The sequence below is a fragment of the Taudactylus pleione genome, unplaced genomic scaffold, assembly GCF_031769625.1.
Source record: "Taudactylus pleione unplaced genomic scaffold, aTauple2 ptg000739l, whole genome shotgun sequence".
Taxonomy (NCBI): Eukaryota; Metazoa; Chordata; class Amphibia; order Anura; family Myobatrachidae; genus Taudactylus; species Taudactylus pleione.
In genome coordinates this window covers 138,099-682,500 of record NW_028285141.1, presented here as the reverse complement: position 1 = coordinate 682,500, position 544,402 = coordinate 138,099, and the positions used below count along the sequence as shown (strand labels likewise).

At 44.5% G+C, this 544,402-nt stretch overlaps 2 protein-coding genes across 3 annotated transcripts; both read right to left on the bottom strand.

Moving 5' to 3' along the window:
* Positions 1-57,229: 57,229 nt before the first annotated feature.
* Positions 57,230-317,298, bottom strand: SHROOM3 (shroom family member 3). 2 transcript variants are annotated; one of them, XM_088457135.1, is made up of 11 exons: positions 317,270-317,298; positions 250,965-251,060; positions 125,008-125,136; positions 110,835-110,966; positions 96,374-99,497; positions 76,984-77,051; positions 73,088-73,990; positions 72,030-72,461; positions 66,106-66,259; positions 60,393-60,665; positions 57,230-59,472 (listed from the first exon to the last, which is right to left on the bottom strand). In XM_088457135.1, exons 4-11 carry the CDS (start codon positions 110,891-110,893, stop codon positions 59,125-59,127), a joined length of 5,361 nt encoding a protein of 1,786 aa, XP_088313261.1. In that variant the 5' UTR covers positions 110,894-110,966; positions 125,008-125,136; positions 250,965-251,060; positions 317,270-317,298; the 3' UTR covers positions 57,230-59,124. The 2 variants fall into 2 exon arrangements, with proteins under 2 accessions (XP_088313261.1, XP_088313260.1); XM_088457134.1 differs by lacking the exons at positions 125,008-125,136; positions 250,965-251,060; positions 317,270-317,298 and having other exon boundaries at positions 66,106-66,254; positions 72,037-72,461; positions 110,835-110,893.
* A 72,198-nt stretch (positions 317,299-389,496) lies between these two features.
* On the bottom strand, positions 389,497-392,298 carry LOC148477159 (uncharacterized). The gene is made up of 2 exons (XM_088457136.1): positions 390,884-392,298; positions 389,497-390,664 (listed from the first exon to the last, which is right to left on the bottom strand). The coding sequence occupies exons 1-2, from the start codon at positions 391,428-391,430 to the stop codon at positions 390,072-390,074; spliced, it is 1,140 nt and encodes a 379-aa protein (XP_088313262.1). The 5' UTR covers positions 391,431-392,298; the 3' UTR covers positions 389,497-390,071.
* Positions 392,299-544,402: the final 152,104 nt, after the last annotated feature.

Sequence of the window (544,402 nt, the reverse complement as noted above, 5' to 3'; positions counted from 1 at the left end):
ATAGCGGCACACTACAGTAGTTGTCCTAGCAGATGGGGGATGGTGTCCTTGGCAATGGTCACTATTCGTAACCTTTTTCAGAACACAAGGGCAGAGCTGACTGCTTACAGTAAATGGATTAACAAAGCGTCTTTTATTATGGTAATGAGAGGCTCTTCCTTGCTTTGGGGGAAGGGGCCTGATGCACTGTGTATGACTCCCGACCCACTGGTCATGCGCCAGAAATCCCATCGCAACCCTCCTACTGGGCATGCGCCAGAGATGCCATTTGTAACCCCTTGGAGATGGCTGACACCCACCACAGCTTTGGGGGAAGGGGTCTGATGCACTGTGTATGACTCCCGACCCACTGGGCATGCGCCAGAAATCCCATCGCAACCCTCCTACACATTTCTAACCCCTCAGAGATGGCTGACAGCCACCACAGTGACGTGCTGGCATTGACGCAAGTTTGCGATTTAAATGCACAGCCAGTTTGCAACACAGAGACCTCTCTATCATACAGAGTTCACTATAAGTTACTGAACTCATGAAATCACTATAGTGTCCAAGTCTAGGACAGCATAGAAATAAACGCTATTTTGCACAGTTTGTAATAGAGAGACCTCATACAGAGCCCATTCACTACCAGTTTCTGAAGTCATGAAATCACTATTGTGTCCAAGTCTGGGACAGCGTAGAGAGTGGTGCAAGAGTGCAAATTTAACCGCACCGTAAGTTATTAATATACAGTACAGACAAATTTATTGCAGCACACTAGGTGTCCTAGCAGATGGGGGATGGTGTCCTTGGTAATGGTCACTATTCGTAGCCTTTTTCAGAACACAAGGGCAGAGCTGACTGCTTACAGTAAATGGATTAACAAAGCATCTTTTATTATGGTAATGAGAGGCTCTTCCTTGATTTGGGGGAAGGGGCCTGATGCACTGTGTATGACTCCCGACCCACTGGTCATGCGCCAGAAATCCCATTGCAACCCTCCTACTGGGCATGTGCCAGAGATGCCATTTCTAACACCTCGTAGATGGCTGACAGCCACCACAGCTTTGGGGGAAGGGGCCTGATGCACTGTGTATGACTCTCGACCCACTGGGCATGCACCAGAAATCCCATCGCAACCCTCCTACACATTTCTAACCCCTCGGAGATGGCTTACAGCCACCACAGCGTCGTGCTGGCATTGACGCAAGTTTGCGGTTTAAACGCACAGTCAGTTTGCAAGAGCTCACTATCAGTTTCTGTACTCTTGAATTCACTATAGTGTCCAAGTTTAGGACAGCATCAAAACTGACGCTATTTTGCGCTTTAAACACACAGTCAGTTTGTAATACATAAGCTTCCCTCTCAAACAGATCCCACTACTGTAGCAGTGTCTGAAGTCATGAAATGACTATTGTGTACAAGTCTTGGACAGCGCATAGTGGCGCAAGGGTTAAAATTCAACAGCATACAGCTCAGTACTGTTGTAATACAGACAACTGGGCATGCGCAGTGATGATCTTCCACCATGGCATAGCGCTACATGGCGTATGGCTTGGCGCCATAGATCCCATTGTAACCCCTACACTGGGCATGCGCAAGAAATCCCATTGCAACTTCTTGGAGCTGACAGCCACCACAGCGCAGACATTGACACAAGTTTGCACTCACAATCAGTTTGTAATGACTTTTAAGCAGCCTTTTAAACAACAACACTACAGTATTACAGTACAACACTACTACAGTAGTTTCACTATAGTGTCCAGAGCCGACAGTGGCAAAAAAAAATATTCTTTTCCAGGGCTCGAACCCGGGACCATCATTGTTGCAATGCGATCACCTAACCACTAGCCCACACTCCAGCTACTGTATGTAGAGAACTGCACAGAGCGGACTCATCCTTGTGCACTCCACCCACCCGCTGCTGTTTTTAATAATTTTAACAGTATGGCATTCAGTACAAATTACAACAGTGGAGCACTCGCCACCCAGCGGTTAAGCGCTGTATTACATGCCGTAGCATATCACGCCACAAGTCCAGCCATCACGTAATATTCCAAGTCACAACTCAGAGGGCTGAACGCCACGCCATGAACAACAAACTAGCTGGGCACATCTGTAGGTGCAATCTTACTAGCAGCAATATCCTTGCCTGTGAAGCCCTTTTTGTGCAAAGCAATGATGACTGCACGTGTTTCCTTACAGGTAACCATGGTTAACAGAGAAAGAACAATGATTTCAAGCTCCACTCTTCTTTTAAAGCTTACAGTCTGTTATTCTAACTCAATCAGCATTACAGAGTGATCTCCAGCCTTGTCCTCGTCGACACTCTCAACTGTGTTAATGAGAGAATCACTGAAATTATGTCAGGGCTGAAATGCAGTGGAAATGTTGTTTTCATGGCAAAGAGGGATTTTGCAATTAATTGCAATTCATCTGATCATTTTTCATGACATTCTGGAGTATATGCAAATCGCCATCATAAAAACTGAAGCAGCAGACTTTGTAAAAAACAATTCATGTGTCATTCTCAAAACTTTTGGCCATGACTGCACACTCTGTGGCTATAGTGGGTTACTGCATATCTAGGTTGACTATTTCGGTTATTCTGTACTATGTGCTCTTGTCTTGGGCTGACAGGCAGCGTTGGGGTATATACACACACATGCATTTATATATATATATATATATACACATATATGTGCATATGTATGTATATATATATATATATATATATATATTTATTTTTTATTATTATTATTATTATATATATATACAGGATGAGTCTCCCATATCCAAATATTCTGTAATATGGAATATTCCAAAATACGGAATTTTTTTGGCATGACTCAGATAATGATACCTTTTGATTTTTCATGGTTCAATGTACACAAACTTCGTCTAAGGCACAAATTATTAAAAATATTGTATAAAATTACCTTCAGTCTGTGAATAAGGTGTATATGAAACATAAATGAATTTCATTTGTGTACACAAACTTTGTTTGAGCCACAAAATTATTGAAAATATTGCATAAAATTACCCGCAGGTCGTGTGTATAAGGTGTATATAACACAAAAATGCATTCTGTGTGTATATTTGGGTCCTATTCCAAAGATATTTCATTATGATATGCAAATATTCCAAAATATTCCGTTATCCAAAATACCCCTGGTCCCAAGCATTTTGGATATCGGAGACTCAACCTGTATATATATATATATATATATATATATATATATATATATATATACATATATATATATATATATATATACACATACGTGCATACAGCGGCATTCCATGCAAGAAAGGAATGTTGCCATATGCTGGTTTTAGATACATATATATATGTAGCCCGGTGTATGCCCGGTGTATGCATGTGTATATGTATCTTTAAAAAAATAAATAAATATATATATACATACATCTATGTGTATATATATATATATATATATATGCATGTGTGTGTGTGTATATATATATATATATATATATATATATATATACACAAACACATACATACACACATACACACACACACATATACAGACATATAGATACAAAAAGAGGTACCGGCGCCAACTTAGATAAGGATACTGTTAAAAGGTGAATGCGATTGTGCAAAATTGTGTGCGCTACAGTACGTTCTCCCTATATGTCAAGGGTGTCAGCTGGACCAAATATAATAGGGCATTTGGTATTGTCCTTTAGTGCAGTATGTGTAGGTGTACAAGTTCTTTAGCGACTGACGTAGATAATACAAACCAATGTGTTATAAAAGATACAAATGTATCATCAATGTGCTGCATAATTCATATAAAAGTATATGGGACTGTCAGCACTATACTGTTTTGAGTTTAGGTCTTCTTGTCATTGGAGTAGTTATCTGGTCTGATTGGTCAATCGGACCATTAGGTGAGAGACTGCCTGGTGGCTTGGATTCCTGTTCCAATTCTAGTATCCTTGCATTGCTCTGGTGCTTGATTCCTAGTGTCTCTAGCCTGCCAGTACCTGTATTACCTATGAGCTGTGGTATCTTGAACCCTCCCCATTTCCTGCACTCCTCAGTTAATACCCTGGGCCCCGTGCCAGATCTACAGAATACAAGATCCGTGACAAGCATAAATCTTTAAAGCATAAAGATAAAGAACTGCCTGGTGTGGTCAGAAAATTACGAACATGCTGGGAGATGTAGTTCTCCCAGTGCCCATTCCGGGGGGTCACACTAACACTGGGGGTGACATACATACACCAGGGGTCTCACACACACACACACACACACACACACTCATACACACAAATATACACACCACACACAAGGACATACTCACCGCTGCTGCAGAAGAGCCGGCTCCCGACACTGGATGAAGAAGACAGCGCTGCAGAAGGTAAGCAATTATGGACTAATTAAGCTAATTGGAAACTTCCAATTGCTTAATTAGTCCTCAGGGGGGGAGGGGGGTGCTGCTGGGGACCCAGAGCAAGTTCCAATGATTTTACCTAAAATTAACTTTTTAGAAAAAAATCACGCTTGCTCTGGAGGTGCGAGGGGAAAAACCTCCCGTCTCACAAAAAAAAACCACGCACCTAATTGAATAGAAAACAACACGCACCTACAGGAAAAACCTCACAGGTACGAGATTTTTTATATACTCCCACCCACTTGAATATGCCCCTAAGGGGTATATTTACTAAAGTGAGAGTTTTTAGAAGTGGAGATGTTGCCCATAGCAACCAATCCGATTCTACTTAACATTTCACTAGCCCCTTCTAGAAGATAACAGCTAGAATCTGGTTGCTATGGGCAACATCTCCACTTCTAAAAACTCTAACTTTATGTAAATTTATCCCTAACAGTATAAATGCACAGGACACTTTATCAGGGGCATCAGAAACGTTCAGTGAGGGGGAGGGGACACATATAATAAGCCAGTGGCTGAGGAATTTTATGGGGGATCGAGTCTGCTACAGTATGGGACACAGATATATATTGTGGTCAGTGAGGGAGGGGTGTAAAAATGTGTATAAGAGGAGATGGGGATATGGGGCCTGCTACAATCAATGAGACTGGAGCACTGATATATGATGCAGTCAGTGAGGGTGTAATAATGAGTATTATAGTGAATGGGGGCCTGCTACAATTAGTGAGGGTGTAATAATGAGTATTATAGTGAATGGGGGCCTGCTACAATTAGTGAGGGTGTAATAATGAGTATTATAGTGAATGGGGGCCTGCTACAATCAGGGGGGGAAGACCGATTAGAGGTTCCCCATTGCAGAGAAACCCCCATTAGTTTATTGTTATTAATATTATTTTATTAATGGAATTACTTTAGTGGGTTGGAATAAATCATTTCAATACCTCTCCTATTGTTTATTTTTACATCCCTTTAATTTAACCCCATATACTGGACACACCTCCCCCCTGGAACACTGGGGGGGGGGCATGCGCATGCTCCGGGCTCCCTGTTAACACGCTACGCCTCTGGACACACCACTCAACCACCAGAAATTAACAGGATTTGAAGTCATGCTGCCCTGTATAACAGGCATTAGCAAGTAGTGGTAAATATATAGATTAATGTGCATTAATACCCAATTTGTGTTGTTGAAGATGCCACACACCAGTCTAGTTCTCCAGAGAGTGGGTTGTCTCTTAATACCTCTGGAAGATCCTGATCAAGTTGGTGTAAGGCTATATCTCCACCAGATTGGAAATTTTTTTCCAACAAGTTGGGAGTATAAATCTTGCTAACCTGTAACCAATCTCATATATGACATAATTTAGAATCATGACTTTAATCTACAATGTTAGGAATATTAATCACTCCATTGGTTTTGTATTGATAAAGTTTTCTTATGCTAATTCTAGGGTGACCTCCCTTCAAATTGAATCCACAGAAAATGTCCATAATTTGTAGGACATCTTTATGTGTTAGAAGAAATGGGAGGGATTGGATTATATATAATAACCTAGGAAATTGGCTAATTTTTAGTAGACTAGATCTTTCCAAATAGGAAAAAAAAGTGATGATCCCAACCCCTTACATCATGTTGCAATTACTTAATGGCTGGCCGAACATTCAATTTATATAAGTCAGCCAGATTCTTAGGGAGTTGTATGCCCAAATAAGACATACCACTATGTGCCCATTGAAAGGAATAATCAAAAGAAGGACAACACTTATGGGACACAAGGCACATAGCTACAGATTTGGAGGGATTAATGCAGAATCCCGAGATGTTGCCATAGTTATCAAATAGCTGTAAAATGTGAGGGAGGCAATTTTTTCGGGTCCCCCAAATACTGTACAACAAAAGGTCATCAATAAATACTGATAGTTTGTTTATACTTTGAATCATTCCAAATCACCACAAATGAGGTGGAGTGCAGGGGGAGACGGAGGAGAGGGCCAAGTGTCAAGTTAAAGAGGATGGTGAAGGAAGGCAGCCCTGCTGAGTACCTGATATAGGATAATAATATAAAGTGCATTAGTGGCCATAATAAAAAATATGTTGGGTTCTTACAATTTATCAAATGACTGTTATATGCATGTTTCTAAAATGGTGAAATAATGATAGAAAGGTAGTTTTTTTAGGCAAAATAAATGTTCTACTTAAATTGTGGGTGCATAAAAATACCTATAAGTATATATCTGCGCCATTTAAAGGCACTTAAAATAAACATCAAAATACGCCTCTAACACCCACCTGTGGTCTTAAAAACACTGGTCCCATTCATATAGCACCACTGTATACATGTCCCAATCATATAGCACCCCATATACCTTTTCCACTTATATAGCACCCCTACATACCTGTACTACTCATTTAGCACCCCTATTTATCTGTCCCACTCATATAGCACCCCCTATACCTGTCCCACTCATATAGCACCCCCATATACCTGATCCAGTCATATAGCACCCCCATATACCTGTCCCACTCATATAGCACCCCCATATACCTGTCCCACTCATATAGCACCACTATATATCTGTCCCACTCATATAGCACCCCCATATACCTGTCCCACTCATATAGCACCCCCATATACCTGTCTCACTCATATAGCACCCCCATATACCTGTCCCACTCATATAGCACCCCCATATACCTGACCCACTCATATAGCACCACCATATATCTGTCCCACTCATATAGCACCCCCATATACCTGTCCCACATCAATGAACCCACTTTCCTGCACTGTGTACTTTTGCACCCCGAAAATGACGTAATTATTGGTCAAATGAATCTAATTACAAAATAATTTTTGCCAAATTAGTCATTAAGGAGGGTATCCCAGTGGTTCTGAACCAACTCCTGACACTTTTAGCCAAAAATAGTGGTTTTGTACAAATGTTCATCTACTAAGGAGGTGGTGAAAACTTCTTGTGGCAAATGGTATAGAGAATTCGCACCTGCCAAAAGTTGTAACTAATACTATGCTGTTTATTGCAGAAAAACAGCTTATTGCGGCTAATTGAATCCCCCCCTATATATACCTTGGCTCATCAACTTCAAGCCATACTAACGAAAGCACTGGTCTGCTAAATTCAATTTTCTGTACTACAAAAACATCATAGGAAATATCCCCAGACTCAGATTCTTTATGTATCATTGCATATATCCAGGAACCCTTTAATAGGCTGCCATGAATAATAGTGGCTTATTCTGTGTGTTACCATCTATATGCTCACTGCACCAAAACCGTTTCTGGTATTGTCTACAGTCTACACCAGAGGTTCCCAAACTTTTTTGAATCGCGGCACCCTAGAGTATCAGCATTGTTTTCACGGCACCCCTAAGCCAAAAGTTTGTTATTGAGAAATTCAGAAAAAAATGTAGTGAAGTAGTACAGTGAAGTAAATTGTGCTTACCTCGTCCTTATGTTCAGTTTTGTGGTGGGTGACAGGTTTGCGCTTCTATTTGTCCACATATTCACATTACATTGACCACAAATAACTTGGTTGGGTGCTGGACCACCAGCCTGAGGCACCCCTGCAAATATTCCAAGGCACCCCAGGGTGCCACGGCGCACAGTTTGGGAACCACTGGTCTACACATTGGACTTTAGGCAACAATTCTTTGGGGGTAGCAAATATTTTAGCTTTTCTTGGCCTCTGTAAAAGCAGTCTGTCTGTGGGCCTGTGCTTTTATATTGGCATAAAATGTCTTGGTATCCTTATTTGTCATGGTAGGACGTGAGCTATTGGTTCATATATACTGGTTCATAGTATGTCATTTATTGCATATATTCTGTAAATATTTTTGTAGCTTGGAGCACTGAAGGATTTAGGTCTGTTTTACAGTAGTATTTATGGGAAAACTAGGAATTTCTTTTTAGGCTACTTGTAAGTTTACTGTTTGGTATGCACTTTTTGTGAAATATATATCATGTGAACTGGTTTTAACACTAACTGAATTAACATAGAGGTAATGGTAAATCAATAGGCACACTATATAACTGCGAGGATTATAGAGATCATGGATTTCTGTTTTGTTTTTTATTTACATTTATGACAACCCCAAACACATCCAATGTCACGTGTTACATAGTACCAGAACATGAGCAAATATTTTAAAATACTAATAAACAATATACTGTATTCTACTTCTCTACATAAATGGATATTATAATTGTAAGTAATTTAAGTCCTTTTTTTGTAAAAACCCTTTTTCGCATGAATATAAAGCAGCTACTATGGTAATACTGCCATCTGGTGGCCAAATTATAGAATGGTCTAAAAACTACTATTTAAATCATAACACTTTAAAAACAAATTTCAATTAAAAGATTTTTCTTCAATAGTACAACACAGAACAATAATATGCAACTGGAATATATATATATATATATATATATATATATATATATATATATATAGATAGATAGATAGATAGATAGATAGATAGATAAGTGCTTATATCTTGAGAACGATGCATTAAACGTTGACACAGATTCCTGCCTAGATTTCCCTTAATTATCGGGCATGCCACTGACATGGTGAATATATATATATATATATATATATATATACAGTCAGGTACATAAATATTGGGACATTGGCAGAACTTTCATATTTTGGCATCTATTCACCACCACAATGGCTTTGACATGAAACAAACAAGGTGTGCTTGAACTGCAGACTTTCAGATTTAATTTGAGGGTAATTACATCCAAATCAGGTGAACGGTGTAGGAATTACAACGGTTTCTATATGTGCCTCCCACTTTTTAAGCGGCCAAAAGTAATGGGACAAACTGAACAATCCTAAATCTAACTTTCACTTTTTAATACTTTGTTGCAAATCCTTTGCAGGCAATTTCAGCCTGAAGTCTGGAACGCATAGACATCACCAGACGCTGGGTTTTATCCCTGGTGATGCTCTGCCAGGCCTATACTGCAAATGTCTTCAGTTCCTGCTTGTTCTTGGGGCATTTTCCCATCAGATTTGTCTTCATCAAGTGAAATGCATGCTCAATCGGATTCAGGTCAGGGGATTGACTTGGCCATTGCATAACATTCCACTTTTTAGCCTTAAAAAACTCTTTGGTTGCTTTTGTAGTATGCTTCGGGTCATTGTCCATCTGCACTGTGAAGCACCGTCCAATGAGTTCTGAAGCATTTGACTGAATATGAGCATATAATATTGCCCGAACCACTTCAGAATTCATTCTGCTGCTTTTGTCAGCAGTCATATCATCAATAAATACAAGGGAACCAGTTCCATTGGCAGTCATACATGCCCACACCATGACACTACCACCATCATGCTTCACTGATGAGGTGGTATGTTTTGGATCATGAGCAGTTCCTTTCCTTCTCCATACTCCTCTCTTCCCATCACTCTGGTACAAGTTGATCTTTGTCTCATCTGTCCATAGGATGTTGTTCCAGAACTGTAATGGCTTTTTTAGATGTTGTTTGGCAAACTCTAATCTGGTCTTCCTGTTTTTGAGGCTCACCAATGGTTTACATCTTGTGGTGAACCCTCTATATTCACTCTTGTGAAGTCTTCTCTTGATTGTTGACTTTGACAAATATATACCTACCTCCTGGAGAGTGTTCTTGATTTGGCCAACTGTTGTGAAGGGGTTTTTCTTTACCAGGGAAATAATTCTTCTGTCATCCACCACAGTTGTTTTCCGCGGTCTTCCGTCTTCCGGGTCTTTTGGTTTTGCTGAGCTCTCTGGTGCGTTCTTTCTTTTTAAGAATGTTCCAAACAGTTGATTTGGCCACACCTAATGTTTTTGCTATCTCTCTGATGGGTTTGTTTTGATTTTTCAGCCTAATGATGGCTTGCTTCACTGATAGTGACAGCTCTTTGGATCTCATATTGAGAGTTGACAGCAACTGATTCCAAATGCAAATGTCACACCTAGAATCAACTCCGGACCTTTTACCTGCTTAATTGATAATGAAATAAGAGGGAATAGCCCACACCTGTCCATGAAATAGCTTTTGAGTTGATAGTCCCATTACTTTTGGTCCCTTAAAAAGTGGGAGGCACATATAGAAACCGTTGTAATTCCTACACCGTTCACCTGATTTGGATGTAATTACCCTCAAATTAAATCTGAAAGTCTGCAGTTAAAGCACATCTTGTTTGTTTCATTTCAAAGCCATTGTGGTGGTGAATAGAGGCCAAAATATGAAAATTCTGTCAATGTCCCAATATTTATGCACCTGATTGTATATAGATATATATCTATATATACAGCGGCAGGCTGGGCCGGGGCGCAGGGTGTCATCTGCCCCCCGGGCCGGTATCATTTTAGTGTAAAGGGGCCATCAGTTGCCTTATGCGCTTTTACAAATACACTTCTGGCGGCCGGGAGACATGCAGAGGATGTTCCCTGGCCACTCAGTTTGTGTAGAAAAGATAATCAGCATGGCCGCCTGCCGCACTGATTTAATTGAAACCCTTGTAATAATCAGCCGGCGGCATTCTGTGCATGTCTTCCGGCCACCAGAGCCTAGGGCTGGGTGCCACGGGGTGAGGTGAGGGAGCAAGGCACCTCCTCTTCCATTCCACTTCCCAACTGTCCCGCGCGGTCTGTCCCTACACTGTCAGCAACAATCAGCATACAGTAATCTTTGCGGCGGCTGTGCTGACTAACTCACTCTAGGGATAGTGGCACTTGGAGCTGAGGGGGCCGGACTGTGTCAGCTGAGTCAGCCGCCGGGACTAAGAGGTCGGTCTGACTGACTATCATAGCGGCAGGAGGAGCTGAGGGAGCCGGACTGTGTCAGTCAGCCAGTGGAGCTGATAGGTCAGGCTGACTGGCAAGGATGTGAGCATTTGGAGCTGAGAGGAGCCGGAACATTACAGTGGATGCCATTGTTATGGGGCACAGATTGCCTGAAGAGCCCAACTTCCTGCAAATTGTTTCTCAGGTAGGCATGCATCTGCCATTTGTTTTGTCCTACAACACTTAGCTCCATTTTAAATGCCCTGCTCCTCAAAGTCTGCACTGCAGAGATAATTGGGACAAATTGCAGTCTGTGCTGAAAGGGGAAAAGTTGCTGCAGTAGCTAACTGAATTAGCACTGCTACATACTGTACATCTCTCTGTCTATCTCTGAACAGCAGTGCAGAAATCCAGCTCTGCTTTCCCACCCAAGGCAAAAACTTTTATTATTTTATTGCAGTCCAGTCCTAATTACAAACATCCTTTTACATTGCACCTATTTAACAGTTTCTCCAGTCTTACCACCACTCAACTGGTGTGAAGTGTCAGTTCATAATTTTTCTGAGAATTTACCTCTAATGTTCACTTTTATCCTATGTGATATTTTTCCACATGTTTCTCTCTGTTGATGATGATTTTTCTGCATCCCCCATTATTCCCCCTATGTACCTCCACTTATTATTTATATTTCCCATGTTATCCCCCTTCTTCCCTATTTTCTAACTCATGGAGCATACACACGGTCAGATTTGTCAGATTTGTCAGATGAACGATTGAACGATTTGAACGATTTTACCAAAGTTTTGAACGATTTGAAGGATTGAACAATTTTTGACTGCATTAAAATGAATGGAATCGTCCAAGTCTGACTGCAAACACATCAGATGTCAGATATCGTTATCTGACAAATGGGAACGCGCATCGTTCATCGTCCATCGTTCAGGCATGTCAGATATGTATTTTCAGATATAAACGGCTGAACAATTTTTAAATCGTTATCGTTCAGATCTGAAGGAAAAATCTGACCGTTTGTACGCACCATTACTCTCCATCACAAAATTAAGCCTGTCGTTTATTTAAATTTTGTAGTTTGAAAAGCATGTGAGTGCCGAGTTTGTATGATATTTTTTATGTAGATGGTGTGGTCACATGCCAAGGGCACCCCAGATGGTTGAGTGCCGTGGATTAAGCCTGTCGTTTATTTAAATTTGGGGGGGGCGGGAGGTGGTTTCACAAATGTAGGCATTCCTTAAGGAACGCCTGCCGTTTTGTGGGCGGCCGCACTGATATCATCAGTGATGTCAGTGGGGAGCTTCCTGCTCGATCAGAGCAGGAAGCTCCCTGGGGCTTGCGGTCGCCGAGACCCAACCTTAGGGTCTCGTCGCAAGCCCCAATGGTAGCGATGGTCTTGACCATCGCGATCATCAACCTGGTCGGTTGCTAAAGCTGTGGGTGGTCACCCACAGCTTAGCTAGCGACCAGGCAGTGGCGTAACTAGGGTATTTGGAGCCCAGGGCAAATTTGAAAAGGGAGACCCCCCCAACACCTGATGTGCGCGCGGCCAAGGCGCGCGCGGCAATAATGGGCGTGGTCACTTAAAATGGGGCGTGTCAACATGACACACCCCTTTATTTTCACACTGAACATTCCTATCCATATGCAGTTCTGGTCCCTCTTATGCAGGCCCATAGTAGTGCCCCTTATACAGTATCCCCAGTAGTGGTCCCCCTTATACAGCCCCCAATTAGTTCCCTTTACTCAGTACCCCCAGTAGTGCCCCCCCAAATTCAGAGCCCCATGTAGTGTTCCCCCTTATGCAGTGCCCCCAGTAGCAGTCCCCACAATGCAGTGCACCCAGTAGCGGTATCCCCTTATGCAGTGCCCTTTATATGGTGCCCCCAGTAGTAGTCCCCCCCTATGCAGTGCCCTTTATATAGTGCCCCCAACAGTAGTCCCCCCCATGCAGTTTTCCCAGTAGTGGCCCCCTTATGCAGGCACCCAGTAGTGATCCCCCCTATCCAGTGCCCCCTGTAGTGGCCCTTCCTATTATTGCCCCCAGTAATGGTCCCCCCAATGCAGTGCCTCTAGTAGTAGGCCCCTTTTATAATGCCCCCAGTGGTAGTTCCCCCAAGTAGTAGTCCCAAGTAGAGGTTCCCCCTCCCGATTAAGTGCCCCCAGTAGTAGCCCCCCCAGTAGAGGTCCTCCCAATAATGGTGCCCCCAGTAGTAGCCACCCCCCTCCCCCGTTGTGCCCCCAGTAGTGCAGATAGGTTAAAAAATATATATATATATAATATATATATATATAAAAATATACTTACCTGAATCCACGCTGCTGCTGCTCCGGTCCGCGATGCCGCTCCCACCTCCGCCCGCCAGTCCTCCCGGGCTGGCGCGCTCAGCATTATGGTACAGACGTCATGACGTCTGTCCCATTACCCACTGCAGGAGCCGGACGGAAGCCCGGCTCTTGCGGTGGGTGCTGCAGCAGTCAATGAGAGTCTATCTGACTCTCATTGGCTGCTGTTTAACACACGCATCGCCGCCAGCGCTGGCAGCGATGCGTGTGTTATGCACAGCCTGAGCCCGCCTCCTAGCGCTATTGGGCAAGTGCTCAGGGGGAGAGAACTGGCTCAGGTGTGCAGCACAGTACTGGTGCTGGAAGCCTAGCGCCGGTTCTGTGTAAATGTGTAGCGCTGACCGCACTCATTGCGGTCGGCGCTACACTGGCTAACTAGGGTGGGCGGACCAGTACCGTGGCTGGTGGTGCCCCCCCGCGCCGCCGGTCCAACGGCGCCCAGGGCACGCACCCCACTCACCCTGCCCTAGTTACGCCACTGCGACCAGGAGGCCACACTTCAAAAGCCAAGTGGCTGCCCTCATTCAGAGCGACTGCTCACATTTTGCCAGCGCCTCTGAATGAGGGCCTATGTCTTTCTTTACACTTTACATTTATTTTATCCTTATATTTTACATATTTTATTAGATTTAGGAATATTTTAATAGAATTAATTTAAGGTAAGTTATATTAGTTAGTGCAGATCTATACTCTTAAGAGGGCTTACAACATAAATAATCAAAGTATCTAGAATGTATATGAATTAATACTTTTATTATACAGTCTTATAGTTCATACAGGGTGAAAGTTTTCTTTAGCGCCCCCCCCTCTCCAAAAACTCGTAAATGAGGACTCTCATCTGCGTGCGCCTTCGGTGTGTGCACTCCCAAAAAGGGGATGTGGTTTCATGACTCGCCACCTGTTAATCACACTAGGGGGCATGCCCTACAGAGAGGCAGAGGGTGATAGGGAGGAAGTAGCAGGGTGAGGCAATGGGTGACAGGAAGAAGCAGTGGGTGAACAAGTAGTAAGTGGGTGACAGGGGCAGGCAGTGGGGACTGGGTAGTCAGTGGGTGAAATGGGAAGGCAGTGGGTGACTAGGTGGTCAGTGGGTGACAGGGAGAGGCAGTGGGTGACAGTAAGAGACAGTGGGTGACTGGGTAGTCAGTGGGTGACATGGAGAGTCAGTGGTTGACTGGATAGTCAGTAGGTGACAGGGAGAGGCAGTGGGTGACTGGGTAGTCAGTGGGTGACAGGGAGAGGCAGTGGGTGACTGGGTAGTCAGTAGGTGACAGGGAGAGGCAGTGGGTGACAGTAAGAGACAGTGGGTGACTGGGTAGTCAGTGGGTGACAGGGAGAGTCAGTGGGTGACTGGATAGTCAGTAGGTGACAGGGAGAGGCAGTGGGTAACTGGGTAGTCAGTGGGTGACAGGGAGAGGCAGTGGGTGACTGGGTAGTCAGTAGGTGACAGGGAGAGGCAGTGGGTGACTGGGTAGTCAGTGGGTGACAGGGAGAGACAGTGGGTGACTGGATAGTCAGTGGGTGACAGGGAGGGGCAGTGGGTGACGGAGAGGCAGTGGGTAACTGAATAGTCAGTAGGTGACAGGGATAGGCAGTGGGTGACAGGAATAGACCGTGGGTGACAGGGAAAGGCAGTGGATGACTGGGTAGTCAGAGTGTGACAGGGAGAGGCAGTGGGTGACAGTGAGAGACAGTGGGTGACAGGTAGTCAATGGGTGACAGGAAGAGGCAGTGGGTAACTGAATAGTCAGTAGGTGACAGGGATAGGCAGTGGGTAACTGAATAGTCAGTAGGTGACAGGGATAGGCAGTGGGTGACAGGGAAAGGCAGTGGATAACAGGGATAGGCAGTGGGTGACATGGCACTGGCAGGGTGACTGCAGGCTTCTGCCTATAACAACCACCCATTGTTCCTATAGAGTACGACACTCAATGGTACTTAGGATGCCGCCAGATCTTAACCTCCGGACAATAGGGGCTTATACAAACAGCGGGAGTTTGCAAGGGAAAATTGGAGTAGTAGTACTAAGGTAATATTAACCACAGAGCAGCCTGCAGCAATGGACACAAGCAAGATAGAATGCACACTAATAACAGGTAGCATGAATATCAGCAATACTAAGTAATGATATCGCAGGGTAATTACCACAGAGCAGCATGCACTGTGGACCAATAACAATACGATTGCATATAAAAAAGCCTACAGAAAATGGTGGCAATCACAAACAACAGATATATATTGCAAGATGGTATAGCAATAAACTCAGATACACATGCAGCTGGCAGTATTGAATTGCAGCATAACTTATAATGCAGAATTGAATAGCAATATTGTATATTAACCAGCATGTGTTTTGCAGAGTATAATAACAGCACAACGGGGGAGGGGTGAGATGTGTCCCGCTGTCGACCAGACTGCAGGACTTCCTCAACTAGGATCAACACTTGACACTAGTGTTGCCCGATTGGTAGTAAACGATTTCTCATGCGTGGACTATCCATATAGTTTTTGTGTGCATCAGAACAGTAAACAGTTGTGTAACATATTGTATTCTATTCTGTTTCTCACATTATGAAATCCTACGTTGGAGTGATGAGATAATAGGACAGCTACGTTGAGACAGTAAAGCTGCATCTTTTGGGATTATTATCTTCCTTTGGACTTTTACCTCTAAGCGCTTATGGTTTTTCCTTGTTGTATTGATTTCTCATGCGATGTACTAATGAGCAGGTTTTAAGGTGACTTTAGAGGATCCAAGTAGGAGGTCTAGTGCAAATGAAGCACTTATGCGTTTCTTCACGCCCTACTGAAGAAATCCCGGGGGCTGGGAAGAAATGCATCAGATTCTTTTGCAATAGGCCTCCAATTTTGGGTGTACTTGCGGGTGCAGTCAAGATCATCCAGCAAGCTGACAAGAACATTTATGGTGAGTGTTAAATCAATGTTTGTCCTTTCTCCTCCTCCTGAGGTCTCAGGGCCAGTGATGAGCATTCACTCACAAGGGTGCAGATCGTAGTCTCCCCTGTTAAAAACTTGACTCTCACCTCACGTCCTCTGCAAGCAACACAGCAATGGGAAGCAATCATGGCCTTACAGGTGTACAGTGCTGTGACCGAAGAAGTAACACAGGGCTCGCAGTGCATGGGCGCACCCCCCACCAGCAGCACTAGCAGATGATGCTGAACCTACATATTAAAATAGGTAGGAATGCTACTGGTATGAGTGCACCCATACCCCCACTGTAAACAATAGTAAAATAATGACATGACACACACACCACAGAGCTGACTAGCTTGGGGTGTTTAATGCTTTGGCCGGGGAGACCCGGTGAAAGGGTCCCCTGGCTGTGGCATTACACGCTGGCTAGATTTGAGTCCGGTGCTGGTCTTAAAAATGGGGGAACCCCACACCATTTTTTTTACTCTATTTTTAAAACCAGGACTGGCTCTGGGAGCCCAGTCCTGGTTCCTAAAATACAGGGGAACCCCTACATGTTTTTTCCCCCATATTTTTAGAACCAGGACTGGCTCAGGAGCCCGGGGCTGATTATGCTTTGGGGGGAACCCCACGTCAATTATTTTTTACATTTTAACCCTTTATTAACTTACACACACAAGCAACCTGCATGTATTTCACTGATATGTGCAGGCTGCTTGTTCAGGAGGGAAACAAGGGCAGGAAACACAGGGATTAAACACAGGTAGGGATGATCACATACACCATCGGGAAACACGATCCCTGACAAACACGGGAGCTTGGTAAATTCCTGATTATATTTAAAAAAAACCTACTGATTCTGATCGTTCCTACCCATGGTTAAAAACGGACAGACTCGGGTAGGACACAATAAATTTACCCTCTGGTGTGTGGTATAAAAGATTATAAAAAATTTTGGTTGATATGTTACAATGTTTGTGTACAAGTATCATTGAATGAAATAAAATAAAAATAAAAAAGTTAGGTCAAAAAGTTTGAGAAACAAAAATAAAATAAATAATTGTAAAATGATAATTAAAGAGTATAGGTTTATAGATAAGCATTTAAATAAATTAAGTTAAAAATTGTGTGAGAGTAAAGATGCACATCCACTAGGCGGCTATGGAAAGACAGTACAATTACGACATTGTAATCGTACCGTCGTTCCTCATTCCCTGCAGTGCCTCATCCCTGAACATGGCCAATCTGTAATTTTTGGCAGATTGACCGGCATGTTCAGCCTATGATTGATGTCGGAAACGACCAGTGGGAGCACGCATCGCTGGTCGTTGCCGTTATTATAGTGCACAATTTGTGCACGATTAATGAGCGATTGAACGATTACGATGTCATAATTGTGCAATCAATCAGTAATATCTGCTACTGGATACGCAGCATAAGATTGATATGGATTTTTGTGGGTTAAATGTGATTACAATACAAAGGTAACCAATCCAAAAACAGCAACATTCTATATCAGTGTTTCCCAACCTCGGTCCTCAAGGCACACCAACAGTCCAGGTTTTAGTGATATCCATGCCTCAGCACAGATAGTTAAATCAAAATAACGGAGGTACTAATTAAGATTCCTGTGCTCAAGTATGGCTATCCTTGAAACCTGGACTGTTAGTGTGCCTTGAGGATCGTGGTTGTGAACTCCTGTTCTATATGTTGCCTAAAATCCATAAAAATAAGGAACATCCACATGGCAGGTCAATTATGGGCCCATATTCAATTAGTTTTGCACCCGCGATACTTTTTCGCTTTCGCATGTGCTTTTTGCTGACTTTGTGTGTTTTAGCCACGGAAACTTATCGTGTGCACCCCCGCTATTCGCCGTATTCAATTCCAAAAGATGCGAAAACGCATCCCGGCAAAACTCTTAACTGGCGAAAAGTGTTGCCAGAATTGTAATAACAATTATGAAAATGATTATAATTATTGGTGTTATCAAAATGGATTTATATTATATATTCACTTAGGTTTGAGGGTATAATTATAGGGTTGTATGTGTCTATACACATTACTTACACATGGAGTCTGTTTGCTATAAAAAATATCTCACTACCACATGATCACTTAGCAGTCAATTCTTATGTTAATCTTTTTTTCAACATTCCAAATAATGTTTTTTGTAATAATATAGTTACGTAAGTATACATAATATTTATTGACACATGTATTTCACATGGTTTACATACATTTTTCACTTTTTTATTTTGAAGTGGGTACACATGTTATTTTTTATTTTATTTAAAAAAAAAATCATTGGTGTTGTATAACACTAGAAACTTAATAGAAATGTGCTTATTTTTATATATATTAATGATGATATATTTATATAATATTATTCTGTGTATTGAATGATTATAAAACAATATTGATATTAGGAGTTAATATAACAGGGCTTTTTATGTTAGTTTGGATATTGTTATATTCATATGGGGGAATATATATTATTTTTTTAACACTTTCGTGCTAATAATAATATCTATTTGTTAAATTTGATTGACACCCATATTTTTATTTATTAATTTAATCAAATTTTTATATATTTCATATATGTGTACATGAACACTACAAATGTAGGGGTTATTTTAACAGTGTTTTCTCTGTTATTATGGACATTGTTATATAGGGGATTCTATATATTTTTATGCTATTATTTATTTATACATTTAAACTTTTTTTGCCACCATTATTATTTTTACATATCAATTTAATTTAATATAGTATATATATTTATATATGATATAATCTTGTATTTATAAAACTGTAGCGTATCCACTCTATGGATATATTTGGATGTCATTCAGCAATAATGTAAACTATCCATTGAACATCTGGAGTATTATTTAGTGAACATAATAGAAATTAAATTCAAAGGTACGGTAACACAATCTACATTGATGTTCATTTAATTGGTACCTATTAAAAGGTATACAGATAATGAGTAATGGTATCAAATACCCCATAGCTCAAATAATCGGAACACGAGTGATGTCACAATTCCTTTTCTCTCCTGATTGGAAGACTCACTTCCATCTCCTGATAGGTTGATTCATAGTATTTGAATCCTGTAGTTGGCGGGCTCTGGCTCCTAATGCCTTGAGAAAGCTTGCTAAAGCGAAGTACACATCAGCGTCTGGCTGTGCGCTGTCTAAATATGTATTTTGAGAAATATCCATGTATCTGTGTGTAGAAACAGCACTTCTTTGCGGAAATGCCACCCGTGATATAGAGCAAATCTCTAATAGATAATACAGATAATGCAGTGAGAGCGTGCAGGATACATTACACTGGCATGCTGCGATTCAGAGATAGCTGGCACTCAGACTGTGCGGTTAGCAAGATCTTGCTTCCTATTTCAAGAACAAAATTGATAATATCCAAAATGAAATGTAATGCACTTCCTCAGCCAGGGACTTGTTCAATTCCTTACCTGAATCCAATGGCATGTTCTCATCGGGATGTAGTCTGGAAGCTGACACTCTAAATGCTGACCACTGGCTTCCAGACTCTCTAATCCCAGTGTGGTACTGACAGGAGTCGAAAACTCGATGCCTGTCATTAACCATACACCGGAAGACTGACGCCCGGCCTACCGAACGAAGGTAAGCCGGGTGCGGGGTGCAGACAGCCGCGCGGGGGGGGGGAAGCTTAGGGCTCTCGTGGGGACTTAGGGTTAGGCACACCCCTGGGAGGGTTAGGTTTAGGCTAGGGGAAGGGAGGGTTAGGGTTAGGCACCCCCTGGGGGAGGTTAGGGTCTGGCACCCCCCCCGGGGGACTTAGGTTTAGGCAGCGGGGAAGGGGGGTTAGGTTTAGGCACTTAGAGGGAGGATTAGGGTCAGGCACTTCAGGGGGGGAGGTTAGGGTTGGCACCCCTAAGGGAGGGTTAGGGGATAAAATTAGGTTAGCGATACTTACCTTAGGGACAATCGGAATCTTCACTGTCGAAGCTGGATTAGTGGCTGAGATGGAATCAGCATAAAAATTAGCGTGCGCGACACCATCTTGCGAATGGCAGCTAGGCTCCATCTTAAAAATAAGAATCTGCAAGACGCCATTTTGCGACCAGCGCCATTTTAAGTTACAACTCACGAGCTAAGTACAGATGGCAATGTTTTTGATAATCTTTTTAGAAGCCATGACAGGCCCATTCTGGGGACAACCTTGGATAGAGAAATACCAAAACAATTAGAAAAACAGCCTCCTGAGCAAAGTAAATAGAATAGACAATACACCAGAATACTGTGAGTGTTTTACATACAAATTGGGAATCCCTTTATATAAACAAGTATAGTTGTGGCAATTGTAATATAACCCAGACATTGATCTACACAATTGAATTTGTCTGAATCCTAAACAGGTTTTAGTCTCACTCCCAGACAGAATGGAACCACTGCCCATAACACATTTGCATTGCAGTTTGAAACTGTTAGTAAGGAATGAGATATGTGTGTGTATATGTATATATGTTAAGTAAGTAAACATATATATATAATGTTACATCGATCATAAATAGAATCTCATGCATAAACACCACACATTACGCACAGTTGCGCTGCTAACATGACACTCAGTAGCGAATGCACAATAACCTGCATGCGAACGCTGTTTATTAGCTGCATGTGTGCACATCTGCCCAAAATCAGATAAACCTAACTAGCATTTTTTCCCATAATGTACACTTACACAAAAGGTTCCATAGCTATAAAGTAAAAGATCCAAGTTTTATTCATTTATTACAAATGCTGTGAAATAAAGACTATTTTGGTATCTAAGGTTTAATACGTGATAAGTAAGCTGTGTTTGATATTATATTGATCCGCACTTTATCCACAGCTTTATGGTATCATCGGTGTGAAGATCGGAACATGCATTGGCAACTTATGGACCGTACAGACATAAAGAACCAAAATGTACTTTGTAAAACCAACAGTCTAGATTTGCATGAGGTGGGAAAATGAAGGCAACCAGCTGTTGGAGGCTGGACTGTGGCCATTTGAATCAACCTGTTAAATGCCCTGTAACAAATGCACCCGCACTGGGAACCAATGGAATCAGCAACAAACTCCTCTATTGTGTTATCTATTTCTGAGGGGTATAAATATGTGTGCTCTGACCCTGGGTTGCTAGTCTATTCTGCTGATTGCTGATTGACGGAGGTCTCTTGCTGATGCCGGAATCTGGTCCCAGAGAGCTTGCGTATGTATGACAGTATCTTGGGTCTGTATAATTCTTTGCGCTAAATTGTATTTAGATCACAGCGTGTAACTGACTGTACTTTACTTGAATAATACTTTGTGCTTTGGAACACGTGTTCAAGGTCTAAAGTCTTTATTTTACTGTATGACTGCGTACGCAAATAGCGTAAATTTTAGAGGTTTATAGGCAGGGTTTAGAAGGTATAGGTAGGTGTGTATAGAGGTTGAAATCCAGTATCCTTAGTTGGGGGCTCATAGTGAAGTCACGTACCTAATCACACGATCTATACACGGATATCTATATCTCAGCAAAGGGTGGATAGTGGCCACAAGCAGTCTTACCTGCAACCATTCGATGCTGAGAGGTCGCTACCCGTTATCGTGTGACCAAGAGACGCTGACTAGAATCCAGGGACAAGAGAGGAAGAAGTTTGTTTTCCTTTGTTGATAGTATTTTTCTTTTAAAAGGGGTGTCGCAGTATAGCGCACGCGGCTGTCGCATTTTTGCGCGCAATAGGGACACACTTTTGTGTACCCAGTTAAGGGTACGTCATACGGTTGTGTGGTTGGTCGCATCATTGTGTATGCGACTAGTCGCACAATAGCGTTTTCGTATTTCCGGTTGTGCTGCCATGTGTTTAAACAAAGCCATTGAGTTTACATTATCAATTGTAGCTAATATCTGGGTTAACGTGTATTTTACTGCGCAGGATAAAAGTGTGTATCAGTGAGTATTTGTTTAGGGTGTAACACGGGACCTAAATGTTAAGGGTATCGTAGGACCATTAAGTGCTAGGCACAGGTGTTGGCCTAGTGACTCGGTAGCAGCTTACCGTTTACTTTACACAAAGCAGGTGTATGGTTTGTTATTTTTGTTAGGGTTCGGCGCCCAGCGTGATTATAGCGTTCAGTAATCAATGTGTGTGATCTGTTAGGCTTATTTGAACACTATAATTGAACTGCATAATTTTGGTTAGATTATGATTGTGAGCTGGTAAGAGGGTGGACGAAATCTACTGGAACAAAAAGGGTACTTTGTTGCCACCTAGCAGTTGAAAGGTAGTCAAAAAGGGATTGCTGAGCGGAAGCGGCCTTTACTTCCGTAGGTGAGTGGAAGCATCTAAGAGTCCTCCATAGGGTTTGCTGATACACCCTTTTTCAAGTGAAAGTATCTTAATTGTCTTTCACCAGTTTAAATTTTTATTGAAAAACTTAGGAGTTGTCCCAAGATGGGAGCCATGCAAACAATAGAAATGTTAGACAATGATGTGCTGCTAATGGAAGCGCCACTTGGATCGGTCCGTCCTATTATGCATACTAAGGGCCTGATTCAGAGCCGGACGCTCTGACCAGAGCGCTCGCTCTGAATCAGGGTCCTCCTACATGAAAATGGAGTGGCCTTATGGACGCTCGCATAGCTGTGGGTTACCACCCACAGCTATAGCGAGCGTCCATGATGATGGTCGCGATGGTCAAAACCATCACGACCATCGGGCTTGCGACGGAGACCCTGCGGTAGGGTCTCACTGCCGCAAGCCCTGGAGTGATTTTGGCTCTATCAGAGCCAAAAGCACTCCCACTGACATCACTAGTGATGTCAGTGGGGCCGGCTTCAGATGGTAGGCGTTCCCATGGGAACGCCTTTGTCTGGCAGCCACGCCCCCGGCACGCCCACCAAAGGGGGCGTGCTGTCCAGGGCTGCCATCAGAAATGGTGGGGCCCGGTACTGACAAATTAGGCAGGGCCCCCCTCGCCCCGGGGTATGGGGCAGAAGTGGGTGGAGCTGTGGATGTGGGTGGAGCTACTTTGGGGGGTGAGAGACAGGGAGGGCTGGACCTATTGGGGGCACAGATTAATCGTTCGTAAGTGCTGTTATATTACTTGCTGTGCTGACATTTTCATTTGCATGTTTTTAATTTAATATATCTAAGCACAAGATGTTTTGTGTGTGTGTATATATATATAAATATATATACATATATATATATATATATATATATATATATATATAACATACATACACAAACAAAAGCCTCTGGTGCTTAGCTATATTAAATTAAAAGCATGAAAATGTAAGTGTCAGCACAGCAAGAAATATAACTGCACTTACCCACATGTATGTGTATATTTATATATATATATATATATACACACATATACACTGTATATATACTATATATATATATATATATATATATATACATATACACTGTATATATACTATATATATATATACACTGTATATATACTATATATATATATATATATATATACTGTATATAATGCATAATACATAAATTAGGCACTCCCTCCCTACAACAGAGCCCAAACTTACCTGGACACTCGGCCATCTCCGCGTCACTAGTGGAATGCAGCTGCCAGAGAAGAGGAGAAGAGTCTCGGTGGCATTTAATACATGGAGCCGGTTTCAAGCCAATCACAGCTCATGAAACGGGAGCCAGCCAATCAGCAGCGGCCGCTGCTGATTGGCTTGATGCTGTTCCGCGAGCTGTGATTGGCTTGCAGTACTGCAGCCAATCAGCAGCGGCCGCTGCTGATTCGCTTGCTGCCGTTCCGCGAGCTGCTGTGATTGGCTAGCGGCCGGCTCCTTATATTAAAAGCCACCAAGTCTCTTTACTACTTTGGCTGCCCCCGGTGCATTCCTTCTAGCAGTGATGTGCGGTGCCGCACATCACTGAATTTCACACCTCCGCTACCCGGGCCCCCTCTCTCTCCGGGCCCGGGACTGGAGTCCCCGCAGTCCCCCCCTGATGGCGGCCCTGGTGCTGTCACTCAACATCGACAGCACGCCCCCTTTGGTGCGAGACCCGGAGCAACGGAGAGCCCGTCGCTCGCCGGGTCTCGCGCATGCGCACGATGGAGCTCCCTCCATCGTGCGCATGCGCAGTAGGGCAACATCGAACCTGCTTGCGAGCGTCCTGCGCTCGCGAGCGGGTCTGAATGACCCCTAAGTACGGTACTTATGCAATAAGGTATTGTGACGTATGGTTTAAAATAACGATGAAGAGTGTTAGACCGTTTCCCAGAATTGGTAGTTTTGATAACGATGTATTAGATAATGTCCGGGATCATATCAGTCTGATGCGTTCTCGAGAGAAAAAAGTAAAATATTATGAATGTTTAAAATTGTGGCAGCATGAAGGGGATGCGTGGCTTAAAAATATGCAAACGACACAAACTAGCATTGCGAGCGCATTGCCATCAAACACACCCGTTTCGCTGGATTGCAATGCGTGCAAGCCGCAAAATGGCGCGCACGTGCGGCAAGGTAGCATTGCGGACGGTATTGCCAGTAGTTCACGCGGACCGCCGCCACCTTATGTGAATGGAGGTGCAGATACAGTCATGAAAAAAACTCATAAAAATGTAACAAGCAACTTGTACCCTCTCTTAAGTAACCATAAAGAAAATGTTTATGATGTGGATGATGAGCCGATTGTTATGTCTGCCGTTTCCCATGCTGTGCACATGTTAGATGCGACACCACGACAAGCTCAAGTGGTGCCACCATCTCCATCTGTAACAGCACGGGAAGTGTTAAACTCCTCTGCCCCCGTGGAGGAAGTTGTTAATACTATATGTTGCAGCAACAGATTAAACCCCCAGCCAGGTAATAAGGTCAAAGGTAGCACTGCGGCCGGTCTGCATCCCATTCGGACAATCACTGTTCCGAATGGGAATACAGACGCGAACGGAGTTGTACCTACAAGGGATGTGGTAATGCATTGTCCTTGGACAAGAGCAGAGATAAATGATTTCCCCGATCCCAAAAAGGAATTAGCCAAATGTCAAAGATTTTTGAGAAATTTGGGTAGTTCTCATGAGCCCACCAATAAAGATTGGCGGGTGGTGTTAAGGGCCTGTCTACCACGCAATATCGGCGTGACAAAATTTATCACGGATTGTGTATTGGATGGTGATGTTCCTTTAACAGACCTAGTAAACCAAGGTAATATTTCCCGCATTCTAACTCAATTGGGTATATATTTTCCTGTAGTAGTTAACTGGAACAAAATTTTCACCATAAAGCAAAAGCAGAGTGAATCTGCAGAAGATTATTGCGACCGTGCAGGCTCTGCAGACTATCACCCAGTACACTGGGTTAGAGGATATTAAAGATAGCATTCACCACAGGGGAATGATTGTCACCATACTCATGGATGGCCTTGAAGAGAACCTAAAAACCCGGGTTCAGACCTCACAGCCTGGCTGGAGGGGAGTCACAAGAGATACCCTCATAGAATCCGCCATAGAACATGATAAAAACATCTCAAAGAAGAGAGAGACACAGAGCGAGAAACTAATGGTTGTCAGTATTCAAGCTCTGGAAGGAATGACGGTAACATCACGTCCAGCAGACACACCTGCACCCACACCCACACCTGCACCTGAACAGTTAAACGCCCTCACTATTCCTACACCACAGCAAACACAGCCTTATCCCACTTATCCTACACAACCACAAGTCCCATACTACCCACAAGCTCCATACCTCCCACAATATTCTTTTCCTCAATATCCTTACCCATACCCACCACCTTTCTCTCCTGCTCATCCCTCACACAACAATCCTTCCCACGGAAGTGTTTTAATTGCAAACCGCCAGGACACATAAGTAAGAGCTGCACGGCAAAGAGGGTAGGCCCCCAAACCAGGGAGTACCTGGATGTCTCCATAAGGGATATGCACAGAGACCAGCAAATGTCCAACAGGCACCAGCTTCAATTGTGGCCATTAATGCTTTATTGGAGAGTGGGAGCCAACGCTAAGAGTCGGGTCATACTTGTGGTCTGCAGATAGACAGGTTGACGGGAAGTACTAGGGAAAAACTGATAATGGTAATTGATGTAACTGATACCCTATCTCTGTTCTGCTTTCTTCCCTGTGCCCTAACACCCTGACTGTCAGTATTTTTCTTTTCCCACCTAGAGGGAGGTGTACACTACACATGGACATGAGTGTCCCATGGGTTCATAGACAACCCCAGTATCTTCTCCCAGGCCTTATATGACTGTTTACAATCTTTTCAACCTGCCAATGAATCTGTTCTAATGTAAAATGTGGACGATTTATTGTTGTATTTAGGTCATGTTTAAATGATATTAAACTGTTGTGCTTTATCTCTCACACACAGGACACAAGGTTGCTAAGGACAAACGGCAGCCATGCCAGGCTAAGGACAAATACTCGGAAACTGTCCAACCCAGGGGCCCAGGCAATATTTTGAGCAGTAGATATTGATAACAGAATTTAAATTGCAGGAATTTGTGTACAAATAGTATCCCTAGAATAAAGTAATGTCTTCTATAACCTGTGTAAGGTGATGGGTAGTAATATCGAGATCATCCCAGACCATCTGTCTACCTGCCCCCTTTGAGATACTGTTTAACAGGCAGCCTCATGTGAAAATATGATAATGAAGTTACTGTGCAGTGTCTCACGAAGATGAGTAAGAACAACTGAAATTGAAAATTTTATTTTCCAACATGTCTGATGCAAACTGTCATGATGTCAAACCTGGGGAATTTGTTATGATCCGAATTTTTCTTTTTTTAGCTCAGGTTATGTGACTGAGAGTTGGGAAGTTCCGAATCAGGTGTTGCTGAAGGTGGCCGAGAGAGATACCTGGGTCCATTCCACTCACTGTAGAAAGGTCAACCAACCGGTGGAGATACGGGGCGGAGTTGAGGCAGATAAAGGGAAAATGTCGATTGTGAGCCTGTTCCGAGAGGGTTAAAAGGTGCGGTGAGATACCTGAGCTAAAGAAATGTGTAGATCAGTGCTTCCATCAATGGAGTGGTCTGCTGTGGTCATCCTAGTTCTTTCTTCCAGAGTTTCTGTTGTGATGATCTGTTTGGGGAGACCCCAGTTTCTGTGATGGAGGACCGATAGAGGAGATGGGAACTGATGGCAGTGCTGATGGAGTGGAGTCAGGAGGAGGAGTGCTATGCCAAATCAGGGGAGTGTCTGACCAATCTTAGTACCATAATTGTTATGTTATTTGGGAAGACTACCAGAAATTATGACACTTACACATTGTGAAATGCTTGGTATTCATAAAAACACACCATCACCATATCTTCACACACAGTATGAACACAGAGACCAAAGAAATATGATACCTGGTGATGTGCATAAAGCCACTCAGTTAATTAGTGAGACAACTGGCATTCAAGTTTTAGTAGCATTGGATCCCACCAGGATCGCTCGGGGTACACTAAATTTGAGATATATTCAGGATCTTGCTAAATTGATAGATAATATCACCGAGATGTATGATGACACTTTCAGGTATACAGGTAGAGAATTGCAAGCGTACAAGAAAGAACTGGTGCAACACAGACTAGTGTTAAATTATTTAACCGCTGTCACTGGAGGATATTACGTAACCTTCGCCACCCAATTTGGAGTGAAGTGTTGCACCTATGTCACCAATGATACCAGCGATCCCAAAGAGGTAATAGATCGAAAGATGGATGAAATTCTGCAGCTGAAATGGGAATTTCGGAAGAACCACAATGCTACAGTGGCTGAAGTAGAGGAAAAGGTAGAGGAATGGGTGTCATGGTTGAACCCTGTAAAATGGTTCTCCGGCCTAGGGAAATGGGCCCAGGAAATGATCGCAAGCGTAGGTAATTGGCATATGTGTACGGTGTGCTCCTATTGTGTTGAAGTGTGGAAAATGTAAGAATAAGGTAAAACGAAGGAACGAAGTTATGATGGTGGTCAGTAATGACAATATGAATACTGAGGTAAATGTAGAACTGCATTACAACCCTGAACTAGAAATACCATCATATAATGTATTATATTTAGATGTGCATAAAAAGTATTATCAAAATGTTATTTTAAAAACACCTCAAATAATTCCCTAACTCCCCATCAAAACTTCCTTTATAGGACTGGTGCATCCCCACATCTTTTACATGATCTCCCAAGGTCCGCGGTGTGCGTATAATGGTAGTTTAATGTCCCCTCCTAGAGACACATTATTGATGGATTAAGAACCACCTTGTGCCATCCCCTAATAACATTAAGTAATATATATAAATGTATGCCTAAAGTAATTTTAAATCAGAGTATCATAGCATGTTGTTCGCTATCCAAGGGTGGACTGTCGAAGCTGGATTAATGGCTGAGATGGAATAAGCATAAAAATTAGCGTGCGCGATGCCATCTTGCAAATGGCAGCTAGACTCCATCTTAAAAATAAGAATCTGCAAGAAGCCATTTTGCAACCAGCGCCATTTTAAGTTACAACTCACAAGCTAAGTACAGATGGCAATGTTTTTGATAATCTTTTTACAAACCATGACGGGCCCATTCTGGGGACAACCTTGCATAGAGAAATACCAAAACAATTAGAAAAACAGCCTCCTGAACAAAGTAAATAGAATAGACAATACACCAGAATACTGTGAGTGTTTTACATACAAATTGGGAATCCCTGTATATAGACAAGTATAGTTGTGGCAATTGTAATATAACCCAGACATTGATCTACACAATTGAATTTGTCTGAATCCTAAACAGGTTTTAGTCTCACTACCAGACAGAATGGCCCCACTGCCCATAACACATTTGCATTGCAGTTTGAAACTGTTAGTAAGGAATGAGATATGTGTGTGTATATGTATATATGTTAAGTAAGTAAATATATATATATATATAATGTTACATCCATCATAAATAGAATCTCATGCATAAACACCACACTACGCACAGTTGCGCTGCTAACATGACGCTCAGTAGCGAATGCACAATAACCTGCATGCAAACGCTGTTTATTAGCTGCATGCGTGCACATCTGCCCCAAATCAGATAAACCTAACTAGCATCTTTTCCCAAACCCCTAATACTTACATAATGCACACTTACACAAAAGGTTCTATAACTATAAAGTACAAGATGCAAGTTTTATTCATTTATTACAAATGCTGTGAAATAAAGACTATTTTGGTATCTAAGGTTTAATACGTGATAAGTAAGCCGTGTTTGATATTATACTGATCCGCATTTTATCCACAGCTTTCCGGTATCATCGGTGTGATGATCAGAATATGCGTTCGCAACTTATGGACCGTACAGACATAAAGAACCAAAATGTACTTTGTAAAACCAACAGTCTAGATTTGCATGAGGTGGGAAAACGAAGGCAACCAGCTGTTGGAGGCTGGACTGTGGCCATTTGAATCAACCTGTTAAATGCCCTGTAACAAATGCACCCGCACTGGGAACCAATGGGATCAGCAACAAACTCCTCTATTGTGTTATCTACTTCTGGGGGGGTATAAATATGTGTGCTCTGACCCTGGGTTGCTAGTCTATTCTGCTGATTGCTGATTGACGGAGGTCTCTTGCTGATGCCGGAATCTGGTCCCAGAGCGCTTGCGTATGTATGACGGTATCTTGGGTCTGTATAATTCTTTGCGCTAAATTGTACTTAGATCACAGCGTGTAACTGACTGTACTTTACTTGAATAATACTTTGTGCTTTGGAACACATGTTCAAGGTCTAAAGTCTTTATTTTACTGTATGACTGCATACGCAAATAGCGTAAATTTTAGAGGTTTATAGGCAGGGTTTAGAAGGTATAGGTAAGTGCGTATAGAGGTTGAAATCCAGTATCCTTATCACCCTTGCCCATGCGGCCGGCGGTAATACCTACTACACCCTTCTCATCATTTGACCCCACTAATGAAGATGAACTATCTACACTGTTCTCATCCTCCTACTCTACTACCTCTCCTCATGATCCGATACACTCACAAATCAGTAAAGCTCTGTCTCCTGTGCTCATCCCACACTTAACTAAAATCTGTAATCTCTCTTTCTCTACTGGTATCTTTCCATCACTGTTCAAGCATGCAGTGATCACTCCCATTTTGAAAAAACTAAATTCTGACCCTAACTCTCTCCCAAATTACCGTCCTATCTCCAAGCTCCCTTGCTCCTCAAAGCTACTGGAGAGACTTTCTTACACTCGCCTCACAGACTTTCTTAACAACCACAACTTATTGGACCCACTTCAGTCAGGCTTTCGTTCACAACACTCCACTGAGACAGCACTGACTTAGGTAGTAAATGATCTGGCCACTGCCACGCCTACCAAGAGCTGTGGCGGGCCCCGGTAATAGGGGACGTGGCCACGCCCCCTTGGCGAGAAAAAAAAATATTTGCAGCGCCGCGAATCGGTGCCGCTTGCTGGGAGCCCCCTCAGCCCGGCGCAAAGCCAGGGGGGGCGCGATCAGTGTAATTGCTCCTCCCCCACAGGCATAGGAGACTGCTGTGGCTGTTGCTCAGCAGCCACGAGCAGTCTCCAACTGCAGCTCAGCACACACTGTGTGCTGAGCTGCTGTGAGGGGGGGAGTGGCGCCGGACCCGGGCCCCCACCGGGCCCCTCAGGAAGCCGGGCCCGGGTAATCTGTACCTGCTCCCCCCCCCTCTCGGTGCCCCTGGTCACTGCCAAAGCTAAAGGCCATTATTCACTTCTAATTCTTCTAGATCTCTCTGCTGCCTTTGGCACTGTTGACCACACTCTTCTCATACAAACACTACAATCCCTAGGTATTTCTTGGTTCTCATCCTACCTATCTAATTGCTCTTTCACTGTTCACTTTTCTGATTCTACCTCCACTTCACCACCTCTATCAGTTGGAGTACCACAAGGCTCTGTCTTAGGTCCTCTGCTATTCTCAATCTATACCACCTCTCTTGGCAAACTAATTAGCTCTTTTGGTTTTCAGTATCATCTGTACACAGTCACAGACGATACTCAAATTTACCTATCCTCCCCAGATTTGTCTCCATCTGTGCTGGTCCCTGTCACTGAATGTCTCTCAGTCATTTCATCTTGGATGTCATCTCACCACCTCAAACTTAATATATTCAAAACAGAATTAATTATATTTCTACCGGCCAATAGTAGTTACCAACCTGATATCTCTATTACTGTTGACAACTCGACAATCAACCCCACCTCACAAGCTCGCTGCCTAGGTGTCATCCTTGACACTGAACTGTCTTTTGTTCCCCACATTCATTCTGTCTCTAAATCCTGTTACATACATCTAAAAAACATAGCCAAAATTTGACCATATGTTGTACAAGACACTGCAAAAACTCTAATCCATGCACTCATTATTTCCCGCATTGACTATTGCAATAGTCTCCTTATTGGTCTTCCCAAAAACAGGCTCTCCCCACTACAATCCATTTTGAATGCAGCTGCAAGGCTGATCTTTCTCACCAAATGTTCAGTGTCTGCTGATCCACTCTGTCAGTCCCCCCATTGGCTGCCAGTCTTCTACTGTATTCAATTTAAAATACTTACACTCATACATAAAGATATTAACCAAACCACACCAATATACATCTCTTCACTTATCTCAAAATATCTTCCAACCCGTCATCCCCGCTCTGCGTCTCTCATCCCCACATATTACTTGTTCCCATGCATGGTTACAGGACTTTTTTTAGGCTGCACCCACCCTGTGGAATGCCCTCCCACGCATAATAAGACGTTCCACTAGTTTCCAAACATTCAAGCATTCTCTGAAAACTCACCTCTTCAGACAAGCTTATCAGATTCCAGCACCGCCCACCTAACCTTTTATAGCTCCCTATCTAACTCTCTTCTTATAGTAAACACCTATCACATCTTCTCTTTCTTCAATTTAACATCCTCCTAAACCTAGGCCAACTTTCCAGTGTGATTGGATTATACAGCTCACCAAGAACATCTGCAATTGGGCTGGACCAATTTGTAATATGTAGCACCTATCCTTGTGTATCAACACCTATTTCCCTATAGATTGTAAGCTTGCGTGCAGGGCCCTCTTAGCTTTATGTATTTCTTTTACAACCCTGTCTTGTTCTATTAATGTTGATTCAAATTGTAAAGCACAATGGAATTTGCTGTGCTATATAAGAAACTGTTAATAAATAAATAATAGCCTAATAACATTGTACTAACACAGTGTTGGCTAACCTTGACACTCCAGCTGTTATGGAACTACATAACCCAGCATGCACTGCTACAGTTTTGCTATTAGGGCATGCTAAAACTGTGGCAGGGCATGCTGGGATATATAGTTCCACAACAGCTGGCGTGTCAAGGTTAGCCAACACTGTACTAACATAATGATGTATTAGCCAGAATGGAATTTTCTCTGGAGACATGTGCACAGGATTCTGTAGGACTGGGAAAGAGTAAGCTGGGTACGCACTATTACGATTGCAGGCTGATTGGGTAAAATTGTCCCGATCAGCCATGCAGTCTGTCCCCAGTGTGTCCACCTGTCAGCAGCCGGTGAGCCATGTACACACTGTGCAGGCAGAGCAGTGTGTACGGGCTTCTATGGGATCGGGAGGTCGAACCGATAAATATTAAACAGTACATAAGATGCGATCTCCTTATCACGACCATTGCAGGAGCGTTAAAAGCTGCTTATCGGCTAATGTGTAGGGCAGCGTACACATCTATACAATCCAATGGCCATTCTCTCGATATTGGATGGCCTGATGATTGTATAGGTGTGTACCCAGCGTAACTCATTAGAGAAAAAAGACTGAGATACAAGTTTGATTTTTTTTATGTCTGTGAGCACAAGATTTAATAGTGTGCGTGTAGCAGGCATACATTGCATTACAGTCACTTCAGCTACAAAGTGACCTCTACATGTATGGGTGGGGAGTCATATCAAATATCACTTCTCCTTGGCAACGGGATAAATGGCTATGTATATACTTTAAATGAGACGTTTTAATGTCTGCTACGGAGAACCATTATCTTTACAGCCCCATCATTTCAGTAATAAATAAAGGAACAAACAATTTAGAATTGGTTTAACCTTCAACTGCCTGTGTCAGACTCATGTGAACAATTAACACCATAAACTGGGGCGCTTCTAGAGATTAGGGGGCCCGTGTGCAGTCTCCAACACGGGCCCCTCCTCTTCTCACGGCGGCCGGCAGCGCACTGAGCTGTGCGCGGCCAGCACTGGAGTTATAGACTCTGGGCACTAGAGTGTGCCCAGAGTCTATAGTGTCTGCACAGGTCACCGGGAAAATGGCCACAGCGCAAACGATGGGAAAATGGCCACCGCGGCCATTTTCCAGTCGTTTTACAGCGCCGGACCCCCGCGCCGACGTGGGACTCTGGAGAGGTAAGTAATATTATGGGTGCAGGGTGTGCTGTACGGGGCCCCCCTGCACCCAGGGGCCCGTGTTCCCCGCACACCCTGCACCCATTATAGATACGCTCCTGAGCATAAATATCGTTAGTAGCTCTATAAATACAGACCTTACGTAAAGCTGCTGCTTATGACTATGTACTATACTTATAAGGGATAATTATTGTGACGATTGAATATGTCATAAAAATATTTAGAGTAACATATTTAAACTATATATTGAATAACAAATTATCATGACTATAAGCCCTTTATTATATGCTTTATATAGAGCATAATGTTCAGCCTGGATTGAATAATAACAGCCAGGACTGAATAGTTACATTTCTGTCTGACAGATTTTCTGACACATTTGTATCTCTAAATACCCTGCATTAGATGTATCAAATTTGAATAATAGATACATCTTGGAAACACACACAGTGACTTTTATATAAGTGTAATTTGAGGACTTGAGTGCATCTGTTCAAACTGATTATCTTTCTCTTTGTAAATCTTGGTCTGTATATCTTAATCAGTGAGCAGCACCAACAATACATAAAGAAAATCATTACCTTATTACTGTAAGCATGATATGTGGTATGCTCATTCTAATATTATTCTCTACTTAATAGCTTGGGGCAGGAGTATCCTTTCTTCCATACAATACAATTATGTTTGTATGTGTGTGTATGTATATATTATACAGATGTAGCCGGCTACATCATTGCAGCGATTTGTGCACACGGGCACACGCATCGCGGAATAGCATGGCTCTCGTCGAGCCGCAACTAAGCACGGCCGGCATTTACCCATTGCAGTCTATGACGAGCGCGTGCCATCCATGCCGCATTGCGGGATGGATGAGCATGGCTACATCTGTATATATTTCTATCTGTCTATCTATCTATATACACACATCTACAAACATTCACAGAAGACTGTACCCACAAGGATGGGTTAAAGGTCACAATAAGAGTGGGGAAGAAACAGAAATATGAAGTGGATATGATGGGAGTTGGTGACAGACTGTGTGTGGATGGGGTAGAGAATATGGAAGGAGAAATGGAAAAGAGGGGTCAGAGGGATAGAGAGGATAGGAAAGTGGGAGGACAACCTGGGGTCCTAACAGTCTAGGCTGGAGGGGGAGGAAAGATAGGGGAAACGGAGAGTGGGTAGTGAGAAGCATGGAGTGTGAGAGGATGGCACCAGATAGTGGGCAGATAATGGAATCCTAGGGGCCCTGAAACGGAGATAAAAAAAGGAGTAAAGGGGAGAGGGAGTGGAGTTAGACTATGGAGTGTGAGGGAAGAGAGTGGCAGAGAGTGTAAAGTGGGGAGAGCTGGTTGGGATCGACAGTAACAAAGTAGATGCACAATGTAAAATGTTTATAGCCCTTTTAGGAAAAAGTTTATAGCTGGACACAGGGCCGCCATCAGGCGGGGACTGCCGGGACTTTAGTCCCGGGCCCGGACACTCGGGGGGCCCACCCGCCACTATCCCCCCATCCGGACCACGGTGGAAGAGGCCGTCCACACCCAGTACTATCCCTCCTCGGTCGGGCCCCACGCCGCTGCTGCACAATAGAGTGAGTGACTCATGAGTCACTTCTCACCCAGCCCAGCCGCCCTCCTACTCCGCCTCCTAACTTACCTACTGGCCGGCGCTCCTTCAATAAAGTTTTCTCTTGTTCGCTGATGCGTGCGCGTCGTGACGTTATGACATCACGCCACGCCGCTGAACAAGAGAGGACAGAGGAGCTGCAGAGGGCGGTTGGTGTGAGGACTCCTGAGGAACTGCCCGAAGCAAAGGGAGAGAAGAAGGAATGAAGGAAGGAGTGAGTGGGGTAAGTTAAGTTAAGTGTGTGTCCTTTATCCCAGAGTCCCAGACCCAGGCCATTGATGCAGTATTCAGAGACAGTGGAGACAGCATGATGGGTCTGAGTCTGGGAGAATCAGACTGTCCCTGCTCCTGGTGCTCCATGGATTTCTCCCCATGCTCCCTGGCAGGCTCCAGTTAATTTTAAAATGCCCCAATTTTTTAGATGTGCTCTAGCCTCTATAATATAATATTCAGTCTTTTACAATTTTTTTTTATTGAGTATGAATAAGTTAGCGGGGGAATGGGGGTTGTGGGGGGGAGTGGGTGAAGGGACTTATGGGGGAAATGGGGTTGAGGGGGGCCCTGCCTATTTTGGCAGTCCAGGGCCCCACCATTTCTGATGGCAGCCCTGGCTGGACAGGTAGAAAAGCATTTCATGAGGAACGAGGTACTTTCCCTACCTCTCCCTAGCTGTACCGGATCCTGCAGAACCTGCATGCCTCAGGGCAGTCCAATGTCCCCGGTGCACCTCTGCCGCCAGGGGCTGGCTGGCAACTTTTAGCCTGGGGGCAAATGCATGCAGGTGCCCCTGGCAGAGGAGCAGCGTGTAGCCAGGGTGCCCAAAGAACGTGCGTGCTATGGCACCCCCCCTCATGTGTTCCAGGGAGGAGGCGGGTCCATATGGGTTTAATGTAAAGTAAAAATAAAGAATAGGGACAGCCCCATCGTGGTGCCATTATGCAGTGCCCCCTGTGCCCCAGGAGAGGACCCCCTTATGCAGGCCTCCAGTAGTGCCCCCAGTAGTGATCCCCCCTATGCAGTGCCCCTTATACAGTGCTCCCAGTAGTGGTCCCCCCTGTGCAGTGTCCCTTGTGTCCCCAGTAGTAAGCCCCTTATATAGTGCCCCCAGTAGTGGTACCCCCTATGCAGTGCTCCTTATATAGTGCCCCCAGTAGCAGTCCACACCCCATGCAGTGCCCCCAATAGTGGTAACCCTTATGCAGTGCCCCTTAAATAGTGGCCCCAGTTGTAGTCTCCCCCCTATGCAGTACCCCCAGTATTGCCCTTTTTATAGAGCCCCCAGCAGTGGTCCCTCGATGCAGTGCCCCCAGTGGTAGTCCCCTCCCCCCTATGTAGTGCCCCTAGTAGTAGTCCCCTCCCCCCTATGCAGTATACCTACTAGTTGTCCCCTCCCCTTGTAGTGCCCATAGTAGTAGTAGTAGTCCCCCCTTGTAGTGCCCCAGTAGTAGCCCCCCCTTGTAGTAGTAGTCCCCCCCTTGTAGTGCCCCCAGTAGTAGTCCTCCCAGTTGTAGTCCCCCCCTTGAAGTGCCCCCAGTTATAATCCCCAGTAGTGGTCCCCCCTTGTAGTGGCCCCCCTGTAGTGCCCCCAGTAGTGATCTCCCCCCTGTAGTGCCCCCAGTAGTAGTCCCTCCCTCTTGTAGTGCCCCCAGTAGTGGTTCCCCCTTTGTAGTGCCCCCAGTAGTCCCCCCCCTTGTAGTGCCCCCAGTAGTAGTAGTCCCCCCCTTGTATTGCCCCCATTAGTAGTAGTCCCCCCCCTTGCAGTGCCTCCAGTAGTGGTTCACCCTTTGTGGTGCCCCCAGTAGTGGTACCCCCTATGCAGTGCTCCTTATATAGTGCCCCCAGTTGCAGTCCACACCCCATGCAGTGCCCCCAATAGTGGTAACCCTTATGCAGTGCCCCTTAAATAGTGGCCCCAGTTGTAGTCTCCCCCCTATGCAGTACCCCCAGTATTGCCCTTTTTATAGAGCCCCCAGCAGTGGTCCCTCGATGCAGTGCCCCCAGTGGTAGTCCCCTCCCCCCTATGTAGTGCCCCTAGTAGTAGTCCCCTCCCCCCTATGCAGTGTACCTAGTAGTTGTCCCCTCCCCTTGTAGTGCCCATAGTAGTAGTAGTCCCCCCTTGTAGTGCCCCAGTAGTTGCCCCCCCTTGTAGTAGTCCCCCCCTTGTAGTGCCCCCAGTAGTAGTCCTCCCAGTTGTAGTCCCCCCTTGAAGTGCCCCCAGTTATAATCCCCAGTAGTAGTCCCCCATTGTAGTGGCCCCCCTGTAGTGCCCCCAGTAGTGATCTCCCCCTTGTAGTGCCCCCAGTAGTGATATCCCCCCTGTAGTGCCCCCAGTAGTAGTCCCTCCCTCTTGTAGTGCCCCCAGTAGTGGTTCCCCCTTTATAGTGCCCCCAGTAGTCCCCCCCCTTGTAGTGCCCCCAGTAGTAGTAGTCCCCCCTTGTATTGCCCCCATTAGTAGTAGTCCCCCCCCTTGCAGTGCCTTCAGTAGTGGTTCCCCCCTTGTGGTGCCCCCAGTAGTGGTACCCCCTATGCAGTGCTCCTTATATAGTGCCCCCAGTTGCAGTCCACACCCCATGCAGTGCCCCCAATACTGGTAACCCTTATGCAGTGCCCCTTAAATAGTGGCCCCAGTTGTAGTCTCCCCCCTATGCAGTACCCCCAGTATTGCCCTTTTTATAGAGCCCCCAGCAGTGGTCCCTCGATGCAGTGCCCCCAGTGGTAGTCCCCTCCCCCCTATGTAGTGCCCCTAGTAGTAGTCCCCTCCCCCCTATGCAGTGTACCTAGTAGTTGTCCCCTCCCCTTGTAGTGCCCATAGTAGTAGTAGTCCCCCCTTGTAGTGCCCCAGTAGTAGCCCCCCCTTGTAGTAGTAGTCCCCCCCTTGTAGTGCTCCCAGTAGTAGTCCTCCCAGTTGTAGTCCCCCCCTTGAAGTGCCCCCAGTTATAATCCCCAGTAGTGGTCCCCCTTGTAATGGCCCCCCTGTAGTGCCCCCAGTAGTGATCTCCCCCTTGTAGTACCCCCAGTAGTGGTCTCCCTCTTGTAGTGCCCCCAGTAGTAGTCCCTCCCTCTTGTAGTGCCCCCAGTAGTGGTTCCACCTTTGTAGTGCCCCCAGTAGTCCCCCCCCTTGTAGTGCCCCCAGTAGTAGTAGTCCCCCCCTTGTATTGCCCCCATTAGTAGTAGTCCCCCCCCTTGCAGTGCCTCCAGTAGTGGTTCCCCCTTTGTGGTGCCCCCAGTAGTGGTACCCCCTATGCAGTGCTCCTTATATAGTGCCCCCAGTTGCAGTCCACACCCCATGCAGTGCCCCCAATACTGGTAACCCTTATGCAGTGCCCCTTAAATAGTGGCCCCAGTTGTAGTCTCCCCCCTATGCAGTACCCCCAGTATTGCCCTTTTTATAGAGCCCCCAGCAGTGGTCCCTCGATGCAGTGCCCCCAGTGGTAGTCCCCTCCCCCCTATGTAGTGCCCCTAGTAGTAGTCCCCTCCCCCCTATGCAGTGTACCTAGTAGTTGTCCCCTCCCCTTGTAGTGCCCATAGTAGTAGTAGTCCCCCCTTGTAGTACCCCAGTAGTTGCCCCCCCTTGTAGTAGTCCCCCCTTGTAGTGCCCCCAGTAGTAGTCCTCCCAGTTGTAGTCCCCCCTTGAAGTGCCCCCAGTTATAATCCCCAGTAGTAGTCCCCCATTGTAGTGGCCCCCCTGTAGTGCCCCCAGTAGTGATCTCCCCCTTGTAGTACCCCCAGTAGTGGTCTCCCTCTTGTAGTGCCCCCAGTAGTAGTCCCTCCCTCTTGTAGTGCCCCCAGTAGTAGTTCCCCCTTTGTAGTGCCCCCAGTAGTCCCCCCCCTTGTAGTGCCCCCAGTAGTAGTAGTCCCCCCCTTGTATTGCCCCCATTAGTAGTAGTCCCCCCCCTTGCAGTGCCTCCAGTAGTGGTTCCCCCATTTGTGGTGCCCCCAGTAGTGTTCTCCCCCATGTAGTGCAAGCCTCCCCCCCCCAGTAGACACACGTAGTAAAAAAAAAATAAACACTTACCTCAATCCCCGCTCCCGCCATCGCCGTCCGCTCCTCCGTCTGTCCTTCCCAGGCCGGGCCACTCTGCATTATGGGAGAGACGTCATATGACGTTATGACGCCTCTCCCATTACCCACTGCGGGAGCCGGAAGATGGAGCGGCTCCTGCAGTGGGCGCAGCAGCAGCTAATGAGAGTCTGACAAACTCTCATTGGCTGCTGATCAAAACAAACACACAGCTGCCGGTGCCGGCTGTGTGTTTGTCACTTGTGTAGCGCTGACCGAACTCCGTCCGGTCAGCGCTACACACACGGTGCAGTCTGTGTCACTGCCCGCGGCCCGCATGATGCTGCGGCCCGGGGGGCACATGGCACCCTGCCCCCCGGCCCAGCCCGCCACTGTCTGCCACAGACAGTAATCAGCAGGTTGGGTACGCGATCCCGGTACTCATAATGCCGGCGATCAGAATCCCGACAGTATAATCCTGACGCATGCATGTAAGTATTCTAACCTTTCCCTTAACCCACCTTTCCCACAATCTAACCCTCCCCTCCCACAGCCTAAGCCTAGCAATCCAATCCCTGCAGCCTGACTCTAACCCCCTCCCCCTCCTGCAGGCTAACCCTCCCCCTAGTGCCTAACCCTAAACACTAACCCTAAACTTAACCCTCATACTCACCATTGGAATCACAGCCATCAGGTTCATGGAGCCGAGATTCTGATTGCTGTCGGGATTCTGGCGCTGGGATTCTGACCACCAGCATTGTGTGTGCCAGGATGCCGACTACATCCCGTATCAGATCAGCTCTGCACATGCCGCTCCCCCAGCACTGCTCAGCTCTCTCACCTGAAGGAGCCTGGCCCCTCCTGTGAGCCACCATCTGGATTCTGGTGCTGGGTTGGGGAGGGGGCTGGATGGTCTCTGTACTGTATGTCTGGGTTCAGGGTTCACTTCTCACACTGCAATCACTTCGCCATGCTGCTGCTGCTCATCTTCCTCCTGCTCAATTGCACTGTCCCCTCCCGCCACTCCGAACAGACACCCCAAGCCACCAATCACAGTCAGAGAAGTGTGGGCTCAAGGCACGCCCGCACTCATTGAGGTAAATGTACTAGCTGCCTCCCCTGGTCTATTTTCTTTGCAGTATTATTTGGCACAGCGTGGCCCCGCCCTGCGCTCTACTTTCTGACTATAGGAGGGGAGACTGAACTGGTAATATAAGAAACCAGCACTAGAAAAATAATAATAATGAAGATGGATGGTTCAAATAAAAAGTACCAATTGGTATTTTATTAAGCTAAATTAGCACTAAAATGTATGCAGATAAATCCTTAAAAATGCATATAAATGTCAATACACAAACAAACATTTAATACACAACATAAACACAGATTGGTTGATTTTGTGTGTATACACCAGGGGCCAATAATGGATAATGGGCAGAGATGGCAGCTCTCTTTGCAAAGTCCCAAAAGAGTCAATGGCAACAACCCCACATTGTAGATAAGTGGCTGAATATATTGTTATTAGGAAGTCCTGTGGCATCCAACTTAATGGAAATACAAGCTGAACCACAATTGATTTGACATTAATATGCATTTTTAAGGATTTATCTGCATACATTTTAGTGCTAATTTAGCTTAATAAAATTGGTACTTTTTATTTGACCAATCCATCTTCATTATTATTATTTTTCTAGCGCTGGTTTCTTATATTTCTTGTTTTCTTGCATATATCATTGGGACTGACAACCCCTTTACCAGCAGCTCTTGTGATAGCGCGTCATCATTTTTTTATACTAACATCGAGACTGAATTGGTCACTGTCTCACCTTCCGTCTCTCCTAGAGTGCTGCAAATTTGGTGAGTTTTGATTATAAAAATTATTAGAATAATAATTTATAAGTTATAAGTATCTTCTTTGTATTATTCAAATAATTTTTATAGTCAAAACTCTGGAATGACAAGTGAGGCTCTGCCTCCCCTGACTGCATGACCACACACACACAAGCATCATAGTAAAATCCTATTTACAAGTTAAAACAGTTATTGAATCTGTATTAGTTTATCAATTAGCTCATATACATCATAGCTCCACAGATTACCAGGCATAGCCTATAATGCTTAGGGTAGTGAGTGTGTGCGCCATTGAATGGATGACATGGGCGGGAAAGAGGTGCGGATGGAGAGAGGTGGGGCAGGTGAGTGTCACCTAGTGTGTGCATGTTGCATATTGCGCTTGCTGTTCTCTGCCAGACAGAATGAACGGGCTCCAGGGGGGTGTTGCTATTGTGGGCCGGATAGATTGACATAGTAAAATGATGCTTGTGCATTACTATTGTTGTTGATGTTACTGGCTGGTGAGGAAGAAGGTGGGCCCCCCCAGGCCGCAGCACCATGCGGGCTGCCGGCAGTCTGTGTCTCTGTACAGCTGCCTGCACTGCACATGTAGCGCTGACCGGACAGAGCTCGGTCAGCGCTACACAGTGACTGATAAACACACAGCCGTCGGCACCGGCAGCTGTGTGTTTGTTTTAAGTAGCAGCCAATGAGAGTCTGTCAGACTCTCACTGACTGCTGCGCCCACTGCCTGAGCCGCTCCATCTTCCGGTGCCTGCAGTGGGTAATGGGAGAGACGTCATGACATCTCTCCCATAATGCAGAGCGGGCCGGCCCGGGAAGGACAGACGGAGGAGCGGATGGCGGCGGCGGGAGCGGGGACTCAGGTAAGTGTTTTTTTTTATTATGTGTGTCTACTGGCGGGGCACTACAAGGGGGGACTACTACTACTGGGGATACTACAAGGTGGGACTACTACTAGGGGCACTACAAGGGGGGGACTACTACTAGGGGCACTACAAGGGGAGGGGACTACTACTAAAGGCACTGCATAGGGGAGAGGGGACTACTACTAGGGGCACTACAAGGGGAGGGGACTACTACTAGGGGCACTGCATAGGGGGAAGGGGACTACTACTAGGGGCACTGCATAGGAAGGAGGAGACTACCACTGGGGGCACTGCATCGGTGGACCACTGCTGGGGGCTCTATATAAAGGGCAATACTGGGGGTACTGCATAGGAGCGGAAAACTACAACTGGGGCCACTATTTAAGGGGCACTGCATAAGTGTTACCACTATTGGGGGCACTGCATGGGGGTGGGCTGCTGCTGGGGGCACTAAATAAGGGGCACTGCATAGGGGGTACCACTACTGGGGGCACTGCATAGGGGGACCACTACTGGGGGCACTATATAAGGGGCTTACAACTGGGGGCACAAGGGGCACTGCACACGGGGGACCACTACTGGGGGCACTGCATAGGGGGGATCACTACTGGGGGCACTACTGGAGGCCTGCATAAGGGGGTACTCTCCTGGGGCACAGGGGGGCACTGCATATGGGCACCACTACAGGGGGCTACCCCTAATCTTTATGTTTACTTTACATTAATACCATATGGACCTGCCTCCTCCCTGGAACACTTGAGGGGAGGGGGCGCCATAGCATGCACGTGCTCCGGGCACCCTGGTTACATGCTACTAGTCTGCCAGGGTCGCCTGCTTGCATTTGCCCCCCAGGCTAAAAGTTGCCAGCCAGCCCCTGGCTATGTGCATCTGATTGAACTGATTGTAATGATGATTCATGAGTCATTATCTAGTTCCCTAGTTCAATTAGGTAAGTGACTCTTGTAAATCACATGGTACATTCCCCATCAACTCTCTCATACATTCATCATGAGTCAGTACTGCTAACGTACCACAGGTGGCACTGCTCTGCTCAGACTTTGTGAGGATTCTGTATAGCTCATGAGTCATTATTCTCCTGGTATATAGGTCAGTAGTTCGTTTAGGCTAGTGAGTGGAAATTCACGATACATTCCCCATCAGCTCAAGACACAGTGCTGAGTGCTGCATGCTATACTGTATACTGTAGTTTTGCTCTATTAGAGCAGGAAGTCCACTCGGGCTTGCGAGAGCTGAGACACTACCGCAGGGTCTCCTCGCGAGCCCGATGGTCACAATAATTGCGACCATCGCCAGGCCACCTGCAAAAGCTATGGGTGGTCACCCACAGCTTAGCGAGCGGCCTGAAGGCCAAAAAAAAAAAAAAAAAATCCCGCCCTGATTCAGAACGAGCGCTCGCAAACAGCGAGCGCCTCTGAATCAGGCCCTGAGTAACGGGGGTAGTCAGAAGTAAGGTCCATTATACCTACATAGAGTGACATGTGGGTGGGTTGCAAGCAGGGGGAGGTGGGGTGTGTATAATGTCTGTCTAACAGCACTTTTATTTAAATTGTGTTGAAATCAAAGTTCAGATTCAAAATCATGCATATGCCTATATAGTTGGTGCATTCACATGGGCTATCTACTTTAAAATGATGTGTGTCTCTATGGGCCTGATTCAGCAAGGAACGCAGTTACTAATACGCAAGCAATCGGTTGATTATTTTGCACTGTGTATGCATTGCTGCGTGTGTGTGCGGTCCAGATACTGCGTTCAGAACTGCATACGCAGAGGCTACGCTGACCATACCCTACCGCAAGCATTGTGAGTGCTTCATTGTGTATTTTAACCATGTGACGTGTACTATGACTCTGCGTCTTAATTATGCATGCCTCTGAAACGTCGTTGAAATGCTCAGACACGCCTGCGTTCGCACCACCACACCCTCGTTTCCATCAACCATCCCCTGTCACCACCCATAAATGGCTTGACCTGTCACTCATTCTAGTGAGCTGGCTGTGCGCAGCCATCGATCGCTTCCCGATCACATGGACTATAGTTTGCGCACTGGGATGCGCAGATTGCAAACATCGGCAGGCTGCGTGCGAACGCAGCCTAGCGAGCGGGTCTGAATCAGGCCCTGTATGTAGACCTCCTGATAGACTGGTGGTTCAGAACATCAATGCAAATGTTTGATTGCCTCCCACTGGAAACGCCCCAATGCCCCTACTCTGCAATTGGAAAAAGGTTGACACCTCGGCAAACCATTGAATCTGGAGTTAGGATGCTGCAAGCTCCCCCCAATTGTTGTATTTTTGTTTTGGTACTAAATCTTTGTCATGCTTTAATTTTGACAGAAGCACCCTCAAAAATATTTTGGTTTTGGATCTGGGTTTCTTTAAAAATGTATAAGAACAACTAAAATCATGTAATTTGGACCTGTTCTTGTTCCTACAGTATTATTAACATTAATAACATTCTTTTCCAGTAATTTCCAGTCAATTGTGAACACATCACAGCTCACAATATTGTCTTCACCAATATTGACCAAAGGCTGCAGCGAGCTGGCTGGCTAAACTAAGGAATGTAGCAGCGGCACAAACACATGGCAGTTTAAAAGAATACAGCACATCTATGAAGCATAGTGGCATAGCAGTGGCAGATAGAATGACAGTTTAATAAACTATACAACCCTATAGAATGTTTTCATTAATCAAGAAGTAATAGCCTAACAGTAAAAGCCAAGTAAAAAAAATTAATACCAACAGCAAATCATAGGCCTCAGGCCAGTACAGGTAAATGGAGTAACAGGCTAGTAGTCTTTACACCAATATAGCAAGGTTTCCAAAGCCCATAAGGAAAAGTAGTGCACCCACCCATATTTTGCATACTAAAAAGGACATGCACAGTTTAACAAATCAAGCAACCTCAGTGACAGGAACTGCCACTTTTGTGGCTGAAGTGCTTGGTTTGTTTGGGCCCCTACAAAAGAAAACATCTTGGTGGTTTGATTAAACCAAGCTACCACTGAGCTTAAGGCTAACAGTGTCAATCATCCTCACAGTTGGAGGATGTCATAATCACCCTCATCTGTGTTATTAACATAATCATCACACATTACTAGCTCATCCCCACTTTAATCCACCGTTACAGTCTCTATTTGATGTAATTGACGTCTTCCTTATAGAATTTGTTTATTTTAGTGAAAATCAGTTTTCCACATTTTTTGGAAGTAGCCTCTTATGCTGATCACAAGGTTTCCCGGCTGTGAGTAAGTACACCATAGCTAGTTTGTACAAGGGGCTCCAAATCTTTTCTCCCAGTATTCAAAGGGACTGTGGGGGTCATTCAGACCTGCTCGCGAGCGCAGGACGCTCGCAAGCGGGTCGATGTTCTCCCACTGCGCATGCGCACGACAGAGGGAGCTCCGTCGTGCGCATGCGCGAGACCCTCTCCATCGCTCCGGGTCTCGCACCAAAGGGGGCGTGCTGTCGATGTTGATTGACAGCACGCCCCCTTTGGTGGGCATGCCGGTGGCGTACCTGCCAGACGGAGGCGTTCCCATGGGAACGCCTACCGTCTGAAGCCGGCCCCACTGACATCACTAGTGATGTCAGTGGGAGTGATTTTGGCTCTGATAGAGCCAAAACCACTCCAGGGCTTGCGGCAGCGAGACCCTACCGCAGTGTCTCCGTCGCAAGCCCGATGGTCGCGATGGTCAAGACCATCGCGACCATCATCATGGACGCTCACATATGCTGTGGGTGGTCACCCACAGCTATGCAGCGGCCAGGAGGCCGCTCCATTTTCATGGAGGAGGGCACTGATTCAGAGCGAGCGCTCTGGTCAGAGCGTTCGGCTCTGAATCAGGCCCTGTGTGAGATGCTAATTTGCACATTATCATGAAAGTAATCCTCCACATTTTATTGAAGCTTACTGTATCAGATTGAGGGGCCTATTCATCAACACTAAATTAACGGTATTAAGGAAATTTTTTCTTAATCACCGTTTTTTAGTATTCATTAACACACTTAACGCAGGAGATATCACTGATATCTCCTTGTTAAGTGGATCTGCGTTCATTTTCACACTCCCCATACTTTAGTATAAGGATGTACAGTAGACATTATGTTATGCATCAAATTCCAAAAATTATGTGTGTTTGGAATTTGATGGTGCAACTGTATGCCATTCTCAGATGGTGTACAGCGTGATATACTTATCTGCTTTCAGTGTGAGCAGGTCCTCCTCGTCTCCCTCCGTCCCTCCTCCAGCACCGTCTGCTGCACTGTGTGTTCTCCCTGCCGCAATGCTGCTGCCAGGAAGCTTCTCCCCTCTGTTCACTGGTGGCATTTGTAAGTGCTTCTTCAATTACCTGTCTATTTACTATAAATAGTTAATTGAAGAAGCACTTACAAGTGCCACCTGTGAAAAGACAGGAGAAGACACTTCCCGGCAGAGGCAGCAGCAGCATTGCAGCAGTGTGGGGAACACAGAAAAGTTAAAAAAATAAAAAATAAAAAAAGTCTACGTTTATTGCTCTACAGCCCCCTCTGCCTGGCCATCCTGTCCCCTTGATGCAGCCTATGACAGCCGGCCGGGAAGGTGGAAGATGCGGGGGGGGGGGGTGGAGCAACCCCAGCCTATGACAGAACAGTGGATGTAGCGGGGGTCCCACTCCCGCAGCTGCAGCCGGGCAGATCCAGGAGACAGGCCGGGTATGCACTATACATGTAGGGGAAATTATCTATTTTCGAAAAGCTGTCATCGCAAACATAACAGATTTTTGGAACAGATACTTATGGAGCGGATAATTGAATTTCTCTGTTAATCAGGTAGAACTCCATACGAGTTCTAAACCTAATTATCTTCATCGATTTATTAGCAATGATGAATAGGCCCCTGAGTCACGGTATATGTGGGCAATTCTTTTAAGCCTGACCAGATGTCATAATGTTGCACTCTAGTGCGCTGGGTTTATGAGTTTGATTATAAAGGTGTTGGGGTTGGAGATTGTAAGTGCTGGTATCTATAAAGGTAATGGTAGGTGGAGTCACCATACTGTGACTTCTTGGAAATGCCCAGACCTGCATCAGGTGTAATATGACATCTCGTGAGTCAGTTTGAACACCAGCTAGGGCTATAATAGTAGGTGCCCGACCTATGGGAAATTCCACTTACGAAGTTGTGCAGACATTACCCAATCTACGATGTCACGTGTGTACCAGGAATACCTCATGGATGGCATCTCCACCCACCGTGGACAGTGCAGTGGCCGACCATGGGAGCTTAATGATCGTGACCAGCAGCGTCTGCCCAGAATTGGCCATGGCAACAGACAAGTGACACTGACTCAATTCACATCTACATTCAATGCACGAGGTACCGTCATGCAGCATTCTTTAGCTTCCATGGTATCATATTCATAACATTCATATCCAAACATACTACATCTACCTTCTCTTTCCTACAACCCAATTCCAGCTTCTTACACTCACTTAGAAAGCACTCACCCAATTCTATTCCATTTACCTCACTGACCTTATGTTTCTTCACATTGCAGCCCACCCTCTTCGCTCCTCACATGAATTGCACCTCTCCTGCCAACTGATTACTTCCTCCCACTCCTGCCTCTAAGATTTTGGCCGTGCTGCTCCCTAACTCTGGAATTCTCTCCCTCTCACTATCAGACTCTCCACCTCTCTACAAAACTTAAAACGGGCTCTCAAGACCCACTTCTTCACCAAAGCCATCCTGCTCTCAACCTAATCCACTGCCCCATGCTCACTATCTACAACATCTGTTCCACCCTGTCTGTCTGTCCCTCCCCTTTAGAATGTAAGCCCTCATAAGCAGGGCCCTGTTCCCTGATGTGAGTTTCCTTCCCTTACTTATACTATCATCTACGCCATACTCCCTACAACAGCACCTAACCCTTGGTTTCTGTCAGTCTGCTGCTTATTTGAGTATTATGGCCGCTGATGCAGCAATGTTTATAAACCATGTACTTGTCAAGCATTGCCTTGTACTATAAGTTACTGTTTTCTTGTTTTGCATAATATTTTAAATGGGAAGAGACTGTATGCTTATGTAATCCTTTTGTAATATTATAGACATGTTCTGCTAATGTTTTAAGGCTCTGCTAATTTTCCCTAGATAAAATATACAACGTCTGTATTTTTTGTATTACAGGTAATAAATTGGTTTTTGGTACATTTTTTATTATTCACCCAAAAGTCTTTAAACTTATAATTTTTTGCTTTTCACCGTTTTACACACAGACAGTGGGTGTGGATTGAAAGATTTACAGTAAAAAGGTCGACAATGTCTAGATAGACACCAGGGGCCATATATAATATGGTGAGAGTTTAGAAAATGTGACAGTTTAGCAGTAATCTCTCACATTGGTAGAGCTTATCTTTAAAATGGGAAAACATCTGGATGAGATTTTAAATGAGGAGTTTTTTGAGTCTGAAAAACATGCAAGTTTGCTTTGTTGCTTTGTTCTTGGACTCTATTACATTGGCTGAGTTTACCTTCAATAGGTCGACAGGGACAAAAGGTCGACACACTAAATGTTGACATGTAAAAGATAGACATGTACAAATGGTCAACATGGTCAAAGTGTCCGCTCAAAAAAATGGTTGACATTTTTTATTTTTATTTTCTAAACCTAACCTTCACCCTAAACCTCCCCTTGGTGCCTAACCCTAATCGTCGGGGTAGGTGCCTGACCCTAACCATCCCTTCTAGTGCCTAACCCTCCAGAAATTGTCTAACTTGAACCCTCCCTCCTGGTGCCTAACCCTAACCCACCAGTAAGTGCCTAACCCTAACCCAAAAAAATAAAAAAATGTTGACCATTTTTGTCAACTTTTTGACCCTGTTGACTATTTGTATATGTCGACCTTCTTACATGGCGACATTTAGTGTGTCGACCTTTTGCCCCTGTCGACCTTTTGTACCTGTCAACCTATTGAAGGTCTAACACCTGGTGTCTATCTAGACGTTGTCTATCTTTTTTCTGTAGATCTATAGACTGGATCCCCAATACAGTCCCCAGACTTGTGAAAACCCTTGGTCCTCACTCTTTTTTCGTCTAAGGCACTCATAACCAGTGGCGGATCTTACCTAGGGGCTGTGAGGCTGCAGCCCCCCAGTAAAATCAACCACTCCAGTGAGCCAGTGCAGTCCGTGCACTGGCTTCTCTGTGACTGGAAATGGCTTCCCATTGGAAGTGCCACCTGCCAGTCACGCTGAAGACAGCCATGGGGAGGTGTCTCCTCCCCCTGGGACTGCCAGTCTGGGCTGCGATTAGCAGAGAGCGGCTTCCAGTGGAAGCCGCTGCTCTGCCTTTTGGGCAGCCGTACAGGGCTTCTAGGGGCTGCAACCAATGCAGCCTCGAGAATCTAGTGTTAGGTGTGCGCATGAACTGGTCCCGATGCCTGCCCGATTTATCGAGCAGGTGGCAGGACCCAAGCTAGCAGCAGCGGCAGCCCCCCTCAGGTAAGAGGTCAGGAGACGCTGCTGCTCATAACCAATTTATTTTTCAAAGATGGAGCATTTTCAAGATGGTATGTTGCTGTAGTACAAATTATTCTCTCAAAAATACCTATATTGGGTAATGAATGCTGATTCAAACTTATTAGTTTTGGATTGAGAAGGTCTAGTCTACAATAATTTAAATCTAATGTCTGGAGTGTCTTCTTTGCTTTACAAATAGAATCACTAGAATAACTCTTCTTTTAAAAACTTCTCTGACATTTCTTCAACTTGTTTGTTATATACATTTATTCCAGAGCAGAACCTTTTGAGTCTAGTAAATTGTAAGGGGGAATCCCATCTAGTCGATTTTGTTGATGTAAGATTTAGAATCTGAAGGCATTCTACAGGTTTTTGGGCTGCATGTGTCCTACTTTTATGTTAAAATCTAAAAACACAATTTCTGAGTGGTTCCTTGTAAATGTTAGTTTAATAAAGAAATCATTGGTGTTTATCTGATTGCAAAAATAGAATTATGAAAAAAATCTATATATATGAAGTGATACCAGGCTTGCACCCACTGGGTTATATGTCCAAATTGTGTGTTTCTCCCAGTATGCCATAAATACATTTGCATAACTGGGGATAAACCTGCTACCCATGGCTGTCCCAACTTGATGGAGAAAATATGAACCATAAACATAAAATAAAACATACCTAATATAACTGTGTTTAACTATCTGTAAATACTGACATCAAAAATTCAGCAAATGCTAACATATGTTTCAAGTAAAACATAGCATATCAAACTTAAATGATTGGAAGTAACTAACATGGGAGATTTGCTTTCCTCTGCTGGCTGTCAACCTCACATACATCCTAGAAAAGACTACGCAATACAGATTCCTTCCTAGTGAAGCTATACAATCCCAGTGACCACCATACAAAACAGAGAGCATCCTAGCGACTACCATACTATACAAAGAGCTTCCTATACAATGCCCCCATTAGTGGTCCCCCTATGCAGTGCCCTCAGTAGAGGTCCTCCTATGCAGTGCCCGCCTATGTAGTGCCTCCCAGTAATGTTTCCCCTATGCAGTGCCTCCAGTAGTGGTCCCCCTATGCAGTACCTCCAGTAGTGGTCCCCCTATGCAGTGCCCCCAGTAGTAAGGCCCCTGTAGTGCCCCCAATAGTAAGGCTGTTGTAGTGCCCCCAATAGTAAGGCCCCTGTAGTGCCCCAATATGATACCCCCAGTAGTAATGCTGCTGTAGTGTCCCCACATGAGGCCCCCCATTAGTAAGGCCCCTGTAATGCCCCCTACAGTGCCCCCATATGATGCCCCAGTAGTAAGGCCCCTGTAATGCCCCCAGTAGTAAGCCCTCTGTAATAAGCCCCCTGTAGTTCCTCCAGTAGTAAGCCCCCTGTAGTAAGCCCCCAGTAGTAAGCCCCCGGTAGTGCCCCCTGTAATGCCCTGTAGAAAGGCCCCTGTGATAAGCCCCCTGTAGTGCCCCAGTAGTAAGCCCCCTGTAGTGCCCCCAGTAGTAAGCCCCCTGTAATGTTCCCCCGGTAGTAAGCCCCCTGTAGTAAGCCCCCTGTAGTGCCCGCGTGCACGCACACACCCATACAAAAAAATTACTTACCTTAAACCCCGCTCCAGTGCCTGCTGCCATCCGTCCCCATTGCCCGCTCCTTGGAACTATGGGAGTGACGTCATGCGGGACCCGGAAGCCGGAGCTCAGGAGTGAGCTTCGTCCTCCGGATACCACCGGGGGGAGAGAAGGAGCCAGACGCCCGCTGGTAACACACTCAGCGGCCGCCCGGCAAATGGAGGGTGCACCCTCTGTAGTTATGCCACTGGAGGTGGAGCACCGATCAGCAGCGCTCCTTCTCCATGCAGCTCCGCAGCAGTGCACGGAATGGCCGGGTGACAATGGAGCCAGGTGCCCCCTTCAGGGCTGGTGCCCAGCGGCAAAAGACTCCATTGTCTCCGGGAGTTCCGCGACTGCTGTGGTGCATCAATTAAGCTGCCTTTTCCAACTGTTTGAATCAATTGTCACAGCCTCACCTTTGCTTCACCCCATCAACATAATGGAAGGTGCTCATAATGGAAGGTGCTTAATAAAGTCCAGGAATCCTATGCATTAAGAAGTGAGACATGGGGGATGTTCCTCTTTTATCCACTTCTTTTTCTCCTCTTCTTTTCCTTCCTTTCCATAGCCTCATCTTCTTTTACATGGCTTTCTTCCTATTCTTCCTTTACCCCCTCTTTATCCTTCTACCCCTACTTCTCCTCTTCTTTCCCCTCCTTCCTCCTCCTAATACGAAACTGATAGTCCGACCCATTGCCCCCTTCTCCCAAGGTACATATAATAGGGAGGGGCAAGCCACCAGGATGTTGGCTAATGTCATGGTTTGCTACTAATAGGTCTGGGCCCCCATGAGTCACTGGCCTACCGGTAGTCTGATGAACCTAATGGTCAATCCACCCCTGAGCATAGTATATATATATATATACTTATATAATTCGCAGCTGTAACCCACTATGCATCGCCAACCCCACAACTATACTAAAAAAAATTGCTACAATTCTGTATAGTGTCACAGCAGTACTCGATATAGCACTCTATATAGCGCACCAAAAGTGTCATAAAGTTGCACGTTTTTGGAACAAAACATTCATTCAAGCAGTTTGATTGTCTAAGTTTCCAAACCAGCAAAATCTAATTTTACCCATTTCTCACTTTCATTTTCCTCTGACGAATATGCTGGAGGTGACAAACTGATTGAGAGCTATGACCATCTCTGTAATCAGAAAGATGGTTCTAGCGCTCCCAGGTCTTCCACACACACAGGCCAGTAAGCTGCATACTGTATGTTCAATTCTCCTGTTCCCCTTGGCAGTAACTGCTGTGACCTTTGTTGCTGCACAATATGTACAGGAATGGTGAGAGACGACCTTACAAGGTCTTCTGGACATAATCAGCCAACAGCTATGTATCAACATATTCTTACTTAATTCTTATACTGACACTTTATTTTGTAGCAGTAAGTTTTATGCATTTAATTATGTCTAGAGGGTGCTACAGAAGACACATCGTGCTCTCCTCTGAACAAAATGTTCATTATCATCACTATCACTATCTGAAAACTTGTCACAAAGAAATTGCTACAAACACACAGATCAGGGCATACTTGGCAAAGGCCATTTATCAAGTTTCTAGAAAAAAGGGGTTATATACGTCAACTGTTTTGTGAATAGAATATTCAAGCATTCTGGTGGCTGTGCAACTTCCCATTATAATTAACAATGCGGATAATTTTTCAATGGTACATTCCTTATATTTCATAGGTTTAAGGCAGCTGAGATCTGTCATGGATTTTTTTCCCAAGTAACAGAGATGTTCGTTAACCTTTCAGTAGCCATGTAGCTTTGTGATTTAGTTTATTTCTTATGAAAGGTCATGCATTCACCGCTAAATGTAGGATAAATTATAATCGTATGGTTATCTACAACTTTATTTTAGCATTCAATTGCTTGGAATATTTGTCTGTAACATAAAGCTATTGTGAAGATATGAAGTTATTATGACTAGTCTTCAATATAGGATGGTCAAGCAAATAATGTTACTGGGGACAATGGATTGAACCATCGATGTTAAATATGGCATGTATTTTATGTAATTGTTTCCCATGGAATTGTAAAATGTATAACTAGCCTCTATGTAAATCTGATCCAGTGACAGGATGATGTATTGTGGCTGATAAATGGCATCACATACAATCAATGGCATTAATCGATGGTATAAAATATGGGAAACGGCCCTTTAAGCCTAATCATTTTATTACATTATGCAGCAAGCAGTGGCTAGCTAAAACTTCTAAATATATAAAGCTTAATAGTAAATGCATCTATTTAAATGTCCCTGGTGATGAATCTAATGAGACTGGCACTATTATAAGTAAAGGCTTTTGAATATTCATGTAACTCCTAAAAGGGAGCTGATTGGTTAACACTGTGGACATTCTTGTAAAGACTGTTAAGTTAACAGCCTTGATAAGAATGTCCGTCAGCGCTAACCAGGCCAGCCCTCTGATGAAGTTTGAATACAAAACATGGTAGGAGTGGATCACACTAGAACAGTGGGCCTGATTCAGACCCGGTCACTAAGCTGCGAACGCTCGCTGCCAAAAGGGTCCAGGTATGCAAATCCCGCGATCGCACTGTCTGGCTTAAGGACTCCCTCTATGTCTTAGAGGGCGACGGCAGTGAGCATACGCAAGAGTATAAAGCAGCCCACCTTTCGCTCACAGCACACATCATCTCAAGGAAGTGTCTGATTAATCGGGAACATCGAGACCCATCGGAGCTGCATGCAGCACTTGAGGTAGCCCCTACCCTACCGCAAGCACTGCGATCAGTTCAGGCTAAAAAACAACCAAGTGACGTGTTCAATGACGCAACTTTGCTAATTATGCACACCTATTAAACTCCGTTTTGATGCCCAGACACGCCTGCGTTTCCACATCCACTTTCCCGTTCACAAGCACCTTCCCATGTCACCACCCACAAATGGCACTATCTGTCACTCAAAGTAGCGTCCAGTCTGTGTGCTACGAGTGCATGATTCCCAGCCACAGTGACTGGTTCACGCATACGTACTTTGAAGCATACGCAGTTGTACGATAATCGCACCTTGCTAGTGTTCGCAGCTCAGCGACCGGTTCTGAATCAGGCCCAGTATCACCAGGCTACTCTCTAACATGTTTCATGTTCAAACTTCATCAGAGGGTTGGCCTGGTTGACTTTTCTAAACCTGAAGTGGTCTTGTCGGTTTCCGGCTCCACTGGCGGTTGGTGGTTCGCTGTGGGCACCCGGAGGTCAAGGACTGGAGGCTGGAGATTACCTTAGTATACAATTATCAAAGCCAAGTGGTAACCAGCCCACTCAGCTATATCATTAGAACGGGTTCACCCAATGGGTGTATTCCGGAGTTTTACTATATGTGAATTTTATTAAAGACTTTTATGCACTATGGATCGACCCCTTCTTATTCTGGGCCTGATTCAGCACGGATCACAAGTTTGCAATCGCATGCCCCCGGCCGCTGCGAAAATATGCTAATGAATGCATACGCACTGCCTCTGCACCATAAAGACGCCCCCTTACCTTCACTCACATCCGTAATAATGTACACGATAGCGAAAACATTGGTACAATCGAGAACCATCGGACCGATACGCAGAATAGTGGTTGACCTGACCCTCGCTCAGGAATTGCTAAACTTCCAGCATGCAGTGAGTACTCAGGCTACGTATGGGTTCGCTGTGGATAATTTATGCACACCACTGAATTGGTGTTCGAACGCACTGACACGCCTGCGTTCGCACGACCACCTCCCGTCACCACCCATAAACGGCACTTCCTGTCAATCACTGAGTGATGGGTCTGAGTACTGCATCACATTGCTGATTGCAGCGCCCGGTTTGCGCACGCGCACTGCGTCTTATACACATGCGCAGAATGCAAACATCGGCTGGCTGCGTGCGAACACAGCTTTGCGATCCAACCTCAATCAGGCCCTCTATTTTAGCAGATTCACATGTACCAGGATTTTTTAATAAACGGGAGCTGCGGTCTTACAAGCAGGACCTTGTGCGAAGTTTGAGACGCTGAGGTGGATCAAATGAGCTAGACTATATAGTGAGAGTATATATATCAGCCTGGATTCTAAAAGCGCCCCTCTATATTGGTATTATATCACACAAATTGCCAAACTTTTGTTGCAGTTGTTATGTGTTCCGTTGTGTTCCTGTTGTAAGCATACTTTCTATCAGTGGTGGATTTTACCTAGGGGCTGCAGCCCCCCTCATAAAATCCTCCACTTCAGTGAGCCAGTGCAGTCCGTGACTGCACTGGCTACACTGTGACTGGAGGTGGCTTCCCATTGGAAGTGTCACTGGCTAGTCACGCACAGGAGAGGCAGCCCCAGTGGGAGGTGTCTCCCCCCCGGGACTGCCAGTCAGGAACCCCTGTGGAGAAGCCGGTGTCATGCACATGCGCGGCACCACTGCCACTCATGCGCAGGCGCTGGTCCTGGCGCCTGCCAGATCTATTGCGCAAGTGTCGGGACCCAGCCGGCAAGGGCCAGACCAACAGCAGCGGCAGCCCCCTCAAGTAAAACAAAAAAAAGAATAAAAAGCTTAATGGTATAACATATTTCTGTGGACTAATTACTGAAAGAATTGAGGTGAACATTCTATTTTCACACTTTCGTAAATATATAAATATAATGGTACCACTCATAATTATGTGTTTTAGGCATAAACTCCCCAACTCAGTCACGTGATGGGATAAAACCAGTGTAAAAAATAAAACACGGCCCATAACAACCAATCTGTCAGGCTAAAAAAAAATGTAACAAAACCATTTCTACAGATGTGTCCTCATACACTTTGGCCTCAGGCATGCTAAATAACCTCTCTCAGCGTGCCAATGCCCACGCGCCAAGCGTCCTTTTTCAAAAGTTGGGCTTTATACACACTGCTAAAAAACTGCAAGAAACAAACAAAAAACAAAACTACATTACTAGTGTACACTGACCTCTGGGGCTTGTGGTACTTGTACATCTGTACGCGACTTTTGTGAGTAAAAAGGTTCTGATACGTGCAGCCTTGGCGACTCCTCCCTCCACCTTCTGTTATGCTGAAACTGCGACTTTGTACATGAGTTGTACTAATTCCTTTGCTGCAAAAGTCGCTACCAAGTGTCTCTGGTGCACTGGGCCTGATTCAGAGATGAAACCAACTGTAAATTGCACTCAGATTGAGCGACTGTTTCCATGCATCGCAGTACATGTGCGCAAAGGCAGCAGTACAATCGTCATGCGTTCACACATACCACGGAAGCATCGCAGTGCGTGAACCAGCCACTGCGATCAGTGGCTACGCAGACCCGTCGCTGAGTGATTGACAAATGCCGTTTGTGGGAGGTGACGGGGGGGGGGTCGGCGAAACGCAGGCGTGCCAGTGCTTTTGATCGATGCATAAATTATCCATTGCAATGCCGCACGCAGATTGTGTACTCACTGCGGGTGACGAGATTAGCAATGTCTGAGTAGGGTCCGACCTTGCACAAGTGTGCGTGAGACTGCAATGGTACTAGATGGCACCGATGGTTTTGCAGTCATGATAAACATTACGGATGTGTGTAAAGTAAAGTGGCTGTCCTTATGTAATGCTGCGAGTGAATAGCGATCGCAATGGATTAGCATACTATCGCAGTTGGACTGTGTGCATAATCGCTATTGCAATCGCAGTTGCGTTCCGTGGTGAATCAGGCCCAATGTCAGGAAAAGTACTTTCATGAAACATTTTAAGGCAATTGCCAAAAAAAAAAAATCCTTTTTAAATGCATCTTTTGTTATTATACAACTTTCATTTTTCAAACATTCATGGAAAAAAAACACAAGAGTTTTGGAAACTGAATAACAGTACAGAGGGTTTTTTATTTCCCATAGTCGTGTCTTTAAATCAGAGCTCATATATGGTGCTGCTTTTGTGTCATCATAAAAAACCAAGAGTACATAAAGCAATGTGGACAACATAAAGTGACACACACACAGGGGCTGATGCTGAGTAGCTAGTAAACCTATTTTGCACTCTCTCACACCAGAAACCAGCGGATGTAACTATGATGCAGAGTTTCAGTCGCTTCCCCACTTGTGACTGAAGGAGTGTAACTGTACTGTAATGAGGCTCTCTCACATAGGCTAAGCTCAGTGTGGGTGTTTCCATGGAATTGCGAGGTATGCAGTGTAGTGCATGTGTACGTGTAATTACGCCTCTTTTCAGATGCATCTTCTGCACCAAGTATAAGGCTAGTGCAAGTGCACACTAATAGGGATTGACAGGTATGAAACCTAACATTCACTTAGGAGTGGTCTGGCCACATAGGATTAGTACTACTCTGCATACAGTTCTGTAATTAGGGCCCGATTCAGCAGCAATCGCAATTGCGATTTTGCACAGAGTGCAGTTGCTAAAATATGCTACTGCTTGCCAAAGTTCAGCCGACATAAAGATGCCCACTACTGCCTTCTCATATCCATCCAATGTCGCTCTTCTACGTAAACATCGGTACCATCGACACACATGGGCGATGTATGCAGCATCTACGACAGGTCTGACCAGCCACAGATACTGCAAGTCTCCTCACACGCAGAGAGCTATCTTGCTGCGCATGCAATCACAGTGGCTAATTTATGCACGCCCAGGAAACGGTGTTCAAATGGTACAGACACGCCTGCGTTTTTCTGACCACTCCCCTGTCACCTTCCCCAAATGCTAACAACCTGTCGCTCAATTTACGATGGATTCCTCTGTGCATCCGTAATCACAATGCAATCGCTGTACACACCCGCAGTGCGGTTTATACGCATGCGCGATGGCAAACAATTGCTCGATGTGCATCCATAATCGTCATTGTGTTCGCTACTGGATCAGGCCCTTAGTTATGTGCACGCAATGTGGATGCAATTGCAGATGACTGCGTTCAACTCTACATCATCCCCAGAATGTCTTTAATGGGCAAAGTGCTTCCTTTAAAAGGACAAAGTTTAAAACAAGTGGAGCAGAAACCCTTTTAGTGCCGGTGAATGGTGTGTTTTAGTCACTTCATACAGCAATGGGTCGGCACACAGTAAAAAAAAAAAAAATCATAGCTGGCGAACTGTACATACATTTTACTACATTTACTCCCCACCTCCTCTCCAATATTTCAGCCAGATGTTTTATTACAATTGACAGCAATCCAGGAGAGGTGACTTTATGTAAACATTAAAAATGTAATAAAATAAGTATTTTTTTTTTACTTAATTGGGACTTGAGGTTTAGTTAATTTTTTTACAACATAAAAAAGGCAATTTCTACAGGAGAATAACTGTTAGCATATATACAAAACTTACATAATTCACTTACAACATGTCTTTTATAAATAGAAATAGTTTATCAGGTGGAATTGTTAAGGCCTCTGTTGTTTATTGCTGAAGGCGCAGACTTGCAGACTCCTGGTGTGGAAACAAGAAGTGTGGAATAACGTATTGTCTTCCTGCTCCAGCAATGATTGGTTCACGAAGTTCCATTATTCCTAGCAGCACCTATCGAATGTAAGGTAAGGGTGAGGAAGTGGCACCAGAAACACATATTTGGTATGCCATTCACCACGCCGATGATCTCTATACCAGAAGCATCCCCGCTAGATGCTTTCTTCTTAGTCAGTAACGGTCATTAATGTAAGATGTGTCAGTACCACATTTGATTTTTATGGAAATCCCTATCTATTTAATTTAAGTGTTTAGTCTAAATTGTCTGAAGGTATAACATTATAGAGATGTGGTAATCGGCGGAAGTGTTTTTATGTTCCCTGAAGAAGATGTCAATTCCTTTCTTGAAGGCACTTTTCCGCCGACCATGAAATCTCTTGGTAAACTTTCCAAAAGGCAATTCAGTTGCTCCTGACCAAGTTTAATCTTGTCATCCAGCTCCCTCTGTTCAATAAGAAGAGCTGATTTCATTTTCACAAAATGTTGGTAGTCCTGAAATTGTTCCCTGGTGAGGTAATTCACTAAGATGTCTGTCACCAATTTCTCTCGACGATCAAGGTTCTCCTTAAGTTCCCGAGCATCCTCGTGCTGGCTACAGAGTTGCTTCTTCTTTACATTCCAGGTGTTCTGCAATATGTTGTAAAGACTGTATCAGAATCACTCAAAAATCATTTGATAACACATAGGAACTTTTTGCAAATCAAAGCATTCAAGGCCTCTGTAATTCATTAACTATATTTTACATGAAAGCTGTATTCTGGATAGTTTATTTATATACTGTTAAGGGTTTCTTGGCAGTGCTTACTGTGACTGGCCAAGGACATCACCGCAGTGGGAAGTACTTAGCCATAGAGGGCTTTCTGGAACTGGATGGTAGTGTCGCATGATCAGATTACACCTTACCCTGGGATTTCCTCTTCAACCAAGTAGACCCTACGTAAGCCAAGTGCCTCAGCTAATCCCTATACAGATGTGTCCACATACATCTATCCTCTGTGTGCTACAAGTCGCGTTACACATAACACGTGAGCGCCGTGCGACTTGGTAGTGCTGAGCATCTTTTCGTGCAACTTTTGCCCTTACAGTGCGTCTTATTCCAAAGCGATGCTAATAGGACGCACAAGCAGCTTCTGCTGATTAAAATGAAATACAGTACCTATATTCTGTGTGCGACTGTGGTTATAAGCTGCTTGTGCGTCCAATTTGCATTGCTTTGCGAATAAGACACGTTGTAAGAGAAAAAGTCTCATAATAAGACGCTCAGCGCTACTGAGTCGCGCCACGACATGGCACGCAAGAGAAGTCTGTTTAACGTGCAAGGATTCTAGTTGTATGTGTATACACCTGTAAATGTTGTGAGGCAGACAGTGATAACATCCCCTAAAGTAAAACAATAAACATTTTCAGCTGCTTCATTAGAAAATAAGGCAATGTTTCAATATTGGCTGAGGATAACTGAAACAAAACTATTCCCATTTGTTATAATCACTAATTATTCTCTAAAATAGCAAAGTACACATATAATGAATAGTATGATTTTAGCATACCCTTTCTTCTGCATTGGCATCTTCACCCAAGGTAAAGAGCACATTTTCCACTTTGGCGAGACGTCCAGAGAGTGACAGCAGAAGATTTACTATCTTGTCCAGGTCCCCAATGAACATCTTATACTTGTCAAACTCATTGGGTTTGCAGAGGTTCTCAACCAGAGCCTCCACCTCCTCTCCTAGGCTGTTGTTGAGCTTTATTTCAACTAGGAGACTTTCTTTGGCACCTTTTAAAATCTCAAGTTTGTGAGTAAGGCTGGCGATTAATTCTGCCTGTGGGCGTAAAAAGGAGACAAATGTCAAAAAGCCTACAGAGAAACATTCCATAACTTACACGCTGCTCGCCAGCCTAAGAAATGTACAACTAAACATGTAACTATGCTGAAATTCATGTACTACAGGTTAAGTCTCCCATATCCAAAATGCTTGGGACCAGGGATATTTTGGATATCGGCTTATTCCGTATTTTGGAAAATTTGCATATCATAATGAGATATCCTGGGATTGGGACCCAATCTAAACACATAATGCATTTATGTTTTATATACACCTTATACACACAGCCTGCAGGTCATTTTCTACAATATTTTCAATAATTTTGGAGCTCAAACAAAGTTTGTGTACATACATGAAATTCATTTATGTTTCATATACACCTTATACACAGCCTGAAGGTAATTTTATACAAAATTTTTAATAATTTTGTGCCTTAAACAAAGTTTGTGTACACTGAACCATCAGAAAGCAAAGGTTTCACAATCTCAGTCATGCTAAAAAAAATTTCTGTATTTCGGAATATTTGGATATGGGAGACTCAACCTGTAGTACCAACATACTGTAATTAATACATCCCCAATATCAAGTTTTGAATGATACAAAAGGATTCAATATAATTGGCACAGGGGTAGATGTACCAAGCCTTGGAAAGAGATAAAGTGGGAGAGATAAAGTACCAACCAATCAGCTCCTAACTGTATTCTTGTACTTTTTTGATTACAAGCAGTGGCGGATTTTACCTAAGGCTGCAGCCCCCCAGTAAAATCTGCCACCTCAGTGTAGTCAGTGCAGTCCATGCCAAGCATTGTTTTGTTATGCCTTGCCTCATCTTTTCTTATGTTGTGTAGATGATACTGCTGTTGAATTAGACTGTCAAACACAACTAAAAGCTTAAATCCGGTAATGGCATTATTAAAACATACTAATAGGTTAACATGCAGATACATTATATTTAATGCTGTCACAATAGCATATTTATGGCATGTAGATAACTTATACTTAATGCTGTGTTGGTAATAAACATCCTGTATAATCACACATTACAAACCTGCAGCATGTTCATATGAGCACTGAGCAGGCCCAGTCAAGCACATATCTCAGCAAACTTTCCACATTTGAATAAAAATAAAACTCTTGTGGGAACCAAGATGAACAATTTGTTTGTGTAACTCTAAATCGTGCTACAGCGTATTTAGCATAACAATGGAGTCCCACAAATGATAGTGTGTGCCCAATACATATACTGATATCACCCATAAACAAGACTTATTTGTAGAGCTAAGGTCATTGAACTCTTATGTGTAGTGGACAGTTTCACTGACATTTCATTTACACTGTTTATGTACGAAGAGATTCATTTAGCTAGTTACATAGGGCTTAATTCACAGTTGTATGTAATTTTTTGCCACTGCGTATGCCTCAGAGTATATTACCGTAGTCACAGGCTGCAAGACTTTATTCACATCAGGGAGCGTGTGGGGGTGGTAACGACTGTTACAGGGGTGTCACATTCTGCATCGGCGATCCCATACACCAGAAGTACAGTCAGGTGCATAAATATTGGGACATTGACAGAATTTTCATATTTTGGCCTCTATTCACCACCACAATGGCTTTGAAATGAAACAAACAAGATGTGCTTTAACTGCAGACTTTCAGATTTAATTTGAGGGTAATTACATCCAAATCTGGTGAACGGTGTAGGAATTACAACGGTTTCTATATGTCCCTCCCACTTTTTAAGGGGGCAAAAGTAATGGGACTATCAACTCAAAAGCTATTTCATGGACAGGTGTGGGCTATTCCCTCATTACTTCATTATCAATTAAGCAGGTAAAAGGTCTGGAGTTGATTCTAGGTGTGACATTTGCATTTGGAATCAGTTGCTGTCGACTCTTAATAAGAGATCCAAAGAGCTGTCACTATCAGTGAAGCAAGCCATCATTAGCCTGAAAAATCAAAACACACCCATCAGAGAGATAGCAAAAACATTAGATGTGGCCAAATCAACTTTTTGGAACATTCTTAAAAAGAAAGAACGCACCGGAGAGCTCAGCAACACCAAAAGACCCGGAAGACCACTGAAAACAACTGTGGTGGATGACAGAAGAATTATTTCCCTGGTGAAGAAAAACCCCTTCAAAACAGTTGGCCAAATGAAGAACACTCTCCAGGAGGTTGGTGTATATGTGTCAAAGTCAACAATCAAGAGAAGACTTCACAAGAGTGAATATAGAGGGTTCACCACAAGATGTAAACCATTGGCGAGCCTCAAAAACAGGAAGACCAGATTAGAATTTGCCAAACAACATCTAAAAAAGCCATTACAGTTCTGGAACAACACAGATGAGACAAAGATCAACTTGTACCAGAGTTATGGGAAGAGAAGAGTATGGAGGAAAGGAACTGCTCATGATCCAAAACATACCACCTCATCAGTGAAGCATGGTGGTGGTAGTGTCATGGCGTGGGCATGTATGGCTGCCAGTGGAACTGGTTCCCTTGTATTTATTGATGATGTGACTGCTGACAAAAGCAGCAGAATGAATTCTGAAGTGTTTCGGGCAATATTATATGCTCATATTCAGTCAAATGCTTCAGAACTCATTGGACAGCGCTTCACAGTGCAGATGGACAATGACCCGAAGCATACTGCAAAAGCAACCAAAGAGTTTTTTAAGGCTAAAAAGTGGAATGTTATGCAATGGCCAAGTCAATCCCCTGACCTGAATCCGATTGAGCATGCATTTCACTTGATGAAGACAAAACTGAAGGGAAAATGCCCCAAGAACAAGCAGGAACTAAAGACATTTGCAGTAGAGGCCTGGCAGAGCATCACCAGGGATGAAACCCAGCGTCTGGTGATGTCTATGCGTTCCAGACTTCAGGCTGTAATTGCCTGCAAAGGATTTGCAACAAAGTATTAAAAAGTGAAAGTTAGATTTAGGATTGTTTAGTTTGTCCCATTACTTTTGGCCCCTTAAAAAGTGGGAGGCACATATAGAAACCGTTGTAATTCCTACACCGTTCACCTGATTTGGATGTCATTACCCTCAAATTAAATCTGAAAGTCTGCAGTTAAATCACATCTTGTTTGTTTCATTTCAAAGCCATTGTGGTGGTGAATAGAGGCCAAAATATGAAAATTCTGTCAATGTCCCAATATTTATGCACCTGACTGTATGTCTCTGGTGTCTCAGTTCCTGCAGCCATTCTGTGTGACCACAGGGCTACTCTGGAGTCTGATAATGAAGGACCTGAGACAGAACTACATATTTGTATGCAGTTGCTCGGAGTTGCTATGCCCACAGTGGGCGTCTCAATGCAATCCCGGTGTCTGCAACATTTGCATATTTCTGCACAGCGTACGGGATCGCAGCTGCGGTAGCAAAAGCGTACAACTCTGAATCAGGCCCATAGTATTAAAACATTACTAACTGTAATAAATAGGCAGGATTACGTAATATGTTAGCTCCGCTGACATCCTCACAAGCCTAGACTACTTTTAGAACAGATACATTTGAACAACCGCTAATGAATAACTGGAGAATGGAGGATTCCACAGAGTAATCATATAGATGTTCTAATGATACATGCACAGGTGCCTCACTCATATACATGACATGCTGATTGGCTGTAAAGTAGCTATGCCATCTCTGTTAGCCAGCACACTGTACATTATGCACTATGAAGAGAGGCAGTGCATCATTAACTGCGAATCCTGGATCAACACTACATGGGAAACAAGACGTCAGTCAATGTCTGGCCTCCGACTGTCGCAGGTTTTTTGGGGGGCATACCATATCCACCCAATGACAATGGGCAGCATATCTAACCTACAAGGGCTTGTTTTGTTTTCATTAATCACTTTTGCTGTCATTCCAAGAAGTCAGCTGACAGCGATATTGTGCACTCACAAAACAAGTGGGCTTTGATTGCTGAAATGAGTCCTCCATTAACTGCCTCCTAATGACTATGCTAATGTGCCCTCATGTGCAGTATAAGGAAACATGCCAATGTAATTATCAGCTTGGAACTAATCACTTAGATCAGTTTCTCTTTTTCCCAGACACATGTGGGCCCTACGCCGTCACAGAGTGTTCTCCTGGCCGGTCACATTACTCTCCCAGAGCACAGCTTGTTCATGTTTGCATTACAGCCACCAAACATAACAAAACCTCTGTAATATCTTGCAACTGACAGCTTTTATATGGGTGCACTTTTTCTATATCCTTAGCACAGTTTTACCAATCATTAAAATATTTTTAATGTCAATTTTATAAGACATTTCTCAGCCCAGGTAATTTGCAGGGTTTAACACGGGAATAACCAGTGAATCCCTGCAGTGTAGACAGCGCGATCCGGGTCAGTTTGACCTGGATCATGCCGCATGCCTGCTGATTGGCCGGCTACGACAGCGCTTGGAGATGACGTCATCTCCAAGCGGCCAGTTCATCGCCGGAAAAGCCGGGTCTCTGCAGACCCGGTTCTAGTGTGGACGGCGCCGACTCGGGAATATCCTGGATCAGCGCCGGGGAAATTCCGGGTCTGATCCGGATTGGAAACCTTTTCCAACCTCCGGGTCAACCCGGAATTTCGGTATACAAGCGCTATTAGTCACCCATTAGCAGTTTGAAGCAATACAGTACACCTATAGACTTAAAGGGATTCTATCATGACAGTTAAAACTAATTATAAATTGAATATAGTCAAACATTTTAATTTTGCCTGTTTAATATAGCAAATGGAAAAATATACAAATCGTACTTTCTATAAACTCCTAGCACCCCCTGCCTACAGATGTGTTCACATACATCTTACTTCTTTGCAAATCAAACAGCTATTCTAGTCGCACCATGCTGTGGTGTGACTCGGTAGGGCCGAGCATCTTTTTATGCAACTTTTTACCTTCAAATGTGGTCTTTTCGCAAATTGATGTGAATAGGATACACAACCAGCTTCTGCCGATTAAAACACTATGCAGCATGCCTATAAACTGTGTGCGACTGCGGCTATATCTGCATGCAAAATGCTACGTTACAGTGTCAGCGGCTGTTAGACTGTAACACAGCATTTCCCATACAGATATATCCGCAGTCACACACAGAATATAGGCATGCTGCATATCATTTTAATCAACAGAAGCTAACTCATTTAAAGCTAAAAAGATGCTCAGCTCTACCAAGTTGCACGGCGCTCATGCATTATGTTTAACACGACTTGTAGCAGACAGAGCTGTTTATGTGGACACATCTGTATCTGTCACCTTATATAACGGCCTAGTCAGTCAGAACTAGAAGGCTAGGGATGCTGTCAGTAAAATTGTTTGCAAAGTTATAAATGTATTTGTTCCTTATTAGTAATAATATCAGACCACAACATTTCTCGCCAGGTATGAAATATAAATGGTGGGTTTCCCAACTGTAGAGCACATTACCTTCTTTTCATTTACATCAGTATTCTGCCCTTCTCTTCCCAGGTGTGTGTGCATGTCTGTAATCTTCCGCAGAAGCTCTGCTTTAGGGGCAGACAGTGAGTAATAGGCAGAAGAGCTGACTCCATTCTCTGCAGTGTTTTTCTTATCTTCTTTCCTGCACAGCAATCACACAAATACACTTAGTGGCCAATGTGCAGTATGATGAGCAGTGTTTTGCTGCCTGACAAATGAACAACATGCCACCCTGCAGTTCTACCAACACATACACTATACAACTAAGTTATGTCAAACACAATGAGGCTGATGTAAGTTGCACATAAGAAAGTTAGAGATAATGGGTATGAAGAGCATAGCCAGCATACAGTAAGGTCATATTTACATAACTGCGCTTCATGCAGAACACAACTCAACTCCTCGTACGAAATAAGCACTGATGATGATGATCGGCAGTCACATTTGTTTGCGTACAGCTTGATCCCTCCCACTGATTCTATATAAATTATTAATGTGACCGCTGCTGTGTATGCATATTATGTAACTGATATTATAATAAAGCTGCATACAAAGCCCCAGAATTTTTGCAGTATGAGTTTATAGCCGTTACACCAACAGGTGTAGGTGGCACTACCTTCACAATTTCTTACTTTCACAACTATTTTTCTATTGGTGCATCTCTGCCTGTAGCATGCTTCTGGCAATGTAAACAATTATGATGTTTTTGCACTTTTTAAAAACATTTTCATATTTATACTATAGCTCCTATGCAATGTAGCAGAAGCCAAGAAAAGGTTATGGCTAATGTTGGAGAGGGACTGATGAGTAATGCTGGGCATACACTGCCAGATAAAGTGCCTGTAAGAGCAACACACATTTTACATGGCAGCCTGACACCCGGCAGATATCACTGGCATATACTGTGAGATATCTCACAGGGAATCGCTATGAATGACCGCCGGATGTCAGCCCGGAGGTTGAAATCCCGACGCCGGCAGCCCGATGGGTGAAAATCTTGACAGCGCAGGTAAGTATACTATCCCTACCCCTCTCCCCCCGCTAAGCATAACCCTCCTTAGGGGTGCATAACCCTAACCTCCCACCATAGTGCCTAGCCCTAACCTCCCCCCGTTAATGCCTAAACCTAACCCCCCCTCCCCACACCCTAAACCTAACCCTCCCATGGGGGGGCCTAACCCTAACCTCCCTCCCTAGTGCCTAAACCTAAGCCCCCCTTCCCCTAGCCTAACCCTAACCTTCCCCGGGGGGGGGTGCCTAACCCTAAGTCCCCCCAGGGGTCCCTAAACCTAACCCCACCATCCCCGGATAAGTGTATCCGGGGATGGTGGGGTTAGGCGTTCCGGCGTCCTCTCTGCATTCCGGCATCGGGATTAACATAGGCGTCAGTATTTCGACGCCTATATTAAATTCCTTGCCGGGACTACAGTGTCGGGATTGAGACCGGCGGCCTCTCATAACTACATCCCATCTCACAGTGTATTGACCCCGAAAACTGAGCTCCGCCCAGGGCCAGATTTACCGCTAGGCAAGTAGGCACCTGCCTAGGGCCGGACGGGACCCAGGGGGCCCGCGGCCCTCTGAAATCTGGCCCTGACAATTACAAAGACAGGCATCAGTCTTGCTGCTATTACTGGCCTGAGCACAGTGCTCAGGTCAATAATAGCGCAAATACTGGCGCTGAGCTGGGCTCCGTACTCAGCCTCTGCAAATCTAGCTCCTAGCAGAGCACCGCGCGACGTCATGACGTCACACGGCTCCGCCCCTTCATGACTTCGCACGGCTCCACTCCTTCATGATGTCAATCGCCCCCTGTGATACTGCATGCAAGCCCGGCTCAGCCAGCCCGGCCCTGGCACAGCCCCAGCTCACATTGAGGAGGAGTCTAAGCAGAAGGACTGGAGACTGTGCTGCAGACAGTGTGTGAGAAGAGAGGACAGGTTAGGGATGAACTGATGTTTTAGTCATGAGAGTCTTTGTTGAAAAATATTAAGTTGGGATATACACATATTTAAAGAAGCAGAGTGTGTGTGTGTGTGTGTGTGTATATATATATATTAGGGATGTGCAGGCTCGGATAGGTTCGAGTTTGCACGTGGAGTTCGGATTTTTCCCTCCAAAAAAACGGAACTCAGAAAGAGGCAAAACGTCATCTTACATGGACGAACATCATCATTCCTGGACAAAAGTCCAGGAATGATGATGTTCGTCCATGTAAGATGACGTTTTGCCTCTTTCTGAGTTCCGTTTTTTTGGAGGGAAAAATCCGAACTCCACGTGCAAACTCGAACCTATCCGAGCCTGCACATCCCTAATATATATATATATATAAAATTTCATAAATATGTGTGTATTCATTACGGGAAGATATATATATATATATATATATATATGTATATATATGACATCAAAGGTGGTCCGGCTCTCCCTGTTACATAAGTTCTACACTGGGTGCCCGCACAGAGTATATAAACTCCACATGGTGCAGCACTCCAGGCTAGTAAATAAATTACACACACGGCAGCATATTGTGTGGCAACGTTGCCGTGCCCTATATATGTGACACTTTCGACAGGACACACATGTAGGGCACTACAACGTTGCCACATGATATGCTGCTGTATGTGTAATTTATTTACTAGCCTGGAGTGCTGCACCACGTGGAGCTTGTATATGTGTGTATATATATATATATATATATATATATATATATTATAGGATCTGGGACTCCTACTGTAATAACTGCATAAATTACAGTAGATGTTGCTGCAACAAGGTACACACACTATATACATATATATGTCAATCTATATAGCTATATAGATAGATATGTACATATCTATATATCTAAATAGATTGGTACGGGATCCTGATAGTAGATCTATCTTGTATCTATCTACCTAGTCCCAAATCGACAAGCAATTACCAGGATTAGACAATGTGCCTAGATACCCTCCACATATGTATCATTTGTACTATATATATAGTCTCCAGAACTCTCATATAAAGAAACAATCTCTCACACGCATAGTATAAACCGATTCAATACAAGAAGTTTCGCTAGTGATAGAAAAAGAATTGAAACGTTGGTTTCAATTCTTGTGTGTGTGTTTCTTTATAAAAGATGAGAGTCCTGTGAGTGCCGCCAATACCAGAGGGACACTGCGGGGGCTGACTGGGGTGACAATACGGAACCTCGTAGGAGGGACACTGTGGGGGCTGGGAGGAGGAACACTGTAGGGGCTGGGAGGAGGAACACAGCGGGAGCTGGCTGGAGGGACAATATATATGTGTGTTCTAATGACACCTACTGTAATAACTGTGCATATATTACAGTAGGTGTTTGTGAAGCAAGATAGATTGATAGATAGATCTTGCTTCAGAAACACCTACTGTAATATATGCACTATTATTACAGTAGGTGTCACTAGATCACATGAAATATATTTATATTATATCATGTTCTAAATATGTACATTAAGCCAACTGTGTATACAAACAAGTTTATGAAAGGAATATGTATATAGTGATATGGATTGTTCGTGGGAGGGGGGCCCCAAACCAGTAACTTGCCTAGGGCCCCATGCGGTCTAAATCCTGCTCTGCCCAGGGCAGAGACATTTCCCCGTTCCTTCCCTGTGGAGGAACAAGGGAAAGATTGTCAATCGGCTGTGGCTGGGTATACACTGCCAGATGCAGACGACATTCACTTTGAAAATATCGTATCGAATGGGCATGTCCTACCGATCGACATGTTCAGATTGGTTGCCCACAAACACTGGGCAATTATCTGGCGGAACTGTCGATATCGGGTGGATCAGCTAGATAAATGTATAGTGTATGGACAGCATATGTGGTTAAAATATTTAATATTTTCTGGATCACTCAGTGTTGAAGGTAGAAAAACTAAAACTTAATAACACATTGAAGTTATATTTTGACTATGACTGATAGCATTATCATTACAGTGTATCTGCCCACGTTGTAAAAGTGTATTTTTAATATACTTGGCTCATGCTTATACATGCTTACTGTGGGAACAATGCATTTAGTGTTCATCAGAAATTCAGGTGCTATCACATCAAGCAGGTACTCAAATATTCTTATTTTAATTTTAGCAACAATATAAAACAAGTGAAGTGCCATATTTACAATATATTTTAGTTGACATTGCAATAGCTGGCATCCATCTTTCGAGAGAGAGAGAAGGAGAGGGAGGGCGGGACAAAGAGAGAGAGAAAAGGAGAGGGAGGGCGGGAGAAAGAGAGAGAGAGAAGGAGAGGGAGGGGGGGAACGAGACAGAGGGAGAAGGAGAGGGAGGGAGGGAGAAAGAGAGAGAGAGAAGGAGAGGGAGGGGGGGAGAAAGAGAGAGAGAGAGAAGGAGAGGGAGGGGGGGAGAAAGAGAGAGAGAAAAGGAGAGGGAGGGCGGGAGAAAGAGAGAGAGAGAAGGAGAGGGAGGGGGGGAACGAGACAGAGGGAGAAGGAGAGGGAGGGAGGGAGAAAGAGAGAGAGAGAAGGAGAGGGGAGAAAGAGAGAGAGAAGGAGAGGGAGGGGGGGAGAAAGAGAGAGAGAGAGAGAAGGAGAGGGAGAAAGAGAGAGAGAGAAGGAGAGGGAGGGGGGGAATGAGAGAGAGGGAGAAGGAGAGGGAGGGAGAAAGAGAGAAGGAGAGGGAGGGGGGAACGAGAGAGAGGGAGAGAGAGAGGGAGAAGGAGGGGGAGGGAGGGAGAAAGAGAGGGAGGGGGAAGAGAGAGGGAGAGAGAGGGGGGAGGGGGAGGGAGAGGGAGAGAGAGGGAGGGGGAGAGAGGGGGGAGGGGGATGGAGAGGGAGAGAGAGAGGGAGAGGGAGGGGGGGAGAAAGAGAGAGAGAGGGAGGGGGAGAGAGAGAGAGAGAGAGGGAGAGAGAGAGGGGGGAGGGAGAGGGAGAGAGAGAAAGAGAGAGAGAGAGAGAGAGAGAGAGAGAGAGAGAGATTGAGATCAGATCTAGACTTTGATTTTTCCTCTGTTGTCTCTCCAGTAAACACAAGTGCCTGAAGCACCAGCATGAGATGACAAAGTTATTACTGGTCATGGTACTGGGACTGATTTGAAGAAAGCCAATTTGTGTGTGTAACCTCAGCATCTACTAATACCTCCTATGTGACAGTACAATAAAACACTTTGCATCTTATGCAGCCTAGGCAGAGATGTTAACTGACACAATTCGGCATTCAAGAAATAAGCATTGTAAGCGGATGTGTGCCATAATAAAATCTACACACTGGAAGGTCCATCCTTCAGACAGCCCATCCCAGATTTGTAATATCTTTTTATGTTGCTTATAGTATTTGCTGTTTTATACATGTGAAAATGCTGAGGATGAGGGTTATACATTCATCGTTATCTTTCTGCTCAACTTAATGCATCTCCAGTGGGTCGCATAATGATAGTAACTAAGCAGAACAGGGCAAATCAATCATCACTTACAGCATTAGGTTACTATTATTCTTTGTAAAGTTACAAAACCATTTCACAGTTATTAGAGATTGCTACAAACACTGCCTACACATTTTCATTTATATTATGTTTAGGAACATAACCATCCATTTAGAAGAATAACACTGATATTTTTAATTGCCAGCAGGGAGTGAAAACTCCCATAAGAATAGCAAATACCAGATGACGATGTCATCTGTTTATATTTTCATAACCATATCTGTAATGAACATAAACTTAATCAATGTGAAGTCCAATCCAGTTAAAACGTACCAACATCAACAAAGTCACTTGTAAAGTTGCAAGGTAAAGGTATTACTGTATATTAGTACAACTACAACTAACACAGTATACATCATCGTAGAAAATCATTCTGGTGACTGGGTACAGTTTACAGATCTAGCAATACAGTGATTATGAGAACAGGCCATTTAAACTTACTTTACACTTTCTGCCGATGTCATCTTATCTGATGTCTTCTCTTTCAGCCTCCTTCTATTATTCTCTCTCAGTGCATTGGTACTTTTCACAAACAGACCAACCATTAAGTCCATAGTGGTCTTCATCTTAAGTTCTGGATCTAAAATGTCAGCTAGAGATTTGTCTCTGTTTACAATCTCCTTGGCCAGCTCCTGTGACTTGACATCTTCAGGAGACATTATATTTGTGCTTTCACAGGAGTGGATTTTGTTGACGGGGTCTTCATGTGCAAAGTTGGAGGTTTCCTCCTCCTGAGTTGGGGGGTATGTTAGAGTACTGTGATCTGCTCCGAGTGAGCTTGCAGTGAGCGGATGCGAGTGTAATTTAGAAGAAACCTCAGTTGGAGGAAGTTCAATGTCTCTTACAGGTGTACTGGAAGTAGGCACGAACAAACTGGAATAAACAAGAAATGAACATAATGCAATAAATGCTATATAAAATTAACTTGTTGACTTATTCATAGTTGACAATTTTAATTCACCTGCAATAACCATCCTGCGTATAAACATAGATTCTTGGGAGCGTATAAACATAGGTTCTTGGGACGGTTTGTAAATAACATTGTTCCTATTTACCAACTGGACAGGACCACTTCTATTTTTCTTTATTTCTGAACATGCTGGGAACTGGAATATCTTTCTTCACCACATAAAACTACATGGTGCTTTCACTACCAACTCATATAGCCTATACCATTAGCCTAGATAGCAGTCCACAGATAACACAACATCAGAAATCAGGAAGATGGACATGCAGCAAAAGAATATTTTATTTTCCTTCTTTCACAACTAAAAACTGAGAAAGTAGTTCTGCTGAATGACACCACCATTATCTTCAAGAAGGGTTTGGAGAATCCTTAAAATAGCCAAACATACAGTAAATTATGAAAACTAAACTGATTTCAACCTCAGGCTACATAATGAAAGGTTGATCTGTAAATGACATGCTTTTGTGAAATATAATGATCTCGCTGTAACGGAACATTAAAAATAATTGCATTTCTTGTAGCCAACACTTACCTTTCATTCAAGTCTTCTTTGACCTGTGGACATAACTCTACTTTGTTGTCATAGTTACTGTGTGGGTCAAAAGAAGCATGTGGTGTTTTATCTTGGTTTTCCTTGAAAAGAGCATCCTCCAAGGTTGGTGGTGGGATTGGGGGTCTGGATGGAAGTACACATGGTGTGGGGAATGTTTCTAACTCTTGTTCCTTGACAAACACTTCATCATCCTCATCATCATGGCCAACCACAGGAGAGGAGGACTGGAAACAAGACTCAGAGATACGGAGAGAAATCTTTCCATTGTGGGAAGGTGTCTCTGGATCTGATGAACTACTGCTCCACATTTTATTGTTGTTCAATCCAGGAGAAGGTATCTTCTTGGACTTAGGACATTGGGTGTTGTTCTGTGATAAGTTTTCTTCTCTTTCTAAACTAATGCACTTAATTTTTGGCGGTGGTGGCCTCTGTGGTGGAGTAGACTTTGTTTTTACTTTGTCATAGTTGTAATCCAGTGAATTATTGTCACGCAAATTTAATTCCAAGTGACTTTTAACTTTAATCTCATCTGGAAAAATACCTGGATTTCGGTTCTTCTCAGAATATAAATATTCTTCAGCAGTAACAAAGTCCATTGTATTGTGGCTGGAAGAAACTTTAGATGGACTTCGGTTATTGATGGAAGATAATGTGGCCAGTCTTGCACTGTGCTGAGGAGTGTGCAATCCAGAGGCAGGTGTAAGACTTTGGGTTCTAGTGTGTCTATGAATACCTATTTGCATAGTGCTCTGACTGGCAATACTGTTAGATGGATGGACCTGCTTCTCTCCTTCAATGTCAGGATGGTGACCAGTGACTGGCTGAAATGGCGACTTATATGTAGAATTCTCTGAGGGATCTTCAGCTTTGCTTTTTGAGGAACTATAAAATAAAGGCTTTGAATCAATTATGATTGCAATTGCTTATTGCACATATACTAATAATGGGTAATATAAATGTCAGTATGAAGTACAGTAAGTAATCCTGCATTACCATATACAGTAATATTTTTGTTAGTCAATTTTGGTTAAATAACCTAACTGATTAAAACCAGATGAATTTAATTTCATTTGTTGTATTAACACAAAAGTATGATGGAAAACCAGGTTGATGGATGACACCCATTGGAAAGTGTACGGAGTCATCATTTGACCCGGAAATGAAGATATGAACATCCTGTGTACTGCAAAATGGCTGTATTCAGTATAACTAGGGGCCTGATTCAGAGATGTACACAAGGCTGATATATTCTCAGGCGGTAAACTGTGCATGTGTGTAAGTCACACTACGCATGGGTCAAGGTACATTACAGTAGTCGCTCACAGTGACTCTTTACTAACAATATGATTGACAGTCAGGGAGCGTTTGTGGGAGGTAACGGGGAGTAGCGACAAAGAACATTAACATGTTGCAGCTGTTTTGGAGGCCTGTCACAGCCTGCATCTGCGATCACATACAGTGAAAATGGCTCCGGCATCTCACTTCCCATTACATTCTGAGTAGCCATAGCGTTACTCAGAACTGTGATAATCAAATGGTCTGCGACGATGCTGAGTCTTTGCATACAGATACTTGGATTTGTGGGCATCTCAATACAAATCTCGATAGCTGCGACATTTGCATACTTTCACAACAGCACGGTCGCAGCTGTGATAGCATTAGTGTACATCTCTAAAGCAGGGCCTAGATTAGTAAGCAATCTCACTACATGTGCACTTGTGCTAACCCTCCACACTTCTGCATCAATCGGTAGTTCATAGTCATTTCAACAACTAATATTGCTTTGTGACTGGATCATAAAACCCTGCAAAAGCCATTTCCCTTATTGTAATATGGCTGCACTAATATGAACTTAAATTCACGTATATATCTCTGTATATTCCTATAGTCTGTAGACTTGTGAGTAGGGCATTATCCCTTTTTCTATTTGTAATGTCCAGTTTTGTTTTAATACTGTCTGCTCCTAATTATTGCAGACAATGCTTGTGCTATGTAAATAAATTATAATAATAATAATATTCATTCAGGAATTTACCCAGCACAAATACAGATCAATGAATGTATTAATTTATTTAATGGTCATTTATAAGTGACACTGAGCCTATGGTCACTAGCTGCCCAGGGCCGGGATCACTATATGGCTGGAGCCAGGCAGTAACATAGTAACTGTATTTATGAACATGTATCGCCAATAACAGCTACCATTGTATCCTGTTACTTTTTGTATCAAGTGTACCCCACACCTCTTACAATTATGAATTAAATGTATTATTGAATCTACATCACTGAAAATCCTAATCAATCATCGGATAGCCAAGTTATAAGAAGAGAAACTAGTGGAACTAATGGAAAAAAAATTCCTATGCATTAATAATTGTCAAAGTACCTTACTAACATAACTAAGTAACAAACTACAGATAAAAGAGTAATGGAATGTCCACACAGACAAAAATGTGTAATAATCTTCCTTCCCCAATAGTGACATATCACACATGTATGTGCATAAGTGTACAAGAGAAGGTGCACCATGGAACAATAATATATACACAAAAACAAGAAGAAGGAAAAATTGTTCCTTGATGGGGCACTGGCGGACTGGTAATTCTAAATATTAAACTAGATAAAAGTAAATCTATGCTAGTGACCCAAAAGAGCAAAATAAATTATAACTTTTAATGAACTTCTTAAATTAGGTCAGCAAAATATTTGGTGACAAATGAGTGCATATAGTGAAAAAAAGTGTAAATAATTAAATACTGTGGGACAGATGTTTTAAGCTCTGGGAAGTGATAAAGATGAGAGTGATAAACAACCAACCAATCAACTCCTAACTGTCATTTTTCAAACACAGCCTGTAACATGACAGTTAGGAGCTGAGTGGTTGGTACTTTATCACTCTCCACTTTATCACTTTCCAGACCTTGCTACATCTGGCCCTGTGTCCATCAATTATGTTTTCATGTAGCAAATCTAGTATTCATATTAAATCACACTTCCAACAATGCATGATAGTATCAATAATGGGTGTAAAATACGTATGGAATAATATTTCAATCATAATAATGTCCACACGAGGATTTAAACTGGACATATATAATAGATGCTAATAGATGCACATTTTTAGGTTTATATCTTAACATAAAATATCCATTAGCATCAATACTGACTCCACATAGACAACTATATCCCAGACATATGTATCTCACAAATAGTGACTCTTATGTCATGACATCAATAGTGGGATTCTGCCACGGCAATGTGTGCACAATAATTCACCACATATGCACGCATGTATTCATGGAGGTGACTCGGTTATAACTGTCTCACCTACTTAAGATTATTGCCAATTAACACGGTCTTAGATATTTATCTTTACCAAATGGGGAAAGTTCTTATTTCCTGCGTGTTTAAAATAATGGGGAGGTATAAGGTGTTTAAATTCTCCAATATAAAGAATTAAGAGTATTCAGTATTGATAACACCACTGTATTAATATATGATGTCTTTAAGTTAAAAGACCGCACACCTCCTCCTCCGTGCGGTGCAGGGGCTGTGCAGCCTATTGCCATAAAGCACAGATCCTGACCGTCTGCAGCCAACACTCCAGTCCAGGCCTGCGTTGATCCTCTTATTCAGCTACCGAGGACCCAGGCTGGACTTGACATCAAGTGAAGAAGTGCGGTTTCATGTCCACGGTGCTCTGACGCAACAGGTAAGATGAGGGTACTGGGAGGAGGGAAGTTATTGATGGGGGTACCGATGGGAGGAGGGGAGTTATTGATGGGGGTACCGATGGGAGGAGGGGAGTTTTTGGAGGGGGTGAGGGGACACATAAAATCATTCCTATGCCCCTGATATTTTTATTGTGAGCTCACCGAAATCCTTTATTGGTTGAAGTATAAGAAGCATTCCTGACAACAGCCTCCTGTTTCACCGTAAACTCCTACAGTAAAAAGAAACAAGACAATTAGATGGTTAATCTTGTAAGGTTAAATGATGCAGTGTCCACTACAATGCATTTCTATGTCCAAATAAAACACATCTTTCAGCCTGCATTTTATCCACCTAGTAACCAACATAGCAAGTGCAGATTTAATCATTTATCTTGTAGTAAAGAGATGCTCTATAATGAAGTAGAAAAAGCACAGGTGTACATCTCTTATTCCCCCTACACACCCAGGGGCCAGAGTGCACATATCTAGCTTTTCAGGCAGAACAGCCAGACTACAAGGAACCCTAAGTATTCGGTAAGACTATAACCACACAAACTGATGCAGCCATTGCCTAGGCAACTTTTCTGTTCTCTCTCATTAAGTCAAGTCAAATACTGATCATGCAGATCTGATCTGACTTTTTTAACACTAGACATGTCCAATTTAATCAGGAACAACCAAATGTGTGATTAAAATCAGCATATGTGTGTGTTCTACATCAGTACATGATTAAAATGATGGCATGCACACTGAAAATCAAAAGTGATTGAATCTGTGAACATTGGATACGTGGAAGATCAAATAACGCAAATCTACAGATGTGTCCTCATACATTTAGCCTCAATACACCATGCTGAGCGAGACACGTGGCGTGAATGATGCAAACTGTTAACCTAAGGTCTGTCCAATGACCTCACACCAGTGCTGATGGTGTTCGGTATATCTGAATTTTCTATCTGATAAAAAATAACGAAAAACAAAACAAGACTGAAATGTTCATATGAACAAAATTACAATAGAAAAATAAATAATCTTACCAAATCTGAAGGCACAATTTGCATTAACAAACCTATACATATAAAGATATTGGGCCTCATTCAGACCCGCTCGCAAGCACTGAGCGCTCGCAAGCGGGTCGATGTTGAGGCCCAGCGCACATGCAGAGGCCGCACTGCGCGTGCGCAAGCCGCGGAGCGAGAGAGAAATTCTCTCGCTCCGGGCTCACTACAAAAGGGGCGGCTGTCGATGGTAATCGACAGCTCACACCGTTTTGTAGGCAGGGTGGGGGGATGGCTGGCCAAATGGAGGCGTTCCCGAATGAACGCCTGTCGCTTGGGGGTGGGCCCACTGACATCACTCGTGATGTCAGTGGCGAGCTTTTGGCTCCATTAGAGCCGAAAGCTCACTGGGGCTTGCGGCAGACGAGACCCTACCACAAGGGTCTCCTCGCAAGCCCAGACAACCTGGTCTGGCCATCAACCTGGCCGTTCACTAAAGCTGTGGGTGGTCACCCACAGCTTAGCAAGCGGCCAGGAGGCCAGCTCTTTACAGAGAAGCGGCCGCCCTCATTCAGAGTGAGCGCTCGCATTTTGCGAGCGGCTCTGATGAGGTCCACTATCCCAAATGCAGATGGACATATTTTCCTGTGCAAACCAAAATGTGCTAAAAAATATTTTGATATCTTGGATATTTATGTATGTTACATATGTTAAAAAGGTTGTCCACGCTCAGGCTATATATGCCTTCCTATTTACCTACTTTTCTGCCATGTCACAGAAAACAGAAAAGTAACACACTGTGTTTAGTAAAAGTCATAAGAGGGTGCAAGCTAATAAATAAAGTCACTGAATGCCTTTAAGTGAACACTTTAAAGTTTTTCATGAAATCATTTTTGGAAATATATTAGAGTTGTTAACAAAATAGTTATACAATCATTTAATTAAATTGCTATGTGTGGGACATTGCATTAATTATGTATTACTATAACATGTATTTACATTTCTTTTACTATGCAAAGGAAAGACAAAACAAAAGATATGGGAGCGTGGGCATCCCTTCAATTTCATTACATCTATCAGATTAAACAGTTTTTTTTTCCACTTTGGGACAAATCCCCCTTATTAAATAACATCACAGAGTAGTATATTAACTGTTGGTTATCTTATAGCACCCACTAATGCAGAAGGAGAGGAGGGGAGGTGCAAAGCTGTGGTGCTAGTGTCTGTATCTGCCTGGACAAGCTGTCATCACAGTGGTCCCAGTGTAATTCACATGGGATAGTAAATAAATAGCTCAACAAATTATTTTAATAAGAAACACTATGCTGTTCAGTTTGTACATTTCCTTTATTTAGAACACAGAGCACTGAACATGGGGACTGTTTTATTACACAGCAAATGCACTTTTTCTGCCATACTGGCACTATAGCTATATGCCTTCGGTGGAGGAGCACATTTCCAAGCACACTTCTAGCAACTGTGACGTTCAGGGGTATTTTGCTCAGTAGAGTGGTCAGTGGTGCAGTATTTGGGTGCTCAAATGAAGGTCACCATAAAGCTTGTCCGAGATAAAACAAACAAAATTATGTTTTGATATCAACAGAAAATAAGAAAAAACCTAGCCCACATTCAGGGTACTACAGATATGCCCAGCTATATTGTTGCAAGAGGCATGCCTGCAAGCGGATACGCACACTGCGTACGGGGCCGTGCCTCCATAGGAATGCATGCTGCAGTCGTAGTGCGCACTGTAGCATATGCAGGTGCGGGGAATCACATGGTGCGATGCGTGCGCACGTTTGTGGCACGATCAGCCACAATGTAACTGGGCGCATCTGTACTTCACTTTTTCAGCCCTAACCTTAAAGGGCAGCTAGTTTGCACACAAGTTCACACAAGTCTCTGTGCTGCCTGCTTCTAGCAGGTATGTCCACAGGCCGCCTGGCTTGGCTGTCACAGATCTGCCTGGGCTGTATCCTATACTCCAGGCAGCAGATAGTGGTCACCCCCCTTTTTTAAACTTGTTTGGGTGCTACCCAGCATAACAGCACAGATTCAGTGGCTCACAAACACCACCTAGCTACATTCTACCACACAACATTGACATACCTACAACGGGTGTAGGGTATGCGGAAATATGCGCTATAGCAAAATCATCAGTAAAATGGCACAGATGATGAGATATGTGCATGATGTCATGGTCTACACTGCACATGAGCTGGTGTGAAGCGTTGGGCTGCTCAGAGACTGCACATGGGCCCACTCCTCTCATAAGACACCACTGCCTAGCAAAGTGATTGAAAGTGATGTACAAAGCGGCTGCTTACTCTTAGCGGGTTGGAGCAGAAAATTTAAAGCGGCACTCACATTCAGTGAGTGTGCGTTTTACACTGAAAGTGAGTGGCGCTTTAAATATTCAGCTCCAACCAACCGAGAAGCGTCGGCTTCTTTGTAAATATAACTTTTGATTTAAAAAAAATATATATATATTACTTGCACAGAATGTATAGTGAAATGTGATGCCTGATCCATACTTTTATTAAAATGAAGATGAAAACTGGTTTAAATCTGAGCTGTAGCTATACTTATTTGAATATTTCCAGATATGTAATTTATCTACACAAGAGTTACAGCTTTTTAGTTGCTATTTACAATGTACGAGTGCCTGGCTCTTTCATCTTGTCATGCAGCAAGTATGCTCCATATTAGGGGATTCCTAGCAGCTCTCTCAAGAACCCCAGCAGTGCAGTAACATCACATGTGAATGCATCCTACATTGATCAGACTCTGTACAACTTTTATTGTACAGAACTGAGTGGATCTAATATTGCTCAGAGTAATTGATTGTAATGGAAGACTAAAGTTGCAAATGTGCTGTTAATCCAAAACAAAATAAATAATGATTGATTAAATAATGTAAAACCAGCAAGTACTGATGTTTGTACAGCCATGAAACAAAGCATCATTCAAACAAACAATCCCTTTTATAAGTGAACTGAAGTAGATAATCTAAGTGCTGCACCTTGTTATTTTATTGCAGGCTAATGCTGGGTACACACTATACGGATGATTGTCGTCCATACAAACTGAATGGCCATCATCTGCTTCTGGCCGCGGGTCCCGTTGGCCAGGGGGCGTGTCGGGGGCGTGTCCGTCCCCCACCCTGCGGCCTCTACTGCATGTGTACAGGCGGTCAGAAAACCACCCCAGTACACACTGGCCAATGGCCAGATATATCTGGAGATATATCTTCCACCGGCTCTGCAGCACAGCAGACACACTATGTCTGTAAACTACGTCGTTCACTGACATATCGCTGGTACACACTGGCCGTTATTCACATTACACCGCATAATAATGTTTGTTATTCACATTACATCACAAAGTAGTAGCCCCATCTCCTTATACACATTATGCCACACAGTAGTATGTCTAATACACGATACGGAACACAGTAGAGCCCCTTATACACTATGCCACAGAGTAGTGCACATTATACACATTATGCCCACACAGTAGTAGTGCTCTAAGGGGACTCTCCTAAACTGAATTCATAATTCGAGACTGATAATCCCCCCTCATATGCATGCACTCAGGGTTATCCGCAGCACCAGCACTAGAACAGCGCCACTGATGAGTCACTGTGACTCGGGGGATCAAACACTCTCCCCACTGACACTGTCACACACCTGCTGGTGCTGCTGGCCGCTGCTCTTGGACCTGTCACTGTCTTTAGGACCTGCTGTGTACAGATGAACACCGTGCTGCTGCCGCCGACTATCATACTGCACCAGACGGTGACTCACCAACACCTCCCTAGGAACTGTGGTTAGCAGAGGAAAGAAGTCATGACGTCTCTCCCGTCCCAAGAGACAATGCACAGCGAGACCAGGTCGGGAGGGAGGCGAAGACTAGGGTGCATGAGTGACATGGCTCTTTGTTGAAAGAGCCGGATGATGTGCACTGCACCATTAATATCTATATAGCAGCAGGCGCCAGGCGGTTAGAAATTGCGGTGGGCATCCGGTCCCACCCTCACTGCTGTTCTGCTTTGTGCGGCGGCACCGGCCGTGCCACCCTAGTTACAGCCCTGGATTTATGGATCAAACTGTTTCATCTCTAATAATTATAATTTTCTATACAGGCAGGGGAGTGGTTTATAATCATAAAATACCCTAGTCAGTATGTATTACCAAAGAGCTGCTGTCTCTCGGTCTGATAGACAGTTGTACGCAAACCCGATGGTTTGCATACAACTCCGATGGTGGCCGAGTGGCGCATGTGCAGGATCTGTACTGCGCATGAGCCTATCGCAGTCTGCAACGAGGGTCGCAATGTCCCCTAAGCATAATTGACATGCTGTGGATGTTTGGGTGGGTGACAGCCAGCGTCCCCAAAAAAAAGGTGTGTCATTTTCTGGGCGTGCGTAAGTCAATGTCTGCGTCTTCCAACACAGCTTCACTGGCCAAGCTGCATGAATTTTATGGCCATTTTGAGTAGCCTGAAGGTTACGCAGATGATCGATGTTTATGCAGAGTGATCCAATGCTGTGTCTTTGGATGCAGAAGCGGATCAGAGAAGCAGGCAGAAGGTGTCTATTTACACTGTGGTGGCAGCTTAATTATACTCCATGAATTAAAGAAGTGGCCCTCACCTGGTCCTCCCCCCTTGACCCTATCCCCTCCCGCCTCCTCCACTACCACTCTCCTGGTGCTTGTTCTCATCTTGCCCACCTTTTCAATCTCTCCCTCACATCAGACACTGTCCTCTCTGCATTCAAGCATGCCCTTGTCTCCCCCATTCTAAAAGAACCCACCCATGATCCTAACACTCTCTCCAACTACAGCCCCATCTCACTCCGCCCGCTTGCCTCAAAACTCTGTGAGCAGATTGTCTACAACCGCCTTATCGCCTTTCTTTCCTCCCACTCCCTGCACGACCCATTTCAGTCTGGCTTCCGTCCTCTCTACTCCACTGAAACTGCCCTCACGAAAGTCAGCAATGATCCTTGTTGTCAAATCCAAGGGTCACTACTCCCTACTCATTCTTCTCAACCTCACTGCTGCTTTTGACACTGTGGACCACCCTCCTGCAAATCCCTCACTCCCTCGGTCTGCGGGATACTGTCCTCACTTGGCTGTCCTTTTACCTCTCTGACCGCACTTTCTTCAAATCCTCTCATGACTATACTGCACCGCCACTGCCACTAAAAGTAGGTATCCCTCAAAGTTATATTCTGGGATCTCTCCTATTCTATGTCCTCTCTAGTTGAGCTAATCATCACTTTTGGCTTCCAATATCATCTCTATGCTGATGACACTCAGATCTACCTTTCCTCATCTGACCTCTCCTCACTCGTATCTCCAACTGTCTCTCTGCTATTTCTTCATGGATGCCCCAGCACTTTTTTAAACTTAACATGTCTAAGACTGAGATAATTATCTTCCCACCCTCCTACATAACCTCGCTTCCCTCAATTTTACTGTCCTTTGGCATCACAATCAGTGTGCGCTCTTGGAGTTATCCTCCACTCCTCTCTCTCTCTTCAAACCACAGATTCAGTGCCTTTCGCAGTAAAGCATCCTGAGACCATTCATGTGTGGGGTTGCTTCTCAGCCTAGAGAGTGGGCTCACTCACAATTTTGCCTAAGAACACAGCCATGAATAAAGAGTGGTACCAAAACATCCTTCAAGAGCAACTTCTTCCAACCATCCAAGAACAGTTTGGTGACGAACAATGCCTTTTCCAGCATGATGGAGCACCTTTTCATAAGGCAGAAGTGATAACTGAGTGCCTGGGGGAACAAAACTTCGAAATTTTGGGTCCATGGCCAGGAAACTACCCAGACCTTAATCCAATTGTGGTCAATCTTCAAGAGGTGGGTGGACAAACAAAACTCCACAAATTCTGATAAACTCCGAGCATTGATTAGGCAAGAATGGGCGGCCATCAGTCAGTATGTGGCCCAGAAGTTGATTGACAGCATGCCAGGGCGAATTGCAGAGGTCTTGAAAAAGAATGGTCAACACTGCAAATATTGATTCTTTGCATAAACTTAATGTAAATGTCAATAAAAGCCTTTGACACTTATGAAATGCTTGTAATTTTACTTCAGTATACCATATTCTCAAAACTTTTGGCCATGGCTATACTGAATAAGTGCTTAGCAATACATATCACTGACTGCTGTATACTAGTTTGAGGAGGTCTCCCATGTGTGGATATGGAGGTGTGTATTTTTTTTAGGTGTATGTGACCTTGCGGAGAAAGAACACAGATATGAATTGTCGATTTCTGTCACTTTAGTATTATGATTTTATATATTTTTCATAATTATAATTGATTTTTACAAGTACTATGACTCAGCAAAACCTTGTATTACATAACAAGATAACATTAAATACTGTAAAAGGAAAAAAAAATATTCTAAGATTTGCAGCTACTTGTGCATCACAATTTTCCTTTATTATCTGTGAAGATAAAGCAGCTTTATGATAGCAAGGCTACTTTAATCAGGAAGATATTGGTCTTCAAATGAAATTGCTGCTAATTATGCTGGAAGAGATTAAGATACGAGCCAACAGACATCAAAAGGCCAAAAGGAAGTTTGATTCCCGCTAAATGGCTTTAATTACTTTATTCCAAACTGACAGTCAACTCAAACAAGGATAATGGGAGGAGAGCCCCCCACAGGAAATTATCAGAAATGTGCATCTCCTGTGCAGATGCCAATGTGAATGTAAATTTATGCCACAGTAATGCCCCATATACATTATGCCACATTAATGCCCCTTACACATTATGCCACAGTAAGGCCCCTTTTATATTATACCACAGTAAGGCTACTTACACATTATGCCACAGTAAGGCCTCTTTTACATTAGGCCACAGTAAGGCCCCATCTCCCTTCTCTTACCTGCCAAGGCCGTGCGGTGGGTGTGCTCGGGGTGGCACGAGACGGGGCTGCCACACGCTGGGGAACTGTCAGTACTGCCGTCATTGTAATGTGGCGCCGCTCGCAAATTGGAGCTCACGGACTGGCAGCCTCTGCTGATTGGCTGCCGGTCCGCAAGCACTGATTGGCTTGCAACCGGCAACACATTAGACTGACGGTGTCTCTGTGCCTCTCAAGGCCAGTGTGCGGCTCCAAACCCACAAGAGCAGCAACCTAGCCTCCCAGCAGCCTCTCCCCGGAACCCCCTCAAGTCCAGCATCCGGGTCACGTACCCCCTTAGTCCCCCCCAGTTGCGCGCCTGCCTTTGAAATGCACGTGTAGTGAAAAGACTTTATTATTGTTATGATCCGCCGTCGTAGCTTATTACTCAGACAGGTCTCAGTCATCGCTAGGCAGCCGGGACATCGCATCTCGCCGGTTGCACTCTTGCATGGTACCGCCGGTTGCTAGGCAACCGGCACACCAGGCGGTCATGGGGAATGCTGGTCCCATCCAGGGCTAGCAGCCGGGACACCAGCTACGTGCAGCTGCTACTAATTCTATAATTTGGGGGCTGGTTCCTCTGCCTGCATTTAATTTGTGAAGGCTTCAGTTAAAAGGCAGCCAGCCCCACTGTGCCCTGCCAGTGATAGTTTATACTTCAGTGTGTCTAGTTGGTCCTGTTCCTGTCTCTCCATGTCTTGGAATATTTCTACTACCTGCATCTCAGTGATAATGCTCCTGGTTTCCCTTGCCTATACTTGGTTTGTTTATAGCCCTGTGTCTGTGGCTATACATTATTGCTGTTCAGGATACGTTAGCCCCTGCTGCATTGAGCATCTGCAGGCTACTCCACCATTAGCCCTGTTCAGCGATCGTGTTTGTTTATATTCAATTGTCAGGCTGCATCTGCCCAGCTCTGTGATTTACCTTTTGTGGCCCCACTTCTGTGGTTTGCTATTGAGGTCAGTCCTGCCTCAGTAATTGTTCTGTATCCTCACTTTCCAGCATATCCTGTGATCACCTGATAATAGTATAGGCCCCTACTGTCAGGAAGGTTAAGACCTGGCGGCATCCTAAGCACTGGTGAGTGTATCCAACTCTAAGGGAACAACAGGAGGTTATTGTAGGCAGAAGCCCTTTCTTGTGCGACCCTGGGGGTCTTATACAAATTATTCAGGAGCATCATAATATTTATACATCTTTTAAAAAAACGAGTAATACATGTATCGCAGCACTTTATCTTTAGACTGTGCCGGTTGCTGCTTAGGCATCTTGATTTTTCCTTACGGAAGTCCTTAGAAAATATATATCAATAGTTTGTCATAACAAACATGGAAACACCTGGATAAGTGAGGCCACATTTGTATATTTATTCCAAATGGGGCCTGTGATTGAAGACCATTTTTGATTCCTGCTCATGCCTCATACTGATATAATGTAGTACAGGGATATTCAACATGTGGCCCTCCAGCTGCTGTGGAACTACATATCCCAGGATACACTGGCACAGTTTTGCTATTAGGGCTTCCTAAAACGGTGGCAGGGCATGCTAGGATCTGTAGTACCACAGAAACCGCAGGGCCATATGTGGATACCCCTGATGTAGTCAATTGAACTGTTGTTTTTGGAGGGGGGGGGGTCCTGTTACGGATGAAGTATAGGCCTGTGCCCAGTTTTCTCCTGGTAGGAGTAAAAGCTATTTTGCTGTGAGAAGGGCTCCAGGACTCTATAAATGTGCCGTCTCCATCCTTAAAGACCATTTAAAATTTCAGTCATGTAACAATTTCATGTATCTGTGCAGGGGAAGGGAAGTAATAACAAATCCCTATGGCCTCCTATGAATAAATGTATACCCATGTAAACAGGCGTAAGAGAGGAGTGGTCCCGTGTAGCAGTCCCCATGTGGGCTACTCCTCTCTAGTGGCAGGAGAAACTTAAGAGTCCTCTGATCATACGCAGGTCTCTGGGAACATAGCGCCTGTGTCGTGTTGCCATTGATTTTTGTACTGCACATGCACCTTCTAAAGTGAGTAGGGTGTGAAGTGGATTCACAGGGACCGAGCTTCCTCGCAAGCTCTGTCCCTGCATGCTAATCTTCATGCATTTCTGTGATATTTTCTAAATTTGCAATGCGAATTTAGGTGAACGTCAGTGGCAAACGCAGGATTTCTAGAGGGGGGTTTCTAAATGCTTGATTTTAGACCGAGTGTGGTCAGTCCATGAAGAGGGTAGAATTAGCACTTAAACAGCTTTAATATGTGTCATACAAAGTGTATTGTATGTCATAATTCCAGCATATACAGGACCAGTGATCACAGTAACCCATTACATGCCTCATACATAGTATATTCTGTGTCATAATTCCAGCATATACAGGACCAGCGATCACAGTAACCCATTATATGCAGCAGTAGGGCCATCCTGCCTGAGCTGAATGTATTTATTTTAGATGTGAGCACCATTCCAGAGCATTGGAGCAAGTTCAGGAGCCTGGAGGAGCGGCAGAAGGACCTAGCACTGCCCTGGACATATATGTACATATTGGGCTCTATAGCAGTGCATCCCTAACAGTACATGTTTTCCAGATGTCTTAGTTGGTGCACAGGTTATTTATCACTGGCTGATACATGATAAAAGATCCACAGGTAGTGCTAATTATTTCATTTGTGATACTAAGAATAAAATGCAGCACTAGTAAAATTCTATTATATTACTATTTCTATTGTTGTCATGGTGTGGACTGGGGAGGGGGGTTTCCAGGCAGACGGAAACCCCCCCTGCGTTTGCCTATGAACGTATCACACTACACCCGCATTTGAAATGTGAATTGTAATAAATAGGGACCTTTGTGTATTTAACTATGTTCTGCTCAACTGTACAAATGTGATATATGTATTGTACAGTCCTAATTATATCTACAACTTAATAAAGAGAAATGTATTCTCTAACTTCTGTGCTAGCCCACTCTCCACTCCCTACAAAGTGTTATACCCCTTTCACGCTGCACCCGGGATTTTGTACACAGGTCCATCCTGGGTGTGACCCTGTCAAGAAGCCCTTTCAGACTGGCGGTCCAACTCGGCTTATTGCCAGGTCAATGACGTCACCGCCGTTACATGCTGAGCCAGCGCTTGGAGATGAGATCACCTCCAAGATCCAGTTCTTCCTATGCTGTGAAAGGGTCCTGGGTAGCATCAACCTGGGTTACCCGTTCACAATGCACCATGAGCCGGGTTGAACCCAGGCTCAACCATGCACGTTACCTGGGTTAAAATGCCGGGTCGCTCGACCTGGGTTATTTCAACTGGGCCCTTGCACATTGAGCAATATCCCGAGTTGCTGCGCGTTCACGTTAAATAACCCTGGTTATTGATGGCAGTGTGAAATGGGTATTACTGTCGTACATACTGGGGCCACCTGCATCCGCTGTGTGCAGCTGGGGACATACCTCTGAACCTCACACATATCGGGACAAATGTAACGATTATAGGACAGCAGGACAGCTCCCTCAAATCAGATCCTGCAGAAAATGGTATAGTTGTTAGGAATGGCATTGTCAAATTTTTACCCAGTATTTTACCCATGTTAGCCATGGTCTTTTCCATTTGATTTATTTTATTTTATGTAGACAGTCCAACAGTTCTGTTCATTATATATTTTTTTTTACTTTTATTTGTTCTAGCAATATTAATAGTAATAATTTGCTGATTATTCATACTAATGCCTCTAGAGCTGCATTGAACATAGGGCCTGATTCAGAGCCGGACGCTCTGACAAGAGCGCTCACTCTGAATCAGGGCCGACCTACCTATTATTGGAGCGGCCTCCTGGCCGCTCGCATAGCTGTGGGTGACCACCCACAGCTTAAGCGAGCGGCCAAAAAGATGGTCGCGATGGTCAAGACTACCGCGACCATCGGGCTTGCGACGAGACCCTGCGGTAGGGTCTCACTGCCGCAAGCCCAGGAGTGCTTTTGGCTCTATCAGAGCCAAAAGCACTCCCACTGACATCACTAGTGATGTCAGTGGGCCCGGCCCCAGACGGTAGTCGTTCCCATGGTAACGCCTCAGTCTGGGCAGCAACGCCCCCGGCATGCCCACCAAAGGGGGCGTGCTGTCACTCACCATCGACAGCACGCCCCCTTTGGTGCGAGACCCATAGCGACGGCTTGGCCGTCGCTATTCGGGTCTCGCGCATGCGCATGACGGAGCTCCCTCCGTCGTGCGCATGCGCACTAGGGCACAATCGACCTGCTTGCGAGCGCTCAGTGCTCGCGAGCTTGTCTGAATCAGGCCCATTGTCCTTATACCATTTAATGGGTTCACGTGACAATTACTTTCATTGCAAATATAGATAAACTACATTAAACATACAGCTTTTGCTTTGTTAAATACTTGCAGGCACCATATTATAAGGTTTTGGACCGACAGTAAATGATTAAAAATAAGGTTAGACCCAAAAAAAGGAATTGACCTCTACTTCATGAGCATCTATAGCAGTACTAGTAATAATAATAATAATTATTAATAATAATAATAATAATAATAATGAATTGTTATAATTATTACTACTACTATTTTAACTGAGCTAGAAATGTACAGATAGACCACAATCAGTCTACTGGACATTACTGATTCATAAGATTTTTTTGTATTAATAAATGTCCTAAAATCAATATATTGAGTTGCTATTTGCATAAAATGATTCACAACAGAAATGAGAGGATGGAGTCCAAGACAAAATAAAAAAAATATTTTAGTAATTGATATTATAATAAACTATTATGTATAATGTAATACAGGAGAAATACCTATTTAAAAGTGTCAAACAGCAACCAAACATGGTCAGCAAGTTTTTTTTATTTGAAGTCAGTGGGCTTGGGAACAGTTTTGCTCTGACCTAGTTAAAAGACATTTTTGTCTACTACCCGTGAATTATACGCAATTAAGCGACTATGGACAGTCTAATCCCACATGTTTAGCTGCATTCCCACATACTTCCTAAGCTCCAGCTCAAACTGAGTGCGTAATCAACAGTGTTTAAAACCCAGAGATGTTTGTGCAGAGCTAAACACACAATAATTTGGAGATACAGGACCTCAGCATGGTTAGGAAAAGTTTCATTCCAGAAGTATGGATAAATATCTGTAAAGAAAAATACCATTGCACATATATATTGTTATATTAGTTTTTGTGTTATTATTACTATTGGGGACAAATTACAGAAATGTCTAGAGTAATGGCTTATTTGGCATACTATTTATTACTATGGAAGTGTATATAACAAAATTAATATATAAGGAATAGTAATATTTAAAGTGTAACTACAGTAAGCTTCAAAACTTATATTTTGGAACCAGGATGGTGGAAGTATTGTTGGCACCCATGCACCCCCCACCCCGATGCTCACCATGAAGGGGGTGTTTGACATCATAGCCCAGCACCATTCTCACAGCCTATCACTGATATGACAGTTTAGCTGCTGGCAGGTTCACAGGTAAGATGCCATCAGCTGCTCCCTATCTGCAGGTGCTCCATGTGGGGGAACCCCAACAATTTTAAGAGTAGACAATACTGTAGTTTTCTAAATAAACTGTAGTGCAGCCAGGGACGGACTGGGGCTGCTTATCAACCTTGGCGTGACCTTGCCACAAAAGGGGCATTGTTACATCTCACAGGGGCGTGCAGCGAGTCACAGGGGCCTGTCCCCGTGGCACGCCCCCGTCTTTCAGTATCCCGGACAAGCAAAGTGCAGGGAGGCGGAGCTGCTCGACTAGGGTTTAACACTGGACCGGCCCATCTGCCCATTGGCTCCAGATGGGCAGTCCGGCCCTGAGTAAAGACTTAACAATGCTCACTTTGATGTCACAAAGTAAACACGGGGTCAAGCACAAACTAGAAATAAAAGCAATACAAGTTTTCCATTTCATATTAAGGATAGCCTGTGTCTAACCTCAGAATATTTAGGGGGTATTTATCAAAGCATGGAGAGAGATAAAGGGGTCCATTTACTAAGCCTTGGATGGAGATAAAGTGGACAGAGATAAAGTACCAGCCAACCAGCTCCTGTCATTTTCCAAATACAGCCTGTGACTTGGCTGTTAGGAGCTGATTGGCTGGTACTTTATCTCCGTTCACTGTATCTCTATCCAAGGCTTAGTAAATAGACCCCTAAGTGGAGAGATAAAAGTCTAATGGTGCATACACACGGTCCAACTTGCTCGATCATCGATATTGTTGAATGATATTTTCTACTTTAAAAATTAACGGTATCGTTGAACAATATCATGAACGATGAACGATATGTGACAGTATTTAACTTATGAAATCGACCAAGTTGGCCTGCATGTATGGTCGACCTCAGATATCGTTATCGTGCATACGGTCACGCTCATCGTTGGTCGTTCAATGCAAAAAAGTCAATGATATGAATGATATAACGATATCATTATTGTTCATATCGTCCTGCAAAGTTGGACCGTGTGTATGCACCATAACCAATCGGCTTCATTTTACAGGGTGTATTTGAAAAAATGACAGGAGCTGAATGATTGGTATTTTATCTCTCTCCAAGCTTTGATAAATACCCCCCTTAATCAACTACAATACATGCCTCAATCACTTCTGTTGGAAGGCGATTCCACCTATTTACTACCCTTCTTGTTAATATTTCCTGTCTAATGCCGACTTCATTCATATGTAAAGTGCAGAGAAGAGACAGATTCAATAGGTATTGTACTAACATAAAAAAAATAAAGATTGAAATAGAATAGAAACTGCAAGCTCAACAGTAAAATGAGTAAATGCTCATTTCTTACACTGTACCCATCATCTGATCATGCTGTGTGCTGTGACCACTGAGCATGAGAATGAAATGTTCTCTATGAATTAGGGGTGTGCATCGGCCACTTTTCGTGTTTTGTGTTTTGGTTTTGGATCTGGATCTTTCTTCGTGTTTTGGATCTGGATTGGTTTTGCCAAAACCACCCTTCCGTGTTTTGGGTTCTGGGTTTTGTGTTTTGGATCTGTATTTTTTTGAAAAAAAGCATAAAAACAGCTAAAATCACAGAATTTGTAGGTTTTTCTGCTCCTATGCTATTATTAACCTCAATAACCTTAATTTCCACTCATTTCCAGTCTATTCTGAACACCTCACACCTCACAATAGTGTTTTTATGTCCAAAAGGTTGCACCGAGGTAGCTGGATGACTATGCTAAGCGACACGAGTGGGCGGCACAAACACGTGACCCATCTAGGAGTGACACTGCAGTGGCAGGCAGGATGGCAGTTAGAAAAACTAGGCCCCAAACTGTACATAATGCAAAGAAAAAAAGAGGTGCAAGATGGAATTGTCCTTGGGCCCTCCCACCCACCCTTATGTTGTATAAACAGGACATGCACACTTTAACAAATCAATCATTTCAGCGCCAGGGTCTGCCACACAACTGTGGCTGAAATGATTGGTTCGTTTGGGCCCCCACAAAACAAGCTGGCAATTAATGTGTCCCTGCACAAACTGGCTCTACGGAGGCAAGATGTCATCCTCATCCTCCTCATCCACCGATTCCTCACCCTCTTCAGTGTGTACATCCTCATCCTCACAAAGTATTAACTCGTCCCCACTTGAATCCACCACCACAGGTCCCTCTGTACCTTCTGGAGGCTGGTCTCCCTGGAAGAGCTGATAATTAATTTTGATGAACATCATCTTCTCCACATTCTGTGGAAGCAACCTCCTACGCCTTTCGCTGACAAGGTTCCCGGCTGCACTAAACACTCTTTCGGAGTACACACTGGAGGGGGGGCAACTCAGGTAAAATAGAGCCAGTTTGTACAGGGGCCTCCAAATTGCCTCTTTTTCCTGCCAGTACAGGTATGGACTGTCTGACATGCCTACTTGGATGCTGTCACCGATGTAATCCTCCACCATTCTGTCAATGGTGACAGTATCATATGCAGTGACAGTAGACATGTCAGAAATTGTTGCCAGGTCCTTCAGTCCGGACCAGATGTCCAAACTTGGTCCTGCCTGCCCTGCATCACCGCCAGCGGGTTGCTTAGGATACCTAAGTTTTTTCCTGGCAGCCCCAGTTGCGGGAGAAAATGAAGAAGGAGCCGTTGACGTGTCACGTTCCGCTTCAGCTGACAGTGTGTTCACCAGCAGGTCTTTGCACCTCTGCAGGCTTGTGTCGGCCGGAAAGAGAGACACCACATAGGCTTTAAACCTAGGATCGAGCACGGTGGCCAAAATGTAGTGGTCTGATTTCAACAGATTGACCACCCTGGAATCCTGGCAAAGCGAATGAAGGGCTTCATCCACAAGTCCCACATGCCGAGCGGAATCGCTCCGTCTTAGCTCCTCCTTCACTTTCTCCAGCTGCTTCTGCAAAAGCCTGATGAGGGGAATGACCTGACTCAAGCTGGCAGTGTCTGAACTGACTTCACGTGTGGCAAGTTCGAAGGGCTGAAGAACCTTGCACAACACGGAAATCATTCTCCACTGCGCTTGAGTCAGGTGCATACCCCCTCCTTTGCCTATGTCATAGGTGGATGTATAGGCTTGTATGGCCTTTTGCTGCTCCTCCATCCTCTGAAGCATATAGAGGGTTGAGTTCCACCGCGTCACAACCTCTTGCTTCAGGTGATGGCGGGGCAGGTTCAAGAGTGTTTGCTGGCGCTCCAGTCTTCGGCACGCAGTCGCTGAATGGCGAAAGTGGCCAGAAATTTTTCGGGCCACCCAAAGCGTCTCCTGCACGCCCCTGTCGCTTTTCAGAAAATTCTGCACCACCAAGTTTATTGTGTGAGCAAAACATGGGACGTGCTGGAATTTGCCCAGATGCGGACTTAGGGTCTGCATGGCTCACCCACTTGCGCAGAGTCACAGGTAATGATCGCAGGTACCGGTCCATCACGACCCTTTCCACGATCTGTGGTCCCATCAGCGTCTCGGGCTGTAGCCATTTTGAGGACAGATGGACGAGGTCATGCATCTGTGAATGTGGAGGCTTGTCCCTATGGAACTCCCAGCGGTGGACCCGTTGGGCACGAACAAAGGTGGTGACTCCCAAGCGAGTTAGGATCTCCTGTTTTAGTTTTTTATAGTCCTTGGCATCAGCCAGGCATAAGTCGAAATAGGCCTTTTGTGGCTCCCCAGACAAAAAAGGTGCCACCAGACTTGCCCACTGCTCCTTGGGCCAACTCTCCCTTTCGGCCGTTCTTTCAAACGCGGTGAGATAGGCCTCCACATCATCGCCCGAAGTCATCTTTTGGAGGAAGTCACTGGCTGGTACGGAGTGAGTGGGTGTGGGAGGACCAGTAGCATCTCTGGGCCGGGCGAGCAGGTGCTGTACCACCTCTTTTATGGCCTGGCAGGTTTCCTCGATGGCGACCTGTTGTTGCCTCTGGGCTGTCTCCAAGGCCAACAGTTACACCCTGGTGGATTCCTGCTGAGCTCTGGTAGATTCCTGCTGAAGTTTGTTTGTCTCCTGCTGAGCTGCTGTAGCTTGGAGCAAGGCCTTAATAATGTCCTCCATTTTGTCCTGGGGTGTAGGTTGGAAGCTGAACCTTGCCTCTCTGAGCATTGGCTGACGCCTCCTCTATGGGACTCCAAGGACACAGCGTTATTTCCACACTTACAAATTGGGTGTCTGTCCCTTTAATTTTTAAATGGAAAGTTTTCCTCTTGCTGCAACTTCAGTGTGTGTAGTTGCCAGCATTCTCCACCATATTGTGACACAGTTAGGTTAGGGGGTCCCTCTCCTGGGTAGAGGACTCCTTCCTTACACACACACACAGCAGCAGGGAAGCAGCACACCAGTCTGGATGCAAGTACAAGCTGGTCGGCACCAGTCTTTATTGTACAATGTCAGAAATATAAAGAAAACATAAATATAAATCCTAGCCCTGTCGGGGCACTAACTTCACAGGTAGTTCCCTCACTACCAGAACCTGGCAGGGCCTAATGCCCTCGCCAGCAACAAAAGCACAGCACAACACTCACAGTTAGGTTTCCAAGTGTCTCTGAGCAAACTCCCTGCCTGCTCTCCCAGGTGAGACACTCAGCCTTATCCAAACTAGGCTTATATTGGCCACTCTCAGGTGGAAACCCTAACAAACCTGTTACCAGGCTGCGAGAACCAAAACCTGGAGTGGCCGTGGGTGGAGCCCTCCCTCTCCTATCACCCACAACCCCCAGGTCCCAAACCGGCTTTTCAAAAAGCCGAAACTCAAGCCTGCTATACTGCAGACTTTCTCCTGGAGGTTTAAAACACATAAGACAGGAATCTGGGACAAATGTACCTGCCACAGACCACTTTACCAATGTTCCTATCACAATATATATATATATATAAGTATATATATATATAGATATATAAATATATATACACAGGTATATATATATATTTATATATATCAACACAAATCCCAGTCGCCTGGATAGGAGCACTCTCCAATAAATCAATATAAATCTTAATTCAATTCAGGTTTAATCGGAAAATAGGTTGCCACATATAATTGTCGACGTTTCGATTCCAATGGGAACCTTTTTCAAGACTGGCAAAAAGTGCAAAAATAAAATGCATCCTATGTACAGAGTTCAAATTACATCTAACATAATCAGTGCACGCACTGCAAAGTGTCATAATACCAATAAAGCAGAAAACATTATATATATACAGTAAAACAGTCTCCCAGGCTCCATATTTAATACATAAAGAACAGGTATATTCTAAAGATATTAAGCGCATATGTTATACATACCCAATAATAGTTCAAAGACGGAGGCTATAGTTGATAAAGAAAGTCACAACTTTGAAACTTATGACTTTCTTTATCTGTATATATAGAATGTATTCTGCTTTATTGGTATTATGACACTTTGCAGTGCGTGCACTGATTATGTTTGTTTGTTTTTTTGTATTTCCATTTTTAGATGCAATTTGAACTCTGTACATAGGATGCATTTTTGCACTTTTTGCCAGTTTTGAAAAAGGTTCCCATTGGAATCGAAACGTCGACAATTATATGTGGCAACCTATTTTCCGATTAAACCTGAATTGAATTAAGATTTCTATTGATTTATTGGAGAGTGCTCGTATCCAGGCGACTGGGATTTGTGTTGATATTTATGGATCAGTTTTTTTTTAAAATATCTGATCTTGGATGCACCCCATTGATGAACTTTTTCTGATGTGAGTGCAGGATCTATACCGATATATATACATATATATATATATATATATATATACAGGTATATATATATATATATATATATATATATGCACACTGACTGGTGAAGCCCTAGTCTTTGTATTAAGTGTTTGGTGCCAAAACATATTGCTTACATTGTTGCAAGGTAAAAAAAATAATTAATTCATTTGAGTACTATACTGTATTCATGACTGTTATGTTAGTATTTAAGAACATTTTGTGCAGAAAGGGAATTATTAATAAAACATTTATATTTACATGATGTTTAGGATAGGTGAAGGACTGACATTGCCCATTTTCAGTACAAAAATACAAAATAAACTGAAATCTTATGGAAAGAAATATTTAAAGTGACAAAACGTACCATTCCCCAATTATTGACTTGTACTATTCATTTCCACGTACCTGGCTTTTCTTTTCACCAGCAGGAGAGGACCCTGATCTTACATGCAGGGAAACAGGCTGCTGAAATGTTTCACACAAATCTCCAGGTAATGCAGCTGAGACCTCTAGCAATTCTGTTAGTTTGGAAGCAGCCGTTTCTCTCTGTTGGTGTGCTGGGGAGCTTTTGCATTCTGTTTTCGATCTACAATCTAGTCGAAGTCGTTGCTGGACAAAAGAGCTGCTGCGGCCACGGTTTTCTGGATGTTCATTTTTCTGCTCTAAGCTGACTAAGTCAAACAAGCCTGTGAGACCAGGTGGAAGTGTGGATGAAACACATCTAGTTTTAAATAGTTTATCTCTTGGATCCCTACTCGGGAATGACATGTTGTGCTCCTGTAGGGAATTTATGCTAGACGTAGAGGAGACACTCTGATTGTCCATCAAGCTACCTGAAAAGTAGGTGCTCTGTGATCTTTCTTTTAATAAGCCATATTCCTGGGAGGAAGGCCTCCGACCTGTCTTGCGTTCTATGTAGTCCGCAAGAGCGTTCTGCTGAAGCTGCTTAAGTTCTGGTTTTGACAGATTAACAGTAGAACAAGCTTTGCCATCTCTCTCAAACATTCTACGCCTGTCTGCCACAGTTTGCTCCAAGAAGCACTTGTTTTGTACTTTCTTTTGAATCCTTGTAGAGGCTGACTCATTGTCTGATGCACCAACCTCATTCATCTTTTCTGGCTCTGAATATGATCGCTTTTTCTGCTCTGTTGTCAAACGCCTCCTGGCCCCAATTCGAGGTACTTGGTATGACACACCTGGCCCCTCTTGACTGTGATGCTCCTGGTTCTTAGCAAAGGTGTCCATGGGAGTAACACTGTGTCTTTCTTTTGGAGCATGAGGGGATACAGGGGGAGTTTTGCAATGGAGAACAGCTGAAGAAGGTCTCTTTACATTCTTCTCTTGTGCCTTGTATTGTGGTGGGCTAAATTCCAAATCTTTGCGTCTATAAGATGTTGCTTCTAGGACTTTGGATTGTGCATCTTTGATACTGTTTCTGTAAGCCCTGCTAAAACCTAGAGTGTCTTGTGCAGCACCCTGCCATTGGTCTTCTTTATTTGGCATTGTTTGAGAATCAGCTATTACTTTATCACCATCTGCCAAGGCTTGCAAAACATGCTGCTTGTCATTAATCTCCTGTACTATGCCTACTTCAGTTTCCACTGCTGCTTTCTGAATGTCCCCTCTTTTTATATGGTGAACACCAATAATGTTCTCAGTAGCATGGGAACCTGAAAGTTGTTTGCATTCAACAACTTGAACTTGATCCTGTGAATGAAACTTGTTCCTTAATTCTTCAATGCTATTTACAGACTCTCTGTTGTTTGTTCCTCTTGTGCACTGTCCTGAATTTTGACCATATATGCTGCCACTTGAGACCTGAGACTTCTGACATTCCTGCTCTCGTTGCTCAATCTTGCTGATTTTTTCTAAAACTGAAGAAGACCTTTGTTTGACATCTGTCCTACCATGTAGTAGATTATTGCCACTTTGGTTGCTGCCTGAACTTAATCTTCTTCTGGTAAAGTCAACAGAGTTCTTATGTGGAGGTGAGGAAGGCTGATCAGATTGTAGGTGATAAGACATCACTGAGCTGTCAAGGTCTTCAATATGTTTTGTAAAGCTTGGGCTGTTCAATTTGTTTTTATGGTCAAAAGCTAGTGGAGAGTCTCTGTCATCAATTTTATTGTTCGATGAAGAAATGGAATTGTATTGGCAACCCAGATCCTTATCTTTGTTTGTCTCAATGCTGTTATTATTTCTGTGTGATTCCTTCCCTGTCGCTACAGTGGTTAAAAGTGGCATGGTATGGTTTGGGCTCCGCTCATTCTGGAAAGCAGGCCCAGACCGACTCCTACTTTTTCCATTATTGATGAACTCTTGTACATTACCATTAGCTTGTTCATCACTAGAACCCACTCTTCGTGTTTTTATTCTAGATTCACTTTTTGGCTGCAGATGATTATTGTTACTTAAGCAGTGATTTACTTTTGCATCAGGGGTAATTTCAGAACCAGCAGAGAAGTGAAGCTTGTAGTGAGTAAATTGTGTAGGACCATCATCCTTTTTTTCTTCAACTTTATTGGATTGGTCCACTGGATATGATACAATAGAACTGTTATGAACATTCTGAATACTTTTAGTCTGTGGAGAAAAAACTCCTTTACCTTTAGTGGTTGCAGTGGGACAATAAGCTCCCTCTTTGGCCAATGCTGGATAAAGTCTTCCATTGTTAATTTTAAGAGGTTGAGGAGCATGAGCAAAATGTGGCTCTGGAGATGGGACAGGGTAGATTCCTGTAGGAAGCATAGGTTGTCCAGGCTGTGGGACTTGTGAAAATAGTTGCTTAGGTTTCATTAGTGGGCTACATTCTGGACTTTTCTCCAACACAGTATGCAACTGTCCGTCGCCAAACACTGCTTTCAGCTGTTGATTTGTACTGCAAGTGGCACTGCTAGGATGTGATCCTGGCCCTTTAGAATGTGTTCGAAGAGACTTATTTTGGTCCAAACTAGACCAGGAACTTGGTCTGTCATGATGTCTGGTTACTGCATAACTGTCACTCCTAGTAGGTGGCATAGGTGGCCCCTTTTCAGCTATATCACTCTCAGAAAAAACTCTGTTCTGATCAAGTCTTCCAACAGGGCCTCTATTGTTCCTAACATAACCACTGGAAAGTCTACCATGGTTTTTGACAGTTGATAAATTCACCTCATACTCTTCTGAGACACCACGCTGAGCATCATAGACTGTCTTGATATACCTGATATCTGCATGCTTTATTCCATCTTGCAAGTTACCCCGAGAAAACATGCTTTCCATAGAGTAGGACCTCTCCTTGCAGAATGTAGTAGGGTGGTATTCTGGTATACTGGCGTTAGTGGAGAATGAACTGTAAGCAGAGTCTCTTTTGTTGTGCAGATGAGCAAGTTGATCTATGGAGTTGGTGGACTTGGCAGGTGAAAGCTGACAAGGATTATATGCAGATGACGTATGGTCCAGGCTTTCCATGCTCCCCCTTGAACTGTACTGGTCAAGGCTCCGTCTTAAACACCCATGGTCATAGCTGGAGAGATCACTTGCAGATGAACTGAAAGAAAAATGAACACAGGGAAATTCTTACTGTTTGCAAGAAACGTTCAAGGGAGCTTATAAATAAACTTGCAGATGAAATGTTTAGATTATGGGAGGAGCGGAAGAGGAACCATATTTGGGGCCATGTTCTGTTCACTGCCAGCTGTCATTCCTGCATATTATAAGTAATTGCTTGTGGCTGCTGTGCTTATACTATTAATCACACAGTTCTGTTGGAATACCACAGATAACAGGGGATAGTCAGAACCTTTTCAGATTTCATAAACAACTTGTTTATCGACACTTCTCAAAACTAATCACAAACACTATAAAACTAGAAGAAGACAGTGAGAACATGAAAAACTTAAACAAAGTAAAGAATACACCGTATGTGTATGTCTTACTTCTTTTCTTTTTATGGAGTTGAACGTTTTCCCTGGCAGTCTTCCTGGAAACTAGCAGCGCTAGAGAAATTTTGTTTGCTACGAGAAATCTAAACAGACAAGATGGAAAGGCAAGAATAAAAAACATTCAGCCTTTTTGGGATGACTGTTACAATCATATGTAGTTGAAAAAAAAAAAAGTTTAGTCATATCCACCACAATGACAGGTGGACTGATGGCGTATAAATCTTTTACAAATGTATCTGTGATCTGGAAATATTGGAAAAATATGAACTATAGAATCATAGACACATTATTATGACTCCTGTTACTCCAGCACAACTGCCCCTGCTGTCTTCATATTATATTATACCAACAGGATAAACTGCAACTATGTGGGGTCAGGCTTGATAGAATGTCTTGATTATTTTTTTAAACATATGGACTCAAGGTGCCTACACACTCTGCGATGTGGTCACGATGCGATCTCGTGTCCGATTTCTCTTGAACTCACCCCAGCAGCTCCCTGGCAGTCCTGGACACGATTTGGTGTTCAAAAGTGTCCAATGTGACAAACAATCTATCATGCATCCTCAACTTTTTTCAGTGCATTGTGTCCGAGATTGGCAGATCTTGCCTGCAGCAGGCAAAATCTGAAGAAGCGATGTACGACCAGAATCGACATCATGATCATGAGTGGACACTCACGATTTGGACATATTTTACACAATTTGTCATTCCGATGTGTCGAAATCGGGCAAATCATGTGAATTATCGCCTAGTGTGTAGGCACCTTCACATACTAAGTGATAAGATGTGAAAGCCAAATCTTGAGCCCCTCAATACCTGTATAGAACTGTTTTATGGAATCCCTGTTTTCCTCACTGTGCAGCACTGCAGAGAACTGGGTCTGCTTACAAATCAATGACAATCATAATTAATTGGCTGCTACCTGGGACAAAACACACCTAAGTTTTGTGTAAAATATTATCCCTTAAAGTGACACTGTAAAACTGTATGTACAATGTTTCTATATGTAGTATTTATGTTGTCATCTGGTTTTTTTTTTTTTTTTAAATATTATATTTTCATTTCCAGTATTCATTATTATTAGAATATAGGACACTACATGGTGTACTGTAGCAGGTTTTCCCCTAATGCTCAATGCTTTTTATCTTTTCACTGTGCTGAAAAGTAATTGGTTGCATCATCACTCATTTTGGTAGAGTGTTACCAACAGTGTTAGAGATTCTGTAGTATGCCACTTCAGTAAACATAGGAAAACATATCATAAAGTAAAACCTTATTGATCTGCGGAGAAAAAATGATAATTGAGGCTGGAGGGGATTACAGTAAGTGCTATATTTAGTAAACCAAAACATTGCTTTTCTCCAGCATTCTAGCTGTAGAAGCTATTTATTTGTGTACTCCATATTTATATAAAGTGACCTGCCAGGTCCCATGTGATTCGGCTTCTCGAGACTTCACTAATTAATCTGATATTCGAATTCGACACTTGTATATCTTTGTGTGGCACTTATATATCATCTGTTTGTGCGACTTAAGCGGCCCATACACGGTGCGATATGCATCATGTATCACGACGTCCAATCCGATGCCCGAAATACAGAGCGAAGTGGTGGCCGACTGCCCGATATGCCGGCACACCCCTCCCTCACCCGCCTAGCGCAAGATGGGGTCGTACATCGCATCTCCAGATCGAGTGAATCTTCCATACGATCTGAAGATGCGATGTACGACCCCACAGGAGCGCGCACGGGACGATATCATGCCCATACACGGTACGATATAGCAGTTATATCGTGCCAATCCGTCGGATCGGCTACTATATCGAACCATGTATGGCCAGCTTAAGACGCATTTTCTGGTCAAAAAGATGCGAGAGCTGAGTCAGACAGGACCGGGCGTGCCAGGAAAGGCTGTTTGGCGTGACTGCACCGATATGGGGACACATCTGAATTTGAAAAGTGCACAGAAATCAGCGATTTCTCTGCCTTTTCGCTTGTCCGTCTAGTTATTTCATGGTATTTATAAGTAGCATCTGTTCTGACATGGTATTCAGCAGGGCCGTAACTAGGGTAGTGCGACCAGTGCCATGGCACAGGGCACCGCAGGGCAGGGGGCGCTGTTTGGGCCCGTCAATTTTTCTTTTTATTATCATTCTCACTTGTAGCTTCCTATTATCCCCAGCATCTCCTGGTCTCCCCTATCTCTTCCCTGCACCTTCCCCATGAAGCCATGCCCTTTTTCAGGGCAATATCTTATCTCCCTATTTAAAAAATGGGGAGGGGGGGAAGGCTCAATGCTCTCTCTGGCACAGGGCACCAAAACGTCTAGTTACGGCTCTGGTATTTAGACGTATAAATGAAACAAACATAACACTATCTCTTGATGGCATTATGCGTCTTTTTGTGCCTGCTAAAGTGAATATACGTAGGGAAGAGACGTTCTCATCGTACTTTCTTGCACAAGACAGCATTGCCTTGGCTCCTCCTCATGGTCGGATGTTACCATAGGTGACATTTTATATGTGCATGTGTGAATTGGTGCAAGTGCATAACTGAAAGAAAGGCATTATGCAGCTTTTGCCATCTTTGGCATGTGCAAAAATCTAAATAAACTCCTCACCGACACTGTTCTTTATTGCAGAGACTGTCCCAGCATATGTTTTTATATTAATATGAACATAATTGATTGTTGAAAACTACCCAAAATCTCTCTCATGATCTTCAATGTTTTTACCCTTACCAAATTCACTTCCCACTTCATGCATTAAGTGAAAAATTTGTGAGACTGTTTGATGAAGCTGATCTTAAGGGAGGAGCCCATTGTACCCTGAGATCACCTGACTGCAAAAAAAGGCTGATGTAGGTTTTAGTGGCATTTTTTAACTCAGAATATTTGTAACGCAATTGGTCTGGATTTTCAAATATTAAGGTTATACTTTTGGGGCCCATGCATATTCTAACTGCCTGTTAATATGATGGCCAAGTGCTAAACTGGCAGGCGAAATCTGAATATGTACAGTAGCTCTTACAGAAACACAGTAGACCTCCAACTGCAAATTCAAATCAAATCATAAAGAACAACATTAACTTGGCATCATCTTATAACATTATTGATTGTAGGCCATTAATCTATATATAAAAGAAACATGAATTTCCTTCCTAATAGTTTCCCCATAATCATGAAGTACAACTTACTCTTAATAGTTTAATAAAATACGAAAGCTACACAACATTCTGATTTATCAATCTATCATCCAGAGCCAAAACTATAAATCAGCTAATACTACTATTACACTTTTTACAGGCAAAGTTTACAGAGTACTGGCAAATCCTCAACTTCCTGATAGACTTAAGGAGAAGTAACTATGGTTATATTTCTTACAATGGTGCAATAATAATGAACAGATCTGAGAAGTGAATGTGCAAAGATTTATTAAAATATTTTAATTAAAGATGAGCTTTTTGGGTTTTTGAGAAAAGCGAACACACCCGAACTTAGGGGTTCCGAGTTGACCCAAGTCCCCAGACTGGAATCACTTTGGGGTTCCGAGTACAACCAATTCCCAGTTGGAATCACTTTGGGGTTCAGAGTAGAACCAAGTTCTGACTAGGGTCTTCTTGCAATTCGGAACTCTGATTTAAAAAACGGATCTCGCATATATTGGATTGCATTTAAGTCTCTTCCTCGTGATTTCAGGAGTTATGAGGTGGTCAACATTGACGGGAAATTAAAGTTATTGATGATAATAGTATAGGAACAAAAACAAGTCCAAGTTAAATGATTTTAGTTGTTTTTATAAAATTTTAAGGAAAACCAAAACCGAATCCAAACCAAAACCTATGATGTTGGTTTTGGCAAAAGCAAAATACGGGGTTCCGTGCACATCTCTAATTTTAACATAAGAAATGATGACTTGTTTTCGAGTTACTTTTCAAAGCTACATGAAATAATAGTTATTGTTCAAAGCTAATTAAATGTAAAAAAAAAATCATTCCATTTTTAAGTTCAGTTATTACATACCAATGGTTTGAAACCATCCTCTGTAAGCATCACATCGCTTCATTCCTTAAAGGACCACTAAACCCCAATAGAAATGCTTAGAAATTAACCATGGGGCAATGCATCATTTAGTGTTAGCCTGAAATTCCAAGGATGTTCTATTAAACAGTAAAGTATGCAAATAAAGTGTAGACAATTCTATTCTATTCTGGTCGCACTGCATAGGACACTAGCATCACTAAATCTGTACAAATGAGACTCAAGCTTCCCCCTGTTGGTAATGGGATATATCCTGTAAAACAGGAACAAAAAGTATGGCATAAGAGATGTCAATGGTCTCAATATGTGGTGACCCAGTTATTTGACTTAATCGACCAGTTCTTGGATCTGTGTCCAATTTGCCCACTTTTGTAGAAGGCTAAATTTATATAAATTAATTCAGGGATCATACCATATTGCAAGGGGCCAATAAGTTTGTGCATTTATTCCAGGTAAATTTTGTCTAGAACAACAAAAGTCATTGATAGATTTGTGATATGTGGCCAGCAACATTTTTGTTAAAAGGCATATAACACACAATGTCCAAGACAACACATATTTATGTTATATTAATAACAAAACAGACCCTGCACAGGAACACAATGGGTAAACCTTTGCTTAGACCTCAGAGAATGAGAACCACAAATAAAGTTTGCTCTTATTGATACCACAAATGTCACATTCATTTCGCACACTTACTCTCTGCTCTTGAAGCAACAAACTGTCCTTTTCAGATCTCATCTTTACTTTTCTGCAGAGCACATGTTGGCAAGTAAACTTAATACTACAAACTGTATGCTGTAGAAATGCAGAAGATGCAGAAGCATCACAAAATCACAGCAGCTGATACAGTATAAGCAAAAGGAAAGAAGAAATGATTGGCCTTCATCTGATGAAAGAAAGCAGTCCCTGTGTGTTCTTAGTGAAGTCTTGAATGCATGTAGCCAAAGAAATTCTGAGCATCCCTGCATAAATGCTGGTACTGACTACAACTGGAATCCAAAGCAGTTTTCTCTGCCTCCAAAACAGCATGTGCTGTGAATTCATGAGCAGTAAGAGAGGTTTGGAAATCCCAGGCTGAACTCCTCACCCTTGGAGGATTCAAAATGATGTAATATCTCTGGCATGGCTCATTCTTTGCTGTGTCTTCTGAGTAGTGCTTTCTCACTCAATCGTACACTAACATTTTTGTATCATTTCTATTTTCATTGTACTACCCTGCTTTTGTCTCTCCTACGGCTATACTGATTTCATTTTCAAGCTATATTCCTAAATACTCTGCACTGGGTGATAACAAAGATCTTCCCATATAAAGGGCATCTAAATTAGGTTGCCCCTTTTTACTTGAGATCCAATACTTGATGTTACATTTGTCTCCCTGACACCTTGAGACCTGTGCATGTAAAGGAATATAAAGGAATTACAATTTAACCATACATATGGGGCTTTTATACTGATCCAGTGTGTCAATACAATGTGATAAACATGACACTTGATTCCAATGCCCGAGGTCAATGTATCAATGTCAGATTATCTCAGCGCTAACAGACATCCTGCAACACCTCTAAGCTCAGTGATGCGGGATGTCTTAGCACTACAATGTATGGGAAAAAAAAGAGTCCCTGGAGAGGTGGTATGAAAATACACCCCTCCGATGATCTCTGCGCTGATGCGATATGTAATGGTTAGTGAGCCATCACGTTTTGCCACCGTAGGTGTCATAGCAGGGGCGTAAATACAGGAGATAATGGAAGGTGGTAAACTTCGGACGCCAGCCCTGAAGGGGGCACACTGACATCTCCCATTGTTCCAGGTTCTGCTTTATGAGCCCTAGAGCAGCAATAAGCAGGGAGCCCAGAGGGCATGTGCTGCAGTCCTTCCTCTACGGATCGCCAGCAAAGAAACCTCACCAATACACAGAAAAGGGGTGGGGCAGTGTCTTAACTGCATGACCGGTCCTTCCTTTGTTAATTCTTCTCCCTTACACATTTGCAACCTGCTTCCTCTGCTGTTGCTGTGGGAGCAGCAAATAGCAAGAATGAAAGAACCCTAAACAGCAACAGGTAGTTTGTGTGTGCTAGGGTATTGGTAGTTACTTCAGGGAGGAGTGTGTGTCTGGGTGCTGCAGGGGTGTTGGCAGTGAATTCAGAGGGGAGGAGAGTGTGTGGGTTCTACTGGGGTGTTGGCAGTGAAAGCAAGGGAAAGAGTGTTTAGTTGCTACAAGGGTGTTAGTAGTCAATGAAGGGAGAAGTCGGTGTGTCTGGGTGCTGCTACTGTGTTGGCAGTGAATGGGCAGGGGGTGTAGAGCCTGTGGTTGGGTGCTGCTAGGGTGTTGATAGTGAAAGCAGGGGGGAGGGTGTGTGTCTGAGAGCTGCTGAAGTGTATGCAGTAAATGCAGGGGGAGGAGAGTGCATGTCTAGGTGCTGCTTGGGTGTTGGCAGTAAATGCAGGGGAGGAGAGTGCATGTCTGGTTGCTGCTGAGGTGTTGGAAGTGAATAGGGAGGGGGTGAGAGTGTGTGTTTGGGTGCTGCTGGGGTGTTAAAAGTGAATGGGGAGGGGGGTGAAAGTGTGCGTCTGGGTGCTGCTGGGTAGTTGAAAGTGAATGTGGAGAGGGGTGAGAGTGTGTGCTGCTGGGGTGTTAGATGTGAATGGGGAGGGGTGAGAGTGTGTGTCTGGGTGCTGCTGGGGTGTTGGAAATTAATGTGGAGGGGGGTAAGAGTATGTGCCTGGAGTGTGTGTGATTGCTGCTGAGACTGGGGTGTTAGTAGTAAATAAGAACGGAGAGGGGGTGGCACCAACAACTATCTTGCCTCTGGGCTCCTGGTATGAAATTACGTCCCGTGTCATAGTGCCTATTGATTTAGTAGAGTAGAAAAAGGAAAGGGAGCATAGGGCCTGATTCAGAGCCGGACGCACTGACCAGAGCGCTCGCTCTGAATCAGGGCCATCCTATTTAAATATGGAGCGGCCTTTTGGACGCTCGCATAGCTGTGGGTTACCACCCACAGCTTATGTGAGCGTCCATGATGATGGTCGCGATGGTCAAGACCATCGCGACCATCGTGCTTGCGACGAGACCCTGCGGTAGGGTCTTGCTGCCGCAAGCCCTGTAGTGATTTTGGCTCTATCAGAGCCAAAATCACTCCCACTGACATCACTAGTGATGTCAGTGGGGCCGGACCCAGACGGTAGGCGTTCCCATGGGAACGCCTCCGTCTGGCAGCCACGCCTCCGGCACGCCCACCAAAGGGGGCGTGCTGTCAATCACCATCGACAGCACGCCTCCTTTGGTGCGAGACCCGGAGCGACAACTTGGTTGTCGCTATCCGGGTCTCGCGCATGCACACGACGGAGCTCCCTCCGCTGTGCGCAAGCGCATTTGGGTACCATCGACCCGCTTGCGAGAGCGTCCTGCGCTCGGGAGCGGGTCTGAATGAAACCCATAGTGAGGATAGAATGAGATAGAGTCAGAAAACTGTTCCTGAACCATGCTGGATAGACCTCTCTGGAAATGTAACCAGTATTTTCTCATTAATCTGCAGAATGCAACACCTTGCATGCTAGACACATACATAAAGGAGTGGGTGAAATTCCCACTTGTAATTATGCTTCAGGTAACCATGCAGATCATGTTTTTTTACAAACTTGGATTCCTCAGGACCTGACGAACGATTGGTTCAGAATACTAGAGGCCTATTCATCATCACTAATAGGCCTGTTACACATGCAGAAACGCAAGTTTACGCATGTTTTTTGTAACGGGCCTATTCATTATTAGTATTCAGAAAACTCTGAAAACAATCAAGAGGGCCTGATTCAGATCTGGGAATAAAGAAGTAAGAAAGAGCAAGTAAATGTGCACCTTGGTAAACCATGCAGCACTGCAGGTTCGACAGATATAAAATGTGCAGAGAGATTTAGATTTGGGAAGGGTACGTCTACACTGAATTCTAAATTGCATTGAAAAAATGAAGCTGTCCAGCATTTGTGGGCTACATGCAAAAGCAGCCAGTATTTACCCAGGTTGGGTACGGGATGCCGGTGGTCAGAATCCCGATTCCGACATCCCGACAGGGTTACCTGTCGGTAAGTATTCTAATCCTAGCCCTAAACCTGATCCTCCCTCCACGCAGCCTAAACCTAACCCTCCCCCCCGCAGTCTAAACCTAACCCTCCCCCTCTAGTGCCTAACCCTCTGTGTGCTGAGAGGAAGGGCTGATTACTAGTCTCCTTCCACTATCTGAATGCAATAAATCTTTGCTATAAGCACATTTAGTATACAAAAGGGGTTCTACATTGCTCTTTTATAGACTAAAGAACTGTAACTGTCAATTAAATAAAAATTATTTCTATATTAATGTCCTTCTATCCATAGTCTTCAATAAAGAGAAACCAGTCATTGTTTCAAAGTCGCCTTTTTGATCTGATTTGCATGTATTGATTAATGCTGTTGGGACTGGCTTGCCAATATAATCAATGTAATCTGCATACTGTATTGCTAAAGAAGGAAGACAACTATGTTAGTGGATGGTAATGTTTTTAATGAAAAACAAATGCAACATTATAACCTCATAATTATTACGCTTAATTATATAGATCTGTTCCAAATACATTATATGGTTGTTTTGAAATGCATACACATTGGCGCAGCACAACATTCTCTACACTAAAATCCCTATGTATAATTTTTTGCTGCATACAGACTATGAGTCAGATTCAGAGCCGCTCGCAAACGTTTTGTGGGTGGATAGGGGGGGTTCCCTTAGGAACGCCTGGGGTTTGTAGGAGTGCAGGAAGTTCACTCAGGCTTGCGGCAGCTAGACCCTACCCCAGGGTCTCGTCGCAAGCCTGATGGTCGCGATAATCTCCCACAGCTTTGCCAGCGGCCGAAGTAAAAAAAAAAAAACGCCCACATTCAGAGCGAGCACCCGCCAGCAGCGAGCGGCTCTGAATCAGGGCCTATATTTCGTAACCTGATCTCACATTACCTGCTTACTTTCAATATGAAACAATTACCCATTTCAAATTAACTGACACCAGTATATAGCCATTTATACATAAAATATGTTATTGAAAATATAGACATTAAGCGGTCTATTCTTCATCCCTTAGTTTCATTTTCACCTACTTTTGCAAAAATTAAGTTTAAGTGCCATTCACTAATTGTGTAACGCTGGAGATATCAATGATATCTCCTGGTTACAATTCTCCCCCGATAATTTCCAAATTCCCTATGCTTTAGTATGGGGAAGTGGAAACTATGTCATTCATCAAGTTCTAAAAAAGCATTTTTTTCGAAACTTGTGAGTGTTACTGTATGCTATCCTGAGTTGGTGTACAGCTCTCGAATGTCTTCACAAGCTGCGGTTTACAAAGCAGCTTATGCAGCAGAGGGATCTTTTCAAATCCTCCCCTCTGTGTCTTCCCTACCTGCAGGGTCTTAACTCCACTTCCAATCTGTCCCTCCTCCACACTCCACGACAGCCCAGGCAGCAGCCGTAGCAATCTTCATTCCGGAGGTCTCTCATGTGACTGACTTTGAAGTCTCTGCTTGAATTAAGCCACTGATATCTCCTGTGAGGCAGGGACATGTACCCCCGAATAGCCCAGCTCCACCTCTAAATTTCAAGCATAAGGGCAGCTTCTGGAGACCATGTAATTCCTACACCGTTCACCTGATTTGGATGTAATTACCCTCAAATTAAATCTGAAAGTCTGCAGTTAAAGCACATCTTGTTTGTTTCATTTCAAAGCCATTGTGGTGGTGAATAGAGGCCAAAATATGAAAATTCTGTCAATGTCCCAATATTTATGCACCTGACTGTATATATTTACACATAAATACAGAGAGTGCCCAATCCTTGAGTCATTCTTACCATACAGGCTGCTGTCTCCTCCCCTCCTCTCTCCCATGCTGCTGGTGACACTAATTATACAGTGCCGTGTAGCACCACCCCCTGCTTGGACTCCACCTTCCTCCTGTTATAAAGCTGCCATTGCAGTCCCACGTTGCACTGCATCTGATTAAAGGATTGGGGGCCGAGGTAACTTGCCCCCTGCGACCCCCACCATAATACAGCTCTGTGCAGTAATGCAACATCATAAGAACTCTTGTAAGTGGAGACATTTGCACAGTAGATTCGGAAGATTTGGGGTGACTACACCGTGATTTTGTTACACAAACATTCACAGAAAACATCTGGTACTGCATGAGATAGTTGTGTGTAATATGTTAGACTTTCTTAAATTAGATACTCAGTTTAGGTTATACTTCCTGAGCCTCAGCCAATTAGAGTTCACTATAGGCTAAAGTGACCACTAGAACCATATGTCAGGAAGTCCGATCTGATCACTGATTGCCTAGCACCATTTTTATATCCTTGTATTTCATTATACTAAATAAAGCAATATAACTCGCATGAATTTCATTTTAAAGTTTTACTTTTGACAGTTTTATATGGAGCCTTAAATGCACCTATACTTCTTCATTCTATGTTTTCGGTCTCTCTGAAAAGAACAAATGCGATTGGCCGGCATGCTTACATCATATTTCAAATGAAAACATATTCAGAATTTTGTGCTAAATATGTGTATTATAATAAGACATAGGGGAAGTCACTATGAAGCACAGGAGCTAGCTCTGTAGGTGTAAGAACACCCACAAAATTCACTAACCATAGTCCTTTTTCAGCCTATGACAGGTAGAGGAAAGGGCTAAAGTGTATATCCATATGAAATAAGATTTCTTTAAATATTCAATAAACATGAACATTTAATAATATTCATTATTAAAATATACATTGTATTTCTCTTTGGTGATATTTGTTCCTATACTGAATAATGGTGAGACAGAAGCTCCTCGCCTTATTCTTCTAGCACCTAATATACATATTGTTTCTCACCTTGAATGATAAGCCTGGTGCCATGGAGATCCTAACGTCCCCTGGGATATTTGCATCATGCTGGGATTGGCTTGATTCTCCAGTAATTTGGTTGAATGCCAGGAATAGGGACGGGAAATTGACACACTTTGCCTAAGGAGACATTAAGAAGGAGCATAGTAGTTAAACACATTGTTCATAAACAAGACAACTTTTTTTAAGCAATTCCAATTTAGTTAGCCACCAAAACAATTTTTTTTAACAAATGTACAAATCACTTTCAAGGGACGCTTATATCAACAATGTGCTGTAGTTATTTGTGTAAATGTTAGGGATAGAGCAATAGTTTTATATTATACTTTTGTGCAAATTCCGGGGCTTGTGTCTGATCTCAATAATTATAAGAACGCTGGTAACAAGCCATATGATACCAAAAACTAACCTTACTCTCACTCATATTTCTAGCAGCTATATCATGTTCTGAGATATTGCATTGTAAGCGGATCATCGTACCATAATTAGATTTTTAGAGAAACCTAGGAGGAAGAATTGTGGGAAAGCAAAGCAAATAATGGAACTGTACTAATTAGTTAGAGCTGGCCGCAGCATCATATAAAGTACAGTAGTAACGTAATGTACCAAAAATATTTGTATATTGTCATCCATTAATATTTACACAAATGCAAAGAGAATATATATTTATTACCAGTTATTTATATAGCGCACACACATTCCGCAGCGCTTTACAGAGAATATTTGGCCATTCACATCAGTCCCTGCCCCAGTGGAGCTTACAATCTAATCTATATTCCCTAACACATGCTCACACACTTACACACTAGGGTTAATATTTGCTGGGAGCCAATTAACCTACCAGTATATTTTTGGAGTGTGGGAGGAAACCGGAGTACCCGGAGGAAACCCACGCAAGCACAGGGAGAATATACAAACTCCGCACAGTTAGGGTGCCATGGTAGGAATTGAACCCACGACCTCAGTGCTGTGAGGCAGTAACAGTACACCGTTACACCGTCTGTGCTGCCCTATAAATATAAATATAAACTGCGAGTCCTTTGTTTTCTGTTACCTAAAAGGAGATGATTTATATTAATTTCAGGTCCAATAAAAGAATCTCAACAAGGGTGGGATGTACTAAACTGAAAAATGCAGTAACCCCCCCGACAATGCAGTTTTCAGGGGTTTTACTGCATTTCCCATACGCACTAAGCTTTGTCACAGTGGGTAACGCCATCTTCAGATACCCAATAGAAGCCTATGGGCTTCTTATCGGGACGCTCACTGAGAGGGATCCAATGAGATCCCTCCTAGCTCCTCCCATGGTACGCATCCTTATGCGCATGCGCAGAAGAACGCTAGAGGAACTGTCAGGGTCTTAAACACATCAGGAGAGCTGTCCTTTGCAATTTTAATGGCATTTCTTAGTACATAACGGGATAATTAACCCCAGTATGTAGCCGATAAGATGTGAGATGTACCGCATCACGGATGCAATGCTTAGTACAGTACATCTCGTCCTAAATATTTTGATAAGTTATTGAACTGATATACAGTGAACCATATGATGGCATAAATACAGCTTTAGATAAACATAGCAAGGCAACTCTTCTGGATGCATTAAACACAAACTGAAATACATTTTGGACCTCCAATCCAGGAGACTTTAGAGGTGAGGTCCAAAGTGCAAGTGTTTGAGGTGTGATGATGGTGCAAGCTATATCATCACAGCTTCCCACATCAGGCCCTGCCCACTGCTGCATAATGACACGGAGGAAGGGCCTGACACTCTAAATCACATTATCAAGGCTTACAGCACCCGCTCACCAACTTGTCCCCTACACGAAGATTCCAGGATAATGCACCACTTCGATTCTTACAATTTATAGGCCCCTGCACTATCTTGGCCCTCCACACCATCTAGGTCACTATAAGAATCATGCCTTGGCTGTTGGTTTGGCCTCATTCTGCTGTTTGTCATGTGGATTAGTCAAGATGGTTCATATCTTTCAAGCCTGTGTTGTATGTCCTATGCTAAAGTTGTCTATCTGCTATGTGATTAGGTAGAAATTGCATCAATTCATATTTATTTTGCTTATCAGTAATTTCGATGTATTTCATTATGTGGATCTTGTCTGTATGCATTGCAATTTGGTCATTACTTGCTTCCAAATACTCTTTATTTTGTTCTGCTTTCTGTCTTTTCTGTAATACTCTGCACAGAGCTACATAATCTGTGGTCTATTATAAATAACTTTGATGATGATGATGATATTGTTTAGCAATTTACTGTAGCATCTTATTACATCCGATGATTTTCATTCTGAACACCAAAAGAAATTGGGATGGAGTTGTAGCAAACCGTGGGCCTGATTCAGCTTTGGGAATAGAGGGCCTGATTCAGAGCCAGACGCTACTTGCGCTCGCTCGTTCAGAAAAAGTGGCCGGATATTTAAATAGAGCGCTCGCTCTTTGCGGTCTGTTGACACCTCTATGTCTGAACGAGCGAACGAAACATGCGCTCGCTATTTTTTTAAAAACGCCCCGCTCGCATCCTACGTCATCTCCGCAATTTATTAGATTAATCGAGTACATTGAAAGGTGTATGAACTGCTCGCAGTGCTTGTGGTGGATTTTCCTACCGCAATCATGCGAGCAGTTCAGGCTAAAAGACAACCAAGTGACGTGGTCGATGACGCTGCTTTGTTAATTATGCACACCCTTAAAACGCCCGTTTTGACCGTTAGGCACGCCTGCGTTTGGATCTCCATTCCCCGTTTTCAAGCACCTTCCCCTGTTACCACCCACAAACGCCTCATCCTGTCACTCAAAATAGCAGGCATTCGCTATTTTGCGAGCACACAATTTCCGACCGCAATGACTGGTTCGCGCATGCGTATTACAACCCATAGGCATGCGCAGTTGTGCGAACATCGCTCGGAGCGAACGAGCGGCCACTTACGAGCGGCTGTGAATCAGGCCCAGAGTTAGAAATAGCACTTAACTGTGAACCAGGACAAACCATGTTGCAATGCAAGGGGTGTAAATACATAAATTTTTTTGCATGTGGGGTAAATTCTGGCTGCTTTTGAATGTAGCCTACGAATACTGCACAGCTTTATTATTACTCTACAATTTACATGTCAGTTTTACATCTCCCTCCCAAATCTACCTCTCTCTGCACATTTTAAATCTGCCCCACCTGCAGTGCAGCATGGTTTCACCAAGATAATCAGTTAAGTGAGATATCTCTCTCTGTTTCCAAAGCTGAATCAGGCCCCGTGTTCGATCATCGTTGCTTTCCGTTGATTTTGCTTTCAATACATTTGACAGTTTGCAACGCGCCAAAAAGTTGTCAGAAAACAGCGAAGTGAGCAAATTGCTGCCTATTGCATTTCTCCACTTGATGCTAAAATAAGTGAGAAAATTCTATACTAAATATGGCACACACCAATCATAACAAATAATAAAACCCACCCTTTTTTCAACAAAGCTAGTACAAAGATTCTCTCACCAACGTGTTTACCTGCTTTTAAAGACCAAAGTCTTACAAGGAATGTAATATATACATGGGGCAGGTATGAAACAAATGTTGCATTGTTACATAAGATACACAACATGTGTTGAGTCTCCTGTACATTGAATGTGTGCCAGCTCAGCAGTCTCATGTAAACTCATTGTACGTTATACATGTAAGTACATTTTCTTCCGAAAGCACCCAATATGCCCTGAAAAGTCTGACATGTCTATATACCACTTTGTACAAAACAATGTAATTGTGCCACATTTAATATTATGAAATGCTGCCATGAAATAACTAAATTAGCCAACTTTTTATTGTACCTGTACAATGATGCTAAATAAGTAAAAAAAAAAAAAAAAAAACACACATGAAACATAGATCTATACGGAAGAGATAGTCAGTGTTTAAAACTTCATAATCTGTCCTTTATTCCTTTGGGCCCTACGCATTAGCAGTTTATACAACTTGTCTCTGGGTTAATCTGCTTGTATTTTGACAGCCGAACCCAAGTGGTCTATACATTTACTATGTACAAAGACATTCCTTACTGTGTGAGGGAATCTTTGGGCAGCAGTGACATTTTGTTTTAACAACCGTGCCACCGTTTGCAACTCAGCTTATGCATGTAAAACACTGCAAAGAGGAGGCAAGATCTCCCAGAGCAACAGAGAAGACGGTCTCCAGTCATGTTAAATAGAGGTAATCAACATTATGTAAAAGGGGCATTGTATGATTTCCTGATGACAGGATAAGTCCCCAAAGCAATGCAACCAATAAATTTTCCTATGTTAGCAGAAATTATTTTCTGCAACAAGTTTGTAAAACTTAAGCTACAAGTCTAATGGTGTTGATCTCTGTCACAACCAGACATTGTCCCTGAAACCTCTCTTTGGCTTCACAGAATATTTAATATAGGAAAGGATCTGCACAAGCACTTAATTCTGTGTGATTTGCTAGTGGTATATAGATGAACGTGCACCTTCCACTATCTCAAGTCAATGGGATAGATACATGCTGCTGTTTTCTTGGGGCTCTGTCTGGCCCCTATTACAGAACCAGCAAATTAAATTCATTCACCAACTTTAAAGATTCATGTGCAAACTCACTTGTGTGGAAAGGTGTATGTAGCTACTACCAAGGGTGTCCTAATTATATATTCCCAAACCCTGGCATATCTATAATGGGTGCAAGGTGTGTGGTGCACACGGGCCCCTAGGACCAGGGTAGGCCCACATCGCACACCCTGCTTATAGTTATTGTACTTACCCCTCTGGAGTCCACCGTCAGCCAGTACTACAGACTGAAATCACCGGGAAAATGGTGCAGCGGCCATTTTCCTGGTGATTTGCGCATGCGCACTAGATCTGTCACAAAGCCAGGTTCTGCAGTGCTGCCGAGGAGGAGGGGGCCCACAAGGAGGCTGCATACGGGCCCCCTCCTCTCTTAAACTGCCCCTGTTCCAAACCATATCTGATATTTATCGCCTCCAAAACACAGCACTTTCATTTCCATGTAATCGAAAAAAGTAGGCTGAGGCCAAAGACTTTTAAGACTATTGTGCTAAGGAAAGATATCAGTAAAGACATTTTTCAACTAGATTCCGCACTCACAAGTGCAATTACATTAGGCTGATTACTGCTCGAAGCTCCACAGGCTGCGAGCAGAAATCAGCTGTGAGACGCATTCCGGAAAACCAATGGTAGCCAGGGGCAGAACTATGGGAGACAATGAAGGCACTTACCGCAGGGCTCCAGCTCTGAAGGGGCACCTTCTCCATTTCGGGCTGTAACTATGTACCCAGAGTGTGAAGTTACGTCCGCCCAATACATGGCACCCCTTCCCGGCACCTGAGAAGCCACCATACACTAGTGGAGAGCTCCATGTCAGACCATCAGCTGCTGCCTTCATCTATCTATAGCAGGGATGGGGAACCTCAGGCCCGGGGCCGTATAAGGACCATGGAAACATTTGGTCTGGCCCTTGAAGCTTTTTTCTGCTATCCTCATCTGGCTAGCACTGTGCCTAGAATGTCATCCTGCAGCCAGAATCTATGCAGCAGTGCCACCTGGAGCATTCTTAGGACGCTTCAGGCAGTCGCAACACTGCCCTTACAGCTCCCCGAAGCATCCTCAGGATGCTCCGCGTATTGCTGTAATCACTGGCGATTGTGGCCCCACCCCCTGTGATATCGCATGGAGGGGGCATAGCCTTGATCGGGCCCGCGAATAATGTTATAGATATCAAAAAGGCCCTTGGCAGAAAAAAGGTTCCCCACCCCTGATCTATAGCCTGTCTGCATGCAAATTGCTACATTACAGTGTCAGTGGCTGTGACGGGGGGGGCACCAAATTATAACTTGCCTCCGGGCATCTGGGATGAATTTACGCCACTGATGGTAGCAGTAGATGGTAGTTTACCTCATCTAGTGGCCCAGGCCCAGAATGATAGTGTTATTAATCCTAGTGCTATCACGAAATATACTGTATGTGCTTTACTGAGTGAAACCAGCCACTTTTATTATAATAGCATGGAATGTCTCTTTCAGTATCTGAGGTGTCTTATTCTAATATAATTTAAATATGCATTGATTAATTTATGGGAATATAGCTTATTGTGCAGCTGCAGAGGTACTGTAATACATACATCTACAGTAAAGGCAGAAGGGATGTGTTAATCTGTCTATTCTCCTCTCTGAAAAATGTTCCCATATGAAGGCCGACTTGACACACTGTGTAATATAAATGTCATTAGTCTGGATTCCATCTTAGAGTGCTGTATATAAAAAGATTTTTGCTGGTGTCATAGCCTAGGATGGTATGAGCTACATTTTTTTAAAGGCACCTAATATTTTTAAATCTCTTCCCAAAGGCATGTGCAGCTTTGCAATTCTCTTACAAGTGCTATTTTATGAAAGTTGAATATCAATCATAACAGTTATTACTGTTAGAGGATAACTAAGTGCAGAGTGGAAGACTAAAATTAGGGCTTGTTTCTACTTATCCATGGTTACCACCAGAAGAGGCGGTCACTGGGTATCATTGGCAATTATAGGCATCTTCTGTGATAGCTCTCATGGGGAAGGTAGTTATTGTATGTTTAACAAGGACAACAGTGTTCTCTGACCTCAGGATTGTGGTGACTGACAAGGGAAAAAAATCCATTATTGATGAAATGGCCCAAAATGTAAATACTTTGATGACAATTTTTATCTCAATATGTGCAAATGTGGTGAGATTAGGAATTTTGGGGTAAAATTGTATTATTTATTTGTAATCCCCCCTTTTACCTCTATAGGGGACACCAGGTTTCTAACTCCCATTTCACTAGGTGGTCTAATGTGCTCCCCCATCTATTCACTAAGTGGTACATATAATGTTAACATTCCTCCACCCATATATAAGTATACAGTGTGGGCCTACTTTGGAAAACCGAACATGGGGATTGGTTTATATACTCGTGTAATGGAGCATACACACGGTCAGATTTGTCAGACTTGTCAGATTTGTCAGATGAACGGTTGAACGATTAAACGATTTGAACGATTTTACCAAAGTTTTGAACGATTTGAACAATTTGAACGATTGAACGATTTTTGACTGCATTAAAATGAATGGAATCGTCCAAGTCTGACTGCAAACACATCAGATGTCAGAAATCGTTATCTGACCATCGGGAACGCGCATCGTTGATCGTCCATCGTTCAGGCATGTCAGATATGAACGATTTTCCTTCAGATATGAACGACTGAACGATTTTTAAATCGTTATCGTTCATATCTGAAGGAAAAATCTGACCGTGTGTATGCACCATTATTCTTATTCTCTTAATTACAGGAGGTTAGGTTTACCTACATTTTAGCACCATAATAATAAGTCACCACAACATATGGTACAGTTGTAAATCCTTGTGTTTTTGAAGCTGTAGGATAAGTATTATGTACATTCCATACCATGAACATAACATTACATCACCTGCTATATTTATAGAAAATACATAGGATCATTAACATAGTATGTATCATAGTACATAACATAACATTACATGTCATTACATAAAACAACATACCAATATAAATAACTACTTCATTTATCTCTGAAAAAGCTGTTATTCAAAAGGCATTGTGGGCACATTACTCTTAAACGTATTTCATATGTCTGCCGTAAATTACATGTATATTTCTATATGTTACCTTAATGGTAACTCCTATACCTACTAATACCGCTCTAGTCTTATACTGTATGCAGTCTACCTTATGTGTATACCTGTATGTATCTTCATACACATCCTTTCAACTGACATCACATTCAAAAAATACAATGACTGAATTATATGTATATCATTAGTCCTGCCTGGATTTATCAATCTGGTGCTGCAAACACCATCTATAGTTCAAACTCTGCAGAAACCCTGCTACATCCTTTTATTGAATAGGTGATACACTGGGAAACCAAAATAAATGTTGGTTACAAATGTTGTCACCACATGCACTAGTTACTGTCCTTTCTCAGTGCTCACTATTGGCTTTCAGCTTCAATGTGTTACACTTCTATATTTCCAATTTGTAGGATGACATAAAATGGAAAGGTTCCCATAGAACAAATATAGCCCTATAACTCAGTGTCAATAGCAGGGCTGTTTTTGTTATTAACCCTTAGGTATCCTGCTGTGGCAGAGTGCAGTGCAAGCTGACCATTGGTGGGCGCTGCCGCCATTACCAACGTGTCACCACACAGGTGCACCCCAAGCAACTACTTTACTCCCTTGAGAAAATCCGACCCCCCCCCTCCCCCATGACCACTACAGCTCTCCTCTTTGTGCTGGCCAATGAGCAGTCCTGCTGTAATACTTGTGGGCTACCTGCTGCTCCTGAACTGTAACCAGCTGACACTGCCACTCCCCTGCTCTGACTGACTTCTGCTTGTATGCAGTGTAAGGGGCTATCGTACTTACAGCTGCAATCACTTCCGAAATGTAGTCTTTAACCAGGCAGCCACTGCAGGGATTAGCCCATATAACAGTTTGCATGTTTATGGCATGCTGCCAGCCCCTCCTCTGCTGCTACATACGGCTCCACTGATGCTACACCGCCCCTCTGCTGCTCCCTGCCAGCTTACCACGAACCTCCAGTGGACTCTCCCTCTCTCCTGTTCTCTGTCTGCTCACATAGCCCAGCGTGTCCCATCTCCACCAACCCAGCTCCATAGCTGTGCTGATTGGCGGCAGCTGATCGCTTGATGCAGCAGCTGCTGCTCCACAGCCACGCCCCTCTTTGGGACCACAGCCTCTCAACAGCAGGGGTGTGTCGCAACTCCGTCCCACCGCCAGTCCCTCCTCGCGGCTCTGCCGACGGGACCGCCATGCAGCTCCACTGCCGGGACCTTCACCCTCCTGTTAGTGGTACACATTACCACTGCCGCTGATGCCTCCTCACCGGCTCCACACCCTGCGCCCAGCAGCCTACTACGGCTCTGCTGCCCAAGCCACAGGAAGCTGGGCACCCGAGGAGGGGAACTCCAGACTGTCAGCAGCTGTTATATCACCTCCCTCTAACCGGACCCTCTTTTCCTGACAGGAACCAATTCACTCCTACATGTATCACTCTGCCTATGTTAAACATGGGCTACCTGACTGCAGCTCCTGCCTGCCAGTTCTGGCACTGTCTTGTATAGTGCACACTACTTAAACATATACATAAACATGTACACACTAACCAGAATCATGGGCCCACTATGTGGGCCCAAAAAATGGCATTGATTACCCTCTTGTATGTGTATCGGTCATTGCAGGTGTTAAATGTACAAATCAGCAGTGGGTATATAAATCTGGCAAAGTTATGTTTATTCGTAGTCGTTCTGATATGCGCATATATTTTCTTGCAAGTCGAAAAAAACTACACTGGGGTGCATATTACACTTGTATTTATATGTAACACACATAATAATAAATGTCAATTAGGGATATTTGGCAATACAACATGTTCTGATGGCATTATTATGAGCAATATGTTATCCTGCATTTTGTATGTATATAGCTATATCTAGTTGTTTAATTTCTTCCTTTTATTAAATTGACAGTTTCCATCTACTGTGGAGGAATGGCAGTCTGTGGCTTCCGAATTTGATCGTAAATGGAATATTCCCAACTGCGGGGGAGCCATCGATGGCAAACATGTGCGAATCACCCCACCCAGCAAATCAGGCTCCTTATATTTTAATTATAAGGGGTTTTTCAGCATAGTTCTCAAGGCTAAAGTCAACGCTAAATTTGAATTCTTATTTGTGGATGTAGGAAAGAACGGACGGTCTTCAGACGGGGGTTCTTTTAGAAACACGGAATTTTATCAACGCATGGTTAATAAGAACCTTCACCTTCCCTCAAAGGATCAGTGTGCTCATGGCATAGGTTTCGTTTTCGTGGCCGATGAGGCCTTTGCATTAAATGAGCATGTTCTAAAGCCCTATCCACAAAAAAACGCATGATATGACCTCCGAACCGTATGTATATTTCACGTGGACTTTGTTTGCAACTGAAGTTGCATCGCTAGTCGGTCAGTGAATGTGAGGTATTTATAGAAGAAGAATGCTGTATGATTTTTTGAAACTGGGACGAAAGTTTCTCTTTTTATTTGTAACACTAGAAGTAAGACTGTTGAATTAACTAATCTATTATATTTGCACAAAGAGATACATCAGTATCGAAACAGAAAACTAACAGGGGTATTCAATTTGGAGCAAAAAGTCTGTGCTGGACTTTTCGCTCCACCTCGCTGATTTTCCTGGGATAAAGTATCGGGCGCGCGCCCGCTTTATCCCCGTGTTCAATTAAAAAGCTACGAAAACAGGAACCGGCGAAATAGGATCGGCGAAAAAAAACGGGATTTACCTGGAATAAATTGTAGGACCCCCCTAAAGCTGTCAAAACATGGGGGATCACTATGGGTACCCCCGTTTTAGCCTGCAAATGAAAGTCGGGGTAGGTGTTTTTTTTCCGACATTGAGGAAGTGATGCAGAAGAGCACTTAGGTTATTTTTTTCGTTTTTTTAAGTGGTCCTATCAAATTTGGGGTACATCAAAAGGGGTACTAGCATATACTTATGTCCCTAAAGTCATTTTTAAAAAATTCAGCAAAAATGCACCTGCCGCTAATAGCCTATTCTAGAAAACACCTGCCGCATACTTGCAGAATAGCCCTGAACCTATTTCCCTATTTTTAGACACTTTTTTCCATTTATTTTTTTTCACCCCAATTTTTAAATAATTTTTTTTGACACAGTTTATTTTTAAATGACATTCCCAGGGTTGCAGGCTATTTTTTTTAAGCCTGCACCCCTAAACCCCAATCCTGCTCTTTTTTTCACCACCTATTCAGTGGTGAAAAGTTATCCCCGTTTTTTTCAAAGACTTTTCGAACCTGCAAAAAGTCTTTGAAATTGAATACGGGGATAATTGAAATCGGCGAAAATTACGTCAATTTCTGCTCCAAATTGAATACAACCTGTAAGTGTATTATTTGGAAGTATTATGGAAACACAAGATTCATCTGCTAAATAAGAGGAGAGAGATATATTTGGATACATTTGTCAACCTTGCAATTTTATTTATATTTTATTGTTGTTTTCTTTTATATGCAAGTAATGTTAATAAAACCAAGATTTGTATGATAAAATCAGCTTCCTGTGCACTATATTAGAGAGCAAACAGCTATTTCTGTAAAGAAATTGAGCAATTAATCATTCACCTTGCGCAGTAACTATACCACCAATAAAATTGCCTCTTGTAGCAACTACTATTCCCCTTAAGTCGGGTACACACTAGACGGTATGACGTCCGATCCGGCGGATCGGACAACATATTGTCCACATCAGTGTAGACAGAGAGAGGGAGGGAAGAAAGGGGGGGAAGAGAGGGAGGAAGGGACAAGGAGGGAGGGAGAGAGGGGGAAGGGAGAGGAAGAGAGATAGGGGGAAAAGAGAGAGGGGGAAGCGGGGGCAGAGGGAGGGAGGGACAGGGAGTGAGATAAAGAGAGAGAGGGATGGAGGAGAGAGACAGAGAGGGAATGAGGGGAGGGATGGAAGGAGAGAGAGAGGGAGGAAGGGATAGGGGAGGAGAGCAAGAGAAGGGGAAGGAGAGAGAAGGAAGGAGGGTGAGAGAGAGAAGGGACTGAGTGAGCGTGCACACATTCCTGTTGCAGCTGCAGGAGCCATCAGCTTTCTGATGGGAACGGGCACTTCATGGCATTAGGTCCCGCCCCCTAAACATGCACCCGCGAATCGCGGCATTTTGTCAACAAGGGGACGGGGCTTCTATAGTCAGTGTCCCTGAGAGTGTGCTGTCTGGTAAAGGTATATTTCCCCTTCAGTTTCGGTACCTGGAAGTGACGTGGAGTGAGGGCGGAAATGCTGCTCCCTGCCCATACAGTCCAGCAAAAAAAGAAAGTTGTCTCCTCGCGGGCTCGCCACAAGATTATATTCCCCCTTTATGCCCACGTGGATGGTAGGAATGATTTTGGACAGTAGCAGATGGCGTCAGGGTACAAAAGACTGAAGGGGATCTATCCACTTCCGTGCTGTCTGTGTCTGTGTGATTCTGCCAGGAGCCGGCCAGGGTGAGTGGCCAGTTTCCGTTCAAAATCTGCGCAGTGTGGGGGCCCCTGGATGACCACCCCGTCCGCCCCTTCTATAATCCGGCCTTGTCTATAGATTCCACATTTGTTTCCAAAGGGCTACTATGGTTGGTGGGTACTGGTTTTTCCAGATAACTGGACTTAATAAATGAATAACATTTGTTTATAGAGCTATGGAATAGGTAGAGGGATGGAAAAAGACATCAGTACAGTATCTATAATGCTTAGAATATAGTTTTCAGTCCAAAAAATCAGAATAGTCTGGCATGACCACCATACGTAATGTAGAAACATGAGCCTGTTATTGACAGCCTCTCCAACAATGAGGAGACATATTGGATACATATTACACAATCTAGTTGGGACTAGGTAGCAAAGTACTTTCTTTTACACACATATTAATAGAAGACTTAAGTATTTATAACAGTTTATCAAAAAGGGTCTTTTTGATTTGTATTGGATATTAGCACTGGATGATAAAGATAGGATATGAGGCTTCTAGAAGACCGCTCCAACCATGTCTTATTTGCAGATATTGGTATAAAGCTGAAGAAGGAGATTATAGGTCTCTTGGAGGTTTATGAATGTTGAAATATCTCTACCATGGCTGGGTAACTGAGAGATCAAATGCTAGTAATGTTTTAAGAATGTATTATGCAGGTGGTAGAGCAGCTTTACATGTTCTTCTTAAATAATTAGCTTAATTATAAACCCAGTGAATAAGAATAAAACTTCAAATATGCTGCTTAAAACCGGGTACATACTAGATGGTATGTTGTCCAATCTGCATATTGTCCACATCAGGCAGTGTGTACCCGCTATGTTGCTGATGATGTGCTCACCCGCTCGTCGTCAGCGACATCGCCCGTCACGTTATCTTCAGCGGGGGCCATGCTGCCGCTCCCGGCATCGGGAAGTATGTATGCACTTGCCGTTGCCTAACCCGCCGCCTACGATATCGTGCTGGGTACACATCGGCTAATGTGTACTCAGCATAAGAGACATTGGAGTAGAGTTACAAAAAAGCAGATTGTCAAAGCATCAGCTTTGATACTATTGTTTTAACATAGCAATAGAAATACATGCTAAACCACGCTTGTTTAGAATTGTTTCCTATTATCATTTTAGAACTACAGCTGTGACCTCAGACATTTAGCCTTAATACGCCACGCAGGGTGACTTGCCTGACGTGAGTGAGCCGCCAGGTACAGTGCACCTGTCCTAGTGTTGAGCATCTTCTTGTGACGGAAATGCGTCTAGGTTGCACCAGCAGACTGTGCTGATTAATTTGCTATGTGACACTTGTATATATGTGTGCACCTGAGTCTGTATATGAAACAGAACTTTGAATTAAAAAAGCTGTGGCCGCTACATTGTAGCACTTCGCATACAGTTTCAGAGACCCAATCACACACAGATATAAAAGTGTCACATATCAAATCAGCACAGTCTGCTGGTGCGTCCTAGTCACATCACATTGCGACTAGACACATTTTTGGCAAAAAAGTGAAAAAGACGTCTGGCACTAGCAGAGTCTCTCGGGACCAGGTGCACTGAGAAAGGCTTTTTGAAGTGACTGCAGCAAAGATGTGTAAGGACACATCTGTATACAGATGCGCCCAGTTACATTGTGGCTGATAGCGGCACAAACATGCGCACGCATCGCACCTGCATACGCTACGTTACACTCTGGCGCGCACTGCGATTGCACCATTCATTCCAATGGAGGCAAGGTCACGTAGGCAGTGCACACACCTGATTACAGGCACGCATCTCGCACTATGCGTGGCACGATTAACCGCGCCAACGGCAAAGATCAAACCTGTAGGTCAAACCTGCTGCTGATCAGCGGTTTTGTCATCCTGCCCCTAGGTAAATCTACCCCATTGTGTTTGTCTGTTCTGAAAAATAGAGATGTTTTCAGACACAAATACTAACTGTATAATGCTTAATAAATGTAGGAAAGGGACACACTGGGATCCATACTGACAGCCAATGGTCAGTGACCACTATGGATACACAATCTTCCTCACCTGGTTTTGACCCTCAGTTTAGGCCCCTCTCCTGGACATACTGCTGGGCTGACAGATGGTTTACCTGTGGTTGTTTCAAACGTGGTGACTTTTGTGCCATAACATTCAGCCTTTTCAAAAAATGCACCTCTGCAAATACACAAAAAATACACTATGTAAGACATATTGTTGATGTTAAAACCGTGATTCAATTTCAAAGCAATAACTAAAAAATGTTCAAGAGATAAACACCAGCTTTTTATGCATATAGTCATGCAGCTATGCTCCACAGCAGCTTAATGTTCAGAATTAACTTTAATAAATAAAAATTTTCTTGAAGATAAATATGTGCTCTTATCAGTTCTTACTGGAATCACTACAGTGTTGGGCCATTTTTTATATTTGGCCAAGAAGTCTAATTAGAAGGTGCTCAATTGAAATCTTGCTTGGAATGGTTGGAAAAAAGTTATAGCATTTAACAAGCATGCCATGAGCTAAGCTCACGTATTTGAAATGATTTGCATTCCACAAATGTCATTGGAAAGTCACTTAAATCTCATGCAGATGTCTAACAGGCATTTTCAATCATAATTTGCTGAAGAAGAACATCTTTTTCATATTAAAATGAAAATATAATTTATTATCTCACAGGTTGTGTGTGCTGGTTAGAGATTGCCAGTATGTATTTATTGTATATGCATTTTTATTAATCACCAGTTGCTATTAGATAATTACAAACCCAAAATAAGGAAGCTTGTGTCCATAGTGTGATCACAGCGATAATGAACACTGAAAATCAAATATACAGTATCTCATTAGGGAGCCATTCATCATTTTTAAAGTAGTGAAAATATTATTTTTCACCTACTTTTGCAGGAATGAAGTATTGGGGTCAATCACAGCCTAGGTAACACAGGAGATATCATGGATAGTGTTTAAATGTGTAAACGTTTGTTCCTATAAGCACACACATAAAAATTAGGAAGTGATTTTTTTAGATCTTAATATATGCATATATTTTAAATGTATATTTTCATTTTAGGACAGGCAGCAATATTGATCAAAACAATGATGAAACAGAGCATGAACAGGAACATTTACATTGATGGTAAAACCATTCGTGTAATCATCCTTGGGGGAAAAAATGCATTTAAAGCAATGGCAATCTCAACAAAACCAAACAACAGGCATTTGTAAGCAAAGTAGGAAAAGTTGTTCCAATAGAATAAGAACAACTCAGCAGCACAACCAATTAGACATGAGAATGTCTCTTACGTGTACCACTCACTCCTACATTGCAGGATCAAGTCATTCAGCTGCAGCACCCACACTTGTCACAGTATAATTATATTCACTACTATTAATAGCGACTTTCATCAGCACATTTCCAAGTTACACATTCATATTTTAACGTGAAATCTATCCAACATATCTACATTTACTTGCGTACTCATCACCATACGATATGGAATCCACTTCTGAAATGAGCACAATATTATATAACTATACTTGCCAACTCTCCCATCATGTCCGGGAGATTCACAATTTTCAGAGGATTCTCCCAGACTACTGAGAGTAGACCAACCTCCCAGTTCCACATGCCTTCCCATAGAAGGGGGAAAACGGGGGCTCAATGCACTGCACAGGGAATCACATCATCATGGCCCTGAATCCATTGCTCAATGCATTGAATCCCAACACTTTACAGTGGGGCTGCGATGACTATGATGATTATACACACACACATACATATGCGTTATTTTTATATATATATATATATATATATATAAATATAAACATAATTCCATTATGTTGATATATAAAAATAATATATATATACTGTAGGGGACATAGGGCCTGATTCAGCATTTCATCTAGCAAACAGGAGCAGGACCCCGTAATGATCGCACGCAGCCCCTGCTATGCCTCTGTCTGATTGATGGAGGCATTTACGGGGCGATGCGGGGAACGGGGGCTTGTCATCCCCATTTTCCAGGAGTGGCAAGTGTAGGTCCATGCATGCAGTTTCCTGCCCTCGCAGGTCGGGCATCCTGAGTAAGCGTTGGTCACAGTGCTGGGATCGCAGATGCAGTAGGAGGTTTTAGACACATTTCTCGGGTTTGTGTATTTGTGCAATGCTTGCGAGTTTCATAAAACAAACTAGCTTTTGCAAATTTGCACCTAATTGGATTGACCCCTACAGTTGATGTTCTGGGCTGCAAAAGCACAGCAGAAAGGTGTGAATGAGACTAGAAACCTGAGAATGTATCTAGCAATGTTGGACAGCTAGCAACAACATTGTTTTGTTGAATAACAATGTTTTTATGTTTCAAATAACATGCCTATATTTATTGCCTTTATTGTAGCCATTATGGTTTACTCTAGCTCAGCTGAGTCTTTTATTGCTCCCTGACAGCACACAGATACATTTAATATGTCTGGTTCAAACAAAGGATTTTAGTTCTAGCAACAATAGATCTTCAACATGCTATCTAAAAGATGTACTATAATTCATATATGTCTGTGTCTTCTTAATCATTGTTTTTATATTCGATGAAAAACAGGTTACAGGTTACTTCAGTGCAAATAATGTAGCAGACTGCAAATGAAAATTAAAATAATCAGAAATTATAGGCTGTGTGGTTAATTCTCACATTATGGAGAGCAGACATGCAGATATGTCACTAATGTTGGGCAATTGGGTTGTAAGATACCCGACTGGTTGCTTCTTACAGTCCTCGCCCAATTTTATGCCTGCACAGTGGTGTGCCGTTACGCTGTAAAACTATGTGCATTTTAATTGGCAATCTGCAGCTATAGAGAGTCCAGGTCTTTTATAACTTTTTATTTACTAACCTGGGATCTCGTTGATAAAAAATGCTTTGTTCCTAACCATTACTGACTGATCTGGTCTTTTGCTTATTTCTGACCTCTATTTGTGCCTGTGGATCATGTCGTATGTGACCTCTTATTGCTCCTGTGTTGATTGTGGGTTATTCCAAAACTTTTATTTATCTACAGCTGCATTTACAAGACATGGGGTGAAATGCATCGGCGAACACATTGGGGTCAATTCAATTAGGTGCCCGTTGGGCCCTGTGAGGAATGCACTGCTAATTTCAGTTGCAATTCAATTGCAAACTCGCATTGCATTTCAGAGGAAACTTGCATTTTTTTGTGCACACCCCCTGAGCAGGTGAAAAGTTAGGGAAAATCTTTATTTTAAGGTAAAAATGTCAGGACATAGTACACCCGCCCAATGAATAATCATGCAATTGGAGGGGTTAAATAGGATCATTTTTCCAATGAAGATATGTCAGTTTTCAGGTTTATTTCCCGGGGAAAAAAACCCAATAATACCCCTTTTGCACCACGCAACGCCTGAGGTTTTTGCTATGTGTGAATAAAAAAAGACCTAGGTCAAAGTGTCGGGTCCATGACCTTGCTCTGGACTGAGACCCGGGAAATTCATAAGTTGAGAAACCTGTGTATTTCCCAGTTCGTCAGTATAAAAGGGGAATAATGGGGTAAATTGTGTGGGACAGGTATGGGGTAAATGATGTGGGACAGGTATGTGGACATGTTGTATTGATGGGACAGGGGATTTTGAACTTGCAGATGAGAGGTAGAAGTATTTATTCCAACTTTTTATAAAAACACTGGGAAATGACTTTACACAAATTTTACTGTTCTGAACCTCCAGTACTTTCCTTATGGCCATCAATAATAGCCTTCTATATGGTCTTCTATAGGGTCTTGCTATCTCAGTTTTTGGAGCCAGTATTTGGGGTCCAAGATAGTTTCCCCACTTTTTCGTGCCCTTCTCCCAGGTTGAATTTTATAGAAAAGTTGCGCACACTCAGGGCGACTCCCACAAATTGGCCTTTCTCGCATTTCTCAGGTGTGCACATTCATGCGATGTGTGTGAGTTTCATGAAACAAACTTGCATTTGCAAACGCGCACCTAACTGAATTGATCCCATTAAGTTTGATGGAAGAGGGGATCATAAAAGAGAAATCCTTGACTAGCTGTGCTATACAGGATGACCTCCTAATATCACTGGTGATCATTATATGGCTTCCTTAACTGGGATAAAATGTTGATCTTAATATAAGTATAATACAAACAAGTTATTTTAAGTAGGAGCACTGCATTTATTTGTGTATTTTACAAAATAGCTTACAAATTGGTTAATTAATCCATAGATTTACTCGCCACACGTAGTTCTTTGTATTTTCTGCGGCTTATGCAACTAGAATATAATAGATAATTTAAAGACGTTTCTAATGCTGGCCATACACGCTACAATGATCAGGGCGATCCGCCTGATATCGGCGGATCGCCTGATAATTGTAGCGTGTGGGGGGGCGACCGAGGGTTAAATATTACTCGGTCGGGCATGCTGGATTGTCCAGCATGCCCATCCGATGCGATATTTCCCGGTAAACTGTCGGCCGCATCGGGCAGTGTATGCCCAGCCGTGGCCGACAGACCGACATTTCCTGTGTTCCTTCCTACGGAACAGGGAAATGTCTCCTCCCCCGGGGGCGGATCGCGGATGTCTGCCGAATACACTGTGAGAGAAATTTCACAGTGTATGCCGTCGACATCTGCGGCTGGCAGCCGGCCAGTTAAAATGTCTTCGGTCTGACAGACATTTTATCTGGCCGTGTATGCCCAGCATTAGTTGCTCTTTAAAATGGGCAGCTGCACAGCCTGGTTTCTCTAGCACTATTTAAGAAACAGTAAAGTAGGCACACACTGGAGTGACGGGCATTTGTTCTGACATTGGAACGAATGCCCGTAAACAATGATTGTGCTTCCGTACCGGCCGACTTTAATGAACGCCGTAATGATCACCATTACGTAATTCATTAACAATGCACTGGCCGCTATGATATTGCTAAGTTTGATGTGCAGCGCGTCCAACCTTGGCGACTGTCGCTGGCGACTGTGGGAGCGCGCAATCATGCATACACACTGAGCGATATAGCCGATATGTCATTACGAAACGGCATAACGGCCCAACATCGCTCCAGTGTTTACCTGGCTTTAGACAACAATTGCATGCATGGTCAAATGCGGTACATGTGTCACTGGATTGGCCGCATGTCCTTATTGATGTCTAAAATATGCTAAATGTTCATCAAGGTTGATGGTGTTTTAGGCCCATACACTTTGCCACAGTGTAAAATGGCCTAATTGACAGTGAAATAAATATCAGTATATATTGGCACCTTTAGGATACTTGTCCATAAATGAGGATAACATGTAAATGCATTAAACATATCATTTTGTACCCACAGCAATAATTTTCCATTAAAAACGGGGAGCCTAAAATACACGTATGTATGTACAATGTTTGCAGACAACCTGAATGGCATTGTATCTGAAGTCCAACCGCTTTGCTTAGGTGTTGAAACCGCATGCTGTTTGAATAAGATTAGTATTTATTAGGAAATCAACACTGACTTATAAATTATGGGGACAATAATAATTAAGTAGCCACAGTTAATTTATGATTTTGATAAGGGTCAATATGAATGTATTACTATAGTACATGGGTGCAATTACGTTCTGGAATTTGTAATCCACAGGTGGGCATTATCAATGGTGCCTCCATATTAATAGTGTTGCCTCATCATAAACCAAATATCTTATACCTTCCAGGCTTGCTGATTTGGGGGAGGGGGAGAGATATAATTCTACCTGAGCTAAATGTGTGGAGACATCTCGGGATTGCTGATATCTCCTGTGCCGCCCTCCTTCTGGATTAAAGTTCAACAGTGGATTGTTATAACATATAATTTGGCTTCAGTTTATTCATTAATCACTTGTCGTCTTGTTCCTGAGCTGGATGTTCAGATGAATAAAACTACTCGTTTATATATTAAGAATCTATTAATGTTAGTCTGCATATCTGGATTTGTATGGTCCCTCATGGTCCTGCCAATGGAGATTGGAATGCACTAGTGAATGATACAGTGAGCATACCTGGACAGTATTGGAGCCTTTTTCCCCACAAAGGACCTCTTTGCATATGGGACTCTACCTGGACTTATTTGGTAACATTACCCCTCCCCCCCGTATTGCTAGATTCACTTTACTAAGCCCTATTGGTCTAATACTGCATACATATTGACCATGGCCCTCATTCAGAGCCGCTCGCTATTTGCGGTCGTTCGTTCTAAAACAAGGGGTGGCTATTCAAATGAACCGTTCGCTAATTGCGGTCTGTTCACGCCTCTAAGTCTGAACGAGCGAGCCAAACTTGCGGTTGTAATTTTGAAAAATACGGCCCCTTGCCGCTCGCACCATACGTCATGTCCGCTATTTATTAGATTAATCGAGTACATCGAACAGCGTATGAACTGCTCGCTATTCTTGTGGCTGTTTTTTTCAACAGCTATTTTGCGAGCAGTTCTGAGTAAAAAAAAACACAGTGACGTGGTCAATGACGCTGCTGTATTAATTATGCACTCCCTTAAAACGCCAGTTTTGACCTTTAAGCACGCCTGCGTTCGAATTCCACACCCCCGTTTTCAAGCACCTTCCCCTGTTACCACCCACATACGCCTCCTCCTGTCACTCAAAATAGCAGGCATTCGCTATATAGCAAACAAACGATTTTCGGCCGCACTGACTGGTTCGCGCATGCGTATTAAAATCCGTACGCATGCGCAGATGTGCGAACATCGGTCAGAACGAACGTTGTAGTGAACTATATTATAAATATTTTCAAAGACATTGCATACACTTTTACTGGGAACCACATCTGAGTACATTCCAGTTAATGTGCTCCCATTTTAACATATCAGATTTATTTACTGTATATGTATTTTTATAAATATACGTATGATTAAAAATTGTTATAATCTCTTTGGTTCACAGAGAGGGGATTTTGTTTCTATTTATTTTGGACTTTCCTCACCTTTCCACGCACTGTTGTTTATTTTTATAGTGGAGCATGAGTGCTTTGTTTATACCAGCAGAAACTGCCCACTAAGATTTGACAGACCATCGTTTACCCTTGCTAAAACCAGTGTGTGCACAGAGGTGAAGCAGGCACAATACATGTGCTACACCAGTTGTAACCATAGAATTCCAACTGGCTCTAGACCAGAGGTTCCCAAACTCGGTCCTCAAGGCACTCCAACAGTCCAGGTTTTAAGGATATCCATACTTGACCACAGGTAACTTAATTAGCACTATAGTCAATTTAAGTTAACCACCTATGCTCAACCATGGATATCTCTAATACCGGAGCTGTTGGGGAGCCTTGAGGACCGTGTTTGGGAACCTCTGCTCTAGAATATATGTTTCCACAATATCATCATCTTGGCACCCAGAAAAGGTGCAACGGCTTCACAAATGTGTGTTTCACAAATTTACAATTCAATACTTTTGCCTTACGTATTATACGACACTCAATATATTTTACAATATCATGAAAAACTCACAATGTACCATTGTTCAATCACCCTGTTAATCATTCAATGGGTCATATTTGCTAAGGATATCAAAGGAGGCTGTTTTCTTAGCTACTTCACAATAGTTGATTCGAGTATTCTGATAACTTTCAGGGCAAAGACATCATCAAATTTTCTGTGCCATAGATCAATAAGGATGTAGCCGTAAAAAATATATATTTGTTTTAAATGTAAATTATTCAGGTTTCTCCTGAGACAAATCATGTAATACATACAAAAAAAGTGGTACAGTTATGAGTGTGTTCAGTGTTTTTGTTATCTGTGTTTATGAGTTACATCTTTACCATATGTCTGTTATTACTGTGACATGCACAGTACTACACCTGGCAACGATAACCACAGCTCATGTGTCTCATCACATATTTTTCTAACATTGTAAACATAATTATTATGTATTCAGTCTATAATACTAATATCATTCCATGAGAATGTTTTTATATTATAGAGAAAAAAAACGCAACAAGACAATTTTGGTTGAATTTCTTGTGTTCTTCCTACAATAAACAGAATATAGTTTTCAGGCAATTGGTCCTGAAAACTTTAGACAGGGTACACACTAGAGCAGTGATTCCCAAACTGTGCGCCGTGGCATCCTGGGGTGCCTTGGGACACTTGCAGGGTTGCCTCAGGTTGGTGGTCCAGCACCAAATCAAATTCTTTATGGTCAATGTAATGTAAATATGTGGACAAACAGAAGCTGAAACCTGTCACCACCACATAACTGAACCACAATTACTTCACTTTACTACATTTTTTTCTGAATCTCTCAATAACAAACTTTTGGCTTAGGGGTGCCATGAAAACAATGCTGATACTCTAGGGCGCCGTGATTCAGAAAAGCTTGGGAACCTCTGCAGTAGAGCGATATCGGCACATGTTGTTTGTCGTTTCTAAGCAAATTGGAACAACATATCGTGCGGATCGCACAGTGTGTACAACCAGGCAATATGTCATTCCAATTTTCCCTATTAAGACATCACTTCTTAAAGATGGTTGTTCTAGTGTGAAGAGGAGCAACGATAAATTGTATACGATCAAACAACATGTTTAATCATTCCGTCGCTTGAAGGACTGCACAGTATGTAGTACACTCAATATCCTTTGTTCTGTGAGAAGGAAAATTAGAACGACCATAGCTTAGTTTTGGCATCGTTCTGATGTGTACCCGGCCTTATCCATCTCCTCTGCACATTTAATATATACTTATCAGAAAATTTCCTTTTTAGTAAAAACCATTGTCCTTCTTTCATGATCTGCAAATTGCAGTATTTTCTGATACTGTAACTAAATACATACAAACAATAGAGTCCTTATTTAAAAAAAAAAAAAGTATATATATAATTGTCCTAGAGGCTGCTGTTTTTTTGGAGATAAGTACTAACACATAGGGGCCCATTTATCAATATATTGCTTCTGGCATGCTTGGTACAGTAAATAGGTAAAGCATAGATAAGCAATCGATAGGGAAACCTGGTGAATCATATCATATTACTCTTGTAGTAACTCCTTTAAATATGCCCATAGGACTTCCTGGTGCGGCAATCAGCAATTCCTAGTTACAATAGATAGGACCTAAGTGGCTATTTGCCAAACAGTCCTGACTCATTCAATTTGTGTAGGCGGAAAGAGCAAGGCTTGCTGGAAAAGGAGCCTCAATGGAAATAGGTGTGGGACAGCATGGTAGTGGTTTGGACAACCAAGGACATGACTAAAGCTGGGTACAATTTAGACGATTTCTTGGGCAACATGCCTGATTCCGACTAATCAGACTAACATCATCAAAATCGTCTAGTGTGTACCCACTATGTCAGCTGTTGCGTGCTCCCATTTGGTCGTCAGCTGCATCGTCAGGTCATCTCTACATGCAGCTCAACCTGACAATGCGACTGACGATCCCATGCAGCGGAAACGGCAAGGGCCGACATACCGGGTAGTCGGGCACTGGACTGTCTAATGTGTACCGGCCACCTGATATGTTGACCCGTCGGCAGGGGGGGTGTCATCCGTCACATCGCTGGGTATTTATGGGAATGCTGGGACCTATGCATACCAACATCTAAAGGACAGCCTACCTCCCTTACCCTTCAAGGCTAAAAAAGATGAAGTAGTAAAGTAAATATTGATGTAATTATGGGCTTGTGCTGCTGCACCATGAGCCACTGACTCATGTCTACCACCAGGCCACACATACCTACCCCTCCCTGACCGATATGTGACCAGCTGGCCTTCATCCGAAATACATAATTACAGAATAAAATGGGAGCATATGACATTGCTGAATTATATTGTGTATGGAAAGAATATCACTAAATCTGTTTACCCAAAACTGCCATATTATTGGCACAAAAAATGTCCTAAACTATTGGATTTTGGGAAAAAGAGAACATTTTGTTGTAATGGATTAATGGAGTTTAAAAAGTTGCTGACATCTATTTACCATTGACACTCTACTTACACAGAATCATTCAGTGCGGCTTCCACAGGACAAATACTTGCAGAAGAGTATTGAAAAAGAACCTACTTAAGTATTTATGAGGTGTTATGTACCAAGCCCACTGAAGTGCTGGGTAAACAGTTATTCCTTAATGCTCTAAATAGACGAAGGGCCTTTAGTTAGTTTGTAAACTTTGTGTCTTCCTCTGGTTGTATTTGGTTTGCGGGATGATAGTATTGAATTACATGTGACCTGACATCTGTAGTACAATTGAAATGAGTATCAATAGTCCTACAAAAGCAGTTTATGAAAAGTTTGCTATATTTAATATTGTCTGAGTACATACTATATACATAAACTGTCCTTGACTAAATAAGCATACTCTAATCAGGTATAAAAAAAAATATGCCATAGAAAGGAATGAGTGGGGATCATGCATTAGCTGGTGTGGAGGATGATAGCCCTTTCTGCTTTTCCTGCAGCTCTGTCTGACCGGTCACTGGTAGGTATGGCACATCAGTTGGCATGATTTGGATAAGCCACTGCAGTCTGTATGGTACATCACAAAACTTACCAGGGAAGGATACGTTACATCATTATGCATAGTTGGAGCAGATATTGCAGAGAAGGAGTCTGTTAGAAGCTTTAAGACAAGATTGCAGAAAGATTCTGCAGGGAAAAAGAAGAACTGCAAGAGAACATGCACTAAAAATGGAGGGTAGCAGTTATAGAGGAAATATACGGACACATTACTTGATGGTTAGTTGATAGGTAGAAGACTAATACGGTAGGGGAATTTAAATTTGCTTGGGATAGACATAAACCCATCCTAATCCTGGAAAATAGCTAAGGATCAAATAGGCTATAAAGGTTTTAGGAGAAAATGAGCAGGCTAAAGGGTTAGGTCTTACCTGCTCACAAATTCTACTCTTCTATGCTTATAATAAGCCAACAGTTTGAAGACGGAAGTAAAATCCTTACATCACCTCAAGTCATGACAAACAGATGGCATCACTGGAAACATGCCACTATAATCACAACAACCAGTTTGATGTAGTGGTATGTCTAGTACTGATGGTCATATTTCTGCCAGTTTATTACAGATCACTACAAAACAACTGGTGGCATGTTAATGTGCATTACTCTTACTGCTGGCGGCATTACTGTAATGATGGCATTATAATTGGAATTCAGATTACTGCTGGCATATTACTGGGCACTATACTATGGCTGAAATGTTTGGGGTATTACTATGAGCTACTACTACCACTAATTTATTAATGGTCATTACAATCACTCATGGCACTGTGACTACACGTGGCTTATTAATGGATATGACTGGTAGTATGGGCATATTACTCAGCACTACTACTACCACTAATTTATTAATGGTCATTACAATCACTAATGGCACTGTGACTACACGTGGCTTATTAATGGATATCACTGGTAGTATGGGCATATTACTCAGCACTACTACTACCACTAATTTATTAATGGTCATTACAATCACTCATGGCACTGTGACTACACGTGGCTTATTAATGGATATCACTGGTAGTATGGGCATATTACTCAGCACTACTACTACCACTCATTTATTAATGGTCATTACAATCACTAATGGCACTGTGACTACACGTGGCTTATTAATGGATATCACTGGTAGTATGGGCATATTACTCAGCACTACTACTACCACTCATTTATTCATGGTCATTACAATCACTAATGGCACTGTGACTACACGTGGCTAATTAATGGATATCACTGTTAGTATGGGCATATTACTCAGCACTACTACTACCACTAATTTATTCATGGTCATTACAATCACTAATGGCACTGTGACTACACGTGGCTAATTAATGGATATCACTGTTAGTATGGGCATATTACTCAGCACTACTACTACCACTAATTTATTAATGGTCATTACAATCACTCATGGCACTGTGACTACACGTGGCTTATTAATGGATATCACTGGTAGTATGGGCATATTACTCAGCACTACTACTACCACTAATTTATTAATGGTCATTACAATCACTCATGGCACTGTGACTACACATGGCTTATTAATGGATATCACTGTTAGTATGGGCATATTACTCAGCACTACTACTACCACTAATTTATTAATGGTCATTACAATCACTAATGGCACTGTGACTACACATGGCTTATTAATGGATATCACTGGTAGTATGGGCATATTACTCAGCACTACTACTACCACTAATTTATTAATGGTCATTACAATCACTAATGGCACTGTGACTACACATGGCTAATTAATGGATATCACTGTTAGTATGGGCATATTACTCAGCACTACTACTACCACTAATTTATTCATGGTCATTACAATCACTAATGGCACTGTGACTACACGTGGCTTATTAATGGATATCACTGGTAGTATGGGCATATTACTCAGCACTACTACTACCACTCATTTATTAATGGTCATTACAATCACTAATGGCACTGTGACTACACGTGGCTTATTAATGGATATCACTGGTAGTATGGGCATATTACTCAGCACTACTACTACCACTCATTTATTCATGGTCATTACAATCACTAATGGCACTGTGACTACACATGTCTTATTAATGGATATCACTGGTAGTATGGGCATATTACTCAGCACTACTACTACCACTAATTTATTAATGGTCATTACAATCACTAATGGCACTGTGACTACACATGGCTTATTAATGGATATCACTGTGAGTATGGGCATATTACTCAGCACTACTACTACCACTAATTTATTAATGGTCATTACAATCACTAATGGCACTGTGACTACACGTGGCTTATTAATGGATATCACTGTTAGTATGGGCATATTACTCAGCACTACTACTACCACTCATTTATTAATGGTCATTACAATCACTAATGGCACTGTGACTACACGTGGCTAATTAATGGATATCACTGTTAGTATGGGCATATTACTCAGCACTACTACTACCACTAATTTATTAATGGTCATTACAATCACTCATGGCACTGTGACTACACGTGGCTTATTAATGGATATCACTGGTAGTATGGGCATATTACTCAGCACTACTACTACCACTAATTTATTAATGGTCATTACAATCACTCATGGCACTGTGACTACACATGGCTTATTAATGGATATCACTGTTAGTATGGGCATATTACTCAGCACTACTACTACCACTAATTTATTAATGGTCATTACAATCACTAATGGCACTGTGACTACACATGGCTTATTAATGGATATCACTGGTAGTATGGGCATATTACTCAGCACTACTACTACCACTAATTTATTAATGGTCATTACAATCACTAATGGCACTGTGACTACACATGGCTAATTAATGGATATCACTGTTAGTATGGGCATATTACTCAGCACTACTACTACCACTAATTTATTCATGGTCATTACAATCACTAATGGCACTGTGACTACACGTGGCTTATTAATGGATATCACTGGTAGTATGGGCATATTACTCAGCACTACTACTACCACTCATTTATTAATGGTCATTACAATCACTAATGGCACTGTGACTACACGTGGCTTATTAATGGATATCACTGGTAGTATGGGCATATTACTCAGCACTACTACTACCACTCATTTATTCATGGTCATTACAATCACTAATGACACTGTGACTACACATGTCTTATTAATGGATATCACTGGTAGTATGGGCATATTACTCAGCACTACTACTACCACTAATTTATTAATGGTCATTACAATCACTAATGGCACTGTGACTACACATGGCTTATTAATGGATATCACTGTTAGTATGGGCATATTACTCAGCACTACTACTACCACTAATTTATTAATGGTCATTACAATCACCAATGGCACTGTGACTACACATGGCTTATTAATGGATATCACTGTTAGTATGGGCATATTACTCAGCACTACTACTACCACTCATTTATTAATGGTCATTACAATCACTAATGGCACTGTGACTACACATGGCTTATTAATGGATATCACTGGTAGTATGGGCATATTACTCAGCACTACTACTACCACTCATTTATTAATGGTCATTACAATCACTAATGGCACTGTGACTACACATGGCTAATTAATGGATATCACTGTTAGTATGGGCATATTACTCAGCACTACTACTACCACTAATTTATTAATGGTCATTACAATCACTAATGGCACTGTGACTACACGTGGCTAATTAATGGATATCACTGGTAGTATGGGCATATTACTCAGCACTACTACTACCACTAATTTATTAATGGTCATTACAATCACTAATGGCACTGTGACTACACATGGCTAATTAATGGATATCACTGTTAGTATGGGCATATTACTCAGCACTACTACTACCACTAATTTATTAATGGTCATTACAATCACTAATGGCACTGTGACTACACATGGCTTATTAATGGATATCACTGGTAGTATGGGCATATTACTCAGCACTACTACTACCACTCATTTATTAATGGTCATTACAATCACTAATGGCACTGTGACTACACGTGGCTTATTAATGGATATCACTGGTAGTATGGGCATATTACTCAGCACTACTACTACCACTAATTTATTAATGGTCATTACAATCACTAATGGCACTGTGACTACACATGGCTAATTAATGGATATCACTGTTAGTATGGGCATATTACTCAGCACTACTACTACCACTAATTTATTAATGGTCATTACAATCACTAATGGCACTGTGACTACACATGGCTTATTAATGGATATCACTGTTAGTATGGGCATATTACTCAGCACTACTACTACCACTAATTTATTAATGGTCATTACAATCACTAATGGCACTGTGACTACACATGGCTAATTAATGGATATCACTGTTAGTATGGGCATATTACTCAGCACTACTACTACTACTTAGCTGGAATTTGTCGGTGAATGCCACAGTTGTGTTGCAAGCATATTAATGGACCCTTCTACTATTGCTGATGTATTATTGTAGCATTTTATTTGGAATTGCTGCCCATTAGATTGCATGTTATCCCCTTACTTTCAGTAAGCAAACGTACAGTAGGTTGAGTATAATAAGGGTTAGTGCCAAATTGCATCTCAGCTAGACCTGGCTGCATGGACACACACACACAGCTGTCAGGAAGTGTATCTCTTAAGGGGCCTATCCATTAGCAGATAAATTTGAACGATTTATCGTTCAGTCGTTCAATTTATCTGCTAATGGATAGGCTCTGAACGATAAAAAAGCGCACTACCGTGGCCGACAAATTGGGTCTTTTGTCTCTCAACATGTTGGTCAATTATCGTTTATCGCTGACAGATATTAGAAATATCTGTCGCAGTAAACGACGAACAATTTTTTTATGAAAATGAATAGAAACATTAAAAAAAATCCACTCCCAGAATGATGTCATGCAATATCGTTCGTCATTTACAAAAATCTGTCATGTATATTTATAGATTAATCCAGCAAATCAGTGCAATAATTATTATAGTTGGGAGTGGAATCATCCTAGCTCAACTCTAAATTGCAATGTTAATATAAAGCTGATCAGTATTTGTCTGCTGCATGCAAAATCAACAGTGCATTCCCTGTCTGGTAAAAAAAATCAATTTGCACTCATTGTATTACAGAATTGTTTGTCCTGGTGCAAATTTGCACCTGGTAGCTTAATTTGCTCTTAGTTCCAAGTACGGCACTTTATCTGCAAGTTCTTTGTGTTTTGACAAGAACCCTGTACAGCAGACTGGTCTCACCTCATGATATCTCTTGCTCCATTCTATCATGGGCCCAGACATGGACGACAGTACCCTAGGCTATAGAGAACACTGTTAGCTAATTCATGACAATACTAAGTACCTACTGTTTTCAGTATAGTGAAAGGAGACTTGTTATGGAGACTAGAGAAGAGAAGCTTCAGTAAAATAATAAATAGCTGGGAGCGATATGGCTTGGGGCAGCAGCACACTAATTATATACTGTGTCTCAGTAACTGCATGGGAATGAGGATTTCAGTGTCAGTTCTGTACTGGACTGCAGAATATTGTTCAGGTACTGAAACTGTGTGTTAACAAAGCTGTATTTCCATATAAAGAAGGTGTTAGATAAATATGCTTCTCAGCAGATGAAATGTGGGATTTACTCTCAGAGAGACTTTAGCTGTATGCAAAACCCATGCAAAGTCCATCACTATTCAAAGGAAGGCAGCCAGTGACAAACTATTTATAAACAGCAAAACATGTTGCTGATTTGTTTGCTGTACAGAAATTGAATTATATATCTGGCAGCAACCAGATACCTAAGAAAACAGATCTGTCATCTAATTTCACTTTAGTCGTACTCTATTTGATGCTGTGGTTTTTCCAGTGTGCTGTGTGATTACAAGGTGTACCCTTTGCTTGAAACAGAACATATAGTAACTAAAGTTATGGCAACTAAACTTAACCTTATCTTTCACTTACTAAAGGAATAATGGTGACAAAGATGGTATTTGGAAGTGTATTTATTATTTATTGAATAGTATACCCCTCCAACTGCCCAAATTATGGGATACAGGATCAGTTATTCTGTTGTGCACTGTATTTCTAATCCATAACTATATAACTAGTGTAGTAAAGCATTATACAATATTCCAGAGAGCTTTACTTGTTGCAAATTACATTTTTATGAGATTTAGAAGTAGTTTTTTTTCCAAGTTTAAACTCAGAACTCACAAGTTCTGTATTGGCATGCACTACCCAGACAGTATAGTTAGGGAGAGTAAACGATTATGTGGATAAGAAACGGGTCACTAGGACATCTGCCGTCTCCCCTACATACCTACTCTCCTGGAACATCAGGAAAAATCCAGAATTTTGGGGACTCCCAACAGACACCAGAAAGAGAGGGTCACCCTCCGGCAACTCACCCACTTCCCAGTGAAATGGTCTTGGGACAGACGGTGTGATGACATCCTTCTCTGCAAATTGCATCACTTTAGTCCACTCACGCAGTGTGGTACAGCTCTGCATAGCAATTTGAGTTAGTATGCCCCCACCCCTCCGCTCCCTCCGGTACTGGATAATATAAGCTGGTAAGTATGTCCCTTGCCAGCATAACCCATAATTAATTATTACAGACAGTGGTGGCCCCAAAGGTAGGGCTGCAGTGCAGTCCAAATTCAAATAGGGGAGCCACACCAACTGCTACCACAATCGCTGCCAAACCTTGCTGGCTAGGACTCACTGGTAGTTGTTGTGGTTCCCTACTTGAATTTTGGACTGCGCTGCAGCCCCACCTCTGGAGCCACCAATGATTACAGATACAGCCTACTTGATAGATTCTGATTAAGTGTAATGTAACTGCAGAGAACTCATGTACATGAAATAAAACGTATATTTCTTCCACTGAGTGTTTAGATCGAATCACAAAGGTGTATCACTTTATTTTAGTTTGTTTTAAATGGATACTTAGAAGAGAAAAGAAGACAATTAGGAATGCACAGTAAGGCCCTATTTTTTCAAGAAAGTTTGCCCTCACAGGTAATAACCTTCTATTTTCCAAACCCAGCAGTAACTTCCTAGGGTAAGCTACTGTATCACTTCACCTTTTGCTCTTTGTCATGGCAAGGGACAATTCATAAAATACCTTGAAAAATAATGTCTTACTGCTGCAATGTGTGTGAATAATAAATTATGGTTATCTTGGAAAAAATGCGGGGGTTTATAAATCTTGATTGTTATAATTTAGTTGATTATTATTATTATTATTATTATTATTTGTATTGTGCAATACAGACAGAACAAGTATAGGATCTGTTATCCGGAATGCTTGGGACTTTGGTTTTCCATGTAAGGTCTTTTCTGTGTCACGGCGTACCATTCCGAGTATACTGCCTTACATTAAAATGCTACTACTTTTACTAATCTGTCCCTCTCTCTCCATTACATTGTATAGCAGCTCCTCACAGTGACTATAGAAGGGAATGCTCAGTAAGCATGTCTCTCTATATTACAGCAGCAACTCAAGACCTGTTTTTATTGTTTTCTGAACTTTGTGAACAACAGGTTTCCGGTCAAGAGATCCCAGGATTGTCATGTACAAATCAAAACTATAATCTGTATGATAATTCATTCATTCACTGAGAACAGATGTAAAGGACTTCCTGTATAAAAAGAACAAAATATTTTGGGCTGATTCTGAGTCGCACAGCGTATAGGTCCCATGGTGTATACTCACAGAGGCGCATTAACTATTGAGACATATCTTACAAGTTTTATATGTGTCATGGGAGTGTTGCAGGCGTGTTGCTAAACTGGTTGCAAACTCAGATGCTTAATTGCTCAAATTAGAGGCCATACTCTGACGGACAATCTGCACCTTGCATGGGGTGGTGCAACCGATGGTTACATCTAAAGAGGAACCGAGCTGTATTTCAGCATCTAAAGGTGCTCACAGCGGGCGTCTCAGTCCTTGCACAGTCAGACGCACGGCTGTACACTAGGGAAGGGCCTGTAGTGGTCTTAGCATAAAGCCGCAGATGCAAGTCCAGCAAGTGATGCACACATGGACGCAGGGGCGTTTCTATAGAGAAGGGGGCCCGTGTGCAGTCTCCGACCCTCCTCCTCTCCATCCGGCTGTTGGCTGCGCAGCGCCGGTCCTGTGCTGCACAGCTGAACCCCCTCCCTCCCCCTGAGTGCTTGCCCAATAGCGCCAGGAGGAGGGTGGCAGGTGGGCGGGCTCAGGCTGTGCTAACACACACATCGCCCCCAGCGCTGATGGCGATGTGTGTGTTAACCAGCAGCCAATGAGAGTCAGACGACTTTCATTGGCTGCTGCTGCTACTGCACACACATCACCGACGAGCGGTAGCGATGTGTGTGTGAATCAGCAGCCAATGAGGTCTGACAGACTCTCATTGGCTGCAGCTGCTGCTGCTGCACACACATCAGCGCCAGCGCTGGCGGCGATGTGTGTGCTAAACAGCAGCCAATGAGAATCGGATAGACTCTCATTGACTGCTGCAGCCGCAGCGCCCAATACAAGAGCCTTCCGGCTCCTGCAGTGGGTAATGAGAGAGACATCATGACGTCTCTCCCATAATGCAGAGCGCGCCAGCCCGGGAGGATTGACGTGCGGACAGCGGCGGGAGCCGGAGCGTGCATTCAGGTATTTTACTTTTATTTATTGATTAATGTCACTGTGTATTTATCTGGGGGGGGGACGGGGACTACTACTGGGGGCACTGCTTTGGGGGGGGACTATTACTAAGGAGGGGACTACTACTGGGGGCACTGCTTCGGGGGGGACCACTACTGGGGGGGACACTGTTACTAAGGAGGGGACTACTACTGGGGGCACTGCATAAGCGGGACCACTACTGGGGGTACTATATAAGGGATACTACTGGGGGCCTGCATAAGGGGGACCATTACTAGCGGCACTGCATATGGGGGACTGCATAAGGGGCACTGCATTAAGGTGCAAACGGAAAGAAATGTTCACAGTAACAAGAAAGGGGTGTGTGTCATGTTTACACGCCCCATTTTTCAGTGGCCACGCCCCTTGTGACCACGTCCATTTTTCGCCACGCGCACATGGGGTGGGGGGGTTCCACTTACAAATTTGCCCTACAGTGCCTAATGCCATCTAAAGCTACCAGAGATTGGTACATTTCACAATTTATCAGCCTCCATAAAAACCCATGGGGAGGGCTACTTTTGCGATCAAAATAAAATCCCTTTATTTGTAGGGATACTTAATTTTTGCATAAATCTTATTTCCCCAAAAATTTTTTATTAAGTATGTCCCTTAGTGGCTGTCAAATGATAATAACATCACCATATCAATCCAGTGAAATAAGGTCACTAGGCAGTAGTGCAGACATGTTGCTGATGCAATGGTTCACACGGTATGGGAGTAGATACAAATATAGGGCTGATTCATTACGGATCGCAACTGCGATTGCAATAGCGATTACACACGCAGTCTCACTGTGATAGTATGCTAATCCCCTGCGATCGCTATGCCATCGCAGCACAACATAAGGACACTTTACCTTACACACATCCATAATCCTTTGCAAGACTGTGAAACCATCGCTAACATCGAGTACAATTGCAGCCTCACGCACACTTGCACAAGCTTAGACCTTACTCAGAAATTGGTAACCTCGTCGCACGCTATGAGTACACAAGCTGTGTAAGGAATCGAAGTGGATAATTTATGCACGCCCATGCAACGACGTTCGAACTCACTGGCACGCCTTTGTTTCGCCGACCAAACCCCCCATCACCTCCCACAAATGGCACTTCCTGTCAACCACTCTGCGATGGGTCTGCGTAGTCACTGCGATCGCAGTCCCGATTGCAGTGGCTGGTTCACGCATGCGCACTACGTTGCATACACATGCGCAGAACACAACAAACGGCCGATTGTGTGCATAATCGCAGTTGCGATTGGTAATGAATCAGGCCCACAATGACTTACAATTCGGTGTAGTACATATATGTTTGCAATAAAAATGTTGGATCATAAAATCTTTAGTTTTAAGCAACAAATTTAAGAAGTCAATAGGCAGAGGGATAAAAGCTATTTAATATAATATTTTTGAGTATTTTTCACATTATGTTGGCTACATAATTCAATTACATGTGAGGGGGGTGAATTACTGTTACAAAGGTGTGGAAACACTGGCACTTCACCATCTCAGCTACCATAAGTGAGGCATATGGCTGCACTTACTCCAGGATGAGTCGCCTCGCTACTAATTGAATTGACCCCTAAGTGTGGAATTGTGTTCTCAACATTTAAAATTTTAAGTTCAATTTATTTTATTATGGACAAAGGTTTGTCAACCGTCAGTGTTAATATAGGAGGGTCTTTTGTAATAAGGTCAAGAAAATCAATTATTAATTCATGAAAATTAATATATACTAGTTTGGGATCAAGAATGACCTGCAGGTCGGTGCTTATGTTATCTTCACTTGTTAAGTTTCACACACACACCTCAAGTAACATAGTAGTTGCCTCTTACCAAATCTTTTTTGGCAACTGTAGTGTCCGGACTTAATTCTCACAAGTCTGTGACAAGTTCCTAAATGAATTCAGTCAGATAGGACCTGGTGTGAATGAAGTACAACAGACGTTACTTAAGAAAGGTCACAACAAATTAATCAGCTAGCAGATTCTAGAACAGTGACAGGAAAAGAGTGTGTTACTGTTAACCAACTGCTGATATTTAAAAACATAAAATATAACTACTTTCAAAACCTGTTTAGCTACAGATTGGCCCTAGTTTTACTATGTTCAAAGCCACAAAGTACATATCCAATCATATTCCTGTGGCTGAATCACATGATTTTGCATTGCAAAGTTAGAATAAATTGATAGTTTGTGATAGAACCAACCAAACATTCTTCCCAAAGACTGCATAGCTGTAGCATCTGTTTCTACAATGTTCCAATTTACATTGATTGTGTTGATCCAACCTTTACAGAAAACACAAAACTAAGGACAAATGTATACTTGTCTTCATATCACTCTTATTAGCTTATTGGACCTGTAATAGTCCACACACCAGGACCGGACAGGCCATCCAGCACTTCTATCAAATGCCAGAAGGACTGATGGCCTGATGGGCCAGTCCGGCCGCCCAAAAGCCTGGCCAAGCAGCTCTGCCTTCCGGCATTCTGTATGACTGGCATGCAGAGAGACATGTGCTTCGAGGCCTTGCCCCTGTGACCCATCAGTTACTACATGCTCCTGTGAGGTGTGGCTATGCCTCCATGAGGATTGGAATTGTCCCTTTTTTCATAGGCATGCTCATTATGGGATGTCGAGACCAACTTACAGCCCCAGTCCATCCCTGCCACACACTAAATGATTTGCAGTCACTTAGATTAAGAAAAGAATATTGTTCTGCACAATTAGATTCTGTCCATGTATAGGCTGTTTTTATATATGAACAATACTGTGATAAAAAGTCAAACAGGCACATTCATGAATTGAATATATGCTGCCATCAGCATAATAATGCTTCACGTCACAGCAAAGGTCAAAAGGTCCACAAAATGTAAGATAAATGCCACTGTGTAAATTAATGGTGGGCAAAAGGCAGACTGCTGGCCACATGCAATCCTCTATATTGTAACATAACATAACAGAGTAGGGGTGAGCGCAGTAAATCAGTCAGTCAGTGAATCTATGTAGCAGGTACATTTATGACAGTGGTATTTTCTCCCCAGCTAGACTAGCCAGTGAGAGGTTAAGCTACCACTGGACTATGAGAACACTTCATGCTTGTCTGCGCCACACACTGTGGCTGCTGTCATGTGTAACAATTCCAGTGCTTTCAGAAAAACATACCCACTCCGCTATGCATTCCAACCAAGCAGAATGCACTATAGAGAGTAGTAGAGTAAGTTGTGTAATAAGATGTGAAGTGCATGACAAGTGTTGGGTCAGAATTCTACCATACAAAGTAGGGGCTCCAATTTAGCTATGTACTATTGTGAAAATGAGGGAATTAAAATAATGCACAAAGTAAATGTTAATCAAGTAGAAGACAATGAAAAGTGTAAGTACTAGAAAAAATGTGTCCCACAGCAAATAACAATTTACAATACAGTTATGTGAGTGCTAATTATTACGCTTAAAATTCTGAGACAGACATGCAATACAAAGCATTGTATATAAAAAGTATGTTGGAGTACAAAGACCAGTTGATTTGCTAAGATAAAAACATCAAATGTGATGACATAACAAAATAGACAATTCCACTTTGCATTAACATGACCAACAACACATTACAGTAGTGAACAGCACTGTTATAATTCCATCTAGTATTCCACCCACATATTCAGTCTTGTCATTTCACAGACTGTGCTGTGACCGTTCCAGATTATTAACATACAATAGGATAATAATTGTGTAGAAAAGCATTGAATGGCCATTAAAGTACATGATGTGACAGTCTTTTGACAATGTTGCATTGACTAAAAACACATAAATACTGTGCAGACCACACACAGTCACAAGTCGCCTACTCTTCAGCACAGAAATGTACAGGCTTGTTAGTAACACTCTGCCTGGGCTAAGAATGCTTTATAATATGACTGTGGTTAAATTAACAATGAAACAACGTTTGCGGAATTGTTGTCACACATATTGCAGGTCCTTTACAGACATGATTTAATCTTCAAAAAGCTTCAAGCCAAGATCTTTAGGGTTGTTAATAGAAAAGGGTGAAGGACCAGGTGTGATCATTTGTATATTATTTGTATACTGTACTGTAGGTGTGAGATCTCTTATCCAGAAACCTGTTATACAGAGAGTTCCAAATTTCAGAGGAAAAACAGTTAAATATTGCTGCTGTAACTGTATATAGTCGGATGTCATCAAGGATTCTCTACTGTGAATTTAGCATAAACATTTCTCTCCACTTTAATGATTAGACTTTGTAGTATGATTTTGATGATATACTGAAGCGAAGATAAGAGATATATTTATGGCAATCAGTGGCGGATTTTGCCTAGAGGCTGCCGCTTCTCTGCTATTTTTCCGCCTGCCCTACCCGGCTCCTTCGGGCTGCAGACGATGCAGCCCTTTGGAATCTGGTGATATGCGCTTGCACGGTGCCCTGCCGCTAGTGTGCATGAGCTGGTCTCAGTGCCTGACAGATCGATTATGCAGCAGGCGCCGGGACCCAGCAAGGGTGAGTGGGTTCGGCAGCGGCAGCCCCCCTCTCCTAAGAGTAACTAATGGTTAGTTACAGCACAAGATGTACCTTTCCTAAAGCTTAGTACATATTTACAATAATAACAAGCTGTGACTAATGTAATATTGTTCCTTTGGACCGCCAGCTGCTGTGGAACTACACATCCCAGCATGCTCTGCCACAGTTTTGCAATCAGGACATGCTAAAACTGAAACATCGCATGCTGGGATATGTAGTTCAACAGCAGCTGCAGGGCCACTTATTATCCAGCCTTGCTCTAAAACTATGTATTTGTTTCCCTTTACCATTCGCCTAATGTAGGGTGAATCATCCAGTGAATGAATGGTTAATGGAATTCTCAAATTTAAGGGGATGGTGTATGTAGAAGATAAAACATAAAACTATTTTAAGACATGTGCCATCATAGCTTTCCCACTAGGCTGTTTTGTTTTTCGAAATGGCAAAATGCACCCTGCCCTTGTGGCGGCGCCCTGTTGAAACAGCCTGTCGTGGATACTGGGTGCTGTCTCCACCCGCGGGTCGCAGCACGGTGGGGCCATCAAGGGGTGTAAACCATCAATGGTTCACCACAGATATTTTTTGTGCCAACGATGGTAATCACCGATGGAACCATCAATGGTGATCCTCGATGGACACCCCACCGATGGCCATCCTTACCTGGACTCTATACATTTCAATGGAAAAAAGACTCAATAACAAGAAAAAAACAGTCACAGCATGCAAAGGGCTGAAACAAGGATATCATGAAAAGGGAGAAGAGTCACAGCAGGAAGGCTATAGATCTGATCCATTCTATTCACTGGCAAAAACTACCCTCCTTTTGGCACTGGATGCTGAGAAAGCATTCAAGTGAATATCATGGTCCTTTGCTTTTGGACTACTCCCGAGGATGGGTTTTGTTGGGAAATTCTTAGATGGTGTCTCGGCATTATATCGATTCCCCACAGCCACAGTCTCTGCAAACCGCGTCACCTCTTCCTCTTTTGGAATTGCCAATGACACCAGGCAGGATGCCCACTTTCTCCCCTGCTTATTTCACCCTAGTCAAGGAACCCCTAGTGGCAAGAATTCAGAGCAATTCCATAATTTTCCGGTGTGATAGCTGGTCCTTCCGAACATAAGATTGCTTGTATGCAGATGATGTCCTGATATCTCTAGGACACCTAGCTCAATCGTCTCAGAGATCGATCTCTACCCTGATTATTCAGGTTATAAAATTAACACTAGTAAAACAGAAGTGCTTGACTTCTATATCACTGGGTCAACCAATCTATTCCTGGAAGCATCCTTTTCTTTTCAGTAGCATAAAGAGAAAATCAAATACTTAGGCATTTTTCTACCACATCGTCACCATCAACTCTTTCAGGCTAATTGCCCCCGTATTTTAGATCAAATTAAGTGTGATTTAAATTCATGGGAACTGAAGGAGTATGTTCATCTTCACCATTTCCAGACCTTCCCAAAATGTGTTTCTCCCACGTCTTTAAATTTTTACAGTTTCATATCTCACGATTTGTATGGGTGAATAAACATCCTCGGGTGCGTTCGAAGTTACTGCAATGTCCTCTACACATAGTGGTGGGTTTGGGTATTCCTGACTTTAAACAGTATTACTTAGCTGCTCAACTTGCACATTGTGTACAATGGTGTAACCCTGGTGCTCAAAAGGTCTGGTCTACTATTGTGGTTGACGAACTGGGTCTATCCACGGTCTCCTCCCTCCTCTGATTCACAAAATCTCGTCATTTTAGGAGTGTTGTTTCTCATCGAATAGTCTCCCGTTTGTTAACTATCTGGGATTACGCTAACAGAAAATTTTAATTGGCCTCTAGCCCTTCTGTTATCCCGATTCTTCATAACCCTGACTTCCCTCCGGGTAAGAACAAGACCTAATTTTCTGCATGGAAAGAGCGATGTATTCTTTACTTGAACGACATTACTAGGGATACTAATTGTCCTAAATTCTCCCAGATTCAGGAAGACACAGCTCTTCCTTTTAGGTATATTTTAACATTTTTACAACTCAGACACTATCATTCTAAAGTGAAACACCTCTTCACATGTAGAGACCTTTACACCTTTGAGGCTTTATGTATGAGACGTGCCTCGACCAAAGGTTTAATCTCTTTCTTGTACACTTTGCTTGTTGAGGAGTCTTCCTCTTTACGCAATCTTCATGAAAAGTCTTGGGAGGTGGATCTGGGTACCACTTCAGACGACTAGGAGTGGGCTGAGGGATGGGTTAATGCTGCCTCTAGCTCTATTTGTGTTAGAATAAAGGAGAATACTTAGAAGTTATTATATAGATGGTATTACATACCCTCTTGTTCGAGCAGAATGTATCCCGGCACGCTGAATAGATGATGTACCATGGAGGGCACCTTTCTCCATATATGGTGGTCCTGCCCAAATATAGAACATATTTGGAAGGAAGTCCTTGGTCTCATAACACGCTTACTTAATATTTCTATTCCTTATGACCCCAAATATTTTCTTCTACCCCTAGACCTCCCTATGTTGACTAGACACCAAAATAAATTAATGCACCACATAGCTATGGCCTTAACTTGTCAGTTAGCGGCAGATTGGAAACAAACCGCTTCTCCATCTATTCAGTCTATTTTATCCCGAATCTGGTAATTTATCGTATGGAGTATATGACTATTATTAATCTCACTTCCAAATCGCTTGACAAAATACGGATCCCATGGTTAGCTTCTCAACACGCCCCTTCCCAATTTGCTTTGTAATAGCCAACTATACATAGCGATTTACTCATGTTTCTAATCTTAGAACCCCTGTGATGGGTCCTCCTTTCTTATTCTTCTTTTGCTTTTTCCTTTTGCATCTTTTTCCTCTATGACCTACCTCACTGTCATGTATGCTGGAGTTTGTTTCCTATTAACAGTTTTATATAAAAATTTGCTTGTTTTTGTATGCACCTGATATCTATTTTGTTTACAACTTTTGTCATTGAGAATTGACTGTATTGGTCCCTGTTGTTTATTGTGATCTACTTAATAAAATGTTTTTTTAAAAAAGAAAAAGATGGAGGAGCCAGAATGGCACCAAAGAATGGGTGGAGGAGTCTGGATCAGTCCCTGGAGAAAGGGGATGAGTAAAAGACCACGCTGGGGAGATCACCATAGAGAAGAGAGGAGAGAGTCCCAGACAGAGACAGAGTGGAGTGCTTTGTAGTGTGCAGAGAGGCACAAACAGGGGGACTGAGAGCTCCATGTGCCCAGAGCCCAACTATAGAAACAAGAAGCAGTGATTGTGAGAGAGAGCTAAAGGTGCGTATCCACTAATAAATAGAGAAACGAGTGCACCATTACAACATTGTAATCATGCAGTCGTTTCATAGTCTGTGATGTGCCTACACTGAACGTTCAGTCATTCAGTGTAGGCTCATCAATCATTCACGGACATGGGCAACCTGATGGAGACGTCAGGTTGACCAGCATGTTCGGGCGATGACAGATGTCAAAAACCACCAGCGGGCACTGAGAGGAAACTTGGCAGACACACTTTGGAGATATGTGACATAAGGAGCTTGTGTGGCAACTATTTACTGTTTATATTTCCTGATAAAGACTGAGATTGCTGTTAGAGTGAAGACTAGGGAAAATTGGGGGACTAGCCTTGAAGAAATATTATGTTAATGCAGCAGGCGGCGTTATGCCTCCTGCATGCATTAATGATCCATGCTGGGTCCAAGAACGCAGCATCGGATCATCTGTGTGATGCTTGGCTGGCAGAGTGACCTTGGGGTCACACAGGTTGTCCATCACAGATGTCCAAAAGAGGCCAGGAAATCTCGGCCTGCCGACGGAGATCCTGGCCTCTTCCCTCCCCCCCAAAAGGTGGCAACACGCCTCCGTTTTGGAAAACAGGCCTTTGCCGCCGCCCTCCCTGCCCCAAATGGCAGTAGACTGTCAATAACTGAACTGTTCTGCACATTCGCAAAAAAGGGTCCTGCACTTGCGCAGATTCCCGGTTATTGGGAATCTGCATTCAGCAGCACACGGCTGATTGAGGGGCTTTGAGAGCATTGGATAACTAAAAGTGTGTGATTTTACCACCAATCAGCTTGTGTCTCTACAAGTCCCAGCTTTGGGCCGTATTCAATTAGAAGAGAAAAGCCTCTTCCGCCCATTTTTTGGCGTAAATTTTGCCTGAAAATGTATCTCCGTAGTCAATTTCACTCCGTTTTCACCTATGCAAAAAGTCAATGCACTGAAATAGGCAAAACTTTTTCTCCACAGAATAGCAGGTGAAAAGAAGTGCTAAATCTATATTGTGGGGTGCAGATGTTGGGAAACCACTCAGAACCCTTGGTACACCCCCCCCCCCTAAAGGACAATTCATCCCAAAAAATAAATAAAAAATTCCAGGAACACCCCAAAAAATGCGTTTGAAATTTGGGGTGAAAATGAAAAAAGTAGGGGACAACTTCAAAAACTACCAAAATAAGTTTCTGGGGGTGCTCTAAAAAGGGCCAAGTGTTTTGGGGATTGCAGGTGCTTGTATGACGGAGGAATTAAATTTTTTCTAAAACTGCACTTTAGAGACATTAAAATATGCTAGTACCCATTTACAAGCATTCCAAATTTGATGAAACTACTTATTTGCTCCAAAAAACACTGCTTTCTGCCATTCTTCACCACTTACCAAGATGCTAATAGCAAGCATTTACCACCACTTAAGTACCCTAACTAGTTCAATTAGGGCAGTCAGCCCATCTTTTCTGGGGTACAGAGTGATTCCCCCAATTCATCCTGCAGTTTTCGCCTGGTTCACATTCGCTGGGCCCCTTTTTTCGCCTGTTAGGCAATTGAATACGGAGTAAATCGGGAGTGCGCATGAAAAGTTTTCGCGTCCACAACTCGCGAAGGCGGCAAAAAGTCAAGCAGGCGGAACGTTCTCACCGATGCAAAACTAATTGAATACGGCCCTTTGTTGGAGGTGACAAGAGATTCAGTTGTGGGGACTTGGAGTAAGTTTTTGTTCATGACTTACAAGCGTTTAACATTTAAGAAAAAATCCTTAAGGTTCATCTTTCTCCAAGTAATAGCATTCAAAATATAACTTATGAACTCCAACCCACCAGTGCACTATAGTGAGGAAAGTATTGTGTAATGCTGAGTGTGGTGTGTGTGGAAGCCATTTGCGATACTGCTGTTTATGTTGCTATTACCCAGCCAGTGATTGTAAATAACTGCATGTTATTTGTACTAGGGCTGGCCATTGGTTTTCCCATTAATGGAGGAGATCCAATGATTCTTTGCCATTGATGGCATAGAACCCCACAAGTTTTTCTCCCTTTACCCAGGACGCGGAGCCGAGCTCTGTCCCCTGACATGACCCACGAAGTTCCAACTCACCTCTGATTGGCCCGATGTTATGTGAGTAATAGAGAAGGGATGACCATCGGTGGGCAAAATCATCAATTGTTTCCTGTCAATGGTCTCATAGCATTGAGGTTAACCGTCATGGTAAACCCACTGATGGCCATCCCTAATTTGTACTTAGAGGGAAGGCTCTAGAAAGGAAAAGACAGAGAAGATCTTAGAAAGTTACTTTTGATGTAAAACACATAAACAGTCAGTAGCTATCCAAAAGTCTTTAATAAATGTGCCAGGGTGGCTTTTGCAACATATCTGTGTTATACATTACTGTGGTGTTTGTGGTCTGAGTACATATTGAGCGGGGAGTTCTCCTAATCTTCCCTGGTGATCCTGAGTGAACAGTCCCCAGAACAGCATTCTGTGTCAAGATTCGGGTGGAGGCACTGAAACTAACAACCCTTTTCCACCAAACTGCCGGCCTGGGTTTTTGTTCCAACCCATGTCATAGCGGGATCAGACTCCTTTTACACTGCACCTTGGACCTGAGTTATTGCCGGGTTGGCCCCGTTCACATTGAACCCGTGACTGCCTTGCAGAACTTGTGTAGGTCATTAGAAATGGCCTTTTTCAGGCTCACAAACATGAGGTCATAAAAAGGTGGTGGTGACTGCTCACTGATGCTCCAGTAAGCAGCTTTTCTTCGTGACCTGAGTCAGATAATCCGGGTTGTGCCATTTACACCACACCGTTACCCAGGTCCTTCCCGGGTTTGAGCTTGGTAGCTACCGGTGTTTGATTCTTTGGTAACTCGACCCGGGTTAATTTTCTTAGACCCTTTTAAACCAAACTTCAACCCGGGTTGCCTGGGCAATAACATGGGTTATTTGGTGAAAAAGGGGTATAATAGAACCATAAGGTGAGAAACATTGCACAAAGAAAATCATTAAATACACACTATTACCCAGACGACCCAAGTAAAGAGATGTTACATCACTATAACAAGCAATAGAAGTAAATAAGATGAATTAAAAGGAATACATTCATGCATGAACATCAAAGTAAGGCAATGATAGCATACCATTCTGTAACCAACTGTGCCCAATGTACAGTATTTTTCTTATAATGTGCACCCTGCGATGAAACATGCAACATGCTGTAATTTGTCTGCTCATACATACAGAACACATGAACAATCTGCTGGTTCCCATTCCCTCTGAGCTTTTAAGTGATTACACTTACACATGAAGTGGTAAAAACAATTTGTGCAACAACATTAGTATCAATCGGGTATAACTTAAAGACGCTTGACAGTAATATATTACAGACTTTAACACCACCACTCTCAGTGTTACAATACATTAGATAAAGAGTGTTACATTAATATAAGGAACATAATACATATTATATTGTGCTGCTATGCAAACAGCTGGGTTCCCTTCTTCTCTTGTACAGTATCTCTATAAAGATTGCAGAAAACTTTTCTTTAATGACCTTTATCACCTAGGTAAACCAGACAATGGTTAAAGGGGGCCTTAGGGGACTAGCACGGAAGCTGTACTTATTACACTGTCTTCCATATTATAATAATGCCACGTCATGTGGCAAATTATTCTACCAATTATTATAGTGTAATGTGGCACATATAACAACACTACTCTAATAATACGTAGAATAATTTCTGTACACCGGGACAGCAGAAATGCATTTTCATTCATCTGCTCAGATGCAAATCACAGAATATATAAACTGTTTTCAGATAATTTACATAACTCCAATGGACCTTATGTGATTCCAGGTAGAGCATACAGTGCAATTATACACATATTTTAGGCAAAAAAATGCTAAGGAAAAAATGTATATACATATACTTCTATAACTTTCAGACCGTGTATGTTACATGTGTTAATTTCAAATACCCTCTATTATAATTATAGTTGGATTCCTATTTTAGGTGTAATAAAAATGACATTTAATCAAACCTATCAAAGATCAGATGCACTCATTTAAAACAGGCGGCATTTTTCTAGAAAACAAGTCCAACTCCAACACACAAATGTTCAATGGTCTTTAAATACAAAGAGAAGTTGATATCTGCAAATGACTCATTTGATTCGTATAAGTGATGAATCTGGGGCTGTTGTAAAACTAAAATGCTGAAGGTTTCTCAGTAAGTGGCACGTAATTGTGTCCAAATTTAAAATGTCTGTGATGTTTACTTAGTTGGATAGACTCGCACTGAAATTATTCACACCATAGCACACACTGAAGTAACCTGGTAACAAATGCTCTGTGAACCAAACCGCACATCGATAACTAAACTGTACTTTGATAGGAACAAAGTCTATTCCAAACAGGTCTCTCTGCGGACAAGCAGTGATTTGTGAAGTTTTATAAAGAGACTAAGGAAGAGAAAGGTAGCTCTTTGTTCAGAATAAAAAGAGAACACTTCCGTGCAGATATTCAAGGTTTGACTTTTCAATGCTCTTGACAAAGTGGCTTCCTTTCCATACAGCGACGCGACTCGCAGGGTGGGTGGAGGAATGTGAGGCCTATTGTTCTTATGACGCCATCCTCATGAGGAACTTACGAGAGCATTTTGGGTCACAATAGTTAGATTTACAGGATGCTGTCAGATGTCATGGCAGAGAAAGCGCAGAACCCGTAAATTATCAGTTTTTCTCTTTCTCCTATCCCTGAAGTATTTCAAGAATTTGTCCAGGGGGTTCTGAAGAGTGTGTGAGAACCATTAAACAATCATTTAAAACCATACACTGCATACTATTACTAATTGGTATAATTATATATAATAATATGTATGCATGGAATCTACTTTCTTGTATTTGACATAATAAATGGGATTATAAAACTCTCTGTGATGACTCCTCTTTTCATTTAAAGCCAAGTGAGCAGGTGCGGCTGTCCTTCATGAGAAAGGGCTGCGGACCAAGGGGGAGATGTATCAAAGCTTGGAGAGAGATAAAGTACCATCCAATCAGTTCCTGTCATTTTTCAAACACAACCTGTAAAATCGATGTTAGATACTAATTGGCTGGTACTTTATCTCTCTATATTTTATCTCTCTCCAAGGTTTGATACATCTCCCCCCACGTTTGACAGAATGCAGGAACATGGGCCCAGTTCTTCCTTTGGCCACTATCCCCGTGTATAACTGGCTCAGGGGATCATGAAGATCCAACATACTTGACATTCTCAAATCCTCGATTCTGACCCAAAAATGATCGGAACTGGCGAGTTGACCATTTTTAACATTTTCTATTTTCCCAATCCCCCAAAAAATCGTCGATCATCAGAGCCCACCGATAGGCAAATCAGATCGGCATCTGGGAATTGACCGGCAGATGTGTGGCCAGCATAACTTATGCGCTACCCTGCTTTGTATCTGTACTATCATATTTCTAGTCTACTTCTTTCTAAGAATCCTGTGCATAAGCCCATTACTAATAATGTGGTAGACAGAATCATATAGGAATTATGTGGCAACTAGACAAACATAGTTTAATTTTTTTTTAGGGCTTGTACATACAACCATTAATTCCCTGATTGTGACTTTACACATTATGTAGTTGTCAAATAGGTTGAAAATAAAAAGAAATCAGAGGTATATACATTAAATTAGGATAATCAGTCTAATTTCCCTGCATTGATTATAAGGCACATTGCTCCTACCCGCGGGATGCGGGAGGGTAGGCATGTATGTCCTTATGGCTACATGCATTTGCAAATAAGGTTTCTCTTGGCCACTTAAATGGAACCACTTGTGAGTAAAACTCAATACATGAACAAGCCCTGAAAAGTACCAGTGCATTGTCATCAACAAGTAGATCTTACTGAGTAACAACGGCGACATATATTTATTTATTGCTTTGGGGTTCATTTACATGTGGATGTAAGCAAATTTTATGCCGCATCTCTCAGGCGGAGCACTACGTGTCCACTTTAATGCTACTTTCACATTCTCCCTGGAATACTTTTTTAATAGTAGGCAACTATGTTCTAAATCAGGGATGGGGAACCTCATGCCCGGGGGCCGTATAAGGCCCTCAGAATCATTTGGTCTGGCCCTCAGAGCTTTTTTCTGCTAGCCTCATTTGGCTAGCAGGGTGCCTAGAATGGCACACTGCAGCCAGAATCTATGCAGCAGTGCCGCCTGGAGTGTCCTCAGGACGCTTCAGACGGTCACACCGCTGCCCTTACAGCTCCCCGGAGCATCCTCAGGATGCTCCCGGCACTGCTGTAATCACCGATGTTTGTTGCCCCGCCCCGTGTGACATTATGTGGAGGGGTAGTGGCCTGCACCGGGCCCGCAAATAATGTTTTATATATATATATATATATCAAAATGGCCCTGGGAAGAATTAAGGTTCCCCACCCCTGTTCTAAATGCTGCAGTCAACATTAAAATTGATGCAAAGGAAAGCAAGTGTGGGTGTACTGTCTTATTTACATACATTCATTTTTTTGCCAATCACGGACATAGCGAGTTTGATACACTTTTAGAACCTGAACTAAATCCTTACAATGAATGTCATGCATACAAGGCCTTAGTTGATACAGTAAGAAGGATAATATCCATCCAGATTTGCAAAATATCTCACTTAGGGCTCTATTTACTACAATACGCATATTGAATGCAGATTGTAGTGTGATATTAGCAACTGAATTCGCATTGCGAATTCAGGCAATATCACAGGGATTTACTACAAATCCCTTGCAGGGACAGAGCTTGCGATAAAGCTCTGTCCCTGCGAATTCCCGTCGGAGCCTTATCACGGTATTTTCGCAAAAAATACCGTGACTAAGTGCCCGCGCATGCGCCGACCGGCCGCCGATGCTACACTCCCGATGCTAAGACCCGCCCCCGGTGCTAAGCCCCGCCCCCGCGATTGCGGGCCCCCCGCGCTCCCCCCCCGCATTTAATTACACTTACCTGATCCGGGCCTCCGGTGATGTTCTCCATGCCTCCGGTCAGGTGATCTCCCATACTGCACAGGGACCCGATCACCTGATGACCGGGCAGCAGTGCACTATGGGAGACCAGCTGACCGGAGGGGGAGTCATCACCGGAGGCCCGATCACCGGTCCCTGGAGTCAGGTAAGTAATTTTTTTTTTTTTTATATTTTTTTTTTCCTTTTTTACAGTAATCAGCTTGCGGTCTGTTTAGACCACACAGCTGATTACTGGGACCGACTCCCGGCTCTGCTCTCCTTATTAGAGCAGGGCAGGAGTCTGGTAACCGGGGGAGACCCTGGATAACGCCACCTCCAGGTGGCGTTATTATCACAGGGCTTTCCCAGATATTTTTTTACAATTTATTTTTAGTAACTTTGGTCGGATCACATTTCCCATTACAATTATGGGAAATGCGATCTGCTTACTAAAAATAAGTGATACTTAGGGGTTGGAGTAGAATTTTATAAATTCAACTCCAATTGCCCTGTAATAACTTTAGGTGATACTAAAATAATGTGAAAAGGGTGTGAAAACACCCTTTTTCACTTTATTTTAGTCAAAATAATGTTAATAAATAGAGCCCATAAAGTCAGGGTTCAGCAGTAAGATAATTGAGGTTATGAATACTGCCATGTAACCATGACTACAATGTGGTTGTTGTTGAGTGGGATTACGAAAAAAAGAAAGAAATAGACAACTATTTGTCTAATGTGCATCCTTTCACAATTATCACTATTAAGAATTAGTACATTTCATAAGTGGGATGTAGTCTGGAAGCCGACGGTCTAAATGCCGACCGCTGGCTTCCAGACTTTCTAATCCCGGCGTGGTACTTATGGTAGGCGTCGAAAACTCGACGCATGTCATACCGAGCAAAGGTAAGCCGGGCGCGGACAGCCGCGGGGGGGGGAGGGTTAGGTTTAGGGCTCCCAGGGGGACTCTGGGATAGGCACCCCCCCTGGGAGGGTTAGGTTTAGGCTAGGGGAAGGTGGGCTTAGGGTTAGGCATCCCCGGGGGGAGTTTAGGGTTAGACACCCCCCAGGGGACAGGTTTAGGCTGCGGGGAAGGGGGGGTTAGGTTTAGGCACTTAGAGGGGGATATTAAGGTTAGGCACTTGGGGGGGAAGTTAGGGTTAGGCACTTGGGGGGAGGCTAGGCTCCCCTAAGGGAGGCTTAGGGTTAGGGGGGAAAATTAGGTTAGCGATACTTACATTAAGGATGATCAGGATCTACACCCTTGTCGGGCTGCCGCTGTCGGGATTTGAACCGCCGGCCATCTACCTACTACACCCTAAGTGACTGGAGTTCGTAAGAGTGGTGGACGATCTAAATCAGCAGCTATATTTTGGGGTTACCACTGTGGTGGTTATATGCTATTCTTTATTTTTAACCATGTGAGTGCAATGTACGAACAACATTTTCTTGAATGTCATCCTACTGTGTTGCACTATGATCTTTTTTCTTTGAGATTACTGCTCCATAAGAATAATATTTAAATGAAGTGAAAGAATATTGGGGTATCATCTATCTCTGATAAGGATTCGAGATTGTGCAAAGAAAAGAAAGAAATGCATCCGAATACTTGAATAAGTTTGAGGATAGATAAGCACCCTGTTTGATATGTAATTTTGTTAGGTAAGTTAAGGGTTAAAAGCTGGAGGGGGTGCGGTTAGTTATTGGTCATTTGAGGAGTATAAGCCTATGGTAGAATTTCTGGGAGGGCTTAGAGGTCCCATATAAATAGTCTGGGGAAGGGAGCCATCTTCCTCTTTCCAGTTTATTCAACCAGGCTGGCTAAGTGTCATTTATATTATATTTAATCAGTCTGTCTTTCCCTGGTCCATTTGCATTTTACACCTCACTTATCCCCCTTTTCTTACACCCTCTCTAGCTCCTGTCATTTCTTTTACTGTCTTCAATTTATTTATTATTTTCTTAATTTCAGAGTCTTTCCCACACTTCCCCCCCCCCTCTCCTGCTGTTGTGTTCATCCATCCCCCGTCCCCTGCCAGTACCCCCTCAGTACATCCCGCCGTTCAGCCACCCCACCTGCCACCTGATGGAAGCTTCCAGCCTCTCACCTCTGCCGCTCCCCCGCCCCTGTCAGCACCCCCTCTGTTATGCCCAGCCGTTTGTCCGCCCCCCCCGCCCGCCGCCTGATGTAAGCCTCCAGGCCTTTCGCCTACACAGCTCCCCCGTTCCCCGCCAGTATCCCCATCAGTTATACCCAGGCGCCGCTGTTCAGCCGCCCTCGCCTCCGTGTCTTCCTCCCGGCGGGGCGCACCCTGCTATAGGCCGCGTCCGCGCGGCTGTCCGCGCTCGCGCTCAGGGACTCCGACCTCCGGACTCCCCCATGGCTTCCCCGCGATCATGGCCGCCTGGCTCTCCGGCAGCGCCGTGAGTAGCGCAGACGGCCACAGCTCTCCAGCCCCAGCAAGCAGATCACAGCCAGCTCGCGCCCTGCATCGGCGGTTGGCCCCGCCCAAAGGGTTGCGGCGGCCATTTTATATGTATCCAGCCTAAGCAGGGAGCCCTGCTTGGCCCCGTCTCCCCCCTTCATCGGCCCCCACTGCTCCAAGAGCAGGGGGGCCCACTCCTTCACAGCCCTCACCACTGTTCTTTTGCAACAGGGTTTCCCCCCTCAGTGCGAGCACTGCAGAGTCCAGCATCTCCGGGGCCCCAGGTGCCCCACCCAGCAATTTATTCCCTGTTGTTCGCCTGCACCCAGTTATACCCCTTCGTTACTAGCACATCAGTCGGGCTGGCCCCATATTTCCATACCACCGCCCTACACGCACAATTACCTTGAAATATCCTGCCCCTTACCATCCTGCCCCTTCCGTGTGCCACCAGCCACCCCCCACCCCACACTGTTCCAGTACGTCCCCCCACTGCAACCCCAGGCCCTTAACCCCCTTTTACAAGGGTTTGTGCCTTACTATCAGGTCCTCCACCCCCTTTTCCATGCCTCATTCCCCCGCACCTTCATATTCCCAAACCACGCATATGCTGCAACCCCATCCCCCCTGCCTCCCCTGCAACCACCTGCCTCCCCTGTCCCTCCTTCCGCAGGCGGAGTTGCTGTGCAGTCCAATTCACCAGTTATTGTTTCAAGCCCCCAGGTAGCAGTTTCTGATCCTTCCAGTCGCGTTATCGAGGTCCAGCAGACGGATGATGCAGTGGTATCAGCGTGTCAAATCGTGGTGGGCGCACCGCGCAGCGAGGGACAGTTGGCGAACACTCAGGAGGAAAGGTCTGGTCCTTAAATTTCTGGTGAGCATGGTTTTCCTACATTTCGCAGCGCACATTCATCTTCCACTGATTCTAGCGATTCTTCCAGTTCATCTGGTAGGCCGCGCAATCTCAGGCGTTACTTTGCGCGCAAAATTAAAGCAAAGCGGGGGAGCCCTGAGAGGGCTAACACAGTGTCGCAAACTAAGGTGCCGGATGCATCGGGAGATTAGGTTCACTGCGCGAATATCCTATCCTTAAGGGTTTAAGTTCTAAATTTAGGGAGCAGATCAAGAAGGGTCAATTTGTGCATATGTTTGCAGTTTCGGCTTACGCAAATAGGTCTTTGGATCGGAAGTAGTCAGCTGGGGTAGTTGCGGAGGAGACATGTCGTTTTTACCAGAATTCGGTGGCGCGTGTATATGTTTTTGCGGCGCGCCCCTTGAATCCAGGCCTGGGGAATATATGAATGTGGTAAAATACATGCACATGGTACACGGTATGCACTCGTCAGCTAAAGGTACCGCTTGGCACCAATACGACGCATTTAGGACACAGCAGGAGGGGTAGGCAGTGTTTTAATTAGGTTTCAAGGACGTCGAGGTTTGGCTTGCAGTCAATCAACTGCCTAACGCGCCTGCGGATTCCTCGGCTGGTCTGTAGCAGCCTTTTCTGATCCGCCCCGGATCTGAGGGCATCAGTTGCGTGCCGTGGTATGCGTGTAATAACACGCAGCATCATGAGGGAGCGGTCACCCAGCCAAGATGTCCAGGGGGTCTGCGGTGCAGGAGCAGGTTGAGGAGAGTAGTGCAACAAGCATCGCGGAGGTGTTCAATGAAGCGCCGTTGCTGAGTAATTTGGGGTTTTTGAGGAGTTGGTTGGGCCGTTATCCCCTTGGGGAGGAAGCAGCCTTTTTGTGGCAAGGTTTTGGCGCGGGTTGGCGTTTACCTTTGACAAGGGCGATATCCGGGTTTTCTAGGAGGATTCTGGAATAGGCGCATGTCCATCCGGAAGTCGTTAGGTGTACGGTGGAGGCGGAAGCCAGGTTGGGGCGCATATGCAGCCACCTTTTTTGCATCTCCCCCCCTTTTTCGGAAAGTTTAGGTGCACCGCCTTTAAGGCGGCACCATAGAGGGAACCGAGTAGATTTGGGTTGATACAGCATTCTCTCTTGCCCAGATAGAAGGGTTGGGCTCCCACGCATTTTATCCATCAGATTGCCATGTCGTTTGCCAATCGGTCAAAAACGCCCTGGAGATAGTACAAGGTTTCGGGGGGAGGGCTATACTAGCTAAGGCGGATATCGAATCCGCTTTCTGGCTGCTGCCCATTCACCCTGAGTCCTTTAGATGTGTGGGAATTAAAATAGCAGGGCTCTATTACGTCGATGGGCTGTTTCATTTCGTGTATTTTTTCAAGGGTTTGTTAGTTATTTATAGTTTTTGCTGGCAGGCCTTGTTCGTCATTAGTAAGGTCTACTTATGCGCATATCTTACTTGGCTGTAGAAACATACCTTGAGAGGGTTATGCCACTTGCCTATGGAGAGGGCATGGCATTTCGGGGGAGTTGCTAGAAGCATTCATTTCGGTAGAGAAGGTTTAGCTAATACACTTGCAACCGCTTCTGGGTCCCCTCAGTTTCGCATTTAGAGTCATTCCTAGGAGTTGGGTTTTTCAGTAGATGGCTAGGAGGAGCCTCAGAGGGGGTTAGGAAGCCTCCTCACCTCATTCTGCATCTCTTTGGAGCTGACTGAGGTGCTGCGTGTTTGGTTGGTTGTTTATGTGTGAATCAATGGCGTAAAGATATGGCCTCCGGCACCTGTAGCCAATTCGAACTTACAACGGTTTACAGATGTGTCCAGTTCCTTAAGTTTTGGTGCATTTTGTAAGGGTGTGGTGCTCGGAGCACGGGCCGGATACTTATGGGTTTCAGGCCCTAACCAAGAACATCCTTCTTTTAGAGAGTGTTCCTAATGGTAGGGGCGGTTGAGCTGTAGGAGAGCAAGATTTGCGATAGGCGAATTCCTTTTTGGATAGCTTAAGCGTGGTGTAGGTCTGTGCTAATCAGGGACGGACTTAGATCCGGCCTTACAGTTGTTGAGGCATTTTACACTGCTAAGTGGGTAGGGAATATTGAATTTAGGGCACGGCAGGTTTCAGGCGCTGGAAACGGTATGTCGGACGCCTAAAATCTTTTTCAGTGGGACAGGTTCAATTTCTCGCGTTTCCTGTTTAAATGGTTTAACATTCCCTTTCCATGCCCGCTATTTCATCGGGCTGGCATCACGGACCTCACACTGAAGTCATTGACGCTAAGTATATTAAAGACCTACACGGTGGTTTGGTACGATGGGCAGGGTCTTAGCTTCCAAGAGCTGGTGAGAGAGGACGATTGATGATTATATAGCAGATTTTGTCTGGAGCTGCCATGAAAGGGGGTCATTACAAGGCGGTTTGTCTTCAGCATTATCAAGTATCTCTATATTGTTCCGGGTGCACCTTTGGCGGATCTGGCCAATTACATTATACTAACCATGGGCAAGCTAGTTCCTGCTAATAAGCTTTATGCACTAGCAGGTTTAAGGTTTGATAAGGTGGTTATTAAGCAGGTATTGATCTTATGCTAATTACATAGCTTTAAGACAAATTAGCTGGCCAGGGGGCGTTGGAATTCTATTCAGGCGCTTGCATATCTCGTGATTTTGTCCAGTTGCTCAGGCAGGGTGCTATAATAATGTTCGCCCTCCAGGTGGCGGGCACTGGTTTATCCTTGCTAATCCAACCCCTTTGTCCAGGTGGCAGTTTATGAGGGTGTTTCAGAATTATCTTATTGCTTTAGGTATAGCTACGGAGCTTTGCGGGACTCATTAATTTAGTTAGGGGCAGCAGCTTGCGCAGCGGGGGCAGGTTTTTCAGTCGACTTATTAAAAACAGTTAGGGTGGTGAGGTCGTATTTAAAGGAGGATAAGTTGCACTAGGTAGTTGCGCTCCTTGCGAGTTTGTTGGGAAACCTAGGGGCCTTATGCCTACTGCCGCTAGGGATTCTGAAAGGATTTTCAGCTTTTGCCCTCAAAGAGGTTTTGCTGTTTTTCATCTTCAGATGGGTCACCCAACTATTTTGTTTCCCTTTCCTTGGGGTTAAATTGTTGTTGTTATTATTACATACCAATTTCTGTCTGTATTAAATTCCAATATCTGTCTGTATAAATGCCAATTTATGTCTACGTGAACTCTCGGACAGGTTTGTCCGGGAATGCTAATTGTCGGGTGTGGGTAAATTCCTATTTTTTACTGGGCTAGCCAGCACCCCTTGGATTTGCAGGTCCAATTTTTTGTTGTGAGTGGGTAAGTTGCAATTGTTAGGATTACGAGAAATGCATTGGAAGCGCCTGCTAGATGCCCTATGGGCAGCAGAGGAGATGTTTGGGGCCCCACTTGGGAGGCAATGATTTGGGCGCATGCGTGGGTATTGAGCGGATATGGTCATTGCACACTTGTCATTTAGCATTGGCGGACGCGTCATGCAATACCCAAGTTTTTTATGTTACAGGGCGGAGAGCTTTCATATACCCGATGGGGCTAAACTCCTGGGCGCGGGGCTAGTGTGGTTGATCAGTGACCTCTGCAGTTTCCCTTTATTTTCAGGAAGGTCACAGTTTGGTGGCGGGCCTGGTTCTGCGAACCGGGCTTTGGCGGGAAGCAGTGCTCACGGGCGGCCTATTATTAGCGCAGGAGTGCCTGTGGTAGCATCTTTCCTTTGAGAGCGGCCAGTTTGTCACCGCCTAAAGGGGGGACATGGTCTTTGTTCCAAGGGAGGGGCCAATGCTGTGCCAATTAGGGGAGGATGGTACTGCCCCAGGTCAGTCTGCACAGGGCGGGGATCCGCCCCTATTATTTAGTATTGGTATCCATCGGGCTGTGGCCTTGGAGCACTGCTTTCTTCTTGCCACCTATTCTAAAATTTCAATTTGATCAATAAATTCTGGCTGTGACCTCTTTTAATTCCATACATGTGTCAGTATGTTTATTCCTAGGTTTAGGATTAAGTTAAATTAACAAAAGGGAATAATAAAACAAATGGGTGACTTAATTGGTATTTTTTTGGATGGACTTCTTTCTTTGATACTTACGAACTGATGTAAGACATATATTTCTCCCTTTGAAATTCATCTTTTAAGTTTAAACATGTTATATAAACATACAATTTACTAGTTGAAAAGACCTTGCAGCATTGTGAAAAGGTCCTTATGGAGTGTGTGCAATGCCGCAAAGCATGAAGCGTCACCACCAGGGTTGTGTCCATCACATCTAGTAACACAATTTCTCCCCTCTGCAGCAACATTATCACAACCCCCAGGGACGCCGAGTGGGGAGTAGTGGGTACTAATTACCAATCCTGGCTGGCTGGAGGAGCCCGACGGGGGCCTGTATCAGTAGCACTTCAAGCAGGAAGAGAGAGGAGACTGCTGCTACTCAAGAATGAGATCTCCACGACCACTGTCCTGCAAAGGCTGATACAAGGCAACTAATTTGTTGGCTGTCAGACTGCCTGTCACAGGTATGCCTATATATCTGCTGCCCGTCGGCCAGTGAGTACACACGATATGTCTGTGAACTGCGTCGTTCATAGACATATCGCATTGGCTGTGCTGCACAGCAGATGGACAGATATGTCTGCAGACCGCCCGTACACACACAGTGTACGCCCCCACCCCGCACACCGGGTCCCGCCCCCCAGCCACCGGGACCCGGGGGTACAAGCAGATAATGGCCGTTCAGTGTGTATGAACGACCATCATCTGCAGATATATCTGTCAGCAGAACCGTAACAAGAGTTTTTGGTGCCCTGTGCCAGAAAGAGCATTGGCGCTCCCCTCATTTTTCAAAGTGACATAATGCACCCAAAAAAGGGCCATGGCTTCATGGGGAAGGGCCAGGGAAGAGATAGGAGAGGCCAGGAGATGCTGGGGATTAAATAAGAGGAAGCTACAAGCAAGAATGATAATAAACAGAAATTTGTTAGGCCCAAACAGCGCCCCCTGACCAGTGGTGCCCTGTTGCGATGGCACCAGCTGCACTACCCTAGCTACGGCCCTGTCTGTCAGGTGTGTACCCACCATTAGACAGGTGCATCACAACTCGGTATCACTCTGCAGCTCCAACAATTTTCTTGGTAAGTAATTATCACCACATAATAATAAATAGGGTCTATATAAGTTGTAATTGAGTTAAATTTGTCCTCACTGTATCATTTGAACTGCACTTTTTTACTGCATGTTAAAGGCAAGCAAAACTACTGTACATATAAACCGTGCTTATATGGGTTTGACATCAGCTTGGTACACATTCAGATGTTAATACAATTGCATTCAATCTGTGTTTTCTAATCATGAATTTGGGGCAAGCTCAAATGTTGCTCAAACCAAATGCAGGTGAATACGCAAATTTAAACATTTATTAACTGCATGCTCATAGGGATTCATTTAAGATTTCTACTGTGATAATATAGGGAAGACGCAATTCATTGGAAAAAGAAACATTTAAAAAACAAAAACAAAAGTGCAACACATAAAAACTTAAATACGTACTGCCTCATTTGTTATCATTTTTATTTTCCCATGGGTTTATAAAATTACATGCAATTAACCTGCAACGCATCTTAAACACAGAAATGTAACATTTGTTTGTATGTGGAGATTGGCAGATATGGGAATGCTTGATAGATGGTCAGACTTCATTATTCTCCTATTGTGGTCACAATACATTTCAAAACTGTTTGGACTCCACCACTGCACTGGTCCTGCTACTTTTTTTTATCCATTTGCACAACTGCACCATGTAAGCTATTCAATGCCATCCACATACATCTCATTGGGTATCTCTTAGCATCTTTAGAAATCAAATTCTTGGGAGCTGTTCAAACGTTTTAGAACAATAAGATACCACCTGCGACACTTTCTGGTTGCCTCTGGTTTCTTCTCTTTCAGGAGGAAAATTTAATTCCTTTTTAGAACATGTACAGTGTGATCCTGACTGCATTGCAGGGGATTTTCTACATTGAAAGGCTTAAAATCTCTCATATAAAGACCTTAAAAAATAAACTGATGTGACCGCCCTGGGGACAAATCCTGGTATTACAGGACTGACAGCTGGATTTTTACATACATTTAACCCCATGTGCAAAAGAGAAAAGTATCCTTTCTGGGGAGCTACATATTATTATCATTATACTATACATACTCCATATGGGAAAACAAGCAATGAGTTATCGCTCCACATGATAATAGTTCTTTGGGAGATGTATTACTGTAATAGCAGCAGTGCTGGACATCTATAACTCTGCATTATTATTCATGGTTGCAGAGATACTATCTAATACCCAGGACATCTTGAATGTGTCAGACATGACAAAAATACAAATAGTAAGCTGTCAGAACATATCTTAGGGGAGAATTATAGGAATGTTCTCAATACACAATGTACTCTTATGAAACATGAGTTCTGACTGTACTTTGTGGTCTGCACTAATATATTATGGAGTGATTGGTGGCACCTCAGATAAAGGAATTATTAAACATATTATGTTGACTGATTATAAGCTGAGTAATTTATAAATACGTAACCCACTGACTGTGATGACATAATATCACTGGTGCGGGATTAAAATTAATAATTGAAACATGAGTTCTGTATGATTTTGAGAATACTGCTCTATGTGACATTAACAGTGGGCAGTGTGGGTCCCTATCTAGGATATATGTAAATAAAAATAATATAGTTATTATCAAGCCAGATATGTATCACTATGCATTGGCAGCAGTAGGACAATATCCTATGGAGCTATTTAGGGGTCTTTTTATTTATAGACCTTTAAGGACTCGAAAAAGAACATTCTATATTGCCACACATTTTCTTTTCCTCACTGGCAGTCTTATGCTAGTGACTTCAGAGTACCATCATGTGCAAGTATAGGCTATCGGAGAGGGTTCCTAATGATCCCTTAAAAAAACAGGTACAATGTGCTGACACCATCTCAAGATTTTATTGGGGAGGATGCAGGGTGCAATATTTAATAAATAGACCCCCTGGTTTGTAGAACTTAAACTGGCCATACACGGTGCGATATGCACTGTGCAACGCGATGGGGGATCCGGCGTCCGACATATCGGGCGGTCCCCACACATGGTGCGATCAGGTAGCTGGCTCCCCCCTCCCCCACCAGCATAGCGCTGCATGGGATCATCACATCACATCCCCAGATCGACTGAACCTGCAGTAAGATCTGGGGGTGCGATGTACAACCCCACGGGTGCGCGCTCGGTCCGATATCATGCCCATACACGGTAAGATATAGCAGCCAAATTGTACCAATCCGTCGGATCGGCCGCTTTATCGCGCCATGTATGGGTACCTTAAGTCATGCCTTTCCATCTTTATTCTCAATTAATTTACAGAAAACCGATCTAAGGTTAGTAAATGTCTAAACTTACTAATTACACTAGTAGACTAAGTAATGTTGTATAAACAACACAATGTATTTATGCATAAACACACAATTGTGACCTCAATATTTGTTGGGGATTCCTGCCACATATTGCAGTTCCAATGGTGCATGCAGCCATCAGTACCTTCTCAACTTCAATATTCGGCTCTTATTCTCTGGCTCCCTGGTGAACGTTCCTATTCCTGGGGATTACAGCTGCAAAATCCAATGGCAGTATCAGGATTGTAATAACATCCCTTCTACCTTATAGAGAGGGCTGGGAGGGGGGGCACTTTCTAGGAAGAGATACAGTATATTCACCTTATGAACATAAGCATTTTGTTTTAGCTGTAACTGTCCTATTGCAAAATATACATGTCCTGAACTCCAACAAACTTTGCAATTTGGTAATATATATTAAGCACAATTACTTAAATTATGTACAAAACTAAACATTTCATATGTTCAACAATAACCTATGCACATCTATTAGGAATCATCGAACATCTGATATACCTGTCTTCAAAGAAGGATTTTAACCTATGGTACCAGGTACTAAAGCAGAGCACGCTCCTGCAGTAAAATGTATAATTTCCTGTATGACATGTCATTATTTCTTGTTCCATACAGTGTGAGGAGCAGAGGAGCATTAGGACCAATCTGTCCCCGATGGACCTTCTGATTACATGACATATAGGATTAGAGGGAATCAAACAGACCAGCTTAAGGATTGTAATTATTTAATCATTTGTTATGTGCATTTATTTGTTTCAAAAATAGAATAGTTGGCTCATTACTTGGATGAGCAGACTATAAGGGGTATATTTAATTAAGTGCAGGTTTATAGAAGTGGCTATGTTGCCCATAGCAACCAATCAGATTCTAGCTATTATCTTCTACTAGGTGCTAGATAAATGATAAGTAGAATCTGATTGGTTGCTAGCGGCAACAACTCCACTTCTAAAAACCCACACTTTAGTAAATATACCCCTAAGTATCTCTTATATACAGTAATGGAAAAAGAGTTATAATTTAATATAAACTAAAATTTTACTGGAGGTGCCTATTGAGTTGGTACAGGCTATAGATGAGGATACAGACACATATGCCCCTTTCATTTAGCCAAATGAGATGTCAAAGACCCCTTTACACATTTCATCACCCATTACTTTACTGCATATTCCAAAATTGTGCAGTGTCATAATGCGATTTGCTGGAAGGGGAGGAGGATAGAGGCTGCCAGGGAGAGATCAGAAAATCCTTCTCTGGCAACATCGCCTCCATAGGGAGAAAGCGGCTGACACCATATGAATATGGAAATAGCATATTGGACCAAGCTCTTCAGATCTTGGTAATTTTCTATAGGCCACAGTCACCATTTCAAATAATTATTAAAAATAATAGGGACTGTGGCTTCACAGGGATACTTAAGTCATTCTAGTTTCTGTATGATTTTCAAGGTAAAAAGCTTTTATAAACAGGGCCTTAAATGAGAGAATGTGACCCTCGTGTTTGAAACTACTGTTCAAGGACTCCCTATATACTGCCCTGATCAAATCATTTGGTTGCTTTAAAATGTCTCCCAGTGTATGAAAGGTGCAGATGCACAATTTTGCCACTCACAGCCCCATCATTCTCAGCATCTTTAGCTCTTAGCAGAGTCCTAACATGGGGCCTAATATGGCCAGATGACTACACTACGCACAGGATGATAGCAGTCATCTTTCCCACTGCATTTACCAACATATCAAATAATTAACAACATTATCTGATTGTCAGACCAAGGGCTCGATCCAATTAGCCACGATGATCTCACGGGTGCGAGTTATCGCAGCAATAGCCGCACTTTACGGTAGCCCAAAGTCACACAAAAGTACTCACAGCCCCATAGGGCCACGAGGGGTGCGAGATGCGGTGCCATTGCCGGTGTTTTTATGCCGTGGTAATGGCAACTCGCACCCTTCGTGGCTAATTGGATTGACCCCCAAGAGTTTGGCGTTGCTCACAATATCACGGATTGCGTGCTCAGCATTTCTTTTTCCATCTTACCAGTTGGTTACACTGGCCATAAATAAAACACACAAAGTGTCATCCTCAGACAACGGTGGCCACTTTATACTTATGGAGGTATTTTTGGAGATTAGGGATCTTGCGATCCCTCTTCCACAGCCACCAACCTCTGGTGTAGACTCTTGGAAACTGACCCTACGGGCATGTGCAGTGTCGGAAACTGTGGAGGAGTCCTTAAAAAATGTGAAAGACTCCTCTGATGTGCCAGGATGGATGTAATTGACTAGGACAGCGATTTATTGAAAGCGCTGTCCCCGTAGACATTGTTAATGCATAGCAGGGCTAATCATGTAAAACGTATGTTCCCACCAAATGATTGTTGTATTGCTACAGTATATGGCACATGCCTTCATGTAGATCTAGCCCAGAAACAGCATTTTACTTTAGAAGCCCATTGATTGCAAACTATTAATACAAAGCAGTTGTTTTTAGCATGACTGCCTGCATGTAGTTAACCTGTCACTTAGCTTGTCCTCTGTCTTCTGAAACAATGCAAAATCCCAGACTTTAACACACGCTTCTGGACTTTCTCCAAGAGACAGTATTATTGCATGTCAATCAATTGATAGCACATAAGTCCTGAAGCAATGTATGAGCAAATACACATATTTTCTTTCATCTTGACATTCTTGATAGGCAATTTATTCCAACTGTCTATGTATACAAAGGAATGTTATTATCTGCAGGGTATTAACAGTAGGTCGAAAAGCAGCTGAACAACACTCCCTGTACTGAAGTTTGGTACATTTTAAACTAAGCACCTGTATATACCACATTTCTCTGTATAACTCACCCATGGTATGACAGCACAACACTCGATTAACAAGTTTTTACATAAAATTACAACACTTGATTGACAATTTGCAAAGTACTAATTCAACACTTGGCTAGCAAGTTTTAAAGCTCTACCCTACACATCTAGTGATAGAAGCAAGTTTTTAAATAGGTCACACACAAACAACTGTGTAATAAATAGGTTTTCGACAATACATAAAAGCACACATATAATGGAATCCGAAAAACAAAAACACAGAGCCACAACAAACTGCTACACTTCTGATAGTCACAAATTTACACATTTTAAATCCAGAACAAAATATAACTTTACTTGTTAAGCCCAGCATAGCAGAATCACTTGAATAGTAAAGGACCCCATACAGGGTGCGATAGAGCAGCCGATCCGACGGATTGGTACGATTCGGCTGCTATATCGCACCGTGTATGGGCATGAAATCGGACAAAGCGCGCACCCGTGGGGTCGTACATCGCATCCACCAGATCTTCCTGCAGGATCAGTTGATCTGGGGATGCGTTGTGCGATCCCATGCATTGCTATGCGAGTGAGGGAGGCGGCATATCGGGCGGTCGGCCACCCGATCGCACCATGTGTGCGGACTGCCCGATATGTCGGACGTTGGATCCCCTGTCGCCTCGCACCGTGCCATCACACCGTGTATGGGCGCCTTAACACTAACATATAGCATTTGACATTCAATACCTGTTTATCTTGTATGTCTTTTAGTGAAAGGCTCAAATATCACTGTAATAAATAGCAGGTCAGAAATGTAAGAAAATTTTATTTGCAAAGCTCAGTGTTAAAACAGATTCTCTGTGGTAGATGACGTCTAAAGCAGATTAAAATGGTTTGCAGTTTAGCAATATTAAATTGTGTGATTTGTTTAACTATATCATATTATCACTTAAGCGCAGGGATAAGAAGTGAAATATTACTGATTATTTTGGATTGGTGATAAAATGGGCCTGTGTATACACTGAAAGAGACATTCAACTCACATATAGTAACATTTACTCAGGCCTTTTCAAATATTTGGCAGAGGGAAGTATCATCAGTGTGATCTCATTGTCTCATTGCTTGCATGACATATATTGTTGACCAGATGTTCTTGCTCAGATCATCCGCACGTAAGTAAAATTACAGTCAAGTTAAATTGCATGTCCTGTTGTCGCAGGATGCCGTAAAACAAATTATTCTTTTATAGGAAGAAAAAAATAAAACTAAAACCTTACCATAATTACATAGAAGCGGCACATGGGTGAATATTCCAAAAATCCACGGGGGCCTCGAGTCCATTCAGAAAGTCCCTTTGGTTTGCAATCACTGCTGAGAGAAGCAGTAACATGCAGGGTAGCAGAGGCAGCCTCTAAGCTACAGTATAGCAGTGAGACATGATTTAATAAAAGTCCCCAGATAGTTCTCTCTGAACATAGCTTGTGAAAAACACAGAGGAGCACCCTTCTCTCCAGTGTTGCCTCCAGCATGGACAAGCTGGTAGGAGTGTACAGCACCTCTGAACATGCATCTCAAAAGCAGTTGTGGCAAGGACTTTCCCCCTTCCCACATCTGAGACTGCCAGGCAGTAAAACAGAGCACTTTGTCACAAGTGAATGATTTTCTCCTCCTCCCCCTCTCTTCCACATCACTCTACCAAAACCAGGTAATCCCACAAGGAGGCTGGCCCTGATTGGTTGCAAGTCTCAGAGGACTGAATTTGCATTACAATGAAGATGAAGGCTCTTGTAAAGTTTGAAAATGGATTCTGGCACTCAAAAGTCAGGAGCTTCCCTCCCCCTTCAGCTTCTAATGGCACGCATGATTGTCATCCCCAGCAAGTAGCTATGGATGCCAGAGTAACACTGTCAGAAAATAATAATTGTATGACTGTACTGTGAGTATACATAGTGCCTCAAGTAGCCTGCATCCAGTTTCTGTAAAGTGGATGCCTGGGGGTAAAAAGCTCTGGTCAAATACAAATATTCACAATGTCGGGAAAAAATAACCAACAAACAAAGAAACAGCTCCACTTTCTGTGCTCTGAATGCAGCTATCTGCCTCTACTGAAACATATTTCCTATGACAATAACTTTTAACGAGGCAACTTACAATATTGTTTTTTTGCCATTTTACCTGATTATTATTTACACTAATTTCATCATCTTTCTTACCTCCCTCTACTTATTTTTTTATGTAGTTTTTGTCACACGTTCTTAGATACATATCACTCTAATGATAATAGTGATTAATTTGAGTGGCTCTATGGGGTCTTTGTACTAATAGTTGTGGAACAGCCGGGATTATTATGTGTCCATATCACAGGGGATATTTTCATTTTTACTGAAAATATCCCGGTTATGTACAAAGGGGAACTCGCAGGGACTGCGTTTGCGGTAACGGCTGTCCCTGCGAGTTATATCACCGGCAATTTGTAGAAGTCTTTCACATTTGTGAAAGACTTCTCCTGTGGAAGCTGAGACTGCGCATGCACACAGTGTCAGCTACCGGAGCCGGCAGGGGGCTGCGGGGGAGAGATCGAAAGAGCCTCTATAGGCTTAAAGCAGTTTACAGCTACAAGGCCCAAACTCCAAAAAGCTTTGCTTTTTTTTAGTTTGGTACATAGGGGTCAGATCGTCGACCCCATTAATAATAAGCAGTGCAGTACTAATTAGCACTTTGCCAGAGATTTCTGTGAAATCTCCTGCATTGCCCCATTAGTACATACTGTAGGTACAATACATAAAATTATGCAGAAAATGCAGTTTCTGCATAATTTTATGTAACAAACAGCTTGGGACATAGGGCCTGATTCAGAGCTGCTCGTAAGCGGCCGCTCGTTCAATCCGAGCGTTGTTCGCACATCTGCTCATGCGTATGGGTCGTAATGCACATGCGCCAACCAGTCATTGCGGTCGGAAATCGAGCGCTCGCAAAATAGCGAGTGCCTGCTAATTTGAGTGGCAGGATGAGGCGTTTGTGGGTGGTAACAGGGGAAGGTGCTTGAAAACGGGGAGTGGTGATCCGAACGCAGGCGTGCCAAAAGGTCAAAACGGGCGTTTTAAGGGTGTGCATAATTAACAAAACAGCGTCATCGACCACGTCACTTGGTTGTTTCATAGCCTGAACTGTTCGCATGATTGCGGTAGGAAAATCCAACCACAAGCACTGTGAGCCGTTCAGACGCCTTTCGATGTACTCGATTAATCTAATACATAGCGGAGATGACGTAGGATGCGAGCGGCCAGGGGGCGTCTTTACAAAATAGCGAACGCATGTTTCGTTCGCTCGCTCAGACATAGAGGCGTCAACAGACCGCAAAGAGCGTGCGCTCAATTTAAATAGCCGGCCCCTTTTTCTGAACGAGCGAGCGCAAATAGCGTCCGGCTCTGAATCAGGCCCCTAAGGCTGGGTACACTGGTGGTTTTGACACTTTTTTTTGTCTTCATGTCAAAATGCAAGTGAAGACACATGTAAGTTGCATTGCATTTATTTAAGTATTTCTTATGTGTTTAAAAGCCTTCTTTCTGTGTGATTTAAACATGCATCTACAGTATAACAAAACAGGAAGGTATCGAGTTCACGCCAAACACAAGCAGAAACGCTTATGTAAACAATTCTTATTATGTTTGTCACTGTATTTATAATAAACTCCCATTAGATGAATGTACATTAGGTTTTCAACTGTGTTGGTACATATCGCACGCACTGCAAAGAAACAAGAAAAATGTACTACAGAGCAATGTAAAAGCTAAAAAATGTACTGTCTCATTTGGTTCAGTGATTTTTAATTTTTACATTTACATGTACTTAGCTTGCATTAGCAGCATTACACTTGCATTTTGAAACACTGAGGGGCTAATGTAAAGCTCAATGCATGCGGAGCGTATTATGAACTATGCATGCTCTAGAAAAAGTAAAAGCAAGGGGCATGAGTCACATTTCAGCTTTATTTCCACCTGCGACCGATAAGGCCTAACTGAGCTGTAACGGGACATGCTCACATAGGCTTACGCTCAGAGAGGGCGTACTGATGCAATTGTGGGTCATGCAGAATTGTGTATATGTGTAAATACTGCACCAAGTATAGGATTGATACAAGTAAGCACTGATAATAATTATGGGTATCAAATCAAATGTATAGGTTTGGTGCAGCTTTAGAGAGGGTGTGGTATACCAGTTCAACAGTCATAATGTCGGCATTGACCATGTCTACACAATAATGTCAACATGTTATGAATGTTAACATCATGACTGCCGACAGGGTCGACATTCACTATGTTGAGACTGTCAAAATGTTGACATAATCAAAATGTCAACATTATGCATGTCAACGGTGAGATCATGGACCATATACCCTAACCCTAATATGTTCATAATGCAGACAAGCATAACACCATCATTTTGTCAATGTCATTCATGTTGACATGAAAATTTTGACATTCTAAACAGAACCATTTAATATTACATCGTCGACACTGTGGATCAATAAGACTGTAGTGTATACCCCTCAGAGATACTATACATATACCTCTACATATGAGAAAATATATGTATTTTGTTACGTGTAGACAACACAGGAGCAGTTACTTACAACCGACTTCCATTTAACCCTGTATCATCCTCAGGGTTACCTTTTTCTAAACTGCATTAAAACAAATTAGCATACCTAGATAATAGAGGTGCATATGGAAACTCAGACAAAAGGTATATATTTATTTATTAAATGGAGATAAGCCCTAAATCCATTAATCTTTTTACTATTTGTTTTCTTCTCTATTCATTTAATTTAAAGTGCAAAAGCCAGGTCATGCTCACATAGAGAGGACCAAGACAAGCCAGTGAAGTGGCATGAGTCCTTTACCACTGCTGGGGAGATGAGTATCACCCACCTGCCCTGGTGACCTTTCCTTGTTAAATGACTGATTTTCTGTCTCTGCGATAAGCATTGTCATTCTGTCATCTATCAGCCTTATCATTGCAGATTGGTAATTAGATCCCTACATTCTGTTTGAGTCTGACATATTCACTGAATTTTCCTGTAAGCAAATAGATGTAATAAAACAGTGTTCATGTTCTTTATTTTTACCAGAAAGCAGCTGAATTATGTATAAACCATAACTACCAGCAAATCATCTTATTATCAACTGGGAATTTAAATAAACAAAATGAGTGATATTACAAGTGAGTACATTTGTCATAGTGAGTAGCCACACAATTTCTCAGCTAATCTGACCTGTGAAATAAACAGATAAAAAACTATTTATCATGCTTCTTAACACAAATAACCATGTATTAAGTATATGATTGGTTTTCACTAGTGTTTTTAATGATGGTACAGTGAAAGCATGTACACAAGATGGGGATGGAACCTACTAGAGAGAATAAGTCAGGAGAGGCAGCATCACAGTTTCTGGAAACTGCTTACTCTATTACTGCAGGTGAACACAATGGGGTCATTGAAGGACCCCAAGTGTTTGTTACACAGCGTGCTAAAAACGGTTGCATCTGAAAAACCAGAGTCACTATAAGTAACCAGTAGGAGTAACCAGCATTAAATACACTTGCTTCAAGTTGCTGTAATCATGGTGTTGAGAATAACAATTATGTGGCCCTACAACAATTTTTCTGGGTGCTAAGTTTTATACAGTCTACATCAATAAACATATCTGACAACACTCTGGCACAGTATAAATATATAGTTGTTTTATTTGTAAGGGACAAATCTAAAGCCTCTGACCAGCAGGTGACAAAACACGTATAGCTGCTCTTCTGAACATTGCCAGCACACATGTAGTAAAGGGATAGAAAATGAAACCATTACAAATGCTTAGCATCAAAGTGCTTTTAAAATACAGTAAGTTCAAAGGTCAATGGAAAAGTGCAATTAGAGGAGGGTTAAGAGCTGCTAATGCCAGTCTCCTACTCCTGCTCAATCACACCTAAATGTCAACAAACCCCCCTCCTCCCCTAGTATCATTTCTAAATGCACCATATTGAGTCAATGTAATCTGCTACTCCATCTTGTATTTTAACCTGTAGACCCCTAAACTATTAAAAATATGTATTAATAAAAAACACTGGACCTTAAACCTCTTTGCCATTTATAAATGGCACCACGAAATGGCAGTCGCAGCCTAATGCCCGGAACTTTACCATAGTGGGACTAGGAAGAAGTTAATGGTCCCATGATTATTACACACATGGCCTATTTATGAAACTGAGAAAAGCCCACAGGTTTTTTCTCCAAAAACATGGGTTCTCGTATTAAGCAAGCCCACCAACCAGTAATAGCTATTGGCGGGTAGCGCCCATTTAAGAAGGCTATTTAAGAAGGATCAATTCAATGTGGTACCGCCGCCATCCTCTTAGGAAAAATACATAATTACTTGAAAAAAGTTTTTCTCTAAAATAAAATATGTACATATTTCACGGCAACCCTAACATGGTCCTGCGACACTGAGATACAGTGGTGGTAGACTAGCTTTTAGCTACAGAGCAGCTTATGTACATCATTTCAAATCCTATGGCGAATTACAAACTCTGTTTATGCTTGCTTTTGAGCAGATGTTTATCTCACAGACATATATCTGACATATAAAGTAATAATATGAAAACAATACATGTCATTTATTTGAATAATTATTTACAAAAAGGGACACATTGATTATAGTCATTTTGTGGGAAATCCCCCGAAAACATTCTGAATGTCTGAATCAGATACCGCAGTTTTTACCGTATAGGGATGGTTCAGATCACTCTCTATTGGTCTTTACTGACGTGATAGTTATCACTTTGCTTTCAACTCTTCGTCATGGTTTTTACCGAAGTTTGTGTCCCGACAAGAGAAGATTGCTGAATGCAAGTAAAAATATACATTTTAAAATGTATGAATTTGGTTGGTATCTTCTCTCTTCTCATCACAACAGCATTAAAAATGCAGATTGTGATAAATAGGCCCCAAAACAACATATTTATACCTACAAATTCTTTATCAAGACTGATCACAAAACTAAACTATTTTTAATTGCAATGGTTCAAAGAGTTAATTAAAATAAAAAAATATTAATACATTAATATATATTTATTTTAAATAGGAATATATATATATATATATTATATATATATATATATATATATATACTTATTGAAAATCTAAACATGTAAACGTTTTCAGTCAACCAATCCACTGCAACTACTCTCTGTTATCTACGTGGCTATGAGTATATTCAGCTCATGTAGTAGAAGTAACCCTTTACCGTAATTTTGAATGTTATTTTCTTGAGCCTTTATCATGTGATTGATTACATTTTCATGTTTGTAAAACTTTAGGGGTACACGTACACTTGAGGTACGGGTTAGTCCAGTGGTTCCCAAATTTTTTTGAATCACGGCGCCCTATTTCATCAGCATTGTTTTCACTGCACCCCTAAGCCAAAAGTTTGTTATTGAGAAATTCAGAAAAAAATGTAGTGAAGTAGTACAGTGAAGTAAATTGTGCTTACCTGTCATCCTTAGGTTCATTTATGTAGTGCGGGACAGGTTTGTGCTTCTGTTTGTCAACATATTTACATTACATTGACCAAAAATAATTTCATTTGGTGCTAGACCACCAACCTGAGGCACCCCTACAAAGTGTCCCGAGGCACCCCAGGGTGCCACAGCACACAGTTTGGGAACCACTGGGTTAGTCTATTGGTAACTTAGTAGTTGGAGAGAAAAACACTGTGTTGTGTTCAACCATTTGAGTCTAGTAGACGCCCATAAGCTCATGTCTGTTCCTCTATCCTGGTTTTGCCAAATTCTTCAACTATTAATAGGTTGCGTCTAACTTGCAAAATGTTTGTCCAAAAACGTACATGAATTGGAGGAGTACTATGCTCCTGTAGAGCAATTGTGGGGCGTTTTACTACCCTCATTATATAGGAACAATGACATCAAAAGCAACAAAGTGGATTCCAAGCACAAAAGGCAGATTGCTGCAGAAATAACAAACATAATTTGTGCATGAACTATAACCTCTTAAGTGAAAAACAAAACAATAAACATGTTTTTTTGTAATGAAAAGACCTAACTAAGGACAAACTACACTGCAATTTCATTGCTTTAATTGACCTGTATTTTTGGGATAACCTCATCCAGTATTTACCCTTGTCAGACACCAGTCACTCTGCAGACAGCTTTCCAGTAGCACAGGGTACCAATTAGGGATTTCTAGGTGTTTGAATTTAGAGATGGTGATAACAGCAACTAATGTAAGGTTTTATATATGGTGGATCTGCAAAGCAGTATGGCTCAGACACCTACTGTAATTAGCTCAGGAAAATGTAATTTCATTTGTTTATGCTGTCTTTACACATCTACAAGGAAGGCAAGTAAAACATCTAATGTTTAGGATACCATGTTCAAAAAATATAATTCTATATTATAAAGGACACAAATCCATCTACTACATCTAGCTGTGTTGACCCAGAGGCAGGCAAACACACCAAAATAGGCATATGTTTATTTAGCCCCAGATAATGACAGGAAAGAACTCCATCATGACAGTTACTAGTTACAGCAACAAATACCAAGTCTTGTATGACATCTTTAAATAAAGATATACGTGACTACGGTGTGAGCACATTAGATATACGTGACTAAGGACGTGACTACAGTGTGAGCACATTAGATATACGTGACTACGATCTGAGCACATTAGATATACGTGACTACGATCTGAGCACATTAGATATACGTGACTACGAGCTGAGCACATTAGATATATACGTGACTACGATCTGAGCACATTAGATATACGTGACTACGATCTGAGCACATTAGTTATACCTGACTAGGATCTGAGCACATTAGATATACGTGACTATGGTGTGAGCACATTAGATATACGTGACTACGGTGTGAGCACATTAGATATACGTGACTACGGTGTGAGCACATTAGATATATGTGACTACGATCTGAGCACATTAGATATACGTGACTACGATCTGAGCACATTAGATATACGTGACTACGATCTGAGCACATTAGATATACGTGACTACGATCTGAGCACATTAGATATACGTGACTACGATCTGAGCACATTAGTTATACGTGACTAGGATCTGAGCATATTAGATATACGTGACTACGGTGTGAGCACATTAGATATACGTGACTACGGTGTGAGCACATTAGATATACGTGACTACGGTGTGAGCACATTAGATATACGTGATTACGGTGTGAGCACATTAGATATACGTGACTACGGTGTGAGCACATTAGATATACGTGACTACGATCTGAGCACATTAGATATACGTGACTACGATCTGAGCACATTAGATATACGTGACTACGATCTGAGCACATTAGATATACGTGACTAGGATCTGAGCACATTAGTTATACGTGACTAGGATCTGAGCACATTAGATATACGTGACTACGGTGTGAGCACATTAGATATACGTGACTACGGTGTGAGCACATTAGATATACGTGACTACGGTGTGAGCACATTAGATATACGTGACTACGGTGTGAGCACATTAGATATACGTGACTACGATCTGAGCACATTAGATATACGTGACTACGATCTGAGCACATTAGATATACGTGACTAGGATCTGAGCACATTAGATATACGTGACTAGGATCTGAGCACATTAGTTATACGTGACTAGGATCTGAGCACATTAGATATACGTGACTATCGTGTGAGCACATTAGATATACGTGACTATGGTGTGAGCACATTAGATATACGTGACTATGGTGTGAGCACATTAGATATACGTGACTACGGTGTGAGCACATTAGATATACGTGACTACGATCTCAGCACATTAGATATACATGACTACGGTCTGAGCACATTAGATATACGTGACTACGGTGTGAGCACATTAGATATACGTGACTACGGTGTGAGCACATTAGATATACGTGACTACGGTCTGAGCACATTAGATATACGTTACTACGGTCTGAGCACATTAGATATACGTGACTACGATCTGAGCACATTAAATATACGTGACTACGGTGTGAGCACATTAGATATACGTGACTGCGGTGTGAGCACTTTAGATATACGTGACTACGATCTGAGCACATTAGATATACGTGACTACGATCTGAGCACTTTAGATATACGTGACTACGGTGTGAGCACTTTAGATATACGTGACTATGGTGTGAGCACATTAGATATACGTAGGGTCTGAGCACATTAGATATACGTGACTAGGGTGTGAGCACATTAGATATACGTGACTAGGGTCTGAGCATATTATTGTATGCTTATAAAAAAATATTCATAGCAGCACATAGAATGTCAGAAGTGTGCAGACTTGGTTGGAGGCAGTGACCTGTCCACGTTTGTTATTATCTAATTGAGGACTGAGATGCATGTGACAGGGGCAGTGCCTTGATGTAGGCATGCGGGAGGTTACAGAGTGTGTTACTGCCCACTTGCCAGCCAGTGCATGCTGAGAAAAGCAGAGTGGGGGCATACAGAGCTGATGGACGAGTATCACCCAGCCTCTATTGCTGCTGAGTCACATAGGATGTTCCGGCAGTAGTTAAGCCACTGAAATAAGTAGTTTGCAATGTATGCTTAAATTAGAAAGTGTTACTTCGTGTTTTTTTGTGGTTTTATTTATATTACATTTAATATGTTGCCAGTGTTTCTTCAAGCAGCATCACACGAGATATCCGGTCTAAAATGTAAATTCAATACAATTCAGGGGTGAACCACGTTTTCCGGGCACCTTAGGTTCCCCCAGGACCGGTTTATCCACAGTGGTACAGGCAGTCGAATAGGGCCCAGTGAGTCCTAGAGGGCTCAGCTGCCAACCACCACCGGAATTTGTAGAAATCTGTGTATCTTTCTTTTACTGTCCAATTCTAATCTGCACTACTGCCAGTGTCGGGAAGGGGGGAAAAGGGATGTTGATGGGGAGAGTGGTTGTGTGCTGCACCATTAGAGTGCATTTAATTCAGTTAATTCAGGCATGGCCACACCCATTCTCTTCATGCTTGGTATATTAGTCATTCATTATATCGACAGAGAATGTGACCACATGTTCAGCATGTTAATATTCATGAAACGTTGACACTGATGAAATGTTGACATGGTCAGAATGTCGACAATGTCTTTTTATCATAAAGTTTTTTCCCTAACCTAACCCAACCCCTCAACCCGAGCCCCTAAACCTAACCCTAATGTTAATGTCTCCATTTTCATGTCGATATTCTATCCATGTCAACATTTTCCAAATCCCCATATCTCATTCGTTTTCCTATTCACAACCCTATTGGCTTTATTTACGAAGCAGAAGCTTTGATAAGCGGTCGCTTCCCGGCGGGTTGCTTGTGAAAGTTTAAAACAGCACCCACAGTTAGCGTAAAGTCCAGCGTACAGTGTAAAGTAAAGTACACTGACTGTGGGTGCCGTTTTATTTTTTTACCTGCAACCTGCCGGGAAGCGCATCATAAATAAAGCTCAATGTTTCTGTCATAACACAGACCAGCAAGTGTCTTAAAAATGGATTATATGTTAGTTTAGTGGTATATAAACCTGTCATATTATTGTGGTGGGTAGCCCCATTCAAAGTAGTTATTTAACCATAAACAGTAAGCTCTGCAAGTAAATGCCAAATAGATAAGGAAGTCATAAATTTGATACCCAAAGTGACAGTCACAACGTTATAAAAAGGGATTTTGAGTCAAATAAGGATAATTCCTCCAGGATAACAAAGGGGCTCTATGCAGCTTACTGAAAGCTGCTAGGGCTATTACTCCCCTTTACAACTGCAGCAGTGTCTAATACTGTCCTTGCTTCTTACACCTCCTCAGCGCCCATTTGGATTTGTCACAGCCAGGGCTACTGTAGAGATGGGTACTGGCCAAAGCCCCAGTTGGTTGTTTGTATGGTTCACAGAGATAATTCAGAAACTGTAAACAAAAGGGCTGGACAAGAGCAGAAAGGGTGATGTCAGTTCCTGAACATCTATGTCCTTTCTCCAGTGATGCCCAAAGGAAATGTCCTACCAGTAAATTACATCACTGGCTCTCCTGTATGAATAGCTGCCATCCTGTGTAAATTTATCTGCACAGGAGTTGGCAGTATACAGCTGTGTCTAATCTCTCTCTGCTTACTTTTAGCTCTACTAAGGACATCAATAAAGGTCTTGGCCACAGAAGATTCCTGCATGTTACTTAGTAAGAATTAGTTGTTTAAGAGCATCAACAAAAGCAATATCATAAATTTAGATTATACCATTAGGCAAATGTAGTACTAACAACACTCTATTTTCCAGGACTATCTAAATTCTGTCACTCTAATATAATCAAAAAGAAATATGCTGTAAAATGGAATGATATTTAAACACTGATTTATTTCTAAAAGGAAAACTAACAATGTGTGAATGAATACAATTACATGTATTAAATATGGGCAAAATTAGGTCTTAAACCTAAATACAGATAAGATATATATACATTATAAGATATATCAATGATATATCGACGTCTGGCACCCTTCACTGTTCCACCAAAAGCTGAAACACCTTCGGCTGGATGGACCATTCCCCCAAGTGAAGATCTCGCATGCTCAGGAAACCAATTTTCCACTCTTGGAAGAAAGACACTGGTAATTGTTAAACTCTGATCCAATTACCTTCGAAGGGCAAGGCTTACAGAGACTTTTTAGACTAGGAATCGGGCCAAAAAAAAAACGTAACTAGAGGGTGCGACGTGTGGCCAACACAGTTAACAACAAGAAGGCAAGCATCAATGGTAACAGAACCAGGGATTGGAATCATAGGGGTAAATTTACTAAGAATCGAGATAGGTTCAGATGACCATCTCGGGTGATTTTTCCATTTTTTTCCTGCTTGCAAACTTACTAAAGGTAAAGTCGGGTGAGTTAGAGAGAGATTTCTTTCATCTCACTCGTAAACCTCGGGTGAGATAGAAATCTTGAATCAAATCACCATCGTTCCAAATCAGAAGTACTTTTCACCTAAAACATACATCTCTCAAATTTACCAAGAATTGGGATGACAAGCTCGGGTGAGATAGGAGCAAACTCTCTGTCAAAATCACTTTTCAAACTCTCAACCCCCTGAGCTGCGAGATGGTCAGAAACATACACAAATTATTGTGATTTGTGTATGTTTCTTTCTGTAAATGCTAAAAATAGGGTTAATTTTTTTTAAAAAATGACGTGAGGTTCCCCCCCAAAACACTAACCAGCCCCGGACTTGGCAGCTAGTCCTGGTTCTTAACATTACAGGGAAAAAAATGTGTAGGGTTCCACTGTAATTTAAGAACCAGCACCAGGCAACAGGGACAGAGCTGGTTTTAAATATACGGAGATAAAAATTGACGTGAGGTACCCCGTATATTTAAAACCAGCCCTGGACCCTTTCTAACGGGGGACTGATGCCACAGCCAGGGGTGCCCTTTCACCGGGCCCCCCAGCCGCAGCATCAGCCCTGACCATCAGCCCAGGCCAATAAAGGGGTCAACCTCTCTAGGGCACCCCTGGCCTAGGCTGATAGCCCGGGGCTATCCCCGCCACCCCTGGGTGGTGGGTTGATAGTGCCTATGTATTGTGTAAAGATGTTAATGTTTCACATTGTCTATACAGTGGAACTACAGGTCCCAGAAAGCCTCCCCCGCATGCTGGTACTTGGAGAACCACAAGTACCAGCATGCGGGGCATTAAGGGCTCAATGGTACGTGTTGTTCACCTGTAACGAAATGTGTAAATAAAACACAACACACACCGTGAAAATAAAATTTTATTACATACATACATACACATACATACTCACCTGGTACCAGATGTTCAAGTCCCCTTGTCAACGTACAGTATCCAATGGAAGTACCTGTAACAAAAGCTCCAATACTCACCTTTTGTCCCAGTAATCCAAAGGGGCCCGGATACTCTGTATCAACACGCATCAGCATGTTGATACAGTAACAATAATGAGAACTCAGGGCTTGAGCTCTCATTATTGCTGGGATGTCAGCCAATCAGCGGCGGCTTACATTAGCGGCCGCTCATTGGCTGGGACCCACGTGGACTTAGCCAATGAGCGGCTCCTCCACGTGGGTCCCAGCCAATGAGCGGCCGCTAATGTTAGCAGCCGCTGATTGGTTGGCGGCCCGGGACTAATGTCAACTCTTTCCCACGAGCTGTCATTAGTACACTGTAACAGCATGCAGAAGCATGTTGTTACACTGTATCCGGGGCATGTATTGGATTTCTGCGGAGAACATCGTGGGACATAAAGGTGAGTATTGATTCTTTTTTAACAGGTACTTCGTTTGGATACTTTACGTTGACAAGGGGATGTGAACATCTGGAAACAGGTGAGTATGTATGTGTAAGTGTGTTTATGGATGCAATAAAGCTTTATTTTCACGGTGTGTTGTGTGATTTATTAACCATTTATTTACAGGTGAACTACAGGTACCAGTTGGCCCTTAATGCCCCGCATGCTGGTACTTGTGGTTCTCCAAGTACCAGCATGCGGGGGAGGCTTGCTGGGGCCTGTAGTTCCACTGTAAAGACAATGATGAAAATTCTATTTTTTACACTACACCTAACATTATCAACCCGCCACCCAATGCACAGGAGTGACGGGGATAGCCCCAGGCTATCAGCCCAGGCCAGGGGTGCCCCAGAGAGGGTGACCCCTTTATTGAGGGATCCCTGGCATGGGCTGACTAGCGGTCAGGGCTGATGCTGCGGCTGGGGGGCCCGGTGAAAGGGCACCCCTGGCTGTGGCATCAGTCCCCTGTTAAAAAGTGTCCAGGGCTGGTTTAAATTTATGGGGTACCTCATGCCAATTTTTTGCACCGTATATTTAAAACCAGCTCTGTCCCTGCTGCCTGGTGCTGGTTATTAAATTACAGTGGAACCCTACACATTTTTTACCCTGTAATGTTAAGAACCAGGACTGGCTGGCAAGTCTGGGGCTGGTTAGTGTTTTGGGAGGGGACCTCACGTAATTTTTTGTTACAATTAACCCATTTATTACAGGCACAACACAAGCAGATTACACATATCTCACTTATATGTGCAGGGTGCTTGCTAGGGAGAGTGGTGCTGAGAGAAATCACTGCAATCTTGGGTGATATAACTCACTTGAGCTTGCTTTAAAATCACCCGAGAATCTCGATCTACATCACCATCGGCAAACTCATTTTTCAACAAATCGCCTGTTGGTAAATTTGGTAAAAAGTTCAGGCGAGTTATGCCGAGATGAATCACTTTAAAAATCGGGCCAATCCCGGTTCTTAGTAAATTTACCCCATAGTCTTCTTAGCAAGGCGAGCAATGGGAACCAATGGTTCTCCACCACTAATGGCCATTTCTGTGTCGGGGTATGGAGGGGGAGAATCCAGGATGCTGTGCAGTTTTTTTTCTTAAAGTGCCAAGGCTCCTCACACTGCTTAGCATACCCCAGTGTTTCACCAGTACTTCTGATTTGGAACGATGGTGATTTGATTTGTTTTTATGTCAAATTGCATATTTGTTCTATACCTTAATAATATCAGAGTAAGCTGAAACATTACACTGCATAAATTTAAATAAAACCTGGGAAATTGGAGTGTTCTAAAACTTTTGACCAGAAGTGCAGTAGTGTAGTGTCGCTGGATTATCTGAACACAGGAGCAGGGGCGGATTGGGATGGAAAACCAGCCCGGGAATTTCTGGAAGCAGCTCCCTTATGGGGGCGGATCTGTTGAGGGGGTGGGTCTGTTGAGGGGACGGGGTCTGTGGAGGAGGGCAGGATACTCCCTCGTCTAAGGCTGGGTACACACCTACACGACGATCAATCGTGCCGATGTTCAGGGCAATTTGCCTTGACCCTGGACATCGCATAATTGCCGGTACACACTTGAAAGATTTAATGAAAGACAGAACAATCACTGTTCTGTCCTTCATTAACATGTACAGGCTCACATGCGATATTGTGTGATTGACTGTGCAGCACAGCCAATCGCACGGTATCGCATGCGACCACAGGTACGCGAAATTGGGCATACACACAGTACGATATGCCCGATTTGTCGTTCTGATTTGGCTAAATCGGTCAAATCGGGCCAATATCGTGCAGGTGTGTGTATGCACCCTTAGGGTCTGGAAGGGCTTTTGAAAGCCACTGAGGGGAGCAGGGTCGGAATAAGAAATCTTGGTGAAATATACACTGTTTTTGGGGACCCCCATCCCTCTGCACTAGGTACAGGCCAGTCAGTTTGGAAGTCTTTTTTCTTACCTATATGGCAGTTTCTCTGCTACGGGGAACCTTTGAAGAATTTGAGCCTCACTGGGCAGCGTCTTCAACCAGTATTCATGTAGATCACATTGTCTGGAAGATGCCTGTTTACGGTGAAATATAACCAATGTCATCATCATAACCAGATAATGTGTAGTAACAGAAGTGTTTGTGCAGGGCAAAACTTGAATTTCCCTTATCAAACAATTTCTGTGTGGATCTCCAGGCTGCCTGTGTGTCTCCATCTCCAGGCCTCCATGTCTCTCTCCAGGACCCCATATGTCTCTCCAGGACCCCCTGCGTCTCCCCATACCCAGGCCCACCTGTAGCGCTCAGCCTCATTGCCCCAACCCCAGTGTGTCTCAGTGTCATTTCTCAGACCCAGTGTGCCTCAGCCCCATTCCCCTAGACCCAGTGTGCATCTCAGACCCATTCCCTCAGATCCAGTGTGTGTCTCTCAGATCCATTCCCCCGAGATTCAGTGTGTCTCAACCCCATTCCCCAGCCCAAGTGTTTGTCCGCCTCATTCCCCCCAACCCCAGTGTGTCTCTCAACCCCATTCCCCAGCCCCAGTGTGTGTCTCAACCTCATTCCCCAGCCTCAGTGTCACCCAACCCCATACCCCAGCCTCAGTGTGTGTCAGCCTCATTCCCCCCGGCCCCAGTGTGTGTTTTAATCCTATTCCCCAGCCCCAGTGTGTGTCTCAGCCCCATTCCCCAGCCCCAGTGTGTGTCCGCCTCATTCCCCCCGGCCCCAGTGTGTGTCTCAACCCCATTCCCCAGCCTCAGTGTGTCTCAGCCCCAGTGTGTGTCCACCTCATTCCCCCCAGCCCCAGTGTGTGTCCACCTCATTCCCCCCAGCCCCAGTGTGTGTCCACCTCATTCCCCCCAGCCCCAGTGTGTGTCTCAACCCCATTCCCAAGCCCCAGTGTGTGTCATCCTCATTCCTCCCAGCCCCACTGTGTGTCTCAACCCCAATGTGTGGCTCAGCCCCAGTGTGTGTCAGCCTCATTCCCACCAGCCACTGTGTCTCAGCAGCCCGTGTACCCCAGCCCCAATGTCAGTCTCATTCCCACCAGCCCGTGTCTCAGCAGCCCCTGTATATACCAGCCCCAATGTATGTCAGCCTCATTCCCACAAGCCCATGTGTGTCTCATCCCCTGTGTACCCCAGCCTCAATCCCACCAGTCACTATATGTCTCAGCAGCCATTGTGTAACCCAGCCCCAATGTCAGCCTCATTCCCACCAGCCCCTGTGTGTCTCAGCAGCTCCTGTGTACCCCAGCCCCAATGTCAGCCTCATTCCCACCAGCCACTGTGTGTCTCAGCAGCCCGTGTACCCCAGCCCATGTCAGCCTCATTCTCACCAGCCACTGTGTGTCTCAGCAGCCCCTGTGTACCCCAGCCCCAATGTCAGCCTCATTCCCACCAGCCACTGTGTGTCTCAGCAGCTCCTGTGTAACTCAGCCCCAATGTCAGCCTCATTCCCACCAGCCACTGTGTGTCTCAGCAGCCCGTGTACCCCAGCCCATGTCAGCCTCATTCCCACCAGCCACTGTGTGTCTCAGCAGCCCCTGTGTACCCCAGCCCCAATGTCAGCCTCCTTCCCACCAGCCACTGTGTGTCTCAGCAACCCCTGTGTACCCCAAGCCCAATGTCAGCCCCCTCATTCCCACCAGCCCGTGTCTCAGCAGCCCCTGTATACACCAGCCCCAATGTCAGCCTCATTCCCACAAGCCCCTGTGTGTCTCATCCCCTGTGTACCCCAGTCTCAATCCCACAAGCCGCTGTGTGTCTCAGCAGCCCCTCTGTACCCCAGCCCCAATGTAAGCCTCATTCCCACCAGCCCTTGTGTCTCAGCAGCCCCTGTATACACCAGCCCCCCCAATGTGTGTCAGCCTCATTCCCACAAGCCCTTGTGTGTCTCATCCCCTGTGTACCCAAACTTCAATCCCATGAGTCCCTATGTGTCTTAACCTTGCACCACTCCCCCCCCCCATCGTGCCACCGCCATCACCACTTACCTGCAGCTCCGCTGATTGTCTCAGCCACGGCGTCACTGTGTGCAGGCTGCTTCCTTGGAAGTAGGGGCTGGGAGTTGAGCTGGGCCGCAGAGGGGCTGGACGGAGGCGGAGCCATCAGTGGTGACTGGCTCCGCAAAGTTTTGTGGGAGGAGCCAGCAGCTCCCCCATCAGCCTTTTTTTTTTGAGCCAGCAGTTTGCACATGCGCAGCTTAAGCTGTAGTGCTGCCTGATCGGAGCTCAGCTCCGATAGCGGCAGCGGGGGTTTGTAAGTGCAGGGCGGCTGCCAGCCACTGCGGGGACAGGCCCGGTGTCCCAGCGGCCCAATCCGCCCCTGCACAAGAGTGTGCTTCTGAAACTACAGTATGATAGGGCAAACAGCAGTATGGTAGCGCAAACAGCAGGGGTTTAAATGCCTTGGAAATCACACTGAAATAACTAATTACGTAAAAAAAACACCTCATATATTGAATAGGAGATCTGGGTGCAGCAGGTAGAGGCTCAGAGGACTGAATTGTGGCCCTATGAAAATCTGTTGACTGCACTGCCATACAGAATGTAAGCTCTTCAAGACAGAGATTACCTTTTATTGCTTTATGAATTACTTTATATTTTCCTTTCTTGTATGCTATGGTTTTGTCTCAGTGATAGTTTATTTGTATATTTCTTTTAACCCAGTGGTTCTCAAACTCATTCCCCAAACAGCTCACGTTTTCCAGGTCACCCAGCAGGTGCAGTGTAGTCATTACTCACTGACACAGGGATGAATTATAGGGAGGGCGACAGGGGCGGTCATCCTGGGGACCCCCCATACTGTCCCCGGCTGGCCTCTTCCCCAAGATGAACTGGGGTTTATTTTATCAGAGCCGCCGGCCACTGCCCGCGGTTAAGCTCCGTCCCTCCCGACATTTGGCTCCACCCCTTCTGCTGCTGCCAGCCTGCTGCCTCTGAAGTAAGCAATAATGTTTATATGTGCATCTGTGTCTATGTGTTTATATATATATATATATATATATATAATATATATATAATATATACATATATACAGTATATATATATAGCAGGTAGAAGGTGCGGCACTCGTGGCATAAAACAGGAAGCGGTAATCTATGTTGTTTTATATATATGTATATGCATACACACACATCAGGCAGGCAGCCCGATTTATGTGTGTGTATATATATATATATATATATATATATATATATATATATATATGTCAAAATTTATACATATACATATATATTACAGTCAGGTGCATAAATATTGGGACATTGACAGAATTTACATATTTTGGCCTCTATTCACCACCACAATAGCTTTGAAATGAAACAAACAAGATGTGCTTTAACTGCAGACTTTCAGATTTAATTTGAGGGTAATTACATCCAAATCAGGTGAACGTTGTAGGAATTACAACGGTTTCTATATGTGCCTCCCACTTTTTAAGGGGCCAAAAGTAATGGGACAAACTAAACAATCCTAAATCTAACTTTCACTATTTAATACTTTGTTGCAAATCCTTTGCAGGCAATTACAGCCTGAAGTCTGGAACGCATAGACATCACCAGACGCTGGGTTTCATCCCTGGTGATGCTGCCAGGCCTCTACTGCAAATCCCTTCAGTTTTGTCTTCATCAAGTGAAATGCATGCTCAATCGGATTCAGGTCAGGGGATTGACTTGGCCATTGCATAACATTCCACTTTTTAGCCTTAAAAAACTCTTTGGTTGCTTTTGCAGTATGCGTCAGGTCCATCTGCACTGTGAAGCGCCGTCCAATGAGTTCTGAAGCATTTGACTGAATATGAGCATATAATATTGCCCGAAACACTTCAGAATTCATTCTGCTGCTTTTGTCAGCAGTCACATCCTCAATAAATACAAGGGAACCAGTTCCATTGGGAGCCATACATGCCCACGCCATGACACTACCACCACCATGCTTCACTGATGAGGTGGTATGGTTTGGATCATGAGCAGTTCCTTTCCTTCTCCATATTCTTCTCTTCCCATCACTCTGGTACAAGTTGATCTTTGTCTCATCTGTCCATAGGATGTTGTTCCAGAACTGTAATGGCTTTTTTAGATGTTGTTTGGCAAACTCTAATCTGGTCTTCCTGTTTTTGTGGCTCACCAATGGTTTACATCTTGTGGTGAACCCTCTATATTCACTCGTGAAGTCTTCTCTTGATTGTTGACTTTTGACACATATACACCTACCTCCTGGAGAGTGTTCTTGATTTGGCCAACTGTTTGAAGGGGTTTTTCTTCACCAGGGAAATAATTCTGTCATCCACCACAGTTGTTTTCCGTGGTCTTCCGGGTCTTTTGGTGTTGCTGAGCTCTCCGATGCATTCTTTCTTTTTAAGAATGTTCCAAACAGTTGATTTGGCCACACCTAATGTTTTTGCTATCTCTCTGATGGGTTTGTTTTGATTTTTCAGCCTAATGATGGCTTGCTTCACTGATAGTGACAGCTCTTTGGATCTCATATTGAGAGTCGACAGCAACTGATTCCAAATGCAAATGTCACACCTAGAATCAACTCCAGACCTTTTACCTGCTTAATTGATAATTAAATAATGAGGGAATAGCCCACACCTGTCCATGAATTAGCTTTTGAGTTGATAGTCCCATTACTTTTGGCCCCTTAAAAAGTGGGAGGCACATATAGAAACCGTTGTAATTCCTACACCTTTCACCTGATTTGGATGTAATTACCCCCAAATTAAATCTGAAAGTCTGCAGTTAAAGCACATCTTGTTTGTTTCATTTCAAAGCCATTGTGGTAGTGAATACAGGCCAAAATATGACAATTTTGTCAATGTCCCAATATTTATGCACCTAACTATATATTTATACATAAATAAAACTTTTATTGATTTTGTTGCCCAGGGGCCCACCACATACCTTAATCCGCCTCTGCACTGACACATTTTAAAAGATCCACAGGTGGAACTAATTATTTCACTTGTGATTCTGTGAAGAGAGAACTGGAAAACCTGCACTGTTTGGGGTCCTGAGGACTGATTCAGAGACGGACGCTCTGAAAGAGCGCTCGCTCTGAATCAGGGCGTTTTTTTGTTTTGTTTGTGTGACCACCCACAGCTATTGCGAGCGGCCAGGATGATGGTCTTGACCATCGCGACCATCGGGGCTTGCGACAAGACCCTTGTGGTAGGGTCTCGTGGCCGCAAGCCCCAGAGAGCTTCCGGTGATGTCAGTGGGGCCGCCCACAAATGGCAGGTGGACGCTTGGGAACGCCTCCGTTTGTGAAACCACCCCCCCGCCATGCCTACAAAACGGGCGAGCTGTCGATCAACATCGACAGCCGCCCCTTTTGTAGTGAGCCACGGAACGAGAGAATTTCACTCTCGCCCGGGGCTTGCGCACGCGCAGTGCGGCCGCAGCGCGTGCGCAGAGCCCACCATCGACCCTATTGCAAGCGCTCAAGCGCTTGCGAGTGGGTTTGAATCAGGCCCTGAGTTTGAGAACCTATGAAATTTAACCTATTGATTTAACACTGGTTAAGATAATCAGTTTCAATAAATAAAATAGAGTTCATATTAAATGTTTTATATTAATTATTTTATTGGTGCCAGTAGTAAATATTAATGTATCCCAAGTCTCACAAGTAAAGAGACTGAGCACAAGGTTAAAGCAGCCAGTGATTTAAACCATTGATTAGTAAGGACTACTGTATTGAATACAAAGAATGCACTTATTACGCCCATTGCCCCTCAACGCCCCTTACAAACATCAGCACGTGTAGTCATCCTGCTCCACCAGAGCACATGGATGTCCACTTTGGTGATGCCACACGTCTCTATTTGTACAGGTGCAACTTGAATAACCAAAGTGGAATTTGTAATAGGCTTCAGTTGTTTTAGAAGCACTGAATTACCCTGTCATATTTTCTATCCGGCTTTCACGTGTTTTGGATAGTCAATGAGATAAATCCGAACTAATGTGAACTCTGGCTAATTTGGCTAAAAGAGCCGAGTATATATAGTACTAGTACATTATTGCATTAGTACAATGATTAATATATATTTAAATAAATATTTTTCCCTGATACTCTTACATGCTTTGCCCTACAGTTTGAAGGCAGCCACCCAGTAGCTCATTTATAACTCATTGTGAGTTAGTAGTGCATAGAGGTGACAAGATGCCAAAAAGGAACAGAAAACGGGTACAGCAATCACTCACAGTGTCTTTGAGTTGTGACACCTTGGGAATCCGAGAAAACTCCTATATCTGCAGGATACAGAACACAGCACCCGGCCAGCTACTAAAGCTGACAAGGAAGGCTGTGTTTTTATTCAGCAACCAATAAATTTTATTTAGTGTACTTGCAATTGTTCTGGGCTGTTTTTCCTCAAAGCAAACAGTGGAAATAGTTGTAACAATTTATGTTTCCTCTAGGTTTTTGGCAACATTAAAAAAAGTTAATGAGGAAGAATAATTTGCTATGTGAGGAATATTTTCTCACCAAATTTAATTTGGTTTTACATTTTCTTGTTCTTGTTTGACCCTCACTGAAAATAGAAGGCTATAGGCAGTATTGGCTGGTAGCGTAAGATACTAAATGCCTAAACCTAACCCCCCCTTCCCCGCCGCCTAAACCTAAGTCCCCCGGGGGGTGCCTAACCCAAACCCTCCCTTACCCTAGCCTAACCCTAACCTCCCGGTGGGGTGCCTAACCCTAAGTTCCCCCCGGGAGCACTAAACCTAAAACCCAGCAGCTGTCACTTCGATCAGGATGCCGGGCGCTGGTCTCCCGACGTCAGTAAAATGACAGGCGTCTAGATTTAGACGCCTGTCATTTAACCCTCGCCGGGATAAAGCAGTCGGGAAGCCGGCTGTCGGGATTACATCTACCGGCTTCCCGACTGCATACCCTCCCTACACATCTCTTTCATTACATTCTCTATATCTCTCACTGCCCTTTAATATCTCTCTAATGACCCCTATATATCTCTAACTGCCACCTCCATAGCTCTTTATTGGCCTCTCTATAGCTTTCTCACAATCTATCCCGAGCCCCACTCTCTCCATATCTCCCTTTCATAGCAGTCTCATCACCCTCTGAGTCAACTCTCTCCATATCTCTCTGCCTCACCACTTCCATATCATTACTGGAGTCCCCATCCCTTCACATCTTGTTGCTCCTGCTATAGCAGTCTCACAACCCCATGAGGCTCCTCTCTCCATATTGCTCTACCCCTATTCCACTGCAGTCCCATTGCTTCCTAACGCCCTCTTTATATCTTTCATATCTCTCTACTCCCCTTGTATGATTCACCAGGTCATGTAAAACATCAATAACAGAAAATATGAAAACTGCTTAATTCTTAGGGTAAAGCATATTTTAATGGTTAATATATGTAACAATATAAAAAATATTTATTCTAATCTTTTAATAATTAGTAGTTTTTCAACTGCACATGCATGAATTGGCTAGCAGGGTCATGCATGCACATGCCCCCTCAGTATCGCTAAGCTGCTTGAGAAGAGAGCGTCGGGATCCCGTCACCAGAAGCCTGACCGCCGGCATCTAATGGGATGTAGTCAGCATCCCGCCGTACGTCGGGATCCCGGCACCAAAATCCCGACCGCTGGCATCCCAAAGGGGTTAGGGTTAGATATTAGGGGGAGGGTTATGGTTAGGCACTAGGGGGGAGGGTTAGTTTTAGGCACCGGGGAGGGAAGGTTAGGGGCAGGGGTGGATTGAGGACTAAAAGTGGCCCTGGAAATATCTCTGGAAGTGGTCTCACTTGGGCGGCACCAAATCAACTGTATGCGGAGCCAACACCAAAGTAGGCGGGACATCAATGATAGACAATGGTAAAGCAGCAATTAAATAATCTACATTAAACTTTCCTTCTGTGTTTGTTGATTGGGCTGTAAAATGTGGCTGGAGCCTGCGTGGGTTTGACATACAATAGGCTGGTCTCTATGTGGATTATGTGCAAGCAAGTTTACATTGCACGGTTTCATTTAATCCTTACTTTACTGCATTAATCTGATTTTTATGGTAAATTTATGTGCAAACGACAATGGTATTTTATTCACGATGTAACATGCAATAACGTATGTGAGGTATGTTAATAGCAAAGTTGGGCAAGCTGTGACTTTTTGGCTAGCAGGGATTGCTGGGCCTTGCAGTTCCACAGCAGCTGGTGACCCACAGTTTGCCACCATCTGCTTACCAGGAGACATTTAGGGCCAAGTGTAATAGTGTGAGAGTTTAGAAAATGTGACAGTTTTCTCACACTTTTTAAACTTGACCAATGTAATAGAGTACGAGAACATGCAAACTTGCATGTTTTTCAGACTCAAAAACTCTCATCCAGATGTTTTCCCATTTTGAAGATAAAACTCACCAATGTGAGAGTTTACTGCTAAACTCTCACATTTTGTAAACTCTCACCCTATTACATTTGGCCCTTACAGCCTGATTCATAAGTGGACAAATTGCAATAGTGGCCACTGGCGAAACACAGGAAGCGATAATATGCAAATGCTAATCTTAGCCTTCCCCATGTCCAACAGCATGCAATAGAGAGTACAAGTGCTGAGATGCCCATTTTTAAGTCACCCATTGATTTTATTATTTTACACACCACTCTTAGGGGCCTATTCATGATGTTAATTATCGGGGCCCGAACATTCTAATTCGCCGCGGCCACCGGAGCAATTCAGCATTGCTCCGACGCGGTGGCAGTTGATGTGAAATCAGCTGCCCCGGCAAGCGGCTTCACTGCTCCTTGTCGGAGCAGTGAATCTTTTCACTGCTCCTGTCGGAGCAGAGGCGGCGGTGCGCATGCGCGACCTACAGGTCACGCATGCGCACAAGAGCCCCGTCGTCCGGCGGAAGGAGGCCCCTTAAGCTTAACCTAAATAATAAATAAGACACAGACAACTGTATAGATTGGAAAAAAAAGAGGTCACAGCCAAATTTATTAAGATCGAATTAGAATTTAAATTAATCCTGGTGACGAAAAAGCAATGCTACCTCGGTCCACAGCTCATAAGTGTTTATTTACCAAAATGGGGTGGAGCTTCCACCCCGTGCGCAAACCACCTCCCCTTAGCTAGCACAGTGCTGGTCCCTCCCTAGGATGGAGACCTGGTCCTAAAGTAGTAAGCGACTCGCCTCTATCAAAGGGGGAATGCTAGCCAAGCTCTGCTGCGCTAAATTGAGCTGCCGAGGAGCACTGCTTTCCCCCCGCTGCGCCTCTCCTGCAGGAAGAAAAAACATAATGCATTCCAACGAATAATTATTGGTACAAACCAATTTCAGCCATATGTCGGGTGGGTGGCTGGGATCACAAACTGCAAAGAGGAAGTTGACTCCTCCTCCAACCCTAATATAACACTGCTAAACCCCGCCTTAACGGGGCAACTAATAGGCTACAGATAATGACTGACAACCAGTGGCGTAACTAGGGCAGGGCCAGCGGGGCACGTGCCCTGGGCAACGTGGGGCCGGTGGTGCGGGGGGGGTGGGGGCGCGCGCCGCCGGCCACAGTGCCAGCCCGTCCTAGTTACCCTACGCTACACATTTACACAGGACTGGCACTAGGCTTCCCAGCGCCGGTCCTGTGCTGCACAGCCGAGCCCCTTCCCTCCCCCTGAGCGCTTGCCAAATAGTGCCAGGCAGAGGGTGGGAGGCGGGCTCAGGCTGTGCATTCTAACACACACATTTCCACCAGTGCGGTGGCGATGTGTGTGTTAAACAGCAGCCAATGAGAGTCAGACAGACTCTCATTGGCAGCTGCAGCGCCCACTGCAAGAGCCGGGCTGGAGCTCACTCATGAGCTCTGCCTTCCGGCTCCTGCAGTGGGTAATGGGAGAGATGTCATGACGTCTCTCCCATAATGCAGAGCGCGCCAGCCCGGGAGGGCTGACGTGCGGCCGGCAGTGGCAGCGGAAGCTGGAGCCGGAGCGTGGATGCAGGTAAGTTTTATTTTAATTTCATTTTTTTGCTGTGTATTTGGGGGGGGCACTAATCGGGGGGACTGCTACTGGGGGCACTAATCGGGGGGACTAATACTGGGGGCAGTAATTGGGGGGATTTCTACTGGGGGCACCACTGGGGGGAACCTCTACTGGGTGCACTAATTGTGGGGACTACTACTGGAGGCACCACTGGGGGGACCTCTACTGGAAGCACTAATCTGAGGGACTACTACTGGGGGCAGTAATCAGGGGGACTTCTACTGGGGGCACCACTGGGGGGAACCTCTACTGGGGGTACTAATTGGGGGGACTACTACTGGAGGCACCACTGGGGGGACCTCTACTGGGGGCACTAATCGGGGGGACTACTACTGGGGGCATTCCATCAGGGACCACTACTGGGGAGACTACTACTGGGGGCATTCCATTAGGGACCACTACTGGGGAGACTACTACTGGGGGCATTATATAAAGGGCACTGCATAGGGGGGGACTACTACTGGGGGCACTATATAAAGGGCACTGCATGTGGGGGACTATTACTGGGGGCACTATATAAAGGGCACTGCATAGGGGGGGCTACCACTGGGGGCACTATATAAAGGGTACTGCATAAGGGGACCACTACTGGGGGCACTACATGGGGGGGACTGCTACTGGAGGCACTATATAAGGGGCACTGCATAAGGGGGGTCTACTACTGGGGGCACTATATAAGGGGCTTACTACTGGAGGCACAAGGAACACTGCACTGGGGGCACTAAATAGGGAGGACCACTACAAGTGGCACTAGATAGTGGGGACCACTACTGGGGGCTGCATAAAGGGGATTACTACTGGGGGCACTGTATAAGGGGCACAACTGGGGGACCACTACTGGGGGCACTGTATAAGGGGAACTAATGGGGAACTGCATAAGGGGGACCACTACTGGGGGTACTGTACAAGGGGCACAACTGGGGGCCTACATAAGAGCCACCACTACTGGGGACATTGGATACTGGGAGTACTGTATATAAGGTGCATATGGAAAGGAATGTTAAGAGTGACGAGAAAGGGTTATATGTGTCCTGTTGACATGCCCCATTTTTAAGTGACTCCGCCCCTTGTGACCACGCCATTTTTTTGCCGCACATACAGGGGGGGGGGCCCTCCATTTTAAATTTGCCCTGGGCTCCAAATACCCTAGTTATGCCACTGCTGACAACTGACTACTACCAATCATAAATTATCAACACAAACCAGCTCTAACTAGTACTGCTCCAAATAAGAAACAGGGTGCTTATATTTTCTCAAGCTTATTCAAGCATTTGAATATTTTTGTGTCTATGGACAGTGTAACTGCATTAGTGGTACGGAACACTTCTCCATCAACAAGGGCTGCTCAGTGTTTCCTTCTCAAATTTGTGTTAATGTGGCCTCCGTGGCTGTGGATCTACATTTGTAAATGCAGCTGCACTCACTGACACGTCCATAGCATGCCCATTTTTTTTTTGCCACCACTTTGGGGCCATCTCCCAGTCACAGCCCAGGAACGCCCAGAGTAGTGCACCTCCAGCTCTAATGCAAGCGTCTGCGTATGCAACAGCAAAGTCTGCATCAAGTCATGGATATGATCACAAATGAAATAGGGAGAATAAGCATTATAAAATCGGTGCCATCTGGCATCCCAGGCACTGAGAAAGTGTGGCAAAAAAGAAGCCACACACTCGGCCTTGCAACGGCCAACATAAATTATTTTTTTACAATTTTTTCTGTACCTTATTTCAATAATGAATACAGCATTTAATTCCATGGATATATATGTTTAGTTGTATTATTCCCATGGTGTAGAAACGATAATGAGATCAATAAAAAATTATGGCCCTCATTCAGAGCCGCTCGTTAGCGGCAGTACGCTCGTTCCGAGCGATGTTTGCACATCTGCGCATGCGTACGGTTTTTAGTACGCATGCGCGAACCAGTCAGTGCGGCCAAAAATCGTTTGTACGCTATATAGCGAGTGCCTGCTATTTTGAGTGACAGAATGAGGCGTATGTGGGTGGTAACAGGGGAAGGTGCTTGAAAATGGGGAGTGGAGATCCGAACGCAGGCGTGCTTAAAGGTCAAAACGGGCGTATTATGGGTGTGCATAATTAATACAGCAGCGTCATTGACCACGTCACTGGGTTATTTTATAGCCAGAACTGCTCGCAAATTTGTGGTAGCAAACACCAACCACAAGAATAGCGAGCAGTTCATACGCTGGTCGATGTACTCGATTAATCTAATAAATAGCGGACATGACGTATGGTGCGAGCGGCCAGGGGGCATTTTTAACAAATAAACGAGCGTATGTTTTGCTCGCTCGTTCAGACTTAGAGGTGTGAACAGACTGCAATTTGCGAACGGATCATTTGAATAGCCACCCCTTGTTTTTGAACGAACGACCGCAAATAGCGAACGGCTCTGAATGAGGGCCTATGCTCCACCCACCCCTGTAGTATATACTATCGTCCGAGAGACAGGGAAAACCTACACTACCACAGTATATACACTAACACAGTATATACACTATCACAGTTTAAACACAATGTAGGTTCAGTGTAAAAACGAATGTTAGAAATATAGTGCATACATTTTACTTGGCCATAAAAATATACAGAGAATGTACATCCATTTGCTGCCAGTCTGCCGCCTGTCAGTCCATTTTTTTGTCCCTCCTGACAGTGAGAGAAATGAAATAAATGATTTGATGCACTTACCCCTGGGGCGCTGCGCTGAGCGCTCTGCTGCTGCGGGCTGCTGCTTTCTGCTGTTTCCCAACCCCTGTCTGGGCGGGCTGTAGCATAGTTCTGTCTGGGTGGAAAGCTGTGACTGGAGGAGCTCAGCCTCAGAATTGCAAGAGGACAGCCTCCTCCTGCGAAGCAGAGAGCTCCCCTGAGCCGCGGCCTGCTGACAGTGCCTGTAATAACAGAGTTGTTACAGGTGAATGCCGCGGCCAAGCTACTGGGGGTGGGGCCACATACAGCAACCGGCCCCATAGTCCCATCGGCCTCCCGGGAAACGTCCACGTGAATTTAGCTTGCAATCCACCCCTGGTTAGGGGTAGGGGTAAGGGTTAGTCTTACCTTAGTTCCTTATGGGTGCCGTTATACTGGCCAGCAGCATCCCGACAGCCGGGATCTCATACCCAACCCATTTGTAATATAGAAGTACTGCTGCTTGATATGCGCCTTATGCTGGCATGCTCTGGTCTGTCCTTCTAGCTACTATTACAGTGCAGGCACCATAATGCTGCTTTGGTCTACAGTATATTGCAACACACCTTAGTATAAGACATGTGACAGGGAAGGGGAAAGTTCCCTATTTCCTCCAATCATCTGCCCTGCTGTACAGAACAGCAGGATAATTGTTGTCTGCAGGTTAATCTTACTGTCTGTTCAGCTCTCTACTATCTTTTCTCACTGACAAGCTGGCAGACAAAGTACAGGCTGGGCAATATACCCTCTGCAGCAGCTCCCTCCTCCTCAAGGATTCCTGGGTTAACTCCTGCTGAGCTTCCAGAAGCAGCAGGTAATTAGTACATCACCACTGCTTATTTGTTAAGATCTGCACAACAAATTATATAAATAATAAATTAAACATAAAAACAGAGCAATACATACAAGCCTGACAGAAAAGGCGCATACATGAGAGTAGAGAGAGTTTCTGATTTTTTTCTAGGTTTCTCGATTGCAAATATTGTCCTTATTGGTCTCTGATAATGATGAAATGACTTTGGGCCTGATTCAGAGCCACACACAAAGCCAATATTCATGTAATTGCGTGATTTTTTGCTACTGCGCGTGCGTGAAATTCCCTAAAAGCTCCTATGGTGCATACGTTTCACAGTGTATGCACATAGCCGCTGTTGCAATCAAGAATGACAGCATCAGAAAAGTCTTGGAAAAGTGATGGGCGTTCCTATGTGGTGATTGGGAGGTGGCTTAGCGCACACGCAGAGATGGACAGTCTTATGGGCGTGTTATGGGAGTGTAGCGGGCGTGTCGCTGAATGTAGTTGCATACACAGGGCCTGATTCAGAGATGTACATTCATCTGACGATGAATGCACATCTACGATCGTTAGGGGTCTGCATCTGCGCAGGATCAGTTTTGTGCATAGAACGGGTCCTGCAATCTCGCTCGCAGACCCCCCCTCCCACGCCGCAGCATACTGCAGCGTTTTGGGGGCTGGGCATAGCTGTACCTGGTCACCGTTCCCAGAAACGGGGGCGTGTGTTGCCCCCATTTTCTGGGAGGGATGATGCCAGGGTCTGCGTCGGTGATGCATATTTCTGGCCTCTTACGTGACCAGTACCCAGTCAGGCTGTGGGAAGCTTCCCCTCCTGCAGCATGACCAAAGGAGCAACAAGTCACGATGGTGTCTGACACCTCCTTCGGCATTTCCATCAAAGATAGACGGATTTGCACAGTCGTTTGTGTGCGGCTGTGCAAATCCGTCCATCTTTGAATCAGGCCCACAGACACACAGCCATACACGGAAGGAGAAACTGACAGTGAGCATCTCAGTCCCTGCACATTTGGATGTATGGATGTACGCCAGGGAAGGGCTATGTAGCAGTATTTGCATAAAGACAGACGACCACTAATAGACGTAGCCATAGCTCACTCCATATCTGAAACAGCTCCTTTGTGTCAGCAAAGGGTTTATCACACCTCCGGTGATGCAGTGCAAGTCTCTCTTCACTTACTGCTGTCCATATACCATGTGAAATGTTGTTATCGTTATGACCCAATAACAATATTATTTTTTTCACTTTTTAAATGCAGAATTTTTAGCGTGTATGGACCCTAAAGAGCAGAGTCTAATTTCTACTATATTAAAGCAGTAAATGAGTAATATGTGGGGGAGGTCACAAGCACTTTAATTAATAGAGTCATTTTTGTGCTCAATAATTCCAACTAAATGCATTATTTGAGCAATGCGATTTAAAAGCACTTTTCAAGCTGTGGTAAAAAAACTATTAGGTATGAGCTCTCCAGAAGCTATAAATGCGCTAGCATGAAAACAGGGCTTAAAGTGATCCTTGGGAGGTGATGGAGCTCATCCGCCTGTCACCCCCTCCACGTTAGGCGGAGCTACTGAATTGATGCCAGCGACTGCTAGAGGTGCAACTAGAGTTGAGGGTGCCCAGGGTATATAACTTAAATGCCGCCCCCTTGAAAAAATTTGGGCTGTATACTTATATTGGTTCAGAAACACACATTGGAAACACAAATAAGGGATCTGCAAGAGTAAGGTAAAACCTCACGATGATGCGCTTCAGCGCGAATCGCACCATCGGGCCCCCCGCTGCGGGGGTTTCTTGTAGTAGTCGGGTGGGCAGGCGGCAGCCAGGAGGCTTGCCTGCCTTTCTGGGGGGTCGGGAGCGGCACCCCATATTCGGGAGGCTCCCGACCAAATCGGGAGGGTAGGCAAGCCTGGATTATTGTTAATCTGTGCATGCGTATGAGTCGCATTGTGCATGAATCAAATTTTTGTTTTTGTTGACGCTCAAAGAGAGGATTTATTCGCAAGGTGATTGACAGCCCGGGACTTTTGTGGGCGGCAATGGGGCAGTGGCGATGGAAACGCAATTGTGTAGTGACTGAAAACGAAGCGTGTCTCAGCCTGCAACTGCAATCCCGTAAGTAAGATGTGCAATCATGGGGTTACTCTGAAGGGCAATAATCGACAGGTCTGTGACCAATGCGGTTTCTTTGTACGCTGCCGCTTGTATTTGCAAAGCTGCAGGTTGGAGTCTCACTACGAATCCAGACAGCAGCATCATTGGCATGTTTGCACAGCCGTTGTATACAAATTTGCAGCTACGGTGGCATTAGCGTGTACATCTCTGGATAAGGAGCACTGTTGTGTATAGCAAAAATGTGAATGGCCAGGGCCTGAAGCTTTAGCTATTTTTGTGCCACGGTACTTTGCTGTTCCAGGTATTACCTTTTATTGCGTTTTTTTGTGTGTGATTGTTATTTTTTTCATCATGCTGTTGACTATGGTCCTGATTCAGATGTGGACGCAATGACGATATTTACGCAGTTGAGAAATTACCGGATGTCTGCGCATGTGTCATAGTTACACTGTGCACGTGCCAAGGTTACCTTTGCGATGCCGCTTGCAGTGAGGATCTAATCGCAAAGTGATTGTCAATCAGGGACCGTTTCGGGGAGGTTACAGGCAGTGGCATAAAAAACGCAGGCTTGTCGTGACCTTTTTCAGGACGTTTATCTGCCTACATCTGCGATCTCAGACACAGAAATATGGTGCCAGCATCTCAGCTACCATAGAGTGACTCAGATGGTCGATTATCGAAGGATCTGCGACTGCTACTGCATATTTGTATGCAGTTGCTTGGATCTGCAAAGGACGTCTCAATACATTTACAGGCGGCCGTGGCTGTATACAGGATTTAGTTACAATTGCATTAGCATACCTTCCCAACATTTCTCCTTTTGGAATCGGGTCACCTGAAAAGGGGACGTGGCCTATTGGTAAAGGGGTCTAGTGGCACGACCCCAGATTGATTCATCAATCTGGGGGCGAGCCCAGAACGCTCTGAGTTTCTGGACTGCCTCCAGGCTCTCCCCACACAGTGAAGAGATACCATGCGCATGGTATCTATTCACCTGCTGTTCTGCTTTGCTATACAGAGCATCGGTGAGAGTGATCTCCCCCAACTTCCCCCCACCGCGGGACACTGCGGCCCGTGGGTGGGACAGTCCCTGAATAGGGTGACTGCCCTGCCAAAAGCGGGACAGTTAGGAGTTATGCATAAGCGTCCACATCTGAATCAGGACCTATGTTTCAATAATATTTCCTAACAAAACTGTAACATTTTGGTTTGTAGCATTTACATTTCTATTTAGCTAAATACATCTATAACTTGGCCGCATTCAGGTTTGGTGCACATACTTGAAATGCCCTTCTGCTGGAGAAATGCCACTGCCTCCCTCTGTGCAGGACTAAATCCCAAATGTTGATCATCCCTTCCTTCTAACAACGACCACAGCACAAAAAAGGAACTACAGGAGAGCAATCAGTAACAGCAAAGGACCAACTTACAGATAAACAGCTAATAGGGGGCGGAGCCAGGGAGCAGATCAACTGTCATTTTCTTACCCAAGTAAAGCAACAGTGTGCCTGATTCAAACCCGGTCACAAGCGCTGAGCGCTCGCAACCGGGTCGATGTTTGGCCACTGGGCATGCGCACGACGGAGCCAGCTCCGTCGTGCGCATGCGCGAGACCCGGCTAGCGACGGGTGCTCCGTCGCTCCGGGTCTCGCACCAAAGGGGGTGAGCTGTCGATGGTGATTGACAGCTCGCCCCGTTTGGTAGGCATGGCCGGGGGGTGGCTTCACAAACGGAGGTGCTCCCAAGCGAACGCCTGCCGTTTGTGGGTGGCCCCACTGACATCACCAGTGACATCAGTGGGAGAGCTTCCGGCTCCGTTAGAGCCAGAAGCTCTCTGGGGCTTGCGGCCACGAGACCCTACCACAAGGGTCTCGTCGCAAGCCCGATGGTCGCGATGGTCTTGACCATCGCGACCATCAACCTGGCCACTCGCTATAGTTGTGGGTGGTCACCCATATCTATGCGAGCTGCCAGGAGGCCGCTCCAAGAAAAAAAAATATGCCCTGATTCAGAGTGAGCGCTCTTTCAGAGCGTCCAGCTCTGAATCAGGCCCAGAGATCATTATTTGTGTTAAAAAAAGACCAATAACAGGTAAGTCCCTTTAACAGGAAAGTACCAATGTTTTTGTATGGGGTCCCCTCAAACAAGCCTTTGGGTTCTATTTATTATCATTATTTTTACTAAAATAAAGTGAAAAGGGGTGTTTTCACACCCTTTTCACATTATTTTAGTATCGCCTACAGTTACTAAAGGGCAATTGGAGTAGAATTCGTAAAATTCTACTCCAACCCTTAAGTATCACTTATTTTTAGTAAGCAGATCGCATTTCCCATAATTGGAATGGGAAATGTGGTCTGCCTGGTAGTTACTACAAATAAATAAGTGAAAAAATACCTAGGGAGGCCCTGTGATAATAACGCCAAATGGAGGTGGCGTTATCCAGGGTCTCCCCCGGTTACCGGGCTCCTACTCTGCTGTAACGGGCAAAGCAGAGCCCGGAGTCGGTCCCAGTGATCAGCTGTGAGGTCTAAACAGACCGCAAGCTGATCTCCAGTGATGTTCTCCCTCCGGTCAGCTGGTTTCCCATGGTGCACTGCGGCCTGGTCATCAGGTGACCGTGTCACAGTGCAGTATGGGATGTCAGCTGACCGGAGGCATGGAAGACATCACTGGAGGCCCGGATCATGCAGGTAAGTGTAATTAAGGAAGGGGAAGGTCCGCGATCATGGGGGCGGGGTTTAGCGCAGGGGGCGGGGCTTAGCGCTGGGGGTAGCAGCAACGGTCGGTTGGCACATGCGTCGGCCCTTTGTCACGGTATTTTTTGCGAAAATACTGTGACTAGTGTGCGGAGGGGATTCGCAGGGACAGAGCTTTATCGCAAGCTCTGTCCCTGCAAGGGATTTAAAGGAAATCCCTGTGATATTGCCTGAATTCGCAATGCGAATACAGTCGGTAATATCACACTACAATCTGCATTACAAATGCGGATTGTAGTAAATAGAGCCCTAATGGTGCGTACACACTGGGCGATTAAAGTGGACGTCTCAACGATAACGATATCGTTATCGTTCAGTCGTCCACTTTATCGGCCATTTTTAACACAAAAACGATGAACGATAACGAAGACGCGCGTTCCCGCGGGTCGTTCATCATCATCGTTCATCGGGTTAACAAGCAGGCCAACCTGACAATGTCGTCAGGTTGCTGCATGTTATGGAGTGGGGGAGAGAGCCCGGCGCTGAACGATATCGTTAATGATATCGTTCAGCGGGTGTGCTCAATGTCATGAACGACATTGAGCACACCCTGCCGGGGACACACTAGATGATATCGCTCAGGGAGCATATCGTCTAGTGTGTACGCACCATAAGTCACTTAGGTGCCCCATGTTTTTTTTTATTTTGCAACCCCTGTGTCCCCTGTGCTTGAGAGTCTTTACTTACCTACTGTATATGGTGGACTCTCTGCCATGCTCTGACCAATCAGAGTGCTCCCAATCATTCTTAAGGCAGGCCTAGTGATTGGTGCAATGTTTCACCCCATCCCTCCTGACAGAGGCAGATCATTATTTTGGACAGGACTGTGGCAGTGGATTCTAAACCTGTTATTTAGTCAAGTGTTGTCTTCTATTCTTTTAATGGGGGAAAACTGGAATGGCATATTCTGTTGTAAGGTGTGGTATCTCAGCGAGACTGCGGCTGTCTTAAGTTTAGTAAATCAGCGGGATGCAATGCCTCCGGGAAACCTCTGCAATCCTGCTGTTTAGTAAATATACCCCAATGTCTCATTCGCTACCTGCCTATATTTTGTGTATTCCTAATTTATACATATACATCTATCCAAGAAGTACTTGTCTTAGGCTCAAATAAATGTGTCAATGTGTCTGCAGTTAGCAGAGATGTCAGTTATCCCTATTTCTATATCATCCACATCCCTTTCTAAATGGAAAATTGTATGATGCAACTGGTCTCTGTATTGTATCCAAGGCAGGTGTAGTGTCTCATTTTTCAGATATTATTTTTAAAACTAAGAAGCCGCTGCATTGTATACTGACAGCAAATTGCTATTCCTCTGCTTATGGCAGTTACGGTTACACCTGTAGTATGTTCTCTTGGGAGGATAGGATTTCATAAACTGGAACATACAGGTTTACAGGCATCATATGAGAAGACAGTGGTAATGGAATCAGCTTCAGAAATCTTTTTTAGCATGTTACTACCAGACAACATCAGACCTTGGTGAATTATAACACAACAAAAAATAGAAGTCCTGTAAAGTATAGAAATCCTTGAAGTAATGTATATCAAGCATCTAATCAGGAGATGACAACTCCTTATTAATTGCTTGTTATACTGTACAGTATGTGGTATGCGGTCAGATGGTCAGCGGTTAGAATGTCGAAAGTCAAAACGTCGACATGGACTTTATGTCGACAACCAATATGGCGACATGCAAAAAATTTCAACATGTTCATAATGTCAACATTTAACATGGTGACACCAGAATGTCGACATATGTGTGACACATGTGCAGCCTCTGTTTGGACCCCCTCCTCTCTTTCAGCGTACTGAGCGCAGTAGATTGTGGCTTCATGCCAGAATCTACTGCACATGCGCGGGTCTCCGGGAAAATGGCGCCTGCACCTTTTCCCTGTGGACATCTTTTCTGTGCAAGCTCGAGTCACAGGGAAAATGGCCACCACCATCTTCCCAGTGATTTTTTTGATGCTCTGCAGCGCCAGTTTGGAGCTGCAGAGCAGCACACCTGAATTTGCAGAAAAGTAAGTATAATTTACTATGGGTGCAGGGTGTGGTTCCCCCTGGACCCAGGGGCCCGTGTACATCGCACACCTTGCACCCATTATGAAGACGCCCCTGTATGGCGACATTCTGACTGTCGTCATTCAGTGCCTGTGGACATTCTGAAAGTCGACTTTTTATACCACACCTACTTTATGTGACTTCCCTAGTTTTCAAGCAAAAAACAAAATACATATGCCATGAAACTCACTTATTGGAATATTTATGAAACTCTTTTTGAGCAAAATTGTCTCCGATATCTGCTGCGGGTCCTCGTAGAAGTCTATGAGAACTGTGATGTGGGCAAATGTATCAAGCTCCCAAAGCTTGGCTTTTCTTAGCTTGCCTTCCTTTATTCTACAGTTTTGTATATTTTTTATGATACATTATCCCGATAATTTCTAATTGCCAAAGTAGGCTTTTTTTTTTGCAGAGATTGATAAGTGGGGGACTGGAGCATGAAGGACCCACAGGGGAATGCAATAGAAGCCCACAAAGGGGTGTGGCCCGTCACTAGAGGGTGTGTGGCTAGTTTGGGAAAAAGTATTGGTATAATCCCATACTTGCCGACAATCAGTTCCCTCCTTCCGGGAGGGAGCTAATTGTCGGCTAACAGCGGGAGGCGTGCCCGGCCATGGCGTAACCAGGGGGGGGCTTGTCGAGCAGGGCATGTGCCCTGGGCGCCGTGGCCGGCCCAGCAGAGGGGCGGCACCGCTGGCCAGTGCATTGTATCCACACCGTCCACCACCATTGCGCCGCCGAGCAAGGCCCGTTGTGCTTGGCGACGTTACTACAGTACCAGACCCTCCGACATGACCCGTTCCATTAGCTACGAACTGCTGGACTTCCATCTTAATTTATGATTGCAGAAGCAGAGTGTAAAATACCTAATGGAATGGGTCATGTTGGAGGGTAGGCAGTAGCAGCTCCCATTTTGTTAGGGCTGCTACCAGGAGCGTGACCGCAACACCAGCGTCACACTCCCTGAGCTTCAGCCTGCTGCCTGGCCTCACCGTCTCCTCCGTCTCCTGGGTGCAGGTGAGGAGGAGGGGGGAGAGACACACAGACAGACACAGAATGATGGGGGAGATGAAGCGGAGGGGAGATAAAGGCAGGGGTTGGCTGGCACCTTTTAGCCTGGGGGGCAAATGCATGCAGGTGGCCCTGGCTGAGGAGTAGCGTGTAGCCAGGGTGCCCGGAGCACGTGCGTGCTTAGGCGCCCCCCCTCAAGTGTTCCAGGGAGGAGGCAGGTCCATATGGAGTTAATGTAAAGTAAAAATAAAGATATGGGGCAGCCCCCTGTAGTGGTGCCCATATGCAGTGCCCTCTGTGCCCCAGGAAAGGACCCCCTTATACAGGCCACCAGTAGTGATCCTCCTATGCAGTGCCCCTTATACAGTGCCCCCAGTAGTGCTCCCCTCTGTGCAGTGCCCCTTGTGCCCCCAGTAGTAAGCTTCTTATATAGTGCCCCTAGTAGTGGTCCCCCCTGTGCAGTGCCCCTTGTGCCCCCAGTAGTAAGCCCCTTATATAGTGCCCCCAGTAGTGGTACCCCCTATGCAGTGCCCCCAGTAGTAGATCCCCCCCTTGTAGTGCCCCCAGTAGTATAGTAGTCCCCCCTTCCTTGTAGTGCCCCCAGTAGTAGTTCACCCCTTGTAGTGCCCCCAGTAGTGCTCTCCCCCCTTGTAGTGCCCCCAGTAGTGCTCTCTCCCCCTTTGTAATGCCCCCAGTAGTAATCCCCCCTTGTTGTGCGCCCAGTAGTAATCCCCCTTGTAGAGCCCCCTGTAGTAGTACCCCCCTCCCACAGTACACACACACACACACACACACAGGTAATAAATAAATAAATAAACACTTACCTGAATCCCCGCTCCCGCCGCCGCCATCCGTTCCTCCGTCTGACCTCCCTGCTCCCTGGCCGGGCCGTTCTGCATTATGGGAGAGACGTCATATGACGTCATGACGTCTCTCCCTTTACCCACAACAGGAGCCGGAAGATGGAGCGGCTCCTGCGGTGGGCGTAGCGGCAGTCAATGAGAGTCTAACAGACTCTCATTGGCTGCCACTCAAAACAAACACACAGCTGCCAGAGCCGAGCGGCTGTGTGTTTGTCAGTCACTGTGTAGCACTGACCAAACTCCGTCCGGTCAGCGCTACACGCACGGTGCAGTCTGTGGCACAGAGACACAGACTGCCCGCGGCCCGCATGGCGCTGCGGCCCGGGTGGCACATGTGTCGAAGCTGAAAAATTGGCTGAGACAATATCAGTTTAAAATTGAATCGCGGCGACGCCATCTTGCGACTGGCCGCAAGACGCCATCTTAGAAATGAGATCGCAAGATGCCATTTTGCGAATGGCCGCCCAAGCGCCATTTTAGATACTCACATTTAAGTACATATGGCGATATTACTATTAGCACCATGCGATTGCATCTTTCATCATTTCTCATATACACAGTAATACGATACGCACAATTGCGCTGTTAACTAGTCGCATATTAGCGAATGCATAAATTCCAATATGAAAACACCGTTTAGTAGCTAAATGTGCACGCACCCGCACCAAGTTATCTAGCGCATTTATATCAAACCCCGCATACTCACACATTACATATTCACATACAAGGTTTCATAAGCTTTAAGGTATAAGATTTAAGTTGTTCATTTAGTATAAATGCTATGAAATAAAGATTGTTTGCTAACTAAGGTTTTACACATGCTAAGTAAGCCGTGTTTGGTTTTGTACTGATGCGTACTCTTTCCACAGTATTATGGTGATATCGGTGGGGAGATCGCATCATGCATTCTCGAGTTATGGACCGCAGAGACTTCAAGCAACAAAATGTATATGATATAAATAACTGTTAGGATGTTGCATGTGGCGGGAGGGCAGAGACCCCCAGTTGTTAGAGGCTGGGTGAGTCTATTTGAACCAGCCTGTTAAATTCTCTGTAACAGATGCTTCCTCCCTGGGAACCAATGACATCAGCAACAAACTTCTCTATTGTCTGGTCTATTCTGGGTGTGTGTGTGTGCTCAAACACTGGGTCTTTAGTCTTCATGCTGAATGCTGATAGACGAGGGGTTTCTTGCTGATGCCTAACATCTGGTCCGGAAGCGCTGCGTATGTATACTGTACTTGGGTCTGTATAATTCCTTTGCGCCGAACTGTCTGGATCAATAGCGTGTAACTGACTGTACTTTTACTTGAATAATACTTGTGCTTTGGAACCACAGATTCCAGGTCTTAAGTCTTTATTTACTGTATGACTGCGTACACAAATTAGCGTCATCTTTAGAAGGTATAGGCAGGATATTAGAAGGTATAGGCAGGATATTAGAAGGTATAGGAAGGAGTGAATAGAGGTTCTGATCCAGTATCGTTACATGGCACCCTGCCCCCCGGCCCAGCCCGCCACTGGATAACGGTGTGGTTAGGAGATGCAGGGGTGAGATGATGGTATGGCTGAGAGATGCAGGGGGCAGGAAGTCTGGTTGAACCGCTGTTGTATGATGATGACCTTGTTAATATTCCGAAACAATCTGGCATCTTCCAGGTGATGTGACCTACATAAATAGTGAATACCAACTGAAGATGCAGTCTTGCCAGGGAGGATACCAGACCCTCTAACATGACCCGTTCCACCGGGCAGTGGCGGAGCTAGACTCTTCTTTTAGGGGGCGCGGTTTACCGTTTAGCACCAACTCCTCCCCTTTCCAGTCCCGACTCCTCCCCCTCCAATTAATACCTTGCCAGTCAATAATGTGAGCTGCAAGGAGGAAAGATGGACCTGTGACTATGAGTTTCTGCACTCAGCTCAGCATATTATTTATTATTTATTTATTACCAGTTATTTATATAGCGCACACACATATTCCGCAGCGCTTTACAGTGAATATTTGGCCATTCACATCAGTCCCTGCCCCAGTGGAGCTTACAATCTATATTCCCTAACAATCGCTCACACACATATGCACTAGGGTTAATTTTTTGCTGGGAGCCAATTAACTTACCAGTATATTTTTGGAGTGTGGGAGGAAACCGGAGTACCCGGAGGAAACCCACGCAAGCACAGGGAGAATATACAAACTCCACACAGTTAGGGCCATGGTGGGAATTGAACCCATGACCTCAGTGCTGTGAGGCAGTAACGCTAACCATTACACTGTCTGTGCTGCAGTCAATAATGTGAGCTGCAAGGAGGAAAGATGGACCTGTGACTATGAGTTTCTGCACTCAGCTCAGCATATGCACACACAGCCACATATATACATACAGCCACATATGCACACACACAGATAGCCACATATACAGTATACACAGGGCCGTTGAGAGCGCTGCCGGGCCCCGGTAAAGAGGGGCATGGCCTAATTGCGGGAGGCGTGGCCACGCCCCCTCGAATAAAATAGTACAAAAAATATACATTTGCAGGGAGGGGTGTGCTGCGAGCCCCTCAGCCCGGCGCAAAGCCAGGGAGGGCGCGATCAGTGTATAGGCATATTATTCACAGATGCCCCCCCCAAAAAACAACAAATTAAACTAATAATAAATACACAAAAGTCCAGGAATGATGATGTTCGTCCGTGCAAGATGACGTTTTGCCTCTTTCTGAGTTCCGTTTTTTTGGAGGGAAAAATCCGAACTCCACGTGCAAACTCGAACCTATCCGAGCCTGCACATCCCTAATATAAATATATATATATATACACATATACTACCCCCACAGCTCCACAGTTGGTGGTGCCAGCATGTACAGCAGAGTGTGACACCTTCAGCCATTTGTCAAACCCCCCAGGGCTGCAGACGCTGGCTGCTCCCACAGTGCGGCAGGAGGGCAGGGTGGAGGGAGGATGATGAGGGGAGACTCGGAAGCCACCATAGCAGGACTTAGGAGGGACGGAGAAGTGATAAAGGGGGAGGAGATGCACTCACTCATTGCTGGGTCCATGAGTGCAGCCTTCTTTACCTCAGAGCTGCTTCTCTTGTCACTGCCTGGACCCGGAGCCGTCGTCACGTCGCACTAGCCTCCTGTGACCTACAGTAGACAGCGGGCATCAGGAGCAGTGCATTGTGCCCAGAGTCAGAAATAGGAAGCAGGAGGTGGAGGAGCAGAGCGGGAGGCGGGACCATCAGCCAGCACTGCCGCGACTTGCACTGCCTGGACCATGAGGCTGCACACTGTCTGGGGGAGCGTTTGGCTCCTGTGCTAGGAGGAACGATCGCTCCAATCGCCCCCCCCCTGGATCCGCCACTGGAAGGATGCGGAGCGCTGTTCTATGGCAGCGGGGTCTGTGCTGCTCTGTCTGCTAGGGGGGGCGATTGCCTCAATCACCCCCATCCCTGGATCCGCCAGTGCCACCGAGTACAAAATGCTCTGCTCCTGGACTTCCTTCTTAATTTATGATTGCAGTCACCTGTGCTAAAACACCCTTCTCATCAATTACCTAGTTCAACACAGGTGACTTCAATTATAAATTATAAGAAGGAAGTCCAGGAGCAGAGCCTGGTGGAAGGGGTCATGTTGGAGGGTAGGGGACACATTTCTACATAGATTCCACATTGTGAGAAACCACCATATAAGTAAGGTGTATACAGAATGGAAAGGAATGTTACCAGAGTGACGAGAAACATGTGGCGAGTCATATCGGCATGCCCCATTTCCAGTGACCCCGCCCCTTCCGATACGTGACCACGCCCATTTTTTTTGCTGTACGCACATAGTTTAGTTTGTGTGTGTGTAGGGGGGAGTTCATCTTGCCCTGGGCGCGAAAGACCCTAGTTACGCTTCTGGTGCCCACACATTATACCACACTGTAGTGCATACACATTATGCCACACTATAGTGCCCCCCACATTATGCCATACTGTAGTGCCCCTACACTATGCCACACTGTTGTGCCCCTACATTATACCACACTATAGTGCCCCCACATTATGCCACACTATAGTGCCCCACACATTATGCCACACTGTAGAGCCCCTACACTATGCCACACTGTTGTGCCCCTACATTATACCACACTATAGTGCCCCCACATTATGCCACACTATAGTGCCCCACACATTATGCCACACTGTAGTGCCCTTACACTATGCCACACTGTTGTGCCCCTACATTATACCACACTATAGCGCCCCCACATTATGCCACACTATAGTGCCCCCCACATTATGCCATACTGTAGTGCCCCTACACTATGCCACACTGTTGTGCCCCTACATTATACCACACTATAGTGCCCCCACATTATGCCACACTATAGTGCCCCACACATTATGCCACACTGTAGAGCCCCTACACTATGCCACACTGTTGTGCCCCTACATTATGCTACATTGTACTTCTCCTGTATTATGCTACACTGTGCTGATCCTATATTATGCCACACTGTAGTGCCTCTACATTATGCCACACTGTACTGCCCTACATTTTGCCTCACTGTAGTGCCCCTCCATTATGTCACACTGCAGAGACCAACACATACCTCCCAACATGACCCATTACAGAAGGAACAAAATGAGACTTCCCTCTTAATTTATGATTGCCATCACCTGTGTTGAAGTGGTTAATTGATAAGAAAGGTGTTTAAACACAGGTGATGGCAATCATAAATTAAGAGGGAAGTCGCATTTTGTTTCTCCTGGAATGCATCATGTTGTGAGGTATGCTAACATTATGCCAAATTCTAGTGCCCCCACATTAGATCTCAGTGCACTCCCATACAGCCACCTCAGTCATAATTATCACATGTGCTAATTATGGTTTGAACTCACTGTGAGTTCAAACAGAGTTAAGGAGGCATTCATCATGCCTTCTGTTCTAAACTATCACCTCCAAAAAACTGCTGTTTCTACAATGCAGTTTTTCAGAAGTGAGAAACTTAAACATGTTGTGGATTTCACTGCCCCCGTGTACGATTTGGCCCCCCCTAGCCCCTCCTCCAGCGGGTGTCCGCCCCCCTTTCCCCCCCTCCCCCGTTATCCGGTCCTCCTCCTTATCTTTAGCCCGGCTTACCTGTCTTCTTTTGGTGAGCCGGGCCACATGTCTGCAGTTCCGGGGCTCGGCAGTGCAGACACAGCAGGGAGGGATCTGAATAGCTCCCTGTGCTGTGTGGTTGCCTTGTAAATCTTCACAGGCTGCCATGTAAACAGCAGTCTGTGAAGGATGTCGGGGGCTGAACGCCACCTAAAAGTGGCATTCAGTAACATCTTCAAGTTTCGAAAAAACTTGATGAATAGCCCTGACACTTATTTTTTTTAAAAGTATGTGAATATGTTAATTTTCACTTGCTTTTGTGAAAAATAAGTGATGATGAATAGGCCCCATAGCCTCATAATGAGTCCCTCCAATGAGGCTACGCAGCTGCTGGTCTCCACGGGTCAGAGGAGCATGCGACTGGCTCCTCGAATCAGAGCTCAGCACATGCTCCGCTGACCCTTTGCAGTATCTCATGGGACTTAGGGCCTGATTCAGACCCGCTCGTGAGCGCTATGCGCTCGCAAGCGGGTCGATGGTGGCCCAGTGCGCATGCGCACGATGGAGCCGGCTCCGTCGTGCGCATGCGCGAGACCCGGATAGCAACGGGCAAACCGTCGCTCCGGGTCTCGTACCAAAGGGGTCCTGCTGTCGATGTTGAGTGACAGCACCCCCCTTTGGTGGGCAGGCCGGGGGCGTGGCTGCCCAGACAGAGGCGTTCCCATGGGAAGTGATGTCAGTGGGAGAACTTTCGGCTCTGTTTGAGCCGAAAGCTCTCTTGGGCTTGCGGCCACGAGACCCTACCACAAAGGTCTCGTCGCAAGCCCGATGGTCACGATGGTCTTGACCATCGCGACCATCTTCCTGGCCGCTCGCTATAGCTGTGGGTGGTCACCCACAGCTATGCGAGCGGCCAGGAGGCCGTTCTAAAAAAACAGAAGGCCGGCCCTGATTCAGAGCGAGCGCTCTGTCAGAGCGTCCGGCTCTGAATCAGGCCCTTATTTCCCAGTAGTGCACTGCCCTGGTCCAGTAGTGTAGCTGTCGGCTGGGTCAGTCAAAGCAGTCTCGTTGACTGCTCGGCAAGCAGCTGCACTGCAGCCTGGTACTTCTATAGTGAATTTTGCCGTTGCTGTAGGCCGTGCCTTCCTGCCATAGAAGGCGTAGCGTCGAATTAGTGGGTCCCGCCGGGGATTTCTCTACTTCCCGGCAGCCCAGTTTAATTTAGTAAGCTTAGAAAAAGCATTTTAGCTGGAGAAAGCCTAACACATATTTTCTCTATACAGATGTGTCCTTGCTCATCTAGCCTCAATACACCATGCAGTGCGATATGCCTGGTGTGAGTGAGCCGCTAGGTCCCCTGCAACTCTGCTAGCATCAGAGGTCTTTTTTTGCATAAAATGCATATGTCGCAATGCGCTGTGACTAGAACGCACCAAGGGACTGTGCTAATTAATTTGCTATGTGACACTTGTATATCTGTGTGCGACTGAGACTGTAAACGGAACTTGGTGATGAAACAATCTGTGGTCGCTGCATCGTAGCACTTTGTATGCTGATTGAGATTAGTCACACACAGTGTCACATATCAAATTAATCAGCACAGTCTCTTGGTGCGTCCTAGTCGCATCGCCATACAGCACGAGACGCCTGGCATGCTCCAAGAGGTGTAGCGTACCCTCTTTTTCTTTACATTTTTTTATCTTATTTGCATCGCAGACGCAATGGAGCACTGTTCATAGTGTACTAGAGAAGCTGGGCTGCGACTTTAACTGCACAGGAATTAGTTTTAAACGCGAATAAGACGTAAATCTTGAGTAAGACTGATGCTATGCGGGGCCAAGTCGCTCTGGACCAGGAGGGGCTGTTTGGCACATCTGTACTACAATAGTGGCCAGCAACAGTGCCCAGGAGTGGTAAGAGTAGTCTTATTGCTTTGCCAGGCTTGCACTTGCCAGGTCATGCATGCACTTTTGAAGTGGAAGCCCTGATTTGGGTTTCTAGGTCCATTTGTCTAAAAAAGAGGTGCAAAAAAAGACATTACAACTGTATGATATAAATTTCCATTTGTAAAAGTAAGGACTGTCCTATGCATCTCCTGTTCTAGGTAGCACGGTCATTAAGATTAGTGTCCCTTTAAAAACTGACCACAGAATGACTTAATCCTGTTAAAACTCCAATTCAGTTATGCACATTGCTGGGCACAATGGCAGGGCTAGGGTATAGTAATGCACTTGGAAGATGACAAGACACCTACCCCATTAATGGCCATCTGCACTCAACTTTCAAATGCGTTTACCAACATACCCAATAATTATGTAATTTATTTTACTTATATTATTATCAGGCATATTAGTAGTGTTCAGGCAACTCACTGTTATATTGGGCTCAAATTGCCCAATACTGCAGAGTGTATTGCCAGTATTAGATAACTTGATTATTGCTACAACACAAGTGATTGCAGGGAGAGCTCTGATGGCTTGGAGCAAGTGGCTTAACGGTCTATAGTTGTAGTGATCTCCTATATTAAAAGTAAATCATAAAGGAAAATATAGAAAACAAAAGTATTCATGTTAGATGATTACAAATATAGAGAATACTTCCCCCTAGAAACATTAAATTAATCAATGTGTGTAGGAAGTGTAATGTAATACATTGCACATTGCAGGCATAGGAAATCTCCATTGTCCTCAAGAACCACCATTGATATTACCGAATAGTCTTTTTCAAGTATTGAGTTTCTATTGTAAATTAAGAACCTTTTTTTAACAAATGACAAACATTCTCTCCTTTGTTATTTCCAGAGAAAGTGATTTGCGTTACTTCAGAAATAAACCCATAAATGTAGTTGTCATTTCTTCTGATTACATTTCTAATATTTTTTTTGTGGGAAGAACCAATATTCATAAAATGACAGCCCAGCCTGTCAGTTCACTGGGAGACAGGGCCTTACAGATGGTCAGAAAGTGCCTACAGGGCTGTAATGAGAGCTGTGTAATCAGTGCTGCCGCCCAGGCTGTGTGCTGAGGAGATGGTACAATTGCTGCCTCGACAGCTCCCTTTTCCAGCTTGCAAGGTGTCTGAAGGGGGTATAGTCAGCAGCCCGGCTGACGGAATGCCGACGGTCTAAATACCGGCGCCGGAATCCCGATAGCAGTCGGGATCTTGGCTCCAGAATACCGACCGTCGGCATCCCATAGGTAAGTATCGGGGTTTACGGGGAGGGTTAGGGTGTGGGGTTCGGCACTAGGGGAAGGGTTAGCGTTACCCACTAATGGGGGGGTTAGGTTTAGGGTGTGGGGAGGGGGGGGCAGGGCCGGCTCTAGGGGTGTTTGACCAGTGCAGTCGCACATGGGCGCCACCCATACTGGGCGCACCCCTCCCCAACATCCCAATTTCAGTAATGTCCCGCTGTTCCATCCATGGGCCGAAGTGGACCGCGGGTGGTCAAATCGGGAGGTTGGGGACCTTCTGAGTGTGAATGGGGGCGTGGCTGATGGTAATGAAGCAACGCCCCCAATTTCGGTCGCGCGTGACGATTGCAGGGCGCTGCGTACCAGGCCGGCACAGGGTGCTCAGACCCCTGGAGCCGGCCCTGGGGGGGAGGGTAGGGTTAGGCACTAGAAAGGGAGGGTTAGAGTTATGGTAGGGAGAGGGGGAGGATTAGCATAACGACCAATAAGTGTCGGTATGGTAACCCTGTCGGGATCCCGGCGTCAGGATTGTAAGCACTGAGATACTGACTGCTGGCAACCCATACCCAACCCGTCTGGAGAGGTACCTGCTACATAGACTGCTACATATCTTCTTGCTCCTGGGGCTTGTCTTTTGTTTTCATGATGTCATGTTCACCGCAGGTGCTGGCACAGAGATACTAATGTTTAGTGAATAGGCTACATTCTCATGACCCGTGATTTAACAAACAAAATGACTGCCTCCATTATGCAGAGGTCACAAATTTTATTAATAAAAATCATCAAAAGGCTGGATTCTTAAAAACACTTACCTATACTGTATGATATACGCTTCCATTTGTAAAAACAAGGACTGTTAGGAAAACTAGGACAGTCCCAATAAAATAGATGAAGCAAAGAAATGGTAGATACAGTGCGGTGCCCTATCTTGGCTCAGAACCTGCACAGAGGTATACCATAAAACTATGGAGAATATTCTATTAAAGAAACAGAAGTAAAATTTTGCCTTCATTTGTATTTAGGATTTTTCTTCTTTGTACTCCAAAATCTATAACATTATATCACAATTTTCCACCTCTTAAAGAGTAAAAAGTGTGTGTGTTCTAATTAGAGATGTGCACAGACAATCGTGTTTTGGTTTTGGTTCTAAATAATCATCGTGGTTTTGTTTTAGCAAAACCGCCCTCAATTATTTTGGTTAGGTTTTGGATCTGTTTTAAAAATAGCTAAAATCATGTAACTTGGACCACTTTTTGGGCCTGATTCAGACCCACTCGCGAGCGGCTGTACGCTCGCAAGTGGGTCGATGGTCTGCACTGAGCATGCGCACGACGGAGGGAGCTCCGTCGTGCGCATGCGCCAGACACGACGAGCGAAGGACTTTCCTTCGCTCGTTGTGTCCGATCAAAGGGGGCGTGCTGTCAATGTTGATTGACAGCACGCCCCCTTTGGTGGGCGTGCCGGGGGCGTGCCTCCCTGACGGGGGCGTTCCCACGGGAACGCCTCCCGTCAGAAGCCGGCCCACTGACATCACTAGTGATGTCAGTGGGAGTGATTTTGGCTCTGATAGAGCCAAAATCACTCCGGAGCTTGCGGTTGAAAACCTCAACCGCAGGCTCCGGCTCGCAATTTCGATGGTCGCGATGGTCACGACCATCGCGGCCATCAAAATGCACGCTCGTATAGCCTGTGGGTGGTGACCCACAGCTATACGAGCGTCCAGGAGGACGCTCCATGAAAAAGGAGCCCGGCCCTCATGCAGAGCGTGCGCTCTGCTCAGAGCGTACGGCTCTGAATGAGGGCCTTTGTTCCTATAGTATTATTAATATCAATAACATATATTTCCAGTCATTTTTTACCACCGCACGTGAAATCACAAGGGAGGGACTTAAATGTAATCCAAAATACGCCAGGTCCATTTTTTAGATCTGAATTCCGAACTTGGTGAGAAGACCCGAGCCGGGAATCAGTTCGTCTTGGAACCCCAAAGTACAGATGTATTCAATTTTTAGGAAAAATTAACCACTCATTTCTAGTTCTAATTAATGCCACAGAATACACATTATCAAAGTCTGAAATGACCTTATCTAAAGAAAATAGAGATCTATAACATCTTAAGAAAAGAAAAAATATGATTTTTAGGGAAAAAAAAATAACTTACTATGATGTATTTTAATAAAATACAACATAAACTATAGTTGCTCAATAAAAGACAACAGATATTCGTAGGATAACTGGCTGCTAGCATAAAATTAAGATATGTGTGTGTTATAGATAAATATTGTAAGTTCCACTGCGGCAGGAACTGATGTGAATTGTAAAAACATTCTGTGTACAGGGCCGAAACTAGGATTTTTGTCACCAGGGGCAAGACAGTAATTTGGCGCCCCCCATGTAATTCCCCCTGCAGTAGTGCCCATATTGTAATGCCCCCATAGTAATGCCCATATGTTAATACCCCCATAGTAATGCCCCTGTAGTGCCCACCATACAGTAATGCCCCTGTAGTGCCCACCATACAGTAATGCCCCTGTAGTGCCCATGCTCCCATATTAATGCCCTGTAGTGCCCATGCTTTCATAGTAATGCCCCTGTAGTGCCCATGCTCAGTGGCAAACGCAGGATTTTTAGAGGGGGGTTTCCAAATGCTTGATTTTAGAGTGAGTGTGGTCAGTCCATGAAGAGGGTAGAATTAGCACTTAATCAGCTTTAATAAGCGTCATACAAAGTGTATTGTATATCATAATTCCAAATATACAGGACCAGTGATCACAGTAAGCCATTAAATGCGGCAGTAGGGCCATTCCTGTCTGAGCTGAATTTTTTTATTGCAGATGTGGGCACCATTCCAGAGTATTAGAGCAAGCACGGGAGTCTGGGGGAGCAGCAGAATAACCTAGCACTGCCCTGGACATATATGTACATATTGGGCTCTATAGCAGCACATCCCTAACAGTGAATGTTTTCCAGATCTTCTAGTTGGTGCACAGGTATATTTATTACTAGCTGATACATGTTAAAAGATCTAAAGGTAGTGCTAATTATTTAATTTGTTATACTGAGAAGAACATGCAGAACTTGTAAAATTCTATTATATTACTATTTCTATTGTAGTCATGGTGTGGGCTGGGGAGGGGGGTTTCCAGGCAGACGGAAACCCCACCTGCGTTTACCTATGATGCTCTCATAGTAATGCCCCTGTATTGCCCATGCCCCCATAGTAATATCCCTGTAGTGCCCTTACAGTAATGCCCCTGTAGTGCTCATGCCCCCACCGTAATGCCCCTGTGGTAATGCCCCTGTAGTGCCCATGCCCCAATAGTAATGCCCCTGTAGTGCTCATGCCCCATTAGTAATGCCCCTTATTGCCTATGCCCCCATAGTAATGCCCCTGTGGTAATGCCCCTGCCCCCATAATAATGCCCCTGTAGTGCAGCTTATTAAAAAAAAAAATACTCACCTTGAACCCCGCTCCTGCATCCAGCGTCGCGTCCGGTCCGCCGGCTGCTCCTTGGAACTATGGGGGAGATGTCATGACGTCTCCCCCATAGTGCCCGTGGGGAGAGCCGGAAGCTGGAGTTCGGGAGAGAACTCCAGCCTCCGGCTCCGGCTACACCGCGTCGCTGCAGAGAAGGAGCCGGGCGCCCACTGGTAATAAATATTACCAGCGGACGTCCGGCTTGGAGCCTCTCTGCAGCGCCGGGCTGGAGGTCACTGGCACCAGGTACAGCGGCTCACCCGGTGGACGTGCACCTCCAGCCCCCCCTAGTTGCGGCCCTGCTGTGTAAAGTGCTGTGTAATATGTGTGCACTACATAAATAACTTAATAGTAATAAATAAATCATGTTAATTGTACTCATTCCTCCACTTATATAGAATACCTCTATCAATTTTGCACATACCCTTGTTTTGGGCAGAATTAAGCAGAGACTATTAAGGTTAGCCTCCCTTTAAAATAACCACACAAGGACTGATCCTGATGCTCAGATAAATGTCCAATTTTGCTACGCACAATGCTGGACTCAAGGGCATGACTTGGGTATGTTAGTGCAGTCGGAAAAGGACAACACAAGAAAGTCAATAAAGGCCATCTACAGTCATCTTCCAAATGTGGTTACCAAAATGCCCAAAATTAATGTTAATTTTAGTTATATTGTTATAAGACATTTTCGTCATCTGCAGGTAACAAACTGCATTATTGGGCTCAAATTGCCCAATATTTGATGCTACTCTACTGTGTATTGCCAGTATAAGTTAACTTGATTATGTTTTAAATATTTTAATACTCATTCTGGAAAATGCAGGTTCTAAATAGGGCTTGAATTAAGTGGCACCATTGACATTGTCTATAGTATTAGCAACCTCCCACATGAAGAATAAATGATACAAAAAACATATATATATATATATATATATATATATATATATAAAAAAATATTAATGTTAGATGATTACAGATATATATATTCTTTGAGAAATATTCCCTCTTAAAACATTCATTGAATCTGCCAGGAGAATGTACATATAGGGTGTGTAATGTAATACATTGCACTTTTGCAGTGATAGGAAATCTCTGTTGTCCTCATGAACCGCCCTTGACACTACCGAATAGCCCTTTTCAAGTATTCAGTTTCTATTGCTAATTATAGAACTTTTTTTTTTACAAACATTCTCAGTCTTCTAGCATTCAATTTCTTATATGGCTACAAAGGACTTCCACGTGTGAGATATGACATACACAAACTCATAGGAGGTTTTTTAAAACTGGTTGGATCCAGGGCCAATGCTATTCTGGACCTATCTGACCATATATTTCCCCTGGTGCCAGACCCCAGTCCATTACAAACATAGAGGAACCACTGTTTCACAGGTAAGAATCATCCATTTGTTGCTCCTTCATGTTAGCTGCCAGTGCTCAATGTGGGGGCGCCGTAGTGACAATAAAGATACTGATTAAATTACATTATATAACTTATTCAGTGTTTTGGGCACCTCCTACACACTGGCATCTGACTAGTAGCAGCACCGGCCCTCCGTGGAGTATTGTTAATTAACATGGCTCGTGTTGATCCATAGGTCCTGAATTTGTGCCTCTGGGGGTAAATATAGTTTACAAATATATTGCTCCTACTGGCTGGAAAATGCAGCATTCGGAAATTAGCATGTGACACTAACTTTAAAGGATAAAGGTGCGTACACACGGACAGATATATAGTTACGATATGAACGATAACGATATTGTTCAACGATATTGTTCAACGATATTTACTCAGTGAACGACCAACGATGCGCGTTCCCGCATGAACGATAATGATATCTATGATCGTTCGTACATGCAGGCCAATCTGGACGATATCGTCAACTTTGCCTGTTCAGAGATGTGACAAGATGACTCACTGAAAGATTATCATTTTATTATTATTATTATTATTATTATTATTATTACCAGATATTTATATAGCGCATACATATTCCGCAGCGCTTTACAGAGAATATCTGGCCATTCACATCAGTCCCTGACCCAGTGGAGCTTACAATCTATATTCCCTACCACATGCTCACACACATACACACTAGGGTTAATTTGTGTTCGGAGCCCATTAACCTACCAGTATATTTTTGGAGTATGTCTTTCATATCGTTGGTGGTACAGATCGTACCGTGTGTATGCACCTTAAGGAGATGTTTTAGAGTTAGAAGTAAATCCAACCAGAAGATAGGTAAACTATATTGGTCTGCAAATGAATTATTTGGTGCATTATGGTACCAATGTATACAAGCCTTTGGAACTCGCACACAGGCGATAGAAAATATTAAAGTACATACAAAGCCTTGTAATTTGCCCTCGCTTTAATAAAGTATTAAAAGTGCTATTATTAGGGTGCTTTAAAATGTCCCTGCAACATAGTGAGCCTGATTTCAATATTGCAGCACTCGCATTTGCGCCTTATGCTAATGTAGCGGCTGATTTCCACACACCGTAGACGCCCATTTGCAGAGTCTTGAGAGTGCATATTTGTCACTGTGCTTCTATTACAGGCGCAGTTTCGATGTCTGCGTATGGCCTCCTGTGTGAGCGGCTATGCGTCTTTGGGTGCAGCCACTTTCAGTAACATGGCTGTAACAGCTTTTCCACCTTCTGTTACCCCCCAGGCACACCCACTACTAAAATGTACAGACCCTGCATCTGATTCTGTACTTGGTGTCTGAGCGCAATCAGGACGCATGCGACTCCGACCCATACGCAGACTTAAAACTTCGGCCGATAGTGTGCAGCATCAAGACTGCGCCCGACTCAGAGTACTGTGTGATCCCATAGAAATCCTTTGCCCTTTGCAGTGGTAGTGCTTATGTGATTGCTACATGCCACGTAGGCTTATCAGAAAGTGTTTGTACAGTTCCAGTCACAGATATTATTATGTGGACTTCCAGCCTCAAAGTCCGTTTAATAGGTTTTGAGAAGTGCATTAAGTGCCTTAAATGCTTTCAAATAACGTTTGTGTGTACAAGGTCTCACTGTGCAAATACAGAGAAACAACTTTGTGATGTTACATTTATAGGCTGTGAGAAGAAATTCTCATGCCCCTTTGCCCACCTTTAGTAACAGCAATAACAAAGCAAGTCTGAATGCCTTCTGAAATTGCTCAGGCAAGAGCAAATGTTGCCCACGTTTTATCTCCCTAGAGACTCAGAAACTTTCCAAGAATGAAGTTATGGGAGCGGATCTGGCACTTGGGTGAGCTAGGGAGAGCAGCAATGTACTGTCTCATGCAGACAACAAGGCCTCAGTGTCAGAGATACAAGACCAAGGGCAGCTGCATGATTCAGGCATACAGCACACAGAAGAAAGGAAAACAATCTCTTGGCAAAAAACTTGACTCCTAAACAGAAGAATGAAGCAGCGGGAGATCTCACTCACACCATCATGTACATATACAGCAAAGCCTGGCCAGTGACCATCATAATGTGTCAAAGGAGTTTCTAAATGACCCACAATCCTAATACACAGGACAACACAGTATCTGCTATTATGCAATCTAACAGGCAATAGGTAACACCAATAAATAATGGAGGTAGCCAGTAACATTAGCCCCTGTAAAGGACTGCTCCCTGAGACCTGTAGCTTCCCCAGACAGACAGTTCCTTAGCAGAGGTGGGGTTTGCCATCTTTATTTATACCAACATCTGAAAATGAAAACTGGTTTCGGCTATGTCTTAACAAATAACAACACAGCAATAATTCCCGATACTTCTGTAGGCCGTCAAGAAAAGGGATAGAGAGAGGTCATGCTGGTCTAACAGTGACTAGATGAATCAGCATATCCTGACTCCCATAACCACATCCATTTACCCAGGTGAAAAGCGGATGGAGACATTGATGTTTTTTCTCAAAGCTCTACAGGAAGCTAAAGTATTTCTCCAGGGATGAAATTACAATAATGACATGTGACTACAGATGCTCATTGCAATACAAGATATTCAAGACTGCAGCATGTGACTGTTTCATGGTGACAGTAGTGATTACTAATATAGGGAAATAAATAGTCAGTGCTGATGTCTGTTACAGTCTTAGGGGAGTACTGCATATACTGTACATAGGCTTGTCATATCACCCATTACATTCAGGACGCATGTGAATGAAACTGGTTTTGTTGCTGATTAAAACCAGGTGAAATGGAGATTTGGGGGCATATGTATCAAAGCTCGATGTGACATAAAATTGTGAAATATATATCACCAACCAATCAGCTTCAAACTATCATTTGTTAAACACAGCCTGCAAAATGTAAGTTAGAAGCTGATTGGTTGGTGATATATATCTCACAATTTTATCTCACATCAAGCTTTGATACTGTACATATGCCCCTTGAAGTCAGCCAGTCACAGAATCTTTGTCCTGAAGTAAAGGAATGATATGGTAAGGAATGTATACAGCTTCTATTACTAAGACTACAGTTTGCTATGTGAGTATACTCATAATACTTTAGTGAATGTACAGTTTTGTCTACCTATATAAATTAGCAAAAGTAGGGCTGATACTTGTATAGCAGTCATTAGGTAAGCATTACACATTTATATTGTAGATGTGCTTAAAATATAAATTTTTATTTCATTTCTTTACATTTATTTCATTCGGTAATATTGTTTTATGCATTTTTACTAGCGATGAGCGGGTCCAGTTCCCTGAGAACCGGACCCACCCGAACTACAGGGTTCCGGGGCGATCCGAGCCGCCACTCGGATCTCTCCTCCTGCCCCGGATCCCTAATCAAGGCAAAACCTCGCGATCCTCTGTCGGATCACGAGGTTTTACCTCGAGGGGCCATTTTTAAAAATCCCTTTGCCTTTAATGGGCAAAGCACTGATTGGCTGACAGAGCTGTCTGTCACGGCTCTCAGCCAATCAACGTTAAATGCAGGGAAAAAAGAAGAAAGCGCGGGTTCCCGCAGCCAGCACCCCCCGTGGCCGGCACACATTCCCCCCCCTGCGCTGCCGGCACCCCCTGCTGCTGACACCACTGGCTCCTCCATGCTGCCGACACCGCCGGCACCCTGCATTGAGAACAGCCCTGCACTGCCGACACAGTCAGCAAACCTGCACTAAAGACACTGCTGGCACCCCCGCTCTGCTGACACTACTGTTACCCTGCACTGAGTACACTGCCAGCACCGCAGCACTGCCTTCCCATGTACTGAGGACACCATCAGCAACTGCCGCACTGCCGACACAGCCAGCAAACCTGCACTGAAGACACCACTGCCACTATCGCCGGTACCCTTCACTGAGGATACTTCCAGCACCGCAGCACTGTCATTCCATGTACTGCAGACACCATCAGCAACCTCTTCACTGCCGACACAGCCAGCAAACCTGCACAGAAGACACCGCTGGCACCCCTGCTCTACTGACACCGCCAGTACCCTGCACTGAGGACGTTGCCAGCACCGCAGCACTGCCATTCCATGTACTGAGGACACCGTCAGCAACCCCGCTTTGCCGACACTGCTGTCACAGTAAGTGCACTATTGGTGTATCCAACCCACACTGTATTACACACTGTATCCGTGTTGGAAATTGGAAGCTGAACTGCCACATGTTAGTGCCACCCACTGTGTCACTTAGCTTAGCCAGCCAGCTTGCTGGGTGCAACCTTTTGACCTTAATTTGATTAAAAAAATAATATTGTGAGGTGGTCAAAATTGATTGGAAACGACTGGAAATAAATGTTTATTGAGGTTATTAATACTGTAGGAACAAAAAAAGGCCCATTTTATGTGATTTTAGCTGTTTTTTTTATTTTTTAAGAAAAAATCCAGATCCAATACCAAAACACGAAAACAAAACACGGATGTGAGGTTTTGGCAAAACCAATCCAGATCCAAAATCAGGGAGATCCAGATCCAAAACCAAAACGCGGGGGTCGGCGCACATCTCTAATTTTTACACATCATATAATTGAAACAAGGGCTAGACTAAAGCCAGGTACACACTATACGGTTATCTGTCCTATCTGACTGGTTGGAACGAAAATCTTGTAATGTATGGGAGCAAATGACAATTGACCATTTGTTCACAAACACTGGAAAACAGACAAAAATGCTAGTTCAGACAAATTGGTTAAATCCATTTGATATGGCTTTTTTTTCCGAATGACCGTTTTGACCGGTTTACGCCGTTTAATGCAAATGGTTGATTGTCATTTGCTCCCATGTATTACCAGATTTTCGTTCCAACCAGCCAGATCGGACAGATGATCTTAAGCCGCATACACACGGAACGATGTGCTGTTTGAACGATACTGGTGAAAGATTTACCTTGAACTTTCTGTAGTACAGTACACACTGAAAGATGTCTTTTAAAGATAGCTTTCAGTGAAGTCATCCTGCCACATCTCTGAACAGGCAATTCTTGACGATATCGTCCAAATTGACCTGCATGTACGGATGACCAAAGATATCGTTATCGTCCAGTGGGAGCGCTCATCGTTGGTCATTCATTGCAAACATACAGAACGATATGAACTATATATCGTTGAACGATATCGTTATCGCAGCACCGTATCTGGACGGCAGTGTGCCCTGCACCTTTGCTTTGTTCTTGGTGCACCGTGCACCACTGCAGGAGGTCTCTTCCTGCAGACCTTCTGAGCTGGGACGTGTGCGGCGGGTGACCTGGAAAAATTCCGCCCTGTGCAGAGGCACCGGCCGCACCACTCTCCCTACGGCCCTGCTTTATCGTTCATATCGTTCAAAGATATCTTCTCGTGTGTATGCCCCATTATAGTATGTACCTAGCTTTAGTCTGGCCCTTGTTTCAATTATATGATGTGCCAAAATGCATAAAACAACATTACCAAATAAAAGAAATGTAAAGAAATTAAATAAAAATTTATATTTTAAGCACATCAACTATGCAAATTATTTAAGTGTATCTTGTATTTAATGAAACAGGACACAGTGCACCTATAAATACAGCAGTTGCTAGGAACCAGCTGCTGTTACAAATCCTGATATAAATGGGTGCAGGCTGTGTTTATAACCTGTAATTATACTATACTTTCCATCTGCTGCAGACTGCAATCCATTTTAACTCAGTTGATTTCACATTCATGTATCTTATAAGTAACAGCCAGTGCCAACATTTCATTTTACAACAACAGGGCTGGCATAATATGTTGCAGCAATGTACTAGTGCAATGACACTGTGGTCGAAAGGAAATAGTATATTGTGCGGTGAATTTTGCCAGCTTTGAATTGGGTACTAGAATTGTTTTTCCTGCACTGGTTTTGAGTGAAATTATCCCCTAACCAGAGTGTGAGCTGTCATATTGAGTTCTCTTAAGTGTACTTCCTCCCATGAGACTTATCCTATTGCACACTTGTATGGTTCTTATATTTTACCTCAGCTACTGGCCACATAATAGGTTGGTGCTCAGGTTCCCAGCGGTCATAATCACGACGCCGGCGTCCCAAATGTTTTAGAATTAGAGATTAGCGGTTCGGTTTTACTCGGATTTACTCTGATGTATCCGGATCTCTAAAATGCCATCATATTGGCTATCTGGCTCTCACGTGTTCTGGATATCCAATAAGATAAATCCGAACTAATCCGAACTTGTGCTAATTTGCAATAAGAACCGAATAAAACCGAACCTGTACATCTCTAGTTAGAATACCGACACAGGCCGGTAAGTGCCCTGCCCTAAACCTAACCCTCCCTTCTTGCAGCCTAAACCTAAACCACCCCCCACCACAACCTAACCCTAACCCCCCCTAGTTCCTATCCCTCCCCCTAACCCAAAAACTTTCAGTCGGTATGTCAGTTGTCAGGATGCCGGCGCTTGGTATTCTAACTGATGTCGGCATTCTGAGCGCCGGAATCCCGACAGCCGAGATGTCAACTACATCCCCACATAACATCTGTGCCTCCATATGTCCATGCTCCTGACCCAGAGGTTGTTTAGTAAGGTCAATGTGATAGTAGGGAGTAAAGGGGAGGGAGGACATGTTCTTTCTCCCTGGGATCCTTTCTTGTTGTCAGACTCTGCCCTGCTAATGGAGGTAGTATGACTTCTCCAGGCTTGCCTACCCTCCCGATTTGGTCGGGAGCCTCCAGAATATCGGGTGCCGCTCCCGGCCCCCCGGAAAGGCAGGCAAGACCCCCGGTCCAACCCCTTCGCAATCAATGATAGCGGGGGGATGGGGGGGTGACGCAACTTGTGCTGTATCGTGTCATCATGGCCCCGCCCCCTGCTTCACAATGCTGTTAATTTCGGCATTGTGAAGAGGGGACAGGGCCAGGATGACGCAATTGCACAGCCCCGCCGCCTCCCCCAATATGTTATCATTGTATGGACTTGTAGGCATTCAGAATGTCGACACCAAAATGTCAATATGTGGGTTTTTTGTTATTTTAACCGTATCCATAACCCCCAACCCTTAATCTTAACACTAACTGTAACCCCTACACCTAATCCTAAACCTGACCCTTACCCCAAAAAATCAACAAACCATATGTTGACATTTTGGAGTTGACGTGTTAAATGTCGACATTCTGAATGTGTTCACATTTTAACCACGCTGGACTAAATGCATGTACATAGGGCCTGATTCAGACCCGCTCGCAAGCGGGTCGATAGCCGGGCAGTGCGCGCGCGCGAGCACCTGTGCGAGCGAGTAATCACTCACTCCGGTGCTTGTATCCAAAAGGGGCGGCTGTCGATGTTGAGGCAGGTCGGGGGGGGTGGGGTGGCTGACCAAACAGAGGCGTTCCCGAAGGAACGCCTGCCGTTTGGGGGCGGCCCTACTGATGGTCCACCACTGCACATGCACACGGCGGAGCCACCTCCGACGTGCGCATGCGCGAGACACGGCCATCGACGGGCGCTCTGTTGCTACGGGTCTCGCACCAAAGCGGGGCAGCTGTCGATTGTGATTGACAGCTTGCCCCATTTTGGAGGCAGGCAGGGGGGGTGGCTGGCCAAACGGAGGCGTTCCCGAAGGAACGCCTGCCTTTTGGGGGCGGCCCCACTGACATCACGAGTGATGTCAGTAGTGGGCATATGGCTCTATTAGAGCCGGAAGCTCACTGGGGCTTGTGGCACACGAGACCCTACCACAAGGGTCTCGTCGCAAGCCCGATGGTCGCGACCACAGCTTAGCGAGCAGCCAGGAGGCCGGCTCAAAAAAAAAAAAGCCACCCTGATTCAGAGCGAGCGCTCTGAAAGAGTGTCTGGCTCTGAATCAGGGCCATAGTGTATGTCGACCTAATGACTGTGTTGACATTCTGACTGTCGACCATCTGAAAGTCGACAAGTCGACCGGATACCCTGTTAATGAACTGTAGGAGAAAGCCCAGGTGTCACACTGCTCTTCCTCATGCAAACAATGAATCTAACTGTTCCTGGATCATTTGCTCAAAGTGCAGATATAATTGCTGCATATCGTTCTGAATGAGTAGCAGTTTTTATAGCTTTCAGTGACTCTTGTAACAGCCACATTTCTTGGGTAGTTCACAAGCTGTTATACTATGGTAAAAACACCAAATGCAGAATATCTTGGTGTGGCCAGGCTGTATCAATTGCTTCATAAATATATTAACATATTATTAATATGGCTACAACAATTTCTAAAATCCATTTTGATAGTTCTCCTTCGAAAGAGTCTGGGCTTGTGTTTGCTCAATAATCAAAGTCTATTTTACTGTAAGTTATTTTCATACTGGCTTTGAAAATGATGTTTGTAGTCTTGCCAATTACAGCTGACGTGTAAAACACTAGATGAAAGAGTTTATTTAATATAAAGGTGTATGTGGGCCGAGGGTTAGAAATGATAGACACATTTGTAGATCAAGTGGTATAGTGAGAAGCTGTAACGCTTTATCGGTCAGCTGCTTTTTTTGTGCACCAGTGGCCTCAATAAAACCATCAGTGGTGATAGAAAATATTTTTATTAAAATAAATAAATAAATACAGATAGTGCAGGTACCACCACTCTCCTTCTTAAATATGTGGTACTAGGTTTATCATTATGCATGGGGAATCTGTTGCTGGAGAACCCATGTGATTTCACCACCGGCAATAACCAGCAATGGCGATCGCAGGCTGTGGGCATTGATAAATAGGGAGAATCCATTAATCTGATGAAAATGGAATTTTGTATGGATTTAAGTTTATTTTACCTTTGAGAATTAGACTTCTTAAGTTGGGTACACATTAGACGATGAGTACCCAGCACGACATCGCCGGCGACGGGTCATGGCACACGGCAAGCAGGGCCGTAGAGAGTGGCCCGAGGGGCAGGGGACTTGGCCTAATCACAGGAGCAGTGGCGTATCTGGGGGGGGGGGGGTCGAGCAGGGCTCGTGCACTGGGCGCCATTGGACTCGTACTACTCGGTGGCAGTGTGTTTGTTTTGGCTGCCAATGAGTCTACCATAGTGCAGAGCAAGCCGGCCCAGGAGGACGCAGGAGCAGGAGCGGGGATTAAGGTAAGTGTTTTTTTTTGTATGTGTGTGTGTTTGTCTGGTACAGAGGGGGAAGGGGGGGGCTACTACTGGGGGCACTATATAAGGGGCACTTCTGGGGGCACTGCATAGTTGGACTACTACTGGGAGCATTATATAAGGGGCACTGCATAGGGGGGGCCACTGCGTAGGGAGGACTACTACTGGTGGCACTATATAAGAGATACAACTGGGGGCACTGCATACGGGGGACCACTACTGGGGGCACTGCATAGGGGGGAACTACTACTGGGGGCACTATATAAAGGGGCTCTACTGGGGGCACTGTATAAGGGTGTAGTACTGGGGGCACTGTATAAGGGGCGCTACTGGAAGCACTATATAGGGGCACTACTACAGTGGGCACTGCTACTGGGGACATTGCATAAGGGGCACTACTACAGTGGGCATTGCAAGAGGGGCACTACTACTTGGGGTATTAAGATGCATATGGAAAGGAATGTTCCCAGAGTGACAAAAAACATTGGTGCTTCATGTTCCCACGCCCCCATTTTCCAGAGGCCACGCCCCTTGTGACATGTGACCATGCCCACTTTTTTAACCTACTTGGGGAAGGGGGAGGGTTAATTATTACCTGCCCTCCCTCGCTGTCCATGGCGACAAGTGCATACACACTTGCCGATGCCGGGTCCGACGGGCCCCGGCATCGGCTGGCCAGCCACATCTCCAGAAGGATATAAATACATTAGAGACTTCTATGTACAAAGAAGGGCAACTAAAATGGTGCATGGCCTAAATCACAAAACTTACCCGGAAAGACTAAAAGATCTTAATATGTATAGTTTGGAGTAGAGAAGGGAATGGGGGGACATGATAGACACAAAATATAGTAAGGGTTTTCACAAGTTACACGAGGGAGAGATTCTTCAAAGGAAGAGAAGTACTAGAACATGAGGACATGCAGTGAAACTGGAGGGAGGTACTGTAGGTTCAAAGCAAATTTGAGGAAAAATCACTCTACGGAAAGGGTAGTAGATAAGTGGAATAGCCTCCTATCAGAGGTGGTAGAGGCTAAGCAATGTAAACATGTTTGGGATAGGCATAAGAATACCCTTACAAAGAACTCAGGATCACATAGGGTTGAGGTTACCAACAGGTTAAAAAATGGCAGATTAGATGGGCCAAGTGGTTCTTATCTGCCATCAAATTCTATTTTTCTATCCTACTGAGTTTGGTACATACAAAAACTAATGAGATTAAGCAATTACTAAATAAGGACTTCATTTTTTTTTAAAGCAGAAAACAAGGAATCTATTGTGACATTAGGTTTTATCAACCAAACAACAGCTGTCACCAATGCTTCCTTTTGAATGTGACATGAGGTGAAACCATCATAAGTATATTTAAACACAATTATTTTATTAATAGGTTAGCTGTCTAATGAGAATTATGGGAAAGCAATTAAGATAAACATTTTCAGTTTCAAATACTGGAATTTACCTGGAAAACTTTCAAAAGTAAAAATAAAAAAATGTATCTTCACTTGTTCCAGTAGCTCTATAGGTGAACATACATGTTGTCATTCTGCAAATCAAATTACATATGGGCATCGAATGGCTGATCAATAATTGGAATCTTTATAGATTTCAGTTGGGTCTGGCAGAAAATGCAGTTGGGCAATGACCATGTGTACTATAAGATAAGTGTACAACCCTTTAAGTTCTGTTGCCTGGTCATCATAAGACACTATGCCTGTTACTTGGGACTGATACAGACGGCTATTCACTAATAAACTGAGATAATGAGGAATATCATCTAAAGATAGTGTATGAGTAGGATGTTGGTCCTCTTTTATGTTGGTCTTTGGCTAGACTAGAGAAGCTTCACAATGTTAAACAGATCACAATCGAATACAGAAAGGAGATAGAAAAACATCAAAATTACAAAGTGTGAAAACATATATTGAAATCTGCTAAGAACATATAATAACATAAGAGTGATCCAATTTTGGAAGAAAAGGTTATGAAATGCAAGAACTTTCTTGATAGCGACCGTCTGGAGAGAAAAGAAAAGAGGGAAAAATAGAATAGTAGAAAATAGAAAAAGAAAATTGGGAGAAGAACAGTGAATATCAGTTGGGAAGGACCTCAATCTATGTTGCCATCAGTAAAACCAAGTCTGGGGCTCAACTTTGGAACGGGGATGTGGCATTTTGTGTAGTCTGCCAGGGGCCCCAAGTTTTCTCAAATGAAATTAGATGATTTGTTTATTATACTAGACATGTATTCCATTTTGTAAACATACCAAAGTTCGCGACAGGATTGATTGCATAGATGACGGTGTAGGCTTTTTCCAATCCGCATCGTTTTGGCACGTCACAGCCAAAACAATATGATGAAACAGCTTATTTTGGTGTCTAGAAAGGGTGCGAAGGCTTAAGGGAATGTCGAACAGGTGCGAGAGGAGGGCGTTGCCAAATTGCTGAGATCCATGAGCATGCCCACCATATGTGTAAAAAGGTGCCCTCTTCAGAACATCTCCTCCAGCACCTGTTCGAAGTATCGGGAAACATGGCCTTCAGCCGGGAAGGCACATAATACCAGTGGTTTAAAAGTCTATATACATTTTCTTTAATTTTGACACAGTTAGAACTGGAGATTATTATTATTATTATTATTATCCTTTATTTATATGGCGCCACAAGTGTTCCGCAGCGCCTTACATAGTACATAGAACTAATAAGTGAACAAGAAACAAGTAACTTACAGTACATTACAGTGCAGGACAAGGACACAACTTATATACATTGCTGAAATAGTGATTATAGCACTCACAATAAGCTGCCGGGAGTTGGCGGTCCCGTGTTAGGTGCCCTAATGGGGAGTAGAGAGTAGAAGAAAATGTAAAGAGAAGCACATGAGGGAAGAGGTCCCTGCTCATGAGAGCTTACATTCTAAGGGGAGGGGCAGACAGACAGGCGTGACACAGATGGCATCCCAGATTTTTTACCATTCTTCATGATCTAAAATAATTCCCAGATCCGATTCACATACCAGCTCATGAGTGTCCCTTGTATGAGTTACTTCCTCTTTGAGTAGAGCATATATCCTGAAAATGAAGCCTCTAGTCTAGGATTGTTTCCAACATATAGACTCAAAGAAAAATAAGGGCCTCCCTGTTAGCATTGATTTGATCTTAAGGTGCATATCCACTACACTATATAAATGGACGATTGAACGATAACGACATAGTTATCGTTCAATCGTTCATTAATCATGCAGTGAATATGCTGGTAACAACCAGCGATGCGCGCTCCCGCTGGTCGTTGTCGGCATCTATCATCGCCTGAACATACAGCCCATCCTGACGATATCGTCAGGTTGTGCATGTTCGGGGATGAGGGAGGGTGCCTGCGCTGAACGATATATCATTCAGTGTGGGCACATTTTCCACTGTACAGTATAATGAACGATAACTATGTCATTATCGTTCAATCGTTCTTTCATCATGTAGTGGATATGCGCCTTTAGAGTGAAGGTGCCGAATTTGTAGAAAACTGAATAATTCTGTAGAAGGGAGCGACCGCTTTTACCTGAATATCAGAAAATTTTGGAAAATTAATATAGTTTGTGATATCATTTAGGTACAGGATGTTCCCTGCTCACCAAATGTTGCTAAATATTTACACATGCCTGCGGGGAATGCAGCGTTATGAAATAGAGGGATAAGGCGGGATGAGCCCGGGGTTAGTTTTAATCGTCTATTCCCAAATGGTTAACGAATGGGAAATCACAGGGTGGGTGGTAACATTTTGAGTCCTAGGAAGCCACAAGTGGGAGGAGAGCATCGATAATCCCAGCTCCTTAGCCTCAACTTCAACCCATACCTTCCCTGCATCAGAAGCACCCCATTGCACACAATGAGAGAGCTGTGCCGCGTAGTAATATTTCCAAAAATTAGTTATTCCTAGGCCGCCAGTTCGAGAAGAATGCTGGAGAAGTGATAATTTAATTCTGGTGCGTTTATAAGTCCAAATGAATTGGTAAGATTGGAAATTGTAAAATTTTTAAATAAAAAGGTAAGGAGGGATATATGGGCCTGATTCAGAGCTGCTCGTAAGCGGCCGCTCGTTCGTTCCGAGCGATGTTTGCCCAACTGCGCATACGTATGGATCGTAATACGCATGCGCGAACCAGTCAGTGCAGCCAAAAATCGTTTGTTCGCTAAATAGCGAATGCCTGCTATTTTGAGTGACAGGAGGAGGCGTATGTGGGTGGTAACAGGGGAAGGTGCTTGAAAACGGGGAGTGGAGATCAGAACGCAGGCGTGCTTAAAGGTCAAAACGGGCGTTTTATGGGTGTGCATAATTAATACAGCAGCGTCATTGACCACGTCACTGGGTTATTTTATAGTCAGAACTGCTCGTATGATTGCGGTAGGAAAAAACAACCACAAGAATAGCGAGCAGTTCATACGCCGGTCGATGCACTCGATTAATCTAATAAATAGCGGACATGACGTAGGATGCGAGCGGCCAGGGGGCGTAGTTTCCAAAAAAACGACCGCAAGTTTTTTTCGCTCGTTCAGACATAGAGGCGTGAATAGACCGCAAAGAGCAAACGGTTCATTTGAATAGCCACCCCTTTTTTCAGAACGAACGACCGCAAATAGCGTCCGGCTCTGAATCAGGCCCTATGTCTGTAAAGTTTTGAATAAATATAAGAGCCAAGGAAGCACGTTCATCTTTAATGAGTTTATTCTGCCTATCCAGGATATGAAGTAACCAGACCATACCTGAAGATCTGACTTTAGTCCAGAATGTGGGGAAAGTTGGCTTGGAATAGTTGATGGCGATGATGTGTTAAATAAATGCCTAGACGAAACCTCAGAGTATTGTTTTGCTGAAGATGGAATATAAAAATCGAGGCCTTCTGGTTTTTTGGTGTTGATTTTGTTACCTGAGTGTCGGGAGTATAGATCTATCTCAGAGAGGATAGGCTGCAGAGATTGAGTAGGATTAGAGAGGGAAATGAAAACATATTCTGCGGAAAACGCTATTTTGCATTCTGAAGGGCTGGTTTAAACTCCCGAGATATAAGTATTGCAACGGATCCTGGCCGCCAGGGGCTCCATGACTAAGGCGAATATTAATGGGGAAAGGGGGCACCCTTGTCTGGTACCAATAGCAATTCCAAAGCTAGTGGATGTGACATTGCTGACAGATACCCTTACCGTTGGGGAGCGGTAGAGTGCCAAAACGCCATCATAAAATTTGCCAGAGAAACCCATTTTATGAAGAACTGCAAGAACAAAAGGCCACAAATGCGATTTAACTTCAGGATGTTTGAGAAGCCAGGAATAGCTAAGACCATGCTTAAGGTAAGCGTTGAGGGTACAGGAGGCTCTAGGGATGGATGTGTTTACTGTGTAAACTGGGTCTAGTATAGGATCTATAATAGTATTAAAATCTCCACCGAGAATAATATGTCCTTGCGCCACCCTGCTAATAAGCCGAAATAGAGAGTCGAAAAATTGAGGTCAGAACTACTGAGCGAAGGGCACCAATTACCATTAAATAACGCCCCTCTGGGCAGGGCCGGATTATAGGTGGGGTGAAGGGGGCGGTCGTCCCGGGGCCCCCACACAGACAGGGCCCCCACACATTGGCACACTTCCCCCACAATGCTTTACATTTAAATCGCTGCTGATTCCGTGCATTGCATTACTTAGGCGGCTATATTCGGCGGCTCAGCTGTTTCTTACAGCGGCCGCCAAGGAACTTCTCCACAGTCGGGGTCTCGCGAGATGATGTCATCATCCCGCGAGACAATGACTGAGACTGTGCTGCTGCCGCGCTGCGACGTGAGTGAGACGCCCAAGGCGCCCTTTCACTTATTCTCGAAGGCTGCCTCTGCGCTGCCAGCTGAGCCTGCTGTGCTGCAAGTGACAAGGTAAGATCTCACTGTGTTTGTTCCCTGGCTGCCTGCCCTGTGAGAAAGAGCCAGAGAGGCAGCCAGGCAGGTAGTAGTAGTGTCTCCCACTCATTAAATAAGCACCCCAAGTCAAATTATTTCATTTATATAGATCAATGTATGTATGTGTATATATGTATATATATATATATATATATATACTGTGAAAGTGTGTGTGTGTATATATATATATATATATATATATATATTGTAGTGTAGGGTGGGGGTGGTGCCTGGGTGCTGGATGGAGTGCCTGGGAGCTGGTAGTGTAGTAGGGGTGTTTCTGGGTGCTGACAGTGTAGGATTGTGTCAGTGCTGGCTGATTGTGTCAGTGCTGGGAGTGCCTGAGTATTGGTAGTGTAGTAGGGGTGTTTCTGGGTGCTGACAGTGTAGGAGGGGGATGTCTAGGTGTTTGTAGTGTAGGAGGGGGTGTCTGGGTGCTGGTAGAGTAGGAGGGGGGGTGCCTGGATGTTGGTAGAGTAGGAGGGGGGTGCCTGGATGTTGGTAGAGTAGGAGGGGGATGCCTGGATGTTGGTAGTGTAGGAGGGGGGTGCCTGCGTGCTGGTACAGTAGGAGGAGGGTGTCTGGATGTTGGTAGGATAGGAGTGGGTGTCTGGCTGCTGGTAGCGTAGAAAGGCGGTGTCTGGGTCCTGGTAGTGTAGGAGTGGGTCTCTGGGTGCTGGTAGTGTAGGAGGGGGGGTCTCTGGGTGCAGGTAGTGTAAGAGGGGGTGTCTGGGTGCAGGTAGTGTAAGAGGGGGTGTCTGGGTGCTGGTAGTGTAAGAGGGGGTGTCTGGGTGCTGGTAGTGTAAGAGGGGGTGTCTGGGTGATGGTAGTGTATGTGAAGAGTGTATGGGTGTTGGTAGTGTATGGGGGAATATCTGAGTGCTTTGGGTGTGATGATAGTAAATAAAGGGGTATGTCTGGGTGCTGCTATGGTGTTGGTAGTGAATAAGGGGTTGTCTGGGTGCACCAGATGTATTAGTAGTATATGACGGTGGGTGCTGCAGGGGTGTTGATAGTGAATGATGAGGAGTGTGTCTGGACTTTGTGTTGGTGATGAATGTAAGAGGGTGATTGGGTGTTGCTGGGGTGCCGTTGGTGAATGACAGAGGAGCGAAGTAATTGGTGAATGATGTCTGTATGTGTAATGTATGTATGTGTGTATATATATATATTTATATATATATATATATATATATGGGCCCACACATGTTTGTTGCCCAGGGGCCCCCACAGACCTTAATACGGCCCTGCCTCTGGGTCAGTCACAGTTTTGGTGTGTACAAACAGACAATGTATCAGAATAGCAACCTCACATTTTTTTACAGTAGGCTGATGCAAAGAAGGCCTGGGAAATTTTTATTTTTTTTTCTTGTGTGTATTATGTGTGGCAAAAAGGGGCATTACAGTGCTAAGGGTTATGTACCTCCAGGCTCCAATTCCTAGACTCGGGAAAATACAACACTAAGCCAGCCATTTTGTTTTCAAATTCTATATACTAGATAGGTTCACCTGAAAGCCAGCACGGAGCTATTTATATTGTATGTACTTTAAATTGCCACTCCCTTTCTTATCAAGGCTGTTTCTACAGCTATTAAACAATCATAAATACCTTTTCTCTACTTCAAACTTCCTCTTTTGCCCTAACTTATTTTAGGAACAGTACAAAGAAGTGTTGTTAGTTGGGTGTGAGAAACGGAAACACAAGAACTGAAGGGATTAAGTCAGTAGTAGGGGGGCACTCTGAGGACTTTCCAAGATAAAACAGGATGTTGTTAATCCATGTACTGATGGGCAAATCAGCATCACAGTGTTTAAAAGTAAGGTAGATGAGTCTGCTTTTATTTTTTTTCTTACTTATATTTTTTAAAAGCATTTTACACATAATAAATAAGTGTCAATGCGAATAACTGCAATGTAGATGTTATTTAATGGCAATAAAATAACAAGTATAGACCAAGATTACCATTTCTGAGTAGTAATAACATTTGTAACAAGTCACACTATATTGAATTTAAGGAGAGTAAAAGCAAATAATTAGACTTATGGAATTGCAAGAGTTAGGGGGCCTATCCATTACCCAACATTGTGAACAATTCGACTAAAACCAGGAGGTTTTGGTCGCATTGTTCACAAAGTCGGGTAATGGATTGCCGGCAAAGACCAGCGATGCGTGTGCACACTGGGTCCTTGCCGACCCCGACTATCTACTGAACATGCCCATCAACCTGACGACGCTCATCAGGTTCGACATGTTCAGAGATAGGAGGTCGGGCTCCTGCACTGAATGACGTTCAGTAAACGCTGTTCAGTGCGGGCACCGCACCTCAGCGACCTGAAGGTCTAAACGCTAGACGTTCATGTTTTTCAGGTCGCCTAGTGGATAGGCCCTTTTACACAGCTCCTTCTTAAAGCTTTGTTACTTCCTACGCCCTAACCCTGATTTGAGTCCTTGGTCGATGCTGCTGAGTGTGAGAACTGAGAAGGAGGACAAATCAGAAGATTCCACCACAGGCATTGGTTCTTCTCTAACACATCCCTTTGCAATCTTATAATGTGGCAAATTTATATATTCTGGGGCAGGTAACGGGGGGTGGCGAGGTAAATGCAGACGTGTCTGATCGTTTCAATGCCATTTTATGGGCGTGCATAAATTAGCCACTGCGATCTTCTTTGCAGCATGAGAGCGCTCAGCGTGTCAGGAGAGCAGATCAGACTTCACTCTGAAACTGCGTAGCTGGCCGATATGAGATGATGTTCCCGATATTTTTGCTGTTGCACACCGTCGGACGGATATGAGAAGGCAGCAGTGGGCGTCCCTATGCACGAGTAAGCATTGGAATGCATTAGCATATTTTCCCTATTGCGTTCCATGAGAGATCGCAGTTGTGATATTGCATTAGCGTAAATCTCTGAATCTGGCCCGTTGTGCGCTACAGAATACAAATAGCATGTAATTGGAAAAAGGGCGGTCATGCTACCACATTTGTACATAGCCGGGATGGCATATATAACTCCCAGGTTCATTCTGTATTGGATAAAACCATGCGGTTTTATTGCCCTCAACTCATTTCCTTTCTTTATTGTTCCCTGGTTTACCTCTCACCTCCCTAACACCCCTATCTCATTCGCCCTCCGCCCTAATTCATAACTCACCAGTACCTCTTGCACACCCTTCTTTTACTAAAAGGGGGGAAAAAAATCCTCATATTACTTGAACTCTCCTTTCCATTGTACACATGGATCTTCATCGTAAATTCAAAGGCACACACATGAAATAGTGTCTTTATATCTCTAGCTTTTATTATACTTCATTCTGGTCTCTAAACAGTCAAAAGCTGTTCTTGCCATAGCAATCTTGATGTTTATGTGCTTTGTTTGGCATTTCACTTTTCTGAATGCTGCTTATGTTATCACTCTTACTAATTAAGAGATGTTAAAAAAAAAGCTGCATGTAAATATACTATATTTATGCGCCCAAGATACATGCAGGTCCACACCAGTAGCATATGCATCAAGTTTATATCGGGCATACATCACATATATTTACACCCATGGTTTTAGGGGTATATTTATTAACGGAATCGGTATGAAATACCGAGCGGCTGAATAGCTTCAAATCCCGATGTCGGAAGCCCGATGAGTGATCATCCCGACCGGGGTAGGTAAGTACCCTATTCCTCCACTCTCCCCCCCCTAACCCTCCCTTAGTGGTGCCTAACCCTAACCTCCCTGATGGGTGCCTAACCCTAAATTCCCCCCTGTGGTGCCAAACACTAACCCCCCCTTCCCGCATCCTAAACCTAACCCTCATGGGGGGGTGCCTAACACTAACCTCCCTGATGGGTGCCCTAACCCGAACCTCTCCCCGGTGGTACCTAACCCTAATCCTCCCTCCCCGGAGCCTAACCCTAACCCTCCCGGGGGGTGCCTAACCCTAATTTCTCCCCGGGGGTCCCTACACCTAACCTCCCCATCCCCAGGCTAACGCTGATACTTACCCAGATTCTTAGTTCAGAATTCCGGCAGTCGGGATGCCGACGCCGGTATCATGATCCCCTTCGGGATAGCTGCGTCTGCATTTTTCCGGGCGTCGGGATTCCGGTGTCGGTGTATTGGCGGCCGGCATCCTGTCCGCCCGCATATTAACTACATATCTTATTAACTATCGTGTCTCAGAACTAATAAATATAATTTCTTATTAAGGTTCTTAAGGATGTATTAAAATTCACATGTAGGGACAGGTGCTCCGAAAGGAGCCCATTCCTATGATGTATTAGAAGTGAAGGGATCACATTAGCGATCATTTCACTTTTCTATTAGGACCTCGCAACGCTACTGCACATTGACAGCGAGGGTTCCTATGGAGCCCTCTCTTGGTACTTTCTGTCAACTGTAGTCCATAGACTACAGCGGATAATACCATCTTAATACCAGCTAATACAGCAGGTACAACTCTGCATCTACTGTATGAAATGGAAAGTGGTAAACCCCACACAAAAGAATATTATGAAGAAAGCACCTATAAGCCTACATATGTCCATAATAACATGGACATGCCCATACTGTACTAAGCCTACGCTAGTCCTCTCCTTTCCTTCCCCAGTCTCACCTACAATTAAGTATCAGAATCATATAAATCTGTATATGCGCATATGTGTGCACCTCCCATGTGAACAACGATTTTACTGATGTTGCCCAAGCAAATTGGCATAAGTTCAAATCACCATCAGCCTCAATTTAATGAATAGTATATACTTATTTCACATAATAAGGAAATAACATTTGATGAAAGCATATTTCTGATGTAATGTAAGTGCCATGTTATCCAGCAATAAGAGGACTATGAAACATTTTTTTTTGCAATTAAAGGCTAATTCTTCCTAAAACAGAAAACTCACTTTTAGGTGTAATATCACAAATTAAACCCAATTCCAGGGATATAGGGCCTCATTCAGAGGCGGTCGGAGGATGCAAGCGGTCGCTCAGAAACTATGCGGCCGCTTGCATCCTGACCGCCCGCCTCTGTTGCCGTCGTTAGGCTGTGGGTTAACACCCACAGCTCTAATGACCGCTCCGGTGATGGTCGCGATGGTCAGAGACCATCGCGACCATCGGGGCTTACGACGAGACCCTAGGGTAGGGTCTCCCTTGTCGTAAGCCCAGGAGAGCTTCTGGCTCTGTCTGAGCCGGAAGCTCTCCACTGACATCACTAGTGATGTCAGTGGGGCCTCCCCCAAATGGTAGGCGTTCCCATGGGAACGCCTCCGTTTGGGCTGCCACCCCCCCGGCCCGCCTTCCAAACGGGGCGAGCTGTCAATCAACATCGACAGCTTGCCCCTTTGGATCGAGACCCGCCCGCCTTCCAAACGGGGCGAGCTGTCAATCAACATCGACAGCTTGCCCCTTTGGATCGAGACCCGGGTCTCACGCATGCGCACGATGGCGCTGGCGCCGTCGTGCGCATGCTCTGTGGGGGGCCATCGACCCGGTCCGAGCGCATCGGCGCTAACGACCGGGTCTGAATGACCCCCATAGAGTGTTCCACTGGATCTGATGTCTGGCAATGCCCAGTGCTGTACTCTGTGGTAGCACTCTACTGCTGTCAACAGGTTTCTGTGGACAACGCTGTTTATATAGAAAAAGCCTCAGTTGACAGGAGTGAGGAGGACTCCGCTTGTATCAACCTGGACTTTTTTCATAAATACAGTATCTTGTTCACCCACAGTGCTCTGCCACCTGGAGCCTGAGAAGCAGCAGTGACGTGGATTGAGGTCAATGGCTGGGGACGCACACATGGAGATGGTTCTGAGTGCTGGGAACCTGTCTCACCCCCTACTCACTGTAAATCTCCCCTCAGTATACTAAGCTTCAGTGTCCACTGACTCTTCTGCCTGCATCACTGTGTCTTCTCTTGCTGCTGCTGACTGAGCTCCATCTCTAAACACTGCAGTGCACTTTCTGGTCACATGACATATCCAAGGTATCCTTCAATGCGCATGGCACATTCTCCCCCCCCATATTAATTCTCAGGAGTAGAACCGGGGAGGCTCCGTCTACCCTGACTGCATGTCCCTGGGAGCCACCAAACCCCACATAGATAAAATTCTGGGATCAGGTTTCACTTCTGATATGTCTTCTGAAATTAGAATGTTTTACAGTTATGATCTATGAAATTAACTTAAGTAGAGAAAAAGCAGAAAGCAGATAATCAAATAATAAAATTTCAGGTAGAAAGTGATACATTTTTTTGAGTTGGTGATAGCACTTGTGTGAAAGCAGCATCTCACGAGAGTAAAAGTCAAGTGGAGAAGTGATGGTGCAATATGTAAGAAGTGACTGTTAACATGTAAACAGATGGCGATGAGCGTCTGTTGATGACAGTGTAGGCAGAGAGCAGAAAGAGACCAGGCAGAACATGACTGAGAGGCTGCTTGGAATCTATGATTAAACAGTACAGTTGCCTGTAGTGTAAATACACACAAGTACAAACAGTATAAGACGCAAACAAAAACTACTGAAAAAAAAAGTTTAAAGGAGACGGGTGTCTACAATAACTATAGCTATAGCTAGATGCTCCATGACCCTGCTTTATGGCCTAAACTTGAAACCTTGGTAATCCATGGAAGCTGTGTGAGAGATCTCCTGTGCTTCTTTCCACAAACACTGCATTAGCACATTGGGACCTGACTCAGAGATGTATGCTATAGCTATCGCAGCCGCAATCCCATGCGCAGCTGCTGTGCGCAAATGAAAACGCAAATTTTGCAGACACAGGAATATGTAGTGAGACACTCACAGACATCTTTGCAAATCCAAACATCTGCGTACAAAGATACAGCATCGGTCGCAGATGCCTTAATGTTAGCAGTCCTGAGTAACTCTATGGTTGCGCAGATTGGCCGCGGGAACTGAGGCACTAGAGCCATATTTAATGCAAATGGGATCGCAGATGCAGGATGTGACATGCCCCCGAAACAGTTGTGACTTGCCTACTGTCTTTGCTACGCTCCCTGACTGTCAATCACACTGCAAATAAATACTTGCTGCGATCGACCACAGTAATGTACCTTTCCGCATGCACAGCTGGCTGATAATCGCTCAACTGCAAAAACATCAGCACAGAGTACAACTCTGAATCAGGCCATTGATGACTGACACTGTAAATAATGCTTAAGCGGCAGAGTAAAAATACTATTTGTCGCCACAATGCAGGATGTCTTAGCACTAAGATGTATTAAAAAGATAGTCACCAGAGAGGTGGTACGATAACTCATCTCTCTGCAAACCTCTGTCTTGGCCTAATGTTGCTGCGATAAATACCGCCCCAGAGGGGAGCTCTGCGCATGCGCAAGATCTCGTGACACTGCAAAATCTCACTGTGGAATCCGACGGCAAATGCGTGGGGAAGCCCACGGTCGGCAATGGGACTGGTAGGTAAAAAATAGTGCCATTCTATGTAAGTGTGATCACACGTCACCATTAGCAGCAGAGGTCGAAAGAAGTCAAAATATCTTGATTTCTCTACTGTCATCCAAATAAAGGAGTTATCATCACCACTTTATACATTTATCCCTAGAAGGGAATATCACTGTTATGATAGTTACCAGGCTGATTGACAGATTTACTGATAAAGTCTAATTTTTAATGGCACTTTGAGGATTTTTTACATTTGTGCTAGTTTAATTAACCCTACAAGATCACACTTTTGAAACAATTTACGCAAGATTCATCCAAGTTACACCTACACCCAAACAGGTCATATGCACAAGAAAAAGTTGTTAACATTTATTTTGATAGCATTAAACACATTGACCCCTATTTACTATAATCTGCATTTCAATGCGGTTGTAGTGTGATATTTTTGCCTAAATTCCCATTGTGAATTTATGAAAAATGACAGGAATGTATATAGATTCTCCAGCTTGCGATAAAGCTTTGCCCCTGTGAATCCACTTCACACACTTCTCACTAGGGGCCTATTCATCATCACTTCATTTTTATTTTCAATTCAATAAGTTTTTTATTGATTTTTTTGTAAACATTTACAACATAACAACTTAATAGAAAAATGAATAAAAAAAATAAATACATTTTGTTACATTGCTGTATCATTTTGAAAACATTACATTGGCATCTGTTAATTTACAATAAATGATATATTTTTTCAAGGAGAACAAAGACGCGGAATCTCATTTCAGTAATAACCAGGGCATTGTTTTGGTTATCTAACAAATCGTTTGTTAAGAGGAATTAAACAGGGTAATTTACAATTAATATTCATATGTCAAAATTTCAAAGAGAACATCAAGCATTTTAGCATATCTTGAAACATCTCACATAGGAAACTCACTAACATTAGTATTTTGCAGAAGTCATCAAGGCTCAACATGCATTTACAAATCTTTGCCGAGTTTTTTAATTAACACGATCAGCATAAGAGGATTCTAACCATCTAGACCAGATTTTAAGATACTTATTTTCTGATTTCCTGGCTATATATACGTATTTTTCGTGTGAGACGACTGTGTTCACCAGTGAGAGCCAGGCGCTAATGCTCGGACCGCAGGGAGCCATCCATTCCCTCACTATACACACCTTGGCGAGCATACACATATTAGTTACAAATAGTTTAGGGTATTTACCAATGGAATCTTCTTCAATACATGCTAAAACACAGGATACTGGAGTGAGGATATCTCTAGGTATACCCATATCGGATATAATACAACACACTTCATGCCAGAAGGTACATATCTTTGGACATTGCCACATAAGATGCCAAAAAGTGCCTCATGGTAAATTACATTTAGGGCATTGTGTATTTGCCCTACCCCCAATTGCATGTAGTCTGGTAGGCGTCATGTACACTCTATGAAGTATAAACAGCATTACGTGGACTAGCCAGGACCTTGTCCCACTACTCATCAGAGAGTACACCAACATCATTCGCCCATTTCGGTCTAATATGTACTAGAACTGAATCATGATGTCCATCCAGCAGTTTACTATATATAATAGAAATCAGACGGCGGGAGCCTGCAGATGATAATAATTTTTTAAGCAATGAATCTTGAAGAAGCAAAGGAACTTCACTAAATTGAGCATTAAATGCATGCCTTAGTTGAAGGAATCTAAAAGTATTCCCCAGGGACTTTGAACTTGTCTTGGAGTTGCTGGAATGATTTCAGATACCTTTATATATGGTATAATTGCCCAATAGAAATCACACCCCACCTTTTCCACACCTCCCCAACTTGTAGCTCAGAGTGTTCAGTAAGCGCTTTTGCATAAACTAACGGGGTATCCGGATCTAATCCCGCATCTTGTAGAATCCGCGAGGGCAACCTCCAGATCATTACAGCTTGTTTAAACAGAGGAACCCTGACCACTGCCAGATTATCGCTAAGGAGTAGCTGTACCGGAGATAGGCCCGTGCCACTCCCAGCCATAATGAGATTAGGCAAAGAATCTACATGCAACTCTTGAAACCATTCCCACAATTGCGTCATCACTTCATTTTTACAAAAGCAGGTGAAAATTAAAATTTTCACCTGTAATTGCAAAAATTAAGGTATCGGGCCATTCATTAAGAAGGTAAGGCAGGAGATATCTGTGATATCTCCTGCTTACCTTTCTCTGGCAGAATGGCCCAGAATGGGATTGAAATGCCGTCGGCTGTTTATCTGGGTTCAAATCCCGATAGCGGCTGCCCGACAGGATGAAAATCCCAACAGAGGCAGGTAAGTATGCTAACCTCCCCTGTCCCACCCTAACCCTCCCTTAGTGGTGCCTAACCCTCACCTTCCCACCTAGTGCCTAACCCTAGCCTCCCACCAGGGAAGCCTTACCCTAACCCCCCCTTACCGCTCCCTAAACCTAACCCTCTCGGGGGGGTGCCTAAACCTAACCTCTCCCTGGGGTGCCTAACCCTCCCCCCTAGGGGCGCTTAACCCTAACCTCCCTCCCAAAACCTAACGCTAACCCCACCAACTGCCCTAAACCTAACCCCCCCCGCAGCTAACACAACGGGTGCCCCGGACTTACCTCGTTCATCATGCGTCGTTGTGGATTCCAGCATCGGGATTATGATAGGCGTCGGTATTTCGATGCCTATCATAATCCCGATGCTGGAATCCACAACAACGCTAGTATGGGGACAGAATTCATCAAGCTCCAAAAATACAATATTTTTGGAGCTTGATTGCAGGAGCATTCGCCATCTTCAGATAGTGAGTGCTCCTGCTACCCACTTCTTCCCTATGTAAAGGAATCCCGGGTTGTGAAGAAGGATCCTTTTGGATCCCTCCAACCCCTGTCCGGCTCCTTCCCCCGGACATCGGGATTCTTGTGCGCATACGTGACCTGTAGGAGCAGTGAGGTCGCTCATGGAAACAGCTGATTTACAGATCAACTGTCTCCGCGCCGGAGCTATGAGGAATTGCTCTGGCGTCCAGGGCGAGTTAGAATGCCCCACCTCCCTTTCTTATGTCAGGTTGAATTATACATTGTTACTTTATTACAGATTCAGTTACCTGGTAGAGCAGGAACATGGATGAACAGACTATAAATGTAGTATCTATGTTATCTAAAAGCTATGTCCTCTATAATGGTTAGCCAAGCCTTTGTGGTGGCTGACCACACCAATCTGGAGGCTGGCCACACCCTTTAAGCATGGGCCCCTAACACTGTCTTCCCTCGATGGGCCCTTCAGGCCCCAGGCCGACACCGATTTATGTGATACTAAAATAATATGAAATGGGTGAGAAAGCGCACTTTTTCACATTCTTTTAGTAAAGAAAAAGATTGATAAATACAGTAGAGCCCATTATCTTTTAAGCTTTAAAGAATACAGCAGATATTGCGCTTGATACAATACAGCAGATATAAAATTCTGTCTCATGAAAGAAAGTAGCAGAAAATATTTTAAACATACAAACAAATTCTACAATCTATGCACAACCAATGAAAAAAAGCATCTCTCAGCCCCAGTGATACATGTGTAATCAGTAAATCAAAAGCAACCAGTTAGTATGAGTGACGGTCATCATCATTATCATGCATTGTCACCAGCCCTCAATAGATGCGGCCACTGACAAGCATATTCACTTCTCTGTGTGGGTCTGAAATTGTTTGCAATTACACAAACACACCCTTACTGTACTTTGCTTATGTTAGACCGTGGTAAATCATCCCTTTAAGGTATATTCTTTGGCAAAACAAAAGAGAAACATATCAATGGTAGTCCTTCTTTTTCAGGTGTCAGCAATCATTATATATTTAAATAATAAAAACATAGTGACGTCATAAGTATACAAACATAGTAAAGCCTCAAAAAAAGTAATACATTGTGCAAAACAAACTATATATTACAAGTTACATCAAAATTCATATTACTTATATACTGATGAAACATTTGACTGATCTCACTTGATTTAGCTTAAAAGAATTCCATGGGATCAGTTCATTTAGGTGCACCTAAGTCATGCCGGTTTGGCCAGTGGCTTATGTTATTTCATCATGCGGCCTACGAATGGAACCATGTTACTTACTGCTTTGCGGTGCCTCTTCGGCAGCTGTTTGTGATATTTTCTTTTTCCAAAGAGGAAATATTTGTCTGGAAAACGTCTTCAGATACAAGCTTTAATCTGGAGGAAAATAAGGCATTTATGTTAACTATGTGATATCATGCACATTACAGAGATTAATAAGCGATGTAGTAATGGTCACCAGGCTAATGGTAGTCAGCCACTAAAGCCAGGCTAGTCGTTGTCTTTGCCTTTAGCAGCCCCATTTCCCATAGAAATTAAAGTGTTCACCCTAATCCTCCCCTTAACCCCACTACTTACCGTCAGGATGCCGGCCCCGGGATTCTGACTGGTGTTGGAATTCCGGCACCGGCATCCCGACAGCCAGGATTATAACTACATCCCCTCACAGACATGTTAGTAGTTACTTGGGGGTCTATTCACCATCACTTAATTTATACAAAAGCAGGTGAAAATTAACATCTTCACCTACTTCTGTATAAAATAAGTATGTGGGGTATTCATTATAAAGGTAATCACTGATATATCCTGCTTACCTTTTAGTCCCTATCTGTCCCACTGTCCAAAAATACTAAACTTTACATTATACATTAGACATCTTCACATGGAGTTTGCTCCCACACATCACTTTGATCCCTCCACCACTGCTCGGCTCCTTCATCCAGAAGTTGCACATACGTGAACCCAAGCTCATGCATGTACAGTTACACCAGGGCCGGATTAAAGGGGGAGGGGTGACAGGGGTGGTCATCCCTGGGCCCCCACACATCAAGGGCCCCCAAACCCACCAGGGGTTAAAAGTGGGCCGGAACGGGAGACGGAACAAGTTCCGCCTCCTCAGGCTCACCTAACCCCGGCGTTGCAGGGAGGCTCCATTAGCCAGGTGCTTGCTAAGATTTTGTTAACAGCGGGCGCCCGGCTCCCTCCCCGCAGCACCAGCCGGAGGCTGGGGCCTACACCTGAGCTCCGGCCTCTGGCTCCCACAGTGCACTATGGGAGAGACGTCATGATTTCTCTCCCATAGTTCTGAGGAGCGGCCAACCAGACGGATGCGGACGTGGGAGAGGGGCTTAAGATAAGTATAGTGGGGTTTTTTTGCATTTATTTTTCAGTGTAAGCGGCTTCATTACTAGGGGCACTGCTACTGGGGCCACTACTACTGCGGGCACTACATCTGGGGGATTGCTACTGGGGGCACTACATTTGGGGGCATTGCTACTGGGGGCATTGCTACAGGGGTCACTACATCTGGGTGCATTGCTACAGGGGGCATTACATCTGGGGGCATTGCTACAGGGGGCACTATTCTGGGGGCATTGCTACTGGGGCCACTACTACTGCGGGCACTACATCTAGGGGGAATTGACACTGGGGGCATTGATACTGAAGGCAATGCTACAGGGGTCTCTACATCTGGGGGCATTGCTACAGGGGGAACTACTCTGGGGGCACTACTACTGTGGGCACTACATCTGGGGGCACTACTACAGGGGGCACTACATCTGGGGGCGCTACTGGGGCATTACTATTGGGGGCACTACTACAGGGGCACTACTATATCGTCCATATTTTATAGGGGTCCCCACATTTTTGTTGCCCAGGGGCCCCCACAGACATTAATCCGGCCCTGAGTTGCACTGTCGAGTCAGTTGATCTTCAGATTAGCTGTCTCCGTGCCAGAGCAGTGTTGAATTGCTCCTGTACTCGCGGCGAGTTACAATGTTATCAGGGGCCCCTTCATATACATTTACACACTTCACAGTGTATTTGGTTAACATTTACAGCTAATGAGGATAACTGGTACACTATTACAAACATATTGTGGTAGTACAGTGCCTGCGCTAGTGCTGTGAGCACGCTAGCCATTGCCTCCCCACACGTCAGAAGTAGTCCATCCCAAATTGCAGATCTCAGCAGACGGGACCACCATAGTGTCCTCTTGAAACTAGGATTGTGGTGCTTTACTAGCTAATACCTCATTTCAAATGTAACAACATTGATATAGAGAAGCAGCAGTAGCAGCAGCAGAATTGTATGTAAGCTGAGGACTGCTTATCCTTCTTGTCAGCGGAAAGTACTCTGTGTGTTATGGCATGTTTGTCAAAGAATAGTTGCAGGATATCCCCTCAAAACATTATCAAACGTTTCAGTGGGTGCGAAACTAATTGAATACAGCCCTAAATAGTCAATTAACTAAACTGTAGACATTAGTATATTATTCCGGAATTCTTAACATGACAATATTAACATAGGGAACAATGACGATGTGGTTTTGGATATTTTTCCTTAAATGTCTACCAGATTTATCTTTACATAAAAGGATTACTGACAATCTAACTCTATTGTATAAATTTGTTCAGATACCTTTAAAAGAAAATATTAAAGAATTGTTCAGCAGGTCACCAACCAGCTGCCAGTTAAAATGCTAAATTATTGTAGTGCTTGTATACTGTAACATCAAGTAACATAAGTGAATTAAGAAAAGGACAAATAAGGTTTTGAGTCATTTAGCTATAATGATTTGGCACAAAATAATGAGATTGCTTGGGAACGGAAGAATGTATACTTTCCTAAGGAGTCTCTTATTGGTTTTTCAAGATGCATATGTTAGCTTGGCACGCAAGGCTCTTGGGAGGATTAATATTAATACACAAACATGAACTTAGCAAAGTTTCTGTACACATATCCAAGATAAATATTCTGTGACTGCACATTCCACACTATTATCTAACAGGCTCAAAGGTCAATAAATCAGCAGCACTAATTACACAGTACTAAGTAATAGAACACTTATCATTAAGTTACATCATATGACTATTTATTATAGAACAGTACACAACCATCATTATTACTTCCATAAAGAATCTATGACAGACACAAAAGGATAATGTTTGGCACAAAGGAGGTCATTAACGAAGAGTCTTGGCTTTGCATCTCTGCACCTGTATGGTCTGTACAGTCCACTTCAAGTGGTATGCCCCTAGCTTGCAGTCTTATGAAACACCTGGGTTACCAGGAAGCGCACCTCCATGTCCCATTACAGTCTAGCCCCCTATCGCTTTAGAACCATCCCTTGCAATAAAATAAACTGCAATCTTACATTTATTTCGTAGATATGGAAAAAGTTGTTTGAATTTGTACAAAAAAATTAATCAGCATGTAATTACCAAAAAATGGTGAATAGGATATCCGAATGTCAACATGTTCTAAATGTTGACAGTCAGAATGTCAACATGGAGATGTTGACATTTTGATTGGGTGTATCGTTAGGGGTTAGGCCAAAATAGTAACAAAAATTAATGTTGACAACCTGGTGTTGACATGTTAAACATCAACATTTTGAGCATGTCGATATTTTGCCCATGTCGAAAAATTTTTCTGGCGACCTAACGTCCAATTCAAACTGTCAACATTCAGAACATGACGACATTTTCATGTCATACCCGTGAATAGGCCAAAATCCTTTATTTTCAGCAAGACATGTAAAATGTACCTTTGTTTAGAACTACAAAGGTCCCATAACTCTTGCACAGGGGAGTCTAATAATAGTAAACTTAAATAATTCTGACTGTAGCAGGATGTCTACTATGCTGTATACTATATGAGTTAATGAGTAAGTGTTGTTATAGCTGAATGCCAATCCGTTCAGTAATAGATGATAACACAATCATTGATCATCTATAATTGCTATGCTTATAAAAATATTTTTAATAATATTTATTATAGGATGTTATAAAAGTAGAACTGTGCAGCTCCTTCAGCACTTAATAACAGCATCCAATGTAGGGAAATGTAGTTCTTTCTTTCCGGATAAATATCTGGGCTAAAGGGGTGGCTGCTCTACCCAGAGGGTGTGTGCCGATGGCTCCCGTATTTGGCCACTCCCCCCAGTACTTGGGCCCCGGTCAGCTCTTAACAGGCCTGGTGGTAACCCTCGTACTGTCAGTCTATTCGAGCATAAACATACATTGTAGGGGCTCCCAGGATTATTAGGAAGAAACACACAAATCATTTTGGGGAAAAAAGTGTTACTTTGTCCGGTAACTAGAGCTCCCATATATTTGAAATTAATAATTGGTACATTCAGACAGGGGTGCAAGTAGTAATTTGCAGGCCCATAACAACAGTTGTAAAGAACCCCATGTACTGCCGAATAGCAAAAATACTCACATGGAAATATGGGAAAGGCGAGGAAGACAGCCACCCACCCCCCTCATCTGTGGGCGCCATAGCAGCTGCACCAATGGTTGTCAGTGCTATTTTTCAGCAGGAACAAGCAGCAACTCAGCTCATGAATCTCTCATTAACTATGACGTAATGTCCTGGGCCAAAATATATTTTCCATAAGATAAGTTTTATTTTAAATTCCCTTTTGATTGTCTTCTTTTCTAAATACTACATAGCGTTCCCGCTAGGCTGTTTTAGCGGGGCGCGGCGCCCTTCTGGAGGGCAAAAAGCACCCTGCCCTCCAGGAGGAGGGCAAAAAGCGCCCTGCCCTCACAGCCTGCGGGTGCCGTTCTCACCCGCGGGACGCAGTGTCCCGCGGGTGGAGAAACATGCGGTGACCCGGTCACCGCCGGAGAATAGACGCCGGGCGCATGCGCATGGCATCTATTCTCCCTTTCTGCAGTGCTTGGGGGTTGCCCGGCATGTCCGTAAGCACCGGGCACGTCCCCAATTATGACGAAAAGGGGACGCGTCTTATAGACACGACCCCTTTTCATGACTACGCCCCCTTTTCGGGCACGCGCACGCACAAGGTTGCCCTCTCTAGCTCCGGCACCCTGCCTGCCGCCGGAGCTAGAGTAAACACTACTACATATATATATACACATCCTGATACTATGGCTCTGACCATAACTCTACTTTAAATTAGGTCCCAGATAAAAGGTAAAAGAATTTTAAGAATTTATTGAAACTTCCTGTTTATTTGGTTTCACCTAGAATGTAAATGATGAAAAATAGGTATTGCGACATGGGAATACATGGGTCCATGTCTATGTCTTCATGCGAGATTGGAATACATGGGTCCCTATCTATGTCTTCATGCGAGATTGGAATACATGGGTCCCTATCTATGTCTTCATGCGACATGGGAATACATGGGTCCCTGTCTATGTCTTCATGCGAGATTGGAATACATGGGTCCCTATCTATGTCTTCATGCGACATGGGAATACATGGGTCCCTGTCTATGTCTTCATGCGACGTGGGAATACATGGGTCCCTATCTATGTCTTCATGCAACATGGGAATACATGGGTCCCTATATATGTCTTCATGCGACATGGGAATACATGGGTCCCTGTCTATGTCTTCATACGACATGGGAATACATGGGTTCCTATCTATGTCTTCATGCGACACGGGAATACATGGGTCCCTATCTATGTCTTCATGCGATGTGGAAATACATGGGTCCTTATCTCTGTCTTCATGCGACGTGGGAATACATGGGTCCCTATCTATGTCTTCATGCGACGTGGGAATACATGGGTCCCTAACTATGTCTTCATGCGACATGGGAATACATGGGTCCCTATCTATGTCTTCATGCAACGTGGGAATACATGGGTCCCTATCTATGTCTTCATGCGACGTGGGAATACATGGGTCCCTATCTATGTCTTCATGTGACGTGGGAATACATGGGTCCCTATCTATGTCTTCATGTGACGTGGGAATACATGAGTCCCTATCTATGTCTTCATGCGATGTGGGAATACATGGGTCCCTATCTATGTCTTCATGTGACATGGGTGTACATGGGTCTCTATCTATGTCTTCATGCGACGTGGGAATACATGGGTCCCTATCTATGTCTTCATGCGACGTGGGAATACATGGGTCCCTATCTATGTCTTCATGCGACGTGGGAATACATGGGTCCCTATCTATGTCTTCATGCGATGTGGGAATACATGGGTCCCTATCTATGTCTTCATGCAATGTGGGAATACATGGGTCCCTATCTTTGTCTTCATGTGACATGGGAATACATGGGTCTCTATCTATGTCTTCATTCGACATGGGAATACATGGGTCTCTATGTCTTCATGCGACATGGGAATACATGGGTCCCTATCTATGTCTTCATGCGACGTGGGAATGCATGGGTCTCTATCTATGTCTTCATGTGACATGAGAATACATGGGTCTCTATCTATGTCTTCATGTGACATGTGAATACATGGGTTCCTATCAATGTCTTCATGCGCCGTGGGAATACATGGGTCCCTATCTATGTCTTCATGTGAAATGGGAATACATGGGTCTCTATCTATGTCTTCATGTGACATGGGAATACATGGGTCTCTGTTTATGTCTTCATGTGACATGGGAATACATGGGTCTCTATCTGTCTTCATGAGACATGGGAATACATGGGTCCATATCTATGTCTTCATGTGACATGGGAATACATGGGTCCCTATCTATGTCTTCATGTGACATGGGAATACATGGGTCCCTTCTGTGTATTAATGTGACATGGGAATACATGGGTCCCTATCTATGTCTTCATGCGACATGGGAATACATGGGTCCTTTCTGTGTCTTCATGCGACATGGGAAGACATGGGTCCCCTATCTATGTCTTCATACCCTCATGTCTGTTGCTACGTGTCCTGGTTGGTTTTCATGTGCTTAAGAATAGACTTGGTGTTATTGACCTTTGGAGAGTTGGCCATGGTTCCAGTAAGGAAGTCAAGTTAACATTGTTCGCTGATTTACTTTTATACTTTATAGATCCAGATATAAGTTTATTGCCCATGTTGGAAATAATTGCGTGTTTTGGTGAAATTTTTATAAATCAGCTGCCCTCTACAATAGCACCCTCTTGGGCATGTGTCATGGTTTTACATTGGGGAAAATGTGATATCAAATATCTGGGTATTTATATACCCCACAACATTCATGACCTGCACCCTCTCAATGTTAAAAATCTTATGTGCTCTCTTCACACCCTCCGGTCTTGGCACCGCCTTCATCTCTGCATCCTTGGTAGATCAGACCTTATTAAGAAGATTATACTTCCGCAAACCTTATAGCCTCTTCAAGTATTAGCTATTATACTTACAAAATCAGATGAGGCTGCTATTCTTAAGTCCTTTCATTCCTTTATTTGGAACGATAAAAAAACCCTGAAGTCAGCATGGTTATTATGCAGAAGACGAGATTGAAAGCCGGTGTTGTATACACAGGCTGCTACTGCATATGAAGATATTAAGGATTTGTTGCATAAACAGGACATGTACACTAATACTTTTTTAGAACAGTAGTTTATACCCAAGATGGATTTAACCTGTTTTCTGCATATGCATAAACAGGAAATACCCTCTCACTTATTAGATAACCCACTTTTGATTTTGTCCACATGGAGTACTGTGAAAAATGCATGGCACCTAATAGTCATCGTTCTATCTTACTTCCCCTTGTAGCAAACCCTGAGTTTCAAGATGGTGGGGACAATTTTCCATTCAACTCTTGGGCTAGGCATGGTCTTGGGACTATTCATCACCTAGCTGATATTTAAACCAAAAAATCTCTCTTTTTCAGAGGCGAGCTCCCACTTCCCTTTTCTTACGGTTCATAATTGACGTTTCTTGAAGGTCGAACCAGCACTACACTTAGAATGTTCTGGCCTCCTTATCTACTCAGGATATGTCTAACACCAAATGACTTGGTATTTCAAAGTGAGTATATTCTGTCTAAAACTATTTCCTATTTTTACACTACTCTGCGCGTTCCTTATTATGACAAATGTGGGTATACAGGTATTCCCCAATGGGTTTCTCACTTTCCCATGTAGATGAAAATATACTTGTGAATCATTTGCTTTATACGAACAAAACCCTACCAGCAGCTATGTATAAAGAAATGCATTTCCAACTGTTTTATAGAAGTTATTTATCCCTTTTCAGGCATAGTTTGAAGGAATGACAACCTCATTCGTCCTGTCATAAATGTGCCTGTGTAGATGCATCAATCTATAATTGTTAGGGACTGTCCATCAATTAAAAGGTTTTGGTTGCAAATTAAAACCGCTGCTATTGACCATCTTCTTAGTTATCTCCCACTGACACCTGAATGAGCCATCCTTGGAGTGACACCTCAGGGCTCTATATATATCAGGGGTAGTAGGAAGCTACAGCTTATTATCTCTGCTGCTGCTGCAAAAGACCAATACTCAATGGATTATTCTGAACCCTCCTAGTATATCCCTTTTTCGGGAAAAGTTGTTTTTCGTATTCAAGATGAATTGGCTGGAGGCCTCGCTTAATAAGGAGGCTAGGGTTCAAAACTTTTTTAAATTATGGGAAAGCTATGTAGACACCCTACCAACTGCCACACAATTGCAAGTTAAAACTTGATCTCAACACACAGGATGGTACAAAACCGGAATAGTGTTGGAAGATGAACCTGTTCAAGTATAATTAATTTCATGTTTTATGTGTAGGATAGAAGCCGCTCCCTTGGGGGACTGTATTATTCACCCTCTCCCTTCCCTCCCCTTTTTTCCTTTTTGTTTATTCCTAGTTTATTTTTATTTTCGTATTCATAATCAGGAAAAAGAAACAAAAAGAAAAACAAAAAATACAAATCAGAACACTTTTTCTTCTTTTTTATTGTTGATCACTTATAAATTATGTTTATGTTTATTATGTTTATATGTAATAAGGATTTAATTAATATCAACTGTAACAAGACTATTGAATATTGTGGTACTATATTTTTTCTTTTTTTTTCTTGTTCTATATATGAATAGTCTGTTATTGTACCATCATTAGTATTGTTCACTGTACTCATTTCTATACCTTGTTCAATAAAAACATGTTTAAAAAAAAATAATCAATAATAATATTTCCACCAAACAAATGCTACTTACCCGATATCTCTATAACTATGAATAACACAAAAAAATCCTACCACTCAAGCTCGCTACCTAGGTATCCTTGACTCAGAACTGTCCATTGTTCACCATATACAATCCTGTCACATACTGTATATCTGAGAAACATTTTCACAATATGCATATATCTGACACTAGATAGCCTACTGCAAAAACCTTAATGGTGCATACACACGGTCAGATCTGTCAGATGAACTATAAACGACGAATGATTTTTACCAACAATTTGAACGATTTTACAAACGATTGAACTTTTTCAGCCTCTATTAAAATGAATGAAATCGTCCAAATCTGACTGCAAACACATCAGATGTCAAATATCGTTATCTGACAAACGGGAACGCGCATCATTCATCATTGCAGGTACACATGTCAGATTTTCTTTCAAATATGAACAATTGAACGATTTTTAAAATCATTATCGTTCAAATATGAAAGAAAATCTGGCCGTGTGTATGCACCATAACTCATGCCTTCATTGGGGGTGATGGGTACTGCACCAGCTTGCCTGGCGTATATTCTGTGATTCGCTCTCCGCATTCTAGGAAAGCAAATGCACATGTATGCACAACTGCAGGCCAGCATGTATCACAGCTTATGACTGGAGAGGCGGAGATAAGGTGGGAAGTGGCATTCTCACATAGCCAAAATGCATTGAGGGAAAATGCATTCAAGTAGACCAGCAATTATCTGCATATACTGTACAACTGTTATAAGGCATATCTATTGCACCTTCTACAGTGCAAGTACATATGCACGCTGATGGTGATGACTAAACTAGACTCATATGTCGCCAATACAAAGCAATATGGGTGTAAATTACAAACAAAAATATCATATTTCTGCACATATGCACCAATTTTGCTAACAACTTTGCATTTTCTATGACGTAATTGATCCTTACTGGTCTTTCAATAACCAGTCTTTCCTATGCTGCTCACTACAGCTCCGTACACTGGGCCTGATTCAGACCTGGTCGCAAGCGCTGTGCGCTCGCAACCGGGTCGATGGCGGGCCAGTGCGCATGCGCACGATGGAGCCGGCTCGGTCTTGCGCATGTGCGAGACCCGAATAGCGACGGGCACTCTGTCACTCCGGGTCTCGCAACAAAGGGGGCGAGCTGTCGATGTTGAGTGACAGCTCGCCCCCTTTGGTGGGCGGGCCGGGAGAGTGGCTGCCCAAACGTAGGCGTTCCAATGTGAACGCCTCCATTTGGGGGCGGCCCCACTGACATCACGAGTGATGTCAGTGCGAGAGATTTCGGCTCTGTTAGAGCCGAAATCTCTCTGTGGCTTGCGGCAACGAGACCCTACCACAAGGGTCTTGTCGCAAGCCCGATGGTCGCGATGGTCTTGACCATCACAACCATCTTCCTGGCTGCTCGCTATAGCTGTGGGTGGTCACCGACAGCTATGCGAGCGGCCAGGAGGCCGTTCTAAAAAAAAAATAGCCCGGCCCTGATTCAGAGCGAGCGCTCTGTCAGAGCGTCCGGCTCTGAATCAGGGCCACTGTACACTAACTATGTCAGATGATAAACAAACTATACGAAATGGTTATGCAATCATTCTCAACCTTTATATTTTTATTTATATAAACCTATAGCTAATAATTTTATCTCACATAGGAAATCACTGTTCTGTCACAAAAGTGCTGTTCTCTAAATAATGTCTGTAACCTAACCCCTGACTGATTTTGTGATATGAAGTGACCAGGTTAGTTAGATTAGTTCCAGTAATTCTGAGATGTTTGCCACTATTCTGTAATTGAAAATGGTACACAACTGGGTGTCTCCAATGTATTGTGTATGCATAGAAATACAGGAATGGGTGCAGGGTGTGCGGTGTGGGCCCCCCTGGACCCGTGTGCACTGCAAACCCTGCACCCATCATAAATACGCCCCTGTCTCTCATTGGTTTGTAGACAACTTCGGCTCTCTAAAAATAATGAGATTATTTGTGGAGGTTTTCATGGTGGTTCAGCAAACTGCCTTTTACTTATATCCCCACCCATTCAACATTTTACAATTCATAAATCAATGAAGGCTTTTTTGTGGAAAACAAATCTATCTTGAAAACAACTGAAATTGGTACACAAACTTCTACATAGTCTACATTTACGAAGTAGATTGACGGAGAGCTCCTATTGTCATCAGTATTATGTAAGATTCTGTTTCCTTATCCTGAAAAAACATACAGCTAAAAATACACAGCATTCATATCAGATCCATTACTTGAACTAACCACACCTTGATTTATTTATATATTAATCTGTAGGAGATTATGCCTAACTAATGGCCTTGGACTCTAAATAAATGTTTGTTACAAGACAAAGCGCATGTGCATCAGATATTTTCTGACCTCTCTTGTTTCTTTCAACTTAATGATTTCAAAGAGGTTTCTTTATATGTTAAACTCATAAATGTTTTATTAGAGGTGCCTTGATAAATTAGATGCCTATCGTAAAAAAATAAAAACAATTCAGACAAAAAAGCTTTCATCTCTTAAAAAGAATTCAAACCACAGAAGGTTCAAAATACAAGATTAGCCTAAGATAGTTTGACAAAGTTAACAGAATTTAGAAACAAATGCAAGACTCTCATGTTTGAGATGGCATTTTAAATATACAAACTCAAAAGTCAGGTAGATTATTAGCCAACACTATAACAGCACTACTTGAATTCCTGATATAGATAAATAAAAAAATACTCAATCCTAAAATATGGTACAACAATTTGAGAATAATTCTACTTCACCTCCTTCCCTCACAGAGCAGACCTATCAGCACACTAGGCCCTCTCCAAACCGGAGAACAGAACCCCAGAGTGGCCTGCATAGTTCCCAGAGAAGCCTGGGTCTCTGGTGAGTGAACACTGCTACTGGTTTTCCTGCTTACACTCAAAACACGATACAAAATTCTGAAGCACGTCTAATGGTGCGTACACATGGTATGATAAAAATGCACGATATGAACGATAACGATGTCATTCATATCGTTATCGTTCAGATCATTCATTTTTTTTGTGCCCTCAAACGACCAGCGATGCGCGGCACGTATGGAAGATAACGTTCATGCAGGCCAACCTGGTCGAGGTTACATAGGGACCCGCGATCAACGGCCCATCGTTGGTGGGTTGCTGGTGTGCTGGATGATTGATATCGATCATCCAGCACACCGGGAAGTTGCAGAGAGATCAGTCAGCAATATCGTTATCGCTGACTGATAGTACCGTGTGTACGCACCTTAACTCTCCAGACTGCAAACTATCAACAAAGCCTAAGCAAACTAGCTTTAAAAAGGAAGAACAGGGAAGCAGCTAACAGTTTTTGTATCCATCAATTACTTTTGTAAATGTTTACATATGTTGTAATGGAAGTGGCACTCCGGCTTGGCTTGTAATGTTGAACATCTTTCACCTAAAGACACAATTTTGCCTACCCCAGGTGTAGACCATGGATCTTATGACCACAGCGTTTATATTAAGCACAACAGATATATATATATATAGTTTTGCTTTTTGGGATTTTTAAACAATTTTTATTGACAGGATGACAGAAAGAAAATAAAATACACATCTGAGTTACATAGAAAATATTGTAACAATACAATAGAGACATTACCAGAGACTTTATTTTAAAGTTTGATAATTGTATGAAATTCTGAACAGCAGGTTGGGAAATGCTGAGTTTGTTACGGTAGCCATTTATGCGCCTGCTTCTGCTTGTATTGCAATTGCATCTGCGAATCCTGCTGGAACGCAGCTGCTAATATATGCAGATGCAGCCACAACCTTATCTGCGCAAGTGCACATAGAAATACCCAATGCTGCCTTCTCTTCTGCAAGCGCACATGCAGACCAGCGTACACATCCGTAACATGTCTCTACTTCTGCAAGTCTCTGCCCACGCAGAGAGCCCATTAAACGGCGTCTAAACGGTAAGACCACCCCCATGTCACCTCCCCTAAAAGCTTGCTAGCTGTCAATCATTGCTGAGTGTTCGCTGGCTTGTGAGTGCCATAACACTGCAAACGCATGTCTGTGCTATGCTGCATACGTACAGGATAAAAATTGCTCAGCTGCATTGATCCAAGCAGATCACAGTGATATCTAGGTTGGGCATGTATTGTTCTTGCTAACACTTCAATCAGGGGCATATCTATAATGGGTGCAGGGTGTCCGGGGAACACAGGCCCCGTGTGCTGGGTCCAGGGGGGGCCCCGCACCGCACACCCTGCACCCTTAATATTACTTACCTCTCCGAAGTCCCACGTCGGCGCGGGCGTCCGACGCTGTAAAACGACTGGAAAATGACCGCGGCGGCCATTTTCCCATCGTTTGCGCATGCGCAGTACAGGGAAAATGGCAGCCGCGGCCATTTTCCCGGTGACCTGTGCATACACTATAGACTCTGGGCACACTCTAGTGCCCAGAGTCTATAACTCCGGCGCTGGCCGCGCACAGCTCAGTGCGCTGCCGGCCGCCGGGCGGAAAGGAGGGGGCCTGTGTCGGAGACTGCACACGGGCCCCCTCCTCTCTAGAAACGCCCGACTTCAATACACAATATTAGAGCCCTACATAAATATCCTTCCATAATATACAGTTCACTAGGAAAACATATTAAAAATCATGTTTCTTGAAAAGCAATTTAAAGTGGTTTAAGGGCCTGATTCAGAGATGTACGCAATGGCAATATTTACGCTGATTGAGCGATTGTTCACATTGCACATATGTGTAAGCCGCACTGCGCACAGAAAGTGATTGGTCTGTGATTACGCTCGCACAGAGGATCTATTTGCAAAGTGAGTGACAGGTAGTCACCATGAGTGACAGGTAGTCACCATTTGGGTAGGTAACTGGGGTGGTTAGAATAACTCAGATGTGTTTGACCATTTAAACACCGTTCTCTGGGTGTACATTAATTAGCCACTTTGTCTTCGCTCGTAGCAGGAGAGTCCTCTGCATATCCGTAGACCCGCAGTGTCTGCGGTATGTTAGACTTACTTAGAAGGCTGATGCCGCCTCATCTGCGTTCAATGTGTCCGGTTTTGTGCGTGAGCTGTGTATATGAGATGCTTTCAGTGGGCGACTCTAACACTGGAAGGCAAGTGATTCATTAGCATATTTCCGAAGCTGCGTTACGTGCGAAATCGCAGCTGCAATTGCATTAGCGTACATCTCTGAATCATACTATAATAGAGGAAGATAACTATTCCAATGACATGACTTGAAGCAATTTGGGTTTATTTATTTAACAGGTAATTGTTTTTTATGTATTTAAGTAAAACACTCATAGCTACAGTACGGTTAAGTTGGTTAAGGGCCACATGGAAATGATCAAGGGCCTATTGTTAGAAGTGGAGTACTGTGACCAGCGCTGTGTCGGTGTGGCCTGTGCCATGTGGGCATGTACATCCCCTACACTATCAGACCCAATGTCTTACTAAATAAATAAAAAGTAGAAAAATTGCATCATTTTGTGAGGAAAATAGAAATAAAATGTGAATAGTTATGATTTATGGACGACCATGTGGACAGCTGGTAATCATCATGCTTTAATGATAATGGGCCTATTATTATCTGGAGCTGGAGCTCCATCCTCCCCATTGGTAACTTTTACTATTAGATAAATGCATTATGTGACAGGACTATTAGGAGGAAGAGAGCATGTTTTACAGGACGGACAGTAAGTAACCTTTGTCCTGAATCTTCATCTGTGAGGTCTGTGCAAAGGAATAAAAAAGTCACTGAAAAATTAAAAATGCCTCTATTATCATATTGCAGATGGGAACTGGGCACCACTTTGTTTTTCTTTCAATATGCATACTACTAAACACAGTTACAGTACATTCAAGATTATTAAATGTATTCATCATAAAATAAAGTGTGGTGTATTTTGTAGAATCTAGTAGTCATAGAGGCTCTTCTGAAAGCCAAAATAAGGATCTGTATAAATATTTACAGAATAGATCCAAAGGAGGGAAGAGGGATTTTGGTAGTAAAGAGGAATAAATAAAATCCAATAACGTCGTTTATTATTTGCCATGTATTCTCTACATGTGAACTGCTTGCCTAGAAGACATAAGTATATAACAGGAGGTACTTCAACAGTTCAAAGCCAGTCACAAATGAAATGTTTACCAATGTCAGGATATACAGTATATAAAGATTAGATGTATATCAGAAAGTAAACTTTCTAAGAATCTTGAAAGCAAAACTTGGTAGCACGGCAGGGCCGGATTAACAATGGGGCGGGTGGAGCTTCAGCTCCAAGCCTCCCATGAAAATAGGCCCACACAGGATCCCCTGCAGTGCACAGTAACAGTGGTGACAGAAACAGTTTTTCCTGTCACCACCAGCAGCCCAGCACATTATCCTCCAGACCGGCAAAAGCATCGTCCACTCCATACCCCCCCCCCAGCATTGACCACCAAAGCCCCGCCCCCTACTCGCGCTAAGCCCCGCCCCCAAACTTGTGTCATTAGTGTAGGAGCCACCTGGTCGCGGTAAATGCTGCCTCCTGGTTGTCCTAAGATCCGTCCCTGGCCTTTCCGAAGTCCTTTCCCACAGCGGGGGAGCCACCTTGTCACTTTAAGCTCCGCCCACTTATCGAGGTAAGCTCCGCCCCCTGGCCACAGTAAGCTCCGCCCCCGGCATACGACACTGTGTCCTCAGTGTGCTGCTATGCCTTGGTCTCGCTAAGCTCCTCCCCATGTCTCCTGGAAAATGTGCCACTAGTGTGGGAGCCCCCTGGTCCCCTGGTTTTTTTCTGGCAAAACCCTCCAAACCCCGCAATCGGGGAGCAGCAGTTCCTGGACCCTGGACCAAGTACAGCATTGTACAGTAACTCTGCAACCCAGGAGGGGTGAGTCAGTGGTACAACCGATTTTTACTTACTGTACTTCGTTGTATTCCTTGTAGTTGTCTGTAATGCAGGCAGCATATTGTGTTTTAAGAACATTCAGAGATATACAGAGTCCCATTGGTTTATGTACATCTAGGATGTTTGTGGGTGTGTGCATGCGAGTCCTGCGTGGTCACTCACAGTCCCATACTGTGGCGTTTGGGAGACCGAGTGGGGGTGGTGACCTGGACCCAGGGGCGTTTCTAGAGAGGAGAGGGCCCGTGTGCAGTCTCCGACATGGGTCCCCTCCTCTCTGTCCGGCAGCGCACTGAGCTGTGCGCGGCCAGTGCCGGAGTTATAGGCTCTGGGCACTAGAGTGCGCCCAGAGTCTATAGAGGATGCGCTGGTCACCGGGAAAATGGCTGCAGCGGGTCGATGGTGGCCCACAGCGCATGCGCACGACGGAGCTGGCTCCGTCGTGCGCATGCGCGAGACCTGGCTAGTGATGGGTAATCCGTCACTCCAGGTCTCGCACCAAAGGGGGCGAGCTGTCGATGTTGAGTGAATACTCCCCCGTTTGGTGGGCGGGCTGGGGGGGGTGGCTGCCCAAACGGAGGCGTTCCCGAGGGAATGCTTGCCATTTGGGGGCGGCCCCACTGACATCACGAGTGATGTCAGTGGAGAGCTTCCGGCTCTGTTAGAGCCAAAAGCTCTCTGGGGCTTGCGATGAATGAGACCCTACCACAAGGGTCTCGTCGCAAGCCCGATGGTCGCAATGGTCTTGACCATCGCGACCATCTTCCTGGCCGCTCGCTATAGCTGTGGGTGGTCACCCACAGCTATGCGAGCAGCCAGGAGGCCGCTCTAAAAAACAAGAAGGCCGGCCCTGATTCAGAGCGAGCGTTCTGTCAGAGCGTCCGGCTCTGAATCAGGGCCAGAGGGCCTGATTCAGAGCCGGACGCTATTTAAAGTGACCATTCGCTCTTTGCGGTCTGTTGACGCCTCCATGTCTGAACGAGCGAACAAAACATGCGGTCGTTATTTTGTTAAAAACGCCCCCTGGCCGCTCGCATCATACGTCATCTCCGCTATTTATAAGATTAATCGAGTACATCGAAAGGCGTATGAACTGCTTGCTATTCTTGTGGTTGCATTTTCCTACCGCAATCATGTGAGCAGTTCAGACTAAAAGACAACCAACTGACGTGGTCGATGACGCTGCTTTGTTAATTATGCACACCCTTAAAACGCCCGTTTTGACCTTTTGGCACACCTGCGTTCGGAATTCCACTCCCCGTTTTCAAGCACCTTCCCCTGTTACCACCCACATACGCCTCACCCTGTCACTCAAATTAGCAGGCATTCGCTATTTTGCGAGCACATGATTTCCGACAGCACTGACTGATTCGCGCATGCGTATTACAACCCATACGCATGCGCAGATGTGCGAACATCGCTCGGAACGAACGAGCGGCCGCTTACGAGCAGCTCTGAATCAGGCCCAGAGTTACAGAGCACTTTACATATACATTAGGGACCTGTGAGAAGGGTATAATTCACTAACAGGGTTCTACAGGAGCTTCTAAGCACTGTCTACACTGCCTAATCCTATTGAGTGGCTGAGTGGACTTTTCCTTTTTTTAACTATATTTTAATTTTTTTAATTTGACTATTTTGTATGAATCTTATATGTTGTGTCGTAAGTGTGTAATTTGTATACCAGTATCAGGCCATCACAACATACATTTCTAATTTTTATTTAACTATAAGATCTACAATTATTTCTATGGGGCATATCAGGTTTCAGACCCAATAATTAGAATTTCTTATCGCCACTATTTGCGGCAATAAGAAATTAACTTTCCCCCAAATGTACAAAAAAATCAACTGCAGGAACAGGGACTCCAAAAGGAGCTCGTCCCTGCGATGTGTAAAGAAGGGAAATGATCACAAAATGAATCATTTCCCTTCTATATCCGTGGCCGTCCTGCGCATGCACTGTCAGCAGACCACGCATGTGCGGAGGCCATTTCTGAGGTGGCCTCTCCCTGTAATTTTTGGCCATAGGCTACTATAGGATAACGCCATCTGGAGATGCCGTTATCCTATCGGGGAAAGCTCTGAAATGTGAAAGGTTCATCTGACAGCTTCACAGCCCCATAGAAACATATGGGGGCTGCAGCTGCTGTCGGAAATGGAAGAACCTTCATACATTCAAGGGATCCTTAATATTTTGGGGTAGTTCCCAAAAACTAGTGTATTCGGGGAATATCCTCCAAATATTATTTGAAAAGTAAGCCCCTACATCATTAGATAAACTACTCATAATTTACCTATTTAGGGGTCTATTTACTAAGCTGTGTTAAGAGATAAAGTGAACGGTGATAAGGTACCAGACAACCAGCTCCTACCTGCCATTTTTCAAACACAACCTGTGACATGGCAGTTAGGAGCTGATTGGCTGGTACCTTATCACACTTCACTTTATCTCCTAACACAGCTTAGTAAATAGACCCCTTAGTGTTATATTAGTTTATTTTTAAAGCATATCCCTCTAAATTTATACTCTATTAGCAGAAGTAGTTCTGGTTATGCACTAGGAACTTATACCCCAACAAAAATCCTGGGTCTGACACGGGATTTGGAACATGGTTCCAAGCCGGGGTCAGATGCGGGATTTACCCCTTCTCCATTATGGCGTTGACCCGGTCGATTCCGTTCACACTGCACCCGGGTGCTGTGCTGGCGCTTGGCGATGACGGCATCACTAAGTCCTGGAAACTCCACCCTGAATGCCGGACCGGAGCAAACCGGGCACCAGGGGAGGGGGTCCTTCCTAGTGGGGGCAGTCATTTGGGAGGCTGTCTGTGACAGCTGTCACCGGGCAGAGAGAGATTACAGCCTCCTAGGACCCTTTTCCTCTGAGCCGCTGCCGGGTTGACACGGCAATAACCCAGGTATTTTGGGCAGTGGAAAAGAGGTATTAGATTACAATTACAATGCTGACGTCTGTATTCAAGCAGTGAAGTGACTACTATCCAATGGGTGGGGATGCCAAGCTGAGTCTTTGCCTCAGGTGACAGAAAGCCTAGCTTCCACCATGTGTGAGTATATACTGTGTGTGTATATATACATTATATAAAGATATACATACATGAGGCAAACGAAGGCGGCACTCAGGAGCACAGGCCAGACCACCTGTGTAGACCACACCCACACAACACTGGTCACACCGCCCTGGCGACACACATTAGGCCCTTCATAAATTTCAGCTCCAGGCCCATGTGGACATTAATCTGGCACTGAGCACGTGGATATGAAAATATGTAGTTACGTATTATCTGGTGTGTGAGTAATATCTACCTAATGTCTATGAACATTAGTTCCGCCTCTCAACTACCTTCTATGTACAAACCACTTTAGATGGATTATGAGGTTGAAACCAACTTGGCCTCTCATAAATGCATTACACCATTAATATATTAGTAATCAAAATGTTTTATGGTTATCTAAAAGGGGTATGGACCAAACAGTGATAAATTACAGTACTGTCGTTTGGTCATAATTTTTTACATACAGACAAGGGGGTATATTTACTAAAGGATGATTTTATTTGATTTTTAGCGTTTTAAAAAACAGTGAACATCAATGTTGTATTTCTGGGGCTAAATCAAACATTTACTAATACTGAAAAAAACAAATAAAAAAATTGTCTGTTAGTAAATGTGAGATTTAGCCCCAGAAACACAACATCAATGCATACTTGCCTACTTTTGAAAAAGCATTTCAGGGAGATTGTGAAAGCAGCACCTATGAGGGCGTGTTACAGTGGGCGTGTACTGATAAATCTGAGAGGCGTGTCCTAAACCTGACTTACATCCAAATGTAAACCAGCCCAAAGCCTTTAATAAGATCTGTTTGTTGATGAAAACACACTGATACTTTTCAGAAATTCATAGGGATCATTGTGCCTTATAATAACCAATGCAAGGAAATTACACTAATGATCCCATTTGAATGTATATATCTCTGTTTTTTAATATAACAGCTTCATAATGGGGGTAAGGATGAAATGAGGGAGATTGCTAGACTCTTCAGGGAGACAGGGAGATTGCTACTATTTCAGGGAGTCTCCCTGACAATGAGGGAGAGTTGGCAAGTATGCATCAATGTTGATCTATTTTCATCGATTTTAAATCAATCAAAATTGACGTTTAATATACCGCTTTGTCTATTAAACAATCGATTGAAAAATATAGTTAACAATTATTGGAATTGCTCTATAATCCTAATGTTATAAACATAAGAGGTCCAATGTCTAACATGCTTAATGATATCCACAAATGGCTCACTTCTCTATACCACTGTCCTGCTGAGCAATTCAGACAACAGAGCACCAATGCTGTGCACTAGCTACAACAGCTCAAACATGTTCATTATTAAGGTCCTATATAAAAATCTAGAAGGAAATGATATGTGCTATGCTGTACCCTGATAAAGAGGGATTTGAGCACACCTCCCAACCATCCCAATTTTGGCAAACCAGACCTGTGACCTGTGGGTCACAGTGTTCCGCAGGGGGAAAACGTTGAGAGGTCACTCACCTGCTGCACTGCAGAGCTTGGTAGCAAGTACATATGAAAATATTTGCAGAGCAGTACATATTAAAATATTTGCAGAGCAGTACATATGAAAATATTTGCAGAGCAGTATAACAGTGAATGGATGCTGCATGCATGCGTACAACATTTAAACAAAGTAGAGAGAAGCTGTGGACATCCCAGTAGCTTGGGAAGTGCTAGGTATGCCCCCAGCATGATGAGCAACTGGCATACAAAGTCCCGACCCCCACTCCCAAATGTTGGGAGGTATAGTTTGAGCAATGGTTTAGCCCCAAGGACACAGGTCCTGATTCAGAGCCGGACACTCTGACAGAGCGCTCGCTCTGAATCAGGGCCGTCCTTCTTGATTTTTAGAGTGGCCTCCTGGCCGCTCGTATAGCTGTGGGTGGCCACCCACAGTCATAGCGAGTAACGGTTTACCCGTCGCTATCCGGGTCTCGCGCATGCGCACGACGGAGCCTGCTCCGTCGTGCGCATGCGCACTGTGCCAACATCGACCCGCTTGCAAGCGCTCGCGAGCGGGTCTGAATCAGGCCCACAATTCCAACTGGACTCCCACATGCTACTTTGCTGAAAATAAAATGCAGCCTTATATATTTGCTATGGGTCAAATATAAAGTAGTTTTTAATCTTTAGGCAGTTATTGCCTTTGCTTAATCATAGGTCTAATAATATTTTTAAAAAGCAGCATTTACAATACTTTTAAAATATGCAGTTTTACTTTGACTAATGTATATCTTCTTCCAACATACTGGATGATCCCACAAAGTATGAAAGGTAAAATTCACTAACATCACTCTACTTTACCCCTGGGACACAGTTCATCTCTGGGTCGCTTCTAGTGAAGTGGTTTAGGGTGGCCACAGTTCAGTCTTTAGTAGTAAGGAGACAAACAACATAAAAAGTAATTTGGTGCAATTAGTGGCTACTGCAGAACAAAGACATACAAGTGTCATGGTGCATGCCCTGAACTACATCTCACCCTAAGAAAAGGTGGTGACCCCTCAGATGGTAGACTGAGGTCAAAAGCCGGCCACCAGGAGGAACAGTCCTGAGTAATGGAAGCCATGGCCTACAGAAAGCTGGGGGCTTAATGGCATAATGCACTCTGCCTATACTATTTCATTACAATCATTCTGCATTTGTATAATATGTTATATGTGTTATGGTGCAAAAATGTAGTTCTAAGTTGAACACTTTTTAAACAGAAAGAACACAATTACATTACAGAATATCAAGTAACAAAAACTATATTGCTTTGATGAATTTTACATCCCTTCAGAAATATATGATCATGTGTGCAAGATCTTGTTAATAATAAGGCAATAAGGGGTATATTTACTAAAATGCGAGTTTACAAAAGCTGAGATGTTGCCCATAACAACCAATCAGATTCTAGCTATCATTTTCTAGAAGGTACTAGATAAATGATAAGTAGAACCTGATTGGTTGCTATGGGCAACATCTCCACTTTTATAAACCCGTACTTTAGTAAATCTACCCCTAAGAGGCTATGTATATGATGCTAAATAAAATAAAAATGTATTTGAGTTTATAACTTGCAAAAAGAATGTAAAAAGCTGTGCAGCCCCTCACCCTCTTGCCTATGGCAGGATAATGCAAGTTATATAATTGCTAGTGTTGGTGAGGAGTGCTGCGAGTTGTTACATTGATTATAAGGTGCCTAAAATCGGGTCATCATTAGCCTGGTAATCCCAGAAGCTGCTGTCCAGGATGCCCTGCTGTGTGTCATCCCTAGTCTTAGTCACGCAAGCTAAACAGGTACAACATACAAGGCAAGGAACTGATTTATCATAGGCAGTACAGTACATAGCAGTAAACTCTCACCCAATTACATTGGTCGAGCTGTATTTTCAAAATGGGAAAACATCTGGATGAGAGTTTAAATCGTGAGAGTTTTAGGAGTCTGAAAAACATGGAGGTTTTCATGTTCTCGTGCTCTATTACATTGGGCGAGTTTAAAAAGTGTGAGAGTTTACTGCTAAACTCTCACCCTTTTACATTTAGCTCTATATATCATATTCTGCAAAACCCTAATTATTACACAAAGTCCCACAAACAAACTACATGTAAGTGGAATGCCATAAAACATATACAAAAAAAGTGATTATCTAAATCAGTATCAGGAGCTAATAATGCTATAAATAAAATATATTTTTCCATACACAAAAATTATAGATCGTTTGATTTTGTCTATCTATTAGTCAGGCTAGATAGACAGACAGACTGATAATGAATGTACATGTTTGTGATGAACGTAGAGGCCAAGCGAAGACAGGTATTCTTGGATAAAACAGGAGATCTAAAACAAATGATCTTGTAACGAAATTATACAATTGTAATAGTAAGAGGCTGTCCCACTGTCACTTGCATCCCATGTTTTTTGCCTGTAAAGTTTCCATTTTCCAACTTCTCCTTAAGAGATAATTCATGTGGAATGCCCTCAGGTATAGAGTGGGGAATGTACAAGTCATTGTCACCTAGCCAAACAATAAAGCCCTTCCTTGTTTCGCTAGCCGCTTGTCCTTGACAAATGATATCTCTAATACTTAAAGGTTCCGGCAATTTATTTCTCTAGCTCCAGGCAAATACTTTGACAGAGGCATGAGGTTCTCAGGAAGCTGATAGCAGTCTAAATTACTTGGTAAATGTGATAGCTATGGATAGCTAGTAATGATAACAAGGACTTCTTGATTATTGTGTGGGAACTAGACAGTGGTGCAACTGATCATTAGCTTCAGTCAGTTTTTTTTAACATACTTTCCTATAATTTCAAATTCTTCAGCTTCATTATTGTTGTCTACATAGAATTTTCTCTCATTTTATGAGATATCCCTCTCTCCCCCATAGTACCCACATCCCATGTCCTTTCCTTATAAACACTTCTTTTGGTTCTGCCCCATGTGAATCTACAGATGTGTCTTCATACACCTTTCCTTTTTGTACCACATCGCGCAAGATGCCTTGCACAACTAAAGCTGGGTACACACTGACAGATACATTGGCCGATCAATTGATCGGCCAAAGTATCTGCTGCCCGTCGGCCAGTGTGTACCTGCGATATGTCGGTGAACGTCGCTGTTCACCGACATATCGCATTGGCTGTGCTGCACAGCCGATGGACAGATATGTCTGCAGACATATCTGTCCATCGGCAAGTGTGTACGGGTGGTCTGCATTTGCAAAGTGAAAATTAATACTGTCACGCAAACTTACCATTTTTCTCTTGCCAGGAGATGGGCTCCAATAAGCTCTCTAGCAGAGAGGTGGACGTGGAAGATATCAAACTGCTTCCTGGTTTGGTTCCCCTACATGCGCGGCTTTTGACCGGCGCATGCCTCACCGAGGACTGACGAAGAGGGAAATTCTCTCCGGAAGAATTTGCAAAACAGTAGATGGCATTACCTATCCAGGTCAAGCTTGGTAAATCCAACTGCATAGTAGCCCCCGCATGGAGGGACCGTGGCAGATATCTGCTGCGATACCTCGATGGTACTGGGGGTTTCTTAATATTTGCAAGTAACCCCCCAAAACCGTCTGTTTTCGGGGAATATCTCACAAATATTGAATGATAACTAGGCCCTACAGAATATAGTTTATCAAAATGTAATGAAGACAGTATGCATTTCTAAATCTGCCAAGCAACATAACTCATAACCTCTACCTTAATTTGCAGTTCCATTTTAATTAAAAGTTAAAACTCAAACATATCAGTGTGTTACCCATACTTCCATTAATAATTTACTCTCTGGATGAAGCCCATTGCCTCATTAGGCTTCACACCTTGTAACAAAATGTTATCTATGAAAAGGGGGTGATTTCAAATGACAAGATCATAGAATCAAGTAGTGGTGTTGCTCGAAAAGGGGGAGTGGCCTCACTGGGAGGGGCATGGTCTTGCGGCACACCCCTGGTTTCATCACTCTGAATGTGTGCCCAGCACTCCTGGAGATGCCGGGCTGCCCCCAGAGACTTTCCCTTAACTGCTGGCTTCTCCTCAGTGACCAAGAGCTGGGTGCTATACTGTTATGCTAGGGTGCAGCACCTGACTCCCAAACTTAGGAGGAGCTGGCATTTTGGTGTCACCCTCTAGGAGGTGGACACCCAGTGCGGTCTGCACCCCCCTAATGATGTCTGTGTATTCTTGTCATATTGACACGTCCCCTCCCCACAGATGCAAGATTTCTGTCATTACACTCCCTATTTTTTTTACAGCAGCCCTAGGTCAAATGTTTTTCACTGACAATTTTTTTTTTTTTAATTAAATTAAGTAAAATGTGCTCATCTGTCAGCCTTCGGCCCAGTTATGTGGTGGTGCACAGGGTTGTGCTTCTCTTTGTCCACATATTTTTTGATTGGCAGCCACTATCACTCGTTTTACCCATGACATGGATCACAAATACTTTGCACCACCAACACGTGGCACACCTGCACGTGCCCCACTGCACCCAGTGTGGAATACACTGATAGATTATATATATATTATATATATATATATATATATATATATATATTCACATTTTGGGGGGTATGCCCTCCAGTCTGAATGCAAAGATATGGCAAATGCCAATGGTATGTGTGCAGTTTAGAAAGGGTGTGTCAGCATGGACCATTATGAAAGAGCTATTGATTCTCACAGCCACTGTCTCCCAGCCAAGCCTCAATGATACCTTTCTAGTTATGTTTATATGGATATATGCATATATAGTCACTCAGTGGCCACTTTGTTAGGTAAACGTGGAATGATTGCTGGTATCATCGGGATGGTTTAAGTATCTCAGAAGCTGCTGATCTACTGGGATTTTAATGTACAACAGTCTCTATAGTTTACACAGAGAACTATATTTAAAAAAAACCCACATTGAGCGTCTTTTGCTAGGCACACTAAGGGGCCAATGACAGTTGGTGTGATGGATTTTGTGTTGTTTTGTACTGCACATGCTGATTGCAGAGGGGGAAGCTTTAATTTGCTATAATTATTGTACTATCTGCGTCAGTTCTGCAATCTAAAAGTGTGTACAGAAAGGAAAGAGTATCTGAACAGGCTCACTATGCAAAAGGGTAAAAGTCACATCAAAGTCTAAGCTCCTTACACTTTATTGCCAGCCTTTCATTACACAGAGCTATTCAGGGTCTCTAATAAATACTGCTGGACTTGGCCCCATTTATGGCTTAAATTAATAATGAGAGTAAAAGATCAGGACCACCTAGTAAATATGGCACTTGTGTTTGTGTCTGTGAGTGTGTGTGTGTGTGTGTGTGTTTTATTTCTCCGAGTCATCCTAGAAATATTTTAAGAAAAGAAAAGAAGAGAAGAAGTGATTAATAGAAATCTATAACTGAAGAATAAAAGATGAAGAAGGTAGAAGGCAGTGGAGGACCATGTATGTAAGAAATAAAATAAGGAATGGTGACTGCTACACAAAATCAATAAAGTTTGGTTAATATAGATCTTATGTGGCATCAGACCGAGGGCATGTTTGGGGGCCTGTTGAGCATTATAAGAGGCTGGTTAGGAGGTCTGAGGGCATGCATGGGGTCTGATGACCATAGAAATGGCAAGTTGGGAGGTTTGAGGGCTTGTGGATGATCTAAAGGGCATATGAAATAAATTATTATTTTTTTTGCTTTTTCTGACAGTAACCATTTGGAAACCCCCCTTTAATCCTGTGTTTGCTATCTCCCTTATATCTTGTTTTAATAATTGCAAAAAAAAATCTAATTTTTGCACTGCTCTACAAACGCCACCGTCTTTCTCTATCAACTTACATGAGCTACTGTAGGCATACTTGTGCAAATCCTAGTACTGTACATCCCAAGATCATAGATGATATTAGGCTGCACATATAGGCATGTTCAGAAGCAGGCACAGGGAGTGCCGCTTCGGCACTCCATCTCTATTGGTAATGGACTACCCTGTGCCCCCCTCCATCTGAGACATACACTACTTATCTGAACGCACCTGGTATATGTACTGGTAGGAGGGGGGGGAAGGGGTAGTCTATGACCCAGTGGAGGGGGATGCCCCAAAGCGGCAATTCCTGCGCCAGCTTCTGCATATATGCCTAATGACTACTCAGTGTATTAATGCCCGAGGGGGCACATGGGCCCCCTAAGCCCTGCAGTTTACTCTGTTCCGGGTCATCGTCTGCAGCTCCGTCTTCCCAATGGTATTCAGTAAGAAGACGCATGCGCACAAGAGAGCAAAGGCTCCGGCACCATCTTCCCAAAAATGTCACTGGGAAGTTAAGTATACTTGGGATGCAGTGTGTACGGTGCGGGGCCCACCTGGTGCCCGTGTACTACACACCCTGCATCCTTTGTAAATATGTCTATGGTGCCTGCACCTTGACCTCCTTCACAGATTTAATAGCGCATTTATTGTTAAACAATTATTATAATGTAGAGACTGTTTTCATAAATGATCCCAAACTAATACAGCTGCATGACAGAATTTATCATTTGTATGAAAATTATGTAGATCACAAATACTTTTGTGACATTAGCAACTTCCTTTGTTGACTTTGCAAATGAGCTAATTTGCAGATAGTTTTATAATTATTTTCAAATACTGCCAAATTGTCAATATTCTTTTATAAATCTGGTTTTATTACCTTGTATAATTTAAGTTTCAAAGTAGCCAGTTCCTTCACCAAATTTACTGTAAAATAAAGGCATGTAAAAAAGTAATCTGTGCTTAACTCCTCATAACGGTGACCAGACAGTTTATTCATCAACATTCTTTATTATTATTAATAATAATAATAATAAAATCTATCTTAAGAGGCTGTTGCCATGAGATTGCATAGTTCAGAGATGTCAGCAAGGACTGCTGACCGTGCTTGGCTCTGAAGCTATCCACTCAAGCATACCATTAACATTCTCCAAATGCCTTGGACTATCCAGTCTCTAAGACAATTCTGTCAACATGCTTTTCTTTCTAATTATGTCATCCAGGTGCCTTCCACCAAAACAGGGCCGTATTGTTTTATCAGATATAAAGGCGAAATGCTTCTAACGGCATGCTCAAAATAAGTGCCTATGATAAATGTTAGGTGGTCAGAACGGAGATAGTAGGCCTCATTTATAACACATGCAGAAAAAGATGTATGTTAAAATAACAAAACAGTACATGACTTAAGTATGTTAATTCAAGCATATATAAACATACGTACAACCAGTAGCATTTGCACCAGCTGTATATCTGATGTACAAGTGAGTATACTTGCACCTAATGTTAGCATAAAGACAAAGGGCCTGATTCAGACCCACTCGCGAGCGGCTGTCCGCTCGCAAGTGGGTCGATGGTGTGCACTGCGCATGCGCACGACGGAGGTAGCTCCGTCGTGCGCATGCGCGAGACGCGATGAGCGAAGGACTTTCCTTCGCTCGTTGTGTCTGATCAAAGGGGGCGTGCTGTCGATGTTCATTGACAGCACACCCCCTTTGGTGGGCGTGCCGGGGGCGTGCCTCCCAGACGGGGGCGTTCCCAAGGGAATGCCTACCGTGAGAAGCCGGCCCCACTGACATCACTAGTGATGTCAGTGGGAGTGATTTTGGCTCTGATAGAGCCAAAATCACTCCGGGCCTTGCGGTTGAGAAACTCAACCGCAGGCTCCGGCTCTCAGTGGCGATGGTCGCGATGCTCAAGACCATCGCGACCATCAACCTGCACGCTCGTATAGGCTGTGGGTGGTGACCCACAGCTATACGAGCGTCCAGGAGGACGCTCCATAATTATGGAGGTGGGCCCTGATTCAGAGAGCGTCCGGCTCTGAATCAGGGCCAATGTTAGTAATTTATGCAATGGTGGTTATGGTTAGGCACAAGGGGGATGGTTAGGGGTAGGGATTAGGGACAGAATACATACCAGAATACCTCTCCTCAGATGCCTGTGCCGGAACTGCAAGGCACATAACCACTGGGACCTGGAAGAAGACGCTGAAGCTGCTGCAGCCGCCTAGACTAGGTAGGTGACTGCTGGTCGCTTACCTGGTCTAGGTGGGTTCCAATCAATAGAGCTACAATAAAAAAGCCAACAGTGTCTAGGTAGACTTTAACTGCAATAGGGCAACAGGTACAAAAGGTCGACATGGCTGAAGATCAACAGATGCAAAAAGTCAACATGGTCAAAGGGTCGAAATTTGGAATGGTTGACACAAAAATGGTCGGCACATTTTTTCTTTTTTGGGGGGCGTAAGGGTTAGGCACTCACTGGAGAGTTAGGGTTAGGCTGTAGAAGGGATGGTTAGGCTTAGTCACTTACCCCAATGGTTAGGGTTAAGCACTATGAGGAATAGTTGAAGTTGGGCACCATAGGGAGGGTTAGGGTGAAGATTAGGGTTATAAAAAAAAAATGTGTTGTCAATTTTTGCGTTTACCAATCCAATGTAAACCTTTTGACTATGTCGACATTTTGTATCTGTCAATCTTCATCAATGTCGACCTTTTGCAACTGTCGTCATTTTGTACCATTTTGTCTACCAGTTGGTGTTGACCATTTGACTGTCTATCTAATTACTGTAGATCTTTAAATCACACCCCTCATCCGTGTAGACATGATGAATGTCAACATGGTCACTGTTGACATGCTGTATGTTGACATTACCACCATGTCAACATTCTCATGGCGACCTGTTGCACATCGACAAAATAACGATGACCTAACATACCACATCCTATTACAGTAGTATCCTATTATGAGAGATATAAGAGTTTGGGACATATCTGAAATATACTATACTATAACTTCCAATTACAAGGTGCCACAAGGGTTCCATAACACTATATATAGACCTATATGTATAATAAGTACAGTCTGCAGATTACATAATTCTTTACAGATTTATAAACTAAAGCGGGGCATACACGGTGCGATATGCACCATGTCTTACGACGGCCGATCCGATGCCCGACATATCGCACACGGAGCAAAGTGGTGGCCAAACGCCCTATATGCTGGCACCCCCTCCCTCACCCGCATAGCGCAACATGGGGTCGTACATCGCATCCCCTGATCGAGTGAATTTTCCATAAGATCTGGGGATGCGATGTGCGACCCCACGGGAGTGTGCACGGGACGACATCTTGCCCATACACGTTACGATATAGCAGTTATATCATGCCAATCATTCGGATCGGCTACTATATCGCACCATGTATGGCCAGCTTAACATTAATAACCTATAATAACTGTATAGAATTTTTATATTGTCAATGCTTACATCATTTAAGTAACATAAATATTGTGTATATTTCATTCTATACAAATTAAAGCAACAAAGTTTTCTAATCTTCCACCACCCTTTTTATATTGTTACATGACAGGGCTGTACTAGTTAAATGTTGACGTGCACTTAACAATTACACTGGAACTACCATAAAAGTCATTACCAGCCCAACATCAACATTTAAGTGCAAAGTCTTATGCCGGTATCGTTTGATCAAGCATATGTTAAAGTTTGTATGTGGTCGTGAGAACATTTTTATCTATAATATAAATATAACGCAATCTTGTGCAAACGGAGGGCCAATTTACTCATTCTCTAGATACAGTTAGGAGTAACCTAATGTAAGCATTTCACTTCTCTGTGTAACTAAATTTATATATATATATAAGTATATAGTCACAAGTTAATTTATATTGATTTACAATATATACTGAAAAATAGCTTAATCAATGTTAGCATAAAGCACTTAAACTGTAGTATGTTTCAAATAACTACAATGTAGAGTAACAGGTTAGGAAATCTCTTGTGGATTTGTGTACAGTACCTGAAGTAACACAATTAACATAATAGTCATACAGTCTACATTTAGGCCATATAAGTACATGTATTTTTATGCCTTCCATACATATTTGTTCATCTATACTGCAAGACATGTAATACAGAATACAGCCAGATGTCTTCACCTTTTCAACATTTTAGGTCATGATGGATGATCTACAGTAGGTTGGTTGGACTATTTTATGAATACAGGGCTTCTCCACTAAGTGCTACTAACAGTTTGTGTGTTTATTTTTTAATGTGATATTAAGTAGGCAAATTATTTTAAGAAGACTACTAACAGTTTGTGTGTTTATTTCTGTAAACTGATATTAAGTAGATACTCTTGTTTTTAAAGAAACTTTAATAAAATCTAAATAAATCATTTCACTAGTTTATCATACACAACCACCACAAACCAAATTTTGGTTAGCCTCAGGCCCCCCCGAACATCACATTATCTGCCCATGCCAATCTAATGATTAAACTTTTTCTTAATTTGTTAACCCATTAAGTAACAACTGCAAGTGCAGCATTGTTAAAGAACAAGAGGAGTTGCTCTGACTAAACCAGTCTAGTGCCTCTCAGATTTGACAAAGTGACCAACTTTGGCACATTTTTAGAAACCCTGTTCTGTATAAAGGAATTACAAACATACTGTGAGGATGAGATGTGAGTCAGGAAATGCGTACTGGACTGACAAGGAGAATAGGAAACGAGGTGAGCATATCAGACACTTCTTCATAGATCAGGAATAGACACCAACATGGAATATGACCCAAGGTCATAAGGGAGGTCAGTGACAACTGGAAACCCCCAGCCAGTACCTGGAACTACTTGAGAGGACCTCAACCCCAGCCCCGACCCTCAGGACTGTAGAGCTTGAGCCAGTCCTTCAGAACTCATGAACTGGGCAAGGGGCAACTCAAATAACCAATAGCTTGGCTGGAATCCACCGAAAGTGGAACAACCAGACTACCATAGTTGGGTGCCTGGAGCCTACACCCTCATAGAGGGACACTGATCCAGTACCCAGTCCCCAGCACCCACACTCCACTAGAAACTCAGCACAAACTCCAAAACTCAATGAGAGGACTATCAGGACGACAACCACTATCGATGGTTCAATGAGCAGAGAGTCCCAGAGGCAAGCTTGGAGCAGTCATGCTGAGAAGAGTAGTCAAGATGAAGTGGAACTCTCAGAGCAGCAATACAGACTGAAATATCTAATACAGGATGAGTCCACTTGAACCCGCAATGAGCAAGTGAGTTGTCAACAGAAGACTTGCTTCAAGTCACTAATGGTAGCAGACTGAAGACTCTGCAATTTGAAGCACCATTACAGTCAATGTTAGCAAATGGATACTTCAGACTACTGCAGAAATATCACAGGTTGGCACCAGCCTGGAACCAGAGTGTAAGTAGCAAGCTGAACTTGAACTGGACAGGAACCGGGCTTGAACTGGAGGATTACTTACAATGGACTGGAAGCAGTGGAGACAGGGACCAGACTGGAACCGGAGGAGACAGCAGAACTGAACACAGGCTGGAAGGGGTCTGGATACTGGCAGGAGCAATAACATTGCTAATTTTTACATTAATGAGTTAAGAACTGTCTATCAGCTCTCATTCAATGATTTTTTTGACCATAAAAATATTTAATAATTTACAAAGAAATGTCAATAATAAACTATACAAACATATCATGGAGCTTATTTGTGGTTATTGTAATGTGGCCCACACCTCATAATGGCACTATTTTATTTTAAAAGCACCTACAGTATATTAATCACTTACATGTTAATATGAAGGGAAAATGTAACGCTATGAAAAAGTGATAACTGTGATTGTGTCAGGTAAAATAACATCAACAAATGTCTTCTCCAAAAATTAACAGAATGTTATAGATAAAAGGAAAGCCACAAGTGAAACACAAATGTTTGCAGGCCTCTCTGCTGTTAGTTTTGGATAATGTTGACAATACCCAGATGATTATTACAACTCTTATAATGCACAGTTTTATAATACCTATAATATGTATACTAGCATGGCCGCAACTAGGGGGGGGGCTGAGGGGTCATGTGCACCGGGCGCCATCCTGCAGCGGCACCGGCCACACAATTTTCTGTGCCAGAGGTCTGCAGATAGAGACCTCCGGCTGGTGCGCGCCGGACATTGAAAAATTGGCGGAAGATCCCACCCGCCCTCCTGCTGCTGGAAGGTAGGGTTAGCGCTCAGGGGGGGGGGGAGAGGGAGTGAGAGGGGAGGCAGTGCTGCACTGGGCGCACTGCCGTCTAGCTACGGCACTGATACTAGGACTTGTTAAATAATATGTTTAGTAGAAATCTATTGGGCAATGCATTTTGTAATTAAGGGGATTTTATGTGGAATTATTTATTTATACCTTTTTATTAAAAGGGGTAATACGGGAGAAATAAGGTCTATATAAAGGGGATAACTTTCTCTGGCTGCATCACAATACAGTACCTGCCCAACCTACAGATACAATAAGAGTGGGGAGAGGAGAAGAAGTCTATTAGTTAATCCTAGAAAGGGGTGTTACCAGAGACATAGATCTAATAAATGGGAGTGGGGAAGAGGAAAAAGAAGTCTCTTGCTGGTGCACTCAGGTAATGAAACACATATGTTCTAAAACTTAACTTTTAATAATTTATTAAATAAAAATATATAATTTCTAATCTGATACAATGCACCTGAGAAGCAATAGAAATCAACATAAAAATATAGAGTGTACAAGAAAATAAAGATGTGTTTAAAAAACTGTTAGCCGGTGTCTAATTATTTATAATTATGGATTATTTTATACCATATATGTCATCTTATAATGTTTCATCATCTTGTTCAGGAAGTACCAATTCACTTTAAGCACGAGAAAGAGGAGGAAAGAGGAGGAATCCTAATAATTCAGATTAATCCAGTTAATTCCATATTAAGGGCCTGATTCAGACCCGCTCGCGAGCGCTGAGTGCTCGCAAGCGGGTCGATGTTGGCCCAGTGCGCATGCGCACGATGGAGGCGGCTCCATCGTGCGCATGCGCGAGACCCGGATAGCGATGGGCAAACCGTCGCTCCGGGTCTCGCTACAAAGGGGGCGTGCTGTCGATGTTGAGTGACAGCACGCCCCCTTTGGTGGGCATGCCGGGGGTGTGGCTGGCCAGACGGAGGCGTTCCCATGGGAACGCCTACCGTCTGGGGCCGGCCCCACTGACATCACAAGTGATGTCAGTGGGAGTGCTTTCGGCTCTGATATAACCAAAAGCACTCCAGGGCTTGCGGCAAAGAGACCCTACCACAAGGGTCTTGTTGCAAGCCCGATGGTCGCGATGGTCTTGACCATCACGACCATTTTCCTGGCCGCTCGCTATAGCTGTGGGTGGTCACCCACAGCTATATGAGCGGCCAGGAGGCCGCTCTAAAAATACAATAGGAAGGCACTGATTCAGAGCGAGCGCTCTGAAAGAGCGTCCGGCTCTGAATCAGGCCCTATGTGTTAACCTCATAAGTAATTCTCTAGTTACCCACGTTAAGAGAAAATGCTGCTCTATCTAAATTAACAATATTTATGCATGCTCAATGAGATGAATCACTTAAAGTGATGATGATTTTTTATATATATATATATATATATATATATATATATATATCCAAGAAAAGGCTGCACTCACATCAAACTCTGTATAGATAATGCTGGGGTGTCCACCACACCACTGGAGACCTGTTCAGAAATCCACTGGTAATACAAAGTAGGAAAAAGAGGGGCACTCACCAGGCTTGTAAAAAATTAGTCCATTTTTAATGCAAGTAATGTATCATACTCAACGTTTCGGTCACAGTTTCTGACCTTCTTCAGGAGAACCAACATCAAATAAAGTTCAACAGCAATAGCAAAAGATACAGGAATATAGCTTACCTGGACGCAGCTACCCCTTAAGTAGTGTTGCTGATCATAGATGCACTGAAACACATGCAAACATCAAACAGGAAGCCTCAATAGGTCACTTCCGGTCACGGAAGCTGTAAAAGTTAATTGACCCTAGTATTCACTATAAGGATGCAAGCACCACATGAAACTAGGATCACAAGTATCCCCTCAATAAACACTACACAGACAACAACATGGATTATTTTATACCATATATGTCATCTTATAATGTTTCATCATCTTGTTCAGGAAGTACCAATTCACTTTAAGCACGAGAAAGAGGAGGAAAGAGGAGGAATCCTAATAATTCAGATTAATCCAGTTAATTCCATATTAAGGGCCTGATTCAGACCCGCTCGCGAGCGCTGAGTGCTCGCAAGCGGGTCGATGTTGGCCCAGTGTGCATGCGCACGATGGAGGCGGCTCCATCGTGCGCATGCGCGAGACCCGGATAGCGACGGGCAAACCGTCGCTCCGGGTCTCGCTACAAAGGGGGCGTGCTGTCGATGTTGAGTGACAGCACGCCCCCTTTGGTGGGCATGCCGGGGGTGTGGCTGGCCAGACGGAGGCGTTCCCATGGGAACGCCTACCGTCTGGGGCCGGCCCCACTGACATCACAAGTGATGTCAGTGGGAGTGCTTTCGGCTCTGATATAACCAAAAGCACTCCAGGGCTTGCGGCAACGAGACCCTACCACAAGGGTCTTGTTGCAAGCCCGATGGTCGCGATGGTCTTGACCATCACGACCATTTTCCTGGCCGCTCGCTATAGCTGTGGGTGGTCACCCACAGCTATATGAGCGGCCTGGAGGCCGCTCTAAAAATACAATAGGAAGGCACTGATTCAGAGCGAGCGCTCTGAAAGAGCGTCCGGCTCTGAATCAGGCCCTATGTGTTAACCTCATAAGTAATTCTCTAGTTACCCACGTTAAGAGAAAATGCTGCTCTATCTAAATTAACAATATTTATGCATGCTCAATGAGATGAATCACTTAAAGTGATGATGATTTTTTATATATATATATGTATATGTAAAAGCTTACTAGTATCATAAGCTCTAGTGAGAAGGGTGGCATACGCGGCTAACATATTACGCGGCCAACTTACATTCATTAAATATAACCTGTGCATAAACGGTATCTGTAAAATATCTAGTGGTGCACAAGGTACTATCGGAAGGAACTGCAGTGATTATTATACACTGAAGTCTCTGTACGTGAGGAAGCTTATGGTGCATACACACGTAACGATTTTTTGAACGATTTATCGTTAACGACATAATTATCGTTCAATTGTACAAAAAATCATCCAGATTCTGAGTTGTAACAATGAACGATAATCTTTCAAGCGCGGTCCCGTTTGTAGTTTGTAGTTATTGTTCATCGTCCATTTGAGACTGTCCAACATAACAATTTTCATTAAGGGAAGGAACATTTTGTAAAAATCGTTCATTACACTTCAAAAAATAATTGCTAATTATAAATAATTAGACACCGGCTAACAGTTTTTAAAACACATATTTATTTTCTTGTACACTCTATATTTTTATGTTGATTTCTATTGCTTCTCAGGTGCATTGTATCAGATTAGAAATGATATATTTTTATTTAATAAGTTATTAAAAGTTAAGTTTTAGAACATATGTGTTTCATTACCTGAGTGCACCAGTAAGAGACTTCTTTTTCCATTTCCCCACTCCCATTTATTAGATCTATGTTTATAGACTGTCTCTGGTAGCACCATTTCTGTAAACTGATATTAAGTAGATACTCTTGTTTTTAAAGAAACTTTAATAAAATCTAAATAAATCATTTCACTAGTTTATCATACACAACCACCACAAACCAAATTTTGGTTAGCCTCAGGCCCCCCCGAACATCACATTATCTGCCCATGCCAATCTAATGATTAAACTTTTTCTTAATTTGTTAACCCATTAAGTAACAACTGCAAGTGCAGCATTGTTAAAGAACAAGAGGAGTTGCTCTGACTAAACCAGTCTAGTGCCTCTCAGATTTGACAAAGTGACCAACTTTGGCACATTTTTAGAAACCCTGTTCTGTATAAAGGAATTACAAACATACTGTGAGGATGAGATGTGAGTCAGGAAATGCGTACTGGACTGACAAGGAGAATAGGAAACGAGGTGAGCATATCAGACACTTCTTCATAGATCAGGAATAGACACCAACATGGAATATGACCCAAGGTCATAAGGGAGGTCAGTGACAACTGGAAACCCCCAGCCAGTACCTGGAACTACTTGAGAGGACCTCAACCCCAGCCCCGACCCTCAGGACTGTAGAGCTTGAGCCAGTCCTTCAGAACTCATGAACTGGGCAAGGGGCAACTCAAATAACCAATAGCTTGGCTGGAATCCACCGAAAGTGGAACAACCAGACTACCATAGTTGGGTGCCTGGAGCCTACACCCTCATAGAGGGACACTGATCCAGTACCCAGTCCCCAGCACCCACACTCCACTAGAAACTCAGCACAAACTCCAAAACTCAATGAGAGGACTATCAGGACGACAACCACTATCGATGGTTCAATGAGCAGAGAGTCCCAGAGGCAAGCTTGGAGCAGTCATGCTGAGAAGAGTAGTCAAGATGAAGTGGAACTCTCAGAGCAGCAATACAGACTGAAATATCTAATACAGGATGAGTCCACTTGAACCCGCAATGAGCAAGTGAGTTGTCAACAGAAGACTTGCTTCAAGTCACTAATGGTAGCAGACTGAAGACTCTGCAATTTGAAGCACCATTACAGTCAATGTTAGCAAATGGATACTTCAGACTACTGCAGAAATATCACAGGTTGGCACCAGCCTGGAACCAGAGTGTAAGTAGCAAGCTGAACTTGAACTGGACAGGAACTGGGCTTGAACTGGAGGATTACTTACAATGGACTGGAAGCAGTGGAGACAGGGACCAGACTGGAACCGGAGGAGACAGCAGAACTGAACACAGGCTGGAAGGGGTCTGGATACTGGCAGGAGCAATAACATTGCTAATTTTTACATTAATGAGTTAAGAACTGTCTATCAGCTCTCATTCAATGATTTTTTTGACCATAAAAATATTTAATAATTTACAAAGAAATGTCAATAATAAACTATACAAACATATCATGGAGCTTATTTGTGGTTATTGTAATGTGGCCCACACCTCATAATGGCACTATTTTATTTTAAAAGCACCTACAGTATATTAATCACTTACATGTTAATATGAAGGGAAAATGTAACGCTATGAAAAAGTGATAACTGTGATTGTGTCAGGTAAAATAACATCAACAAATGTCTTCTCCAAAAATTAACAGAATGTTATAGATAAAAGGAAAGCCACAAGTGAAACACAAATGTTTGCAGGCCTCTCTGCTGTTAGTTTTGGATAATGTTGACAATACCCAGATGATTATTACAACTCTTATAATGCACAGTTTTATAATACCTATAATATGTATACTAGCATGGCCGCAACTAGGGGGGGGGCTGAGGGGTCATGTGCACCGGGCGCCATCCTGCAGCGGCACCGGCCACACAATTTTCTGTGCCAGAGGTCTGCAGATAGAGACCTCCGGCTGGTGCGCGCCGGACATTGAAAAATTGGCGGAAGATCCCACCCGCCCTCCTGCTGCTGGAAGGTAGGGTTAGCGCTCAGGGGGGGGGGGGAGAGGGAGTGAGAGGGGAGGCAGTGCTGCACTGGGCGCACTGCCGTCTAGCTACGGCACTGATACTAGGACTTGTTAAATAATATGTTTAGTAGAAATCTATTGGGCAATGCATTTTGTAATTAAGGGGATTTTATGTGGAATTATTTATTTATACCTTTTTATTAAAAGGGGTAATACGGGAGAAATAAGGTCTATATAAAGGGGATAACTTTCTCTGGCTGCATCACAATACAGTACCTGCCCAACCTACAGATACAATAAGAGTGGGGAGAGGAGAAGAAGTCTATTAGTTAATCCTAGAAAGGGGTGTTACCAGAGACATAGATCTAATAAATGGGAGTGGGGAAGAGGAAAAAGAAGTCTCTTGCTGGTGCACTCAGGTAATGAAACACATATGTTCTAAAACTTAACTTTTAATAATTTATTAAATAAAAATATATAATTTCTAATCTGATACAATGCACCTGAGAAGCAATAGAAATCAACATAAAAATATAGAGTGTACAAGAAAATAAAGATGTGTTTAAAAAACTGTTAGCCGGTGTCTAATTATTTATAATTATGGATTATTTTATACCATATATGTCATCTTATAATGTTTCATCATCTTGTTCAGGAAGTACCAATTCACTTTAAGCACGAGAAAGAGGAGGAAAGAGGAGGAATCCTAATAATTCAGATTAATCCAGTTAATTCCATATTAAGGGCCTGATTCAGACCCGCTCGCGAGCGCTGAGTGCTCGCAAGCGGGTCAATGTTGGCCCAGTGCGCATGCGCACGATGGAGGCGGCTCCATCGTGCGCATGCGCGAGACCCGGATAGCGATGGGCAAACCGTCGCTCCGGGTCTCGCTACAAAGGGGGCGTGCTGTCGATGTTGAGTGACAGCACGCCCCCTTTGGTGGGCATGCCGGGGGTGTGGCTGGCCAGACGGAGGCGTTCCCATGGGAACGCCTACCGTCTGGGGCCGGCCCCACTGACATCACAAGTGATGTCAGTGGGAGTGCTTTCGGCTCTGATATAACCAAAAGCACTCCAGGGCTTGCGGCAAAGAGACCCTACCACAAGGGTCTTGTTGCAAGCCCGATGGTCGCGATGGTCTTGACCATCACGACCATTTTCCTGGCCGCTCGCTATAGCTGTGGGTGGTCACCCACAGCTATATGAGCGGCCAGGAGGCCGCTCTAAAAATACAATAGGAAGGCACTGATTCAGAGCGAGCGCTCTGAAAGAGCGTCCGGCTCTGAATCAGGCCCTATGTGTTAACCTCATAAGTAATTCTCTAGTTACCCACGTTAAGAGAAAATGCTGCTCTATCTAAATTAACAATATTTATGCATGCTCAATGAGATGAATCACTTAAAGTGATGATGATTTTTTATATATATATATATATATATATATATATATCCAAGAAAAGGCTGCACTCACATCAAACTCTGTATAGATAATGCTGGGGTGTCCACCACACCACTGGAGACCTGTTCAGAAATCCACTGGTAATACAAAGTAGGAAAAAGAGGGGCACTCACCAGGCTTGTAAAAAATTAGTCCATTTTTAATGCAAGTAATGTATCATACTCAACGTTTCGGTCACAGTTTCTGACCTTCTTCAGGAGAACCAACATCAAATAAAGTTCAACAGCAATAGCAAAAGATACAGGAATATAGCTTACCTGGACGCAGCTACCCCTTAAGTAGTGTTGCTAATCATAGATGCACTGAAACACATGCAAACATCAAACAGGAAGCCTCAATAGGTCACTTCCGGTCACGGAAGCTGTAAAAGTTAATTGACCCTAGTATTCACTATAAGGATGCAAGCACCACATGAAACTAGGATCACAAGTATCCCCTCAATAAACACTACACAGACAACAACATGGATTATTTTATACCATATATGTCATCTTATAATGTTTCATCATCTTGTTCAGGAAGTACCAATTCACTTTAAGCACGAGAAAGAGGAGGAAAGAGGAGGAATCCTAATAATTCAGATTAATCCAGTTAATTCCATATTAAGGGCCTGATTCAGACCCGCTCGCGAGCGCTGAGTGCTCGCAAGCGGGTCGATGTTGGCCCAGTGCGCATGCGCACGATGGAGGCGGCTCCATCGTGCGCATGCGCGAGACCCGGATAGCGACGGGCAAACCGTCGCTCCGGGTCTCGCTACAAAGGGGGCGTGCTGTCGATGTTGAGTGACAGCACGCCCCCTTTGGTGGGCATGCCGGGGGTGTGGCTGGCCAGACGGAGGCGTTCCCATGGGAACGCCTACCGTCTGGGGCCGGCCCCACTGACATCACAAGTGATGTCAGTGGGAGTGCTTTCGGCTCTGATATAACCAAAAGCACTCCAGGGCTTGCGGCAACGAGACCCTACCACAAGGGTCTTGTTGCAAGCCCGATGGTCGCGATGGTCTTGACCATCACGACCATTTTCCTGGCCGCTCGCTATAGCTGTGGGTGGTCACCCACAGCTATATGAGCGGCCTGGAGGCCGCTCTAAAAATACAATAGGAAGGCACTGATTCAGAGCGAGCGCTCTGAAAGAGCGTCCGGCTCTGAATCAGGCCCTATGTGTTAACCTCATAAGTAATTCTCTAGTTACCCACGTTAAGAGAAAATGCTGCTCTATCTAAATTAACAATATTTATGCATGCTCAATGAGATGAATCACTTAAAGTGATGATGATTTTTTATATATATATATATATATATATATATATATATGTATATGTAAAAGCTTACTAGTATCATAAGCTCTAGTGAGAAGGGTGGCATACGCGGCTAACATATTACGCGGCCAACTTACATTCATTAAATATAACCTGTGCATAAACGGTATCTGTAAAATATCTAGTGGTGCACAAGGTACTATCGGAAGGAACTGCAGTGATTATTATACACTGAAGTCTCTGTACGTGAGGAAGCTTATGGTGCATACACACGTAACGATTTTTTGAACGATTTATCGTTAACGACATAATTATCGTTCAATTGTACAAAAAATCATCCAGATTCTGAGTTGTAACAATGAACGATAATCTTTCAAGCGCGGTCCCGTTTGTAGTTTGTAGTTATTGTTCATCGTCCATTTGAGACTGTCCAACATAACAATTTTCATTAAGGGAAGGAACATTTTGTAAAAATCGTTCATTACACTTCAAAAATCGTTCACTTTTTCAAGGTAAAATCTGACAGAAAATCGTTGGTTACAAAATCGTTACGTGTGTATGCACCTCTACATGTGATTCAGGTAGCACATGCTGTTAGAATATTAACACCATGCTAAGAATAAGTTACAAAACGTAGCCTCAATAAGGGATTCAAATTGTAACATTTTATGAAATATTTGTATCTCTTTTAAAACTGATGTGGCTAGCTAGAGAATTACTGGTGACAGTGGTTCCCAAACTTTTTTGACTCGCGGCGCCCTAGTGTATCAGAATTGTTTTCACGGCACCCCTAAGCCAAAAGTTTGTTATTGAGAAATTCAGAAAAAAATGTAGTGAAGTAGTAAAGTGAAGTCAATTGTGCTACTTGTCATCCTTAGGTTCAGTTATGTAGTGGGTGACAGGTTTGTCCACATATTTACATTACATTGACCATAAATAATTTGATTTGGTGCTGGACCACCAACTTGAGGCACCCCTGCAAGTGTCCCGAGGCACCCCAGGGTGCCGTGGCGCACAGTTTGGGAACCACTGACTTATGAGGTTAACACAATAATATGGAATTAACTGGATTCATATGAATTATTAGGATTTCTCCTCTTTCTCGTGCTTAAAGTGAATTGGTACTTCCTGAATAAGATGATGAAACATTATAAGATGACATATGTGGTATAAAATAATTGCTAATTATAAATAATTAGACACCGGCTAACAGTTTTTAAAACACATATTTATTTTCTTGTACACTCTATATTTTCATGTTGATTTCTCTTGCTTCTCAGGTGCATTGTATCAGATTAGAAATGATATATTTTTATTTAATAAGTTATTAAAAGTTAAGTTTTAGAACATATATGTTTCATTACCTGAGTGCACCAGTAAGAGACTTCTTTTTCCATTTCCCCACTCCCATTTATTAGATCTATGTTTATAGACTGTCTCTGGTAGCACCCCTTTTCTAGGATTAACTTATAAGAATTAAATATTAACGAAAATATACAAGTGATGATTTTTCCTTGGAAGGGAAGGGTAATGTGAAAACTACAAGAGATACAGTATATACTTATACACCTGTGCAGTGGATACACTTTGCAACCTACAGATGCCACTTGCATGATTGTTAATATTTGATAAAAATGTCCAGGTATATTTCTCTGCAGGACAGGTAAGCATATACACATTTTATTCACTGTACTATTGAATACAGCTGAGGTTAAATGATATACAGTATAAGCCCCTTCAAAGTTAAATTGTATATGCATTTTTAGCAGAATTGTAAGCATTCACTAAGCTCAATAAGTGGTCTATTTATCCAACTAATTACTTCCTTTATACAAGCAGAAATGGCTGTTTGTGCATGTTTAAAGCAGAATTAAGTTTCATGCTGATGTATCCAAATTGTGATGCAGAAAAGTAACAGCGCCCACAGGAGTCATCCCCACAGTTTTCTATGGGCACAGCTATTTAGCAAGCTCCAAAAAGTTTAGTGAACAGCATCTATGGGGTTGCCCAGTTGTAGAGGGCACTTGCGATACCTCTGCAATGATCATTGCAACTTTTACACTTCAGAACTGGGAAGTAAAGTGGTAGGGTACAACATTAAGTTTTTGTGTGCACGGTCTTTGTAGCTACATATGCTTAATTTACCTTCTGCATAACCTAATAAAAAACCTAATCAAAACGTTCATGATGATTAGCAGTGCATTCGTTCAGAGAAAGTAGTCAGACAATCTGTTATACCTATGGAACTCCAATGTCAGTTTATATTTCTAACAAAAAGTATATATCTATTGATATCTCTATTACAAATGCTACATTTTATATCACATGATTATTTAACTGAATAAAGGGGTTGAGCATGCTTTCACAGCAGCATTCCCTACTTTTCAAAAGGGTACACAGCCAGCCTGTCCCTCCCTGCCAAAAGGAACTTCTGCAACCTCGTCATTCCAGAAGATCTGGTCTCATCCTTATACCTATATTGGGAAGAAGGAGTAAAGCTAGACCTTTTGTCATCCAGTGCAAAGACTCAACTTTGCACAGTACAAGAGTCTGCTTGGTGCAACCACAGAAAGGTATATTTCCCCTTCAGTTTCAGAACCTGGAAGTGACGTGGAGTGAAGGTGTAAGTGCGGCTCCCTGTCCATACAGTCCACCAAAAAAATAAATTTGTCCCCTCGCCACGCATCTTGCTCAGTGGCTCGCCACAAGATTAAATTCCTCCTCTATGCCCACGTGGATGGTAGGGAATGACTTTGGTCAGTAGCTGGTGACGTCAGGGTCCAAAAACTGAAGGGGATCACTGCTGAGAGAGGAGTGGTCCACACAGACTGCCCCCTGCCCCCCTCCTATATTAAACCACCCCTGCTTCATTTGATCCCCTCCGACACTGACTGATCACCCTCCTCTGATGGCACCCTCACTCCGACCCTGAAGGGAAGTACTTGTACTTCTACAGGAAACCTCATTTTTGTGTGTGGTGCAACCAATGTAAAAAAAATATGTAAACACACATAGTGATCCAGATAATAAAAGCAGTCACAGGGAGATGCACTAAGCTTTGGAGAGTGGTAAAGTGGAAAGTGATAAAGTACCAACTAATCAGCTTCTGTCAGTTTTCAGGCAGTGTTGAAAAATTACAGTTAGGAGCTGGTTGGTTGGTAGTTTATCTCTATCCACTTTAACTCTCTCCAAGGCAATGTCCCTTTGCTCTCAAAATAAATTTAACACTAAACTGAAATTAAACAAATTATTATTTTAAGAAATAAATTGTACTGTCAGCTGGTGTGGAACTTAATAAAACCGTTGCGCACACCCTGATGTGTGCCGTTTTGGGGACATGAACGTGTGTCGACCCCATTCTCGTAACGCTGGTGACTTTCCCACTGCTCAGGGAATTGCAGGGCAGCCCCCAAGCTCTCCTGACACAGAGGGGTGTGGATGCGCGCGTCATCCATTACCACTGCTGCAGTGCTGCTCAGGGACACCATCCGAGGGGGTGACATCAAAACAGCAGAGCAGCTCTGCTATTTTGGTGTTACCCCCTCGAATTGTGTCACCAGGTGCGACCCGCACCCTTCTAGTGATGCTACTGTGTAGTGTAAAAGAGATGTGGCACATAGCTCATGCATTGAGGATAGATATTTAGGAGTCTATTCATTATCACTAATGAGCCAGTTACACAAGTAGAAATGGGCCCATTCACTATTAGGGGCTCAATGGTGCCGTCTAATATTTAGCAAGCTCTGAAAACTTTCAATTTGCTTGCGGAAACCTATGCCATCTTCAGACCCCCACTCCTTCCTATAGGATGGAGGGGTGAGTTGCAGATCCCTCTGCTCCACTCCCTGTCCGTCTGTATGCATGAACTCAGGTCACGCATGTGCACTGGGCAGAAATAATAAGCATCACTGCTACTTCCATAGCACTGTTAGGGATCACGGGGACAGTTGTTTTTCAGATAAACTATCCCTGCACCAGAGCAATGCTGAGTTGCTCCGGTAGTTAAGTATCCACCACTGCTAACACTGCTATAGATCAATATTAATCTCCAGATTGCTAGAACAAACTGTAACAGGGACCAAATTTATAAAGTCAGGGACTAGAACACTGGGTTATACAATTGTCAGGCATGACCTGAGCTGCATGGCGAAAGTGTAAGCATTTAAAGGATTGTGGTTAAGCTGGGTGGAGACGTGACTGCTTGAAGTCCATTATATCCTACACATTACAGGATTTTTAGGAATCTCACTGTCTGGTCCCTCTAGTCTAACGTAAACAGTGATAAAATACTTTGGTTAATGAATGAATGTAAAAAGCAGCAAAGTGCAATAATATAATTCATCAGGTATTTATTTAAGAAAAAAAGAGTCAGATGTGAAGTGACACAAATGTTTTTCAAATTTTATTTTATAAGACAAAAAATTGCAAGTTTTAATGACACCAATGTCCCTACTTTGTTTCAGGTTGTAAAAAGTAAATATCCCATATCTCTATGTAAACTGCTCCTTCACCCTACTCCTCATTTGTTTAACCTTTTAAATTAAATTGTCAATAGACTTACACTATACTGCAGCTATTTCTGCAGCCGCTAGACACCACAGACCTCATCCTAATAGGCATTTTCAGGTGCCGAAATGTTTAACTTAAAAAATGTGGCACTTCCATACATGGGGGTAAGTTTATCATTCTGCCCTTCTTTTGGGTGGGTTTAACGCCATTGCACATTGCTAGTAATTTTGCCCTCTAAATCACCACATTTATAATATGGCAGTTTGGAGAGTTAAAATTAAAATCACTAGTATTGGATGGCAATGTGCAGCAATTTGAAACCCGCCAAAACCCTCCAAACCAGTGGCGTGTTTTGATTCCAATGTAGATTCTATATCACCCTGTAAAATCCACCACTTCCAGTGAGCCAGTTGCAGTCTGTGACTGCACTGGCTACACTGTGAGTGGCAGTGACTTCCCATTGGAAGCACTACCTGTCAATCACACACAGAAAAGGCAGGGGCACCGAGAGTGGGGAGCGGTAACTAATTAGCCAGGCCCGGGCTTAATGGACGGGCCCAGCAGGGGCCTGGGTTCGCCATCATCCTTACCTATCAGAGATGCTGCTGCGTGCTGGGTCAAGGGATGCTGCTACTGCTAAGCTTAACAGTGCAGCAGTCTCCTCTGTCTGCACTTTATGTGTAGGTGAGTTGGGTAGGGAGCGATCGCACCCCCCCAGGTGGCACCAATATTTTGCAAGAATTTTTTTTTTAGGGAGTGTCACACCCCTTGTGCTTAGGCCATGCCCCCTTACAGTACTGTGGCCCTGCACCGCTCTATACAGCCCTGAGGACAGGCAGTCCCAGGGGGAGGTATTTTTCTCCCCATGGGACTGCCAGCCCAGGGCGCAATTAGCATAGAGCGTGCTTCCACTGGGAAGTCACTCTCCTACCTGCCCGTCAGCCTTAACAGGCTCCTAGGGGCTGCAGATAATGCAGTCCCTAGAGGCTGGGCTAAGCCCCCCTAACTCTAATACATACCTCGGTAATTTGTCAGTATTCTGACAGTCAGGATGCCGTGTCGATATTGTGGCCATCAGCATCCTGACTGTCGGGATGGTGACTACATCCCACTTTTACAATCTCCCTATAATGCTTTTCAAAAGTATGCACTTTTTCCAGGTATAGAAAACCACCTATCACCATGCTTTAGAATTAAATTCTTCCCAAGGCTGCTGAGAGACACTTCGCTATCTTTGCAATACTGACTCCGAGCAGTAAGAGCTAACTTACATGGCCACTATGAGGAGATGTGCCCATGTGTGACTCGGCAAACATTACTTCTGAAATCATGATTACTGTGCCTGGACTTTCAGCTTTCAGTTCCACTTATTCAAGAAAGTAAAGAAATTAAAGAAAAATATTTTTTAAACATATATTTAAAAAAAAAAAAATATATCAATTGAAAATATAACTCTATTTAATTATTCCTTTGTGTCTGAGGGCCTTTTCTCCCCTGTTCTGAGACATTTTGGCACTCTGGACTGATCAACATCAATATAACTCATTTTATTATACAGGACCACACAACTTATATCTTGTTTTTCCAAAGAAAAACAATTTTCTGGAAATGCAATCAGTCTGCTTACTCCTGGTAACATTGCACTGAAAATATACCCAAAATTGAACAAACAGTTTTCTTTTAATTGAAATGGTAAGAAAGTGAACTAAAACCAAATATGTTTATTTTGTCATATAAACACCATTTAGAAATATTTAGTGATTCTGGCTGCAGTATGAATCCACCTTTCCAAAACAGTAAAAAGCTGTGTAGGGTCCAGGGGGGTCAGTGAGCAGCAGTAGCCTCTCTCTGCCAGCTGTGTGTGGGGGGGAGGATTGCACTGATTACTCCCCCATCCTGGATCTGCCCCTGAGGGGTGCTCAGCGCCAACCAGTGCAGCACACGGTGCCACACATATTTTTTGAGGGGGTGTGACCACACCTCCACTATTTGCCCCTCAAATACCCGGGCCAGTCCCCGCTGTCTACGGCCCTGAGGACACTTACATGATAACAAAGATATGCTCAGTATTTACAAATGTGAACCTCCCCAGCTGGTCTGATCAGAAAAGAGGGTTGTCAGGACCTTGACCACCGTCTTTACATCTGAGTCCAAGCAGGATATCACAGGACAGGGATGTTTAGGAAATATCTATCACACCATTAGAACAGTAATGGTATTATTCAAGAAGACCATTGATTTTTTTCCTAAGAACCATCATTTCTTAATTTCTAGTTTCATCTCCAACGATATAATAACAAGTGCTTGTTTTTCCACTAGTGGCAATGTTACACTAAACTAATTTGTTCTCATTTCCCCAAAATAGATCTTCATAAGCCACATTCAATGTGGAGCTGTCATTGCCATGTTGGCACACTTGGCACATGCCTAAACTAGTAATGTTCAGGGGCAGTGGATATATTCTATTCAGGGGAAGTATTTTTCTAACTGTTATATCATCACCTATCTCTCTCAAGAAAATATGAAAGAGGAAGGTTGCTTGAGTATATGGTGTTTATTGCTACTTTAGGGAACAATGCTGAGGGTACTATAAACTCTTTATATATCCCTCATGCAGTATAATATGTAGTAATTACTCTATTTTTCTCTATATAAACGTTACAATATAAAAATTCTATCTTCACATAATCCAAAGCCCACTCATTTATTTTCCAGGCAACTGGAAAACCCCCTGCGTTTACCTCTACTCATACATCCCAACATATTGGGAACCTGAAACAGGACACAGGCGCATGTCATAACGTTGAAAAGTGCTAAGCTGCCCCACATACCATCCCTCGCAATCACATTGCCAATTAATCAGTGGCAGATGCATGTTTCACCCATTTACCACTGTTCTGCAGACTAGTGTGAATAGGTCATACCTCCCATACCTCCCAACTGCCGACAATGCAGATTGCAACAATGCAGTCCTGATCGTGACTGCAGAACAGAGCTCTCAAAGTGGGACTTTCCTGACATAATCATGACGGTTGGGTGGTATGCCCCTGCCTAAGAAGATGCCATGGTTTAATAAAGCAAAAAACACGATTGTGTAAATAATCCGCTGCATAGATGATGTGCTTAACCACCAAGCAAAAACTGCAGGAAATAATGATGCATGTAACATGGTCCAGACTGGCATTAGCTGCAATACAGCTCCTGAATATGCTGTGTTGTTCTTCAGGAAGCCATAAGACTATAATGCCACATTGGAATAAGACTGTCCTGTCGCATTGGGATAATAAGACCAGAGCCGGCCCTAGGAATAGGCATTATAAGCAAATGCCATGGGGCGACTCAGAATGCTAGGGGCATTCCAGGGCTGAGCTCTGCCTGTCCCCCCCCCTGCCGCCGCGACCTGCCGCTGGGGCCACCTGCTGCTGCCACCCCAGAGCTGGCGCAGCTACCCGCTCTCCCCCAGAGCGCTGCCGCAATCGGAGCTCTCCGAATGGACAGCGCAGCGGATGGCCTGGCCGGTCATGTGGCCGGGATCCGCATCCACCCAGCCCTTAGTCAGAATGAGCTTCTGCATAGAAGCTCATTCTGACAGTCTACAGGAGGCAGTGGCGGATCCAGGGGAGGGTGATTGGAGCGATCGCCCCCCCCCCCCCTAGCACAGACAGTCCGCATCATGCATTGAGCTGAGCAGTCTGTGTTCAGTCTGTGACAGGCTCCGATCACAGCACTGGCTGAACACAGACTGCTCAGCTCAGTGCATGATGTGGACTGTACGGTAGCCGGAGGCTGGAGTTCTCCCCTGAACTCCAGCTTCCGGCTCTCCCCACGGGCATTATGGGAGAGACGTCATGACACCTTCCCCATTGTGAAACATGGTGGTGGCAACATCATGCTGTGGGGATGTTTTTTAGCAGCAGGGACTGGGAAACTGATTCGAGTTAAGGGAAAGATGGATGGTGCTAAATACAGGAATATTCTTGAGCAAAATCTGTTTCAGTCTGTCTGTGATTTGAGACTAGGACGGAGGTTCACCTTCCAGCAGGACAATGACCTGAAGCATACTGCTAAAGCAACACCCAAGTGGTTTAAGGGGAAACATTTAAATGTGTTGGAGTGGCCTAGTCAAAGCCCAGATCGCAATCCAATTGAGAATCTGTGGTCAGACTTGAAGATTGCTGTTGACAAGTGGAAACCATCCAACATGAAGGAGCTGGAGCAGTTTTGCCTTGAGGAATGGGCAAAAATCCCAGGGGCAAAATGTGGCAAGTTCATAGAGACTTATCCAAAGCGACTTGCAGCTGTAATTGCCGCAAAAGGTGGCTCGACGAAGTACTGACTTTAGGGGGGTGCATAGTTATGCACGCTGAAGTTTTGTTATGTTGTCCTAAATGTTGTTTGATTCACAATATAAAAAAATACACAACTTCACAGTTGTAGGCATGTTCTGTGAATGAAATGATGCACACCTTCAAACAATCCATTTTAATTCCAGGTTGTGAGGCAACAAAACGTGAAAAATGCAAAGGGGGGTGAATACTTTTGCAAGGCACTGTATATACACACACATATATACATTCAGCCAGGCACTCTGGATAAATTTACTGGTAATCTTGAGGGTGTCCTCCTAGGATAATAAACAAATTCCTATACCAAACTTTTCAGCCCCTCAGGAAAAAAACAGGCGGCACTCCTCAGTAGTTGTAACAAAGTGATATATTGTCACAAATCACATTGGTTATGTTGATATTTCAAGACCCATTGGTTTTTTCATCATGACATGTCCTGATGAAAAGACAGATGGGTTTTAAAATGTCGACAGCACCTACTGAGGAGGGCCATCTGTTTTTTTCCAGAGGGACTGTTCACCTCAGTATGGGAAGTTGTTGGGGGACACCAGTCAAAATTTTGCCTAGGGCACCAAATGGGCTAGGGCCGGCTCTGAATAAGACTGTCCAGCCACATTGGGATAAGGCTATTTGCCTCATTGGGACAAGACTATGTGCCACATTGGGATAAGACTGTCCCGCCACATTGTGATAAGGCTACATGCCGTAATGGGATAAGATTATCCTGCCGCATTGGGACAAGATTACCTGGCACATTGGGATTAGCTACCTGCCACAATGGGATAAGATTATCTTTCCGCATTGGGATAAGCCTATCCTGGCGCATTGGTATAAGATTACCTGCCACGTTCTAATAAGTCTATCCCGATGCATTGGGACAAGATTATCCTGCCATATTGGGATAAGACTATCTGTCATGTTGGAATAAGACTATCCTGCTGCATTGCAATAAGACTACCTGCCACACTGAGATAAGACTACCTGCAGTATTGGGACAAGACTACCTGCCGTGTTGAAATAAGTCTATCCTGACGTATAGTGATAACACTACCTGCTGCACTGAGATAAGACTATCGATCTAAGTGAATCATCTGACCCTTTGGTCTGTTCATTACCATCAGTTTGTCACTTTACAGACTTAGGGAAAAGATGAAGGGGGGGGGGAATAAAGTTCTATCATAGGGCCTGATTTAGAGATGTGCAGAACGGGTCCTGCGATCTCGCTCGCAGACCCCCCAACCCACAGCATGATTGACATTTTTAAAACATTTTTCTTAATAAAACAATTTATTTTTGTTACAAAATAAGATACCAAGCAATGAAGAGAAAACATGCAGTCTCTTTTATTTAAAATCACAGATATTGCCAGCTTACAGGGAAGGGATCATTGTCCACCAGACCACATGTTTCGTGCTGAATAATCCACAAATCATGGGTCATGAGTAAAGTGCTCATTGACTGGCCCCCTGATGCAACCTATCCTGATGACAAACCAAAACCGGGTGCCGAGAAGACCACCAGGACAGTCACCAAGACAATTCCGTGTTTCCTACAAAGCCACATCCTGCTCCATTTCAACTAAGGTGCAAACAAATAAGCTATCATCACAGATGTGTACTCATACATTGTGTTTGTGACATATGGCATGAGACACACAACGCGACTGAGACACTCCGAGATGTGCAGCGTAACGTATTTCTCTTTAAATTCTGTGTCTTAGTTGCATCGCAGATGCAGCAAAAAGCTGATCACAGTATACTAGAGACAGTAGGCTGCAACTTATATTTTTTAAGTTAAAAGATTTAACCTCATGCTCCATAACATAATAGGCAGATAACTATTTAGCTTTCCACTTACATAACATGGTGATAACGGGCTCTATTTACCTCCATCCGCATTGGGAATGCAGATTGTAGTGTGATATTACCGACTGAATTGGCATTGCGAATTCAGACAATATCGCAGGGATTTACTAAAAATCCCTTGCAGGGACAGAGCTCGCGATAAAGCTCTGTCCCTGCGAATCCCCTCCGCAGCCTTATCACGGTATTTTCGCAAAAGATACCATGACAAGTGCCCGCATATGCGCTGACCAGCAGCCGCTGCTACCCCCCCGGCGCTAAGCCCCGCCCCCGCGATTGCCAGCCATGCGGTTCTCAGCCAAGCAGCGGACGCTTAATCAAGTGTGGCTTCTGATTGGCTGGTGACCTGGCAAATAATGGAAGCCACCCGGTCTCCATCATTTACCGGGGTAGATATACTAGATCGATCACCTGACAGAAGGTAAGTATGTGTGAGTGTGTTTTGTATGTAATAAAATTGGACTTTTAATGGCTTGTGTGTACTGTGTGTTTTTACTATTTTTTTTACAGTGGGGGTACGGGAGCCGGCACAACTTGTTGTTCCACAAGTGCCAAAGGGCTGGTTATGCTTTGGGGCAGGGGACCCCACGCCATTTTTCTTTTTTTAAATTAACCCTTTAATTTTTATAATTACAGCCAGAAACATACATTGATCACACAGATCTGTGTATGTTTTTGCAAGACATGCTGGGCAGGAGGGGGTCTATTTCAAACTTCTATTTTTTAACTGTGTTTGCTTTTAATACACCCATGATTATAATCACGATTCTTGGTAAATTCCAGTGTTGTATTCCGGCCTATGGAAAGTGCTGCCGTGTTCAGACAATGGTGTATTCATTTCTATTTGTATTTACGGGTGCATTTTAACTTCAGAATCGGCTGTGTTCACCTCTAAAAAGACAGAAAATACACCCGTTTTTCCTTAGTAAATCCCTGTGTTTGAAAAAATGGCAAATTACTCCATACTTGCCTACCCTCCCGATTTGGTCGGGAGCCTCCCGAAAATCAGGTGCCGCTCCTGACCTCCCGGGATGGCAGGCAAGTCTCCCGGCTGCCGTGGATCCCTCCTGTCCCACCACACTAACTTCTATAACCCCGGCAGCGAAGAAGGGCGGTGACGCGTTTCGCATCATTTTGGCACCGCCCCCTGCTTCACACTGCCTGTAATATCGGCAGTGTGTAGCGGGGGCGGGGCCAAAATGACACGCTCGCGTGGCTCCGCCCCGCCCGCAACAAACTTATCACCTGGCCGGCCTCGCCCCCGTTTGCTACCCACGCCCCCCAGTAATGCCGATCTGGCTGCTCCCTCCCGGAAGGGGCAGCCAGATAGTCGGCATGTATGAATTACTCCCATGATTGCAATCTCGGACAAACACGGAGCTTAGTAAATTTAAGGTTCAGCGTCATTCATCATTCTTGTAACGCAGGAAATATCACTGATATCTCCTGGTTACAATTCTACCCCAATAATTTCTACAGTCCTCATACTAAAGTATGGGGATGTGGAAATTATGTAATTCATCAAGTGCTGAAAAAGCATTTTTTTCGGAACTTGACAGTGATACTGGCGTACAGCATCTGATACAGCAGAGGGATCGGAAATTATCCCTCCCTGTTGTGTCCTCTTACCTTCAAGCAGCTGCCTCCCGGCTCCCCGAGCTCCCCTCCTGTGAGCCAGGACCAAGGGAGAGGGTACAGCAGTGGCGGCGGGGAACCAACACGGCAGGGCTGCATTATCTGAACGGGGGTCATAGCTGTAACTCTGCAGCTGCGTGGGACCAACATGGCGGGGCTGCATGATCTGAGCGGGAGTCATAGCTGCAGCCCTGCGGCGGCGGGGAGTCAGGTGACAGGCAGCAGGAATAGCTGGGGTGAGCGGGGAGCGAGAGGAGCGAGGAGGCGAGCGGGAGCTGTACTCCTCCGGCTTTTCTCCTGTCTCTTTGCAGCCTCTTTTCAAGCTTCAAGATAGGCTGCGAAGAGTGCAAATGGAGCAGCTTTTTGGAAGTGATGATTAAGTATAGGAGGCTTGATGAATGCCTTCAATACTTGGATTGAACTCACAGCGAGTTCAATTATTAACTATCACAAGGGAAATTTTTCTCTTGATGAATAGGGCCCATAGAGGCCAAAGTAATGCTCCTCATGATCTATGACAAAGTTTTAATAACTCTGTCAGGTAGTAAAACAAAATCTGATTTCGGACCAAGGAATTTTCATTGTGGTTTAATTACAGACTAGAATGATAGGTCTTTATAAGTCCCATATCTCTATCTGTATGTAAAAGTATCCACTTCTGATCTTGTTGATATAAGGAGAACACTAGAAATTCAGTCGTTAATATGCATGAAATCCTTTCTAACAGTATTAAGGATTTCTATCTAAATCCTTTAGTATTGCCTTGCTTCTGGTTTCACAGTGCAAAAACCTGTAAAACCAGTGTCTGAACTGACATTGGTATGATCCTTGATCAAGAAAGTGCATCCATTACTGAATTTTTTCCCAGTTCACCTGTTGCATGGAGTCATTCCATAAATACATAGTACATTCAATCTCCAACCTTTTCAGTTCAGAATCCTTGGCTTGGCAGCTTGTAAATTTATGTTTTCAGATATAAAAGTGAACACTCCATACTGTATATATTATGTTATTTACTCCTGTATTCTTCTGATAGAGTGATGTAAAAAATTATTTGGTTTAATACTGTAAGCTTCATGCATTTTAGTTGTGGGGCCTATTCATCAACACTAAAATAACGTTTTTAAGGCCATTTTCCTTAATTAACATTATTTTAGTATTCATGAAGATACTTAATGCAGGAGATATCACTGATATCTCCTGGTTAAGTCCCCCTGCATTCATTTCCACACTCCCCATACATTAGTATGGGGATATGGAAATTATGGTATTCATTAAATTCCAAAAATTATGTATTTTCGGAATTTGATTGAGTTACTATTCGCCACTGTGAGGTGGCGAATAGCAGGTAACACTTACCTGTGTCAGTGTGGACAGGTCCCACGGCGTCTCCCGACAGCGCTCTGGTCCGTCCTCTGGCTCCGGAGGCTGGTTTGACAAGTGTTCTCCCAACAGAACACAACAAAATTTAGAAAAAAAAACAACTTTTTTTTTGTTTCTAAACTACTGTGGTCAGCTGGGAGAACACGTGTCAGACCAACCACCGAAGTCGGAGATGCTGCAACGGGCAGGTAAGTGCGGGGACGAAGGGGAGGTGAGCGGGGGGAGGGGAGATTGGGGGGGACCACAAAATTACCGCAGCTGTAGGTAGTGCTGCGCACGCGCTGGTTTTACGAATGTAACAGCGCATGCGCAGCACTGATTACAGCTGCAGTAAGGTATGTATAGCTAGGGAAAAGTATCTATTTCCTGAATAGCTGTCATCGCAAAAATGACTGATTTTCGGAATAGATAGTTATGGAGAGGAGGAATGATGAATTCCTCCGGTAATTAGGTAGAACTCCATGCGAGTTGTAAACCTAATTACCTCCAGAGAAAGTTTAGGTATAATGAATAGGCCCCTGTGTCTTATAAATTCATATAACATAAACAACTGATTTATATTTTAATACTTTTATTTTATTGTTTTAATTGTTATGTATTTTTCAAATATATATTGTGAACCTTACCTGACCATCAATTTAGACAATTTTTGGTATATTTTAGGTAGTTATGATAATGGGGTTATGTTCATATAATTCCAATTGTAGTGTATGGCTTAGTATTATGATACATACAGTATATTGTTGTTTAATGAGAATATATGTAGTGTAACTTGTGAATACCCAATTCTAATAGATAGTAATAGAAATAGATTAATATAGAGCTGTCTGTATAAGCACTTTTTAATGTATACATTTATATAGTTATATGTGATATTAACTATCCTACTTTTTTAATCAGTATATTTTCGACATTGTGTTTTATGATAGTTCATTGGCACTTATAGATTTATAATTTTTTGCTAAATACATATTAATTAGCACTGTTCTATGTAAAATAGGATCTAGATAGAGCTTAATCGAAATACTGGAAATCAGGTATATTGAACTACAGTGTTAGTGGTTTTGTGAGTAAGTTATGCGGTGGCCATCTTTGCTCAGGCCACAATTTTATGACTATCATGCAGTATTTTAGGATTTATGCCTTAAATGTTCAGTTTCATGGATAATTTAGTGGAAGCCATTGGAGTTTAATATATATTTGTTGTTGGAGGTAATAGGATTGCAGTGAACTCCTTTTTGGAGCTTTTCCACAGGCCATTTTGTTGTGGACTAACTATAAATATTGATACCTATATTTATGAGGTCTTCTAATTAGAGATGTGCGGGTTCGGTTTTACGCGGTTCTTTTCGCCAAAATTATAGCAAGTTTGGACTAGTTTGGATTTATTTTATTGGCTATACAAAACACGTGATAGCCGATAGCCAATGAGATGCCGTTTTTGAGATCCGAACATATCCTAGTAAAACCGAACCCGCATATCTCTACTTCTAATTTAGTACTCATGATATCCGTTTTCCACTATTTTTGGATCAAACACCTGTATTGAATTTGAATGATCTTCAGGGTATAGATAGCTGATAAGTTGTAATATCCATTCATACCCCTAAGGAAGTCACACTGTCTATACTTGTGGAGTAGGAGGAACACATTGCACGATTGTTGGTTCAGACTAGTGAAATAAAAATCTTCATGTTTGGTGTCTTATCAGAAGTCTTGTTTTATTATACATTGTGCATTTTAAATTGGCATGAGTTTTTATTAAATATATTGTAATATGAGGTGTGCTATGATGTTTCCTTCTCATTTTTTCTTCTCAGCATTGAAGATACCTTCTGGAAGTATGATGTGTGGTCCCTAAAAGTTCTGATTCAAATAAGTATTATATTATTAATATTTGGCATGGGGCCAACTTTGATGTCACTTCATTATAGATATATATAGAATAATTTTCACACTGTGACTGGTGGTTATTGGAAAATATTGCACAAGGAGGAGCCTGTTTTTTTTTTCATCTTCAACTGGGTATACAAGTCGGGCTGCCCCTCTCATAGAGTGGAGAATTGATGCACTTCATTCAAGATTGGATTGAGACTTAATACTAGAAACATTGGGCCTGATTCAGACCCACTCGCAAGTGCTATGTGGTCGCGAGTGGGTCGATGTTAGGCCACTGCGCATGCGCATGCCAGAGCCGGCTCCGACGTGCGAATGCGCGAGACCCGGCTAGCGACGGGCGCTCCGTCGTTCCGGGTCTCGCACCAAAAGGGGGCGGCTGACGATTTTGATCGACAGCTCGCACCGTTTTGGAGGCGTGGCGTGGGGGTGGCTTCACAAACGGAGGCGTTTCCACAAACGGAGGCGAACGCCTGCCATTTGTGGGCGGCCCCACTGACATCACCAGTGATGTCAGTGGGAGAGCTTCCGGCTCTATTAGAGCCAGAAGCTCTCTGGGGCTTGTGGCCACGAGACCCTACCACAAGGGTCTTGTCGCAAGCCTGATGGTCGCGATGGTCGCTCGCAATAGCTGTGGGTGGTAACCCACAGCTATGCGAGCGGCCAGGAGGCCGCTCCAAAAAAAAAAGAAACGCCCTGATTCAGAGCGAGCGCTCTTTCAGAGCGTCCGGCTCTGAATCAGGGCCATTGTCCAGTTTCCAATTAGTGTGAGTTCTCCTATTTTTGCAAAGCTATGTATCCACAAATGATCTCATTTTAAACAGTGCCAAAAGTGCCAGCCTAGTGCTATGGCAGAAGCCAATTGTGTGAATTTTGGTGTCCGCTTTTAAGTACGTGCACACACGGTACGATTAACATGGACGATATAAATGATAATGATATCGATCATATCATTATAGTTGATTTTGTGTATTTTTCATCCACCAATTACCTGCGATGCGCAGTCACGTATGGGCCATATCGATATCGACCATCGCTCGTGCATGCAGGCCAACCTGGTTGATCGCGAGTCATTAGAATCAGTGGGTACATGGTGTGCTGGATGATCAATATCAATCGTCCAGCACACCTGGGAGATCGAACAACAATATTGTTAACGTTGTTGATCGTCCCGCCTGTACGCACCATTAGTGTTAACTTTAATACATAAATGAATAAGTATCATAACAGCCTGTTATATATGTACAGGCCTAAGGACCTGATTCAGAGCTACTCGCTAGATGCGATCGCTCGCATGATGTGTACGCAAATTGCATAGGCAGTGCTGTTGCACAGCAATGCAATAGCACGCCCAGTACTTCTTAGAGAGCAATCACATAGTGTATGCAGACACCCACCAGCCTGTCTTAAGAAGCCCACTTGTGCATGTCATGTCCAGGAAGTGGACCATCGGTACATCCGGTAACATCGTATGTGATCGTAGCGCTTGCGGTTGACCATACTCTGCCACAAGCACTGCGAGCACTGTAAAAACAAGCCAGGTGATTTGTACTATGATGCTGTCTTTTAATTATGCACACCTCTAAAACATTGTTGAGATGCTCAGGCACTCCTGCGTTTGCACCTCTCCCCCGTTTTTAATGGCAAGCCCCTGTTACCACCTACAAACGGCTTCCCCTGTCACTCACTCTGCTGGGCTGTCTATGCGCAGCGAGCGAATGCATTATGAACTTTCGCTAAGGTATGCACATGCGCACTGCGATGCATATGCACAATGCATACACACTGCATACCATCGGCAGCAGTGAGAGTATTCATCTTAGCGAGTGGGTCTGAATGAGCTCCTTAGTTCCTACTGATCTACACGGATATGTATGGATGCTTCTGAACAAACAGATATAGGGCCTGATTCAGAGCCACTCGTAAGCGGCAGCTCGTTTGCTCCGAGCGAAGTTTGCCCAACTGCGCATGCGTACGGATCGTTATACGCATGCGCGAACCAGTCAGTGCGGCCGAAATCCATGTGCTCGCTAAATAGCGAATGCCTGCTAATTTGAGTGACAGGATGAGGCGTATGTGGGTGGTAACAGGGGAAGGTGCTTGAAAACGGGGAGTGGAGATCCGATCGCAGGCGTGCTTAAAGGTCAAAACGGGCGTTTTATGGGTGTGCATAATTAAAACAGCAGCGTCATTGACCACGTCACTGGGTTATTTTATAGCCAGAACTGCTCGCAAAATTGTGGTAGCAAAAACCAACCACAAGAATAGCAAGCAGTTCATACGCTGGTCGATGTACTCGATTAATCTAATAAATAGCGGACATGACGTAGGATGCGAGCGGCCAGGGGGCGTAGTTTCCCAACAAACGACCGCAAGTTTTGTTCGCTCGTTCAGACCTAGAGGTGTGAACAGACCGCAAACAGCGAATGGTTCATTTGAATAGCCACCCCTATTTTCTGGACGAGCGAGCGCTAATTGCGTCCGGCTCTGAATCAGGCCCATAATGCAGTATTTAGGGGAATACTGGATAGAGGGCCTGATTCCTCATGGATCACAATTGCAACCGCATACGCAGATCGGTTGATGGTGCGTACTGCGCATGCATTGCAGTGCACAAGCGTGAGATAGCATTGCGATTGCTCTGTGTTCTTGCAAGCAGAAAGAAAGCCATAGCAGAGTGAGTGAGGGGAGGTCAGTGATTGGGGATGATGACGTGGGAATGGTTGGAGAAACACAGGCGTGCCAGTCCGTTTGAATGCCGTTACTTGGATGTGCATAAATTAGACACTGCGACGGCATATGCAACTTGAGTACTCACTGCGTGCGACAAGACTTGCAATTTCTGAGACAGGTCAGGGCTGCTGTAATTGTGGTGAGAGGCCGATGTTACTCGATGGTACCGATGTATACGCAGGTTTGCGAGGTCTTACGGATGTGAGATAGTGGTAGTGGGCGTCTCTATGCTAGCTTTGCGATTACAAATAGTAGCATATTTTCACTGCAGATTTGCGTACGTAATCGAAGCTGCGATTGCAATAGCGATCTGTAGTGAATCAGGCCCAGAGTGTCAGAAGCACAACAAGTATAGTCTCTTGATGATACTGTACTCAGAACTGTAAGAAGCAGAGACAGAAGGTAGATGCAACCACAGAGGAGTGCCTGTAGCATGGGTGTCAGTCTTTAGGAGATAATGCTACTGGAGTGCTGCACAGTACTGAGAGTAGGATAGTGATAAATGCACCAGCATGTAGTAGGACACCTGCTGGAATGGGTGCGGAGCAGCCTATATGGTAGATGCTTGGGATAAATGTGGACTGAATGGATGCACAATGCACTTATACACAGGTAGCTGGAGATTGAGGACCTCATTCAGAGTCGGTCGAAGCGGCCACACGGTCGCACGCGAAAAGGGTCCGTATATGCAAATGATTCCCTCGCAAGTTGCGTCCCTAAGTTCGGATCGGTAGCTGGCCGACCAAGGGGAGGAAGCGGTCGGAATATAAAACAATACGTCCCCTTCTCGTACGCATTGCACGTCATCTCCGGCCATATAAGGATTAATCGAGACCATCGGCAACCATCGAAACTGGTCATAGAGCTTAAGGTTGACCATACCCATTCTTAAGCTCTACGATCATGTAAGTGTAAAAACCTCCCATATCACATGTGCCATGACGCTACTTTGTTAATTATGCACTCCCATAAACCGTATTCACTCCCACAAAATGCCGTCCGCATAATTATTCACGCCTGCATTCGGATCTCCACTCCCCAGTTTTCAAGCACCTTCCCCTGTTACCACCCACAAATGCCTCAATCTGTTATTCAAATTACCGACCTGGCTGTGTTCAAGGAGAGAGAAATTTCTGATCGTAGCGGCAAGTTTGCGCACGCACATTGCGAACTTTACGCATGCGCAGTATAGCGAACATCGGTGGCGTAAGACCATGCGGCCGCTTCGACCGACTCTGAATGAGGTCCTGAGACTGAGTCAGATACAGATGCACACATACTGTACAGAACACTAAAGGCAAGATCAGATGCACTTTGTAATCTGGAACAGAGCTGGAAGGCACTGCAGCTAGGACATTGTTGTTTTGGCAATGAGATGGACACAGAAGATGGTTTAAATAGGGTGCTCCCAGCGCATATTGGTCAAGCAAGTCATGTGAGTGCAGCTTCTGGAATCAGTTTGGCAGATGTAGTCATGTGGGAAAATCCAAGATGGCAGAGCCCATGCTCTGCCACCGCAGTTGCTGACAGGAGGGTAAATGCCAGGAACATGCAGCAATGCCAGAGCAGGTCTCATGAATGCCAGAGGCGACCAAGTAGGGCAGAGGTGGCAGTGATGTGACCGCCAGACCCAGTAACTGGCCGATATGTGATAGGACCACCCTCTTATGAGTGACTACCGTACACTTAGGATGAGGTTCAGCTGAAATGTTTTGATGGAATCTTTGAACCAATCCTAGAGTGTAAACATCAGCGGCATTGATCCAAGCCCTCTCTTTTGGACCATAGCCCTCCCAATCAACCAGATACTGGAGATGACCATGTCTAAAAGAAGAGTCCAAGACGTCCTTGACCACGTATTCATCTCCGTGTTGGGTCTGAACCTTTGGAGAGCCTTGATTTGAAGAATAAAATTGGTTCAGGAGCAGGGGTTTCAGAAGTGAAATGTGAATTGGGTACCCAGAGATATGGAGGCAACTGTAACTTATAGGAAACTAGATTCATGACTATGAATTGGGTACCCAGAGATATGGAGGCAACTGTAACTTATAGGAAACTAGATTCATGACTTAAATTATACTGAATGGCCCAATGAAGTGGGGAGCAAACTTCATGGATGCACCCAATACTGGCGGTGACGAAAGACTTCGAAGACCCATATGGTGGTAAATATATTAGGGGCAGGTAGGTCAGTCACAAAATCCATTGAGATATGAGTCCAGGGGGTACGTGGAACTGGCAGAGGGTACGTGAAACTGGCAAAGGCAGAAGCTGACCTGCTGAAGCATGTCTGGAACTTTTGTGCTAATCACATTTAGAGCAGTCTGCAACAAATTATTTCACATCTTTAGCCAACAGTAATTCTGAAGAATGAATATTTGTGTCTCCTGAACTCCTACGTGTGGAGCAAATCTAGAACAATGAGCCCACTGAAGCAACTTTTTGCAAGTACTCTCAGATACTAATATTTTGCCCTGAGGAGGGGTGATGACTGGGAAGTAACAGTAAAATATAAAGGATTAATGTTGGGACGTTGCTCGAGAGCTGCCGAACTTTCATCCTCCATCATAGATCGTGATAAAGCATCAGCTTTTTGATTCTTCAATCCCAAACGGTATGTCACTTAGATGTCAATTTGAGTGAATAATAGTGACGATCAGGCTTGATGTGGATTCATGCATTGTGCTGATGTGAGATATAGTAATTTTTTATACTCTTTGTAAATGGTAACTGGATATGTGCTCCACTCTTCAAGTGCCAGTTTCATAGCGAGCAATTCTTTGTCTCTGATAGCATAATTATTTTCTGCAGACAGGAAAAGAACCCGCAGGGATGCAACCACCTGTCTGGTGCTCTTTCAGAGGGCACTGCCCAACACCAACTGAGGAGGCACCTACCTCAAGCACGAATGGACTGGCAATGTCTGGCTGATGAGAATAGGAGCTAAAATGAAAGCCTGTATCAATTGCTGGAAGGCTGTTTGAGCTTCGGACCATTTCGCTTGATTGGCACCTTTCCTGGTAAGGGCATGATTGATACAACCACATGGAGTACTCGTGGATAAATTTCTGATAATTGGAGAAGCCTAAGAATCATTGGACCACCTTTAAGGTGGAGGGCTGAGGCCAATTGAGAATTGGTTTAGCTTTATACAAATCCATTCGCAGACCTGAATCAGAGATGAGGTATCCAAGGAAAGAATTGGGGTCCACATCAAAGACATACTTTTTCAATTTGTAATACAGTTTGTTGTTTTTGAGTTGTTGAAGAACCTCTTGCACATGATGCGATGAGTCTGGATATAAGCAGAAAAGATTAGGATGTCATCTAAATAGACTACAACATTGATGTAGAGCAGGTCTGAGCCCCTCTAAGCTATAACTTGGTGATTATAGCTCCTTTTACCCTGTTGAACAATTCAGATATCGGGGTCAGAGGGTATCTATTTTTGAGACCCCAATAGTCGATACAGGGGCGCAATCCTCCATCTTATTTTTTTCACAGAAAATAATCCTGCTCCAGCAGGTGAAGAAGATGGGCAGATGAAGCCTCTCTCCAGGTTCTCCTTAATATATTCTTACATTGATTGTCTCAGGTGCAGAGAGAAGATAAACTGTTCCTCAATGCCAAGTTTTCCCTGAAAAAATATATCGACATTCCCAGTCCCTATGAGGTGGTAAGTCGCTGCGGCCTCTTTATTTAACATATCCTGGAGCTCTCAATAAGGAGGGGGAATAGCTGAGGCATCAGAAGCCGTGGTGGAGCAAAGCAGAAGGATGTGTTGAAGGCATTTTTTTGAATAGGTTGATCCACAAGCCAGGACCTGACGGATTAACCAGTCAACATGTGGCCATGGAAACCCAAGGACAATGGAATGGAGGCTCTGGAAATAATTACAAAGGGCAAAATTTACTAAGCAGTGGGTTCTAAACCCCGGTGGTTTGATGGCGGGTTCTATTCTGTTCTAAACCCCGAGGGTTTGGTAGCTGTTTTGAAGCAGTTTCTAAATGACAGCCCTGTTCTATTCTATACTAAAATGTGTTTGACGGCAGTTTTGCAGCCGTTTTGAAGAGGTTTTGGCCTTAGTAAATCTGCAGATAGCAAAACCGCCGCCAAACCGCAGTCAAAACATATTTTAGAATAGAATAGAACAGGACTATCATTTAGAAACCGGTGCAAAACCTCCACCAAAACCCAGGGGTTTAGAACAGAATAGAACCCGCTGTCAAACCGCCGGGGTTTAGAACCCGCCGCTTAGTAAATTTTGCCCAATGTCTCAGAATGGAGTACGGCCACTATGAATGTCACAGGAAGAGTCTGTTGTGTGATAGCACCCCCAGGAATATGACTGCCATTAATTGATGTGAGGTAGATGAGACTGGAAGTAGTGGTTAATGGAATGGCCAATTTTTTAGACAGCTCGGCTGTCATAAAATTTCCTATGGCTCCTGAGACTAAAACTGGAAGCTAAACAGAGTCTTAAAGATGCTTCAAGGAAGCATTAATGACAGTCTTTTTGTGGAGAGTGAGAAAACACTTCTACACTGACTTCTCCATTGTCAGTTAGGAGCGGGCATTTTCCCAACATTTTGGGACAGAACCACAGCATGTGCACTGAGGTTACCATCGTATATGGGTGGTGTGGGATGGTAGCGTCTGAATGATAAGGGTGATGCACTAGACCTAACAGGTTCAGATGTCACAAGTGAGGATTGTCTGATTTGGACTGTCCAAATCAATTGTCTTGATTTGGACAGTGTCCATCCTTGGGGTCTGTTTCCCTGCCACATCATTTGAGCCAGAACAAATTGACACATCCCTGGAGTTTTGTAGATTCAGATCAGGACCCTTAGATGTTGGAAAGCAGCAAAAGATATACCCCAATGTGTGCTAAACATCTCATATAAAAAAGTAGGTTATGTGGAAAAAACTCATTCAGAGCCGCTCGCTATTTGCGGTCGTTCGTTTTCTGAAAAGGGGTGGCTATTCAAATGAACCGTTCGCACTTTGCGGTCTGTTCACGCCTCTAAGTCTGAACGAGCGAGCAAAACATGCGAACGTAAATTTGAAGAATACGCCCCCTGGCCGCTCGCACCATACGTCATGTCCGCTATTTATTAGATTAATCGAGTACATCGACCAGCGTATGAACTTCTCGCTATTCTTGTGGTTGGTTTTTTCAACCACTATTTTGCGAGCAGTTCTGAGTTAAAAAAACAAAGTGACGTGGTCAATGACGCTGCTGGATTAATTATGCACTCCCTTAAAACGCCCGTTTTGACCTTTAAGCACGTCTGCGATCGGATTTCCACTCCCCGTTTTCAAGCACCTTCCCCTGTTACCACCCACATACGCCTCATTCTGGCACTCAAATTAGCAGGCATTCGCTATTAGCGAGCACATGCATTTCGGCCGCACTGACTGGTTCGCGCATGCGTATAACGATCCGTGCGCAGTTGGGCAAACATCGCTCGGAGCGAACAAGCTGCCGCTTACGAGTGGCTCTGAATCAGGCCCTTAGTTTCAAGTGAATTAATCACTGAAAATGAATTAATAGTTTTGAAAAACAATGTGTTAAAACAATTTTTTAACATATCCTTTGAAATCAGTGAGACATATTTTAGAGCATAATGAAAAATGCAATGATGAGCTATAATTCATATTGACCAATCAGACATTAGTTTCAGTTGCTTGACTACATTGAACTACGAAACTGACATCTGAGTAGTTACTAAGATTTGCTCTTTTCAGCATATTATTTATCATTAATGGATATTTTGAACACTGGATTGCTGCAGTTTGGAAGGACATAACCCACATGGTTAGAATGTAATCATAGATAAGTTTTCCCAAACTGTGGAATTCCATGATATAATATGCATCAGCTCTTCTGGACAGGAAGAAGCAAATAATCATTTACATATTATACAAATAATTTATTAGTCTGCTCTGAATAAAACAGGGGCACCCATTTGTGGGCAATCTCCCACAAATCTATTGTTAGAACATGATCTTACCTCATTAAACCGATCAAAATGGCAGTATTTGTATAGAATATTATATCAAAGGGGCTTATGCATTTGTGTCTGGTTTACAACAGGAATACATCACAGTCACTTACATGGCACATAGACCATGTTGTAAACCAATTATTTTAGTTCAAGTAACACATTTGTAAGCCATCATGTAAACTACAAAAATCTGTCTAATTCAGCAGAACTAACTCCCTGTCCTTTATATGCAAGAAAACAAGATGTGCTTAAACATGCTCACTAAAGCATAGGCAATGCCTGAGCAAGAAAGCACCAATGTTTGCCAATCCCAAGCAGGTCACTAGTGCCCGCATCTGTCATCATCATCATCCACTATTTGCATCAGTCCCTGATCAACAACAAATAATGCAGCTTTTCCAGGAGTATATGTTTATTTTTTCCTGGTCTATATATGATGCTGCTATTGAATGAATAGACTCAGGGGTGGTTTAAGAGGGGAGGGGCTTATGTGCAGCCTCTGTGCAGTCCCCTCCTCTCCGGAGTCTGGCAGCAGAGTAGACCCTGGCTTAGTGCCTATCATGTATGCACTATTAGTTTAGATGTGGCCTAATCCATGCAATTATACAAGGTTTTATCATTGTTCCTATTGGTTCACTCGTAGTATAAAGTGATTTATTACATGAAAACAAGCTGCACACAACTTCATAAACAAAGATCAAACTCATCAAAAAAAGTAACAGGGGGGTGTGTCCAAATCCAGTGCAATTGCAAGACTAATAGTGATTAGTGAAACAGACACTCCTTGGATAAGGAAAAGTCAGTGACACACAGCTATTCCACAACAACCAGCTAAATATAAAATATGTACTGGGAGCAACAGCAAGTGAATCAATGGCTGATAAAACAAACGTGCTTTTGATAGTTGTGTTTAACTAGTAGGAGCCCTTGTTAAATATTCCATATCACAGGACAACACCTCACAACACATTCATCACAGAGCAATGACACATTAAACAAAGATGTCTGTCAAATGATACCAAGACTGCCGTTCCTGCTGAATGCATATTCCATACAACCCAACTGTTGATATATTTTACCTTAAACAAATATAATATAATAATAATGTGAAACAATTATACCATAAAATAAAAGGAAGCGTAACAAGTTACTAAGGGGCATATGCATCAAAGCTTGATGTGAGATAAAATTGTGAAATGTATATCACCAACCAATCAGCTCCAAACTATCATTTCTTAAACACAGCCTGCAAAATGTAAGTTAGTGAGTTATACATATGCCCCTAAGACAGTTTAAGTCTGTGTCAGGTTTATAATGTGGTTATTTTGTATTTAAGAAGTGTCTAAACTCAATGAATTACCCCATTCTGATGAACCACAGGTAGAGCATTGAGTTTCTGCTTTATAAAGAAGATACTTTAACCAGCATCAGCACTTCCTTCATCCAGTCTACAGGTGTCATATTGGAGGAGCTTTTACCTCAGGTGGAGACTCTTCTCTCCTGGGCTTCCATCCTGAATGTAGTGAGCTTCCAGTGCTATGGTGGACGGGCACTCCACGCAAGTATGAGAAACAAAACACGGGCCCAGAAAACAAACAGCTTCCAGCGACGAGACAAAACAAAACACACACGCGAAGTGCAGGTGTCTGACAGCAGAACAACTTCAGCTAGTCTGAATCAGTAGCCGCAGATCAGCAGAGTACAAAAGGCAGTTCAAATTACTGCTCAGCCACCAGCCAATCCTCAGTGAGCCTGTCCCTGCTGTGCAGAAACCATGACGTCAGGGAAATAACTCTTACAGAAATGACAAGGAATTCAGTTTCAGTAATGATTTTCTTTTCCAGTAATGATTTTTCTATTTCATTTGGAGAAAATCATAGAAAGCTTTAGACAGATATGACGTATGTGGGAACCAGGCTATGTGGCAAAGCTTCACTTCAAGCCAGAACTACAGTATCTGCAAAAACATAGTGGTATAAACATTTGTGTTATCAATGTATCCGTTGGATGACAACAAAATAAACCAGTCATGTTATAACTACAGATTCTTGGAATACCTGTGATTATCACAAAAACATTTTCGTTTAAACGCAAATTTATAATTAAATTTGATCTATTTCTAGTCCAATGTTTTGGCTTGTTATTTTGCAGCTAGAACAGTTTCTTGTTATGTGTTTACACCTGGTTGTTGCGACTGTAATGATGCAGTTATAAAATTATTGATGGTAGATATAAATTACATTTTGTAAATGATGCCTGTATATTATAAGCAAGAATGAGGAGTAGAGAGGAATTGTAATATGAGGTATCACCTGCCATTATATTTATTCTGTATTTGGTAACACTCCCTTAATTATTAAGAAAACAAATATTTTCTGCTAAGCACAAATATAAATAAATGATATCATACCCTGTGCTGCTGATGTGGCTAAAGAAATGGAAGATTTGTCTATAGAAAAAAAATCTTATTTTATGAAGAAAACTTTCCGTCAGAAGTAACAGCATCAAATGGAATAACCATAAGCAAATAAAGAAGTTTATCAAAGCGCATAGTAAAATAGCACCTGGATGAGCTTTGCCTATCGCTGGGGCGGCCATATAAGTTCCCAAGGCTTTTTGCGAATGTCACTATATTTAAGCACAATTTGCATTTTTTCTTAATTATTAAAAGTTTCACTTGCTTTATTGGAAGAACCTGAACTAATATGCTGATTAGGCTGCAGCCTAGGGCGCCGGGGCTTGTGGGGCGCCTCCAGGGGCGGATCGGTCTTTGAGGTAAAGAAACATTTTGAGTGCTCTATACTCAGGAGTCCTAGCCAGGTATACTGTATGTTTGCATCAAACTCTGGGTAGAATTATGTAAAGTGTTGTTTTTTATTAATCTTATTGTTTCCCTATAATGGGCATTCCTTCTGTTTGTTGTTAGAACTGGGTGTCACTAGTCACCGCCGGGCACCTATGCTGCTGCCTGCTGAGCGCCTGAGCTGGCCCCAGGGCCTGCGCTACCGCTAGGCAAACTTAGACATTTGCCTAAGAGCGCCGGCCACTGCCGGGTGGCAGTGTGGACGGCACATATGGGGCACTGATGAAGGTACTACTTGGGGCACTGCTGGGGGTACTACTAGGGGCACTGCTGGGGGTACTACTAGGGGCACTGCTGGGGATACTACTAGGGGCACTGCTGGGGGTACTACTAGGGGCACTGCTGGGGGGACTACTGGGGGCACTGCATAGAGGGGGATTACTACTAGGGGTACTGTTGGGGGGGACTGCTACTGGGGGCATTGCTAGGGCAGACTGCTACTAGGGGCACTGCTGGGAGGACTACTACTGGGGGCACTACATGGGGGGATTACTGCTGAGGGGGGGCTGCTACTGTAGGCACTGCACTGGTGGGACCACTACTGGGGGCACTGTATAGGGAGGGCTGCTACTGTGGGGTTTACTACTGGGGCACTGCTGGGGGGAGACTACTACTTTGAGCACTGCATCGGGGCGACCACTACGGGGTGCACTGCATAGGGAGGGTTACTACTGGGGTCACTATATAAGGGGCATTGCATAGGTGGAGGGCACTGTATAAGGGGCACCACTGAGGGCACTGTATAAGAGGCACTATATTGGGGGCACTGCATGGGGGGACCACTACTGGGGGCACTGCATAGGGGGGCCACTACTGGGGGCACTGTATAAAGGCTTGTGTAGTTATCAAGGTTGGGGGCAGGGGGGGGGGCGTAAGGCTGAAGAGATGCCTAGGGTGTCAAGAAACCTTGCACCGGCCCTGGCTGGCCCTGCCTCTACTCCCTCTGCTCTGCCAAACTGTGCTGTGCACTGCTGAGTGGACTGATTGCTGAAGCTGTGTGTGTGCTGCTTCAACTTTTTTCTTAGTGTGGGGCTGGTCCATCATGATGATGTATGGTATTTTATTGCTTTGGTGTGGGACTGGGCTGGCTGGGGGTGCCATACAAGTTATTTTTCTCATGTGGGGGGCTGTGGCCATGAGAGTTTTATTTTGAAACATTTGCAGGAATAAAATAACATTCATAGCCCATGAATTTATGACCATGAATAATATTTTCATTGATCAACTCAATCCTGGGTATATGAGATTTTTTTAATCCTGAATCCCGGGACTGAAAAAATGAATCAGGATTGGCTTCCCTAATGCAGACTGACTGACCTCTAAAGATTAGACTTGTGTCACTGTAACCAACTTTTCCATAAACATTACCTCAAGGTTGCAACTATGGGTTTTGCGAACCGTAGTGCTCCACTCCCTAATGTCAGTGCCCTTACCCCTACATCACATCACTGACTTTGACATTAGTCTTCCTGACACTATATTGATTGATCCCTTTTATCGCGGTATACTCATTAACTTAAAAGAATTTTTGGGCATCTGAATTTCTGTGCTGTAAACTGCATACACATGGATGCTATAAAGTTAGTGTCAACAATCGGGTAGCCAGAGTACATTAACTCAGCATTGAGCAATAAAGCTACATATGCTTTTTCCACAGTATTGGCTTCTAAGATGTTCTGTCAAACATTTCAGATTAGTTAGTGACTTGTACTAGGTATAAATTTAAATTAATTTGTTTACATCTCTTGGCATGTGGGCAGCAGTTACAAATGACTGCACTATAGGCCAACTCTGTGCCCTACCTCCTACTTAATCATCTTCCGGACAAATTTAAAACTCTGTGAAGGCTGAAGGGAATGACATAGTAATGCCGAGGATATGTCATCACACCAAGGACAGGGATAAGTTAGAAGATTTACTGAATGCCATCTCAGTTCAGCAGTAGTCCCAGTGAGCAAAATTTACATTGCTGTTGCCATCTCTGTTCCTTCTTTAGTGATCTCCATTGCATCCATGGTGATCATTGTGGGGAACAAACATCCTGGCTCCATTTCCAGCAGCGAGAATTAGCTTGAAGAAAAACACCAGGCTCACTGACAGAAGTGTAGCTTGGAGCCATGATGCCTGGAGCAAGTGCATGCTCTGGCACACCCCCAGTAATGAAGTGCACACGGGGTGGGAGCATGGTCAGAATGTGGGGGTAGGTTCAATGAAAGGAAAAACCATCAAGAGCAGTGTCAAATTGCAGCATGAAGAGTCCACTGGGGAAATGCAATGTTTGGGTTCCAATAAATTGCACCAAAGAGAAGGTGCCTGGACAGCCCACGGAGGACATATAAGAGGACAAAGCAGGTACGGGAAAGCTTTCACTGATGAAAGCTAACAAAGTAAGATTCACAGGATCTATAGAGCAAAAATTATTAAAATCAGAATTTGTGCATTTAATTTCTGATCAGCACCCTGTAGGAAGACATAGATTTCAGTAGAAGGAAGATTATGGGGTATATTTACTAAACGGCGGGTTTTTAGAAGTGGAGATGTTGCCCACAGCAACCAATCAGATTCTACTTAACATTTATCTAGCACCTTCTAGAAGTTAAAAGCTAGAATCTGATTGGTTGCTAAAGGGTAACACATCCACTTCTAAAACCTCTCACTTTAGTACATTTACCCCTATGATTGAAGGGGGCAAAAGTGGAAGAATGTGTGGGTGGTGTGAGAAGGGTAAGAGAAAAAGTGAGCTGTGAGGGGAACAGGGGAAAAGTGTGTGGTGGGGGCTAATGATAGAATACAGTGGAGGGATAGATATAAGAAATAAAACGAGTCAGTCAGATAGACACACAGAAAGGGAGAAATAAAGGACAAGCATGATGAAGAGATATAAAAACACATGGGGGTAAATTTACTAAGATTCGAGATGGTCCCGATTTTCAATGAGATTAATCTCGCTGGAATTCGCCAAAACTCGGGTGATTTAATCACTTTTTATCTCTCAAATTTACCAACAGGCGATTTGAGGCTAAACGAGTTCACCGATGGTGAAGCAGAACGTGTATCTCGTTTTGCAAGAGATTACTCACCTGAGATTGCAGTGTTTTCTCTTTGCAAATCTCTCCCGAGCTGGTTTTTATTTAACTATTTATTTTACAGTGGGGTTACGGGGGCTGGCCACCTGCTGGCACTTGTAGTTCCACAAGTGTCAAAGGGCAGGCATGCTGGCACCTGTAGTTTCACTGTAAAATACAATGGTTTACTTCAATTTAACAATTTATTACCACCGTACCCACAGCCCAGGGGTGCGGGGAAGAGCCCCGGGCTTCAGACCAAGCCTGGGGTTTCAGGAGAGGAGGGACCCCTTTTTTAGGGGGTCCCCACCTCCCCTGAGATCTTCGGCTTGGCCTGAGTGGCTAGCGGTGATAACCGTGATGCATAAGCATAATGCAAATATATCACTGTACTGTAGGTGAAATAGGATTAGGTCTGTCCTATGGTCAGCAAAGCATATCACTTTCCCAGTCATCAATTCTGTGACAATTCACAATTCTATCATTGTGATTCATTTTTCTACTGAGTAGAAGATGGATATGGTGGCTTTACCTACTCAATTCATCAGCCGGCTTCCCAACTGTCATATCCCAGCGAGGGTGAAATGCCGGGCGTCTAGGTGTAGATGCCTGACATTTTCCCGACGCCGGGAGACCGGCACCACAAGCGGACAGCCGCGCAGGGGAGGGTAAGGTTTAGCGCACCCGGGGGGGACTTAGGGTTAGGCACCCCCCCGGGGGACTTAGGTTTAGGCAGCGGGGAAGGTGGGGGTTAGGGTTAGGCACTTAGAGGGGGGATTAGGGTTAGGCACTTGGGGGGGGGGTTAGGCACCCCTAAGGAGGGTTAGGGGGTTAGGTTAGTAAGTGCCTATCGACGATCGGGATTTCCAGCGCTGTTGGGCTTCCGCTGCCGGGAATTCTTTTGTCGGCCAGGCGCATACCGATTCCCATCATTCTAGCTCCAGTTTAAAAGTTTACTATTAACCTTCAAAGTTCTTACAATCTTTACTTTGCACTAAATTGCACAGAGCTAGCCATATGCAGCTGTCACCTTAGGTCTGCTTGGTAAATCTGTTTGCTATTCTGAGCATGTGTTAAGGGCTCTGATTGATTTTTTTTTTAGAATTCTACAAGGTAGCTAACACTTAACTGGTTGTTTTATCTGTACTCGGCTGGTCGTATCTAGACTGAATAATTGCAATGGTTGCTGACTTGTTCACTCGTTATGACGATGTCAGCCTGGGCGACTGTGATTGGTTTGCCAGCAGTTTTAATCATGTGCTGGCTCTTGGGCCTGTGTGGGATGTTCTGTTCTGACTGTGTCTCCCACAGGATTCCATGTCTTGCCTGATTCTTGGTTCTAGCTGCTGGTTTCTTCATCTGCTAAGTATCCTTGATACATTCTATTACATATTATTGCTAGCAGTTGTACTCCTGGTTAATATACTACTTTGGATAGTCCATGTGTTTTGATATGTCATCCTGCAGTTTGCTGTATATCTAATGAAATTACTATGTTTTGCAACTACTCTCATGTTTATTGAATTATCATTCTGGAATTATTACTATTGCTTAAGCATGTATATATTACTAATGTAGTGAAAATATTACTGCATATCCATTTGTTAGTTGCTTAAATAGCTAAATTGAATCCTTGTTACTAGCTTGCAGTGATGTTAACTGCAGGAGTATTCTGGTAATCACTCTTTAGGACTGCTATTCATATTACTACATCAATTAGCTTTAGACAGACTTCTTCTGTCTAGTGTGGGAAGCTAAGCAGTATGGCCTTGGGTTTATTCCTGGATGGGAGACCTCCTGAGAATCTAGAGGTCAAATTTACTAAGATGAGTTCTAAGTGATGTTGCCCATAGCAACCAATCAGATTCCAGGTGTTATCTTCTAGAAGGTGCTAGATAAATGAGAATAGAATCTGATTGGTTGCTATGGGCAACATCACTTATTATATAGAACTCCCATCTTAGTAAATTTACCCCTAGGTGTAGCTCCCTATATGCATTTTTAGAGTGTCACATTCCTATGTCTATACTTTGAATACCTGTGCTTCCTGCACTGTTATTACTTTAAGTGCAAAGTCCAGGTGGTAGCCGAGTACCTACGAACAAGTGTTTGTTCCGGGAATGGGGTTGTTATTGGTTAAGGGCACTTTGTTTAGGTTTTGACAGTGTAGGAGTACATCAGCTATCATAACACTGGTGTATATCACTGCCAATTGGGGGATAAACATTGACCAATGATGGTTAATAACCATCCATGGTTTGCCACCAATGGTATTGCCATTAGTGGCAGAGACCAGGTGGTTCTTAACCATCGATGGTAGACTGGGAGCCAATGTTTTCTTTTCTTTAATCTTCGGGGGCACTGAACTTAGCTATTGCCCCCGTTGAGCCACTAAGCCTCACCCCTGATACTGACTGGCCCATTGTGCCCTCTAGAAATGGAGGCATTTCTACTGACAGAAAAAGAGGACGTGTATTGCTATCTGGAAATGCTCCAACTAGCAGTTGTAAAGGCACTTACCAGTACATAACCCCTAGCAGCATCCTATACTCTTGAAGATAAGAGATTTTCATGAGAGAAGCTGCTCTTTTTTGTGGAAGTGAGCAGAGAATCTGTTCTGTACTGGGAATGCACTACAGTACATCTGGAATTGTTAGATGTTTGGGTTAGTGACATATAGATGTATTGGGAAATAGGGCCTGCCCCAATGGGCCATTATTGAGCCACTGAAACTGTACACTAAAACAGCTTTTCCAAGAGATTATTTAGCTGATCGTGAGTTTTAACCATTTTATTATGTCTACCGCAGGGGGTGTCAATTAGAAGCTGTTTACGAGTGGTCAATGTTATCTCACCTCCCTTGGTAATGCACACAGCATCTACACTATCGGTCAAGAGATTTAGAACACTCACATTTTTCCAATTTTTATTTAAATTTACACAGTTTAATATACTTTCAATGTACTCTGAATATAAAAGAAATAATCAAATAATTTTAACAAAATGTAATATTTGATTCATCAAAGTAGCCATCATTTGCAGATATAACTACAAAATACATATGTGGAGCTCTTTCTACAATGGAAATCAAATATTGTTGCAGAAGTTCAAATGTGTTTTACCTGTAGGTTGCTTTGCTTTCACCCTTCTGTTCAGTTCATCTCAAGTCAGTTTGATGGGGTTTATGTCTTGAAACTGTGCTGGCCATACCATGATTTAAAGCCTAACATCTTGTTCATTGAAGGTGGTTCTAACTATTCAGTCATTATCTTGCTGTAGGATGAAACCTTGACTAAGCATAGACCAGAGAGGGTATTGCATGGCACTGGAAAATGGATGTTGTAGCCCTTTCACTACAGGGTATCAGTTACTCTGTGCAAGTCACTGACTTGGGATCCAGCTAAAGAGTCCCAGATAATCATGCCTTCTATTCCATGTTTGTCAGTTGGTGTCACAAATTGAGGAACCGTCCTTCACCTACTCAATGGTTTAGAAAAACTGTACCTGATGAACCAAAGATTTTGATTCATTGCACCATAAAACATTCTTCTGGTCTTCAGCAGTCCACTGGCAGTGCTTTATGACCCAGAGAAGCCTCTTTTTCTTATTTTGCCATCTTAGCAATGGCTCTTTGCCACTTGAGCTATAAAACCTGCAACTAGAAGTCTTGTATTCAGTTAAAACTGAGACCTGCTTACTTTGATCAGTGTTGAACTGTGTTTGAAGCTGTTATTAGTCGCCTAGCAAGTAAGCCAGAAGTTCCCAAACTTGCTCCTCAAGGCACCCTAACGGTCCAGGTTTTAAGGTTATCCATGAGATGGTTAAATTAAAATACTGAGGTACTGTGCCCAAGCATGGATATCCTTAAAACCTGGACCATTAAGGTGCCTTGAGGAAGCAGTTTGGGAACCAATGTGGTAAACTATTGACTCTCAGCAACTTGTCTTCTGATTCTGTTGTGGTTGTCAAATTCCTTTAGCTTTCTAGTGCCTTTTGATGATGTAGGAAGCTGTACTGTATTGACAGCTTGGATTTCTTTGCAGTTTCGATAAAGGAAAAACACACACCTTTAAGGATTATAATGGGCTTTCTGTCTTCTTTTGTTAATTGCCTTTACCTCGACCCTTATAATAGCAATATACTACTTCATACAGTGCAATATTGCCCATATAATGTTTCAGAGGGTGCAATAACAGTCTGTTCCAACATTGCTTTTCATAAACACAATGGGCCAAATGTAATAGGGTGAGAGTTTAGAAAATGTGAGAGGTTAGCAGTATACTCTCACACATTTTAATCTCGGCCAATGTAATAGAGTACGAGAACATGCAAACACACGTGTTTTTAGGCTCCAAAAACTCCCACTATTTAGACTCTCATTCAGATGTTTTCCCATTTTGAAGATAAAACTCGACCAATGTGAGAGATTACTGCTAAACTCTCACATTTTTTAATCTCTCCCAATGTGCTTGTAATCAAGTAATCAATAGAACATGAGACACCTGTAGGAATTGTTTGCATCAACTTTTTAAGGCCCCCATACATCAGCAATTGATTGCAGCAATCTTGCAATTTGCAATCGATTGAAAAAAGGGAAAGATTTTTATACACAATCGATTGCAGAATGCAGAATTGCCACAATCGATTGAAAAAGGGAAAGATTTTTATACACAATCAATTGCTGATGTATGGGGGCCTTTACGTCAATTGCTGCAGAACAGCTGTAAGTTTTTAACCCATTGCTTGCTTCCTGGAAAGGGTCTTTTTTATAATTGTGAAATTGTACTTATTTTTTTCAGTTTATGCAAACAAACTTTTTTAAAGCAGTTTTCCACTTACTTATGTACCATTTCAAGTTATTCACTGGATTGGAATTGTTTAATTTTCAATATAAATTGGAAAAATTGGGGCATTTTAAAACATTTGACCGGTAACATAGTCCAAGGTCTTTAAATGACAATACAGAGGGCCTGATTCAGACCCGCTCGCGAGCGCTGAGCGTTCGCAAGCGGGTCGATGTTGGCCAAGTGCGCATGCGCACGAGGGAGCCGGCTCCGTCGTGCGCATGCGCGAGACCCGCATTGCGATGGACAAGCCGTCGCTATGGGTCTCCCTACAAAGGGGGCGTGCTGTCGATGTTAAGTGACAGCATGCCCCCTTTGGTGGGCGTGTCGGGGGCGTTGCTGCCCAGACGGAGGCGTTCCCATGGAACGCCTACCGTCTGGGGCAGGTCCCACTGACATCACAAATGATGTCAGTGGGAGTGCTTTTGGCTCTGATAGAGCCAAAAGCACTCCAGGGCTTGCGGCAGAAGAGACCCTACCACAAGGGTCTCGTCGCAAGCCTGATGGTCGCGATGGTCTTGACCATCGCGACCATCTTTTTGGCCACTCGCTATAGCTGTGGGTGGTCACCCACAACTATGCGAGCGGCCAGGAGGCCGCTCTAAAAAAAGAGAGGGAGGGCCCTGATTCACAGCGAGCGCTCTGAAAGAGCGTCCGGCTCTGAATCAGGCCCAGAATCCCATACAAAGAGAGAAAGTTTTACTGCTTGCTGTGAGTTCTTGTAGTAGAGATGTGTTCCTGGAGGAAACCAACAGACTATACATTTCCTCACTCAATCTGTTCCAAGTTCATTACACCATTTAAAAACTGCAAAAAAACAGCAAGTGCCCGATCACTCTTTTGCACCACATTCATCACAGCATACTGTATAATCAAGAAAGCACTCTGAGATTGTCGGTAGACCACCTTTATAACACAATAGCTGGGTAGGAGGACTTCATGTATAAATATACTATGCTTTTATATGATTACTGAACTCTCTTCTTTTGGAGTGGGTAGATTTCATGGCCTAGTGAACTCTTGTCTGTCAGTGAGTAAAATGTTGCTATCCAACAGTACACATAACTTATTTGTTAGACATTTTACTAGCTATTTAAACTCCTCCATTACAGTCCAGGTTTTAAGAATATCCATGCTTGAGTCCCAGATGGTTAAATAAAATTGACTGAGGTACTAATTAAATCACCTGTGCTCAAGCATAGATATCCTTAAAACCTGGACTGTAATGGCTATATTGGGAACCTCTGCTGTAAAGTAAATTATCTCAGCAATCAATTGGAGAAATTCCACATTTTGCAGATGTTTGTGTAAAAATATCTGCAATGTATAAGGTTCGCCGATTGCCGATTCCAACCAAAAAGTAATCAGAATTGTTAAATCAGGTTGTCCAACATGTTGGTTTTTATCAACCAATCGGGGCTCTAGATTGTTAGTGTATGGTAACGGTCAGTCGAGTTGCCAACCATTACTAGTAAAATGAGCCTCTCACGATTGGTAAATCTGTTATTTGCTGAAAACTATCTGCAGATCACTGAAAACTATCCATAATGTATGGATGCAGATTGGTGTATTGGATAATTGTGAATCAGGGAAAAAATGCAGAAAGTTTTTTTTTTATTGCTGATTTATGGGCCCCAGTAAATGTATTGTTATGAGCAACACATGTATTGAAATATATAGCAGTTAACATATTTAACGATTTAAAGAATAACTTCACTCAAAACTAAGTAAATATTTGTTTTGTGTGGAATCGGAGCTAAATGAAAATTTACCTTCATGGGGCACTGTCATCCTATCAGCTTCTTTCAAAAAGAATACAGGAATACAAACATACTCCGGAGCATGGTATCCACAGGGTGTATAATGTTATTTAAGGTAAGCTTATGTGATAACTTGTTTGTCTTGATGAAAGTGCTGTACCATTAAAGGCATTGAAATGTTGACTGCACAAACGCTGCCTGAGAAATGATTCATGCCACGGTTGGACTGCTGCACCCCCGGTGAAGGCACCCAGGTAAGTACTACCACTGTACAGGGCGTGCCAGACCTGCTGAATCATATATATGTACTCAGGCCCACCAAGAGCCGCGGCAGGCCAGGGTAACAGGGGGCGTGGCCTAATTGTGGGAGGCGTGGCCACGCTCTGAGCCCCCTCAGCCCGGTGCAAAGCCAGAGGGGGCGCGATCAGTGTGATCGATCCCCCCCACAGGCATAGGAGACTGCTGTGGCCCCCGCCGGGCCCCTCAGGAAGCCCGGGCAATTTGTACCCGCTACCCCCCCTCTCGGCGCCCCTGTATGTACTGTGAGGTCTTGGAAATGCTCAGACCTGCATCAGTTGTATTGTGAATTGTCAGAGTTTGAACAGGCAATGATAATGGCCGCACGACGGATGGGACATTCCATTTTCGAAGTTGTGCGGGCATTCAACATTCCTCGATCTACAGTGTCACGAATGTACCAGAAATACATAATGGAAGGCACTACTATCCACCGTGGACAGTGCCTTGGCGCAGACCCCATGAGGCCATGGACCCCAGTTGTCAAGAAGGCACCATGCAGACTGGTGGTGGTTCCATAATGGAGACGGATGTGTTCACATGGCATGGGTTGGGTCCGCTGGTCCCCACGAACAAGTCATTGACCAGTAATGCTATGTTGCATTGCTTGATGACCATTTGCAGCCCATCATGGATTTCATGTACCCCCACAGCAATGGAATATTTCAGCAAAATAATGCACAGTGTCAATGGTCCCAAGTTGTCTAGAATTGGTTCAAGGAGCATTCTGGGGTGTTCCGACAAATGGTGTGACCATCATGTTCACCCGACATGAACCCAATTGAACATTTATGGGATTTGTGGAGAGGTCCATTCGCACCCACGATTCTGCACCTACAAATATTAGGGAGCTGGGGGGAGGGGTGCCGTGTAGGCTGAGTGTGATGGCAAATCTGGAAAAGTAGGCAAGTCTGATATTTATAGGGGGGTATTCAATTAGTTGCGCCAGAGGTATTCAATCAGTAGGGATTACCCCACACGTGAATCCCCGCAGTCAGACTGAACCTCACACCTCATGGAGCTGCTAGGTTAAGTCGGCATCAGTATGAATGACACTGGAAGACCGGCAGTAATGAAGATCTCGACAGGGGATTTAGGTAAGTATAACTATCCCTACCCCCCTAACCCTCACTAAGGGGTGCCTAACCCTAACCTACCCCCCTAATGCCTAACCCTAACCCCCGTTCTAAGTGCCTAAAACTACCCCCCCCGTCCCAGCAGCCTAAACCTAAGTCTCCCGGGGGGGGGAAGCTTAACCCTAACCGCCCCCCCGGGGGTGCCTAACCCTAACCCCCCCTTCCCCTAGCCTAACCCATAAGTCCCCCCTGGGAGCCCCTACCCTAACCCCCCGATGGCTGTCTGCACCCGCCGCCCGCTTTCCTTCATTTGGTATGCCGGGCGTTGGGCTCCCGGCGTATGTATAATGACAGGCGTCGGGATTTCGACGCCTGTCATTAGTACCTTGCCGGGATTTCACAGTCGGGAAACCGATGGTTGACATTTCGACCGTCGGCTTCCTGACTGCATCCTGTAAAGTCAGTGTAAAAAAACACAAAATAGGGTTCGCGCGCAGGAAGAAACCCATTGATTCTGTAGTTTATGTGGAATCAGTGGGTTTCCGCGCCTGAATCCCAATTTTTCGGCGCAAGAAAAAGGCTGTTTAATTGAATAGCCTTTCCATGCTCTGCTGGGATTTTTGCCGGCAATTAGTATGCATTCAGGCTTTTTAAAGTTACCCAATGAAAACACAGTTCCACTACAACATACATTGTTGACCGAACTGGATGGATCCATGGAATCTTGTGATTTACACCACATCCTGTTCTTCACCTTTTCGATTGAAACAGCTGCACCAGCATTTGTCAAACAAAGTTATGTATTCCTATCCAGTCCCTCAGTATCTAGTCTTTGTGTTCCTTTTCCCACTTATACACTAAGCTGTTTCTTATTGGTAAGAGTGGAACTCAGTTACGTCAACCGCTGCCACACCCAATCATGAAAGTCAGCAATTACTTCCTTGCTGCCAAATCCAAGGGCTTCTGCTCTATGGCCCTGATTCAGAGCCGGACACTCTGACAGAGCGCTCGCTCTGAATCAGAGCTGGCCTTCTTGTTTTTTAGAGCGACCTCGTTGCCCGCAAGCCCCAGAGAGATTTCGGCTCTCACAGAGCCGAAATCTCTCCCACTGACATCAGTTGTGATGTCAGTGGGGCCGCCCCCAAACGGAGGCGTTCACATGGGAACGCCTCCATTTGGTCAGCCACCCCCCCTGGCCCGCCCACCAAAGCAAAGGGGGCGTGCTGTCACTCAACATCGACAGCACGCCTCCTTTGGTATGAGCCCCGGAGCGACGGTTTACCCGTCACTATCCGGGTCTCGCGCATGCGCACGACGGAGCCGGCTCCGTCATGCACATGTGCACTGGGACACCATTGACCCACTTGCGAGCACATAGCGCTCGCGAGCGGGTCTGAATCAGGCCCTATGTTCATTGTCCTCAACCTCTCTGCTGCTTTTCACACACCCTCTCCTCATGCAAATCCTTTACTCCCTTATTCTATGTGACACTGCCCTCTCCTGACTTTCATCCTACCTATCTGACTATTTCTTCTTTCATGACTCCACTTTCCCCCCACTTTAGTTGAACTCATCATCTCTTTTGGCCTCCAATATCATCTCTATGCTGATCATATTCAGATCTACATCTCTCCTCCCCTGACCTCTCCCATCACTCTCCTCACTCTCATCTCCAACTGTCTCACTGCTGTCTCTTCCTGGATGTCCCAGTGCTTTCTTAAACTTAACATGTCGAAAGGTGCATAGACACGGTCAAATTTGTCAGATGAACATTTGAACGATTGAATGATCTGAACGATCTGAACGATTTGATGAACGATTTGACCAACGATTTGAACTATGAACGATTTTTGACTGCATTAATATGAATGGAATCATCCAAATCTGACTGCAAGCACATCAGATGTCAGATATCGTTATCTGACAAGGGGGAACGCGCATCGTTCATCTGACAAACATGTCAGATATGTCAGATTTTCCTTCAGATATGAACGATTGAACGATTTTTAAAATCGTTATCGTTCAGATCTAAAGAAAAATCTGACCGTATGTATGCACCATAAGACTGAGCTGATCATCTTCCCACCTTCCCGCATAACCTCACTTCCCATTATTTCATTATATATTGATGGCACTTTATATAGCCCTCAAGTGCACTGTCTTGGAGTTATCCTAGACTCCTCTCTCTCCTTCAACCCACACATTCAGTACCTCTCACAGTCCTGCCGTTTCCATCTCAAAAATATTTCACTGTGCCATAGCATTCCCTCAGCTCTCCTCTCTCCATCCCTCCAACTCATCTTTTTTAAATCAACTTTAGTTCAAAATGTAACCCCCCTTTTTACCACTAAAGGGTCACCAGGTTACTAACTCCTTTGTTACTCCTAATATACCCACCCTTACCCTCTATTGGTGTTGTACGTCCCCATTGTCAGTGCCTCCACCCAGGTTAATTATTTTGAATGTCAAAAGGGCTCACCTGGGAAAACCCAGTGATAGAATATATAGTGTGGTGTATAGATAATGCGTAACCACATACAATACTGTATCATTTCACTTCACATTTACCACCTATGTCTTCTCCTTCCACAGATTCCGCAGTAATGGATCTCCCACTGTAATCACTCCAGGTAAGTAAACACACAGTAGTTAAAAAACATTAAAGTTACTTTTATAAGGAATATAAGTAAAGGATCTTCACTTGTACTTTGCATATAAACTGCTGTTAATATACAGAGGATAAACACAACTCCATGTATTACATCAATACATTGCTTAATATACAAAACCCTTAAACTTAAACAATGTTATAACATTAGTTAGGAGACTATGGCCCTCATTCAGAGCCACTCGCTAGCGGCAGTACGCTCGTTCCGAGCGATGTTCGCACATCTGCGCATGCATACGGTTTTTAGTACGCATGCGCGAACCAGTCAGTGCGGCCGAAAATCGTTGGTACGCAATATAGCGAGGGCCTGCTATTTTGAGTGACAGAATGAGGCGTATGTGGGTGGTAACAGGGGAAGGTGCTTGAAAACGGGGAGTGGAGATCCGAACGCAGGCGTGCTTAAAGGTCAAAACGGGCGTTTTAAGGGAGTGCATAATTAATACAGCAGCGTCATTGACCACGTCACTTGTTTTTTTTTAACTCAGAACTGCTCGCAAAATAACGGTTGAAAACACCAACCACAAGAATAGCGAGCAGTTCATACGCTGTACGATGTACTCGATTAATCTAATAAATAGCGGACATGACGTATGGTGCGTGCGGCCAGGGGGCGTTTTTATCAAATAAACGAGCGTATGTTTTGCTCGCTCGTTCAGACTTAGAGGTGGGAACAGACTGCAATTTGCGAACGGATCATTTGAATAGCCACCCCTTGTTTTTGAACGAACGACCACAAATAGCGAACGGCTCTGAATCAGGCCCTATATTTATAAATAGTTCCAATCCAGAGTTTATAGTCCCGGTTCAGTTTCTGAAGTGTAGATATTGTCTTTGTTAATTATCCTTATGGGGCTTTTCCTCTAGCAAGCCTTCACTTTTCCTCGGTCGTATTATAGACTTTGTCATGCCATAGATTAGTATAACTGGACTCCCCTCCACAATATATCTAAGTCCATATAATGTGCTTATGCTGGTACCTTGCAATATCAACAAATATAGTCCTGTGGGGTTATTCCATCACAGTAACAATGAATATAACTATTCATACTCCAAAATAATGATATTTATACAGCAGTCCTGCCTATGCAACAACCCGAGTTTGGTGCTGTGTGCTGTGGATTATAAGTGTAACTGGCACTATTTTATATAGTACAGTAGATGCATACACCAACTCCCCCTGACTTACATCTGCCTCAGGCTGCAAATTCTTCCTGTATTCCCTGAGGGAATAGCTTTTTTTCCTAAGTCCCACCAGTCTCTTATAGATATTGAGTTATCTATCCCTTTTGGTCCCTACTCTTTGCTGCCTCAGCTTGCTAGTAAGTGGGTTATATGATTAGGCAGAAATTAAGCTTTGAGTAATGTTTGAAGGGTAGCTGGTGATTATTGTGAGTGTGGTGCTTGTATTTGTACTCACACCCCTGCGGTATAGAGATACAGCCTCCGGGCTGTCCTTTGTAGTGGGAGCTGCTGCTTGCTTCAGCCTCTGCAGTCAGCCTGAATACAGGCTGATTTGCCTGCCCAGGACCCGCCTCTCAGACCTCCATCACAGGGGGACTACCGACAGCCACCTCCTGGCCAACTGTAGCCGGCGCCTGCTCCATGACGCCGGCAGTCCCACTGCGACCATTGGCCTGCTGTCTGAGCGAGCCGCCTCCTCTCACCAGGGATCACCCAGATCGCACCGGGTCCACCTCCCGCGACGCCGCCTCTCTGGCATCATCGGCAAGACAGGGTGGGTGCCACTGTCTCACCTTCTTCCCCAGCTCCGGCTGGGCTCCCTCTCCGGCTCTGCCCCCCTGCGCCCGGCAGTTCATAGCTGCTCACTGGCTGCCCGGGTGACAGGAGGGCAGGCACTGGAGGGAGGGATCAGGAGACTGCCTCTCAACTGCTGCTAACAGCTGTTATATGTCCTCCCTCTCACCGGATCCTATTTTCCTGACAGGAACCGATTCACTCCCATCTATATTACTCCGCCCCCTTCTGCAACTATCACCAATGTCTGTGAAATGTATATCTGCAGCATGAAGCACCAAAGTCCACTGACATCATAGATATCTAACATGCACAGGGTACATACATTTCCACATATTTACTTATATTTACATCACATCACATCTATCCCTACAGTATATTTAACATTTACCTCATAAATAGCATTTTGCTGTAAAAAGATGAATGAAAATATATACCTGTTTCAATTGTATATATGAATTATCTCCGTAACCCTAACCAGGGTTACAAAAATGACACTAGCTTCTACACCTTTCCAAAATGGCAACTGCAGGGTATCACCAGTGGCGTAACTAGGGCAGGGCGAGCAGGGTGCTCCTGCAGTGGGTAATGGGACAGACGTCATGACATCATGACGTCTCTCCCATAATGCTGAGCGCACCAGCCCAGGAAGACTGGCGGGCGGCGGCGGGACCGGTTGTCGCGGTCCGGAGCAGCAGCGTGGATTTAGGTAAGTATATTTGTATATATATTTTTTTTAAACCTGTCTGCACTACTGGGGGCACAACGGGGGAGGGGGATGGCTACTACTGGGGGGACCTCTACTGGGGGTGGCTACTACTGGGGGTGGCTACTACTGGGGGCACCATTACTGGGGGGACCTCTACTGGGGGGGGGCTACTATTGGGGGCACTTAATCGGGAGGGGGAACCTCTACTGGGGACTACTACTTGGGGTGAACTACTACTGGGGGCATTATAAAAGGGGCCTACTACTAGGGGACCTGCACTGGGGGGGACCACTACTGTGGGCAATAATAGGAAGGACCACTCCAGGGGGCACTGGATAGGGGGGAATCACTACTGGGGGCCTGCATCTGGGGGACCACTACTGGGGGCACTGCATGGGGGGGGAGATTACTGCTGGGGGTACTATGTAAGGGGCTTACTGCTAGGGGCACTGCACTGGGGGGGACCACTACAGGGGCACTAGATAGGGGGGGATCACTACTGGGTGCATGCATAAGGGGGACCACTACTGGGAAAACTGCATGGGGGGACTACTGCTGGGGGCACTATATAAAGGGCACTGCATAAGGGGATACCACTACTGGGCGCACTGCACTATGGGGACTGCTACTGGGGGCACTGTATAAGGGGGAACACTACATGGGGCACTGCATTTGGGGGGACCACTACTGGGGGCACTGAATAAGGGGAACTAATTGGGGGCTGTATAAGGGGGACCACTACTGGGGATACTGTATAAGGGGCACCACTTTGAGCCTGCATAAGAGGGACCACAACTGCATACTGTGGGTACTGTTTAAGGGGCACTACTGGTGTTAAGGTGCATATGGATAAGAATGTTCAGCGTGAAAATAAAGGGGTGTGTCATGTTGACACGCCCCATTTTTAAGTGACCATTTTTTTTCCGGGCGCCTTCGGCGCGCACACATATCGTGGGAGGGGTGGTCCCATTTCAAATTTGACCAGGGCTCCAAATACCCTAGTTACGCCACTGGGTATCACACAAACAATCAATTCTGCTTTTTAACTTTTTCATTCATACATATGACAAAAACTACTTTGGCATGGATGGCTGGTTTGGTCTTCCTAATTACAGTGATTGTTTGTAAAAGGAAAAGTTAACCACTAGGCTTCTTCCATGACCTGCAATATGCCCAAGTGTTTGCTAAATTATCATGAGGCGAAGAAACAAACTTGGCTGTGTACAGGCGCATTATTACACCTATAAAAAAGCATGCAAATACTACATTCTTGATTAGCTATTCTAGTGCTCAGTAGACAGGGAACATGGCAAGAACTCATCTCCCAATGCATCATCTTATTAGTAATACATAGAAGATTGCAGACATTGTAGGAACTAATTAATATTAACCTGCAGACACAACAAAGCAAGTCTTGAAATAGAATATACTGTATACTATATTTTAGTTCTTAAGAAAAAATAACTGCTGATGTACATATGCAATAAAAAGATTTCAGTTGCAATGCAACAGCAAGCTGGACTTACAGTGAAGCATACAATCACATCAGCTTCCATAATGAGCAATAAAAAAGAACATGTCTGATTTTGTGCCAAATAATGAAATACATAAACCATACTGTATAAAGGTTTTAGCTTTTAACATTACTACACATTGCTGGGAAGCATACAGTATGTCTGAGGATGGTGAAGAGACTAGGTTTAGGTTGCTACCCTAGTATACTACAGATTAAATGTTACCATGTTATAGTGTGTGCCACACATGGTTGATGTGTATTTCATCACTAGGGCCATGTCAGATAATTAGGTAAATGTCATGAAAAGGAAGGTCTAGTGTCAGAGTAACTGACTGAGCAGTGTATGATATAATTTCTCCTGGCTATAGTAGCTGGGACTGCTGGTAGCTAAGGAGACACCAGTCAAGTAACAACATTTTTCCCTTTGTGCCACCAAGATCATCACCACAGTGCAGAAGCACTGCTAACATCTAAGGTACCGCCTGAGTTGAGCTGGTGCAATGGGTCCCAAACGTTCTTGAATCACGGCATCCTGGAGTATCAGCATTATTTTCATAGCACCCCTAGGCCAACATTTTCTTATTGACAAATTAAATTAAGTAAATTTTGCTTACCTGTCATGCTTTGGTTTAGTTAAGTGGTGGACGGGGTTGTGCTTCTGTTTGTTCACATATTTTATGATTTGTAATCACCAGCACTGGTTTTGCCAATCACATTAACCATAGATAATTGTATTTGGTCCTGGACCATCAACCTGTGACACCCCTGCAAGTGCCTTGGAAATCATTTAGGTAGCGGGTTATATTATCAGCGGAAATTGTCAGGAGAGGTACCTCTGTACAGAATAGCAGAGATGGACTTGGGAAGTGTGTCAAACCTTCAAGAGAGATAAAATGGAGAGATTGCCCACAGCAACCAGTGAGCTGCTAGCTATCTTATGTCTAGCACAGTCTATAAATTTACAGAGGCTGATTGGTTGCTATGGACAACTGCTCCACTCCATATCTCTATATAAGTGATAACTGTTTCCCTCCTATCACTCAAGCTGATTGTCAGGCCAGACAGTTGATTAAATGAGTCCTTGCCTAAGTTAGCACAGATCTAAAAATAACCCTCCAATGTAGCTTTGTGCTTGTTGACCCTTTGAACGAGGCCATATTATTCCTATCGGCAGATTTTGGAAGTCATTTTTTTCACACAATCCTTCTCCCTACTGTGTGTCTGGAATAGTAATAACTAAATTTGAATTCCACCTATTAGTTACAGACAGCTCTGAATAGTTTGTAGAGCCACCTTTAGCTGCAATTACAGCGATCAGTCTGTTTGTATATGTCTCTGCCAGCTTTAAGCACCTAGATTGTGGAATATTTGCCCATTCTTCCATGTTGGGGAATCAAAATGAGATCTAAGGGGCTGTGAAGAAGACAGAAATGAGAGACAGTGAGACGTGGAAACAGATATGAGAGGCAAGAAGACAAGTGGGAAATAAGGGTGACAGGGATGAGGGACAGGGGAAAAAATAATGCAATGCCAGCACACAATAACTAGCAACCTGGTCCAAAATACTAACACCACTCTGCTCAAAAATGGAGCATTTATTACATATACTCAGGGGCATATTTATAATGGGTGCAGGGTATGCGATGCACACTGGGTCCAGGGGGGCATACCGCACACCCTGCACCCATATGTTTTAATACATACCCCTCCGAAGTCCCGCGTCGGGCCGTAGTGCTGGACAAAACATCTGAAAAATGGGGACTGTGGCAATTTTTCTGTTGCTTTGCGCAAGCGCACTAGGGAAATCACTGGGAAAATGGTTGTTGCACCATTTTCCTAGTGACCTGCACATGAGCAGTAGACTCTGGGCACAGACTAATGCCCAGAGTTTACTGTTGCGGTGACGCGGCCAACCGCCAGGGAGAGAGGGGAGGGCCCCAGACGGGGAATGCACACGGGCCCCCTCCTCTCTTCAGACACCTCTGCATATACCCCTATAAGAAATCCAAAATGAGGCAAGAACATTGATTGGGACCAATAGTGTTTCGAATTAATGAATACAGAATATATATATGCGAACGAAGGTGCATCTGGGGAAAAGGCTTACATTATTAAGCCTGTATCGGAATTGGACCTCCACTGATTGGCGAAGGGTTGCCTTCTCCGATGAGTCCCATTTTCCGTTTTATCGAATGGATGGACGTTGGTGTGTCAGGCGAGAAACATCGGAGAACAAACACCCTGCAACCATTGCTGGAAGAACACAAGCTGGTGGTGGCAGCATTATGGTCTGGAAAATGTTTTCATGGCATTCTCTTGGCTCACTCATCCATGTGGAAGGCACCCTCAACTGATTTGGTTATGAATCCATCATTGCAGAGCACATACACCCAAACATGCTGATTGTCTTCCCTGAGGCAGATGAAATCTTCCAGCAAGACAATGCAGTGGTTGGACATGCACAACCAAGACTTCCAAGTACTTCCCTGGCCCCCTAATTCCCTGGACTTGAACCCAATTGAGCATCTTTGGGACCGCCTCGAGCATTGTGTTCGCTCTATGGATACTCCACCACGCACCCTCCAGCAGCTGTGGGATGCACTGCATCAGCATGTCTCCAGATACCTGTGCCAACCTACCAGCACCTTATTGAGTCACTCCCAGGCTGTCTGGCTGCTGTCCGTGCTGCACTCGGCGGTTACTCTGGCTATTAGCTGGTGGTCATAATAATGTTACTCGACTGTGTATATTAATGAATGTCATGGTCATGGATAGGTTGGAGACAATAACAGCAAGATACTGTATGTTAGAAAATTAAGATGCAAACATAAACCTGTCGTGTGACTCATAAGATCTGTTTAAAAAAGTTTACTTAATTTTAATTGTAGTGTAACAAGGTCTGGCAGTGTTGACATTAAAGTATACCTGTTGAAACAATAAGGTATTTTGTCTTTAATTATGTATCTAACAAGTAGCTGTGACTTAAAACTGTATGGTGAGGTTGGAAATTGTCCAAACTGCTACAATGTAATAAAGAGGTATGCTAGTAATAGCACACATGTATACAACATGTACTGTAGTACATGATAAATTATTTATCAACACTCACATAAAAACTCTGATAACATACTGTGTTGCAGCAATAAAAAAAACTATAAGAGCAATGTATCAAAAAGTTAATGCAGGGACCCAGGCTATGATAGGGATATGTCTGCATGAATCTTTAAAAGTAAATTGATCGCTTACGGTATGTGATCATTTTACTTCTGGATTCAGTCCCAGCAGAGTAATAACTCTTTTACATTTAGGTCTCAGGTCTGATTCAGGATTTGGAACATGGATCCTAATTGGGTCCCAGGACAGCCCCTTTTCCACTGTGGCAATGACCCAGGTTATTCCCGGGTCAGCGCCGTTCACACTACACCCGTGTGCAGTGAAACTTGTCAGGCGGTGCTTAGAGATGACATCATCTCCAACCGCTGATCTCCCCATGCTGAAAACGGGACCTGGGTCGGGTGACCCGATTATTCGTTTCCACTGAGCCCTACCCAGGTCCTTCTTGGTAAAAACCCTCCTAGCTACCACGTTTGGTCAGGACACTTGACCTGGGTTGACCCATTTCCACTAAAAAAATCCCAGGTTGATGCTCATGTGCCGCCAGTGGCGTAACTTCATGCCAGGTGCCCGGAGGCAAGATAAATGTTGGTGCACCCCCCAAATTAAAATTTACCAGCCCCCAGCATCTATGCCAGCCCCAGCTGCCGCCCCTCTATGCAGTTTCCCTAGTAGTGGTCCCCCTGTGCAGTGCCCTCTGTAGAGGTCCCCCTATGCAGTGCCGCCTATGTAGTGCCCCCCAGTAATGGTCCCCCTATGTAGTACCTCCAGTAGTGGTCCCCCTTTGCAGTTCCCCAGTAGTAAGGCCTCCTATAGTGCTCCCAGTAGTAAGCCCCCAGTAGTAAACTCCCTGTAGTGCCCCCAGTAGTAAGCCCCCAGTAATGCCCCCTGTAAAAAGCCCCCAGTAATGCCCTCTGTAGTAAGCCCCCAGTAATGCCCCCTGTAGAAAGCCCCCTGTAGTAAGCTCCCGTAATGCCCTCTGTAGTAAGCCCCTTGTAATGCTCCCTGTAGTAAGCCCCCAGTAATGCCCCCTGTAGTAAGCCCCCGTAATGCCCCTGTAGTATGCCCCTGTAATGCCCCCTGTAGTAAGCCCCCAGTAATGCCCCCTGTAGTGATCCCCCAGTAATGCCCCTTGTAGTGAGCCCCCAGTAATGAGCTCCCAGTAATGCCCCCTGTAGTGAGCCCCCAATAATGCCCCCTGTAGTGAGCCACCAATAATGCCCCCTGTAGTGGGTCCCCCCCCCGCGAGCGCATACGCATACAAAAAAAACCCAAAAAACAACTACCTGAAACCCCGCTCCAGTGCTGCTGCCTTCCGTCCCCGGCGCCCGCTCCTCGGAACTATGGGAGTGACGTCATGACATCTCTCCCATAGTGTATTGCGGGACCCGGAAGAGGAGTTCAGGAGTGAGCTCCGTTCCTCCAGTTACCGCCGGGGAGAAAGAAGGAGCTGGGCACCTGCTGGTAACACACTCAGCGGGCGCCCGGTAAATAGTGGGTGCGACCGCACCCCCCGTATTGACGCCGCTGGAGGTGGAGCGCCGATCAGCGGCACTCCATCTCCATAGCAGTGCCCGGAATGGCCCAGGGGACAATGGAGCCAGGTGCCCCTTAAGGGCTGGGGCCCGGCGGCAATTGACTCCATTGTCTCCGGGAGTTCCGCCACTGTGTGCCGCACATGGGATGTAATGATGTCATGATGAAGGGGTGGGGCTGCCATGACCAGGAAGAAGCCGAGTGCCTGGTATGTCCCAAGGATGAGCCAAGCAGCACCACGGAGGCTCTCCAGGCACCCTATAAGCCAAATACAGGCACACACCCCTAGTTACGGTCCTTATACAATCTATGCAAATGTTTAGGGTAGCCGCATAACAGTTAAATGGCTCAAAGTTAGACTAAGTGGCTCAGAACCACACTATATGAATGAAAATCCCTTTTGTAGTTACTAGGGCTCATTTACTATTCTTTAGGTGCAATATTTGCACTGAACTACAGCAACTAATTATTAATTAGCTTTCATCTATCGAGTGCAAGTTTAATATTATTAGATTATTATTAGATTGGTTGCTATAGTCTGCGGTGGAGCAGGGTTCCCTGCTGCTGTGTGCCGACCCTGCCCCATCCCGAGGAAATTTATGTCAGACCGGGAGGGTGTGGGCCACCTACAGGAGATACATCCCTGCCAGGATGCTCCAGGTGACTCTACAAACTGCAGGGTGCTATCAAATGCATGGGCCGTGGTACCAGACAGTGTCGCCCTCAGGGCACTGCACCCTGGAAGATGGCACCACTCGTTCAGCTCTCCCTACAGTTCTGGTTATAGTTAGGGTGAACACATAAATGCAATGTTAGTAAATACTGCGGTGTGTTAGTGTAGTGTAGGACAGATAAAAACCAACTATCACATCCCAAATGTATAGCATAGACTAAAATCAATTATACAGCCAAATTACCATATATTTGAGACTGGCAGTATAAATATATATAATGCTTCAGGATAACAGGCTGTGTTTATGTCATAGAATCTCTTAGTTTACTGCAATGTGTTACCATGGTGCTGGTGTTGTTTTTCTTGTATGTACTGTATAAATAGTAAATAAATAGGTACATGACCCAGGAAAAACATTGATTGTGTTAGTGTTCCTTTAAGACTGATGTTCCAGTCCTTGGCGATCTTCCTGCGTGACTCAGTTGCTGTAATTGCTTTTGTTATGAAAGCATTGGATGTAAGACTTTTGTAAACTGTTTAATACTTTGACGGCCATTCTGGTTTAATGGTCTGTGCAAAGAGGTTTATTTTTAGCCATAACTGTAGTTCACTGAGGCAATGTTAAACATTGCTAAGTCTGTGAGGGTGAAGGGTGGTGGGACAAGAAAGCAACTGTTTTCCATTGAAACTTATCATTGTAGGAAAGAATAATTAAAAAAAAAATAATTATATATATATATATATGTATATACATATATATATATATATATATATATATATATACACTGTATATATATATATATATATATATATGTATAACAAGTTCATAACACCTCAAGGGGTAAATTTACTAATATTGGAGGTGGTCCCGATTTTCAAAGTGATTTATCTCGCTGGTACTCGCCAAAATTCTAGTGATTTAATCCCTTCTTTTTAACCAAATTTACCAACAGTCGATTTGAGGCTAAACGAGTTAAATTAACCATATTTTAACCATTTACAGAAAGAAACATACACAAATCACAATGATTTGTGTATGTTTCTGACCATCTCGCAGCTCAGGAGGTTGAGAGTTTGAAAAGTGATTTTGACAGAGAGTTTGCTCCTATCTCACCCGAGCTTGTCATCCCGATTTTTGGTAAATTTGAGAGATGTATGTTTTATGTGAAAAGTACTTCTGATTTGGCCCGATGGTGATTTGATTTGAGATTGCTATCTCACCCGAGTTTTATGAGTAAGATGAGAGAAATCTCTCTCTAATTCACCCGACATTACCTTTAGTAAATTTGCAAGCAAGAAAAAAATCAATAAGTCACCCGAGATGGTCATCTCAACCTATCTCGATTCTTAGTAAATTTACCCCCTAGGCTCAATGTGAGTGGACTGCATGATTGCGAGGGGCATCTCGTAAGGCAAAGGGACAATTTTGGAAATCAATGTTTCCTCAAAGCTGATCAAGTTGGAAAGGAAGGAGTTAAAACGGTCAATATAATTAGGGGTTTTACCCTGAAGGGCTGCATTGTCAATCTGAGGAATTTCTCTAGCAAGGTAACTTTGGAAAATCAACCAAAGGCTATTTTAATAGAAAATGTTAGTGGTAAGAAGATTGTCACAACTTGATTAGAACTTGAATCCGGAGTGGAGACAGGAGATGTCCGTAGAACGGTTTGCTGGTATTGAAAAGAAAAAAAGGGGCTGTTATTCATGAATGAGAAATGCAATGAAGGAGACTCAGACTGTAGCAAACTGAAGAAGACGTGGAGTATGTCAGACACTGGAACTGGAGACTGGAGGGGACACTTGAACCCTGGGGACGGCAGGACCTCCAGCTGGGTAGGCAAAAAGGATGGTGCACACAGTAACTGGAATCAGAGGTGGTTAGGCTGGAACTGAGACTGAGCTGAATAGCAGGCAGACTACAAATGAACTGCAGCAATCACTGAGGCAAAGGGAGCACAGAAACTAGCACGCAGCTTGCGCTGTGTAGAATGTTGCACTGAAGAGCCTCTAAACAGCCCCTAAGTACCATGGAAAAGTGCAGGATTGGTTGCTAGGACTCCCAGGAAGATGCTGTGACTGGATTGGCTCAACCAGGTCACATGTCCAAATCCAAGATGGTGACGCCCAGTAGTCTGCAGCATTGCTAGTAAAATCACCAGACAGCTGTCTTGCCTACTTCCCTGACAGATCACTAGTAACAAGGTTACCTCCAGAAGCCAGCACCCCGCGCTGAAGGGACCCCGCCAGAGCGCCTGGACAGGTAAGGTCCGTGATCTTTGGTGACACACAGCCCTGGTCGTGACAAAGATAAAGTACCAGAAAACAGCTGGGTGAGTAACAAGAGGGTGTGGAAGGAGCGTTTGTACCCTGTGTCTAATACTTTAAAAATATTGGGCTTGATTCAGAAGTGGCCACTAATGCAGGAGCGGCCGCAACTTTTGTCGCAGCGGCTACTGCAAATTTATGCTAATGCCACATCCGATGGGCTGTCTACTGAGACGCACACTGGCTGTGGCTGTAATCCATTGTGGTGCGCAAATTGTTGCACCTTCCAGCGGACATCGGCTATACGATCAGACATTAGAGCAACCCTTGGGTACATGGCTGTCGGTGCCAGTGAAACTGCGTCTTCCGTGAAGGAGTATCAAGGGCATGCCAGTGTCAAGGACTGTGCCAGTCCTTGACACTGGCATGCCCTTGATACTCCTGCAGACGAAAGACACGCCACCCTTCCAGTCACCACACAGAAATGCCTATCGGAATTGCATGGATTTCCATGCAGTTCCAATCTGCGCCCCCCTGAAGGAACCATCGGGACACCTATGCAGTGCATCTTGGTCGCATGCGCAGATTCAAAACATCTTGCGCCTGATGTTTTAAATGCTTCTACCTCTGAATCAGGCCCGTTGTCACTAGATTTAGTGGCATGGAATTAGCATACACAATGTTGCTGTCTGTATAAGGCTTTGATATATAATGCATATATATTGCTGTGATACTGTATACATAACACAGAACATGCCCAAGATCAGAATTTTCATCAGGGCCCAATGTCAGTTACTATACCACTGATACAACATACAGGTGCCTAACCCTAACCTCCCCCCTACTGCCTAACCCTAACCTCCCCCCATTAGTGCCTAAACCTAACCCCCCTCCCCGCACCCTAAACCTAACCCTCCCGGGGGGGTGCCTGACCCTAACCCTCCCGGGGGGGTGCCTAACCCTAAGTCCCCCCGGGGTGCCCTAAACCTAACCCCCCCTCCCCGCAGCTGAGAGGATGGGCGCCTGTATTTACCTCGTTCGGACCCGCATCGTTCTGCATTCCGGCGTCGGGATTATGACTGGCGTCGGTATCTTGACGCCTGTCATAAATCCCTAGCCAGCATTCCGGTGTCAGCATTGGTCACATAACTACATTCTTCGGGCGAATAAAATGGGAGTTACCGCATTTTTTTGCCTTAAGGCAATTCAATTAGATCCTGTTTTATTCGTCTGAAAAATTATCCATTTTTGGGTGAATACACATAGAATCCATTATAAGGTCACGGGCCTATGTGTTTTCGCGCCAGCAATCGCGAAAACTTAGCTGTTTATCTGAGATTGTTTTTTTCACCTGCCTCAGGCGGGGAAAAATAAATACCTGTTAACTGCTGGCTTCGGGGGATCAATTAGCAGCGGTAAATTACAGCGGATCATTTAATTCCCTCTGAAGTGTAATAAAAGGCAGATTCAGAATTGAAATACAAATCTGCACCAGTCAATATAGCAAATCAGGGCTACAGGGCGACAGAGAAGAGGGTAATTAGATTACTCAAAGCGACTACAAAGCAATTTCCAGTTGTGCAACATGACCCTGGTCGGACATAACAGTTGGCACTAGCCTGAGTAACCTTGTGGGCAATCTAGCAAATCAAAGAAAATAGGAAAAATTCACAGAGAAGACATTCAATATGTCCTTTTTGCCTCCCTTTTTTTTTTCCATTTCATGGAATTTCAATCATGGCCACTTGTAAATCTGTCCAATAAAATGCTAAGATACTTGAGAAATAAAAGAGGAGAATCAGAAGTAGAGATCACTCCAATTTAGAACCAATGTTATATTGTTATAATTATAATACACATATATATATATATATACACAATATATATATATATATTATATATATATATACACATGGCGCAAATGTGACTCTTAGGCCACCATACTGAGATAATTACAAAAAGACAGCAATAAACAAAACAATACATATAAACATAAACAGTTCCAAAACGTACCTCATTTGTCATTTGGCCAGGCAGCGTTACATATTTTACAAGTGGAATTTGCCTGTATTACCATCCTACCCCAAGTACACCACACAAGAAGAACAAAGTGACGTTGCTGCCCCAACTCTATACATAGACGATACATTTCACAAAATGTGAATGTACAAATATATTTAAATAATCAGTGTATGTGTGATTCACTTATTTTTTTAGTATTAGGAACTGCTGTGGAACTACAGTACATGTTCTAGCAGCCAAGGGAATGATGACACTTCTAGTTCTACAGGGCTTGCTGGAATTTATCATTTTTTATAGTATACATATTTCCCAATTTCCCTACATATTTCCACCTCATACCACACTATGAGGCCGATTCAATAGTTTTTTGCACCTGATCAAATCTTAGGTGATGGGAGATTGGACAGTGATATTCTATTGTTTTGGGCGCCCACGTCTTTTCATACATGTTGTGCCCAAAAGCACCGGGTTCAGTGGCAAACTCAAAATTTTGAAAGGGGGATTTCCAAATCCTTGGTTACCGAACTAATAAAAAAACATCTAGCCACAAATAAAGATAGATAGATAGATAGATAGATAGATAGATAGATAGATAGATAGATACAGCTTACACAGGATTTAGGATCACTACAGTAAAATATACCACTCTGCCTATGACTGGGTATACACACTGATTGACACAGACACACACAGACAGACACACACCTCTATCACTAAAAAACATGAATGCAGCAGGCAAATAAATACAGCCAGCATGATTTATTAAAGACCCTCCCTGACCCCCAGTAGTGCCTCTTATGTAGTGCCCCCAGTAGTGGTCCCCTTATGCAGTGCCCCCAGTAGTGCCTCTTATACAGTGCCCCCAGCAGTGCCAGAGTCCCCAGTAGTGTCCCTTATGCAGTGCCCCCAGTAGTGCCCCTTATACAGTGCCCTCAGTAGTGCCCCTTATACAGTGCCCCCAGTAGTGGTCCCCCCTATCCAGTGCCCCTTATACAGTGCCCCCAGTAGTGCCTTTTATATAGTGCCCCCAGTAGCAGTCCCCCCTATGCAGTGCCCCTACCCTTATGCAGTGCCCCTTAGATATATATATATATATATATAGGACAAAGACACACAAAAAAAAACACACTTACCTGAATCCCTGCGCCTGCCGCTGTCCAGTCCTCCGTCCTCCCAGCCTGCTCTGCACTATGGGAGAGACGTCATGACGTCTCTCCCATCACCCACTGCGCAGCCGGAAGGTGGAGCTCATGAGTGAGCTCCAGGCCGGCTCCGGCAGTGGGCGCAGCGGCCAATGAGAGTCTGTCTGACTTTTATTGGCTGTTAAAACAAACACACTGCCGCCAGATAGTATGATACTATGAGTGTACTACAGGACGTGGGTGTGCTTGTTACTGTGTAGTGTGGACCGCACTCACTGCGATCTGCACTACATTTACTGATAGGCGGGCAGAGGGGGTTTCTGGGTACTCAGAAACCCCCCCTGCGTGCGCGTATGGGGTTTAGCCGCATAAAGCGGCTAAACCTGTATAAAGTGCTGGTTAGCACAGACTTTTCACAAATTTCTGCTCGCCACCTCAGGAGACTGCAAGCAAAAATGTCGGCACTGGCAGCTCTCATACCCGAACGAAGCAAATTGAATTGCTCCGTCGAATGCCCATTACTAAAAGCTGCAGGTGAAAACAATTGAATTTCTCTCTATGACAGAACCTACAAATCTCCCTGTGTGACCAGCCCTCTGCCTAGGCTATAGGGTTTTTTTTACTGTAAATTATTTGTACATACTGTACTTGTTGGTGATCATTACAAGTATGTATTTGGGAATTGCAACAAACACTAAGAGCAACAAATCCTAAATGACATATCAGGAAAATATGCTTCATCGACCCAGGCAGCATCTACAGGGTGCAAGCTACATATCAGCATGCCGCTAATACATACCCAATCCTCCTCTCCAGACAGGGGGGCTGCAAGAGCAAGTTCATTTTACTTTAAACTCGGCATCATTTTAATGCATGCACAGTAAAGTAGATTTTGTGGTCCATAGTTGGACTTACATCCAGATCTAAATCAAACACAAAGTAAAGAATAATATCCTGCAGAACAGCAAATCCAAAAACAAAACCTGAAGATTATACCTCTGTGAAATTACCTGTTCTGATCTTTATTAGTTGTGAATAGACAATTTCAAGCTGCTCATGAAAGGTGTTGATATACCTACTAACCCATAACATAGAGTAGCAGGATCGCCTACTGCATCAAATGAAAGTGACCTTTTCACAATTGCTGCAATAACAGACTGTGAGCCTGATTCAGAGAGGGACGCAATGGCGATATTTACGCAGATCGAGCGATTGTTTGCCAGTGCGCATGCGTGTACGTCGCAATGTGCATGAGCCACGAGTACGTATGCACAGAGGATCCATTCTCAAAGTGAATGACAGGTAGTCATCGTTTGGGGGTGATCAAAAAAACGCAGGCGTGTCTGAACACCGTTTCATGGCCGTGCATAAATTAGCCACTGCGATTCTATTCGCAGCATGAGAGCTCTCAGCGTGCGAGGAGAGCTGCAGTGTTTGGCTGGTCAGACCTGCTGCAAGGGCAAGATGGCTGCTCAATGTGCGTCGATATTACCAATATTTATGCAAGTAAGAGAAGTCAGGCAGCATTGAGCGTCCCTATGCTCTAGTGATCTTTGCAACCATTAGCATATTTTCGCAGCTGCGTTGTGTACAAAATAGCAGTAGAGCTGCTGCAGAGCCGTTCGCAGTGTCCAAAGAAGGCTTCAGGCATGAACCCTGCAGCTTGCTGAGCCACGGCCCTGCCCTCTCAGCGTGACATCACATGATTGGGGAGGCGTGACAAACACAGGGTGGAATATTGCCCTGCTCTAGAGCTGTCGATTCAAAGCACGTACATAAATGTGTTGCAATGCATCTTCATGCATGCATTCCACCCACTCGGTTTCCATTCACATACTGAGTCTAATAAATAATAAACACAAGAAATTTAACTCAACAATCACCACAAGTGGCAATGAAATATAATTTTTTTTAATCATTCCTTGCCCTGTCTATAATAACTTATGCCAGAACAGAGGCTAAAATGATAACTCCACTGCTCAGCTGCATCATAACTATGCGTCTGATTCATCAAGGAACACAGTTGCTTATACCCACGCAATTGGCCGATTATTGGGTTCTATGGATGCATTGCAGTCCGCGTGCACGAACCAGTCATTGCGATCGGGACTGCGATCCCAGTGACTACTTGACCCATCGCAGACTGACTGACAGGAAGTGCCGTTTGTGGGTGGTGACGGAGGGGTGGTCGGCCGAACGCAGGCGTGTCAGTGCGTTTCATCGCCGTTGCAGAAGTGTGTATAAATTATCCGCTGCGATACCATATGCAGCCTGAGGCCTCATGGTGTGAGCTGAAGTGAGAAATTCCTGAGTAAGGTCTGACCTGCCTTAACTGTGCTTGAGGCTTCAATGATACTCGAATGTATCGATTGTTTCGCAGTCTTGCTAAACATTACGGATGTGCGTGTAGGTGAAGTGGGCGTCCTTATGTAGTGATGCGGCAGCATACTGATCGCTATGGATTAGCATATATTCATAGTAAAAATGTGTGCGTACACTATATTTCGATCATGCTGAATCAGACCCTATGTACCAAGGTTATGAAAATGGAAAAATAACATTCAAAATAAAGAAAACTTTTTTTTTGCAATAAAAGAAGAATATTACTTCATTCCTGACATTCTGCGGGTGTTACCATAGTCTGTCTCACTATTTCCCATCATCCTTTACATGATAGCAGCAAATAATTGTTATTCAGAAAGGCATTGAGCAACTTCAACTAAAGTTTTACAAGAGTACTTGTCGTGTGTGCAACTAATTAAGTGTCACTATAAACTTCCTCATTCCATCAGACAGCATGTCATTTGTTTGCTCACATATAATTGGGTTACCAAAAAATTCCCGGGACTTCTTGGGAAACGTACTATTCTTATGGTTTTCCTTATACATGCTGCAAATTATTAATGCAAATTATTTGTGGGTTTCTAACAGGAGAAAATATAAAAATATTTGAGCTAGGTTACCCAAATATTTAGCTCTCTTTCTACTTAAATTCACATATCTCCTCCTTATGTCATAATTTTATCTTTTTTCCTGCTACTTATGTTGATAACCTTCTCTGAGGGTAGCATCTTTTCAGAACTTTCTCAGTCCCAGCGCAGCATTGGCACCACCATGTTGGTTACAGTCAGCTTATGCTGGATTCTCCAACTAGAGGCTGCTTTTCCTCCAGCTGACTTGAGCAGCCAATAGGGATCCTGGACACCCTACTTAAACTCCTATGGTGCAGCAGTACATCGCCAGAACAACTTAATTTGTGACCAGTTACCTGGCTCCAGTCTCAGCAGTTTCTAAAGCTTCATGTACTCCCTGTGTGATTCCAGTGCTTAAGCAACATTCAGCAAGCGCCTGCATATCACCTGCTGTGTGCTCTCTTCAAAGAACACGTGCTTCTGTGCAGCATTCAGCAAGCACTTGTATATCATCTATTGTGCGCTCTCTTTAAAAAAACACCAGTACTCCTGTGCAGCATCCTGCAAACAGCAGCAATCCACCCGCTGTGCACTCTCATTTGAATCTCCATATCTAATGTGTGGATACCAGCTCTCCACCTACTGTCTAAAATACTCCAGTTGGTGTCAGCATTCCTTCTGCAGGGTATCACTCCTGCTATTCCTATCTATTACTGTGCCAACCCGCAGTGCCTTTCACCTGCTAAAACTGCACACCAGCACCCTGTTTTTAAGAGTCCCCTATAGAAACTACTGAAGAGGAGCATTATCAGATCACCTAACTCGTCCAGTGTTCACAAAAAGCCTGAACTCTGACATCTGTCAAACCTCTTCATCCTTATAATACACCCAAATCATAATCCACGGATTGGAAGCCGAAATTGGACATAATCCCACCCAAATGCAGTCTTATGTAGATGTGTATATATATATATATATATATATATATATATATATTGTGATAGAAGCACTGGAAAAGTTTGGAATTGCTTTTATGTGTGTCCCAGGTCCCTATCCTATGTGTTTTGAAACCCCCAGGAGAAGTCTGTTTGACAAAACAGACTAGAAATGTCCGCTTTGGTGAAAAGCCGGAATGGGCCCTGGGGGTGTGGATGTGAGCAGAGGGAGGGCTCCATCCACAGGTCACTCCAGGTGTTGGGACTTCAGCCTGGTAGCAGGCTCATTAGGGCTTGCACCTGGAAATGGCTGATATAAGCTGGGTTTGGTTGTGGATGAGTGTCTCACACCTAGGAGAGCAGGCACGCAGGCTAGCTTGCTCTGTGACATTGTTTGCCACAATCCTGTAAGTACTGAGGACGTGAACTTGTTTAGTGTTCTGATAGTGAGGGAACCTACTGTCTAGTTAGAGCCCAAACGGGCTAGAATTTTGTTTATGTTTTATTTTGTTTATATGTCTGGTACAATAAATACTGGCTCCGTCCAGCTTGTACGTGAACCCCAGAACTGTGTCCTGTTTCTCCGGCTGCTGTGTGTGTAAAGAGGGAGTCCGACTACCCCAGGAGAAGGACCCCTATCCCGACTGTGTCACAATATATATATATATATATATATATATAAACTGGTAAAGTCAATACATTTCTACTCGCACAACATGAATAAAAAAATACTCTATGCAGACTACTATTCACTTAGTGCCACATAACACTTGGCTAGCAATTTTTAAAGAATAAATACTTTGGCAGCCAGTACTGAGGTGATGACATTTACATGCCAAGTATAATGACTAAATTGTTTCTAATATCATGATTTTGACATGTGATCAGTCTCTCACAATGCACTTCTATTTTTATTCTTCAATCGTGTGATGCTTTGTTCCTATCGGTACCGGGAAGTCCAAACGAAAAACAAATGTTTTACTTTTATTTAGTAAAAGGATACATCCACTTATAACTGCTCCCATCTCAACTGATCTTTTGTAACTGCCTGTGTCCTAGCTTTGTGGGATTGCGGATATATTTTAGAAGGTGACCTAATGTAGATCATGTCTTAAGCCTTAATGGGACAAGTGAAACTGTAAGGTTTTTTGTCTATGGAATTTCATAGCTTTTTTATAATTTATTAACTATCAGGGTTTGGAGGAGCAAACTGGGCCAGCTGCAAGGGAGAAGGGCACCAAAATGGAACACTAGCGTGGGTGGAGGAGGGGACAGCACACAGGAGGTGTTTTGGGGGTGCAGAGGGAGAGCGGGGGTGAGCTGCTGTGTGCAGGGCACTGGCAGCAGTGGAGGTGTGGTGCAGTGCACAGGGGCATTGGTGGGTGACAGAGGGGCTCACTAACACAGGGCATGCACCTGAGTAAATCAAATCAATAAGACACAGATGTAAGGACGTATCAGTGAGATCCATCCATGCATCTGTCAAAAGTTGAATATTTGTAATATAAAAAAACAAATGTACCCCCAAAGCGCAACCAACCCGGGCTTTTCACTGCAAGTCCTGGTTGTAAAAATGCAGGAGACAAACAACATAGGGGTCCCCCGTATTTAGCACAACCAGCACTGGGCTCTGATCCGATGCTGGTTCTGGAAATACCGGGGAAAAAAATGAGTAAGGTTCCCCTGCAAATTCCAGCACCAGCACCGGACCCTTTCTAGTGGGGGGGTAATTCCCCAGCCAGGAGAGCCCTTTCACCGGGTCCCCCAGCCAAAGCATTACCCCTGACCGCTAGTCAGCCCAGGCCGGGGATCCCTGGGGACCCCCCCAATAAAGGGGTCCCGCTCTCAAGGGCACCCAAGGCTGATAGGCCAAGGCTATCCCTGGCACCCCTGGGTGGTGGGTGCCGGGTTGAGTGTGTAAGGTGCCAAAAGCACATGCAGCCCCGGGCTTTACACTGCCGGTTCTGGTTGTGAAAATACAGGGAACAAATGACATAGGGGTCCTCCGTATTTTGCATAACCAGCACTGGGCTTTTGCACAACCAGCACTTGGCTCTGATCCGGGCCTGGTTCTAGAAATACAGGGGAAAAAAATGAATAGTGTTCCCCTGTATTTACCAGAACCAGCACCAAACTTTTTCTAGCAGGGGGCTAATGCCACAGCCAGGGGAGCCCTTTCACCAGGTCCCCCAGCTGAAGCATTAACCCTGACCATTAATCAGCCCAGGCTGGGGATCCCTGGGGAGCTAGGGGCCCCCTCAATAAAGGGGTCCCTCTCTCCAGGGAACCCCAGGCCTAGGCTGATGACCGGGGATATTCATGGCACCCCTGGGCGGTGGGTGCCAGGTTGATTGCGTAGTGTGGTGCATTTGAAAGAATATTGTAATTTGCAGGTAAACCACAGGTCCCAGCAAGCCTCCCCCGCATGCTGGTACTTGGAGAACCAAAAGTACCAGCAAGTGGGACATTAAGGGCCCACTGGTACCTGTAGTACACTTGTAAAAGAAATATTAAAATAAACACACTACAATACTTTTTATTTTAAATAATTTATTTGGCTGCACCTTCACCTGGGAGTGAAGCTCTTTTACGTGGCTGCCTCCACCCCAGGACTTTGACGTCTTCGCCTGGCGGGCGCCAGCCTGCCAGGGCTTTGTTGTCTCTGCCTGGCAGGCACCAAACCGCCAGGGCTTCGGCGTCTTCGCCTGGGAGGTTGTGCCATTTTTCTCTTTTTCGTGGCCGTTGCTGCCACCCACGGGCGTCATTGTCTTTGCCTGGCAGAAGCCAACTCACCAGGGCTTCGGCATCTTTGTATGGTGGTCGCCAACCCACCAGGAGTTTGGCGTCTTTGCCTGGCGGGCACCAACCCACGAAGGCTTCAACATCTTCACCTAGGGGGTGGCAGCTAATTAGCTCTTTTGCACGGATGCCACTTCTGTGTCCTCTTCACCTAGTGGGCAGCAGCCTGTGGCAACTCTTTTGCATGGCCGCCGCCCACTAGGACTTCCAGCGTCTTCTTTCTTTGGGAGCTCTTGACTGCTCCCTCCTCAACGTCGGACTGCCATGCCACTACCCTGCGCTTGCTTATATAAGTGAGCCAAGGGGGCAGGGCGATAACTTTGCGAGCCATGTTTGGCTCACGGTGGCCATCTTTGAAATGGGCACTGCTGCTGAACTCTGCAAAATGACTTGGAGGGAACTGCATCCTTTCGGATCCAGGCCTGCCGCCAACACCTGCACCGCTGCCTGATCCCGCCGCCACCAGGTCCCGCCACACCACTTCTGCCATCACTGCCACCACCTGCACCGCTGTTGCCCGCACCACTGCCGGTCCCCACCTGGCTAACTGCCACACCGTCACCGTGTCTCCACCGCCTCTAACGCCCACAATTGCCGGGTTCCACAGCCACTAATGCCTGCAAAGGACAGCCATCTTGGTGTGCCCAAGAGAAGCCAGATTACACCCTTCTGCTGGAGACACCATGTGAGGCTGCCAACAAGTTGAAGCTCCCTATCTGTATAACGGCACATTTGTGAGGTAATAGTTTAAAAACTGTAATTGTCTAATTTACCTGAACCCCAAAAGGCCTTACCCTGGAACATTAGCTACCAAACAAAACAAACCCCAAGTCTAAATTTACCTCCTACCCTGAGATATGCCTTCCCAAATATCCCCCATAGAGAACATCAGAAAAGTTTTCCTAATTGAGTGTCAGAAAAAAATGACAGTTGGAACTTTGGATTACTCCCAAATCCTCATTTTTTTATTTTTTTGCCCTGAAATTTGGCAGGCAGCACCGAGCGACAGTTCTAACTTCCAATGCCAAATTTAAGCTTGGTACCTCCAATAACTTTTGAGGTGTAGCCCCTTAAACACCATGCCCCCCCTCAGGAATTCTCTATGGGAGAATTCCATTTTTTTCGCTTCTGCCTTAATATAAGGGCACGACTGTGCCCTTATAATATACATATACAGTGCTCGAAGTGGGGCGGTATATGGCAGTATGATATACTGCCACTTCCCACTGCCACTTCATTTTTCCACAGTGGTGAAGTGTCCCAGCCCTGGGATCCTGTATAGCAGGGATGGGGAACCTCAGGCATGGGGGGCATATAAGGCCCCTGGAATCATTTGGTCTGGCCCTCTGAGCTTTTTTCTGCTAGCCTCATCTGCATAGCAGTGTGCCTATAATGGCATAAACAAAAAAGGGGGAATAGAGTTTCAGGGCGATCAGGTGACCAAGCCATATCGGCGAAACGCGCGTACTGATTAGTGCATCCGCACCAGGGCTCCCGCACACAGCTCATGCAGCTTTGGTCCTTCTTCTGTTTAGCAAGGTACTTTACTATCTTTTCAAAGCACTCTCTCATTTGAGTTCCCTGCATGTGACCCCCCCTGCAATGCCTATTGGTAACAGGGGGAGAGACACAGCTTTTCCTCAAACAGCAGAAGTGCATAACTTTCATTTCATCTGTGTGTCACGCTGTCCCAAGGGAAAGCAAAAGTGGGTATGCATTCCCAGTACCACAGATCTTACTTTCTTCTATAGTGATTCTGCAATATTGCTGTGTCTTTTGGCACACACATCCGCATAATTCTCTTGTGATGTTAGACCTCCACAGATAGGTAGTATCCCAAGTCTGCTATATGCTATATACTGTATCCATAACCATTTTCAGACACTGTATATAACATCATTGTTAGCTCGTATTGGCCAAAAGGGATTATTGCTTCCTGCGCAGACTGTAGGAATAGATTACCTACCTTTTATCTGCAGTATAGGGTTGATGTATCTATGAATTAGTGACTAACGCCAGGATACTATTTATGGAACAATTGGGTTCTGAAATATGTGCTTTATTTAATGTAACCTTATATCTTCATCAATTTGAAATCATGGATCTATACAGAACCAATTATGGCATGGCCATTGTATGATATTTTATGCTTGTTTATAGATTAATTTTCCTTTGCTATTAGAATTTTCATTTCATCTGACCAAAATAATTCAGATGTACCTGTTTATTATAAATTGATGACATTAGATTACGCTGCATGAATAACAGTTTTTTTCTCTGTCATGGTAATTAATTTGACCTTAGAAATTTAATTTCAATACATTAGTTATTGATTTATTGGTCATTCTTTCAATCTACTGTGTGTGGTACTTCTTTTCTTACCCAACAGAAATCTATCTAGTGGGTAACCTATTAGGACCCGGTACATCATGTTATATTCGCCTATCACAAATTATTTAACTATCAATACCTAATAATACAATTTATGTTGCTGATAGTTATAGCTATTAGGTGGTAGATTCAGTACAATGATGTATGCAATTTAATAGAGTATACTAACCTATGTATATGCTACCACAGATCATATGATCCTGATTAAGATTTACCTATTGTGTGCATTTGTGTGTCACATATTTGTCTTATATGTTTGTCTTTAAATTGCATCTTTTGTGAATTGAACTCTATTTTAGCCAAGGTAATTAATAAAAGTATATTTTTAACATTTCTAATACTACATTGACATTTGTTTCAAGAGTTCCCCAAAAAGACTCGTTTCTCTTTTTCCAGTTTTTGCCCCCTTGCAAAATCTGTCTTTTTATATGCCTATAATGGCACCCTGCAGCCAGAATCTATGCAGCAGTGCCACCTGGAGTGTCCTTAGGACGCTTCAGACGGTCACACCACTGCCCTTACAGCTCCCCGGAGCATCCTCAGGATGCTGCAAGCATTGCTGTAATCATGGCAATTGTGACCCCGTCCCCATGTAACATCACACAGAGGGTGCGTGGCCCACGAATAATGTTATATATATTAAAATGGCCCTCTGCAGAACACAGGTTCCCCACCCCTACTGTATAGGATCCCAGTACTGGAACAACAGCGGCATTGTGTGGAGATGTGTCCCGCTGGGAAGGAGCATCAGGTCCCGGCGCCAGCCAGTGCACAATGCGGAGCCTCTGCAGTTTAAACTAGGCACAAGCCGCGAGCCAGTCCCAGCACGCAGACCGGCGGCCAATAAAATTAAGCAATAGACCTTTGAATTTGGCGCTGGGTGCGAGCCAATTGTGGCCTGTGGACTGGCAGCCAATCAGAAGCAGCAGCGGTGGCAGCTTCTCACTGACTAGCAGTGACCAACATCAAATTCAAAAGGCCGCCGGCCAAGTTTAAACTGCAGTGTCACCTCATTCTGCACTGGCTGAAGCCGGAACCAGATGCGTCTTCCCAGAGCAGATCAGAGATGTGTCCTCAGTGCAACACATCTCCACACAATCCGGTCACTGGGATTAAATAAAGAGAGGGAAGCAGTTAGTGAGAGTGACAGGGGGTGATAGAGGGAACCAGTTAGTGAGAGGGGCAGATATGTGGTAGTTAGTGGTGCAGGGGGTTGAGAGAGGTAATTAATTAGTGAGAGTGGCAGGGGGTGATAGAGGGAACCAGTTAGTGAGAGGGGCAGATATGTGGTAGTTAGTGGTGCGGGGGGTTGAGAGAGGTAATTAATTAGTGAGAGTGGCAGGGGGTGAGAGAGGGAATCAGTTAGAAGATATGGGCACATGACGAGAGTGACAGACAAAGGAAACAGATGAGAGAGCAGAAGGGACACATGGAAGGGACAATACTGGCGCCAGAATCCCATCAGTAGTCGGAATCCCGGCTCCAGAATCCAAACCAATGGTATCCTGACGGTAAGTTTTATGGCTAAGGGAGCAGGGGCGTTTCTAGAGAGGAGAGGGCCCATGTGCAGTCTGAAACACAGGCCCCCTCCTCTCCGCCCGGCGGCCGGCAGCGCACTGAGCTGTGCGCGGCCAGCGCCGGAGTTATAGACTCTGAGCACTAGAGTGTGCCCAGAGTCTATAATGAATGCACAGATCATCGGGAAATTGGCCGCGGCGGCCATTTTCCCTGTACTGCGCATGTGCAAACGACAGGAAAATGGCCACGCGGACATTTTCCAGTCGTTTTATAGCGCCGGACCCCCGCGCCGACGTGGGACTCCGGAGAGGTAAGTAATATTATGGGTGCAGGGTGTGCAGTGCGGGGCCCCCCCTGTACCCAGGGGCCCGTGTTCCCCGCACACCCTGCACCCATTATAGATACGCCTCTGAAGGGGAGGGTTAAGTTTAGGGTTAGGGGTTGCACTAGGGGGGAAGATTAGGGTTAGGCTGCAGGGGGAGGGAGGAGGGTTAGGACACTTACCTATTTGTGTCAGGATTCTGAATGTTGGGATGCCGCTGTCGGTATTCTGACCGCCGACGTCCCAACTACTGGGATCCCGTACCCAACCCCTGTGGGGAATTCACATTTCAATACCCCCACTTCTAAAGTAGAGGCAGAGCGAGGGGGCACTGCCTGGGGAATCAGTATGTAATGCCAGCTGTCGGGATGCCTCCTGTCAATATACCGACAGCGGCATCCCCATGGTTGGTATCCCGACAGGGGTCGGGTAAGTATACTTACCCTCCTCCTTCTCCCCCTAACCCTCCTTTCTTGTAGCCTAACTCTAATCCTCCCCACCCCGCACCCTAACCCTCCAAGTTAGTGTCTAAACCTAAGTCTCCCCCCTTTGTGCCTAAACCTAACCCTCTCCCCTTAGTGCCTAACCCTAACCCCCCAGTGGTGCCTAACCCTAACCCTCCCTCCTAGGGGTGCCTAACCTAACCTCCCCCACCCAAAACCTAACTATAACCCTGCTACGCTGCTTAAACCTAACACTAAGGGCGCCCTGAACTTACCTCGTTCGGGCTGGCGTCCTTCTGTATTCCGGCATCGGGACTAAGATAGGCGTGGAAATACCAACACCTATCTTAAGTCCCGCGTCGGGATTCGGGCTGGCGGCATGTCGTCCGCTGGTATGATAACTACATTGCCTGGCTGGGACAGCGGGCACCTTACTATAGTAGCAGAGGGTGCTAGAGGGCACTGGGGCAGGGCAGGCTGCGGGCAGTCAGGAAGAGGTAACCTGGCATATGCTTATGCCCTGGGCTCCTCTAATTGGCTGCTGGCACAGAAGGTGGCAGAGAGAACAGGGAGTAGTCTTTTCTGCTCTTCTCCCCTAACAATCCTCCTAATGCCTTTCTAAAATGGCAATTGCGATACAGCAAAAGAAACGGAAAGCGTGATAGTGATGCGATTCGGGCAGGGTGCACCGCTGAAGATGAGACAAGCTTCTCCCTGGTAACTTGCTTTAATGAATTACAAAATGCAGGGAAAAGCCCTGTTTAACGTAAAACAGGGCTTTTCTCAGCTACATGAATAGACCCCACAGGCTGTAAAATTACATTTAGAAAATGAACGGTTGGTACTTTATCTCTCTCCACTTTATCTCTCATCAAGGTTTGATACATCTCCCTCTCATTCAAAATATTACTCCAACTGCCAGTTTACTCGTGAGTTTAAATTAGCAGTTGCTCACTATGGGTTGTGCTTGCCATTTTACTGGGTCAACACATGAATTTAGAAAAGGTTGAACTTGACAGACTTGTGCATTTTACAGCCTCGGTGTTTGTGGGGTTACAGGGACATAGGGCCTGATTCAGAGGCATTCGCTGTTTGCGAGTGCTCGCTCTGAATCATGGTGTTTTTTTTTCCTCCTCCAGGCCGCTCGCATAGCTGTGTGTGACCACCCACAGTTTGTGCGAGCGGCTTGGCGATGGTCGCGATTATGTGGTAGGGCCTCGGCTCCCGCAAGCCCGAGTGGACTTCCTGCTCTAATAGAGCAGGAAGTCCACTACTGACATCACGAGTGAAGTCAGTAGGGCCGCCCGTAAATGCCAGGCATTCCTAAGAGAACGCCTGCGTTTGTGCAGCCACCCCCCCCCCTCCCCCCTACAAAACAGGACGAGCTGTCACTCACCATCGACAGCCGCCCCGTCTTGTAGCAAGCCCTGGAGTGACTGAACTTCAGTTGCTCCCTGGGGCTCGAGCATGCGTACGCCGGAGGCGGCACATGCACAGGGGCCAAACATCTGAATCAGGCCCATAGTACACAAAACTGTTAATTGTGGCTACTTCTGATACATTGTCCTGAAGACTTGCTTCAGACAGAGCATATTTACAGTTCTTATTATCTACAAGACTAAATTAATGCAAGAATGGTATTATGAAATGTACTCATTTTATTTTAATGATTTTACATCTAAATTACATTTTTAACCTTTGAACAATTGGTGTCTTCCCTGCAGAGCAAAGATGAAATGATTTGCAACCAGCCATCTGGTTTTCACTTTTAATAAGGGTAAATTAGATTCCCTTTCTGTTGTGTCTTCTAGTATGACAGGTTCATGGGCAGCCGTGTGCTGTGACCTGTTGCCTAGCTTATGGGTCACTTCATTTTATTGGTTTAGCACCATCTTTGAGAGCATATTTATCCTACTCCCTGCCCTTCTTCTGTCACCCTTAAAACGACATGCACAAGTCCTTTTGGGAACTTAACATTCTCTCAGTAACAACTGATTATTTTAATGATCAGGGATCTGAAAACAGCTCAATGACATCCAAACACTAAGGAGGTATACACTCTTTAAATTATTCTGTGTGGAAGTAGTCTTGCACTGCATCTATTTTATGTTCAAATAACGTAATTCTTAAAACGTATATATATTAATTTTATTAATTTTAATATGGGTGGATGTCAACTGTTTTGGATTGGAAGTGCCCAGTCAAGTGAATATAGCCACAGTAAAACATATTGTCGATCTACAGTTGATCTTAAAATTATAAATATAAAAACTTCCCAAACACTCCTAAATGGTGCTGACATATCTTACGGATGTCATCTATACAAAAAAATAAAATTCAGTTTCATAGTACTAGAAAAGTATAGTGATTGAAAATAAAATCTGAAGATATCATGAACAAAATATGATACTAATAATACTAAAGTTCAAAATGGTGAAATTCAGTCCAATATAGATTGTCCCCTAAAAAAGAAAAAAAAATTGTTTAAATGATTATTTTACTGTTTTTTTGTTCTTTACTTTTTTGGGGTATAATTTATAGTGGGGAGGAATTATCCCATTATAGGAAGAAATTATGTTTAACCATATTTGAATTTATTTTACTAAGTCAATAAGGTAGGCTTGAAGAATTATGTCACTCATTTTATCTTTATTATGATCATGTTTCTTATTGTGATACATTGTGCCACTTGACTAGTATACAATGCTGCTTTTAATTAGGAAACAGTTGACTCCCATTGGTCTCCATCATCAAAAGACGTGTCTTTGCATGGGGAATTCTACTTAGCAAGAAGCAGCTTGGTAATCACCATCTCATGATGACGAATGGTGGGTTTGGCAACTTCTGATACTTTGCAAGGAAGAGGGATGTTCTTTGGTGCTGACAAAGACAGTAAAATGGAAGTGCAAGCTTAAAGTATGTCCAACTTGTAAACATAATATTGTATTAAATTAAAACCAGTTGCCAATTCTTTACTCAATTGTTCCTTAAATAAGCTAACACATTGAAATGTCCATCCAGTGGAGATAATATATTCACTGTATTTCCAGGCAGCAAACAGGGAATCCTTTTCCTTTGCTCAACGTCTGATTTTTGGATTGTGGCATCAAAGTCCAGAGCCACACTCCCAGTGTATGACTGACATTGAGGACCAAGTGCTTCACTGTTAAGGAGCTACCGGCTGCTGGTTCTCAATGTCAGCAGTTGGAGCTCCATGAGGAGGCACTGTGGGGACATTAATAACACTGGATGAATGACATTTTGTCACACGTTCAATGTTTAGGTGGCCCCTAACCATAGGCATGCTAAGCATTACATTAATCCTTATCGATACTTGACTACTATTTGAATCTGGAGGGGAGATACAAGGTACAAGAACTGGCAGGAGGGATCTCGGAGGATGATCTACCTTCCCTGGAGTCCAGGAGGATGCCCAGAAATATTGGAGAGTAGGGAATTATGCCCTTATGGCCCCAGCCAGCATCAATCCTGTGCCTCAGTGATATTGTTTTGGTAAGTATTGATAAAATGGAATATCAAGAAGATATACTGATGTGTCGTTTTAACAGCTGACACATTTGACTGGTCTCTCAAGTGACTTTGATTTAAATTTTTCATCTTATATCACTGTATTATTCTATTGTAAGAAGAAATGATAATAAAGCAATTGATTTCTATTTTGTGTAGACTCTAATTACTATTTTTCTAACCAGTAAACTGTCCAATCTTGGAATGGGTCTTAAATAGGATTATCTGACTGCAGGATGTGTTATCATGAATGTACTTGAGAGGAGTAGAACATTTGTTTCAGGTTTATGTAGAGGAAGGTGAGATATCCTTTTCTAAAATGGACTAGGACAGCATAAGCTTACTTATTAGCATTAGCATACCTGGGTGACTGGATATTAATGTAACAACTTGGTAGCAGGGGAAGTGGCTGCTATAGGGGTCAGTAACTGAGAGAAATCACAGGGTCCCTAACCTGCCAGGCCCCATGTAAAAAAGAAGCAAAAAAAATAAAGCAAAGATCACGCCTGGATCTCCTCTCATGAGATACCAGCCTAACCCCTCTCCAGCTGGTGCTCACAGACTAATTAGGGATATTTCCAACTTGGATTTCAAAGCAACACAAATGTAGAAATGACAGTCTGGGCACTCTGTTCAGCTAAAAATTCAGGCAAGACATTTGCAGCTTTTATTCTCACATCATCAAGTAGCAGAACTCACGTTGCATCCCCTTCATCAGGTGTGCTGTTGGTTCAGGTCCTCCCTGCTCATCAAAGGAACATATCTCCGTGAACATGGTCAGCAAGAAGCAAGCCATTTAAAGCCCCTGTATGCCCTAATCATAATGCTGCTCATACAGAAATTTTCAGATCCCTTTCCTCTCTAAGAAGGAATTGCAGACCATCATTCAGCAAAGTATTGGCGGTAAGAAAGGAAGTGTCTTTGTAGGCCTCTTCATCACTTTGCTATGGGTCCCATAAAAATCTAGTTACGTCCATGGCAATTTAGATTCCATGTTTCCTGGCTGGTGCTAATGCTGTGACCCCACTACTATTTTTTATGCATGATAACCAACTGAAACACTCTATCCATATATACTTATTGATATACATGGCTGGAATCAGTACTCCGAGTAATTGCAATAAACAGAAAGAACATCACATTTTTTCCCATTTTAAGCTCAAGTCACCTATAGTGAAAATGCATCACTGCCTTGGAATGGGGTAGGTCTGTGTTCCCATACTGTCATGTCTCCAGGCATCTAGCGAAAACATCAATAATAATAATCCACTATTAATTCTGGACATGTTCTATTGTGTAATAAGAGGTGGCGCCTGGCCATCATGGTGAGAGGCTTGCCAGAAATGGCTATGTCAGACATATGGCAGAGGTTCCCAAACGCGGTCCTTAAGGCTCCCCAACAGTTCAGGTTTTAGAGATATCCATGGTTTAGCACAGGTGGTTGAATCAAACTGACTGAGGTACTAATTAAGTCACCTGTGCTCAACCATGGGTATCTCTAAAACCTGGACTGTTGAGGAGCTTTGAAGACCGCGTTTGGGAACTTGCTCTATGGTGACAGTGGGAAGAGGAGGCTAATGCAGAGTAGGAGACAAAAGCATCTTCGCTCTGTCGGCCATTGTACTGGGCATCAATAAGTCTTACATGACACACCTGGTCCAATCTATGTGTGTATTGTATTAAGAATCTATGTGTATATGCAAGTAACATAAATAAAGTGTAAAGACATATATTTAAGATCTTATCTACTAATACTTTAGGGACTACACTTCATTAATTTAAACGTTTCCATTGTTCTCCTAGAACTCTATTCATACTGGGCTCATTTAGGCCATATTCCTGAAAGTGAGGTGACATCAGGACTGTATTTATTACATGGGTCACTGTGGTACATCAAAAAATGGTTTGTAAAAATTATGCCTCCTTGTCAATGTTGCAATGGTTTTGTCTTCGAATAATAACTTAACACCTGGCAATGGCCATGTCACCTTGTTAGAATAAAGTATATATTTGCTTAAAGTCACAAATTCAAAAATCACTTGCACCATAGCTTTAATCTGTTAAATTTATCCAAAATATTATTGTATAACTTCAATAAAGAAGCATTACTGTTCCAGTGTGTGACTATATGTTATGTTTGCTTTATTTACATAGCCTCAGAAATTTCTGTGTTAGAACTGATTGCTTTATAGTTATATACAGTCACTGTTACGGGGGTGGCAGAAGTTTGCTTCCACTTGTTCTACAAGTAAATACATTTGCCTTACCTAGTAGTTTCTGATTGTGAACATAAGTTATCCAAGAGAAACCAGATGGAACTGGGCAGTGTTGCCTGGCTTGCCCCAGGTAATTCCAAAGGAATGCTGGGTGATTGTCCCAGCACAAAGCAGCAAGTGGAGCCTTTCTACAGCTAACAATAAACATTCAGCAGCTGTGGCTGTAACGTAGACTGACAAAGTCTTACTTTTCAGATGGCATAGGAGTCCAGGAAGTGTGATGCCTGGTAAATACACAGTCCCATTATAACTGAGCAAACCTGTTATTAAATACACATCACTATTTAGATGTCTTTCCAGCAATCCTAAATTCATACAAACAAGGTGCGAAGTAAAGAGATTACTTCTATCCAAACGTGAAACACTTGTGTTTATTTTTCAACTCCTGTCTATACACAGAACATGAATAATGTAAAGCGGACTAAATAACAAATACAAAGAAACAGTGGATGTGAATATACAACACATTACTTCTAAAGTATAATATTGCAGAGCAGAAACTTAAGTACTGAGCATTGTGCATCTATGCCACGTGTTGTTGCATCTCTGGTCATTCTTCGGAGAGGCAAAAATCTTAGTTCATGAACGACACTTAATAGTCAATGCCGATTCACTGTATTATCCCGATTTTTTAATACTCTGCTCTCTAAACTTCATATCAATGATCAACAGGTTAAAGTAAGCACAGCTATACCTTCATCATAAAGTAAAAGAAAATCCCTTGCCAATGGCTGTGGTATATTTTGTAGACATTCATCATGTCAACATGAGAATGTTGACATGGTCCTAATGTCAACATGATTGCCATGTCAACATTGATCTTATTGACATTTATCATGATGAAGAGTCAACATGTTAAGAATTCCTGGTGGTCTAGTAGTGACTTACCTGGTTCAGCGGGTCCGGCAGCTCCAGCAGTATCGTTCTGGCGGTCAACTGATGAGGACTTCCGACTGTCATCCAAAGGCGCTTCCAGTGGTGAGTATCCCTAAGCAGTACGCCTAACCCCCTAGTGCAGTGGTTTCCAAAGTTTCTTAGTTCGAGGCACCCTTAGGGTCTGCATAATTTTTTCAAGGCACCCCTAAGCCAAAATAATAAGTATTTATAACCCTAACCCTTTTCCCCTCCATGTCTCTCCCTTTGCCCCCTCCATGTCTCTCAATTTGCTATCTCCATGTCTCTCCCTTTGCCCCCTCCATGTCTCTCAATTTGCTATCTCCATGTCTCTCCCTTTGCCCCCTCCATGTCTCTTCCTTTGCCCCACTCCATGTCTCTCAATTTGCTATCTCCATGTCTCTTCCTATGCCTCCTCCATGTCCCTTCCTTTGCCCCTCTCCATGCCTCTCCCTTTGCCCCTTTTCATGTCACTCGCTTAGGCCCACTCCATGTCTCTCCCTTTGCCCCATTCCATATCTCTCCTTGCCCTCCTACATGTCTCTACCTTTGCTTCTTCATGTCTCTTCCCTTGCCCCCTCCATGTCGCCCTCTTTGCTCCCCTTCATGTCTCTCCCTTTGCCCATTTCATGTCTCTTCGTTTGCCCCCCTCCATGTCCCCCACTTACTTACCTTTAGTTGTAGCACCGATCTGCAGCATCACTCATCAGATCAAATCAGACACTTCCTGTCTGATCTCCCACAACACACTGCATTGTGGGACCTGATTCAGCAACAGACAGCCTCACAATCCACTGCCTGTTGTTTTTTCACTGCCAGGGCTGCTCCTGCCACCAGAAGCTGCGGCACAGTTTGGGAACCACTGCCCTATCCTAATCCTCCCCCTAGTGCCTAACTCTAACCCTTTTCTCCTGTAGCCTGATTCTAAACTCCCCTCCCATAGCCTAACGCTGTTGACGTCATAACTGTCAACATTATGAATGTCGGCATTATGACTGCATCCCCATCTGATACACATTGAGGGCCTCATTCAGAGGCGGTTGGAGGATGCAAGCGGTCGCTCAGAAACTGGGCGGCCACTTGCATCCTGACCGCCCACCTCTGTTGCGGTCGTTAGGCTGTGGGTTAACACCCACAGCTCTAACGACCGCTTGGGTGATGGTCGCGATGGTCAGAGGGTAGGGTCTCACTTGTCGTAAGCCCTGGAGAGCTTCTGGCTCTGTCAGAGCCGGAAGCTCTCCACTGACATCACTAGTGATGTCAGTGGGGCCTCCCCCAAACGGCAGGCGTCCCCATGGGAATGCCTCCATTTGGGCTGCCACCCCCCCCCGGCCCGCCTTCCAAACGGGGCGAGCTGTCAAACAACATTGACAGCTCGCCCCCTTTGGAAAGAGATCCGCTACGACCAGCGCTGTCGGTCGAAGCGGGTCTCACGCATGCGCACGAGGGAGCCGGCTCCCTCGTGCGCATGCGCACTGGCAAAACATCGAGGCGGCAACCTCTGAATAAGGTCCTAAATCCCCATGTCATAACCCAAGATATTTTAAGATTTCAGTTTGATGTAAGCCGCATACACACTAGACGATGTGCTGTATGAACTATATTGGTGAAAGATTTCCCTTACACTTTCTGTAGTTCAGGACAAACGATATTGGGTGTACACACTGAAAGATATCTTTCAGTGAAGTCCTGCCACATCTCTGAACAGGCAATTCTTGACGATATCATCAGATTGGCCTGCATGTACGGATGACAAAAGACATTGTTAACGACCCACAGGAGCGTGCATCGTTGGTCGTTCACTGCATACATATTGAACGATATATCACTGAACGATATCATTATCGACCACATCGTTCATAAAAATCATCTAGTGTGTATGCGGCTTTAGAGTTACTGTTTTTTTCACTGGTTGTATCTGTGATCATGTTCTATCTCTAGCTTTAACTAGCATCATTCTTGAGTGTTTCCACTGGCCAGGACTTGCACTATATGGACAAAAGTATTTGGGCAGACCTGTTAATTATTGAATTGAGGTGTTTCAATCAGACTCGTTGCAACAGGTGTATAAAATCAAGCACCTAGCCATGTAGTCTCCATTTGTAAACATTTGTGATACAAAATAGGTAGTTCTGAAGAGCTCAATGACTTCAAGCATGGTACTGTAATAGGTTGCCACCTGTGCAATAAGACTGCTTGTGAAATTTCATCCCTGCTGGATATTCCACGGTCAACTGTAAGTGATATTATTAGAAAGTGGAAGCATTTAGGAACAACAGCAACTCAGCTATGAAGCAGAAGACCACGTAGAATCACAGAGAGGGGTCAATGACTGCTAAGGCGCATGGTGCGTAAAAGTCGTTAACGCTCTGCTGATTTCATAGCTGAAAAGTTCCAAACTTCCACTTGCATTTAATATAAGCACAAAAACTGTGCAGTGGGAGCTTAATGGAATGGGTTTCCATAGCCGAGCAGCTGCATGCAAGCCTCACATCACCAAGTCCAATGCCAAGGGTGTAAAGCACACCGACATGGTTTCATGAGTTCGGTGTGGAAGAACTTGACTGGCCCGTGCAGAGCCCTGACCTCAACCCCACCTTTGGAATGCTTGGAACAGAGATTGTGAGCCAGGCCTTCTTATAACATCAGTGCCTGACCTCATAAATGCTCTACAGGATGAATGGCATGAATTCCCACAGAAACACTCCAAAATCTTGTGAAAAGCCTTCCAAGAAGAGTGGAAGCTGGTATAGCTGCAAAAGGGGGGCAAACTCTATATTAAAGTGTATGTATTTGAATACAATGTCATTACAGTCCCTGTTGGTGTAATGGTCAGGTGTACGATTACTTTTATCGATATAGTGTATATATAAAAAGACTGAGACTAGGTAGGTTTTTGGCTGATCCAATATAGAAGTAGTAAGTAAGTTGTGGCCCTCTCGGATATTTTCCAGATGTGCAAGCTGGTCATTGTGACTCACTAGACTATGGGTCAGTGGCTTTGAAGCCTTTCAGTTGTCCTGGTGCCTTGAGCAGAGGTGTAATGAGACATCTGCAGACCTCATAACAGAGTTTTGCATGGGCCCTCATATACTGAGCAATGTTGAAATTCGAACATATACGCATGGGGCTTTGCAGCAGTTGGTGGGCTTCCCTGCGATACTCCACCTCTTCCAGCTGTTGCTATGCACACCTTTGAGGTGCCAGGTAGGCAGTTTAGTGTAGTCATGAGATTGCACCAAAGCAAATCATTCCTATGGGACTAAAGCCTACTAATTCCGCTTTGCGTATTACAGTGCAGGAAGCTCTGTGCTGCTATGCCAGTTATAACTTGTAGTAGCTGCTCCCCCCCAGTAATGGTGTCCCCAAAAGTAGTAGTAGCTCCCCCCCAGTAATGGTGTCGCCAGTAGTAGTAGCTGCTCCTCCCAGTAATGGTGTCCCCAGTAGTAGTAGCTGCTCCCCCCCAGTAATGGTGTCCCCAGTAGTAGTACCTCCCCCCCATAATGGTGTCCCCAGTAGTAGTAGCTGCTCCCCTCTAGTAATGGTGTCCCCAGTAGTAGTAGTAGCTCCCCCCAGTAATGGTGTCCCCAGTAGTAGTAGCCCCCCCCAGTAATGGTGTCCCCAGTAGTAGTAGTAGCTCCCCCCCAGTAATGGTGTCCTCAGTAGTAGTAGTAGCTCCCCCCCCAGTAATGGTGTCCCCAGTAGTAGTAGTAGCTCCCCCCCAGTAATGGTGCCCCCAGTAGTAGTAGCCCCCCAGTAATGGTGTCCCCAGTAGTAGTAGTAGCTCCGCCCCAGTAATGGTGTCCCCAGTAGTAGTATCCCCCCCAGTAGTAGTAGCCCATCCAGTAATGGTGTCCCCAGTAGTAGTAGTAACCCCTCCCCAGTAATGGTGTCCCCAGTAGTAGTAGTAGCTCCCCCCCAGTAATGATGTCCCCAGTAGTAGTAGCTCCCCCCCAGTAATGGTGTCCCCAGTAGTAGTAGCCCCCCCCAGTAATGGTGGCCCCAGTAGTAGTGCCCTCCCCTCCGTAGTGCAGTCACACAAGTTACAAACAAAAAAAAAAAAACCACTTACCTGAATCCGCGCTCCGGTCACTGCTCCCACTGCATGTCAGTTCTCCCGGGCTGGCGCGGTCAGCATTATGGGAGAGACGTCATGACGTCTCTCCCAATACCCACTGCATGAGCCGGAAGGCGGTGCTCATGAGTGAGCTCCAGCCCGGCTCCTGCAGTGGGCGCTGCAGCAGTCAATGAGAGTCTGTCTGACTTTCATTGGCTGCTGATTCACACACACATTGCTGCCGCTCGGCGGTGATGTGTGTGCAGTAGCAGCAGCAGCCAATGAGAGTCATCTGACTCTCATTGGCTGCTGGTTAACATACACAATTGACGCTGGCGGCGATGTATGTGTTAGTACAGCCCGAGGTCGCCTCCCACCCTCCTCCTGGCGCTATTGGGTAAGCGCTCAGGGGGAGGGAAGGGGCTCGGCTGTGCAGCACAGGACCGGCGCTGGGAAGCCTAGCGCTGGTCCTGTGTAAATGTGTAGCGCTGACAGCACACACTGCGGTCGGCGCTACACTGCCTAACTAGGGCGGGCCGGACCATGGCCGGCGGCTCCCCCCCGTGCCCCCTTAGTTACGCCACTGAGGCTGAGACAAGTGTTTGCATATTACTGTATCACAGCAGCCAATCTGAAAGAAATCACAGCCGCGATAGCATTAGCAGCCACCTCTGAATCAGTCCCACTGTCCCTTCTGTAGGGTTCCTCACTCTCCTATAACTGAATTACAATTACTATTATCTATTTTTACCTCAATCACTAAGAATTTCTCTGGTGGTTTTTTCTTCTATAAACTATGCTGCCTGTTACTTCATTTCACATTTTAGATATTAAACTGACTGAATTAGTCTTGTCTAGCCTGAAATCCTGTCACTAACAATTTAGTTAATGCCGTCTCATAAATAAGCTGCTAAATCATTTTTTTCCTGGCTACCTCTCTTTTCTTATATATTGCAGGCCCTGTGTCTTTAAAAGTTGCTATTTCATCTTCAGGGACGGAATGTATGACGCTTCGCATTCAGGATGCGATGCATCCCGCCGATCTTCGCATGCATGCCGGCAGTAATTAGAATGTAGGCTCTTACGAGCAGGGCCCTCTACCCTCTTGTACTTCTCCCTACTTTAGTTTCATCTACTTCTTACCCACCACTAGGGCACCTAACACTTGGTTGCTTATGCTCTGTTGCTTATCTGGATATTATGGTCGCTAATGTAGCAATATATATTATCCATGTCCTGGTCCTGTAGTGTATTGTTCTGTAAGTCGCTTGTCTACAATTTGTTTATGTACTTTGTATGGCGCTGCGGAACACTTGTGGCACCATATAAATAAATTATAATAATAATAATAATAATAATAATAATGAAGAAAACCACAAAGGGCAGCTCTCTCGGTAAGAGCGGTCCTAGCGAATGAGGGACTTTCAGGTCTATGACCCAGAAGTCCCTCTGGCATCCTTCTGCACATGCGCAGAAGAACACACGCTCCTCGAGGGGTGCTCGGAGGCAACCGATTGGATCCCTCTCACAGCGCTCTGCGGAGAGAAGCCCATAGGTTTGTATAGGGTAACGCCATCTGAAGATGGCATTACCCACCGTATCCAAGCCCCAGAATGCATCGCATTCCGAGGCTTGGTGCATATGAGAAATGCGGTCATACCCGCATTTATGGGGTTTGACTGCACTTCTCCCTTTGCTGCATCCCGCCTTCAATGTCTCTAAAATGACAGTAAGTAGTTTTTATATTATTATAGAAATTAGTGTTAACTTGACTGTTTATAGTATTCAACTATTAATCTCTACTTATGTACAATATCTGTTCTCTCAATATGTCTGTCAGTAACTACACTTTTCTATTATTTGCCTTAGTAACCACTGCTATTTTACTTCTCCAAGTTTAAGGCCTATTTATTAATAAGGCCCTTGCTCCAACAATGAGGCTATTTTTTATCACTGCTTATTACGTCAATAAATCAGGGGCCTATTCATCATCACTTATTTTTGACAAAATCATGTGAAAATTTAAATTTTCACATACTTTTGTAAAAAATAAATGTCAGGGCAATTCATCAAGTTCCGAAAAAGTTTTTTTTTTTCGGAACTTGATGATGTTACTGAACGCCACTTTCGCACGGCAGCCTGTATCAGGTCCAGAGTTCTATGCCAAGATTTACACCAGGTAGACTTGAGCTGTGGGAAAGGCTTAAAGATTGACAGTGTAGCAACAAGAGACTCCTATGTTGCCCTTCTAGTGCCAGCTGTATGGCCTTGCCGGGAGAAGCAAAGATCAGGTGTTTGCAGCTTGTGGAATAATGAATGACCGGTGGAACAACTGTAAGCAGCATGACCCATTTTCAGGTTGAATGAGTACTATGCAAAACTCTTAGGCCAGTTTCACATTTGCCGGTTTTGACCGGCCAGGCATGAATCGGGCAGTAGCCATCTGGGATTTTCCAGGCACTGTGTGCCTTTCACCAGTAGCGGCTTTGAGCCGCTTTGCATATATATATTTTTTAAAACAATTGGGCATGCGCAGCAGCAGCAGCCTGCACAAACCCGGCCGGCAGAAGCCAGTGAAAGGAAACATTGTTTCCTTTACACCACTGGCGTGCAGAGATGGCACGGCACGGTAGCCGTCCTGCACAGTAAATATTTCTGGCTGTAACCCGGCGACCGTGCCGTGGCCGTGCCGTGTGAAAGGAGCCAGCAGATTCCCTGCATTACTATATTTCACAGCCGGCTAAAAACTGGGTGGCTTTTTGCCGCCCGGCCAAAACCGGCAAATGTGAAATAGCTCTACAAACATCTGCCCTTTGCTTAATGAAGAAAACTGAGTTGAGCTATCATGTTTAGTGGACATATATTTCTCTGCAGCCTGTTGTAGCACAGAACATCTACAAAAAGTGACAAAGGGGCTTTGTTTATTATGTAATTTAAGCTTAAACTCGCAGCAAGGTGCACTTGCAGAGACCTAACATATAGCATTAAGAACATCCTGCATTAAAAATAAGCAACTCGGCAGCATGATGGTTAGCAATGTTTACTTTCCATCACTGGAGTCAGGTAGTCAGAGCGTCAATTCCAATCAAGGCTCTAATAAAGTATTTCCAGTATTTTTAAAGTTTTCTCCCACACTCCGGTCCTAAAGCAAAGAGTGGGCAATAAGAGGCCGTCCAGCTGCTGTTGAACTACACAACCCAGCATGCCCTCAACAGGAATAGCATGGGCAAATAGCAAAACTGCGTCAGAGCATGCTGAGATGTGTAGTTCTACAACAGCTGGGAGATCGCTTATTGCCCACCTCTGCTCTAAAGACATACGGGTAGTCTAATTGGTTTCTGCCAAAATGACACGAGCGTGTGTGCGTGAGTGCGGAAGGGAATATATTTTTAAACTCTATTTGAATGTATTGAATGTGTTGAGAACAACTGATTTAGTGGAAATTTGCACCTAAATGTGATGTTAATAACTTATTATATCAACAGTGCTCAACAAAACCAACAGTACCCATCATATGCCTACAGAAAACATTGCCTAACACACTATTCAAACAGCACTCTATTAGGGTCATTACCTCAACTACAGTATAATAGTATTGGAATGTATTACATGTTCTTTAAGTGATTTATCTTTAACTATAAAAACTAATCTTTGTCACAAGCTTTGTATATAGACAGAAAAGTGAAAACTGACACTCCAGCAAGCTACATTCTTGAACAAGGTTGCTCAAGTGTGCACCTGTAAAACTGTTAATACTCCAGTCAGTCAGAGAGATATATCAAGTGTTTAATAAACACAAAGCTTTGACCCGTTACGCACCTGTTTCAGAATGTATTGTATGTATGGAGTTTTCATAAACCACACAGTATCATGGGCAAGTACCATTAATCATCTACATTATAATACTAGGACACATTCATTAGGGTTTATTGCAGTTTTAAGAGACTGATTATATTATATTCAATATAGAAAAAAAAGAAGAGATTTTTAATTGTAGCGCACGCTTAACTGCCTTAAAACTCATTGCATGGTAATGATGGAACTCTTGTGAAATGGTGCGCAGATTTCAGCTTTAAAGATGCACAGCTGTACATATCATTGCTGCAACCACTAGCACAAGAGAGATAAGGGCAGCACACAACTGCCAATTTTGGAAGTTTATAGCAATATATATGACTGGTGGCATAACAGTCCCCTTGGAATTCTATAAGGCTGCGATATGCCCGTAACTTCTCAGAGCTTCTGCCTGATAAGCAATGCCATCTATAGATGATGTTGCCTACAGAAGCCTATAATCTCTTTTATGCAGCAAGTCCTCAGAGAGAAGTCCAAAGGATCCTTCTCCTTCCCCGCGCGGCTTGCGGATATGCTGGCAAAAGACTGCTCATGCGCACTAGGACTCCTGGGTCATAAACACAGAAGTCAGTACTTCACCGGGACAGGGCTGCACAATACATTATACTTGATAAATCCTGCCCATAGAGAGGTTAGGGAAAGTTATACATCAGGAATATTATGAAGCATTCAGTAGGATAATTTCCTTACTTCTTTGTGAGGTAAGAAGAATTAACAAGACAGGCAAATTATTACTTATGTCAATTCTGTGATAAATAATTTGAAGTAAACATTTGTTACCTCTGTACACCCAGTTGGAGGCTCTTGTAGGACCCTTTCACAAGTGAGACCGCTTCCCTTCTTGAACTGCTCAGTTCCACATCATTGATCCTAACCACTTCATCTCCCACTTCAAGTCGGGACTCTAATACATTGACTTTACCTCCCTCCTCAATCTGCAGGCATAAAAAATGATTAGGCAATCAGCAGCAATGCTTTTTCAATATATTCATATACTTTTGTAAAGCCATGAGCACAAGCTCAGAACAAATGTAAAGTTGATTTAAATCAATAGCTAACAAAAAACAAACAAACAACAATACTCTAATCCCTTATATTGTTAGGGTAACATTTAAGGCAATCTTGATGGACCAGGCCTGAGGCTAATCTTTAGACCTATGTACTGTATCAGCCTAAAGCTGGCCAAACACTAGACCAACTTTCATTCAACCATCCAACTAGTTGGCTGGTTGGAATGAAAATCTGGTAACATATGAGAGTAAATGATGATCAGCAATTTGCTCCTAAATGCCAGAAAATGGATGAAAATGGTCGTCAGACAAGTTTGTTAAATGTTTGACCTAAACAATTTGTTCAAACAACAGTTTTTGTCCATTTTCCGGCATTTGGGAGCAAATTGTTGATTGTCATTTGCTTTCATACCTTACCAGATTTTCATTCCAACCAATCAACTAGTTGGATGGTTGGATGTAAGTTGGTCTAGTATGTGGCCAGCTTTAGTCTACACTAAGGGGTATATTTACTAAAGTGAGATTTTTTAGAAATGGAGATGTTGCCCATATTGACACACTTTTTTGGCGATTTTCGGGTTAGGCTGCATTTAACAACATAATACCAATGTTGACATTTGACATGTCATACTTCTGAATGACAGAATTCTGAACGTTGACTTTCCATACCACACCCATGCCAAACTGATTGTAATACTGCTAGTTTTCCTTATTAGCCGCTCAAAAGACAGAAAAAACCTGCCTACAAAGCAAATTATACAAGTGTCTAAAGCAACCTCCTAAGCCAGTGACTATGGTTCAGCCTTCTTGTACTGCAGGTGGCACGACAACAGAGGAGTTACTTTCCATGCTGTCTACTGATATTCACATATGTGCCTCTGTTCAACAGAAGAGGGGACTACTGTATGTGAGGGAATGTGCTTTCCCTTTGTCACTTGTCAATGGACTTCATACCAATTCTCTGTAACATAATAAAATCTGTATGCTACAGTACATGAACACAGACAGGCTAATTAAGCATTAAATGCTTTTTAGTCAAAAGCATAGGAGTAAAAAAGGTGCGTTTATGGGCCTGATTCTAAGTCGCAGGCAAAAAAGCATGTAGCAGCGTCTATTGGCGGTCGTCCATCTGACAGTGTATGGAAATGGCCTACAAAAGCCTTCCCTTGTGTACATCCGTGTGGCCAAATGTGCAACGACTGAGATGCCCACTTTTAGCTGCACAATGTAATGCCGATTGGTAAATCCTTATACACCACCTAGAAAACTTGCACCAGCCCTATGGGAGGTGTAGTTTCGCCATATGACCACAGCCTACTAGCTTGCAGCTGTGCATCTGGGAATGCAGCTTTTTGAATTGACATGACAGCAACATTCACATAATACGCCTACTGAACGGACCATTTGTGCTAGCCACCTCCCAGTCACCACCCAGGAATGCCATTCACTTTTCTGCCCCCTTTCTGATACAGTCTGAATCGATCACAACAGCACCTTTGTGTGTACACTGTGTGTAACACATGCACTGCAGGTTTTTTTAGAAATGTTGGCACATGCGCAGTTGCAAATATTCGTTCATCTATGTGAACATCAGAATTGCGTGCGGATTGCTTGCGGTACTGTATCAGGCCCTATGTGTTTATTTTCAGGTGCCTTAATCTCAAAATACACCTGGTGGAAAAGCATTAACAATTGCGGCATCATTGGCATATTTATAATGGGTGCAGGGTGGGTGGTGCACCAGGGGGGCCCACACCGCACACCTTTAGCCCATAATTATACTTACCGCTCAGGAGTCCCACGTCGGCTGGCACTGCAGAACAGCAGAAATCTCTGAACAAATGCTGCTGCGGCCATATTCCTGGTGTTTTGTGCATGCGCAATAGAGAAGTCTCAAGGAACGCGGCACAGGTGCCATGATCTCATAGACCTACGCAAAAAACCAGAGCCTACTGCACTGCTAGAGAGGAGGGGGTCCGTATCATAGGCCCTCTCCTCTCTTAAACCGCCTCTTTGCTGCTTGTGTATTTCAGACGCAATTACAGTGAACTTTAAAAAGACCTTGCATAACTATGTCCACCTCTAAATAAGGCGCAGATATGTGTAGTATTTTTTTAATCCCACCTATTTACATTAGAGTATTGCCGGGTACACGCTGGGACAATGTCGTTATGATTTGGCCAAATCATAACGACATATCATGCAGTATGTATGCACGATATGCGCTCCCGCGGTCGGTCATCAGATTTGATGTGCTGTACATCAAACCTGACAATATTGCATGCGGCCCTATTCATGTTAATGAAGGACGGAATGAGTGATCATTCCATCTGCCATTACATCTTTCTGATGTGTATCCGCGGTACGATATGTTGGCCCAATCGGGCACACATCGTCCAGTGTGTACCCACCTTAACTCACACATCTTTACAGAAATGTACTTGTAGACCATACAGCCGTAAAGGATTCCCACCATATACCCTGTGCTGTAATAATGTCATACTCACTGTAAGCTACTTGTAGACTGTACTGCCATATCTGTAAGGGTTTCCCACCATATACCTTGTGTTATGTAATAATGTCATACTTACTGTAAGCTACTTGTAGACTGTACTGCCATATCTGTAAGGGTTTCCCACCCTATACCTTGTGCTGTGTAATAATGTCATACTTTCTGTAAGCTACTTGTAGACAGTACTGCCATATCTGTAAGGGTTTCCCACCCTATACCCTGTGCTGTGTAATAATGTCATACTTACTGTAATTTACTTGTAGACTGTCCTGCCATATCTGTAAAGGATTCCCACCCTATACCTTGTGTTATGTAATAATGTCATACATACTTACTGTAAGCTACTTGTAGACTGTACTGCCATATCTGTAAAGGATTCCCACCCTATACCCTGTGCTGTGTAATATTTACTGTAATCTACTTGTGGAATATACTGTCGCATTTGTAAGGGATTCCTATCAAAGTAATATAGTATGTTCTGTATTGTGTATCTCACAGTCCATAACACTAATATTTGCATTGTGTTCCTTTGTATTTTATAAGAAATGAGAAAAATCACACCATAAAGTTTTGAAACAAACATTTAATTTTATAAGTAATGGCTTAATTTGTTTAAATACAAGTTTCTTAAAATAAATACATAAATGATTAAAACATATACAAAAGAAAAACAGAAAAAAATAACTATCAGGGTCCACTGATTATCACAGGACTATACCCTAGTGTTGGAGAAGGCCAGCAAGTGTCTCTCTGCCTTTCTGACAGAAGGTCCTCGGGCGCAGCATCCGTGTGGAGAAGAAGCAACGTCTTTTCAAATAACAATATAGGTAACTGTTTTTATAATGTTATTAATATCTTCATGTAATATAACATACTGTAACTGTACAGTTCTTGCAAGTGTCTAAAGTATCTCTATTTTTTGTTTTATTTTTGTTTTATATATATATATATATATATATATATATACCGTATATACTCGAGTATAAGTCGACCCGAATATAAGCCGAGGTACCTACTTTTACCCAAAAAAACTGGGAAAACTTACTGACTCGAGTATAAGCCTAGTGTGGGAAATGGCAACAGCTGGTAGTGCCCCCAGTAGTAATTCCCCCTGGTTGTGCCCCCAGTAGTAATCCCCCCCTGGTAGTGCCCCCAGTGGTAATCCCCCCTTTCAGTGCCTCCAGTAGTAATCCCCCCCTGGTAGTACCCCCAGTAGTAATCCCGCCTTTTAGTGCCCCCTGTAGTAATCCCCCCTTTTAGTGCCCCCTGTAGTAATCCCCCCTGGTAGTGCCCCCTGTAGTAATCCCCCCTTTTAGTGCCCCCTGTAGTAATCCCCCCCTGGTAGTGCCCCCTGTAGTAATCCCCCCCTGGTAGTTCCCCCAGTGGTATTCCCCCCTTTTAGTGCCCCTGTAGTAATCGCCGCCTGATAATGCCCCCTGGTAGTGCCCCCTGTAGTCATCGCCCCCAGATAGTGCCCCCTGTAGTCATCGCCCCCTGGTAGTGCCCCCTGCAGTCATCGCCCCCTGGTAGTACCCCCTGTAGTCCCCCCCCTAGTAGAGAGAGACGTGATAACAATAAAAAAAAAAATAAACACTTACCTGAAACTCCCGCTCATGGTCCCGCCGCTGTCCGCTCCTGGTCCCACCGCTGTCCGCTCCTCCGGCCGCTTTGCATGGGAGAGACGTCGTCATGACGACGTGTCTCCCATCACCCACTGCGGGAGCCGGAAGATGGCTCCCGCAGTGGGAGCAGCAGCAGCCGCTGAGAGTCTGACAGACTCTCAGCGGCTGCTGATTACAGCAAACACATAGCTGCCGGCTCCGGCGGCTATGTGTTTGGCAGTGTGTAGCGCTGACCGAACTCCGTCCGGTCAGCGCTACACTTGACTCGAGTATAAGCCGAGGGGGACTTTTTCAGCACATTTTTTGTGCTGAAAAACTCGGCTTATACTCGAGTATATACGGTATATATAACATATATATATATATATATAAAGTCTCAAAGAAAAAAATAGGGGGTGCAGATAATGTAGTATGTTAAAAGCAAAATGGGTCACTTAGGATAAATCATGTACATCACAAAAGTTAAAAACTGGCTTATCAGGGGCAAACAAGCCTGTTTGTAGAAGCTCGTCCAAAGGATATTGGAAGCTGGTTCCTGGTTTGAAAACGGAGCCATGGCGATTTCTACTAACAGGCTTGTTTACCCCTGATATGCCAGTTTTGCAGTGCCACTAGCATAAAGTCAGGTGCAACTGTAGCAAAAGACGCAAGGAAGATGTGACTGCCTCCGACTCAGAATCAGGGCCGTATTTGGAGGGAGTGTACCGCCCCCCGCAATAGACCCCACCGCCAATAGACTCATCAATGTCCAATTCCTGTGGATGAGGAGATCATATATTCAGGCCCCTCACCTCCGATTTCTTCTTTCAATACTCCAGTGGCAAGCGTGACAGTAATAAAAGTAGAAGCAAAGGACATTGTGATTGAAGGAAATGGTGGGAGTGGGCATAAGAGTTTAGAGCATGAAGATACTGATTTTGAGTGAATGTTTGAAAGATTATAGGTTTGGCAAGAGTCTGGAAGGATTTTGGCAAGAAGTACCATAGGCAGGGAGCAGCACATGTAAAGTCTTGGAGATGGGAGTAAGTGGTTGGAAGAAGGGTGTCTGAGATAAGTGTATCTCGTAATGGGGTCGGAGATGTATGAAAGGGATTTGTTAGTGAGATATTTTAATTGCATTCTGAAGGGAATGGGGAGCCAGTGAAGGCATTTACCGACTGCTGCAGGATATCAGGAGGGCAGAAGAGACAGATTAGCCTAGCCAAAGCATTCACAGTGGATTGTGAGGGGAAAGCCTGTGAAGAGAATCTTACAGTAATCAAGGTGGGAGATAATGAGAGTGTGGACCATTGGTTACTTCTAGATTAAGTAAGGGGTATTTTTTAAAAATGATGCAAAGGAGGACATGGTTCTATTTATGATGAATGAAGCTAAAAGCGGAGACACCAGGGCAGCAGGGGAAAAAGTGAGGTTGTCAACCATGAAGGAATTGTGGTGAGATGAAATAATGTGCTCAGATTTGGACATATATGGAGGCTGATGCAGAGTTAACGTTAGTTTTGTGAAAGGATCTTGAACATTTTCACATTGGGCATGCTTTGGAGCCGAGCGTATGTAACTACACACAAATTTTGCATCATATGCAATTCAACTGTGTCTAGACTCCACTGGCCTAACTGTTGTGCAAACATATAAGGACACCTGTCTTAAGACTGATGTTTTGCTTCAGTAACAAGTTTGTACAAGTGTACACTGATTTTGATGATGGCTATGAAACCAAGTATATAAATAGGTACTGCCTGGCGGAAAATATGTGTACAACTCTGCATTTAGTTCAGCGCATGCTATAACAGCCAACCTGTGTTCAACCCTGTATCAGCCCCATTTGGTTAGAGATAGCGTTGGAATATACAGGTGGAGATGGCAGCGTGGCAGTTATACACTAGGGTTAATGAAGGAGGAGAGAGGTCTATGGAGGCCTATGGAACATAATCATTTCCATACTGTAAATTTGTAGGAAGGGAAAAGCAGATGGCCCAGAACAGAATCCTTGATGGCTGCTTTAACCAATAATACCAACATCACACTGTCCATCTCGGTCAATATCCCAGCTATAAGTTAACCAATGAAGATCATCTAGCACAAAGGTACCAGAAGTACAGGATGAATATTCTCCTCACCGAACCCATAGGCATGTGCTACTTCAATGGCATACTAAAGCACCCGCTTGGCAAACATTTAAGGAAGAGTTTTATCTATTTTAATTGTCTGATTAAGGGGCCTCTTCATTATGTGAATTATATGGGGCCAAGCAGCCCCCACTAATTACACTGGGGAACAGTCAATCTGTTGAAAGGGACTTAAGAGCCGATTTCGATTAATTTTGTGCTCCTGATCATGAATATGCCGTGCTTGTTTTGCAATTGGCTCTAGTTTTTGAGATATGCGTATGTCTTTAATATTTATGAAGAATCAAATTAAACCATGTTAAAAATAGTTAAAAAGATTTTCTTTTTAATTCAATTTGATTTGTAAAATGTTATAAAAAGAACCGTTTTTTGTAGGATTTTCTTTTGTATTCTTGTTGCGGGCAGTCCCTCTGCAAAATCCAACAGTAATCGGCCATCATGTGACAATCCACCTTTCTTGATATCTTTCTTCCATTACCTGAATATCCTTGTGGAACCGTTCACCCTGTTCTTCGCTTAAATCTCCTAGATTGGACGGGAAGTGATTTAAACGGCTGTACAAAAAATTTACTTTAATACTCATGTTGGCACATATTTTCTCGAAACATTTTAGCATGTTGTGGACTAATTCATGATAGTTGTCTGCCTTGTGATTGCCTAAAAAATTTTGAATGACAGATACATAACTCAGATTTGGTTTCAGTCATAGATGTGCTAAAATTTCGATCCTTCATCTGTATCTGTGGGCCGTCAAACATTCCTGCCTTTAATTTTTCAATACTAAGAGATGGAAATGATCGACAAATATATGTGAAACAATCACCTGACTTGTCCAATGCTTTTACAAATTGTTGCATTAAACCCTGTTTGATATGGAGAGGTGGCAGTATGATTTTTTCCTGTCAATTAAGGGCTCATGAATGATGTTGGCTTCTCCTACAGTTATAACTTCTTTTGGAGGCCATACGGTTTGCTGCAAGTGCGTTTGTTTTGCACGACTATCCCATAAGTATATGTGAAAAGGATACTTAGTATATCCACTTTGATGCCCAAGAAGAAAGTTTCCCATTTTTAAATCGACACAAACAGACCACTGATGCTAAGAATAAGCAATTTTTTCTAAGACTAACTTGATATTTTCAAACTGTTCTTTAAGTTTTGTTGAATGGCCGATAGGAATCAACGCAATTGTATTCCCATTGTACAGTAAAACGCATTTTAAGCTTCTTTTAGAACTATCCAAAAGAGCCGCCAGTCTTCTGCTTGATATTCTGGTAAGACCATCATCTGGAGAAGTTCTGGAATATTGTTGCAATACACAAGATTGGCTAAGATCTTGGCTAAAGAACTGCAGTATGGCTTGCTCTCTATTTTGATACAACGTTATAATAACATCCGGCTCAAGACATTGCTTTTCTTGAAGTCTGGATGCTAAAAACTCAGCTCCTGTTTTCACAAATTAAATTGTTTAGTTCATTTTGAGAAAAATTGAACTTTCTTCAAACTCCCTTTCATCTGTGTTGTCACTTGCAATGGATGAAATTAACATTTCCACATCATCACATTCAACTTCGCACAAAGAACTGAATGATGGTACAGGTAGATTTTCGCTATGTGGTATCGGTTGTTTTGCAGAATTCATACTTGGGTATTCCCATTTGTGTTTCTTAAATCGATTCATCCCCTTCACATTTACAGCACAAAAATAGCAGTCACTGCTCATGGTCACATCATAGGTATGCCGAAATGAAGTCCTTTTTGATCATCTTTAATCCAATTGCGGAGTGATTCCAAGCAGGTTTTACAAACTTTGTGAAGCACCCAAATCTTGTCTTGCTGGCTTATGTGACGTCCAAAATAAGCCTGATACACTTGTTTTACGAATACAGTTATATTTTTTATTTCTTTTGCAACACTATATTTGCCACAAATATAACAAAAAACATCAGGATTGTTAGTACACAGACTCCGAGAAGAACTAATTTTTACAGCGAAATCGTTTTGTTTCACACAGTCAGTGCTAACTCCCAACAAAAGCCGAGGACGGACTGAACAAAAGAAGCCCAAATGGTGGGAAATTGGTTGTGGTGGGACAGGGAGAGGGCTGAACAAAGGAACAGAAGGTGTGCTAACTGCGTCACTCAGTCCTCTCCATTGCTCCTCCCTGTATGCTGGGAGGAGGCGTGGCTGTGGTCTGAGGATGTCCCAGCAGGCTCAGCAGTGCACTGCCACGTCTCCTCCCAGCGTTAGTGAGGAGATATGAATGTGTTATGTGTTGCTCCTGTCTGTATGCTGGGAGGAGGCGTGGCTGTGGTCTGAGGATGTCCCAGCAGGCTCAGCAGTGCACTGCCACGCCTCCTCCCAGCGTTAGTGAGGAGATATGAATGTGTTATGTGTTGCTCCTCTCTGTATGCTGGGAGGAGGCGTGGCTGTGGTCTGAGGATGTCCCAGCAGGCTCAGCAGTGCACTGCCACGCCTCCTCCCAGCGTTAGTGAGGAGATATGACTGTGTTATGTGTCTTAAACGTGACTACCAGCTACGTTACCACAAATAAAACAAATTATTGTTATTGTTGAAAGTGGGTAGTTGTTAAAAAAGCAAAACTAAGTTGATTCTGTTAAGTAAGGCAGGCCTAGACTAGTAAGGTACTTCAAATGGAGAAAATAATTGCATTTTATAATTTTTCATTAATTTGAGAACTGGAGCCAATTCAGCTATAGCGAAGATCTAATGCGAAAATAAGACCTGCGAGTACTCTCAAACCAATCTTAGGACCCAATTCAGACCCTCTCGCTAGGATGCGTTCGCTCGTACCTGCCGATAGTTCACATTGTGTGCATGCATCGCAGTACGCGTTCGCGAACCCGTGCGAGAGATTGGGAAACATCCGCTCGCTGCTCATAGACTGCCCAGCAGACTAAGGGGTCTATGTACTAAGCAGTGATAAGTGACAGAGTGAAAAGTGATAAGTCTGTGATAAGTGCCAGCCAATCAGCTTCCAACTGTCATCTCACAGGCTGTGTTTGAAAAATTACAGTTGGGAGCTGATTGGCTGGCACTTATAAGTATAACTAATAACTTCCTGTCGCCATCTAGAACTCTGGCTGCGCATGCTGTTGCAAGGGCTTAATTATGTAAGCCCCTGTAACGGCATTCAAATGCTCAGGCATGCCTGCGTTTCGCCGACAACCCCCCCCATCACCACCCACAAATGGCACTTCCTGTCAATCACTCTGAGATGGGTCGGCGTAGTCACTGCAATCGCAGTCCCGATCAGAGTAGCTAATTCACGCACGCATACTGTGATGCATGCGCAGTACACAACAATCGACCGTCTGTATAAGCTGTAGCAGTTGCGATCCTTGCTGAATGAGGCCCTTAAGACACTACAAGCACCAGTTAGTCGAAGCTTGAAGAACAGGTAGGAGAGAGCAGCACAGTGTTGGAGAACAGTTTAGCGCTTGCAAAGGGCAAGGCATGTTATCACAGCTGGATGGCTACGCACGCCTCCTACGGCAGTGTGCCACTGCAATCAGGCAGCACCTACTCCTATCAGGTGGATTCCTATTTGCGAATCCACCAAATAACAAACTCAATAGAGAAATGTATTCACTCAATGGAGCTAACTGCAAGCCACTCTGTAGTAACCCTCACAACTGGGTAATTTTGTTTTCTCCTTTGTTTGATTAGACTGCTGATAGTGCTTTAGTTTTTTCCATAGTGTATTGTTACTATCATGGCAAAATCAGTTACATGGCGAGTGAAACAGTGAGTACAAAGGCTATGGCACACACCTCTAATCTCTGTTAATCCTGACTCTCCTTCTCTCTCCTCTGCCCTCACATGACATACTGACAGTCTGAGAGCCCATGTTTGTGTCTGGCAGCCATAAGTGTTTCCCCTACAGAGTGATTTTGAAAATTAGATAATGATTTGTAGCAGGACGTAATACAAAATGCTTTGTTGCTTTAAATATTTCATTTGTCAGCAATGGGATGTTAGGACCAAGCATTTATTGTCATATAATTAGTATCAGCTGCAATGCATTTTACCTTTCTAAGAAGAATTTTATATTTTACTGTATGTGTTGTTATAGCTGCATAAAAACTGTTAAGCTTCCATTTACATTCTTGCCAGTTTTACATTCTACAGATCCGAAGACAATTATTTTTTAATCCTATAGACTTCACCCCCACTAGCATTCTTCCTTCAATTACAAAAGCATTTACAATCTTAATGGAGTAAAACAAAATCCTCTGTAAATTTCTGAGGCGAAAATACCTGCACCTACTGAGAAACATGACACCCGATTTAGCAAACCAGCTTAAAATAATAAAGGAGAACTGTGCGTAACATTCTCAAAGCAAGATGTGAATACAACATGAACACTTTACTGATTAGAGCTTTTCACAGCTGATATTTCATGCCTGCCAAATAATACACAAATGACTATGATTTATTATACTATTTTCCAATAAAACATAACTACAGTAGGTGTAACACATCTGACAACTGCATGCCCCTGAATTCCTGCTGACACGCTCTCCGATGAAAGCCACCCCTTGTCCTCCTAGGAATACCTATGGAAATTGCATGCATCCGATTTCTGAAAATAGACGTATGTCTTCCCAGCATATGGATTTACATACATTAACTGCATTTGCTTTGTATGAGAAGCATATATTCAGTTTACCCTTGTTTTCCCATGTTGAACGCGTTACTTTGTTCTCTATTCTTCACTGCTTGCTCTCATCCATGATGACCGACCCTGTACTGAACTAAATTCTTTGTTCTAAACATGTATTAGCAGTGTTTTCTGATGGTCTCAGTCTAGTGAGGCCCTCACATCATCTTTAACCACTTGCCTGGCATGGTCGCATCAGATACAACCATACCAGACTGGGCTTTACCTGACATGGTCGTATCTGATATGGCCAGTCAGAAATGCCCACTGGGCAGCTGCGGGAAGCTAATCTTCCCGCAGCCGCCTATATCAGAGGGACATATAGGCATCACTCGCGTCTCCCCCTCCTTTGTGTCCCAATCACTGCTGGCCACAGTGATCGGGCAATCAGCGGGACCATCTCCCGGCACGCTGCAAGCAGCCGTGTTATCAATAAAAGCAGTAGCTACTGCTAGCTGCTGCAGTGTCCCGATCACTGTGGCCAGCAGTGATCAGGCAGCCTGGTTGCCCCCCTCCCGGCGCAGCACTGTACCCAGCCACCAGACAGCAGCACACTTACCCCCTTCTCCCCCGGCGCCAATCACTCCTCCCCCAGTGCGGCTGCTGAACTACTCCCGCGACGCTCATCAACTCTTGCTCTTACTTCTACAGGCAGCAGCCGCCCCTGCTGCTCTTCCTGTTCTGTGCATCCAGCGGCGCAGCTGTCTTGCACTGTGCAGCAGCCGTGACCGGCTACTGCAGCTCTGCCCCGCGCTCTCTCGTCCCGGGGGCGGCTACCCTCCCTGTTCTCTCCCCAGCCCCTCCTTCCAACCACAGCTCCGCCACTGTACACACTGTGACCCGATCACTGCTGGACACACTGATCGGGCATTGCACTGTATATAAACACACAGATATACACCATTATATAGATATCTAAATAAATATTCATATATACACTGTATATATATATCTATTTAGAAATATATATATATACACACATATATATATTTTGATATCAATATAGAAATATAGATATCTATATAGAAATATCCAGCATCGGGGTGCGGATGGGTCCAGTGGCGTCCACAGGGGGCTCCGGCGCTGTGGAAGAGAAGTAGCTGGCGAAGCCACTCCCACGCCGACCTCATTGGGCAGTGACACAGTGACGTCATGACATCAGGTCATGTCATGACGGCACATACAAAATATTTCAGTTTTATTATTTTTAATATTGATGTTATAGGTAATTTTATTTCTATTATGGCGGTCCAGTACGATTAAGACTTGATACGGTGCCTATGCTTAGGGATGGCATACTACATTACAGTATACCATAAAAATTAATATTTTTATGGTATACAGTGTTAAAAAAAAATTTTTTTTAAATAAAATTGTCCTGGATAAGTTTTAAAAAGATGTTCTTGACCTACTTCAGTCATAAAAAAAAACGACAATTTCTGAGCGGTTTTTGGAAAAATAATTTGTCAGTTAAGTGGTTAACAAAACAAAGTCATACTGTTGATGTTACTCACTTTATTTGTTCTGTACCCTTTGAAATTATCACTGTATCCATCTACTTATTCTGTAACAATAGTAAAATAGTAAAAATAAAATAAGCGTTAATGATTACAGTAATCATCAAGGGTAACAAGTAATTTGATATTGTAATAATTGTGAATACAAGGGATATAATATATCTCAGATTAACAGATACATATTGATGAAATTGTAATAAATCAGAGCTAGTTGACTAATTTTTTAAGTGTCATGATCAGACGGTTCCCAGATAAATGAATCTGAAACTGCTGTTAGTGATTAATGGTTACGTCAGCACTTACGATGAATAACATGATTCAGCTTCCACCATCAATAGTTAATTGGAAGTAGCCCTTAGGTTCTACCTTTACACAATTCTGAATTTGTAAACAATAATGTCACACATATGTATGTACCACAGACCTTAGCAATCCAACAGGTGTATAGGTATCCAGAAAGAACTTCAGAAAGCACACTAAAATTAAGAGCGTTATCTGAGTGCAAAATTACTCCAATGCATCAAATACAGAAAGAGATTACATAAAGGACACACAGATTGATATGCAAACTAATTCCAAAAAATTAAAAGGAATAAAAACAGAACAACTCACTTATAAGAAATATGAAAAGTACTTTAGTGTGGAGACTACTGTGGAGGAATGGACCAATCTAGTCTAGACTTCTCCAAAGATTGCACAATTGCTGGCAGAAATTCCCCTTTATGCCATGGAGGGGTCTGTCTAGCCCCCACCTCCTGGTTAACTCTCTTAGGTAATAATGTTAATAAATTCTGTGACTCACACCGTTTCTTCTGTCAAAATTACACAAGGCCAGTTTTCAAATATTTGTAGAGGGTATATTTGAAGTGTCCTATAGCTGCTACCTAGGAGATGGGATGCAGATTAATTAACATACTATGAATATTTGTAATTATCCTGTCATGTTCTGGCTATACACACACTTAGGCATAATGCTCATAAGAAGGTGGTATCTCTTCTGACCCCCTACACAACACCCACTCTTTTGGGGAGATCTTCAAGCAGAACACAACCTCTGTCAATCTGGACATAGATGAATATCTGCCCCTTTCCTCATCTCATCCTCCTCAAGGCTCCCAAACAGTTCAGGTTTTAGAGATAGACATGTTTGAGCACAGGTGACTTAATTAGTACCTCAGTCAATTTGATTAAACCACCTATGCTCGAGCATGGATATCTCTAAAACCTGAACTGTTGGGGAGCCTTGAGTACCATGTTTGGGAACCTCTGGTCACTAAGGTCATTTATAGGGCATAGTACCTGGCATTTATTTTGATAGATTTCCGGGAAACATTATACAAACTGAACACACATAGGTCAATAGAATACAGATGCTTTATACATACAAAGTGTATTATATACAATATCTGATGATAACTTCTGGGCCTCATCGCTACACAGTGTATTGAGGGAAATATACTTCACATTTCCATCACTGTATTGTTTTATAATTTATTGTTTTATTTTTATACAAATAAAATTATATTTATGCTCACTACTGCTAATATGAGTACTCAACAATAGAAAACCTTTTCTTTTACTATACAATGTTACACAATTAGCAAGACTGAAAACCGAAAAATCCTACAAGTTCAATCTATTCTTATATAGACAAGAAGTGTTAATCAAAACAAAATCAGAGCAAGGCATGTGCAAATTTATGCTCAATGGGTAAAAAATTCCATCTTTACTCATTGAATGAGTTGATCAGATTAATTTCCTGGATCAACTAATGTAGTAATCATCATAACATTGATAATATTTGTTGTAAGAAAGGCATTCACTCTAAATTAATTTAATAAATTGCTGACCACCACATCCTTAGTAAGAGTTCCACACTCTAATTATTGCTACATTTTTGTGCCGATGGTAAAACCAACTGGACTTCCTTTTTCACTTGTACAATACAACTTTGGTTTGACCTTGGATATATTTACACATTCTAACTAGGTCAGTTATACGGTGCCTTTTTCCACTGTAAAGTCCATTTATCTTGTTAGTAGACCACTACTGTGCAGTCTCAATATCGGTTCCTTTAGGAAGGCTTCAATACTTAACCAGGATGGCCGCCTTCTATACTTCTGAGCATGTGCAGCACCATCTTGTCACTGTTTTAGAGCTGCACAGTGGGACACAGTTTGGTGAGACTCTGCATATACCGCTTGAACTACAATACTGATACCACTAGTATCCTGCACCATTACCAACACACAGTCACAGGATGGTATTCTGTATACACCGCTCCATGCTGAGAGTTTGTTACATGCATACCTGTGAGTACGGCTGTACATCCAGATTATATCTGAATAAACCACTTCACTGGTTAAGTACTGGGCTGTTCACTTAGGGAATCTACTGATATGTACCATTACTCCATTAGACCATCGCCAATAGTACACACATATTCCAACATATCTTGGCTTTCTTAATGTAATTTCCCCATTGTATTAATTAATAAGGTTACCCTCTATGGGGGGGATCCAATTGCGGGTGGGTCATTTAAAAAACCCCATGGCGTTGGGTTTTTCCCGCAGGCACTGGGTTTTGCTATTCAATTAGGGAACTGAAAATGGGCCGCAGTGATTTCTGTAGAAATCACTAATACCACTTTCAGACAGAAAAATCCCAAAAACCCGGGTTTTTCCCGTATCGTTCAACCCGGGAAGGACCTGGGAATTTGCTCCTAACCCCCTTTCACACAGCACATAATTCCCGGGAAATTCCTGGGTAGACCCCTTTCACACAGAACCCAGATTATCCCTGCAATATACAGTGTGTCATAATAAATGGACTGCTTTTATGGCACACAGAGATGAGGTCATGAAAAGTGGGTGGTGTCTGCTCACTGCAACATACAATAACATAGTATAGACGACACAAGTCTTGTTTTGCAATCAAATTTTTTTATTTGAAAGCCTCATGTTATGTACATGTTATGTCACATGTAACACCTGCTGTATTACATTTTTTAAAGTGCTTCTTTTATTTTTCAACAAATATGCATTAGCCATTAACAACATGGCCTTAATGCATTCAACAATTTAAATATATATAAATATATATATAAAGACAATAGAAAAATAGGTTGTGCTGTCATGGAACTGAAAAATATAATAGGGGAGGCACCCCAACTATTAGAACTGTGTGTTAGGGCCAGCCTTAGAAACGACACATATACAGTATACATTTTGTAATACAGCGGCCTGTTAAGTGCAGTATACAAATTTTTAAATACAAAAGAAATGGAGGTAATGTGTGTACATTCTAAATTATGTACACCCCCATATATACATGTAGCTGACTTAAAGGGCACCCACACATTGCCCTAAGCTCTTGCCAGGCCTGTTAACGGCAGGATAAACAATATTGTCAAAACAACAAGCTTCAACAAAAAAGAAATATAAAGTAGACAGCAAACATGTAAAACATCATACAAGTCTACAACTATCTGTAGGCAGTGCTGACAATAGTGCTAAGTGGAGTGTTATAATGAGTGCCATCTGAATTACTATTCACTCTGCCATCCTGTGTATTAATCCCCGTGCCATCTGCATGTATGCACAGTTCCATATTGATTAGTATTTCCTGTGCTGTCAGGACTATTATGCACAGTGACATGTGGAGTGCTAGGCACTGTGCCCTCTGGACTTGTATTGGCATGTGGACGGCTCTGTACAGTGACATGTGGATTACTATTCCCTGTGCCATCTGGATAACTATGCACTGTGCCATGTGGAGTAGCATGAGGTGGATTGGAGGGGTTACTTTGCAGAAATGGTAGCCCTCTGCTATGCTGTTGGTAATTTCTAACAGGACCCTCAGAGTACTGAGGAGGATACATTACATAAGGTTGTGGAGTGTGTAACCTAGACACTAGACCGTTAAGGAAGGACATCTGTGCCTCTCTGTTTTCACGTGAAATTCGTTCGTGTAGACCAACAAGCTGACTGGCAAATGAATTTTGTAACTCTCTTTCATTGTCAAAGAAGCGCTGGAGTCGGGCATCCTCCTGTGCCTGGAATTCAGCATCAGAATCTCGCAGCTGATTTACCAGGATTCTGGTCATTGTGCGCGTTGCTAGCTCCATCTTGGAAGTTTTTTTCTTCCGCTCTGGTACTTCAAAGACTAGGAATAGAAGAAAAGAAAAAATACATTTACAAATTAATTCAAAGCCGTAATGTAAACATATATGTGCTTGCGGCCTACTGCACACTAGCTTCACATTGCAACAGATACATTGAGTTTAGATTTCAGCATAGTAAAATCAGCATAGTCATACTATAATGACAAGTCTATACAGGACAATGTTAACATCCCAAAAATAGTGGGTGTATAGTAACTTACTGTTCCTGCGCTTTGTCGGAGTCTCAGTCTGTGCAGGAGTTGGTGTCCCACTCGTACTGCTTCCACTCGCCTCAACCACACCCTCAAGTGTATTGGTGTCTGGGACCCCCGTGGCAGCCATCGGATCTGTGTCACTTATCTCTGTGATGTCATCAAAGAGTATTGGTGGTGTCATTGGGCAGGATTGGCTGTTCTCCGGGGTAACACTTCGTGAAGATGCACAACTAGCCGATGATATGGCAATGGGATTAACCAGTGCAGAATTGCCAAAGACTTCATTACACTGATCGTAGTAAACCCATTCCATTCTGGCAGCACCACTTTTCCGCCTGTTATGGTCGTGAACTTTGTTATAGTATTTGCGTAGAGCTTTCAGTTTGTTCACTAGCTGCTGCTGGGTCCGCACAATGCCCCATGAGGTGAGGATCTTAGCTATGTTTGTGTAGACTATTGCGTCCTTCACTGTGCCACTGATCTGTTTGCGGATCTCCTCCTCCCCTCTGACTGCCAGCAGCTCACGGATCTCCTCATCCTTCCAGTGCGCCATGCTTCTCTCTCTCCTTTTCTGCAGCACAATTGTGACATCAGATGCCAGCGCCACTGCCCCGCCCGCTCAGCCAATCAGGGAGACCCAGCCGCTCAGCCAATCAGCCTGTGCACCGCCATCTTAGCCAATAAGCGCTGTTTACTATGCCCGGAGTTGAAAAACCTGGTTGGCGCCTTTCAGACAGCCACCAACCCGTGTAAGACCCGGGAAAAACCCTGGTAAATACCTGGGTCGAAGTACCGGGAATTAGGTCCCGTGTTGACCCTTTCAGACAGAAAAAAAACCTGGGTCGACCCGACAAGTGCCGGAAAATTACCGGGTTTTTTTCTCTGTCTGAAAGGGGTATGAGTCTTTTATCTCGCACCTCCAGAGCAAGTCTGATTTTTCCGAAAATCGTTAATTTTAGGAAAAATCAACGGGACTTGCTCTGGGACCCCGGCGGCACCCACCCTGAAGACTAAGCAATTGGAAGTTTCCAATTAGCTTAATTAGTCCTTAATTACTCAACTCCTAAGTGGTGACTTCTGCATCCAACGTCGGGAGACGGGTCTTTTGCAGTAGGGGGAGTATGTGAGAGTGTTTGTAAGTGTGTATGAGCAAGTGTGTGTGTGTGTGTGAGTAACCCCTGATGTGTGTGACGCCCCCTACCATGTGAGTGTATACCCCCTGTAGCTGGCGGTGGGATAACTACATCTCCCAGCAGTCTGAATCATTATTCTAATGAAGGAGATCTCTCTGATACCTCCTGCATTAGGCTGTTGTTAAAGAGCACTGATAACTAGATCACCTGGAAACCGACTTTCCTCATAAAAACAAATTCAAATGGTTTAGAAAAAATTATTTTTCAGGAACCCATCCTGATATTATATTATAAACATCATATCTGTTACACATTTATATATATGGCATTCCTTACAATTTGACAAAAATCTTTTACCTAGAAATATTAGTTTTACCAGACTTAAAATGTCCTGGTCTCTTTCTAAATACTGGTACTATACTGCTTCATGTAGTACTTTATTTTCTCTAGATTTTCTCTATATGAAATCTACATTTCACTATTTCCTCACCTGCAATCTAAGGGGTCTATTCAGCATTGATTTTTTTACATAAAACATACGGAAACTATGATTTCCATATTTTTTCTGCAAATCCCCTATTCAGCAATGGGATAAATGGAGAAGATAACGCAATTATCTTCTCCATTGATTCCCATCTCGCTGAGTACCGCACTGTAGGGATCAGCCATTGATCTCCACAGTGCTTTAACACTTTTTGCTATTCAGCAAAGCAAAAACTGTTAAATCACTCGATAAATATTTCCTTTATATAACGCCATTTCAGAATGGCGTTATGCGAAGAAAATACTTAAATATCCTGAAAACTGCAGGGACAGAGGGAAATTTTCCCATAAGTCCCTGCAGCATCTTATAACCCCGCCCAGTCTCCATCCCTGCTTCCCGGTGATCGGCGGCAGGTAAGTCACTCTAGAGCCTTTTAAACCTCCCGAAAGTAATTGATATTTGTTTAAAGGCTTTATATTATCCTGTATAGATGTATATTTATGTGCGATTATATTTAACATTTATATATAAATGTTAAATATAAAATCACATAAATATACATTTATACAGGCTAGCATAAAGCCTGAATACACATTTCAATCAGTTTCGGGAGGCAAGCAGGGGCGGCGGCTGTTCCCGAGTGCATGACTGAGCAAGCGCAGAGGAACAAACAAAAGGGATTGTTTTTGGAATCCTGAAAACAATACCTTCTGTGACATCGCAGGGGCAGTGTGTTACCGCAACCGCTAATATTGCTAATAACCGCTGTAAAATTTAAAAATACCTTTTTAATACATTTTCCTTCCTATAAACCTCTAAGATTCACCTGCCTAGAACCTCTAAGACAAAACCCTACCTATACCTTCTAAAACCACAAGATGTCGCTATTTTGATTATACCATTAATGAAATACCGAGACAGTTGAATAGCGGTCCGAAGCGCTAAAGATTATTATTCAGGTAAAAGTACAGATGTTACAACGCTATGATCTAATAATGAGCGCAAATCAATTGTACAAACATTAGGTCATAAGGTACAGCTAAAATACATGAAACGGTTATTAAAGATCAAAAATACAATGAGCAATATGAGAAAGAGAGAGAGAGAGAGAGAGAGAAATAGACATATTAAAATACAATGAGAGATATATCAATGTCTGCTGAGAGCACATGTTCAAGATGGCTGGTGATGGTGTGCGTGTTTGTGCGTGAGGGGGGTTGGGAATGCTTCCTGCCCTATTGTCCAAACAGCATGGTCTCTGAACCTACAACAGACCTTATCCAGTAGTCACTAGACCGTGGGGAGGGGGAAGGGCCGAAGCACATGTTTTTCCTTTGTTTGCAAGCCTCATGATCCCTAGGCAAACTCCATCCTGCACCAAGCTGCAGCTCCGCAAATCATCCATCAATGACCACAACCACAACAAAGACAATATACCTATCTGACCCACACAACACCACAACTGGGCAGAATCACAATTTCCCTTGTGCACCCCACATGGAGGCAAGCCATCTCCAACAAACCGCAGACAACATACCCATCTGACTCACACAACACCACACGGCAACCACCCACGACCATTCAAAGCTGCCATCAATTCAACCTCCACGATACAACACGTGACACCACCCTATGATCACATTCATGAGTATACAGCACACACAAAGCCCATCTCTCCCAAGCAGAGATACCGTTCAAGCACACGGCAAGGCCCAAACACAGAACACATGGCAAGGCCCAAACACAGAACACATGGCAGGGCCCAAACACAGAACACATGGCAGGGCCCAAACACAGAACACATGGCAGGGCCCAAACACAGAACACATGGCAGGGCCCAAACACAGAACACATGGCAGGGTCTCAATCAACCAGCATCAATCATTCACAAATATCACAACAATTCCACAATCAATCCCTTTCCTGCATGCTGACAACAGACCACTGTACCCTACAGTGCAGATGAAAAGCACAGACCAGACAACACATCATCCACTGCATGCCAACACAGACCCTTGAATATCCTTAGAAAACTACAAACCACACACCATGCTAAGCTAATAACAGACTAACACCAAAAAGCCACAGACACCCAAATAGGCTAAATATTGCACAATTTATACTTAGCTACAACAACCCAGGGGAACTGAGATCCATTTTCCGTTGTCTGGTCAGGGAGTGTACCTCTCTCTTCCTTCTAAAATCTGCTAGTGTGTCCCAGTCTGTTTCTCCAAGTGTGTGCATGCTATGTTCCCGCCCCCTTTTACCTGTGAGGTCATCAGAAAGGGAGTATCCTTTTGGTTACCTGAGACTACTGTTTCTACTCTCAGCTAGCTAGCTCTATTGTTTAGACTGGAATAACCAGTCCTTTGGAGAAATCTGTTACAGGGCATTTATTGGACAATTCCAAATGGATACAAAAGGTCTCCAACCTCCTTTTGTATCCCCCAACATGCAAATCTAAGCTGCTATGGAAAACAACATTTCAAATAGATATTCTCTCTAACATTCATATTTCATAGCCGCATGTTCTGATCTTCATATTGATGTCACCGGAATGCTGTGGAAATAGAGTCGGTCAGTACGGTTCCACACACAGTTCAATTGTCATTTACTAAGCCATAGTTACAGAAAACATTCATTTCTTTATATACTAACATTGCGTTTAAATTATCCTTTTTGCGTTACAGGACCATTGCTTTTAAATGTATGTATGCGGGGAAAACAGCACTGAATTGCATTGTGCGTCTGATTGCAAACAGATTCTGTCTTCGCCAATTATCCGGTTTTGACAGTCCACCCTTTGATAGCCAATCAAGCGCTATCACAACCTGTTCTGAATCTGTTTAGCCATGCATGAGAATATACCGTTCAATGTTATTATGGTATGACACAGTGTGGTCATTTGAACCATTCAGATAATGCGTCTCTGGGAGGGACATAAAACTGCCCTTATACGCACACCGCGGATCCTTAAGGGATCATGGGAAAGATGTGGGGATGCACCTATCCTATAAGGGGAGCCTTGGAAGGGGTTGGGACTGCATTACCTAAGATGACTTAAAACAACATAAACACTATATCCATGCATGACCACTCAAACTCAGGCTACAATATTATACACTACATATTGGACCGGCACTCCCCTGGTTTGGTATAGCACTCCTCCTTTCGACTCCTCTGCATCAATGCCGACATCAGCTCCCATTGTCTGTATCAGTACCCCATCACCGAAACCAGGAATTCCCGAGCAACCCAGGATGGTGAAAACTCTGAAAAAGAGTACAAAAATGAACACAGCTGACTGGTCCATTGCTGCAACACTGATCTGCAATTTCTTTAGCTCAGATAGCTCACAGTCACCTTTTATTCTTCCCGGCACAAGCTCACGATCGACAGGTCCATGCTATCGGCCTCGTCTCCGCCTTGCATCTCCCCCGGTAGATTAATCCTCCCTGTATTTGGTGGAATGGACTCTGGCATCTTAGTCGGCCACCCTTTGCGGATGTAGAATTTCGTTAACACATCGGATATGGTTCTATCCCCCAATCAATCAGGCAATCTGAACACAAGAAATTATTAGATCAAATGAATTTTTCTCCAGGTTTAACATCATTACAGTTTGCTTCAGGCATGTTAGTAAATAACACTTCAATTCCTGTTGTTCTTACACATTGTCATGAGAACCTGCACAGTAACCTCATAATATTTTCATATGAGGCTACCTGGCAAACAGTATCTCAACGGGAGACAGACAGGTGGTCTGGGATGATCTTGGTACTAGTACCTATCACCTTACACATGTTGTAAAAGATATTACTTGTGAAATGAGTATCCCTTCCATCACTAATTCTAAGGATACTGTATTGATACAAAAATTCCTGAAATAAAAAAATTCTGTTATAAATGTCTACGGTTCTATTGTTTCCTTGTCCCCTGAGTAGGGCAGTACTTCAAGTATTTAACCTTAGCCGGGTATGGCTGTCGTATGTCTTTGGCAGCCTTGCGTCCTGTACATGAGAGATAAAGCACAACAGTTTAATATCATTTACACATAACAGTTCTATAAAGCTTTGACAAACAATACTGGGTTAGTCCCTGGGACCCTGAGGCTTTCGTGTCTATGTGCAGTGTACCTCTCCCTTATATGGAAGCAAGAGGGCACTGGTAGTTGGGGTATGGGAGGGAGAAAATAAACAATAGTTAAGCTACCTCACTCTGGCTCTCTTACATTTTTATGGGTTTTCACATCGACTGTACCTACACCCCCATCCGCATATGACGGTGGTGGTGCGCGTTAACCATCTGTACTACCTTCCACAACGCTACCGTGCCGCACGTGTGCGCTATTTCGCAGCTCGCACGCATTGCAATTCAGCGCTGCGGGTTTATTCTCTGGTAATGTGCTCACGACGCTAGTTTGCGTCATTTGCACATTGGTAAGCCACGCATCCCCTTTATGCTACCACAGTTTTAAACAAAATACTTAATCTTTTTTTCTCTCGGGATCGCACCATACTGATGTGATCCTGGACATTGTCTAACACATTTTTATCAAAACCACCAATTCTGGGAAATGGTCTAACACTCTTTCTCATCATATTCCTCCATTAGCAGCACATCATTGCCTAACATTTCTACCGTTTGCGTGGCTCCCATTTTGAGACAACTCCTATGCTTTTCAATAAAGATTTAAGCCGGTGAAAGACAATCAAGATACTTTCACTTACCTACGGACGAAATTTCTAGATGCGCCCAGCTCACCTACGGACGTTATTTCTAGATGCGTCCAGCTCACCTATGAAAGTTATTTATAGATGCTATCACTCACCTATGAAAGTTATTTCTAGATGCTTTCACTCACCTGTTCTCTCTCAGCTCACAATCACACCTAGTGCGGCTCAACTATAATGCTCAAATATTATTGAACATTGCAGTCACACTGAGAGCCGGTCCCTAACAAAAATAACAAACCATACACCTGCTCTGTGTACTGAACGGTAAGCTGCTTACCGAGCGGCTAAGCTAACCCTTGCACCTAGCCCTTAAGGATCATATGATACCCTTAATTGTCCAACACATACTCACTGTTACACACTTTCTCTGCGCAGAAAATAAACGTTTACCCAGATATTGGTAGATAGAAAAAAAAAAAAATGTAAACCTCGATGACTTTGTTCAAACATGTGGCAGCAGAACCGGAAGTGCGTATACGCTATTGTGCAAACGGTCGCATACACAATTATGCGACTACCACACAAGCGTATAATGACTTTTTAACTGCGTACGCAAAAATGCATCTCAGCCGCATACTCAATACTGCGGCACCCCTCTACGTAAGGCTCTATCAACAGAAAAAAAAACATTTTTTTTCCTCTCTTGTCCCTGAATTCTAATCAGCGCTTCCTCTACACAATAACCGGCAGTACGCTCTCAGCAACACTGTGGTAATGAGAGACTAATGCGTCTCTCAAAAGGCGCCTCCACGATTTTGCTGAGAGAGGACTGACCGATTGTTATCGTGTATCAGATAGTGTGATAAACCGATGTGAGCCCCCACTGTAAAATTTAAAAATACCTTTTTAATACATTTTCCTTCCTATAAACCTCTAAGATTCACCTGCCTAGAACCTCTAAGACAAAACCCTGCCTATACCTTCTAAAACCACAAGATGTCGCTATTTTGATTATACCATTAATGAAATACCGAGACAGTTGAATAGCGGTCCGAAGCGCTAAAGATTATTATTCAGGTAAAAGTACAGATGTTACAACGCTATGATCTAATAATGAGCGCAAATAAATTGTACAAACATTAGGTCATAAGGTACAGTTAAAATACATGAAACGGTTATTAAAGATCAAAAATACAATGAGCAATATGAGAAAGAGAGAGAGAGAGAGAGAGAGAGAGAAAGAGACATATTAAAATACAATGAGAGATATATCAATGTCTACTGAGAGCACATGTTCAAGATGGCTGGTGATGGTGTGCGTGTTTGTGCATGAGGGGGGTTGGGAATGCTTCCTGCCCTATTGTCCAAACAGCATGGTCTCTGAACCTACAACAGACCTCATCCAGTAGTCACTAGACCGTGGGGAGGGGGAAGGGCCGAAGCACATGTTTTTCCTTTGTTTGCAAGCCTCATGATCTCTAGGCAAACTCCATCCTGCACCAAGCTGCAGCTCCGCAAATCATCCATCAATGACCACAACCACAACAAAGACAATATACCTATCTGACCCACACAACACCACAACTGGGCAGAATCACAATTTCCCTTGTGCACCCCACATGGAGGCAAGCCATCTCCAACAAACCGCAGACAACATACCCATCTGACTCACACAACACCACACGGCAACCACCCACGACCATTCAAAGCTGCCATCAATTCAACCTCCACGATACAACACGTGACACCACCCTATGATCACATTCATGAGTATACAGCACACACAAAGCCCATCTCTCCCAAGCAGAGATACCGTTCAAGCACACGGCAAGGCCCAAACACAGAACACATGGCAGGGCCCAAACACAGAACACATGGCAGGGCCCAAACACAGAACACATGGCAGGGCCCAAACACAGAACACATGGCAGGGCCCAAACACAGAACACATGGCAGGGCCCAAACACAGAACACATGGCAGGGCCCCAACACAGAACACATGGCAGGGCCCAAACACAGAACACATGGCAGGGTCTCAATCAACCAGCATCAATCATTCACAAATATCACAACAATTCCACAATCAATCCCTTTCCTGCATGCTGACAACAGACCACTGTACCCTACAGTGCAGATGAAAAGCACAGACCAGACAACACATCATCCACTGCATGCCAACACAGACCCATGAATATCCTTAGAAAACTACAAACCACACACCATGCTAAGCTAATAACAGACTAACACCAAAAAGCCACAGACACCCAAATAGGCTAAATATTGCACAATTTATACTTAGCTACAACAACCCAGGGGAACTGAGATCCATTTTCTGTTGTCTGGTCAGGGAGTGTACATCTCTCTTCCTTCTAAAATCTGCTAGTGTGTCCCAGTCTGTTTCTCCAAGTGTGTGCATGCTATGTTCCCGCCCCCTTTTACCTGTGAGGTCATCAGAAAGGGAGTATCCTTTTGGTTACCTGAGACTACTGTTTCTACTCTCAGCTAGCTAGCTCTATTGTTTAGACTGGAATAACCAGTCCTTTGGAGAAATCTGTTACAGGGCATTTATTGGACAATTCCAAATGGATACAAAAGGTCTCCAACCTCCTTTTGTATCCCCCAACATGCAAATCTAAGCTGCTATGGAAAACAACATTTCAAATAGATATTCTCTCTAACATTCATATTTCATAGCCGCATGTTCTGATCTTCATATTGATGTCACCGGAATGCTGTGGAAATAGAGTCGGTCAGTACGGTTCCACACACAGTTCAATTGTCATTTACTAAGCCATAGTTACAGAAAACATTCATTTCTTTATATACTAACATTGCGTTTAAATTATCCTTTTTGCGTTACGGGACCATTGCTTTTAAATGTATGTATGCGGGGAAAACAGCACTGAATTGCATTGTGCGTCTGATTGCAAACAGATTCTGTCTTTGCCAATTATCCGGTTTTGACACCGCTAATATTGCTGCATAGCTTACATATTTTATCATAATTGATAATATTCTGGGCAACATCGTCACTGTTGCTGAATAGACCACTAAGTCTTAAAAAAATGTAATATATAGACAGACCTTTTGACTTTTCTATCCTTCCTAAAACACACAAATGTACTGTGTCTCATGTCTCATCAGCCATCTTTCTGCCATACCGATTAGATCTTACTCTATATATAGGTACTGGACATTTATTCTAGGAACGTCTGAGTAGCTAACAATGGTGAACAGCCATTCTGGTTTAATAAGATCCTTACTATAGGATCCTCACCACCCTTAGTAACACCCAGTGGGGGAACTTTTGCCCTGGTGCCTGGAGTCAAGATCCTCCCCTCCCATAGAAGATACTCCCCTTCCCATACTGATGGGGCATCTTTAGCGAGTACATGCTTATCTCCAGTGGGCAGCGGAGTCAGGCTGTGCCCCCAGGAAGAGCGGGCCACTGGCACACTGCACTCCCAGGCATGTAGCTAGACATTTCGGCGCCCTGGGCAAAAGAGACCACTGGCACCCCCCACATACAGGCCTAACAGAGAACATATAATGCTAGATATATAGCTATTATATAATCAACTATGGTCTGTCCCGTCTCCAACATGTACACTGTAGCAAGGAGAATCTTTGCTTGGATATAAACATTCTCGAAGTCCGAGCAAAGATTCTTACAAGTAGAAGTTCGGTCACTTTGTATGGGGAACTGCAGACTAATCAGTATGTTAAACAAACTGTGGTCTTCAGCAGTGGCATCATTGGGGTCGGTGATTCTGTTATGTGTAATATGTTTTTTTTCCCCTTACACCCCTATCCCTTCCTTAAATATTTTTAATGATTAAGGGGTCTATGTACTAATAATCGCGGACTAGCCGCGATTATTATGTATCCATATCGCCGGGAATCTTTTCATTTATAATATTGTACTTTATCACGAAAATATCCCCGCAAAGTACAAAGGGGTTGTGGTAACCACTGTCTCTGCAAGTTACAGATGTGTCCACATACATCTAGCCTCCTTGCGCATAAAATAGCGCCATGCCGTGGTGTGACTTCGTAGCGCCTAGCGTCTCTTCGCGCAACTTTTTACCTTAAAATGCACACAGTGTCAGCTTCTGGGGTCGGCCGTGGACTGCAAGAGAGAGATCGAAAGATCTCTCTCCTGCACCTGGATCCTCCATAGGTTTACAGTAGTTTACACCATCTGGAGATGGTGTAAACTACCAGGGCTAAACTCCAAAAAGCTTTGCTTTTTTGTTTGGAGTTTAGTACATAGGGATTCCATTGTAGTCCCCATTGATAATAATAGGGACTGCGATCTAAAGTGCTAATTAGCACTTTGGTGGAGATTTCTGAAATCTGCATTGTGCTTTTACAATACATAAAATTATGCAGAAACCGCAGTACACATCAGGGATATATTCATTAAAATTAAAATATCCCTGGCAATGTGGACAGATAATAATCACGGCTAGTACACAGACCCCTAAGTGCCCCTCACACTTTCATTATATATATTTATATATTTAATTACTATGTTCCCCCCACCCCTTCCCTTACATATATTTGATGACTATGTGAATTCCCCACCCGTTTCCTTATATGTAATTACTGAATTTGTGGCATCCTTTTTTTTACTTATCTGCTCCTGCGCTTCTTCCTATCCTCTTGTTTTCTCGTCTTCTTCGTCTCTGGCCTGTGCTGTTGGGCAGGACTCAGGCATTCGCTCCTCTTGCTGGTGGCCTGTGCCACCCTGCTGCTCCTCACGGGGACACTCCCCTGTGTCACAGCACCAGCTCCGCCTGTCCGTTATACACACAGAAGTCGTGGACTACATTGTGGAATGGGTTCCTGAGAGCGAGAGCATCATGGCCTGGTGATCAGCAGGCATGTTACTCTCAGGGAATCAGGAATCGGTATGATTTACCGCCGGACCTGTGCCTGGCGGTTGGAATCCCGACAGCACGAGGCCAGCAGAAGAGGAAATCCCGATCGACGAAGGTAAGTATATACTAACAAAACTATATCCCCCTAACCCTCCATGACGGTGCCTAACCTCAACCTTCCCCCCCAGTGCCTAAACCTAACCCCACCTTCCCCGCCGCCTACACCTAAGTACCCCGGGGGGGTGCCTTACCCTAAGTCCCCCCCGGGGGTGCCTAACCCTAACCCTCCCTCCCCCTAGCCTAACCCTAACCTCCAGGGGGGTGGCTAACCCCAAGTCCACCCCCCCGGGAGCCCTAAACCTAACTCTCCCTCCCCCCGCAGCGGCGCCAGGCATCCCTTCGATATATTTAGACGCCAGTCATTTAACCCTAGCCAGGATATGACAGTCGGAAGCCGGCTGTCGGGATTACGTCCGCTGGCTTCCCGACTGCATACCGGGAATCAACCTCCCTCTTCCCACTAGTACAGCTCCTTCCTTCCCAGGTGCAAGCTCGGCTCTTGCTGTTGATCCCAGTGCACCCTTCCTCAGCAGATGAATCAGTAGAGCAGCCTCCTCATCCACAGTGTGCAAATGGACATAGTCATACGCTGCCTCTTCAACTGTTCAATGTGGCCCAGAACTGAAAGGATGCTGCCATTCCTCCCTCAGGCTCTTGGCGCCCCACTGGTGCCTCTGTCCTGTTACGTTGGCGAGTTACGCTGCTAGCTGTACCGCCAGCTCCTTTAGCACTGATTAGCAGGAGCACACAGAAAATAACTTTTGCACCAAGCATCACTACTGAATGTCGCATTTTCTGTTTAGTCTATAAAATATCCCCAATGACTAGGGAAATAGGTACAAAATATACAGCACAAGCTAATAGCCATAATATGGTTTTATTAGTTTAACAATATGGCATGAAGCTTATTTATCTTTTGCTGTTTGAGTTTACATGGCTGCAGGCCAGAAGTTAAAGCATAATATTTCAGTATAATGTTAATTTAAATAGGTACAGTGCACATTTTTATTCCTCGTGCACAGAAGTGTGTTTACCATGTTATCTCTTGTGGGAACAGAAATAAGCAAACAGTAGCGACATTAATTATCAGCACCTAAAATTGGCTATGATGCAATGTAAATAAACCTCAGGTGCCCAGAACTTTTCTCAGAGATATGTTGAATGGCAAAAAGAAGCATACCTTGTACACCCAAATAAATCCCTAATCGGTTAAAGGTGAAGTAAAAAATTATATTGCACATATGAAAAATAAATTTTTTGAATCACACTCACTAGGACAAATGAAAAAAATAAAAGATTAAGGGGCCTATGTATTGATAGTCGCCGCACTGCCACGATTATTAACATCGTGTATCGCAACAGATCTTTTTATTTTGAATTAAAAACAATATCCCAGCTATATACTAACCGTAACTCACAAGAAAAGCGGTAGTGCTAAGTGCTGTGAGTTACATCCCTGGCATATTGGAAATTTGTGAAAGACTCCTCCAAGGGAATCTGACACTTCGCCAGTGGCGGACTGGAGCATGAAGGACCCACAGGGGAACGCAATCATAGAGGCCCACAAAGGGGTGTGGCCAGTCATTGGAGGGGGTGTATCTATCTATATATATATATATAAATCCATCCTTGGTATGGAACTCCCAATAACAATGTTTAACTGCTGATGCCCTCACAAAAAGAATGTACAGTGCAAAAGTGCGGCACTCATGGCATCCTAGAATGAAAGCTCAGAAATTGGCGGTAGGCTGGTGCAGATAGGTAGTGATGAGTATGGAGGGGTCAGGGAGGTAGCACAGAGATAGTGTTTGGTAAGGAGGGGTCAGAGGGTAGTGCAGATAGATTGTGGTCAATCCTCAATGCTGGTCAGTTGTGGGTAAATGAGACCACTACACATATACCAACATTATGCCACACTGTAATGCCACCCATATTATGCCACAGTGTAGTGCACCTACATTATATCACACTATAGTGCCTCCCACATTATGCCACACTGTAGTGTCCCCCACATTATGTCACACTGTAGTACCTGACACATTTTACCACACTGTAGTGCCCCCCACATTATGTCACACTGTAGTGCCCACACATTATTCCACACTGTAGTGCAACCACATTATACCACACTGTAGTGCCCCCACATTATGCCATACTGTAGTACCCACACATTATACCATTTTAGTGCCCACACATTATGCCACCTGCAGTGCCCACATTATACCACACCGTAGTGCCCACACATTATGCCACACTGTAGTGCACCCTACATTATACCACACTGTAGCGCCCCCAGATTATGCCACATTGTAGTATACACAGATTATGCCACCTGTAGTACCCACAGATTATGTAACCAGTAGTGCCCACACTTTATGTCAGATTGTAGTGCCCTAACATTATGCCACACTGTAGTATCCACAGATTATGCCACCTGTAGTACCCATAGATTATGCCACAAGTAGAGCCCACACTTTATGTTCAACTGTAGTGCCCAAACATTATGCCACACTGTTACCCACCCATTATACCACTGTAGGGGATGTAGTTATCAAACCAGCGGACGGCAAGCCGCTGGTCTGAATCCCGACACTGAAAGTCCGACATGGGACTTATGATAAGCGTTAAAATATGCCAGACTGTAGTGACCATACATTATGCTACACTGTAGTGCCTACACATTATGCCAGACTGTAGTGCCCACACATTATGCTACCAGTCATTCCTACACAGTATGACAGACTGTAGTGCCTACACATTATGCCACCTCTAGTGCCCACACATTATGCTACACTGTAGTCCCCACACATTATGCCACCTGTAGTGCCCACACATTATGCCACACATCATGCCACCTGTAGTGCCCACACATTATGCCACACTAGTGCCACACATTATGCCACCTGTAGTGCCCACACAGTGTACTCACCAGCAGCAGCCTCAGGCAGCCGGCAGAGCAGCAGTCACAGCCTCACAATCAGTTACACACATGAGGCTGTGCTGCTGCTAAACTCCAGGTCAGAGGAGCATGTGATGGGCTCCTCCAATTAGAGCTCAGCACATGCTCCTTGACTCCACTGCAGAGACTACTGGGATTTATTACCCAGTAGTGCCCTGCAGTGCTCAGTCTGACAGCACTGTGCTCCAGTTCCCTACGTGTAGCCGCCAGCAGGCTCAGTCACAGTCTTGATGACTGCCCGGCAAGCAGCTGCACTGCACCTGCCATAGGTATGGCGCCATAGGCCACACCCTCCCGTGATTAAAGGCCTGGCTACAAATCAGTATGGCCCACCGGGTATTTCATCGAATAGCCTGCACTTCGCATGCGCACAGTGTTATATTTGGGAGTTGGCTGGAGGCTGCGGGAGAGGGATAGTAAGATTTCTCTCCTGCGAGATTGCCTCCATAAGCTTAAAGCAGTTTACACCATCTGAGCATAGGGTAAACCTATCAGGGCCAAAATCTGAAAAGTGACTGGTACATAGGAGTCAGACTGTAGTCCCCTCTTGATAATAATGGGGTCTGTGGTCAGCAGCATTCTCCTGCATAATGCTTAGTACATAGCAACAATTTCTAAAATTATGCAGAAACTGCAGTTTCTACATAATTTTATGGAAAAATGCTTGATAAATATGCCCCTAAATTAATAGTGGTCCTATCGAGGTAGTAGGAATTTCACATTGTGGATTATCAGTTGAACCTGCAAAAAGTGGGCACAAACTGATTTCTGGGATGACATCCCGGCGCACACAATGCCAGCGATCAGAACTCCGCGTGCGGAATCCCAACACCAGTCACAATCCCGCCGGCTGCAATCCCGATGGTGAGTATTAGGGTTAGGCACTCAGGGGGCGGGTTAGGCTGCTGGAGGGGTCGAGCGGGACAGTTATGATAAGGCAGCCGATGGGGAAGGTTAGGGTTAGGCTGCGGGAGGGATGGGTTAGGGGAAGGGTTAGAATACTTACCTGCATGCATCAGGATTTCGATCATCGGGATTCCGTTGCCGGGATTCTGACCGCCGGCATTATCAGCGCCGGTAAGGCGTACCCAACACTGATTTCTTATAGTTGCAGTGCCAACTGAAGTAAACACATGCCAGCACTTAAAAACTCTGAAAATGGCAGAGTAGTATGGCCAGCATGCGAAGCAGGTATGAAGCGGCAAGTTAAACTGGAGGGATTCCTGTTGAAAATCCATTCCAGCCAACCTCCGTAAACTCTACTCTGCCAGGTGATGTACATGCAGAAATCCCTTCACTACTCCAGTGTGAGTGGCTTATACCCCTTTTACACCTGAGCTAAAACTCGGGTTATTGCAGAGTTAACTCGGGCAGCTCTTTGGCGTAAAAGGGGAGAGGGTTGGATCGCCGGGTCGATTGACCCAGCAATCCAACCCAGGTAACTTGCAGGGTTTAACACGGGAGTAACCCGTGAAACCCTGCAGTGTGAACGGCGCGCTCCGGGTCACGATGACCTGGAACGCGCCGCACCGGCCGATTGGTCTGGTTTCAGTGGCGCTTGGAGATGACGTCATCTCCAAGTGTCCACTTCAACGCCTGAAAAGCCGGGACTATGCGGACTCGGGAATTTCCTGGGTCGGCGCCGGCTAAATTCCGGGTCTGATCCGGATTGGAACCCTGTTCCAACTCCGGGTCAGACCCGGAATTTAGGTGTAAAAGAGGTATTACTGAGTCATACACGCTCTATCTGCTCTGCTCATACCACATGTCTGATTTCTCAGGCAGCTATTTCCATAGAGCAGATAATTAAGCACATTTGTGCAAATAAAAATAAGTTTGACCCCCATTATGGTCCGGCATTAAAACCTGGTCAAATTTTCTTTGATGTTATAATAAAAAACAAATGAGCCAAGTGGTAGTATTAGACTGTGTCATCATTATTTGCCACGTTAAGATTAATGTCATGTTTCAGCACCCTCCAGGTGTACACAATGACACTCCCTCTTTATTTCTTATGGGAACTCTGCTCAGTGGTCACTCTCCACAAACAATCCATTCCACAGATTCCTCTCCTGCTTCATTAACAGGTGTTGCAAACACAAGGATTTAATGCAGTCAAACTGCTCATGTTTTCTCTGCTGTGGTTATCGGTTAGCTGTCAACCAAATGCATTGTTAGAAGAAGAACCCACGGATTGTGTTTTCCATTGCATAACAGATAGAGCATTGCACACAACACACAACTCTGAGTCACGCTGATAGCATTAAGTGATTGTTGACAGGTGCGTCAAAGCCATTATCAACTACTCGTCATCATTAAGTCCTATTTCAGCACTATATTACTGTATTTGTTCAGACCTTTCTTTGGCAAACTTTGCAAGCATAGGGCCTGATTCACTATGGATCGCTATTGCGACTATGCACACAGGTTTGCTGCGAAAATATGCTAATGACTGCAATCACAAAGCCGTCGCACAGACAGCATAGAGAGGCCCACTGCCGCTATCTCACAGCTGTAATACCTTGCAGTTCTGCGTATACATCGAGTAACATTGGCCCCTCACGCACAATTGCAACAGGTCAGACCTTACACAGAAATTGCTAACCTCGTCGCATGCAGTGAGTACACAAGCTGCGTATGCCGTTGCAGTGGCTAATTTATGCTTTCAAATGGACAGACATGCCTGCGTTTCTCCAACCACTCCCCTCAGTGGCGTAAGTTCATCCCAGACGCCCGGAGGCAAGTTATAATTTGGTGCCCCCTCGTCACAGCCACTGACACTGTAATGTAGCAATTCGCATGCAGACATGCTATAGATAGACAAAGGCAGCAGCCGATGGTCTAACACGGAGCTCTCCTCTAGTGTACGGTGGCTTCTCAGGTGCCGTGAAGGTCCATGACGGTACACTCCGGGTACATAGTTACAGCCCTAAGTAGGGTGAATATGTTGTGGACAATGGAGGAGGTGCCCCCTTCAGAGCTGAAGCCCGGCGGCAGACGCCTCCATTGTCTCCCATAGTTCTGCCCCTGACTCCCCTGTCTCCACCCCCAAACGCTGACCTACCGTCCCTTGGTCTGCGATGGCTTTGTATCTGCTTAGGTGATCACAATGCTAACCCACCACGAGCACTGCGGTGCATGCTCAGTACGTACCATTGGCCGATCTGCGTACGTTGTTGCAGTTACGATCCGTAACGAATCAAGCCCATAGTACTTTGCTTTTCAGGCAATTTTGCAATCACAGTGATTTTGTATGAACTGATATTAAGCAACATGGTGAGGAGAATTGTTTAATAATTGATGTGTGTGTGTGTGTGTGTATATATATATACATATATAATTATATATATATATATATATATAAATATATACAGTCAGGTGCATAAATATTGGGACATTGACAGAATTTTCATATTTTGGCCTCTATTCACCACCAAATGTAATTGCCTGCAAAGGATTTGCAACAAAGTATTAAAAAGTGAAAGTTAGATTTAGGATTGTTTAGTTTGTCCCATTACTTTTGGCCCCTTAAAAAGTGGGAGGAACATATAGAAACCATTGTAATTCCTACACCGTTCACCTGATTTGGATGTAATTACCCTCAAATTAAATCTGAAAGTCTGCAGTTAAAGCACATCTTGTTTGTTTCATTTTAAAGCCATTGCGGTGGTGAATAGAGGCCAAAATATGAAAATTCTGTCAATGTCCCAATATTTATGCACCTGACTGTGGGCCTGATTCAGAGCCGCTCGTAAGCGGCCGCTCGTTCGCTCCGAGCGATGTTTGCCCAACTGCGCATGCGTACGGATCGTAATACGCATGCGCGAACCAGTCAGTGCGGCCGAAAAACGTGTGCTCGCAAAATAGCGAATGCCTGCTATTTTGAGTGACAGAATGAGGCGTTTGTGGGTGGTAACAGGGGAAGGTGCTTGAAAACGGGGAGTGGAGATCCGAACGCAGGCGTGCTTAAAGGTCAAAACGGGCGTTTTAATGTGTGCATAATTAATACAGCAGCGTCATTGACCACGTCACTGGGTTATTTTATAGCCAGAACTGCTCGCAAAATTGTGGTAGCAAAAACCAACCACAAGAATAGCGAGCAGTTCATACCCTGGTCGATGTACTCGTTTAATCTAATAAATAGCGGACATGACGTAGGATGCGAGCGGCCAGGGGGCGTATTTTTTTAAAAAATGACCGCAAGTTTTGTTCGCTCGTTCAGACATAGAGGCGTGAACAGATCGCAAAGAGCGAACGGTTGATTTGAATAGCCACCCCTATTTTCTGGACGAGCGAGCGTTAATTGCGTCCGGCTCTGAATCAGGCCCTGTATCTATATGTAGGATTGTGAGGTCTGCCATGCACCTGAACTAATTACAGTGCACCAAGTAAACATCTATTGAAGATAAAATTAAGTAATGAGTATAAAGGATAAATTCTGTATGCTAACTCTAGGAAATTATTTGTATTCATGGTATATATTCCGCAATAGCACATACAGGGCCTGATTCAGAGCCGCTCGTAAGCGGCCGCTAGTTCGCTCCGAGCGATGGTCGCACAACTGCGCGTGCGTATGGGTTGTAATACGCATGCGCGAACCAGTCATTGCGGTCGGAAATTGTGTGCTCGCAAGATAGCGAATGCCTGCTAATTCGAGTGACAGAAAGAGGCGTTTGTGGGTGGTAACAGGGGAAGGTGCTTGAAAACGGGGAGTGGAGATCCGAACGGTCAAAACGGGCATTTTAAGGGTGTGCATAATTAACAAAGCAGCATCATCGACCACGTCACTTGGTTGTCTTTAAGCCTGAACTGCTCGCATGATTGCGGTAGGAAAATCCTACCACAAGCACTGCGAGCAGTCCAGACGCCTTTCGATGTACTCGATTAATCTAATAAATAGCGGAGATGACGTAGGATGCGAGCGGCCAGGGGGCGTTTTTTAAAAAATAGCGAGCACATGTTTCGTTTGCTCGTTCAGACATAGAGGCGTCAACAGACCGCAAAGAGCGAGCGCTCTATTTAAATATCCGGCCCCTTTTTCTGAACGAGCGAGCGCAAATAGCGTCCGGCTCTGAATCAGGCCCACAGTTTGATATGCCAAATGTAGGTTTCCATACGGCCATACTATCATATTTAGCCCCAAATGTTCACTATATAATAATACTTGGGCAGCATAACACCGTCTTACCAGTATAACAATCCTTGACACCAGCATATAGAACACCATGATGCCAGCATTGACAGCCTCATAATACAAAATAAATATGCCCACAATCGGTTTACCCTGCATCCTTAAGGGCACAAATTGCAGGGCAGAATCAATGCACTATATGAACACAAAAAGAATAGTTATTATAATTGCTTGTCCTTTTCATTAAAAATCTGGATACATCTAGCAAAATATAAGTATTTCCATTGTATTTACTATATTCAGATTTGTACTGGTAAGGATAAGCACTAACAACTTTTCTTTTTATGCACAGAGGGCCTGATTCAGAGCCGGACGCTCTTTCAGAGCGCTCGCTCTGAATCAGTGCCCTCCCTTTGAATTTTAGAGCGGCCTCCTGGTGGCTCGTATAGCTGTGGGTGACCATCTCTGAAGAGCCAAAAGCACTCCCACTGACATCACTTGTGATGTTAGTGGGGCCGGCCCCAGATGGTAGGTGTTCCCATGGGAATGCCTCCGTCTGGCCAGCCACGCCCCAGCACGCCCACCAAAGGGGGCGTGCTGTCAATCACTATCGACAGCATGCCCCCTTTGTAGCGAGACCCATAGCGATGACTTGCCCGTCGCTATGCGGGTCTCGCGCATGCGCACGACAGAGCCGGCTCCCTCGTGCGCATGCGCACTTGGCCAACATCGACCCGCTTGCGAGCGCTCAGCGCTCGCGAGCGGGTCTGAATCAGGCCCTGAAGCCTCAGGCCAAATCTAGAATTGTAATATGTGTTTCTCATGATTGGATATAATGCACACATGGTCAAAATACCAACTACCAAAAGCCACTTCTTGAGAAAGAATTTTACCAGACACTTTGGGTTTTTGCCTTTCTTTTATACACTTTTAGCATATCTGTGGTATGTTTTGATACACTTTCTTATGGCAATGTATGACTGCATTACATGTATGTTTCATACCTTCTAAATGTTATTATTTAGGGCTCAATCCAATTAGCCACAAGGATTTTGTGGATGCGAGTCATTGTGGTAACAAACGCACTTTACGGCAGCCCGAACTCGCACAAAAGTGCTTGCAGGCCCATAGGGCTCCAAGCAAAGTTTTGCAAATTTGAGTTTGGAGCAGGCCCCGAAGTCAGGTGCTGTTGCCGGCATTTTAACTTGCACCCTTCGCGGACAATTGGATTGACCCCTTAGTGCAGGGGTCAGAGAACTCTTCTACCCCAAAATATATTTAGATACGCAGACGTTACCCCCTTGATTTGAAAGGAAGGAAATGCCCCTGTAGTAGTACTCCCATAGTTATGCCCCTGTAGTAGTGCCCCCATATAATGCTCCTGTAGTAGTAGTGCCCCCATATAATGCCCCTGTAGTAGTGCCCCCATATAATGCCCCTGTAATGCCGCTTGTACAAAAAAACCCACTTACCTTAATCCCTGCTCCTGCATCCTCTGCCGTCCTGTCTGCCCGACTGCTAGTCGGAACTATGGGAGAGACGTCATGACGTCTCTCCCGTAGTGCGCATGGGGAGAGGCGGAATCTGGAGTTCAGAAGTGAACTCCACTCTCCGGCTAACGCGGCGCTGCAGGGAAGGAGCCGGGTGCCCGCTGGTAATAACATTTCAGCGGGCGTCTAGCTTAGAGCCTCCCTGCGGCACAGACGGGCATGCAAATTAATCATTCTATATTATAGAATGATTCATATGCATGCCCGGCTGTCCGTCCATTACCCCCAGGAATTTCATTTTTACCCCATGTGGGGTCATTTTCCCCTGTTCCCCGACCACTGCCTAAAGCTGGCCACACACTAGACCCACTTACATCCAACCAGCCAACTTGTTGATTGGTTGGAATGAAAATCTGGTAATGTATGGGAGTAAATGATGATCAGCAATTTGCTCCTAAATGCCAGAACACAGATGAAAATGGTCGTCAGACAAGTTTGTTAAATGTTTGATCTAAACAATTTGTTCAAACAGCAGTTTTTGTTCATTTTCCAGCATTTGGGAGCAAATTGCTGATTGTCATTTGCTTTCATTCCTTACCAGATTTTCATTCCAACCAATCAACAAGTTGGCTGGTTGGATGTAAGTTGGTCTAGTGTGTGGCCAGCTTTAGTGTTTCTCAAACTCGGTCCTCATGGAATAATTAGTACCACCTGTAGATCTGTTGTATTTGTCAATGAACACACCTGTGCTCCATGAGGACCGAGCTGGAGAAACACTGCTGTAACCATGCAGCTTCCTAATTAAAGTTAAGGGGTCCATACATCCAGGGGCATATCTATAATGGGTCCAGGGGGCCCACACCGCACATCCTGCACCCATAAGTAATTAAACTTACCTCTCCGCCGATTCCCGAAGTGCTGCTCCGTAGCGCCGGATCGGCGCTGTAGAGCAGCAAATACTCACTGGGAAATTGTCGGCGGCCATTTTCCCAGTGATCTGCGCATGCGCAGATGTCCCCGGGAAAGCAGGCACAGGCGCCATTTTCCTGGAGACCCACGCATGCGCTGTAGATTCTGACATGAAGCTATCTACAGCGCTCAGTGCCGCTGACCGCAGTCAGAGAGGAGGGGGCCCAAATGAAGGCTGCACATAGGCCCCCTCCTCTCTTAAAACGCCCCTGCATACATCTGTGACGGATTGCCGCAATGCCCTGTTCTGCCAACGTCTGGGCCAGGTGATCTGGAATATTCAACATGTTGAATTACACCGATTTGCCGACGGATCGTCGATCATCTATGCCGGCTGGTCAGCATCAGCAGAACGGGGAATCGCGGCTCAGGTGTATGGGACCCTTTAGTCTGGGACCCAATATAATTAATTTTGAATCATCACAGAGGGGCTGGTTCGGAGTCAGACACAAAGTGATTGTTTTTGAATGAAGCCATGGAAGTCAGATTTAATACCTTTTCAGTACAGCTAATGCAAAAATCTGCATGTCTTCAAGAAGAAACTGCGCCGCCCACTGTCGCAACCAAAATCATTAGTATCAAAAGCTCCTGAAGGTGAGATGGCGCAGGTGTTTCAAACGAAATACGTAAAATAATACTTAAACTTATATGGTGGTTCAACAGGACTCCCCCGGTGTAGCATCAATTCACAGGAGGGTACATCCAGTTATCATGAAAAAAACATAAAACATGTATATTTCTAACACCATAAATCAATAACAAGAGTATAAATGCGATCACTAGCACTTGTATAAAAATAAACAATATGGCGTACCCCACATAGGCTCATAAAGGTTTCTTTTTAGATTCTTCCAAGTAACGTTCTTCAAAAATTTTAATTTAAATTGAGACCTTAATTGAGACAGTCGTCTCCTTCTATTTATGAGGATCCGCATACTGATCAAAGCGGTATTTTGGGGACTGGACAAGTATATACAGTATACCCTTTCTAAAGATACCATTATATGAAGTATGAAGACTCTACCCATGTGAGTAGGGTGCGCACCCACCTTTATTATTGAATTATTATTTTACTTATTTCGTTTGAAACACTAGCTCCATCTCACCTTCAGGAGCTTTTGTTTAGTAATTGTTATTTGGGATTTATAATGGTGAGATCCTATTCTTTTCTGATTAGTGGGACGGCAGCAGGTATTGTTGCGCACTATATTAAGTTATCCACTTATATTTATTTTAAAATCATTAGTATCGGCACTTGCATCAGCCCCATGTTAGGTGCAAGAGATTCTATAGAAACAGGCTTCAATTCTCTGTACGCACAACACGCACAGAGCTTAAGCTACACACCCATGACACTCCCTCAAATGTATTGCCGTCCAGTATCAGCAAATTTCCCGCAAAGCTAGATTTGGCAGAGAGCCATCTGACTTAAGGGTAAATTTACTAACAATCGAGATAATTCGAGATGACCATCTCGGGTGATTTATTGATTTTTTCCCTGCTTGCAAATTTACTAAAGGCAAAGTCGGGTGAGTTAGAGAGATATTTCTCTCATCTCCCTCGTAAAACTCGGGTGAGATAGCAATCTCGAATCAAATCACCATCGGGCCAAATCGGAAGTACTTTTCACCTAAAACATACATCTCTCAAATTTACCAAGAATTGGGATGACAAGCTCGGGTGAGATAGGAGCAAACTCTCTGTCAACATCACTTTTCAAACTCTCAACCCCCTGAGCTGCGAGATGGTCAGACACATACACAAATCATTGTGATTTGTGTATGTTTCCTTCTGTAACTGTAAAAATTAGGGATAAATTGTGAAAAAAAATGACGTGAGGCCCCCCAAATACACTAACCAGCCTCAGGCTTGCCAGCCTGTCCAGGTTCTTAACATTACAGGGATAAAAATGTGTAGGGATCCCCGGTAATGTAAGAACCAGCACAAGGCTGCAGGGACAGAACTAGTTTTAATATAAGGTGATAAAAAATTATGTGAGTTCCACCGTATAATTAAAACCAGCCCTGGACCCTTTCTAATGGGGAACTGATGCCACAGATACAATGTAACAGCATGTTACTGCATGCTGTTACACCGCGCTACTGTCTGCTCGTGGGAATGAGCAGACTTCAGTCGCATGCCGCCAGCCAATCAGTGGCTTACAAAAGCGGCCGCTCATTGGCTGGGACCCACGTGAGCTTAGCCAATGAGCGGCTTCTCCACGTGGGTACCAGCCAATGAGCGGCCGCTAATGTTAGCCGCCGCTGATTGGCCGGCGGCACGCGACTGAAGTCTGCTAGTTCCCACGAGCAGACAGTAGCACAATGTAACAGCATGCAGTAACATGCTGTTACACTGTATCCGGGGCCCGTCTTGGATTTCTGAGGAGAACATCGTGGGACACAAAGGTGAGTATTGGATCTTTTTTTACAGGTAAATCCAATAGGATACTTTACGTTGACAAGTGGACGTGAACATCTGGAAACAGGTGAGTATGTATGTGTATGTATGTATGTATGTATGTATGTATGTAATAAAGCTTTATTTTACAGGTGTGTTGTGTGTTTTCTTAACCATTTCTTTACAGGTGAAGTACAGGTACCAGTGGGCCCTTAATGCCCCGCATGCTGGTACTTGTGGTTCTCCAAGAACCAGCATGCGGGGGAGGCTTGCTGGGACCTGTAGTTCCACTGTGAAGACAATGATGATACATCTATTTTTTACACTTCACCTAACACAATCAACCCGCCACCCACCACCAAGGGGTGGCGGGGATAGCCCTGGGGCTATCAGCCTAGGCCAGGGGTGCCCTGGAGTGGGTGACCCCTTTATTGGGGGGGTCACCAACTCCCCATGGATCCCTGGCCTGGGCTGACTAATGGTCAGGGATGATGCTGCGGCTGGGGGGCTCGGTGAAAGGGCACCCCTGGCTGTGGCATCAGTCCCCCATTAGAAAGGGTCCAGGGCTGGTTTTAATTATACGGTGGAACTCACGTAATTTTTTTTCTCCGTATATTTAAAACCAGCTCTGTCCCTACTGCCTCGTGCTGTTTCTTACATTACAGGGGATCCATACACATTTTTTTCCCTGAAATGTTAAGAACCTGGACAGGCTGGCAAGCCCAGGGCTGGTTAGTGTTTTTGGGGGGGACTTCACGTCATTTTTTTTTAGACATTTATCTAATTTTTACGAGCGTTAAAACACAAGCAGCAAGCACATATCTTACTGATATGTGCTGGCTGCTAGCTCGGGAAAGATTTGCAGAGAGAAAACACTGCAATCTCGGGTGACTAATGTCCTGCAAAACGAGTAAATCGGGAGAGATATCTCGTTCTGCTTCACCATCGGCAAACTCGTTTAGCCTCAAATCGCCTGTTGGTACATTTGGTAAAAGAAAAGGGGTTAAATCAACCCGAGTTTGGATGAATTCCAGCAAGATAAATCACTTTGAAAATCGGGACCATCTCGAATCTTAATAAATTTACCCCTTAGAATTAATCGTAGATCCACATACATGCATATGCTTCATTCTGCACATACAGTGCATCCAGAAAGTATTCACAGCACTTCACTTTTTCCACATTTTATTATGTTACTGCCTTATTGCTAAATTGAAAAAAATCATTTTTGTCCTCAGAATTCTACACACAATACCCCATAATGACAAGGTGTAAAAAGTTTTTTTGAGATTTTTGCAAATTTAATAATAATAATAATAATAATAATAAAAAAAAAAATCACATGTACATAAGTACTAACAACCTTTGCCATGAAGCTCAAAATTGAGCTCAGGTGCATCCTGTTTCCATTGATCATCCTTGAGATGTTCCTACAGTTTACTTGGAGTCTACCTGAGGTAAATTCAGTTGTTTGGACATGATTTTGAAAGGCACACACCTGTCTATATAAGGTCCCATACTTGACAGTGCATGTCACAGCACAAACCAAGCATGAAGTCCAAGGAATTGTCTGTAGACCTCCGAAACAGGTTTCAAGGCACAAATCTCTGGAAGGGTACAGAAATGTATCCACTGCTTTGAAGGTCCCAATGAGCACAGTGGCCTCCAACATCAGTAAATGGAAAAAGTTCGGAACCACCAGGACTCTTCCTAGATTTGGATGTCCGTCTAAACTGAGCGATCGTGGGAGAAGGGCCCTAGTCAGGGAGGTGACCAAGAACCCGATGGTTACTCTATCAGAGCTACAGCATTCCTCTGTGGAGAGAGGAGAACCTTCCAGAAGGACAACCATCTCTGCAGCAATCCACCAATCAGGCCTGTATCTACCATAGAAGCCACTCCTTAGTAAAAAGCACATGGCAGCCCGCCTGGAGTTTGCCAAAATGCACCTGAAGGACTCTCAGACCATGAGAAACAAAATATTGAACTCTTTGGCATCAATGCCAGGCGTTATGTTTGGAGGAAACCAGGCACCGCTCATCACCAGGCCAATACCATCCCTACAGTGAAGCATGGTGGTGGCAGCATCATGCTGTAGGGATGTTTTTCAGCAGCAGGAACTGGGAGATTAGTCAGGATAGAGGGAAAGAAGAATGCAGCAATGTACAGAGACATCCTGGATGAAAACTTGCTCTAGTGCACTCTTGACCTCAGACTGGGGCAACGGTTCATCTTTCAGCAGGACAACGACCCTAAACACACAGCCAAGATATCAAAGGAGTGGATTCAGGACAACTCTGTGAATGTCCTTGAGTGGCCCAGCCAGAGCCCAGACTTGAATCCGATTGAACATCTCTGGAGAGATCTGAAAATGGCTGTGCATCGACGCTTCCCATTCAACCTGATGGAGCTTGAGAGGTGCTGCAAAGAGGAATTGGCGAAACTGCCCAACGATAGGTGTGCCAAGCTTGTGGAATCATATTCAAAAAGACTTGAGGCTGTAAATGCTGCCAAAGGTGCATCAACAAAGTATTGAGCAAAGGCTGTGAATACTTATGTACATGTGATTTCTTCATTATTTTTTTTTTATTAAATTTGCAAAAATCTAAAAAATTTTGGAATAAGGCTGTAACTTCACAAAATGTGAAAAAAAGTTAAGCGCTGTGAATACTTTCCGTATGCACTGTACGCTATATGGTAAAAATCACTATTTGCAGCTGTGAAGAGAGATCTGTCTGACTCAGAATCAGGCCCACAGTGCGTTTCATCAACAATAAATAAACTCTATTAATTTCCATTCCTATAGACATGCATTTAATATTACAATCTTCCTGCCTTAGTGACAGGAGATTTAGTGACAAGAGATCTACTTCATGCTGTTGTGGACAATGCTCCTTCCGCTATCAAACTCTCAGTTTCCATTCGCCTTTTCCTGTTTCAACACTACCCCTGTCTCATGCTATTGTTGTTAACATAAGGTTCTGTTCTTTAACATCCTGCAATAAGGCTGATCTGAAGATCCGGTGGACAAAATGCTTCTGGAAGCGGAGGGGGGCAGTTGTACACAGATTTTGCAGTGTGTAAGGATGGCATTTGCTGTCGCTGGTCACACACATCACTTAGTGTGTACCCAGCTTAAGAGTGTCCGCATTCTCAGTGTCCACATTTTAACTGTTTAAATCACATACCAAACATATCCCAAATGGATCAGTCTGGTGTGTCTATATCACATATTGACCAGTCTGTAGCCACAGTCAATCACATCTTATGCATGTGTATATCCCATATTGATGATTCTGAAGATCATTATTATGTTTAACTTACTGATTAGTCTTTAATTCCCAATACATAACAAAGTGACCAATCTTCAGCACCCTGGACAAGAAATACTAACCAGTTTTGATCCATCACTACCGAGGAGATGTACTGTATCAGACCTTCTAAAGTGGAGAAGTTTCCCAAACCAAACAATTGGCTTCTCACTGTCATTTATATAGACTGTACTTGAGAAATGATAATGATAGCTAGAAGTACAGGCAACATCTAAATTTTTTCTCTTTAAAAAGTTTGATGCATCTCCCCTTACATCACATATAGTGACCACAATGAAGCCCTTACAGCACAGAGTGACCTGTTTGCAGCTTTTAATACATCACACGCTGGTGAGTCCAAACACTTAGCATATCACATACTGACTAGCCCGTAGACACCAATATTCCATATACTGGCCACTAGTCAAAAAGCCCCATTAGATCACATCATGAACTATTTCAGGCGTATTTCCCAAGTACACTAAATACAGATCAGTATGATGTCCCCAGTACAGCACATACTGGCCAGCCTTAAGTATTCTGTACATCATTTATAGTCAATGATATCTCACTACCCTCCACAGACCCCGCACCCCCATTTAGGGCTGCTTCCTGTAATGTCCTGGACTATTTTTTCCATCCCAAACCGTCCCTGGCTCCTATGACGTATCTATAATGAGAGCATGGTGTGCGGTGCACATGGGCCCCTGTCTCCAGGGGGCCCCACATGGCACACCCTGCATCTATATAGTTATACTTATCTCTTGTAGTCTGGCGGCCCAGGGCTGCACAGGAGCAAAAGAAAAAATTGGCATGTGCACTAGAGATGACCCTGGGAATAAGTCGCAGGTGCCATTTTCCAGAAACCGGCAGATGTGCAGTAGACTCTGGAACCAAGCAGGAGTCTACTGCGCTGCCAGAGAGGATGGGGCCCACACAGAGGCTGTACATGGGTTCCCTCCTCTCTTAAACCGCCCCTGCCTGGCTCCCTTAGAAGTCTAAGGGGACAGTGGTAAGCTGTGCAAAATTGGTTAGATCTGGAGAAATATGTGATTTCTCCAGGGTTAACCTATTGATAAATGTTGTGAAGTGGTGGCAGTTGTTTTCACAGGAGTTTAAGCTTATCACCACTTTATAACAGACACGTTTTTCCCTTGTCTTCCAAATAGAGAAATAATAATAGAAAGATGTCTATTCACAAAGGAATAAGTAAAAACCAGGTTGCAACTGATACAGCATGCATTATCTCTGGTGTGTGGTCTATTCATGCATATGCTCATGTGATTAGATAATTACATACAGTATAATTGATTATATATTTTAATGTATAATTATCTATATCTGAAACATGTAGCTACTTTAATGAAAATAGATCAGAGTTTTTAAACATAATACTATGGAAATGACTATTAATAAGCATACCACAGGGGGGGTGCGGTGAAATTACCGCCGCCCAGAATGCTGGTCATCAGAAGGGCGGAAGGCCGACCCGGGACTAAAGATAGGCGTCGGTATTTCGATGACTATCTTCAGTCCTGACGAAATTCTGACGCCCGGCATCTCTAATGAGTTAAGCCGGGGAGAGTTAGCTTGTAGCAGCGGGGGGGAGCATTAAGTTTAGACACCCACAGGGGGATTTAGGATTAGGCACCTCCCGGGGAGGGTAAGGGTGAGGCACCCCCAGGGGAAGGTTAGGGTTAGGCACCCCCCAGAGAGGGTTAGGTTTAGGGTGAGGGGGGGTTGTTAGATTTAGGAATGACTGGGTGGAGGTTAAGGTTAGGCCGCCTAAGGGAGGGTTTAGAGCACTTACCTGCCCCTGTCGGGCTTCCGGCTTCGGTATGAGAATTGGCGGCTATTCAGCCGTCTGTATTTCATACCAATTCTCGCTGGAATTTCCTAACTCTCAAAACTGAATTCTAAAATAAATAAACCAGGGTTTTTTTTAATAGTAATTGACCAAGAAAGTACAAATTTAAAGTAAATTATCAGAATAATAGCTTGGAAAATATCATCTATTCGAATATACGATTATCTCCAAGGTACAGTATTGTCAGTATATGAAATCCAGCATCAATATCTCACAAAGCTATTATACTGATCTGCCACCAAATGCAATATTCAAAATTAGTGGAGCAGACAGAGTTGCACCAATTTTATATCTTCTGCTTTGTTAAACCTATTTGTGAAAATCACACCATCTGGCACACTTATGGCACGTGAATACTTGTGTTTGTAGCAAGGACCTGATTCCACTTGCAGGTTGCTTTACAGCTACCCTTATGAGACCTTCCAAGAAAGGTATGACACTGTGCCAGTGCTCATACCATTCACATACATGTTAGATCTCTGAGCTGCGGTGGGGATAAGTTGTGCAGCTATAGTTAAAATCATTTGGGGTTTACAAATGGAAATCTAGAAAGCATAATTCAGAATGAGATTATAGTAAGGTTGAAAAAACGTCCATCAATCTTAACCTTTCATAAATTCTAATTGTGTTGATTCTAAAAGGCAAAATCATCCCAGTGGCATTTGGCAATGTAGCCTTAGAGTGTTAAAAACATTTCTTTCTCAGCTCAGTAATGGCAATTGGATAATTCCATGGGCAAATCTATAATGGCTGAAGGGGGGGGGGGACATGGTGCCCACCCTGCACTGACACATTACACTTACCACTCCGGAGACTGGTGCCAGTGCTACAGAAATTACCAGAAAAAAGGCACAGCCACTATTTCTTGATGATTTGCGTAGTAGAGAACTCACTGGGAACATGGAGTCGGCCATGTTCTCGGAGACCTGCACATATGGAGTAGACTCTGGCACAGTGCCAGGTACACCCCCCCTCTTTCAAACCAAACTTTTATAAATCTTATGAATCAATCACCCCCATAATGTCATGTGCTAAATATATGCAAATATACTGTTTCATAATAGAAGGCATCACATCCATTTTAAAATGTTGTTTGTTTCAATTCATGTTAGAATTGAACAGTTTAACCACCCTTTCATTAAACAAGTCCTCCAGATACTTCCGACATCAATTGTCATTGTGAATACAATCAGAGCGGGCGAGCAGCTTCCTCTGCTTGATTCTCAGGTGCAGCAATGTGGTGTGCAGCTAAAGTAGGTGGTGTGATGGTCATGAACCACAGTGCAGGAGGGGACGGGGGTCTTCTAAATTGTCCCCTCTATCATCTGCTCTTTATCTGCCACTGGCTGCTACTAATCTTTCTGTCAATTAGTATTCTTTAGTCCTTTTATATGTCACTTTTTATCCCAACTGTATTACATTTAGTATCCACAGTAAGTAGCATAGTTATTACAATAGTGTAGTGACATAACCTAAGATCACCGTTGCAATGCTGTGAGAATTACGCCAACTGCCCCTTAACTGTCCCCACTGATGGCCTGATCTCGCCCCAAACTCGCATATTTTTGTATGCAACCCTATGGGGAGTCCGGATTCCGGAAGTGCAGCATATACCCACTTACAGTACAATACTGTGCAAAAGCTGTTAATAGTTTATTTTAATCAATTAACAAAATGCAAAGTGAATGAACAGAAGAGAAATCTAATCAAATCAATATTTGGTGTGAACACCCTTTGCCTTTAAAACAGCATCAATTCTTCTAGGTACTCTTGCACAAAGTTAGGGATTTTGTAGGATTATAGTCAGGTGTATGATTAACCAGTCATACCAAACAGGTGATAATGATCATCATTTTCATATGTAGGTTGAAACGCAGTCATTAACTGAATAGAAACAGCTGTGTAGGAGGCATAAAACTGGGTGAGAAACAGCCAAACTCTCCTACATAGGTTAGGACAGGTCATACACCATGGCAAGACTGAGCTCAGCAACAAGACACAAGATAGTTATACTACATCAGCAAGGTCTCTCCCAGGCAAAGATTTCAAAGCAGACTGGGGTTTCAAGAAGTGCTGTTCAAGCTCTTTTGAAGAAGCAAAAAGAAACGGGCAACATTGAGGTGTGTTGATATAGTGGTCGGACAAGGAAACTTAGTGCATCAGATGAAAGACACATTATGCTTACTTCCCTTCGAAATCAGAAGATGTCCAGCAGTGCCATCAGCTCAGAATTGGCAGAAATCAGTAGGACCCAGGTACTCCTATCTACTGTTCAGAGAAGTCTGACCAGAATTGGTCTTCATGGAAGAATTGTGGCCAAAAAGCCTTACCTTTGACGCGGAAACAAGGCCAAGTGGCTAAACTATGCACGAAAACATAGGAACTGCGGTGCAGAAATTTGGCAGCAGGTGCTCTGGACTGATGAGTCAAAATTTTAAATATTTATCTGTAACAGAAGGCAGTTTGTTTGCCGAAGGGCTGGAGAGCGGTACAATAATGAATGTCTGCAGGCAACAGTGAAGCATGGTGGAGGTTCCTTGCAAGTTTGGGGCTGCATTTCAGCAAGTGGAGTTGGGGATTTGGTCAGGATTAATGGTGTCCTCAATGCTAAGAAATACAGGCAGGTACTTATCCATCATGCAGTACCATCAGGAAGACGTCTTATTGGCTCCAAATATATTCTGCAGCAGGACAACAACCCCAAACATACAGCCAATGTCATTAAGAACTATCTTCAGCATAAAGAAGAACAAGGAGTCCTGGAAGAGATGATCTGGCCCCCTGATCTCAACATCATCGGTTCTGTCTGGGATTACATGAAGAGACAGAAGGATTTGAGCAAGCCTACAACCAAGATGTTAAGCAACCTCCCTGCCGCCTGCCGAGTTCCTTCAAAAACTATATGAAAGTGTACCTAGAATTGATGCTGTTTTGCAGGCAAAGGGTGGTCACACCAAATATTGATTTGATTTAGATTTCTCTTCTGTTCATTCACTTTGCATTTTGTTATTTGATAAAAAATAAACTATTAACACTTCTATTTTTGAAAGCATTCTTACTTTGCAGCATTTTTTCCACACCTGCCTAAAACTTTTGCACAGCACTGTACTTGCACAAACTCACAGGGGCGAGCTAATTGAATCAACCCCTAAATGTGTTAAATTCATAACTACTCTTTGTATTCTATCCTTTCACCAGTAACATTTGCTTATATATGGAATGCTTTCTCTAATCCAAATATATCTCCTCCAGTTTAAAGTGAATAGGGAATACATGTTATTATCGTCACTTACTGAGCTACTGTAGCTTCCACAGTAATCCCTATAAAATGAGATCTGTGTCCATGCCAAAGCGTTACTTTCAACAAACAAATAGAAGAATCAGTACTAAAGGCGACAACTTGGTCCAGTGCTATTTGACATGCACGGTTTATAACTATGGGTCATTGCATTTAACAGGCTGATCCATCTATGAATCAGCTGTCCCATGGGATCTTTAGAATACATTCCTTCAGGAACCCCATGCAGAGAAAACCAGGAGGTGGAGAACTCCCTCCTTAGCAACTGTTGATACAGGTCACTAGCTCCTGTTTTGTGTCATCTTTTTTCTGCTTGCATAGTGATGTACAGTTTTGATGAATGATTGGATACAATGTAATCCAAGTTCTCATTAATCTGTGAAATTATGTCAAATGCCATCATATAGTTCTGTTTGTGTCCCTCTTATTGTTTGCAGCTGTTCTTCTTTGTCTACTGTGTTACCAGAGTAAATGTGTATAAAACGCAAAAATGACACAATAAAGGCATAAGAAAGAATACTCTTAGGGCCCTATTTACTACAATCCGCATTTAAAATTTGGTTGTAGTGTGATATTTTCGCCTAAATTCACCTTGCGAATTTAGGAAATATCACAGGGATTTATCAAAAATCACTTGCAGGGACAGAGCTTGCGATAAAGCTCAGTATCTGCAAATCCCATCCACAGTCTTCTCACTGTATTTTTCGCAAAAAATACAGTGAGAAGGTGCCCTCGCATGCGCCGACCGGCTCACCATACCCTCCCCCTGACCGCGACCTCACCTTCACTTTCACTTACCTCCGGTGATCGGTGCTCCAATGATGTCCTCTAGGGCTCCGATTAGCTGGTCTCCCCTCCATGCAGCTTGTGGTCTGTTTAGACCACACAGCTAATCACTGGGCCAGCTCCTGGCTCTGCTTACCTGTTCCAGCAGAGCAGAAGTCAGGGAACTGGGGGAAACCCTGGATAACGCCATCTTCAGGTGGCATTATCATCACAGGGCTTCCCCCACTGCTGGTTGGTATATTCCCGGCGGCTGCTCAGTCCTCTATGCAGCCGCCAAGCTGCCGTTAGCACAGCAGGGGGAGGGAGAGAGGAGAGCAACGCCGTCAGTCCACTGCTAGTTTGTATATTGTCAACGGCTGCTCTGTCCTCCGGGTGTGGGTGCCGTCCGATCACTGCTTCCCGGCGGCTGCTCAGTCATCTATGCAGCCGCTGGCTGCCGCTAGCACAGCGGGGGGAGGGAGACAGGAGGGCAGCGCTGTCAGCGCACTGCTAGTTTGTATACTGCCAGAGGCTGCTCTGTCCTCCGGGTGTGGGTGCCGCCCCATCACTGCTCCTAGCAGGAGGTCCCTCTGAGATTGGCGGCTGCTAGAAGATCATCTTCCAGCAGCCGCCCACTGGGTTTTTCTGTCTGGTCGCATCAGATATAACCATGTCAGGAAAGCCCAGCCTGGTGTGGTCGCATCTGATGCGACTATGCCAAGCAAGTGGTTAATATTAATTGGCATATGTCAGTAGATAACATCTTACACTATACAGAAAGAATGTCCTGAGTATAGTCTGGAACATACACCTTGAAAAAATTAAGAATTTGTTTTTCTTATATCTCTGTATTTATTGTTAAAAATTACCAGCGCCATCGTACACTCAGGACATTCTTTCTGTATGGTTTGAAATTTTTCTGAGGAGGAAGGTGGTACTCCGATTTGTCCTGTAGAGTGGGTAGGCAGCAGGTTGAGCGCACAGAAAGGATACCCATCTCTATAATAGTATAACATCTTACACTATGTAAATAAGCAACACTTTATTACTCAATCAAATCTTTTATATACAGTAAAACCATTTGACTACAAAAAAGAGGTCTATTGCGCTTATTGCAGGATTTTTTTTCTTTGTTTACAAATTTGAAATCCCCCCCTTTAAGAATGTCTGCACAGCATCTAGATCCAGTACCTGCACGCAGCACTCCACCAGATACGCACAGCTAAGTAACACACAACAACGCTTTGAAACAGCTCCTTCCAGAGCAAAACGCGTTTGAAGAAATATACCTGCTCTTTTATCTTACCTTACCTGGAATAAGTGACACCAAACCGGACACTACAATACACCGCAGGTGCAGGAGCGTGAGTTCGATTGAAGCAGACGCTGGCCCCCTCATTTACAACAGGATTAGAGTCTCTGCAGCCACAAAAAGCAGCTTCCAGTATGCTACTCACCACTCCTTACTGAACTGGCCCACAGTGATACACTGATTGTAGCTGCAAGCTGCCTGACTACAGACTGAGTATATACTAGCCACATAGGCAGCTCTCAGTAATCATCATAAGCGCAAGTCTGCATTACAGTTGATTACAGTTACAGTGTGCAGGAGCAACAGGCTAGGTGAAGCTGCAGATGCTCCTTTGCCACTTCATTTGATTACTCTATAGCATATAGGACCTCATTCAGAGGTGGTCGGAGGATGCAAGCGGTCGCTCAGAAACTGGGCGGCCACTTGCATCCTGACTGCCCGCCTCTGTTGCGGTCGTTAGGCTGTGGGTTAACACCCACAGCTCTAACGACCACTCCGGTGATGGTCGCGATGGTCAGAGTCCATCGCGACCATCGGGGCTTACGACGAGACCCTAGGGTAGGGTCTCCCTTGTCATAAGCCAGAAGCTCTTCACTGACATCACTAGTGATGTCAGCGGGGCCTCCCCCAAACGGCAGGCGTTCCCATAGGAACGCCTCCGTTTGGGCTGCCACCCCCCGGCCCGCCTTCCAAACGGGGCGAGCTGTCAATCAACATCGACAGCTCGCCCCCTTTGGATCGAGACCCACTACGACCGGCGCTGTCGGTCGTAGCGGGTCTCACGCATGCGCACGACGGCGCCGGCGACGTCGTGCGCATGCTCTGTGGGGGGCCATCGACCCGGTCTGAGCGCATCAGCGCTAACGACCGGGTCTGAATGACCCCCATAGTCCGGTATCACACTATCACCGTTACTGGATTCAGAATACGACATGTAAGGTGAATAAGATTTATTGGATACAATTTTTAATTTTTTGGATCTGTAAATATAAGCTCATAGACTTGAAATAATCACAGGTGGTTTTTCAAATATCGTTTGGAAGACATGGATAGCTCTATTTATTAACATTATTTTTACTAAAATAAAGTGAAAAAGGGTGTTTTCACACCCTTTTCACATTATTTTAGTTTCACCTGTAGTTACTATAGGGCAATTGGAGTGGAATTAGTAAAATTCTACTCCAACCCCCAGTATCACTTATTTTTAGTAAAGCAGATCGCATTTCCCATAATTGTAATGGGAAATGTGATCCGACCTAAGTTACTAAAAATAAATTGTAAAAAAATACCGGGGGAAGCCCTGTGATAATAACGCCACCTGGAGGTGGCGTTATCCAGGGTGTCCCCCGGTTACCAGGCTCCCACTCTGCTCTAACGGGGAGAGCAGAGGCGGGAGCCGGTACCAGTAATCAGCTGTGTGGTCTAAGCAGACCGCAAGCTGATTACTGTAAAAAAAAGAAAAAAAAAATAAAATTTTTTTTTTTCACTTACCTGAATCCAGGGACCGGTGATCGGGCCTCCGGTGATGGCTCCTCTCCGGTTAGCTGGTCTCCCATAGTACACTGGGGCCCGGTCATCAGGTGATCGGGCCCCAGTGCAGTATGGGAGATCACCTGATCGGGAAGCCCGGAGAAGATCGCCGGAGGCCAGGAGGATGCAGGTAAGTGTAATGAAGGGAGGGGGGATCGCGGGGGGCGGGAGGGGGGGTTGTGGGGGTCCGTGACTGCGGGGGGCGGGGCTTAGCACCGGGGGGTGGGGCTTAGCGTTGGTGGGGGGGTAGTAGCGGTGGTCGGTCGGCGCATGCGCGGGCTCTTAGTCGAGGTATTTTTTCCGAAAATACCGCGACTAGAGTGCGGATGGGATCCGCAGGGACAGAGCTTTATCGCAAGCTCTGTCCCTGCAAGGGATTTATAGTAAATCCCTGTGATATTGCCTGAATTCGCAATGCGAATTCACTCGGTAATATCACACTACAATCCGCATTCAATATGCGGATTGTAGTAAATAGAGCCCATTAAGAGGCTTGTTTGCACTACTTATTAACATATTGTTATGTAATGATAATTGATTGGCAAACATGGGTTCTGCTTGTTGATGACAGTGATAAACTATATTTGTGATTATATACTTTTTAGTGTACTTCATGTTCATTCAGATGTGCTGTATTACTCAATTTATTAAGCGCAGTACCAAGTTATCAGATTGTTAATTCACACAAGAGAAATAATTGTCCTTAATTGGATAACGTATCTTCCCTAAATACTGTAGGAGCATGGTCACAGACGCACCGGGGTGTCTGCAGCTCTTGTGACTTATTTGGGTTTTTCACCTGTTCATAAATTATTTTTTTCTCTTTGTAAAAGCACTTGAATAGATAAGTGAGTTCATTTTTGAGTGTAGTGCCTACGTACACATACCCAAAGAGTGGAGACCTAAGCTAGATCTAAAGTCCATGAAATGCATCATGCTTGGATATTGCCAAGAGAGTAAAGGTTACAGACTCTCTAATCCAAAGACCACAAAGCTTGTCAAGCCAAGGGATGTTATATTCCAAGAGACAACACCACCTAGAGAAGAGGTGCAATTGGATGTGCAGTGTTACCGGATATGCCAGCAGCTCTAGACTTATCTGAGCCAGAGACTACCAGACTGGACATCCAACCACAGAAAAAACCTCTGCAAGATCAAACAGTGAAAAACCAACAAATAGATATTATGAGGAGATTGCAAATATTACATCCAAATATCCAAGAGGCAACTTAAAAAAATGTGAGTGGAAATCCAAAATAGCTAAGGAAGACAATTTGAGTGAACTGAGTATTATAAACAAGGAAAACATAATCAACATTGAGCATGACAATAGTCGTGAGCTGATGGAAAAAGGATCTGTTGCTGTGGTTTACAGTTAGTGAGAAGAATCCTGCTGACGTGCTTACCAAGGGGATTATGGCCCTGATTCAGAGCCGGACGCTCTGACCAGAGCGCTCGCCCTGAATCAGGGTCGTTTTAGTAAAATTTGGAGCGTCCTCCTGGACGCTCGCATAGCTGTGGGTTACCACCCACAGCTTATGCGAGCGTCCATGATGATGAGTGTCCATCGGGCTTGCGACGGAGACCCTGCGGTAGGGTCTCGCTGCCGCAAGCCCTGGAGTGATTTTGGCTCTATCAGAGCCAAAATTACTCCCACTGACATCACTAGTGATGTCAGTGGGGCCGGCTTCAGACGGTAGGCGTTTCCATGGGAACGCCTCCGTCTGGCAGCCACGCCCCCGGCACGCCCACCAAAGGGGGCGTGCTGTCAGTCACCATCGACAGCACGCCCCCTTTGGTGCGAGACCCGGAGCGATAGCTTGGCTGTCGTTGTCCGGGTCTCGCGCATGCGCACGACGGAGCTCCCTCCGTCGTGTGCATGCGCAGTGGGGGAACATCGACCCACTTGCGAGCGTCCTGCGCTCGCGAGCGGGTCTGAATGACCCCCAATGTCACAGTCATTGGTCATGTTTCTAGAGAAATGTGGATTAGAATTTGAATTGTTGATATGTTCTTGCTTGTCTAACTCTCTCGTATACCTGCAATGCTACCTTCATACATAACCAGCTGGTGTTCTGTATGTACCGCTCAAGCTCCACTTCATCCAGATTAACAAGTGTGTAACTGTGAGTACGGCTGTACTAGTAACTACTACTACACTTCATTAAACCTGACACCTGGTTAAGCACCTGGACTATTTAGTGTATCTGGAATTCTGCTGGTGTTGCTATTTAACTCTGTATACCACCGCCAAATAGCACGCACATATCAACAACTTCTCTTCTTATAAAAAAGCATTTCAGATTCTGATGTTCTATACATGTCGTGCCTTCTCAGTTACCAGCTCTAAACAGAAAGGGGCATTTATGTGATATTCTGGAATAAAGCCTCGGGCAGTGTGTCAGAGTGGGCCAGCATCCCTCCTGCACAATTCCATATATTGGTAGATGTTCTGGGCACATGTCGTTGTCGAACACATGGCTTTTCAACACCATATTAAGTGACTTTATATTGGTGTTTCCAATTTTGTCCACTACTTGTATTAGTAGAGTACAGTGTAATAGCATGCCTCCCAACTGTCCTGCTTCCAGTGGGACAGTCCCGTTTTTCTGGGACTGCCCCGCTGTCCCACCCACGGGCCGCAGTGTTCCGCGGTGGGGGGTAAGTGGGGGAGAGCACAAACCGCTGCTCTGCATAGTATAGCAGAGCAGCAGGTGTGCAGGAGAACAGATGCCGTGCGCATGCGCACAGCATCTGTTCTCATGTGTATGGACTGCCTGGGGGCTATCCAGCATCTGGGAGAGTGCTGGGCACGCCTCCAAAGTGATGAAAACGGGGGAAGCAGCGAGGCTCCGCCCCATTGTCCATAGGCTCCACCCCCTTGCCATAAGCCACACCCCCTCTTGGGCGCGCCTGCGGCGCGCAACCTGTCCCTCCTTGCCATCATCAAATGTTGGGAGGTGTGTAATAGTGCTTAATGGCATTTAAATATATGTACAGTTTAACTATATGCCATAATCCAAATACTGCAGAGCTATAAAATGAATAAACAGCACAAAACATGGCACATTTTGCTTCAACGTTAACACTTGCAATGGCACTGGTGTGCTCAGGGTCATTTCTTAGCAACAGCTGCTGGCATCATTTACACAGGTGCTTTTTCAGCTGTTATATCAATTGTATACTGTAGCATCCTTTTAGGCATTGCTCCTCCCCACTTTTGTGAAGACAAGCCTAGCAGGTGCTGCAGGTTTGAGGTCTAGTCCTGGTAAATCATGTGGTTTCCTTTTCTGAATCTTTATTGGTGCCCTTGGCATTATTAGGCTCTCTTTAGTTCACCTGTATTGGTGATATTTATCCTAATCCAGTGTGCTGAACCTGTGAGTATAACCTTATTGTTACACGGGCTGCTTTTTGGATTGTGACTTTGACCACTATCAGTCCCTGACTTTGGTCTGTTTATTTGATTTTGCCTTTGACAGCTGCCTGCCAATGTCCTAAGCTTGTTTACTCCTCAGTTTTTAGCTGCCGGAGCGCTTAATGGGTTAGATGTATTATAGCGGCACTTAACGTGACGCTATAACGCTTCCCGTTTCGCCTCTTTACCGAGGCGAAGCAGGAAGCACTACCGATGAGATGTATAAACATCTCATCGGCCGGAGAGGGGGAGCGTTAACTCCCCCCTCCGGCGCTACCCGCTAGGGACAGCAGCGCATCAGCCCCCAGGGGCGCCGAGAGGGGGGGGGGCGGGTACAGATTACCCGGGCCCGGGCTTCCTGAGGGGCCCGGCGGGGGCCCCGGTCCGGCGCCGCTCCCCCTCCCTCACAGCAGCCCAGCACACAGCGTGTGCTGAGCTGCAGTGGAGACTGCTCGTGGCTGCTGAGCAGCAGCCACAGCAGTCTCCTAAGCCTGTGTGGGGGAGCGATCACACTGATCGTGCCCCCCCTGGCTTTGCGCCGGGCTGAGGGGGCTCAGAGTGCCCCCTCTCCCCAGCGCGCTTTTTTTTACGGGAAGGGGGCGTGGCCACGCCTCCCGCAATAAGGCCACGCCCCCTATTACCCGGGCCCGCCGCAGCTCTCAGCGGGCCTGACTGTATCTTCAGCTGGTTCCTGCATTAGTGTATCATTTACCATCAGCGATACATCTATATGTTACTTTTTATACAATAGGTCTGATATATGTTGTCTGTAATGCAATTGTTAGGTATAAATGGAATCAGTATGAAATGCCGGCACTCGGGATACCGGCTGTTAGAATCTTGATGCCAGCATCCCAAAAGGGCTAGTATACTGACACTTGTTGGTCGGTATGTTAACCCTCACCCTCTCCCGACCCCTCCCTCTTTGGTGCCTAACCCTAACCTCCCCCTCCCTGTCTGACCGGCGTCGAATTTCGTCGCCGGTAATAGGAGCATCGGCATCCAGACCGACGCATACTGGTATAAATATTGTATTCAATTGATATTTTTAGATCATTTATTAAATATCATTATTTTTATCTTATTGAGTGGTGTTTGTATTCGCAGCACTCTTCCACCTCTTTTTTATTGTACTTTAAATTTTGGGGAGTTGTGGCAGCTCTCTCAGTTGGTGAGCAGCAACTTGCACAGTTAACTAAATTAGTGCTTCCTTGCACCTGGTTTACACTACTTGTTGTTGTTTAGTGGATTCTGGGCCTCATTCAGACCCACTCGGGTTGATGTTGGGCCAGTGCGCATGCGCACGACGGACCCGGCTCCGTCTATCAGAGCCAAAAGCACTCCAGGGCTTGTGGCAGACGAGACCCTACCACTAGGGGCTCGTCGCAAGCCCAATGGTCACGATGGTCTTGACCACCGCGACCATCTTTTTGGCCGCTCGCTATAGCTGTGGGTGGTGACCCACAGCTTTGCGAGCGGCCAGGAAGCCGCTCTAAAATTCAGAGGGATGGCCCTGATTCAGAGCGAGCGCTCTGTCAAAGCGTCCGGCTCTGAATCAGCGCCTCTGCCTTTGACCATTGCCTGGACTGGCCTTGTCCTGTTTAACTGGATATTGCCTATGACCGCTGCCAAGCCCACATCTTGGCCGGTTACTGGACAATGCTCTGAATTGTTACCAGTCTCTGATGCCTGCCTGTAGTCTGTGCCTAGATCTTAATACTCTGTGTCCTGCAAGCAAATTGATCCCCTGTCTGCCTCCTATTATGTTTTGTCTCCTACAACTTATTTGCAATACATAGGGGTATATTTATCACAATCTGGACACATGCAGCAAAGGGGAAAAAAAGCTGCAGCACCCGGACTTTGCACAGATTTAACTGGAGAACCTGGCGTCTGTTACCTATTTATTCCTTCCCACATAGAGACAGAGGGCCTGATTCAGAGCCGGACACTCTGACAAGAGCGCTCGCTCTGAATCAGGGCCCTCCTACCTAATATTGGAGCGGCCTCCTGGCCGCTCGCATAGCTGTGGGTCAAGACCATCGCTACCATCGGGCTTGCGACGAGACCCTGCGGTAGGGTCTCATCTGCCGCAAGCCCAGGAGTGCTTTTGGCTCTATCAGAGCCAAAAGCACTCCCACTGACATCACTAGTGATGTCAGTGGGGCCGGCCCCAGACGGTAGGCATTCCAATGGGAACGCCTCCATCTGGGCAGCAACGCCCCCGGCACGCCCACCAAAGGGGGCGTGCTGTCAATCAACATCGACAGCACGCCCCCTTTTGGTGCGAGACCCAAAGCGACGGCTTGGCCGTCGCTATTCGGGTCTCGCGCATGCGCACGACGGAGCTCCCTCCGTCGTGCGCATGCGCACTAGGGCACCATCGACCCGCTTGCGAGCACTCAGCGCTCGCGAGCGGGTCAGAATCAGGCCCAGAGCTCCTTCAGCTGGGTCCGCATTACCATCTGCCGGGATACGTTCACAGACACAAACGCAAGTCTTTAGAAGACAGAAAAACTACCTCAGATTTTCACACAAGTCCTAAAAGTAGATAAAGAGAACTCAATCAAAGAAATGAGACAAAAAATTAGACATGCTCTAATTCTTAAGGGTTCACAAACTTTCAAACACCACTGTATATAATTGGAACTTTGGGCTGATTCAGACCCGCTCGCTAAGATGCATACTTTCGCTGCTATCAATGGAATGCAGTGTGTATGCATTGTGCGCATGCGTATGCATCACAGTGCGCATGCGCATACCTTAGCAAAAGTTCACAATGCATTCGCTCGCTGCGCATAGACAGCCCAGCAGAGAGAGTGACAGGGGAAACCATTTGTAGGTGGTAACAGGGGCTGACCATTAACAAAGGGGGGAGTGGAGGTACAAACGCAGGCGTGCTTGAGCATCTCATCCGCGTTTTAGAGGTGTGCATAATTATAAGACAGCATCATAGTACACGTCACCTGGCTTGTTTTTGCACTGAAGTGCTCGCAGTGCTTACGGCAGGGTATAGTCAACCTCAAGCGCTGCGATAGCATCCGATGTACCTATGGTTGCATACACTTCCTGGACATGACGTGCACAAGTGGGCAATTTAAAACAGGCTGGTGGGTGTCTGCATACACTATATAATCGCTCTCTAAGAAATACTGGGCGTGCTAATGCATTGCTGTGCGATAGCACTGCCTACGCAATTTGCATACACATCGTGCGAGTGATTGCATCTAGCGAGTGGCTCTGAATCAGGCCCTTTGCCCAATAATACACTCTATTCTCTGAAATCTTCTGCATTGTTCTATTAGTACATAGCAACAATACATAAAATTATGCAAAATCTGCAGTTTCTGCATAATTCTATGTAAAAATCAGCTTGATACATATGCCCCTATTTCCTGTTACAGATGAACACTTGCGGAGTCAAGCTATAAAACATATTTTATATTTTTGTGGGATTATGCACATCTCACTTTAATTTTGACAGCTGCACTGTATCTCCTTCAGACAACTGATTAAGCTACTTTACTGACATTTTATATTAATTGCTAATAAGTTTCTACCACTTGGTGGTTGAAGACCTGGGAAAGGCATCTACCTATAAGTGAAAACCTTGGGCCTGATTCAGACCCACACGTAAGCTGCTGTCCGCTCGCAAGTGGGTCGATGGTGTGCACTGAGCATGCGCACGACGGAGGGAGCTCCGTCGTGCGCATGCGCCAGACGCGACGAGCAAAGGAAAGTCCTTCGCTCGTTGTGTCTGATCAAAGGGGGCGTGCTGTCGATGTTGATTGACAGCACGCCCCCTTTGGTAGCCGTGCCAGGGGCGTGCCTCCCTGACGGGGGCGTTCCCACGGGAACGCCTCCCGTCAGAAGCCGGCCCACTGACATCACTAGTGATGTCAGTGGGAGTGATTTTGGCTCTGATAGAGCCAAAATCACTCCGGAGCTTGCGGTTGAAAACCTCAACCGCAGGCTCCGGCTCGCAGTTTCGATGATCGCGATGGTCACGACCATCGCGGCCATCAAACTGCACGCTCGTATAGCCTGTGGGTGGTGACCCACAGCTAAACGAGCGTCCAGGAGGACGCTCCATTTTCATGGAGGGCGGCCCTCATTCAGAGCGTGCGCTCTGCTCAGAGCGTACGGCTCTGAATGAGGGCCCTTGTGCGGTAGTTCTAGGGATCTCACTATTTCCATGGGTATTTCTCTCACATTTTCAGATTATCCCATTTGCCATTTGTACTTAAAGCTTCTGCACCATTCACTCGACCTACCAATGTAATAGCCTCTGTCAGGGACTTTCTGAATTTCTCATATAGATTTTAAACATCACTGATCAAAACTATACTGGCAGGAGGTACAGTAATAACTTAAGTGATCTTCCTAGTATTAGTACATCTGTATGCTGATTATCTGTTACTGATTTTGCCTGATGGTGTATCATACATATCGACTACATGAGAGCAGAACGACTGTACGATTACAACATCATAATGTTTGACTGGGGGGGTACACCTGTCAAACCGTAACGCAGGACAGAAACCTCCGATGGAGCAGAAGGGCAAATCGTTCATCATACTGAACGATATGTCGTTCAGCGCAGGCACCCTCCCTCATCCCCGAACATGCACAACCTGACGATCTCATCAGGTTGGGCTGCATGTTCAGGCGATGACAGATGCCGACAAGACCAGCGGGAGTGCGCATCGCTGGTCCTTGCCTGCATAATTACTGCACGATTAATGAACGATTGAACGATAACGATGTCTATATCATTCATTTTAATCGTGTAGTAGATATGCGCCTTGAGTCTGATGTAAAATCTATCATGCTAGTATAGTGATATCACCTGCATCACACCACCTTTCACACTGCGGTCACCCCTTGGAAGATGGACAGGAGCTCTGTCTGGATCTTGCATTTAAAATAATATAGGTAATTAACTGGAGGATTATTGTACAGACAGGCTGATTGGGTACCTTGCAACCACATTTATTAACATGCCCGATAATGATGTGATCAATTTTGGTCAAGGACTCTGCAGTATTCGGCCAGTTGTCCATTGTTGGCTGTAATATAGCAGCATTTATGAAATCATTATGTTATTATTGAATTATCCAGTCTAATTACAGTGATCTTATCAAAAGTTTTTTTTCAGGGGTGTAGTAGTGTGTTCATTTTATATGAAAACTACTTAGATCACAACATAAACGTGCTACTGGTGGGAAGGTGCTGTATGCTATATTTTCACTCAAGCATTTATTTTTATTTTGTTATTTATTTATTCATGATTTCGCATGTAAGCTAGAACTCAAAACCTTTCAATGATTATTATTATTTCTACAGTGTGTGTGGGTTAGAGGGACTCTGAAACACAAGTCACTGCAGGTATTTTCTAAACAAATGGGGTCAATTACTTGCATCAATTTAATTGTATTTATGCTTCTGGGTGTGGTAATGCTATTTCAACAATTTTCCTCATATTATTCATCCTATCAAGTTGTTATATATACTTTATAGTACATATACCTGATGTGAGCTCTGCTCTGTTGCCATAAGTCTGAATACTATTTGAAGCGATAACAAATTAAACAAAGGACAGCAGTAGCCATATTGTATCTTTGTGTATCTTTGTGAGGGAACGAGTAGGACACCATTGCTTGTCTACAGAGGGGAGAATTTACGAAGCAGTGGCTTCTGTAAGCCGCTGCTTCCCGGTGGGTTGAGGGGCCATATTTAAAACGGCACCAGCAGCCAGTATAAAGTCCGGCGTACTTAACACTGACTCCGAGTGCTGTAAAAAATACTCACTTGCAACCCGCCGGGAAGCAGCAGCTTACAGAAGTCGCTGCTTCATAAATTCTCCCTAGAGTGTTATTCTGGGCCTGCTATAACTGTGGAGGGCACAGTATCTTACTTTCTAATTTGGGAGACCCAACTCCTAAACCAAGTTTTGGTTTAATCTACTTTACCTATTGGAAATATGAAATGGGTTATGAATGTTAGTCTCCTAAATCCTTTCTATTAGCTTCGGTCATGCCCTAGTGAAAGTGCAATAAGCAATATTAAGGGAAAACAGACACAACCCCCTAAAGTTTGCCGAAAGTCTTCGTATAGATAACTTACACCATTTCTAGCATGTAATATGCACATTAAAAAATTACAGAAATTGTAATACTCATATGCCCAATATTTCAGTGCCTAGTATAAATAATCTCTGTACAGCGCTGTGTAATATGGCAGGGCATTTACGAATAAATAAATAATACGCCTCCCAAATTCTGCACAATGTGTTGCTTTGTGGCATGTTACACCCCCCTGGGGTGTTCCATACTCTTCCTAAACATTGGACTCTGCCGGTCCCAGTCCGGTCCCTCCAGTTCCTGTCATTTATCATCAAAGGCAGTTTTCACTGCTACCCAAGTCTTGTAAATAGAGCTATTTACATTATCTGTGATTCCAGTCATGCCGGCCTCCGTTGAAACCCGATCACCACCTGAGACAGGTAACTCACAGACACCAATCATGACAGAATGTTCAGGCCCAACGATGGTGGTGGATCAAGCACCTATTAAAGGACGAGATGCTTTCCGTAACCTGGTCACCCGCTTGGATTCACAGGAGGCCGTACAGCATCAAGTGCTACAACTTTTGAAAATCCTGAATAACCGGCTAGATGTTACCCAAACCTTACCTGAACCCCTAACTACCTTCCATCGACTGCTGGAACAGCTTCAGGCTCTACTCACCAAAATTTTTCAGATCATTCCTGAATTTCTTAGAGCTGCCTCTGTCTCGACTAAAACCTCTGCCTTGGAATCCCTAAGAAACAAGGATTCTTCTGAACCAAGTACTGTCAGACATCGTAGTTACCCACGCCCCAAGCTCTCTGTGGCCGAACGCCAGCGGCGCAAAGATTTACAGCTCTGTCTCTATTGTGGGAGTTCTGACCACTTCATTAAAGACTGTTTCCTTTGCAACTCCAGCAGTGGTTCCAAGTGTCAACGTCTCAGTGCCCGTTCCGGCTCCAGCCCGGATTCTGCCTGTTCCGGCTCCAGCCCGGATTCTGCCCGTTCCGGTCCCAGCCCGGATTCTGCCCCTTCGGGTCCCAGCCCGGATTCTGCCCCTTCCGGTCCCAGCCCGGATTCTGCCCGTACCGGCCCCAGCCCGGATTCTGCCCGTACCGGCCCCAGCCCGGATTCTGCCCGTTCCGGCCCCAGCCCGGATTCTGCCCGTTCCGGCCCCAGCCCGGATTCTGCCCGTTCCGGCCCCAGCCCGGATTCTGCCCGTTCCGGCCCCAGCCCGGATTCTGCCCGTTCCGGCCCCAGCCCGGATTCTGCCCGTTCCGGCCCCAGCCCGGATTCTGCCCGTTCCGGCCCCAGCCCGGATTCAGCAGCCCCAGGAGGGGTTTCAAGTCTCGTACCCCAGGAGGGGGTTTCAAGTCTCGTACCCCAGGAGGGGGTTTCAAGTCTCGTGCCCCAGCAAGGGGTCTCAAGTCTCGTGCCCCAGCAAGGGGTCTCAAGTCTCGTGCCCCAGCAAGGGGTCTCAAGTCTCGCACCCCAGCAGGGGGTCTCAAGTCTCGCGCCCCAGCAGGGAGTCTCAAGTCTCGCGCCCCAGGAGGGGGTCTCAAGTCTCGCGCCCCAGGAGGGGGTCTCAAGTCTCGTGCCCCAGGAGGGGGTCTCAAGTCTCGCGCCCCAGGAGGGGGTCTCAAGTCTCGTGCCCCAGGAGGGGGTCTCAAGTCTCGCGCCCCAGGAGGGGGTCTCAAGTTCCTGTTATCAGGGAGAAGTGTCTTGTGCTACTAAATCTGATTATGGTTCCTGTTCACCATCTCCTGTATATATTGTTCCAGAAGATGACAATCTCTGTAGTCTGTTCTCAGCTTTGATTGTTGATGCTACTGTCTCTAGCTCCCCAGGACTCCTTCCAGTTCCATCAATTGGTCCGAATTCCGAACATCGGTCAGCTTCAGTTATTTCGACTCCTCATCAATCAGAGCATCCTCAAATTTCCTCCTGCCAGGCACCTGAAAGTGCTCCACAATCCTTGAACACACAGGATTCGTCAGATACTTCACCATGCATTTATTTTGATGGGGACTTAACTCAATACTATGCTTTATTGAAACAATTCTTCAGTATGATGAATTCTTCCCTGCCATGTGGAGTCAAGTCTACTAATATTGTAGAGTTTGTTATCTCATCTTTTCAAGGTAAAGCTTGGGACTGGGTTGCCCCTATTTACAACTCCAAAGATCCAATGCTTCAAAATATAAAGACTTTCAGTGAAGCTGTTGTCAAAGAATTTGGTCCTTACCCTGTAAACCAAAATTCTAGCGAAGTTCTCAGTTCCAAAATATTGTCCAAGCACTCTGTTTGTGCTACCAAGAATTCGTCCTCCACTCCTCTGAAATCTGAACAAGGTCAAGTTTTCAAAGGCCAGCGTGCCGAATTCCAGGCATCCCAAGAGAGCAGTACTTTCGAATCTGTAACCCAGAACATGACTTGTGCACACACCTCCTTGTCCCCTTTCTGCTACTGTTCCTCCCAAAATTCTGATCCTGTCCTTCCCAGCCACATAGTTCCACAGGAGTTACCAAAGATTCCTGGTCCGTTGGTTGGCACAAAACGTTCTCGCAGGGCGAAGGTCTTGAACTATCTCCTTTGTAGACTTTCCACTCCAAGCATCCCAAGAAATTGGGAAGATGTCTGAAGAAAGTTTTTGTTTTGGTGTCCGGAGTCCACCCATAAAGAGGGGGGTACTGTCACGACCCTGTCTAGTTGTCACTTTTTTGCCTTGGGACTTACCCCTGTCAGCTCCCCCATGGATCTGTGTGTGTAATTTGCCAGGAGGATTTGCTCTGATTATTGCACCTGGCCTCTCCTCTGTCTGTGAGCACTGCTAGCCCTGATTGGAATCACAGGTGTGGTTCTGATTCTCAGAGCTGCAGAGATGAATACTCCCTCTGCATGTTGTGCCTTGCACCACTCAGAATGCTACTACCAGACCACCTGTCCGTATCCACCAATTGCTGCCAGACCCATGGTATATATATATATCCTTTCCTGATAGCATTCTGGGCCTGAACATCTCGTCTTCCCGTGGTGTATGGTTCATGCTGTTCCTGCATTCAAGTCTATCCCTGTAACCTGCTACAGCAATCCCTGGCGCTATCCAGAAAACCTGTTTCAGCTGTACCTGGCAATCCAGTAAATCTGCTGGCAGCAATCCCCGGTGCTTCCAGAAAACTTGTTACAGCCAAACCTGGCAATCCAGTAAGCCTGCTGACAGCAACCCATGGTGCATCCCGAAAACCTGCTACAGTAATACCTGGCATCCAGACGTCCTGTTACAGCAATACCTGGCCTGTGCTCCGCTGCTAGTCCTACTCCTGGTTGGTCCCTGGCACTCTGTAAACCTGCATCGTGTTACCCTGCCTTGCTTCCTGCTGTGGATCAACTCCTGCCCCTGTTACCTACCTATTCCCTCCCTGAACCTAAAATTCCCAAACCTATCTATTCCTTCCTGAAACCTGTTATTTCCAATTATCCTGTCCAGCCTGCAAATTCCCAAACCTACCCATTCCTTCCTGAAACCTGTTATTTACAATTATCCAATCCAGCCTGCACCTGAGTTCTAGCCTTTGTCATAGTAATTCCAGATTACCCTGTTTAGCCCTCGTCTCAGCATTACCTGACTTCCCTTCAGCCATTGTCACATTCCAGTCCAGAGTCAAGTTCCAAGCTCATCAGTTCAGTCCACGTTGCTCCAGTCCAGAGTCAAGATCCAAGCTCATCAGTTCAGTCCACGTTGCTCCAGTCCAGAGTCAAGTTCTCAGTTCATCAGTTCAATTCAACAAGTCTTCCTGCCGGTCCCAGTCCGGTCCCTCCAGTTCCTGTCATTTATCATCAAAGGCAGTTTTCACTGCTACCCAAGTCTTGTAAATAGAGCTATTTACATTATCTGTGATTCCAGTCATGCCGGCCTCCGTTGAAACCCGATCACCACCTGAGACATGACACCCTAAGCTAAAAGCACCACTTAAAAATACTGGTAATGTTCACAGGAATGGGTTCGAAATCTGGCAGTCAGGATGCCTGCTGTCAATATACAGACAGCGGCATCCCGATACTCACTGGACCCTTGTCGGGATCCTGAGCAACCCTCCCACCTTCTTCCCATAACCCTCTGTTCCTACATCCTAACAGTAACCCTCCCCCTCACCCCATCCTAACCCTAGCTCTCCCCGTTAGTGCCTAAACCTAACCCCCCCACTACCACCCCTAGTGGTGCCTAACCCTAACCCACCCCGGGGGTACCTAGCCCTAACTTCCCCCTCCCCTAACCTAACCCTAACCACCACCCGTGAAGGCTAACCTAACCCTCCCCCACCGTGCCCCTAACTAGTCCCACTATACTTATGTTTGGCATCCCGGCTGTAGGGATTCCGGCGTCGGCATGTCACCTACTGTCAGTATCCGGCGCCGGGATTACATCAGCCCCGATGCCGGGTGTAGGTATATTAACTACATCCCATGTTCACAACTCACATCTTCAAGGTTCATATCTCTCTATTTCTTCAGATGTTGTCTGGCGAAATCCGGGAGAAAGGTTTTGTCTGTAATTCTCCAATTTAAGAAGATGTTAATCCAGGATATATCAAAATTGAGACTATTTTGCGCCGCTTGCATTCAACCCAATAAACCTCTGTGGTGTCAGCTGCCTTAGCCAATTTAACAAGTGACAAAAAGACTGGATTTGCTGGCATATTAATTTAGCCTTTTGTTGCAGTGCACAATGCTGGTTAAAGGGAGAAAACCCTTCTAGAGGAGGCCGGCTTGGTGGTAGACAGTATGTATCTCTGTGTTACACAGGGATACATAATGATTGTTTCCCCAGGGGCATTATAAATAGAGCCCCTATTCATCATTCCTTAATTTCTACTAAAGTAGGTGAAAATGGTAACGCAAGAGATTTCATGGATATCTCCTGGTAACCTTTCAGTCCTGATCTGGCCCGCTGTCCCCATACTATTGTATGGTTACCTAAATTGCTCAAGCTCCGAAAAAAAAAAAAAAAATTTTGGAGCTTGACAGCGGGATCTTCCCGTCACCTCACTCGTTCCTATTGGAAGGAGGTCCGGGATTGCAAAGAGAGATTCGATCGGATCCCTCTTCCCCTATTCGGCTCTTTCCGCCGGATGCAGGGTTCTCATGCTCACGTGTGAACTCCAGTTCACGCATGCGCACTAGCACTGCTGAGTCTGACTCATAAGTCCTAAGTTTCGGTAGCAGTGATAGGAACTGCGGGGACAGATGCTCTGTGGATCAGCTGTCTCCACACTGGAACAATGTTGAATTGCTCAGGTGATTTTGTATCTACTGCTGCTACTCGCAGCAAGTTGGATACTTAATTATAGGGTGCCACTCGGCCCATGATAATTACCATGTTGAATGGGCCCCTAAAGCATTAAAGTCTGTCACCTCTATGTTCAGTTACTGAGCTGACTGTGAAAAGCAATAAATTATTTCTGCAACATTAGTGCCTATGTGGACATTTGCTTTTTTTAGGCACTCTGTGACTATCATCCAATTTTAAAGTGGGCCTCATAACTCCGGTAGTTGATATATGTAGATGATTGCAGGTAGAATGCATATAGGCCTCCAGAGTTACACCTAGTTTATTATGCAGCTTTGATTAAGTTTATTACAATTTTAATTAATACTCCAAAAAGTGCACCTGATATCTTTGGAAGGCAGTGTGATTGAATATTGTAAGGTACTGCCATCTTGTGGTGAGTATAGGAAGTGATGTCAATTGTAAAAGGATTATATACTCCATCAGCCATCAGTTATGATGAATAGGCCCTTGAGCCTTATCACCTGCATGCTCTATTAAATTGCCTTAACCTCTCTGTTATTGAACTCTACTAAGCCTCCTCATACCGGCAGAAATACTATTTTTCAACAATTTTTTACTTCTGCAACAATTCTTTCTACATTCTCTTTTCCTGATATTGCTGTGCCAAATCTTAACCAAACCCTAGAAATAGCCCGTAATGTAGTGTTTCCAGTAATTCCAGTTACTCTTCACACACTGTCCAGTGACTTTAATGTCAGCCCAGTGGCAGATCTAGACTTTACTTTCAGGGGGGCAGTTTAAGAATTAATACTAACTCCTCCCCTCTCTTTGTTACTCCTCCCACTTACAGATCCTCCCCTCCCATTAATCAAATTTTGAAAAAATAAACAAACAGAATATTCATTAACAAGAAAAATATTATTTCTTGTTAATATTATGCACCAGACAGCCCCCAGTAATAACATGCTCCAGCCCCCCCCAATAATGTGCTCCACACCCCCTCCCCCATAATATAATATGCTCCAGACCCCCCTGTAATAATGTGCTCCACACACCAACCCCCCACAGTAATAATATGCTCCAGACCCACTCCTCACAAAATTATATATTAATATGCTCCAGACGCCATTCATCCCCACATGCAGTGGCGATTCTTGGGACAGGCAAGCAGGGCTATTGCGTGCTAAGGGTGCAGCCAGTGTCCCCGCCGGTGCCGTCTACACAGACGACACCCGCCCTGCCGTTGCACCGCCGACATAGCCACTTGCTCCCTCCCACCTTTCTCCCAGAATGCAGATGCAGCACCTCCGTGGCATTCTGGGAGTCCCAGAATGCTAGGCGTGGTTGCTGACGTCACTGAGCGTGAAGAAAGGACCGCTGGGACGGACCACCAAGAGAAGCACGGGCAGCACTGCAGCCATTGAACAGAGCCCAGCTGGAGAGCGCTGCCAAAGTGGGGAGCGGGGAGCGGCAGGGGTTGTGGCCATCCTGGGGGGGGAGCTCTGTATGGGACAGACAGCTGGCAGTGTGAGCTGGGCATGGGGTGCATGTGCCCACAGTGACCTGGGTAAGGGGGTGCTGCTCGCTGCTTTTCTGCATGAGTGTAGATGTGGGCTGCCCACAGGGTCCTCTGTTCCCTGATCTCCCCTTAGAGACTTCGGGATCACCCAGCTGTTATAGAACCTGATCTCCCTTTAGATGTGCTCTCTACTTTATCCTCCTTGTACTATGATGATGACATGATGGCTGGGTGCTGCAGACATGGCATTTGGCAGGGCATAAGATGTGGCCCCTGCTGTAAGTGACACAGGCATATTATAGTGTTACTTATGTGCAGTCATCCTGAGACCCTCCTTACAATGAAAAGGGACAGTGTGCTAATGCTAGAAGTAGAGATGAGCAGGTTCGGATTTACTCGGATCTCAAAGCGGCATTTTATTGGCTATCGGCTATCACGTGTTTTGGATAGCCAATAAAATAAATCCAAACTAATCCGAACTTGCGGTAAAGAGGCGATAAGAACCAAGTAAATTCGAACACACTCATCTCTAGCTAGAAGTGATCAGTTATAGCCCATAGTCCCATGCTCCTTCCTGTATTGTTAATATTTTGCATCAAAACTTTTTTTACTCTATATTACAGTGTGGCATAATGTATTATAAAGGGCATTACATGTGTGTGGCATAATGTATTATAAAGGGCATTACTGCGTGTGGCATAATGTGTTATAAAGGGCATTACTGCGTGTGGCATAATGTGTTATAAAGGGCATTACTGCGTGTGGCATAATGTGTTATAAAGGGCATTACTGCGTGTGGCATAATGTGTTATAAAGGCCATTACTGCTTGTGGCATAATGTGTTAGAAAGGGCATTACTGCATGTGGCATGTTTTAGAAAGGGCATTACTACGTGTGGCATAATGTATTATAAAGGGTGATGGATTGAGGGTGTTCCACAAGGTCACGCCCCCTCCCCAATCATCCGTACCTCCTTTCTGGGACCGCCGCCGGCGCGCACAGAGGATCTCCATCTGTAAATATTTTTCTTTTTATTGTTGGGGGGTGGGGGAGAGGGCGCAGCTGGGAGCTCCACAGGGTGGGGCCTGACCTCTCTCAGCCAATGAACGCACAGACACGGAGCTTCAAGGAATAATCATTCTGGTTGGAATGATTATTCCTTAGTGCAAGGGTCGGTTTCTCATTTTGTTATTTTAACCCATGGATGCCTACTGGACAAGGAGACAATATACAAGGTAATATACAGTAGGAGAGTATGTATGTATTAAACTTATACTGTGTAAGGTGTGTGTGTGTGTTTCTTTCAATATTACTTTACAGGTGAACTACAGGTCCCAGTGGGCCCTTAATGCCCCGCATGCTGGTACTTGTGGTTCTCCAAATACCAGCATGCAGGGGAGGCTTGCTGGGACCTGCAGTTCTCCTGGAAAGACAATGTTTTTATACTTCTATTTTTACACAACACTCACACAATCAACCCGCCACCCACCGCACAGGGGTGGCGGGGATAGCCCCGGGCTATCAGCTTAGGCTAGGGGTGCCCTGGTGAGAGAGACCCCTTTTTTTGGAGGGGTCTCCAACTCCCTAGGGATCCCTGGCCTGGGCTGACTAGCGGTCAGGGCTGATGCTGTGGCTGGGGGACCCGGTGATAGGACTCCCCTGGCTCTGGCATCAGTCCCCCGTAGGAAAGGGTCCAGGGCTGGTTCTGTGATTTACAGGGAGACCCTACGCAAATTTTTCCCTGTAAATCCATAACCAGCCCTGCTTCCCATAGCCCAGAGCTGGTTGTACTGAGTACAGGGAGACCCTACGTAATTTTTTCCCTGTACTTAGTCAACCAGACCTGGGTTTGAACAGTCCGGGGCTGGTTCTGATTTGGGGGGGGGGCCCTCACGTCAATTTTTTTTTAACTTTTAACTTACTTTTTACAGTGAGATACATCAGGCATCTCACTGATGTCTGCATGTATCTGTGTCAATCCAACCTGCTCATGCTCAAATCGAAAGCATGAAGCAGGTCTATTCTATTGGTGATATGAAGTTCGATTTAAAGTCCGATTTTGAGGTCGATTTCAAATCGAATGATAGTAAATAAGGGTTTTGTGTGTTGGGCTATGTAAAAGTACCAATGTTTTTCCGATGATCGATTTGAGGTTGATTTGACAAAAAATTTGATTTGAAGTTCGATTTTACATTCGATTTGGCCTTTAGTAAATACTAGGGATGTGCAGGCTCGGATAGGTTCGAGTTTGCACGCTGAGTTCGGATTTTTCCCTCCAAAAAAACGGAACTCAGAAAGAGGCTAAACGTCATCTTGCATGGACAAACATCATCATTCCTGGACTTTTGACGTTTAGCCTCTTTCTGAGTTCCGTTTTTTTGGAGGGAAAAATCCGAACTCGGCGTGCAAACTCGAACTTATCCGAGCCTGCACATCCCTAGTAAATACCCAAAAGCAAAATCGAATACAAATCGAATGAAAATCGCACCTCAAATCACTCAAAATGCCAAATCGACCTTTAGTAAATTTACCCCAAGGTACAGTATGAGAGCTGTAATCTAGATGTTGTACAACAGGCATGTCAAACTCAAAATTCCACTTGGGCCAAATAATCAAGGTCTAAGCTTGTCTGGGCCACAAGAAAAAGAAAAAGTCTTATATGCAATTTGTAAGGTTTTTATTAGGAAAAAACAACAATAAAGTTTAATCTTTTCTTCCTAGTACTTGACATCTGTTTTTCTGCTACCAATTTTTCTAATTCAGGAGAAATCTTATTGGATCTGATAACTTTTAAAACTGAACCAAGATGAAAGTTTGTCACTCTGGACCTAGCAGGAGACTTGTTCTCTCCTATAAAATAATATTACCACATATTCAGTGTGAGCTGAGAGCTGTGTTATTCCCCCACATATATCACTGTACGATCCCCTCTCCCCTTTATAATAATAATACCACATATTCAGTGTGAGCCGTGAGCTGTGTTATTCCCCCTCATATATCACTGTATGGTCCCGTCTTCCCTATATAATAATAATACCACATATCAGTGTGATCCGGGAGCTGTGTTATTGCCCCTCATATATCACTGTATGGTCCCCTCTCCCGTATAAAATAATACCACATATCAGTGTGAGCCGTGAGCTGTGTTATTCCCCCTCATATATCACTGTATGGTCCCCTCTCCCGTATAAAATAATACTACATATCAGTGTGAGCCGGGAGCTGTGTTATTCTCCCTCATATATCACTGTATGGTCCCCTCTCCCCTATAAAATAATACCACATATCAGTGTGAGCCGTGAGCTGTGTTATTCCCCCTCATATATCACTGTATGGTCCCCTCTTCCCTATATAATAATACCACATATCAGTGTGAGCCGGGAGCTGTGTTATTCCCCCTCATATATCACTGTATGGTCCCCTCTCCCCTATAAAATAATACCACATATCAGTGTGAGCTGGGAGTTGTGTTAGTTCCCCTCATACATCAGATATATTAGCCCTCATAGATCTGGAGGGACAGAGGGGGTTAGAAGGGACACATGTTCCATGTTAGAGAGAAACCACCATATAGGTATGGCTTATGTGGAACATGAGTACCTTCCAGCCAACTCTGTCCCTCCAGGCCAGCAATATGCCACCTATGTCCCCCTCCAGCCCTTGTGCCCCTCAATTTACCTTCTTAATCAAACACAGCCATCTGCTTCCCCTCCAGCTCCTACTCTTCGTGGGCAACCGGCACACACTGAGTGTGCGGATGTCTCAGTGCTTCTGAGCAGGAGGGATGTGAAGGAGGGCAGAGTTGGAACAGTAAAGGCAGCCAGGCATGTGTAGAGGATATTTTCCCGGTATCTACCATAGTGTGTATGGGCAGTATAGTGAATGCTGCCCGATCGGAGCTGGACAAGGAGACAATATACAAGGTAATATACAGTAGGAGAGTATGTATGTATTAAACTTATACTGTGTAAGGTGTGTGTGTGTGTTTCTTTCAATATTACTTTACAGGTGAACTACAGGTCCCAGTGGGCCCTTAATGCCCCGCATGCTGGTACTTGTGGTTCTCCAAATACCAGCATGCAGGGGAGGCTTGCTGGGACCTGCAGTTCTCCTGGAAAGACAATGTTTTTATACTTCTATTTTTACACAACACTCACACAATCAACCCGCCACCCACCGCACAGGGGTGGCGGGGTTAGCCCCGGGCTATCAGCTTAGGCTAGGGGTGCCCTGGTGAGAGAGACCCCTTTTTTTGGAGGGGTCTCCAACTCCCTAGGGATCCCTGGCCTGGGCTGACTAGCGGTCAGGGCTGATGCTGTGGCTGGGGGACCCGGTGATAGGACTCCCCTGGCTCTGGCATCAGTCCCCCGTAGGAAAGGGTCCAGGGCTGGTTCTGTGATTTACAGGGAGACCCTACGCAAATTTTTCCCTGTAAATCCATAACCAGCCCTGCTTCCCATAGCCCAGAGCTGGTTGTACTGAGTACAGGGAGACCCTACGTAATTTTTTCCCTGTACTTAGTCAACCAGACCTGGGTTTGAACAGTCCGGGGCTGGTTCTGATTTGGGGGGGGGGCCCTCACGTCAATTTTTTTTTAACTTTTAACTTACTTTTTACAGTGAGATACATCAGGCATCTCACTGATGTCTGCATGTATCTGTGTCAATCCAACCTGCTCATGCTCAAATCGAAAGCATGAAGCAGGTCTATTCTATTGGTGATATGAAGTTCGATTTAAAGTCCGATTTTGAGGTCGATTTCAAATCGAATGATAGTAAATAAGGGTTTTGTGTGTTGGGCTATGTAAAAGTACCAATGTTTTTCCGATGATCGATTTGAGGTTGATTTGACAAAAAATTTGATTTGAAGTTCGATTTTACATTCGATTTGGCCTTTAGTAAATACTAGGGATGTGCAGGCTCGGATAGGTTCGAGTTTGCACGCTGAGTTCGGATTTTTCCCTCCAAAAAAACGGAACTCAGAAAGAGGCTAAACGTCATCTTGCATGGACAAACATCATCATTCCTGGACTTTTGACGTTTAGCCTCTTTCTGAGTTCCGTTTTTTTGGAGGGAAAAATCCGAACTCGGCGTGCAAACTCGAACTTATCCGAGCCTGCACATCCCTAGTAAATACCCAAAAGCAAAATCGAATACAAATCGAATGAAAATCGCACCTCAAATCACTCAAAATGCCAAATCGACCTTTAGTAAATTTACCCCAAGGTACAGTATGAGAGCTGTAATCTAGATGTTGTACAACAGGCATGTCAAACTCAAAATTCCACTTGGGCCAAATAATCAAGGTCTAAGCTTGTCTGGGCCACAAGAAAAAGAAAAAGTCTTATATGCAATTTGTAAGGTTTTTATTAGGAAAAAACAACAATAAAGTTTAATCTTTTCTTCCTAGTACTTGACATCTGTTTTTCTGCTACCAATTTTTCTAATTCAGGAGAAATCTTATTGGATCTGATAACTTTTAAAACTGAACCAAGATGAAAGTTTGTCACTCTGGACCTAGCAGGAGACTTGTTCTCTCCTATAAAATAATATTACCACATATTCAGTGTGAGCTGAGAGCTGTGTTATTCCCCCACATATATCACTGTACGATCCCCTCTCCCCTTTATAATAATAATACCACATATTCAGTGTGAGCCGTGAGCTGTGTTATTCCCCCTCATATATCACTGTATGGTCCCGTCTTCCCTATATAATAATAATACCACATATCAGTGTGATCCGGGAGCTGTGTTATTGCCCCTCATATATCACTGTATGGTCCCCTCTCCCGTATAAAATAATACCACATATCAGTGTGAGCCGTGAGCTGTGTTATTCCCCCTCATATATCACTGTATGGTCCCCTCTCCCGTATAATATAATACTACATATCAGTGTGAGCCGGGAGCTGTGTTATTCTCCCTCATATATCACTGTATGGTCCCCTCTCCCCTATAAAATAATACCACATATCAGTGTGAGCCGTGAGCTGTGTTATTCCCCCTCATATATCACTGTATGGTCCCCTCTTCCCTATATAATAATACCACATATCAGTGTGAGCCGGGAGCTGTGTTATTCCCCCTCATATATCACTGTATGGTCCCCTCTCCCCTATAAAATAATACCACATATCAGTGTGAGCTGGGAGTTGTGTTAGTTCCCCTCATACATCAGATATATTAGCCCTCATAGATCTGGAGGGACAGAGGGGGTTAGAAGGGACACATGTTCCATGTTAGAGAGAAACCACCATATAGGTATGGCTTATGTGGAACATGAGTACCTTCCAGCCCCCTCTGTCCCTCCAGGCCAGCAATATGCCACCTATGTCCCCCTCCAGCCCTTGTGCCCCTCAATTTACCTTCTTAATCAAACACAGCCATCTGCTTCCCCTCCAGCTCCTACTCTTCGTGGGCAACCGGCACACACTGAGTGTGCGGATGTCTCAGTGCTTCTGAGCAGGAGGGATGTGAAGGAGGGCAGAGTTGGAACAGCAAAGGCAGCCAGGCATGTGTAGAGGATATTTTCCCGGTATCTACCATAGTGTGTATGGGCAGTACAGTGAATGCTGCCCGATCGGAGCTGAGCTCCGCTCACTGCAGCTGGACAGCAGGAACTCACCTGGCGGGCCAAATTGCACTCTTACTAGAATAGTTAAAACAGGCGGCAAAAGTATGCGATAGTGGCAGCGAGTTTGGTACGTCTGCTGTACAGGGACAGAACCATAGTCTAGTCACACAGAGGTCAATGCAGGCAGAAGGACAGTAGAAAGGGTATGCAGTTGGGATGCTGATTGTCTTATCCCGGGAAGTGTCTAATGACTGGCGTCGAAATCCCGACGCCTGTCATTTGACCGACGCCGAGAGCCTGACACCCGGCTTACCGATCGTTAGGCATCCCCAGGGGAGGGGGAGGTTAGGGTTAGGCACCCCCCCGGGAGACTTAGGGTTAGGCTGCAGGGAAGGGGGGGTTAGATTTAGGCACTTAGAGGGGGATAGGGTTAGGCACTTGGGTGGGAGGTTAGGGTTAGGCACCCCTAAGGGAGGGTTAGGGTTAGGGGGGAGGTTAAATTAGTAAATAGAAAAAATACTCACTGCCGGGCTTCCGGTCAAATAAAGAGCCACAAGCAAATATAAGGAGTTTGAAACTCTCAGGAATCTAAATACACAGGGAAGGCATGTCTACTAGTCACTACTAGGGATAAGGAATAGACCACACATAGAACTTCAGGTGTATTACATGGAATGTAGTAAGATTTCTGACAGTCACAATGTTGTCCCCATCATTGTAACTGAAATGTATTCATCCACTTGACAAATCTAGTCTTGCCCTACTTTAAAGGCTTGCATTCATTGCAGTGATCCTTCATTGTGTGATCCCATAACTAGGTCATTAATAATGCCCCATGTCTGTCACAAACTGTGAACCCTTGCATGCATCAGTAACAACAGAATCATATCTCTTCAATGCTTCTTCATAGCACAGAGGCAAATTCCCTTTAAACCTCATTTGACAATAAGGTTTGCCACATTGGCAGTCACTGATCCCAGACACGCTGCTATCATTTTCCAAGCCTTAAATGGGTCAATGCACCTGCTTTTCCTTCATCAGTTCATAAACTGAAATTAGTTTTGCCTAAAACATGTTAAATAGACAAAAGACCTCTACAGTATATATCTAATATAGGTGAAATTAAACAAATATTCTACATTCTTTACAACTCCCTGAGAAGAAAAAAATATTTGTGATCCGCACAGAAGTGAATGGTTTTGTAAGCTTCACTTGTTTTAATTTACTACAAACCTAGAAACCTAATAATTGGCTGAATTTGAGTTCTGTGTACTGTATAATGTTGTCATCCAGTAATAATTTCAGTAAATTACAGTAATAGCGTCACTCCATAATTTAATATGCAGGAGAATACTATTGAGAGCTTCACAAATTAAGATACATTTTCTTGGATTTTCTATTTTGCCAAAAACAGAAATTCATTAGGAGCGAGCTGGGATTTTGGTATTGTTTAGGTTTGGCAAAACCAGGCTGGTGTTTTTGATTTTGGATTGTGCCACAAATGTAATTTGACTGAAGAGTGATCATAATAACTCAATTGTTTTCTTTTCCTGTATTACAATAATGTTATATATATATATATATATATATATATATATATACTATGTTCTCTTATTTCAGTCATTTCCTATTTCTTCCAACATAATTTCTCATAATACAATGTTATATTGTTGATGAAAGCATTCATAATGTCACAACAATAAATAAATAATTATTTCAAATCAAATAGCATCACCATGATCACACATATCCCAATATTCTGCATTACATACACAATTAATTCATATCAAATTACATCACGGTTATCATTACATATATCCCAATAATCACAAATATACCAATGAACAGCAATACATATTCACAGGTGTTTGACATCATCGTTGCAGTATATATTAACAAATTTTCAATAACCAAGTGTTGCAGTATGAGACTTTAACAGTATTTCGGGCTCTATTTACTACAATCCGCATTTGCAGATTGTAGTGTGATATTACAGACTGAATTCGCATTGTGAATTCAGGCAATATCACAGGGATTTACTACAAATCCCTTGCAGGGACAGAGCTTGCGAGAAAGCTGTCCCTGCGAATCCCCTCCGGAGCCGTATCACGGTATTTTCGCAAAAAATACCGTGACAAGTGCCCCGCGCATGCGCCGACCGGCCGCCATTGCTGCCCCCTCTGTCGCCAAGCCCCACCCCCGTCGTTAAGCCCCGCCCCCCCTATCGCGGCCCCCCGCGACCCCCCTTCTTAATTACACTTACCTGCAGTTATCGGGCCTCCGGTGATGTCACCTGTCACTCCGGTCAGGTGACATCCCATACTGCACTGGGACCCTGTCAGGTGATGCCGGGCCCAGTACACCATGGGAGACCAGCTGACCGGAGGGAGGACATCACCGGAGCCCCGATCACCGGTCCCTGGACTCAGGTAAGTTTGATTTTATTTGACTTTTTTTTGCAGTGTATCAGCGTGTGATCTGTGTAGACCACTCAGCTGATTACTGGGGCCGGCGCCGGGCTCTGCTCTGCCCGCTATAGCGGAGCAGGAGTCTGGTAACCGGGGGAGACCCTGGATAATGTCACCTCCAGGTGGCGTTATTATCACAGGGCTTTCCCCGATATTTTTTTCACATTTTATTTTCAGTAACTTTGGCCAGATCACATTTCCCATTACAATTATGGGAAATGCGATCTGATAACTAAAAATAAGTGATACTTAGGGGTTGGAGTAGAATTTTATGAATTCTACTCCAATTGCCCTGTAGTAACTTTAGGTGATACTAAAATAATGTGAAAAGGGTGTGAAAACACCCTTTTTCACTTTATTTTAGTAAAAATAATGTTAATAAATTGCATCTCTCAGAAGTGAGAAGCATAAGCTAGCGTCACACAAATCTCACAACATCCGAAACTTGTCCGATTCTCCATTCCCCATCCCCATTTTGTAATGTTTTCTAAAGAGGCTTCTTAATTGCAGAATTATGTAGCTTGGCCCCAGCAGCTAATGCCATCATTAGGTCACAGTCCGCAGTCGCATTAGTGATCACTTCACTTCTAACACATTGCAAGACCAGGCTCATATTGGAGCCCCAGCCCCTGGATGTGATTTATAATACATCTGGACGGTACATAAGCAGCAATAAGAAATTATAATTATCTGGTCTAAAATCTGATAATAAATATGCCCACAAGATAATTTTGTAGCTTCAGATCAGTTGGGGGCCCAAAACAAGTACCTTGCCTAGGGCCCCATGAGGTCTTAATTCAGATCTGACTAACACCCCCTAATTTCCTTCTAGCAAACCCTTAAGTTCCCATTTAAAAGGATATTCTGGTTTTGTATACACACAATATGAAGAGCATGAGTGCGACCTGCCAACACTAAGGAGCACTTTGATCAACCACTCTTTCCAACAGAAAATACAAACTTATTACCAGCCCAAATTGAGATCTTTGTGCGCCCCATATAAACATCAGTTACAAGCTCTGCCCCAGATGAGGAGCTGCACCCTGGTTAAGTTATTCTTTAATGGCTTCATGTGAGGAGAATAGTTTAATAATTGATGTGTGTGTGTGTGTGTGTATGTGTATATATATATATATATATATATACACACACACACACACACACCACACACACACACACACACACACACACACACACACACACACACACACACACACACACACACACACAGTCAGGTGCATAAATATTCATCACCACAATGGCTTTGAAATTAAACAAACAAGATGTGCTTTAACTGCAGACTTTCAGATTTAATTTGAGGGTAATTACATCCAAATCAGGTGAACGGTGTAGGAATTACAACGGTTTCTATATGTGCCTACCACTTTTTAAATGGGCCAAAAGTAACGGGACTATCAACTCGAAAGCTATTTCATGGACAGGTGTGGGCTATTCCCTCGTTATTTCATTATCAATTAAGCAGGTAAAAGGTCTGGAGTTGATTCTAGGTGTGACATTTGCATTTGGAATCAGTTGCTGTTGATTCTCAATATGAGATCCAAAGAGCTGTCACTATCAGTGAAGCAAGCCATCATTAGGCTGAAAAATCAAAACAAACCCATCAGAGAGATAGCAAAAACATAAGGTGTGGCCAAATCAACTGTTTGGAACATTCTTAAAAAGAAAGAATGCACCGGAGAGCTCAGCAACACCAAAAGACCCGGAAGACCACGGAAAACAACTGTGGTGGATGACAGAAGAGTTATTTCCCTAGTGGAGAAAAACCCTTCACAACAGTTGACCAAATCAAGAACACTCTCCAAGAGGTAGGTGTATATGTGTCAAAGTCAACAATCAAGAGAAGACTTCACAAGAGTGAATATAGAGGGTTCACCACAAGATGTAAACCATTGGTGAGCCACAAAAACAGGAAGACCAGATTAGAGTTTGCCAAACATCTAAAAAAGCCATTACAGTTCTGGAACAACATCCTATGGACAGATGAGACAAAGATCAACTTGTACCAGAGTGATGGGAAGAGAAGAGTATGGAGAAGGAAAGGAACTGCTCATGATCTTAAACATACCACCTCATCAGTGAAGCATGGTGGTGGTAGTGTCATGGCATGGGCATGTATGGCTGCCAATGGAACTGGTTCCCTTGTATTTATTGATGATGTGACTGCTGACAAAAGCAGTAGAATGAATTCTGAAGTGTTTCGGGCAATATTATATGCTCATATTCAGTCAAATGCTTCAGAACTCATTGGACGGCGCTTCACAGTGCAGATGGACAATGACCCGAAGCATACTGCAAAAGCAACCAAAGAGTTCTTTAAGGCTAAAAAGTGGAATGTTATGCAATGGCCAAGTCAATCCCCTGATCTGAATCCGATTGAGCATGCATTTCACTTGATGAAGCGAAACTGAAGGGAAAATGCCCCAAGAACAAGCAGGAACTGAAGACATTTGCAGTAGAGGCCTGGCAGAGCATCACCAGGGATGAAACCCAGCATCTGGTGATGTCTATGCGTTCCAGACTTCAGGCTGTAATTGCCTGCAAAGGATTTGCAACAAACTATTAAAAAGTGAAAGTTAGATTTAGGATTATTTAGTTTGTCCCATTACTTTTGGCCCCTTAAAAAGTGGGAGGCACATATAGAAACCGTTGTAATTCCTACACCGTTCACCTGATTTGGATGTAATAACCCTCAAATTAAATCTGAAAGTCTGCAGTTCAAGCACATCTTGTTTGTTTAATTTCAAAGCCATTGTGGTGGTGAATAGAGACCAAAATATGAAAATTCCATCAATGTCCCAATATTTATGCACCAGACTGTATATATATATATATATATATATATATATATATACAGTATATATGTGCAGTACCAGTCAAAAGTTTGGACACGCCTTCTCATTCAATGGTTTTTGTTTATTTAAATTATTTTCAACATAGTAGATTAATACTGAAGACATCAAAACTGTGAATGAACACATATGGAAGTATGTTGCAAACAAAAAAGTGTTATACAAATCAAAATGTTTTATATTTTACATTCCTCAATGTAGCCCCCTTTTGCTTGGATGACCGCTTTGCACACTCTTGGCATCAGCTTCATGGGGTAGTCTCCTGGAATGGTTTGGAATTAACAGGTGCGCCTTGTCAAGAGTCAATCTATGTAATTACTTGCCTTCTTAATGTGTTTGAGACCATCAGTTGTGTTGTGCAGAGGGAGGGTTAGTACACAGTGGACACCACTATTTGACTGCTGTTGTAATCCATATTATGGCACCAACCACTCAACTCAGTAAAGAGAAACAACAGTCCATCATTACTTTAAGACATGAAGGTCAGTCGATACGGAAATTTCAAGAAATTGAATGTATCCTCAAGTGTAGTTGCAAAAACCATCAAACTCTATGATGAAACTGGCTCTCATGAGGACCGCCCCAGGAAAGGAAGACCAAGAGTTACCTCTGCTGCAGAGGATAAGTTCATTAGCGTTACCAGCCTCCGAAACCGCTACTTAAGAGCACCTCAGGTTAGAGACCACATAAAGTCTTCACAGAGTTCAAGTAGCAGACAAATCTCAACATCAACAGTTCAGAGGAGACTGTGTGAATCAGGCCTTTATGGTCATATTGCTGCAAAGAAGCCACTACTGAGGATAAACAAGAAGAAGAAGAGAATTGTTTGGGCCAGGAAACACAAGGAATGGACATTAGACAAGTGGAAATCTGTACTTTGGTCTGATGAGTCCAAATTTGAAATTTTTGGTACCAAACACTGTGTCTTTGTGTGAGACAGAGAGGGTGAGCGGATGGTTTCTGCGTGTGTGGTTCCCACTGTGAAGCATGGATGAGGAGGTGTGATGGTGTGGGGGTGCTTTGCTGGTGACACTGTTGGTGATTTATTCAAAATTCAAGGCACACTTAACCAGCATGGCTACCACAGCATTCTGCAGCACCATGCCATCTCATCCCATCTGGTTTGCGCTTACTGGGACCATCATTTGTTTTTCAACAAGACAATGACCCCAAACACACCTCCAGACTATTTAAGGGCTACTTGATCAAGAAGAAAAGTGATGGAGTGCTGCATCAGATGACCTGGCCTCCACAATCACCTGACCTGGTTTGGGATGAGTTGGACCACGGAGTGAAGGAAAAGCAGCCATCAAGTGCTCAGCACCTCTGGGAACTCCTTCAAGACTGTTGGAAAACCATTCCAGGAGACTACCTCATGAAGCTGATTGAGAGAATGCCAAGTGTGCAAAGCTGTCATCCAAGCAAAAGGGGGCTACTTTGAGGAGTCTAAAATATAAAACATATTTTGATGTTTAACACTTTCATAGTTTTGATGTCTTCAGTATTAATCTACTATGTTGAAAATAATTTAAATAAACAATTGAATGAGAAGGTGTGTCCAAACTTTTGACTGGTACTGTGTGTATATATATATATATATATATATATATATTAGGGGTGAGCGGGTTCGGATTTCTGAAATCCGAACCCCCCCGAGCCACCCGATCCGAGGCCGATCCGAGTCAGGCTCGACTTTTCCTGCCTGACTCGGATCTGAAATCGAGGCAAAACGTCATCATCCCGCCTTCCGGGTCTCGCAGGTTTTGGATCCAATATAAGGTACCCGCGTCGGCGCCATTTTCTCACTCGGCTGTGGACAGTGAAGAGGGAGGGTGGGAGTTAGGGCTGGCTGGGCTGTGTAGTGAAGTGTAGTGTAGTGTTGTAGTGTAGTGTAGTGCAGAGTAGTGCTGCGCTGTGCTGCTGTTGTCCATAGGGGCTGTGTCCACTACTTCAAAGTCCATAGGGGCTGGCTGGACTGTGTTGTGCAGTCAGTTGTCCATAGGGGCTGTGTCCACTCCAAAGTCCTGTGCAGTGTCCCAGTCCTAAAGGGGTGCTGTAGTGTTGTCCAGGGGGTACTCTGTCCATCAGGGGTGCTCCCCCCAAGTGCTAAAAAAAAAATATTTTTTCTGTGTTTGTGAATTGTGTGCACTGTGGCTGCACGTGCATCAACAAAGGAGCAGCGCCAAGCATGCGCCTGTGTCCCATAAGTAAAAGGCCGGCTGGCTTGTCCATTAAAGGGTGCTGTAACCCCCAAAGGGCACTCCAAACAAAATAAAAAAAAAAATTTTTTTGTGTTTGTGAATTGTGTGCGCAGTAGCCGCACGTGCATCAACAAAGTAGTGCCAAGCGTGCGCCTGTGTCCCATAAATAAAGGGCCGGCTGGATTGAACGCTAAAGGGTGCTGTAACCCCCAAAGGGCACTCCAAACAAAATAAAAATATATATTTTTTTGTGTTTGTGAATTGTGTGCGCAGTAGCCACACGTGCATCAACAAAGTAGTGCCAAGCGTGCGCCTGTGTCATAAGTAAAGGGCCGGTTGGCTTGTCCATTAAAGGGTGCTGTAACCCCCAAAGTACACTCCAAACAAAATAAAAAAATATTTTCTGTGTTTGTGAATTGTGTGCGCAGTAGCCGCACGTGCATCAACAAAGTAGTGCCAAGCGTGCGCCTGTGTCCCATAAATAAAGGGCCGGCTGGATTGACCGCTAAAGGGTGCTGTAACCCCCAAAGTACACTTCAAACAAAATAAAAAAATATTTTCTATGTTTGTGAATTGTGTGCGCAGTAGCCGCACGTGCATCAACAAAGTAGTGCCAAGCGTGCGCCTGTGTCCCATAAATAAAGGGCCGGCTGGATTGACCACTAAAGGGTGCTGTAACCCCCAAAGGGCACTCCAAACAAAATAAAAAAATATATTTTTCTGTGTTTGTGAATTGTGTGCACTGTGGCTGCACGTGCATCAACGAAGGAGCAGCGTCAAGCGTGCGCCTGTGTCCCATAAGTAAAAGGCCGGCTGGCTTGTCCGTTAAAGGGTGCTGTAACCTCCAAAGGGCACTCCAAACAAACTAAAAAAATATATTTTTCTGTGTTTGTGATTTGTGTGCACTGTGGCTGCACGTGCATCAACGAAGGATCAGCGCCAAGCGTGCGCCTGTGTCCCATAAGTAAAAGGCCGGCTGGATTGACCATTAAAGGGTGCTGTAACCCCCAAAGGGCAGTCCAAACAAAATAAAAAAAAAATTTCTGTGTTTGTGAATTGTGTGCACTGTGGCTGCACGTGCATCAACAAAGGAGCAGCGCCAAGCGTGCGCCTGTGTCCCATAAGTAAAGGGCCGGCTGGCTCATTTCTTAAAGGGTGGTGTAACCCACAAAGTGCACTAGTCTCCAACAAAAATAAAAAATAATTTTCTGTGTTTGTGTGCGCCTTAGCCGCACGTATATATCAATATAACATAAATGGAGGACCAAACTTTCTCCGATAAAAATAAAATAGGGAAAAATCAAGAACCTCTTCCTCCTAGTGCTGAAGCTGCTGCCACTAGTCATGACATAGATAATAACATGCCATCAACGTAGTCTGCCAAGGCTGATGCCCAATGTCATAGTAGAGGGCACATACAATCCCAAATGACAAAGTTCAGGAAAATTACCTTGAAAAAAACATTTAAATCATCTGAAGAGAAACGTAAACTTGCCAATATGCCTTTTACGACACGGAGTGGCAAGGAATGGCTAAGGTCTTTCCCTATGTTCATGACTAGTGGTTCAGCTTCACATGACGATGGAAGCCCTCCTCCCACTAAAAAAATCAAACGAGTTAAGCTGGCAAAAGCACAGCGAAGAACTGTGCGTTCTAAGAAGATATCACAAATCCCCAAGGAGAGTCCAAGTGTGGTGGTGGTTGCGATGCCTGACCTTCCCAGCACTGGACGGGAAGAGGTGGCTCTTTCCACCATTTGCACGCCCCCTGCAAGTGCTGAAAGGAGCACCCACAGTCCACTTGCTGATATGCAAATTGAAGATGTCACTGTTGAAGTACAACAAGATGAGGATACTGGTGTAGCTGGCGCTGAGGAGGAAGTTGGCGAGGAGGATTCTGATAGTGATGTGGTTTGTTTAAATCAGGCTCCGGGGGAGACAGTTGTTGTCCGTGGGATGAAAAAGCCCATCACGGTCATGCCTGGGCAGAAGACCAAACATTCCACCTCTTTGGTCTGGCAATATTTCTATCCAAATCCGGACAACAACTGTCTTGCCATATGTACCATATGTAAAGGTGGAATAAGTAGGGGTAGGGACGTTAACCACCTAGGAACATCCTCCCTTATACGGCACCTGCAGCGCGTTCATAAAAAGTTACTGTCAAGTTCAGAAACTTTGGCTAAGACCGTAAGCAGTCCAGGGACACCTAAATCCCGTTGTCCTGTTGTATCCAAGCGCCTGCAAACCACACCGTCAACTCCCTCCTCGTCAATTTCCTCCTTAGTCAGGATCGGAAGTAGTCCTGCAGGCCATGTCACTGGCATGACTGACTCTCCTATCCGGGATTCCTCCGGAGGATCCTGCATTGCTACGCCTCCTGCTGCCGCTGCTGCTGTTGCTGGGAGTCGTTCATCATCCCAGAGAGGACGTAGGAACACCACTACTTTTACTAAACAATTGACCCTCCAACAGTCCTTAGCGAGGAGGATGAAGTACGACAGCAGTCATCCTGAAGCAAAAAGTATAACTGAGGCCTTGACTGCTATGTTGGTGTTAGACGTGCGTCCGGTATCCGCCATTAGTGCATTGGGACAATTGATGGAGGTAGTGTGTCCCCGGTTCCAAATCCCGTCTAGATTCCACTTCACTAGGCAGGCGATACCGAGACTGTACAGAAACGTCAGAAAAAGTGTCCTCAGTGTCCTGAAAAATGCCGTTGTACCCAATGTCCACTTAACCACGGACATGTGGACAAGTGGAACAGGGCAGACTAAGGACTATATGACTGTGACAGCCCACTGGGTAGATGTATCACCTTACGCAGCAACAGCAGCAGCGTCACCAGTAGCAGCATGTCAGAAACACCAGCTCGTTCCAAGGCAGGCTACGCTGTGTATCACCGGTTTCAGTAAGAGGCACAACGCCGACAACCTCTTAGAGAAACTGAGGGAAATCATCGCCCAGTGGCTTACCCCACTTAGACTCTCCTGGGGATTTGTGATATCTGACAATGCCACCAATATTGTGCGGGCATTACATCTGGGCAAATTCCAGCACATCCCATGTTTTGCTCACACAATAAACTTGGTGGTGCAGAATTTTCTGGAAAGCGACAGGGGCATGCAGGAGACGCTTTGGGTGGCCCGAAAAATTTCGGGCCACTTTCGCCATTCAGCGACTGCGTGCCGAAGACTGGAGCGCCAGCAAACACTCTTGAACCTGCCCCGCCATCACCTGAAGCAACAGGTTGTGATGCTGTGGAACTCAACCCTCTATATGCTTCAGAGGATGGAGGAGCAGCAAAAGGCCATTCAAGCCTATACATCCACCTATGACATAGGCAAAGGAGGGGGTATGCACCTGACTCAAGCGCAGTGGAGAATGATTTCCGTGTTGTGCAAGGTTCTCCAGCCCTTCGAACTTGCCACACGTGAAGTCAGTTCAGACACTGCCAGCTTGAGTCAGGTCATTCCCCTCATCAGGCTTTTGCAGAAGCAGCTTGAGAAAGTGAAGGAGGAGCTAAGACGGAGCGATTCCGCTCGGCATGTGGGACTTGTGGATGAAGCCCTTCATTCGCTTTGCCAGGATTCCAGGGTGGTCAATCTGTTGAAATCAGACCACTACATTTTGGCCACCGTGCTCGATCCTAGGTTTAAAGCCTATGTGGTGTCTCTCTTTCCGGCCGACACAAGCCTGTAGAGGTGCAAAGACCTGCTGGTGAACACACTGTCAGCTGAAGCGGAACGTGACACGTCAACAGCTCCTTCTTCATTTTCTCCCGCAACTGGGGCTGCCAGGAAAAAACTTAGGTATCCTAAGCAACCCGCTGGCGGTGATGCAGGGCAGGCAGGACTAAGTTTGGACATCTGGTCCGGACTGAAGGACCTGGCAACAATTTCTGACATGTCTACTGTCACTACATATGATACTGTCACCATTGACAGAATGGTGGAGGATTACATCGGTGACAGCATCCAAGTAGGCATGTCAGACAGTCCATACCTGTACTGGCAGGAAAAAGAGGCAATTTGGAGGCCCCTGTACAAACTGGCTCTATTTTACCTGAGTTGCCCCCTCTCCAGTGTGTACTCCGAAAGAGTGTTTAGTGCAGCCGGGAACCTTGTCAGCGAAAGGCGTAGGAGGTTGCTTCCACAAAATGTGGAGAAGATGATGTTCATAAAAATGAATTATCAACTCTTCCAGGGAGACCAGCCTCCAGAACGTACAGAGGGACCTGTGGTGGTGGATTCCAGTGGGGACGAGTTAATACTCTGTGAGGATGAGGATGTACACAACACTGAAGAGGGTGATGAATCGGTGGATGAGGAGGATGAGGACGACATCTTGCCTCCGTAGAGCCAGTTTGTGCAGGGACAGATTAATTGCCAGCTTGTTTTGTGGGGGCCCAAACGAACCAATCATTTCAGCCACAGTTGTGTGGCAGACCCTGGCGCTGAAATGATTGCTTTGTTAAAGTGTGCATGTCCTGTTTATACAACATAAGGGTGGGTGGGAGGGCCCAAGGACAAATCCATCTTGCACCTCTTTTTTTTCTTTGCATTATGTACAGTTTGGGGCCTAGTTTTTCAAACTGCCATCCTGTCTGCCACTGCAGTATCACTCCTAGATGGGTCACGTGTTTGTGCTGCCCACTCGTGTCGCTTAGCATAGTCATCCAGCTACCTCGGTGCAACCTTTTGGACATAAAAACACTATTGTAAGGTGTGAGGTGTTCAGAATAGACTGGAAATTAGTGGAAATTAAGGTTATTGAGGTTAATAATAGCATAGGAGCAGAAAAACCAACACATTCTGTGATTTTAGCTGTTTTTATGCTTTTTAAAAAAAAAATACAGATCCAAAACACAAAACCCAGAACCCAAAACACGGAAGGGTGGTTTTGGCAAAACCAATCCAGATCCAAAACACGAAGAAAGATCCAGATCCAAAACGAAAACACAAAACACGAAAAGTGGCTGGTGCACACCCCTAATATATATATATATATATATATATATATATATATATATATGTGTGTGTGTGTATGTATGTGTTGTGTTTATATGTGTGGTGTGTGTGTGTGTGTATGAGTATGGAATGTATGTCTATGTGGAAGGTGAATGTGTTAATGGACACTGTGGGTTGTGGAAAGTTGTCAATGAATGGGTTAACGAGTGGTGGCTGGGGAGGAGTTAATAGGTGCTAAGTGAGTGTATTAATGGGTGCTGTGTGAGGGGAGCTATATGGGAGCTGATCGGCTGAATTAATGTGCTAATGGATGCTGGGAGGGTGGATTGATAATAAATCAGGGAGAGATGGGTTATTGATTAATGGGTTTTTGGACAGGAATAGGCTAGCAGATACCTTGTGGGAGAAATTGGTTAATGGGTGCTGGCAGGATGGGTGAATGTGTTGCTGGGATAAATGGGTGTGGAGGTGAATGTACTTATTGGGGGTGACTCATCTAAAGCTATTCAATTGTTTTGCACAACCAGCCCTGAGGCTGCAATTATCACGTATTTCTGCTCGCACCCTGCTGAGGTGCAATAAGTAGGGGTTTGGGGCTGCTCGCTAGTTCCCAGCACTTAGCACTGGAGAAGCTGCTTAATGCAGTTAATCGTGTGTATTTTTGTGTGAGAATATGGACATCATGACCAGCGCGGGACTGGTTGTGCAAAACAATTGACTAGCTCCTGTGTAGTCCACACGGGAGCTACAAACAATTGAATTGCCCCTATTGGGTGTTCCCTACAACAATATTTAATAGATTTACATGCAGGATGCGCTGTGTTCACACTAGGTTGTGTTAGCAGACGGAAGAATGTGCCATGCCCCCTGTCGGAGCACCATGCTGAGCTCCAAATGAGAGCCCTTTGGATTGGAGGAGGTTTGTGTCACTTTGCCTCCTTTACTGAGAGACTGGGCACTTTCCCTTGGATGCCACACTTCTTGCTAAGATCCCTGCTAAATCCACAGCTCTAAATGCCTCTTCATCAATCTGGTCTGAGGTAAATACAAGTACTTGTATACTTAATGAATTGGATACACTGCTGCATGGCATATTTATGTATTGGGGACACTGATGTGCGGCATATCGTGTATTGGGGGCACTAATGTGTGGCTTAATTAGGTATTGAGGCACTGTAGTGTGTCATCATTTATTGGCACTGATGTGTGGCATATCATGTACAGAGGGCACTGATGTATTGCAAATTATGTGTTGCAAATTAAGTATTGGGGCAATGCTGTGTGACCTTATGAATTGGGAGCACTAGTGCATGGCATATTAGGAATTGGGGGGAATGCTGATTGGCATATTATTAAGTGGGGGCACTACTGCGTGGCATAGTATGAATTGAGGGCACTGCAAATCCCACAAAGCTCTATATTTCTGGGTAAGATCCCTCCGTCTACTGAGTCTCCTTCTGCAAAGTAGTGTTTAGTAGCTGTCCTCAAATTAGGACCAGTAAAACAAAGTCCAACTGATCAGTATTGGACTGACCAACCATGGCACAAGGAACTCTTCATTGGGCACTATTGTCCATAGTATACACTCAAAATTTTTTCTCAATACTTGGTCAACAGAATGTGGGCAAGGTTTTATGTACTTTATATGACTAGGAAGAGTGTATTTGGTGGGAAAGGGGGGAGCAGGGCCTATAGGATTTGTAGGGTGAAGGTTTTCCTAGGGCGACCAGAAACCCTTGGATCAGGGCTCTCATGTGTCATTTCAAGGACCTGACACTGAACCAAACTGTTCTCATGTTCTATTATTGCTCTCTTCTTTAAGAATTTAATTAATGCTCTCTTCTCTAGCATATGTTGCCAACATCACTTTGCCATAACCTCCCTTACCAAATAATGAATGGAAAGTAAATTGTTCCACTGTTAAAGTCACAGTGTCTGTGCTTTGGCGGCTGGTGGGCATAGTGCAGCTTTCTTCTGCAGTTTGTTGAACCAGGAGAATGCCTTGTTGGCCTCAGCTAATTGCTGTTATGAATTGATTTTTCTTCTTTTCTGAAAATCCAGCAAACCTGTCCCAACATCTCTGTATAGCTGCTTTGCGTGATTTATTTTTAGTCATCTCTATTTTTTTTAAAGGTTTGTCTGGCCTGCCCAATGACTTCATAAGTCTCCTGGATCTTCAGCAATGCTAAAGTTTCTCCTGTGTTTCACTTGCCAAAATCTGGGACATCTTCTGCAAGCTCTTCTGAACTGATCTCTTTTCTTTATCAGAAATCCAGCAAACCTATCCCAGCCTATCTGTACACCTGCAACAAATGCATTCACCTCTCTCTTGGTTGGTTTTGTCTGGCATGTCTGCTTTCCTCTGTGCATTTCTGATTTTTTTGGTCTGTTTTCCTTCTTCTTGCTTTGTCTGGAGGTTTTCTACTCCTAACCACTTGCCTGGCGTGGTCGCATCAGATGCGACCAGTCAGAAAAGCCTAGTGGGCGTCTGGTGGAAGATGATCTTCTAGCAGCCACCAATTTCAGAGGGACCTCCTGGTCCCTCTGCACTCTTCGTTCCACCCCATGTGTCCGATCACTGCTAGAAGTAGTGATCGGGCAGCTCGGCGCTGGCAGCTGCAGAAAAGGGAGAACAGCACCGGGCAAATACCAATTAAGAGCACACTGAGAGTGCTGTCCTCCTCTCCCTTCCCATGTCCTGCTAGCAGCAGCCTGGCGGCTGCAGAGAGGACACAGTAGCCGGCGGGCAAACACCATCTAACAGTGCGCTGACATCGGTGTCCTTCTCTCCCTCCGCCCGCCCTGCTAGCGGCAGCACAGCACCACCCCACCTGCAGCTGCAAGGTGGACAGAACAGCAGCCGTGCAAACAAAGTGTGATCTCCTCCTCTCCCTCCCCCAACCCTGCTAGAGGCAGCCAGGAAAATGGGAGCAAGCCCTACCCCTCCATGGATACCCTGCCCCCCTCAGTGTAAAAACAGTCAATAAACAGTAGAGCCCTGGCTTCATCAGAATGTATATAAGTATGTATATATATATATATATATATATATATATGTATATATATATATATATATATATATATATATTAGGGGTGAGCGGGTTCGGATATCTGAAATCCGAACCCCCCCGAGCCCCCCCGATCCGAGGCAGATTCGAGTCAGGCTCGACATTTCCCGCCTGACTCGGATCTGAAATCGAGGCAAAACGTCATCATCCCACCTTCCGAGTCTCGCGGGTTTTGGATCCTATATAAGGTACCCGCGTCGGCGCCATTTTCTCACTCGGCTGTGGACAGTGAAGAGGGAGGGTGGGAGTTAGGGCTGGCTGGGCTGTGTAGTGTAGTGTAGTGCAGAGTAGTGTTGTGCTGTGCTGCTGTTGTCCACTACTTCAAAGTCCATAGGGGCTGGCTGTGTTGTGCTGTGCTGCTGTTGTTAATAGGGGCTGTGTCCACTACTTCAAAGTCCATAGGGGCTGGCTGGACTGTGTTGTGCAGTCAGTTCTCCATAGGGGCTGTGTCCACTCAAAAGTCCTGTGCAGTGTCCCAGTCCTAAAGGGGTGCTGTAGTGTTGTCCAGGGGGTGCTCTGTCCATCAGGGGTGCTCCCCCCAAGTGCTAAAAAAAAATATATTTTCTGTGTTTGTGAATTGTGTGCGCAGTAGCCGCACGTGCATCAACAAAGTAGTGCCAAGCGTGCGCCTGTGTCATAAGTAAAGGGCCGGCTGGCTTGACCGTTAAAGGGTGCTGTAACCCCCAAAGTACACTCCAAACCAAATAACAAAATATTTTTTCTGTGTTTGTGAATTGTGTGCGCAGTAGCCACACGTGCATCAACAAAGTAGTGCCAAGCGTGCGCCTGTGTCATAAGTAAAGGGCCGGCTGGCTTGACCATTAAAGGGTGCTGTAACCCCCAAAGTACACTCCAGTCCAAACCAAAAAAAAATATATTTTCTGTGTTTGTGAATTGTGTGCGCAGTAGCCGCAAGTGCATCAACAAAGTAGTGCCAAGCGTGCGCCTGTGTCATAAGTAAAGGGCCGGCTGGCTTGACCATTAAAGGGTGCTGTAACCCCCAAAGTACACTCCAGTCCAAACCGAAAAAAAAAATATTTTCTGTGTTTGTGAATTGTGTGCGCAGTAGCCGCACGTGCATCAACAAAGTAGTGCCAAGCGTGCGCCTGTGTCATAAGTAAAGGGCCGGCTGGCTTGACCGTTAAAGGGTGCTGTAACCCCCAAAGTACACTCCAGTCCAAACCAAAAAAAAAAATATTTTCTGTGTTTGTGAATTGCGTGCGCAGTAGCCGCACGTGCATCAACAAAGCAGTGCCAAGCGTGCGCCTGTGTCATAAGTAAAGGGCCGGCTGGCTTGACCGTTAAAGGGTGTTGTAACCCCCACAGTACACTCCAGTCCAAACCAAAAAAAATAATATTTTCTGTGTTTGTGAATTGTGTGCGCAGTAGCCACACGTGCATCAACAAAGTAGTGCCAAGCGTGCGCCTGTGTCATAAGTAAAGGGCCGGCTGGCTTGACCGTTAAAGGGTGCTGTAACCCCCAAAGTACACTCCAGTCCAAACCAAAAAAAAAATTATTTTCTGTGTTTGTGAATTGTGTGCGCAGTAGCCGCACGTGCATCAACAAAGTAGTGCCAAGCGTGCGCCTGTGTCATAAGTAAAGGGCCGGCTGGCTTGACCGTTAAAGGGTGCTGTAACCCCCAAAGTACACTCCAAACCAAATAACAAAATATTTTTTCTGTGTTTGTGAATTGTGTGCGCAGTAGCCGCACGTGCATCAACAAAGTAGTGCCAAGCGTGCGCCTGTGTCATAAGTAAAGGGCCGGCTGGCTTGACCATTAAAGGGTGCTGTAACACCCAAAGTACACTCCAGTCCAAACCAAAAAAAAAATTATTTGCTGTGTTTGTGAATTGTGTGCGCAGTAGCCGCACGTGCATCAACAAAGGAGCAGCGCCAAGCGTGCGCCTGTGTCCCATAAGTAAAGAGCCGGCTGGCTCATTTCTTAAAGGCTGGTGTAACCCACAAAGTGCACTACTCTCCAGGAAAAAAAAAAATATTTTCTGTGTTTGTGAATTGTGTGCGCAGTAGCCGCACGTGCATCAACAAAGTAGTGCCAAGCGTGCGCCTGTGTCATAAGTAAAGGGCCGGCTGGCTTGACCGTTAAAGGGTGCTGTAACCCCCAAAGTACACTCCAGTCCAAACCAAAAAAAAAATTATTTGCTGTGTTTGTGAATTGTGTGCGCAGTAGCCGCACGTGCATCAACAAAGTAGTGCCAAGCGTGCGCCTGTGTCATAAGTAAAGGGCCGGCTGGCTTGACCATTAAAGGGTGCTGTAAACCCCAAAGTACACTCCAGTCCAAACCAAAAAAATATATATTTTCTGTGTTTGTGAATTGTGTGCGCAGTAGCCGCACGTGCATCAACAAAGGCGCAGCGCCAAGCGTGCGCCTGTGTCCCATAAGTAAAGAGCCGGCTGGCTCATTTCTTAAAGGCTGGTGTAACCCACAAAGTGCACTACTCTCCAGGAAAAATAAAAAAATATTTTCTGTGTTTAGCCGCACGTATATATCAAATCGATATAACATAAATGGAGGACCAAACTTTCTCCGATAAAAATAAAATAGAGAAAGATCAAGAACCACTTCCTCCTAGTGCTGAAGCTGCTGCCACTAGTCATGACATAGACGATAACATGCCATCAACGTCGTCTGCCAAGGCCGATGCCCAATGTCATAATAGAGGGCACATACAATCCCTAATGACAAAGTTCAGGAAAATGACCTTGAAAAAAACATTTAAATCAGCTGAAGAGAAACGTAAACTTGCCAATATGCCATTTACGACACGGAGTGGCAAGGAATGGCTAAGGTCGATCCCTAGTATGTTCATGACTAGTGGTTCAGCTTCACATGACAATGGAAGCCCTCCTCCCACTAAAAAAATCAAAAGAGTTAAGCAGGCAAAAGCACAGAGAAGAACTGTGCTTTCTAAGAAGAGATCACAAATCCCCAAGGAGAGTCCAAGTGTGGTGGTGGTTGCGATGCCTGACCTTCCCAGCACTGGACGGGAAGAGGTGACTCTTTCCACCATTTGCACGCCCCCTGCAAGTGCTGAAAGGAGCACCCACAGTCCACTTGCTGATATGCAAATTGAAGATGTCACTGTTGAAGTACAACAGGATGAGGATACTGGTGTAGCTGGCGCTGAGGAGGAAGTTGGCGAGGAGGATTCTGATGGCGATGTGGTTTGTTTAAATCAGGCTCCGGGGGAGACAGTTGTTGTCCGTGGGATGAAAAAGCCCATCACGGTCATGCCTGGGCAGAAGACCAAACATTCCACCTCTTTGGTCTGGCAATATTTCTATCCAAATCCGGACAACAACTGTCTTGCCATATGTACCTTATGTAAAGGTGGAATAAGTAGGGGTAGGGACGTTAACCACCTAGGAACATCCTCCCTTATACGGCACCTGCAGCGCGTTCATAATAAGTTACTGTCAGGTTCAGAAACTTTGGCTAAGACCGTAAGCAGTCCAGTCGTTCATCATCCCAGAGAGGAAGTAGGAACACCACTACTTTTACTAAACAATTGACCCTCCAACAGTCCTTAGCGAGGAGGATGAAGTACGACAGCAGTCATCCTGAAGCAAAACGTATAACTGAGGCCTTGACTGCTATGTTGGTGTTAGACGTGCGTCCGGTATCCGCCATTAGTGCAGTGGGATTTAGACAATTGATGGAGGTAGTGTGTCCCCGGTTCCAAATCCCATCTAGATTCCACTTCACTAGGCAGGCGATACCGAGACTGTACAGAAACGTCAGAAAAAGTGTCCTCAGTGTCCTGAAAAATGCCATTGTACCCAATGTCCACTTAACCACGGACATGTGGACAAGTGGAACAGGGCAGACTAAGGACTATATCACTGTGACAGCCCACTGGGTAGATGTATCACCTTACGCAGCAACAGCAGCAGCGTCACCAGTCGCAGCATGTCAGAAACGCCAGCTCGTTCCAAGGCAGGCTACGCTGTGTATCACCGGTTTCAGTAAGAGGCACACCGCCGACAACCTCTTAGAGAAACTGAGGGAAATCATCGCCCAGTGGCTTACCCCACTTAGACTCTCCTGGGGATTTGTGATATCTGACAACGCCACCAATATTGTGCGGGCATTACATCAGGGCAAATTCCAGCACGTCCCATGTTTTGCTCACACAATAAACTTGGTGGTGCAGAATTTTCTGAAAAGCGACAGGGGCGTGCAGGAGACGCTTTGGGTGGGCCGAAAAATTTCTGGCCACTTTCGCCATTCAGCGACTGCGTGCTGAAGACTGGAGCGCCAGCAAACACTCTTGAACCTGCCCCGCCATCACCTGAAGTAAGAGGTTGTGACGCGGTGGAACTCAACCCTCTATATGCTTCAGAGGATGGAAGAGCAGCAAAAGGCCATTCAAGCCTATACATCCACCTATGACATAGGCAAAGGAGGGGGTATGCACCTGACTCAAGCGCAGTGGAGAATGATTTCCGTGTTGTGCAAGGTTCTCCAGCCCTTCGAACTTGCCACACGTGAAGTCAGTTCAGACACTGCCAGCTTGAGTCAGGTCATTCCCCTCATCAGGCTTTTGCAGAAGCAGCTGGAGAAAGTGAAGGAGGAGCTAAGACGGAGCGATTCCGCTCGGCATGTGGGACTTGTGGATGAAGCCCTTCATTCGCTTTGCCAGGATTCCAGGGTGGTCAATCTGTTGAAATCAGACCACTACATTTTGGCCACCGTGCTCGATCCTAGGTTTAAAGCCTATGTGGTGTCTCTCTTTCCGGCCGACACAAGCCTGTAGAGGTGCAAAGACCTGCTGGTGAACACACTGTCAGCTGAAGCGGAACGTGACACGTCAACAGCTCCTTCTTCATTTTCTCCCGCAACTGGGGCTGCCAGGAAAAAACTTAGGTATCCTAAGCAACCCGCTGGCGGTGATGCAGGGCAGGCAGGACCAAGTTTGGACATCTGGTCCGGACTGAAGGACCTGGCAACAATTTCTGACATGTCTACTGTCACTGCATATGATACTGTCACCATTGACAGAATGGTGGAGGATTACATCGGTGACAGCATCCAAGTAGGCATGTCAGACAGTCCATACCTGTACTGGCAGGAAAAAGAGGCAATTTGGAGGCCCCTGTACAAACTGGCTCTATTTTACCTGAGTTGCCCCCCCTCCAGTGTGTACTCTGAAAGAGTTTTTTAGTGCAGCCGGGAACCTTGTCAGCGAAAGGTGTAGGAGGTTGCTTCCACAGAATGTGGAGAAGATGATGTTCATCAAAATGAATTATCAGCTCTTCCAGGGAGACCAGCCTCCAGAACGTACAGAGGGACCTGTGGTGGTGGATTCAAGTGGGGACGAGTTAATACTTTGTGAGGATGAGGATGTACACACTGAAGAGGGTGAGGAATCGGTGGATGAGGAGGATGAGGATGACATCTTGCCTCCGTAGAGCCAGTTTGTGCAGGGACAGATTAATTGCCAGCTTGTTTTGTGGGGGCCCAAACGAACCAATCATTTCAGCCACAGTTGTGTGGCAGACCCTGGCGCTGAAATGATTGGTTTGTTAAAGTGTGCATGTCCTGTTTATACAACATAAGGGTGGGTGGGAGGGCCCAAGGACAATTCCATCTTGCACCTCTTTTTTTTCTTTGCATTATGTACAGTTTGGGGCCTAGTTTTTCAAACTGCCATCCTGTCTGCCACTGCAGTATCACACCTAGATGGGTCACGTGTTTGTGCCGCCCACTTGTGTCGCTTAGCATAGTCATCCAGCTACCTCGGTGCAACCTTTTGGACATAAAAACACTATTGTGAGGTGTGAGGTGTTCAGAATAGACTGGAAATTAGTGGAAATTAAGGTTATTGAGGTTAATAATAGCATAGGAGCAGAAAAACCTACAAATTCTGTGATTTTAGCTGTTTTTATGCTTTTTTAAAAAAAAATACAGATCCAAAACACAAAACCCAGAACCCAAAACACGGAAGGGTGGTTTTGGCAAAACCAATCCAGATCCAAAACACGAAGAAAGATCCAGATCCAAAACCAAAACACAAAACACGAAAAGTGGCCGGTGCACACCCCTAATATATATATATATATATATATATATATATATATACACACACACACTGGTGGCCAAAATTGCGGACACATTTTGAAATTTGAATGTTTATCAACTTCGAATGCTTATAAAAACTGTTTCACTTCACGCAGTGCAATGATTCATATATCAAATGAAAGGAAATTTTATGCTGAATTCAACACAATAAACAGAGGTCAAATATTTGCATTACAAGGGAAGATATGCCATGAAAACAACACTTAGGGTGAAAATCCCTGTGTACTTATGATGTTACTGTCCTAACAGTATTTCGTTGGGTATTTATTTTTGAAGACCGCAGCACAGCGACGTGATCCAAGATTGTGGTGTTAAGTGAAAATGGTCTTTCGTATGCAGCAATTGCGAGAGAAATTGGTGGGAATGTGACAACATCAGGAGTACGAAAGTTTTGTTTACGCTATCAGGAAACACAATCTATACAAAACAAAGAAGGAAAAAGCTGTTGATGATAGGAAAATAAAACTAATTTGCGTCAGGGACAGATGGAAGTCATCTGCGGCCATTAGCAGTAAAATGAGTGCAACTGGTGTTTTTGTCAGTGCAAGAACGGAATGGAGAAGACTAACGGAGGTTGGCCTAAAAGGTAGGATTCCCCCGAATAAAGCCATTGCTGAATAAAAAGCAGCGGCAGAAATGAATACAGTGGGCAAAAGAACACATTGCATGGACAGAAGGTCAGTGGAAACAAGTGATATGGAGTGAAGAAACTAAGATATCGATATTTGGTAGTGATGCGAGAAAATGTGTGAGACTTCGCATCGGGGAAGAGGTGCATCCAGATTTTATTCAAGTGACAACAAAGAATCCTACAAGTGTTATGATCTGGGCATGTATGACAGCAGATGCTGTAGGCCACCTTTATGTCATAGATGGCACACTGAACAGCAGAAAGTACATTGACACCATCCAACATCCAAAACTTCTACCTTCTATCAGGTATCTTTTTCCAGATAATGCCCCATTTTTTTCCAGGAGGATTCAGCTCCCTGCCACACTGCATGGACATGCAAAAAGGGGTTCACGGAGAATGACATATAGGTGCTGGGATGGCCAGGAAACAGCCAAAACCTGAACCCCACAGAACATTTGTGGTTCTGTTTGAAAAAACTGGTACATCTGAGGCGTCCAACCAATAAAAGATAATTAATTGAGGCTATAATTGTCTCATGGCACCACATAAAAAAGAAGGAAGAGCTCCAAACATTGGTTGGCTCAATGACACATCGCTGTGCTGCTGTCTTGAAAAATAAAGGATACCCAACGAAATACTGATAGGACAGTAACATCATAAGTACACAGGGATTTTCACGCTAAGTGTTGATTTCACTGCATAACTTCCCTTGTAATGCAAATTTTTGATCTCTGTTTATTGTGTTGAATTCAGCTTTAATTTTCTTTTCAGTTGATATATGAATAATTGCACTGTGTGAAGTGTAACAGTTTTTATAAGCATTCGAAGTTGAAAAACATTCACATTTCAAAAAGTGTCCGCAATTTTGTCCACCACTGTATATATATATGTGTGTGTGTGTGTATATATATATATATATATATATATATATATATATATATACAGTCAGGTGCATAAATATTGGGACATTGACAGAATTTTCCACCACAATGGCTTTGAAATGAAACAAACAAGATGTGCTTTAACTGCAGACTTTCAGATTTAATTTGAGGGTAATTACATCCAAATCAGGTGAATGGTGTAGAAATTACAACGGTTTCTATATGTGCCTCCTACTTTTTAAGGGCCAAAAGTAATGGGACAAACTAAACAATCCTAAATCTAACTTTCACTTTTTTTTTCGGAATATTACATTTTTATTCATTTTCACCACAAAAAAAATATATATAACAATACACACAATAAAAATAAAATAAACAATAGAATAATATAATATAAACAGGATAGGGACAGGGAAAACCTTGGCCCTAGAGCCAGAGTACTTCAACATATATAAACAAAATTATCAATGAAATACTGTAAACATACCGAATAATCTACAACATATATCAAACATCATACAGACATAAAATAAAACTCCCATCATTTAGAATCTGATACGGGCAAAATAAGGCTAGTAATGTCTCGAATGCGCCGGGACTCTGCTCGATATTCATTCCAGCTAGACCATGTCATTAATGGATTATTGGCTGAGGTAGAGTATGGGACTCCCGCTATCTCAAAATCACAATGAGCTTGTATTTTATCTTCTATTGTATCCAATTTTGGAATTACATCTGAATGCCAGTCATATGCAATACGAGGCTTAGTGGCAATTAAAATATGCCCCATCACATATTTATCCCCAGAAGAAATATCGCCATGATAGACATGGAATAGTGCTAAAAGAGGATCTGGAGGTATAGCAATCCCAGTCACTTGAGAGATTAACCCAAATACCTGATGCCACAATGTATTCAATTTTGGACAAGCCCAAAAAACATGATAAATATCCCCAATATAGCCGCATTTGTGCCAACATTGGTTAGGAAGCGAGGGCCAAATCTTATGAAGCCTGTCGGGGGTTAAATACATCCTATGAATAAGTTTATAAAACATTTCCACATGGAAAATACATTTAGATATACGGAAGCATGATTTAAAAATGGAGCCCCATTCTTCTTCCATAAGTGATCTAGGAAGATCCGATTCCCATTTCAGGAGAGCCGGAAAAGTTACCAGTTTGGAAGCACCTATCAATAAACTATACCACCAAGAGATACTCTTCTTATATCCCCCTGAGGTAAGTCTCTCAAAAATATACACTGGAGTAGCTTGTAATGGCTGAGAGCTCGAATGGAAACTATGCAACCTGTGGCGTAACTGTAAATATTTATAAAAATCTCTTGATGAAACATAAAACAATTCTTGAATACTGGAGAAGGGGAGAATTACAAAGTAAGATTAGTAGATGGGAAGTCGAAAATGATTTAATCTAGCTATAGCTTTATGCCCTGCAGACACAGAGGCACTTATTGAGGAAGAAGGCGACTGACTTTTACAGTTTTGCGGTAACCACAGTAAATCAGATAAGGAAAAAGGATGAGACATGTCCCGCTCCAAAATTACCCATGGCTTAGGGATATCTACCGCAAACCAATCCCCAAGTTGACATAGAATACACGACCACTGGTATAATTCTAGATCTGGAAATGCAAGACCCCCTTCCAACTTAGGTAGGGACATAATACGTATAGACAATCTGGGTCTTTTTGACTTCCAAACATATTTTGTAAAAACCCCATAAAATTTACATAACAATGACAAGGGGAGTAACTTGGGAATGGTGCGAAACAAATAAATTAACTTGGGTAACAATACCATTTTCAAAGCAGCAATACGGCCCAACCATGAAACCTCTTGTAACATCCAATCAGTTGTTAAGAGTGAACATTTAGTCAAGAGGGGAAGATAGTTACAAGCCACAATATCAACCCCCCTTTTTGGAATCTGGACTCCCAAATATGTAAGACTCTTATCTTGCCATGCATAATTGTAAACCCCTAATCAAAAGTTCGGGAGAAAAATGTATCGGAAGTGCCTCTGTCTTAGCTGTGTTTAATTTAAAATAAGACACTCTGGAATATTGTGCCAATATCATATGCAGTGACGACAATGAAGATTCAGGGCTAGTGAGGCACATTAATACATCATCAGCAAACAAACATATTTTATGAAATGAGCCCCCCAACTGAGGCCCCTGTATAGCAATGGTTTTCCTAATAGTTTCTGCCAATGGTTCCATAGCAAGCACGAAAACCAAAGGGGAAAGTGGGCAACCCTGCCAAGTGCCATTTGATATAGTAAAGGCCGAAGAGAGAAGACCATTCACAAAAACTTTAGCTGAGGGGTTAGAATAAAGGGCCAATATAGATGACAAAGTTCTATCCCGTAACCCAAACCGACTCAGGACTGCAGATAGATAACCCCAATGCAGTCTGTTGAATGCTTTTTCAGCATCCAACAAAAGCAATAATAATGGGTCTCCAGAATCCGCAAATAAATCAACCAAGTTGAAAACCCGCCTAGTGTTATCTGAAGGCTGTCTTCCCAAAACAAATCCAGCCTGATCTTGATTAATTAATGAAGGTACTTATGGATTCAACCTATTTGCTATTAATTTGGCATATACGTTAACATCAGTATTCAAAAGTGCAATTGGTCTGTAATTGGTAACTAATGAGGGGTTCTTCCCAGGTTTGGGAAGTGCCACAATTTGGGCCTCCAACATCTCTCCTGGAAAATATCCTGTGTCCGAGGCTTCATTATACAATAACATTAGAACTGAAGCCAATTCTACCTTGAAAGTTTTATAAAAAGCATTGATATAGCCATCTGGACCAGGAGCTATATCTAAGGGCAAGGACTCTATGGCCGCAGTTATTTCTTCTACTGACCAAGGATTGCTAAGGGATTGAATTGACTCCTCCTGTAAGGACGGGAGATTAATAGCATCCAACAATCTGGCAATCTCATCTGGCTTGTGCTGAAAAACATGCGGTTCACTAGATAAATTGTATAGTTGTGAATAATACTCAGCAAAAGCGTTAGCTATACCTAGGGGATCCGACACCTTTGCACCAACTTTATTAAAAATCGCACGAATTCTCTCCTTGGCCAATTTCCCCCTCAGTTTTCGCGCCAACATTCTGCCTGCTCTATCACCCTGTACTTAAACTTTTGTCTCAGCCAGAATAGGTTCCTATGTACCTCTTGCAAAGCAAAACTATTCAATTCGTCCCTGGCCTTAAGTAGCTCTTTAAATATAGCAGCATCAAAAGGGGAACATTTATGACGCTCTTCCAAATCTTTTAACTGAGCTTCCAGTGCGGCATGTCTTTGTAAAGTGGCTTAATACGAGCCGCCGATTGAATAGCAGTCCCTCTAACCACTGCTTTCAGAGCGCACCAATAATTAAAAACAGAAGTGTCTGTTGGTTTATTAGTTTCCATATACATAGAAAGGGTACAGGAAAGGGCCTGTTTAGACTCCAAATCAGACAGAAGATAAGTTCCCAACCGCCAAGGCCTAGGCGCCATACAAGGTGACCCCAAAACCCATTCCAAACAGAGAGGTGCATGATGAGACCATGTCATAGGAAGTATAACAGCCTTCCGGACCTGTTGTAGAGTCCATTTATCTGCCAAAGCTAAATCAATTCTGGAATATGATCTGTGGACATGCAAATAAAATGTATAATCCCGTACTGTTGGGTGTTTTGCCCTCCAAATATCAAACAAATCATATTCCGTTAATAGTTTTTGAAAGGCCCTAGAATGGTCATGCTGAGATGTAGCCTTCATCCTAACCGTGGGAGAAGATCTATCAACCTTCTGATCAATAACCATATTAAAATCACCTAAAACGATAACAGCTCCTTTACATCGTTTCTGTAAAATAGTACAGAAACGTCTACAAAATGCCACCTGCTTGGTATTAGGGACATAAACAGATACCAAAGTGACCAACTGGTCTTCTAGCTTACCATTTAAAATTAAATAACGCCCATTTACATCTGCATATTGAGATTGTAGAGTAAAGTTACAGGAATGAGAAATTAAAATAGCTACTCCAGCCTTTTTCTCCGGCCCATTTGCAGTGTAACAGTGAGGATAAATGTTGTCAGAGAACTTAGGCAGAGATGAAGCAGCAAAATGTGGTTCCTGTATAGCTACTACGTGAGCCTTATTTTTAGCAAAATATCGCAAGACAAGGCGTCTTTTATTTGGGGAGTTTAAAACCTTAACATTTAGTGATATAACCTTAACCATAAGCAATAGCAATTGAAATATAACACATCAGTATGCAAAACAGCACACTGAGAATATAATAAAAGTACCCAAGGGGAGGGAGAAAATAAAAGGGGGAGGGGGAGAGAAAAACAAACAAACACACACTACACAAAAAAACAAACTGAAATAGCTCCAATGTGGAGCTAGAGAAGGTCACCATCTAAGATGACACTAAATGGAAAGGGGGGTAGAGGCCACTCTTCCACCACTTCTAATATAGTAAAAACTGCACAGTCAAATAAAATCGTGAAATGACACTAATACGGAAAAGAACAAATATATATGGGAGTTAAGAGTAATCAGACACATAATAGACACTGAGTCCTGGAAACCCATTTGAAAATACCCTTTTAAAGGGCTCAATAAATGCATCTTACCAGGAACAATCTAGAGTCCTAAAGTCACTGATATCAATAGAGGGACAGTCCAGTGCACAATAAAATAAAACAGCATGAGATGCAGAAAACAAAACAAAACAAAAACGTATCTGTCCCTCAATCATTAGACCCCACAACAGACCACTCCTTTTGGATACGAGGACTGGATGAAATCTGTACTGGATCGCCAGGCACAATATTCCAAGAGTGAAGCAATTGAAGACCGTCTTCTGGAGTCAAAACCGTAACTGTGGATCCATTACGGGATATAATCAGCTTTGTCGGGAAGCCCCACCGGTACAAGACCTCTGCCTTCCGAAGAGCATTTGTAACTTGATGAAAAGATCGCCGTTGAGCTAAAGTGGTCGCAGAGATATCTCCAAATACTTGTAAATCTCCCAGTACCGCTTCAGAAGAATCAGTCGCATGTGCGGCTCGTAGAATGGCCTCTTTTATGTGGAAATAATGTAGTCGCATTAGAGTGTCCCGAGGTACCCCAGCCGGGGCAGTCTTCGCACGAGGCAAACGATGGATACGATCAATCAAGAAATCTGTAATAGAGGTAGTGGGCAGGAGCTTTATAAAAAATATCTGTAACGAAGTCCTGTAGGCCCTTAAAAGTCACGGATTCTGGAATACCTCAAATTTTTATATTGTTGCGTCGTGACCGGTCTTCAAGGTCACCAACTTTATTTCGCAAGACCGTAACCTCAGACTGGAGCTGTTCGTGCAACCGAATCAGATCATTATGGGAACCAACCACTTCCTCCATCTTAGTTTCCAAGTGATCGGTGAGAGTACCCAAATCATCAACCGACTGTTGACAGGACTGTAGTGCAGACCGAAACTCCAAGGAAATATCCCCTTTAAAAGACGCCAAAAGCTGTTTCATGGACCCCACTGTTAAAGGTTCCCCATCTCCAGGGGTAGCGGTAGGAAGCAGAACTGGGGTGTTAATAGGAGATACCTGTGTTGTAGAAACGGGTCATTTAACCTTGACATCACGAGACACAGTTTCCAGTGCACCCTGAACAGGCAAACGTTGTTTAAAGAAGCTCACAGGAGGCACCACACTGGGTGCACGCTGACGTTTAGGCGCCACTGATAAAAATTTAATAAAATAGATTAGAGAACGCTGGCAATCCAATGAGATGGCTTGATTATACTATGGATCCACAGATCTTCAATAGTGTCAAAACATATAGGAGTGGTGAAAGAAAGTCACATATTGTTAATCACTGGCCATAAGGGTAGCAGACATGGACATATGATCCAGCAGCACTATGGAGTGTATTCTTCAGCTGAAGCAATGTGACATCAAAGCTGGGCAGACAAGACCACAGGGCCAGATGCAGAGCATATATGTAAAAATAAACACTTGCAGGCAGGCAGCTGCAGAGACCTATCTTGCCTCTTTCCAAGATGGTGGCTGCCTAGTCTCCCAGAGCTGACCACAAGGGCCTTCAGGGTCTTACTGTACTCAGTAGCTAGGTGCAGAGGGGTCAGGCAGCTCATCTGCAGCCCAGCACAGCGAGTGGGGGAATCTTCAATTAGTTAGCGAGATCGCACCGGCGTTGACCGCGACTACCGCCAAGCCTCCAAATTTAGCCCCCGGCTTCAATGAAGAAGTAGGCCTCGACGCTGGATCACTGAGTCCTGCAGCAGCCCTGGCCTCCGGATGCTCACCAACAGCAGAGGGTGACAGGAGAAGCCCAAGATGTTAATGCAGGGCTAAGGTGAGTCACCTGGGGCCCCAAAACTCCTGAGAATAGCAGGAGCTATCGGTGCCCATGTCCTGCTCAATCACTCGTTAGGCCATGCCCCTAACTTTCACTTTTTAATACTTTGTTGCAAATCCTTTGCAAGCAATTACAGCCTGAAGTCTGGAACGCATAGACATCACCAGACGCTGGGTTTCATCCCTGGTGATGCTCTGCCAGGCCTCTACTGCGAATGTCTTCAGTTCCTGCTTGTTCTTGGGGCATTTTCCCTTCAGTTTTGTCTTCATCAAGTGAAATGCATGCTCAATCGGATTCAGATCAGGGGATTGACTTGATCATTGCATAACATTCCACTTTTTATCCTTAAAAAACTCTTTGGTTGCTTTTGCAATATGCTTCGGGTCATTGTCCATCTGCACTGTGAAGCGCCGTCCAATGAGTTCTGAAGCATTTGACTGAATATGAGCATATAATATTGCCCGAAACACTTCAGAATTCATTCTACTGCTTTTGTCAGCAGTCACATCATCAATAAATACAAGGGAACCAGTTCCATTGGCAGCCATACATGCCCACGCCATGACACTACCACCACCATGCTTCACTGATGAGGTGGTATGTTTTGGATCATGAGCAGTTCCTTTCCTTTTCCATACTATTCTCTTCCCATCACAGCTGCCTGCATGCATCTTTGCAATTGCGATCCTTGCTGAATCAGGCCCTATATGCGAAAAATAAATTTTTAGCTACGTAATATGATTAAATGATTTCCAGTGAGAAAGTTGGGGTCAATGAATGAATAAAATAATTCCATTCACTCTCTTGCATACACAAATATAACACCTTTTATGTAATACAGCTACATTACAAAAACTAGTCTCTACTCATGAGAGAATTCTCTATATTTCTTAGAATATTTTTAAGCTGTGTTTTTGGCTTTGAATGAAAATATTGGCCCTCATTCAGAGCCGCTCGTTAGCGGCAGTACGCTCGTTCCGAGCGATGTTTGCACATCTGCGCATGCGTACGGTTTTTAGTACGCATGCGCGAACCAGTCAGTGCGGCCGAAAATCGTTGGTACGCAATATAGCGAGGGCCTGCTATTTTGAGTGACAGAATGAGGCGTATGTGGGTGGTAACAGGGGAAGGTGCTTGAAAATGGGGAGTGGAGATCCGAACGCAGGCGTGCTTAAAGGTCAAAACGGGCGTTTTATGGGTGTGCATATTTAAAACAGCAGCGTCATTGACCACGTCACTGGGTTATTTTATAGCCAGAACTGCTCGCAAATTTGTGGTAGCAAACACCAACCACAAGAATAGCGAGCAGTTCATACGCTGGTCGATGTACTCGATTAATCTAATAAATAGCGGACATGACGTAGGATGCGAGCGGCCAGGGGGCGTTTTTAACAAATAAACGAGCGTATGTTTTGCTCGCTCGTTCAGACTTAGAGGTGTGAACAGACTGCAATGTGCGTACGGATCATTTGAATAGCCACCCCTTGTTTTTAAACGAGCGACCACAAATAGCGAACGGCTCTGAATCAGGCCCATAGTGCGCACTCAGGTGTGAATTTTTCTGCTAAATATTATTTTGGAACAGGAATGACAGGCCAGAGCTGCCACACATTTTCAGAAATCCACATGCCTGCTAAAGACTTTAAGAAGTCTTGTTTTGTTGCTTCTGAGTTAGCACTGAAATGCCAGGATCATTTATGATAACTGACAGTGATGTCTGTAATTCCTGTGAGTTAGAAAGCCCATGGTTTCATTTTTATGCCTGCAATTTCCTGGCTTCTCATTAATTAACTTAAAGGAATGGAATTTCTTTCCAGTTGGTACTGGGCATACTTTGTCGGATAGTCCTAGGGTTGCGTGAGGACAGCTACATTATAAGCACGGTATAACGCGGCTTTTCCATTACCCTCTTGTTTATTTACCAGCAAGTGACATTGGTTATTGGAACAATGCGTGAGAGTGCTAATGAGGTCTAGATGTAATGCCAAACCAAAATCTGAGACTAAATCTGCTATGCAAGAATGGACAGGGTTATATAAAAAAAAAAACATTTGTATATTTCTCATCATGTAATTATAGTGTCACACTTAAGTCATAAATCTGCAAACCGCTACTAATTATTTTTAAACACACATTGACATGAATATTGTTATACTGCAAATACAAACTCATGTGAATGTTATAACTGGTGTTTAATGATTCTTGTGCTTTACTGTATTATAAGGAATATGTCTTTAAGGGTGTTTTTTGCCCTTTATAAAGTTTATGCCTTTATACAGTCTAAAGGTCCCCATACATCAGCAATTTGCAATCGATTGTGTATAAAAAATCTTTCTCTTTAGCCCAATATTATAAGTTGTTTGCAAAGGAACTTGCCCCACATCTTTCATCCTTATTTAATGATATTTTGGAGGGCGCTTCTTTTGCTCCTGATACAACTCGGGCTGATATTGTAGTGATCCCTAAACCTGATCGTTATCCTACTCACTGTATTAACTATAGACCGATTTCATTATTAAACGTCGACCTGAAAATTTATGATAAAGTTTTAGCGTCTTGTTTAGCTCCTTTGCTTTCTTATTTGATACATCCGGATCAGGTCTGGTTTATACCTGGACGTTGGGCATCGGACAACACTAGACGGGCCATTGATCTAATACATTCAATTCAGAAAAGGAAACTTCCTTCCCTGATTTTAGCTCTAGACGTAGATAAAGCCTTGGACCGCATTTCTTGGCCTTTTGTATTTGCTGTCCTAGACAAAATGGGCTTCTCAGGCAAATTTTTAGATGGAGTTGTGGTTCTCTACCATTCCCCCGCGGCACGGGTTTCGGTTAATGGTGTTTACTCTTCTAGTTTTGGGATCACCAACGGTACTCGGCAGGGTTGTCCCCTATCTCCCTTAATATTTGCTCTTATTATGGAACCTCTGGCGGCAAGGATCTGTTGTAATAGAGCTATCTCGGGAGTATCCACAGTCCCTTCTGAATATAAAATTGCATTATGCGCCGATGATGTTTTCGTTTCTCTCACTGATCCAGCGAAATCCCTATACTCACTTCTAGAGGAAATAAATTCATATTCCCAACACTCGGGCTATAAAATTAATGTTTCCAAAACTGAAGTTCTCGATTTCTATATCCCAGCTACCATAAAACAAACCCTAGAGGCCATGCTCCCTTGTACCTGGCATAAAAAAAAAGATCAAATATCTCGATGTTTTCTTAACTCATCACTATCATCAGCTGATTCAGGCAAACTTTCCTTGTCTTCTAGTTTGTATTAACTAAGTCTGATTTGCATGACTGGTCTAATTATCTTATCTCTTGGATAGGCAGAATACATTCGGTTAAGATGAGCGTTCTCCCTCGGCTCTTGTATTTATTTCAGACCCTTCCAATTTACATTCCTCCCTACGTGTTCAAATTCCTTCAGTATCAGACTTCATATTTCATATGGAACTGGAAACGCCCACGGATCAGACTAAAGTTGCTTCAGAGAGGGGGTTTGGATATTCCTGATTTTAAAAAATATTATTATGCTGCGCAGCTCTCTCATTGTGCTCAGTGGTGTAATTTTAATGCAAGGAAGTTCTGGGTTGCTATCGAGGCAGAGGAGCTGGGACTGACCACTGTATCCTTCCCTCTTATGGCTACCTAGGATTCACCGCCCCCAGATAGTTTCTTCCCACCCTGTAATTTCCCGTTCTTTAGCAATTTGGGATTTAACCAATAGATGTTTTAAGTTAGCCCCAGGCCCGTCCCCTTTGATACCATTATTTCACAATCCCATTTTCCCTCCAGGTTTGTGTAAATCATCTTTTACTGCCTGGTCATCGGGTAATATCTACTATGTAAATGATATTACTATGGATACTAATTTTCCACAATTCTCTGTAATTCAGGTTAGAGCAGTAATTCCATCCAAAGATTTTTTTTTTGTTCTTATAAAATAGACATTTCCACTCCAAAATTAGTTAGATTTTTATTAGCAGACCTTTTACTTCATTTGAGTCTATATGTTGGAGACGACCTCCACTAGGGGTCTTATTTCAACTATTTACTCCTTATTAAGGGAAGAAGTAAGTCCCAATCAGGATTCACATGAATTGGCGTGGGAATGAGATTTGGGGCACTCTATAGATGCTGAGGATTGGACGGAAATTTGGGACAATGCCGCCGCCAGCTCTATTTGCGTCAAAATTAAGGAAAATATTTATAAATTGCTATATTGATGGTATTATGTGCCATCGCGGCTACAAGTAATGTTTCCCGATACTTCGGATAGATGCTGGAGGGGTTGTGGTGGCGAGGGCAATTTCTTGCACATCTGGTGGACTTGTGCCAAACTAGCCAGTATATGGCAGGAGATTGTAGATCTCCTCTCGCGCCTCTTTGAGACCACGATTCCCTCTGATCCTCAGCATTTTCTACTTCCCTTATATCTGCCCTCCCTATCCCGATAGCAGAATAAGTTATTCTGACATATAGTTTCTGCTATGACCTGCCAAATTGCAGCGGATTGGAAAAAACCTAGGCCCTCATTCAGAGCCGTACGCTCTGAGCAGAGCGCACGGTCTGAATGAGGGCCGCCCTCCATAAAAATGGAGCGTCCTCCTGGACGCTCGTATAGCTGTGGGTCACCACCCACAGCCTATACGAGCATGCAGTTTGATGGGCGCGATGGTCTTGACCATCGCGACCATCGAAACTGCGAGCCGGAGCCTGCGGTTGAGGTTTTCAACCGCAAGCTCCGGAGTGATTTTGGCTCTATCAGAGCCAAAATCACTCCCACTGACATCACTTGTGATGTCAGTGGGCCGGCTTCTGATGGGAGGCGTTCCCGTGGGAACGCCCCCGTCAGGGAGGCACGCCCCCGGCACGCCCACCAAAGGGGGCGTGCTGTCAATCAACATCGACAGCACGCCCCCTTTGATCAGACACAACGAGCGAAGGACTTTCCTTCGCTCGTCGCGTCTGGCGCATGCGCACGACGGAGCTCCCTCCGTCGTGCGCATGCTCAGTGCAGAACATCGACCCACTTGCGAGCGGACAGCCGCTCGCGAGTGGGTCTGAATCAGGGCCCTAATCCTTCTCCAATGCAGGCAATATTATCGCTTATCTGGTATGTCTACAAGATGGAATACATGCAGGGTTCGCAAAATACGTGCTATAGCGCGTTTTTACGTGCTACAGCAAACTGGGGACCCAGATTTCAAAACTGATCGGGTCCTGTAGGAACCGCTGGGTCTGTTTGTGCTGCTGTAGCAAATGACTGCACTGCAGCGTCTCCCACAGCCAATGGCTGCACTGCAGTGTCTCCCCCAGCCAATGGGCGCATGGCGTCTCTCCCAGCCAATGGGCGCGCGGCGTCTCTCCCAGCCAATGGGCGCGCGGCATCTCCCCCAGCCAATGGGAGCGCGGCGTCTCCCCCAGGCTGTATGCGCGGCATCTCCCCCAGCCAATGGGCGTGCGGCGTCTCCCCCAGCCTGTGCGCTCGGCATCTCCACCAGCCTGTGCGCGCGGCGTCCATCGGGTAGTAGAACTGACGGTGGTGCCGGGACCCTCCGGCACCCTGCGTTCCTTCAGCCAGCTGAACGCTCTGCACACAGGAGGCAGGGAAGTTGGACACTGCATGGGACAGGAGGAAGCTGTAACAGTGACCCGGCCGGGGGCTCCCAGCAAAAGCAATGAGGTAAACACTACTCAATGTGCAGTCTATCCCTCCCTACCTTCAGTTCTGCCCCAGCTGCTATCCTAACTATTGCCTGCCCCTAACACCCTCCTTGCCCCCGAGTACTGCCCTAGTTATCTACCCTTACCACTCCATACACCCAGTATTGCTTGCCCCTAACCTCTTCCTTTCCCCCAGTACTGCCCTAGCTGCTAACTCTTTTCCCCTATATGCCTCCCATACTGCCCCTGGTGCTATCTACACTTGCCCCCTCTCTACCCCCAGTGCTGCCCCAGCTGCTATCCTGACCCAACTCTGTCCCTAACCCCCTCCTTGGCCCCCCCAGTACTGCCCTAGCTGCTATCTACCCTGGCCACTCCCTACACCCAGCACTTCCTGTCCCTAAACTCCTCCTTGCCCGCAGTACTGCCCCAGCTGTTATCTACCCTCGCCCCCTCCTTACTCCAAGTACTGCTTGCTGCTAACCCCCACCGTACCCCCCCAAGTACTGCGCCAGCTGCTATCTACCATTGCCCCTCACACAACCTGCCCCTAGTAACCTCCATGCCCCCCAGCACTGTCGCATCCACTGTCCGCACTTACCCCTCCCTACCCCCAGCCCTGCCTGCCCTTACTCCCCTGCAGCTCTAGCCCAACTTCTCCCTGCCTTTACCCTCAGCTCTACCCCAACCCCCTCTACCCCAGCTGCTATATACCCCCCCCAGCACAGTCCCAACTGGTGCCTGCCCTCAACTCCCATAATATGTAATGGGACCCAGAAAAAGTGGTGCAGGACCCCAATTTTTTAAAGTGAGGGGTCCCTGGAACCCACAATTTTTTCCACTCACCGCGATCACTGACATGACCGCTTTATTACGCAATACATCGAAATCTTTTGATAAAACATGGTCCCCTTGGCTAACATACCATAATTTCTCCTTTCCATTCAATATTTAATCTTCTATGTTTTCTATTATATTTAGATTGAAAGAGAGTTTTTCCTATTTAGAGTCCACCCACCCTTCTTTCCTTTTATTCTCCCTTGCTCTTTTTATGGTTTTCTCTTTTTCTTTTTATCTTTTTTTTTTACTTTTAGACTGTTTGCCACACCGTTGCAGCAAGATATTTTTCTTGCTTCTATATTTTTGTTTTCTTATAATGAGAAAATTAATTATTATATTGTTCTGAAATTATACAGTTTTCATTTTAGAAGCATATATGTGCTGCAAGTTATTATTGAATGTTTGACTGTATTATCTTAATTAGGGATGAGCGGGTTCGGTTCCCTGAGAACCGAACCCACCCGAACTTCGGGGATCCGGGGCGATCCGAGCCCAAGCTCGGATCTCCCTGTCTGCCCCGGATCCCTCTCCCGAGGCAAAACCTCGAGATCTGCTGTCGGATCTCGAGGTTTTGCCTCGAGCGGCCATTTAAAAAAAAATGCCTTTGCCTTTAATGGGCAAAGTGCTGATTGGCTGACAGAGCCGTCTGTCACGGCTCTCAGCCAATCAGCATTATGGTGCTCATTTGCATGTAGCACGGACTCGTGAGATCCGTGCTACATGCATCTGTGTGATTGACAGTGACACAGAGCACAGATGGGTCAGTGAGACCCGTCTGTGCTGCTGTGTATTTCAATGACACAGATGCACGCACGGACCAGGAGATCCGTGCTACTTGCATCTGTGTCATTGACACAGAGCACTAACGGGTCCGTGAGACCCGTCTGTGCTGCTGTGGTAAATAAAAAAAAAAAAACCTGTGTAAAAAGAGAAAAAAATGGCGTGCCCCCCCCCAAAAAAAAGAGCAACCAGCCCCGGGCATTAGTGACCCAGTGCTGGGTGTGCTTAAATACAGGGGACAAACGACATAGGGGTCCCCTGTACTTAAACACAACCAGCACCGGGCTAGTCAGAACCAGAGCTGGTTGCCAAAATACGGGGGACAAACGACGTAGGGGTCCCCCGTATTCTGCGCAACCAGCTCTGGGCTCTGATCCGGTCCTGGTTCTGGAAATACAGGGGAAAAAAATGAGTAGGGTTCCCCTGTATGTTCCAGAACCAGCACTGGACTTTTTCTAGCGGGGGGCTGATGCCACAGCCAGGGGAGCCCTTTCACCGGGCCCCCCAGCCGCAGCATCAGCCCTGACCGCTAGTCAGCCCAGGCCGGGGATCCCTGGAGAGCTGGGGACCCCCCCAATAAAGGGGTCACCCTCTCCAGGGCACCCCAGGCCCAGGCTGATAGCCCGGGGCTATCCCCGCCACCCCTGGTGGCGGTGGGTGGCGGGTTGATTGTGTGGTGTGGTGTAAATAAAGAATATCAAACATTGTCTTTACAAGTAGAACTGCAAGTCCCAGCAAGCCTGCCCCGCATGCTGGTACTTGGAGAACCACAAGTACCAGCATGCAGGGCATTAAGGGCCCACTAGTACCTGTAGTTCACCTGTAAAAAAATGTTTAAAAAAAACACAGGACACACACACCGTGACAGTATAAGTTTATTAAACATACATACACACACACACACACACATGTACACATACTCACCTATGTAACCCTGTAGCATCGGTCCACTTGTCCGGTAAAGTATCCATAGGGGACCTGTGAAAAAAAACATACTCACCATCTCCTATGCGAGGTTCTGTCCTCTTCGTTCCAAAGAAGGCATCCCCGGACTTGGCAAAAAAAAAAAAAACGAAAACGCGATCCACGAACTTAGTACCGTTCTATAGAACGGTACTTCCCGAATGAGAGCTTAGCGGCGGGGTATCACCATGGAAACCCCGCTGCTAAGCGTTCATTGGCTGAGAGAGGCCATCTCCCGTCTCTCTCAGCCAATGAACGGCTCCCTCCATTGTAGTCAATGCTGGGAGCCGCAAGGTTATTAAAGTTTACCCTGCGGTTCCCACCATTGACTACAATGGAGGGAGCCGTTCATTGGCTGAGAGACGGGAGATGACCTCTCTCAGCCAATGAACGCTTAGCAGCGGGGTTTCCATGGTGATACCCCGCCGCTAAGCTCTCATTCGGGAAGTACCGTTCTATAGAACGGTACTAAGTTCGTGGATCGCGTTTTCGTTTTTTTTTTTTGCCAAGTCCGGGGATGCCTACTTTGGAACGAAGAGGACAGAACCTCGCATAGGAGATGGTGAGTATGTTTTTTTTCACAGGTCCCCTAGGGATACTTTACCGGACAAGTGGACCGATGCTACAGGTTACATAGGTGAGTATGTGTACATGTGTGTGTGTGTGTGTATGTATGTTTAATAAACTTATACTGTCACGGTGTGTGTGTCCTGTGTTTTTTTAAACATTTTTTTTACAGGTGAACTACAGGTACTAGTGGGCCCTTAATGCCCTGCATGCTGGTACTTGTGGTTCTCCAAGTACCAGCATGCGGGGCAGGCTAGCTGGGACTTGCAGTTCTACTTGTAAAGACAATGTTTGATATTCTTTATTTACACCACACCACACAATCAACCCGCCACCCACCACCACCAGGGGTGGCGGGGATAGCCCCGGGCTATCAGCCTGGGCCTGGGGTGCCCTGGAGAGGGTGACCCCTTTATTGGGGGGGTCCCCAGCTCTCCAGGGATCCCCGGCCTGGGCTGACTAGCGGTCAGGGTTGATGCTGCGGCTGGGGGGCCCGGTGAAAGGGCTCCCCTGGCTGTGGCATCAGCCCCCCGCTAGAAAAAGTCCAGTGCTGGTTCTGGAACATACAGGGGAACCCTACTCATTTTTTGTCCCCTATATTTCCAGAACCAGGACCGGATCAGAGCCCAGAGCTGGTTGCGCAGAATACAGGGGACCCCTACGTCGTTTGTCCCCCGTATTTTGGCAACCAGCGCTGGTTCTGACTAGCCCGGTGCTGGTTGTGCTTAAGTACAGGGGACCCCTACGTCGTTTGTCCCCTGTATTTAAGCACACCCAGCACTGGGTTACTAATGCCCGGGGCTGGTTGCTCTTTTTTGGGGGGGTGCACGCCATTTTTTTCTTTTTTTACACAGGTTTTTTTTTTTTTTTTTACCACAGCAGCACAGACGGGTCTCACGGACCTGTCATTGCTCTGTGCCAATCACACAGATGCATGTAGCACGGATCTCCCGGGTTCGTGCTACATGCAAATGGGCACCATAACGCTGATTGGCTTCCTGTCTGCCACTGCAGTGCCACTCCTAGATGGGCCACGTGTTTGTGCCGCCCCCTTGTGTCGCTTAGCATAGTCATCCAGCTTCCTCGGTACAACCTTTTGGCCTAAAAACAATATTGTGAGGTGTGAGGTGTTCAGAATAGAGTGGAAATGAGTGGAAATTAATGTTATTGGGGTTATTAATAGCGTAGGAACAAAAAAAGGCCCATTTATGTGATTTTAGCGTTTTTTTTTTATTTTTTAAGAAAAAATCCAGATCCAAAACACAAAACCCAGAACCCAAAACACGGAAGGGTGGTTTTGGCAAAACCAATCCAGATCCAAAACACGAAGAAAGATCCAGATCCAAAACCAAAACACAAAACACGAAAAGTGTCCGGTGCACACCCCTAATCTTAATGTGATTTGTTCAATAAAGAGTTTAAAAAAAATTAATAAATCTTTCCCTTTTTCAATCGATTGCAGAATTGCCACAATCGATTGTGTATACAAATCTTTCCCTTTTTCAATCGATTATGGCAATTCTGCAATCGATTGAAAAAGGGAAAGATTTTTATACACAATCAATTGCAAATTGCAGAATTGCTGCAATCAATTGCTGATGTATGGGGGCCTTTAGGCACAGGTTCCCAAACTCTGTGTTCGGGACCCAAAACAGTGCGTGCCATTAGCTCCACCTGTGGATCTTTTAAAATGTGTGAGTGATTAATGATTACACCTGTGCACCTGCTCGTGTGGGGTCCTGAGGAGCGAGTTTGAGAACCATTGGACTTCGGGGTATATTTTGTTAAAGTGCAGTTTTTTTAGAAGTGGAGCTGTTGCCCACAGCATCCAATCAGATTCTACTTATCATTTATATAGCACCTTCTAGAATCTAGAAGATAATAGCTAGAATCTGATTGGTAGCTATGGGCAACAACTCTAAAATCCGCTCTTTAATAAATATACTCCTAAATGTAGGTCTAAAATTAATCTCAATAGCTTTATAATTTACAGTAGTTACTAAATATATGACTGATGATTACAAGTTATAATTGAAAAGTTGTACTTGGAGTATTCTGGTCATTAAGCTCTTAACACTTCATGAACACATCTGTGGTCAAATTGTCAGCACACATTGAAGGTCCAATTCAACTTCATCAAATTCTAGTTTATTCTGAACAGCATGATCATCACTGAGCCATACACAGCTGTGCAATCTAACTGGGAACCTAATGGTGCCCATCCACTAGACGATTAAATTCAGCGATTGAACGATAACGATATCGTTCATAAATTGTTTGCAAATCGTTTACAAAAATGTTTGAAATGACCAGCAATGTGCGCTTCCGCTGGTCATTTAGACATCCATCATTGGGCAATCATGCTGGACAAGCTGACGATACAGTCAGGTTCAGTATGTTTGCAGATGATTGATGAGCCTACACTGAACGACTGCTCGTTCAGTGCAGGCTCATCAGACTGACAAATGACTGCACGATTACAATGTCGTAATTGTGCAGTTGTTTTCACGTCTTTAAGTGGATGGGCACCTTAAGGTTAATGTGCATGTCCAACTTATCATTTCAGAAAACAGCTTATTGTTTAAACATTTAACTGACGTTTTTTACTGGCAAAACTGGTCAGAAATTGCCAGGACCGCAGGAGAGTCCGGGGAGTCAGAGGAGATCTGTTCTGCACATGTGTAGAACGGACATCCTCTTCAAAGACACAGCGGGCGGTGCGGTCGCACCTTGTCAGCTGAAGCAGTTGACTGCGTTTGCATCACGTGCAACCACATCAGTTAAGTGGTTAACACAAAAAAAAGTCAATTAGCATAACATAGTGAATGGAGCACCATGACACACAATGTCATTTTTTTTTTTTCAAAATCATCGGACTATCCCAAACTGAGAAGAGAAAAATATTTGTCTTGTTCCACATAATGCTGCAAAATTTCACATGTTTTGGTCTATTCATAAACTGTGGGTTTGCATTTTGTGGAATTTATGAATTTGGAATGGTGAATAAAAGCAGAAGATTGAATTGCTGGGACTTTGCACCTAAGCAAAATGGCCTGCTCTGATTTCCACAAAAATTTGTGCCAACTTTCTTTAGTTCTCAGTTGATTAGATGCAGAGATCGTTTGCATAATACAATAGAACATAAATCGTACTCACTAGACGATCCGGTGCCCGACTGTCCGAAATGTCGGCCCCTGCCACATCCTGCTGCAAGGGGTCATCATTCACATCATCAGGTCGGCCTGACGACCCCACACGAGCACGCACCGGACGACATAGAGAATACACACTAGACTATTTTGAACGATATGTCGTTCCGATGTGTCGGAATCGGGCATATCGTTCCAAAAATCGTCTAGTGTGTACGCCATACTTACCTACTTTGCTGGGCAGCTTTCTGGGAGCAGCAGGAGGGGACCTGCTGCTCTCCTCTTCGGGGGCGGGGCCAGATGATAGACTACATTAGGCCCCGCCCCCTTTACAGAAAGCCCCCGTGATTCGCGGGTCCGTGAGGAGGGGGCGGGGCTAAATGACGCGATTTGCCTAATTTAGCCCCGCCCCTTCCCGACGGACCCGATAATTTCAGGTAAAATCTCCCCATCCTGCCCACTTCACTAGGAAGTGGGCGGGATGCGGGAGATATGCCTACTCTTCCGGGATCGCGGGGGGTTACCCGAAAAATCGGGAGCCTCCCGTGATTCCCGGGAGAGTAGGCATGTATGGTGTACGCACTTTTGCTCCATGCCAGAATGACAAACCACAGAACCAGTGGCGTTTCTAGAGAGAAGGGGGCCCGTGTGCAGTCTACGTCATGGGCCCCCTCCTCTCTATCCGGCGGCAGGCAACACACTGAGTGGTGCACAGCCAGCGCTGCACTTATAGACTCTGGGCGCTAGAGTGTGCCCAGAGTCTTTAGCGCATGCGCAGGTCATCGGAAAAATGGCCGCGGCTGCCATTTTCCCTGTACTGCGCATGCGCAAATAATGGGAAAATGGCCGAAGTGGCCATTTTAAAGCCGTAATTTACAGCGCAGACACCGGCGCCAATGTGGAACTCCGGAGAGGTAAGTTTAATATGGGTGTGCGGTGTGGCCCTCCTGTATCCAGGGGCCCATATGCCCCGCACACCCTGCACCCATTATAAATATGCCCCTGCTCAGAACACTCTTGCATCCAAGATTTTTATTTAAGTGACTGTTATTCTACTATGTTGAACTTATATTTACAGAATCCATACTTCTGTGCTACGTGTGACTGTAACTGTGCAAATGATATGTCATGTTATTATGTTTAATTGTATCCCATGTATTTGTATACTGACATTTCACATGAATTACTGGGACCAAGCAAATAAATGATTGCAATATTCATACAGAATGTCACTTCTTTTCACATTACACTCTCACAGGACATACAAGCCTCATCCACACCTGCAAATTTGGTTTATGCTGAATGCATACAAACAATAACAAAATGTTTCTCTGAGCTTATAACACATTTCCTTTAATCTGTATTGAAAATTAAAAAAATATATATGTAGTGAATAAAATATATTATTACCTGGTTAATTTTCACACAACTGGTGGTGCCCCAGGGACAATGGCTGAAGGGAGCATCCACCAGGGCTCTGGAGAAGGGCAGAACAGTGTATTAGGAAGGTGGAAGTGCAGCTTAACCTACTTTAATGATATATTTCTCTCTACTGGGACATCTGTGATATTACAGCCCTCTTCACCAAGTATATATTAAAGGCTTGAACTAAAGGATCAGCTGACGGCCTGTTATCTGCTCTGAGTGAGCATACTGGCTAGTTCCGTGGCTGGGTACACATTAGGCGCCACGCAAAAGTGAATCCGATGGTACGACTGAACCATAGACTTTTAATATCTCATCTCCGGAGATGCCCGGAGAGGAAACACAGCTGGAAACCTCGGACGTTAAACTGTCACGAATCGTGGGACCCCAATGAGGGGACGGGTCTAAATTACGCATTTTTACATAATTTAGCCCCGTCCCCTCCATACGGAGCTAAGATTCCCGGAAATGATGCCGCAATTCCCAAAATTATCTTCCCATCCTGCCCACTTCACTAGAAATACTCCCAATACTCTTACACGGGGTGCAGGGGGAGCCTCCCGCAACAACCGGGAGAGTACAGATGTGTCGACATACATCTATCCTTCGTGTGCTACAAGTGAGTGCCCTGTGACTAGGTAGCGCTGACTCTTTTCATGTGATTTTTTACCTTCCAATGCGTTTTATTCACACAGCGATGTGAATAGGACGCAGAAGCAGCTTCTGTTGATTAAAATCTGCGGCATACCTATATTCTGTGTGCAACTGTTGGTGTATTTGCATGCAAAATACTACGTTAGTGTCACAGCTGCTGGTTGCGGGGGGGGGCGGGGTGAGTCGGCGGTGCATGCGTGGAGGACACCTCTCAGTGAGAAGACTGGGGAGGGGATTCCCAGGGAAAGAGCTTTGTCGCAAGCTCTGTCCCTGTAAGGGAGTTTTGTGACATGTCCTATATTAGCAATGCAAATTTAGGGGGAAATTTCACACTACAACTGCATTTTAAAAGCGGATTTTAGTAAATAGGGCCTCTATCTTTTCTGCTACATATGTAATCATTTTGGATCAGGAATTTGCTCCAAGACAAGATTTTCAACTGATCCTTTCATACCTCAGGCTGACAGTGATGCATTATGTTATAGTGAAAGTAGAATAAAGGGGTTTTCAAATTGGCAGATCTGCCATTCCCCACAATTGCCAAGCACACACTTTTCACAACATTATTAAAAAGAGGCCCAATCTATTTTCTAAATGCATTCCTAATCATCTTGGTTATATTATCCAGTGTAATTCACATTTTTGATTGTATCTCTTACTATCACCTTTCACAAACCATTTAAGCAAAAGTAAATTAAAAAATACTTCATATATTTCAAGTCTCTCAAGCGCAGCCTTGTTAGCTGTAAGAGAAATCTACGGAGCATTTTGGTAACTTGACGAACAAACAGTTTACCCCTGAGGTAAAGCAAAATAACTACATATTCTGTATAGAGATTTGATTACCACAAGTATAATAAATTGTTTAAACTGGCATACACAGGAAATCTAATAAGGCTGTGCAAACCGCTGTCTGTATGCAGGGTGGTTTTATTTTATTCTTATATGCAAAAACTTCCCTAATGTCAATCTAAACTACACTATCAAAGCAAAGCCAACACTGTTAGTGGGGTTGGGTACAGGATGCTGGGGCTCAGGATCCTGATGGTAAAAATCCAGAGCGTCGGCATCACGTTCTCCCCCCCCTAGTGCCTAAACCTAACCTCTTCCTCCCCGCACCCTAAACCTAACCCTCCTCCTAGCGCCTAACCCTAAACTTAACCCTCTCCTAACACCTGATTGTTAACTTTGAGATGCCGGCGCCGGGATCATGACAGGTGTCGGCATTCCGGCGCCAGTGTTCTAAGCACCGACATCCCATGTGCTGGGATACTGACTGGATCTCATTTAGTGTAGGGGTGAGCGGGTTCGGATTTCTGAAATCCGAACCCCCCCGAGCCCCCCCGATCCGAGTCCGATCCGAGTCAGGCTCGACTTTTCCCGCCTGACTCGGATCTGACATCGAGGCAAAACGTCATCATCCCGCCTTCCGAGTCTCGCGGGTTTTGGATCCTATATAAGGTACCCGCGTCGGCGCCATTTTCTCACTCGGCTGTGGACAGTGAAGAGGGAGGGTGGGAGTTAGTGCTGTGTAGTGTAGTGTAGTGTAGTGCTGCTGTTGTCCACTACTTCAAAGTCCATAGGGGCTGGCTGTGTTGTGCTGTGCTGCTGTTGTTAATAGGGGCTGTGTCCACTACTTCAAAGTCCATAGGGGCTGGCTGGACTGTGTTGTGCAGTCAGTTCTCCATAGGGGCTGTGTCCACTCCAAAGTCCTGTGCAGTGTCCCAGTCCTAAAGGGGTGCTGTAGTGTTGTCCAGGGGGTGCTCTGTCCATCAGGGGTGCTCCCCCCAAGTGCTAAAAAAATAATATATTTTCTGTGTTTGTGAATTGTGTGCGTAGTAGCCGCACGTGCATCAACAAAGTAGTGCCAAGCGTGCGCCTGTGTCATAAGTAAAGGGCCGGCTGGCTTGACCGTTAAAGGGTGCTGTAACCCCCGAAAGTACACTCCAGTCCAAACCAAAAAAAAATTATTTTCTGTGTTTGTGAATTGTGTGCGCAGTAGCCGCACGTGCATCAACAAAGTAGTGCCAAGCGTGCGCCTGTGTCATAAGTAAAGGGCCGGCTGGCTTGATCGTTAAGGGTGCTGTAACCCCCGAAAGTACACTCCAGTCCAAACCAAAAAAAAAATTATTTTCTGTGTTTGTGAATTGTGTGCGCAGTAGCCGCACGTGCATCAACAAAGTAGTGCCAAACGTGCGCCTGTGTCATAAGTAAAGGGCCGGCTGGCTTGACCGTTAAGGGTGCTGTAACCCCCGAAAGTACACTCCAGTCCAAACCAAAAAAAAAATTATTTTCTGTGTTTGTGAATTGTGTGCGCAGTAGCCGCACGTGCATCAACAAAGTAGTGCCAAACGTGCGCCTGTGTCATAAGTAAAGGGCCGGCTGGCTTGACCGTTAAGGGTGCTGTAACCCCCGAAAGTACACTCCAGTCCAAACCCAAAAAAAAATTATTTTCTGTGTTTGTGAATTGTGTGCGCAGTAGCCGCACGTGCATCAACAAAGTAGTGCCAAGCGTGCGCCTGTGTCATAAGTAAAGGGCCGGCTGGCTTGACCGTTAAGGGTGCTGTAACCCCCGAAAGTACACTCCAGTCCAAACCCAAAAAAAAATTATTTTCTGTGTTTGTGAATTGTGTGCGCAGTAGCCGCACGTGCATCAACAAAGTAGTGCCAAGCGTGCGCCTGTGTCATAAGTAAAGGGCCGGCTGGCTTGACCGTTAAGGGTGCTGTAACCCCCGAAAGTACACTCCAGTCCAAACCAAAAAAAAAATTATTTTCTGTGTTTGTGAATTGTGTGCGCAGTAGCCGCACGTGCATCAACAAAGTAGTGCCAAGCGTGCGCCTGTGTCATAAGTAAAGGGCCGGCTGGCTTGACCGTTAAGGGTGCTGTAACCCCCGAAAGTACACTCCAGTCCAAACCTAAAAAAAAATTATTTTCTGTGTTTGTGAATTGTGTGCGCAGTAGCCGCACGTGCATCAACAAAGTAGTGCCAAGCGTGCGCCTGTGTCATAAGTAAAGGGCCGGCTGGCTTGACCGTTAAAGGGTGCTGTAACCTCCGAAAGTACACTCCAGTCCAAACCAAAAAAAAATTATTTTCTGTGTTTGTGAATTGTGTGCGCAGTAGCCGCACGTGCATCAACAAAGTAGTGCCAAGCGTGCGCCTGTGTCATAAGTAAAGGGCCGGCTGGCTTGACCGTTAAGGGTGCTGTAACCCCCGAAAGTACACTCCAGTCCAAACCAAAAAAAAAATTATTTTCTGTGTTTGTGAATTGTGTGCGCAGTAGCTGCACGTGCATCAACAAAGTAGTGCCAAGAGTGCGCCTGTGTCATAAGTAAAGGGCCGGCTGGCTTGACCGTTAAAGGGTGCTGTAACCCCCAAAGTACACTCCAGTCCAAACCAAAAAAAAAATTATTTTCTGGGTTTAGCCGCACGTATATATCAAATCGATATAACATAAATGGAGGACCAAACTTTCTCCGATAAAAATAAAATAGAGAAAGATCAAGAACCACTTCCTCCTAGTGCTGAAGCTGCTGCCACTAGTCATGACATAGACGATAACATGCCATCAACGTCGTCTGCCAAGGCCGATGCCCAATGTCATAGTAGAGGGCACATACAATCCCAAATGGCAAAGTTCAGGAAAATGACCTTGAAAAAGACATTTAAATCAGCTGAAGAGAAACGTAAACTTGCCAATATGCCATTTACGACACGGAGTGGCAAGGAACGGCTAAGGTCGATCCCTAGTATGTTCATGACTAGTGGTTCAGCTTCACATGACGATGGAAGCCCTCCTCCCACTAAAAAAATCAAAAGAGTTAAGCTGGCAAAAGCACAGCGAAGAACTGTGCTTTCTAAGAAGATATCACAAATCCCCAAGGAGAGTCCAAGTGTGGTGGTGGTTGCGATGCCTGACCTTCCCAGCACTGGACGGGAAGAGGTGGCTCTTTCCACCATTTGCACGCCCCCTGCAAGTGCTGAAAGGAGCACCCACAGTCCACTTGCTGATATGCAAATTGAAGATGTCACTGTTGAAGTACAACAGGATGAGGATACTGGTGTAGCTGGCGCTGAGGAGGAAGTTGGCGAGGAGGATTCTGATGGTGATGTGGTTTGTTTAAATCAGGCTCCGGGGGAGACAGTTGTTGTCCGTGGGATGAAAAAGCCCATCACGGTCATGCCTGGGCAGAAGACCAAACATTCCACCTCTTTGGTCTGGCAATATTTCTATCCAAATCCGGACAACAACTGTCTTGCCATATGTACCATATGTAAAGGTGAAATAAGTAGGGGTAGGGACGTCAACCACCTAGGAACATCCTCCCTTATACGGCACCTGCAGCGCGTTCATAAAAAGTTACTGTCAAGTTCAGAAACTTTGGCTCAGACCGTAAGCAGTCCAGGGACACCTAAATCCCGTTGTCCTGTTGTATCCAAGCGCCTGCAAACCACACCGTCAACTCCCTCCTCGTCAATTTCCTCCTTAGTCAGGATCGGAAGTAGTCCTGCAGGCCATATCACTGGCATGACTGACTCTCCTATCCGGGATTCCTCCGGAGGATCCTGCATTGCTACGCCTACTGCTGCCGCTGCTGCTGTTGCTGCTGCTGCTGGGAGTCGTTCATCATCCCAGAGAGGAAGTAGGAACACCACTACTTTTACTAAACAATTGACCCTCCAACAGTCCTTAGCGAGGAGGATGAAGTACGACAGCAGTCATCCTGAAGCAAAACGTATAACTGAGGCCTTGACTGCTATGTTGGTGTTAGACGTGCATCCGGTATCCGCCATTAGTGCAGTGGGATTTAGACAATTGATGGAGGTAGTGTGTCCCCGGTTCCAAATCCCGTCTAGATTCCACTTCACTAGGCAGGCGATACCGAGACTGTACAGAAACGTCAGAAAAAGTGTCCTCAGTGTCCTGAAAAATGCCGTTGTACACAATGTCCACTTAACCACGGACATGTGGACAAGTGGAACAGGGCAGACTAAGGACTATATGACTGTGACAGCCCACTGGGTAGATGTATCACCTTACGCAGCAACAGCAGCAGCGTCACCAGTAGCAGCATCTCAGAAACGCCAGCTCGTTACAAGGCAGGCTACGCTGTGTATCACCGGTTTCAGTAAGAGGCACACCGCCGACAACCTCTTAGAGAAACTGAGGGAAATCATCGCCCAGTGGCTTACCCCACTTAGACTCTCCTGGGGATTTGTGATATCTGACAACGCCACCAATATTGTGCGGGCATTACATCTGGGCAAATTCCAGCACGTCCCATGTTTTGCTCACACAATAAACTTGGTGGTGCAGAATTTTCTGAAAAGCGACAGGGGCGTGCAGGAGACGCTTTGGGTGGCCCGAAAAATTTCTGGCCACTTTCGCCATTCAGCGACTGCGTGCCGAAGACTGGAGCGCCAGCAAACACTCTTGAACCTGCCCCGCCATCACCTGAAGCAAGAGGTTGTGACGCGGTGGAACTCAACCCTCTATATGCTTCAGAGGATGGAGGAGCAGCAAAAGGCCATACAAGCCTATACATCCACCTATGACATAGGCAAAGGAGGGGGTATGCACCTGACTCAAGCGCAGTGGAGAATGATTTCCGTGTTGTGCAAGGTTCTTCAGCCCTTCGAACTTGCCACACGTGAAGTCAGTTCAGACACTGCCAGCTTGAGTCAGGTCATTCCCCTCATCAGGCTTTTGCAGAAGCAGCTGGAGAAAGTGAAGGAGGAGCTAAGACGGAGCGATTCCGCTCGGCATGTGGGACTTGTGGATGAAGCCCTTCATTCGCTTTGCCAGGATTCCAGGGTGGTCAATCTGTTGAAATCAGACCACTACATTTTGGCCACCGTGCTCGATCCTAGGTTTAAAGCCTATGTGGTGTCTCTCTTTCCGGCCGACACAAGCCTGCAGAGGTGCAAAGACCTGCTGGTGAACACACTGTCAGCTGAAGCGGAACGTGACACGTCAACGGCTCCTTCTTCATTTTCTCCCGCAACTGGGGCTGCCAGGAAAAAACTTAGGTATCCTAAGCAACCCGCTGGCGGTGATGCAGGGCAGGCAGGACCAAGTTTGGACATCTGGTCCGGACTGAAGGACCTGGCAACAATTTCTGACATGTCTACTGTCACTGCATATGATACTGTCACCATTGACAGAATGGTGGAGGATTACATCGGTGACAGCATCCAAGTAGGCATGTCAGACAGTCCATACCTGTACTGGCAGGAAAAAGAGGCAATTTGGAGGCCCCTGTACAAACTGGCTCTATTTTACCTGAGTTGCCCCCCCTCCAGTGTGTACTCCGAAAGAGTGTTTAGTGCAGCCGGGAACCTTGTCAGCGAAAGGCGTAGGAGGTTGCTTCCACAGAATGTGGAGAAGATGATGTTCATCAAAATGAATTATCAGCTCTTCCAGGGAGACCAGCCTCCAGAACGTACAGAGGGACCTGTGGTGGTGGATTCAAGTGGGGACGAGTTAATACTTTGTGAGGATGAGGATGTACACACTGAAGAGGGTGAGGAATCGGTGGATGAGGAGGATGAGGATGACATCTTGCCTCCGTAGAGCCAGTTTGTGCAGGGACACATTAATTGCCAGCTTGTTTTGTGGGGGCCCAAAGAACCAATCATTTCAGCCACAGTTGTGTGGCAGACCCTGGCGCTGAAATGATTGATTTGTTAAAGTGTGCATGTCCTGTTTATACAACATAAGGGTGGGTGGGAGGGCCCAAGGACAATTCCATCTTGCACCTCTTTTTTTCTTTGCATTATGTACAGTTTGGGGCCTAGTTTTTCTAACTGCCATCCTGTCTGCCACTGCAGTGTCACTCCTAGATGGGTCACGTGTTTGTGCCGCCCACTCGTGTCGCTTAGCATAGTCATCCAGCTACCTCGGTGCAACCTTTTGGACATAAAAACACTATTGTGAGGTGTGAGGTGTTCAGAATAGACTGGAAATGAGTGGAAATTAAGGTTATTGAGGTTAATAATAGCATAGGAGCAGAAAAACCTACAAATTCTGTGATTTTAGCTGTTTTTATGCTTTTTTTCAAAAAAATACAGATCCAAAACACAAAACCCAGAACCCAAAACACGGAAGGGTGGTTTTGGCAAAACCAATCCAGATCCAAAACACGAAGAAAGATCCAGATCCAAAACCAAAACACAAAACACGAAAAGTGGCCGGTGCACACCCCTAGTTTAGTGTTAGGTCCCTAATCAAAATTTAGATTAAACTATTAATTTAATTATTAAAACAAAAGTAATGGTGACAGATGGATATAAATACCCCTTTGCTGGCAGATTTTCCAGATGTGATATACTGCTACATCTGAGGGGCGTGTCAGAAAATTGATTTACATCCAATTGTAAATGAGCCCCAAAACAGTTAGTAAGATCTGATACACACTGATACTTTTCAGAAAATGCATGTAGCTATAGGGATCATTGTGCCTTATAACCAATGCAGGGAAATTATACTAATGATCCCATTTGAATGTATATCGCTCTGTTTCTTTATATATAACAGCTACATAATGGGGGGTAAGATGCAATCAGGGAGACTGCTAGACTCTTCAAGGAGTCAGAGAGATTGCTGCTATCTCAGGGAGTCTCCCTGACAATCGGGGAGAGTTGGCAAATGGTGCAGCGTAGGGGAACTAATGATTAAATATCGGCTCCCTTCTATGTACTTGTTGTCAATTAGTGCGACCCGTACTGTGCAGGAAAAGTAGGTATTGTGTTGGCCTGTTAGAGCAGGGGTGGGGAACCTTTTTTCTGCTGAGGGCCATTTTGATATATATAACATTATTTTCGGGCCTGGTTTAGGCCATGCCCCCTCCGCGTGACGTCACATGGGTGCGGGGCCACAGTCGCCGGTGGTTACAATAATGCCTGGAGCATCCTAAGGATGCTCTGGGTAGCTGTTAGGGCAGCAGTGTGACCATCTGAAGTGTCCTAAGGATACTCCAGGTAGCACTGCTGCATAGATTCTGGCTGCAGGGTTCCATTCTAGGCACCCTGCTAGCCAGATGAGACTAGCAGAAAAAAGCTCAGAGGGCCAGACCAAATGATTCCACGGGCCTTATGCCGATGAATTAGGGCTGTTCTTGTCAGGAGGAGGTTGCTTCCAATATTTCGCTATTAATGATTTGGCCGCATTGCAGACATAAATCAACAGCCAGTCACAGGGTTTAGATATGTGCCTAGATTGTACTTTTTATATTAGTTTAGTATTTATATAAGATGTTAAGGTTTATTTATAGACATTTTGGTACCCCTGCAGGTGATCCCATATTATGTTAATTACTCAATTGCTCATATAAACATTTTTTGCATCATAAAAGTACATCTTTCATGGGCGTAACTACCATAGGTGTAAGGAGTGCAGCTGCTATGGGGTCCAGAGCTGAGGGGGACCTATTTCCCTTGTTAGAGTTACATGTGATATATACATTTTTCACCATTGGGTGGTACATAAAGGCCCTTGCAAACTTTTGGTATGGGGCCTTCAAATACTTAGTTACACCCCTAACATCTCCCGTGCTATTCTGAAATTTTGTTTTCAAGATCTAAGAACGGCTGTTGTCAGTTACAGTACATGTAGTCAGTAGGGCATTAATTTGAGTTTCAATGATTAATGAGCTACTTGGGATACTCTCTTTTAATTTTACCTATTGTAAGTACACAGAACAGCATTCCTTCCCAATAACTACCAATAGGTTTAATATCATTAGGCTCTAATTAGATGAATGCAGTGCAGCAGGGCCGTAACTAGGGTGCTGCGACATGTGCCACAGCACAGAGCGCTGCAAGGCCGGGGGCGCTGATCATCAGCTCCTGTCAATTTTCTGTTTTAAGTCAAACTCACTTGCGTGCTTCTGGTAGCTGGTCCCTGTGGAGATCTGTTTCTGCCGTTTACTCCTCTGATCCCGGGCATCTCCTCTCGCTGTTACTGATCAACCCCCACCCCTCCTTCCCACCTCCACCCTGGCCAGTGGCCATCCCCTTCCTTAACTCTCCTAACAGACTGACTCCCCCTCTGTCCCCTCTGCTACCTGGCAACATCCCCCTCCATCCCCAAGCAGGGCTAACACATACATGCCTACCCTCCCGGAATTCGTGGGAGGCTCCCGATTTTTCGGGTATCCCCCCCGCAAGGTTAGGCATTTCTCCCTCAATGGGGAGCATTTCTGCGGCAATCGCAAATCTCCGTGTAGGGGGTGGGTCTTAATGACACGATTCTTCACAAATCTATTTAACTTCATGTCAATCACAGCAATTTACCGTGAGGGGATGGGGCTTAATGACGCAAATCGTCAGGCCCCGCCCCCCATTGCCACTCTCCTGCTTCTCTTACCCGGGCCTCTCCTGGGAAGAGAAAAAAAAGTAGTCAAGTATGGGCTAACAGTCAGAGCTGGATTAAGGGCGAAAATTAACATGAGCTGTGATTCCGCAGTTAAGTCTAAAACCAGGTGCTGTAAAGGACCTCTGACGTCACAACCATGTGACCCGCAGCAAAAGGGGGAGAGGTAAGTTCAGAACGGGGGGACAAAAGTGCCTCCTTTTTGACTCTCTTTGTTCGCCACGCTTCGCTCACCAATGGTTTATATTCCCCCCCACGTGGATAGTAACACTGGTAGCGGACCGGCCCTGCTGTTGCAGTCACATGGTTGTGACGTCAGAGGTCCATTCTACAACTTGGATCTAGCAACAACCGAGATTCCGCTGCTCAGCCCGGTACCCGGCGCATCCCCTCACACTATATATATATATATATATATATATATATATATATATATTAGTGTCGCTGGAGTGGAAAGCACTGCCTTGGGCAGGATGGCGTGTGTGCCAGAACCTCCACTCTGGATGAGCGTGCTGTTTCTGAGTACGTCCCTAGGGGAGACCGCACACAGGGAGGGAGCAAAGGGACAGCGCAAGGAAGATCTCCAGACACTTGGGGCAGGGGCTTGTCAGGGATACCATGGGGCACCCCCTCTGTGTCCTGGCACATGGGGTTAGGCAAAGGGCAGAGTGACTGGTCCCTAGACATTGGTTCACTTGCCTCCCCACATCCACCTGTCAGCACAGGCTCCTCTCCTACACTTAAAGAAAAAAAAAATTGCAAAAAGAAGGTCTGGTTCTGTAGACAACTGAACATAAAGCATGTCTGTTTATGCTTCTGAATTATGATATTCTCTCTATGTATGGTAGTAAGTTGTAAATCCTCTGCTCTGCTGTAAAATTAACATTAGAGTCGGTAATATGTTTGGCACCAATGGGACAGCACTAACTCGTGGCTACCTCATCATCATCATCCTATAAATTAACATTAGAGTTGGTAATATGTTTGGCACCAATGCATGGCCAGATTAATAATGGGGCGGGTGGAGCTGCAGCTCCAAGCCCACCATGGAAATAGACCCACAGGATTCATTGCAGTGCAAACAGTGTTGACAGGAAAGAAAAATAAAAAACCTATCAACACTGCAGTGAATCCGACAACACTATCTAAACTGCAGTGAAAGGATCCGAAGTTGGAACGCAGAGGATGAGATGTCCTGGACAAGAGGGGAGGCAGCTGTCACCAGCCATGAGGAAAAACCTGCTTGCATAACTAAAGTACCTTCCCACAGGTCAGTGTAATGTCTAGCACCTGTTTACGGTATGTGTGTGATTGATAATATATATATATATATATATATATACGCACACACAGATATAGAGGAATCCACAAGGACATCTAATAAAATAGATCACATAACTGCTACTGTAGATATGTGTGTAGTTGATTTAGAATTTCTTGTCAGAGTGGGGATGTACAAAAATTCCCCCGTCTCCAAATAGCCACACGTTGTGCACCCGAGACACAGAGCCGTAACTAGACTTTTTGGCACCCTGTGCCAGAAAGAGCATTGGCGCCCCCCTATTTTTTAAATAGGGAGATAACACACCCGAAAAAGGGCCATGACCTCATGGGGAAGGGCCAGGGAAGAGATAGGGGAGGCCAGGAGATGCTGGGGATAAAAGAAGAGGAAGCTACAAGTGAGAATGGGTCTGTCAATTTTCTGTTTATTATCAAACAGCACCCCCTGCCCTGCGGGGCCCTGTGCCATGGCACAGGTCGCACTACCTTAGTTATGGCCCTGCCGAGACACCTCACACACCATTTTCTGCATGATAGAAAATTTGTATTTTTTGCCACTTACCGGGAAAGATATTTTTACAGACCACCACATCCCCAATATTTTTACAGTGTCTGTAACAAGGTAACAACCTTGAATCTACCAGATTGTTACCTTGTTACAGAGGCGGTAAAAGTTAACCCTTACCGTCCTGGTCCAGTATTGCCAATTTTTTTTTTTTTAAAGGGAGCACCTTAGAAGGCCGTTCATTTACTAATCTACTGCAGTGGCTAGGGATGTGGGATGAAAAGACTATACAGTTTTCACCATTTTCACAATAAAAAACCCTTTTTCTTGTTATAGCTCCACTATAAAGTGGTTAAAGGAAGGCACCAGAAATGCCCCCCATGGAGATAGCCACACACCCTGTGTAGAGCACACCCACATACTAGTCACACCTTCATATCTCTAGTCACAGTGCTTGTCACACACCCGTGCGGCGGAACACAACAGGCCCATGTGGACCTTAATCTGGCACTGCACCAATGGGACAGCACTAACACGTGGCTACCTCATCATCATCCTATATATAGAAGAGGGCAGAGCTGCAGCTACTCAAATGATGCTTTGGAAAGTTTACATTATTATGGTTATGCACATGGCAGTGCTGGTTACTTATACAAATGCTCATGACAGGGCTGTTACTTATGATAATTTACATGGCAGGGATGGCTACTTATGATAATGCATATGGCAGGGCTGGTTACAAAGTGTAGGGCTGGTTAGTTACGATAATGCACATGGCAGGGCTGGTTACTTATATAAATGCTCATGACAGGGCTGTTACTTATGATAATGTACATGGCAGGGCAGGTTACTTGTGATAATGCACATGGCAGGGCTGGTTAGTTATGATAATGCACATGGCAGGGATGGCTACTTATGATAATGCACATGGCAGGGCTGGTAAGTTACGATAATGCACCTAGCAGTCTGGTTAGTTACTATAATGCACATGGCAGAGATGGCTACTTATGATAATGCACATGGCAGGGATGGCTACTCATGATAATGCATATGGCAGGGCTGGTTACTTATAATAATGCACATGGCAGGGCTGGTTACTTATGATAATGCATATGGCAGTGATGGTTACTTATGATAATGCATATGGCAGTGATGACTACTTATGATGATGCATATGGCAGGGCTGGTTACTTATAATAATGCACATGGCAGGGCTGGTTACTTATGATAATAACTACTTATCATAATAAGCCCTGCCATAATGCACGTGGCAGGGCTGGTTAATTAGGATATCGCACATGGCAGGGATGGCTACTCATGATAATGCACATGGCAGAGATGGCTACTTATGATAATGCACATGGCAGGGCTGGTTAGTTATGATAAAGCACATGGCAGGGCTGGTTACTTATGATAATGCACATGGCAGGGCTGGTTGCTTATGATAATGCACATGGCAGGGCTGGTTACTTATGATAATGCACATGGCAGGGCTGGTTGCTTAGGATAATGCATATGGCAGGGCTGGTTACGATAATGCATATGGCAGGGCTGGTTGCTTAGGATAATGCATATGGCAAGGCTGGTTACTTCTGATAATACACATGGCAGGGCTGGTTACTTATGATAAAGCACATGGTAGGGCTGGTTAGTTATGATCAAGCACATGGCAGGGCTGGTTGCTTAGGATAATGCATATGGCAGGGCTGGTTACTTATGATAATGAACATGGCAGGGCTGGTTACTTATGATAATGCACATGGCAGGGCTGGTTGCTTAGGATAATGCATATGGCAGGGCTGGTTGCTTAGGATAATGCATATGGTAGGGCTGGTTGCTTAGGATAATGCATATGGCAGGGCTGGTTGCTTAGGATAATGCATATGGCAGGGCTGGTTACGATAATGCATATGGCAGGGCTGGTTGCTTAGGATAATGCATATGGCAAGGCTGGTTACTTCTGATAATACACATGGCAGGGCTGGTTACTTATGATAAAGCACATGGTAGGGCTGGTTAGTTATGATCAAGCACATGGCAGGGCTGGTTGCTTAGGATAATGCATATGGCAGGGCTGGTTACTTATGATAATGAACATGGCAGGGCTGGTTACTTATGATAATGCACATGGCAGGGCTGGTTGCTTAGGATAATGCATATGGCAGGGCTGGTTGCTTAGGATAATGCATATGGTAGGGCTGGTTGCTTAGGATAATGCATATGGCAGGGCTGGTTGCTTAGGATAATGCATATGGTAGGGCTGGTTACTTATGATAATACACATGGTAGGGCTGGTTATGATAATGCACATGGTTTGGCTGGTTTGTTACTTAGTATAATGCACATGGCAGTGATGGCTACTTAGGTTAATGCACTTTCTGGCTCAGGACACCAAAATATCTAGTTGCGGCTCTACAGTATAGTATATATGCTGTCTTTCTGTACATAAGATCAAATTCCAGCAGTACTATTTAAGATGTAAAATAGGAACCAGTGCCCCAAATGGCATTCCAGCCAGTGATCAGCATTGAACTTTCTTTGTATTCTTACAATCTCCTCCAGCTATTTTTAAGCCCAAACTTCTCAGTTGGAGACCTCAGTTTTTGAAGGAACGATTAGGCAGCAAACTTGAGTAGTGTTCAAGTCTTTTCCCTCCCATTCACATTAATAGTGTATACAATAAAAAAGAGCTTCAGCTACTCCAGCAATGACATTTCTCAGTAATTGCTGTTGTACTACTCCTAGATATATCGTTTAATCAAACTTATAATGATGTGAATATTTTGCTATATTCAAACTATAATGGCAGATGCTGTATACTCCAAATAACTTGAACATCAGCAAATTAAAAATTCAAGACAACAGAATGGACCTACGCACACTGAAGACAATAAGCAAATCTCTATGAATGGACCCAATTGCTCTCATTCTGTAGGAGGATAACAAGTATTTACAGAGTTCTATTGTACTTCCTGCTGAAATGACAAACTCATACAGCCCCTGCTGTGCATATAGCATAATGGGACAGTCACAAGTTCAACTATAATTATCATTCTTTTTACTGGGTACATGGCACATTTTTTTTTGCAGTGGTGAAATGTATAATCTGATTGCCCTTCACCCCAACAGCCTGTATAATGACACATTCCCAGCACTGCAGGTAATCGGATGACTGTCTACACTTTCAGTGCCTTTTGTAGTATCTAGACACGTTTTATACTCGAAATCAAATTTACAAGCACACTGCCACAAAGCACAAGCATGACACATGAAGAGCAAATTCCATTGTCTACTTACTCCTATCACTTAACTAAAGACTTGCAGTATTTAGGAAAAAGATGTGAAAGTTAAGATTAACTAGACTAAACTAGGCAGCACCTTGAAGTTACATATTCACTTTTTGTCGTCAAATGCAATTCCACTGGGGACCATAATCCCGCAATTAGTAGTGTAAAACATTTCTTTCATAGAGGCACTTCCCAAAGCAGAAGAGCACAAAACCAAATGTGCGGAGTGTTTGACTATTTTGCTCCTAATAAATTACCTGTTCTCATTTTATTTTGTTTAAATCTTATTTAAACATCAGTATTTTTCTGCAATTTTAAGATTTTTTTTAGGCAGTTTGCATGCACTGAAAAGGAGCATTGCTTGTAAAACAATTATATATATATATATATATATATATATATATATATATAAAATTATTACTAGGGGTGTGCACCGGCCACTTTTCGTGTTTTGTGTTTTGGTTTTGGATCTGGATCTTTCTTCGTGTTTTGGATCTGGATTGGTTTTGCCAAAACCACCCTTCCGTGTTTTGGGTTCTGGGTTTTGTGTTTTGGATCTGTATTTTTTTGAAAAAAAGCATAAAAACAGCTAAAATCACAGAATTTGTAGGTTTTTCTGCTCCTATGCTATTATTAACCTCAATAACCTTAATTTCCACTCATTTCCAGTCTATTCTGAACACCTCACACCTCACAATAGTGTTTTTATGTCCAAAAGGTTGCACCGAGGTAGCTGGATGACTATGCTAAGCGACACGAGTGGGCGGCACAAACACGTGACCCATCTAGGCGTGAAACTGCAGTGGCGGACAGGATGGCAGTTTGAAAAACTAGGCCCCAAACTGTACATAATGCAAAGAAAAAAAAGAGGTGCAAGATGGAATTGTCCTTGGGCCCTCCCACCCACCCTTATGTTGTATAAACAGGACATGCACACTTTAACAAACCAATCATTTCAGCGCCAGGGTCTGCCACACAACTGTGGCTGAAATGATTGGTTCGTTTGGGCCCCCACAAAACAAGCTGGCAATTAATCTGTCCCTGCACAAACTGGCTCTATGGAGGCAAGATGTCATCCTCATCCTCCTCATCCACCGATTCCTCACCCTCTTCAGTGTGTACATCCTCATCCTCACAGAGTATTAATTCATCCCTGCTGGAACCACAGGTCCCTCTGTACGTTCTGGAGGCTGGTCTCCCTGGAAGAGTTGAATTGTTGAAGTTGTATGAACATCATCTTCTCCACATTTTGTGGAAGCAACCTCCTACGCCTTTCGCTGACAAGGTTCCCGGCTGCACTAAAAACTCTTTCGGAGTACACACTGGAGGGGGGGCAACTCAGGTAAAATAGAGCCAGTTTGTACAGGGACCTCCAAATTGCTTCTTTTTCCTGCCAGTACAGGTACGGACTGTCTGACATGCCTACTTGGATGCTGTCACCGCTTGTCGCTGCTGCTTTGAGGATTCAAGTGCGGCTACAGCCCACACAATTCACAAAGACAGAAAAAAAAAAAGAATATTTTTATTGTTTGTGGAGCACACTTTGAGGGTTACACCACCCTTTAACAGACAGACGCACGCTTGTTGCTGCTGCTTTGAGGATGCAAGTGCGGCTACAGCCCACACAATTCACAAAGACAGAAAAAAGAAGAAGAATATTTTAATTGTTTGTGTAGAACACTTTGAGGTGTCACCACCCTTTAACAGACAGACGCACGCTTGTCGCTGCTGCTTTAAGGATGCAGGTGCGGCTACAGCCCACACATTTCACAAAGACCGAAAAAAAAAGAACAATATTTTAATTGTTTGTGTAGAACACTTTGAGGTGTCACCACCCTTTAACAGACAGACGCACGCTTGTCGCTGCTGCTTTAAGGATGCAGGTGCGGCTACAGCCCACACAATTCACATAGACAGAAAAAAAAAGAACAATATTTTAATTGTTTCTGTAGCACACTTTGAGGGTGTCACCACCCTTTAACAGACAGACGCACGCTTGTCGCTGCTGCTTTGAGGATGCAAGTGTGGCTACATCGCACACAAGTCACAAACACATTAAAAAAATAGTTTTTTATTTTTTGGAACACTTTGAGAGTTACACCACACTTTAACAGACAGACGCACGCTTTTCGCTGCTGCTTTAAGGATGCAGGTGCGGCTACAGCCCACACATTTCACAAAGACCGAAAAAAAAAGAACAATATTTTAATTGTTTGTGTAGAACACTTTGAGGGTGTCACCACCCTTTAACAGACAGACGCACGCTTGTCGCTGCTGCTTTAAGGATGCAGGTGCGGCTACAGCCCACACAATTCACATAGACAGAAAAAAGAAGAAGAATATTTTTATTGTTTGTGTAGCACACTTTGAGGGTGTCACCACCCTTTAACAGACAGACGCACGCTTGTCGCTGCTGCTTTAAGGATGCAGGTGCGGCTACATCGCACACAAGTCACAAACACATTAAAAAAATAGTTTTTTATTTTTTGGAGCACTTTGAGAGTTACACCACCCTTTAACAGACAGACGCACGCTTGTCGCTGCTGCTTTAAGGATGCAGGTGCGGCTACAGCCCACACATTTCACAAAGACCAAAAAAAAAAGAACAATATTTTAATTGTTTGTGTAGCACACTTTGAGGGTGTCACCACCCTTTAACAGACAGACGCACGCTTGTCGCTGCTGCTTTAAGGATGCAGGTGCGGCTACAGCCCACACATTTCACAAAGACCAAAAAAAAAAGAACAATATTTTAATTGTTTGTGTAGCACACTTTGAGGGTGTCACCACCCTTTAACAGACAGACGCACGCTTGTCGCTGCTGCTTTAAGGATGCAGGTGCGGCTACAGCCCACACAATTCACAAAGACAGAAAAAAGAACAATATTTTAATTGTTTGTGTAGCACACTTTGAGGGTGTCACCACCCTTTAACAGACAGACGCACGCTTGTCGCTGCTGCTTTAAGGATGCAGGTGCGGCTACAGCCCACACAATTCACAAAGACAGAAAAAAAAGAACAATATTTTAATTGTTTGTGTAGCACACTTTGAGGGTGTCACCACCCTTTAACAGACAGACGCACGCTTGTCGCTGCTGCTTTGAGGATGCAGGTGGAATCTAGATGGGATTTGGAACCGAGGACACACTACCTCCATCAATTGTCTAAATCCCACTGCACTAATGTCGGATACTGGACGCACGTCTAACACCAACATAGCAGTCAAGGCCTCAGTTATACGTTTTGCTTCAGGATGACTGCTGTCGTACTTCATCCTCATCGCTAGGGACTGTTGGAGGGTCAATTGTTTAGTAAAAGTAGTGATGTTCCTACTTCCTCTCTGGGATGATGAACAACTCCCAGCAGCAGCAACAGCACTAGGAGGAAGAGGTTCTTGATCTTTCCCTATTTTATTTTTATCGGAGAAAGTTTGGTCCTCCATTTATGTTATATTGATATATATACGTGCGGCTAAAGCGCACACAAACACAGAAAATATTATTTTATTTTTGCTGGAGAGTAGTGCACTTTGTGGGTTACACCACCCTTTAAGAAATGAGCCAGCCGGCTCTTTACTTATGGGACACAGGCGCACGCTTGGCGCTGCTCCTTTGTTGATGCACGTGCAGCCACAGTGCACACAATTCACAAACACAGAAAATAATTTTTTTTTTGGTTTGGACTGGAGTGTACTTTCGGGGGTTACAGCACCCTTAACGGTCAAGCCAGCCGGCTCTTTACTTATGACACAGGCGCACGCTTGGCACTACTTTGTTGATGCACGTGCGGCTACTGCGCACACAATTCACAAACACAGAAAATAATTTTTTTTTTGGTTTGGACTGGAGTGTACTTTCGGGGGTTACAGCACCCTTAACGGTCAAGCCAGCCGGCCTTTTACTTATGACACAGGCGCACGCTTGGCACTACTTTGTTGATGCACGTGCGGCTACTGCGCACACAATTCACAAACACAGAAAATAATTTTTTTTTTGGTTTGGACTGGAGTGTACTTTCGGGGGTTACAGCACCCTTAACGGTCAAGCCAGCCGGCCCTTTACTTATGACACAGGCGCACGCTTGGCACTACTTTGTTGATGCACGTGCGGCTACTGCGCACACAATTCACAAACACAGAAAATAATTTTTTTTTGGTTTGGACTGGAGTGTACTTTCGGGGGTTACAGCACCCTTTAACGGTCAAGCCAGCTGGCCCTTTACTTATGACACAGGCGCACGCTTGGCACTACTTTGTTGATGCACGTGCGGCTACTGCGCACACAATTCACAAACACAGAAAATATATTATTTTTTTAGCACTTGGGGGGAGCACCCCTGATGGACAGAGCACCCCCTGGACAACACTACAGCACTCCTTTAGGACTGGGACACTGCACAGGACTTTGGAGTGGACACAGCCCCTATGGAGAACTGACTGCACAACACAGTCCAGCCAGCCCCTATGGACTTTGAAGTAGTGGACACAGCCCCTATTAACAACAGCAGCACAGCACAACACAGCCAGCCTGTATGGACTTTGAAGTAGTGGACAACAGCAGCACTACACTACACTACACTACACAGCCCTAACTCCCACCCTCCCTCTTCACTGTCCACAGCCGAGTGAGAAAATGGCGCCGACGCGGGTACCTTATATAGGATCCAAAACCCGCGAGACTCGGAAGGCGGGATGATGACGTTTTGCCTCGATTTCAGATCCGAGTCAGGCGGGAAAAGTCGAGCCTGACTCGGATCGGACTCGGATCGGGGGGGCTCGGGGGGGTTCGGATTTCAGAAATCCGAACCCGCTCACCCCTAATTATTACTGAAAAGTATATTGGAGTTTTACATTATTCCTATTTCTCATACATATCAGCCCCTTACAACCTGAAATAGCCAATCTCAGGCCCTACATTTAAATTTTTGCAACCTACTGTATATCAGTAATACTTGAATCTGTTTATGTTTATAGTTGATGTAATATTAGTTACACAACCTATTCATTCTTATGCAGGGATTGTATATATATTGATGGTCCCCTAACCAGCGGTATAAGTTTATGTGTAATAGTTACCTATTTTTTACTAACTAATACTGGGTACACACTAGACAATGGGTAGGATGTACTAACCTTGCAGTGTACATCCCGCCAGTCACCGCAAATGACTAATCGCATATGTACTAACATATGCGACTAGTATCGCAAAGGACAGCTCTTGTGATAAGAGCTGCCCTTTGCGAAGCAGCCAACGTCGGGTGAGGGGGTCTACGTGGGTCTCCGCCCCCTCCGAGCCCTGGGAGCTTCCTGCTTGGTTACCTGTGCAGGAAGTCCCGGGCTCCTCCTCCTCCTCCCTGCACCCGGAAGATTAGGAGGAGAAGGAGGCGGAGGACCCAGGAGGAGCACGGGCTGGCAACCAGGAGACTGAGGTGAGTGTGGGCCAGTGCTGGGCGACTGCTGGGCAGCAAGGTGGTGGCATAGCCTCGGGAGCATGATGCGGCAAGAAGCCCATAGGCTTCTATAGGGTGACGCCAGGTTTTTCTGGGGTTACCCTCCGCACTGAAAATAGGACAGCCAGGGATTAGTACATATGAAAATGCGGTAAAAACCCAGAAAACGGAGATTTACAGCATTTTTCCTTTAGTACATACTGCCCAATGTGTGTACCCAGCGACGGCAGATGCGACAGCACGAAATATCGGCAGTCCGTACACACTGCACGATCTGGTGTACGATTCTCTGATATACATCTTTCCTCCGCCGCATCCAGAGGTGGGGTGTTGGCCGCCAGATCTTCTGATCTGCCGAGTATGCCCAGCAGCTCAGAAGATGCAACCAACGACACTCGTGAAGGTGTGATAGTGCATACACACTGAGAGATGTGGCCAATATATTGTTCTGTGTCAGAACAATATAAGGTCCAGTGTACCCAGTATAAATGTGTTGTGGACACTGTTTTACATATATAAATGCAAAAAGGTAGTACCTGTTCTGTTATCTCATAAGTACATATAATGTATGTCAGAGTTATAGTTGAACAGCTCTGGTCTACTTGCACAATTTGGGCCTGATTCTGATACGCACATGGCTCCATATACAAATGCATTCAGAATATGAATATTTTGCTAACGGAATGCTAAGGGTTATACGTACAGCTTTGTGCATATATGCATTGCGCTGCCCTGCTATTTCCAAACCCCATGCTGGTTGCAAGAGATCTGTCTGAAATGGGCTTCTCCTCAGCATACGCATGACTCAATATGACACAACTCTGGCTATACGTCCACAACACACTTATGAGATGGTTCTCTTCCCATTAAGAGAAAGAGTTAAGAGGAGTAGCAGTCCTTTTTTTAAATATACCTCTCCTGATATGTCTAATCTTTACTAATTGAGATGTTCTTTGTTTTTTTTTGGGTTTTTTGCTCTATTGAGTTGGTGATGTAGTCAAAATATAGACAGTAAAAATATAGACAAGGTCAACACCAAAATGTCGACTGGCATAATGTTGACATGGTCAAAATGTCAACAACCAAAAAGTCCACATACAAAAGGCCATTAAGTTGACAGTTAAAATGTAGACAAGTCAAAATGTCAACATCCAAAATGTTAAAACCACAAAAAGAATGTGTTACAGCCACCTGCGCCCCAGGACTGCTGCTTAGTCCACACTCAGGAGCACCAATCCTCTACAAATACACAACAATTTATGAGTGGTCCAAAAAGCACAAAAGTCCTTATCCTTGATATTTTCTTTGTTTTGACTCTTCTAATATCTCAGAAGGAAAGAAGAACAAAATAATCCATTAAATTCATATGTCGTTATTTCAATTTTCTGTGTGTCAATGTTCCTATACAGACTCACCTATCAGTGGTGAGATGCATACACATAAGGGTTTCTTTGTTTCCTCTCTAGGTAGATAGACCTCCACTTATATAAGGGTATACACATAGACCAATGTACCCCCCCTTTAGTTGAATGCTCACCTGGGAACAGGTGTAAACGTACACCAAAAGGTTTCTTTACATCGGATGTGGAACCCTCCTCCTCAGACCCACAGAGATCAAAGTAATCAATGTTCAAAAGGCCACTTAGTCCAATAATGGATTTTTATTAAAAGTTAAAAGTCTCAATGCATATAATTTCCATGCAATAAAAAATTATATCCCTGAGTAAGGACTTACTGTATGTCAGAAACGCTTTGGTGTTGAAGGGACTTAGCGGCTGTTGTGGAATCTGGTATTTTTCCATCTACTCCAGGCAATCTTGCTCCACTTATACCGGGTGAGCGGAGGCAGTGTTTACCTTAAATTCCTATCTGCTGTGGTCCAGTTTGGGGATTTTACCCTCTTTCTATGGGATATCATTTTTTATTGCATGGAAATTATATACATTGTGACTTTTAACTTTTTGGAATAAAAATCCATTATTGGACTAAGTGGCCTTTTGAACATTGATTACTTTGATCTCTGTGGGTCTGAGGAGGAGGCTTCCACATCCGATGTAAAGAAACTTTTTGGTGTACGTTTACACCTGTTCCCAGGTGAGCATTGAACTAAAGGGGGGTACATTGGTCTATGTGTATACCCTTATATAAGTGGAGGTCTATCTAACCAGAGAGGAAACAAAGAAACCTTTATGTGTATGCATCTCACCGTTGTTAGGTGAGTCTGTATAGGAACATTGACACACAGAAAATTGAAATAGCAACATATGAATTTAATGGATTATTTTGTTCTTCTTTCCTTCTGAGATATTAGAAGAGTCAAAACAAAGAAAATATCATGGTAAGGACTTTTGCACTTTTTGGACCACTCATAAATTGTTGTACAATTAAAATGTTGACAGTCATAAAGTCGACATAGTTAATAATTATATCAATAATAATAATAATAATAACAACATATGTCCAGTCTGTACAAATATTGTCCCACTGATAGAAGTGCACTGGCCATGCGCAAACACCGATCCTTTCATGTCAGTCACATTGGCCCTGATTCAGATGTGGACAGTATTGCACAGATGCAAAGAAGTGGCAGTGTATGTAACCAGTGGGTTAATAGTTAATTTCTACATAGCATAAAAGTTGTAACACACAACCTGTTTTAGGCCCCATTAAGGTTTGAAAAAGGACATTTTATTCATATAGTTGCAGTCTATGCACAGAATGGTCAGATCACCTTTGGGGTCAGACAAGACATAGTACCTTATACAGTATGGTGTGTTATCAGTAGACAGCTAGCCACATTCAAGTGGGGTGACCATTATAAGATGTGTAGAGATGCTAAGCATTATGGGTTACTGATAGTGATGTCCATATTCTACACAAAGGGGCTTTGAAACAGAGTGTAACTCGAGACATTTTAGGATATGTCATAACTGTATTTCTTTGAGTATATCTTAGTGCTTACAGAGAATGTGCAAGAGATCAGAATTGTCCATGCTATGTTGTACCAATCAGTGCTTGATACCCAGTATGTAACTAATATGGGCTTAATATCCGGAAAACCAACACCCATACTATGGTATATAAATGAAGACCTAAAGAAAGGCTCTTCGGCTCATGCATGGACTTGACACTGTAGTAGAGTGCCTGCAATGTAAATTGGAAGACCTGGGCGTTGTGAAACGAGCTCTCCCCAGATGAAGATGACCTACAAATCAGGCCTATAAATCAACCATGAGATAGGGAGCCTACCTATTGTAAGATAGTCGGCAGCTGTCCCGACATATGGGAGTGAACTTTGTTGATACAACAGCCTAACTGCATATGTATAAGCTGCACATCAATAATAATATAATATATACAACACGGTGCGTGCTACAGTTCACATGAAGGAGTGGTACACACTATGTAGGGACAGCAAAAATTGTCTCCAGTTATAATACTGCTACATATTAGAGTCATTGGGGGTCAGTCAGACCCACTCGCGAGCGGCAGTACGCTCGCAAGTGGGCCGATGTTCCCCACTGCGCATGCGCATGACGGAGGGAGCTCCGTCGTGCGCATGCGCGAGACCCGGCGAGCGAAGGACTTTCCATCGCTCCGGGTCTCGCACCAAAGGGGGCATGCTGTCGATGTTGATTGACAGCACGCCCCCTTTGGTGGGCGTGCCTGCCAGACGGAGGCGTTCCCATGGGAATGCCTACCGTCTGAAGCCGGCCCCACTGACATCACTAGTGATGTCAGTGGGAGTGATTTTGGCTCTGATAGAGCCAAAATCACTCCAGGGCTTGTGGTTGAGAAACCCGACCACAGGGTTTCACTCACAAGTCCGATGGTCGCGATGGTCAGGACCATCGCGACCATCTTGTTGGACGCTCATATATGCTGTGGGTGGTGACCCACAGCTATACGAGCATCCAGGAGGACGCTCCATTTTAATGGAGGAGGGCCCTGATTCAGAGCGAGCGCTCTGGTCAGAGCGTCCGGCTCTGAATCAGGGCCATTGTTGCTATTGTCCCTCATATTGAGACAGGGAGTCCACTAACTGTACGATACATGATAACTATCCCGATACACGGGAGTTAACTGTGTTGGTATAACGGCCGAACATGTATGTATAACCCATAGCCCAATAAATATATACAACACGGTGCGCTTTATAGTGCACATGAAGGTGTAGAACACACTGGGTAAGGACAGCAACAATTGTCTCCAGGCATAATAAGAATTGCAATACATTAGAGACACTGTTGCTGCCGTCCCTTATACTGTACAATAAGGAAGCTCTGGGTTTATAGGATTATCAATTTATCTGATTTTTTCAAGGTATTTATTTTCAGAGTTATTATATTCAACTATATATTAATTCCTTATGTATGGATAGCACACCCGATCGATTAAATCACTAGGAATAAGAAACATGGATACTCACTAATTCAATTCCATTTAATATTGTTTTTGATCAGCAGCATTCAGTGAGTCAGTGTCTCAGTATTTTATTTTCACTTTCAATCTTTGTTCACTATCTTTTCAATCTATACTATTTTAACTATATTTCACTGGATAATGTTTTAATATATATTAATAAAGGTTATATTTTATTGTATCCAAATTGTATTTGTGCGCCCACAGAGGACAGTCTTTTTTCCAATTCTTTTGGAATATTGGTTTGGTACTTCTTGTTTCTGTCCTAGGCAGCACCCCCCAGACCTTAAAGTGAGCATCAATTGGTCAATATTGGGGTCTTATTGCAACCAGCTAGTGCAGTGGTTCCCTTCCCCTTTCCCCTCAATTAGACACTCTATTTGTTGTTGGGGCATGCTGAAACTGTGGCAGGGTATGCTGGTATATGTAGTTCCACAGCAGCTGGACTGCCACAGTTTGCCTACTGAGGGAAGAGCACTGTGAATGTGCAAATAGTCATCCCATCATGTCACCCACACAGTCATATTTCTCTAAATGTCACATAATAAAAATCACTGTCACACACACTGCTAGAGAACTGTGTGCCTGATTCAGCAAGGAGCGTAGCTGAGTATACGCATGCACCCGGCCACTGTGAAAATATGCTAATCAATGCATTCGCGCTGCCGCCTTATCACATAATGCAGACGCCCAGCACTACATACAGCCGCCCCTTATCTTTACTCACAGCCTGAAAAGTTAGCAAGATAGCGAAAACATTGGTAACATGGAGAACCATCTGACCCATACGCATAATAGTGGTTGACCAGACCTCACTCAGGATTTGGCTAAATTCCTGTGTGCAACTAGACCTCTGGCTGCGTATGCCGCCGCAGAGGCACACGCACAGGCATGCCTGCGTCCGCCCGACCACCCCACCATCACCATCCATAAATGGCACTTCCTGTCACTCAATATCGGAATAATCTGCGTACACACTGCGATCCCTTACCCGATCGCAGTGGCTATTTCGCGCATACGCAGTGCGTTGCATATCGACCAGATTCGTGGCTACGTTCTTTGCTAAATCAGGCCCTGTGCACAGACTAAAAGACCTCCTGTTATGTGCTTGGCCATACAGTAATTGTCCCAAACAATGGGGGAGATGCAAGAAGCTCGGAAGCGATATCAGCGACGTTATATACTGTTTCTACCCGATGTATGATCGGGGGTTTGGCGGTAAATGACAGGGGTGCTATGCGCCCGTCATTATCGGCGCTGCTATCTACAAGATAGCTACAGCCTGGCGCTGCCCTATCTTCACAGCAGGGACAGCGCTGTCACTGCTGCCTCGGCTGCCGACTCCAGGCTGCACGCGGGGATCTTGCGATACTTGCGAGATCCCGCGCCTGCTCAGTGGAGCCAGCCGGGACTGAGACACAGCGCATCAGCACTAGGCTGATGTGCTGCGGTCTCTAGCGGGGAGTGCCTGAGGGGGTAGTTATCGCTCCCCCGCTGTGGTCGATGAAATGTTTATACATCTCATCGGTAGTGCTTTCTGCTTCGCCTTGGTAAAGAGGCAAAGCAGGAAGCAATATAGCGGCACGTTATAACGTGCCGCTATCATACATCTACCCCAGTGTGCGAAACCCCATCATGGTAGCACTAATTCCCTTTATAGTTGTGATAAATAAATAAATGACAAGCAAAGCATGTAGACCTGTCTATACTCTCAATGCAGGTAAAACCATGTGCAGGTACTGTACCATTATTTTCAATGTCAACATTTTGACCATATCAAAATGTCAACAATAAATATTGAAAAATATAGACATGGCCTGTATATTATCAAAAGTCAACATATTGACCATGTCTATATTTTGAGATGGTTAAAATGCATACTTGCCAACCCTCCCGATTCGGCCGGGAGTCTCCCAAAAATCGGGTGTCGTTCTTGTCCCCAGTGGGAATGCAGGCAAGCCTCCCGGCAGCTGCCAATCCGCCCGATACCCCAGCAGTAACACTAGAAACCCCGGGGGGTGGGACTCGATTCACACTGAATCATATCATTATGGATGGCTCCACCCCCTGCTTTATGATGCCATTAATATCCGCATTGTGAAGAGGGGGTGGAGCCGTGATGATGCAATTGTGTGGTTAGGCACCATGCTCCACCCCAATGCTCCAGTGCCACGCCTCATTTTTGCCACGACATGCCCCCCGCCATGGAACCTGGACATCTCCCTCCCGGAAGGAGGGAGCTAAAAGTCGGCAGGTATGTTAAAATGTGGACAGTCAAAATGTTGACATGCATATATTTGGATTGCAGGTTATGTGCAATTAACTATAACTATATTTTGAATGTTGACATTTTAGCCATGTTGACTTGGTCAAATGTGGACAAATAAAATATAGACATCTAGGAACAATATGCAGACATGGTTCTTACTGGCACCTTCTAACATCAATATTAACTTTATATATGTCTATCAATTGTTTTTGTTTAAATACACTTCCGATAATAATGAAAGTCACTATGTGGTTTTTTTTTTTTATGTGAAAAATATATACAGTATATACGTTATTTGTTTTCACAACTTAAATGTAATTATTGGTAAATAGTATAGGCCTTGGTCTAAATGTAAAATGCTATAGTTAGTTTGTTATTTTATCTTTATCAAATAAGGTGAACTTGTGTTTCATGCTCACCTTCTTGTAACATTATTTAAAGCAATCCATATGATACTTAGGGCTAAATTTACTAAGAATCGTGTTTTGCCAAGTTTGCATTCCTGTGCGAGATTACCCTGATTTTGCAACTCAGAGATTTACTAAAGGCAAACACAAGTGCAAAAAGACGATCCCACACAGAGATAGACAGCCAAACAGACAAATAGAAGTCAATAGACGATCGAACCAACTATTTTCCATAGACAGGAATACAATTCATAGATTTACTAAGAGTTATGCTTGAAAACATGATAGAACACGGAGAAGAATACTGTAGAAGATTGACACGGAAGTGCCTGTGAGCAGCGGGTTCCCCCTCCCGAGGAAACCTGATGGCAGGTCCCAGAAAGCCTGCCCCGGCATGGTGGCACTCGGAGAACCATAAGTGACACCATACTTTCACAGTAACGACCTGTAAACAAAATATTTTTAAAGAGACTCAAGACACACATACACCAAATATGTTAACCCTTTATTAACCACTCACGCGCACTCAGACTACATACTTACCTACTCCATTGCGCTGGTCATCCATCTCTAAATAGACGTCCAGGAGGCTTGGCAAAATAACAAACCGCACTTCCGATCCCATGGACAAGCAAGCACTGTATGTACATACAAGGCATCCCAGAGAATTACAGGACACACATGGTTTTCAGCACATTAGCGCTGACTGACTAAAACTCAGACCAGACCAGTCAATCAGGAGGATGGTTTCAACTCCCACGAATGCCCAATACGTTTCTAATACATTGTAGAGACCGTGCGTTGAATCAGTACTGCGACTTTGTGCTCTAATAATTGGGACACATGCGCTGTGCAACTTAGACGCATACGCAGTAGATAAACATCACTCAACTACATCCAACATCGGTAGTGCGTGCAACTCAGAATCAGGCCATATGATACTATGGGCGTGATTCAGAGATGGACGCAGTTAGCAATGCTAACATATGGTAATGCAGCAGGAGCTGTATGTAGGAAAAAGATACAGAATCGGATCACCATTTGTCGTGATGGCCGCAGCAATCGGCCATCTGAGTAAGCTTGTGCTTACTTAGAATAGGTAGAGGAAATGCTCAGCTGGGGTCAGGAAGTCTGCATCTTTCGACGCAGATCCAGGCCCCGGCACTCCCAGACAACGGGGGCGACACTCCCCATTCTTCGGAATGCGGACATCTGCTCCACCCAACCCCATACGACCGCAGGTTGTCCATCAGACTGCGGCTTTGGGGAACTGCAAGAGATCTCACAGTAGAAGACCGGCGCATGCGCAGTACAGATCCTGCGTATGCTCCGATTTTCTAGCATTGGAGATGAACGCAAACCATCGGGTTTGCGCACATCTCTGAATGAGGCCCAATGTAGGCAATAAAACCCAAAGTTTACTACAAAACACTTGTATTTTGTCAAGCATTAATGTCATTTCAATTTGTCATAACATCATTCCTATTTTCTACTTCAGGGTCCATAGGGCATCCACAGGATACCTTGGGGTATAGGTGTGACGTCAGTCATCAGGCACCATAGAGTTAAGCTTTCAGCCTCCCAGCATGCACTAGGGTCCCCCTCCTATACCCCGCCCCCGAGCCAAGGCACCCCAGTTTAGTTTGGTGCCCGGCCGGAGTCGGGTGCACCTGTCGGAGTGGGGGCTAAGAAGAGCCCCTGAAGCTTTTCTGCATGCAGCTGTGGCTGCACATCTGGTTGTACAGCATGGACAGTCAGTCCTGACGTCCATGCAGTCTTCCCTACACCCCCGCCGGTACCAGAACGCTGGTACCGATCCGGGGATGCTGGTGAGCATCTGGGGTCACAGCTAGCGGTGACCCCAGATGTTCCGGACCATGGCCGGATTCAAGGGGGACAGCAAGGTAAGCAGCGGGGTCCCACGGTGGGTCACCGCTGTTACATGGTCCAGAGTCCCCAGACAGGGGGCTCCCTGGGGACTGGCTGCAGCGTGGAGCCAGGTAAGAACCTGCGCTTCCACTACCCCCCTGGGACAGCGGACCGCAGCAGAGCGGCAGCGCTGTGGCGTCCCAGGGGTTAAATGCATGCCAGGGGAGCGTGCCTTCCCTGTCTCACAGCCGGCGCCTCCCCCGCTGCACACAGCCCTCTCTGCACACTGCCGACTGGCCCTGTGGCAGTGCTCCTCCCCCAGGCCAGCCTCCTCTCTGCTCCTCGGCGGCCATCTTCCTGAACGCATGGTGAACGCTGCTGGATGCCTGGAAGGAAGCCTCTTGGTCTGGGTCCCCCCGCATACCTCTCCTCCGCTTGTGGTCAGGTCTGTGTATGCAGCGCTGTGTCCTACCAGACCCTGTGTCTGCGTAGTTGAGTGATCAGCGCTGGTTAGTGCAGGAATTGATTTTCTTTGCATTGTATGTGACTGTGCTAGCGCTGCCTGTATCTTCTATTCTGACTGTCAGCTTTATTACTGTCCCTGTTCTTTCTGCTAAGCCCTTGCGGTGCGGTGCTGCAGGGTGGTCTCTCACCTCTTTAAAATACAATTGGTGAGAGGGGTCACATACTTAGTACCATCATGTCTGAAAGTGATTTTCCTCTCCGGCTACAGTGTGCTACATGTACAGTACCTTTAGCGGAGGGGGAGGGTAGTGCAGAGGGCCTCTGCCGGCAGTATTTGTCAATGGCGCGGCCTATTACGGTTACAGCACCGGTACAGGAGCCGCCCTGGGCTTGTTTCGCTCAGGCGCTTACAACCTTAGTGGTCCAGTTAGCTCCGCAGCCCGCGTTTACACAGATAGGTTTGTCCCAGCAGTCAGTGGTGTCATCACCCATGCAGGGTTTCCCAAGACAATTGGTGGTACCCCGCAGTCTCCCTATTTCCCCTCTCCCGGTTTCTCAGGAGCCGGCGTGGGTTAACTCCCTGACGAGTTCGGTACAGCACTTGTCGGATGTGTTGCAGGGGGAGACTGTGATGCGGCCATAAAAACAGCCGGTGGCGTCTCTTCCGGCTCCTTATGAGGATGACAAAGGGACGTCTGATGATGGGGAGATTCTGGATCCTTACGATCAGGAACCTCTCCATATTAAGGACGCTGACGCTAGGTCCAAGGTATATATTCCTGGACTTATTCGAGCAGTCCGCACAGCCTTGGTGATTGAGGACGAAGTTCCCCCAGCTGCTAAATCCAAGTATGCCTTTTTTAAGGATGTGAAGGGTAACGCCACAGTCTTTCCTCTTTCGGGCCAGTTAATGGACCATTTAGAGGAGGCGTGGAAACAGCCTGGCAAGCGATACCAGCCACAGAGGCGCCTGGCAGTGGCTTATCCGTTCGCGGATAATTATTTTGCTAAGTGGGAATCCCCTCCACTGGTGGATTCTCATGTGACACGTCTTGTCCGTAGTGCCACATTGCCGATGCCTTCCATGTCCTCCCTTAAGGATGCTACGGACCGCAAGGTGGAGATCTGCCTGAAGTCCGCTTATTCCCTTGCGGGCGGGGCAGCGCGGCCGGCTATGGCCATTTGCTGGGTTGCCAGAGCGATGGAGCGCTGGGCGGATTCATTGGAGGCGTCCTTTGATTCCGACTGTCCGGCCGAACAAACGGAGTTGATTGGTAATCTCCGTGATTCGGCCACTTATATCAACGAGGCGGCCTTAGACATTAGTACACTGGTGTCTCGATTTTCTTCAGCAGCGGTGGCTGCTAGTCGCACCTTGCAGTTGCGATCCTGGAAGGCGGACGCTGAGGGTTTGGAGGCGTTGCCCTTTAACGGAGAAGTTCTCTTCGGTCCAGATCTGGAAAAGATTGTGGCCACGCTGGCGGCAGCCAAATCGGCATGTCTCCCGTCGGCTGCGGCTTCTTCTGGTTCAGGACCATCGTCCTTTCGGTCTTATAGGGCCCAGGGCAGGCCCAAACCACAGTCTTTTCCCCGACAGGCTGGTCCCAAAAATCGGCCAAGCCCCAGAAGCAGGCATGGAGTACCAGACGTCCGGCCCCTAAGCCTGACGACAAGCCTGCGGCCTGACGGTCCGGGCCTCCCGTTGGGGGATCCCAAAGTGGGAGGCCGCCTGCTGCATTTCGCCCCCGGTGTTGGTCGGTCACCACGACAGACACTTGGGTTCTCGAGGTGGTCTCCCATGGGTACGCCCTCTCGTTCCGGCACAGACCCCCGGCTCGATTCTTCACCATGGGTCTACCATCAGACCGGAACAAGGCCACGGAGCTGCGGAAGGTCTTGCACACTATGCTGGAGTTATAGTGCCTGTTCCATTCTCCCAGAGGGGCCAGGGTTTCTATTCAAATCTTTTTTTGGTGCAGAAACCCAATGGGTCGTATCGTCCGATTCTCAACCTCAAGGCTCTCAACAAGTCTTTGCGGGTGCCGAAGTTTCGGATGGAGACCCTACGGTCCATCATTCTGGCGCTGGAACCTGGGGAGTACATGATGTCATTGGACATACAGGACGCTTACCTGCATGTCCCTATTCTTTTGCGCCATCAACAGTTCCTCAGGTTTGCAATCCGCAGCGACCATTTTCAGTTTCGGGCGTTACCTTTTGGCCTGGCAACAGCACCGCGTGTGTTCACCAAGGTGATGGCGGTCATGGCGGCTTCTCTGTGGCTGCAGGGAGTCCGCTTGTTGCCGTACTTGTACGACCTGTTATTAGTGGCAGGATCTCCAGAGCTCCTTCTTCGCCACTTGGACCTGACCATTGCACTACTGCAACGGCACGGCTGGTTAATCAACTGGCAGAAGTCCACTCTAATCCCGTCTCGGCGGATTCTCGGAGCCTTATTGGACTCGGGACAGCAAAGGATCTTTGTGACGGAGGAAAAGATCTCTGCTTTACAGTCGAGGGTGCACAGTTGTCTGCACAGCCGCCGGGTGTCTCTACACTCGGCGATGAGGTTACTGGGCTCCATGGTGTCGGTGTTTGACATGGTGGAATATGCCCAGTTTCACTCCAGACCTCTGCAGCACCTGATCCTGTCCAAGTGGAACGGGCTGCCTCAGTCTCTGAAGTCCCAGACGATAGTGCTCACCCCGGAGGTTCGCCTGTCCCTTGCCTGGTGGTTGCAGACGACCCATCTCAGCAAGGGACGTCCGTTCTGGGTACCAAATTGGGTCCTGTTGACAACGGACGCCAGTCTTCGGGGCTGGGGAGCAGTTTCGGGTCCACACTTGTTCCAGGGCAGGTGGACACCGGCAGAAGCGGCACTTCCAATAAATATCTTGGAACTCTGTGCGGTCTTCAATGCTCTCCAGCAGGCACATCGGGTTCTCCAGGGTCGTCCGGTGCAGGTCCAGTCGGACAACGCTACCACTGTGGCCTACATAAACAGGCAAGGAGGAACCCGAAGTCGGGCGGCTCTCGTAGAGATGTCTCGGATCCTGGTATGGGCGGAGCGCAATCTTCCGGCCATATCAGCGGTCTTCATCCCGGGAGTGCTAAATTGGGAGGCGGACTTTCTAAGTCGCCAGGACGTTCATCCGGGGGAATGGTCCCTGCACCCGGACATTTTTCAACTGCTGGTGGACAGGTGGGGTCTTCCAGAGATCGACCTCATGGCGTCCCGGCACAACAACAAGTTGCCGGTGTACGGGTCTCGCACAAGAGACAAAGAGGTGTCTCTGGTGGATGCTCTGTCCGTCCGGTGGACGTTCCGGTTCGCATACCTGTTTCCTCCGGTTTCCCTTCTTCCACGGGTAATCCGGAAATTCAAACAGGAAGGAGGGACGCTCCTGTTGATAGCTCCCGTGTGGCCCAGACGGCACTGGTTCTCAGACCTTCAGGGTCTGTCCGTGGACAGTCCTCTGCAGTTGCCGCTACGACTGGACCTTCTATCGCAGGGTCCTTACCTTCACCCGGACCTGGCTCGGCTGTCTTTGATGGCGTGGCTGTTGAGACAGCCATGTTGAGGTCCAGGGGGTTTTCCAGCTCTGTGGTGCGTACCATGTTGCGAGCTCGGAAACCGTCGTCCGCGAGGATATACCATCGCGTGTGGCATACGTTCTTCCAATGGTGTCGACCGAGAGGTTATGCACCGCGGGAGTTTCGTCTGTCTAGGATACTTGACTTCCTACAAGCGGGACTAGATCATGGGCTTCGCCTTGCCTCTTTGAAGGTACAGGTTTCGGCCTTGTCTGTCTGGTTTCACCGTAGGATTGCTACAATCCCGGATGTGCGCACCTTTATGCAAGGTGTTCTCCGCATTCAGCCGCCCTTTGTTCCACCTGTGGCGCTCTGGGATTTGGCTGTGGTCCTGAGGGCTCTCCAGGGACCGCCGTTTGAACCACTGGGCTCAGTGGATCTTAAATGGCTAACAGCTAAGACTGTTTTCCTTCTGGCCATAGCTTCGGCCAGACGTGTTTCTGATTTAGGGGCTCTCTCTTGTAGACCCCCTTTCTTGATTTTTCATGGGAACAGGGCAGTGCTCCGCACTCGGCCTGAATTTCTTCCCAAAGTTGTTTCCCAGTTTCATGTTAACGAGGAAATTGTTGTTCCGGCCTTTAACTCACCTGGTCTTTCAGTGGGTGAGGCCAATTTGGATGTTGTGCGGGCCTTAAGGACTTATGTTGACTGCACTTCTTCGTTTAGGAAGTCGGACGCCTTGTTTGTCCTCTATGGCTTCCGTAAAAAGGGTTGGCCTGCTTCAAAGCAAACTTTGGCAGCCTGGATCCGTATGGCTATTTCTGAAGCTTATCTTCATGAAAGTCTGCTGGTTCCTCCTTCTTTGAAGGCTCATTCCACTAGGTCTGTGGGTCCTTCGTGGGCAGCTCGACGTGGTGCCTCTGCAGTCCAGATCTGCAAGGCTGCTACGTGGTCCTCTGTCCATACCTTCGTGAGGTATTACAGGTTTGACACCTTCGCCTCTCAGGATGCTTCCTTTGGGCGGCGGATTCTCCATTCAGCACAGGAGCGTCCCCACCCTTAAAGGATACTGCTTTGGGACATCCCCAAGGTATCCTGTGGATACCCTATGGACCCTGAAGTAGAAAATATGAGATATGGTAAGAACTAACCTTTGTTATCTCTATTTCTACGAAGTCCATAGGGTTCCACGGGACTCCCGCCCTGTCGCACCTGTGCTGCAGATGGGCTTTGTTCTGGTCACCGGTTTTTCCGTCTCCCTCTGGTGAGAGTGTGATTCTTGTGTGTATCCAGATCTTCTTTCTCTCTCTTCCTTCTCCTCCTCTGGCCTATGGCTTGGTAACTAACCTGAGGTGCCTTGGCTCGGGGGCAGGGTATAGGAGGGGCACCCTAGTGCATCCTGGGAGGCTGAAAGCTTAACTCTATGGTGCCCGATGACTGACGTCACACCTATACCCCAAGGTATCCTGTGGAACCCTATGGACTTCGTAGAAATAGAGATAACAAAGGTAAGTTCTTACCATATCTCATATTATCACTATGTAACTAGTATCTGGAGCAAACTAGGCTTCCATAACATCTAGGACATGCTTATGTATTTAGCAAAAATGTAATATTGTAACTTCATGGAATTAAATGATGAATACAATTATACAGATTTTATCGGAATCCCTTCATATTCAAGTTTAACTACAAGTTACTATTTAAATGCCGCTCAGATTTGGTATCATAAAATATGGATTTGTTTCATGTAAAAAAAAATATTGCAAATAAATCTTTTTTAGCCGCCGGCATGACCTCAGCAATTTATATAATCTCTACTTGCCAGTTCAACTACTAACTCCCTAAGCTCAATAATTGGAACCAAATCAAATTTTGAAGGACATATGGAGGTATAGCTTGAAAGAAGCTCAGAGCTCCTCCATCAATCCTGACTGAATGTACTTACAGGAACATGTATTTTTGTTGCATATATATATATATATATATATATATTTTGTTGTCATTTGTATATGATAACCATCTATTCATTGAAGGGCAATACACATGCATTGCACACTAGCAGTTGGTTTATAAAAGGTAATTACATTTTTACCAAAATCTTGTCCAGCTTGAAGTTGGTGCATAAGAGGACCATAAAGGAAATTCATGCCTGGGGCTTTCACAACATGTGCCACCACTAATGCTGGGGGTAAATTTACTAAGAATCTTGTTTGGTCAAGATTGCAATCTTGGGTGAGTTTAGGCATTTTTTACAACTCACAAATTTACTAAATACAAACTTTGGGAGAGATTTCTAATTTTTCAATGAAAAACTCGGGTGAGATTACAAGCACGATTAAATACTCCATCGGCCAAACTCGCAAGTACTTTGACTAAAAAAGATACAATTAGTGAATTTACCAAGAATCGTGATTACAATCAGGGGTGTAATTGTAGCAAACTCGCAGATAAATAGAAGTTTAAAATAGACCACCTCCTGAGCTGCGAGTTTGGCAGAAACATACAGGGATCAGTGTGATTTGTGTATGTTTCTGCATGTGTAATACCTAAAGTGAACATTTAAAAAAAAAAAAAAGACGTAGGGTCCCCCCCCCAAAAAAAGCATACCCAGCCCCGGGCTGCTCAACCAGTCCTAGTACCTAAAAATATGGGGAAAAAAAACGTATAGATTTCCCTTGTATCTTAGGAACCAGCACTGGGCTGCTGAGCCTGGCCTGGTTTTAAAGATAGGGTAAAAAAATTGCGTAGGGGTCCCCCTATTTTTAAAACCAGCACCGGCCTCAAATCCGGCCGGGGTGTAATGCCACAGCCAAGGGACCCTATCACCGGGTCTCCCCGGCCAAAGCATTATCACCCCAAGCCGGTCAGCCCAAGCCAGTGATCTCAGAGGAGGTGGGGAGCCCCCCAATAAAGGGGTCCCCCATCTCCTGAGCACCCCAGGCTTAGACTGAAGCCCGGGGCTCTTCCCGGCACCCTTGGAGCGGTGTGTGCAGTGGTAATAGTAGTGTAAATAGTAAGAAACCATTGTTTTTTTACTGTGGAACTTCAGGTGCCAGCTTGCCTGTTCTTTGGCACTTGTGGAAATACAAGTGCCAGCAGGCAGCCGGTACCCATACCACCGTTGTAAAAAAAAAAGTTTAAAAAACCACAACACACCGTAGAATTTACGACTTTGTTACATACACCTACCTCACTCACACATACTTATCTGCTGCCCGACAATCGGTCCACTTCTCCAAGTAGAAATCCAATGTGAGTACCTGTGTTAAAAGACAATAGTCACCTCCGCAGCATCCCCGCGTCTTGGCAAGAAAAAAAATAAACCGGCACCCGGATCATACACCTATATTATTGATGTATGCATGTGACCACATTGACCGCTAAATGGCTCCTGACTGCTCAGCCCACATGTGAACTGTCAGGAGCTGGCAGCCAATCAGCGGCTGCTAACTGTAGAGCGCCCGCTGATTGGCTCCGGCTCCTGACAGTTCCTACATGGGCTGGTCAGTTAGTTAGGAGCCAGTTAACAGTGTGATTGGAAATTCATACACACTAAAAAATGTGCACAGTTCAGATCCAGTTATCTAACCCAACTGGTTTTGGAATGATAATCATCCCTAGGTGTGAATACACACTCTGAGAATATTGGACCAAACAGCAGAATATTTGCTTATCGGGCAGATTATTGCATAGCACAGAGGTTCCCAAATGCGGTCCTAACAGTTCAGGTTTTATAGATTTCCATGTTTGAGCACAGGTGACAGAAATATCCTGGGACCACCTTCTCCTTTTCACAAAGCATTGAGTCCAATTTTCATGGCAAAGCAAAAGTGTCAACTTCACAACGAAAATCTAAATGGCTGCAGGCTTCCTTTGAGTCTACTGCATGACAATGTAATCTCCAAGCAGCAACAACAGCCATATTTAGTCCATTTGTACGTTTAGTACTCTGAACCGCCAACGTTCCACATGTGGAACATTGGCATTCAAAGATACACTGGTGGAATACTAAGTAAGATAAAAATATGAGATATGGTAAGAACTTACCCTTGTTATCTCTATTTCTACGAAGTCCATAGGGTTCCACAGGATACCTTGGGTATAGGTGTGACGTCAGTCGCTGGGCACCATAGAGTTAAGCTTTTCAGCCTCCCAGGATGCACTAGGGTCCCCCTCCTATACCCCGCCCCCGAGCCAAGGCACCTCAGTTAGTTATCAAGCCATAGGCCGGAGGAGGAGAAGGAAGAGAGAGAAAAAAGATCTGGACACATACAAGAATCACATTCTCACCAGAGGGAGACGGAAAACCGGTGACCAGAGCAAAGCCCATCTGCAGCACAGGTGCGACAGGGCGGGAGTCCTGTGGAACCCTATGGACTTCGTAGAAATAGAGATAACAAGGGTAAGTTCTTACCATATCTCATATTTTCTACTTCAGGGTCCATAGGGTATCCACAGGATACCTTGGGGATGTCCCAAAGCAGTATCCTTTAAGGGTGGGGACGCTCCTGTGCAGAAAGGAGAATCCGCCGCCCGAAGGAAGCATCCTGAGAGGCGAAGGTGTCAAACCTGTAATACCTCACGAAGGTATGGACAGAGGACCATGTAGCAGCCTTGCAGATCTGAACTGCCGAGGCACCACGTCGAGCTGCCCACGAAGGACCCACAGACCTAGTGGAATGAGCCTTCAGAGAAGGTGGGACCGGTAGGCCTTCATGAAGATAAGCTTCAGAAATAGCCATACGGATCCAGGCTGCCAAAGTTTGCTTTGAAGCAGGCCAACCCTTTTTACGGAAGCCATAGAGGACAAACAAAGCGTCCGACTTCCTAAACGAAGAAGTGCGGTCAACATAAGTCCTTAAGGCCCGCACAACATCCAAAGAGGCCTCACCCATGGAAAGACCCGGTGAGTTAAAGGCTGGAACAACTATTTCCTCGTTAACATGAAACTGGGAAACAATTTTGGGAAGAAACTCGGGCCGAGTGCGGAGCACTGCCCTGTTCCCATGAAAAACCAAGAAAGGGGGTCTACAAGAAAGAGCCCCTAACTCAGAAACACGTCTGGCCGAAGCAATGGCCAGAAGGAAAACAGTCTTAGCTGTTAGCCATTTAAGATCCACTGAGCCCAGTGGTTCAAACGGCGGTCCTTGGAGAGCCCTCAGGACCACAGCCAAATCCCAAGGCGCCACAGGTGGAACAAAGGGCGGCTGAATGCGGAGAACACCCTGCATAAAGGTGCGCACATCCGGGATTGTAGCAATCCTACGGTGAAACCAGACAGATAGGGCCGAAACCTGTACCTTCAAAGAAGCAAGGCGAAGCCCATGATCTAGTCCCGCTTGCAGGAAGGCGAGAATCCGAGACAGACGAAACTCCCGCGGTGCATAACCTCTCGGTCGACACCACTGGAAGAACGTATGCCACACGCGATGGTATATCCTCGCGGAAGACGGTTTCCGAGCTCGTAACATGGTACGCACCACAGAGCTGGAAAACCCCCGGGACCTCAGCATGGCCGTCTCAACAGCCACGCCGTCAAAGACAGCCGAGTCAGGTCCGGGTGAAGGCAAGGACCCTGAGACAGAAGGTCCGGTCGTAGCGGCAACCGCAGAGGACTGTCCACGGACAGACCCTGCAGGTCTGAGAACCAGTGCCGTCTGGGCCACGCGGGAGCTATCAACAGGAGCGTCCCTCCTTCCTGTTTGAATTTCCGGATTACCCATGGAAGAAGGGAGACCGGAGGGAACAGGTATGCGAACCGGAACGTCCACCGGACGGACAGAGCATCCACCAGAGACGCCCCTTCGTCTCTTGTACGAGACCCGTACACCGGCAACTTGTTGTTGTGCCGGGACGCCATGAAGTCGATTTCTGGAAGACCCCACCTGTCCACCAGTAGTTGAAAAACGTCCGGGTGCAGGGACCATTCCCCCGGATGAACGTCTTGGCGACTTAGAAAGTCCGCCTCCCAATTGAGCACTCCCGGGATGAAGACCGCTGATATGGCCGGAAGATTGCGCTCCGCCCAAACCAGGATCCGAGAGACCTCTACGAGAGCCGCCCGACTGCGAGTTCCTCCTTGCCTGTTTATGTAGGCCACGGTGGTAGCGTTGTCCGACTGGACCTGCACCGGGCGACCCTGGAGAAACCGCTGTGCCTGCTGGAGAGCATTGAAGACCGCACGGAGTTCCAAGATATTTATTGGAAGCTCCGCTTCTGTCGGCGTCCACCTGCCCTGGAACAAGTGTGGACCCGAAACTGCTCCCCAGCCCCGAAGACTGGCGTCCGTTGTCAACAGGACCCAATTTGGAACCCAGAACGGACGTCCCTTGTTGAGGTGGATCGTCTGTAACCACCACGCAAGAGACAGGCGAACCTCCGGGGTGAGCACAATCGTCTGGGACTTCAGAGACTGAGGCAGCCCGTTCCACTTGGACAGGATCAGGTGCTGCAGAGGTCTGGAGTGAAACTGGGCGTATTCCACCATGTCGAACACCGACACCATGGAGCCCAGTAACCTCATCGCCGAGTGTAAGGACACCCGGCGGCTGTGCAGGCAACTGCGCACCCTTGACTGTAAAGCAGAGATCTTGTCCTCCGTCACGAAGATCCTTTGCTGTCCCGAGTCCAATAAGGCTCCAAGATGCAGAATCCTCCGAGACGGGATTAGAGTGGACTTCTGCCAGTTGATTAGCCAGCCGTGCCGTTGCAGCAGTGCAATGGTCAGGTCCAAGTGGCGTAACAGGAGCTCTGGAGATCCTGCCACCAATAACAGGTCGTCCAAATACGGCAACATGCGGACTCCCTGCAGCCGCAGAGAAGCCGCCATGACCGCCATCACCTTGGTGAAAACACGTGGTGCTGTTGCCAGGCCAAAAGGTAACGCCCGAAACTGGAAGTGGTCGCTGCGGATTGCAAACCTGAGGAACTGTTGATGGCGCAAAAGAATAGGGACATGCAGGTAAGCGTCCTGTATGTCCAATGACACCATATAGTCCCCAGGTTCCAGCGCCAGAATGATGGACCGTAGGGTCTCCATCCGAAACTTCGGGACCCGCAAAGACTTGTTGAGTGCTTTGAGGTTGAGAATCGGACGATATGACCCATTGGGTTTCTGTACCAAAAATAGATTTGAATAGAAACCCTGGCCCCTCTGGGAGAATGGAACAGGCACTATAACTCCAGCCTGGAGCATAGTGTGCAATACCTTCCGCAGCTCCGTAGCCTTGTTCCGGTCTGATGGTAGACCCGTGGTGAAGAAGCGAGCCGGGGATCTGTGCCGGAAGGAGAGGGCGTATCCGTGGGAAACCACCTCCAGAACCCAAGTGTCTGTCGTAGTGGTCGACCAACACTGGGCGAACTGTAGCAGGCGGCCTCCCACCCTGGGATCCCCCAAAGGGAGGCCCGGACCGTCAGGCCGCAGGCTTGTCATCTGGCTTGGGGGCCGGACGTCTGGTACTCCATGCCTGCTTCCGGGGCTTGACCGATTTCTTAGGGCCAGCCTGTCGAGGAAACGACTGTGATTTGGGCCTGCCCTGCGCCCTAGATGACCGAAAGGACGATGGTCCAGAACCAGAAGGAGCAGCGGCCGACGGGAGACAAGCAGATTTGGCTGCCGCCAGTGTGGCCACAATCTTATCCAGATCCGGACCGAAGAGAACTTCTCCGGTAAACGGCAACGCTTCCAGACCTTTCTTGGAATCTGCGTCCGCCTTCCAGGATCGCAGCCACAAGGTGCGACGAGCAGCTACCGCTGCTGAAGAAATTCTAGACACCAGAGTACTAATGTCTAGAGCCGCCTCGTTGATGTAGGTAGCCAAATCACGGAGATTGCCAATCAACTCCGCCTGTTCGGCCGGACAGTCGGATTCAAAAGAAGCCTCTAATGAATCCGCCCAGCGCTCCATCGCTCTGCCAACCCAGCAAATGGCCATAGCCGGCCGTGCTGCCCCCCCTGCAAGGGAATAAGCGGACTTCAGGCAGATTTCTACCTTGCGGTCCGTAGCATCCTTAAGGGAGGACATGGATGGCATCGGCAATGTGGCACTACGGACAAGACGGGTCACGTGAGAATCCACCTGTGGAGGGGATTCCCACTTAGCAAAATAATTATCCGCGAACGGATAAGCCACCGCCAGGCGTCTCTGCGGCTGGTATCGCTTGCCAGGCTGTTTCCACGCCTCCTCTAAATGGTCCACCAACTGACCCGAAAGAGGAAAGACTGTGGCATCGCCCTTCACATCTTTGAAAAAGGCATACTTAGATTTAGCCGCTGGGGGAACTTCGTCCTCAATCACCAAGGCTGTGCGGACCGCCCGAATAAGTCCAGGAATATATACTTTGGACTTAGCATCAGCGTCCTTAGTATGGAGAGGTTCCTGATTGTAAGGATCCAGAATCTCCCCATCATCAGACGTCCCTTCGTCATCCTCATAAGGAGCGGACAGAGACGCCACCGGCCTTTTATGAGGCCGCATCACAGACTCCCCTTGCAACACATCTGACAATATTGCAAATAAATCTTTTTTAGCCGCCGGCATGACCTCAGCAATTTATATAATCTCTACTTGCCAGTTCAACTACTAACTCCCTAAGCTCAATAATTGGAACCAAATCAAATTTTGAAGGACATATGGAGGTATAGCTTGAAAGAAGCTCAGAGCTCCTCCATCAATCCTGACTGAATGTACTTACAGGAACATGTATTTTTGTTGCATATATATATATATATATATATATATTTTGTTGTCATTTGTATATGATAACCATCTATTCATTGAAGGGCAATACACATGCATTGCACACTAGCAGTTGGTTTATAAAAGGTAATTACATTTTTACCAAAATCTTGTCCAGCTTGAAGTTGGTGCATAAGAGGACCATAAAGGAAATTCATGCCTGGGGCTTTCACAACATGTGCCACCACTAATGCTGGGGGTAAATTTACTAAGAATCTTGTTTGGTCAAGATTGCAATCTTGGGTGAGTTTAGGCATTTTTTACAACTCACAAATTTACTAAATACAAACTTTGGGAGAGATTTCTAATTTTTCAATGAAAAACTCGGGTGAGATTACAAGCACGATTAAATACTCCATCGGCCAAACTCGCAAGTACTTTGACTAAAAAAGATACAATTAGTGAATTTACCAAGAATCGTGATTACAATCAGGGGTGTAATTGTAGCAAACTCGCAGATAAATAGAAGTTTAAAATAGACCACCTCCTGAGCTGCGAGTTTGGCAGAAACATACAGGGATCAGTGTGATTTGTGTATGTTTCTGCATGTGTAATACCTAAAGTGAACATTTAAAAAAAAAAAAAAGACGTAGGGTCCCCCCCCCAAAAAAAGCATACCCAGCCCCGGGCTGCTCAACCAGTCCTAGTACCTAAAAATATGGGGAAAAAAAACGTATAGATTTCCCTTGTATCTTAGGAACCAGCACTGGGCTGCTGAGCCTGGCCTGGTTTTAAAGATAGGGTAAAAAAATTGCGTAGGGGTCCCCCTATTTTTAAAACCAGCACCGGCCTCAAATCCGGCCGGGGTGTAATGCCACAGCCAAGGGACCCTATCACCGGGTCTCCCCGGCCAAAGCATTATCACCCCAAGCCGGTCAGCCCAAGCCAGTGATCTCAGAGGAGGTGGGGAGCCCCCCAATAAAGGGGTCCCCCATCTCCTGAGCACCCCAGGCTTAGACTGAAGCCCGGGGCTCTTCCCGGCACCCTTGGAGCGGTGTGTGCAGTGGTAATAGTAGTGTAAATAGTAAGAAACCATTGTTTTTTTACTGTGGAACTTCAGGTGCCAGCTTGCCTGTTCTTTGGCACTTGTGGAAATACAAGTGCCAGCAGGCAGCCGGTACCCATACCACCGTTGTAAAAAAAAAAGTTTAAAAAACCACAACACACCGTAGAATTTACGACTTTGTTACATACACCTACCTCACTCACACATACTTATCTGCTGCCCGACAATCGGTCCACTTCTCCAAGTAGAAATCCAATGTGAGTACCTGTGTTAAAAGACAATAGTCACCTCCGCAGCATCCCCGCGTCTTGGCAAAAAAAAAAATAAACCGGCACCCGGATCATACACCTATATTATTGATGTATGCATGTGACCACATTGACCGCTAAATGGCTCCTGACTGCTCAGCCCACATGTGAACTGTCAGGAGCTGGCAGCCAATCAGCGACTGCTAACTGTAGAGCGCCCGCTGATTGGCTCCGGCTCCTGACAGTTCCTACATGGGCTGGTCAGTTAGTTAGGAGCCAGTTAACAGTGTGATTGGAAATTCATACACACTAAAAAATGTGCACAGTTCAGATCCAGTTATCTAACCCAACTGGTTTTGGAATGATAATCATCCCTAGGTGTGAATACACACTCTGAGAATATTGGACCAAACAGCAGAATATTTGCTTATCGGGCAGATTATTGCATAGCACAGAGGTTCCCAAATGCGGTCCTAACAGTTCAGGTTTTATAGATTTCCATGTTTGAGCACAGGTGACAGAAATATCCTGGGACCACCTTCTCTTTTTCACAAAGCATTGAGTCCAATTTTCATGGCAAAGCAAAAGTGTCAACTTCACAACGAAAATCTAAATGGCTGCAGGCTTCCTTTGAGTCTACTGCATGACAATGTAATCTCCAAGCAGCAACAACAGCCATATTTAGTCCATTTGTACGTTTAGTACTCTGAACCGCCAACGTTCCACATGTGGAACATTGGCATTCAAAGATACACTGGTGGAATACTAAGTAAGATAAAAATATGAGATATGGTAAGAACTTACCCTTGTTATCTCTATTTCTACGAAGTCCATAGGGTTCCACAGGATACCTTGGGTATAGGTGTGACGTCAGTCGCTGGGCACCATAGAGTTAAGCTTTTCAGCCTCCCAGGATGCACTAGGGTCCCCCTCCTATACCCCGCCCCCGAGCCAAGGCACCTCAGTTAGTTATCAAGCCATAGGCCGGAGGAGGAGAAGGAAGAGAGAGAAAAAAGATCTGGACACATACAAGAATCACATTCTCACCAGAGGGAGACGGAAAACCGGTGACCAGAGCAAAGCCCATCTGCAGCACAGGTGCGACAGGGCAGGAGTCCTGTGGAACCCTATGGACTTCGTAGAAATAGAGATAACAAGGGTAAGTTCTTACCATATCTCATATTTTCTACTTCAGGGTCCATAGGGTATCCACAGGATACCTTGGTGATGTCCCAAAGCAGTATCCTTTAAGGGTGGGGACGCTCCTGTGCAGAAAGGAGAATCCGCCGCCCGAAGGAAGCATCCTGAGAGGCGAAGGTGTCAAACCTGTAATACCTCACGAACGTATGGACAGAGGACCATGTAGCAGCCTTGCAGATCTGAACTGCCGAGGCACCACGTCGAGCTGCCCACGAAGGACCCACAGACCTAGTGGAATGAGCCTTCAGAGAAGGTGGGACCGGTAGGCCTTCATGAAGATAAGCTTCAGAAATAGCCATACGGATCCAGGCTGCCAAAGTTTGCTTTGAAGCAGGCCAACCCTTTTTACGGAAGCCATAGAGGACAAACAAAGCATCCGACTTCCTAAACGAAGAAGTGCGGTCAACATAAGTCCTTAAGGCCCGCACAACATCCAAAGAGGCCTCACCCATGGAAAGACCCGGTGAGTTAAAGGCTGGAACAACTATTTCCTCGTTAACATGAAACTGGGAAACAATTTTGGGAAGAAACTCGGGCCGAGTGCGGAGCACTGCCCTGTTCCCATGAAAAACCAAGAAAGGGGGTCTACAAGAAAGAGCCCCTAACTCAGAAACACGTCTGGCCGAAGCAATGGCCAGAAGGAAAACAGTCTTAGCTGTTAGCCATTTAAGATCCACTGAGCCCAGTGGTTCAAACGGCGGTCCTTGGAGAGCCCTCAGGACCACAGCCAAATCCCAAGGCGCCACAGGTGGAACAAAGGGCGGCTGAATGCGGAGAACACCCTGCATAAAGGTGCGCACATCCGGGATTGTAGCAATCCTACGGTGAAACCAGACAGATAGGGCCGAAACCTGTACCTTCAAAGAAGCAAGGCGAAGCCCATGATCTAGTCCCGCTTGCAGGAAGGCGAGAATCCGAGACAGACGAAACTCCCGCGGTGCATAACCTCTCGGTCGACACCACTGGAAGAACGTATGCCACACGCGATGGTATATCCTCGCGGAAGACGGTTTCCGAGCTCGTAACATGGTACGCACCACAGAGCTGGAAAACCCCCGGGACCTCAGCATGGCCGTCTCAACAGCCACGCCGTCAAAGACAGCCGAGTCAGGTCCGGGTGAAGGCAAGGACCCTGAGACAGAAGGTCCGGTCGTAGCGGCAACCGCAGAGGACTGTCCACGGACAGACCCTGCAGGTCTGAGAACCAGTGCCGTCTGGGCCACGCGGGAGCTATCAACAGGAGCGTCCCTCCTTCCTGTTTGAATTTCCGGATTACCCGTGGAAGAAGGGAGACCGGAGGGAACAGGTATGCGAACCGGAACATCCACCGGACGGACAGAGCATCCACCAGAGACGCCCCTTCATCTCTTGTACGAGACCCGTACACCGGCAACTTGTTGTTGTGCCGGGACGCCATGAGGTCGATTTCTGGAAGACCCCACCTGTCCACCAGTAGTTGAAAAACGTCCGGGTGCAGGGACCATTCCCCCGGATGAACATCTTGGCGACTTAGAAAGTCCGCCTCCCAATTGAGCACTCCCGGGATGAAGACCGCTGATATGGCCGGAAGATTGCGCTCCGCCCAAACCAGGATCCGAGAGACCTCTACGAGAGCCGCCCGACTGCGAGTTCCTCCTTGCCTGTTTATGTAGGCCACGGTGGTAGCGTTGTCCGACTGGACCTGCACCGGGCGACCCTGGAGAAACCGCTGTGCCTGCTGGAGAGCATTGAAGACCGCACGGAGTTCCAAGATATTTATTGGAAGCTCCGCTTCTGTCGGCGTCCACCTGCCCTGGAACAAGTGTGGACCCGAAACTGCTCCCCAGCCCCGAAGACTGGCGTCCGTTGTCAACAGGACCCAATTTGGAACCCAGAACGGACGTCCCTTGTTGAGGTGGATCGTCTGTAACCACCACGCAAGAGACAGGCGAACCTCCGGGGTGAGCACAATCGTCTGGGACTTCAGAGACTGAGGCAGCCCGTTCCACTTGGACAGGATCAGGTGCTGCAGAGGTCTGGAGTGAAACTGGGCGTATTCCACCATGTCGAACACCGACACCATGGAGCCCAGTAACCTCATCGCCGAGTGTAAGGACACCCGGCGGCTGTGCAGGCAACTGCGCACCCTTGACTGTAAAGCAGAGATCTTGTCCTCCGTCACGAAGATCCTTTGCTGTCCCGAGTCCAATAAGGCTCCAAGATGCAGAATCCTCCGAGACGGGATTAGAGTGGACTTCTGCCAGTTGATTAGCCAGCCGTGCCGTTGCAGCAGTGCAATGGTCAGGTCCAAGTGGCGTAACAGGAGCTCTGGAGATCCTGCCACCAATAACAGGTCGTCCAAATACGGCAACATGCGGACTCCCTGCAGCCGCAGAGAAGCCGCCATGACCGCCATCACCTTGGTGAAAACACGTGGTGCTGTTGCCAGGCCAAAAGGTAACGCCCGAAACTGGAAGTGGTCGCTGCGGATTGCAAACCTGAGGAACTGTTGATGGCGCAAAAGAATAGGGACATGCAGGTAAGCGTCCTGTATGTCCAATGACACCATGTAGTCCCCAGGTTCCAGCGCCAGAATGATGGACCGTAGGGTCTCCATCCAAAACTTCGGGACCCGCAAAGACTTGTTGAGTGCTTTGAGGTTGAGAATCGGACGATATGACCCATTGGGTTTCTGTACCAAAAATAGATTTGAATAGAAACCCTGGCCCCTCTGGGAGAATGGAGCAGGCACTATAACTCCAGCCTGGAGCATAGTGTGCAATACCTTCCGCAGCTCCGTAGCCTTGTTCCGGTCTGATGGTAGACCCGTGGTGAAGAAGCGAGCCAGGGATCTGTGCCGGAAGGAGAGGGCGTATCCGTGGGAAACCACCTCCAGAACCCAAGTGTCTGTCGTAGTGGTCGACCAACACTGGGCGAACTGTAGCAGGCGGCCTCCCACCCTGGGATCCCCCAAAGGGAGGCCCGGACCGTCAGGCCGCAGGCTTGTCATCTGGCTTGGGGGCCGGACGTCTGGTACTCCATGCCTGCTTCTGGGGCTTGACTGATTTCTTAGGGCCAGCCTGTCGAGGAAACGACTGTGGTTTGGGCCTGCCCTGCGCCCTAGATGACCGAAAGGACGATGGTCCAGAACCAGAAGGAGCAGCGGCCGACGGGAGACAAGCAGATTTGGCTGCCGCCAGCATGGCCACAATCTTATCCAGATCCGGACCGAAGAGAACTTCTCCGGTAAACGGCAACGCTTCCAGACCTTTCTTGGAATCTGCGTCCGCCTTCCAGGATCGCAGCCACAAGGTGCGACGAGCAGCTACCGCTGCTGAAGAAATTCTAGACACCAGAGTACTAATGTCTAGAGCCGCCTCGTTGATGTAGGTAGCCGAATCACGGAGATTGCCAATCAACTCCGCCTGTTCGGCCGGACAGTCGGATTCAAAAGAAGCCTCTAATGAATCCGCCCAGCGCTCCATCGCTCTGGCAACCCAGCAAATGGCCATAGCCGGCCGTGCTGCCCCCCCTGCAAGGGAATAAGCGGACTTCAGGCAGATTTCTACCTTGCGGTCCGTAGCATCCTTAAGGGAGGACATGGATGGCATCGGCAATGTGGCACTACGGACAAGACGGGTCACGTGAGAATCCACCTGTGGAGGGGATTCCCACTTAGCAAAATAATTATCCGCGAACGGATAAGCCACCGCCAGGCGTCTCTGCGGCTGGTATCGCTTGCCAGGCTGTTTCCACGCCTCCTTTAAATGGTCCACCAACTGACCCGAAAGAGGAAAGACTGTGGCATCGCCCTTCACATCTTTGAAAAAGGCATACTTAGATTTAGCCGCTGGGGGAACTTCGTCCTCAATCACCAAGGCTGTGCGGACCGCCCGAATAAGTCCAGGAATATATACTTTGGACTTAGCATCAGCGTCCTTAGTATGGAGAGGTTCCTGATTGTAAGGATCCAGAATCTCCCCATCATCAGACGTCCCTTCGTCATCCTCATAAGGAGCGGACAGAGACGCCACCGGCCTTTTATGAGGCCGCATCACAGACTCCCCTTGCAACACATCTGACAAGTGCTGTACAGAACTCGTCAGGGAGTTAACCCACGCTGGCTCCTGAGAACCCGGGAGCGGGGAAATAGGGAGACTGTGGGGTACCACCAATTGTCGTGGGAACCCCTGCATGGGTGACGACACCACAGACTGCTGGGACAAACCCATCGGAGTAAACGCGGGCTGCGGAGCTAACTGGCCCACTAAAGCTGTTAACGCCTGAGCAAAACAAGCCCAGGGCGGCTCCTGTACCGGTGCTGTAACCGTAATAGGCCGCGCCATGGACAAACACTGCTGGCAAAGGCCCTCCGCGCTACCCTCCCCCTCCGCTAACGGTACTTTGCACGTGGTACACTGTAACCGGAGGGGAAAATCACTTTCAGACATGATGGCACCACGTATGTGACCTCTCTCACCAATTAAGTATTAAATAGGCGAGAGACCACCCTGCAGCACCGCACCGCAAGGGCTTAAGCAGAAAGAACAGGGACAGTAATAAAGCTGACAGTTTAGAGAAGAAAAGTTACAGGCAGCGCTAGCACAGTCACATACAATGCAGAGAAATAACAATTCCTGCACTAACAGCGCTGATCACTCAACTACACAGACACAGGGCCTGGTAGGACACAGCGCTGCATACACAGACCTGAGCCACAGCGGAGGAGAGGTATGCGGGGGGACCCAGACCACGATGCTTCCGTCCAGCGCTTCCAGCAGCATTCACCATGCATTCTGGAGAAGATGGCCGCCGAGGAGCAGAGAGGAGGCTGGCCTGGGGGAGGAGCGCTGCCACAGGACCAGTCGGCAGCATGCAGAGAGGGCTGTGTGCAGCGGGGGAGGTGCCGGCTGTGAGACAGGGAAGGCGCGCTCCCCTGGCATGCATTTAACCCCTGGGACACCGCAGCGCTACCGCTCTGCTGCGGTCCGTTGTCCCAGGGGGTAGTGGAAAGCGCAGGTTGGTCGCCTGGCTCCACGCTGCAGCCAGTCCCCAGGGAGCCCCCTGCCTGGGGACTTAGGACCATGTGACCAGCGGGGACCCACCGCGGGACCCTGCTGCTTACCTTTGTCCCCCTTGGATCCGGCCATGGTCCGGAACATCTGGGGTCACCGCTAGCTGTGACCCCAGATGCTCACCAGCATCCCCGGATCGGTACCGGCGTTCTGGTACCGGCGGGGGTGTAGGGAAGACAGCATGGACGTCAGGACTGACTGTCCATGCTGTACATCCAGATGTGCAGCCACAGCTGCACTGAAGAAAGCTTCAGGGGCTCTTCTAGCCCCCACTCCGACAGGTGCACCCGACGCCGGCCGGGCACCAAACTAAACTGAGGTGCCTTGGCTCGGGGGCGGGGTATAGGAGGGGGACCCTAGTGCATCCTGGGAGGCTGAAAAGCTTAACTCTATGGTGCCCAGCGACTGACGTCACACCTATACCCAAGGTATCCTGTGGATACCCTATGGACCCTGAAGTAGAAACAACGTTTTATATATACAAATGACAGACACTACACAATGGACCTGATTCAGAGTTGAACACTATTCCGATCTTCACGCAGTAAAGCGATTATCGGTGCTTTGCGTCGCAGGTGCTTAGTGCACTCGCTGCAAATTAATTGTGATCAAGCTCCTTGCAATTGATTGAAAGGAAGAGACAGTTTTGTTTTGTGGGTGGTTACGGGGAGTTCCGGCCAAAATGCAGGCATGTCAGGGACGTTTCCTGGGCGTGTACTAGCCAGCATCGGCGATTGCGTATGCATAGAAAAAAGCTCCAGTGGCTCAATTACCACGTCCATTCTGAGTGACCATAGACTTACTCGAGGAGTCGATGTTTTGAGGATCATTGTCCAATGCTACGTATGTGTACACAGTTGCAGGAAGCTACGAAGGCTCCTGTGGGCGTCTCAATAAAAATTCTGCTGGCTGATGCATTAGTATATTTTAGCAATTGCTAAGCGGCAAAATTTGAAAATGCGTTTTTATTAGTGTACAACTCTGACTCAATATAGCTATAACAGGCATGGGACACAGATATGAATTCCACATAGACAGTTGGAGTTAAAAGCAAATACTACTATTTGCACGTTTTTATGACATTTCAATAAGCAGCAGATTGAAAACTACACAACAATAGTACATCACTATATGTTACAACATGCCTTCTACACAACATATTTCAAATGTTCAGTGGCTTAAACACATATTTCAACAGTTACAGCTTCACAAAGCCGATGTTGCACATACAGAGACCTCACATTGCATTATTAGCTGTTGCAATATGTTAAAAGCCTCTAATGGTGTACCCACACTAAGCTGAAGCTATTAATACGGAGTAGCAGCAACCTGCAGCTTTTAAAATGAGAAGCCTCCAGCTACTGCTCTGCCCTGGACTATAACAGTCTGACAGAGGAAAACACAAATGCAGTCCAAGGACAGGAAAGCCATCTAGGGAGTCAAAGGCACTTCCAACGGCCCTGGACAGACCTTCATTTTTAATAACAGCCCACCAAAGGTTATTTCTTCCTTATGATTTAACTGGTTTGTGTATGATACACATTATACCTGGGTTAGTACAACAGTATGGCAGTAATATAAACCCCTTCGTATAATTAATGTATTTATTCAAATTAAAATGTATGTA

Excerpts from the sequence above, each read along its gene's own strand:
- SHROOM3 (XM_088457135.1), bottom strand. The coding sequence starts at position 110,893 with ATGATGCAAATATCCCAGGGGACGTTAGGATCTCCATGGCACCAGGCT. Across the intron at positions 73,991-76,983 it reads TCAACCAATAAAGGATTTCG|TTCCTCAAAAAGCAAAGCTG; the intron begins GTGAGCTCACAA and ends TTTATTTTATAG. Across the intron at positions 60,666-66,105 it reads CTGATGTAAATGAAAAGAAG|GCAGAATTAATCGCCAGCCT; the intron begins GTAATGTGCTCT and ends TTACGCCCACAG.
- LOC148477159 (XM_088457136.1), bottom strand. The coding sequence starts at position 391,430 with ATGGCGCACTGGAAGGATGAGGAGATCCGTGAGCTGCTGGCAGTCAGA. Across the intron at positions 390,665-390,883 it reads TCCGACAAAGCGCAGGAACA|TCTTTGAAGTACCAGAGCGG; the intron begins GTAAGTTACTAT and ends TTCTATTCCTAG.